At 35.8% G+C, this 478,568-nt stretch overlaps 4 protein-coding genes, 1 non-coding gene and 1 pseudogene across 10 annotated transcripts; 2 read left to right on the forward strand and 4 right to left on the reverse strand.

Moving 5' to 3' along the window:
- Positions 1-28,348: 28,348 nt before the first annotated feature.
- Stag1 (STAG1 cohesin complex component) lies at positions 28,349-388,875 on the forward strand. Of its 6 annotated transcripts, XM_046431592.2 has the most exons (34): positions 28,349-28,562; positions 123,168-123,278; positions 128,220-128,322; positions 148,234-148,398; positions 186,711-186,807; positions 218,050-218,126; positions 229,701-229,905; positions 246,304-246,455; positions 249,778-249,851; positions 273,327-273,450; positions 282,244-282,342; positions 282,854-282,933; positions 291,790-291,897; positions 295,320-295,434; positions 302,617-302,734; positions 309,844-309,947; positions 315,352-315,444; positions 315,539-315,628; positions 315,776-315,979; positions 317,241-317,311; positions 319,272-319,359; positions 346,184-346,264; positions 356,366-356,458; positions 358,313-358,487; positions 360,925-361,064; positions 365,425-365,526; positions 368,838-368,986; positions 369,972-370,100; positions 377,839-378,044; positions 382,036-382,210; positions 383,879-383,989; positions 384,453-384,567; positions 386,686-386,766; positions 386,853-388,875. In XM_046431592.2, the coding sequence occupies exons 2-34, from the start codon at positions 123,250-123,252 to the stop codon at positions 386,874-386,876; spliced, it is 3,777 nt and encodes a 1,258-aa protein (XP_046287548.1). In that variant the 5' UTR covers positions 28,349-28,562; positions 123,168-123,249; the 3' UTR covers positions 386,877-388,875. The 6 variants fall into 6 exon arrangements, with proteins under 6 accessions (XP_046287548.1, XP_046287549.1, XP_058430771.1 ...); XM_058574788.1 differs by lacking the exons at positions 28,349-28,562; positions 123,168-123,278 and adding an exon at positions 146,633-146,881 and having other exon boundaries at positions 128,248-128,322; XM_046431593.2 differs by lacking the exons at positions 28,349-28,562; positions 123,168-123,278; positions 186,711-186,807 and adding an exon at positions 146,633-146,881 and having other exon boundaries at positions 128,247-128,322.
- Positions 94,978-98,908, reverse strand: LOC124084485 (rho GTPase-activating protein 5-like). Its single transcript, XM_046431786.2, is given in 4 exon segments — positions 94,978-95,874; positions 95,876-96,688; positions 96,691-96,748; positions 98,811-98,908. Coding segments are annotated over 4 exon segments (1,815 nt in total). The 3' UTR covers positions 94,978-95,028.
- On the reverse strand, positions 256,931-259,219 carry LOC124084371 (pre-mRNA-splicing factor RBM22-like). The gene is given in 2 exon segments (XM_046431594.2): positions 256,931-258,472; positions 258,475-259,219. Coding segments are annotated over 2 exon segments (1,260 nt in total). The 5' UTR covers positions 259,157-259,219; the 3' UTR covers positions 256,931-257,894.
- Trnag-acc (transfer RNA glycine (anticodon ACC)) lies at positions 274,175-274,249 on the forward strand. Its single transcript has one exon. It is a non-coding gene; the product is annotated as a tRNA-Gly (tRNA).
- Positions 331,827-332,167, reverse strand: LOC124084449 (eukaryotic translation initiation factor 1-like; annotated as a pseudogene).
- A 7,658-nt stretch (positions 388,876-396,533) lies between the features above and the next one.
- Pccb (propionyl-CoA carboxylase subunit beta) lies at positions 396,534-457,941 on the reverse strand. Its single transcript, XM_046431941.2, has 15 exons — positions 457,722-457,941; positions 455,060-455,179; positions 453,128-453,196; positions 450,173-450,229; positions 447,904-448,017; positions 430,931-431,041; positions 418,445-418,553; positions 415,241-415,361; positions 413,020-413,101; positions 405,330-405,453; positions 399,420-399,527; positions 399,114-399,214; positions 398,683-398,781; positions 397,671-397,770; positions 396,534-396,839 (listed from the first exon to the last, which is right to left on the reverse strand). The coding sequence occupies exons 1-15, from the start codon at positions 457,902-457,904 to the stop codon at positions 396,718-396,720; spliced, it is 1,620 nt and encodes a 539-aa protein (XP_046287897.1). The 5' UTR covers positions 457,905-457,941; the 3' UTR covers positions 396,534-396,717.
- Between the last annotated feature and the right edge of the window lie 20,627 nt (positions 457,942-478,568).

Here is a 478,568-nt window from a genome sequence, read left to right on the forward strand (position 1 = left end):
AAAACTCTGAAGGGCTATTTTCACTCCAGAACTTTCTTTAAAGAAAAAGACTGCTTTGGGGCTGTATCACATTTTGATTTCTCTGTCAACTCCTGTCTTCTTCCCCTTTCTTCAATAGAAGTTGATCTGAAGAGTGCTTTCCAGTAAAATATCCTGTATGCTAAACTCCACCTCAGGGTCTGCTTTCTAGAGAAGGTAATCTAAAATATAAACTATCTCAATTTTTAAAAATTTAAAAATAGACTTTATTTATCTGAGCTGCTTTAGGTTCATAGTAAAATTGAGCTGCCAGTACAAAGATTTCTCATATGCACCCTGTCCCCAGTACCCAGAGTCCCCCACTATCATTCTGCACCAGAGTGGTACATTGGTTACAACTGATGACTCTATATTGACATGTCATTATCACCCAAAGTGGGGGTAATGACAAAAGTTAGGTTTCCTCTTGGTATTTGTTGTACATTCTATGCATCTTGACAAACATATGGTGATATTATATACAATATTATAGTATCATGCAAAGAAATTTCACTGCTCTAAAAATCCTCTGTGCTCTGCCTATTCATCTCTCCCTCATCCCCAAACTCTGGCAACCACTGATTCTTTTACTGTCTCCATAGTTTTGGCTTTTCCCGAATGTCATATGGTTGGAATCAAACAGTATGTAGCCTTTTCAGATTGGCTTCTTTCACTTAGTAATGTGAATTTAAGATTACTTCATGTCCTTTCATGGCTAGATACCTTATTTCTCTTTGGTGTCAAATATAGTTGCATTGTTGGGATATTACAGTTTATTTATCCATTTATTGATTGAAGGACATCTGATTTGCCTCCAAGTTTTGGTAATTACGAATAAAGCTGCTATAAAATCTGTGTGTAGGTTTTTGTGTAGACATAAATTTTCAACTTATTTGGGTAGCTACCAAAGAGTGCAATTGCTGGATCATATGGCAAGGGTATGTTTAATTTTATAAGAAACTCCAAACTGTTTTCTATGGTGTTCCTTCCAATAATAAGTGAGGGCTCCTGTTTTTCCACATCCCTTCTAGTACTTCATCGTATCTGTGCTTTGGATTTTGTTCATTCTAATAGGTATGTAGTAGTATCTCATTGTTATTTTAATTAGCAGGTCCCTAATTCCTTAATATGATGTTGAACATCTTTTCATATGATAAACAGGTGGCTTATTTGCCATATTTGGTGAGGTATGTACTAAAGTCTTTGACTCGTTTTCTATTTGATTTTTTATTCTCTTATTATTGAGTTCTTTGTATATTTTGGATAAAGTCTTTTATTAGATATTTCTTTTGCAAATCCTTTTTTTAAATCTTTATTTTCACAACAATGTCCCCCATGAAGTAGAAATTTTTTTATTTTAAAAAAGTCTAGCTTTCATTGATCATAGCTTTGATGTTGTATCTAAGAAAGTCTGTTCTGCTCAAAGTCATCTAGGTTTTCTCCTATGTTGTCATTGAAGGATTTTATAATTTTCTGTTTACTTTTAATGGCCCATTTTTTATTTAATTTTTGAGAATACAAAGGTCTGTGTCTAGATTTATTTATTTATTTTGCATGTGGAGATCCACTTGTTTCAGAACCATTTTTTGAAAAGACTATCTTTGTTTCATTGTATTCCTTTTGCTCCTTTTTAAGGCTCAGCATAGGCTTGTTTCTGAGCTCTCTCTCTTCTGTCCCACTAAACTGTATGTCTATTCCTTCATCAGTACCACACTGTCTTGATTACTGTAGTTTTATAGTATGTTTTGAAGTTGGGTAGCACCTGTTCTCTGATTTCATTCTATTCCTTCAATGTTGTTGACTATTTTGAATCTTTCTCTCCATATAAACTATAAAGTTAGTTTGTCAATATTCACAAAATAACTTGCTTGAATTTTGGCTGAGGTTGTGTTGAATCTATACATCAAATTGAGAAGAAGTGTCATCTTGGTAATATGAGTCTTTCTATCCATGTGTACCAAATGTCTCTCCACAGTTTTCTCACATATACTTTGTTAGGTTTATTCCTAAATATTCCTTTTTTTTTTCAGGGGTGGGGTGCTAATGTAAGTGTGTAATGTAAATTAGTTCCAGAAACATGTTTCATTTGTTTGCTTTTGTTTTTTATTTGTTTTATGCTTCTGTTGGGTTTCTACACAGACCACCATGTCATCTAGGAACAAAACCAGGTTAATTTCTTCCATCTCAATCTGTATACTACTTCTTCTTTTTTCTCTCCTTTCTTCCTTTCTTTTCTTCATCCCATCTGACTACATTACCTAGGATTTCTGGTAGAGTGTTGAAAAGTGGTGGTGAGAGAGACATTCTTACCTTGCTCCTGATCTCAGTGGGAAAGTTTCAAGTGTCTCATTATTAAGTATAATGGTAACTGTGAGTTTTTGTAGATGTTCTTTATCAAACTAGGAAGGTCACCTTCTATTTATAACAAATGGATTTTGGATATTTTCAAATGCTTATTCTGTATCTATGACTGCCTACAAATTAATGAGGGAGACCCAGGAAAGGAAATCCTGCTGACATCTTGTTATCATACTCCTAACCTCTAGAACTGTGAGAAAATAAATTTCTCTTGTTAAAGACACCCAGTCTATCAGTCTATGATGCTTTGTTGTGGCTGCTCTAGAATGTAATCTTAAATTCTTTTCAGCTTGTGAAACCAATTCATTCATTGGTACATTGTCAATGTCTTAGTTGCAGCAATATGTTATCTTTGTTCATGTCAACATCTAACATCAAATCATCAAGAAATTTAAATACAGCTGAGTGCAGTGGTGTATGCATGTAATCCCAGTGACTCAGGAGGCTGAGGCAGGAGGATCCCAAGTTCCAAGGCAGACTCAGCAACTTAGCAAGGCCCTAAGCAACTCAGCGAGATCCTGTCTCTAAATAAAATACAAATTAGGGCTGAGGATGTGGCTCAGTGGTTAAGCATATGGGTCTAATTTCCAGTACCAATAAATAAATAAATAAATTTTAAAAATTAAATACAGACATTCTAATAAATTCTACCTCATAGAAGTCCCACCATAAATACTTTATAAGTGTATTAGACATTTATAAATGCAAATGTTACATCATTAAGAATATTTCCAACATTCATGGATCAGAGCAGAATTACCTGTCTAGGAGCAGTGGTGTGCATCTTTAAAACCACTTTTAAACAATTAATAAAAAACAAACAAACAAACAAACAAAAAACACTTTTAAAAAAGTGGTGTGACTTGGGAGGCTGAAGCAGGAGGATCGAAAGTTCTAGGCCAGGCTTAGCAATTTATCAACAGTCTCAGCATCTTACACCTAGTCTCTAAAGAAGAATAAAAAGGACTGAGGAGGTAGCTCAGAGGTAAAGCACTCCTGGGTTCAATCTCCAATCACTCCTCCCAAATAGAATTCCTGCTTACAACTGATTATGTGTAATGATCAGTAAGATATATTCTGCAGACTAACATTTGGGTATATACATTCCAATCCATATTCCCAGTACCTGTATACTCCCATTGCCAGGTTCTGTCCACAAGTTCATATAGTGATGCATTCTCTAACCCTGAATCTTCATTTCACGACTCCAGTTGAGTAAGCACTGTGAACAATAGGGATTTCCCTGAAAGCCAATGCTAACCAGGACAGCAAGTAATACTTACTGTTTATGGAGCTCACTAAGGGGCACATGAATACACCTCACTAAATACAAACTGAATGTATCCCCAACTCAATTTTCCTTTATTTTTTTTAATATTTACTTTTTAGTTGTAGTTGGACAAAATACCTTTATTTTTAAATTTATTTTTATGTGGTGCTGAGGATCGAACCCAGGGCCTCGCATGTGCTAGGCAAGCGCTCTGCCACTGAGCCACAACTCCAGCCCCTGAACTTTCCTTTAACTGAATCCCCAAAGTTCTTTTGAGTACCCTACACAATTCAAGAAATGTGACAGGAGAATTTCAAATGGAAAGAGACATTAGTCTTTTATTTTTCAAGGCTTACCACAATATATGACTATAAGAATACCACTGGGGTTCTTCCTAAAGTTCTGGAAGTCCTGAAGCTTGTGCTTTAATAGTTTCACAATAAGTCAGCCTTTGCCATTGTAAGAGTCTCATGCCTGATGCTATTCAGGAATTTACAAGATGGTCCTCTGTGTTAGCTTTTTCTCATTATAACAAAACACATGATCACTTAACTTACAAGGATGGAAGTTTTATTTTGGCTCATGGTTTTGGAGGTTCCCATTCACAACTGAGTGGTTGCACTTCTTTGGGCCTCTGTTAAGGCAGCATATCATAGCAGAGAAGAGTGTTCACCTCATCAGCCAGGAAGCAAAAGAGGAAGAAGAGGCCAGGGTCTCACAATCCCCTTCAAGCTCATGCCTTCAATGACTTAAAAGCCTCCCACTAGACCCCAAGTCCACTGTAACTCAAAATAAACAACACCAACCTGGGAACCATACCTTTAACACAGAGATCTTTGGAGGCTTTATACAAACTATAATATACTCTCACCTGTTTTCTCCTACCATCTCATGATGGTCTTTTCTCACGCAGATCAATGTTATATTCCACTATAACAGTATCCAAATCAATGGATATGTCAAGAATTTGTGCCTTTGTCTTTACCCACAGCCTCTTTCTGGTTGAGTTTATCAGTCTTCCCTCTGAACCTTTCTAGTTTGCATCCTGATCATCCCTCACAATTCTCAAAATAGGATGTGACACCTTTGTCCCTCACTTTCACACTTGAACAGACCCTGACAGGAGAAGAATCATGGAGGAGTCAGAGTCGCGGTGACCAAGGATGGGAAACTAGAAACAAAACAGCTCAAGCCAGGAGGAAAGGCTGGCTGGGTTTAAAATATGATCTTCTTTTATTTATTTTATTTTTAAATTAATCTCATGTGTATAAAAAATAATGTAGTCAGGATTTACATGGAAAATAAGAATCTTTCTCACTCCAAAGACCTAATCCTTTACCCCAAAGTTAATCATTAACCACAGTCAGTGATTTCCTGTGTGTGTATTTGAAGGATTAGTTTTAAGGGAGAGATGATCACTCTGGCTTGAGACATTAAGTTGAGAATAATGATGATACAGCTTGGTGGCAATGTTCCAAGAAACAGTTAGATATTTTAAATAGGCAATTGGAAAAGTGAGAACTAACAGGTAGATCTAGACTCTTTTATTTTTTTGCATTGCTAATGGTGTGTGTGAGAGAGAAATGAGAGGTAGGGGGGAAAAGAGGACAATTCTTATCTGTAGGGAACACCAACATTTAGGAGAAAACCAAGGAAGTAAGTCCCTTGAAGAGACAAAAGCAATAGTCAGTGAAGTGAAAGAAATTGAGAAATGCTTCTTTGTTTTAGTAGCATTGGAAACTTTGCTTCCTTGAGAAAATACAATATACAGATAGCTAGCAGCCAGTACTTCTAGCAACAAGAAAATTTAGAGCAAACATACTGTTTTGTGCAATATTTTATGGTAGAACTTCCTGTTCCTTGCCCTGGGTCACTAAGTCCCCTATTAATTTTTATGTGCTAGACTTTGAGCCTTTTTTCTGTCTAGAGATGTGAAGACTATAAGCTCTCCTCAAGCCTCAGCTTTTCTTTCCTTTTTCTTTTTTAAATATATTTTTTTTAGTTGTAAATGGACATAATGCCTTTATTTATTTTATTTTATTTATTTTTATGTGGAGCTGAGAATTGAATCCAGTGCCTCACACGTGCTAGGCAGGCAGTCTACCACACTGAGCCACAACCCCAGCCCACCTCAGCTTTTATTTTCTGTTCTACCACCTTTGCAGAACCTCACTCCTGTTTCATATGGTAGAAAGACTCCTAAGGTGGACACGTATGGTCCCCAACTCGTAGAATTCAGAGCTGTGCATAATTACCTCCTTTGAGTGTGAGCTGAACTTAGTGATTTGATTCTATGGCAAAGATTATGAGATGCCACTTCTATGATTGTAACAAGGGTCATAAATTTGGCTTTCCTAGCTGATTATCACTATTGCATTTTGGGTTGACTTTTAAAAAAATGTTTTTATTAGTTATAGATGGACACAGTACTTTATTTATTTTTTTAATGTGGTGCTGAGGAGTGAACCTAATACCCCACACATGCTAGGCAAGTGCTCTACCACTAAGCCACAACCTCAGCCCGGGGTTGACTGTTTTGATGAAGTAAGCAGCCAGGATGGAGAAGCAAGGAACTGAGGTCAGCTTCTGGCAAAGAGCCAACAAGGAACAGAAGCCCTGAGATTAATAGCCCAACAGGAACTAAATGTCGATAACAACCACTGAATGAAGTTAAACCTTCAGATGAGAGTACAGACCTCAGACCAATAGTCCAGGAGAATAATGCTGAGACCCGAATTGAGACAGTGGCTGAGGGAAGAGAAGAGCAGTATATACAAAACAAGACCAGCTGGACTTGATGATCAACAGGATGGTGGGGAATGACAGAGAGGAGTTGACCAGGGCCCCTAGGTGGAGAGTGGGGATGTTTGCTAAGCAGTAGTGCTTAGGGATGAGGCAGGTTTGGGGAGATGGCTTGGACTGTATGATTATGTCCTTAAGCTAGAAAGAAAAAGTTTATATTTTCCTTGTCTGTTCAAAAGCATATCTGCTGGGAAAATGTGCAGGGGTAAAATAAATCTGAAGCTGGCTCATGGGTACATGAAATACAATCTACATCTACAATTTTTCTCAACATTTATACATGTTTGAACTTTACAATATTAAAATTTGTTAACATAAAAGTTAATAGGTAGATCATTTAAATTGACTCAAAGAGAAGATGGAGGGAGAGAGGGAGAGGGAAAGAAGGAGGATAAGAGGAAGAGAGGAAAAAAATGAATATCGTCTTTAGACAACGGAGCTGAGCTCTGTGGTACACACCAGAAATCTCAACTACTCAGGAGGCTGGGGTGGGAGGATGTCAAGTTCAAGGCCAGCCCTGGACAATGTAGTGTGACCCTGTCTCAAAATAAAATAAAGTTTAAAAAGGGCTGGGAATAAGCTCAGAGGTAGAGTGTTTGGAGTGGTAGCATGCACAAGGCCCTGGGTTCAATCCATAGTACCACAGAAAGAAAAAGAAGAAAGAGAAGAAGGAGGAGGAGGAGGAAGAGGAGGAAGTAGAGGAATAAGAAGAAAATAGATAGAAGTATATGCAAATACAGCATAGTAATTTAAAGCAAATGGAACAGGAAGTTCCATTTGCTTTAAATTAAAGTTCCATTCCAACTTCTTCTCAGTTGAAGAAGGCAGTAGCTAAAATTTTGTTGTTGTTGTTCATTGAACCCAGGGCCTCACACATGCTAGGCAAGCATTCTACCACTGAGTCACATCCCTAGCACTTTAAAATTTTTCTTATACTGAGACAGGGTCTTGCTAACTTGTCTAGGCTGACCTCAAACTTGTGATTCTCCTGCTTCAGCTTTCCAAATAGGTAGGATTTCAGGCATGCTCTACCTCACCAGGTAGTAGCTAGAGATTTTAAGGGAATTCTGTGCCCTTGCCACTAGAGGCCCTGAGCCAGCCTGAACTCCCAGCTACAAGGTTAGACCTATTCTATAGTAAGAGGCTTAGCACATTCCACAGTAGCAGTATCACCCAGAGCAGGGCTATTGTGGAAGAATATGCAAACCAGACAGGTAAGAAAATGCCAGAAAATGGGCCCAATTAGGAGAAGCATCCAAGTAGGTTCCAATAAACTTCTATGGTGCAAGACTGCCTTGGCATCACTGGCTGAGGAAAGAGAAGTGGAAACAGAGCAGATCTTGTAAAATTAAGTGAACAGCACTTACTGCATTCAAAATACACTCGCTTCTGCCACCTCCTCATCCCACCTCTCCTTTCAAGTGTGAATAGCATCTGTGCTCTGCAACTGAGTCCTGACCTTAGCAAAATGTATTAGGAGTGAGTTGCTGGTATACTTAACAACTAGATCCTAAGGACATGGTTGGGGAGAATTACTGATTTGTAGCACTTGCAGTTATCCATCATGTAAATAATCCAGACTTCAGCTTGATGTCATAGAATACAAAGTGGGGAAGAGATGTGCACAATTAGCTTTTATGAACTGGTGAAAGCCAGCTCCAGCATGTCAGGGTAAGGCACTATAAAACATTTTGCTGAACCCAATCATCTCTTGGAATTCACATTGCTTATTCTTCATATATTCTAATGGTTATAGTGAACATCTGTTGCTCTTTGCACAGTATACCTCAACTTCTTTGGTTACTTCTCTTCCCTTACTCCTAGGAACTTCCCCTGCACACCCTTTTTATGGTGTTTCTCAGTGAAAGTAATAGTCAGAGGCCACCCCTTGACCTTTGGGGTAGATTCAAGACTCAGGCTAAGATCAGTAAGTACTGTTCACTTAATTTTACAAGGTCCAAATTCTTAATTTTACAAGGTCAGATTCTCTCTGCTTTGTAGAAGAAGATTTAAGTCAAATCATCATTTAATGCCAGCTTCCCAAAAGAGGATATCTGAGATATGTTGGCTCCTGCTGTTTGTGACAACAGTATGTTCCTAAGTTCCTTCCACTCTGTGAGCTACTATGATTTTTTTTTCTATAAGTAAAATGTTATTGTGAAAATAAATAAAATGGTATTTTAAAATTCTAGCTAGAATTTCCGTCAAAGGTCATGTCTGGTTAAAAAGGAAATCAGCAAGTACCAACTATAAGCTCCCAGCAAACTACAAGTTTCTCTATATAATTAGGATTGAAAGTGCATGTCTTGTGTTTGCACTCCTGAAATTATTCCACATTCCATGCTTGCAAAAACATTGAGCTAGGTAATGCACACTCTCCAAAGAGGTGTTTGGACTGGCATGCCACCAGTTGGTCCAGCCCTCTTTCTTCCCCTGTTGCTGCATATAAGCAGAGAGGGATAGGAGTCCCTTTGGCTGCTGTCTCAAACTTAAAGCCTCACTTTAAGCTATAGTTGAGAAAGACTTTTGGATTTCATGAGCAGTGTCACAGACAATTCATTTTTTTTAAACCTTTATTTTATTTATTTATTTATTGTTACATGGTACTGAGGATCAAACCCAGTGCCTCATACCTAGGCGAGTGCTCTACCGCTGAGCACAATCCCAGCCCCATTTCATTTTCTTTTTCTTTCTTTTTTCTTTTTTTTTAGTTGTAGATGGACATAATACCTTTATTTTATTTGTTTATTTATATGTGATGTTGAGGACTTTTTTCTCCAACCCAGGGCCTCACACATGCGAGGCAAACACTCTACCACTGAGCCACAATTCCAGTCCCGGCAATTCATTTCTTATGGAACGATCATGGATCATGGATTTGATTAAAAGGACAATGTGTTAAGTTAAAGTAACATTGCAAAATTGAATTTGCAACTGTTTCACTGATTATGTTGGCTGTTGGCCATTACAGCCATGTCCTGCGTTTGACAACCCGGTTGTGTGCTTCACACATTGATCTATCCTGGGTGCCTGTTGACAGTTGAGTAACAGCAAACATTCTATTCCCTCTGTCTTCTTAAATCTCACCAATTAAAGGTTTTTAGAAATGTGAATGGAAAACTTTTCAAGTTTCTACCTTTAAATTTATTGTGTAAATATAGATTTAGCCTCTTTTGTCAGATACTCAAATGTTTAATATAAAACAGTAATTAAAGTGTATAAAACAGTGATAGGAGGAGAAATACTGATGACAAAAAAATTACGACAAAGTTCTCCTTGCTTCTACTTCATATCTATTTAGGCATCTAGTTTAGGCTGCAGACCCAATGCAGACAGTGCTGTCTCCTCTGTGTATATCCTTAAAGCCTGGGCCAGGGGAGCAACATCCATCTACTTCTGAGTGGAGGACCACTCTTTCTTTTTTTCTGGCTACACCTGCGCAACTCTCCACACTATGGAAGGGTTTCCACAGACAAGTCCATCAACATGTATGGGTGACTCTAGCAACTCTCTCACCTATGTAGTTCCTGTCAAGGGACAAAGCAGAGGAGCCTGCCTACCCATTTCCACCCCAGCATAGACTTTGCTGATCTTTCGGAGCTGGGTTCTTGATGGCTCATTCATACTGCCATTGCTCAAGACCACAGCTGCAGTCACTTGTGCTGGCTCCTGTAAGTGGACTATTCTGGCTGTGAGCACATGCTCTGGTGCTTCCTTGAGTAAGAGTCTTCTCCCCCTCTGTCAATCACTTGACTCAATAGGAAAAAAGGAAAGATTCCATCTTTTCATTACTTATAATTGTCAAACACACCACTGAATATTACTGAAAGAAGTGACTGTTATGATTCTAGATAGGCAAGACTGTCTACTGCCTTGACAACCACCAAAAAAAAAAAAAAAAGAAAGAAAAAAGTCTGGTTCTCCTTTTGTCTCTTTCTTAGTAAATGATTTTACTCTCCATCAAGTAGCACCAGTTAGAAATTCCAGAGTAATTCATATTCAAATTACCTTGCTTCTGGGAGGTCAGTTTACTGCCAAATCATCTCTTAAAACCACCGACTGTTTGGTATCTCCTCTAATGTAATACTAGTCCATGCTAGCCTGACCTATATCAAAAAACTTTTCAAGAAGCCAGGTGCAGTGGTGGTACATACCTGTAATCTTAGCAACTCAGCAGGCTGAGGCAGGAGGACGGTAAGTTTGAGGCCCACCTCAGGAATTTAGTGAGACCCTCAGCAACTCAGCAGGACCCTGTCTAATAAATAAATAAATAAGCCAGGCAGGGTGGCTCATGCCTGTAATTCTAGCAGCTTAGGAGGCTGAGGCAAGAGGATCACAGGAGGCTCAGGTAGTGGCTTGAGAGGCTGATTCAGAAGTTCAAAGCCAGCCTCGGTGAATTAGCAAGACCTGAAACTTATTGAGATCCTGTCTCAAAAAATAAAAAGGGCTGGGATATAGCTCAGTGATTAAGCTCTCCTGAATTCAATCCCTAATACCTCAAAATAAAAGAAGTCTGAGGATGTAATTCAGTGTTAAAATTGCCCTAGTTCCAATCCCCATTATTCAGGAAAAAAGAAGAGAGGCAAATGGGAAGGGGGGGGGGGACTGACTTCTCACTTTTACCTTGAATTCATTATCCACACAGCAACTAGTGATCTTTGTAAATCTAATCAGATCACTCTCCTGTTTACAACCCTTTGACTTACTCTGTTGTTAGAATAATGATAAAAACAAGACAAATATGGTCAGGTTCATCCCTCACATTCACTAGATGGAACAAAATGGATGCCCACATACCAAATTTCTAAACACTAAAAGGCCATAAAAACAAGCCGATGATCATATTTTAAAAAATAGTATCTTCCTCTTGTGACAAAGAGGAGGATATATCTTCATGACTATATAGAAGAAGTCCAGGTTTCCATTTTGAATTCTCAGACATGAAGTTCCTGACCCAGGCAAAGCTAAGCACCAAGCCCCAACTTTCTCTGCTTTCCTTTCTACCCCAGGTTCTAGACACTCTCACGGGGTCTCACCTGCATATATGCAGTCACCCAAGTCTACATGTTTCATATTTCTGATAGATAGACAGTTGTCCTTTGAACAACTTTATTTTTTTTTAGCTGTAGATGGATACAATACTTTATTTTTGTTTGTTTTCATTTTTTTTTTTTAATATGGCTCCAGGGATTGAACCTAGTGCCTTACACATGCTAGGCAAATACTCTACCACTGAGCCACAATCCCTGCCCCCTTTTGAACAACTTCTGAATCCAGAAGTGTGTATTCTAGTAACTAGGTCAACACTCAAGAGACCAGACAAGGGACAGGCTCTGGAAGCCAGGCACAGGGACATTTGCTCAAGGGATTTCAGAGTACCTTGAATATGTTCTAAAGAGTAGGGTGGTACAGTCTTGAGGTGGGCATGTCCCTCTGACCTTGAAAATTCCTTACCCCTTTGGAAAAGTGAAGCTAGAGAAGGGCCAGTGTGGATCCAGAGCTGTTTTTTGCATTCTTTTATGACCTTCTGCCTTTTATTCATCCTGAGCTTTTAGTTCTTTAAATCTCCATCTTCCCTTCTGTTACAGGGCCTTTGTAGAAGGGGTTACTCCCTCCTTGGCAACTCATTTTTTTCAGGTCTCAGCTAAAACATCTTTTCCTTGAAGTTGCTTTCTGATAGTCCTCATATCACTCAAGTGCCTCCATTCGGTAGGCTCATAGAATCCTGTACTTTTTCATAGCACTAATAACAAAGCTAATAGAATAATTATTACTTGCCTAGTACTCATATAATTATTAAGTTATTATATAAGTAGTTATTACATAATGAGAAGTTTAATGCTTTTATCCTCTGCTAGAATGAAAATCTCCAAGAGGGAAGGGACACTGTGTCTAATTCATCACTGTCTTTCCAATACCTAACATGGTACCTTACATAAAATAGCCACTCAAATATATTTGTTAAATGAAGAAAAGCATGCTTTGTGGGACCGTCTCCAGTCTCAGGTTTTCTCTGCCTTGTTATAAGGGAAATCCCTTTTAAGATTCACAATCTTGGTCTCGGCCTCTGTGAAGCACCTGCAGATCCTCTGAACCTTTCTTTCTAGTGGGGGTCCTCATGGACATTGGCATTATGGCCTGTCCCCTTCTAGTTCTAGATGTCTGCTCATGGCATGTATTTTTAGAGACCATTCATTTAAAAGGATTATTCAAATGCTTTAGCTCTATTTCAAAAGAATCTTTTCAGAAATAAAAGTTAGATGCAATTATTTATTATTATTATTTTGGTATTGGGGATTGAACATGAGGGTGCTTTATTACTGAGCTATATACCCAATCCTTTTTATTTTTTATTTTGAAACAGGATCTAGATAAATTATCCAGGCTGGCCTCTAAATTGCAATTCTCCTTCGTCAACCTCCCTAGTAGCTGGGATTATGGGCATACACCACTGTGCCCAGTTGCAATTATTTTAATAGATCTTTCATCAGTTAAAATATCAATGTTAGTATTTTAATGTCATCTCTTTATATTGTATGTTTTATACGCAATTGTTTTGCAGCTTTGGAAATAAGTTAAAAATGATGTTTGCAATTCTATTCAGTTTCTAGAAATAACTGCATCAAGATATATAATTGTATTGTTTAGTTTTAAAAAATGTTTTCTGTGATTCTAACAGTGTATGTTTACTATAGAAAATTTGGGATGAGCACAAAAAATATAAAGAAAATAAAATTTATCTATAATTCCAATACCTTAAGATATATACTGAGGATCTGACCACCTCTCAGAGGCCCCACCTCTTGAAACTATCACAGTAGGGATTGAGTTTCATCATAGGAATTGGGAGTGGGGCACAAACATTCAGACCTTGGTGTTATATACTGTTCCCATATGTACGTACTCTAACAGAGGGACCATGATTATTCTTTTGATCTCTAAGAATGTCAATTCAGATTCTAGGACCTATGGTCCTTGAAGTGTTTAGGTATTCCCATGTTCCCAGTGGACAGTTATCTGAGTAAATGGCTTTAGGTCTAAAGGTTCTGAAACAATCTTTGGGGAAATACTGAGGAAATTGATACTATGCACATTCATCATGGTATTTCAAGTCCATCTTCATGGGGACCAGTCTTTCTTTGAGTTCATAGTTTTAGATCTAAAAACAGATTCATGTTTGGAAACTTGTCAAGGAATCATTATTTTAATCGAGGAGACTGCTTCACTCTCCTGGTTATAAATCCTAGAATTCATCAAATGGTACAAAATGAGTAGTATCCTCATTAACTGCCCATTTATTTTTCCCTCAGGATCATCATATTAATTATCTTCATATTATTTTCTGTGGTTCTCTTTTTCCTCACTGCACCTGGGACTTTATAATAATTGTCCAACTTGACTTCTGACAGTTAATAACCACTACATGGCCTTGATCACTTTAGGACCCTGTTATCCCTATTGCTATCAGTGAAACTCATTCTTCCATGGCTTCTTTTACCATCAGTTCTGGCCTACAGGGAGTCACTAGTCAACATCTTAGAGATACTGGTGCCCCAACAATAGCACATCTTTTTCTTTTTCTTTTTTTTTTTTTAACCATAGTGCTGGGAACTGAACTCAAGGCCTCATGCATGTTAGGCAAGCGCTCTACCACTAAACTATGTCCCCAATCCAGCATAACAATGCATTTCTAATGGCCTTGAAATATGGTGTATCTAATGGCCTTATGTAAACTAGTCATCTGGTGGGTTTTCCATCTTTATAAAGTAAATGTTCTTCAGCATAATCAAATTCCTGATCCTTTAAATTTATTCTTCTACTCTCTACCATGGCAATGGTGACATTTTAGCCTCACTTGATATGGGTCATCAATTTTTCATGCTTCTGGAACCCATTCACACTAACTGTTGGGGGTCTTGATATGGTTTTAGATCCTTAGTACTGGGAGGGTGTTTCCAAATATACTTCTCCCTTATCCAATCTGATGTTCCTTTCATTATTATTAAGCACTCTCAAAATTTAATTCTATACATTTTTTTCCCAGTTTATGCTGGCTGGGTATTAAAGATCTTTTGGGATATAGGTCCTTTCCTGAATGACAATATCCAGCATATTGAGACTTAACACTAGTTAAGGCCTACTGGAAAGAGAGAAACTGTGAGCAAATCTTGAGGGCAAAGAGGAGACACTTATTATTTTAATGGAGAGACATGTCTGAATCATCTCTGAGTAATGGGGGACCATTTCTGGAAATGTCCTCATCTGATGTGTCAAGCCCCATTCTTTCTCAACTAAGACCCTGCTCTTAGCTTAATATGCCTGTCTTGACTGGAGTTTAGCTCACTCTGACTGAATTCATTCTTTGGCTTATTCTGGACTCCTACTTCAGGAGATTTTTTTCGCTTCTTTTTTGTGAGGTACTAAGGAGTCACTTTGAGCTTTCAGTTGGAGATTAATCACTCTCAGCTTTTCATTAACTTATTTCCAGTACATTCATCCGGCTAAACAATAATCTTAGTCACCATGAGCTATCACAACAAAATGCCATAGACAGGGGCTGGGGCTGGGCTCAGTGGTGCAGCGCTTTCCTCACGCATATGAGGCACTGGGTTCAATCCTCAGCATCACTTAAAAATAAATACATTTTAAAAAAGATATTGTATCCATTTAAAACTAAAAAAAATATTTTTTAAAAATGCCATAGACAGGGCTGGGGTTGTAGCTCAATGGCAGAAGATCCTGGGTTCGATCCTCAGCACCACATAAAAGTAAATAAATAAAATAAAGGTATTGTGTCCAACTACAACTAAAAAATAAATATTAAAAAAAAAACCGCCTTAGACAGATTGCTTAACAAAGAGAAATTTTTCACAGTTTCAGAGGCTGGCTCATTTGGTTCCTGGTTAAGGTTCTTTTCCTGGCTTGAAGACCACCATCTTCTTGCTTTGTTCTCTCACATTCTTTCCTCAGTGTGTTCACAAAGAGACACAGCTCTCTTCCTCTTTCTGTATGGCCATGAATCCCATTATATTAGGGCTCACTGCTACAATCTAATTTAACCTGAATTATCTCCTAAAAGCCCTATATCCCAGTACAATCACATTTTTAGTCCAGAGAAATACCCAATTCCATTGTTCTTATAATTTTCATTTTCCCCATATATACCATTCCACTGGTGTACCAACCCCATTAACCATCCATAAAAATTTTAACACTTAGACTGTAACCTTGTGATAGGAGCCCTCAATGTCAGGTAGGCATCTAATGGTCATATGCAAAACCCCATCTTATTGCTTGCTCCTTCAGACCTTATTCTTGCCCTCAACAGTTATAGGTTGGGTTTCCTGGGAAGGTGACGACAAGACATGAACAGGTAGGGTATTTGGAGAGTGCCCTTTGGATTAAACGCTTGTAGAAGAGTGGGAAAGAAAACAGGATTGGGGAGAGAAATTGTGCAGGTCCCATAGGGAGTTTTGGAGGTTCAAATTGACTATTATAGTTGTCCCAAGTTGGCCAGTCTCTTATATTCCCACTTTGATCCCCAACTGCTATGTGGACCAGGCTGGGAGAGGACCTTAGCAAAGGTGACAGTCTGCAAATGCAACAGTTCTAAAGGCACCAAAGACTGGGTCAACAGCAGGCTCAATAGCTGGGACAAATCCTTACTCAGGGGGATCGTGGTAGCATATCACCATGTTCATGAAACATTTAAATCTCTTATTGTTTTTGTTTTCGTATCAGAGAGAAAACTTCCACTCCCATGAGGAAAAAAAAATGGTAAGAGCTCAGTCTCTTACTTTCTAGGGAAGTAGGAATAACTTCACTAACAGTTGAGATCAGGAGAAGGAACCAAATTTGAAACACTAAGCCCATTCTGGGCTTTTTGTTTCTGTCTCACTTTGTTTCTCTCTGTTTTTTTTTTTTTTCCCTCTTGTCTGTAGGATTTAACAAATTTTCTGTTTTATGTGGCAGAAGAAAAATCTATGAAGTTGTCCAGTTCTGCTTTTGACTGGGTGATATATCTGGTTGTGGGTAACAAGTACATTTGCTAAACCTTACCTCTTTGTTTAATTGGCTTTATGCAATGTAATTTTTTATAAATTTTATTTATTAAAAAAATTTCAAACATGATCAAAAGCAGAAAGAATAAATCAAGGAACTGCTTATATTTAATACCCAATTAAGTAAATATCAGGATTTTTAAATATTTATTTTTTAGTTTTAGGTGGACACAATATCTCTATTTTACATTTATGAGGTTCTGAGCATCGAGCCCAGTGCCTCATACATGCTAGGTGAGCACTCTGCCACTGAGCCACAACCCTAGCCCCCTTTATTTTATTTGTATGTGGTGCCGAGGATTGAACCCAGTGGCTTCCACATGTGAGGCGAGTGCTCTACCACTGAGAGGATTTTTTTTAAATATTTTTTTTATTTGTTGATGGACACAATACCTTTATTTTATTTGTTTATTTTTATGTGGTGCTGGGGATCGAACCCAGTGCCTCACACATGCTAGGCAAGTGCTCTACCACTGAGCAACAACCCCAGCCCAATATCAGGATTTTTATACAAGTCAATATTTTGATTTCTGTCAGATTTTTTTAAATCTTATTTTTCATTTGTTTCCATACTTGGGAATGGAGGAAAATTATATTATCTTAAATACAAACACAAAACAAAACACCCTGAGAAACTTCACATGAAATCTGGATTTGTGACAGCTCTTTGGGTGATTAAAAAAAAAAAAAAAAAAGGTCTGGCAACACTGGCTAGGGTGGCGACTATCAGCTGGCTCTGAGAAGCAGCTGCTGACTTTAGACTGGGTGTGAGCTCTCCTCTTTGAGATCTCAGTGTCCACCCCTCCCAGTGTGGAGGCCTAGTGCCAGTTCACCGTTCATCACAGAGCTTAAATTGTTGCTTTTATTATGTCTGTCCCTCTTCCCACTTTTGTATATTACCTCTCTGGCTTCTGAAGGCCCTAGCTTTGTAGACAGCTATTTTAGTTTACCTCAAGACCAGATCAGGTAATGCATAATCACAATGTCTAAGTGTTTGCAGCAGCTTTACTATAAGACAAAACTGGAATACAAATGTCCATCAGTAGGTACACTGACAAACTGTAGTATGATCATACAAAGGAGTACCACAGCAGTACTGGAAAGGAATGAATGTTTAATACAACATGGATGAAACTCAAAATAATTATATTGAGTAGAGAAACAATACAAAAAAGCAAAACCAAACCAAACCTAGTACATGTTGTACTTACTATTCCATTTTTTTTTTTAATTCTAGAAAATTCAATTAACCTATAATAACAGAAAGCAGGTCAGTGGACAGACAGCGGATGAGTGGTTGCCTGGGATGAATAAAGGAAGAGAAATGGTTTACAAAGGCCAATGAGGCAACTTTTAGAGATGATATATTTGTCATCTTGATTGTGGTAATGGTTTAATGGGTATACATACATGTTACAGCTCATCAAATTATAAACTTTAATTATATGTAATTTATTGTGTTAATCCTATATCCATAAAATTGCACCAAAAACAACAAAATAACAAATGTCTGTCATAAATGGCAATAGCTACTCAATATACGTCTACCTCAGTGTCATTGACAGAAGGTATTTATATTTAATTTTATTTATTGATTGTTTACATTGATTTAGAAGGAAAGGTCTGCAATTCTGATCCTGATAACTTGTAGTTATATTTTCTTTCCTAGGAACACTAAGATTAAAGAGAAAGCCTAAAAGCTTTTGGAAACAGATAACAGTGGTTGCCTCTGGGGAGAATTAAGAACAAGAGTAAAGAGATAGGCAAGTGTTTTAGTCATCTTTTTTTTTTTTTTTTTGCTGCTGTGACTAAAAGACCCAACAAGAACAATTAGAGGAGGAAAAGTTTATTTGGGGACTTACAGTTTCGGAGGTCTCAGTCCATAGACGGTCAGTTCCATTCCTCATGTATGTATACCTGTTAAACCATTACCATAGTCAAGATGAAGGCTCTCATAATCCAATCATTTCACCTCTAAGCCTTCTTGCACTGTCTCACAGGTTTGACCTTTTGGGGGACACCGAACATCTAAACCATAACAGCAAGTCACTTTTTATTGTTTCAATAGGTCATTCATATGCATGTGATATTTATAATAAAAGTTCTTTTTACAAAATAAACCTGGTTATAAAATAGATGCAGTGAAAGATCATAGGAAAATCATTTAGATATGTTTCCATAAAATATTTTACCCAGAGATGATTTATATTGGTGGGAAGGGTAAACATCTGATAATGATGAGGAATTAAGAAACTATTCATCTATTAAATCCAGGAAAACAGGTTGAACATTCCTGCTGTCAAGCTCAGAGAGGGTTGTTGGAATGCTTTTGTTGTAATTGTTCATCCTCTCATTTATCATACGGTACTCAGTAACAGATTTATTTTATTGTTTGTTAACACTTTTTAATCCAGGGCTAGGTAGAGTACTTGTTTATGAGGCCCTGAGTTCCATCCCCAGCACTGCAAGCAAGCAAACAACAAAAAAAATCAATTCATACTCCCATTCAGTTTCACTGAGTACTAGACAATGCCTTGGGGCTTCTGAATGAAAGTAGATTCAAACTTAGTTATACTGACCAACTAAACTTAATATTTCTTTTCTTTCTTTTTTTCTGTGATACTGGGGGTTGAACCCAGGTGCTGGGAGCCATTAGCCAAGTAGGTATGACAATTTCCTTGCCAGCGTACCCCATGTTGCAGTGACATTGAATGTACGTGACCTTGCTCAAGGACCAAGGCAGATTAGGGTGTTCCCGGTTTTAAGATAATCGTGTTTAGGGCGTTCCCAGTTTAGGTTCCAGGTTTAAGGTTTAAGATTATTCCTGCTGGGAATAGGGCGTATCCTGCTGCCTGAGTTCCCCTTGAGTTCTCACGGGATTCAGACAGTATATTTTGGAGATAGAAGCCCAGTGGAGGGGGATTTGGGCAGAGAACGTGGATTTGGGCAGAGAACGTGGATTTCCCCAGAATGTGATTGTAGACGGCTGGTGTGAGTTCGGGAATAAAGAGTTGCTGTTTGAATCTACAAGCTGTGTGGTGGCTCGTGATTGTGTGCCCAGCCAGACTGCGGCATTTGTGCCCAGCCAGACTGCAGCATTTGGCGGCCCGTGCGGGGAACTTCTGAAGCTTAAAGGTAAGTGAAATTTCTCACCCCTGAAGAAGAGCGAAAGAATGGGTGACCAATTCAAAAAACAATGTGTTCTTGTTTTGACTTATTTTGTTTTTATTTCAAGTTGCTTGTTCCTAGAACTTTCTCAGGCAAACTGGGGAAAATGGTTGACTCAAGGTTTGAAGTTGTTCACCTCCGAGCAAGAGAAATTGTTAGAGGAAGGAGGCACCCCAGTGAGACCAAGAACAATTAGGGCATATGTTGATACAATACAAAAATGTAGCCCATGGCTTTTTAAAGACGAGTTATTAAGTATATCAATGGGACCACCATGGTATCCTGTAGAAGGATTTTTCTTCAACAAGAAAGAGATGGCTAGTTCTGTTTGCTACACTTGTCTAAGATCTTGGTTTCTACAAAGTTCTGATTAATTTACAAAGCTAAAATGTTGAAACATCAACCACTCTTTACTTATTAAGTTACATAAGGTAATATATTTAAGCATGTGTGTTTTCATAAATTGGTGAATGGAAAAAAGGTTTAATATTGCTTTGGTCTGTGTCTTTGCTAAAACAAGGTTACTAAGAGTTAAGATTCTATCATGTGTAATTTATATACAAAGAGTATAAGAAGTTTCAGTTGGGTTTCAATTATAGTATTATAGTATCATAAAAAACATGAAAGTCTTTCATCTTATTAAAGTGGAGTAATTTGTCTAAATCAGAAATTTTATAAGAGTTGTTTCAGAATGTAAATTTATAAAAAGGGTTAACAGTTAAAAAAGAGATATAAAAAGATTCAAGATGTGGGAATATATTTTAATATAAAAGGTTAAAGGAAAAAGAAATGTTTCTAGATGAGATAATCTCTGTGTGGTAAAGTAAAAAGTTGTAAATGCCATTTAAAAAGATTTTGAGGAAACTAGACTTACTTTAAAAGCTTGAGAAAGGAAGAAAGAAGAAAAAGATATTTGTACATGGCAGATTGAGACAAAGCTTCTCAATGGAGTTAAAAAAAAAAAAAAAGCCTTTGGTTGAAGGGCAGCCATGTAAACTAACATTAAAGCGATTTAAACAAAATCTAAGCCTCGTTTAAAAGAGTGAAGTTGTAGGTGGTGAAAAAGTACATTTAAAAGTACAGTATAGATGATAATTAAAAGGCTTTAAAAGATTAAATTGAAGGTGGTTAAAATGCCTTCATGATGGAGGAAAGAAGCTTAGTTAATCTTAAAGGCATTGCTTAAAAAAAATGAGAAGATAATAGGATTCAAGTAAGGTATTTCAGGTAGAAAATGCAAAAAGCTAAGACAACTATTAGATACAGACATACTTATTAAAGCAAAAAGAGAGAATTGGAAAGGGGTATATATCCCCCAAAGATAAACTTAAAATAACCCTTTTTACTCTAAACTTTTTAAATTTGGATTCATCAGGACTTAGTGCTGCGGAAAGGCATATGTATCCAAAAATGTACATAAGCCTAAAGTACTTTGGAAAGATATTCTAACAGGACAATGGAAAGGTCCTGACCCAGTGATTGTCTGGAGTCGGGGGTCTGTTTGTGTTTTTCCACAGGGAGAACAGCAGCCCATTTGGATTCCAGAGAGATTAACTAAAACAGTTTCTACAGATCGAAAAGAAGATGATTTGACTCAAATCCATAACAGCTGATATCCAGAACTCCAGCTTGGCCATTCTTACATCTGCGACAGTGATTAACCAGGATGCTTTTTTCAATAGCTATTTTATTATTGCATTTTTCCACATCATAAGGTTCTATTTTTATTTTTTGAGCTCATACAAACCTAGGTTAATGTTTTTCTGATCAGTTTTATTTTTTGACTGTGGAGTTTTTAAACATTGCAATGGAGATTTCACCTAGGTAAAGCTACAAGGCCTTTACTATTTTCTTATGTGTTTTACGTTTGTGTACACTCTTGTGTTTTGTGTTGTATGTCTGTATGTGCGTATGTCCATATTTCTTATATGAGGAGCGCTCATGAAAAAATGGATCCGAATTATTATTATTTTTTTTATTCACGTGATTTAAATGGTTTAATTTAAATTAGGTAAACAGCTGTTAAGGATTGTTTTTAAAGGTGGTTAACAGATCTGTTTGTTTACTTTCACCTTTCCTTTTCATTATATTTAATAATTATTTTCAGGATAATGTCTCTTTAGCATCATTGCCAGAATTCCTATCTCCATCCCAGTGCCGGTGAAGAACTCAACAAGTAATGCTCAATCAAAGAGTCAACTTACTTTGGGGAGGAAACGGATTTTGGGAGGAAATGGACATATTGATAGATTCCTCTGCTTTGAACTGCTTGCAGAACTTGCCTGGACTATGTAACTATCGTTTGGTGCAGCGAATTGTGGTAATGCTAGCATATCTTTGCTGATGGTGTCACCAGTGATGCAATTTTTCCCAAAGAGCCGTCAATTGGCTTGGTGTCGTGGCATTTCTGTATCCTCCTCCCTTCTGCTAGTGATGGTCTAAAATTTGGGGGCCAATGGCTTATGCTGGACCGGTAGTCAGTGACGGGTATGATCCAATTGCAGTGGTATCAACCTAAGACAGGAGGCTGACGCCTAAAGGTCAGTTTTCCGATGACGGGTAAGAACCATATGTTGAATTGGACAACCTACCAGGCACGGTCCATAAGCCACATTAACCTCACTCCCCCACTGGCACCAAGGCCAAATTTGGGGGCCAACAGAGGTGAGGCAAAGAACCTCACCCCCCCACTGGTGCATAGACCTATCCACAAGTATGGCTGTATGCTGGACCGGTAGTCAGTGACGGGTATGATTCAATTGCAGTGGTATCAACCTAAGACAGGAGGCTGACGCCTAAAGGTCAGTTTTCCGATGACGGGTAAGAACCATATGTTGAATTGGACAACCTACCAGGCACGGTCCTTAAGCCACATTGCTTGTTGTTTAATTAATCAGAAGGGGGGAGATGCTGGGAGCCATTAGCCAAGTAGGTATGACAATTTCCTTGCCAGCGTACCCCATGTTGCAGTGACATTGAATGTACGTGACCTTGCTCAAGGACCAAGGCAGATTAGGGTGTTCCCGGTTTTAAGACAATCGTGTTTAGGGCGTTCCCAGTTTAGGTTCCAGGTTTAAGGTTTAAGATTATTCCTGCTGGGAATAGGGCGTATCCTGCTGCCTGAGTTCCCCTTGAGTTCTCACGGGATTCAGACAGTATATTTTGGAGATAGAAGCCCAGTGGAGGGGGATTTGGGCAGAGAACGTGGATTTGGGCAGAGAACGTGGATTTCCCCAGAATGTGATTGTAGACGGCTGGTGTGAGTTCGGGAATAAAGAGTTGCTGTTTGAATCTACAAGCTGTGTGGTGGCTCGTGATTGTGTGCCCAGCCAGACTGCGGCATTTGTGCCCAGCCAGACTGTGGCACCCAGGAGCAATCTACCTCTGAGCTACATCCCCAGCCCTTTTTAATTTTTATTTTGTGACAGGGCTATGCTAAACTGTCTGTTAGATTGGTTTCTCTGTGTGTATGGAAACAATGTCTTAGACATTTATTTGATCAAGGATGATTTCCAAAAGTGGGCCAGGCCTTTTGCAATGAGGTGGAAATTCCAAGGACACCAAGAAACTTGGACTAAAACTTGGACTAAGCAAATTGTTGTTCTACTGATACTTTAATCTCTACCTTAAATAACGTGTGGAAACCGTTAGTTTCTTCCCATGTTAGTTCCAGTCTTCTGCCTGTGGATTTATTTCCTTTTTTTTTTTTTTTTTAATATCTGAGTAGTTGTGGTCCTCTACATTTTTAGGGATAGAACTTTGTCTGCAACCATGTTATTGACTCTAAAAGGAAAGGTAATTTGGATACATCTTATTATAAACTTTGAGGCAGAATTGATTTGTCATTTTTGGAAGGAATTATGTTCTGAGTTAAAAAAAAAAAAAAGGAAAAAAATTCATGATTTAACCCAATTATGGACTGGTAGGGGACACCATGGCATATTACTGCCACCAACTGGCATCACATCTTAATTGCAAGAGTAGAAAAAGGAAAATAATTTCTGATTTTTTTTTTTTAATTTTAATATTTATTATTTTTTAGTTTTCGGCGGACACAACATCTTTGTTTGTATGTGGTGCTGAGGATCTGATTTTTAAAATATAAGCAACATCAAATTTCCTGTAACCAAGTGAAAAAATATTAAGTAAGAATACTTCATTTGGGAAATAAAAAAGAGGAAGTTGTCATGATCCCCAAAACACAGGGTTTGTGAAAGTGATAAAAGTGAAGGGATAAGGAAGTAGGGTCAGATGACAGAACACGTTTCTTTGGTCTAAATATTCAGTAGCTGCATCTGGAACTATATCTGCAAAAAAGTAGTGTAAAGGAAGAATAATTCATAAAAATATTTCTTTAAAATGCCTTTATGTGAAAAGAACATAACCATTATCATCATCAAAGTTGACTGAATCTTGGGCTGGGATTGTGGCTCAGTAGTAGAGCGCTTGCCTGACATGTGTGAGGCACTGGGTTCGATTCTCAGCACCACATATAAATAAATGAATAAAATAAATGTCTATTAAAAACTAAAGAATATTTTTAAAAAGTTGATTGAATCTCTTAATTTTAAGCAGAACTGAATTGTTTTGTGAGCTAACATTATCTAGAGAGGAAAAAGGCAAAAGTTTTCAAGGAATCATACTCTCTATAGAGTCACAAACTAGTTCTTTGTGTTATAAAACAAAGTTCCTCATGTTATTGGTTAATTAGATCGAATACATTGTTAGACACATTATGATTTGGTATATATGCAAGGAAAATATCAAAGGCAATTTAAGACAATAGTATATAAAAAGTCTTTTTAAAATAAACCATAGAAACTCCTCTTCAATGTCTACCAATTTCATAGAATATGGAATGCATTTTTCTGTTTGTAATTTTAAATGTCAACTTTGGATGAGGTGGGCCAAGAGACTGAGTTGAAATAAAGGTCTAATGGCATGTATTTTAAAAGGCATATCCTTCTTTTTGATATTTCAAGCATATCTATGACCTGTTAATGAAAAAAGCCGTGTTTGAAAATTTTTGCCAAGGGATTTGGAATCTTAAGAAATTCTTAAAAGCAGAGGCTTCTGGGAAATATGTAATCCTGCAATGAATTCATCATGTTATGGAATCTCTATTACTTTACCAAATAGCTAAAGGATGAATGAATCTGCCTTTTGCTTACATTTATGATTGATCAGACCAAATCAGCTGGTATGAAGAATTTGTGACAAAACAGAGATAAACTGGAAAAAACATCAAGGCATTCCTTGAATGACATTACGTATTTTAAACATTTTTTTTTTAAGAGAGAGGTAGAGAGAGAGAGAATTTTTAATATTTATTTTTTAGTTATCGGCGGGCACAACATCTTTGTTTGTATGTGGTGCTGAGGATCGAATCCAGGCCACAAGCATGCCAGGTGAGCGTGCAACCGCTTGAGCCACATCCCCAGCCCTTGAGTTCCATTCTTAACTATATTCAGACAAAGTGGTGGTAGATGAGATTAAAAGCATGCTTGAGCCACATCCCCAGACCCCACATTACGTATTTTAGATGATAGTTTATAATCCATAAGAAACTACAGAGACCTTTTGTTTAAGTATACAATATTGCTTTTTTTTTTTTTTTTAAAGGGAGGAAAATGAAGGATCTGAACTGTTCAGGTAACTATTACAACAGTGGTGTAAGGCAATGGGAAGAGATAGGGAGTGAAGGGCTTTGATGAAGATGGCTGCAGAAAAAAAGCAAGGGATCTGAATGAATTAGGATATGATGGGACTCAGGTTAAAAAAAAAGTCAAGTATGACCTTATAATTTAGAACCTGGGGATTACGTAATTATTTACAAACACCAGTTCAATTTGTGTGAGGGCAAAATAAAGAACATGTTAGGTTTCTACATACTTAGAAAGTTGACTATTTATGCTCTTGGATAATTTTTAAATATTTTTTTTTTAAAGTGCTAGGCTGGGAATATAGCTCAGTGGTATAGCACATGCCTCAAGAGGCCCTGCCTGCATGAGATGAGGGGTAAAGGGCTGAGGGGGAGGAGAGAAGCTAAAAAATACTTAGCAAAATATTATCACTGTAATAACACAAATGGATTTTTTTGATGGTGGTGGTAGGTGGGGACTGAACCCAGGGCCTCACACATGCTAGGCAAATACTCTACTGAGCTCTATACCCCTGGCCTGTTCATTTTTAATTTTTGGACAGGGTCTCCCTAAGTCGCCCAAGGTTGGCCTTGAATTTGTGATCCTCCTGCCTCAGCTTCTGGAGAAACTACCATTATAGGTGTGTACCACCATACCTGGCTACAGATGACATTTTAATATATTAAATAGTTTAATACTCAACAATCCTATTGCTATTTCCATCTTACAGATGAAGAAACTGAGACACAGAGATCTGCCCAAAGTCATACAGCTTTCCAGAACAGTCTGGTTCCAGAGTCCATGTTCTTAATCACTGCACTATGCTGAAATCGCAATGTTATTAGGAGATTAGAATGTTCAAATAAGAGAAATAAAATGTTAGTTTGTTTATTTTTCCAGTATTGATGATTGAATCCAGGGGTGTTCTACTGCAGAACTATATCCCCAGCCCTTCTTTCATTCCTCTGCTTTTGAGGCAGGGTCTTACTACATTGTTGAACCTGGCCTAAAACTTGTTATTCTCCTTCTTCACCCTTCCAGTAGCTGGTATTACAGGCAGGTAACACTGAGCCTGTCTTAGAGAATTAATTATTTTAAATGCTTAATTTTGCAATGGAGCTTCCTGGAAAGTACCTGTGAGGAAAAGGTAGGAAGATTAAAAAAATAATTTTGGGGAGACTTTCAAGAGAAAGAATGTATTACGTAACAGAGAGCTAGGGGTTGAACTACAGGATGGAAGACTGAAGTGAAGTTAGAAAAGGAATCAGAGACCAGTAAATCAGGTAAGTATAGATCCAGGGATTGAGAAGTGTTAACTGTGAAGGAAGGTTGATAGTAACTGGAGGGAACAGACAGCACTGTTTTTTGTTTTTTTTCCTTTAAGACAATGGAAACTTGAAAAACAGAAGGAAGAAGCCAGAGAATAAAATACTGAATACTGAGGATGTAACACTATAGGAAAATAGTAATGGAACAAGGAACTTGAAAAGCAGGACACACATCATTACACATCATTTAGGCAGGATAGGCTGTGGAGAGACGGGCAGAGGGAATGCCTTAATTTGCTGAGAAATTTTGAGATCCTGGTCGGGATCATGGTTACAGATGTCTGAAGATGGAGAGAATGTCAACCCATTGTTGGAATTGCACAGCTTTGAGCCCAGGAAACTAGACGAAGTCATCTATTTAGCCTGGTTTGGGACTGGCACTTTTAACAAGGAAAGCTAGAAACAGGCTTTGCAGAGTAACAATAGGAAGTCAACCAGAGACTAGTAAATATGTATCTATAAATAGTGTTATCTAAAAATCTATGCAAGTCCAGTCACAAATTCATACCCGACTTCCTTCAGTGAAAAGCCACCACACACCACCTTCCAACGCCTAACAGAAACCAGGAACAAGGATGATAACTAGAGATTAGCCCTCAAGAATATAATGGAGTTGAGCGAGTATAAGGTAATACTGGAAACAGAGCAGGCTATTCTGATGGAGAATTGAGTCACAAATGGGCTGATGACCTGGGAGAGTAAGGATTCGCTTTTGTTGTAAAAAGTTGGAAGCAGGTGAAAGGTAGAAGCCATGGTCAGGGATAGGCAGGTAGAGAGCAAGGGAAGCTGTGGGGTCCAACAAAACAGCTGGGTCAAGATTTCACGGTAGTGACTTTGTCCCTAGCCCACTGGAGGGCTAAGAGTCTCACGTCCATTTCAGAACCACTGACAATACTACTAGGTTGCAGTAGGAGAAACCGAATTCCAAAGCTGAGTCTCTATTTTCCCAGTCTAGCTGCATTCCCGGCTCACTAACTAGCCAATGCTGCCGCCTTATGCAAAGCCGGCACCACGGAGAGACTGCTACACAGAGGCAGGACGACGCCAATCGGCCTGGAGCGGGCAGTGTTCCGTCCAGAGCCGTGGCGAGGGAGGTCCCAAACAGTTCTGGGAACCTACTCCCCTAGGCTCGAGGAAAGCACCTCCCCAACAATAAATCGCTAATACAAAGCAAAGCTTGGAGTTCTCCTTAAGACCGGGAGGGGCTGGAGCAGGGCTCCGAGCGACCGCTCCCTCCCGTTTCCGCAGCAGGCCTGGCGGGCAGCGGGAAACTGGAGCAGAGGGAGGGAAGAGCTAGCCCCCGACCTGGGGAGGGGCCTGGGTGAAGAAACGGGGGCGGGTTCCTTCCCAGGTCTCCGAGCAGCTCTAAAAATGGCGGGTGGCAGCTCTGCGAGTGGGACGCGCAGGCGCCAGTGTTCGTCCTTCCGCCCGCCGCGGGTGGCCCACGAACAGTCCACAGCAGCCTCATCCAGAGCTCTCCGCCGCTCGCAATTGGCGGAGCTGGGCAAGCGCTCCATGCGGGGGCGGAGCCGCCACGCAGCGGCCACGTTTCCCGCCCCGCTGGTGCGCGTGCGCGCAATCCCCTCAGGAAAGCGTTTGCGCGCGCCCCCGCCGCGGCCCCCAGCTCGCGCCTCAGCTCCCTCCCCTTTCCGGGCAGGCCAGTCCCGTCAGCAAGGCAGTGAGCACCGCGGCCAGCAGAGGGCGGTCCGGACCCAAGTCTGCAGCGGCGCCATTGGCGTGTGGAAAATGCCACCAGATGGCGGGTTAGGATTGCAGCTCCGTTGAAGGCGCGGCCCCCGCTCCCGAACCCCCGGCGACCACCCCATAACAACCCCCCCACATCGGGAATAACACACCGGAGACTTTTGGGGGGAAACTAGGTCGACGGCCGGCAGCGCCCGGATGGGCAGCTGAGGTGAGTGCGGGCGGCGGCGACGGCGGCGGGGGGCGGGAAAGAGGGGGAATGCGGCGGCAGCGGCGCGGGGGCTGGAAGCGCCGATCCAAGATGGAGGCCGGGAGAGAGCTAGAGAGCGCGAGCGGGGAGCGGGCGGGCCGGGCGCGGGCCCCGCGCGGGGGAGGGAGGCCGCGCGGGCCTGTGCGGGGCGCAGCGGTCGCGGGCCGTCCGAGCTCCCGGGGAGGCGGCTGTGGGTGCGGCGGACACCCCAGCGCTCCCGTCTCTGCCCACCCCTCCCGCTGGCCCCGAAAATTGTGCCCCCGCCCGCCCGGGCACTACGGCGACAGGCGCGGAAGCCTTTGTGGCGCGCTCGGGCCCGCCGCCAAGCCCGCCCTCCGCCCCCCCGCCCAGGCTCTCGGGACTCGCCCGCGCCCGGCGGGGCCGGGCCGAGGCGGGCTGGCGCGAATGCCTTCCGCCGCCCTGCGTTTCTGCGGTGTTTTAGCGGCGGCGGCGTCACATGACGACGAGCTCGCCTCCGCGGAGGGGCCTGGGGGTCGCTCGGCGTGGCGGCTGGCCCAGGCCTCTTGTTGGCGGGGTGGGGCAAAGGCTGTTGACTGGGGGTGATTGGGCGTCGAAGCCGGGCTTTCCCGCTATCTACCTTCCCCGCCCCCGACGGGGGCCTCCCGGCGAAACGTGTCCCGGCCCGAGCACTGCCCCGCTAGTTTGCCAATCTCCCGGGAGACGAGGCCAATAAAAGTTGTTTTCCCTCCTTTCTCGTGGTGGGGGCGGGGTGAAGAGCTGGGAAACTGGAGAGCCTGGAGTTGGACCTGAGCCCCACTCGCAGGGTCCGAACTGGGTGCCGCTTGTGTGCAGTAGGGACCAAGAAATTTTCATATTTTTAGGATTGTCACGTCACCCCATCTACCCACATTTGAAATGTTATCGATTCTCTTCACATTGCATACAGTCGTGCCCCAGGCGTATAAGTCATGGGATGGTTTTGGAAGCTTGTAGACGCAAAAACAGTGCTGTTTGTGATACCTAATTATCTGCTGTTAAATTTGGTGTTAAAGAGGGTGGATGTAGTTTATTCTTTCTCGGGGTTGTGACTGGAAATGACTTTGTTTTGCAGCTTTGCAAAAATAGTGTTTGCGAAAGTACCTCAATTGGCATAAAGTTGTGTGATTGCATCTTAGGTGGAATTTGAATGTGACTCCCTACCTTCAGTTTTCCATATTTTAAGAAAATTGCAAACTGATGTTGAAGCGCTCATGGAAATGTACAGAAGAGTGGAAAATAAGAATGACTCCTTTCTTGTATAATATGTTGTTACATGTTTTCTATATTGTGTGAATTCAGACTTAAAATTTTTGACCAAATAGGGAAATACTAAAAGAACCAGAAATGTTATTTCCTTGCTTTTGATTTTTGATAATGTGTCACAAATTAGTACCCAAAGTTCTAGGAAATGTACAGATGTGTTGCTATTTTTTTTTCCTACAAATTTAAAAACGTACTTTGAGCAAACCAAATTTATTGAGATAAGTGGTCTACCAGTGGTCCCTTTTACAAGCAAACTACTTTTCAGTAGAATACTTTCTGTGTCCACTTTAGTTTTAACATTCTGAAAAAGCTAGAGGGAATTAAGTAGATGTGAAATATGGAAAATTGTTACTAGGATTACCTCTGTGAAGAGAGCACTACAATTACTGTCCATTTGAATGGCTCTTCTACACTCCTTAAGGAATTGTAGCATATGGGAGAGGGAATCTGAGCTGAAGTTAACTTGGAACATTCCCATGGTTTATAGTCTTCAGGATTTTATTTTTTGAGTCTTACTTCCCTCGTCTCGAAAATGGGAGTAATCTAGTGGATATTATCAAGATACATGCAAAAGCCTTTTTTATTAAAGTGTTAGAACTTAAAACTTACACAAATTTATATAGTTGTGATATTTTTTCTTTGATTGTAGACCTGTATAATTTCATAATCTCAGCGCTATATAAGGAGATATAATGCACTCTGGGGAAAGAAAATGCCTTTCCCTTTTTCTTTGGCTTATATCCTTACTGAGAAGTGTGTATTAGTTTTGTCCTGATGCATAACATAATACAAACTTAGTAGCTTAACACCCATTTATTTCAGTTTCCATGGGTCAGAATTTCGGTGTGGTATAGCTGGACTCTAATAATATCAGGATGAAATGAAGGTATCATGTGTAGCTGTAATTCTTATTTGTGGCTCAGGTCCTTTTCTAAGGGTACTACCTGTTGGCAGAACCAATTTCCTTGTGACTATATGATTGAAGTCCCCATCTTCCTCCTAGTTGTTAGCCAGGAACTGCTCTCAGTTCTTTGCTATGTGGCCATATAGGCAGCAGTTTACAGAATGGCTGTTTGCTTTTGCTTGGAATCAGGAACCATTCTCTCTGACTCTTCTGCCTCTGACTCCCCTTTAAGAATGTATTTAAAAGTTACCTGATTAGGTCAGGTTTACCCAGATAATCTTTTTGCCAAATTCAACTGATCAATGATCTTAATTGCATAGGCAGGAATCTTGCCATGTAATAGTCATAGGAAATTTATTTCATTATATCTACAGATCTCTCCTACATTTAAGGAAAGGGGATTATATAAGTGTGTGGGTCATTTTAGTGGTCTAAGAATTTTGCTTATCATGAAGAATGAAGTATCTTCAAGTTTGCCTCTTTAGAATCTGGACATACAAGGACAGGGCACAGGCAGAGCAATAGCCCCCACTTGATCTTCCTTAATTTCTTTACTAATAATTATTTTGTCTTTTCCTCACTCTTTCTTAATTTCCTGGTACCTCAGCTTAAGTGCCTCCTTCTAGAAAAAGCTTTTGATTTCATTGAGAGAAAATTGTAAACAAAAACTAAGATTAGGACTGGGCTTGTGGCTCAGTAGTAGAATGCTTGCCTAGCACGTGCTAGGCCCTGAGTTTGATTCTCAGCACCACATAAAAATAAATAAATAAAATAAAGGTATTGTGTCCAACTACAACTAAAGAAAATCATTAAAAAAAAAAACTAAGATTAAAAATTTTAAGAGGGAGGAAGACATTGGGAAAAAGATGTAATTCTTGCTGTTCTTAGATACTTGTTTTATTCATTTGATACATGATACTGAATCAGAAAAGTTAAGGAATTTTAATGTTTTAGATCACATTTCTGTTAAGTGACAGGTAAATTCACATACTCATTGCATCAGGCAGTTGTGTGATTGGTCCAGAAGCTTGTAGAATTCTTAGGAATAGTTATTCGAAAGTATTAAGAGGTAGCAGAAGTTTGTTATGGTATGTGCTTTGTCAGTCCAAGGAAAATCATTTTCAGGGAAGAGGCAGGCTCTTGCCTAGAATGTGCAAGGCTTTGGGTTTGATTCCCAGCAGCAGCAGCAGAGCTGGTGCGCGCGCATACACACACACACACACACACACAGATAAGTAGGATAGTTTTAGCTAAGGATATCAAGCTTTAACAGATATAAGCAGGTGTTTAATAGATATAAACAGAGCCATGGTTGGTGGTGTAGCTTAGAGGCCCTGGTTTTGATCCTCAACACCATAAATTTTTTTTTTTCATTAGGGAGATAATTGCTTAATTTAATATAGATACATATAATGGCTTGGTAAATTTTTTGTTGATCAAAGAAAAATAGAATTCTTGGGAATTCCAATGACTCTTGCTACTTTGGTACTCTAGGGAAAAGAAGTGGGAAGCAGAAACCTAAAAAAGGTGCTCTTGCATAAGCTATAGAATGACATGATTCTTGAGGTAGGAATTAATGGTTGTGTCTTCAGAGAAGGGGGGGGGGCTGGTTTTCTGTCATTTTGCTAGTTAAAAGAATAGGATCACAGCTTCCTACCTTAGTGCTGAGAGAAATCTTTATTGAAAAATACATGATTCTTTTAAAATGACCTTTAAGTAGGTCATAGTTACATCAGTTGGTTTTATGGTATCTTCTCCACATAAGACATTCCTTTTCTCATATTTTTCTCTTTTTCTTAATCTCTTACCAAACACTATTTGAAGAACATCTCAAGTTCTGCCTTGTATAATCCTTTGTGCTGTGAGCTTAAATGATACACCAATGAGTTGCCCAAATGATCTATGGAATTTTACTATAATTAATGTCTTTTTTAACTTGTTAGAAGCTAACATGTTGCATTGTGACTTCCTACAAACACATAAAATGAAAATAAAAGTGTTGTGAAACAATTTTTAACCTTTGTTCAGGGCATTCTAATTCTGATTTTTTTTTTTTTAATTAAGAATGGTTGCAACTTAACTGTTGAGTGGACTCAGCAGCTCATAGTTGGAAAAGTGTTGATTTGTAGTCTCATTAGTAATGAGGCAAGTGCAAAGTAGAACTTTGAAAAGGAATCATTTCACTTTGATCAGATTGACAAACATTAAAAAGTTTGATAATATCAAGTGTTGTCTGAAATTCTGGAATGTGGAGAAATTAACTACCACTTTTGGAAAGAGTGTAAATTGATAATATTTTATGAAAGATGAGAGTTTTTTTTTTTAATAAAGTTGAAGATAACTACCACTTTTGGAAAGAGTGTAAATTTGCCGCAGTCTGTCTGGCTGCAGCAAAATAATCAGGGGGGGGGTGACGAATAACTTGTGTATGTTGATACAGCAGGAGTAGGAGCCATTTATTGCAGGACAGGAGCAGTATTTATACATTCCACACAGCTTATCTAATTAGCATAAACTAGATACATCAGTCAACCAATAAGGAATCTCCACACTTAATGGCTTGCTTTTGTTACTTCTCAAACCACTCCCTCTGGCATTTTGCCAGGTACCATCCAGACTTGTTTACGAACTCTAACATTCCCCTGGCAAAATGCCAGGTGTTATTTTTGACTTGTTTACAGACTCTAACATTTCCCCCTTTTGTTTAATTTAAATAACGACCATAGTGGTTTTTACAGAAACACCATAAGTAACCTGCTACAAACAGAAAGGGAGGATACAAAATGTCACAATACCAAGCCAATTGATGGCTCCATGCAAGAAGCCCTTGGAAAAATTATACCAGCAATGACACCATTAGCAAAGATACTGAGTTACAATTTGTTGTACATTACAGTTTGTTGTCTCAGTCCAGGTAAAGTAGTGTCTCAATAGATTAACTCACAGTCCCGGTAAATCACAGTCCAGGTAAGTTCTGCAGGCAGCTAGCTTAAATCACAGTCCAGGTAAGTTCTTCAGGCAGCTAGCCTAAGCTGTAGCAGCAGAAACAGCAACAGTTCCGAAGTCTCATCCGTTTTTCAGCCGAAGTTTCATCCGGTTTTCAGCAACACTGGAAATTTTTCCATCCTCGTCCTCACCAGCACTGGGACGAAGGCAGGAACTCTTGCAAAGATGCTAAAGAAAATCCTGTAGCATTCCACTAAGAAAACAACCTTCTGAACAATTTAGTACATTATCTCAAGGGTTTTACATTTGAAATAAGCCTTAAAGGTGCTCATTACTCATTAGCTTCCAGGTGTGGGAGAACCATTGTAGCTTAGTTATTGGCATTGAAAATGACCAAACATCAGGGACACCAGTAGTGTCTTCTGCAGGCTGTAGTGCCTGGGCAGCCCCAGATGGCCCTGGGGAGTGTCCCCAACTCAAACTGCTACTGGGCACAGGGAGCAAGAGCCTGCGAGACTGTGCCTCCAGGTCAGGTGTAGATTTGGGCTCCCGGCAGTGGAAGAGCTAGCTCCCCGGCTAGGAGGCGGGGAAGGGCCAGTCGCCACCGCCTCTTGGAAAATCCTTGCTGCGCTGTGACCGGCTTGCACACTCAGCAGCCGCCTCTCCGCTTCACACACCCTCCAGTAACGAAAAGTATTTAGTAATAGCCTTTTGCTGCAACTTTTTTCCTGATAATCCTTCCTCCTCTGATAATCTTTCTTCTTCTGAACTTTCTTTTTCTTTCTGACTAGAGTTCCTGGGCTCTTATCGACACATGCCCTAACTATTCTTGGTTCCACTGGGGTGCCTTCTTCCCTTAGTAATTTACTTCTCACCCCTTCCATATTTTCATCACAAAGACAATACAATACACTGAGACAAAACAAGACACAAACATACTGTATCAATCTTCTCCATTTTCTCGAAATTGTCATTTTTCCTCTCGCCCTATCTGCCTAGGGACGAGCAGATTTGCTCCAGTCCTATCTATGGACGGGCAGCATTTTTCGTCACTTACCCCCGAGTGTCCCGGGGCTCCCCGTAACGGGCCACCAACTGCCGCAGTCTGTCTGGCTGCAGCAAAATAATCAGGGGGGGGGTGACGAATAACTTGTGTATGTTGATACAGCAGGAGTAGGAGCCATTTATTGCAGGACAGGAGCAGTATTTATACATTCCACACAGCTTATCTAATTAGCATAAACTAGATACATCAGTCAACCAATAAGGAATCTCCACACTTAATGGCTTGCTTTTGTTACTTCTCAAACCACTCCCTCTGGCATTTTGCCAGGTACCATCCAGACTTGTTTACGAACTCTAACATTCCCCTGGCAAAATGCCAGGTGTTATTTTTGACTTGTTTACAGACTCTAACATAAATTGATAATATTTTATGAAAGATGAGAGTTTTTTTTTTTAATAAAGTTGAAGATACCTGTACTTTAAACCTAGTACTTTCTTTATATTCCTGATGATGGAAAGTTTTGTTCTGTATACCAGAATATATGAACAAAATGTTCACAGTAGCCTTATTTGTGGTAGCTAAAGTTGAGAAATAAATGCAGTGTTCTTTCATGGTAAAATGGATAAACTTTTGCTTTTCAAAAGTTAAAATAATCTTGGTTCTTGGGATAATCCAACTTAGCATATCCTCCTTTTGTTTTTACTAATATTCTGTTAGAAGACCTTGTACATTTTTTTCATATTGCTTTGTTATTTTGTCTGTCTGGTTCTGGTATTAGGATTATGATGGCCTCATAAAAGAGGTCGGGAAGTGACCATTATTTACTGAAAGAGTTTGTATAATACTGGTCCTAATTCTTCCTTGAATGTTAGAATTTACCAGTGATACCATCTGGACCAGAATTTTCTTTGTGGGAAGGTTTTTGGTAACATCCAAATTCAGTTTTAGGGCTATTCAGATTTTCTGTTTTACCTTGTGTCAATTTTTTGTTATGCATTTTTTTTAATTGTATATTTTATCTAATTTGTTATCAAAAGTTGTTCATAGGTTTCCCTTGTTATCCTTCTAATGCCTGTAGGATCTGTAGGGTAGCTCTTTAATTTCTGATGTCATTTGTGTGTGTGTGTGTGTGTTTTGTACAGGAGATTAAACCCAGGGTTGTTTAACCCCTGAGCCACATCTCTAAGCCCTTTTTATATTTTATTTAGAGACAGGGTCTATCTATGTTGCCGAGGCTGGCTTTAAACTTGCAGTCCTCCTGCCTCAGCCTCCCAGGCCTCTCCATTCGGCTTTTTGAACCATCTAATGGTTTTTAAGTTTGCTATCTATTCAAATCAACTTTGCTAATTTTCTCTATTGTCTTTCTATTTCATTGGTCTGCCCTTTTGGTTTTCTTTCTTCACTTCCTAAGTTAAGCCTTAGGTCATAGATTTTAGATATTTCTTGTTTTCTAATAAAAAAACATTTAAAGCTATAGATTTTCCTCTAAAAGCACTGTTGCATTCTATGAATTTTAACATTTTAATACATTTTTATTATTTAGGCTTAAATAGTTCTAATTTACTTTGCAATTGCTTTTATCTGTGGATTACCTGAAAGTATGTTGTTTTATTGTTATTTGAGGTTGTTTTTATTGGTTCATTTCAATTTTACAGCATGGTGGGTTTCATTGAGGCATATTCACATATACATAACACAATTTGGATTTCAGTCCCCAGTAACACCTGCAAAACCCACCCCCCCCATCCTAATGGTTAGCCTTCTACTTTTATGGCATTCTGTTATTTCCTTGCTTTTTTCTTCTACTTCCACATATGAGGGAAAACATACTTTTCTCTGAGTCTGGCTTATTTTGCTTAAAATTATAGTCTCTAGTTCCATCCATTTCCTTGCAAGTGACATAATTTTGTTCTTTGTGGCTAAATAAAACTTCTTTGTGCATATATATCCCATTTTCTTCGTTCATTCATCTGTTGATGGACATCTAGGCTGATTTCATAACTTGGCTATTGTGAGTTGTGCCACAGTAGACACAGGTATGCATGTATCTCTAAAGCATGCAGACTTTAGTTCTTTTGGATAAATACCAAGCAGTGTATAGCTGGATCATATGGTAGTTCTATTTTTAGCTTTTTGAGGAATCTCCATACTGATTTCCATAGTGGTTGTACTGATTTCTTACCAACAGTGTATGAAAATTCCTTTTTATTTGGGATTGTTTTAGATATCTTATTGATTTCTAACTTAATTTCACTTGAGGATACTCTGCATGGTTTTAATTCTTTTGAATATATTAAATCTTGTTTTATGGGCCAGCATGTGGTCTATCTTAATGTGTGGCAAGAAAATGTATGCTGTACTAAAGTACTGTTGGGTGAGTACTTTGTAAATTATAGATAGATTATGGTGTTTTGGTAATGTTTTTCAAATCATCTATGTGTTTACTGATTATTTTTTAGGGAAGGGGTCTTGTTTTATCAATTGTTGAAAGGAATGTTAAAATAACCAAGTATGACTGGAATTATTTCTCTTTTGTCAACTTTTTTCCTTATGTATTTTGAAACTGTTATAAAACACATATAATTTATGATATTTTTGTCATTTTGATAAGTTAACCTTTTTATCATTATGAAATATTCCTCTTTTGGTAATAATATTTGTCTTGAAATTTACTTCTTTCTGGTATTAATACAGCCATTCCAGGTAAGTCGTTTTGAAGAGTTTCTATAATGAATATATCTTTTTCTATTTCTTACTTAAAACATTTTTTTCACTATATTTAAAGTATATCTTTTGACAGTAGTATATAGTTCAGTATTGCTTTTTTCCTACCCATTCCAGCAGTATGAAAGTGGAATCTTTCAATTATGGTAAACATTAATTATGTGCTAATGCCTGTCAAAAACTATGAAGTTCTGTGATTTTTACCTTACCTGCATGCTACCAGGTTATGCTGCCATAGTTTAATGATTGCTGGCAGAAGCCATGAGACTCTTCAGTCAGAGATGAAGAATAATGTATTATAGCAATAGCCAGAGAATTGGCATTTGCATCGAATCTCTGAGCCCTCTTTGCACATGGCAGTGGGTAGAGGTCCAGGTGAAACCTGCCCAGGCAATAGTTACATTACAAAAGAAGAATCCCAAGCTTAGAGAAACTCAGATATTTTATAATGGGTAGTTAAGTATGTCTTTTGCTCTGAGGGAGACCCTATAGCTCTTCCAAGTCTGTTTTCTAGGGAGTTATTGCCTCCATTTTCAAGATATGTAGGAAACTGAGAAACTCAAGTATTGTCAAAGATATTTTCTCAATTTTCCCTGTTATTTGCTTTTAAATTTTTCTACATAGTACTAGCCTGACTTTCCAGTATTATCTATGCACAATATTATCTATCTATCTATCTATTTATTTATGGTGCTGAAGCTCGAACCCAGCACCTCCCACATACTAGGCTAGTGCTCTACCACTGAGCCACAACCCCAGCCCCATATACATAGTATTTTTGTATGCATTTTCTGCTCTCACCAAATTGGATTTCATACTTGGGTCCTTTCTTTCTATATGTCTTTGATTCTGGTATTGGTAAGAAAAAAACTCATTGAACATTTGCTTTATACCAGTAAGCATTTTACAATAATGTTGTGAGGTAGTTATTGTTATGCTGATATTATTCCTGTTTTAATAAATTCAGATTAAATTTCCCAGATTTGTAATTAGGGAGGGACGACACATTGTGGAGAAACTTGTGGTATCTAATTTTCAATTTTAGTGGTAAGAACACATAGTGTTTGCCTTAAAAACTTTTAAGCTGTAATCTAGACTCTTGTGTTTGTCCTGAACATTTGATATAATTCACAAAGGACAAAACAAGTGAACAGTGAATTGTAGGATCTGTGTAAAATCTTTCCTCATAATTTCAGTGAATATTCATTACCCTCTTTGTCACTTATTGGATTTATTGTTGTCATGAGGGGTTAGTATGTGACAGTGGTCAGAAGGCACAAAATCCCCTGTAATGTTTAAGACTAATTATCCCAAGGCCACACAGCTAATAAGTGATAACAACTAGCATAAGAATGTTGGCTTAGTTGTAGAACCCTTAAAAGGTCATTTTTATTTCAGCCTTTTTTCTGTATGTTGAGTTCCTTTGCATTTTGAAGTTTACTTTATGGAGACTTGGTTTTCTTTTCTATTTACCATCTAATAGTTATGTTATCATGGATAGGATATTTAATTTATGGATAATTGTCTTAAGATTCTTATTTCAAAAATATCTTTAAGATTATGTGTATTTAATGGGGTACATGTGATGTTTTGGGATATATGTATCCAACATTAATTATATATACTACCTCACAGAAGTTGTTGTTTTCTTTTTGTGGTGAGACCCCTTCAAATCTACTTTTAGGGGTTTTCAAGTATACTTGTTACTAACTGTAGTAACCATGTTGTACAATAGATCTTTTGACTTAGTCCTCCTATTTCACTGAAATTTTGTATCCATTGACCATATCTTCCCAGTCCCCACCTCTACCCCCCAGCTTTTGGTAACCACCAATCTTCTCTGATTCTATGAGTTTTAAGTTATTTTAGATTACAATGTGAGATCATACCTTATTTTTGTCTTTCTGTGCCTGGTTTATTTCTTTTAACATAATGTTTCACAGGTTCCTCCATGTGGTCTCAAATGACTGGGATAGTTAAAATTCTGCCAAATAGCTTTTTTTTTGGTACTAGGGATTGAACTAGGAGTGCTTTATCACTGGGCTGCATCCCCACCTCTTTTTATTTTTTATTTTGACAGGGTCCCACAAAGTTGTTTAGGGCCTCACTAATTTGCTGAGGTTGGCCTCAAACTTGGCAAAAAGTCCTCCTGCTTCATTCATCGTCTTAAGTCTGGGATTACAGGCATATGCCACCACACCTACCTCAAATAAGGTTTTTTTTTTTTTTTAAACATTTATATTTGTAGTTGTAGCTGACACAATACTTTTATTTTATTTATTTATTTGTATGTGGTGCTGAGGATGGAACCAAATGCTTCACATGTGCTAGGCAAGTGTTCTACAACTGAGCCACAACTCCAGCCCTCAAATAAATTTGAGAATGTTTACCACTGAGAATTTAGGGAAAAAACAATCCTGTCTTTTCTGTTTTCTCACTCATCAACCAACACAAAGACTTTTATGTTCTCTAGTATGTGGAGATTTCGCCTTGCCAGTGACCAATCTATTAATTCTGTAGCGGACATCATCTGGATATCCTCTTTTTTTTTTTTTTTTTTAATTTTTTAGTTGTAGATAGACACAATATCTTTATTTTATTTTTTATTTTTATGTGGTGTTGAGGATCAAACCCAGTGCTTCATGCGGGCAAGGCAAGCACTCTACCACTGAGCTACAACCCCAGCCCCTGGGTATCCTCTTAATTCAATTCTGAGTAATTGAATTAATAATCAAGAGATAGTTTCAGATCCCATAGATTGTGGGCTTAGTCCCACAACATTGTCCCCCAACTTTCATTGCCAATTACAAGCTCTAGGTTGTTTTCCCTATGCTTCCCATGACTTTCTCAAGTTTATTTATTTGCTCACAGAACTCTTGAGAAGCACTTAGTTTACTGGTGACAGAGGATATAAATGAAGAAATGCGTAGGGCCAGGCATATGGGAAGGGGTATGGAGCTTCTGTGTCCTCTCTGGACTTGCCACCTTCCAAGAAAATATGGAGGACATGTTCGGCTATCTGGAGGCTCACCTGAACTTTCTTTTGGGCTTTTACAGAGGCTTCATTATTCATGATTGATTATATTATTAGCTATTGGTGATCAGTTTAACTTTAGCCTCTCTCTTCTCTTGAGGCTGAGGAGTGAGGTTGAAAAACTCCAGTCCTCTAATAAGGCCATGGTCTTTCCTGTAATTAGCCCCCATTCTGAAGCTATCTGGGGGCTGACAGGCCACCAGTCATTTCATTAGCACACAAAGACATCACTTTGGAGATTCCAAGATTTTAGGAAAGACCAAATACATATTTTGCAATGTTGCATTGCTCAATATCTGGTAGTGGACATACAAAGTTGATAAAATATGTAGATTCTGTTCTTTAAAATGTAAATTTTGTTGAGTGATTAAAAATCAACCAAGGGGCTGGGGTTATGGCTCAGTGGTAGAGTGCTCGCTTCGCACGTGCAAGGCCCTGAGTTCAATCCTCAGCACCACATAAAAATAAATAAAGGTATTGTGTCCAACTATAACTAAAAAATAAATATTAAAAAAAAGAAAAAACCATCCGAACAGGGCTGAGATTGTAAAGCGCTTGCCTAGCATGTGTGAAGCACTGGGTTCCATCCTCAGCGCTATGTACATACACACACACACACACACACATAAATAAATAAATAGATAAATAAATAAATGTGTTGTGTCCATCTATAACTTAAAAATTTAAAACAAAACCTCAAAGTAATAAAACTAGCAGGATAATACATGAAGTGTTGTGGGTGCACTGAGGTAGGTTCAGGATATTTTTGCAAGCGTAAAGTACAAAAGTAAGTATATATCCTTCTTTGTGAGGTCCTCTCTTCACATAACAATAGATTGCATTTGTGTGTTAGAAAGTGACAAACAAGACTCAGAATTTTTCAGCAGTCTTTATTTTCTAATCAAGATAACATTAATAATTAGGTACTACCTGTACTGTTTTCTTTGGCTCTCTGGGAAGATTTCTCTTCATAATTGTTGAATTAGTTTAAAGGTCAGGGTGTAGATTGAGACATCACTGTCTGTCTCGGTCTTAGAAAGGTAGGGAAAAAAGTGTTTTATACAGAATCAAGCATGAATATACTTCTCATTTAAGCTACCTACTGTCCTTTCTTACTGTTAAAGCTCAGTTGTCTCATTGTTATCTGACAGTTTTTCCCATCTAATTTAGTCTACCTGATTAGTCTACCTATAATCAGAGGTTGATTTCTTCTTTAGCTCCATTTCTCTATTTACAAAGAAAGCAAATATACAGAAATTCTTGTGATTTAGCACAAGGTATAAAAGTTAAAGAACATTTTCGGCTTTTTCTTTTGTACCTTAAATTAATTTTTTGGAAGAAAAATTAAATTGCTAGTTACAAATTAAAGAGCTTATATGTTCACAGATGAAGAAAGTACTGTCTGGCCTGGAATTATAGCTCAGTGGTAGAGCGCTTGCCTAGCATGTGTGAGGCACTGGGTTCGATTCTCAACACCGTGTATAAATAAATAAAAATAAAATTCTATCAAAATAAAAATTCCATCATGTGATACATGATTAGGAAACCCATTGTCAGAGTTCTCTGGTGTATAAATAAATAAAAATAAAATTCTATCAAAATAAAAATTCCATCATGTGATACATGATTAGGAAACCCATTGTCAGAGTTCTCTGGTGTTGGTATCACATTGTGTCAAATTCTAACTCTACCTCTTTCTAGTATGTAAACTTGAGCAAACTCATTAACCTTTTTAAACCTCAGTTTTCTCCTCTGCAAAATGGAAATAAAAAGAGTATTTTCTCATGAGCTCTTGTGAGAGTTAAGGAGTTAGCTTTTAATCACTAGACTATTTTGTATTATACATAGATCTAAAGTACATAGATTTTAAACTTGAGAGGTGAATAAAGTTATCATCTAGATGACGGATAAGGTTACTTCCCAAAAGGAAATAATTTGGGCTCACCATGTAGAACTAGGAATAGATAAAAATCTTAATGAGAGTGGTCAGAGGATTAAGTACTCTCCTGGTTAATTGAGTGATAAAGATAATAACTAGTGTTTTCTGCTTATTGTTAAGCATATTTAAAAAAAATAGACTCTTTTTCTTTCTTTAGACATGTTCTGAATCTGGCAAGACAGTGTTATGCTTCCTTGATAACTAAGTTTTTATAGTTTTATCAAGATTATTTATGAATATTAGGCCTTGCATGGATAATCCTGCAAGCAAAAGCAGGATTTTATAAGTATTTTATAACTTCATTCTTAAAGTGAGTTCCTGGGTAAAATAAATGCTTTTTTCCCTTATAAAAGTGGGATATAGACAACAAAATTGTGGTTAACTGTTTTCTTTGTGAGTTGTGGATATTTAAATTTTAGTTTAAATTTTTAAATTTAATTTTATTTAAATATAAGGGTAACATGGTATAGAAAAGAGAAGTCTAATGCAGGGCACGAGATTATAAGATCCAAGTTGGAGTCCTGCCCTTGCCCATGGTGTTTTGCATGTTAGGCAAACATTCTTATCCCTGAACTACATCCCTAGCCTGAACTCTGAGTTTTAATTATAGCTGTGTCACTAATTAACTAGCTTTGTATCTTTGAGCCATTAGTTCTCTAGGCCTCAGTTTCTTTATTTTTAAAATTACTGTCTTGGATGAAATAGCAGATTTCTAAGATTCCTGTAAATGTAACTCCTATTGAAATAATCATGAAATCAGTCTGAATTAAGTAATGCATTTTTTAATTTGGAAGTCTTTCATTTTCAAAGATGTAAGTATGATATTTTGCCTCTCCACCTCCCTGCTGTGTATTAGAATAATTGATGCTTTCCTCTAACTTAATAAGTCTGTAGACCAAAGACAGTGTTGATACTTAATATTTATAGTTTTTGGTGCCAAATGTAGGAGTGTGTTATCTTTATTTACTTGATGAAAAAGAGAAAGTGATCTCATATAATTTGTTGTCATTCATTAAGCATTTATTGATCATTTATAGTGGTTATAAAAAAGTAATAAAGCACAGTTCTTACAGTCCTGAAGTATAGAGGAGGCACATTAAGACTCACAACCTTAAAATTACTTCCCTAAAATTCCTTTTCTGATAGCTTTATTGCTCTCCTTTTCCAGCCAGGGTTTGTTTCTCCTCTTTTGTGCTTTAGTGGTACATTGGGCCAGGGCTGCCATAAATGGTTGTATAATTGCTGCTCTGGTCAAGGGAGCAGGTGGAGGTTGAAGTTCAGAATTTATTTTGCTTGACAAATTCTGTCTTCTTGCCCGCCCCTCCCCCATTTAAAAATTTTCCTATTTAAAGGAGGCTGCTTTTTCTATTTCTATTTTTAATTTTTAATTTTTTTAGATATATATGACAAAGTGAGCTTTTTCTAATCTTCAAAAAAGAACTGTGTGTACTAATGTACCATTAAAAATATTCTGCAGTGCTTTTTTTTTGCGTGGGGGGCAAATTTTATATTAGCTAATAAAGGCCTTGAGGTGGATTGTTGAAGCGAGCAGATGCTTCCTGAAAAGAGGTGAGAATGATGGAGTTGGGAATGACATTACAGGTAAAGGAATAGTAGCCCAGTAGTGGTTCCCAAAGTGTGACACCTGTGCCAGTGCTGTCAGCATTACTTGGAAATTTGTTAGATATGAAAAATCTTGGGACTCTACTGTAGGTCTACTAGCTCAGAAGTTCTAGGGATAGAGACCAGCATTCTGTGTTATAACAGGTATTTTAGGTGATTCTGCTGCAGGCTGAAGTATGAGGACCACTACTATAGCCCACCTCTTCAGGGACTGTTACTTATTCAAGTGCTTTTGTAGTAGGAGGGTCCCTATGGATCAATGATTAAAGTACAGTGATCAAAGTTGCTAGTGTGCTCAGGTAAAGAACTTGAACTTTGTCCTTAGGCCAATAGTTGCACATTAAAATCACCTGGCCAGGGAGTGCTGGGTGTATAGCCCAATGGTAGAGCACATGCTAAGGGCCCTAGGTTCAACCTTCAGCAAAACAGAATAGAAACATCTGGGAGCTTTGAACCTATACCAATGTTTGGGATTCATCCCAGCCAGACCACCTGAACCCAGATCTTCCAGTTTATGTTTTATAATGAGGGTTGTGAACAATATAATTGACAGGATTAGTTACAGATTACTTTTTGAGAATGTGTCAAATACTATACTGAATAGCATGATAATAAAATAGCACAACAATCATAGTATTTCCATTTCATAAGTGAGGTAGAAAAGTTAAGGTACGTTTTACCAATGTTACATAGCTGGGAAGTGGTGGGTTGGAGTACAGCTTTTAGTGCTTCTATAGTCTACCCTCAAATAGTTAAAAACAGAAAATACCAGGGTTTCATGGTATTTATTTTCTCTATTCTCTAACTGAAAATTATAATTTTCTTCAAATTTGAATGAAGGCAAAAAAAATCACAGTTATATTAGTGCCTATTATTTATTTTCATATTATTTTACTGATGTTGCAGATAACCCAAGATATAATTTTTCCTAAACAGTACATTAAAATTAGGTAGCTAGCACAAGCCTATAGTCTTAGCTACTGGGGTGGAGAAAAGATGTGCTGAGGCAGGAGAAAGCGATCTCTTGAGGCCCAAGTTTGAGACCAACCTGGGCAAAACAGACCCCATCTCCAAAAAACTTATCCTGTTAGACAGATCTGGATATAGAATCTGACCATCTGGCTTCCTTTATGCTCCCTTTATAATATTTTATAATATATTTTTTACCACTTATCCCTGAATGTATACACAGAATATAGGTAAATTTAAAGTTAGGTTCTGAAATTGAATAATAATATGCTTATCTTTCTTATTAAAACAAGCAAATGCAATTTCAAAGTCATTTTGTGGTTAGTTGGGTTTGGTTAATGAGGCCCTTGGGCTTTTCAAAATCAACATACAGTTGGTTCTCCCTGTCTTTAGTTTCATCCATGATTTCAGCTAACTTTGAATTGCAAATATTTGAAAGAAAAAAATTTGTACATGTACATTAACCATGTTAAATCTTTATATTGTATTAGGTACTACAGATAATCTTAGAGATTTAAAGTAGGCAGGTATATGTGTATAAATTTAGGTTACAAGTAGATATGTCATCTTGAGTTTCTTATATATAAGGTGAGGTGCTGTTCTGGCTACATGGGGTGACTATATTTGAATAACAACCTTGTGTTTACTTAGTATGGTATGTCCTGGAGATCCAGAAGGGGAAAAGTATCTTTTTGAGTTCCATTCTTTTTTCTTTTTTTTTTTTTAAGAGAGAGAGAGAGAGAATTTTTTAATATTTATTTTATAGTTTTCAGTGGACACAACATCTTTGTTTGTATGTGGTGCTGAGGATCGAACCCGGGCCGCACGCATGCCAGGCGAGCGTGCAACTGCTTTAGCCACATCCCCAGCCTTTGAGTTCCATTCTTAACCATATTCAGACAAAGTGGTGGTAGATGAGATTAAAAGCATGCCACAGCCATGAAGTCATCAGGGACCTCAATCACAGACACTGGTCTCCCAGTTACTGTCACCACTCTCCACAAGGACTATCATTTCTCAAGTATCTTTAAAAAAAATTTTTTTTTTTTTTTTTTTTTTTTTTAGTTGTTGATGGACCTTCATTTTATTTATTTGTATGTGGTGCTGAAAATTGAACCCAGTGCCTCACGCATGCTAGGCAAGTGCTCTACCACTGAGCCACAACTCCAGCCCCTTCTCAGGTATCTTTTATAGATGTTGTGCTTTGTGCTTTAAATACAAACCATCATTTATTGAATATAGGGTGCTTATTATGTCCTTTGTGAGGTTAAAATTCATTACTTATGTTACTTAATTTGTACATTCCCCTTCAGAGAACATTGTTGTCTCCTCTTCCTCCTTTCCCCCAATTTTCCCTTCCCCTTCACTTCAAGGGTAAAGTGATCATAAATACAGGTGAGGAATGAGATGGAGATTGAACTGAGGTTGTCATTGGTGTCAACTCACCTATCACCTATTTCTCCAAGTTGTAAATTTATTTATTTAAATTCAGTTATATGCCGAGAAATATAAGGCAGACAAGTAATTTGTCCTCATGTGTGAGAATAGTAATCACATAAATAAAAATAATCATACACTGTGATATGTGCTATGAAAGGAATAAATGAGGTATTGTGAGGGGTAATAATATGAGGTATATTTATTACCTAGTGAGTCAGGAAAAGCATCTGAGGATGTGATATTTAAGCTGAGACACGCACAAAACTAGACAAGAATGGTCCATGCACAGGAAAGAACAAAGAATCTAAACAAATAGCACTGGCTTTTAGGAATTGAAAAGGCCAGTTACTAGAGGGAGAGTATAATACAGGAAGAGTTTAATGGTATCATGAGGTTACAGTGGTATGCAGAATCAGGATTATGGAGGTATATTTGAGATTCTTAGGACTTCAAGGAGTGCATATTTTATTATAAGTGAAATGTAAAAACTGTGGGAGAATTTTAAGCAGAAGAATGTTTTAAAAACATTATATCTGGCAAACGTATCCTGGCATTATAGAGTGCTTGCTAACCATGCATGAGGCCCTGGTTTGATCCCCAACACTGCGTAAAAACAAACAAGACCAAAAAATTCTATCACTGTGGTTCTCAAACTAATTTTGCTTCCCAGTGGGTATTTGTGCAATGTTTGCAGAGAGTATTGATTGTCACAACTTGGGGTGATGGATAAATTGTCATAACTACTGGCATCAGTGGGTAGAGACCAAGGTGCTAAACATTTTATAATGCAGAGAACAACCCCCCTTACAACAAGGAACTAACTGCCCCAAACTTCAGTAGTGCCAAGGTTGAGAACCCTTGCTTTAGCTGCTCTGTGAATACTGGACTGGGCAAGGAGGGGTAGGAATAGAAAAGGGGAAGGTTAAGTTGTTATAGAATCCTAGTGGCAAATATATAGTGTCTTGGACTATGATTGTACTAGAGGTAACAACAAGAAGTGTTCTAATTCTGAGTTTGGGGATAGGCAAGTGAGAAAAGGCAAGTGAAGGATGATCTCTAGGGCTGTGGTTGTAGCTCAGTGGTAGAGTACTTGCCTAGCCATGTGTGAGGCACTGGGTTCAATCCTTAGCACCACATAAAAATAAATTTTATAAAATAGTTACACACACACACACACACACACATATATATATATATATATATATATATATATATATATTTTTTTTTTTTTTTTTGGGGGGGGGGTGGGCACGGAAAGGATGATCTCTAGGTTTCTGACAATTGAGTAATGATGGTGCCATCCTAAAATGGGCAACACTGAGGGGAAGCCCAGGAATGGAGGATTCTGATTTATAAAATCTCACCTCTTTAAAGGAATGTGAGTTGCTATTAATAGGAGACACACTGCTATTCTAGTACTATAAGGGAAAAAATATATTGTAATAGTCCTGTACAGTCTATAATCTATTCCCATGGATTTGGCAGTTTCTTCAACCTTCATTTACATTGCTTATTATATGACAGGATGTCCTTTGCATGTATTCCAATAATAAAACATAATGCAACTAGATCTCCTTGTAGCTGTTCTCATCTCAAAATCTTAAGTCACTTTATTGGTGCTCTTCAAGAATACATGGAATTGGAATTATTACTAGAATAATGAATGTCTGACTTGCTAATCTCAATTTTTGTTTCTTTCTGTATGTGGCAACTTTTTGATGCCAAAATTATGCAGTCATATTTTTAAAAAGACTTTTTTTTCATTTTTAATTTTTTCAGTTGTTGATGAACCTTTATTTTATTTATTTATATCCAGTGCTGAGAATTGAACCCAGTGCCTCACACATGCTAGGCAAGTGCTCTATCACTGAGCTGCAACCCCAGCCCTAAAAAAGTGGTTTTCAAGGTAAACTCAGTATGCATGGACTCAACAATGCAACAATTCAATGATGATATTTTCTCAAGCTAGACAGAATTTAGAAATAGGAAATAACTATTTTTTACTTCAAATACACATACACACACACACACACATTTCCCAATTCTTGCTTATTAAAGCTTTATATATTAATGTGTGGATGACTTGATTTGATTAAGATTTTTTGGTAAAGATTCATTAAGAAGTTTGGAAGCTTCCTTAGTTGATTCAAAATGTTGGAAAAAAATCATAGGATTTACATAGTAATGTTGAGGAACATCTATATTTGCAATTATAATACTTTAAGCATTTGACTGGTTCCATTTGGAAACATTCTAGTTTCTTGAAAAAAAAAAAAATTGAATTGTAAGCCAAAAACATTCCATTTTCTAAAATAAGACCAAGAAATGATATTTTGCTATAGACCTATTAATGATATTTCAAATATGCTGAACTTTTAAATGTATTTTTTTGAACATAGACATTTGACATAAATGTTTTTTTTTAGTCGTAGATGGACACAATATATTTATTTTTATGTGGTGCTGAAGACTGAACCCAGTGCCTCACATGTGCTAGGCAGGCGCTCTACCACTGAGTTACAGCCCCAGCCCCAACATGAATGTTTTCAATCTTATAGAATATAGCCCTCTAGTTAGGCCCCCCGCCTGCCCCCAGTCTTCTTTTTGTGATGGGGGGTCAAACTCAGGACCTCAGGCATGCTAAGCAAGTACTTCACTGTTGGATTGCACTTTCAGTTCCCCTCTAGTTTTGACATCTCTTTGTCCTAAGTATCATCTCTTCATGCCTTGTTTTCTTTCCTAGTGTAGAACTTTATTGATGGATAAAGAAATGCTTTCTCTTTCTTTGTTGCATATATCTCAACAAAAGCCAGCTACAGATCAGTTTCTAAGTTGTGTGCTTTTGGCCCTGAGCTGCTGAACCTAGTTGGAGAAAGTAATAAATAGTCTTACGTACTGGAGCCATTAAATGTTTGTGCTCTCCATTTTTAATTGTACTCTCTGCATTACCCAGTAATCCTCTTTGATTCCTAGTTTTTTCTTATTCTTCATTGCAGTTATTTAAAAACTTGTAATCCTCTGTAGCTCCCTTACTTTACCACTTCTCTTTTTCACAGAAGATGATTTCATCTATTCACTGATAAACTTGAATTTACTTATTTTATTTCTGGAAGATGCTAAAAAAAAAAAAAAAAAAAAAGATTGAAATGGGACCAGATAGAGAATACCCTGACGTTTACTACACCCATTCCTTGGAGCATATCAGATTTTGTTCTAAATTTTAGAACAGAAATTCAAAGACACATCTTTGTGGTAAAATGATTGAATGTACTGTGAGCTAATTTTAGTTCAAAATCATTCTTTTCAATTATGGTTAAGTTCTTTTAGTAGTTTTGTCTTTTAAAATTTGACATTAAAAGAAGTTCTTTTGTGTGCCTCCCATGCACAAAGCCCTGGGTTCAATCCCCAGCACCACCACCACCAAAAAAAAAAAAGTTCTTTTACATTTTATAAAAGGTACCAAATAAATGCCATCTTTTTTGTAGTGTATCATGTTAATATATGGAGTAAATATACTACTCATAAGCTTGATGGATTGTTACCCATTAACTACCTCCTAGTCCAAGAAAATAAACATTTTCAACATCCCAGGAGGTTCTCCATGTTATTCTCCCCTTCACTCCCCATTTCGACTTCTGTAATCAAAGTTAATTTTGTATTTTAATGTCTGGTAATAGAGGCTGCTGCTGCTTTTTTTTTTTTTTTTTTTTTGGTGTTTATTTTGCTTTGGTACTGGGAATTGAACCCAGGGGTGCACTCTATAGGAGCTACATCCCAGCCTTTTTTGAGACAATGTCTCACTAAGTTGTTGGGGTTGGCCTTGGACTTGCATCCTCCTGCCTTAACCGCCTGAGTTGCTGGGATTATAGATGTGAATCCCCTTGCTCAGTCTTCTGGTCAGCATGTCTATGAGAATTATCCATATTGTGGCAGGTTATCAGTTCTTTTTTATTGTCATGTACTATATTACTGTAGGAATATGCTTTTGTGTACGGATGTTTAGGTTACTTTTTTTTTTTAAAAAAAAGTGTATACTTTTTTAGTTGTAGATGGGCACAATATCTTTTATTTATTTTTTTATGTGGTGCTGAGGATCTAACCCAGTGCCTCACACATGTCAGATGATCTCTCTACCATTGAGCCACAACCCCAACCCTCTTTAGGTTACTTTTAGTTTTTTGACTATTATGGTAACATTGCTGGGAACATTGTTATACAAGTCTTTTGGTGAATATATATTCTCATTCTTTTACATACATGTACCTAGAGTGAAATTGCTGGATGACAGTATAGTTTTTTTAAAGAAAATATTTTATAGTTATAGGTGGACACAATGTTTATTTACTTAATGTGGTGCTGAGGATAGAACCCAGTGCCTCACCCATGCTAGGCAAGTGCTCTACCTCAGAGCCACAACCCCAGCTCGTGTAGTTCTTAATAATACTTTGTAATGGAACTTAATTATTAACTTCACCTATTCCTGCCTATCAGCATTTTTATTCTTAAGATAAAGAATATAAAAAGAATTATTAGGTTTTAAAACAAGATTCTAAGGGAAGGATACCTCTTTGCTTTCATTTACATATAAAAAGAAAATGATTTAGTTCCAAATTGAACTAATTGGCTGGACATGGTGGCGCTTGCCTATAATTGTAGCAACTTGGGAGGCTCAGGCAGGAGGATTGCAGGTTTGGGACCAGCTTCAGCAACTTAGTAAGACCCTGTCTCAGAATAAAAATAAAAAGGGCTGGGGATATAGCTCAGTGGTAGAATTCCCCTAGATTCAACCCTTAGTTCTGCAAAAACAAATAAACAAAAACCTGTTTGGGGCTGGGGTTGTGGCTCAGTGGTAGAGCACTCACCTAGCACATGTTGGGTACTGGGTTTGATCCTCAGCACCACATAAAAATAAACATATAAAATAAAAGTTGGGCTGGAGATGTGGCTCAAGTGATAGTGCGCTTGCCTGGCATGCGTGAGGCCCTGGGTTCAATTCTCAGCACCACATAAAAATAAAAAAATAAAAATTAAAGATATTGTGTCCACCTAAAGCTAATAAAATAAAAATATGAAAAAATAAAAGTTATAAAAGTTATTGTGTCCATCTATAACTAAAAAATATTTTTTAAAAACCTATTTGGCTTTTAGTACTTCCTTCAGTATTGTTTATAAACCTACTTCTATCTGTTTATCCAAAATCTGAGCATTTTTATCAGAGTCTGACCTGATCTCTCATTTATGTTTTATTACTTATTAAAATAAGACGACTTTCTCTACTTTTAAGACTGCAGAAAATAATTATTGGTTTCCCTGGCAGAAACTAATAAGGCTTTCTTGGTTTTATTCAGTATTGTTTGTGTCTAAAGAAGGAACTACTGGGTTATGATATCAGTGACTTGGATTTTAATCCAGATTAGTTTATATATTAGCAATGTGTCCTTTTGTAAATTACTTTTATCTCAGTGTCTCACTTGTGTTGGAAATAAATATGTGTGTCTTTGTCATCTCAGAATGTTGGCTAGCAAATGAGTTATTATAACAGTACTCCTTAAACTATGAAACATTAATATAAGTGCTTTTCTTCTGGGGGACACATTTGCAGATTTCTCAGTATCATTCATCCAGTTTGTAAAACATACAAAATATAAGTTGCTTTTAGAGGTATGCAGTAGTGTTTCTAGGGAAGGCTAATCAGCCTGTCAGTTCTTATATTTGGCAGGTCCTGATGAACTGTGTCCCAGACTGTAGTTCTCATAATTGATATGATCAGAGATTAAATTTATTATTTACATCTAGAAGTGATGAAAGTTTCAGGTGAATTCAAGTCTGAGGAATGAACCCAGGGTAGCAGATTTTTGTACACATTGAGGAATTAACTTTCAAGTGAAATAGGCTGCCTGTGCTGACCAGTCAGTGCCTATTTTCCTTTTGTAATATGCGATATAGATTATAATCTGAATGCTGATAAGCATTCAGAATGAACCCCAAACAAGTTGTTTCATTTTATTTATCAGTATTACTGAGCTCTGATACCTGATAAATCTGTTGGCCATTGTAGCAGATCTGGGTCAGGACACTCTCCAGGGACAGTGTTGGAGACAAACTGCCAAATGTAATTTGTATAAACATTCCTCACTATTCAGTTAATTTGGCTTCAGCTTCATATAGTCATGGACATATCTGTGTCCTGCTCCCATGACTCCTTATTATGATTTTATGTATGTATGCATGCATTCTATGGTTTATCTTGTACTTCATAATTTGATTCTTCATTCTTCAATTTAATCTATTGGTATACGTGTATATGTATGGATTTGATTTATTCTTGCAAAGTTGAGAAAGATAAATATTGTTTCTAGTGTTTCTAAGTGTATTCTTGCTTCTGAATGTAGGGAATGTATGGATTTTGCAGTGTAGTTTAGATTTCAGTATCTGCTTTGCCATGTATTTAGCTGAGACCTATCCATCCTCATTCGTCCATCATTCCAGAGGTACCATAGTCCAGGTCTTAGGTGCATTCTGTCTTTTTTTTTCATAGATATAGGGAGGTATAATTTATATAATGTAAAATTGTCTTGTAAGTTTACAATTCAGTGTTTTTTTAAGCCAACTTGAAAACTATACAACCATCACTACAGTCTAATTTTAGAATAGTTCTTTCTTCCCCCAAAGAAAATCTATGCCCATTTGTAGTCACTTCCAATTTTCACTCCTACCTCCAAGAACTACTAATCTTATTTTCTAACCATACAGATTTGCCTCATTTGGGAATAATTGGAATAAAACAATATATGGTGCATTATATTTGACTTATTTAACATAATGTTTTCAAGGTTATTCATGGTATTGGATGTTTTGGGACTTTATTCTGAAGAGTATTCCATTTTCTTTTTCTTTTTTAATTTTTTTTTTTTTTAGTTGTTGATGGACTTTATTGTCTTTTTTTAATGTGGTGCTGAGAATGGAACCCAGTGCCTCATGCGTGCTAGTCGAGCATACTACCACTGAGCCCCATCCCCAGCCCGAATATTCTGTTTTCTTAATCCACTTTCCAGTTGATGGACATTTGGATTTCCAAATTTTGGCTATTGTGAATAATACTACTATGAACATTTGTATGCAAGTTTTGGTATAGTTGTTTCCATTTTTCTTCTGTAGCTACCTAGGAGTGGAATTTGTGGGTCATATAGAAACTTTATAATAATTTAAGAAACTGCCCACCTATTTTCTAAAATGTTTGTAACATTTTACATTTCTACCATCAATTTGAGGGTTTTATTTATTTTTATTTATTATTTTTTTAATTTTTTATTGTGGGTTGTTCAAAACATTACAAATTTCTTGACATATCATATTCCACACTTTGATTCAAGTGGGTTATGAACTCCCACCTTCACCCCATACACAGATTGCAGAATCACATCAGTTACACATCCATTGATTTACATATTGCCATACAATATGAGGGTTTTAATTAGCCTCTTTTTATTTTAGTATTTAGGATGTTTGCTTGATTTGATTTTAGTATCACATAGGACAATAGCTGCTGTAATGAAACAAGAATCATAGCATTAGAGGATTTTACTACATCTAGAAAACTACATTAAAATACAATTTATGTCACATAAAAATATAATGCTTAATAATTTAAAACAGATTAGAACTAGATGAAGATGGGGCAGTGATTCTGGCTCAGTGGTAGAACACTTGCTTAGCATGTGTGAGGCACTGGATTTGAACCTCTGTACCACATAAAAATAAAAATAAAAAGGTATTTGTGTCCATCTACAACTAAAAAAAATTTAAAAAATTCAATGGATGTGATTGCTTGAAAGGTTTCATTTACTGTTTTAAAGACTCAAGATTTATTATACAAACACCTGATTGTGGAAAATTTTAGATGTACAAAGCACTTTAATGAATCTCTACATACTTACCACTCAGCTGCAGAATTAAGTCATTCTAGTTTTTTGTTTGTTTTGGTTTTTTTGGTCATCGTTTGGGATTGAACTCAGGGGCTTAGGCATGTGAGGCAAGCTGTGTACCAATGAGTTACATTCTCAGTCTCTAATATCTGCTTATGATTGTCCAAAGGATAAATGAGAATAAAAAGGTACACAGATTATTTTGCGGGTGGTGTAGGGGTGTAGGCGTTGGGGCTCGGTAGAAAATCTTAATTAAGCTCCTTCAGAGATCCTCACCATAATTCTTCTAAGACTATCAGCAAGAATTTCTGCGAGAGTTTTCAGGTCGGGAGTAAGGGGGAGGAGGGTATGTTTGCAGAAGTAGAGGGCAGTAAGAAAGACTAACTCAAGGCCTTCACAGAGGCGTTTGCATTTCAAAGGACAGTAGTAAGATCTAGGGAAAGTCCTTTACAATCCAAAAGATAAGAGTAAATGGTGAATTAGGTCCTGGGAAACCAGCTGGTGGGAAAAGGGGAGGGGAGAACTCTCCCTTTCCCAGGCACTGATTTTCACAGAGAGTGTCCTTGGGGTTATTTTTGTAAAACCTGGCCTGAGTTGGTTGCCCAGAACAGTAGGGAAAAAAACCTGCTTTTATGTGGACTTCTGCAGATTGTGAGCCCCTCCCCCTACACATTGGTTATACAGTTCTAAAACTTTCTGAACTTGGGTTCAGAGGGATTGGTTGTAGTGAAAGTCTTCCTCTGGACCTGGCGGCCCAATGAAACCTGCTTTTTGCTAATTCCTCCGTGTGCAGCCTCATCTATCCTTCAACAGGTTAACAGGATTTTGTGGCTTTGTGCTCCATGCATTTACCAAGTAGAGAAAAGGGAAATGGGGGAAACAGATAACAACTATGTTATATAGTGTAGGCCTAATGTATACAGTTTATTGTGATAAGCCATTTGGTGCATGTTTTTCTCATTCTGAATCAAGGCTTAGAAACTTGGAGTAAGTTACAAAAGTTATCCTTGCTTCATATATGAGGAAACTAAGGCTTGAAAGGTGTAGTTATTTGCAGAAAGTTTTACAACTCGTTAGTGCAGCTTTAATTTGAAAGTGTATGCTTCTTTTTACTATGGATAGTTGTGAACTAGGAAATGAATGCATAGATGTTTTCTTTTTTTAAAAAAAACATAAAGTTTACTTTGAAACGTTAGAGGTTTCTTTGGTTAGCTAGTTAGGATATTATTCTGATAGAACCATGTCCCTGGGTTTGGTCAGTAATTTATTTAGGCTTTACAGAAGGGCAGAATTTCTTCTGATTTGAAATCTGTTACCTACAAAATTTGGCTTATAGGATTCATATCCCAGAAGCACGTGGTCAGTGCTATGGGTCAGAAAAGCGGCCATGAGTCCAATCAGTGTTTTCAGAAATTAAGTCATTTCAGACACATATGCCTTTAATTTTTGCCATATGATCTTCAACTTTATCGGTGTTAGAAATTATTCTTTGCATATCACTTTTTGGAAAACAGATTTGGAAGATATAACTCTTAAGACAAAAACAGATTGAACAAAGCAAAAGAAATGTAGGCATTCATACTAAGCCATTTGTGACCAGTCCAAAAGTGACTTTTTAAAAAAGTGATGTGAACCCTTAAAAGAGACTTGTGTCAGTATGTGTGTATATGTGTATATATATATATCTACCTTTTATTTATCTTTTTAGCTATAATAATTGTCCAAAATGTCTAGTTGATTTTTCCCATTTACTTGCCTTATAATTTGTAAAACAAGTTAAAAAATTTGTGAAATAAAACAAAGTGCATCAAGCTTAAATGTACTAAAGATTACACAGTATGAAACGTTCTAGATAAAGAACCAGAACCTTGGGGCTGGGGTTGTGGCTTAGTGGTAGAGTGCTGGCTTAGCATGCATGAGGCACTGGGTTTGATCCCCAGCACCATATAAAAATAAAATTAAATAAAGATATTGTGTCTACTTAAAACTAAAAAAACAAATATTAAAAAAGAAAAAAAAAAAAACAGAACCTTATGAATAACACAGAAGCTCCCCCAGGGTGTACCCCCTTTGCCTTACAATCCCTTTCCTTTGCCCTAAAGAGCCACTATTGTGACTTTTATGGTTATAATTTTCTTTTTAAAAAATTTGTCTACTAAGTCTGTATCCCTAAATGCTGTAGTTTGGCTTTGTCTAATTTTGAGCTTCATATTGATGGAATCATACTCTTTTCTTTTTTTTTCTTATTTCCTGTGCTCAATATTATTTGTACTATTCATTAATGTTGGAAGCTATAGTTCATTTGTATTACTTTAGTATTGCATTATGATTGTGCCATATCCATCACATCTATTTTATTCTTTTTTTTTAAAAGAGAGAGTGAGAGAGTGAGAGAGAGAGAGAATTTTTAAATATTTATTTATTTATTTATTTTAGTTTTCGGCAGGCACAACATCTTTGTTTGTTTGTATGTGGTGCTGAGGATCGAACCCGGGCCGCACGCATGCCAGGCGAGCGTGCTACCGCTTGAGCCACATCCCCAGCCCCATCACATCTATTTTATTCTTGATGAACATTGGAGTATTTTCAATTTGGGGTCATTATAAAATAATACTGCGAGGAACACACACACACACACAGGGCTGGGGCTCAGTGGTGGCGCACTTGCCTAGCATTTGTAAAGCCCTGGGTTCTGTTCTTAGCATCACATACAACTAAAAAAATATATATGTACTTAAAAAAAATAGTCCTAAAAAGAAAACACCCTGACACATGTATTTTTTGGTACTAGGGAGTGAATCCAGGGGTGCTTAACCACTGAACCACATCCACATCCCTTTTTTGTATTTTATTTAGACAGGGTCTCACTGAATTAGTTACTTACAGCCTTGCTAAGCTGTTGAGGCTAGCTTTGAACTCTTGATTTTCCTGCCTTAGTCACCTGAGCCTCTGGGATTACAGGCGTTCACCACCATGCCCAGCATATATTTGTTTTTTTAATATACACGTTTAGCAGTTTCAAATGAACCAATATCTAGGAGTGAAGTCATTCAGTCATAGGTGTATAATCAGTAGAAAATGTCAAGTTGTTTTCCAAATTGGATTTTTTTTTTGTTTTATTGTTCTGGAGATTTTGAACCCAGGGATGCTTTACCACTGAGCCCTTTTTATTTTTTGAAACAGGGTCTTGCTAAGTTCCTTAGGGCCTCACTAAATTGGGAGGCTGGCCTCCAATTTGTGATCCTCCTGCCTCAGCTTCCCAAATTGCTAGGATTATGGGTGTGTACCACCCTTCCCAGCCAAGTAGTTTTTTAAAACTTTTCTTTTATTGGAAGCATATGAGTTTCCTTTCCTTCTTATTTTTCTGTACTTTAATAAGTCTTTTAAAACTTTAGTCAGTTTTGATGGTTTTAATTTGCATTTTCCCTGATTAGTAAAGAGATTGACAGTGCACTTCAGCTTTGGCTATTTTGATAACCCTGTTTTGTAAAATGATCATTCTTGTCATTTATTCATTTTAATTAGATTGTCTATATTTTGATTCATAGGAATGTTATTTATTCTGAATATATGTCTTTTGTCAATTTAAATAGGTTGTTAGTATCTTCTCCCATCCTGTAGCTTGCCTATGGTGTCTTTCAAAATTGTATCTTTTGGTGTAGGAAAGTTCTTATAGAGTTACATTTATCTCTAATATTTATAAGGTTTAAGAGAGTCCAAGATATTGCATAGAGTAATTACTTTTGACCATGTCATTTCATTTCCCTTTTTGTTTTTAAAGAAGTTAATTGTTCAGTGAAAAAAACAGAAAATGACCATTTTACTTATCTCTGTTTTGTTGAGTTAGATTGGTTTTCTGTACTTAACATTTAATTGCATATATGGCTTTAATCTATTCATGAAAACAGTTGCTTAAATAAAATGATTGATTTATTTACTGTTTCTGAGTTTTGTATTTTTTTCTTCTTGGCAAACTTCATTTTGCATTGAGTAGTTTCTTCTGGTCCATGGTTGGAATGGGGGAGGGGCTATTACCTGAATCAGTATTAAAGTGAATTAAAGTGTGTACATTGCAATCTAGTATAAAGATGTTCTAAATTCTGTACTGTGGAAAGGAAACAAAATACGATGTAGGATTAATTCAGGATAGTGGCATGTGAGAGAGGGGAAAATGTGTACTTCTGAATTCTAGGACTGATGCCCTGTAATTGAAGCACTGAAATGGAGAATAAAGGAGAGAACAAAGGGAAATGAAATAACTTAAGGAGGGAATGATAAAACAGTGTTTTAATATCTTATTTTCTGGAATACCATAATATATTCAGACTCTAGTTCTGTGAAAATTGTTCTTTGAAATAAGTATGTTTATAAAAAATTACATTGCAGTTGTTTTGGGAGAACTTTTTTAGTTTTAAAAACAGTGTTCACTGGGCTGGGATTGTGGCTCAGTGGTAGAGTGCTCACCTAGTGCATTCAAGGCCCTGGGTTCGATCCTCAGCACCACATAAAAATAAATAAAATAAAGGTATTGTGTCCAACTACAACTAAAAAAAAAAACATTAAGAAATAATAATAATAATAAAAAAAACAGTGTTCAGAAAGAAAGGAAAAAGAACAGAAAAATCTAGCAAATTTCTAGTGATATATAGGTCAAAAAACATTGCTGCTTCAGTTTTATGTATAAATCCTGTGATACTTTTTCTGGAGTCCCTTGAAGTTATAGAAATAACCATATTCATCTGTACAGATGATATTGTAGCCATAATTTCTAGGGGTATTTATAAAGTAGGTATAGTAAATACACTTACACGTTAAATATCGGTCAGGTTTTACCACACATTTCAAAGTGATTTTTTTTAACTTGTTGATAGACTTTAATTTAATTTATTTATTTATATGTGGTGCTGAGAATCAAACTCAGAGCCTCACACACACATGCTAGGCAAGTGCTCTACCACTGAGCCACAGCCCAAACCCTCAAAAGTGATTCTTAACTATGGAGTACTGCTAAGTACTTTTATGCAAGTATCAATACAGTAGCAGCGAAACTGTCTCACTTTGTTGTTTATTTAATTTTATTTTTATGTGGTTATAGGTAATATTGGTTCTCTAGCATTATCTTTTTCATTTTTTATTTTATTACAATTTGAGATGAAATTCACATAGCATGTAATGAACCATTTAAAATATATGGTTTAGTGGCATTTATTGTAGTTGTGTTCTGGTGAAACCATAATTTCTTGTTTCGGGATGTTTTTATTATATCAGAACATCCTATACCCATTAAGGAGTTGCTCCTCATTACCCCTTAACCCTCAAGCTCCTGACAACCTCTAATTTTTCTGTCTGAAAATTTGCTTGTTCATAGTTGAACCATTTAATATATGTCTGGCTTCTCTGACTTGGTTTAATGTTTTTAGGGTTCATTCACGTTGTAGATGAATCAATATATACCTATTTAAGATGTGATATATGACATTTTCAATATGTATATCTTGTAATGTTTAAATCAGGGTAAATATCTTTTTCTACGAATGTTTATCATTGCTTCAGTGTGAAAACATTCAAAATCCTTGGGGCTGGGATTGTGGCTCAGCGGTAGAGGGCTCTCCTAGCACGAGCGGGACCCGGGTTCGATTCTCAGCACCATAAAAAATAAAGGCATTGTGTTGTATCCATCTACACCTAAAAAATAAATAAATAAATATTAAAAAAAGAAAACATTCAGAATCCTTTCTTACAGCTTTTTGAGATATACTGTACATCTATAGTCATCATCAATATTATTGGGCAATAGCACTCCAGAACTTCTTTTATCTATCTGTAACTCACTACCAATTGATCCCCTCTGCCCCCTCTTCCCCCACGCTTTTCCTACCTCTGGAATCAACTTTTTCTGCTTCCAAATATGAGTGAGATTTTGTGGTACTTGTCTTTTTGGGTCTGACACATACCATAATGATCTTCAGTTCTATTTATGTTGTTGGAAATGACAGGATTTCATCTTTCTTATGATGGAACAGTACTCTATTGTATATATATACCATATTTTCTTTTCCTGTTTGTCCATTGATGGACATATAGATTGTTATCATTTCTTGATTATTGTGAGTAGTTCTGCAGTAAACATGGGAGTGCAGATGTTTCTTTGACATACTGATTTATTTCCTTTGGATATACATATACCCAGAAGTGGGATTGATGGATCATATTATTCTATTTTTGAGGAACCTCCATACTGTTTTCCATGATGACTTGTACTAATTTACATTCCTCCAGTAGTTTTTCTTTTTTTCACAAATTCATCAGCAATGGTTACCTTTTGCTTTTGTTATCTTGATGATAGCCATTCTTACTGGATTGAAGTGTGATCTCATTTTGGTTTTTATTTGCATTTCTCTGGTTTTCAGATACCTGTTGGCCAAATACATGTCTTCCTTTGAGAAATGTTTGTTATCCATTTTTATCAGTTTTTTTTCTACTGAGTTTTTTGTTTATGAATTCTTTTTTTTAAATTTATTTTTTTAGGTGTAGATGGACACAACACAATGCCTTTATTTTTATGTGGTGCTGAGGATTGAACCCGGGTCCCGCCCGTGCTAGGGGCGCTCTACCACAATCCCAGCCCCTGTTTATGTATTCTTGATGTTAACGCCTTATCAGATGTATAGATTGCAAGTATTTTCTCCCATTCTGTAGTTTGTCTCTTGACTCTTGTTTCTTTGTTGTGCAGAGCTTTTTAGTTCATAATAATCCCATTTGTCTATTTTTTCTGTGCTTTTAGAGTCTTGTCCAAAAAATCCTCCCCTGTGGCAGTTTCCTGAAGCATTTCCTCTATGGTTTCTTCTCCTAGTTCCCTAGGTTTTGGTCTATTTTGAATGGTTTTTGTAGCTGGTGATGAGATAGGGGTCTCACTTCATTCTTCTGCATGTGGCTATCAAATTTGTCTTTTCTCAATGTGTATTAGCACCTTTGTTGAAAATAAGTTGGACATAGATACATGTGGGTTTCCCTCCAGGCTCACTCTGTTTCATTGGTCAAGTGTCTGCTTTTATGCCATCTTAGAAAAATACTGAACAATCTTCCAGTCTGTGAACCTGGGATGTCTTTCCATTTATTTAGTTTCTAATTTCTTTCTTTTTAAATATTTTGTAGTTGGATACAATACCTTTATTTATTTATTTATTTTTTGAAATTAGTTTTTTTTTTAGTACCTTTATTTTTTTTTTAATACCTTTATTTTTTTATGTGGTGCTGAGGATTGAATCCAGGGCCTCACATGTGCTAGGCAAGTGCTCTACCCCAGCTCCAAAACCTTTATTTTTGTTTATTTATTTTTGTGTGGTACTGAGGATTAAACTCTGCACCTCACATGTGCTAGGTGAGTGCTCTACTGCTGAGCCACAACTCCAGCCCCTGTTTCTTTCTTCTTCTTTTTTTAAAAAAATATTTTATTTTCAGTTGTAGTTGGATATATAGTACCTTATTTTCATATATTTATTTTCATGTGGTGCTGAGGATCGAACCCAGGGCTTTGCACATGCTGGGCGAGCCCGATACTGCTGAGCTGCAACCCTAGCCCAATTCCTAATTTCTTTTAGTAGTGTTTTGTACCTTTCAGTTTACAAATCTTTCACCCCTGTATTTAAGTTTGTTCATAGGTACTTTTAATTTTTGGATGGTATTGTAAGTGGAATTGTTTTCTTAATTTTCCTTTTCAGTTCTTCATTGTATATTGTATGTAGAATCACAACTGATTTTTGTATGTTGACCTTGTACCCTGCTACTTTGCTCCATTTATTTATTATTATTAGGTTAGTGGTTTTCTCTGTGTGTGTGTGTATGCGCGCGTGTACACGCACTTGGCGCATTCCTTGGGATGACCTGTAGATGGGATCATATCATGTTCTTTTTTTTTTTTTTTAAAGAGAGAGAGAGAATTTTTAATATTTATTTTTTAGTTTTCGGCGGACACATCTTTGTTTGTATGTGGTGCTGATGGTCGAACCCGGGCCGCACGCATGCCAGGTGAGCGCGCTACCGCTTGAGCCACATCCCCAGCCCCATCATATCATGTTCTAATAGAGATAGTCATATCTCTTTCCAATATGTCTTTTGACTTTTTTTTTCCTTGCTCAGTTGTTCTGGCTAGGACTTCTTGTCCAGTATGGTGTTAAACAGCATCCCTGCTTTGTTCCTATCTTGGAAGGATAGCTATTAGTCATTCACCATTGAGTCTGATGTTAACTTTTGGGTATTCATAAATGCCTCTTATGTTATAGTTCTATTCCTTGTTTTCTGAGTGTGTGATTTTGTTTCATTTTGAATCAAAAGGTGTTGAACTTAATTTTTCTTGTAGATGTCAATTGAAATGATCATGTGAAAAATTTTCTTCCATTCTATTAATGTGTAGTCAGTGATATTTTTATGGTGAACCATTCCTGCATTTCTGGGGTTTTCCCATTTGTCATGGTGTATATTCTTTAATGTTTGCTTATGTTTTTTGTTGAGGGTTTTGCTTCCACATTTGAAGGATATCAGAGGTTTTCAAGGGGATTTTTTAAAAATGGTTTTCATATCAGTATTATGTTTCTGGCATAAAATGTGTTAGGAAGTATTATTTCATTTTCTGGTTTCTGAAAGACCTTGAGGAGGATTGGTGTTAACTTTTTTTTTTTTTTTAACATTTAGTACAATGCACCAGTGAAGCTGTTTGGTCTTGGACTCTTTTTGGTGGTGGGGGGCGGGCAAGGCTCTTTTTTGGTGGTGGTGGGCGGGCAGGGCTGTGTGGCGAGCGCAGTGGGTGACAATGGTGGTGAGTTTTATGATAACCGAAACATTTTCTTTTCATAGGTCTGTTGAGATTTTCTTAAGTTAGTTTTGGTAATTTCTTTTTGTACTTTTTGTGGGGTGGGGTGGGCGTACCAGTGATTGAACCCAGGGGCACTCAATCACTGAGGTGTATCCCCACCCCTATTTATTTATTTATTTTTAAATTTTAGTTGTAGACGGACACAATGTTTTTATTTTATTTTTTTCTGTGGTGCTGGTGATTGAACCCAGTGCCTCATACATGTTAGGCAAGAGCTCAACCACTGAGCCACATCCCCAGCCCTATTTTGTATTTTATTTAGAGACAGGGCCTCACTGAGCTGCTTAGTGCCTCACTTTTGCTGAGGCTGGCTTTGAACTCACAATTCTCCTGTTTTAGCTTACTGAGCTACTGGGATTACTGGCGTGCACCACCACACCTTGCTGTAGTTTTATTTGTTTTTAATTTAATTTTATTTTTAATTTTCATCTAAATAATCGAATTTGTTGGTGTACAGTTGTTCATGGTTTTCTCTTACATTTTATTATTCCCACTTTCTGATCTTAGTTATTTGCATCTGCTACATTTTTTTTCTTAAGTTTAGCTAAAGCTTTGTTAATTTTGTTGATCTTTCACAAATCAATTTTTGATTTTATTGACTGTTTTCTCTATTTTTTTTTTAATCTCCAGTCTAGTCTTTATTGTTTCCTTTTATCATTGACTTTGGGTTTAGTTTGCTCTTTATCAAGTTCGATACATTGTACAGTTAGTTAGGTGTTTGAGGTTCTCCTGCTTCTGGTCTTCCCTGTGCTGTGTGTCCCCACCCCCCACCCCCTTTGTCTTCCTCCTCCCTTTTGTGGTGCTAGGGATCTAACTCAGGGCCTTATGCATTGTGTAAGTACTCTATCACTGGGCTACTTCCCTCTGTTTCTCTTTTGTTATGTAGATTTTACAGCTATAACTCTACCTCTCAAATCCTATAGATATGGAATTTTGTGATGTCATTGTCATTAATCTCAAATTGTTCTAACTTCCCTTGCTGTGTATTCTGCAACCTATTGCTAGTTTTAGGTTGGTTTATCTTCTCAGTTTTTCAGTTTTCCTTCTCTTGTTGATTTTTAGGTTGATTGTATTGTGATTGGAGAAGATACATTGTAGAACCTAGCTGTTTAAATTTATCTGAATATTTTGTTGCCTAAAATAGGGTACATCCTGGGTAATGGTCATTTCCCTGCCCCCTTCCCAGGATGTTCTTTTCTGTGGCTGTTGGGTGGAGTGTTCTAGATATAACTGTTAGGTCTAATTGGTTGATAGTGTTGTTCAGGTTCTGCATTTCTTTTTTCTTTCTTTCTTTTTTTTGTTTGTGGTCCTGGGGATTGAACCGCAAGGGCCTTGTACATGGGAGGCAAGTGCTCTACCAACTGAGCTATATACCAGCCTAGGTTCCCTATTTCTTGAAAGTGGGGTTTTGAAGTGTCCAAATGTCGAACTATTTCTTTTTGTAGTTTTATCAGTGTCTGTGAGTCAATTTTGGGGACCTATTATTTAGTGTGTAATTAATTGCTTATAATCATCGTGTGTGTGTGTGTGTGTATTTAATATTTATTTTTTAGTTGTAGTCGGACACAATACCTTTATTTCACTTATTTATTTTTATGTGGTCCTGAGGATGGAACCCAGTGTCTCCCACATGCCAGGCGAGCGCTCTACCGCTGAGCCACACCCCCAGCCCATATTTTTTAAAAACATTTTTTAGAAGTAGTTGGACACAATACCTTTATTTTATTTATTTATCTTTATGTGGTGCTGAGGATTAAACCCAGGGCCTCGCATGTGCTAGACAAGCATTCTACTGCTGAGTCACAACCCCAGTCCTGTATATATATTTTAAATGAATTAACCCTTTTTTGTTTTGTCTTTTCCCCCCTCCCCCACACTAGGGATTAAACTGAGGGCTTTCTTTACTATTAAACTGTGTCCTCGGTCTTTTTAATTTTAAGTTTTCTCATTTTGAGACAGTCTTGTTAAATTGCCCAGGTTGGACTTGAGCTTCCAGTCCTGCCTCAGCCTCTCTCATAGTTGGGATTACTGTTGAACTAGTAAACTCACCCTCCCAATTCCTCCTGGAATTACAGGTGTGCCTGCTTAATCTCATAATTGAGATTTAAAGGCAAGTGACTCACTCCAGATGGAGATTCTAGGGAAGAAAAGAGAGAAAGAGAGGAGAGGAGGAGGGCAGAGAGAGAGAGGAAGAGAGCAGAGAGAAAAAGAAAGAGCAGAGAGAGGAGATAGAGAAGAGGGAGAGGGCAGAGAGCCTGAGCTTGCTTAGAAGGGTTTGCTTAAGAAGGGTAGGCATAGGCGACATGGCGGGTGATGATTGGCAGGGTGACTCAGGAATGGCCCACAGCGATTGGTGGAGAAAACTTTTGAATTTGGCGCCCTTTGGAGAGGGAGGAGTAAGCGATTGCGTGATGTTTGTGTCAGAAACTTTAGCGAGAAGTCTCCCACACAAACAGTAATGGCTACCAAGTGACTAATGGGCAGGTGTAGCACTTACAGCATGGACATGCCGGACAAAAGATGATTCGCATCCTAGGTGAAATGGAGTGAGATTATGCCAGATAATATCACACTACTAAAATGAGGTACAGTATTAAAATCTATGAATTTTTTATTTCTGGAATTTTTTGGTTTACTATTTTTTGGACTGCAGTTGACTATAAGGGTAACTGAAATTGTTAAGAACAAAATCTTGGAGACCTACTCTTGTTGGTACTGGTACCTCTTGGCAGCTTAATAATTATTTCGGTAGAAGGACTTTTGCTTTGAGCTTCTTTGTCATCTTCGGTGATATCACCTCAGCCTTTCTTTCTTTCTTCCTTTTTTTTAAAATAACATTTATATTTTTACGTGGTGCTGAGGGTTGAACCCATGCTAGGCAAGCGCTCTACCACTGAGCCACAACCCCAGCCCCAGCCTTTATTTTCATATGTTGTTATTTTATTTAAATGGTTTCCTAGCCTAAAATCTGTGAATGAACCTGAAAATTAAAGTGAATTTTAAGTTCAATTATAAATGAATTTGTAAGTTATATTTGTGGATTTAATTTAATAATTTAATATTAGTCAATATTTATTGGAAATAATTTTGACAAGTGTTGAGAGCCACAGCCAAGGGACCCCACAAACTTTCAGACTGCCAGCTGATGATTGGCTCACAGTGGCCCCAGCAACATCTAGCTGATTGGCTCCTCTGCTGTGATGCTCATTGGAGATGCTCATTGAGCTGTTTCCCCACCCTTTCAGACTGCCAGCTGATGATTGGCTCACAGCAGCCCCAGCAACATCTAGCTGATTGGCTCCTCTGCAGTGATGCTCATTGGGCTGTTTCCCTGCCCTTTCAGGCCACGGAGCTGCTCATTGGGGGACTTTTTTGGCTCCACCCACACGACCCAGCCAATCATCCTCAAGAGCAGGAGGATTGTGGGAGGTGGAGAGGCTGGTGGTTGTGGGAGAGGCTTGTGGGAAGCAGGTGGTGGCAGTTGGGCTCTGAAGGTTTTCCTGAGGAGCTATTTTGTTTGGCATGTGTGGTTCCAAAAATAAAGTTAGTTTCTTTTGACAAGTGGCTCCTGAATTGTGCCCAGCCAGACTGTGGCAGACAAGTATTGATTTTTATTTAAAAAATATAAAAGCATAAGCTTATGTTGGACCTGGTTGAATTCTACTTGCTCATTATAACTGTGGGGGCAGAAAAGTATTTCCTAATAATTTTATGATTTAAAAGACTTAATTTGAAGAGTGTGATTATAAAGAAGGGGTTTATAAAAACGGGTCCTAGAAGTAGTCACTACATTTTATTGAATGATTGCTGTATTCTAAGAACACTAAAAAATGCATTAGATGGTCTATTTTAATCCTCAGAGCATTCCTATAAGATAAGATAGGTGTTATCTTTATTTTTCAGTTGAGAAAATTGATGCTCAGAGACGGTAAGTATATTTATATTCAGGGGATATACCAGCTATTAAGTAACACAGATTTTGTCTTTCTGGCTCTTTTAACTTTTGATTGTAGGATATAGATACTTTTAGGTTTTATCCAAAAAAGGATAGAATAAGCACTGCTTACTCTGTAGATACTATTTTTCTATGATGATGTAATGGGTAGTGATGTTCTTTATTGAAGTAGAGTTTTTTTTCTTATTGGGATATATATATGCGCAAATTGACTTTTAAGGATAGAATGGTGGTGAGTCAGAGTGTAAATTTTAATCAGGAATGAAGTTCCTAGATAAAAACCAGTTTACGTAAAAGTTTTTTTTAATACAATATCTTCTGGATATATTGGATTTTTTTTGATACTTAAGAAGGTTAAAGTTTTCAAAACATGCACTAAATAATGGATTTTTATGTCTGTTTAAAACATTTTTGATAGTACACTTATGTCCTTTTGAATTGTGTAGCTGTAAGGATCTTTTGATTTAATTTAGTCCTGTATGCTTATTTAACATGAGAAAATAGAATGAGTTTGAAAGGTTTAGAGTACTTCAAATTATTTGGTACACTGAGATAGAAACCTGGTTTACTGATCTTTTTTTTTTTTTTTTTTAAATCTTCTTTGGTATTTTATTGCTCAAGATCAGGAATACAGAATAGCATGAGCATGTAGAAATTACTTTTTAAATAAATACCTCCCTAGGTAAAGCTGTCTATACAGAAAAGAAATAATTTGTGAAATATATCAGAATGAGGAGCTGTAAGGACTCTCATATGGTAGTTGTGTAGAAAAATATAACACAGCAAAAAAAGGGAAGAATAAATTTTTCTCTCTTCAGCAGCCTGGCAGTTTTGAATATTCTAAAATAAACAAGCTTTTGCAGGCAAGAGGAAGAATATAACTTTATAACAGGTATAGAATTTTGAAGGTGGTCATTTAGGTGTGATATGACTGCTTGGGGTGGGGTGAGGGAGGCGTGTGGGGGGGGTGACATTATTTTCCAGGATTCATCAAACCTATTTGCAATTAATTTCTTACTAGTTCCTCTGAAGATATTTTTCTTTTAGAAAAACCAAGGATATAGAGACTTAAAGATGATTATGAATCAAAAGTCATAATGTCATTTTGTTAATTTTAATTTAGAGGTTATCATCGTAGTGATTGGGATTGTGTTATATTTGTATCATCCAGGAAAGTTTTCCCAGAAAGCATATATTTATTTATGTCTCTCTCTGGTAAACCAGAATGTTTTTATGTGTTGTTGGAAGAGACTGTATTTTGGCAAAAACTGCCCAGGTGATTCTTTTGCATTAGCTGTCTTCTTATTCCCCACAAAAAGGAATTAAAGGGGAGGAGGGAATCAAACTAAAATCTGTCAAAGACAAGAAAATAATTCAGTAGGATTTGGGTAACCAAGAGAGCAAATAAGGGTGAGTTGAAATAAGTGGACATAAAACTGAATTTAAGGGGCTAGGGGTAGAGTTCAGTGGTAGAATGCTTGCCTGGCATGCACAAAGCTCTGCAACATACACAAGGTGGGTAGGGAGTGGTATATATTGAGAGGTTAAAAAATTCTTTTGAGGTATTTTGCTGCAAACATGAGCAAAGAAATAGAGTGGTATTCAGAGTAGAAGATGGGCTCAAGGGAACCAGTAAAAGATATTGAAAATGTGTTTCTGTGCTGATATGAGTGTATATGTATGTGTACCTAAAATTGTAAGAAAAAGTTTGAGGAATTGTGGAAATAATGTCTGACAAGGTAACTGGAAAAGAGTTGAAGTATTTCAAAGTGCTGGTGAGTGGTGGATGTGGGGTTTTAAGTTTTAGAACGTTTTTAGATGATTTTTCTCAGAAGTGGGAACTGAGTAAAAATGGGTGTAGATTTGTTGGAGGATTGCAGAGATTAAATGAGAATGAAATGATTGTTCAGAGTAGTGAAAAAGTAGATTCTCCTTTTTTTCAGAGATATATAAAATAGCGTGTGAGAGTTCCCCTTCATTCCCCCCCTCCTAAAAGGTAGTCACTGTTGTTGGATTTTATGTATCTATGTCTATTTTTTCTATCTACTTACAAATGTATGCATGTAGATGATTTAAAAATGAGATATAAGTAACTGGAATTTGTAGTGGGTTAAATAATGACTCCCAAAAGATAAGTCCCAAGTTTTTGTTGCTGGAACCTGTGAATGTGACTTTGGACAGTTTTCTCAGACTTTGAGGTTCTTAATCCAGTAACAAATCTCCTTAGAAGAGAAGTTATGTGTAGAAAAATAGGCTATAGCAAGACACAAAAAGGAAAATGCCATGTGAAGATGCAAGAAGAGATTGAAGGTGTGCAAATCACAAACCAGGTACTTGTCTAGAGCCACTAGAGGCTGGAAAGAGGCAGAGTTTTTTTTTGTTGTTGTTTTTTTGGACAGAGTAGAACCTTGCTGACATTTTGATTTTTGTACCTATGGGTCTGTAGGACTGTGAGAATAATTTTTTTAAATTATTTTAAGACACCAAATTTGTGGCAATTTGTCACAGCAATCCAAGAAAATGAACACAGGCTTATAATAATATGAAATTGCTTAACTCTCAAAAAATTGGTATTTTGTGATCATTAGGAAACCACTTTTAATTTTTTTTTTTAAGAGAGAGGGGGGGGGAGAGAGAGAGAGAATTTTAATATTTATTTTTTTAGTTATCGGCGGACACAATATCTTTGTTTGTATGTGGTGCTGAGGATCGAACCCGGGCCGCACGCATGCCAGGCAAGCGCGCTACCACTTGAGCCACATCCCCAGCCCAGGAAACCACTTTTGACATTAACTAAAACTCTGACCACTTAAAATCATGGTTTCCAAATAAAACTTATCATACTACTCTTGTATGCTTCAATTTCTGATTCTTCTTGTATTTCAAACTCAGCTTTTGGTGTGTGCATGTGTGGATTTAATACCTGAAAGATTACTTTTACCATTTACTCACAACTCTTAGGAAATTGTTTTTTATATTTTCTTCAGGAAAATTTTGTTACTTTTCAATGAAAGAAGAAATTTAGCTGGGTGCATTATCATATATCTGTAATTCCAGCTACTCAGAAGCTAAGGCAGTGCCGCAGTCTAGCTGGGCACAAATAACCCAGCAGCCACGAGGCACTTGTAGGTTCAAACAGGAACTACTTTATTGCCGGAACTCTCACCGGCACTCCACATGTTCTCCCTGGGAACTCTCTCCCCTTCACCAGGCTCTGTGAGAACTCAATGGGAACTCCAAAGTAGCAGCACCCAAGGCAGCAGGAGCCGCCCTATTGCCGGACAGCAAAGGTCTATATACAACTGAATACACAACCTGTTTCAATCCAGTATCATCCAGTCACAGCAATTATACACAGCTTAACTTAATTATCATCATCTTAATGGCTTGCTGGCATCATCTCTCAACCACTCCTTCTGGCAAAATGCCATGCACCATCCCCACTTGGCTGTGGCTCTCAACAAGGCAGGAGGATTGAAAGTTCCAGGCTAGCCTCAGACTGTGTTTCAAAATACTTTTTGCTCCTTTATAGATTTAACAGAAAATCTGGTTTGTGAATTGAATTGCAACTTAATCTTAATTCTGAAGTTAATAAATTACTTCATTGAGAAACTCTAGTAGTATAAACTACTTGTCCTGACTCTGAGGATTTGATTCATATTATTTTCTTTTAAATAATTCTTCTACAGTTAGGATAGACTATTGTCTTCTTATTTTCATAGGTCTGTGAAAGACAGCTCAGATTCTATCTGAAGTTACTTTTCAAATGTAGAGTTCATTTAATTTGAAATTTAACTTGTATGAATATTGTTCAAGTCTTGAAAATGTTTTGAAAATGTCTTTGAAAATGTTTTAAAAATTCCTCTCTTGTTGTGTGTGAACATAGTTATGAAGAAGACTGGAAAATACTGAAGGAAGTGAAGGTCATCAGGTCACTGTAGTCAACAGATTGATGAGAAAATGTAGTTGACCAATTAGATAGGAACGTTTCTTGATTGTGTGGATAAACAGAACAAATAGTACTTAAGTATTTGAATAAAGCAGTAGTCTTAGCAAAGGTATTATCTTCTTTTAAAATCAGTTAGGCTAGTAAGACATTAAAGAAAGAAATAGCAGCAGCAAAAGATGGGTTAAAGTTTGGGACTGTGGTGCTCTCCTGTAATCCCAAGGGTTTGGGAGGCTGAGGCAGGAGGATCAGGAATTCAGAGCCAGATTTAGCAATTTAAAGAGGCCCTAAGCAACTTAATGAGACCCTGTTTCAAAATAAAAAATAAGAAAGGGTTGGGAATGTGACTGGATGGTTAAGCGTCCCCTGTGTTTAATCCCTGTTACCTCCCCTCCCCCCCAAAAAGAACCCCAATTTTATAGGAAACTGCAGTTCTTGAAACAATGGATTCCCACGCTTTATATAGATAAAATAACAGGACAAACAAAAAGATGTGCTTGTCACAAATTTATTTACTATTTAATTATATGAAACAGGATTCCAAGAAGAAATGATTGTGTCTTCAGAAAATAAGGGTTCATCTTAAGAAAAATTATTTGGTAACTATTGTTCCAGGAACAGATCTTGAGATGTGGATAGCCATCACTAGTCTTCAGGATTCACTCTAAAAGATAATATCAGGAGGCAGGAGAGTTAAGAGGTTGAGTTTTGGCTTTGTTACTTGTTATTCAGTCTTGGTGCAGGGCTGGAGGTATAGCTCAGTGGTAGATTGCTTGCCTAGCATGCATGAAATAGGCCCTGGGTTTGATTACCCCAGCACAGCTGAAAAAACAAAAACAAAAACAAATTGGCCTGGACAAATCACACAGACTCCTTTAAGTCACAGTTTCATTCTTTGTTAGTTGATAATGAATGATGCCTGTTAATGGAGAATGTTTTTGAAACAGATTTGTAAGTTGCCAAATGATATATATGTAAGAATTTAAAAATATATGTTATACTTGTAAATATTTCAGATGAAGAGTTGGGGAAAACTGAAAAAAATATTTAAAAGTAGAGTCTTTTAATATTTAATGTCTAATTTTAAAATTTCAAATAAAATTCTACTTTAAAGTTCTAAAAAAATTATTATTGCCAGGATGGGTTTTATATAATTAAAAAAACTTGACAATTTGCTCAACTGTCAACAAATATTTTTCTTCAGCAAAAGTTTATGAACAACAACAAAAATGAATAGGACCTGTGTTATCAGTGCTAAATGTTTGATAATAATGGAATTTTCTTTCTTATAATAGTTCAATTGTATGTTTCATAAGAAAACAGTAAAAATATGACTGTGACTATATGATTTGTGCTAAATATACTTCATATTTATTTAAACATTAGTTGTACAGTATAATTATATATTTAGTGCTTCTAACTCCTTTATTAAAATTAGATACACTATTGGGGAAAGCAGTCAGTCGAGAAAATTTTGGTTTCTTCATTTTCTATTTCTCCCTGTTGAACTCCAGATTTTAAAGTATAAGTAGCTTGTGTCTAATTCCAGGGAATCCCAAGCAAGCATTAATTAAAAAAAAAAAAAAAAGTGCATCGCTTTGGGGCAATAGGTAATATTCAGTATTTGTGAGAGAAAGGATTTTTGTTTTTTAAAGATCCTTAGGTTACTGACATTATAAAGAACTGTAGTGTTGTTAAACTTCTTATGTCTGATACCCACCTAACTTATTGAATCAAAACTAATCTTGGTTCTACATTAGAATTATCTGGGGAGATTAAAGAATACTGATGGCTAAGCCCTGTCCCCTGGAGAATCTGATTTAATTGGATGGGCGTTACGGCTACTGATTCTTAACTGTTTTAGATTCAGACTGAGAGTTTGTGCTTCATTTAGAGTGGAGCCTAACATTCTGCATTTCTAACAAGATATAAGGTGATTCAAATGCTTATAATCCAGACACCACACTTTGAGAACTGTAGCCTGGCTGGGGTTGGCAACCACCTGCTTTGTTTGGGAGATATGTAATATTAAGACTAAGTTCATTAGCAAGATATAAAATATGGTAAGTTTCAAAGTATAATGTGTAGAAATCCAAAAGTGGAAAGGACACACTATATTTACTATAAGTCTAAAATAAACTTTACATCAGAAAAATCCCAAACATAATACCTAGTAATTTACCAAAAGAATATTTTCAGAGATGTTAGAGATGGCAGATGCCCTGTCAACCTCCCACCTCCTACACTTTCTCGTTTATCAGATTTATTGAGGTAATAATTTACATACAGTAAAATTTAAAAAAATTATTAGTTATTGATGGATCTTTATTCATTTATTTGTTTATATGTGGTGCTGAGAATCGAACCCAGTACCTCACACATGCTAGGCAAGCCTGCTACCACTGAGCCACAACCCCAGCCCATACATTCAGCAAAATTTCCTTTTTTTTTTTCCTCCTTAAAGAGTTCCGTTTCAGGGGTCTTTTTTGGTACTGCAAATTGAACCCAGCGTCTTGGTCATTCTAAGCTTGCAGTCCACCATTATGTTGCTCCCCCAGTCTTTAGTTTTAGGAGTATGTGTTTGTTTTAGTAGAGATCAAACCCAGGGGCATTCTATCACTGATATGTGTGTGTGTGTGTGTGTGTGTGTGTCTCCTTAGCCTTTTTTTTTTTTTTTGTACCGGGGATTGAACCCCAGGGGCACTTAACCGCTGAGTCACATCCCCAGCCCTTTTTTATATTTTATTTAGAGATGGTGTTGCTTAGCACCTTGCTTTTGCTGAGGCTAGCTTTGAACTGAGATCATCCTAAGCCTCCCAAGCCACTGGGATCACAGGCATGTGCTCTTTCGCCTGGCTCCTTAGCCCTTTTTATTTAATCTTGAGAGATGGTCTTGTTAAGCTGCAGAGGCTGGCCTCAAACTTGAAATTCTCTTGCCCCATCTTTCTGAGTAGCTGGGATTCAGGATGTGCCCAGCTTAATTTCATGAGTTTTGACAGGCATATCAATAGCCATCAGCAGAAAGAAAATCATGTTCCATGTGGCCAACCTTTCCCCAATCGGATCCTGGCAATCACTGATCTTTTTCTTACCTGGTAGTTCCCTTTTATAGAATGTCTCAAATTGAATTGTCTACTGTATAACTTTTGATTCTGGTTTCTTTAACTAAGCATAATGTACACGTTCACTAAACATGTGTTGTTGTGTTTATTAGTACTTCATTTCTTTTTAAATATTTTATTTTTGTAATTTGTGGTGCTGGGGATCAAACTCAGGGCTTTGAGCATGGTAGGTAAGTGCTCCACGACTGAACTACATCCTCAGCTCCATTTTTTTTTAATTTTTATTTTTGGTTTTAATTTTTTCAAAAATATTTTTTGTAGATGGACACAATACCTTTTTAAAATTTATTTATTTTTATGTGATGCTGAGGATCAAACCCAGTGCCTCAAACGTGCTAGGCAAGTGCTATACCACTGAACGCAGCCCCTATGTTTTTAATTTTTAAAGAGAAATTTTAGGTTCTCAGCGAAATAGGGCAGAAAGTGCCCCTCTTTGTACATGTACAGCCTCTCCAGTGTTGTCCAAGTTGGTGAACCTACAATGACATATCTTTTATTTTTATTTATTATTTTTGTTGTAGTTGGACACAATACCTATTTTTTATTAATTTTTTTTATGTGGTGCTGAGTATAGAACCCAGGGCCTCATATGTGCTAGGCAAGCACGCTACTGCTGAGCCACAACCCCAGCCCCCAATGACACATCTTTATCACCAGCAGTCCATAGTTTATCTGAGGGTTCATTCTTGGTGGTATATGTTCTATGAATTTTGACAAATATATATATATATATATATACCACAAATCCACCATTATAGGATCATGGACAGTAGTTTTGTTGCTTCAAAAATCCTCTGTGGGGGCTGCAATTGTGGCCCAGTGGTAGAGTGTTTGCCTAGCCTGTGTGGGGCACTGGGTTCAATCCTCAGCACCACATTTAAAAAAAATTAAATAAATAAAGGTATCGCGTCCATCTACAACTAAAAAAAAAAAATTTTAAAACCTGTGTGCTGCAAATTCATCCTTCCTGCACCCCCATTCCTTAGTAATTATTGATCTATTTATTGTCTCCATAGTATTGCCTTTTTGAGGATATTATCCGTTGGAATTATATGATATATACAGACTTCACTGGCTTCTTTTATTTAGGTATACATATTTTTAGTTGTAGATAGACACAAAATATCTTTATTTGTATGTGGTGCTGAAGATTGAACCCAGTGCTTCACACATGTGAGGCAAGCGCTTTACCACTGAGCCACGCCCTAGCCCTCATTTAGGTTAAGGTTCCTTTATGTCTTTCATGACATAGCTGATTTATTTTTAGCGCTGGATAATACTCTGTTGTCTGGATATTTCCCAATTTATTTTTCTATTCACTTGATCCTTGAACAAGAAATAAGTTTTGATAATTATGAATAAAGCTGCTATAAATTGTATAGAATTTTGTGGATGAAAGTTTTCAACTCATTTTGGGTAAATTCCAAATAGGGCAACAGCTGGATTTTATAAGAATATGTTTAGTTTTGTAAGAAAAATGCCAAACTGGCGAGGTGTTTGTTCTGCTCTTTTTGACCATTGTTAAAATTTGGGTTCATTTTTCTTGAGTTTAGAAGTTCTTTTTATGTGTTGGATAGCAGCCCTTTATTGTATATGTCATTTGCAGATATTTCTCCTGCTCTGGGGCTTGACTTCTCATTCTTTTGACACTGAGAATAGAACTTAGTGCCTCACGCATGCTAGGCAAGCACTCTGCCACTGAGTCACAACCGAGCCCCAGAAGTTTTTAACTTATTTTTTTTCATAGATTGTGCCTCATATATTGTTGTATTTGAACAGTCATATCCACACCCAAGATCATCTGGAGTTTTCCTCTGTTATTGTCTAGCAGTTTTATATTTTTGATTTTTATATTTAGATTTTTAATACATTTTGAGTTGATTATTTGAACAATAAAAGATTTGTGTCTAGATTCATTTTTTTTTTTTTTTTGGCATGTGGATGTACAGTTTTGCCAGCACAATTTCTTGAAAAAGAGTTTTGTTGTATAGACTTTGCCTTTATGTCAAATATCAGTTGACTATATTTGTTGATCTTATTTCTAGACCTTCTCTTCTGTTTTATTGAACTGTTTGTTCTTTTACCAGTACTGCTTTGTTTTGATCACTGTAAGTTTACATAAGTCTTGAAGTTGGTGGTGTTAATTTTCTGACTTGGTCTACTTTTTCAGTATTGTGTTGACTGTTTGCGGTCTTAGGCCTCTCCATATAAACCAGAATCTGTCCATATTGACAAAATAATTTGCTGAAATTTTGATTGAGATTGTGTATAATTTGTAGCTCAAGTTGGGAAAAATGGATATCTTTGATAATATTGAGTTTTTCTCTCTTTGAATAAGGAACATCTCCAGTTATTTGATTTCTTTCATCAGAATTTTATCATTTTCCTTATGTAGATCTTGTGCATGTTAGATTTATACCTAAGTATTTTGTGTATGGCTTTTATTAAGATTCTCCATAGGAGCAGAACTAACAAATGGGAAAAAGCATATAAGCACATAGTTATAAAAGGAGATTGGCTTATATAGTCAAAGGCTGAATAGTCCCACAGTGGCTGTCTGCAGGCTAGAGAGTGGGGAAAGTCAGTATCTGCTCAATCTAAGAAGCTGGAAACCTCAGAATAATAGGTGCTAAGATAATATAGCCCCGTTCAAGACTGAAGGTCTGGAGTCCTCCTGGAGAGTTGCTTGTGTAACTCTGCGTTCAGAGGATGAAGAATCTGGAGTTTGATTTTCATGGGCCATGGCAGCAGCAAAAAATGAACCTACTAGAGTTGAATGTGCATGAGCATGAGTTCCTTTCTTATGCTTTTTGTTCTATCCAGACCCCCAGCCTATTGGATGGAATCCACCCCCCACCAAGGTGGGTCTGCCTCACTAGGTTTGCTGACCCACATGCCAGTCATCTCTGGAAACACCCTCACAGACACATCCAGAAGTGTGCTTTACTAGTCTTCTAGGCAGATTGACAATCAAGATTAATCATCACAAGGGAAGTAAGTAAATAGTGCTAGGTTTTTAATTTCAAATTTTACTTGTTCATTGGATATATAGGAAAGCAGTTGTTTTTGTATATTTATTTTGCAGCTGTCACTTTTAAGTCCAGGAATTCCTTTTTGGCTAATTCTTTTGGATTTTTGACATACACAATTGTATCATCTGAAAACAGTTTTTTTTTTCCCCCTTTTCCCCTCTGCATACCTTTTATTTCTTTTTCTTATCTTGAGTTGTGAGAGGGAACATCTTTGCTTTGTTCCTGGTTTTAGTGGGAAAACTACTGTTTTCTTCGTATTATGATGTTAGCTCTAGTTTTTAAAACATTTATTATTAAGGTATATATTACATAAATGTGAAGTTCAGTAGTATTTAAATACATTCAGTTTGTGGTGCAGCCAGTCCCTAAAACTGTCTTAAATCTTGCAAAACTGAAACTGTACTCTCATTAAACAGCTCTCCATTTTCTCCTCCACACAGTCCTAGGCAACCACCATTTTACTTTGCCTCCATGAATTTGATTAATCTAGGTGCCCTATGTAAGTGGAATAATATAGTATTTCTCTATTTGTGATTGTCTTACTTAGTATAATGTCTTCAAGGTTCATCTGATGTAGCATGAGTCAGAATTTCTATACTTTTTTTTTTTTTTAAGGCTGAATAATAAATTCATTTTATGTACCACATAGTCCAGGAGTTCAGCACCAGCCTAGGCAACTCAGTGAGACCATCTCAAAACAACAACAACAACAGTTTCTGTGGATGTGGGTGTATAAATAGCTCTTTCAGATCATTCTTTAAGGTCTTTTGAAAGTGTTTGAAAAGGTGGAATTACTTCTTTCAGCAACATTTGTAGTTTTCCGCATGTATCTTTTGCTTTTTTAATCTCAGGAAAAGCATTTAGTATTTCACCATGTGGTATGCTGTTACTTATTTTTTCATAGCCTTCATTATGTTGAAGAAATTTCCCTTTTAAAAATTAGCTTTTTAAAAAAATATGCCAATCTTAATAAATGGCAAGAGGGTGTGTTCATTTTATAAGTGGAGAGTTTTAATAGCCTGGCATTTTAATTCCTTTAAAAAATTTTTTTAAGTTGTAGATGGACAAAATAGCTCTATTTATTTATCTTTATGTAGTGCTGAGGATTGAACCCAGTGCCCCACATGCACAAGGAAAGCGCCCTACCACTGAGCCCCACCCCCAGCCCCTTAATTCTTATTTATAAGTTCATCTTATAAATGATTATGCCCAACTTAAAGGAGTTTTATTGTTCTTCTAAAGCACATGCAGATCTACAGTATAACTGATGGGCATAATTTTAAATGCACATACATATATTTATTTACTAATTAAATTTTGTTGTTGCATTCAGTTATTAATATTATTCTGTGTAAATCATTCAAATTATTCATTCTTGAAAAAAGTTACAAACTGATGTGTCTGCTTAAGATTGAATAGTATTTGTTTTTGTCAGTTCATATGAAAACATAAGTGAGAGTTTATCCTATTCTTTTTGGCTTGGGGCTCAACTTTACTTCCCGCAGTATCAGAACTACCCTTTCCCTCTTGCCCCAGATTTGCATAAATAGTATTTTTCTTATGTACTCTTTGATATTTTTTTGTATTCCTACTTAGATATATAAGGGTTTTGTGGTGATGGTTAAGAGAGATTGTTGCACATAAAACTTTCTGCAACTTGCTTTTTCACAAATAATACCTCAGAGGGAATTCCCTCATGTAAAATATAACTCTAATTCATTCTTTGCATGGCTCTGTAATGAATGCTTCGTGTTGTTATAAAAAACTTATTTAGCCATTTCTGTATTTATGAGTATATATTTCTTTTCTATTTGGTCATTTTAAATAATATTGTATCTTTGAATATGTGTCATTACTTCATGACACTTTTATTTCTGTGAAATAGATTTTCAGAAGTAGAATTTCTGGGCTTAAGTGTTTTTAGAGTTTTTTATTTCTGTAGATGTTGCCAAATTGCTACCTACCAAAGTTGTCCACCAACAACATGTGAGAATTCTTTCTTCTACATCTCTGGTAACAATAGGGCTATAGCTGTTTAGAAAGTTTACTTTCTAAAGATGTAACATTTTATCTCAGTTATTTTTAATTTGAATTATTTTAATTTTTTATTTTATTTTGAATTTCCATCAGTAATACACATTTGTTCCTTTGTGAAGTGTTGTTTGATATCCTTTCCCTGCATTTTATTTGATTGTCTTTGTAAAAGACATTGTAAAAGTTCATTACATGTTAAAAACCTTAACCATAGGCCAGCAGTGGCGGCACAAGCCTATAATCCCAGCTACAAGGAAGGCTGAGGCAGGAGGAAGAGTACAAGTCCAAGGTCAGTCTGGATAATTTAGTGAGATCTGTCTCAAAATAAAATTTGTAAAAGGGCTAGAGATATATAGCTCAGAGATAGAGGGTTCCCCCAAATAAAATTGCTATCTATGTTACATATTTATTTTTCCCCACATGTAGAAAATTTTTTAATTTCAAACATGAATTCCTCTATAGCTTCTAATCTTAAGTTGTGAAAAGTGTTTCCCAGCTTTCTTCCAACAGTATTTTTATTGCATACAGTCACTATTCATCTTGATTTTATTTTTTTGTACAATGGATAACTGTAGGGCATCTTCTTTTTTCTAAAAGATTATCAGCATTAAAAAAAAAAAAATAAGCCATTTGTTTCCCTGACTTGAGTGATCCCATATATAGAGAGATCTTTTGTTTTTTTAATTGAGTACTGTTTTCCTAATCATGTGTTCCTATATCAATACTGTGTTTAGCTATTTTCTGTGATAATCTATTATGTTTTGTTATTTGGAGCAGTTTCCAACTTCTTATCTTTGACTTTCCTTAGTTATTATTCCTACATATTAATTTGATCATTTTTTTCTCCCTTAAATATCAAAACCCCTTTGGATTCTAATTTGAATTACATGAGATTAATGAATTACTATAGGGGATAGTTGACCCTTCTATGGCACTGCTACATATGATAGTGTTTATAACATCTAATAAAAATCTAGTTTTTTAGATAAATGCCAGCTTATTAAACTTATTACAAAGTCTTCTGTTGGTACTGTGCTATAGAGGATATTTTATTTTCATTCTTCTTTTATATATAATATATATTATATGTGTGTGTGTGTGTGTGTGTGTGTGTGTACACGCGCGCATGCGCACTCTGGGGATTGAACCTAGGGCCTTGTGCATGTGAGGCAAGCACTCTATCAACTGAGCTATATCCCCAGCCCATTCTTTCTTATATTTTTTAACAGTCCATTTTGGTCATCTTTTACCTTAGACAAATTTATTTGAGACTGGGAAGTACAAGATCAAGGCACTTGCAGATTTGGAGACTTGTGAGGACTTAGTCTCTACTTCAAAGATGGTGCTTTCTTGGTGTGTCCTTACTTGGTAGAAGGAGCAAGACAGCTCCTTTCACTCTTTTCTTTTTTTCTTTTTTTTTTTAAATAAAGGCAGTAGTTCCCTTTAATAGAGCAGAATCCTTACGACTTAATCACATCTTTAAAAGTCATTGGGTATTAGATTCCAACTTAAGAATTTTGGCGGCTACCACCATTCAGATCATAGTAGTTATTGTTTTTCCTATATAAAAGCTATTGATTTTTATTTATTTCTCTTTTTTTATATTGGATAAACAAAATGTGATATATTTATGTAGTGGAATAATATTTAGCCATAAAAATGAATGATGCATTGATTCACCCACAACATGGGTGAACCTATGTTAAGTGAGCCAGGTGTGGTGGTGTTCCTGTAATCCAGCTACCCCAGAGGTTGAGGCAGAATGATCCCAAGTTAGAGGCCAGGCTGGGTAACTCAGCGAGATCCAGGTTCAAAGGGGGGGGGGGGAAGGAAAGAATAAAGATAGGCTGGGGTTGTAGCTCAGTGTTTGAGTGTTTCTGGATTCAATCCCCAGGAACTTTCCCACCCCCTAAACTAAGAAACTAAACATAAAAGTTTATATGGTGTATGATATAAGAAATGTATAGAATATGCAAATCCAGAGAGATGGGAAGAGGAAAATGGATAGGAAGTTAGTGCTGATGGATAATGGGATATCTTTAGGATTATGAAAATGTTTTGGAATTAATGGTAATAATTATACAACCTTGTAAATATACTAAATATTAGTTAATTATATAGTTTAAAAGGGTAAATTTTATGCCATGTGAATTATAACTTAGTAAAAAAAATGAGTGACAGTTGTTGTATCAGGGTTGATTTTGGCATTAGAAAACAGAAAAACAGACTTCATTAGTTTGATAAAACAGGGCTTTATTTTTCCTGCATAATAAGCAGAGTTACAGTCTTTCTAGTATTGATTCACTGGTATAGTGATGTTTCTACGATTGGTTCTTGACCTGTCCCTCATGTTTGCACGTGGTAATAATAACTCCAGACATTGAAGAAAGAGGTTAGGAAATGAACAATGAGTGTACCAGGAACTACAAAGACTATCCCATGCCAAAGGGTGCTTTTGTGGAAGTTGTTTGGGCATAATTTGGTAGTGGAGAATGATACAATATTAATGTTTCACACTTTAGAATAATATTTGCTGTTGGTTTGTTTTGTTTTTGCTTAAGTAACTTTCCCAGTTTATCACCTCAGTTTTGTTGTTCTTTATTTCTTCAAGTTCTATTCATGTTCAGGGATTATTTATAGCATTTTACTTATTTATGAGAACAGGAAGAGGGAACCAATTATGCAGGACATTAGCTTTTGTTTTTAACAACAGCTTTATCAAATTAGAATTGACATGCAATAAACTGTGCATGTGTTTAAGTATAGAATACAATTCTTAAGTTTCCACAGTATACATACTGAAAACATCAGTCAAGATTCTTTTTTTTTAAAAAATCAACTTCATTTAGGAGTAGTGTATATACAATGCATCCATTTTAAGTGTATGCTTTCAGTTTTGACATATATAAATTTTTAAAAATTCTTTAAGTGTTTATTTTTTAGTTATACACAATACCTTTACTTTATTTATTTTTATGTGGTTCTGAGGATCGAACCCAGGGCCTCATGAGTGCTAGGCGTGCATTCTACCGCTGAGCCACAACCCCAGCCATTGACACGTATAAATTGTTATAAACTATAGTCAAGTGGAAAACATTTCTAGCACTTCAGAAATATTCCTCCTGTTCATTCGTAGTTAGTCACCTACAACACTTTGATATCAAGGAACCACTCATTAAAGTTGACATCAAGAAATTTTCTTCAGAATTTTATATAGGTGGGATCATACACCTATAGTTTCACTTTGGCTTCCTGAAGTGATCAAAATGTCTTTTTTTGAGTCCGGCATATTGTTTTATGTATGAATAGTTCATTTTTTAAAAAATGATGAGTAACATTTATTATATAGTGTATATTCCAGTTTGTTCATTCATTTCTTTTTGAACATTTGGGTTGTAATCAGTTTTGGGCAGTTTTAAATAAATCTCTTTTTGAACATTTGGGTACAATTATTTGTGTGGATATGTTTTAATTTATGTAAATGCACCATTCTACACTGCCTAAAAAATGTCACCACTTATATGACTACAATATCATTATTATCCCTAGGAACAGTTACAATAATCCTTAATTATAGTGTAATGAAGTATCTATTTAGTTTGTGTTTAAAGTTACCCATCGTATTCCATAGTCTTTTTTTAGTGGCTTTCTCACTCGTGTGTGTGTGTGTGTGTGTGTGTGTGTGTGTACACGCGCCCTTTTAATGCTAATGGGAATGGAACCCAGGGCACTCTACACTGTGCTACACCCCTAGCCCTTTTATGTTTAGTTTGAGAGTAGATCTCCCTAAGTGCCCAGGCTGGCTTTGAACCTAGGGATCCTCCTCCTGCATAAGCCTCTCAAATTGCTGGGATTATAAAATATGCTGCTGTTCCCAGTTTGTGCTGGTGTGGGTGTGTGGGTGTGGGTGTGTGGGTGGGTGGGTGCGGGTAGGGGGTGGGGATGGGGGTAGGGGTGGTGGGGATTGAACCCAGGGCCTTGTGTGAGGCAAGCACTGGACCAACTGATCTATATCCCTAGTCCCTGTAGTCTGTTTTACTCTAGAATAACTCTTCTTTTTTATTGACTTCTAAAATATACAAGCTAGCTTCTTTTAAAAATTACTCCAAGTTATGTTTTTTCCCCTCTAATAGCTTCAGAAATGTTCTTTTGACTCAACTGAAAATGAAGTCTAAACTTTTGTAATTTAAAAAAAAAAAAAATATATATATATATATATATATATATATATTTAGTTGTAGGAGGAAACACAATACCTTTATTTTATTTATTTATATGTGGTGCTGAGGATTGAATCCAGGGTCTCACAAATACTAGGCGAGCACTCTACTGCTGAGCCACAACCTCAGCCCTAAACTCTTGTAATTTTTAGTTGAGTATATTTTGCAAGAATGATTTGTAGGTAATGTTATATACTTTATAATGCATTAGTTCAGGACCAACAAAGTTTCCCCCCCATCACTAGTAATACTAAATTTGATCATTATCTTTCACATAGTGGTATTAGAACCAATTAATCACTTTCTCTTTTTATCTTTTTTTAAGTACTCTTATGGATCCATGGATTTTTACATTTTCTATTACCAGTTGCACTTATTCTTTCGGATGTTCAGATTGACCCAAATTTAGCTAGTAGATAATAACCATATGTTTCATGTGCAAAGACAGCAAAGTTGTAGACTGAGAAGCTTTGACATCTAAAGGTCATTCTTTTTTTTATTTTTAGATGTATATGACGATAGAGTGTATTCTGGTATATTATACATACATGGAGTACTTATTGTAATTAGGATCCTGTTCTTGTGTTTGTTCATGATGGGGAGTTACATATTCAAATACAAGGAAAGTTATGTCTCATTAATTCTACTGTCCTTCCTCTTCCTCTTCCCCTCCCTTCCCTTCATTACCCTTTGTCTAATCGCTTTTATCTATTCTTCCCCTCCTTACCCTTACTTGTTGTTGGTTAGCATCCACATATCATTACCCTTTGTCTAATCGCTTTTATCTATTCTTCCCCTCCTTACCCTTACTTGTTGTGGGTTAGCATCCACATAACATTCAGTCTTTGGTTTTGGGGGACTGGTTTATTTCACTTGGCATGATATTCTTAGTTCCATCCATTAACGTGCAAATGCCATAATTTCATTATTCTTTATGGCTGAGTAATATTCCATTGTGTATACATACCACATTTTCTGTATCCATTCATCTGTTGAAGGATACCTAGGTTGGTTCTGTAGCTTGGCTGTTGTTAATTGAGCTGCTATATACTGATGTGGTTGCATCAATATAGTGTGCTGATTTTAAGCCCTTTGGATATAGGCTGAGGAATGGGATAAGTGGTTCAAATGGTGGCTCCATTCCAAGTTTTCCAAGGAATCTCCATATTACTTTTCAGAGTGGATGTACCAATTTTCAGTCCTACCAGCAATATATGAGGGTACCTTTTCCCCAACATCCTCCCCAACATTTATTATTACTTGTGTTCTTTATAATTGTCATTCTGACTGGAGTTAGATGGATCTTAGTTTAGTTTTAATTTGTATTTTTCTAATTGCTAGAGATGTTGAACATTTTATATATTTTGATCATTTTATATTTCTTCTGTGAAGTATTTGATCTCCATTGTGTTGGCTTAGGAACCAACTTCCTCAGTAAGATTCTTAAAGGGCAAGAATAAAATCAAGAATCAATAAATGGGATGATATCAAACTGAAAAGCTTCTTCACAGCAAAGGAAACAATCAAGAATGTGAGCAGAGAGCCTACAGAATGGGAGAAAATCTTTACCACTCGAACTTCAGATAGAGCATTTATCTCCAGGATATATAAAGAACTCAAAAAACTTACACACACACAAACACACACACACACCCACACCCACCCACCCAAATAACCCAATCAGTGATGGGCAGTCTTTAAAATGATACAGTTTTCTTCTTTCCCTTTAGATATTGGTTTTGATAACAGATTGGAGTAATTGTGGCAGTGAGGTCATTGCATTATATACACACAGCATGTGATAGGGCTGTTGGGCCCAATTTGTTAACAGTTTTCCAAACTATATTAAGGATTCATTTCTGATGACTAAATTTATCATTTTAAACCTTCAACTTCCTTTGGATCTTAACCTCTAGTTAAATTTTAGTTTGTTCCCCCTTTTCTCTGTAAATAAGAAATGAAATGTCTTCATCTTGTTCTCAGTATATTTAACTTTATCACAGGGTGAAGAGATTTTTAAGGTACAAAGTAATTCTAACTAGGGTCTATCAGCAAACTCATTCAGTGTTTTATAACTAATATTAAATATCTTTTTATTATATAACCCTTCCATTACCTTACCTATTCTTGAAGTTTTCCCTCTTTGTTCTGACAACCCAGTTATGCATGTTTAAATTGTCTGAATTTAAGTTCACTTTGTCTAGAAAGGTAGAAGCAAACAAATTTAACTTGTGTCTTTCTTTTGGGTGGGGGGAGTTGGTGGAAATGGGGATTGAATCACAGGGGTGCTTAACCAATGAGCCACATCTCCAGCCCTTTTTATTTTTTAGATAGCTCTCACTAAGTTGCTTAGGGCCTTGCTAAATTGATGACACTGGCCTTGAACTTGTGATTCTTTTGCCTCAGCCTCAAGCTGCTGGTATTACAGGTGTGTGCTACTGTGCCTGGCCTCAATTTGTGTTTTAGGTCATTCTCTATCTTCTTTTAGTTTTGAAACAAGTTGTCTTTCTTATCTGCCTTCCTAATCTAGAAAAGGATGATCTTTATCCTGTATTAGGATATGTTCAAAGCCAATGTCACCCTAAGAGCAAGTAATTGCTGGTCTTGATTTTGGGGGAGTTAAGTGTTCTCTCTTATTTCTTCTGGGCTTCTTGAGGTTGAGTAGTCCATGTTAGTGGATAATCTATTGTTTTTTTCCCCTACCTGAATTACTAATTTAGCTAGCCTTTTTTACTGTGGCCTATTGTCTTTTAATATATGAAGTTTAGCTGCTGTAGTAATTCTTGTATCTTGTTTTGAATAGGACACACCACTTTGTCTTTCTCTGTTAAGTATTTTTGGGTTGGGGTGTAGTTAAAAAGTGCTAAATGCTTACATTGTTCCCAGGGTTTTTGTTGTTGATTCATATCTAGATAACAGTGGAAATGTGTGGATGTTAAAAGTACAAAATAGTGGGATTGGTGGCACATGCCTGTAATCCCAACAACTGAGGCTGAGGCAGGATTGCAAGTTCAAGGCCAGCCTCAGCAATTTAGCTGGGCCCTAAGTAACTTAGTGAGATCTTGTCTCAGAATAAAAAATATAAAGGACAGGGGACATAACTCAGTGATAAAGTGCCTCTGGGTTTAATTTCCAGTTAACACTCCCCCACCCACCCCCAAAAAGTTAGCTGGGTCATAGAGCACTTGCTTAGTGCTCAATCCAATTAAAAGGAAAAAAAAGGGAGGGGGTGGACACAAAACCAAAAAATTATGATAGTCTTTTTTCTTTAAATTACATTGTTTAAAAAGTATGTTTAATATATACATAATTGTTTGTTAGGCATGTAATGCATCAGGAAGCATACAGCCAGAATTGGCCACAATTGGCCCTTGGATCAGAGGTTGTAGAAGTTTTACTTTGCATCTTTGTGTCTTTTTTTCTTTAGCTTTTAGCATCCATTTCTCCAATTTGCCGCAGTCTGGCTGGGCACAAAATAACCAAGCCACCACAAAAACTTGTAGATTCAAACAGCAACTCTTTACTCCCGAACTCTCACTGACTCTCTACACACACATTCTGGGAAAATACACTCCCTCCACCGGGCTCTGCGTACCAATTCTCTCAGAACCCCGGGAGAACTCCAAAGGAGTGGGGCGCCTGAGGCAGCAGGATACACCCTAATCCTGGAGCTGCCCTATTCCCAGCAGGATCCACTCTAAACCTGGAGCCGCCCTATTCCCAGCAGGATCCACCCTAAATCTGGAGCCACCCTAATCCCTGAGCAGGGTCACCTTTCAACCCAAAACACCATGTGTCATTTCTACTTGGCTATGGCTCTCAGCATCTCCCCCCTTCTGATTAATTAAACAACAAGCAATGTGGCTTAGGGACCGTGCCTGTTAGGTTGTCCAATTCAACATATGGTTCTTACCCGTCATTGGATAAGCTGACCTCTAGGCGTCAGCCTCCTGTCTTAGGTTGGTACCACTGCAATTGGATCATACCCGTCACTGACTACCGGTCCAGCATACAGCCATACTTGTGGATAGGCCTATGCACCAGTGGGGGGGTGAGGTTCTTTGCCTCACCTCTGTTGGTCCCCAAATTTGGCCTTGGTGCCAGTGTGGGGGGGTGAGGTTCTTTGCCTCACCTCTGTTGGCCCCCAAATTTTAGACCATCACTAGCAGAAGGGAGGAGGATACAGAAATGCCAAGACACCAAGCCAATTGACGGCTCTTTTGGAAAAATTGTATCACCGGTGACACCATCAGCAAAGATATGCCAGCACTACCACAATTTGCTGCACCAACAGATAGTTCACAATGTATACAAGTGATACATAGTCCAGGCAAGTTCTGCAAGCAGTTCAAAGCGGAGGAATCTATCAATATGTCCATTTCCTCCCAAAGTAAATCAACTCCTTGATTGAGCATTACTTGTTGAGTTATTATTCATTGATGCATCAGTTTATACAGTTTACTGTGATAGCTATCACAGAAGCTGTAGTTTGGTTTTATCTTTGTCTTCACCAGCACTGGGATGAAGATAGGAATTCTGGCAATGATGCTAAAAAGAAATTATGTAACATTCCAACAGGTACTAAGAAAACAATTTTCTGAACAATTGACATTATCCTGAACAGAATTATTAAATATAATGAAAAGGAAAGGTGAAAGTAAACTAACAGATCTGTTAACCTCCTTATTTGTACACATATTAAAACAATCCTCAACAGCTGTTTACCCAATTTAAATTAAACCATTAAAATCACGTGAATAAAAAAAAATTCGGATCCATTTATATGTGAGCGCTCCTCATATATGATATATGGACATACGCACATACAACACAAAACACAAGAGTGCACACAAACGTACAACACATAAGACAATAGTAAAGGCCTTGCAGCTTTACACAGGTGAAATCTCCATTGCATTGTTTAAAAACTCCATAGTCAAAAAATAAAACTGATCAGAAAAATATTAGCCTAGGTCTGTATGAGCTCAAAAAATAAAATAGAACTTTATGATGTGGGAAAAGGCAATAATAAAATAGATATTGAAAAAAGCATCCTGGTTAATCACTGTCGCAGATGTAAGAATAGCCAAGCTGGAGCTCTGGTTATCAGCTGTTATGGATTTGAGTCAAATCGTCTTCTTTTTCGTCTGTATAAATTGCTTTGGTTAGTCTCTCTGGAATCCAAATCGGCTGCTGTTCTCCCTGTGGAAACACACAAACAGAACCCCGACTCCAGACAATCACTGGGTCAGGACCTTTCCATTGTCCTGTTAGAATATCCAGAATATCCTTCCAAAGTACCTTAGGCTTATGTACATTTTTTGGATACATATGCCTTTCTGTAGCACTAAGCCCTGATGAATCCAAATTTAAAAAGTTTAGAGTAAAAAGTGTTATTTTAAGTTTATGTTTGGGGGATATATACCCCTTTCCAATTCCCTCTTTTTGCTTTAATAAGTACATTTTAATAGTTTGATGAGCTCTTTCAACTATGCCTTGTCCCTGTGGATTATATGGGATTCCTGTTATATGAGTAATGCCAAATGTTGAGCAAAATTGTTTAAAAGAGGTAGAGGTTTTGCCAGGACCATTATCTGTTTTTAACTGTTTTGGAATGCCTACAGTGGCAAAATTTTGTAAGCAATGAGCTATAAACATGTTTAGTTTTTTCTCCCGCATGAAGGGAGCCCATCAAAAATCCGGAAGAAGTATCAACAGGCAAATATTTTAATTTTCCAAATTCTGGCAAGTGTGTGACGTCCATCTGCCAAATATGGTTAGGTATCAATCCTCTAGGATTGACTCCAAGATTAACTTGTGGTAAAAAGGTCACACAATTTTGACATTGTTTTATTATATGTCTGGCTTGTTCCTTAGTTATTTTAAAATGCTTTTGTAAAGTATTAGCATTGACATGGAACCTTTTATGAAAATTTGTAGCTTCTTCTAGTGTAGAGAAAATATGTATGTCATGTGTAGTTTTATCTGCTAAATCATTGCCAAACTAAGGGCTCCAGGCAATCCTGTATGTGCCCTGATATGTCCTATAAAGAATGGATCTTTTCTGTCCCAGATTAGACTTTGTATAGTGGAAAACAGAGAAAACAGTAGAGGAAGGAGAAATCCTACCAGCATCTTCAAGGGATACTATAGCATTAACTATATACTGACTATCAGAAAATAAATTAAATACAGAATCTTTAAACATCACAAAAGCTTGTAAAACTGCATTAAGCTCTACCTTTTGAGCTGATTGTTTGGGTACTAAAAATGTAACAGTTTGATCAGGGGTAACTACTGCTGCTGTACCATTATTTGACCCATCAGTGAATATATTTGGAGCATTCATGATAGGGGTTTTTCTTGTCATTTTTGGAAAAACTACAGGATGCGAAGACCAAAAAGACAACAAAGGATTAGATGGCAAGTGATTATCAAATGAAACATTAGATTTACACACGATTATTGCCCAAGTATTTAACTCATTAGCTAACTCATCAATTTGATCCATAGTATATGGAGTAATAATTTTATTGGGAGAAATTCCAAACACTCCCTTTGCTGCTTTTATTCCTTTGAGTATTAATTGTCCTACAGCCTCAGGATACCTAGTAAGAATAGTGTTAGGAAAATAAGATAAATGTATCCACAATAATGGACCTTCTTGCCAAAATACTCCTGTAGGAATATTTTTTGTTGGTAATACAATAAATAATAAAGGCAAACGTATATTAATTCTATCCAAATGCATATTTTCCATATATGTTTCAATAATTTTTAATGTCTTTCTTGCTTCAGGAGTTAACATGCGGGGTGAATTTGGATATGATGGACCTTTTAGGATATCAAATAAAGGTCCCAACTCTCCTGTTGGTATACCTAGATAAGGCCTTATCCAATTTATGTCTCCCAATAACTTTTGAAAGTCGTTAAGTGATTTGAGTTGATCTACTCGTATTTGAATTTTTGGTGGATGGACCATGGTTGAGGATAATAGAACTCCTAAATAATTAATTGGAAAATTTAATTGTACTTTATCTATTGCTATCTCTAGATTATAATTTTTTAATAAATTTGTAAGTGTGGCATAACATTCCAGCAATGTGTTTTTATCTTTATGTGCTAATAATACATCATCCATATGGTGAAATATTTGTAGTTCAGGATTTTGATTTCTAAGTGGCTGGATTGCTTTGTTAACATAGATTTGACACATAAGCCTATATACACATTCAGCGTAAGGTTCATTAGTTCCTTGTATTACCTTAGATAATTGTCCTTGTAAATCTCCATGCCCCTGTAAAGTTTTCCATGCTCTATCCGCATCTTCAGCAATTTGTGCTTATACGCCAGGATCATTTTCAATTTGTTGCCGTTGACCCTCATAAGGTCCTTTTCCTAACAACATATCTGGATTTCTTTGAGGGTAACCGGCTGCTGCATTTTGCCTAGCTGTCTCCGTGCAAAATTTCTCATTGGCAACCTTCCATAACAAATATTGTCCTCCATTTAGCACAGATTGACACATATTAGCCCAGTCTGCTGGCATCATGTCCAAGTTGGTAATGGATTCGACCATGCTTACAGTGAAGGGTGCTTACGGACCATATGTTTACAGTCTCCTTTAATTGCTTCACTGTTTTGAAATCTAAAGCATGGTGAATTTGCTGCCCTCCTGTGTGCTCAAGTACAGGGCATGCTAATCTTTGAGGTCCTGCCTCAGGATTCCATCTATCGACTATGGGGGTTAAGGGCCACTCAGCTGTCTCCATAGGTGGAGCTGTTGGTTGAATTACGCCCTCTGGTGATAGAACGGAGTTAGTAGCAGCCTCCTGTTGTAGATTTTTTCCTAATAGCCCCTTTTCCTTTAAATTTTCTTCCTCTGTCTGACTAGCTCGAGAGACCTTCTCTTTTGCTTGATCTAAAATGTCTTTCTCCATGGTCTGCACCTCTAACAATTTACTTAACACTCTTTCGGTTTGTTTTTTACTAATTTCTAATCTACTATAAAGATAACACTACCCAATAAGATAAAACAAAACTGAAACTGAATGAAACAAAAACGGAATAAAAAATCCTTGTATCAATTTTCTCTTCCTCAGGACCGAACAACTTCAAACCTTGAGCCAACCATTTTTCCCAGTTTGCCTGAGAAAGTTCTAGGGATAAGCAGCTTGAAACAAAAACAAAATAAATCAAAACAAGAACACATTGTTTTTTGAAATGGTCACCCATTCTCTTGTCTTCCCTCAGGGGCAAGCAATTTCACTTACCTCCAAGCTTCAGATGTTCCCTGCATGGGTTGACAAATGTCTCAGTCTGGCTGGGCACAAAATAACCAAGCCACCAGAAAAACTTGTAGATTCAAACAGCAACTCTCTATTCCCGAACTCTCACTGACTCTCTACATGCACGTTCTGGGAAAATACACCCCCTCCACTGGGCTCTGCTTACTAATTCTCTCAGAACCCCAGAGAATGGGAACTCCAAAGGAGCAGGAGCGCCTGAGGCAGCAGGATACGCCCTAATCCTGGAGCCACCCTATTCCCAGCAGGATCCACCCTTAACCTGGAGCCACCCTAATCCGTGAGCAGGGTCACCTTTCAACCCAAAATGCCATGAGTCATTCCTACTTGGCTATGGCTCTCAGCACCAATTTAAGTCTTTAGTTGTGTTGACAATGTACTTGTGTGCATACACATATCCATTGAAAATACTGTTTCCATTTTAGTTGATGCATTAGAAGGAAAGAAAAATTTCAGCTTATAGGTTTTCTTTTTGTGGTAACTTCTGAGTTCTCATGATTTAATTTTTTTTTTTTTTAATTGTTAGGCTCTTGTATGGGCTATAGTAAATGCTAGCTCTACAGCTCAAGGGAATCTTTGCTTTGGTAAATAACAACAGCAGCAGACTCCAAAATAGAAAAGTATTTCTGTCTATCTGTTTGAATGACACTCCAGAAATATGCTTTATTGGTATTTGGATTATATGAGTCAGTTTAGGTCTCATTTTCTACCAGCTCATAAGTCACTGAAGAAGAGAGTATTAGTTTATAACTTTATCATTTTTGGTTCTATACTTGTCAATGAGTGATGATGATCTATTCTTCATTTTAGTACATTACTTTCTCATTAAACTTTTTCTTCAGGAACTTTTCTATTTTTAGAGCCTTTCTTTATAGTTTAGCTTAACATTTTCATTAAAACTACCCAATGAATTATCTAGAGAACTAGACAGTAGCTTTTAACCTTGTATTCCTGCCCTTCTGCACTTGTGAAGATACCAGGCTTTATTGAGAACCAGAGTATGAGAGTTTTTGTCTCAGGTATAAAAAGCATGTTGAAGAGAAAAAATATGACATATTATATGTACAACTTTTAAAATTGATCGACTACAGTGCTGGGCCACGTACTCAGGGACTTATAATGCTAGGCAAACATTGTACCATTGAGCTAAACCTCCAGGCCCCATATTTATTTTTTAAAAGATGGGTTGGGGAATATAGCTTACTGGTAGAACATTACCTAGTGGGCTTTAAAATAAATAAGTGAATGAATAAATACAATACTTTGAATGGTAAAAAGTCTTTCTAAAGGTCAAGAACCTCTTTTAAAAAATCTGTATATTGACAGGTTGTAGCTGTACATGTTTATGATGTATAGTAATGTTATGTGTCTCCCCCTTCTGTCCTACACTGCAGTTGGGGATCAATCCTAGGGCCTTGGTCAGAGCTCTATCATGTCCCTTAGATCAATGATTTTTTTTTTTTTTTTAAATAATGTCCTGGAGATTGAACCTGGAGCCTTACACATACTAGGCTCTGCCACTGAGCCATATACCCAGCTAGGTGGAATGTATTTTAGAACTTCAGATGCAAGCCAACCAGCCCATTCATTACCCCAGACATTTGACATCTTCTGTGAGGAGATACGGAAATCCTCAACACAACACTAACTAGCAAACCATATTCAGCAACACATTGATGATTCACCATGATTAAATGGGTTTATCCTTGGAATTGCATGTATGGTCGAAAATTCACAAATGAAGAAATGTACCTACCATATTAACAAAATCAGGGCAAAATAATATGATCACATCATGATTTTTTTCATACATTGCATTAGGTATAGAAAAATATTTGGTAAAATTCAATATTTTTTCATGGTAATACACCCAACAAATAGGTATAGTATTGTACTTCAGCATTCTAAAGGCCACATATAATAATGAAACCATAGTTTGGAGATGAAACTCAGTTACCTGCTTCTGCTGGTAGGTGAGGTTTGTGTAAGGTTGCAGACCTCTGCAGTTGAGAAGTGTTGTAGCTCTTAATGGTGGGCCATGTCCTTTGGTGTTGCACCACACCCCAGCAGTTCACTCTGTTTTTTTTCCTGGGTTTATGTCTTGTGAATTCAAAGGATGAAATACACAGACCAGGATGAGAGAGTGTAAGAGTAGGATTTATTGAAGAATGGAAATAGGAATAGAACTTCTATGGTATAAGAAGGGATTTGATAAGCAGGTTTTCTTTTGGAGTGTGCTAGTGTAGGGGCTTATATAGCACATGGGGGCACTGCTATTGGTCCAAACTTATGCTAATTAGTACAAAAGTACTAATGCTTTTGTTCCAAGTTTATGCTAATTAGGTTTGAAAATCTAATGCCATTGGTCACTTTTTTAAAAAAATTTTATTCTAATTAGTTATATATATGACACTAGAATGTATTATAATTCATATTACACATATGGAACACAATTTTTCATATCTCTGGTTCTATACAAAGTATATTCACACTTGCCGCAGTCTGGCTGGGCACAAATCACAAGCCACTCAAGCAGGAACAAACTTTATTTCCGAACTCCCCCGAACGCCACCCATGCGGTCCTTCCAGCGACCACACACCAACTGGAACTCCCTACACCGGAACTCCACCACCAATGTGAACTCTTCAGGAATCCCCAGGAGAGCTCAACTGGAACTCAATGGGAACTCCCCGAGAACTCAAAAGTCATCATCTTAATGGCTCGCTGGCTTCATCTCTCAACCACTACTTCTGGCCAAATGCCAGGGGCCATTCCGACTCGGCTGTGGCTCTCAACATCTCCCCCCTTCTGTTTAATTAAACAACAAGCATGTGGCTTAGGGACCGTGCCTGTCTTAGATTGTCCAATACTACATATGGTTCTTACCCGTCATCGGATGAGCTGACCTCAAGGCGTCACCCTCCTGTCTTAGGTTGGTACCATTACAATTGGATCTTACCCGTCATTGACTACTGGTCCAGCATACAGCCATACTTGTGGATAGGCCTTTACACCAGTGGGGGGGGGGGGTGAGGTTCTTTGCCTCACCTCTGTTGGCCCCCAAATTTGGTCTTTGCACCAGTGTGGGGGGGTGAGGTTCTTTGTTTTTTGCCATCATAACCGTTTTCTCATGTCTCTGCATTCATAAAGTAACCATGTATACTTCTCATTCTGAAAATATCATCTCAAAATACAGGTCCCAAATTTCAGAATTGTATTTGATTCTTTGTATTTCCCTCATTTCTGTGCAAAGGTCTTCAAGGTCATATGGATCATCCTCCTTTTTATCTTCTTTTACTTTGTGGGTTTTCTTCTTCATCTTCTTTTCATCGACCTCCTGGTCAGAAGTGATTGCAGGATTATCAATACCACCTTTCCAAGTTTCAACAGGAGAAAGAAGTGGATGTTCTTCACTTCCAGGATGTCTTCCTTTTCTTTTTGTTTGTGAAGTAGTGAAAGCCTCATCATCACTTGCATCTGAATGTGTTCTTCTATAATATGACTTGGCTTTACTAAACAAGGTTTTATATTTATATTTATATTTAGAAGGCCTCCGTTCCCCATGACCTTTTGAGGTTCTATCAGAAAATCCATTTTCTTCATCTCCTTGTGTGTTATTTACAAATGAGTTTCGAGTTTTAATAATTTGATTCGGACTATCATCTGGGACAACATAAATCTCATCAGAATAGCCCTTCTGTTTAAAAATTGTGTCAGTGGGTTCTGCATAGTTATCTGAAGAATCCATATCTTCAGGATGTGCTACAGGCACCCGGGAGGTCTGTTTTCTTGGATTTTTACCAATACCAGCTTCAATTGTTTTTAAGAGATTTGGATGCAATTTTTTCACATTTGTCTTAGGTACAACTGGTTTAGGTTTAATAGGTGGAGGCACTTTATGGTTGCGTTCATGATCGTGACAGTTTGGAGTGCTATGAGCAGGGTATTCATTTCCTTCCAAATCTAACCTATATCTGGAATGGTCACTAGGTGTTGGAAGCAACTATACATCATTCCCCAATTGGACTATAAGGAGGTGGTGCTTCTGTATCATCATCTGAATCAGGGTAGTTGTTATAAGGAAAACAATCTCTGGGAGATGGTAGAAAAACATCTTCACTTTGATGTGTTGACTCCCTTGTATTATCAGATAAGTAAGAATTTTCTATCATATTTTTTTTCTCTAGAACATCACTAAAAAACAGAGTAAAGACCTCAGTTTGCCGATGATACTGAGATAAAGAATACAATGCTGTAAATTTAGCAGTGATCTCAGTTGCAATGTGTTCTCCTTCAGTCACTAACTCCTTGATAGCCTCATTTTCAAAAAAATCTGCTTGGCTGTCAGTAACTGCCACCAATTGTACAGGAATGGTATCTTGAACTTCTGATAGAAATGCTCGAAGCATTCCCATTGATGCTTTCCGTTTAGCAGAGTAAACTAATATATACCCATGAACCAGTTCATCCTTCCTTACTCCAATTGAAGAGTTATATGACAATATTGTGATCTGTATTCTCCTCCTTTTTTCATCGATAATTTTATCAAGCATTAAGGAATTATTTTCTCCAGCTTGAGCAGCACTGCAAGAATGAGAATCAAGGAATGGTGAAAGAATAAGATCCACACTAAATGGATCACCACACATGGCACACATGACAGTTCTCAAGTCAGCTTCTGATACATCCTTATTGGTGGGAACTGGGCTCACCTCATCTAAATTGTGTTTAACTGATTCCAGTACTCCTCTTAGAGCTTGCTTTATTTGGGTTTCATTAAATTTACGAGGATATGTACCTGCAGGCACATCTACAAAAGGACACTGCATAACTTGTTTGCCAGTTGTTGCCCTTGGTGCCTGAGAATGGGAAGGTTCTTGTCATGTCTTCATGCATGTACTTAGGGTAATGATGTCCATCTCATTTCCACCGTCTTTTTAACCCCCTTGTTCCCTTCTTTCCCTTTCCTCTATCTAGGGTTCGTCTAATCTTACCATGCTGCCCCTTCCAACCTCACAATGAATCAGCCTTCTTATATCAGAGAAAACATTTAGCATTTGTTTTTTTTTTTTTGGCAATGGTTAACTTCACTTAGCATTATATTCTCTAACTCCATCCATTTTCCTGCAAATACCATGATTTTATTCTCTTTTATTGCTGAGTAATATTCCATTGTGTGTGTGTGTGTGTGTATATATATATATATATATATATATATATATATATATATATACACACATCACATTTTATTTATCCATTCATCTACTAAAGGGATCTAGGTTGGTTCCAGAGTTTAGTTATTGTGAATTGTGCTGCAATAAATATTGATGTGGCTGTGTCCCTGTAGTATGCTATTGTTAAGTCCTTTGGGTATAGACCGAGGAGAGGGATAGCTGAGTCTAAAGGTGGTTCCATTCCAGTTTTCAAAGTAATCTCCATACTGCTTTCCATATTGGCTGCACCATTTTGCAGCCCCACCAGCAATGTATGAGTGTGCCTTTTTCCCCACATCCTTGCCAACACTTACTATTGTTTGTATTCATAATAGCTGCCATTCTGACTGGAGTGCGATGATATCTTAAAGTGGTTTTGATTTGCATTTCTCTAATTGCTAGAGATGTTGAACATTTTTTTCACGTATTTATTGATTGATTGTATATCACCGATTGAGAAGTGTTTGTTCAGTTTCTTGACCCATTTATTGATTAGGTTATTTGTTTTTCAATGCTTGACTTTTTGAGTTCTTTATATACTCTAGAGATTAGGGCTCTGATGTGCAAGTGGTAAAAATTTGCTCCCAAGCTGTAGGCTCTTTATTCACCTCACAGATTGTTTCTTTTGTTGAGAAGAAGCATTTTAGTTTGAATCCATCCCATTTATTAATTCTTGATTTTAATTCTTGCGCTGTAGGTAGGGTCCTAATCCGATATAATGGAGATTGGGGCCTACTTTTTCTTCTATTAGACACGGGGTCTCTGGTTTAATTCCTAGGTCCTTCATCCACTTTGAGTTTTGTGGATAGTGAGAGATGGGGGTTTAATTTCGTTTTGTTGCATATGGATTTCCAGTTTTCCCAGCACCATTTGTTGAAGAGGCTATCTTTTCTCCAATGTATGTTTTTGGCGCCTTGGTCTAATATAAGATAACTATAATTATGTGGTTAGTCTCTGAGTCGTCTATTCTGTACCATTGGTCTACCAGTCTATTTTGATGCCAATACCATGCTGTTTTTTTTGTTACTATTGCTTTGTAGTATATCTTAAGGTCTAAGTTCTTGAAACAGTGGTCAGAGCAGTTAGACGAAAGAAATGAAAGGGATACGGATAGGAAAAGAAGAACTCAAATTAGCACTATTTGCCAACGATAGAAGACCCAAAAAATTCCACCAGAAAACTTCTAGAACTAGTAAAAGAATTCAGCAAGTAACAGGATACACCCTTAAATCAAAGGCTTTTCTGTATATCAGTGACAAATCCTCTGAAAGCTACTCCATTTACAATTAGCCTCAACAAACAAACAAACAAAAACCCCCAAAACCCCACAAACTTGGGAATCAACCTAACAGAAGAGGTCAAAGACCTATACAATGAAAACTACAGAATGCTAAAGAAAGAAATTAAAGAAGACCTTCCTTAGAAGATGGAAAATCTCTCTTGTTCTTGAATAGGTAGAATTATTATTGTCAAAATGACCATAGTATTAAAAGTATTATACAGAGTTAATGCAATTCCAATCAAAATCCCTATGACATTACTCATAGAAATAGAAAAAGCAGTCATGAAATTCATCTGGAAAATAAAGAGACCTGGTATAGGTAAAGCAATCCTATTGGTCAGTTTTTGAGTCCTAACCTCCATTCAGGTCTGCCCCATTTCATATTCTCATAGGTTCTGGAAGTGGGAGGTTGAGATCATCGAATGGAACTGGTTGTGCTGCTGCTTGGCTTGCCTCAATGCTGTCTTTTCGTGCCTTGGTGCCACCAGGCCACGTGGCTGGGCTCCTAGGGACAGTTCTTGCTGCTTGGGGCAGACACTGCCCTGCTCCATTGCTTAGGTGCCACTTCTTGGTAGTCCGGCTGTGCACCTTGTAGCAGGGTACCCATGTCAATAAGATTATATTCAGTGGTGAAATATTGGAACACTTTCCTGTGAGATCCCAACAAGATAAGGATGGATGCTTCCGCTTATGATTATTTTTTTCAACATTCTACTGATATCCCTTGCCAAAACAGAAGGCAAGAGAACACAATAAAAGGCATCCAGATAGAAAAAGAAGAAGTGGAACTGTCACTGTTTCTTGACAGTATGATTTTATATGTAGAAAACCCAAAGAGTCAACCAAAAAACTGTTCAAATTGATAAAGTAATTGAAGTGGCAGGATAACAAAAATCGATGTGCAAAAAGTAGTAGAGTTTTTCTACATTAACACTGAACTTTCCTAGAAAGAAATCAAGAGAACTACAAAATCAAGGGAAACTACAAAACACTAATGAAAGAAATTGAAGAAGACAGACAGACAAATGGAAAGATATCCTGTGTTTGGGTTGGAAGACTTACTGTAAATGTCAAATGAACTTTCATTGTGTGTGTGTGTGTGTGTGTTACTCTTAGAAACAGGAAAGTTAAACGTGCTTTGTTACCTTTTTAATCAAAAGTTCTTTTTTGTGAAACAGAAACTTTTTCAACTTTATTAGAATTGCAGCCCTTTGTCCAAATGGATTTTATGAAAATAGGATAAATAAAACAAAACTGTAAATGAAGTAGTCGATGGAATGGAAGTCCCTGTCAAAATTCCAGTGTCACATGTCTGTATTCCAAGTCTCCTTGTAATTACTTCTGGAATAGTCTGTATATATATAAGACAAAAACAGATAAACAAAGTACTCCCCTATATCTGGAAAATCCAACCAATATTGAAATTGCTGGCATTATCAATTACATTTTTCCCAGCATATACTTATATACATGATTATTATTGAAAGTTCAAGTTAACTGGAAAGAAAATACAAATGCAAAAATAAGTTTTTCAGCTCTTTTTTTCTTTAAAGGTTTATACTTTCATTCTGATAAGTTAAGGATATTATGAGGATTAAGGATACATAGAGTGTTTCCCCAGCATGTGCAAAGCCCTGAATCCCCAGCAGCATCTTGGGGGAGTGGGAGGAAGTCAGGGTCCTGTTAGAATTCAAGAATTTGCAGGAGGCTTACCAGCCTAGTTTAAAATATCACTTAATTATGAATCAGTGTTTTCCCCTGGCATTGCCACCTTTTCAACTTGATGATCTTGGCTTCATATATCAAATGCAGCATTTATTAAACAAGAATACTAAAAGCTTTCTGATGGGAAAACCAAGCGAGTTTGGGCAGTTATGTGTGTTTTACACAGATACTGCTGTTAAATACTGAATGATTCTATAAAATAAAAATGATTAGGAAATAATTTGACTGTGGATTACTGGCATTTGTATATTGAAGTCATTGAAATCTTTCTGAAAAGTGCGTGATATATTTTAATTATTTGTGTGCTACTATTAAGTGCCATAATTTTGTTGAGTGTCTTTTAAGTATTAAAGTTGTTAAATGGGTAATTAAATGCATGTATTATACCTTAATAGGCAGACTACTCTTTGAAGTGAAAGTAGTAATTTGTAAATGTGTTCTTTTGCCCCTAGCTAATTAGAGGCCGAATTATTTTCATAGTAACAGCTCTGAAGAGAACAGTCAGTTTGTCAGTTCAGGCCTTTCTCTATCAACCATAAAACTTTCAGATTATTTATTTTTTATTATTACCAAAGTCTTGTTATGTCAGTTGTAAACAGCATGGAAAATACAAGTAATGGGAAAAAAAAAAAAAGCTCATGACCCAATAGGTAAACACCATTAACATTTTTATTTTATTAAAAAAAAATTTGTTTGGGGTGTGTACTGTGTGTGTGTATGTGTGTGTTGTAGTCTCAGGCTAATACACAAACAGGGAAGTTAAATTTATTTTGCTTCCTTTTCAATCAAAAATTCTTTTTTTGTGACACAGATGATTTTCAATTATTTTATAGCATTATGGTCCTTTGTTTAAACAGATTTTTATGGAAGTAGAATAAATAACAACTGGTACTGTGATCGTTGAGGATGGGATGGAAATACAAAATCTGTGTTTGGCTTTTTTTCACTTGTCTGGATTGTCTTGGAGGTATAATCGAAGAACTCTAGAACTTCCTAGAAGAAGCATTAAGCTGGGCACAGTGGCACATACCTGTAATCCTAGCTACTTCGGAAGCTGAGGAAGGAGCTTCACAAGTTCCAGGCTAACCTGGGTAGCATGGTGAGAAGTGACACTCTGTCTCAGGGGAAAATAACAGCATAGTTGGAAAAATTTTCCTAACATTTTTTAATGGCTGCAGAGTATTCCATTATATGACATCTGTGAGAGCCCTGGAGGGGTTCTGCTTAGATCTCCTTTTAAGAATTTTGCTTTGAGGAATGTTAGTTGACAGCTTCCAGTAATAGAGCCTTTGAGATTTGCTGCATCATTGATCCATAGTCACATTCTCCCTGGGTATTTCTCCCCAAGTAACTGAGCCCAGCAAGGTGCTAGCATCTGCCTTTTCTGCTCAAGGTGAGATTTCTCTAAGAACATTCTTTGTATTTGAGCTCTGTGTTGGGCAGGTAGACCAGAGCTGTAGTGGTTTGGGGGTGTTCTGATCTCTTCTTTATTCTTTCCTTTCACAATTGACAGGCCTGTATCGTATCTTGAAGTCTTTCTCTACTCACTCCTCTTGCTGTTTCTTCATTCATTTTCCCATAGGCATTTATCATGATAAATTTTTCACATTTGTAACTCCATCTTGGTTTTGCTTCCTAGAGAACCTCAACTGAAATGCATTGAGATTTTTCTTTCTTTCTTTACAGACTGAGGAACTGAGCCCTGGGGCACTCAACCATCAAGCTTCTGTATTCCTTCTCCCTGCACCGCCCCCCCCCCCCCTTTTGCAATAGGATCTTGCTAAGTTGCTGAGGCTGGCCTTGAATTTTCCATTATCTTGCCTTATTCTTTGCAGTTGTTAGGATTACATGGGAGCACCAGTACCACCTTTCTGGCAAGTGTTTTTTTTGTTGTTGTTGTTTTGTTTTTAAATATATTACAATTTTCACAGGATAGAAATGCACCCTTCTGCAAAACTTCATAATGTCCCATCTTCATGTGTTTGCATCATATTCTCAGTTATGTCTTTGTATCTTAATTTTACCAACTTTTTTTTTTTTTTAAATAGAGAGAGAGAGAATTTTTTAATATTTATTTTTTTCAGTTATCGGCTGACACAACATCTTTGTTTGTATGTGGTGCTGAGGATCGAACCCGGGCCGCACGCATGCCAGGCGAGCGCGCTACCACTTGAGCCACATCTCCAGCCCAATTTTACCAACTTTTAACTGTATCATCTTACTGTTTTGAAAGATTAAGAGAATTAGTATGTCTGTCATTTCACTTTTTATTAGTTTTTGTTTACCCAGCAGTGTTATTCTTGTGATGCCAAAAGCTTACTTTATACTTAGTTACATAATTAACTGTAGTTTAGACTATATTTGATTAAAAATTATTTTTGGTAATTAATTGGTAATATTATTCTCTGTAATACATAAATCTAATTTAGTCCTGAATCAAAGTTGAAGTTATATAGGAGGAATATAATGGCTCATATCTTAGCTCTGCCAGTGAAAGTGTTCAGATCTTTAGAGTCTCATCTGTCTTTGTTCTTTTTTTTTGCTCATTTTGTCATCAGTGATCAAGAGCACAAGCCATACTTCATGGGTTTGAATCCCAGCATCATCAGTTACTTACTATGTGATCTTGGGCAAGTTTAGTCACTACAAACTTGGTGTAACAGTTCACATGTTGTTGTTTTTAATATGCTCTGACAAACTACCATAAATTTAGTAGCTTAAAACAAAATCCTTGATAATTTCATACTTCTATAGGCAGAAGTTCAGTGGGTTAAGTTGGGTCTCATTGAAGTCTCATAGGGCCTAAATTAAAGTGTCTTCCTGAGGCTGGTTGTATTCAGGAGGCTGTAGGGGGAGAATCAGTTTCTTGATCATTCAGATTGTTGGCAGAGTTAATTTGTGTTTGATCAAAGAACTGATGTCCCTTTTGTTGGCTGTTGGCTCAGAGATTGGGGTCCTACTTAACTTCTTTGTTGACCTTGTTTCTTTGGCTTATGGCTCCTTCATTTGAGAATCAATAGTGGAGGGTGGAGTTCCTCCCAAGCTTCAGATTTCTTCTGCCTCTTCTGCTGCTTCTTTTTAACTGATTGTTTTGTTTTGCTTTCCTCTTTCTTTCTTAAAGGTCAGTGTGATTATACTGGGCCTACAAGAATTTCCTTATTTTGAAGTCTGTTACCCTTTTGCCATGAAATGCAAAATACACAAGTGTAAAAATGGGGCAAAAACTTGGGGGCCTAAAACCCTGTGCAGCACAATCCCTCTTCTGGCCTCTGTGATCCTTATCTATCTCACAACATCTATTCATCCTATCCCAAGATCCCTAAACTTCTTTTATATATACCCTATTGTAGTTCAAAGTCTTATCTAAAAATCTGTGGACCTATGAAACAATTTAATTCTCCCCAAAGTACAATTCTGGGACAGTTACAGACATTCTGGTTCAAAAAGGGAGAAGACAGGAAAAAAAGGAGCTATAAGTTCTAAGCAATTTTAAAAATCAGTTGGAGAAACTCCAGTAGATGTCAAGGCCTGGGAATAACTTTGTGATTTGTAGCTTCACCCTTTGGGCTTACAGCTGAGCTCTCTCTCAGATTACTTTTATGTTTTGTGTTTTTTTTTTCCCCTTCATTTTTTGTTTTTCCTCAGATTTATTGATTCTTGGTTGTCCATCTGTATTCATGAAAGAAAGATTAAGCTGATCAGTTTAGTAACTTGCCTGAAGTTCTCTGCTGCAGGTTTATTTTATCAATAGATCTTTCCTTGACTGTGGCATGTGGTAGGCTTAACTCTCAAGTACTTCTCAAAACCATACATTAAAAAAAAAAAAAAAAGTTCTGGGCCGGATACCCCTCCAAAACCAAACAACTGTTGTTCTTTTTGTAGGTTTACCACTGATAGCTATACAAAGCACAAAGATATATGTAGTATATTGTAGTACTAAAATTTGAAGGAGGGGTTATTTGTGGGGGTGCAAAAAAATCTGAAACAATTCCTTGGGGTTGGTAATGGAAAGGAAGGTTGAGGGATATTGCCCTAAGGTTATGGTTGACTAGGAAACTGGCTGTTAGGCACCCATAATTTTCAAAATAAGCATGCTTCATCTGAGGAGTGGATTGCTTTAATGTTTATGTGCTCTGCTTTGCTTTAAGGCACTTTTATTTAGAAAGTAGCTTTTTGACTTTAAGAATTGTATTCCATTGTATAATATTCATCATAACCATATTCATTCATACATTACATCTTTCTGCTTAAAAAACGTGAAATCTCAACTATTTTATCGTCTTCTACTTTACATACCTTCATATGTAAACCATTTCCTCATTTGTTGTTTGTGTTCAGCTGACTTTATTTTTATTTTAAATCTAATTGTGTTTTGCTTTGTTGGAATTATGATTTGCTGGGAGACTGGCATAGCTAAGACTAAGTCATCAAACTAAGAAGAGAAGAATTGTGAGATGATAAGTGTTAATTTTTGAGGATGAAGTATTGATTTCAAACCATATTTATTTACATAAGCTTTGTGGATAATAGTTAATGGTGTAAAATATGGAGTCAGACTGTCTGAGTTAGAACACTGGTTTCACAACTTGTTGGGGATGTCATTTCTGAGCCACAGTTTTACCATCTGTAAAATGGAGATGATGATACTATCTACCTCATGAGAATATCCATGACTTAATATATGTAAATTGCTTAGAATTGCTTAAGAGATAATAATTGTTAGAATTAATATTATGTTTGGATTTTAAGTTCAGTATTTGATTATGTTCTAAGTTTGTCTAAGTACAAGGCACACAGAATTGAAAAAAAGGGGTGAAATTTTTATATTGAAAGGAGAAGTATACTATGTTTTCCACTATCTAGAGTTGGAATAACATTGGGGACTGAAAGAATAATCTGGGAGGTTAATGAATACTTGATTAATAAACCAATACTTCAATCATTGAGCCACTTTTTAAGGGTGTTATACAGTGTTTGTGGCCATATCAAGGTGTTGCCGTGGTGGCTTGTTGTTAGTTTTCTTACTTAGCAGTCATTAAAGCAATTTATCTTTGTCATTTCCTAAATTTCTTCCTTAGTAGTAAAAGTTGCTCCCAATTTTTAAAAAAAATTCCTCCTTGAAGTTTTTGAAAAATTAAAAGTTAGAAGATTTTGTTTCACTATATTGTATCACAAAGTCTCTGAAGTCTTGTCACAAAAATATTTTTCTAGTATTTGAGTGTTACAGTATGATTATTAGTAATTCCAGTGTGTTTTATCTAAACATCCTTTTTTAAAAGAAGTTTTTATTTTCTGATTAAAAACACCTTGAGTAGTAGTATTTATGTATTGTTTTTTTGAACTAGTTGGTTGACTAGTTTTTGAGCTCGATTGTTCAAAACTATAAAATTTTTAAATTTAATAGTTTTTAAATTTAATTTAAAATATTTAAATTTAAATATTTTTTAATTGTGAATATTCATTAAGTATAATGACTACTTAATGCTGTGGAAAGTATCAGCTTTGAATTCATTTTACAGAAACAAGTTTGTTTTTGAAAGTTTCTTATTCTTGCAGAATTGAACACTGTTCAGATGACTTCGCTGGTAAAGTTGGGGTGATTGTGCATATCTTTATGATGAGGTTTTTGGAAAGAGAGATCTATCTTCAGTGAATTGCCAAGAGAATGATTTTCTTTAAAATAGTCAAATGTCTTTTGTATATATTTTTTTCCTAGTCTTTTATATATCTATGGAATATATACACGTAAACACAAATTATATATGTTGCAAAGCATTTTTATACTACATTTACGCCAATTATTAGTATGGTTGCATGACAGTTTGCTAGTATATTACAGTACATACCCCCTCCTTTTTTTTTTTTTTTTTTACAGTACATACCCTAATGGTCCATTGCTAAATATAATCCTGATTATTATTCTTTACTGTATCAGTTTTGTGCATTAATAAACAAGGCATTTAACCATTATATGTTATTAAATGTAGGCTTTACTTTGAAATTTATAAACCTTGATAGCATTTCAGAGGTCATGAATATCAAACATCCCTTTTGTTAAGAAGTTCCTCTTTTAAGGTAGTTGAATTTTTTCTTTCATTTGGATAATGGGCTGTGTTGAGCTTTGGTTGTTAATTGATAGATGTGGTATCCTCTCTGAGAGAGCTTTTAAAATGCATGACACGTATTTCAGAAAGCAGCTGTTGCTATGGCAACTCTCAGGTCACTTGCAGCTCAGCTTACATGATTGGCTGCTAATGGAGTCTAATATGCTTGAGAAGAGAATTGAGCAAATGAAAGAGGGTTTTGAAGGAATCCCCTTAAACCTCTTGAAGTTTAACAGAATAGCACACAAAAAATTAACACTTTATGTTAAACAATTTTGCTGGAGGCAGTTTTATGAATAATGAAAGTAAGCCTGTTACAGATTTTCAGAAAAATAATTTTCAGAATCTTAAGAACATTGGCACCTTTTATGTTGTCACTTTTTTGCATTTTACTATTTGTTTAAAGAAACATTTTCACAGCTATCAGTTAACTTTCTGTGCTCTACTCTCTGAAGCATATACCTCAGAGAAGTTAATTGGATTGAGGAATGAAAAAGCTGTTAATTCTGCAGGGTCAGAAGAAGCAGTAAACCAGAAATAGTGTCTAAATTTACTCTGGTTACGTGAATTACATTAGAGTCGCCTCTCATTTGGATTCTTATGGTAGCCTATGAATACCTGCCTCTCTTATAAGGGTATATGGATGATATAAAGGGAGATGGTAGTATATACGTTGGATTTTTAAGGCCTGTAAAGTAAGTAAAATCAAGCATAATTAGAAACTGCCATAATAAAAATTAATAGAGCCATGCAAAATGGCACAGGAATATTTCTTAAATGACAGTTTTCACCAGTATCTCGTTTGCAACTATAGTGCTAAAATGAAGGTTGTTCTACTAATTTTGGCAAGTAAATAATAGCAAATATAATTCAGATACAATTATGAATTTATATTTCAGATGAAGTTTATTCAATAATAAGCTAAAATCACCCTTAGTTTTACAAAGTCAAATTATTCCTATCTTCAGCTGTTTCATTCAGTAAGTGTAGGAATTAGGCTTAAGACATGTAGCTTATGTATATGCTACTTTTAATTTATTTTAGAGCTTTAAGAAAATTACTGCTTAAAGAGGTAGTGTTGAAATTGATACACTAAGCAAGTTGTAGGTTGGCATGAATAGCTAACAAAATTTGCTAACAGAAGTGACTTGTCAAAATTACCCAAATGCAAATTTTTATTAAAATTGCCTTGCATTTCTTATTTTCTATTAAACACTCAAAAGTGTTCAATAAAAACTTTTCAAAATAAATTTCCAAAGAAATCTATTAGTGGGGTGCCCCATTACTTTTTTCAGAAAACATCTTTGAAGTTTAGTGAGTATAAACACTAACCACCAAAATCTGTGAACCTATAATCAGTTTGAACTTTTGGGAATATATGTTTAATTATTTTGTTTTTAAATGATGTGTCTAGTGACCTGGTAAACATAAGTCCTTACTAGGAACCTAATATCCTATTCTGCCTGTGGCAGTACTAGTAGTACTAGATTATGCTATTTTCTCATATAATTTTTTACAATAGTCCCATTTTATATTTAACACTAGGAAATATAAAGTCCAGGAAGTTAACGTGCAGATCCACAATTTCAGCTAACTACTAACGTTTTCAAACATTTCCTTCTTTAGTCCTTTTTGTGTGTAGTAGTATATATAAAATGTAAAGAAGAGATCATTCTTTATATACAAATCTTTTATATATAAGTCTATATGTTGGCCACTTCTAAGCATTTCATGTTTTATTCTTTTTGAACTTTTTTTAGTGGTATAAAATATTTTACTGGTGATTGCTTTCCAATTGTAGGACATAGGTTGATTATTATAAATAGGTCAGGGTGGGTGAATAATTTAAAATGTTAATATGTTTGCTTATTTATATATACTAACCCCCCCCCCCCAATTGAACTCAGGAACACTCAACCACTGAGCCACATCCCCAGCACTATTGTATTTTATTTCGAGACAGAGTCTCATTGAATTGCTTAGTGCCTCCTTTTTGCTGAGGCTGGCTTTGAACTCAAGATCCTCCCGCCTCAGTCTCCTGAGCTGCTGGGATTACAGGCATGTGCCACTGCACCTGGCTTTATTACTGATTCTTGAAGAATTTCTAAATAAAAGATAATTTATTTCAAGGTTTTATATGTGTGTGTGTGTGTATTGTTTTCTAGAAGAGCTTTGGATTTTTTTTTTCACTGTTAAATTATTTTAAATTTACTTGTGAGGTCTCAAGTGCAGAGTTGAATTAATCCTGCCTTCACTTTATGACATACAGTAATTATTGACTCATTTAGATCCTGCTTTCAGATTACCTTCTTTTATCTGTATTATTGTTCTCCTCTCTTACCATAGGCATGGACATTTTGATAAGCTTGAGACACACACATATGCTTATTTGTATTCATTTTTGTAAAACATATATTGTCATTTTGTGTGGATATATTTCTGGTCACACAGAAATTGTGACAAATTGACATTCTTTTGTTTTCTTCAGTTTTTCCCCTCATTCACCATTGTTTTACCCCGGATTTTTTTGTGATAAAATTCACTTAATAAGATGTCATCTTAAACACCTTTAAATGTATAATTCAGAAGTGTAGGCATATTCAGCTATCACCATTATCCATCTAGGACTTTTCATCTTGCAAAATAGGAATAACACACCCATTAAGTAATAGCTCTCTAATACCCCACCTCTGCCCCAGTCCCTGGCATCCACCATTCTACTTTCTTTCTCTGAATTTGATTACTCAAATTATCGTAGATAAAGGGAATCATATAGTATTTAGCTTTTTTTGTGACTGGCCTATTCACTTAACAAAATGTCTTCAAGGTTCATCCATGTTATAGTTTATATTAGAATTGCCTTACTTTTTAAAAGTGAATAATATTCCTTTGTATATACTGCATTGTGCTTATCTGTTGATCTGTCAGTGGAGAGTATGATGTTTGCTGTGGTTTTTCACATATTGCCTTTATTATATTGAGGAAATTCCCTTCTATTCCTAGGTTACTGGGTGTGGTTATCATTCATAGGTGTTGAATTGTGTCAAAAAAATTCTTTTTTGTTATTGAGATGATTATGCTATCCTCACTTATTTTGTTAGTATAGTATATTGCTATTGCTGTTTATTGATTTTCATATTTTGTATTCTAGAAATTATACTTTTCTAAGTGTATAATCCTTTTAATAATCTGCTGGATTTGATTTGACCACTTTTGTAGTGTTTTGGTAGACAATATAGTGAAGTGGTAAAAATTGTGCTTAGGTATGTTAGCTTGAATCCTAGCTCTCTCTCTCTTTTTTAAGTTATTTTTTTTTAGTTGTTGATATACCTTTATGTATTTATATGTGGTGCTGAGAATCAAACCCAGTGCCTCACACATGCCAGGCAAGTGTGCTTCTGCTGAGTTCTAGCCCTAGCCTTTTAGTAACTGTAGTATTCTGGGTTTCATCATCTAGTGCCTCATTTTTATGATTTTGTAAAATGGGATTATGAGTAGTTCCTCCTCTTGAGAGGATTAGGCAAATGCTTATTTTTAAGCCCCCCCCCCCCCCATTGAATTTGGACCTACTAGGCAGGTGTTCTACCACTGATGTACATTCTTAGCCTATTGTGAGGATTGGATTAATTTTGTGTGTATATTGTTTAGAACAATGCCTGTCACACACTATATGCTATAAAAAATGTGTTAATACCAAATTTTAAAAAATTAAACCAGAATTTTAAATGAATTGATACATTTCTGGAAAAATCACATCTTAAGTTAACTCATCCAAAAGCATGAACTAGCTCTCTGTTGATCAAAACTTTCATGTATTTTTAACAGAATAAGAATTTTCTTCTTCTTCCTAGTATTCATTATTCTTGATCACTAGTTCTTAGCCAGATGTAATCCAGATGTAATTTTGCTGCAGTGTGGGATGTTTGAAAATGACTAGAGATACTTTTGGTTGTCTCTTCTGTTACTTGTTCCTGCCATTATGGTTTAACAAGTCTTGATAGTACTATCATAATAACATTATAATTGCTTTCCTTGTATCAAGACTTTAAAACCTTTATTCTTTCCTACATCTTGCCTAAAATAAATTTTTATAAAATATGACTTCACTGTACAAAATGAAGTCGTAAGTTCCCTGGATAGACATTGAAGACTTTTAGAAACAAATTTGAGTAGGTTCTGGGAGGCGTTAATATGTAGTATATGTATCTGTAAGTTTTTAATAATTGTCTGATAAGATATATTTGGGTCCATACAACTGGGGGAAAAACACAGTTCTTTCATATATATATATATATATATATATATATATATATATGTATGTATATATATATATATACTATTTTATTAATTATAGTAAGTATAGAGAAGCAAGAAATGTGAAAGTTGAAATTAATAATTTTACTGTTCAGACAAAATGATTAGTCTCTTCCTCCTCCTCCTCTTTTTTTTTTTGGGGGGGGGTACTGTATATTAAACCCACAGTGCTTTACCATTTAGCTACATCCCCAGGCCTTTTTTATTTTGAGACAGTCTGGCTAAGTTACCTGGGCTGGCCTTCTATCTCAGCCTTATGAGTTGCTGCAATTACAGGCATGCACCACCATGCCTGGCTGTTAGTCAACATCCTCCCCTAGGTTGGTTTGTTGGGTATTTTATTGGTGCATTATAATTATACATAGTGGTAGAATTTGTTTTTATGTATTTGTACATGTACATAACAATATATTTCTGTTAATCTCATTCCCAGGTATTTCCCCTTTCCTTCCATCTTCACTTCCCCAGGTCCCTTTTCTCTATCTGCTGATCTCCCTTTGAGTTTCATGAGGGGGACCCCCACCTTTTCCTTTTTCCTCTCTAGCATTAACATGCAGGAGAAAACATACAATCCTTGACTTTGAGTTTGGCTTATTTCCCTTAACATGATGTTCTCAAGTTCTAGCCATTTTCTTGCAAATGACATAATTTTATTTTTATTTATGGCTGAGTAAAAACTCCATTGTGTATATAATATCACCTTTTGTTTTTCATCATTTGACAGGCATGATGATTCCATACTTTGGCTTTTGTGAATTGTGCTATAAACACAGGTATGAATGTATTGCTATAGTATGATGGCTTTAATTCTTTAGGATGAATACCAAGGAGTGGTATAGTTTGGTCATATGGTGGTTTCCATGCATAGTCTTTTGAGTAGTCTCCGAACTGATTTCCATAGTGGTTTTACTAAATTAGCAATCCTATCAACAGCCCATCCTTTCCAACATTTATTATGTGTTTGTATTTTTGATGGCTGCCATTCTCACTGGAGTTTGATTTGATTTGCATTTTCCAATTGCTAATTATGTGAACTTTTTCTCATATATTTATTGGCTATTTGTATTCTTCTTTTGGGAAGTGTATGTTTAGTTCATTTTATCCATTTATTAGTTGAGTTTTTTTAGGGGGGGTGTTAAGTTTTTTGAGTTTTTGTTTTGGGGGTGGGATACTAGGGATTGAACTCAGGGGCACTCAACTAATTGGCCACATCCCCAGCCCTATTTTGTATTTTATTTAGAGACAGGATCTTACTGAGGTGCTTAATGCCTCACCTTTGCTGAGGCTGGCTTTGAACTGGTGATCCTCCTGCTTCAGCCTCCAGAGCAACTGGAATTACAGGTGTGTGTCATAGGGCTGGGCTAAATTTTTTGATTTCTTTACATGTTATGAATATTAATCCACTGTCAGAAGGCTAGCTAGCGAAACTTTTCTTCCATTCTATAGGTTCTATTTTTAATTGTTTCCTTTACTGTGTAGAAACTTTGTAATTTGATGCCATCCTATTTATTAACTCCTGGCGCTATCATCTGAGTTTTAGGGGTTCTATTGAGAGAGTTGATGTCTAAGCCAATGTGTTGGAGTGTTGTCCCTGTTATTTTTTAAATATGTTTTTAGTTGTAGATGGACACAATATCTTTATTTATTTTTATGTGATGCTGAGGATTGAACTCAGTGCTTCACTCATATGAGGCAAGTACTCTACCACTGAGCTACAGCCCAGCCCTGTCATTGTCCCTTTGTTTTCTTCTAGGAGTAACATAATTTCTGGTCTGATTTCTAGATTTTATCCATTTTGAGTTGACATTTTGTGTGGGTTTGTCTCTATATCTTCTGTTCTATACCATTGGTATATGTGTCTGAATTCTATCAGTACCATGCAGTTTGAGTTGCCATATCCCTGAAGTATAATTTGATGTCAGGTTTTGTGATCCTTCCAGCATTATTATTATTATTTTTTATCTTATAATTGCCATGGCTATTCTGGGTGTTTTATTCTTCCAAGTGAATTTTAGGTCTAGTTCTGTGAAGAATGTCATTGATAGTTTGATGAGGATCATTGATTGGTTTTCATAGTATAGCCATTTTAACAATATTGATTCTGCCTAAGAACTTGGGGGGTGGAGGTTTCCATCTTTTTGTATATTTTTCAATTTCCTTTCTCAGTATTGTGTAGTTTTAGTTGTAGGGGTCTTTCATTTCCGTGGTTAGATTTATTCCGAAGTATTTTATTTATTTTTTGAGGCTTTTGTGTGTGAATGGGATTGTTTTCCTGATTTCTTTTTTAGCAGATTCATTATTATTCTATTAGAAGAAAGCCATTATTTTTTTGTATATTGATTTTATAACCACCTACTTTGCTAAATTTGTTAAGTAACTCCAGCAGTCTTCTCATGGAGCTTTTGTTATCTTCTAAGTTTAGGATCATATCATCTGCAAACCATGATAATTTGACTTCTTCCTTTCCTATTTTTATCCTTTATATTTTCTTCTCTTGCATAAATGCTTTAGCTAGAATTTTTAGTATTGTATGGAATAGAAGTAGTGAGAGTATATTCTTGTCTGATTCAGATTTTATTCTATTTTATTTCATTTTTATTTTTTTGGTACAGGGGATTTAACACAGGGGTACTTTACCACTGAGGTACATCCCCAGCCCTTTTTATTTTGAGATAGGGTCTTGGTAATTTGGGGGGATGGTGGGGCGGGTACCGTATTAAACTTAGGGGCACTTGACCACTGAGCCACATCCCCGACCCTATTTTATATTTTATTTAGAGACAGGGTCTCACTGAATTGCTTAGTTCCTTGCTTTTGTTGAGGCTGGCTTTGAACTCATCACAATCCTCCTGCCTCAGTCTCCTGAGATGCTGGGATTTCTGGCCTCAATAAATTGCTGAGGCTAGTCTCGAACTTGAGATCCTCCTGGTTGGCCTCCCAACTCACTGGTATTATAGGCATTTGCCACTGTGCCCAGCAGGTTCCAGATTTTAAAGGAAATGCTTTGGTTTTATTTTCCATTCACTATCATGTTGGCTTTGTTTTGTTATATATACCCTGTATAATGTTCAGGTAGGTTCTTTCTATCCCTAATTTCTTTAGTGTTTTTAGCATGAGTAGGTAATGAGTTTTGTCAAAGACCTTTTCAGCATGTATTGAGATGATGTATGTGTTTTATATCATTAACTGTATTTATGTGATGAATTTCATGTATTGATTTGTATATGTTAGAACTTTTCATGCATCCCTGGGGAAAAAGTCAACTTGATCATGTTGTACAGTCTTCTTAATATTTTGTTGAATATGATTTATTGAATATAATTTGCTAATATTTTATTGAGATTTTTGCATCTAAGTTTATCAGGGATATTGGTCTCTAATTTTCTTTCCTTGATGTGGCCTTACCTAATTTTGATGTGAGCGTGATACTGACTTCATAGAATGAATTTTGAAGTGTTCCATTCCTTTCTATTTCATGAAATAATTTTGAAGAGCATTGGCATCAGTTCTTCTTTATAGGTCTGGTAGAATTCAGCTGAGAATCCATCTGTTTCTGGGCTTTTCTTCGTTCAATGATATTTATTATTGCTTCTATCTCCTTGTTAGTTATTGGTCTGTTTGTTTTGTGTGTCCTCTTGTTTCAATTTGGGCAGGTTGTATTAGAAATGTATGCATTTCTCCTAGGTTTTTCAAATTATTAAAATGTAAGTTTTCAGAATAGTCCCTAATGATCCTCTGGATTTCTGGGGTGATTTCTTCTTTCTCATATCTAACATGACATTAATTCTCATGTCTTCTTTCTTTCTTTTTGTTAGTTTGTCTTCTGGCATATCAATGTGGTTTATCTTTTCAAAGAATCACTTGTTTTATTAATCTTTCGTAGGCCCCTCCCCTCAACTTTATTTTGGCTCTAACCTTAATTATTTCTTTCCTTCTATTGGTTTTGGAATTGTTTGGTTCTTGTTTTTGAAGGATCTTGAGGTATATCATTGAGTTCTTTGAGATCTTTTTTTCTTTTTTAAAATGATTTATTTTATTTTTTTAGCTCTCAGATTTTCTTTTGTAGACACTCATGGTTATAAACTTTCTTCTTAGAACTGTCTCCATAGTGTCCCAGAGGTTCTGGTATGTTGTATCACTATTCGCATATGATTCTAAGAATTTTTAAATTTTCTGATTTCTTCTTTACTCATTTAGCCTTAAAGTGTATTGTTCAATCTTCATATGTTTATATAGTTTCTGTAGGTTTTTTTTTAGGGGGTATTTTTTATTGCATTATGTCTTATAAATAATTATATCATTGTGTGTGAGTGTGTGTGTGTGTGTGTGTGTGTTTGGTAGAATTGCTTTGTGGCCTAAGATATTGTCTATTTTGGAGAGGGTTTGATGAGCCACTGAGAAGAAAGCATATTCAGCTGTTTTTGGGTAAATATCTATAGGTATCTGTTACGTTCATTAGATTTATAAAATTTTGAGGTCCAAAGAGTTTTTACTAAGGTTATGACTTGATGACCTATTTATTAGACAGATGTATTGAAATCACCCAGAATTATTGTACTGGAGTTTAAGTCTAATCAAGTAGGGTCTGTTTTAATTAGGTACACTAGCATTTGTTGCATAAACATTTACTATCGTCACATATTTTTGTTGGATTGTTCTCTTTACCTGTATGAAGTTACCTTCTTTGTCTCTTCTGATTAATTTTAGCTTGTTGTCTTCTTTGCTGGATACCACAGTAACTACTCCTGCCTTTTTGGGGGCTTCATTTAGATGGAGTATCAATTTCCAGCCTTTCAGCCTGTGGCTTTCTTTGACTGAAAGGTGAATCTCTTGCAAACCACAAATTGTTGGGGCTTGGTTTGAATTGAGACTATTTACATTTAATGTTATTATAAAGAAATGTTTATTAATCCCTGCCATTTTGATTTTTTTCGAATGTGTAATTTGATCTGGTTTCTCAAATGAGATTTTCTTTTTTGAGTTCTGGGGTTTGTTTTTGATGTATTCTTTTTGATATATTTTATTAAGTATTTTCTGTATGCCAGCTTGGGCAAAAATATTCTAAGGCTGGAGATATAGCTCAGTTGGTAGAGTGCTTGCTTCACATATACAAGGCCATGGGTTCAATCCCCAGTACCACTACCACGTTTAAAATAATATATGTATGTATATAGGTTCTTCTTATTGTGGAAGGCTTTTATTTCTTGTTCAGTTCTGAAGGATAGCTTTGCTGGATATATCAATCTTGGATTGCCATTTTTTTCCCCCAGTATTTTAAATACATCATTCCAAGCCTAACTGGATTTTAGAGTTTGTGATGAGAAATCAGAAGTGATTCTGATTGCCTTGCCCCTAAGTGGGACCTGACATTTTTCTCTTGAGGCTTTTAAAATTCTGTCCTTGTTCTATATGTAAGGCATTTTAATGTGTTGTGGAGAAGTTCTTTTTGGATCTTGTCTTTTTTGGGGTTTTGAATGCATCCTGTATCTGGATGGCCTTCGCATTTTCAATTTGGAAAATTTTGTCATTTTTCTGAAGAGGTAAGCAATTCATAACCCTTCATCTCACAGCACTAAGAGTTCTTGTATGATTTGGTCATGGGTATTTATTTTCTCTTCTTTAATACTGTCTGAATGTTCAAGTCTGGCCACTTTCTCTTTTAGCTCTGAGATTTTATTTTCAGCATGGACTATTAAAGAGATTTCCAACTGAACATTTTATTTGATTCATTGTATCTTTTATTTCCAGAATTTATTTTTTGGTTCTTTTTCAGTATCTCTTTCTTCTTCTTAAATTCATATCCTGTACTGACTTTCTCAATTCATTCAATTTTTCTTTCTTTCTTTCTTTTTTTTTGGTGGTGGTGGTGCTGGGGATTGAACCCCAGGGCCTTGTGCATGCAAGGCAAGTACTCTACCAGCTGAGCTATATCCCCAGCCCCAGGTTGTTTCATTTAATGTTCTCTTGAATTTATTGTTTTTAATAATCACTTTTGAATTTTGATATTTCATGTACTTTTTATCTTTGGTGTCAGTTGCTGGTGAATTATAAACATTAGGAATTATTATGTTACCTCATTTCTTCATATTTCTTATATTCCTGTGTTGCATTTTGTATATCTGTTGGGATGAATTTCTCCTCCATTCTTAATGTGTGGACTTTTTTATGGCACAGGCTTCTCTTGTGAAAGTGTCTTAGATTGGTCTAAATAGATACCTCCTAGGTATGGTATCTACAACCTTTGTTTTAATCATCTCTGATTTTGCTCTAGAAGTGGATGTTCATGAGTAGAACCTGAAGATCTCTCTCACTGGGGGCTGGTCATTAGTTTGTTGTTCTCTGTATTAAAGTATAGCTGATGTTTGATTGTGGTTAATTTATATGTGGAGGAAGTTGCGCTGCATTTTGGCTGGATTTAATTCAGCAGCAGAATCATTACCTTGTGAACATGAAATGTCCCTGTGGATTTACAGCACATCACTGAAAAGGGAGAATTAAACAACAGCAATCACCAAAGCAAACAATATATAACATTAAAATAAACAATTAGTGCCTACTAGGACATCTACAACAGTAATTACCACAAAAACAGGAAATGTGGGATCAGAAATTGCCAATAGCAAAAATAATAAATAAGGGTGAACTAGATCTCATGTTAAAGTAGACAACAGGTGTCGACTATGTTATCCATAGTACTGGTACTGCAATCAAGTGAATGTTGGGGGCAGGAGTTATATAAGCTAAATAGTTCTAAAAGCTTGTAAAAATACAGTTCATTAAGACAAAAGACAATGTGACAGGAAAGTAGAAGAAAGTTTACAGTGGTTCAAAATGTGAATAGAGAATGCAGAAGAGATGGAACAAGTAATGGTTATAAAGAGGAGGAGAGAAAAAACAAAGAATAGGATTTGGCTGTTAGCAGGACTTAAGTTTTTTTAAATTATTTTTTATTTGTTTTAATTAGTTATACATGACAGTACAATGACTTTGATATATATATTTGAATCAGATGGGATATGATTTCTCATTTTTCTGAGTGTACAGTAGAATGAAACAGACATTATTACTGTGTGTATGTGACTGCATGACCAATATGATTCTGCAACCTGTACAAGCAGGACTTAGTTAACAGGAAAAAGAGAAACAAACAAAAACAATAAACCTCAAACCCCAGCCCTCAAAAGATGAGAAAAGAAAAAGTGACCATTTTAAAAACAATACTAAACATGAGAAAAAAAGAGAACCAATCAACACAGCAAAAACATGGATCCCCCTCTCCCCAGGAATAAAGATTCTTGATGAAATAATGGAAGAATTATCTCCACTGAGGAGGCAAAACAGTTAGCAAGGATAGATGATCACTGCCCTTGTCTCATTGTCCTTTAAGTTTCTTCTTGGGCTGTGTACTGATGGAGAGCAAGTCATGGAGGTTGTTAATCCCTACCCCTTTTTGTATTATTTCCTTGAGCTTCCTGCCCATCAGGCCTAAAACTGAAGCTGGTTGAAATGAACTTTAGCTTCCCTCCTCCTCCCCCCCCCCCCTCCTCCTCCCCCCCTCCTCCCCCCTCCCCCTCCTCCTCCTCCCCCTCCCCCCTCCTCCCCCTCCCCCCTCCTCCTCCTCCTGTTTATTTTATTTATTTATTTTTTTAGAGAGAGAGAGAAAGAGAAAATTTTTTTAATATTTATTTTTCAGTTTTCGGCAGACGCAACATCTTTGTATGTGGTGCTGAGGATTGAACCGGGCCGCACGCATGCCAGGCGAGCGCGCTACCGCTTGAGCCACATCCCCAGCCCCCCCCCCCTTTTTTTTTTTTTAATTTGGTTTGTTTCTCCATGATTAGCTCCCCCCTCCCCTGTCTTTACTGAGGTACTTTCCGCTGTTGGTTTTGGTTATTGTTTTTCATTTCTTCCTCATGTAGTGTTTTGCTCAAGATGCTTTGCAGTGCTGGTTTTCTGGCTGCAAATTCTTTTAACTTTTGTTTATCATGAAAGATTTTTATTTCGTTGTCGTACCTGAAGCTTAATTTTGCTGGATACAAAATTCTTGGTTGGCATCCATTGTCTTTCAGTGTTTGAAATACATTGTTACAGGATCGTCTCACTTTCAGCGTCTGTGATGAAAAATTTGCCGTTAACCTTATTGGTTTACCCCTCAATGTAATCTGCCTCCTTTCTCTTGTAGCTTTTAGTATTGTCTCTTTGTTCTGTATATTGTATATCTTCATAACAATGTGTCTTGGCGTTGGTCTACTGTGATTTTGTATGCTCGGTGTCCTGTATGCATCTAAAATTTGTACATCCATTTCCTTTTTTATATCTGGAAAGTTTTCTAAAATTATTTCATTCAACAGACTGCTCATTCCCTTGGTTTGGATCTCTATACCTTCCTCTATCCCAATGACTCTTAAGTTTGGTTTTTAATGTTATCTCATATCTCTTAGATGTTTTTCTCGTGGTTTCTTACCAGCCTTTCTGAGTTGGCTAGACTCTTTTCAAGATGATATATTTTGTCTTCATTGTCTGACGTTCTGGCTTCTACTTGCTCCACTCTGTTAGTGATACTCTCATTTGAGTTTTTAATTTGGTTTATAGTTTCCTTCATTTCTAGGATTATTGTTTGATTTTTTTTTTTATAATCTCTATCTCCTGGTAAAGTTGCTTATTTGCTTCTTTTATCTGTTGATTCAATTCATTTTCAATGTGCTCTTTCATTGTTTGAATTTGCTGTCTCATGTCCTCTTTAAGATTCCATTCCATCTGTCTAAGGTATTCCTTGAGTTCTTTATTTGACCATTTTTCTGATGCCTCTAGGTTCTCCTGTATATTTAGGCTGTCCTGCATTGTTTGTAGTCCTTTTCTTCCTTGCTTTTTCATGCTGCTCATGTTACTTCCGGTTCTGTTTGACTGCTGAGTTACTGTTTACTCCTATAAATTTATTTGGTTTTGTGTATCTCCGGAGTCTCTCTTTTGTGATGGGAGACTATGACTAGAAATGATGAATTTTGTTGCACTTTAATGCAGATTCATTCATTTCCTATACTGTGTACGGATTCTGATGGCATATAGCCATCAGAAATTTAAAAAAATTAAAGAAAAATGTGGCTAGTGTGTTTTGAGTGTTTGTAGCTAAGATATTGTGTAGACAGCATTTTTGGGAAAAGGTATGGCTATCATGGAGTAACAAAACAATTCAGAGCTCTTTGTACCTGTCTTATTTTTTGCTTTCTTTTTCCTTTAATTGAGGAATATTCATCTGTGTTATGTGATTATGTGTATTTAAGGTCACTTGTAGAGGAGACTTCCCAGTCTCACTCCTATTCCATTTCCATGTATTATATTCCTTTTCTTGACCCTTTAAACCCTGTACAAAACCCTTACCTCTGCTTTGAGAGTCACAGGTTTAGTGGATTGGTTACTAGGAATGTATTCCTCAACTGTTTTTGTTTTAAAGAAAAGTCCGATAACTTTTGTTACTTTCCAAGTTATAGGAGTTCTTTTTTTTTTTTAATATTTATTTTTTGGTGTAGATGGACACAACACAATGCTTTTATTTTTATACAGTGCTGAGGATCAAACCTGGGTCCTGCCCGTGCTAGGCGAGCCCTCTACTGCTGAGCCACAATCCCAGCCCCAGGAGTTCTTATCCTTAATTTTGTGTACTCTCCTTATCACCACCCCCACCCATTTATGGGGTATCTCGTAATATTTTGGTACATGTATACAAAGTGTTATGCTCAATTCAGGGTAATTAGCGTATTTATCACTTTAAACATCACTTGTTTGTGGTGAGAACATTCAAGATTCTTTCTTATAGGTATTTTGCAATATACAATATGAAATTGTGGAGTAGAGTCACCCTACTTGTTCATTGTGTATGTATACTGCATTCTCTTTATCAGTTCATGTTTATGGGCAGTTAGGTTAATTAAAAAGAGTGCAGATATCATACTGATTTTATTTTCTTGGGATTGTGTGACAGTTTTGTTTTTAATTTTTTGGGGAAACATCCACATTGTTTCCATAATGGCTATAGTATTTCTATTCTTACCAGCAATGTCTAAGCATTCCCTTTCTCCGCGTCTTCCCCAATACTTATCTTTTATGTTACTTCTTCTTTCTTTTACCTTTTTAAAATAATAACCATTCTGACTGGAGTGGGGCTATATTTCCTTGTAGTTTGATTTGTATTTCTCTGATGACTAACATACACATTTTTAATTAAACATGTTTACTAGGTTTTAGGCATTATAAATACAGCAATAAGTAAAAAGAACAATTCCTGCCCTTAAGGAGCTTTCATTCTTTTATGCTTTTGTCTATCTGCCCCTTCTTCCTGTGCCTAAGAGTTAATACTCATTAAAGAGTTCGAGGTATTCCTACAGTCACTCTCCATGGCTACTATATGAATTATGGCTTCATTTATTATTGCAGATGAGAATGCTGAGGCATAGTGGGTTGCAGATTTAGAAAGTAGCATACATGTTATGAGTACCTAGGCAGTTTGGCTCCAGAATTCAAACTCTTAATAACTCTACTCTGTTTCCTTTTGATTTTTAGGATTGTGTTACCAAGAGATTGTAAGAATAGCATTTTAGGATAAATTGTTAGGTGAGAGAGTAGAATAGTGATTATTGTTACAAATGAACTTTATCGCTGTCCCAGTGAGCACATGATTAAATTGTGGTTAAAAGTATCCTTTTGTATGCTTAATATCTGAGAGTTTCTAGATTAATGTTATCAAAGGATTTACCACTCTCTTTTCTTGGTTTTTTTTTTTTTTTTTTGGTATTGCGGATTGAACTCCAGGACACATGACCCCTGAGCCACATCTCCAGCCCTATTTTGTTCAGAGATAGGGTCTCACTGAATTGCTTAGTGCTTTGCTTTTGCTGAGGCTGGCTTTAAACTTGAGATCCTCCTGCCTCAGCCTCCTGAGCTGCTGAGATTACAGGCGTGATCCACTGCACCTGGTCTTTTCTAGTATCTTTATGTTGCCTGGTGATTTAGGTCATCTTTTAGTGTAAATTGCTATGTAACTTGGAAGATCTAAATCTGTTTTGGCAATCTTCCTGAAAGAGCTACAAAATCAGTCTTCATTCACAGATTAAGTTTCACTGAGAGGAGAGATTGAAATGTTTTCTTGGTTGAATACTACTTCCATGTTTGTATTAAAGATAATTCAATTATATATTTATGTATGTTATATTGGATTTTTTTTTCTCTTAATATCCTTAATTTGATATCATTCACATAGGTGATAATCATAATTCTAGCAAAAATAGTTAACAACTATATTACTTCTGTGTAGTTAGAATACCATTTAATAGAAACTGTTGAAAAGCAGCTTCTTAAATAATCTTGTTGTCATTGTAACCATTGATTTGCTTAGCAAATTTTGTGGTGCCCTACCACCACCATCACCTGCCTGTGTGTTTGTGTGATGTATACACTGCTAAGAGAATCTTCAGGAATAAAAAATGAGGCTCAAATTAATAACATTTTATTATATAGTTAATATAATTACATTGATAGTGAATTCCTGTGATTAAAGAAATAGGACCTAGTGATTTACAAATAAAACTTCATGTAATTGGAAATATTCTGTGCCCTTTAAATCCTTGCGTTTGATTCAGTTAATAATCATGTATGAGACAGAGTATATACTATGAGATGATTAGGTTAGCAGTTGTATTCTGCATCATTACCCTACCTTCATCCTTTGCAGCATGGTATATGACTTCAAAGATATTCCTTGTTTTAATAAATGGGGGCATTGTGTCTGTATTTGCATATCTACATGAACTTTTTTACACTTAAATCTACGTGAGGTCAAACACTGACTAAGGAACAAGAAATATTAAGATATCAATACATAAATTAGCTAGCATCTATTAGATACCTTAATCTGCTGATACATTATTTACTTTTTTTAGAGCAGTTTTAAGATTTATACTAAAATTGAGCAAAAGTCTGACTGATTTCTCTTATACCCACTGACTCTAGCTCAATCTCTCCTACTATCAACATAGTTACCAAAGTGGTACCTTTGTTAGAATACAACCTACATTGACATGGCATTACCATCCAAAGTCTGTAGATTTTGAATTAGAATTCACTCAGTGGTATATCCTACAGGTTTTTGACAGCTATATTACATATCCATCATTACAGTATCATTCATAAAAGTTCCACTGCTCTTAAAACCCCCTGTGCTCTGCCTATTCATTTTCATTCTGGCCTGCACCATCCTGCAACCACTGATCTATTGTCTCCATAGATTTGTTTCTTCAAAAGTACTGTATAATTCAAGTCATGCAGTATGCACCCGTTTCAGATTGACTCCTTTCACTTAGTAATATTTATTTAAGATTTCTCTTCTTTTCATGGCTTGATTGTTTATTTCTTTTAAATACCAAGCAATATTCTGTTGTCTGTACCACAGTGTGTTTTTCTATTCACTACTAGAGGATGTCTTGGTTGTTTCCAAGTTTTGGCAATCATGAATAAAGATATGGTAAACATCCTTGTGCAGGTTTCTGTGTGGATTCACCTTATTTGGATAAATATTAAGTAGTGAGATTGCTGGAGGTACTGATTGATTGTATCTATTTATCTGGCATATCACTTTATTTTTAAATAATTATTATTTTTTTTTTCCAATTAACAGGGTTACCTTTGTGGTTGTTTTAAAATTTTGAATTATACAGAACTTGATTCTTTTGCTGCATTGTGGAACAACCGCTCTAGCAATGATTACTTCAGAGTTACCAGTGTTACAGTAAGTATTAGAATTTTCTTTCCTGTTTTAAAAAGAAAGATGGATACAGATTCTATATTATGGGGTTCTCTTTGATGAGACACAGTAAATATGTTCTTTGATATTGAGACAGTATGTTTGAAAGTTTAAGTATTTGAGTATATAATTACCATATCCATTCATGTCCTTGCTAAGAGAATGTCAGCATGTTCTCTGATATTGAACAAAAAAGATGTTAATGTCCTATATCTGGGCTCAGCAAATTATGACCCAAGAGCCAAATGCTGCCTATTTTTGTAAATTGTTATTGGATCAGACTAACACTGGTTTTGCTTTATATAGTGTTCTTCACATACATGTTATGGCTGCTTTATACTTTAAATTATGATGATGAATATTATCTCAGAAGCCAAAAAATATTCAATCTGGCCATTTACAAGGAAAAGTATATTAACTTTAACCCTATATCATGCTTTTTATACCTTCTCCCTGCTCTCCTTTAAATTTTTTAAAAGGTTCTTTCTATCCCCTGACATTGAAATTGTTGGCTATTCTGATTACCTGAAGTAATGTAAGGTAATACTATTTGATGTTTTTGGTGGCATCTCCTTAGATTTGGAGGACAAATTTAGAACTGGAATTTCTTTTGGAATCTCTGGGAAATATGTTAACAGTAATAGCAGATACTGTTCATTTCATAGCTATAAATCAAGGATCCATATACTTTGGCCCTATATGATAATGATGGTTTAGCTATAATGAAAGTGATGAATTTAAACATTTATCTTATTACTGGTCCTGTTAATCTATATACCTCTTTTCCAAAGGACAGCCTTCTGATTACTCTCCTGGATTTCTTTTTTCCCCTCAGTTCCAAGAAATAAAGCTTTCTAAATTCCTTACCTGGCCTAAAAGATGGTTAATACATTCCTTTGTTCTTTCTCTCTAATATAGAAAATAGAAGTCTTTTCTACCTACTTACTTCATGCGTCTGTACCTTGACTTGAATATAACACTGATTTTTTGCAGTCCCCATGGTTTTTTGTTTGTATGCTTGCTTTTGCTTTTTGTGTTTATGCACTTCTATCCTTACCTGTCTAACTCAGGTAAGAACTCAGGTATCCACCTATGCGTGTCTCTAGCAAAGTGTTATGCCTCTAAGAAAGCTCCTTTGAACCCTCAAGTTTTAGGTAGGTGTCCTTCTGTGCTCCTACATTTCCATATTTTTTTTTCTTTCACCATGCTTAAAATAACATTCCCTCTCTCTTTGTTTCTGATGCATCTCCTAAACTGTGCATTTTTGTGTCTAATTTTTCTGGTATGATTTGCTCCTGGCACACACTAATATTAGACAGGCCCTCATGTTAATAACTCTTTGATAAAATATGAAACAGGTTATATTTAAACTGTGTTAGTATTTAAAGATGATGTATGGATGTTTAGTGTTATTATGCTTTGTAACTGAAATATTTTCAGAAAAATGTAAATCTGTAATGTCTATGTATTTAGAGGGAACTGGGTAAATGAACTCTGGTTTAGATTTGTCAACTAGAGATAAAGTTGAAAACTAATAAACATCATTTTCTGGGATTTTTGTTGATGTGTTATATATTCTATCACAGCCTTCTGTCTTGGTGACAAAATACCAGAGATAATCAACTTATAAGGAAGATAGATTCATTTTGGCTTATAGTTTCAGAGATTCTAGTCCATAATCAGTTGTCCCTGTGAGTTGGTGAGGATCATGGTGGAGAGTATGTGGTTGAGCAAACTGCTCATCTCATGGCAACCAGAAAGCAAAGAGAGAAAGGAAGTGGCTGGAGCCCCAGCATCCCCTTCAAGGGCATGCCTCCACTGCTTCCTAAAGGTTTTATCACTTCCCTGTTGTGCCAAGGGTTGGTGACCAAGTCTTTAACACACGGGCCTTTGGGAGAACATGTTTTCAAACCATAGTACCTGTCTTCATTGTAGAGGAATAAACACTTCAATTTCCACCATTTATAAAGTAAAGATAATATATGGGTATAGTATTGGAAAATAGCTATTTCATTCATTTATATATTGTATATGATTACATTTATGCTGTGGGATCAGAGTAGTAGCTGTAGAAATCTGAAGACCCACAAGTCTAAAATATTAACTGTGAAGTCCTTTTAAGTTTGCTAAGTCCAAGATATTATTTATAGTTTTAAATAGAAGATTTGCAAGCAGGGATTAACATGATATGAGAATGTTTTGGTAGTAATGTGTAGAATGGCTCGGACAGAGGGGATGATAAAAACAGGGAGATTAATTGAGATCATTTTGGGGAGTGGTGATCATGGTAATTAATAATAATGGAAAGAATGAGTGATAGATTATTATACTGAGAAGGATGACTGGGGAGGACTTGTGTTAGCAGGAGGCACAAGAGGAAAAGTGATACCATCATGAATTTGAATAAGAGAATAATAGTGGTGATACAAGTTTGTATAGTAATTTAAAACACACTCATGCACTAAACTTTCAAAAGCAGTTAAATAATGATGTTTCCATTAGCAGAGAGAGCCAGAACTTAATCAGAATTGGCCTTAAGTTTTTTCATTTTTAAAAATTACAATTAACGCTGGGAACACTGATGCACGCCTGTAATTCCAGCAGCTTGGGAGGCTCTGAGATAAGAAGATCGTGAGTTTAAAGCCTGCCTAAGCAACAGCAAGGTGCTAAGCAACTTAGTGAGATCCTGTTTCTAAATAAAATACAAAATAGGGCTGGGGGTGTGGCTCAGTGGTCATGGGTCCCTGAGTTCAAGCCCCAGTACAAAAAAACAAACAAACAAAAAACCACACACACACACACACACACACACACATAAATTACACAAATTAATGGATTTCACTGTGATATTTCCATACATGCATATATTATACATTGATAATTGTCATCCATTCTTTTTCCACCCTTTTCCTCTTCTCATTCTCACCCCCCTTCCCTCCCTCTTCCTATTTCCCACTTTGGACTAATTTTAGATGTATTTGGTGAATGTGAGGTAGCTTTCAAAGAAGCACATATACAAGTTAATAATCTTGAATCAGAGATCTGAAATGTGGTCAGATCTACTGATAAGGTATCCAAGTAATTTTTATAGAAGTTATACATTAAGTGGAAGAGATATATCTACAAAGGAGAAAAGAGCAGACACTGAGAATTAAGCTTTAAGGAAGCAAAACAAGGAGAGACTAAAAAGAACATTAGTGAAGCAGATTGAAAATAGTAGATTTTGAATTCGATTTACTATTGCTATTACTATTGTATATCCTTCCTGCTTTTTGTAATTTTATGTAGTTCCTTAATAGAGTTAGTAATGTAGAATTTAGTGAAGAGATTCTTGTTCATATGATGTATTCTTTTTCAGTGCCATGTTGGAGCCAACCTGTATTGGCTTGTGAAAGCCAAAACTTTCAGGAAGTTTTGAAAGCCTGTTAAATACAACCATAGCCATTATAAAACATTAAGTGACATAAGCTTAAAATTAAATCATACTAAAAATAAAAATATATACTCAATTCATAATTTTCTAATTATTTTGCATATATCACTGTTGAGGTTGTAACTTAACACCTGTTGTATACGTATGGTGGAATATGGTTTAAAGATGTACTGCATTTCATCATTTCTCAACTCTTTATGCCACTTTGATAGTTTGAAATTGGCTATGGCTATGTAAATATTCCCAGTATTTACACCATGAAAATGAGGAAATACCACAAATCATGATTTGATTTACTGTTTAGTTTATTGTGTACGGAGTTTAGAAAATTAGAGGGAAGTTGTTAAGAATGTGCTCTAAACTTAGAGGTGTGTTAGATATAGCCTTACATTATGAATAGAACAATATTCTTTTTTTTTTAAGAGAGAGAGAGAGAGAGAGAGAGAGAAAGAATTTTAATATTTATTTATTTTTGTTTTTGGTGGACACAACATCTTTGTATGTGGTGCTGAGAATCAAACCCAGGCCGCAGGCATGCCAGGAGAGCGTGCTACCGCTTGAGCCACATCCCCAGCCCCACAATATTTTTCTAGTATTGAGAACTCTTCTGATTCAGCAAATAAGTTGCTTGTAGTATTGACTAATGAGTGAAATTCCAACTGAGATCTTTTTCATTTCACTTTGACATTCTGTTCATTAAAGTGAATAACAAAAAATACTACTTTTTCATGTCAGAAACTCTTGTTTATTCATCAGTTACAACCATAATTTTAGATAAGGATGAAAGAGTTATACTTATCAAAATCATTTTGTGAGAACCAAGTGGCTATGTGGAATTTGCAGTAAAGAGTAGTGTATATTTTAATATTATTTGTAGACTGTATACTATGAATCCTTTATTTTAATAATATTTGTAACATTTATAATAACTTACTAAAGTAAGAGTCCCTTGATAAACATTTTTTAAATTAAATTCTTTATTCTAATTTGTCATATACAACGGCAGAATACAATTCATTTCACATTACACATATAGAGCACAATTTTTCAAGTCACTGATTATATACAAGTATTTTCGTAACATTTGTGTCTTCATACATGTACTTAGGGTTATGATGTCTAACTCATTCCACCATTTACTAGGATTTCTCTGACTTTAAGGATTTTATAGAATTCCTCCTAACCCTCCATCTTTTTATACTGAAGAATTAGTGTTTTGCATTTATATTTTATATATAAGCTGCCCTTTCCACAGTCATTTCCTCCTTTTAATTTTCCTCTTTATTTGGGAGTTCATTTCATTCAATGTTAATGTGATATTAAGCAGGAAGGATAAAAATTTTGGTTTAGTGAAGAGTTTTTCTGAAAGTAGAAATATTAACCACCTGTATTTAGTGATACAGCAGGAGATAAGGAAAGTAGTAGAATAGTGCTGCATTTAGCGCTGCATTGTATTTATTAATTAATTTGTTTACTAAAATAATGTTTTCTAGGGATTCAACTAATGAAACTACTGCTCATTCTGATGCTGGCAGCGAACTTGAAGAAACAGAGGTCAAAGGAAAAAGAAAAAGGGGTCGTCCTGGCCGGCCTCCAGTATGTATTTACTTGTCTTCTTTATTTCTTTAATAGTCATGATTTAAATGGTTTTCATAATAGCTATTTGTTAATTGTTGTACTAGTGCTGCTTTAACACTCTTTTATTATTATTTGTAAAAATTCTAGTGAAGGCTCAGAAATTTTTGGAAACTTTTCTTTGTAAACTAGCTTAGCAGTGATAAGAAAAAGGAAATTATTGTATCTTTTTTTGCCTTCCATATTTGGCTCATCATTTGAAGGCATAGAAGTAGTTCTAACATTTGCATGGGGTATAGTTATTTAAGAGTCCTGCTTTTCACTTGAAATTCTTGATTACTTCTTTTTTGACTCTCTGTTTTGTTGTGCTCTTATGAGTTCAGTTTGAGAGTACTAGTTTGAAGATCTGGGATTAGACTGAGAATATAGTCTCATTGATAGATGATTGAGAATTTTAGAAGATCTTTAGATATCCTTCCTCTGAGGATACCTGTACATGTTCTAAGACTTTCAGTTAATTAAACATGCATAAACTTTTCAGAGATAATGGTAACAATATGTCAAGAGGTTAAGGCTTGTAGCATTCTGTACTAATGTATGACAATTTTTGCTACTAGTAGTTTTTTTCCTCCCTCTGTGATGAAAGTTCTTATGAATAATTTTAGCCTACTTTTATAGGAGACATAGTAGTATCATGAATACCCCCACACACATTTACCTAGTCTCCATCTTCAACAAGTAGTATCATGACCCTTCCTACCCGCCTGCTATATACCCATTGTCCATCTTCAGCAGTTCTTTTTTTTAATGTAATTTTAAAATTTATATATGACAGCAGAATGCATTTTCACATCTTCATACATGTATTTTATATAATGATGAGGGTCTCCTTTCGCCATCCATGCTATTCCCCTTCTCCCTTCTTTTCCCTTCCATTCAGCAGTTCTTAATATGGCCAGTCTTGTTTCATCTCTCCACCTCTTTGCTTTCTTTCTTTCTCATATTATTTCATCTGTAAATATTTTAAAATGTATAAATGTGTTGGATAAAACAAACTATGCTTTTCCTCTATTCTCACCACAACAATCAACAAGGAAGACTTCAGTGACCTCAGAAGGTTTAGGGATTTTTTTTTTTTCCTTACCAGTAAGTAAGCAAGCAAGTATTTTGTAGAAGCAGACATCAGCTGGTTATCTTGTAATCCAATTTATTCTGACACCATCTATCTGGCATGGGTTCTACCACTGATTCACAATCCCAGTCCATCATCTACCTGAAGATAGTATCAGATACCATAGGTTGAGGGCTCAGTCCCAAATTCCCACTACCATTAGTTATAAGGCCCAGGTTGTTTTGCCTATGCTTCTAACCCAACTGTCTATAAATTGGGTTTCCTACAGCCCTTTCCTTTGATTAATTTGCTTGAGCAGCTCACAAAACTCAGGGAAATAGTTAGCTTTACCAGTTTATTATAAAGGATATTATGAAAAATGAAGATAAAGAGAAGCATAGGTAGAGATATGAGAGAAGGGGCACTGAGCTTTAATACTTGTTGAGGGTGTGCCACCTTCTGGGAACCTCAACATGTCCAGCTGGCCAGAATCTCTCTGAACTCTGGTCTTTGGGGGTTTTATGGAAACTTTATTGCATATCTAATGCTAGTTCACTGGATTGGGAAACCCAGCAAGGCCTGTCTGCTTCAGTAGCTTTTTGACCTCTCTCCAGGGTATGGGGCAGTAGGCCTCTGGAATGAGGTGAGCGTCTCATGACCTAGTACCGGGCAAGGATAATTTAGATTGGGGGGGTGTGGGCAGCTCCAAGACAAGAAAGCAAGGGAAGCAGAGTTTGTAGGACCTGCTTTAGGGAAGAGAGTTTCTACTTTCTATGGCCTGCCTTGAGGTCAGAGAGATGATCCAGGAATACATGAAAACAAAAAATATTGATTGTAATATTATAGTCACTTAAAAAAAAGTGAGGGCTTACTTTGTTTACACTGCAATATTAGTATCACACCCCAAGATAACAGTGTTTTATTAATATAACAAAAAAAAACACTTATATAGTTTGTTGGTTAGAAACATGATGCAAATTCTACCCACCTGTTGTAGTTTATGGTTATGTTGTTTAACCAGTTATTGTAGATAGATAAATAGATATAAATATAGAAGTCTTTCATAGTGAGTTAATAAGATTTTTTGATATAATTACTTTTCTGTTTGCCCGAATTCTTAGTTACTTATTTTTCCAGGTCAAACTTTTTTTTTTTTTTTTCCCAAAGATGGAAGGCAAACTTCTTCCATTTGAGTACACACTTGTTACACTTGGTTTTAACTTCTACCTACCTTTATTTAGTGAAATTGCAGCTATATAATCTAATAGATAAATAGTACATCTACAGGATGAACTTGGAATTGGAAAAAATATCACAGTAAAATAACCTTTTAGGCTTGTGTTATTTATACTTTAGTCATTATATTCATACTCAATAGTTCACAGGGCTGTCCACTCCATTTCATTATCAGGGAGACAACACAACACAGTAGAATACTACCTCCTGAGGTGTTTTAAAAAAAAAAATTTTTTTTTGTTTTAGTTTAGTTGTATTTGGACACAATACCTTTATTTTATTTTTACGTGATGCTGAGGATCAAACCACACATATGCCAGGTGAGCCTTCTACCTCTGAGACCCCAGTCCCCTCCTGAGCTTTTAAATTGGGTTTTGCATTGAGTGGTGATTTTTAATGTCATTTAATCCTCACACCACTGCTATGATATAGCTCTTCGTGCATTTTACACAGCAGAAAACAGACTTTAAAAGAGGAAATTGCTTAAGATCATACACAGTGAGTAGCAGAATTAGGATTTAAATGAATATCCCAATTCCCGTATTCTTTTTCTTAAGGAATTCGGAATACCGGTCTGTTAATATTGAAATAAATGATTGTCAGAATGATCATATTTGACTTATGTACCAGGTACTTGTTCTGAAGACTGAGTGGGCATTTTATGTCAACTAGTTCCTTTTTGGATAAATGCAAATTTGAATAATATATAACTAATTTTTTGTAGTTGTAAATGGAGAGCATGTCTTTATTTTATTTATTTTTATGTGGTGCTAGGGATCGAAACCAGTGCCTTACACGTGCTAGCTAGGCAAGCGATTATATATAACTTTGTTTAGCTATGTTTTATTACATTCTTTAATTTATTCTTATTTCTGCTTCTTTACTTCCTTTAAAAACTTTTAATTGGCCCATAATTGTATGCACATATGAGGTACATTATACATTGTGATGTACATAATGTATAATGATTAAATCAGGGTAATTATTGTATCTAGTTCAATTTTGTTAAGTTTTATGTGTTTGGGTATTTCTCCTTTTTTTTTTTTGCTTTTTTAAAAAAAAATATATATTTTAAGTTGTATATAATACCTTTATTTTATTTTTATGTGGTGGTGAAGATCAAACCCAGTGCCCCATATGTGCTAGGCAAGCAGTATACTGCTGAGCCACAACCCCAGCTCATATTTATTGCTTTTTCAAAAGGGTTTATCTATGTTTCTTAATGGATTACTTTTTAAGGGGACTTATTCTGTTTTTATTCATTTGGTTAACTATAAACGGTCTTAAGAGCATACTGATAGGAACAGTTTTGCTTTCCTTGTTAACATATGCCTAGGGTTCACCTTATGTTTAGGGGACATTTCAGTATATAAATATTTTTAATATGCTAATTTTTCAAAACATTTTTTTGCCACTAGACCTCCTTTTTGTGGAAGTAGGACAGTTGTCCTACATAGTATTTGTTGTTATTGCATCTCTTTATGCAAATAATTACAGGCTTACCTCAGAGACATTGCAGATTTGGTTCTAGAACACCACAATAAAGTGAGTCATACCAATTTTTTATTTCCCAGGACAAGTAAAAATTATGTTTTCACTGTATTGTTGTGTGTTAAGTGTGCCATAGCATTGTATCTAAAAATGTATACCTTAGTTAAAATATGTTTTGGGAAAAAATGCTAAGTCATTTGAGCCCTGAGGAGTCATTTTGCTTTTTTGGTGGAGGATGTTACCTGCCTATTGAAAGTTGCTGACTGATTAGGGTGGTGGTTGTTGAACCAGTCTTGTGATTGCTGTTGAATGTGGCTCTGTAAATTTCTTAATATAAGATAATAACGAAGTTTGTCACTGCAGTTGACTCTTCTGTTAATGGACAATTTCTCTGTAGCGTTCATAGCTCTTTGTGTTAGTATCTTATTCATTGTTTCAAAATTGCGATCAGTTCTTTCAAGCCCTGCCTTTGCTTTATCAACTAAAGTTATGTAGTACTCAGCCCTTTTTTTGTCATTTAAGCATTGTTCACAGCATTTTCTCAGAAGTCATTTCGATCTCTAGAAAATCTTTCTTCACTCATCTCTCAGTATCAACTTCTCAGCTACTAAAGTTTTATCATGAGATTACACCAATTTATTCACATCCCCAGGCTCATCCCTAATTGTTCTTATTATTTCTAGCACATGTGCAGAGTCTTCCTCTGCAGAAGTCCTCTGCCCTGAAAGTCATCTATGAGGGTTGGAATCAACTTATTTTAAACTCCTGTTAATGCTGGTATTTGGCCTCCTCCCATGAATCACATCTGTTCATAATAGAATGTATGATGGTAAATCCTTTCCAGAAGATTTTTCCATTGATTTTCCCCAGACTCATCAGAGGAATCATTCTGTGTGGCAATGGTAGTATTTTTATTTAGTATTTTTTAAATATAAGATTTGGAAGTCACAAATACTCTTTGATCCACTGGCTGCAAAATGGATGTTATTAGCAGGAAAGAAAACAACATTAATCTCATTGTACATTTCCATCAGATTTCCATCAGATGACCAGGTGCATTGTCAATGGAAAGTACTAATTAGCGAAGAACACTCCCACCCCATGCTCAAAAAGCAGTAGGCCTGAACAGGGGATGTTGTAAATAGATGTCTCATCATTCAGGTTTTATTGTTACATTTATAAAACATTGCACATTTAGTATAATTCTTAAGGACCGTAGGATTTTCAGAATAGTAATTGAACGTTGATTTTAGCTTAAAGTCACCATTTGGTTTAGTCCACAGCAAGTCAACCTGTTCTTTGAAGCCTTGAATGCAGGCATTTACACATCCTTCTCTAGCACCTTCTTCCATTGTAAGGCTATTTCATCTACATCGGAAGCCTCTTGTTTGGTATAGCCAATTATCACTTATCTTGTCTAGATGTTCTGGGTAACAGGGAATAGGGAGACTTGAGGAGAGGAAGACATGCTGCAGGACCACCAGTTATTGGAGCAGCTAGAACACAACACCATTTATTGATTAAACTCACCATATTGTATTTGCTTTATAAGAGTAAAGCAAAGATCCCTAATCATGGATCACCACAATAAGTGAAAAATCATATTTTTTCACAATATGAAAATAATTTGATATTTTTTCATATGAAATATAAGTATTACCAAAATTTTCAGAGACAGGAAATGAGCACATACCGTTGGAAAAATGGCACCAATAGACTTTAGTTGATGCAGAATTGCCACAGACCTTCACAGTTAATGTGAAATTCTAGAATATGAGGAGTGCTTTGAAAGATATCTTAACACTATGCAGTATCATGCTTATACCATTGTGATTGTACTGATAAGACATCTTATATGTCTACACACAACACTTCTTTGGTGATCACATCCAATCTCATGACTAACCTGACATCTCAGATTTATGTCCTTATTTCACAGATTATGACTTGTATTCAGATACCTTTTGAGCTCTTCATTTAGATATTTAATGGGCCTAAAGTGTTTAAAAACCTATAAATAAACTCTGAGTTTCCTATCTTCTGCCCACCTCCTCAGTAATGATAGGCTTTTCCCTGTAGTTGCTCAGATCAACTTTGGAGTCATCCTTGATTCTTTCTTAACCTGTATTCAGTCTGTTAGAAAATCCTCTTTAGTCTAATTGCAAATATTATCTACCATTTTTAAAATTCAAACTATTAAAATAGTTTAAGCTAACATGTGCTTTTGCTCAAACCTATCAGACTTGTTCCTTGTCTTAAGGTCCTGTTTCAAAGTGTAAATTTTTGTGTGCCCCTCTCCCCACTTTCCCCAATATAGCTTTCTCTCTTTCCTTCTTTCAGTTCTTGCTCAGAGGTCGTTTTTTTCATTAAGCCCTCTCCTAATGATAGTATTTACCATTACAAATTCTCATCCCAACCTGGCTACCTTTTCTGATTTTGCATGTATATATTTGTGCACACCTGTTTTATTTCGTATTTCCATGGGACTTAATTGTCATCCAACACAGTACAGTCATCCCTGAGTATCTGTGGAAGATTGTTCCAGGACAGATACCAAACTCCAAGATGTTCAAGTCTTTTATGTAAAACTGTGTAGTAAATATGTGTAGTTTACTTCAGAAACCCAAACTGGGTAGTATTACATATAAACGACATATAGATTTCCTTATGCTTGATATCATCTATAGATTAATTTATAATACCTAATTCAATAAATGCTATTTAAAGGGTTATTACACTCTTTTGTTCAGAGAATAATGTTCAAGGGGAAAAGTCTGTACATGTTCAGTAAATATGTAACCATTGAAGACCTAACTACATCCTATATATCAGCCACAACATATTTTCAGTTATTGATTGGTTGAATCCAGTATTGGATAGGGAGGATCAACTGTGTACATGTTACTTAATTTCCTTATTGTCTGTCTCCTTCAACTAGAAGGCACGCCTGACAATGGCACTGATTTTTTTTTTCTGTGTGATTTATTTACTAGTTTCTGACCTTTATTAAGTGCTTAGTAAATATTTATTGAGTAAATGAGTAAATCAGCACTTTTTTCTTCCCCTGGTGTTTTAAAGGGCTTTTATTTTAAAATAATTTTACACACATATTCTAAGAATTTCCAGACACTCTGTACAGATTGTCCAAAAGTTAGCATTTTTTTTTTTTTACATTTGCTTTATCAAATTATTGGTTTTTTTGTGCCTGTACTTGTGTACAACTCTTTCTCTCTGTGTACACACATCTGGGTAAATACATCTATATAGTGTATTAAAATGTTATGTCCTTATTATTTTTGAACTGTTTTAAAGACATAGTGCTATTTTACTTTAATACTTTAGTGTGAATTTCGTAGAAATCAAAAACATTCTTCTACGTAATCATGATAGTACAGTTATGAAAATGAGGACAACGGTATTGACATAACACTGATCCTATACTGATCTCATTCAGATTTTGCTACTTGCCCTAATGATGCCTAAAAGAAAAGAAAAACATTAAATTTTTTCTAACTTTGGATTCAGTGGTTTCGTGTTGCTTTTAGTTTTCATGTATGTCAGTACTTCTATATAACTAACTCATCTTAAATGTCCCTGCTCTTGTGTTTTATTAAGGATTTTGTTCCCTTTGTCCTAATTACATGAGGACCAGTACTTTTGTATCTTCAACATTATTCAACTTTCAGATTGGCATAGTCTTGAGTAGGAGAGGTAAATAAAAAGATGCAGTTTAAAAAAAAAATTCTCCTTCTATATGTGTAAATAGACAAATATAAACAATGAGTATGATATAGGTTAACAGATGATTTTATTTATAATAATTGTATCATAAAATAAGGCTTTCATTTAGAATATTGTAAATTTCATATTTAAATTAGTTTTAATGGCTAGAGAGAAGTACCATAATTAATTAAGTCCTTATTGTTCACTATTCTAAACCATGCTAACAAAAACTATTTTACAAATCAATTTAGCTGTAAAGCCGTTGGTTTTGTTTAAAATTCCTAAAGGTGGAGTTGGGTAGTCAAAAAGGTATCCCCTATTTTCCTAACCTTTTTTCTTTTACTCTTTTTGTGGTGCTGAGGCTTGAACTCATGGCCTGCATGCTAGGCAAATGCTTTACCAAGGATCTACATTCCTAGCCCTTTCTAAAGATTTTGATGTGTATTATTTACCATCATAGAGCAATACATATGGCATTCCCCATTTTACCTTTACAGAGATTGTGAATCTTTGCTAATTTTTAAGTGGTAAAGCTTTCAATACTTTTTAAAATATTTGTTATTTATGTTTCGTGAAATTTAACATTTCCTGCACTATACTTTGCATTTTTATTTTTCAAAGAAACAAAAATTCTACAGAATAATTTTATAGCTTTAAGTCTGTGTGCATTTGAATTTATATTTGTCAGTTGAATTTATGTCTCTTTTCCTTCTGTCAAACTAGTTTTATTGACTTTTTCTTAATTTTTCACTTTTCCTTCTGACTAGTTAATTAGTGCTAGACTTCCTTCCACCCACTTATTTATTTGTTTGTTTGTTTGTTAAGGACCACCACACTTCTCCCGGGAACACAGAATTAAAACCTGAGTCACTATTCAATTTTCTGACCCTCCCTGAGTTACTTTCTTAAATCTAATGAAATGTCATATCTCATTTACTTACCTATCTCCCATATTTATATTTCCCAAGTTCCTGTATTTAGGTCTCATTTTATTAGAATTTGCATTGTTACCTGTCTACTATTATTCTTCTAATTCAGTCTATTTTGTTTTTTAATGCTGTCTTGTTGGTCTGTTTTTACCTGTTCAAATGGCAAGCAGTGCTTTTTAATTTTAACTACCTTACAATGTAATGTTTTGCTGTATTTCTTGATTCATAACCAATAGGATTCATCTCTTGTCCTTTTATTTATGGCTTTTGCTTTCCTACTTCCAACACTTGTTCATGATATTTTTTTTTCTTTCTTGAGTTTATTTTTTCTAAGTTCTGTCTGTGCTTATCTTATAGTACTAGTATTACTATTTTATGAAACAAGTAAGTCTCAACTTGTAGGTCTTTTTGTGTGTGTGTATGTGTGTGTGGAACTTTCCCTGGTTACCAATACCAAAAATAATCTTTGCCTTCTTAAATCCTTTCAGCACTTATCTTAAAGCAAAGTTCCATGAAAGGTATTTTCTTACAGATTTTTAAAAATTTTTTAGTTTTATTTTTTAGTTGTTGTAGACCTTTATATGTGGTGCTGAGAATCAAACCCAGTGCCTCAACATGCCAGGCAAGTGCGCTACCGCTGAGCCCAGCCTCAGCCCCAGCCCCAGCCCCAGATTATTTTTTTTCTGTACCTGTTTATCTGCATATCTTAATCTTTTAATTATATGTATATAACCATTTTCTAGTAAACTGTTCCAAATATATTAATTTACCTTATTTGGATAAAAGGGTTTTAAAAATACACATTCATAGTTTATGAATAAAGTCAGATAAGGTTATTTGTTTTACTGTTGTTAAGTGTTTTGAGTTCTTACCCTTTTGAATAAGCAGCTGGCAGAGATCCTCTCTCATTCTGTGAAGCTCTTTCTTCACAGTCATAATTGTTTTCTTTGCTGTGCTCAAGCTTTTAAGTTTCCTGCTGTCCCACTTATTGGTTCTTGGTTTTTTTGAGCTGTAGGGTTCTTGTTAAGGAAGTCAGTGTCTGCTCTGATGTGGTGTAGTGTTGAGCCTGTTCCCTCCAGTTTCATGTTTCTGGCTTAATTCCTAGGCCTTTGATCTACTTGGAGTTGACTTTTGTGCAGGGTGAGAAACAGTAATCTAGTTTTGTTCTTCTATATATGGATAGCCAGTTTTCCCAGCATTGTTTGTTTAAAAGACTATCTTTACCATATATTTTTGGCACCTTGTCGAGTATCTGATGACTCTGTGGATTTGTCTTCGTGTCTGTCTTCTATCCTGTTGGTCTTCATGTCTTTTTTGATGCCAGCACCATTGCTGTTTTTGTTACTATGACTGTAGTATAATTTGAGAAGCAAATATTTTGATGCACCAACATCAATCTTGTTTGGGATTGCTTTGGCTCTTCTGGGTCTTTTTTTTTTTTTTTTTTGTACTAAGGATAAAACCCAGGGACATTCAAATACTGAGCCCCATCTCTAACCGTTTTTATATTTTGAGAAAGGGTCTTAAGTTGCTTAGGGCCTCACTAAGTTGTGGAGGCTGGCTTTGAATTCACAGTGTCCTGCCTAAGTCTCCTGAACTGCTGGGATTACATGCATGCATCACTGCGCCCAGCTTATTCTTTTCTTTTCAAAGGAATTCGAGGACTGTTGTTTTCTAGTTCTGTGAAGAATGTCATTGATACTTTCATGGTGGAATTGCATTCAGTCTGTGTGGGTTTTGGTGTTATGGCCATTTTAGCAATATCAATTCTGCCCACCTATAAGCATGGGAGATATTTCCATTTTCTAGAGTTGTCTTTTATTTCTTCCTTCACAGTTCTGTACTGCCTAAAGATGCATGGAAGATTGTTTAGACTTGTGACTTTCTAAGCATACATAATATTTTCTGTGAAATTTGTTACTTAATATGTTGCAGGGAAGGATTTGTTTCAGATATTTCAATTTTATTTTCATTAAGAGTGTCATTACCATTTTTTTCCCCCTCATTGTATCCTTTGAAATTAGCTGCAGCAGTGAAGTCTAATTTCTGTATTAGTAGCCCTGTGGGCTGAAGACATTTTACTTACTCTATTGTTTATAGTATACAATAAGCACAACTGTTTCTTTTTCACCACTAATTTACAAAATTGTATTAGGATGCTGAACCATACATCTTAATTACTACAAGTTCTTTGAAAGCCTTGTGGTGCCAGGTAGAAAGATTAACTTTTTTATGTGTCTGATACATAGTAACTATGTGATGAATAAAGAAATAAAAGTGTTCAATGAATGATAAAATATTTTCTAGTAAATTATATTTTGTGGAATGAGTGAGTAAGGTAACATTGGGGATTGGAATACTCACAGAAGTGTTTCTAGACAGTAAATTTCTTAGAACTGGCTTTAAAATTTGAAATATCAAGAAAAGTGCTGTCTTGTTTTATGGACTCTTGTCTTTTAAAATCCTTTTATGGAATCCTTTAAATGATTAAAGATAACATCAAGTGGACATTTTTAATTTATCTGCTTTTCTGTTTGTACTTATCTTTTAAGAAAAAAATTTTTTAAGAAAAAAATTATTGATGAAAGATTGTTGTTTTCTTTTATCTTCCATTTTAAAACTGTTTATTAAAGGTTTCTGGCCTGGTTGACTACATAGTGAGAGATATCCCTTGAGGATCAGAAAATTGATCATATATGAAATTATTGAGCCCATAAGTATGTTGAGATTAATGGATTAATGGAAGCTATTCCATTAATGGAAGTATTTAGTGTTGGAAAAGGGGATTCAAATCTGGAAAAAGCTAGAACGAACTTGGTATTGGATTAATATTGGCATCAACAGTGGACTTAAGGTTTTCTATATATGTAGATGGATACAGTGGCAATACATTTGCATGCGTGCTTGTGCAAGTGTGTGTTGGTGTGTGTATATGAGACAGACACTACTAAAAGTAATAGAAATAAAGAATGTGCTCAACAAATGATGAGGCTTACTCAAAGTAACATAGAAGCCAGTTTGAAGAAGACTCTTCTGGGGAAAATTGAGAATAAAAATAGACTGTAATCCATTGAATAAAGTAAGAACTCCTGGTCCATATTGAAATACGTAAGGGGAATGCCAAGTAATAAAAGTAGAAAGATGGATGGAATTAGAAATTCTATCTCCATTTGTTAGCCATCATAATAATAGGTTATTCAGGAAACACCAGATGGATCCAAAAACAAGTAGATGAATGATCTGATGGTATGTATTTACAAGTTTTATTCTTATCATCTCACAAAATACTTGTAAAATTACAAAGTGAGAAAGAGTAACTTCATGTCAGAGGAATCAGGCCTATGCTTCTTTAACCAAGATGTTAAAATTAACGTGGATGATGGTGCATGCCTATAATCCCAGCAGCTCCAGTGGCTGAGGGAAAAAGAATCATAAGTTCAAACCATCCTTAGCAACTTAGTAAGAACCTGTCTTGAAATAAAAAGTAAAAAGGACTGGGTCTGTGGCTCAGGGGGTTAAGTGCCTCTGGGTTCAACCTCCAGTATCCCCCCAAAAAGATGGTGATTAGGCTGATTGCATCATGTCTTTTCTGATAAAGGATGCACATAGAAGAATGGACTGCTATTTCTCTGATATTCTTGCTGAAAATACATAAGTGAAATCTAATCTTGGAGAAACTCAGACTAAATTGAGGAACAGTCCACAAGATAATTGGCCACCATTCAAAAAATATCAAGGTCATGAGTTAAAGAAGATAGATATATTATTCCATATTGAGAAAAAATAAAGAAAGGTGACATCTAAGTATATGTGATCTTAGTGTGGATCATTTTTTTGTAAAAGACATTGTGATAAATTTCTTTGGCATCTGTGGATTAAATGGATGATTTGAAACAAAGGCATTTTCTGATTTAGCTGGTTGTACTAAGATTGTGTTGCAGAGTGTCTTTAGGGTGTTTATCATTATCTACATCTTTCAGTGGTTCAGGAAAAAAAATTGTTTAAGAGGTAGGGCAACAAGATATGATAACTGTGGAATCTCAGTGAAGGATATACAACAGTTCTTCTAGTATTCTTGGAGCTTTTATATATATTTGCTTTTATTTAGAAATTAAAAACAAGATTATGGTTTGATTTGTTTAATAGTCTGTATAACACATTGCTTTGTGGTCTGAAAGCAACAGTGAAATCATGACAACTTTGAAAGTAAATTATCCCTCATGGTGATGATTGAACCCAGGGACCCTTTACCAGTGAGTTACATCTACCCCTATGTATTTATGTAATTTAATTTAGTTTTTGAGACTGGTTCCATTAAGTTGCTAAGGCTGGCCTAAAACTGGTAATTATCCTGCCTCACCCTCCTGAGTAGCTGGGATTGCAGGCATGAACTACTGCACCTGGTATCTTTGAAAGCTTTAAGGTGATAAACTATCATCATCAGATATTTTATGTGAAAACTGCTCCATCAACCTTTCCAAAATTAGGTATCCTGCCCTTTTTTACTGAGATGTAAAGTTCATGAGGATCAATATATTTAGTTTTAAAGTATTCCCAAATTCTTAAAACACTGTTTAACTATTCTGTAAAAATCCCAATAACCAACATGTTCTGAGCATGTATTGTATGTCAGTCACTATTTATATAATTTTTACAAGTCTCCTATCAGTATATAGATACTACTTTTCCCATAAAACAGATGAATAAAATGGGTACAGGAGAATTAAATCATTTGCCTAGACTCACTAGGAAGTTGCTGAATCACATTTATTATCACAAAATTTTTCTTTTTAAATTTTATTTTGAGGCAGGTTCTCACTATGGTTGCCCTTGAATTTGTGATCCTCCTGCCTCATCCTCTCAATTATCTCAGATTATAGGCATGTGCCACCATGCCTAGCTTTGCTGAGTGTTTAATCCTTTCTTTCTCCTTCTAAATACATATGTGCTGAATAAATAAAATGAACAAATGAAACATGAAGTACAAACAATTCAGTGTATTGGGTGAAATATTTAAACTTAGTAATTGAACTGTTTCTTAAGTAAGGTCTGCTGCATTTTTTGCTGAAGGTATACACATAGGTCCTCCTCTCTCTCCCCTTTCCCTTTCCCCTCCCCTCCCTCTTCCTCCCCCCACCCCAGATGAAGATGTGATACCCACCCTAAAGACACTCTGCAACACAATCTTAGTACAACCAACTAAATCAGAAAATGCCTTTGTTTCAAATCATCCTTTTAATCCACAGATATGCCAAGGCTTTTATTGGGGGGTGGGGTTTGCAGGGTATTCAACCAAGGACACTTTACCACCAAGCTACATCCCCAGCTCATTTATTCTTTTAAATTATTATTATTATTATTTTGAAATTTTGAGACAGGGTCTCAATTGCTGAGGCTGGTCTTGAAGTTGGAGTTCTCCTGGCTCAACCTCCTAAGTTGGTGGAGTTACAGGTGTGTACCCCTGCAGCATATTCTTTGTGATGATGATTGGAGGTGTTAGATGACTTGGATCTGTAGGAGTTTTTTGAGTTTGTATTTTTACATAAAGTATATAAAATTTAAATGTGCATTAAGTGCTAGTACTTTTTACTCTACACAATTCCACATAATTGCAATCAATATATTCAGTTGTTGGCACTCTGTATCTGAGGACTCTGTCTAAAGATTGAAAGTATTTGGAAAAAATATAGTATAGAAACTACTTACATTGTATTTGGCATTATAATTAATATTGAGATCATTTAAAGTATATATACAAATACTACCCCATATAAAGGAATTGAATATAAACTGATACTAAAATCCCTCACCGATACCAAGGTTCAATTGTGGACCACTTCTGGTGCTCTAGAAAAAGCATCCATATGCCCTTTTCAGTCTATTTTTTCTAGGTGTACCTGCTATTCTGCCTTTTCCAAGACTAGTTCTCCATGCTTTTGAACTTTATGCAAATGTATTTATGATATTTTATTTAGATAACTTTGATTCATTAGTTTGTACAGGAAACTTTGTGTTCTTAGTTATATGATCTTTTTAAATGCTTCCCAGTGTTCCATTGTACAAAATACTCCTTTTTATTTAGTTTTTCTACTGTTATGGACATTATTTTTTCAGTTTTTGGTTATTATGCAAAAAAGATACTATAAACATTTTTGTACAATTCTTTTTTTAAAAAAATATTTATTTTTTAGGTCTAGATGGACACAACACAGTGCCTTTATTTTTATGTGGTGCTGAGGATCTAACCAAGGTCCCGCCCATGCTAGGCAAGCGCTCTACTGCTGAGCCACAATCCCAGCCCCTTTTGTACAATTCTTTACATGTATATTAGTAGGCATTTTGTTCATATATATCCTGAGGAATAGAATTAATGATTCAAAGGATATATGTATGTGTAAATTAATTGAGCACTTCTAAACATTTCCCCAAAATGATTATATTTGTATCCTGCCAGCAATATAGAGGAAGTCCATTTGTTCCTTTTTTTTAACCAACAGTTGATTTCATCAGTCATTTCTATTTTAGCCTTTGTTTATTATTATTATTAGGTTTCAAGTACCTTATAATTATACACAATAGTGAGGTTTATTGAGACATATTCATATGTACATATGACATATTTTGTTCCAGTTCATCTCCTGGTACTTCCCTCTACTCTCCCTCTACCCTTTCCATCCCTCTTCCTCTTTTGTTCTGGTCTTCCGTCTACTTATTTATATATTTTCCATTGCTACATTATAATTGTACATAAAGTAAGACTCAGTGTGATATGTTCATATATAAGCATATAGCATAATTTGTTAGGCTTTATTCCCCAGTTCTTCACCTTTCCCTCCTTCCTTCCTTTTCCTCTATCTACTACTTTTACTCTACCATTTTCATAAAATTTCCTGCTTTCATTCTTTTTTTTTTTCCCCCTTTAGCTTTTTTCTCTTCAAAAAAGAGAAAATGTGTTACCTTTGACTGTGAGTCTGGCTTATTTTGCTTAGCATGTTCTCTAGTTTACCATCAAATGACATAATTTCATTCTTCTTTATGATTGAGTAGAACTATATTGTGTATGTATGTTACATTTTCTTTATCCTCTGTTGAATACCTGGTTTCATAACCTGACTATTGGGAATTGTGCTGTCATAAACATTGGAATCCATGTAGCACTATTTTAACCTTTCTGATGGGCATAGTGTGGTGTCTCATTTTTGTTTGCATTGGTATTTTTCTGATGTTAAATGTTATCAAGTACCTTTTGGTAAGTTTTATAGCTGTTTTTACATTGTCAGTTTTTTTCTCAAACTGCTCTGAGAAAGTTTCTGTATATATTTGTAATCCAAATCGGTTTCACCATTATTATTATTATTTTTTTTTTTTTGAAAATTGATCATTCTGAAATGTCCACAGAAATGCAGTGTCTCTAAACAGAGGTAAAGCAATAAGGAAGAAGTGCAAATCTGGAAGACTTTCACTACTAGATTTTAAATCTTACTGTAAAGCTACAGTAATGAAGGTAAATTGGTATTGGCACAATGACAGATCTGTGTGAGAGAGTACAGAGACACATATGTCAGCTGATTTATGATAAAGAGTCTTAATTCAGTGGGGGAAAGATGATTCTTTAAAAACAATGATTCTGAAGCAATTGCTTTTCTGTGTTTAAAGTCTTTAATTTTGATTAAGACTGAAGTTGTTGATTATTTTTATTTATAGATTGTGCTTTTGTATTTAAGAAATTGTTGCTAAGTTCAGTTTCCCTTGTTTTTTCTGCTATTACATGTAGGTCTAGATCTCTTTTGAGTTTATTTTGTATGTAGTGTGCGGTAAGGATCAAAGGTTTCTGATCTATTTGAAATAAGTTGCAGATATCATGATCCATAATCCCTATAGTTCATGGTGTATTTTCTAAGAACAAGGAAAGGAAATTCTCTTATGTAAGTATTATATAATTATCAAAACCAGGAAATTTAATATTTACAGAATATTATTATCTAATTAATAGCTATACACATAGCTTTGTAGTTGTTTCAGAATGTCTTTACATCTATTTTTCTAGTCCAGGACCTAACCAAATACATTAAAGATTTATTATGTTTAATGTCTGCTATCTTCAGTAGTTTCTTGTTCGATCTCTGATTTTTATCATCTTGATATTTTTGAAAAATATAAGCAAAGGCATTTTATAATGCTCCTCAATTCTTTTGTTTCTTCCTGATTAAATTCAGGCTATGCATATTTGGGAGTAATATATAATTAGCACTTTCTCTTAAACATGAATTTCATAAGGTAGAATAAGTGAAATGTATGAGACAATACATAGAAATTAGACATCCCCACAAAGTTGAGGCAGATATCTTCTTGTTAATGGAATAATTTCCTAAGTTATAATATTTGGGGGGAGAGGGAGTTACATTGTTCATGTTCCATGAGGGAAACTATGTCTTGTAGGATTAGTTAATTTTTAGGGGTCTGTATTGCACTACACCTATGCTAGAGCTAGCATGTAGTTGGTATGACAGCCTGTTTTGGGGTTCCCACCTAATGGTCTAGATTCAAGGATAGTGCTGATAATGGTAGAATAGAACTCTAGAAACTGGTTACTGTCTAGGTTACTAAGATTATTAAGATAGATTCATTAATTCATGGTTTTTTAATTTTTTTAAAGAGTTGGGGATCAAAATCAGGACCTTTTACATGCTAAGCATTCTTCACCTGAGCCAAAGTTTTGTTTTTGTTTTTGTAGTGGCAAGGGGATGGGTTGAATGGGTAAAGTTTAAGTTTTATTTGAGGCAGGGTCTTGCCTAGGCAGGCCTCAAATTTGTGATTACAGGGGAATTATAGGATTACACCCTGCCTAGCTAGCATATGGGGTTTTTAAGGTGGTAGAACTCTCAATTGTGATACCATAATTATGAATACAGAACACTATGCATTTGTCAGAGCCTGTATAGCTTTATAATACAGTGAATGTATTTTGTTATCTGTAATATGCTGGACATGTATTTCCTTGTTCTGTCCATCTCAGGGCCTAGAAGCAAAGACACCTCAGTAGCAAAAGGCCAAACCTGGTGTTGCAGATTTTCATCTCTAATATCATTCTCTAGTAAAAGGAACCATGTCTTTTTGTAGTATTGGTTAATTTTAGGATTGGGCTAGGAAATATACAAGGTGAGAGTCCAGCAACTTTTAGGTGCCTTAAGTATTCAAAGATTAAAAAACAAAATAACCCCCCCCCCACACACACACACACAGTGATAGGGAAATATCAAATGGACACTCAACTGAAATGACCAAGCTTGAAAAAATTTTAAAAACAAAGTAAAATGGGGCTGGGGATGTGGCTCAAGTGGTAGCACGCTCGCCTAGCATGCTTGAGGCACTGGGTTAGATTATCAGCACTACATAAAAATAAAATAAAAGATATTGTGTCCACCTAAAAATAAAAAATAAAAAAAGTAAAATGATATGAGACTATATCCCAAAGTAGAAAGTAAATGTTGATGAGTCCGTATTGATTTAAATGATCAAATAAATGGGTGAAAACAGATGTGGAAGAACGTAAAATAATTTTATGTAAACTGACTTTCAAGGAAGTACAGCTTAATTTCTTACCCCTTAACTGTAAACTATGTGTAGTAATTTTATTCCAAAGGGTACAGTAAGATAAAGGGAGGAAAAGTTACTTTATAGTGGAGAAACCTATCTAAGGCTACAACAGACAACTGATTAATTTCAGCATCAACAATGATATGTCATGTTAATAATGTATGTTATTTAATGTTAAGTTAATGCATCCTTAATATGAGATGATAAAAATGACGCCTTACTTTTTCTGTCTTCTTCCCCCAAGGTCATAATCCTAGTCTAGTAATAATTAAAAATGCTTGTCAAGTCCAAGTGAAGGATCTTTTGGAAAATACCTGATTGGTATTCCTTAGAACTGCTGAAGTCATCAAAAAAACAAGAAAAGCTAAGAAACTTTCCCAGAAAAGAGAAGCTCGAGTAAAGACATGATGACTGAATATAATATGGTGTCTTGGATGGACTTCTAGGGCATAAAATGGTCATTAGACAAAAAATAAGAAAACCTGAATAAAGGGTATACATTTTTATTAGCATATCAATATTGATTTATTATTTGTACCAGACATACTATACAAATACAAGTTGTTAATAATAGGGGTAACTAGATGTCAGATATATGGTAATTTCCTGTGCTATTTTCATAATTTTTTTTGTAAATCTAAAACTGACCTTGGAATAAAATTAATTTAAACAATAATCAAATGACCTAATATGTATTCACCCACCCACAATATTGGTTTTAGGGCCATAAACTGTTAAGAGAAATGAAGAGAGTACTACTGAGGAACACAGTAATAATCAAATACAGGGAGCAGGTACTGTAACCAGGAATAGAAGCCCTCCATCTTATCTTTTGTAGTGTTCCTCCAGTGCCCTCTATTTTTAAAGCCTGATACTGCAGTAGATGGTATAAAAGTAATGTTTCCAGGGTCCAAATCCAGAATTACAAAACAAGACAAATAAGGGTGGATTTGGAGACAAGGGACATTAGATAATTGGAACACGGCTATAGTAAGAATGAATTAAGTTACTCAAAAGAAAATATTATGATTGAGAAGAAAAGATGCTTGGGAAAGACCTCTGGGTAACACTAACAGGTAAAAAATATGGTACATGGAACGAAAAGGTATCTGAAAGATAAGGAAGAAAATCATGTCGAATGTTAAAGATCGTTTTAAGAATCTCTATTGCATTTAGCAATGTTGATGTCGTTGATGGTGAAGCACCAACCATGCAATTAATATAGATAGAAATGAATAGAATTTATAGAACTGGATGAAATGACCACAAACTGTTTTCCCAAATTACCCTTGACTCTAAAGATGAGACATAGATAGGGTGTAACTAGTATTAACTTAAGAAATAATTGGGGACAGGGGATGGTATGTTAATTAAAAAATGTAAACTTCATCAAGGCAAGAACATTTCTTTTTTTTTTTTATTATTGTATTCCCAGTACCTAAAATAGTTGCAAATATGTTCATTCTGTATTTATTGTATGACTAAGAAATATTTGAGTACTTCACAATAGGGAAGAGTTGAATAAATGGTATTTCTCAGAAGTATTTTATTGAACAAGATTTCTGAGGCAGAGGATGGCATAATGAAGGACATGTCAAGAGTATGCATGGTTAAAATATTATTGTTTTATATCATATCTAATTAGTTTTTAAACTTTGTTTTCATACCTCGTATGTATAAACTTAGGTTTGATTGTTTACACTATATTTTTGTTGAAAGCAATATGTAAAGCTTTTTTTTTGCACTTTTTAAACCACCAGTGATTGACAGTATGTTTAATTTTTCTTTTATAAAGTGAAAAGTAAGCCTGCATTTAATGTCATTTTTAAAAATCTTTTAATTTAGTCTACAAATAAGAAACCTCGAAAATCTCCAGGAGAGAAGAGCAGAATTGAAGCTGGAGTGAGAGGAACAGGCCGTGGAAGAGCTAATGGGCATCCTCAACAGAATGGTGAAGGGGAGCCTGTCACATTATTTGAAGTGGTGAAACTGGGGAAAAGTGCAATGCAGGTAAATTTAAAGTGTTTTTTGTTTGCTTTTTGTTTCATGCATAAAAAGAGATAGTAAATAACCTATGTGGAATGTCTTGGTGTACATATTGACACTTTATATACTTTAATTTTTTTTTTCCCCTGGGGATTCTACAGATTGAACCCAGGGTCATATACTTGCTCAGGACACTCTTCCACTGAACTATATCTTCAGCCCCTATACCTTGATTGTCATGAAACCATATATTTTATTCTGTAAGGTTTTTGATTTGGTTTGGTTTGTAAAGAGCATCGGGAAAGACATTTTGTTGAATAGTAACATATTCCTTAGATTGTGTTCAATATGTTGACCAGTATTAATAGGAGATACAACAGAGGATTTTTATTGCCTTGTTACAGTTTTTAGATGTGATTTTATTGCAGAGTAATTGACAAAAGAAAGGGTGATCTTTTATAACCTTTTTTACTCTTTTATCTCTTCTCATTTACTCAAGAGATATCTTAAGTATTTTGTAAGAGCATTATTTTATTAGCTTCTTAGTAATTCATTATAATCATAAACCAAAATTGTTTTGACGATTCCTTGAGTATATCATTATATATTCCTTGAGTATATATTATATTCTTCACTGTTATCAAAATTATTAGTCATTATTCATGTATTCATACATATTATTATTCATACATATTCTATGTATCTTTTCATTTTAAATAATGGAAGTGAAATTATTTGATTAAAGTGTAGTGGGTTTATTTTGTTTTGTCTTGTAGAAGAAATAGGGCTTGAACACAGAGCTTTGCACATGCTAGGCAAGTGCTTTACCACTGAGCTATGTCTCTGTCCCTTTTCATTTTAATGTTGAGACAGGGTCTTACCACGTTGTTGAGGCTGGCCTAGAAGGTGGGATCCTCTAGCCTCAGTCTCCTGATAAGCATGCACCACCATGCTCAGCTAACGGTTTTCTTTCTTTCTTTCTTTTTTTTTTTTTTAAACAGTATAATACAAAAATACCCTATTCCTCTCCAAGGATTTAATCTAGTTTACCTTTCACTAGAAGTGTAACAGAATGCCCACATTTATACTAGTGCTAGCAATTGCATATTTTGTATTTTAAAATTACCTAATAATATGAAAGTTGGTATTTCACTATTTTAATTTGCACTTTTTGGTCACCAAAGATTGATGTTATGTTAAATCTATCTGATAATTGACTGTTTTATTTCATTTTCCCAGTAAGTGTGACAGTCATTTAGGTAATTTATGAAACAATAATTACTTGTGGCACTAACACAGGTTTTCATTAGTTAAAAAAAAATTTAATCTGTATTTCATTTTCAGTCCGTAAAGGAGCTTAGTGTTTATTATTATTATTAGTATGTTGTCAAATTGATGTGTACAAGAGTCTTGGAATTTATATGCTGAGAGATTTATGTATATGATTTTTATATATGATCTCATGAAGTAGTGGCATGATTCTAAATGGTAAATACTGAATTCCCAGTTATTTAAAACAAAGGGTGACAATCTTGTGAATTACATATGTATAATTTAAAAAGAGATGAAGTGATCTTTAGGCATTAAGCTTGAAAATTTTATCATTATATTTTAATAGAAACATTGGTAAGCTACAGAAATATTATTTTTTGAGATTAACTTTATTGCTTCTCACCTTTATGTAGAAACACAAGTAACAGAAAGATAAAGGGTTTTTATCTACAATTTTAATAATTCCATTTTAATATTTTATTTTCACTTTTATGTGAAGCTTTATTGTACCAGATAGTTACATATTGTAATGATAATTTTAATGCATATTCTATTTAAATTGAATGCTAACATTTTTGTAAGTATATAAAGCAGGGTTTATTTAAAAAGGGGTAACATCAACTTCTAATATGAATAAAATTTTATCATCTGTATATGAAACAAAATACTGACCAATATAAATTATTTTTTTTATCCACATGTTCTATTCTTCATCCTGATTACTTTTCCCTAAGAAAACTGTTTGATACTGTAATTCTTTTACTTAAAATCTTTGAGCCATATTTTCTGACAGATAAGAATTAATAATTAGGACTCTAGAGGCTTCCATAATTTGGTTTTAACCTACTTTTTTTTTTTTAACTATTCATCTTTTGAAGTCTACTCTAAACCTTTTTTTTAAAAAAAATTTTGTGTTTTATTATTAATGTTATATTTTTCCTTACTAGGTATAGTCACATTAATCTAAAAACTTATATAATATCGTTTTTCACTTAATAATTTTCTAATAAAGTTGTTGCTGAGCACAAAGGGAATTCACATTTAAAAAACATACAAGTGTGTTCCATTGACAGTGGCACAGCAATTTCACTGTTTATTACATCCTGACAAGATAAAATGATATTTTAGTTAAATATTAAAAAGAGAAGACAAACAGATATCAATATATTCAGAAATAAAGCAAGTATTTCTGTGGTTTATATAGAAGAAAACTACAAAATGATGTTCAGGATTTTACTTAGAATAGAGAAGCACATTCTTACAGCCAAGAATTTGGTACTTGTTTGTTAAAATTGCATTATGAAGAATAGTGGAATAGACTCAGACTTATTTCATGAAGCCATAGCCTAATATTAGTTTCCATCCCTGAAAAGGAAGCTAAAGAAAGCCACTGATAACTAATGCGAAGGCTTATATTTATGGTGACTATAAATTTCAAGTTGTCCTTGATATTCTTTTTATATTTATTGTGCATGCAGTTATTTTTTATTTAAAAAAAATTTTTTTGTAGTTGTAGATGGACAGAATGCCTTCATTTCACTTATTAATTTTTTTCATGTGGTGCTGAGGATCAAACCTAGTGCCTCACACATGCTAGGTAAGCGCTTTACCACTGAGCTACAGCCCCAGCCCCCATTTAGTTACTTATTAATATAGAATCCTTAAGTATTCAAAAGGGTCTTAGTTTGGATTATAATTCATATTAAATTCCCATTTTTAAGAAATCAAAGGATGATGGAAGAGAGAAGACAGACATAGTCCTCATAAGAAACCCTTGATTGAAATGTCTGGTAATGTGGTGTCAGGGTAAAAATTTCCATTGTTATTTTAAGAAAGGAAGATCTAAGCCCATATTGTTTAATCTGAATCTGCAATGGCAAGCCTAGTAGGAACAGGTAATAAAAACATTAGATGTGGGCTGGGGTTGTGGCTCAGTGGTACACTTGGCCTCGAATGCGTGAGGCCCTGGGTTTGATCCTTAGCACCATATATAAAAAAATAACATAAAGGTATTGTGTCCACCTACAACAACAACAGCAAACTAGATGAAGGGTGATGAATAATAAAATAAAATACTAGCAGAATGAAAGAAGCAATTCTAATTAAAAAATAGGGCATAAATGAAACAAGAAGGGACAGATTTGAAAATTGATCAGTCTTGAAAGTTGAAAATAAATTTTTGAATCATAAAATTCAAGAGGTTAATTTTATTAAAGAAAAATACTACATTAGATGCCTTCAAAAGGAGAACTCAGGAATTAACTTTCATTAAGCATTCATTTAGAAAGTACCCAGAGTAAGAAAAATGTTAGAAAATACCTAAGAGCTGTTTAGAGACTTTGGTATGATTAGATGGTTTCAAAATAGGGCGGAGGAAGAGATCAGAGGGAATTAAAGAGACAACCACTTTTGAAGAAGTAGTTTTAGAAAAATGTCTAGATAGGGCTGGAGCTGTGGCTCAGTGTACTAGCACACATGAGGCACTAATAAAACAAAGGTATTGTGTCCATCTACAACTTAAACAAAACAAAACAAAAAGGCAAAATTTCTAGACAAATTTCCCTATATCTAATGTTTGTTCTAAGGAGTCTTGAGCTAAAAAAGTGAAAATAGGGGCTGGGGTGCTGGCTCAGTGGTAGAGAGCTTGTCTAACATGTGTGAGGCACTGGGTTCAATTCTTAGCACCACATATAAATAAATAAAATAAATGTCCATTGACAACTAAAAAATATTAAAATAAAAAAGTAAATAATTACACAGCTGTAAGAGTATATTATGAACAGAGAATATTGAGGAAATCTTGAAAGATTTTGTTAAGGATTTGTCTCATGTTCTCTTGACTACAATGCAATTAATGTTGAAATATACAATAGAATAAATTCCAATTATACTTGGAAGTATAAAAAGGTACTTTTAAAATAACTTGAGAAGGAAATATATAGTTGTGAAATGTCAGTGTTAGTGAAAGTAATGTTAATGTAAATGATGGGACCAGCTAAAGTACTATTTGAGTAGATATGTCCTCTTAAGTGTATTAATGTTAAGTGACAGCAGTAGAAGGAAACTAACAAAAGAAAAATGAAAAACCTAAAGTAATTTGGAAGAAAACAATAATGAAAATACAAGTAGAAGTTAAAGAGAAAATGGTAGAGAAGGTCAACTGAATCCAAATATATGAATCTAATAAAATTTTAAGATGTTGAGGTTTTATTTTATTTTAAGAATTCAAAGGTGAGCCAGGTGTAGTGATGCATGCCTGTAATCCCAACACTCAGGAGTTCAAGACGGGAGGATCACAAGTTTGAGGCCAGCCTGAGTGTGACCCTTTCTCAAAAAAATAAGGGATGCAGGTGTAGTTCAGTGGTAAAGCACTCTTGGATTGAGTATACAGTGCTAGGGGAGGGGTGCTGCAAGAATGTTTTAATATTAGAAAATCTTTTGTACTATAATGTACCAAATAGTCATATTACAGGAGTAAAAAGCCTATACTTATCTGAATTGTTGTAGAGTGTTTAGAAAAATAATTTGATAAAGTAGATCTGACATTCATGATAAACAAACCCTTTGATGAGTTGGGAATACGATAGTACTTCATATCCTAGTGTAAATTATTTCTCCAAAACGTACAGTGCACATCATGTCATTTTTAACAGTGAAATATAGATGTATTTCCAGGACCTAGCATTATCAGTACTCTACTGTACTGGAACCCCAAGCCAATAAATTAAAACAATAATAATTAAGTGGGCTGGGTCTGTATGTCAGTGGCAGAGCGCTTGCCTAGCCCATGTGAGGCACTAGGTTTGAGCCTTAGCACCACATAAAAATAAACAAATAAAATAAAGGCATGCTGTCTATAACTACAAAAAGTTAAAATAATAATTATAACAATTAAAAATGATAGATATGATAATAAAAAAGAGTGTTAACAATTGAAACAAAGATGTAAACATATCCTTATTTGTAATGGAAACAATTATTGTCTATATTGAAATTTCAAGAGAAACTCATATAATGAGTTTTGCTCATATAATGAGCAAAGTTTCTGGATAGAAAATTAACATTAAAAAATGGGTGTACTTCTGTGTAGTAATAATAACCAATTAGAGCAAGTAATCAAGTAATCAGAAACAGCATCTTATTCAGTTCAAGTTAGAAATAAAATTTTAAAAGCACCTACAATTTTTTTTTTTTTTTAATTCTGGGTAGAATGGTATAAAATAGTGTCTCATACTCATCGATCATATTGAGTTATATAAAAAAGGTCTGACAACACCTATAGGCAGTAAGATGTGGAATAGCACCTAGTAGAAGTCCAAATCTATTTAAGTACTTTGGAGAAAATTTTATTGATATCAAGGTAAGTTAAATAATCTATTATTCAGTTTTCATTCATTCAGTAAATATTTAATGAGTTTCTACACTGTAGTAGGTTTACCTCCCCATCTCTTTCTGTTCCCTTTTCCCATTTCTTCCCCCATTTCGTCCTCTCCTTTCTGCCCTTTAAAGAAAATCAGTTTAAAAAAAGACTACTTTAAAAAACAAACAAACAGTTTTTGTGGTGCTGGAGATAAAACCCAGGGCCTCATGTATGCTAAGCAAGTGCTTTACCACTAAGCCATATCCACAGCCTTTGTAGAGAAATTTTTTTTTACATGTTTATAAAAGAGGTCTATATGAGGAATGTTTATTGCTTCTTTGTAGTGGCCAAAAATTAAAAGTATAAATGTCTGTTATCAAGAAAAATAGTAAATAAAACATGCCATATTCAGATATTTTAATTTTCTATAGCAGTTGGAAGTGAAATGGTGCTGTAATTGGGAAATAATGAAGGTTCAATTTTAACCTTATGGTAAATTTCAGAAATGCATTTTAGGGAAACAATGCAAGCTGTAGAATGATGTGTAATGTATGATGGCACTTAAATATAAGCACATGCATAAGATATTTTATCAACATGTTTTTGATAAGTGTTACTAACAGAGAAGATAGGATAAAATTGGACCTTAAAGGTATGTATAGTATGTATGTTTTGCTTCTAATTTAAAAATAAACAAAAACAAAACAAAAAATAAAATATTTTCATCTTTATCTAGTTTAGTTTATTATTTGAAATAAAAATAGATGTTTCTGAGATGCTGCCCCAAAGGATGGCTTTATGTATTTAGTATATTTGGAAAATGTCCATATTTCATCTCCCTTGGAAGAGACATGGAATGTGAAGGCTTTGATAAGTTTTGTATTAAAGGACCTAGTGGCATTCCACAAACTCTTGATTCCTACAACTATTTATGATCACTCTGTTTTTTAGTCCTTTCTCCCTATCAGAATTAATCATAATGAATCAGACTTACTACTTAAGATAATTATTATGCATGCCCTATATTCAAAGATTGTGCCAGATAGTTCTTATGTATGCAGAAATTTAAAAAGAAAGTTCTGCCCTCATGGAACATACCTTATGGAAAACATATTAAAAGGTACTATTAATACTTTAATAAGAAAGATAAAAACTACTTGAGTTGAAAATACTAAAAATTCACATAGGTCTGCCTAGAGGACAGGATTGTGGAAGTTTTGTCAGAATATGTATGTACGTATGTATGTATGAATGAATATCTGTATGTATATTTGGTATAATAAAAAGTTAAGGGAGTAACAAAACCACCTCCCAATAGAAAACGATGGTTTTCAGGGAGAGTAAGCTTGCTATCAAAGACACTCAATTATAAAAGCTTTTTTAATAGTTCCAATTGGTAAGTAATGAAGGTTTAATTTTACAATGTCAGTGATGATGGAGAGGAAATGACAGATTTTATAAATATTAAAGCAATGAAAAGATTCTGAAAGGTAAGAAAGAGGAAGGCATCTGAGGTGATCCCTAGTTGTTTTTGGTATATTCGCTGAAAGAAAGTTTGCATGAGTGTAGGCATTTGAAGCTTGGCATGAGATTGTTTGGCCTGAAAATTTTGGCTTTGAAACTTAAGACACTAAATATATGTTCAATTTTGGAACATTCAAGCTATTTATTTAATTGGAATTTTTTGATTATTAGTTATGAATTGGAAAGCACTTGATTGTTAATTCTGTAAGTTAGTATTTGCAATTTGTACCCCAGATATCAATTTTTAAAAGTTCATTTGTTCAACACATATCTATTGAGAGCTGCTTCTTCCAGGGAGTGAATTAGGCACAACAGATAGAATATGAAATAAACTTGCCTGACCCTTCATGGACTTCCCAGTTTTTGTAGGAAGAATAAAAAAATCCATAGTGATCAAATGCTCTATTAATTTATAATTACAAATTATTGGTTAAATCATTGATTAAAGCTAAGCTAACCCCCTTTGATCTTACCGTACTTATGCTATCAGCTTGTGTGAATAAGGAATTGGTGTTAACTGAAAAATGAAGTTTACATAATGAATGAGACTGTTTGGTCTTCTGTTTGCACTTGACAACCAACTTTGAAGGTAAAGCTGATTTTGTCCATTTAAGTATGATTGGGAAAAAAAAAACAGATGTCTTAAGAGGGTGGTCTGTGAGTAAGCCATTCATTCTCTCTCCCAGAAGGAGGTAGTTTTGTTCTAGTGTCAAAGAAAAATATGGACTTTTATAGTGACACTAATTTCTAGTCCCCAACTTAGAAATGTGTTAGATAACAAATCTCTACATAGCAAATAGAAAGGAATTTGCCCCATTATTTAATGGGGCTTGAATTTACTATGTGACTACACTAAGGAAAATCAAAAGCAGCGGTGGGTGTATTTAAATCTCACCTGTTCTGTTTGAGCTGACAATTATATAGTAACTTACTGGAGATGTTTGTACTTCTAAGCCATTATTAGAGTAGATAAAAGTGTTTATAATACCTTTTTAATGTTAATTAATGGAAAGGCCTAAAAATTTCAAGAAGTATTTCAGTGGCTGAAGAACTATAATTATAAAAGAAGCTACTGAGAATTTTGAGAGAACAAATATACTCTTGACTGAAATGAAACTTTATAGCAAAGATGAGCAAAAGACTTTGAAGAATGGAAATACTGCATTGAAGATGAGGAGTAAAACTTATAGAACTAAGAAAATATAAGTACTTGAATAGAATTAATAAATGTAAGAGAGTATAATAAAAGAATGTTTATAGCTGTTAGTGTTAAAATATTAGGTATGAGATTTAAAAATCATAAAATATAAACATTTAGATTCAATTTGAGCATAAATGTGGAAAATTGAAAACAGCAGTTGTTTAAATAAGAAGCTTATTTCTCACATATGTAAAAGGTCACAAGTGGGGCTTGGGTTGTGGCTCAGTGGTAGAGTGCTTGCCTTGCATGTGTGAGGCCCCGAGTTCGATCCTCAGCACCACATAAAAGTAAATAAATAAAAATAAATGTATTGTGTTCAACTACAACTAATAAATAAATATATATATATATATATATATTTTTTTACCAAAAGGTCACAGGTGATCTTTTCCATGTGGACAGGTAGATTGTCAAATTATTGAAATTGTTAATACCTTTATAATCATTGACATACATAATCATAATTTTAGCAGCTAAATGTTTTGAAAAATATTTTGATGTTTTTTAAAAATGGACTTTATGTTTACAGAAGGAAGAAACTAAGGCAAGACATTTAAAAGCAGTAAATTCTGGGTCCTTATTTAAAGCCCTCCGAATATCCTCCTGCCTTCTCTAATTCTCTTTGCTTTGGCCTGAATAAGGGCCCAGTGTTCCTACTATTGGTGAAAAACAGCCATATTACACCTTGACTGTATCATGAACAAGTGTTTATGCTACAACTGTGGTGAAGTGTTGGGGGGAAGTGCTGGTGGTTCTAGGCCCTCACTGGACTTTTGAGGTGAACTACTCCATTCTGGATCCCTTATTTCCTGCTAGAAACAAATGTATGAGTGGGAAGAGTATGATGAACCCTAGAGAACATACCTTTGTGGATATGGATTGCCTGTATAACTCCAAGTACAGCAGAAAGGGTATTTGAAAACCCACTAGCACAAACCGGTATCATTTCATTGGTGGGTGAACCTAATGGCATTCACAATGGAAAAGAAAGACCTGACCCTGTGACAAAGCCTTTGCCACAAAACATTACTGCCCTGATGTTGTGTCTTTAAACATTTCAGGGATGTTGAATTGTCAGTGGCTGTTTTGTGATGGATACTGGCTATATTCCAAGTACATAGTAGTATACTGTGAGCGCCCCAGTATCTATATCGAATGGTAGCAGAATTTCTCTCAAAAGGCCCTTGGTGAGGTGGGCATTGCTAACTCTGCTGATATTGAGAGGAGAGCTAGGGTGGAATCACTCTTCCAGACTGATAGAAGTCTCAATATGCAGTTGTATGGAAGCCCCCTGCTGGTAATCTCAAAAGTGAATCAGAAATCCATGACTATTCTCCATTCCAAAACATTATGAAATATTTGTTAACTTCATTGTTGTCATTCTGGTGGTCCTTATGGTCTTTGTTGCTGGCATTGTGCTCACCATAAAGAAGAAATTGGGAGGGTACCAAAAGGCAGAGATCAAGGATTAAGGGAGTTGATAATATAATAACCAGGAATCGGCCTATAGTAGGGAGGGTAAACAAGTGTTCAGGATCAGTTCAGGGTGATACTTGATTATTGATTCAAGGCAAGTGTTACTTTAACTTTCAACCCAAATTTCTATTCTTCCAATTCAGTAGTTTGGATCCAGGGTTATTTCTATTTGTAGTCATTTCCCAATCTTTCTGGAAGAGCGGTTTCTAATAGTTCTTCTTTTTGGTCCATAACCAAGAAACCTGACTCAGGAATTAAGTGAAGACAGGTTCAAGAGGTCTCCATTTAATGATGTCTTTGATTATGTAAGATAAATAAATATATGTTGACATTGCATATTGATGGTCATTTCAGAGTGATGCATGAGAAACAGTGTTTCTCTTTCCTAGGTTTAAGTTATCTTTATTAGCTTTGTCTAGTTACAAGTGAAAGTCTCTTCATCTTGTATTATCTACTCTATTGTGGTCATCTTAAGAAATTTGGCTTTATTTGGACTTTCGTAACGACTCCCATTTTTATTGTGTATGAAACCACCAATGGCTTCTCACTTAAAGGGAAATATTATTTGTTCTGCCTACACACATTTTGTTTTCTTTTGTTTTTTTTATTTTTACGTGGTGCTGAGGATCAAACCCAGTGCCTCACACTTGCAAGGCAAGTGCTCCACCACTGAGTCCTAGCCCCAGGCCTTGTTGGTTGTTTGAGAAGAGACTCCAGTTCACCCTCAATGCTATTGATGACTAGCGATATTTATTGTGTAAAAATGCTTGTACATATTTTGTCTTTGTTAAATTTTGTGACTCAATGTAATAAGTCTATTGAAATTTAAACATGAGAAAATTATAAAGAGAAGGATGAAATTTGAATTTGGGTCAGATTATGCAAAACGAAACAAAAGCTAAAAAAACTTTGGGGAATCTTGATAAGAGGTTGCATCAAATGGAATAATTGGAACTTCCCAAATACTAATTGGATAAATGACATCTGTAGTTTGTATGATGAAATCGAAGCATATTTTTTGGAGTTAATGCCATTTTCAGACATGTTCTGATATTATTAGCCCCTGGCTTCCCCCAAGTGATCTTATTTTTGTTTAACAATTGTTATTTCTCCTTAGAAGTTCAGCTTGGTTACCTTTAAATTTTTTTCATTTAGATCCCATAGTCATCTCTTGCATGTCTTAAACTGATATTTGGAATTGGTTCAGGATATTTTACAATAAGTTTGTACCGTGTCACTATCACTTAAAGCCAACTCCTAGATTATTTGAGAATAAAAGAAAGTAAGTTCTAAATATAAACTGCATTTCTCCCAGTTATTTGGTTTTTAGTTATACAGCTTATTTTTTTCTGTTTCCCAAAGATATATGGATAATTTTGTATATCTCTTGATTGTATTAACCCTGGTAGACAAATGAGTAGGCAAAGGAAATTATTTTTTGCTATTTGTTGAACAGTGTGTTAAAAATAGTTTATGAGAAAAGATGTTAACAGAAAACTATTTGACACATTTATTTTCCCTTGGATTTGACTAATCTTTTTCTCTTGCTTTGACCAAATAACATGTGACTAAATGTAGACCCCCCCCCCCAATGGGTTTTTTTTTAGCACTTTAGTTTTGACTTCCCCTTACTTTCATAGAGTGAAATGTATAGTATATACAGAATGTTTTCCGGCAGAAGTTCCAAGCTATTTATTTCATTTCATGGCTATTTGAAAATCATCAAGTGGTAGATTGATATTAAGTGTGAATTTTTATGCTTTTTACATAATTAGGAATTATCTTTGAAATTAACTTTGAATATTTTAACTTGTCTCAAATAATTCTAGTAGCTACATGTATAGTAAAAGTATGTGCTATTAAAAATAATTAAATCAAATAGATGATTTCTCATTCATGTGAACATCCAATACCAGAGTTAGTGGAAGGCATCTTTTCTTCTTATGACGATTTAAGTATCTAAGCTCCTCCAGTTATTGTTGCTCTTACCTATAGAGCTCACATGTTGTTAACATTCATTTGGTGGAAGGTGAAAGACAGTGAAGAAATGGTACCTACTTCTTAGAAGACTATGGTTCCTCTGTTTCAATTCCATTTGATGGAAACTTAAGTTTACTGGTACATGCTATGAAAGGGAGAACACACAATTGCCAAACCACAGTTAACTTTTAGGTAATTAGAGAAAAAACATGAAGTAAAATGTTGCTTTTGTTTAATTTCCACAAAACACAGTATATTATAAAGGCTTCTTATTAGTTATAGAGCTGGAGCATTTACCTAGAGCTAGTTTTAAAGGAAGTTAGAAACTCTAATTAGGAATTTTCTTAGCCTATATTTAATTACATTTAAAGTTATTGACCATTTTTCTTCAGTTTAACTTTTAAAAACACATTTTTGTGACTTGCTGATGTCAGTCTTTTGGCTTTAAATTAACTTAGGCTTTTAGATACTTTTAATTATTTTGATGATTTCCCTAAGCTGTCTTCGAAAGTCATAACCCCTATGTGTATCACATTGTATGCAGATGATCAAGGGCAGACCAAATAAGTAAAGAGATGATTGTTGTTTTTGTGATTGCTAAATGTGTATATATGTACATAAAAGATTGTGTATATAATGGTTTTGTTTCATTGAGTAATTTTTAGAAAAAAATGATATTTATATACATACTTAAGTATTTATATTATTTATGGACTTTAAATATATGAAATGATGATTTCTACTACTTTGAATTAAGAAGAGGGGTCCTAACATATTTTAATGCTTCCAGCCTAAGAATCCTGTTTTTACTGTCAGTTAAAATTACTTTGTGTGATGTGATAGGAAATCACTCACCTGCAATATTTATAGCTTAACATTTACTTGCTGATATTAAGTTTATGACTTCAGATTAACTTGGGTATATTGGATATTATTAATTCCCTTTATTATTTTCATTAAATAATATTTCCTTAAATCATATTGTATACTTTAGATATTTTGGTCTTAGAAAACATTAAAGAGAACTATTCTATGCTTTTAAAGAGTTTTTACCCCTTTATGACAGCATCTTATCCATTAATAGCAAGATAGGTATATTTTTACTACACTTATCTGTCATTGTTTATGTTATCATGCCTACCCATATATCTTAGGTTTGTCTGCTGCAGTATCACTTTCTGGTCATGCAGAGCCAGCTGTTTCACACTGTTTTTCAATACTATATACAATAGCAAATTATTATTCACTTTTTAGATACTGATAGGATTTTTTTAAAGTTGCTATTTTAAAATTCTTTTAGAATATAAAGATTTCTGGTATTTAAACTCTTTATAATTCCAGAAAGAATTGTTCAATATTGTATTAATATGAAGGAGAAAAAAATAACTAGGATAAGTTAAATTTATCCAGCTTTTATGCAACTTGAGAAGAAATTGTAGATAGCCTTCCATTTGTCTTTGAAGCCAACTGTAATGCAAGGCAGTTGAGAGTACTGGCAGGAGTTTTAAATGATGTACTATGGGATTTAGTACATACTTTACCTGACTTAATTATTGATAGCACCCTTTTTTTATCCTATACAAGTGTCCTAGTTTGTATAATAAATTGTAATGACACCCACTAAGTAGGTAAGGAGATAAAACAAGATACAGAAAGACTTTACAGAACCAAAGTTCTTGAGGCTGTAGATATAAAGTGTTACAGGATAAATGGACAGAGACATGAGATTATACCAGGTAGTGTGGAAATTTATGATTTCAAAGATGTAATAGTTCCTAGATGTGTACCATGTAGATGTAAAAATTTTGATGATTTTTGGATCTACAAAAGTAAAAATGGTGGATCTATAGATACAGGATGTATCTTTAATAATACCTGAATGCCTCAGGTTGAAGGCTCTAATTAGGATAGAGAATTCTGAGTACCAATAAACAAAGTTCACAGAACTGGGAGTGAAAGAAGAGTGATGTAAGAGGCTGGTGTATCATACAAAGAAAGAGACATGAGAGGAATGTAAGCTGCCTTTCCAGGGTCTTAAAGATGGATCAGAGTTTTGAACACTAATAGAAACAGAATTACTTGGATATGATAGACAGTAGCTAGGAAACAACTGTTTTACCACAAAGTATTTTTTTAAAAAGTAGTATTTTAAGGCCAATGGGAGAATAGCCATGTTTCAGTTAGGGCCAAGGAGATTTTGAACTGGTTGAATATGTAGAGGCATTTTATATTGAACTGTTTGGTCACTGTTTTCAGTTCAGATGTTTTTAGTGTAAATAATTGAGAAGGAATATCAGTGAAAGAATGAATTAAGAAAAAAAAAAAAAAACCCAAGAGTTGGGTGGTATTTTGGAGTACAGCAATGAAATAGGGTGACTGTTTCTAATGGTTGTAAATGATACAGATTGTAAAGTCATGTTACAAGGGATTTATTGACTTGGGGATTTATAAAATTTGATTTATCAACAGTCACGAAGGCATTTTTAGCTTCAGTTGACTTATATGTGATCCTCAATATTGTATAATGGGAAAAATTTTGGACTATTAGAAAACAAAAATAAAAAACTCATTTTTAGCTGAGCTGGTCTTGGGCAAGTTCTAAACATCTTACACCCTTAGTTTCCTTATCAGTAATTGATGATGTTGTCTATCAGGATTGTGAGAATCAAACGAGGCTGATTTATCTTGGCATAATGTTGTACAAATTTATTTTAATTATATTTGATAAAATTCAGACAATTTGATAAATTCAGCTCAATTTCAGTGGGTTTAATGTACTTCTCATCTTGCAGATGTTATTTTTTTAAGTTTGTAGACATTGTATTGAGTTTTAGAATACATCATGTTAAAATTAGGTTAAAACTGGAAAAAAGGGGAGAAATATTTAGAGTAGTCATGTCCTCAGTTTTGTCGAATATATGTTAATGTCACTTATTCTTAATTATGTTCTTTTAAAATGTGTTTTAGAAAATATACCTAAGAAATTACTGCTTACAATAAGATGCTCAGGTTAATCAAAATAACTTATTTGGATATTCTTTCTCTTTTCTTTTAAAAATATCATTATTAGACTCATTTGGATGTAGTTTTCTTTTGATTTTGTGTGTGTGTGTGTGTGTGTGTGTAAGGTTTTTTTTAATGGAGATCGCACATGGGCACTTTTTCACTGAGCTACATATTCCCCACTTTAAAAAAAAAAAAATGATGTTTGTTTTTGAGACAGATTCTCACTACATTGCTTAGGGCCTTGCTAATTTTATGTGGGTGGCCTTGACCTTGTGATGCTCCTGCCTCAGCCTTTCAAGTCACTGGAATTACAGGCTTGTGCCACCGTGCCCAATGATCAGTGAGGCCATATGAAGAAGCACAGCTATTGAGAATTGTTCAGCAAATTCTCAAGTACATGTAAAAATAAAATTCAGTAATAAAATTTCTTTTACTTTTTGTTTATATTTACTATTATTGGCAACTGTTTACTCATCTTTCAAATTACTTTTTGAGATTGCTGGTTTGTGAAATATAAACATATTGGAATCACTAATTTATATAATCCAAACTTGAAGTCTGAAATTATATCATTAGCAACTACCAGATGACCTTTTGTATTCCTTTTTCCATTATCATCTCCCACTGGTAGGTCTCTGAAATACAGGTGGTTAAAGTTAATTCTTATTTAAAAGCATCTATTCATTGTGAGGCAAACTCCCTCTACTCTGCTTAAAATATGGTGATCCTGTCCCAGTCAAGTTAAGTACATGAACATCCCATTCTAGTATGATATATACACTTATTGTAGTTTATATCCTTATTTTTCTCTCCCCTCTTAAAATTAAAAAAATTTTTTTTTCAGGAACTGTGTCAAGTACTTTTTATATATCTACCACCTTTGACAGTGAAATACGTATTATCAGAACTAAATGGATTTGCTAAGAACACATAACAAATAATTTCCTTGTGTGGATGTATAATTTAAAGAACAGTATTTATTGATTTTCAGTTTAGCCTCTATATACTTTTCTCAACCCAGATAGAATTTTTATTCTTTTAAAAATATTTTTATTAATGCATTATAGTTATGCTAATATTGGGATTTGTTTGGATATGAGCATACATGTATGGAATATTATTATCTCCATTTCAGTCCCCAGTACTTTCTCTTTATCACCCTCCCTCCCTCCCTTTCCTCACTCCCTTTCTGTACTCTACTGGTTTCCTTCTGTTCATTTACTGGTTTCTTAATTGGTGCTTTATTTATTCAAACAAAGATGAACTCACTGTGTTATATTCACTTGTGTGCATAACATAATTTGGTCATTTTCATTCTGCATTTCCTCCCCTATTCTCCTTCTTTAACCACTTCCCTTACTCCCCTGATCTCCCTTCTGTTTTCGTGGGAACTCCCTCACCTCCTTTAAAGTTATCTTGGTCTAACTTTTGCATATGAGAGAAAATATTCAGTCTTGATTTTCTGAGTCTAGCTTATGTCACTTATCATGATGTTCTCTAGTTCTTTCCATTTATCAAATGACATAATTTTATTTCTTTATGGTTGGGTAGAACTATATTGTTTTATATATACAAATATACCACATTTTCTCCATCCGTTCATCTTTTGACAAGCACTTGAGCTTGTTCAATAACTTGGTTATTGTGGATACACTGCTATAAACATCGATGAGCCTGTGTCACTATAGTATGATGATTTAGTTCTTTAGGATAAATACCAAGGAGTGGGATAACTGGGTCATATGGTGGTTCTATTCCTAGTCTTTTGAGTAACCTCCATACTGCTTTTCAGAGAGATTGTACTAATTTACAGTCCCCACATCCCCACCAGCATTTATTTGTATTCTTGATAATTGCTTTTCTAACTGGTATGATCATCAGTATAGATTCGATTTGAATTTCTCTGATTGTTAGGGATATTGAAACTTTTTTGTGTATTTGTTGGCCATTTGTATTTCTTCTTTTGAGAAATGTCTTCTGCCCCTTTATTGAACCAGTTATTTCTTTTATTGATGTTAAGGTTTTGAGTTCTTTATATATTCTGGATGTTAATACCCTGTTGGAGGAGCAGCTGGCAGAGATCCTCTCCCGTTCTGTAAGCTCTTTCTTCACAGTCATAATTGTTTTCTTTGCTATGCCTAAGCTTTTAAGTTTCCTGCTGTCCCACTTATTGGTTCTTGTTTTTTTGAGCCATAGGGTTCTTGTTAAGTAAGTTGGTGCCTGCACCAGTGTGTTATAGTGTTGAGCCTGTTCCCTCCAGTTTTATGTTTCTGGCTTAATTCCTGGGCTTTTGATCCACTTGAAGTTGACTTTTGTACAGGGTGAGAAACAGTAATCTAGTTTCATTCTTCTGTATATGGATATCCAGTTTTCCCATTACCATTTGTTTAAAAGACTATCTTTTCTTTTTTATCTTTCTTAAGATATCATCAGTTTAATTCTTACAAGTTAGATTTTTATATGGGAGAAATCTAAACACTTCTGAAATTTAGAATCACCAAACAGTAGTCCTCAGAGGCTTCAACTGGCTAAATGACATTTCACAAGGAAAGTGGTAGAAATGCTCGGAGGCCACATCCCCTGGCCTACCTGCCAGTGACCTTCCCTCCTGGCTGCACAGCCTTGAGTGAGGAAGCAAGTCCCACCCACACAGCCAAAAACACCTACAGTGACAGATCATCTCCCCAGTAACACCAGTTCTGGGCAAGTGGGGAAAGACTTCTGGCTTTACTGCTCTCCCCTTCCTTAGACACTAGGCACAGCTTCTAAGACACCTGGTTCTAAAACGTGAAGGGCAGTCAATCAATCACAGATGTGTTATCTACTGGACACAATTGAAAGCCTGGAACCAACCACTCAAAAGACCTCCTGGTATGTACAGGGACTGAAGATAGTGCCTCAGGTGTTTCTTATAACTGGCAGGGAATGCTATTGGGATGGTCCTCATCTGAATGTAGGCAGTCATTTTCTGACTGGTTCCATGTGGGCCTCCTTAAATGAGTCACAGTCTGTGTACTCCCTGAAGTGAAATGGCAGAAAACTCCCGACACCCTTAGCACTAGGCAAGGTATGGAAAATAGGAGAACAAGCCTGCACTGTGATCACCACACCCCGATAACATAGCCCGTGTAGCCAGGAAACTGTCCTTGAATGGGGACAAATCACAAAAACAATACGAGTGGTAGGAAGTCAGGGTGTATGTTGAATGCACAGACCAGCCCCAGGAGCAGGAAAAACAAACTATCAAGTTCCTGAACTGTGTTTCCGTTTCCTACTTGATTTTTTTTTTTAACCAAAACTCCATTTTCATTTAGATATTAGGTTTTAATAGTTAAATTGCAAAGTAGAAAAATAAATGCACACACTGTCCTGGAAAGTGCTAGAAATCTTCCCTACTGGGGACATAGTGGGTCTCCAGTCTCACCCACACCTGTGCATACTTCATGGCCCATTCACTAATATGCAACTGGAAAATCCCAAACAGAAGAACAAAATTAAGTTTTGTGTGAGCCTGTCGGTTGACAGTGACCGAAGGACTGTTCATTGGGATCAGCACCAGGGGAAATACAATTCATGAGAGAGAACAGGCCGTCTCTTCACCTACAGTTGGCAGCACAGGATAGTTAATAAGATGTAAGAATCAATGGTGGCTTTCACTTAGATCACCTGCATCAGAATTATACTCATAAAGTAGGAACTTTTTAATGGGATCTGGCAGAGGCAGCGAGGGAATCACATGAAGTCAGTGTTTGCCAAAAACTCTTCTTTCAGCCACATACAAACTCCACCATGGGTGTTTGGGCTGCACCTTTGACCCCAACCCCAGTGATGGCCAGTTTGCCCTCCTGGAAACCCCAGCTAGAGAGTGCTCGGCTCCTATCTTTTCTTTAATGTATAATTTTGGCATCTTGTCAAGTATCCAGTGATTCTCTGTGGATTTGTCTTTGTTTCTTCTATTCCATTAGTCTTCATGTCTCCCTTGATGCCAGTATCATGTTGTGTATGTTACTATGGCTCTATAGTTTAATAGTATAATTTGAGAAGCAAATATTATGATGCCTCCAACCTCATTCTTAGGATTGCTTTGGCTATTCTGGGTCTTTTACTCTTTCAAATGAATTTTAGTACTGTTTTCTTACATTTAAACAGTGTTATTGGCATTTTAATGTTATTGAATCTGTAGATTGCTTTTGAAAATATGGCCATTTTAATAATATTAATCATTCCTAGGAGAATTAATACATAATCAGTGATATTTATTTTACTTCTGATGTAGTAATTGCAACATAGTTGTTTCCATCTTGTAAAGCCTTCTTCATTTTCATTCTTTGGTGTTTTATAATTTTTATTGTTAGAGTTCTTTCATCTCCTGAGTTATATTTATTCTTGTTTATTTTTCAATTGAATGAAATGATTTTTTGATTTCTTTTTTGGCAGATTTATTATGGGAATATAGGAAAGCTACTGATTTTTGTGTGTTCATCTTGTATGCTACTTCTTTTGAGTGTTTTTTTATTTTTTTATCAGATCTAGAAGTCTTCTGCTGGAGATTTTTGCGTCATCTTTGTATAGTATCAGGTCATCAGTCAGCAGAGATAATTTGACTACTACTTTTCCTATTTTTCTTTAGTTTTCTTCTGTTGCCTCGTTGCTCTGGCTGGTATTTCAACAACTGTAATGAATAGGAGTGATCAGAGTAAATATCCTTTCATTGTGTCTGATTTTAGAGGAAATGCTTTCAGTTTTTCTCTATTCAGTATGAGGTTGACTTTGGGTTTGTTGCATATAGCCTTCATCATGGTGAGGTATGTTTTTTCTATCCCTGATTTCTCCTGTGTTTCTAACATGAATGAGTGCTGAATATTTTCAGATCCTTTATTATTTTTTTTTGCATCTATTGAGAGAATGTATCCTTAATTCTATTTATGGTATGAATTATATTTTTTACTTGTGGATATTAAACCAACCTTGCATCCCTGAGATTAATCCAGCTACTCATATTGTATACTCTTGTTAATGTGTTTTTGAATGTCGTTTGCCAACATTTTATTAAGGATTTTTGCGTATATGTTCATTTAGTATGTACTTTTCTTTCCTTAATGTGTTTTTGTTGTTGTTGTTTTTTGGTCTTTGTATTAGAGTTACACTGGTTTCATAAATGAGTTACAGATTGATTCCTACCTTTCTATTTCTCAGAATAATTTGAGAAGATTGGTGTTAATGCTTCTTTTTTTTGTGTGTGTGGGGGGGAGTATGTGCACTTCTTTGTAGTAAATTTTGAAGGAGGTGTATGTGTGTGTGTGTGTTTTTTTTTTTAAGTTGTTAGTGGCCCTTTTTATTTTTTTATTGATACATGGTGCTGAGAATCAAACCCAGTGCCTCATACATGCTAGGCAAGTGCTCTGCCACTGAGCCATAATCCCAGCCCTGGTGTTAATGCTTCTTAAAGGCCTGGTAAAACTGCCAAGAATCCATCTGGTCTTGGGGTTGTCTTTCTTGGAAGGCCCCCCTTTTTTCTTTTTATTTGGTATTATGGATTAACTCAGGGGTACTCAACCACTAAGCCACATCTCCAGCCCTTTTTTGTATATTTTTTTTAGAGACAGAATCTCACTGAGTTGCTTAGCACCTTGCCATTGCTAAAGCTGACTTTGAACTCACAATTCTCCTGTCTCAGCCTCCCAGGTCGCTGGGATTATAGGTGTGTGCCACTGCGTCTGGCTTCTTAGAAGGCTTTTAATTAATGCTTCAGTCTCATTGCTTGCCATTGATCCAAATTTTCTATTTCCTCATGGTTTAATTTTGGCAGATGATATATCTAGAAATTCATCGATATCTTCTTGGTTTTCCTGTTTATTAGAATATGAATTTTCAAAATAGTCTAATGATCATCTGGATATCAAAAGTGTCTCTGTTGATATCTCCTTTGCCATCTCTAATTTTGTTGATTTGGGTCTTCTCTCTTTTTGATAGTTTGACTAGAGGTTTCTCAGTCTTGCTTATCTTTTGAAAGAATCTGCTCTTGGTTTCATTGATTTGTTGAATTTTTTTTTATTCTTAATTTCATTAATATTAGCTCTGATCTAAATTATTTTCTTCTACTGGCTTTAAAAATAGTGAGTTCCTGCTTTTCTTGGGCCTGGAGATATATGTATCATTAGAATGTGTTTTTGAAAAGAAAATTTTTTTTAATGTTGGCAATGAATACTTATAAGCTTCCTTCTTAATCCTGCCTTTATGGTATCCCAGAGATTTGGGTGTGTTGTATTGCTGTTCTAATTTGATTCTAGTATTTTTCCTTGTCTCATTTTTTCAATGATTCATTCTTTATTTAAGAGAGTATTGTTCAATCTCCATGTATTTATGTGGTATCTATATGTTTTCTGACTTCCATTTATTATGATATTATAAGTCATGAGATAAAATTGATTTTTTTTGGTGGGGGTATGTGTAAGACTTGCTTTGTGCCCTTAAAATAAGATCTGTTTTGGGAAAGATTCCATAAGGTGCTAAGAAGAAATTGTAGTCAGCTGATGTTGGTTGAAATATTCTACAGATGATTATTAGTTCCATTTGGCTTATCATATTATTTATGTCAGAAATGTATTTATTGATTTTATGTATGGAAAAATCTGTTTTTGGAGGGGTGGGTTGGAATCAGCAAGTATTATCATACTCTGTAAATTCATGAAGTATTTATTTCATGTAGTAAGGTGTATTTACATTTAAGGTAGAAATATTTGTAATTGTTATATTTTCTTGTTGGATTTTTCCCTTTAACAGTATGTGCTTGATTTTCTTGTGATTAAGTTTTGCCTAAAAAATTTTTTTGTCAGATATAGCTTCTCCTATTTTTTTTTTATTTTTTATTTTTGAGGGAGAGGGAGAGAATTTTTAATATTTATTTATTTTTTAGTTTTCCGTGGATACAGCATCTTTGTATGTGGTGCTGAGGATCGAACCCAGGCCGCATGCATGCAAGGCGAGCATGCTACCACTTGAGCCACATCCCCAGCCCCTTGTTTTGTTTTTTTAAAGCTCCATTTGTAGAGAATATTTTTTTCTGTCCTTTATCTTGCAGTTGGTGGATATCTTTGCCTATAATAAGATGAGTGCCTTGGAAATTGCATATGTTTGATGTGATTTTTTTTGTTTGTTTGTTTTCATTTTTGTTGTTTTCTCCTTGTAGTACTGGGGATGGAATCCAGGGCCTTGTGCATGCAAGGCAAGCACTCTACCACTGAGCCATGTCCCCAGCACTGAGTCTGATGTTTTTTGTTTTTTTTTAATTATTATTATTCAATGAGTCAGTGCTTTTAAATTATGGAGTTTAGACTGTTTACATCAGAGTTACTATGGTAAGATATTTATTATTTCCAATCTTTTTATTTTGTTTCATAGTTTTAATTCATTATTGAGTTTAATTTGTTTAATTGCTCTTCTGGAGAACTATATATTTGAAAGTTCTGGGGCTTGTTTTTGATTTCTCTTTGTGTAGTATTTCTTTAAATAATTTCTGTAGTGTATGTTTAATGGTCATGAATTTTTAAATTTTATCCTTATCATGAAAAGTTTTTATTTTCTCTTTGATTTTAAATGATAGCTTTGTTAGATAATCTAATAACCTTTGTTGGCAGTTGTTTTCTCAGTATCTCATTCCATACTATCTTGTTTTTTGGAATCTCAGTTGAGAATCTGAAGCAACTCTTACTGTTCTACTTGTGTCATCTGATGTTTTTCTTTTTTTGTGTTTTAATGGTCTTCTATTATTATCTGTATTAGGCATTTTGATTATGACATGGCTTTGAAAGATTAATTTTTTATCTTGGCTATTTAATGTTCTGTATGCCACAATATGTGAATGTGCATCTCATTTCTAAGGTTTGGAAAGTTTTGGGGTATTATTTCATTGCAAAGGTTCTTAATGCCATTAAACCTGTTTATCTCTGCTCTTTCTATCCCAATGACTTCATTATGACTGTGAAGTTTTGTTTCTTAAATCTTGCTCCCAAGTTGTTATATATTTTCATCACGTTACTTTCCTTACCTTAGACATGTATCCAGCTTAAACACAAGTCTCAAGGTTCTGTTTTCTCCATAGTCCAGTTTGTTGGTGATAATTTTCAAGTGATTTCTTTTTTATTCAGTTTCATTTTGTCTTTCATTTTCAGAAGTTCTGATTGGTGTGTCTTCAAACTCTATATATTTCTTTATTTAAGTGGTCATTCAATTCTTGTAATTGCTCTCTTAATTTCATTTCTTAATTAGTTTCTCACATCTTCTTTTACTCATTTATCACTTTAATAATCAATTTTTAAAAGGTTTTCTTTGGAATTTTATCCCCTTCACTGGTTGTGTATCCTTTGTTGAACAGTGTAAGTTTTGGGGGAAGACTTTTTTCCTGTTTCCTCATGTTTGCAGAGGTCTTATATTTGCACATCTATTGAGATGAATTCTTCCTCTCCTGTGGATATCCTATGGAGTGTAGTTGTAGGTTTTCTTGGTATCTCTAAGCTTCAACACATAAGCTCAGTGTAATTCAGTTGTTTGTTTCATCTGCCATTATCTTCCAGTTTGGTGCTGTAGAACTGCTAAATTAATTCATTCTTTTAGAGCTGCTATAATACTATGGGCTTTTTACATCCTTCTTTTTGGAGTCTTTCTCTTATATGTTGTAGGGGTAGGGATCTGATGCTCTCTTTATTTGTTGGTACCTGGGATTTAGTCTTTGATTTGACATATTTGTCTACCCTATTCTATGTGTTAAAATATTGTTGAAGTTTAATTTGGATTGGTTTATGTATGGAGGAACATGTGCTGTCATGTTCCTGAATTGTGGGTGTATTTCAGTCTCAGAGTCTCTACTCTGTGAACCTGTAGTGTACCAGGCGCTTCCTAGCCCTTCTCAAAGGTAGGAGAAACAAGCAAAAGCAACAATCATAGTGATCAATATTCAGCATAAAGATAAGTGTACATTGTCTACTGTGGCATGTACACTTTTAATTATTGCAAAAAGAGGAAGGGCAGGGTTAGCATTTAATAACAGCAATAATAACCAATAACTATGAACCAGATCTAGCATTAAACAGTGGGTGTCAGCTATGCTCTCCCCGTATGAATAACTTGAGAACAATATGAATGATGAGGTAATAATTATATAAATTATTGTTAAAGACAGTATAATTATAATTCATTAAGAAGAAAGAAAATAGGGACAATGTAAACAAAAGTTTAAAATACTCAAAAGTCAAATAGGGGTACAATAGGAGAGAAGAGATATCAACTGATGGCTGTAAAGGAGGAGGAATAAAAGGGAACTGAAAGAAATAAATAACAAGAAAAAAGAGAGAATAAGCAAACTTGACTGTTAAAGAGGGAAGAAAGGAGAGAAGGAATAATAAGGACCAGAACTAAAAGTCAAACCAAAACACACAAACAAAAAACTTTACTCCTCTACCATCATAATAAGGTGGAATAACCTATTTTGAGGGAAAAAAAGTAGAAAAATTATAAAGGAAGAAGTGGAAAAGTGATAAAAATGAAGAGAAAAAAATAGGAAAGTGTATATCTGTGTGTCCATGAGTCATTCAACACAACTAGAACATACACTCCCAGAGGAACATGTACTTTGACCCTCATGCTCAATTCAAAAAGGAGAAAAAAAGGAAGAAAAAGAATTCTGTTTCTTCACTTATTTAGTCTTTCTTCTTGTGTTGCCCTTCCCCTCCACAGTAGGCCAATGCCATGCCTTTTTGGCTGCATTCCACATGTGTTCTTTCCTATCCTTTGTTTAGAACTTCTGAATTTCTGTTTCTTTGATTCTAATATTAAGATTAGGTGAATTCCTTATGTCACCCTCCTGGCTGGGAAGCAATGTTTGTGCTGCTTGAATCCCCAGTCACAGAATATCTGGATATTGCACCCTTCCTCTACTCATCTTTCACCTCTAATTGGTGATAGTGATTTTAAATGTCAATTTCATGTTAATATTACCTCCTCAGCCTTTTGGTAAGTTACCAAGTATTTATCGATTCACATTTTTTTTTAAGGTATAGTTGGACACAATTCCTTTATTTTATTTACTTATTTTTATGTGGTGCTGAGGGTCGAACCCAGGGCCTTGCACGTGTTAGGCAAGTGTGCTCTATCTCTGAGCTATAACCCCAGCCCCGTGATTCACATGATTTTTATAAACAGAATTTTATCTTATCTAAATAATGCGTGTATATGATTTTTAAAAATAAAACAATATTTTGATCAACATCACTCCACTATCCTGCCCTCTTCACCTGCAGTCCTCCTGCTTAGAGGAATTCTTTTATTTCTTTAAACCATCCCCCAGTATTACATGATTGTTTACTGCATTTTGGTGGGGGGCGGGTAGTGCTTGGAGCCCAGGACCTTATGTATGCTGGTAAATACATACCCTCACTTACTCCTCCTTTTGACAACATTGTGATAATATTTTTGGTGAACAGAAAGTATATCTAATTCTTTTGTAAAACATATGCAATATAGAGGGTAAGATTCCCCCTACTTCAAAGTCAGTTGTTTGTGGCCATCGTTAGTAAAATTACTGGATATTCAATGATTTGGAACATGTCCTGAAAATATGTGAAATTTTGTGGAATATGAAGACAATAAATATATATCTATGGAGTATTGTGGAGGACAGACTCAAGTGTGCCTCCTTCTGAGCATCATCTACTGATAATCTTTTTGTGTTGTCCTCTTGAGTAGGTTAAAGCCTGTTACTTGCTTTTAAACAACCAACATAATATAGCAAAGATGATAGGGCAATTCTGATTAATAATGTTGTGAAAAATTTTTCTGCTAACCTACTTTCTCTAGGGATTCTCCTTGCTGGCTTGATAATGTGAAAATATTGGAGAAGTGTATATGACACAGAACCATGGATAATTTCTTGGCCCTTAGGGGCCCTTCTTTAGCCATGAGTGGGCAGAGTATCAGTGGCTTCTATTCTATAACAACTGAGAAATGAATTCTGCCTTTGACTTTAGTGAACTTATAAATTGATTCTTTCCCAGTTGAGCATCCAAATGAGAATGCAGAGAATGCAATGCAGCAAACAATTTTTTGTGTCCCCACCCATGTCTCTGTCTCTGCATCTTTCTCTCCCCCTCCATACTGTGAGTTTTTTTTTTTTTTAACTCATTCTAGATTTAAAAAAAAAAAAAAAACCTGTATTAAGTGATTTCTCCTAATTGGAGTAAAAGGCCTGTGATGAGATTTTGAAGTTTCCCCAAGGAATTTATTTTCTTGGTAGGGAAAGGAATTTTCATTACATGTCCTTTAGCTATTCTTTCCATAATGACCCTTTTCCCATGGATCAGTAAAGCTGATGTGGGGATTCTGACAGTTTCAAGTATGTCTTTTGCAATTATATATTCAGAACTGAGGAAATAACCACAGAATGTGTCTATGGTTTGGGGTTCACGTTCATTGGATTTGAATTACAATTCCATCAATCATCCAGCTACTGTAAGCCCGTAATTTAACTAGTTGATCACAATGGCATTTTCAATCTCCAGAAACTGTCAGTTCAGACAGTGTCTGTTAATACATGAAAGGTCCTAATGTTTGCTTTTTAACAATGCATAGTACCTCTAATTAATGGCTATAAATTCTTTGAGGGAAGGATTAGAGAAAGATATATGGCATGTAATTGCAGCTGTTGTGCTCGGTTCCTTCTTTAAGGTACCTGGTCTCAGTCATAGTAGAATCTGTGAATTGACCTAGATCTGAAAACTATGAGAGGTTGTAACTCTTCACTGATGTCTCCTAAGTCATGATTCTAGCTACTAGACCTAGAATTTCTCTTGTTATATAGTATATACAGTACTCTAGACTGCTCGCCTGTTTTGTTACTAGGGGCATTGTTTATTATCTATTGTTGAAGATCTTTGTATAATGACATAATATTTATCTCTGTGTGTGTGTGCGTGTGTGTGCGTGTGTGTGTGTGTGTGTATTGCCCTTTAGAGATTATATGTCCACTTTGTTTTTGATGGTTAAGTATGGCCACTTGGAATGTTTTCCATTGGAATTCCATTATCTCCATTGAAATCTAGAAACTCTTCTTAATGACCACATCTCATGTAGTCATACCTGGCTTAAAAAAAAAAAAAAGAATAACCACAGAGCTTTATAAAGATGTATGTGTATTTCCTTCCTTCACTAATAACAGTTTTCATTGTTTTGGTCTCTCTCATAGAGCATAGAGGGGAGTAGGAGCGTACATATGCAGTTTGTACATGATACATCAAATCCAGCATTCCTAATTCTCTAAATCATTGATCTGTGTCAGTGCAGGGAAGCTCTGGCACCTCAACTGTTACATCCACTTCCAGTGCACCAACTAGATAATATAGCCTTTACCAGCTACACGAACTACTGCGTTAAATCTGGAATTTTTAGTAAGCACATTAATATTAATGAATTTAGCATGATGTATTGTTATATTCTACCCTTCTTGATCAGATACGCTTAGAATCTACTCCCACATGTGTTCCTCAGTTATCTTCTGGGTTTGTAAAGTATTTCTTCCTGGATTACCAATATATACTTTTCCTCTTAGAACACGCTGATTTGAACTCAGTTATGGATCAAGTGTCAACAAGAGCTGGATTACATCTGCTCATATAAACAGAATTTTCAAGCCAAAAAAGGCCCATCTTCTCAGACACTGGAAAGGAACTTTACTCCATTGGTGTGGGAGGCTCAAAATTACTTGGGAATGAGGGAGAGTTGTTTACAAAGGTTAGTTTCATCTGAGATTAAACAAAATTCTCTGTTCCATGTTTCAGGATCCCATTCTTTGCCAATTCAGGTCATAATTTTCTAGATGGGAGAAGTTTGGTGAGACTGAATCAATTACTCATAAAAATTTTAGGGGTTGGGGATTTAGCTCAGTGGCAGAGCCCTGAGTTTAGTCCTCGGCCCTAGGTAGAAAAAGAAAATTTTTTTCCCACCTTGATTTTCAGCAGTTTTAAACCCCATAACTATAAAGGAGGAAAAGATTCTTCTAAGACAATCATGGAAGTTATTTGATTCTCAAGATTGTGATTTAGGCTGAGATTTAAGGGACTTGAGCTTGTCATTTGCTCTCTGTAAATCCTGTAATGTACTTAGTGGGATCTATGTTGTACTATTGCCCTAATATTTGTTATTACTGCCATAATATTCAGCTACAGTAGCCACTAAGCTCCCAAGGTATGTGCTTGAGTGGGCACTGCATTACAACCAACCACAGATGACAACTTGGTTAACACTTTTTTTTGGTATGAGGGATTGAATTCAGGAGCACTGAACTACTGAGCCACATTCTCAGCCCCTATTTTGTAATTTAGAGATAAGGTCTTACTGAATTGTTTAGCGCCTCGCTTCTGCTGAGGAGATCCTCCTGTCTCATCCTCTGGAGCTACTGGGATTACAGGCATGCGCCATGGCACCTGGCTTTGGTTAACTTTTGAAGTTACTATTTCTATACTAGCATTCTGTTTTCCCTAGCAAGAAGCATAGTCTTGTCTTTAACCCCAAGGGTATGACTCAGCTCCTCAAATCTTATTTCTACTGTTTTATATCCTGGAAATAATTATCAGTTTGAATTTAGTAAGGAGCCAGTCATTTGAGTTAGTAAAACTTATTATAACTAATCACTAAGTTATAGAGGAATAACTTTATATATAAAAATAAAGATAATTCTAAAAGGCTTGAAGCACCTTTCTCAAGGAAAGTCAAACTTGAAAGGAGGATCCTCTGTTCCTTCATGGTGAATTTCCAGTTCTGTTGGGAAAAGATGAATTGCAGTTCCTTGGATGGTTGATTGCACTGGGTTGCCTTGGCAAAACTGGGTTGCATTTGCTGGGCAACAGGAAACAACACTTGTGGTAGTACACTTGTTAAAAATAGTAGATAGTTGTAGAGAGATGTGATACTTGCTGCCCTCATGAGACCTGGAACATACCAGTGACCATGTTCATAGGGATATCAAACAGATAATCATCAGGGCTGAAGTTGTAGCTCAGTGGTAAAGCACTTGCATGCATGAGGCCCTGAGTTAAATCCTCAACACTATATAAAATAAATAAATAAAAATAAAGACATAGTGTCCATCTACTAATCAGTCTATCTATCTATCTATCTTCACACACACATTTTTTTTTTTTTTAGAGAGAGAGGGAGAGAGAGAGAATTTTAATATTTGTTTTTCAGTTTTTGGCGGACACAACATCGTTGTTTGTATGTGGTGCTGAGGATTGAACCCAGGCCGCACGCATACCAGGCGAGCACGCTACCGCTTGAGCCACATCCCCAGCCCAACACACACATTTTTTTAAAAGGATAATCATCAGTCTCAGGCTAGGCAGAAGGTCAGTGAAGGACTGTATACTATGGCACAAGACTGAGGTAGACCACTTGCTGCAGCCCGGCTGGCTGGGCAAAATAACCCGGGGGGTGACAAATAACTTGTGTACGTTGATACAGCAGGAGTAGGAGCCGTTTATTGCAGGACAGGAGCAGTATTTATACATTCCACAGAGCTTATCTAATTAGCATAAACTAGATACATCAGTCAACCAATAAGGAATCTCCACACTTAATGGCTTGTTTTTGTTACTTCTCAAACCACTCCCTCTGGCATTTTGCCAGGCACCATCCAGACTTGTTTATGAACTCTAACATTCCCCTGGCAAAATGCCAGGTGTTATTTTGACTTGTTTACAGACTCTAATAACCACTGTAGTATTTCCTTATATACACTCCTCCTGGATAGACCAAGCAGCAAGAGCAAAAAAGAAAAACTCAGCATATCAGAACCAGGAAGAGAAGTTTCTTTCCTTTTCTACTATCCTCCCGAAATTATACTGATAAAATTGATATACTTCTTAATGTGAAGGGAAAATGTCCATTATAACAGAACTGATACTGAAGGATAAATTTGGAACTGAAAAGCAGTAGATTGATAATAAATTCAGAGGCTTTCATTATATGTCTAGCATTTCTTGGCTATTTGTTTAAAGGTATTGATTGCTGATTGGGTGATCCCTAAGAATAGTTTATAAACATTTTATCTGATTTATTTTTGGTCCTCAATGTTGTAAGGTTTTTACTTTTTCCTTGGAATTAATGAATTTTACCTGGGTATGTTTAGAGTGTATGATTTTCCAATTAATTCTGGCTATAACTAGATGAATCTTGTATATGTTCAGATTTATATCTTTCATTGATCAAGGTATTCCTTTTAAAATGATTAATTTATTTTTCTTCCTTTGTTCTTTTTTTTCTACTTCTCAAATAGTTAGATCTGCTAAATGCATCTGCCAATTCTTTCGCTCCTTTATTTATGAATTCTTTGTATTTTTGTTTTATGTGTTGGCAATCCTCCACCCACTCACACAATTTTCATGCCATTACATTTGTTCTTGGTGATTATTCTTTCATTTCAGGGCATTTTTAAATTGGAAATTCTTTTTTTCTTTTTTTAAAACTTCCAGTCATTGTTTCTATGCTTTAATTTCCTCATCGGTTTCATATACAATTGATTTGCTTTTTCACTTCTTGATTACTGAGTCTTTTAGGCACATTATTTTGTTTTGATTCCTTAAGGAGTCATATTGTCAAATTACCAGGGCCTTTTAACTGACCCAAAAACATATGTAGTGAATGTTGCTGTAGTCTCTATTCCTGTATCATTCTAATCAATTCTGTTAATTGGTGCTTTCCCACCTAGTCTTAGGAGTGGGAAGCAACTAATTCATCCTGTGACCCTGTGGTTTCTTTTGGGTTAAGAATTTGCAGTAGGCTTTAGTTCCACACATCTCAGGAATTCTGCTATTCTAAAGAAGATTTAGCAATCTCTGAATATGCCACTTTTTAAAGAAATGTCAACAAGAAATTCTTGTCTTTCCCTGAGCATTCTTGGTGAGAAGAAATCTTCATTTTGTGCTATTTCTCTTCTCTAGAGATCCTTGTAGAACCCATATCTTTGCTTGCATCCTCCTTGTTCATTACAGTTACTTTGTTCTGAATGGGAATGTGATGAGAAAAGCATCAAAAATGGAAATTCAGGTTGTCATTTTGCCAAAATGCCTCTGATGAGACCTGTGAGGTAAATATTGTAAATGTAAAGGCAGCTTACAAACTGAAGAGAAACTATAAAACCTGACATCAATATTAAAATACCTTTCTCTGCCATTTTTATGTAAATGGCTATCACTTAGCTTTAATGTTACCATGTTAGGTTAAAAAACAATTTGTTGATAATAGCTTGGTATTTCATAAAAATAATAGAAATGGGAAAAACTAAAATTAGTATCAAATGAAAGTGTGAAATATAGTGGTCATGGGGCCTTATTTATTTTTCTGGAAATTGGTATGAAATGATATTATAAACTGATTCTAAGGTAAAATGAAAATACATCCTATCGTATGAAGGACCACACTATTCATCTAAGCTTAAAAACTAAGTAGTAATATAAAAGGATAACAGTAAGATCACTTCGGTCAGAAACTTCAGTAGTACAAATGAAAAGAAATAGCATTGTGTATAACAGCAAATATCAGAAGAGCTACATTAAAATATAAAAAATATATTTAAAATAAGTGTAAAATAGTAAAAACAGACAAACTCAGACTTGCTTGTGTTCCCCTGTCCCACGCTTTGTGGTGCTGGGGATCAAATCTAGGGCCTCTAGCATGCTAGGCAAGATTGCTACCACTGAGCTGCATCCCAAACCCAAAACTCAGGCTTTGAAGAGCTATAAAAATAAAGAATGTTTTAGGGATATAGCTCAGTTGGTAGAGTGCTTGCCTCACATGCACAGAGCCATGGGTTCAATCCTCAGCACCACAAAAAAAATAAATAAATAAAATGAGAGTGATATGTATGTTAAAAAAAAGTTTTAACTTATACATCGATATAAGCCTCAGGTAGTAATAAGATAAGTCTCATGAAGTAATAAGAAAATTCTCACTATGTAGAACTTACGCATTCACACACACAAAAAAAAAATGCATGTGATTTGCAGGGGGGAAATTTCATACATTTATTATACATTGATTCTCAGTTTAGAAGAGAATGGGAATGTTTTCTCTGATACAAGGCTGATTCATAGTGGGGTAGGGAGGGGGAGCATGGGAGGAATGAACTCTAGATAGGGCAAAGTGGTGGGAGGGGAAGGGAGGGGGCATAGGGTTAGAAATGATGGTGGAATGAGATTGACATCATTATCCAAAGTATACGTATGAAGATGCGAATGGTTTGAATATACTTTGTATACAATTAGAGATGTGAAAAATTGTGCTATATGTGTGTAATATGCATTTTAATGCATTCCACTCTCATATAACAAATTAGAATGTTTTTAAAAAAGGATTACTGTGGTTAGGTCTGCTTCCCCGCTTCCCGCGCACCTGCCTGGAAGCATGGTCTATTTGTACCCCAGAGTGACTTCTGTCTCCTAGGCTCAGGCAGTCCTCGAGCCTCAGCCTCCAAGTAGGTTGGACCATAGGTGTATGCCATCATTCCTGGCCCAGATTAGAGTTTACATGTGACTGTATTTTTCTTTGCCATCTGCTTGTCTTTCTACAAAGCAAATGAATCTATAATATAGGATACTAGTTCTCTGTGCCTTTTTGTGTTTAACCAACATTCTGTCAAATGGCTACTGAAAAATATATTTACCTAACAGTTTAAGAATATCAACTTAGTACACTGTAGATAACCAAATTGAATTGATCTCTAAGCCTTATGGAGAGATTAAAGGCAAGATTTAAAATTCATTTTTAACATTGACTATTCTGTACCATATATGTAATTTTTCTTCCTTGCTTTAATTTTTGTTGTTGTTGTTTTCTCTTTATTTTCTTTCTTAATTTAAAAATGTTATTTTTTGAACTGCCTCATATTCCTTATGGAGAAAAACAATATTAATTTCTGCACTGTCCTCTAGTATATAAGAATCATGATTATAACAAATGTCATGATATTTGTCATTTATAATCTGTAATTTTGAGTCTTCTAATGGTCTTCTTGTTGAATATCTGTGGCTGAGCTCTCAGAGATTTTCTTTGTAGTAAAGTCTTATAATAAAACTCTTTGTGTTGAATTGAGGATATGAAAACTATCAGTATCACAGCTTGAATTTTTCATATGTTTTTCTATTCTGGAGGTATGTATGTGAATTTGCTTTAAAATTAGTATCACACATTTCTCTTTTCACTTAATGTCACAAATAACCTTCATTATCATTAATGCTAACTGTAGATTCATCTCATTTGTGTTACTATTTACATTTAATCCTAATGTATGAATATATTAGTTTTCTGAAACATTCTTTTATAAATATTTAAATTGATTAGCTTTTTTACTAAACAAAAATATCCATGCAGGAAGGAATTGTCTCTATGTGGTAGGAAGGCTGCCACAATTATTGGAAGTTGGACTGATTTTGGCAGAGATAACAAAAATATACCAAAATTTAATTTTTCTTCTTGGTAGTAGAGAATTTCTTCACTTCTCTAATATCCAAATATCTAATATGGCTACTTATGTTTTGTCAATGAAGTACACTTCAAATCTGAGTCACAAAAACTTACTATGAGATGCTTTTTTAAAAATTATTTTTATGTTCTGTTAACTGGATATTGATACTGAAAGCTACTTACTTAGGATTATAGAACCTTTGTCATATTAAGGTCCCAGAGTAATTGTGTGTTTGTGATTTGTGATTTAGATAGTCTAAAGTCATAGGATTCTCTTTGAAGATCTAGGACTATCATATCCAAAATGTTTTTTGAAATTATCCTGTGTACCTTTCCTACTCCACAAATAAGGGCAACCCATATTGGAATGTTATGTTTCTTAAGGTAGAACCCTAGACCATTGATTTAGATCTTTTTAAATAAATGTGGAATCTGTAAAATATAAGTGTGTATATGTAAGTATATATGTAGTACTGGAATTGATTGAGCCTTGTATATGATAGACAAGCACTGTACCACTGAGACACATTTCCAGTCAAATTATAAGTAACTATTTAAGGGTCTTACGTTTTGTCTCCATAAGCACCACTTTAGCTGTATTTTGGAAACTTAGATGTTTTCATTATCTTTAGTTTAAAATATTTTCTAATTATCAAACATTTGGGCATATTTTGTTATCTGCTTCTGACTTGAATCTGTTATGGCCAGAGAACATGTTCTTTGTTATTTCAGGCCCTTAAGTACTTAAAAGATTTGATCTATAACCTGTTTTGGTGAATTCTATGTGTGTTAGAATGTATATTCTGTAATCATTGACATTATTTTTTATTCATGTCAATTTGGTCACATTTGTCTTATTCAAAACTATATACTTACTTTTTTTGGTCTGTTTGCTTCTTTCTTCAGCTACTAAGAGATGTGTATTAAAAATCTCAGTATGATTATGAATTTGTCTATTCTTCTAGTTCAGTTTTTGTTGTATATGTTTTGAGACTTGTTATTTGGTGTATCCAAATTTAGCATTGTTATATCTTCCTAAAGAATTTATTATTATGGAATATTCCTCTTCATGTTTGATAATATTCCTTGTCTTTATTTCTGTTTAGTGTAGCCATATTCTTACAATTACTGTTTGCATGGTATATATTATTACCCTAATATTGCAAGCTACTTGTGCTCTTGTATTTAAGGAGTATCTCTTGTAAATATCACGTGGTTGGATCTTTTTTCTCTTTTAAATAGCAGTGTTCTTTATAATGACAATATTAATAAACTACTTAAATGAATATGTTATATTGGGCTCAAATTCAGGGCCTGAGAAGAGATATAATTGGACTCTAATAGTTCTCAGACTCTTAAAAAAGAGGAAATTTTTTAAGGGAGTGGTGCTGCTGTAAACACAGCCTAAAGAAGCAGAAAGTTGATAAAAATCTTAATATAGGTGACTTCCAAGGAGTAATTACTGGATGTATAAGGCTAATATCATTTTTCCTTCTCTATAATTTACTTGTCTGCGTAATGGTTGGGTCTTGTTGACCAGTCTAAGTCTTTTCTCAAGAAAAGTGTTTAGTCCATTTTCTTGGTTTTATTTATATTTTTCTTTTAGTGTTTTGTTTTAAAAGTTATTTTGCCTTTATTTGGAAGATTTATTTTGGGTAGAGTCTGTATTAAAAAAATTCTGTATGGACATATTTTTTTCTTTCTTTCAGTATTTTAACTAGATCATTCCATTATTCATGAGCTTGCATTATTTTTTGGTGTGAAATATACCATCCTTCTTGTCAGTCGTTCCCACATATATATCTTCTGGCTCCTTTAAGATTTTTATTCTTTTTCCTGAAGATTTCCAGCAGTTTGATTATGAGGCATGTTTATGGTTTTCTATTCTTTTTCTCTCTTTTTTTTTTTTTTTTTTTTTTTTTTTTATATTTACATTCTTTTTTTTTTTTTTTTTTTTAATTTTTTATTGTGGGTTGTTCAAAACATTACAAATTTCTTGACATATCATATTCCACACTTTGATTCTAGTGGGTTATGAACTCCCACCTTCACCCCATACACAGATTGCAGATTCACATCAGTTACACATCCATTGATTTACAAATTGCCATACTAGTGTCTGTTGTGCTCCGCTGCCTTTCCACACAAGGTCCTCTGTAACAGGCTGCATTATCTACCCACCTATGCCCATAGTAATACTTCTCATATATATATGTCTGTAGTTTCTGTCTACCAAGGCTTCTTTATTTCTTTACATTCTCTTGTTCTTTTGTCCTCACACTTTTCTGGTAGCTTTTATATTTAATTTAATTAATTTATTTATTTGCAGTGCTGGGAATTGAATTCAGGGGCACCCCCCTTCCTTATTATTTTATTCTGAGACAGGGTCTTGCTGAGTTGCCCAGCATGGCCTTAGACTTGCGATCCTTCTGCCTCAGCCTTCTGAATAGGTTGATTACAGAAGTGCGCCACTGTGCCTGGCTTCTGAGAGCTTTTAAATAGTATGATTTTTTTAAAACTCCTAGATGAATAATCAATTATGTTAATATAATTTATTAATAAATTGATGTTTTCCTTCTAAAATTGAAATACTTTCTGTGTAATGTGTTCTGTATATCTGAAACTACTTCTGTACTTTGTTCTTTTATGTTACTTGTCTGTTATTTTCTGATTTGTATTCAGTACCTTTGTAGTAAATTTTAGTACTTCTAATGCAATTTCCAGCACACAGGTTTTCTCAGAATGTTTTGAGCTCTTCATGCATAACTGGTGGGAGTATAAATCAATACCGGGGAATGAAAAATTCTGTCACCATGTTCAGAATGCTTTCACAATGGTGGAACCACATAGAAATGCAGAAACAGATTTTTCCTCAGCCTTGTGCCACATTTTTTTAACAAGGTCTCACAAAGCTTTTTTGCTTGGGTGTTAAATCTTAAAAGTTTCTGCATTTACTCCCTAGTTATCATCATTATCCTGAACTAGTGATGAGACCTAACACTCAGCAGAGCTGAACTTTCAACAGATAACCGTATAGTTCTTTTTGATTTTTGCCCTCTCCTACCACCATAATATTTTTCTTAGTTTCTGTTTATTTTTAAAATAAAACCTCCCAAACCCTGTGTGAAAAGATAGGAAGATAGGATTATGTACAAAAAAAAGTCTTCTCTTTTTACTTAGAAGAAATGAAAGTGATTCTTTTCAATCAAAGGTAATAAAAAAAGGTTAACCCAGCCAGAATGGACTAAATTAAAAGGACTAAAAATACCTAGTATTGATTGGAACATGGAGCATCTGGAAATCTCCTATATTGTTCCTATTCTGTTGGTGGAAGTATAATTTACTATACTTGTTTCTGGGAAATTGCTTGTCATAGTCTGCTAACCCTTGACATGTATATTCTGTATACTAACAAGTCTACTGCTGATTATATAGAAAGTAGAAAAGAATGTGTATGTTCATCAAAAGATGTGTACATTTAAAACATTTTGCTTGTAATTATCCTAATCTGGAAACAGCTTCATGTCCATTAACAGTAAAATGGATAATAAATTATTATCAATTTATAAAGTAAAACACTACTCAGCAGTACAAAAAAGGAGTTACTAATATGAAAAATAACATAATTGCATCTTAATAATATAACTTTGCTGGAAGGAAACACAAAAGATGAAACATATCAAACTAATTTTTGGTAATAACTGTCAGAATAATAATTACCCTTTGGATTGGAAATGATTACTTACAGGAAAGTATCAGGAAGGAACATGTTTCAATTCTGGAAATATTTTCTTTTTCTTGTTTATTACATAGCTGTATTGGTCAGTTTATTAAGGTGTAACTTAAGATTTATGCATTTTGCTGTATACACACATACTTCAGTGCACAAATAAAATTTTAAAAAATGTATTATGTTTTATATATTTATTCTGATTCCCATCCTCAACTCCTACCAAAGAATATCCCAAACAGTCCTGCTAACTAGAATGCCAACTAAAATCTCATTAGTTTGCCTCAGAAGCTGAGAAGACAATACAGTGTTGAGATAAAACTGAACTTTTTGGTGTTATTGTTTTTTAATTCAGAACATATTTATGTCATTTTTTATATCCCGTAAATTTTTCAAACATTTTCCTTATTAATACTTGTACTCTCTTGAATTTATTTTTGGCATTTTTAGTTGTGAACAAACCTCTCTTCCTTTTATGTTGTCTAGTTATTGTAATGCTCAAGCCTTTTTTTTTTATCAATGGTCTTATCAATTTTTTCTATTTTATTAGTATGTTGAATCACTGTAGCAGAGTCTTAAGTTTCTTATTTGTAACAAGAGAGACTTGTTTTTATTAGTGTTTTACTAATATTTGCGTTAACAAAAGGTTCAAACCTGTGTTGAATGGCTACAAGGGGTATCCTTGCTTTGTTGCTTGTTTAGTTGAAATGTCTTAAATATTTCAGTAACAAATGTATTTTAGTCTTTATTTTCTCTGAGTAGATTCCATCTTACTCTGGTTTTTGTGGAAGTATTTTTTTTTATTGAGATTGACTTAATTTTATCAGACAGTTTTGAAATCTAAGAAGTGCAACCATTTAATTTTTTCATAAATTTGATTTCCAAATATTGAACCCTCCTTTTATTTCTGAGAAAATTCATTTTGTTACATATGTTCTGCACTCTTTAGTAGGAAAACCTACTAATCTATAAGGAGTGAAGTTAGCTTAATTTTGAGGTTGTTTTTATAATATAATTTCTGAATAATTATATTTGCTTGACTTCAAGGGATTGGTAAAGTCGATTTTGTTTGGTGTATTGTGAATGAGAACTAGTAATGTACATTTTATTGACCTTTTTAAAAAAGAGTGATCTTTGCTTTTATTTGGCTACAGAGAAGTAGTGTCAGGTAAGTAGTTTTCTTATTCAAATAGACCCACAAACACAAACTTTTTGAAAATTTATTTGCTATGATATCAAAATTTTTTGAAGTTTTCATTTTTATTTTTTTTTTTCCACAGTCTGTGGTGGACGACTGGATTGAATCATATAAACAAGACAGGGACATCGCACTTCTGGATTTAATCAACTTTTTTATCCAGTGTTCAGGATGTCGAGGTACAGAATATTAAAATAAACGATGTACATTGAGCCTGTCAGCCCAGCAGTGTGACTTTTTACTTCACCTGCACTAGTCAAATATAATTCATTCTAGAATTATGTACTAATTTTTTTCTGATAGAGAAAATAATTGGTAAATTATTTAAGGGTATCCATTTTTGTTCTAGTTCCATTTTGCTCCTATAAAATAATGCATTTCTGATTTTTTTTGAAACTTTAGGGAGGAAATATGAATTTTATGCAATAGCTTTTTTAATTGAATTTTTAGATCATAACATTTTGCTGTTTTTACTCATTTTTGTACATAAGCTTCATGTTAGAAAGTGTGGTAGTTGCTAACATTCACAATTTTGTGCATTTGCAAATATTTTGATCCTCATATATAAATAGTTGAAACTCAAGTTTTGCTGAAAACATAACTATTGTAATTTGTATTAAATTTACAGTTTGTTGGAAATTCATAAGATATTTTAATTAAAGTGATATTTTTATCATTTTAACAGGTAGTTACTAGATATTTTTCTCATGTAGAATAGTTATAGCTTAGATTAAAAGAGTCTAATATTTAAAGGTGTCTTTATTGTAAGGAATAATAAAGGAAATATGTGACTAGTTCAGTGAAGTGTTACGATGATAAAAAACCAGATATTATTTAATGACTGTTTAGATACGTCAAACTTTGTGCTTTTCTAAACTACATTAGTTGATTTAATCTGTGTTAACAGTCTTATCAGGTAGTTGTGATCCTTATTTTATAGATCAGAATCTGAGATTAAAGGTTTTTAGGTAAGTTTATCTGGATTCATACAGTTAGGGCCAAAATGAAGACTCAAGAGTCAGGCAGTTTCATTTATTATCTATATCCCTAACCCAAAAGATCATGAGAATAATAGGGAGGAGCTTCTGATCCAGCTGGGCTGTACCTGTATATATTAATGTGGGGAGATGGTAAAACAACAAAACAACACATCCTAGAGGAAGCAGACCCTGAAATGAATATAAGGACGTTTGAAGAGAACAGCAAAAAGTAGCAGTGTACAAAAAGACAAGAAACCACAGTTGACTCCAGGACAGAATTCAATGGCTGAACCTTAGAGTTTAGAGACTGGCAAGGAGTAGGTAGAGATTAGGCTATTTAAAACTAAGAAAGTTTTTTCATTTTACTCTGGTAAAATTGGTGGAGCAACCACTGATAATATGTTTTTCATATGTTATCTCTTGCATTCCAAGAGTTCTGGGTTTTAACTTTAAAAGTAGTAGGTAGTCTTTAAAATTTTACTCCTGCAATGTATTCCCATGGCTCTAAAAATAATTTTTAAGTTACATAATAAAAAGTCTTTACACTTTTTGTCTTCTCATTTATCTCTGCGTAGTAGATGGCTCCTGTCTAAATTATTATATGTCCTCCAACCTATTTTTCTCTCAAGCGTTCTAATTTCCACACTTATAGGTTGAAATGTATACAATTTCTTCTCCATACCTATAACACAAAACGTATTAGTGTATAGAGCTTTCATGCCCCCCCCCTTTTAGGGAAAAATATATATTTATTTTTTGTTATTTTAAACAGTACTATATTTCTCAAAATTTTCAGCTTAATGATTTAAAAATGGTATCAGTGTGATTTTTTAAAAAATGATGTGAAATTTATATGACAGCCATTTTTAAAAATTGATTTTTTTTAAAAGTAAATGACAGTGTAATGCATTACAATTCTTATTACACATATACAGCACAATTTTTCATATCTCTGGTTGTATATAAAGTTTGTTGACACCAATTTGTATCTTCATACATGTACTTTGGATAATGAGTCCATCACATTCCACCATCCTTGCTAACCTGCCCTCTCCTTTTCCCTCCCACCCCTTTGCCCTATCTAGAGTTTGTCTATTTCTCTCATGCTCCCCCTCCCTACCCCACTATGAATCAGCCTCCTTATATAAGAGAAAACATTCGGCATTTGTTCTTTTGGGATTGGCTATATAATAGCTATTTTAAAGTATACAGTTTATATCGTGCAGCTGTCTTAGTGTGGGTGGCTCTAACATCATGAAAGATTGGTTGTCTTATAAAAAACAAAAATTTATTTTTGGAAGTTCAGAGTAAGAGTGCCAGTATGGTCTGGTCCTTGTTTGGTTTCCCTTCCAGGCTGTAAATTACTGATTTCATGTTGTATCCATGATAAAAAGAGGGTGAAAGAACTATGAAGGGTACCTTATAATGTCACTAACTGTCATAACCTAATTATTTCCTTCGTCCCTGTCTCCTAATACCAGTGCACTGGGACTTAAGATTTCAGCCTAAGAATTTTGGGAAGACACATAAAGATGTTTTGTACTTACCCTATATTTTTGAGGATTAGATAAGTTGTAGCATGTATCAGTAGTTCATTTTTCTTTCATGATTGAATAATACTCCATTTTATATATGTATTTCACAAATTGTTTACCAATTCATCTGTCTTAAGATATTCAGGTTCTTTCTGCTATCTCTGCTATTGTGATTACTGAAAGAGAAAGCATTCATGAACAGGTCTTTGTGGTATAACTACACAGTGGGCTTTTGTGGCACTTTAAACAAATAAAATGGGGAATATCTGTGCTAACATGCATTAATACATTTTTAAGGGCAAAGTACAAAAGAAAATCTGAAGTATACAGCCTTTTTTTTTTTTTCCTAAGAAGGGAGAAATTTAGATATACACATGTATATGCTTATATGACTGAAAAGAAATATAAAAAGAATAAACCAGAGATCAATGAGATTGGTTACTTATAGGGAGGGAGAGTGAGAATGAGAATGAGCTGGAAAAATATAGAGGGAATTGGGGTGGGGATGGATACTTAATTTGAAAATACCTGTTTTTTTTTTTTTGGTACTAAAGATTGAACCCAGGAGTGATTTGTCACTGAGCCACATCCCAAGCCCTTTTTATTATTTTATTTTGAGACAGGGTCTTGCTAAGTTGCTTAGGGTCTCAGCCTCCTGAACCACGGGATTATAGGCATGCACCACCATGCCTGGTTGAAATGCTTTTTGAATAGTCCTTAACTTTGAATGCTATCTCAAAATTTCACACACTGAACAAAAATAAAATGGAAATCAAGGAAGATGAAGGTGTAAGTTCTAAAATTGAATGCAAACGAAACAAATTAATCATATCATTCCATACAGTAATTAAACTGTACTAAAAAGAACTGAAAACTTTTATATAATAGGCACAGTATAGTGAAGGTCAAAGGACAAATGAACTATATTTCTAATATGTTGAGGTAAGATTTGTATCATACATATAGACCTTTTTGTTACAAATTAAATTTCTAATTTAATTGGATATGATCAACACATGATATAAATACATGTATGGAAATATCACAGTGAAACCTGTTAGTTTGTACAATTGATATGTTAATAAATAAAATTGGCTTGAAATAGGAAGAGAGTAAGGACATCGAGAGGCTTTTTTTTTTTTTTTTTTTTAAAGCCATTAGTTACAGACTAGAAGGATACCACAACCAATGACAAGGCAAATGGATTATCTTACCATGACTGAATAACATGGGCAGTATTGTTTTCTCATCTTGGATCTTGAACCCTAGGATACAGTATTGGTTTCCAACTTTAGCTATCTTAGATTGCATCAGCACCACTGATTGCCTCCCTAACTGCCCATTTATCTTTAGTCTTTTCACAAAAGTCTCTTCATTTGAACCATTTAGAGAGAATTCTATTTACTGTGAGAGCCCTCTATCAAAATGGGCCAACTAACTCAATAAAAGATATATTCAGTATTAATGAATAGGGAATGATGACAAAGGAAAAGTTTAAAACTGTTAACCTTGTGTTGTATTCTTAAGTTGTATAACTTTATAAATGTTTATAGAAATAAATTTATGAGGAAGCTAAAAGGGCTTATCATAGAACTATAGGGATAGATTAATAGAATTATGCTTGCCTAAATGAATGTGTTAGCCGTGTTCAAAAGTATTAATATATAATTAAATATATAATATTGATGAATACATGCATACATTCTGGTTTACACCAATACATAACATTTCAAAAGTGTTTATGTGGGGTAATGATAAATATTTTTCATTGACAAATGTCTTTTTATATAAAGTATATGCTTGAGAATTGATGATTAGAAATAACCTTTCTTATTTGGTTATAACAACTAATATTTCTGTTTTGTAGTGCTTATATTGACTTCCAAAGGCCCATGGGCTTCCTTAGGAGTGCAGGATTGCCAGAAAATTAAACCTAGGAGCAGTTAATCAGTTTTCTGAACTTTGCTAATTTGTGAGCCCATTAGTGTCACAGTAATTTTTTTGTGGCACCTCTAGGCCAAAAGAAATACAATGGTTCCTTTTATAAAATAGTTATATCCAAACTAGTTATTTATGTCCTCACAACTTAATAGCTGCTGTTAAGAAAAGTGATATGTATATAATTGAGATAAAATAAAAAATATGTTACTCTTATATAACCATAATTAATAATGTATGTGTGTACCTCTTGGACACCCAGTCTTTGGATTCACCCTCAATTTTGGTTCCATATTGATTTTCTGGCAGTACTTATGAAAACTAAGATTCCTAAACATAGGATACTTTCAGAAGGAGCTTAATTAGGTTCTAGTTAATGAGAGTAGTAATGGGCTACATAACACACTTCTCATTCTGATTTTTTTCCCTTATTTTATGTCCCTACTGCAATACTATGATTTATTGTCTCCTCCCAAGTAAATAAATGGCACTGGTATCCTTATCTGTGTGTGTGTATATATGTGCCTGTGGCTTAGAAACTAACAAGTATATATTTAATGGGTTCATTATGTATTAATCAGTATTCTTTTGAAATTAATGAATCCTTATCTCTAAACATGTACAAGTACATTATCATTTTTCTTAAGTTTCTTTAAGTTGTGACATTTTAAACATACAGAAGATATATAGAATATGTAAGTATAGGTTATATAATTTAATATATTATGAATTCCAGTGTTACCACTACTCCAGTCAAAGAAAAGAATATTGCCAGGACTTCACAAGAACCTTCCCTTCTGTGTTGTGTGACCCTCCCCATCATAACTGTTTCCATTTCCCACAGAGATAAGTGCTACCTTGATTTTATGAGAACTATTTCTTGGCTTTTCTTTATAGCTTTATAATTAGTGGTTATGTCCTTAAATAAAATAGTTTTGCCTGCTCTCCTTATTTGGATAGTTAACTATACCTACTCTTTGTGTTACTTTTATGTTTCCTGTACTGTAGTTATTTATGTACAATGATATGATAAAGACAATTCTTTGTTGTGGTGGTTTCTCCTGTGTATCATAGAACATTTAGCAATATCTTTTACCTATAACTCTTAGTTACCAATAACACATTTCTCTCTTTCTTCTCTCCCTGAGTTTTGACAATCAAAAATGTCTGTAGAGGTTGCTAAATGCCCCTGGAGAGGCAAATTGCCCTATTTTGAGAGCTTCTATAAAATATCAGTTTTGTAAGCATACCAGTTTATTTATACTTCTACCCTTGAAAGAAATTAGATTGTTTTTAGCTTCTAGGTAATATAAACAGTATTACTATAAACTATCTTTTATACATGTTAATTAATATCCCTGTACAAAATGGTGTGATTTATATACCATGGAGTCAAAGTACTTGCTGGGCTTGAAAACATACAACTTCTAAATAATGGCCATACTTTGTTGAAATGGTTGTAGTTAATTTTAATGCTCTAACTAGTCACTGTCACTGAAATCAAATGGCTTCATATCTTTGCTCAAACATAGTATTGACAATATTTTTAGATTTGTCTTGTGAGGTAGCTTCCAAAGTCTCATGTTATATTTTTCATTTTTATTTCCTCTCCTGCTTTTGAGATTGTGTACTATTTCATATATCAGTTGATTATTTTACTCTTGCAATGTTGGTCGTTTTTTTTTTAATTGATTGGTAAGATTTTTCTGTTAATACTAGTCTCTTGTTGAAAAAAAATATATATATATATCTACACACATATACTCACATGCATATGCTGTCCTTTCCCACCTTGCAGTAGGTTCTTTTTTTCTCCTCTTTCTCATAATTTGATATATTATTATATGAGGGAAGTGGTTTCTGTTTTGTTCTCTGTTATATCTCTAGCACCTATAAATGTTTGTTGAAAGAATGAATGAGCCTAAGTTCTTAATTTTAAAATGTAATGAAATTTGTTAGTCTTCTCTTTTATGTGCATTTTGTGTTTTATATGGGAAATTCTTGTTGTTTTTTTTTTTTTTTTCCCCTTTTCCCTTCATCTTTTTGTAGTACTAGAGATTGAGTCCAAGGGCATTCTACCACTTTTATGTCCCTAGTCCTTTTTTCAGTGTTTTTTATATGATAATGTCATTAAGTTGTCAATGCTAGTATTGAACTTATGATGTTCCTGCCTCAGCTTCTCAGGTTGTATAGGTATGGGACTCCACATGTAACTTATTTAAGAAATTCTTTACATGATAGTCAAGAAAATATTTTCCTGGTTTTTAAATAAAAACTTCTAGTTTATATAAAGTTTATTTATATTCAGTTTAACCTTGGAAATTTAGGTCTTTATTCCATCTGGAGTTGTAGATTTTTTAAGTGTGAAAAGTCCTCTAAGGTTTTTTACTAGTTGTACAATGGCACCATTAGCTTATGCAAAGTATTTGCTTACAGGAAAGTTTTCTGGATTCTGTATTCTAATAATTAATTTGTTACTTTAAAAAAATCCCTTGACTAGAAAATTCTTGGTGTGCATGTGAGATTGTGTGTTTTGTAATTAGTTCTACCAATAAACTTGGTAAAACTAATTACAAAAGTTGTTAGAATTTAAATAGAATTATATATTGAATGTGTGTATCAGAGTTTCTCCACTTGGATAGACACTATTGACATTTGGGGCTGGATTATTCTTTGTTTTGTGGAGCATTTCTCCATCATAGGCTCTACCCACTGAATGACAGTGGAAAGTCTCCTATACCATCATTGTTCATGTCAAAGTAGTTCACAGGTGGAAGTGCAAAGATTAATGATATTTTTGTACATCCGTGGTTGATATATTTACATTTTTATGAAATCAGATCTTACAATTCACGGTCATTTTATTTCTCCATTTAGGGTTTTTGTTTTTTTTTTTCACTATTTTAGAGGGTTTTTTGGGGGGGGGTGTACATCTGTCATTAAATTTATTTTTGGATTTTAACCATTTAAAAGCTTTCATTATTAATAGAGCCTTTTTTGTCAAAAGACTTTAATTTTTAGAGCAGTTTTAGGCTTACATAAAAAATAAGCAGAAAATATAGATAGTTCTCATTTATCCTCCTTCTACCTCCATTTTCTGTTTTAAGATCTATCAATTACTGTGGTAATTGATGAAATCATATTAATACATTATAAACAGCTGAAGTCCTTGGTTTACATTAGAGTTCACTTGTGATGTAATATTCTGAGTTTTCACAAATTCATGGTAATCTATATACTGTTACAGTATCATATAGGATAGTCTCACTGACCATAAAATCCCCTATCGTTTTACAGCTCTCTTCTCATTCTCCCATCAAATTTTTAAAATTATCACTAAGTTTGACTTGTTAATATATTTTGGGGAATTTAGTATGTGTATCCTTTTTGTTTGTTCATTTGTTTATGGTACTGGGGATTGAAATCAGGGCCTCATGCTTATTTGGCAAGTACTCTACCAGTGAGCTACATTCCAGGCTCTTTTTAAAAACTTTTTAAAATTCTGGATCTAGATAAGGTCTCCTGAGTTGTCCAGGCTGGCCTCAAACTTCTGATCCTCTTGCCTTGGCTTCCCAAGTACCTGAGATTGTGGTTATATACCACAAATCTTGGATATATCTATATTATATCATTGAGATTACCTGTACTTTTCCCTTTTTATTCTTTCCATTTTTAGTATCAAGGCTTTGTTATCGTAACAAAATGAATTGTAAAAATATCATTTTTTTCTGTCTTTAGGAAGTGTATATGGGATTCAACTTATTTCTTTTCAGAATGTTTTGTAGAATTCATGGCATTTGGGCCTGAAATTTCTGTTGTTGCGAGATTTTAAACTACTGTTTTATTTTCTTTAACTGATTTGGCACCATTCAAGTGTTTTATTTATTTGACAAGGCACATTTTTTTTTTCTGGGAAATTCTCCATTTTACCTCTATATTTTATGGCATTGTTTATAATATTCCCTTATATTTTAGATATATTTATAGCTCCTTATCATGTCCCTGTTCACTATTTTAATTTAAAATATTTTCTAATTTCCAGTTACATTTTGTATTCGACTATTTAAAAGCATTTTTAAAAATTTCCAAACATAAAAGTTTTCTGGTTAACCTCTGTTGTGGATTTATGGATTGATTTTCCTCCTCCCTCCCTTCTTTCTTCTTTCCTTCCTTTTTTTAATTTGACCCTAGAGAAAATTGTCTAGGTAGTTTTTTTTTCTTTATGGGTATTGAATCCAGGGACACTTTACCACTAAGCCACATCTCCTGCCCTTTTAATTTTTTTATTTTGAGCCAATTCTCACTATGTTGCCAATGCTGTTGTTAAAATTGGGGCTCTCTGTCTTAGCCTCCCGAGCTGAGTTGCTGGAATTACAGTTATTTTAAGAGATATCATCAACTTTTGCAAATGTTTATGTGCCCATGAAAGCTCTGTGTATTATGCATTTTTTAAGTTGTAGGTCATTCATTGTTAAGTTTATTAGTTTTCTTAAATATTTTTATCCCGATTTATTGTTTACTGCTTCTGACAGGCACTGCACATTATTAAAACTTGACATGATTTTAGATTTATGCATTTCTCCTTGATTATATTTGAATTTTAATGAGGCCTTAATACTTTTCTTGTTTTTCTGGCCCAGCCTTTTTTTTTTTTAATTGCTTTTATTTTTTAAATACATGACAGTGGAATGCATCACAATTCTTATTATACATATATACCACAATTTTTCATATCTCTGTTTGTATATAAAGTATGTTCATACCAACTCATGTCTTCATACATGTACTTTGGATAATGATGTCCATCACATTCCACCATCATTGCTAACCCCCTGCCTCCTCCCTTTCTGGCCCAACCTTTCTGTTCTTGTTCTTTTGTTATTCATGTACCCTTCCCTTCTAGATGCTTCTTATGTACATAAAACTGAATTGTGTTCTTTAAATTCTGATTGAAAAGTCTTAACATGAGATCTATCATCTTACCAGATTTTTAAATATATAATCTAGTATTGTTAATTGTAGTGATATGTTTTATAGTGGATACATATGATAGATGTATCTGAGATCACTTTTGTCCAACGAACAGCATTTAGAAATTCTTTTGAGGTTCTGCTAGTGACTGGCTCTATAGAACTTCTTCTGAAATTTTATTTGTTATGTGTATTTCTTAAAATGTACATGTGTATATATGTACACTTATAATATTGGCAATAGTTTTCATTCAGCATATTGAGGACATTGTGCCTTGTATTGTTTAAGAGAATTCAAAATAAACATTTTTTTGCTTTTTCACTATTTACTTTTCATAAACTTGAGGGTTTTCTCTTTGTTTCTATTCTTTTTACTTTCTCTGTGCTGATTTCTAACTCTTGAATATATTTCTTTGGATCGGTGTGTTTCAGCAGTTCCAAAATGTCTTGATTATTTTCTATTTAAATATTACCTTTTCACATTTTAAGTTCTCTTCAGGAATTTTGTTTAAACTTTGCATGTAATCTTCTATGTACCTTTGCATATTTTCAAATTTCTGTGCTACTTTTTTAATATCCATACCCTGCATCCTCCAGTTTACTTATTTTCTTTTCACCTTTGCCAATCTCTTAAGCTTTCTTATTTCAATTGATATATTGTCTGTTTCTATAAATTATAGCTGTTTGGTTCCTTGGAATTCCATGGAATTTCTCTTTGCAGATATTCAATCTTTTTTTTTTTTTAAAATAAAAAGGAGATATTACCTTGTCCTTTCTTTTTTTTTTAAGAGAGAGAGAATTTTTAATATTTATTTTTTGGTTTTCGGCGGATACAACATTTTTGTTTGTATGTGGTGCTGAGGATCGAACCCGGGCCGCACGCATGCCAGGCGAGCGCGCTACCGCTTGAGCTACATTCCCAGCCCATCCTTGTCCTTTCTTTTTTAAAAAAATATGTATTTAATTGTTGATGGACCTTTTTCTTAATTCATTTATTTACATGTGGTGCTAAGAATCAAACCCAGTGCCTCACACATGCTAGGCAAGTGCTCTACACAGTCCCAGCCGCCAGATACTCAATCTTGTATTTTCCTTTTAAACATTCTTTTACAGTTTGTATCTGATAGTTATAGTATTTTAAGCCTTCTAGAGCCTGTTCCTATAATCTTGCTTTTGCCTGTTGTTTGTTAACAGTTTATTTTCTTGGTATATTTTCATTACTTTTTATTTCAACATTTGTTTTGTTTTGTTTTTCCCTATCATTTATTTGAAACCAAGATATAGGTATATTTCCATAAGAAGGGTATTGCTCCACAGTACTACCAACTAGGGGCATTTGCAGTTAAATTGAGTTTGGGGTTTTCTGAATCAGAATATATGAATTTAGGATATTTGTTGAACCATCAGTTTTTTACTATAAATTCTCAGATAAAATGTTTTTCTCCTTTTATGTGTTACCAAAAAACACTGTTCTCCAAAATGAGATGTTACATTTACTAGTTATTTAGCCTGTTCCTGAGGATGTAATCCTTTAATGTCCCACTGTATGAGTTGTTTCACTTTGATTCTTTCCATCAGAACTCCTATCAAGAATTTAGACAGAACAAGAGTCATCAGAGAAAAAGTGATTTTCATATTTCTTTCATATTTTGAATTTGTGCTGTAATTATTTTTATCCTAATAGTTTCCTAATGCTTCATAAATTTCCTTGTGCCTTTCAAAATGTGTCTTTTTTGGGGGGAGCGTATATGTCTTTCTCTTAGCTTTTTTGGCATAAGATTTATATGAATAATATTGTTTTCATAATCAGAACTTATATATTATCCATTTAAAGTAGTTTCTTCCTTTGGGTGATGATGGGAGAGTATGTAAACTGTAAGTCATAGCATTGAACTCTTTAAAATTTTTTGTTTTTTAAGGAAATGAATGATTTTGAAACTTCCACAGTTTTTGGCGTCATTTGCATGTTTATCTTTTTTGTAATTTCATTCATGGATTTAGATTTTCTTGGGACTACTTGAAAGCATCAGTTGCAATTAACGTAGATATCTATATAAACTTTGAGGAAATGCAACATAACTCCCCACACCTTAAGTATGGCTGTCCATAGTATCTTTTTAAGGAATATAGTAAGGAAGAAAGGGAGAAGCATCACTATATAGTAAAGAAAATTGACAAACACCACCTCACCTGCATGATTAAGATTAATTAAGATTAATAATCAGAACTGTTTAGTCATGGTGATCTTTGATTTGATATGATAAACACCACACTTTTTCCTTTTCGTCATCCACTCTACCAAACTGCAACAGCAACAAAACAAATAAAACATAAACCCTATCTAACAATGAGTCAAACATCAAAGAACACAAATTGGAGGATATTGAGTAAAATGCATAACCTCTTATTTTTAAAACTTTTGTGTCATCAAAAAACAAGTCTGAAGTAAAATCATAAATGAAAGAAGAGACATTAAAACTGATACCCCAGAAACAGAAACAATCATAAAAGACTACTATAAATAATCATACACCCATTTCTCCAAAGAATTGGATATCCTAGAATAATGAATAAATTTCTCAAACTGTGCCATCTAAGAAAACTGAGTTATGAAGACAGAAAATCTGAACAGACCTAAATTAATTCAGTAATAAAGAAAGAAAAATCCAGCACCAAATGGCTGCACTGATGAAGTCCACCAAATATTCAAAGAATAATTAATACCAATTCTTTTTCTCAATCTCCTCCAAAGGTTTGAAGAAGGTGAAACACTTCCAAATTGATTTTTATGAGGGCAATATTAACCTGATATCAAAGCCAGACAAAGATATCCGGGCCGGGGTGGGGGGGGGGACTACAGGCCAGTATCTCTGATGACTTTGCAAAGTAATTCTCAACAAAAGACTAACAGACCAACTTTAGCAGCATATTAATGCAGTCATACCACCACAGTCACGTAGAATTTATCCATGAGATAGAAAGATGATTTAGCGTATAAAAATTATGTGGTACACACTCCAGTAATCAAAAAAAAAAAAAAGATTGAAATTACATCATCTCAGTATTTGAAGGGAAAATGATAAAATTCAACAGCATTCACATTAAAGAAAACAAAACAAACCAGGAATAGAAATAAATTACTTCAAAGTAATTAGCCATATAGGAAAAGCTCACAGCTCATATTATACTCAATAATGAAAAACTAAGTATGTGTTTTTTAAAATCAGGAATAAGATGGGAATGCCCACCATTCCATACTTCTATTCTACATAGTACTGGAAAACCTTTCCAGAGCAGCTAGGCAAGAAAAAAGAAATAAAAGGCATCCATGCCAGAAAAGAGGAAGTAAAATTGTTCCTGATTGAAAATGACATATGAGTTTATGTATAGAAAACTATAATGGGGTGGAAATATAGCTCAGCCCTGATTCCATCCCCAGCACCACCAAAAAATATCATATATATAAAAAAAACTAAAATGACTGCAGAAAACTGTTAAGAGAGTTGATAAATGAGATTGCCAAAGTAGCCAGATACAAAATCAACATGTAGGAATTAGTTGTCTTTCTATATGCCAACAGGAAGTTAGGAAAGCAGTCCCATTTGCAGTAGCATGAAAAAGAATAAAGTATATAGCAGTAAACCCAGAAAGTAAAAGACTTATTCACTGAAATTGTAAAACATTGATGAGAGAAATTCAAGACAACACAAACAAAATGTAAAGGATCCTGTATTTATGTATTGGAGAAAACATAAATATATTCTATATTTATGGATTAGAAGACTTAATATTGTTGAAATATCTATGCTTCCCAAAGTGATCTACAGATTTGATGCAAATCCTATCAAAATCCCAATGTAATTTTTTTTTATTTTACAGAAATAGAGAAAACAAGTAATGGAATCATAAAAGATGTTGATCAGTCAAATTAATCTTGAGAAAGAAGAACAAATCTGTAGGCACCACCCTTCCCAATTTCATAATATTATTACAAGAGCTAACAGTTTAACTTAGTGGTAGATTACATCCTGCCATGAAACTTTGGATTCAGTTTTCACACCTCCTATTCAAACAACAATAAAATACAAAATCACACTAAGTAAGTCAGAATGGTAATGGCATAAAGGACAGAATAGCTCAGAAATAAGTCCACCCATATGTGGTGATGTAATCTTTAACAAGTGTCAAGGGTGCACAGTGGGGAAACGAAATGGTGTTGGGAAAATTATCTATAAGCAAACAAATGAAATTGGAACCTTAATGTTACATCATATATAAAAATTCACTAAAAAAAGATTAAATGCTTACATATAGGACACAAGACTAAAACTATAGGAAAACAGGGAAATCTTCATGACATTATTCTTAGCAGTGAAATATAAACTCGAAAGCTTATATAGAAAAGGCAACAGTCAACAGTGAAAGGGGAGCCTATCTGATGGAAGCTAATATTTGGAAACCATATATCATATTCTGGGCTGATATCCCAAAGTATGTAAGGGACTCCTTTATCGTAGTAACAGAAAAACCAATAACCCAATTACAAAATGGGCAATGGACTTAAATAATAATTTCTTTAAAGACCACACAAATGCTTTTCATGGGAATATGAAAAGATGCTTGTCATCACTAGTGATTAGGGAAATGTAAATCAAAACCACAATAAAATATCATTCTCACATCTGTTGCTGAATCTTACTAGTAAACAAATAAAACTAAAGACAGCCAACCACACACTTGTGATCCCAGCTTCTTGGAAAACTGAGAGTGGAATATTGCAAACTTGAGATCAGTTTTGGCAACTTAGTGAGATCCTGTCTCAAAAAATAAAATAGTCTGGGGGTATAATTTGGTGATACTGGGCTTCTGGGTTCCATCCCCAGTTCCACAAAAAATAAATAAATAAATAAAAGACATGTATTGGCAAGGATGTAGAGATATTAGAACTCTACATATTGATGGGAGTAAAAAATGGAAAATGGAATAGAAATTCCTTTAAAAGTTAAAAATGAAATCAGTACCTTGATGCTATATCTGTATCCCCAGGTTCATTGTAATATTATTCACTATAACTAGGGTATATATAGTAGCAAGTGTCTGTTGAAGGATGAATGTATAAATGTAAACAATGGAATATTACTAAGCCTTAAAAAAGAAGAAAATTCCGCAATATGTAACAGCATGAATGGCAGTGGATGACATTATGCCAAGTGAAATAATATAGAAGGAAGGACAAATATTGCACAATTCCAGTTATATGAGTTATGTAACTCATAGAAGCAGAGAGCAGAATGATGATTATCAAGGACAGAGATAAAGAGAAAATGGGTAATTGGTTGCTTAACAATGCATATAAACGTTCAAGAATGCAAAATGAGTAAGTTTTAAGGATCTGGTGTACAACTTTGAGCCTATGGTTAACCCTATTGTTTTGCACACTTAAAAATTTGTTTGATTTTTAATAAAAATAAATGTTTTCAAGTCTGAGAAAATATCACAGTGTATAGTAGCTTATACAGTATAGGTAGACTTGAAAAGTATCACCTTTTGTGATATTTTGGATGGAATCCTAGAACAGAAAAATTGACATTAGGTAAAAACCAAGGAAATACAAATAAAGTATAAATTTTAGTTGTTATTAGCTTTATCAATATTGGCTCATTATTTGTGACAAATATACCATAATGATGTTAGATAATAGCAGAAAGGGCACCTGGAAGTGATTGATGATTGAGAACTCTGTACTCTGTCACTTTTCTTTCAACTTAAAACTATTATAAAATAGGAAGTATATTTTTAAAAAATATATTATGAAAATTTGGTGGTTGAAAGAAAATTCCCTCAGACTAAAATATTAACAAATGCATCCAGTTAATGTCTTTCTCATTAATCACATACATAAATGTTGGACAAAGTAGAATAAGGTATTCTAGGTAAAAGATGAGTTAAGAAAATTTTATTGTCACATGAAAAAAATTGTGTGAGAAACTTTTAAGACGTATACTTGATGTAATTTGGGACCTCTGTTCATAGAACCTTTTAAATTTTTTTTAAGATATAGATGAACACAATACATTTATGTATGTATGTATGTTTGTTTATTTGTTTATGTGTTGCTGAGGTTCGAACCCAGTGCCTCACTTCTGCTAGGCAAGCACTCTCCCACTGAGCTACAACTCCAGCCCTGTTGACAAGAGCTTTGAAGCACAGGTTGAAGGAACAGTACTTGGTTATCTGTTTGCAAGTGGGGATGAGGGGGGCACTATCAAAATATCTTAATCTCAAATATTTACATCTTAAATTGTGTAACATGTCAAATATACGGTATTATTTAATAAACAGGATACTTCTAAATAGACATTTGTTTTTTAATTAATTTATTCTCTGTAGCATTATAGGCAAGTTTTTTGTCTGTGTCTTTTTTATTCCAGCTTAGAAATGAAACTTGGCTCTCCATTTATCTCATATCATTTTACTCATGATTTCATTTATTAGAAGGAAAAGTTCAGCCTTTTCTTTGTTTTCCTGACTTTATGTTTCCATACCATGTTATGAATGATATCAGCCTTCTCTAGAAGCTGTGGCCATTTTATTTCTCCTGTCAGTTTTGTACAACTAAAATTCTTGGGTTAATACTTTTCCTTTTATGCCTATTTATTATCTTTCTGAATTGTCAAATTCTTTTTAAGAATTTTAAGAAAGGCCCCCAAATTTGGAGCTTTCTCTAAAATAGGTACTTAGGAATCGATGTGCCCTGCTGTCTTTAATCATAATAGTATTAGTAATAGAGCTGAGATAGCAGACATTTTAAAAATATTTTCTTTTCCTCACTATCATTTCTTCTGATTCTTGTCTTATATGATTAGCATTAGTTTTGAAGATGAGGATATTTAATAATACAGGTTGAAGGTTTGGTGAATCTTCGGGTGTCTTTGAAAGGAATAGATCTAGGACAATGCTTAGTTTTGGCCATGAACTGTGTTAGTGTGGGTAAACCACATTCCAAAATTTGATATCCTTATATTTACTTAAGTTATCTGTTCTTGGTGTGGACGGAATGACCCTATCAGTCTTGAAAGACTAGTAAACACATACTATATGCTAATAAGTGATTTATCTTTTTTGAGTGTTTAGTTTTATGTTTTGCTTATCTTTTACAAAGGGAGAATATATTTATTTTTTTTTTTACAGGGATTGATACAAAGTGCAGGCTGCCATCTAGAGACAGGCTTATCACTGTAGATGTAATCACAATGCTCTCTGTTTTTAAGGCATTTTAATGAATTTGCAAGTTTTCAAAAATATTCTTTATATAATAATTTGTGAGATAATCCCCCAATTTTTTCATGTACTACCCAGACAGATTACATGTATCTCAAGATATTTATAATTGAAATGCTCATTGGAAGGTAGTCAAAGTGTATTCCTTTTCTCTAATATTCCCCCAGTACTCATTCTCAGATCTTAAGAAAGATTTATATAGACACTGAATTACTAGGTCACTAAAGTCCTGCATTTTTTGTAAGCATTTGTTTCTTTTAGTGAATTATAAATTTTAGTAGTCTTGGCACTTATCATTTCCTAACCAAGATTTACTCTGGCAATTCATCCATATTTATTTACAATATTTCTGCATCTTATTTTGGTTTATAATCTGTTCTTTACAAGATGAATTAAAGTAAAAATGAAACAAAAAAGGAGGCTGAAAAAAGAGGAGATGTCTTCTCATATTGTTAGGTTATCTTTGGTAACATACCACATTAGATTTCACTTATGAAAATTCTGTATTTAAAGCTTTAAAATAAAAAGTTGATTCATACATGGAATGGTTATTTGAAATGTATCTACTATTCAGAAGACTTTTTGTGCTAGGCAGTGTTAGCATATTTCAACCATAACCAGGTTTTGGTAAATTTGTTATATCATAAAAGCCATAACCCTAAGAGATTGTTATATTTTGATATTTTGAACAAGTAGTTTTGTTGCTGAGTTATGTTCTTCCAGCTTCTACTTCTACCTGTACCTATTTCTACTTCAGACTAACATTGCAGAATAGGGGAAAGGGAGAATAAAATTGAGTAAGGAGGATAGGGTAAGACAGTTTTCTGCGCCATGTAGTTCATTTTTGTTGGGGCATGGGGGTGCATTTTGCTGGTTCCTTCTTGGCTTTTGTGAAAATTACTTCTTCATTCACTTAACTTATCCCTGTGATAGATAATAAGTGTTTGGACAAGGGTAGTTATTGTTGGACCTGGTCTCTATTCTGGAAGCTATAGGTCTGGATGGTAGAAAAACTGTTGGAAATAACTTTGCCTGTTCAGGATTTATAAATAAATAAGTATGAAAAAATATGAAAATAGAGAAAGAACTAGGTCTCATTCTCCAAACAGTATTAACCTGGGAAAGTTCATATATAGAAATTTGGCTTCCAATAGAGCTCTCGTTAGAAACTAGAGCTTTTAGCTTGATTCCAAAATTGACAGAATAATTTATCAAAAAATAAACAGCCTCTTGTTTCTGGATCTTTTGGCTAAAATCAAAGGTAAAAATGAATGACTAAAGGAGGGGAACCTAATACTAACTGAAAACCTTATGTGCTGTAGGCATAATGTAAGATACTTTATATTTATTATCTCATTTAATTGTCTTATCCTTGTTTCTTTAACAAATATTTTTTTTAATTCCTCCTGTATGTTAAGTACTATTCTAGGCATTAGGAATTACAGTAGCATCTCTGCTGTGCAGTGGTACCATCACCACTTAAAATGTCAAGTTGAGGATGTAGCTTAGTGGTAGATTGCCAGCCTTTCATTCAAGAGGCCATGGGATGGATCCCCCACCACCAGCACCACACACAGAACACATGACTGAGTGCAGAGATTCTTGTTTAGAATAAATAGCAAAAAATTAAAAATGAAATAAAAATAAAGATTAGAAATTTGTGAATCCTGGAGATCAATAAACTTTTCCATTGTGATATGTCTTAGTAACTGGTGGAACAAAGAATTAAACCGTACTTTGAGTCATTCCAAAGATTCTAAACCACTCTTGAGGATTCTGCTCTATGTTGTGATTACTATATCCATAATTGCAGTCTCTTTTAATTGTCCATAATCGATAATTATGCAAGCCAATGTTTTCCAGCCCTATTTCCATATTGCTTTCAATTTTATCTTTTGTGTCCTGTGATACCATGTAAGTAAACGCACAATTCTGCATTTCTGGCAAACTTGTTTTAAACATTCTTACCCCTGCCCACTAATGAGGGCATGTTGATAGTGACTACACAAATGCCCCATAGGCAAGGTTTTTGTTTTTCCCCTTTGAAAGTGGAGATTGAATCCAAGTCACCAAGCTATATCCCTAGCCTTTTTATTTTTTGACACAAGATCTCTCTCAGTTGCTTAAGGTGCTCGCTAAGTTGCTGAGACTGACTTCAAATTTTTGATCCTCCTGCTTCAGCCTTCTGAGCTGGCATTATAGGTATGCACCACTGCACCTAGCACCCTTAGGCAAGGTTTAAGAACTGTCTGATATTCATATTTGATATTCATATTTCTTTGAAATGGCTTTATGCATTAATTTGCTTGAGTAATATGTTCACATAGTTCATTTTTTTTTTAAATGCAAAGGATATGCAGTGGGATGTCGTCCTTCATCCCTGAGTTTTGGCAGAAACTTGTGTATCTTTTCAGAGATTTTTTAATGGTGCACAGACATGTATCAATATCTCTCCTTTAATGTGTGTGACTTGTATCCTACAGATCTTTCTAGATTGGTCAAGCTTGATTGTATTTTGACAGCTCCTTGGATTCCATTGCCTTTCACAGTCAATAAAGAATAGTGGTTAGTTATAGCCAGTCTGCCTGCACAGAGACAACAGATGAGCTACTGACAAACAACTCTTGGAAGTTACTAAACTTTTACATGCCTGAGTTTTATGATCTGTAAAACTGAAAAAATAATAGCAATTCTTCATAGGATTGTTGTAAAGGTTAAATGTGTTAACATGAAGTGCTTCTTAGGAGTGAGTAAGCCCCAAGTTGCTGCTACCACCACCAACATTATTTTTTCTATTATTACTTCTTTTATTTAATCCGATATTTATGGACATTTGAGTTTTTATTCCTTTTTTTCTATTACAAATAATACTCAAGGAATAACCTTTTACATTCTTTATTTTGCACATTTATGGATGCTTTGCCATAAATATAATCTCAGGATCAAAGAGTATGTAAATTTTGAAATTTTGATAGACATTTCTAAAATTGCATACCACAGAGGTTTTACCAAGTTATGCTTTTACACAGCAGTTTAACAAAATTTAAATTCTTAAGTATTTGATAGTAGCTTTCTATTATTACTTCTAATTCTGGGATTATTTGTTAGAAATGGCAATTTCACAATTCTCTATCTTATTGGAAATATTATCTTGTCAAGACTGCCTATTCAAACAGCCTTTTATGTTTTTATATAAATTATGTATGTTGGTAATTAATTTTTTCAGCATTCTCATAGATACCTTGTTAGTGTTTAAGAGAATGGAAGATGATGCTCTTTCCCACTCCTTATTTACAAATATTTATTTCTTTGAATGTATATAATTTCACATCTTTGTCTTTATCCATAATCGTATGATCAACTTCTATTAGAAAATGTGTACCTTTGAGACCAAAAATGTTTAGTCAAGTCAAGTGAGATTAGCTCTTTGAGTACTAGTCCTGAATCACAGCACATTTTTTTTTTTTTTTTGGAACCTTCTCAAAGAGAGCTTAATAGTAAGAGGGAAGAGTAAAAGATGTTAGCTGTTTTTCAAATAACTGAAGGAATGAAAAGATTAATAAGTGGTGGTCTCTGCCATACATTTCTTTTACAGATGTTCACAGAATACAGTGGAGGAGTATGATGCTATAAAAATCAATATAATGAACAAATGCTTTAAATAGAAAAGAGTACTACTATGAAAGCAGGACTATTTGGTATATCAACTAAGAGATGACTGGTGTTAGGAAACAGTTTTAGTAGAATCACAGGATCCAGCTGGAAAAGAATGAATAGTTTGAAAGTAAGTAAATAGACTTATCTTTGGAATAGTCATTGTAGCAGCACAAGGATTTTCCTCTTAAACAGAAAATTCAGTATTCAGTTTTTGTTTGTTTTCAAAGTTATGTTTTTATTTTATTAGTAATGTTTATTTGTATATAAGTAATCACCTTCAAAGGTGTTAAGCTTGAGGTTGTCTTTTCATAATGCTTTCAGTACTAGTTGCCATTTTGTTCCTTCTTGTTTTATTACACTAAATTAATGGAGGAAGACAGTCCTCCCTTTATGACAGATATAACTAGTTTATTCAAAATATAGTTAAAACTATATGTGATGACTGCCATAGTAGTCATGAAAATAAGAGTTAAGCATTATTTACAATTGAATTATCTTAACAGTGACATTTATAAGTTATTACTGAAATCATAAATTTAGCACTGTCCTTTTTCTTAGAATTTAAAAAAAAAAAAAAACCAGTTTACCAAGACATTAAAATTTACACATTTTAAATGTGTAGATTAATGACCTTTGGGCATTAATTTCTTTTTATTGCTTAGTAGTAGTACCCCATAACTTAATTCTTCTCTTGGATCTCTATACATATATTTTCTGTGATGGAAGAGACTTAATTTGTATAAATTTGCAGTGCCTTTTCATTTACAACTTTTTTCTTTTCATCAGTGTGTTTGCATTTCTGAAGACTAAATTCCTAGGAGTATAATTCCTGTACCATTCATGAAAATATCCTTGATATTATGGCGTTACTATAACCCCTTTCCTTTTAGTATTTAAAAGAAAATTTATAGTTCTTTTAAAATATAGATTTCTCTGGAAATTAGTATTGAAACTTCTGAGAAGTCTCTAATAGTTGTTCTGTTTAACAGACAACATCACAATACTTTTTAAATAGCATTAATGAGCCAGATGTGGTGGCACACACATGTAATCCCAAGGACTCAAGAGGCTGGGACAAAAGGATTGAAAGGTGAGCCTCTGCAATTTAGTGGGGTCCTAAGTAAATTGGTGAGACTCTGTGTCAAAATTGAAAATAAAAAGGGGTGGGGATGTAACTCATTGACAAAGTACCCTGATTATTCCTCAGTACCAAAAAAAATAAAGTAAAATAAAATGTGGAATAATTTAAAACATAAAACTAATCCTTTATTATCTCTGTTTCTGTGATTTCAGAATTTGTGAGCAGCTTAAGTAGGGGGAATCTGCCTTACCATTTTTCTTAAAAAGTTGTAGACAAGTTGTAGGCCAGGGCTGCTGTTACTTAATGCTTGTCTAGTATAGGAGGACCCCTACACTTATTTACATGTCGTTTGCCTCTGCATACTGCCCTGAATATATTTATATTGTGGCTTCCCCCAGAACTCTAAAAAAACAAAAGGAGTGATACCAGGCTACTTCTATGATCTGGTTTCCAAGTTACACACAGTCACTGCCTCCTTATTCTATTTGTTAGATAAGGTTTACTAAATTCAGCCCATTGTTAATAGGAGTACATTAGGCCCTGAATAACAAAAGGTGGGGGTTATTGGCTAGGAAATCATCTTGGAGGTGGACTACCAAAGGTATTAAATTAAAAATGGTCAGAATGTTTAAAATATATTAATGTGTATTTGAATAATTCTGAAAGGTAAAAACTCTTGAGAAAATGATATATTTTTATATAGGTTTTGGGACTCTGCAATAAATTAGTGCCTTGTTTTTCAAAGTCCAGGGATAAATGAGTGGAAAAACAACAAAATGTTCACTATGTATCTCTTTGGGGACTGGGGTACTAAAGAATGAACCTGGAAACACTTTTCCACTAAGCAACATTCCCAATCCTTTTATTTTCTATTTTGAGGCAGGGTCTGGCTAATTTGCTATGGCTGGCCTCAAATTGAGATCTTCTTGCCTCAACCTCTGAGTTTCTTGGATTTTAGGCATGTGCCACTACACTTTGCACTACACTTAGCACTCTTAATAAAAATTAGCAGCAAATACATTTTATAAACTTTGTTGTTGTTGTTTTTTTTATTTCTAGGGGTACACTACATAAGCCATGCACCTAAATTATACTCAATCTCAGGATAAAAATCTACTGACATTATTACATGTATTTTTAGATTAATGCAGAAATACTAATTGTTATACTGAATTAAAGAATTCCATTTGTTTTATGAAAACTTTTTGCACTATTTTTGAAAAGCAGTCATAGAAAGGCAAATTCAAATAGTTGAAAACTAAAAAGAGTTCATTCTTTTGCTTTTCTACAACTTGTTATATAGCACAAATCTACATTTAAATGAGCAGAGTATCATAAAAGAAATTTATTTCAAATATTTACTTTTGAATGGGACAAGTTTTTCTTTAACTGTAAACTGTTGTCTCACTGTAGTTTGGGTTCAAGATCCTTCAACTTCATTTCCATATGGTTCCAGATTGTTTTTGCCATGACTTTGATTCTAAAAATTTTTGTAAGAGATTTTTGAAGTTACTTACTTTATGTATTCTTTTTTGAAAAATAATAATGTATATTAATTGTGCCAATTAATGGGTTTCAATATGACGTTTTCATACATGTGTATATCATGCTTAGATCATCTCATCCACCAGCCCTGCTACCTTGTCTTGCTCTCCTGTTTCTTTCCCTTCCTCCTTATCTCATTCTCCTTCTCTATAGCTCCTTTCTACTTCAGGGTCTACTTTTTTAAAAATCAGTTTTCTCTTATAAAAGAGTACTTGTACTTTTATTTGGGCCTGCCTTATTTTGCTTAACATGATTGTTCTACACTTTCATACATGTTCCTGCGAATAATATAATTTCATTCTTTTTTGACTGAATGAATCTCCATTGTGTATATAGACCATATTTAAAAAAAAAAAATCATTCATCCGTTGATTAGCACCTAGGCTGACTCAACATCTTGGCTATTAGGAATATTGCAACAATAACCATGGGTATATATGCTATCATCTGTAGGCTGATTTTATTTTCTTCAGGTATGTACAAGGGAGTATTATAGCTGGATCATATGCTAATTCTACTTTTCATTTTTTGAGGAATATCAATACTGTTTTCCATAATGACTGTACATACGTGCCTACCAACAGTGTCTAAGGATTCTCTTTACATTCTCACCAACATTTGTTACTTTATTTATCATGGCCATTCTGACCCAAGGACTGGAGATCGGGGAGATGTAATTGCAGTGCAGTTTTATCTTATATTTGCTTGTTGACTAACAGTACTGAGCATTTTTTCTTATATTTACTGTTCACTTGTATTTGGCAAGTGTCTATAGATCACTTAATGGTTTATTGATTAGATTACTTTTGTTAATTAATTTTTGAATTCTTAATTCTGAATACTAATCCTCTGTTAGATGAGTAGCTGTCAAAGATTTTCTCCCATTCTATGGTTGTCTTTTTACTCTGTTGATTGTTTTCCTTCATCATGCAGGAGCCTTTTAATTTGATGTGATTCCACTTGTCAATTCTTGCTTTTATTTCCCAAACTATTGGAGGTCATTTCCTGGGCCAGTACCATAAAAGTGTTTCCCCTTTCAGACTTCCATGTCTTACATTAAAAGTTTTGATCCATTTTGACTTGATTTTGATGCTAGTCATTTGTTTGTTGACCATTTGTATTTCTTATTTTGAGAAGTGTCTGTTCAGTTCTCTGGCCCATTTATTGATTTGGGTTATTTGTGGTTTTGGTGTTAAAAGTTTGTCACTGGGAGAGATGAGTATCCAATTTTAGTCTTCTACAAGTAGATACCCAGTTTTCCAGACACCATTAATTGAAGAGGCTTTTTCTACCCCTCCAACATGTGTTTTGGCACTATGTCAAGAATTAGATGGCTGGAGAGATGTGGGTTTATTTCCAGGTCCTTTATTTTGTTCCACTTGTTTATAGCAGTTGTTTTATTTTTTTAATCCTCGGGGAGAGTATAATCTTTTTTAAATTTCTTTTACTTTGTTCTAATTAGTTGTACATGATAGTAGAATGGATTTTAACACCTTGTACACAAATGAAGCACAATGTCTCCTTCCTCTGGCTGTACATGGTGCAGAGAGTTGCGCTGGTAATGTACTAATACACGTATGTAGGTTAATCTAGTTCCACCATCCTTCATCTCCACAACCCCTCCCCCAATTTCCTTCTACACAATCTGAAGTTTCTTCATACTTCCCCACACACTCCCCCTATATTGATCAGCATCTACTTATCAGAGAAAACATTTAACCTTTGGTTTTTTGAGTTTGTATGCCATTTTTTTTTTCCTCCAAGATTACGCTGTTTTTGTTACTGTGGCTATATAGTATATTTTGAAATCTAATATTATGATGCATCCAGCATTGCTCATTTTGCTATGGATTGCTTTGGCTATTCAGGATTTTTTGTATTTCCAAATAAAATTTAGGCTTGCTTTTTTCTAGTTCTATGAAGAATGTTCTTGACATTTTGGTGAAAATGGCATTGAATCTTTAGATTGCATTTAGTAATGACTATTTTAACAATATTTAATTCTCCCAGTCCGTATGCACAGGTATTTTCATCATCTAGGGTTAGCCTCATTTTTTTTCTTTTGTGAGGGTATTGTAAATGGGATTGTTTTCCTGATTTTTTTTCCTCAGTGAGTTCATTATTGTTTATAGAACCAGGTACTGATTTTTGTAAGTTGATTTCCTTTTTTTTTTTTTTTAATTATTTTTTTAGTTGTTGATGGACCTTTATTTTATTCATTCATTTATATATGGTGCTGAGAATAGAACCCAGTACCTCACACATGTGAGGCAAGCACTCTACCATTGAGCCATGATCCCAGCCCCTGTAAGTTGATTTTCTATCTTAATACTTTGCTGAATATTTTTATAAATTGAAAGTCTTTGGGTTTAGTTTTTGGGATATTCTTAGAATTATATTATGCAAACATAATTTGGCTTCCTTTTTTCCTATTTGTATTTCTTTTATTTTTGTCTTTTATCTGATTTATTTTACTAAAATCTTAATTACTATATTGAATTAAAGTATGAGAGTGGACACCCTTTTTTTTGGTCCTGATTTTATAGGAAATGCTTTCAGTTTTTCCCCATTTCATATGATGTCGGTTATGGGTTTGTCAATATAGCCTTTTATGTTAAAGTATGATATTTCTGTACCTAATTTTTTCAGGGCCTTTTGTCATGAAGGGATGTTGAATTTTATCAACGGTGTTTGTTGCATCTATTGAGACAATTATGCACTGCTCCCAGCTTCGAATTTGTTAAGACTTGTTCTGTAGCCTAAAGTATGTTCTACTTTGGGGAAACCTTTCATGTTTTGATGAAAACAATGTGTATTCTCTTGGAATTGTGTTGATTATTCTATAGATGTCTGTAAGTTCAGTTTAACTCTGAAGTTTCTTTTTTTTTTTTCTTTATTGATTAGCTGTCTTTTGGTGAGAGTAGGTTATTAAAATCATCCACCATTATTCTTGGGACTTTTATCTCCCATTATGTGCAGTAATGGTTTTTTAATGTAAAATAGGATGCTCTTATGTTCAGTACACATAGATTTGCAACCATTATATCTTCCTAATTAATGGATTATTATCTTTATTAATATGAAATGACCTTCTTTGTCTCTTTACCAAGTTTGGCTGTATGTCTGTTTCATCAGATATGAATATAAGTACTCCTCTTGCTTTTTCATTCCATCTTCTTAGAACATTATTTTCCATCTTTTCACTTTCAGTGAAGTTAGTCTTTCCTAGTAAGGTTACTTTTTTTTTTTTTTTTAACAAGCATCAGATTACTGGGTCTATTTTAAAAATCAGGCATCCAGTCTGCATCTTTTCATTGGAGAGTTAAGATCATTGATATTCAAGGTTATTTTTGAAAGTTCCTGTGATTTTGTTGTTGTTCCTTGGATTACTTTGAAGATTCTACATTTATTTGTTTTTCCCTATTCGTCTTAGTCATTAATGTTTGATTCTATCGTAGTTCTTATTTGCTTATCTTCTAGTGAGGTTAATTCTTCACTGTGTTCTCATGATTGCTTTTATCTTTCTTTTCTGGATTTAGGATTCCTTTAAGTATCTTCTGTAATGCTGCTGTAGTGATCATTAATTTCTTTAGTTTATACTTGGAAAATTTTTATTTTTCCTTTGATTCTGAAGGAAAACTTTGCTGGATATAGTTGTCTAGTCTGCATTTATTTTTTTTTTCAGGATTAAAATACATAATTCCATGCCCTCCTGGCCTGTAGAGTTTCTGCTGTGAAATCTGTTACTCTTTTATATCTGCCATAATTTATATATGACTTAGCATTTTTCTCTTGCAGCTTTTAATACTCTTTCTTTGTTCTGTACTTTTGGCAGATTAACTATTTGTCATACAGAGGTTTTATTTTTTTCTTAAGATGTCTCTTTGGGATTCTAAATCTTCTATAGCTGGATATCTATTTCTTTCCCAGTATTTAGGGAATTGTCTGCTATTATTTTACTGAATAAGTTTTGTGTACCTTTGCATTGTAACTCATCTCCATTGTCTCTTCTGATATGTTTGATCTTTTAATGATGTCCCAAACGTCTTGTTTATTTATTTTTTTTTTTTTATTGCTGTTGGAATGTGATACTTCATCAACCTTGACTTCAAGCTTTGGTGATATTTTTTCCACTTGAACTAAGCTGTTGGTGAGGCAATCTACTGAGATTTTTATTTGACTTACTGAGCTTTTCGTTTCCAAGATTTGTTTGGTTCTTTTTCAGAATCTCTCTCTTATTGAAGGGCTTTTTCATTTCCTGCATTGTTTTTCTTTATTCATTCAGCTATTTAGTTTATCATCTTTGAATTAGTTGATTCTTTTTAAAAGTTGATTCTTTGGCTTTTCATCCCCTTTGTTATCTTTGGAATCACTTTCTAGATAGTCAGGAGCTTTTAGAGGAACCATGTTTTATTGTTTTCTTATTTCTTGCATTCTCTGTTAAAATTTTTGCATTTGTTGGGAAGCATATCTCTTCCATCATGATGTGAGGGTCTTTTAGTAAACAACTTTTATTTGATGATTTGCTGAGGAGTATTTGTATTGGAATGTTGCACTTAGCTCTGAATGGACTTGGTGGTATAATGTCTTTGTGATTTCTCTGTGTTTAGTGGATTTTGACACAGTTGTACCTTGATAGAGACTCGGACTTGATTTCTTTGTAGGTCTCAGGAGAGTAGGATCCATTTAGTAGTTCATGCAGGCGTGATGTTGACAGTGGAGTATTAGAGATGTACACTCTGATTACTCCCCTAGTCTTGTCCACAGTGTGCAGTCTAAAAGGTTCTATGAGAGTGACTTAAGGGAAGGGAGATCCTTTGAATGTCCTCTTTCTCTATACTTATCATCTAGTTCATTAGATATTCAGATTTTTAAAAAATGTCTGAAGAAGTTTGAAGTTCCTATATAAGAGGTGTGGTATCCAAAAGAGTTGTTATTTATGGGTGCTGTTATTATACTGAATGTCCAGGAGAGGGACTTTAGATTCTTGTAACGCTGCCAGATTATTCTGGCTTAGGATATTTTTCTCATACATTCTTTTGCCATGGTTTGAATGAGACTAGGTTTTCCCTAGAGTAGGTTGTGGTTTCTCTCAACAGGCGTGGTGGTGTAGGTTAGTGGCAAAATACCTGCCAGGTACTTGAGTTGCCAAACATGAATTCTCAGAATAACAGAAGAAAACAAATAACAGTAACAACAATATAAAACACAGTAAAAACCAAGTAAAAGAAACAATAGGGAAGTGTAAAAAATAATATAGAATTGATTAAAATGTTAAAAGTTGATAAAGGTAAAATTAATAAAAACAGTAATAGTGAAGAAGGAGAGAAAGGGAGGAAAGAACAAAGAAAATTTTCAAACAAAGGAGAAAAATACATAAATCCAATTAAGGTGTAGAAGAAAACAGCTGTAAACAAAAATGAGAAATAAAATTAATAATAGAAGTTAAAATACATGGCGAGAGGAAGCCAAAAGTTCCTTCAAGCCTGGTACTTGGGTTGAAGATTCTTTCCATAGCTTATGTGTGTCCCATCTAAAACCTGTTGTTTCCTGTCAGCTCACATTAAAAAAATTGAGTGGTATTCAAGCTGTGCTTTGTGTTTCTTACCAGGCAGGGTGAGGGAATGTTGTCTGTGACAGCATTGTATTCTCTCCACAATTTTTTTTTATGTGCAACCATGTGTGTGGTGTATGTTGGAGCCTCCACAAACCCTTCTTGCTTTTAGCAGTTTTGTTATAGATTTATATGACAAAACATATAAATCTATGAACATGAATGATGTTCTACGTAACTTATTGGCTTTTGTAACACTGTGGTCAATACAATTTATGTGTATATAAATATGAATGGTTAATCATTTAAAAATCTAATTTTAATTCTTTTAATTATTTAATTTTTTGAATGTCAGTTTACTTATCCAGGGTGCTATGAAATAATAACTAACAAAATAGGGTTGATAAAATAAATACAATAAATGTAAATACAATAAATGAGAACTATTTCATATTGATAAGATTATTCATAACCCAAAGAAGTTTAACTTTGATGGACTGATGTTAAATTAGGGTTTTTTTTTGTTTTTTGTTTGTTTGTTTTAATTTGGGTGATTTTAGGAATGCCTGCCAGAGACAGATTTTATTTGTGATAATTAGAAATTTAATTCAGATTTCCTCTTTAATCTTTAAAAATCTTTGCAAAATTAAGCTTATATTGTAGTGAGTAAACTGTCTTCAAGATTATTTTTATCATTAAAAAGATAAAGTCATAATATAAAGTTAATACAGTCACAATACAAAACTTTCCCATCTTTTTTTAATATTTATTTTTTAGTGATAGGTGGACATAATATCCTTTATTTTAATATGGTGCTGAGGATCAAACCCATTGCTTCACACATGCCAGGCGAGTGCTCTACCACTGAGCCCCAGCCCCAGCCCTCCCATCTTTTTTAAGAATTGTGTGTTTGGAACAAAATCTTTTAAAATGTTTTTTTCTTCTTCCTCTTGGATATAGGGAATTTATTATTTATACTTGAGAAATTGATATTGATAAATTCAGCATCCTGTAAATGAAGTACCAAGTATGCACCAAGTAACTAAGTAACTAAAATGTGCTTGAATATGATACTATTTAAAAAGATAAGGCAGATTTCAGTTTTACAGTATCAATTTTCCAATTAGTAAATTAAATTTAATATGCCAATATAGTTATTTCATTTGTGTGTTTTTTTGTTTTGTTTGGTTTTGAGGTACTGGGAATTCAACCCTTGGTTAATCTACACCTGAACTACATCTCTAGACCTTTGAAAAATGTATCAATCTCATTTTATTTATTTATTTATTTACTTACTTACTTACTTATTTATTTATGGATGGTACTAGGGGTTGAACCCAGGGGCACTATACCATGTAGCTATATCCCTGCCCCTTTTTATTTTTAGACTTTTAGTTTAAGACAGGCTCTCTCTAAGTTGCCCAGTCTTACCTTGAACTTGCTGTCCTCCTGCCTCAAACTTCCCATTAACTAGGATTGCAGGCATGTGCTACTAAGCCCAGCACCACCCTCCCCCCACCTTTTTTTCTTTTTAATACTTTGAGACAGGGTCTTACTAAGCTGACCAAACTGGCCTTAAACTTGTGATTCTCTTTCCTTAACTTGAGTAGCTGGAACTCTTACTGGCCCATTACTCTAAATGAAGGGCACACTTTTTTGACTTCTAGAAACTATTCTATTGTTATGTGCTCTTTCTTTAAAAAAAAAAATATATAGTATATTTTTGGGGCTGGGGTTGTGGCTAAGCAGTAGAGCTCTTGCCTAGCGTGTGTGAGGCTCTGGGTTCGATCCTCAGCACCACATAAAAATAAATAAATACAACAAAGATATTGTGTCCAGCTACAACTAAAATAAATAAATAAATATTAAAAAATATATAGTATATTTTAAAGACTCTTCCCTCTTTTTATTTTTTCATTTTTTAAAAGTATAAGACAATAGGATTTATTCAAGTGGAGAGAAAAGAGACAGATCACTTGTAAGGTGAGAGGGACCCTATAGGAGTTGCTCCACTCTTTTCTTAAATATGATTTGAATTGGAGTTGATAATTAATGACAAGAAGTCTGTCAAATTATAATTATTTTTGGATTTATTCTTAGAGTCTTAATTTTGCAATTTTTTTAAACTTGAATATTTTACATTTAGACTGAAAAAAGTCGTGTTTAATTATTCTCTGTGTTCCAAATTGATTTTTGAATTACATTTCAGTTTCTTTAAATTATGTTGATTTTTAATGCAAGTTTTCAGCTAAACTACATTTGTTTTTCCTTATCAGTACCAGTGGTAAAATATACATGACCATATTTCAGGTAAAATCAACTAACAAAGAGAGAAGTATTATGAAGGAATAAGATGAAAAAGTAAATTTTTATTTCTTGATAATTATGTAGAACTTAGGAGTTTCTTATGTTCAGAGAAAACAGGTATGGATTATATCAAGGGGCATTTTAATTTACTAAAGAACATTCTGATGATAAAGAATATCAGAAATAGCCACAAAAGAAATATGATCTCTATACTTGGAGATTTTTAAGACAAAGGCAGCTAGCTGTATGTCTAGATATCACTAGTGTATGTTTAATTAGTCTTTAGTGCTTTCTTCTAGTACAAACTTAATGTTTTTTGTCTTTGTCTTCTCCTTCCCCAACACTCTTTCTTGTACTTATCATCTAGTTCATTAGATATTCAGATTTTTAAAAAATGTCTGAAGAAGTTTGAAGTTCCTATGTAAGAGGTTCCTTTAGAATATATGGTATAAGAATTTGAGGAGGAAAGAGAAAAACTATAAATTTTTTTCATTTTTCAAACAATGGTCAGATTAAATTTTATGTTTAGCATGAGATAGATAAAGAATAACTGTAAAATCTGTTGTTTCACAGGTACTGTGAGAATAGAGATGTTTCGAAATATGCAGAATGCAGAAATCATCAGAAAAATGACTGAAGAATTTGATGAGGTATAGCATTCCAATATTTATGCAGATTGCCTACTTATACTTTTAAATTGTTAACATGTTGATTATTTCAAGTTTTGTTTTGATTTGGTGTTTAGTGTAAGAGAAGATATATATTACTTATTTATATTAAATATCAATCCATACTACTAATTACAAAATTAATAGCTTTGGGGATTTGATTACATAGTGTGGAGGTAGCATTAAATAATGTCTGATTGATAAGGATAAGAAAATTAATATTATGAAGTAGAAGTTCATTCTTGACTTTTATTCTTGAAAACTTTCTCAAATTCCCAAATTTATAAATGCATCTCCAACACTTTTCTTCTGTGGAATGCTAGTCCCATTAAATGCTTTAGAGGAAAAAAGGTTCAGAGGTCAAAGAAATCTGAACAGGGTTCCATATTATACCTTTCTTAGTATCAAAGCACATTTTAGTTTTTAAGATTCCTAGTGAAGAAAAATCGGCTTAACTTTATTTAACTCAGAATTTTCCAGTTATTTGAAACAGAATGTTCACTGCCATCCTATGTCTACTTGTGTGTATATGTGAAACTTAAAACTTCTGTTTTGGACATTCTACTTCAAGGTATTCTAATTTTCATTTAGAATACATGTTTTGTTTTTTTCTTCATAATCCCCTTTCCTATTTTCTGTGAAATATTGTCTCAAACAGTTTTTACATGGATTGTAAATGCTGAAACATTTTTAGTTTTACTTTTATATTTATGCTTTGGTGCACTGCTAATTGCAGTTTTAATATTCTTCCTTTTGATTTAAATATGATTTCTATTTTCTGGCAGATGTTCCTTTTTCTTGACTTTCAACAGAAAAGATTGCTTTTTTTACCCCCTCTTGGGTGTAAGCTTAGCCTTTTTTTTTTTTTTGTTATTGTTACTAATTTTCAGTTGAATAAAGTAGTACAAACGTACCATAAAACAAATACACTCAAACATATATAACATCTTGTATGTCTTTCTCATCAGTTGTTCACCTTCTCTAAAGCAAGCTCAGACCAAAAATATTTTACATGTGATTCTTTACAGAAATATTCTGCTAGTGTCTTTTCAACTATATTAGTACCATGTTAGGAACTAACATGTTAGGAACATTATAGTCTTTTCAACTATATTAGTACCATGTTAGGAACTAACATGTTAGGGACATTATGCTCCATTCATATGTATATCCATAATTCCTTTTTCTCGATTTTGTAATCCCAAAAGCCTTTGACATTGTAAAGTTTTTTTTGTTTTTTTTTTTTTCCCACTTAGGTAAGGTTATTTACAGTTTTGATTTCTGTTAGCCAGTGTAAGTTTATGTTCTTGACTTGGTACTAGTCAGATTTCTTTCTTGCAAATTCCTGAGTTAAACCTACGAAAAGGAAAGTTTCGGAAGTTTCAGTCCATGATCTGCTGACCCTGTTATGTTTGGGCCTGTGGTATGGCAGCAGTGCATGGCAAAAGCATTTATCTCATGTTTGGGAGCAAAATAAAGAGGAAGAGGCTAACTTCCCCTTTAGGGGCATGCCTCCATGGACCTAAGAGCTCTGTCTAGGCCCCACCTCTTAAAAGATTCTACATCCTCCCAACAATACCAGTCTGGGAAACAAGCCTTTAAAACACGAACATATAGGAGACATTGCAAATACAAACTGTGTCAAATATTCCTGGAAATATTTAATTAGAAGGGCATGCCACAGATTGTGTTTGGATTGTGTTGGACTGTAAGGCATTTGAACTTACATGAAGTTAACTTTCTAAAACTAACAAACCTGGATTTTAATATATTACTGTTGGGCTTCTTTTCATCAAAAAAAATAAATAAATAAATAAACTGGTTATTTCAAGAGCTTCTATGTACCAAACAGAAGGTAACAAAATCAAATTAAGGTGTAATTGGGAAGTTGCTTCATCATCTGCCAGAATGATTGTACTACACTAGACTTGTATCAAAGTGATTCAGATCTCAAATTAAAATGTATTGTGTATCTTGGACCTTAAGAATATTAACACTTGATGAAAAGATTATTACAAGTTTTTGAGATAATAGTTCCCAACCTTTGTTGCATATCTGGGTATCTTTAAAAAGTACTGGTACCTGTCTCTGCCACATCCCCAGATATTCTGATTAATTTGTACAGTGTGTGATCTGGGCATGGGAATTTTTAAAAGTTCATCAGGATTCTAACAAGACATCAAAGTTTTAAATTACTGGTTTAAGGTAAATAAAAAGAAGAAAGCCAAAAATTAAGTTATTAAAACCCTTCACGTGTGAGAACAGATAGAGGGGGAAACAAATGAATATATTGTAAAAATGAATGTGATAACAAGAAATTGTTACTTTTGTTTATTTATTTTTGGTAGTTGGTATTGAACCTGGGGGCACTCTACCACTGAGCTATATCCCCAGCCCATTTTATTTCTTAATTTTGAGACAGGGAGGGTCTTACTACATTGCCAAGGCTGTCCTCAAACTTCTGATTCTCCGACTTCAGCCTCCCATAAATTTCTGGAATTACAGACCTGCACCACATCCAGCTCAAGAAAAAATCATTACTTTTGTAATAAGTTTAAACAACTAGAAGAAGATGAGAAATTCATGGAAATAAAGGTCATGATATGCCAATATGGTCATATATTCAGAATATAGTAAAAGGTAGTTAACTGTTACCAAAAGTGATAATCAATACGAATACATAGCAAATAAAATTATTTTAAAAGGATTTATTTCATTTCTCTAAATATTTTTTCCAATATTTGAGATAGTGATCTAATCAAAGATTGCTTTTTTTAAAAAAATCATTTAAATCTTTTTCCTTTTTGGTTGTACAACTGTTTGGTTACACCAGGAATGTGTTCATTTAGAGCAGAATTATTTATTAGATTATCTTCTAAGGCCATCGATTTTATCTTCAATAATTTTACGAAAATATTATTCTTTTTTTTACTCTGTATATTCCCAAGAACTTGGGTTTAAATACTTGTATATTACTAGATATACCATATTTCATTTTTTTCCCTTAAAAATACTTTTTTGGTCATTTATTCCCCAGGGGATATGGGAGGTTATTTTTGGTACATCATATTTTATAGTAATGTTTTAAAAGATCTGAACTGTTAAATTCGAACAGTGGTTCTCAAAAGAGTAGTCATTATTAAAATATTATTGAAATAAATATATTATAGCAAAGTCAGGTGAAGGTGATCACCTAATCAAATACAGATAGATTTTACAGGAGGTGGTCTAAAAACCTATGTTATTGCCCGAGAAGTACACTAATGTTCCTATTCTTTATTACAAATAGCTTGTTAATAAACTTTTTTAAGCCCTACAAACTTGTACATAGCCAAAGTGCTAAGTAATTATATCAAACTAATTTAGAAATAAATTAATTCCCAGAGCATTCTATGGCTCTTCAGTTTATACCTAAGTATATTTGGTTCTTCTTGGAATCAGCCGTTGGAAGCTAAGGCAAAATATAATATTTGTTTTCCAGATTATTAGCATTATATTCATATATATAAACTTTTAGGTATGTTTTTCAAGATCAGCTAATATAGTTTTCATATATTTAAGTATGCCTTGTACATAAGGAAACATTTGTAACACATTTAATATATTCACTTAGTCCCTTTAATTCTTTTTATAAATTGTAAGATTATGTGGTGATTTTCTATAATGATTACACGTTACCCTTCAGCTTTTTTCTCTTCTCATTTGTTATCATATGTACTTCCCTAAATTTTTTTTATTTAAAGTAAGTATGGAACTTCCATATTTTTATTTATATGAACAATTATTTAATCAAAGGGTTAAAATGTTAATAAGTATAAAAGTGGTTAAATAGCACACAACCTCAAAAATGTAAAAGAAATGCTGCAGAGTGTAGAAGAAAGGTCACATTATTTGCATTCTCAAATACACTCTCTTAAATTTTTTCATTTATACATTCTATCAAGAAAGCATTTTTCAGCCTTCGAAACATCTAATAGTGAAAATTTGGGATAAAGTTAATTTGACATATAAAGTTTCACTCCCCTCTTTGCCCTGGTGCCTACATTCTTCTCAAAGAGTAGCTAGATTTCTTATGGGAAGTATGCTTAAGTAACTGGTAATTATTTCACATTTTCCCTGTTGTGATCTATGTCTAATTTCAAAGTATCTGGTAAATTGAAATAAATAGATGAAAGGATTTATTTTCTTTCCACTCTTGGTAAATAGAAGACTGAGTGTGTAGTCCTCATGTGTTGTAATAAGGTATAGTTTGCAGCATATATTGTTATTCATAGAATTAAGTGTATCTCTTATTGTATTAACATTATTCACATAAAAGTAATCTTTGAAGGTCAAAGAAGACAAAATGGATATTTTACATAATTTTTAAATTAAATATTTTATTTAAATGCCATAATTACATGTTTCAAAATATTACAGTCGTATCAGTGCAACCACATGCCATATTATTCACTTGTTGATTATAAATATTTAAGGTTTAGTTTCTGTTTTTTTCTCTGTGTTTAGTACTTTTGTATTTTGTGGGGAGATACAGAGTATAGACTATAAAATCATTGAACTTACATACGTAATTTACAGTAAGTGAATATATTAGTAAGGAGTGTCATTTCTACTGTCTACCGTCTTCAGTATTGAACTCATTACTCTTTCCCTTGGGATATCTGAAATATAATTTGTGTCTACCACAAAGATCTGAAACTTAGACCCAATGAGGGAATACTCAGCAATAATACCTTAACATGTTTAATAGTTATGAACGTGCAAAATCCAGTGAGACACGAAAGGATGATTTAATTATGTAGGGTGTGAGGTCTTTACAAACTAGATTTTGCTTGCTTTTTTTCTATTATTATTATTATTATTATTATTATTATTATTATTATTATTTTGTAGAATCAGGAATTGGACCCAGGGCCTCACACATGCCTGACAAGCACTCTACCACTGAGCTACATCCCCAACCCTGAATATAGATATTTAAAGATGAATAAAAATTCACCTGAAAAACATGGAAGGAGTTTAATGAGGAGAGTTTAGAGCGCTTGAGGGGAAACAAAAATGAAGCTGAATCAAATCATTAATAGTCTTGTGTACCACACTCAGGAGATTGGCTTTGATGTTAATAAATTAGCCATACTGTAAACATTGTTGTTCTCCTAAGTATACTAGACAGTGTTGTAGGTAAGTGCTGAAGAGTCAAAGATGGGAAAGCTATGTGATTTGAACATTATAAAAATCTTGTGGCGTTGACTTTTCAGTATTCTTAATTGGTATAACTGTGTTTGTATAGGACAAATTAAATCAAACTTCCCCTTATTTTAGAAGTATATAGTTTTACCACAATTAATCGAATTAATCTTTATGGATACTTTTTATTGGTAAATATATAATAAAACTTCAAAACAAAAGTTCAGACAGTGTATTTTATTAGGCCCTTCAAATTTTGTTGTGTAAAAATATTTTTTCACTAGAGCCTCCCAAGGGTGAATAGAATATTATTTTGTTTCCTTAACACATGGTTCTTTTGCATTCTAACTTTTTGAGGCAGAATTAAAATGAAAACTGGTTTATGTAAATTCAACAGATGTGGTTTTACATCTTAAATTATGACTATTTTATTGTAATAATTCAGGAAACAGCACTCTAGAATTTGGATTTCAGGAACATGGTATCCTCAAAGATGTTAATGTGTATAATTCCAAAACATTTTTAATATGCCTGTTTTTCATATGAGTCACTTGATATATGCAAAGCAATATATAACATTTGTGTATGATATGTGAGTATGTCCTTGACAAATTGAAGAACTCATTTATTGTCAATACTACCAAAATGATCAATGGACTCCCCTAGTTTATCCCAAAGGTATCAGTATCCCAATTTTTATTGTTGTTGGCTCCCCCCCCCAATAAATCTAATGATAGATTGTTTCCTACTCTAAATGAAAGGTTTGTCAAGATTCATGGATGAGAGTAAAAGAAAAACGTTTGGTAGTATCTCATTTAACTAATTGATAACAGTTTTGGGCAAGACATTTAAAAGGAATGATATTGGCATTCATTGTTGCTTTGATTTTATATATTGATATTTCTTTTTAATTTTTTATTTTAATTTGTTATGTATTACAATTCATATTACACATATAGAGCACAATTTTTCATATCTCTGGTTCTATACAAAGTGTATTTACACCATTTGTGTCTTCATGCATGTACTTAGGGTAATGATGTCCATCTTATTCCACCATCTTTTTTACCCCTTTGTTCCCTTCTTTCTCTTTCGTCTATCTAAGGTTCGTCTAATCTTACCATGCTGCCCCTTCCAACCTCACAATGAATCAGCCTCCTTATATCAGAGAAAACATTTAGCATTTTTTTGTGTGTGTGTGGCATTGGCTAACTTCACTTAGCATTATATTCTCCAACTCCATCCATTTACCTGCAAATACCATGATTTTATTCTCTTTTATTGTTGAGTAATATTCCATTGTGTATATATACCACATTTTCATTATCCATTCATCTACTGAAGGGGGGCATCTAGGTTGGTTCCAGAGTTTAGTTATTGTGAATTGTGCTGCAATAATATTGATGTGGTTGTGTCCCAGTAGTATGCTGTTTTGAAGTCCTTTGGGTATAGACCGAGGAATAGGACAGCTGGCTCTAAAGGTGGTACCATTCCCAGTTTTCCAAGGAGTCCCCATACTGCTTTCCATATTGGCTGCACAATTTTGCAGCCCCACCAGCAATGTATGAGTGTGCCTTTTTCCCCACATCCTTGCCAACACTTACAGTTGTTTGTATTCTTACTAGTTGCCATTCTGACTGGAGTAAGATGAAATCTTAAAGTTTAGTTTTGATTTCATTTCTCTAATTGCTAGCGATGTTGAACTTTTTTTAATATATTTGTTGATTGATTGTATATCACCTTCTGAGAAGTGTCTGTTCAGTTCCTCAGCCCGTTTATTGATTGGAGGATTATTGTTATTGTTGTTGTTGTTATTATTATTTGTTGTTGTTGTTTAGCTTTTTGAGTTCTTTATATCTGAAATGTAAGTGGTAAAAATTTGCTCCCAAGCTGTAGGCTCTCTGTCACCTCACTGATTGTTTCTTTTGCGTTTTTGTTTGAATCCATCCCATTTATTAATTCTTGATTTTAATTCTTGCGCTATAGGAGTCTTATTTAAGGAAGTAGGGGCCTAATCCAATATGATGGAGATGGGGGCCTACTTTTTCTTCTTTTGGATGCAGGGTATCTGGTTAAATTACTAGTTCCTTGATCCACTTTGAATTGAGTTTTTTGCATGGTGAGAGAGAGGGGTTTAATTTTATTTTGTTGTGTATGGATTTCCAGTTTTCCTAGCAGCATACCATTTGTTGAAGAGGCTATCTTTTCTCCAGTATATGTTTTTGGCGCCTTTGTCTAATATAAGATAACTGTAATTATGTGGATTAGTCTCTGTGTCCTCTATTCTGTACTATTGGTCTACCAGTCTATTTTGGTGCCAATACCATGCTGTTTTTGTTACTGTTGCTCTGTAATATAGTTTAAGTTTTTGTATAGTGATGCCACTTGCTTCACTCTTTTTTTCTAAGGATTGCTTTAGCTATTCTGGGTCTCTTATTTTTCCAGATGAATTTCATGACTGCTTTTTCTATTTCTATGAGGAGTATCATTGGGATTTTAAATATAATGCTTTTGGTAGTATGGTCATTTTAACAATATTAATTCTGCCTATCCTAGAACAAGGGAGATCTTTCCATCTTCTAAGGTCTTCTTTAATTTCTTTCTTTAGCGTTCTGTGAGAGGATTTATCACTGATATACAGAAATGCCTTTGATTTATGAGTGTTGATTTTTGTATCCTGTTTCTTTGTTGAATTCATTTACTAGTTCCTTCGTCTGCAGCTAAGGAAACAAATCACCAAAGTTGATGATTAAAGAATGAACATGAATAAAATATTTTTAGATATCCCTATCATCATTTTTAGAATCATATTGAAAATAGTATTCTTGTGGTGACTTATTCATTTGATCAATAAATATTTGAATGTCTTTTACATTCCAAGCATTGAGGATAGTAACACTTTAATGCACTAGACACAAACCCCTGCCCTTGCAAAATTTTCATTTTAGTTAAGAGGAGAAAGCCAAAGAATAAACACCTAGGCAAAATACTGTAGTATGATAGATGGCAATAAATACTGTGCAGAAAAATAAAATCAGTAAGAGTTTGACCCAAAAGGAATCATTTAACATAGTACATTCAAGTTTTTTCCATTACATACATGATAAATTAGGTCTAATTTATAAATTAGGTATAGTAAGAGACTGATAATAATAACAAATAATAAAGTAATTATACAAAAATTCCATAATAAAAGTTATGTGAATGTGGTCTCTCTTTCCTCTTCACTGCCATGAGGCAGATCTTGAATACAACATGGATATTCTAGATAAATGGATGTCTTATGTGCTGGGTAGTGGAATGGTATAATATTTCATCACACTACTCACAGCAACAATTTAAAACTTAGGAATTGTTTGTTTCTGTATTTTCCCATTAATATTTTCAGACTGAGGTTTACCAAGGTTGACTAAAACCGTGGAAAGCAAACCCACAGATTTGGGTAAATGTGTTGAAATTAGATAGCTAAAAGCATAAAAATAGGACAGCATTATCCATTAGCTGGTTTTAAAAGCAATTCTCTCGGATTTGCTGCTAGAGAATGTTTTATCTTATTAGATATCTATAGTTTGTGACCAAATATAGTTCTAGATATTTATCTGTAAGGAGACTGTTCTTTGCTATTTTAAATTCTGATAGATCATTGTTGGTTGTTATTAAAAAATCACATACTTAAAGATTGAGCAGTCAGTTCTTTCTACCTCTGCTAGTTACATACGTTCAACCATGCAGTGGACCTCTTAGGAGATTATCCTTTTCTGAAGCTCTAAATCTAATTTTGTTGCTGACTCTTCAAACTTGGCACTGTTTTCTTGTTTATTTGTTTGTTCTTTCTTTCCCTATCAGGGCTCCTTTGAAACTTCTGTTTCATAAGTAGGTTGTCTCTCTAGTTGACAACAGAACTTCATTTGCCCCTCTGTTGAAAGAAAAATCACCAGACAAACCTCTGTCCTCCAGATTTCCTTTAGTAAACCAAGTGAAGCGCAGTGTATGGACTTTACAATACCAGAACCAGAAAACTAAACTCTAGGATCTAGAACAAATTCTTTATTTTTCTACAGGTCTTATTTCTCTTATTATGCCTATTAGTAATCACCAGTGCATGGATATAAATTTCTTAATGTGCAAAGTATGTACCATATAAATGTACAATATATTTTGTGACACAGATTTTCTACCTGTATTTTCTTAACATACTTCAATGAATTGCTTTTTTTCTAGACTTTTTTTGTTAACTCTGTTATTAGTCTTTACATTTATTTATTGAATAATTATTTGTTCAAATATTATAAGGCTTTGCTCAAAGATCTTAAATATTAGTTTTTGGATAAAGCTTTTAGATTACTTGATTATTATCTCTATTTTAATTTCCTTATTAGTTACCTTAGCTTCCCTGAAAAAAAGATGCTACTTATTTTTCAGTGTCCCTTGCCCTTCATTAACTAGACAGTTTTTAAAATGTGGCATGCCTAAGAGCTACTATTAAAGAAATTTTTTACCTGAATGCAGGAGATTTTCTTTTCCCAAAATGTTTTTCCTCTTGATAATATTTGTACTAGGTTTAAAAGCAAAAAGGAACAAAATGCTATACATTTTCACTCTAGACAGTAGTAGAACTGGATTTGTTTTGTTATAACAGGTTTCAGATTTCTCTTATGGTGTAGTGCTCTTGCCTTGTTATATCTTGCCTAAGGATATCAGAAGGTTTTTTTTCTTTGTGTTCCTGCTCCATCCTTGTAGACCTCTGCCATCTCTATACCCAGTGCCACAGAGGAAATCTCTCATCACACTCTTAAGCCTTTACCAGTGGTAGACTGGTATTCCTAGTCCTACCTAAGATTTAACCATACCCTTTGTGCCTGCAGCCACTGAGGGACCTGTCCAGCTTTCTTCTTTCTTTTTGTAGCAGCCAATCTCCTCCTTATATCTGTAGATTGGACTTGATTGGGAGTTTCCTATTCCTTTCCTAGTGCTAGCAGACCTTTGATATTGGCATAGATTTCAGAACCCAAGACTGTTTTGCTTCTGATTTACAAGAAGTGAGTTTAAATTTACTCTTATCCCAACCACAATGGATCTTTGCTAGTGCTATGCAAATAATTCAATTTGCTGTTCTTCCCTTCACTAGATTAAGGCTTTCTGATAAAAAGGAAAGTTCTGAAAAGGGAGCTGGGATTCTTACCTTTTTCTTAGACATTGAAGATTATTCCCTCCTGGCTTTTCTCCCTAGAGAGAGGTTCTCTGTTTTCTTTCTGTGTGCCCAGGTTTGGTTGTGAATACAAGGTTATAGAAAAAGAATTTTAAGTGAGTGCAAACTTCCCTTGTTATTCTACATTGACAAGCTAGCACACACTTGATATTGGACAGTTAATGAAATTTTTAGTTGATTTCTCTTACCTGCTTAAGTAATGGTCATCTTTCTGCCTTGTGAATTTTTCTTTCTGTATGTAAGTGTTTTAGATTATAGAGAGAAACCGCTTAAAAGTTGGGTTCAACTTTCAGTTTTGTACTTTAAGCAGGTGATACAATCTAATGATATCAAGAGCTCATAATAGTTTTTTTCTTAGAAAAGTTAATAAATTCACTCTGCAAAATAGAATTAAGATTAAGTTTATAGTAAAATTGGAATAAATGATGTAGGTATTTCAGATGTGAAAGGTTAGTTTTGGGTTCTTCAATGAAATGCTCATCCTTTTGTAATTCTTAAATATTCTACTTAAAAATATTGGAATATGTTTTGTGATATAAGTATCATTATTACTTTGATCTAAATTCAATGGCAAATAACCTTTGTAAGTCTAAACATTAATGTTTTGGGTTTTCTTGAACAAAGATTCAAATACTACATACTAAAATCTATTATTTTGAATGAAACATTTAGAATAATAAAGTAGATGATGGTTTTAAAGTACTAATTTTGAGCACTTAAATATTTTGTCATGGCAGTATAAAATAATAATAATAATAACAACAACAACAACAAAGCAATCAGTATATTTAGGAAAATAACCTCTTATTTTTGCCCCAAAGTGCTCTGAAAAAGAGGATGCCTACTTATGTTGTAGCGGGGAGAAAAATTTGTAGCTGTGTGTGGTGGTGCATGCACACAGGAACCTGTAATCCCAGGAGCTCAGGAGGGTGAGGCAGGAAGATCATGAGTTCAAAGCCAGCCTTAGCAACTTAGTGAGGCCCTAAGCAACTTAGCTCTGTCTCTAAATAAAATATAAATAATAAAATATAAAATCCAGTGGGGCTTAACCCAGTGGCTTAACCACTGGATTCAATTCCTGGTACCAAAAAAAGGAGGGGTGGGGACCTTTGATCAATATACTATCAAGTCATACTTACTATTCTTTTTATACTTTTTAGGACAGTGGTGATTATCCCCTTACCATGCCTGGACCACAGTGGAAAAAGTTTCGATCAAATTTTTGTGAATTTATTGGAGTCCTGATTCGACAGTGTCAATATAGCATAATTTATGATGAGTATATGATGGATACAGTAATATCCCTTTTGACTGGTTTGTCAGACTCCCAAGTCAGAGCTTTTAGGCATACAAGTACCCTTGCTGGTAAGTAACCAACATGTTCTTTCTTTTCCATTTGGTTTGTTAAGTATATTTTATTTCAGTTAAGCTTTCTTTAGAGCAAATATTAATTTAATGACAGTGTTCTGGAAAATAACACTTTCTGCCAAATTCATCTCAGTGATTTGTGTTATCTCTTAGGGTAAAGTTAAGCCTATTTCCTTAACTGGCATCTGATAACCTTAAAAATAAAAATGTGTCAGTAAATGTCTTTCTGAATGTGTTTTCCTACATCTTTATTTTACAACCAAAACATTTTAAGAGGTAACTATGCCATATTCTTTGGTAAACCCAATTAATGATAGTGGAAATTCCAAATTGGCACTGTTTTTTCCTCCACTTAATTACATTGCTTTATGGCTTATTGTTTTATTGCAAACTTAAGTTTGGAAATATTTATTTGTTTATATATTTTAAATAATTCTATCTAGTATAAAACAGATATTCTTTCTGTAACTAATGCTTTGCTAACTTAAACCTATCTAGACCTAATGTCTCTAATATCAGTTCATTCAGGTACACTACAGATAATCTGAAGAACTGATAAAAGTTTTTACCTTTGCTTTCTTCATTTAGAATTATTATTAACTTGTCAGCCAAGTATATTCATTTTTTTTGTTTTCCCACAAGATAATTTTATTAATTGAGTAATTGTCTGTTTTGCCTCTACTACTTTAACTGTGCTTACCTAAAATGACTATTCCTTTTCATTCATGTATGGAATGTGCATGTGAGTGCACATGTGTGTATATATAAACATATTTCAATATTCCCAACTTACATCTTTTTGTAGCAGTAACTTTGTGTATCTTCCATCTTAATTTTTACCATGACAAACCAGATTTAGGTTAATTAAATACATTTCATCTTGCATTTAAATTTTAGTATTTCATTTATTTAAAACATTGTTTCTCAAACCTCAGCATTCATAAGAATCATCTAAAGACATGTAGAAACAGATTATTGGGCCTCACCCTCAGGATTTAACAAGTTTCTAGATTGTGTTGATCCTGGTGGTTTGGGAACTATACACTACAAATGCCTGATTAAATATTGTGTTGTTTTCTGGCTTGACCTATTACCCAATTCCAGTATGATAATATTATCCAGAGTTATTTGAGATATTCCATTCATTTTTTCCAATTTTCTTTTTATTTATTTTTTTGCTCTATACAGCTATGATTAGTGTTCTACAGTTTTATGCCAAACAAATATGAAACGGTTTATTTTCTTTTACCATTGTCTTTTTTCTCATTGTTAAGAGGAGAGGGAGATGTTTTACCTAGTTTTATCTTTATATAAAAGGTAAAATAGAAATATCATTTATTGTTAAATATTTCTGTATAGAACATAAAGCAAACACAGTTTATTCTGTTTTGAAAATATCCTCTTCTTCATTATTAGGAAGAGAAATGTTTTTTACGTAGTTATATATTTTTTAAAATATAATTAAAATGTTTATTCAGTAAGTTGTGTGATACTACACATTGCTTTCTAATTTCATGGCCTTTAATATCTTCTGCATATGTCTGCTTTTTCTTTTATTTTGTTTTCTATTTCCTTTTTATCTTACTTCTCTCTGTGTACAGTAATGCCCATTTACCTGGTTGTCAGATGCATAAAGACTTCAGTGATTTGAAATATCCACAACTTAAACATAAGGTAGAAATTGCTTCTAAATAGCCAAAGTTGCTGTCATAAAAAATTAATGCACTTGCCTTCAAAAAGAAGTTACTATCTATTTTCTTAAAGCCAGGAGAGAAGGAGAAGCAACAAATTGAAGATTAACCTTAGATACTATTCTGCTGGTAGTGTTTTGAAATGACAATTCACAAAAAAGACAGAAAAGTTAGTTTATAAATCTTATGTTTCAGAGCAATCTGGGGCTCTTCTTTAGCAGTAGACTACCTCTCTTGAATCCAGAAACCTTTGTGCCACGTAACTCTATTTAAGAACAGAAGTTGGGCACCTTAGTGCATGCCTCTAATCCCAGTGACTTGGCCGGCCTGAAGCAAGAGGATGGAAAGTTCAAGGCCAGCCCAGACACTTAATAAGATCCTGTCTCAAAATAAAAAGGATGAGTATGTAGCTCAGTGGTAAAGCACCCTTGGGTTCTAGTCCCTAGTACTGAGGGGTAAAAAAGGGAAAAGAGAAAGAGTACTGTATTATAGAAATATGTAGGATATTTTCACTTTTAAAATATTGACTTGGGACTAGGGATATATATTTCAATGGTAGAGGGCATGGTTAGGCACAATTCCCTGTCTTCAGTTCCAGAACCAAAAATAGCATGTTGTCTTAATTCTTTGAACAACACACTTTAATTCATTTGCATTTGTCCTTCGATGCCATGTAAATGATGTATTTCTGTATTTTAACTGCATTTATTATGATGATTCATTTTAGTTCTTCTTTCTGTTGACTCATTTTCACTATCCCTTTGGTTGCTTATATCTGCTAATTTTGTATATTTTCATTATGACTTTTCTTCTGTTTAAGTTGAGTAGCTTCCTTCTAGTTCTTTGTTGTCTCTTCTCCCATTATTTACTTGTGTTCATGATAGCTCTTAAAACTGCTTTATGAATGCCTTTTTGTTTTCACCCAAACTCTTTTTAATTTCATCATGTAGATTATTTGCATTTGAAATTGTTTTTCAAAATCAAATATTGAAAAGTGGAAGTTATCAACATTGTTTATACTGATTTTTTCAAACTTAGAACCTATTTTTCAATCATTCTCTAAATTTGTTTCAAAATAGTACTATAATTCCCGTATGTCTGTATTAATCATCGTATCTTCTAAAGCTCAGTTGAATAAAATGTGTGAGACATATCAATCACCTTTCTTTCAACAAAGCACAGAGGGATTGCTGAGAACTTAATTCTAGGTTGGACAATAATTATCCATATTGTCAAGGATTTTTTGTTCTCATCTTTGCCCTCTTTTTTTGTGGTATGTATTGAGGCATAGATTAAAAGGTAATCATTTTTATTCACTTTGCAGGACAAGTCTTGGGGACTAGATAAAATGGGCAGGAACATTTAATCCTCTGCTTCAAAGACTATGTGCATGGACAGTTACAAGGCAGTTATGGCCAGATATGATTATCGGCTTTGGAATAAAATGCTCCTTGACATTGCTTATATCTTAGCTGAGAAGAGAGACAATCAGGTTAGTTATTTTGTAGGGTACAGATGTGATGAGTTCCATAGCTTCATAAGTTACTAGAGTGGTCTTACCAGTAGTACTTTTAATCTGTTTTCCAAATATCCCACTTTCTTATTATGAATTAACTAATGTGTCCCTATTATCAGTGTTTATGCATTGCGTTAAACTGTATATTTTACTACATTTTTGTTAAAAGTTTTCAACATTCTGTAGTTCTTCAGGTCTGTTTATCCCAGTTTATAAGTATTCTAACTTTTCATTGGAGGTAAACTCTTTTTGGAGTACTTTTATTATTAAATTGAAACAGGCTGTTAACAGTTACATTTTATTTCCTACTTTCCTTATTTTTCTTTTCTATTAATTGAAAATTTAAATCATAGTGTTTTATTTACTTGACCCGTTTAATAAAGAAGGCTCACATTGCAGTACAGTTTTTATTGACTCTTAATCCTGAGAACTAAGTACCCTTATAATAGCTCTCAGTTGGACATATTAGAACAGTTTGTGGATTTAACTTATCTAAGAAACATTTTGTTACACTTATTCTGGTGGATTTATAGTCTGAGACTGGGAATATTTTTCCCCAATTTGATGAAGTTTTTATAATTTAGGAGAAAGTTTTTTTTTTGTTTTTTTTTTTTTTAACATGGTCATGAATAAATAGGACTCTCTTTGATTTAGCACTTTGTTTGGAATTATGAAAATAATGATTTCTTCCAAGAATCTTTTTCAGAATTACAGTTATCTCATTTTTAAGCAATTGTTTTTAAACTGTATGCCAATACTTCAGAACTTGTTCACTTCAAATTTTTGTTAGATGGCAGTTTTCAGAATGAGCAACATTGATTTAACTTTATTTTTCATTATTTTCTCATCTATGTAATTTTCTAATGATGTTGCAGATAATATTAATCTAATACTGGCTACCTCTCACTTTTAAGGTGAAGATGCTTTTTTGAACAAAGGAGAATAAAGAATTAAGTATTTGTATTAATAATGAGGTGATTGATTCTGTTTTAATTTTTTCCAAATTGAGTTTGGGAAAAATTTTAAAATGTGGTCAAGATCATTATATAAGGGCAGTCTTGATAAATGGTTTCAAGATAAATTTCAAGATAAAACTCTTGAAGGATTAAATATTTCTTTATACTTTATTGTTTAACACTATTATGTTGACTTGTGGTTGATTTTATATTTGCCTATGGTTTATTATTTATTAACATTTCTTAGATAGTTAGCATCTCTAAACTTTTTCTGTGAAGAAAGATATTATGTATGTGAAATTGCTTTATTTATTAATAGTAGGGTGAAAATCATTTTGCTTTAGAATATTGACATTTCTTTTCTTTGGCTTTTAGTTGCTGAAACCATATATTAGTGATTGATAGAATGGGTTTTGGAGCCAGACTTTCTGGATTCCCATTCCTCTGTGTCTTTTACTAGATGGATAATCTTAACCTACCTGGTCTCATTTTCTTCAAATGCAAAGTGGGAAAGATAATGACAGTTACTTCTTTCTAAAAGAGATTAAGAGAGTTTGGAATGATGTCTGGAATTTAGTAAGCTGCTGCTCTTACTCTATAATGACAAGAGGGCTAATAGTATTTGCCTGTGTTCATACAGAATGTTTGAGTACCTACTTATAGTAATAATAGACATGGCTAATGGGGAAATCAGGGACAAAAAACAATTTTGAAAAATTGCTGTTAAGGAATACTAATATGATGCATTTTCATTTTACTTACCTATTGATTCTCAGAACCCATATTCTGTTTATTAAATTCACTAAGTATTTTATAATTCTTAAGCAGACAGATTATTTCTGGTTTTTATGGTTAGGACTTGAAAAGTTTAGTACAATCTGTCACCATCAAAAAAGAGACCATAGAGTATAAATAATTTCTCTTTTAATTTTTGTCTTTATATTTAATTTTTTTACTCATTTTTAAGTGTTTCTTAAAAAGTACAAGTTTTCATTGCCTTGTACTTTTATCCCTTCTGTTATTTTACTTTATCGTTCACCTTTCTCACCCATGCTACAGGTATAAAACTTTAATTCAAGTTTCTAATATTTGTTAATCATTACCTTGTAGTATTTTGGGGTTATTATGCAGTTGGCCAAAACCGCAAATACCTCCATATCATATAATTATATCTGTAAAAGAAAACTATAACTTTAAAATTTTAATATCTTTTTTGAATCTGTATGGTCCAGAGTAATTTAAAATTTTTTCTTAATCTTTTCGTTGTTTTTTAGATTCCTTTTGTTTTTTTAACAGTTCTGAAAATCAGCTTTATTTTAGAAACCAGTTTCTTAAAATAAACCTTGTTTTTAAAAATCACTTTACAAACATTTTGTATCTTATATTTATTAACTTAGTGACGTTGGACAAGCAGCTTAACATCTGTGCTTCATCTGTATGGTATCAATACCAGTGATCCTGTCTCAGTACTGGCATGTAGTTAAAAACAACGTGGAGAATCAGAACTCTTACAAACTTAAAATTATGGTCAAAATTAAGTTAAATAAAATCAAGGAAATAAAATAAGTGTTAAATTTATTTAACAAGAATTTTAATGTGCTTTTAATTTTTTAAAAATCATAACCTTATTTGCTACAATTGTAATGTCCTTCAATTTATATAAATTTTCTGTTTTTCTGTTGTTTGGATCCTTTATCTTTTAGATCCCCTATTATATTTTTTCCCCTTAATTTAGTCTCCTTTTCTGGTATAGGATATTATCTGATACATTTATGAATAAAAGGATAATCAGAGAAGTAAATATTTGATATTTTGCATGTCTACAAAATATGGATTTGGCCTCTTATTAATAGTTGACTGCAATCTAGATTTAAATATTAAAAATTATTTTCTTCAGAATTTGTTTCTACCTTCCAGTGTTGCTGCTGAGAAGTTCTTTGCTATTAAGATTTCAAGGGTTGGGATTGTGGCTAAGTGAGAGAATGCTTGCCTAGCATGTGTGAGGCACTAGGTTCAGTTCTCAGCACCACATATAAATAAATAAGATAAAGGTTCGTCAACAACTTTACAAATAAACAATTAATTAAAATATTTCAAGCCTCTCTCCTTCCCTCCCTCCCTCCCTCCATTCCTTCCTTCCTTCCCTCCCTCCCTCCCTCCCTATTGAACTCAGGGGGCACTTAACCACTAAGCCACATCCTTAACCCTTTTAATTTTTTTATTTTGAGACAGCATCTCACTAAGTTGCTGAGGCTGGCCTCAAACTTGGAATCCTCCTGTCTCAGTCTCCCAGCCACTGGGATAACAGTCTTGGGCTGCTCTGCCAAGCACTGATCCTGTTTCTTGTCTTTGGAAACTTTTACATTTTGCTATTTGTTCCTAGTATTCTGAAATTTTATGGTGCTATACTCTGGTGTATGTTTTTTCCAGATTGGTGGGTATCATTGTAGGGTTTTCTAGTGGTGAACTAATGTATTTATTATAGGCCCTCAGATGTTGGCTTTGGTAATACTTTTTTTCTCCTGTAGAAGATCAGCTTCTTTGCAGAAGCATGTATAATGGCTGTCTTGACATTTTGGAGTTGGGTAGGGTGAGGAAGTGCTTGACATTCTGCACATCACATATAACTGTGAATGTGAATCATATATGTGTGTGTATGTATGTATGCATATGTATTATGTATATATACGATGATTCCAAATCTCTGGTTTATTTTCCTCAAGAAATAAATGTCTGGACTTCCAAAATAAGTATGTGGTAGAAAAATTGCCAGGCTGCCTAGGTTTGGTGAGGACATGGGAATTTAATTGCATATTTTACAGACTATATCACTTTCCATCTTCTGTGGAACAGATGCAGTCTGTTTCTGCATTTTACAGAGCAAAATGGCTTTTTGTTTCACAGATAATAGCTGTCATGATTTTTCTACCCCTTTCTTTGATTTGAATGTTCCCTCCTCGTCTGCTTGCTATTCATATATTTGTGATTTGAGACTGCAGGTATTTTCTGGATTCTTTGAAGATGAAAAATCTTTTCTCCTTCCTATTTTGCTTCAAATTTAAAGGGATAAAGGGATTAGTTAAATCTTTTTTTAAAATAGTTTTTTAGTTGTAGATGGATACGATACTTTTATTTGCTTGCTTGCTTGCTCGCTCGCTCGCTTATTTATTTATTTATTTGTTTGTTTGTTTATTTGTGGGTGCTGGGGATTGAACCCAGTGCCTCATGGATGCTAGGCAAGTGCTCTACCCTGAGCCACAACCCCAGTCCCAATTAGTTAAATATCATTTGAAAATGATGAAGTTTATCATAGCCCCCTTTTAACCTAAGCTTTTTATAGTAAGGCTTATGCAAAATTAAATGTTATCAACCCTCTCTTAATAATCTAATGTGTCCCGTTATCAAACATTTTTAGACACTAGATATAGTAACATGTGCCTATAGTCCCCTCCCCACTTGGGAAGATCACTTGAACCTATGAGTTTTAGACCAGCCAGGGCAGTGTAGTGTTTTTCTTCTGTTTTCCTACTCATCTACTGTTTTTCTTCTATTTGGTCCTGAAATACTTTTACACAGTATTTTTTTTTAATTTTTTATTTGTTTTAATTAGTTATACATGATAGTAGAATGCATTTATGCACTTTGATATCTATAGATGGGATATAATTTCCCATTTTTCTGAGTGTTTATGTTATAGAATCATATTGGTCATGCAGTCACATACATACATAAAGTAATAATGACTGTTTCATTCCATTATCTTTCCTATCCATAAATCCCCTTTCTTCCCCTTTTTTCACTTCCCTCTACCTAGTCTAAGGTAACATTCTTCTTCTCTTATTGTGAATTAGCATCTTCATATTAGAGAAAACATTTGGCCTGTGGTTTTTTTCGGATTGGCTTATTTCGCTTAGCAAATGTCATAATTTCACTCTTCTTTAAAGCTGAGTAATATCCCATTGAGTATATATACCACATTTTTTAATCCATTTATCTATTGAAGGACACTAGGTTGGTTCCATAGTTTAGCTATTGAGAATTGAGCTTCTTTAAACATAGACGTGGCTGCATTACTATAGTATGCTGATTTTAAGTCCTTTGGGTATAAACCGAGGAGTGGGATAGCTGGGTCAAATGGTGGCTCCTTTCCAAGTTTTCTGAGGAATCTCCATACTACTTTCCATAGTGGTTGCACCAATTTGCAGTTCCATCCCAGTATTTTTAATATTCTTCACACAATATATATCTCTTGTTTCCTTTCATCATTTATTATAATCACATCCTTCTTTATACCCTCAATTTCTTGCCTCTGTCTCCCTTCGTCATACTCCCTAGAAAACCCTGTATCACCACATCCACCACACTTGCATCAGAGTACCTGAAAGTGACTGGGGAGGAAACCTAACTATAATGGCTGGATTTTCTGTTAATCTGTCAATGGAACCTTTTTAATGCTGCCTAGTAAACCCTATGATATTTCATTCTAGAGTTATTTGCACTTCCTTACAAGGTTATGCCTTACCTCAAAACTATAAAACCTACTGTCTTATCTTCACACTTAGTTGATTATCTTGTTCTTTAATGGAAACAATCAGAAGAGGATTATTCAAGGATTAAACCTACCTGTCTGGATACAACAGTTGTAATATCTATACTTTCTGTCTTTTCTCTTACTACAATGCCCTCTAAGGCCAGTCCTTTGTACAATGAATCTAATCCCCGTTCACTTTAGAACATTGTTTTTCAGATTGTTCTCTCTCTCTTTTCTGACTTCAATTTGTCCCCTGGGATTAGATAAGTCTTATCATTATGCTAACATGCTGTAATGGCTCCCATCTTTTAGAAATCCTTTGCATTAATCTGGATTCCTTCCAAATAACAAAACCATTTAGAAATATAGTTACCTATTTACATGCACACACACACACACCCCAATACATACATACTTAAGTAAATTGGCTCTATGCAATTATGAACTGGCAAATTGAAATCTGTAGAAAAGCCAGCCAACAAGTTGGAAACTCAGTCAGGAATTATACTGCGTTGAATCAGATCTGTAAGGCATGCCAGAAGCTCAGTATTTTATGCTGCAGATGTCAGAAATTTCTTTTGAGAAGTTTGTTTTTTCTTTTAAACCTGCAACTAATTGTGTGAGGCCCACTCACATTAAATCTCCTTTGTTTAAAATCAGCTGAATTTAGATGTTAATCATATCTACAAAATACCTTCAAGGTAATAAGTCGATTAGTGTTTGATTAAATATCTGACCAAAGTAATCTAGCAAAAATTGACATATAAAACTGATTATCACAAATCCCTTGTTTCCTCATGCCCCTCAGCTACATTCTCATCTCTCCTTTTCTATGCCACAAATCACAAAGAATTATTTATATGTACTATTTTACTCAGTATCCTCGTAACTCTCTTGTACCTACTCCTGTCAGGTTTCTGTCTCTACCACTGCACTGCCTGTGTTGTCGCCTGGTTAGCAGTTACCTTCTCTGATTGGTAGATCCTCCCCCCCTTTATTAAGGTGCATTATAATATACATAACAGTAGGATTTTTTGTTACATATTCATGCACGATTACCAGTATCTCTTTCCCTTTCCTTTTCCCTTCCCTGGTCCTTTTCCTGTGTTTACTGGTCTCCTTTCTAATTTCATACAACCTCCACCACATTTTTTTCTTCTTTTTTTTTCCACAAGCATCTACATAAGGGAGAAAACATCAGACTTCCTGAGTTTGACTTATTTCACTCAACATGATGTCCTCCAGTTCCATGCATTTACCACCAGATTACATTATTTCATTTTAGTCCCTGAAAAAAACTCCATTGTGTATATATACACATTTTCTTTCTCCATTCATCTGCTTGTATTCTGGTTGCATAATTTGGCTATGTGAATTGTGCTGCTATAAACAAGGGTATGCATATGTTGCTGTAGTAGGAATGAATTTAATTCTTTGGCATAAAAATCAAGAAGTGGTATTGCTGGAACATAGGGTGGTTTCATTCCTAGTCTTTTTTTTAATTATTCATTTTAGTTACATATAATATTAGGATATATTTTGGCATTAATCACAAAAAAATGGAATATAACTTGCTTTAATTTAGCCCCTAGCACTATTCCCCTTGACCTTTTCCCCCTCTTTTTGTTCCCCTCCCTATCTCCTACTGATCCATCTGTAATTTATAGTTTTTTTAAAATTAGTGTCTTATAGATATACTTGATGTTGGGATTCACTGTGGTATATTCACGTATGTGTACATACAAAAGTTCAGTCAGATTCATTCCACTGTTCCTCCCTTTTCCTATCCTTCTTTCCTCCTCTTCCTCAACCACCTTTGTCTGCTGTATTGAATGATCTTTCCTTTTTTTGTGATGAAATTAGTCCCCTTTTTTCTTTGTCTTTCCTTATTTGTTAAACACACACACACACACACACACACACAGACAGACACACACACACACCATGCCTGCCTAGTTTGGATTAGCTTCTACTTATTGGAGAAAATATTTGACCTTTGATTTTTGGAGACTGGCTTATTTCACTTAGCATGATAGTCTCCATTTTCATCATTTGCTGGCAAATGCCATAATTTCATTTTCTATGGCTAGTACTCCATTGCATGTATATATACCTCATTTTTCTTGATCCATTCATCTGTTGAAGGGCTCCTAGGTTGGTTCCATAGCTTGACTATTGAAATTTTGCTGCTATAAACATTGATGTGGCTGTATTCCTGATGTATGCTGGTTTTAAATCTTTTAGATATACATCAAAAAGTGAATAGCTGGGTCATACGGTGGTTCTATTCCATAGTCTTTTGAGGAAACTTCATACTGATTTCCATAGTGGTTATACTAATTTACAGTGTTACCAAGAGTGTAAAAGTATTCATTTCCCCACACATCTTTTCCATTTGTTGTTCTTTTTATTCTTGATGGCTGCCATTCTAATTTGAATAAGATGAAATCTCAGTGTATTTTTTATTTGTATTTCCTCATTGCTATATTTGTTGGCCATTTGTACTACTTCTTTTAAGAAGTGTCTGTTTAGTTTATTTTTTCATTTATTGTTTGGGTTTTTTTTTTTTTTTTTTAGTCCTTTATATATTCTAGATATTAAACCTTCTGTCAGAAGAGTAGCTAACAAAGCTTTTCTCTTCACACTCTTGTTTTCTTTGTTGTGCAGAAGCTTTTTAAATTTGATGCTGTTGCATTTATTATATCTTGGTGTTATTTTCTGAACTTTAGGAATCTGTAGAAAAAGTCCTGCCTGTACCTCTAAGAGAATGTTGACCCTACATTTTCTTCCAGCAGTTACAAAGTTTCTGGTCTAATTTCTAGTTTTTCGGTCCCTTTTGAATTGATATTGGTTCAGGCTAAGAGATAGGAATAGAGTTTCATTCTTACACATATGGATATCCAGATTTCCTAGCACCATTAGTTAAAAAGGCTATCTTGTCTCCTGTGTATGTTTTTGCTATCCATGACTATATCTGTTTGGGTTTGTCTGTGTCTTCTATTTTCTTCCAATCGCCTATGGGTCTGGTTTTATGTCAGTACTATGCAGTTTATATTACTATAACTCAGGTATAACTTGAATTCATTTATTGTGATTCCTCTCCAGCATTGTTTTTTTGGCTTTGAATTGCTTTGACTATTCTGTGTCTTTTATTCTTCTAACTGAATTTTAAGACTTTTTGTTTTTCCTAATTCAATAAATGATGTCATTTGTATTTTGGTTGGGATTTCACTAAATCTCTACTTTGCTTTTGATAGTATGACCATTTTAACATATTAATTCTTCCTTTCACTGGAGCTCTTTCTACCTTGTGTCTTCAGTTCTTCAGTGTTCTGTAATTTTCATTGTAGAAGTCTTTCACTTCCTTGGTTCGATTTATTCCTAGTGGTGGGGGGGAGAGTAGGGGGAGTATTATAAATCAAATTATTTTCCTGGGTCTCTGCATATTCATTATTGATATATAGGAAGGATTATGTTGATTTTGTATCTTTAGCATTTATCTTCTCATTGCCTAGGTCATTGAGCAACTCACAGATGTCACCTTTCTTTCTTCTTCGAACACTGTCTTTGCATGTTTTCTGGAAACAAGTATTATCCTATAGGTTTTAACTAAACTGCACATATTGAATTATCTTTAAGACTCAGTCTTCAGGTTTTTTTATTAAGTAATGAATAAAGTGAAAAATAGTTTGTGTTAATTTTTCTTTTCTTTTATTTTTTAGTTGTAGTTAGACACAATGTTTTTTATTTATTTTTATGTAGTGCCTCACCAGTGGGGTACAGCCCCATCCCTTGTGTTAACTTTTTGTTCACTGTGACAAAGTACCTGAGAAAGTCAAATACAAACCATTTTGACTTATGATTTTACAGATGTGAGTTTATGGTCAGACAGTTCAGTTGTTTTGGAGCTTATTGAGGCAGTACATCATGGTGAAAGAGCATGATAGAGCAAAGCTGCTCATCTGCTTGCAGCTAGGAAGCACAGACAGAGCGGGGTGCTTGGAGAAGAGTATTGGGGAAAAAAATATACCCTCCAAAGTTATTCCCCTGGTGACCTACCTCCTTCAACTAGGCACCATCTCCTAAAGTTTCTATCACTCCCAAAGCTACAGACCAAGCTTTCAACACATTACCCTTTGGAGGAACATTTCAGATCCCAACCATAACACAGTTCCATGGTTTAATTACTTTTCTGAAAATATAATCATTCTGAGAGGCATAATATTCAAGAGTTCATGTTCAAAGTAAAAAAATGTTACATGGTGACATATTACTCATCTATCCCAATCTCAAATTCTTTTTCCTGAAGAAAACTAAAATTTCTAGTTCCAAAAATATTTTATGTGTATAATAGCAAATACAGGTTCAGTGAAAGGCAGTGTGGTATAATGATTGGGAGCTTGGAATATGGAACAAATCTGCTTGTAATCAAATTTTCTACCAGTCACTGGCTGTGTAACCACTGTCTGTTAGCTGATCTGAATACATACTTGCAAAGAGCTTAGAAGACTGTTTGGTATATGAAAATAAGTGACATATTTATTCTTTCTGCTAAATGATTTTGTAATATAAATAACATCAGGCATTTGGGCTCTCCCCCCATAAAACACACACACACACACACACACACACACACACACGGCAAGCTTTTTTTTTTTTTTTTTTTAATTCTTTTCTTTCTTTCTTTCTTTTTTTTTTTGATGTTGATTGACCTTTATTTTATTCATTCTATGTGCTGCGCTGAGAATCTAACCCAGTGCCTCACTCATGTTAAGCAACTGCTCTACCACAGAGCCACAACCCCAGCCCCAGGGCAGGATTTTCTTTACAACAAACAAATCATACCTGATATTTTTTTCCTTTGGCCAGTAATTTTTCATTAAATATTTGTGCCATCCAGTTTTATAGCTCTAAATACCAATGTCTTTGATAGCAACTTCCAAACGTTTTACCTACTGGACATTGCCACTTAAATACATAATTAGCCGGGGTGGGGGCACTTTTTAGGTACCGTTGTTGCTTCTATTTCTCTGATTTCCTTCATTATAATTTTTAAAATTTGTTCACCTACACTGTTAAAATATACATTATATGTAACCATTTTTTCTACCTCTTGCTGCCACCTTAATCTAAGCCATCATCACTTTACTTTTAAATTATTATTTAGCATTTTAAGCAAAAGATTTTCGGCTCTCCTTCACTCTTCTCCTATTTGGTTTTTTTTCCTCCACTTTTACTCTCAAGTAGAGTCAGGTGCTTTGTTCACTTTTGTATCTCTAACACATCAACCAATGCTTAGTATATATTGGATTGATATGTGAGTGAGGAAGTAACTAAATAAGTGCTTTGTGAACTATGTGGAGTAAAAGAAGAGTTTTGTTTACCAATCTGTCACAAACTAGTACTTTTGTAAAATACAATCAAATAGAATTTAGGAAAAATGAAATATGTATTTATTAGTGTCATTTTATTAGCTACAACATACTGTCAGATTGCTATCAAAATTTCTAAGCACTTTCAGATTTGTACTTACAGTGACCTTATAATAAACCTTTTTTGGTAAGCAGCTGTTTGCTGACCATACTCTCAGCACAGTACTAGATCATGTTCATCATTCTATAACCCACAGTTAAAAATGTAAAAACTAAATGAAATATTACTCTTCTTGGTAGAGAAGAAGAAGGCACTTCAAATCCTCTGTCATAATATGAAAGCTAAATCCCGGTGGATTACTACTTTATGAAAAAATTTTTTTGGTAATACTAGTAAAATTTAATAAATATTCTATGCATTAATCAGTCGTGTTCTCATAAAAATAGAAGGCTGTTCTCGATCTATTTGTTTATGTGTTGATAAGAAAAGTAAAACTTTTGGTGAAGTCTTAAATTTACAGATTTAGAAATATTTTAACTCAAAGAGTAAATTATATTATATTATATATGGCACTTTCCTGAAAATGTTTGCTCATTTTGCATTTTTTGTTTATTGTCGTAAGTTGATTATTTTCTTGTTTATATATCTGAACTGAGAGGAGAGTCATTTCATAACAGTTGGAGTTTAGTATCAGGATTCCTAAAAAGATACATAGCTGAAAGCAAAAATGACTAAACTCAAGAAAATCTGTTCCTCATTTTCCACTGGTAATTCCAGGCAGAGTTTATGTGTTAGTTTTAACACTTTCCAAATCCTTGATCTTCAGTTCATTTTGCTTTAGAGATCCAGAAGTTTATACTGAACCCCTGTTGGTTATCACTTTGTGTGCTCAGAATGCCTCACTCAGATAGTTTGTCCCATATCCTTCTGTCTTTGAGCTGTTTTCCTTTCTAATACAGATTAATTAAAAAAGGCTTTTTCCCTTTATTGTATAGTCACATATTCTACTATAGACAATGTATAAATAAACCTGCAAAACACTAGCTTGTATTTTGAAACACAAGAATGTTTCTCAGTGTATTATTTGCAATATCATATCTCAGGAAAAGAAGTATTAGATGCATATCTAAATTGTCATTAACTTAAATGTGTTTGTTTTCAGGATTTTTGTTTTATATTTTGGTTTTAGGGCAGCAACAAACAGTGTTGACATGAAACTGGCCAAAATACACAGTTTAAGAAGAACATTGGGAGTATGCAGATAGATCAATAATAGATTAATAGATAAGTAAATAGACATCAATTCAACATTATGTATGTTATATATGTAATTAAAAGGAAATAGAATTTTAAAAGAAATGTATGCTCATTTTTAGTTAAATTGATATGTTAACAGATATGTGAATCAGTTCTAAAGCACTGGACAGCTCATTTTTTATTAGTGAACATTTATATTTGTAGATGAATTACCTAAAAGGAACAAAGAGGGAAATTATTTACCAACACAGACTGTCTTATTTCTTTACCAGTATTGCCCATACTCTGTCTCAACAGTGAAGACAAGTATGAATGAATAGACAAATAAAAATTTGAGATTCAAGTTCATACTTGTTGAACAGATGGTTCACAAACAGAAGTTTGAAAATATTTAATAGGATTTACAAATACCAGGTGAACATTTAAGAGTACATTAACACTGTGACTGAAGAGAGTATCTTAATTGGAAATTCACAGAATGCATTTTTTAAAGAGTTCAATATGATCAGTGTTTTTTTTGAGTTGAAAATTGTGCAGCTCACTGAAGTGAGAAAAAGAGGGAGAAGACCATCTTTGGTGATACAAGGATCATAAATTGTAAACATTTAAGATACCTTGATGTATGTACATAAAGGCATTAAGGAAACATTTGTACACACAGATCTGGTGGTCAGAAGAGAGATATAAGCTTGATTAGTATGCCAACACTAAGGTATTTGTATTTGGAAGTAGAGGGAAGAGATTGTTTAAGATGCTGCTTAAATCTTTCTGGCTGATAGTTAGGATGAAGCTCTTTTTAACTAGGCAATGTTAACAAGCCCAACAGATGTTTTCCTGAGGAAGAGAAAATTATGCTCAACACTAAAAAAGATGAGTTTTTTTCTATAAAATTACCATTTTGAAAAGTTTAAATTTCCCTGGGTTATAAAACAAATCGTACTTTTATCTTTTATTCGTACTTTTATCTTTTATTCATACTTTTATCTTTTATTCATTTGCTTTATAAATTTGCAGTCTTTTGGATGAAAGTGTTTTGTAGGTAAATATTATAATATTTCTTATATTTCATAGCCATGAAGCTCATGACTGCTCTGGTGAATGTTGCCTTAAACCTCAGTATTCATCAGGATAATACACAGAGACAGTATGAAGCTGAGAGAAATAAAATGATTGGGAAAAGAGCCAATGAAAGGTTGGAATTACTACTTCAGAAACGCAAAGAGGTAAGTAAATTTCATTGTAACTGATGGAATATGTAGTAAATATAAGTAATTTTTCTTTATTCTCTGCAGAAAGGTTTATATTTTTAAAATTTATTTTTAATTTGTTTGATCTCAGAGTTCTCAGATAAAACTGGAATGTTCATTGCTGATTGGCTAAGTGCTTTCTGAGGTAGACAAAGATCATAGACAAATCAATTTTCAAAAGAAGGCTGTCTGAACCTTAGGCAGCTCAGAAAGGTTGTCAGGCTATGGACTCAGAAAGCACAGTAAATACTTAAGTCATAACTGTAGGCCAGAAAAGTTGTGTTTCTAGGAGAAAGCCAAAGCCTGCTGATATATAAGGTATTACTGTAAATTAGATTGGTCAAGATTTTGTTTGTTGTTGTTCGTTTGTTGTTTTCTTTTATTTTTTGCTGTGCTCATGATTGAACCCAGGAACTCATGCAAACTAGGCAGGCTTTCTACCAATGAACTATACCTCCTTCCATTGGGCCCAGTTTTAGACTGTTTTTTTTTTTTTTCTTTTGGGTACTGGAGATTAAAACCAGAGATGCTTTACCACTGAGCTACATCCCCAGCCCTTTGTATTTTTTATGTTGAGACAGGGTATTACTAGGTTGCTGAGGCTGGCCTGGAACTTGTGAGCCTCAGCCTTCCAAACCACTGGGATTACAGGTGTAAACTACTGCACCTGGCTTAGAATAACATTACATATATATGTTGAAACATTCTAAAACTGGATTTTTAATACAAACATTTTTATCATCTAATTGGAAGTAAAAATTTTTAGATTTGTAATAATCTACCTTTTAACTTGAGAAAAGAGTATCACATTGCTGAAAAGGAATTGTGTGTGTGTGTGTGTGTATACACACACACATATATATATGAATAATGTGTTATTCATGGGTAAGAAAAAGCAATGTATCTCTAATATCTTTTTTTTTAGAGAGAGAGAGAGAATATCTTTTTAATATTTTTTTTTTTTTTTAGTTTTTGGCAGACACAACATCTTTATTTGTATGTGGTGCTGAGGATCGAACCCAGGCCACACGCATGCCAGGCGAGCGCTCTACTATTTGAGCCACATCCCCAGCCCATGTTGTATAAGTTTTATAGGACTGCTGGAATGAAGTACCACAATCTGAGTGATTTAAACAAGTGAAATTTATTTTCTTATACTTTTGGATGATAGCTGTCCAAGATCAGGGTGTTGACAAGACCGTGTTCTCTCAAGGCGTTAGGGAAAGATATGTTCTAGGCTTCTCTCCTAAGAGCATGACTCCAGTCTTCATGATGTTCTTCCTATGTATGTTTGTCTGTCTTCACATCTGTTCTATTTATAACCAGTACAAGTCATGTTGAATTAGCGGCCTGCTCTACTCTAGTGTGACCCCATTTTTAAGAATTGTTTTCTCACAACCTTGTTTCTAAATAAGGCCATATTTTGAGTTACTGTGCATTACAACTTAAATGTACAAATTTTTGAAGAACATGTTTTAACCCCTAACACATTATGCTTGAAATGTGTGGAGGTAAATATTGGAACAGGGCTTTATTAAGTATTGCTAACTAAAATGTAGGACTCTTCTCTCTTTCTTTTTAATGCTTTTATTAATTGTTGATGGATCTTTATTTATTTATATGCGGTACTGAGAATCAAACCCAGTGCCTCACATGTGCTAACCAAGCGCTCTACCACTGAGCTACAACTTCAGCCCATATGAATCAGTTTTGTATAGTAATTAATAAAGCAAAAGTAATTTTTATAATTTACAATAAGTTACCATAATTTGAATGATTTACTCAAAAAATACAAATGGTGCCCTATATGATGATATTACTTAAAATTATTCTTACCTTACAATAGAGCAAAAGCCATATATATTTAGCATAAAACTCTGCTTCAGATTTTTATTTTTCATTTTTTCAGGCTAGTAGTACATATAATACCATACTCATTCTCTCCTGATGCTGGACAGTAGTGGTTCACATTCAGCTACACAATCATAATACTCTTTGAGGTATACTGTATTGCCAGTAGTTTTTTGGATATTGTATTGTCAGTTTTTTTAATCCCATCATGGCTACAAAATGCCCATCTATGTGTATACATTAGATGTTCAACACTCTATTATAAAATAGGATTTGTGTTAAATGATTGCCCATTAGTAGGCTACTAGTTTAAGTGTTGTGAGCACATTTAAGGTAGGTTAGGTGATGCTGTGATATTTGATAGGTTAAGTGCATTGCTGACTTAACAATATTTTAAACTTAAAATGGATTGATCAGGATATAATACCATCTTAAGTTAAGGAACATCTTCTCTGTTCTCAAACTTAGTAAAATCTGAAATAGCATACAGCAAAGAATAAATCTGAAGGAATTTTATTATCATGTTTATAGCAATACCAAATATGTCACTGGACATTATTACATAGCAAATGATAAGATAAATTGGAATAATAAATACCATATCAAGTGTCATGTTATAGCACTTCTTTTGAGTAGTAAATAAACTTTATCTCTGATCACTGATGTTGCCTGAAACTTATCTTTCCTGTAGTAATTTATTTTGTTCCATTACACCACTGTTTTCTATTATGCCTCCTAATTGAGGAACTTGGCCGGCTTTCAGTTGTGAATTACTCAGATGGAAAGTAATATTTGGATACTTTAGATGGAGTAGGAAGTTCTTGTAGAATGACAGATATGTTGATCACTGATGGTCCCTTATCTAAGGAAAACAACCCCAAGCCAAAGACTTGATTTGGTGAGATGTGTAGAAATTTAGGCCTATTCACAAAGCAGAAGATACTTTTGAGATAGGAGCCTGATCACTTTACCTTGTTAGTCATTGTGTAGTATATATCTATTTTTTCATCTTGTTTCTTTTCTTTTTAATAAATGGGGATTGAACCTAGAGGTACTACTGAGTTCTTTTTCAATCCCCAGTTCTTCTTCTTATTTTTTTTTTTTTAAATTTTTAGACAAGGTCTCACCAAGTTGCAGAGGATCTTGCTAAGTTGCTGCAACTGGCCTCAAACTTGAATTCCTCCTGCTTCAGGGTCCTGAGTCCTTTAAATTACAGATATTCACTACCATTCCTAGCTAATCCATGTCTAGATAGAGACAGCAAGAGATTTAAGGTGATAAAGCTGTAGAAATAATGCAAGTATACTGGTTATTTCAAACATCTATTGCATAATGAGAGAAAGGATAGATAATAACCAGGATTTTAAAACAGTTGGAAATGTTCATTCCAAATAAAATGGCCAGTATTTCAATTTACATTTTTTACTGTCTTTTCTCCCCCCACCAGCTACAAGAAAACCAAGACGAAATCGAAAATATGATGAACTCTATTTTTAAGGGCATATTTGTCCATAGATACCGGTAAGGGATTTTTAAAGTCATTTAGAAAGTCTTTACCTTAGATAATTATTGCTTATTTGTAACCCAGACTAACTGTAAAGCCATAATACTCTACTAATTATTACTTTTGTTTTCTGGAAAACAACTGTAACTATAAATGCTATGTAAATGACATTTGGAGAATATGCACTTATTACTGACACATTCTTCCAAACTCAGACTGTCTACTGTTGGAGGCAGCCTATGGACTTGGCATTTGTACTAATAGAATATTTATGTGATTATTAAATTAATGTAGCCTTAATAAGATATGTTTTTCACATTTGAAAAAAAATTAAATGCTTTACTTCTTGATCTGTGTTACTTACTGTCTTGTTTAATGATCAAATTAATGACTAATCTTTTGTAAACATGTCTGTTAAGAAGAAAGAGGACAAGAATAAGAAAGGAATTGTTAGCGAAATATTTTTTGTCATACTACATTACGAATGAGTTTAGTTTGTCTTTCTGTGAAGTCATAAAACTTTGAAAATACTACATTATAAAAGCATATTTGACATAAAATCAATAGATTGTATGTGTACCTATATTTCTGTTACTTAGATGCAATATATGTATAGGTAGATACACTCCAATAGAAGCACTGTTTTCTGATAGATTTGAAACTGTAGTTGATAAATTAATATAAAGCGGTAGTTTAACATAGGAAATTTTGTGTGTAGGTGTGTGTTTATATATAACTTTGAGATTTTAGCAGAATTTAAACAATTTAACTCAAAAGTATATAAACATCTTTTGAAACAGGACCAAGGCCTTAGTTTTAGTATGGATTCTCTGGTTAGATCTTTATATCCTCTTTTTTGCATGAACCGTGTATATAATCCAATACTGACCCATTTATTTGAAACGAAAAAAAGAGCTTACATGTATGTGGCATGCAGTCATGTAGTCTTTTGTTCTTTGTGAATGTATAATTGAGGTAAAACTGCACATTTAATTGTATAATTGAATGGGTTTTGACATATTATGTACCTGAAAAGCCACAAGATAAATAATAAGTCCATCATCCTTAGAAGATTTTTCTTGGCACTTTGTAGTTCCTCCCTACCTACTTTCTCAGCACTTTACCCTCCCATCATCCTTAAACGATTGTTGTTCTGATATTTGATTCATGTTTCTCTTTTAGACTTTTGCAGCAATAGAATTATACAATATATACTTCTCATTAGTCTGGCTTTTTTGTCTAAAAAAATTAGTCTTTCACCATTAAATGTATTGTTTACTATAAGGTTTTCATAGATGCCATCTATTAGATTGAGGAAGTTTGTTTGTTTCTGTTCTTCAGAAAGTTTTAATTCAGAATGTACATTGGATTTTATGAATTGCTTTTCTGCATCTAGAGATCATTATGTGATTTTCTTTTTGAACATTGTTAATGTGATGAACTGAGTTGTTTGACTTTCATATGTTTACATTTATTCATGGGTCAAAACCCACAGTCATGTTGTAGTTTTTTTCTTTTTATTTTTTAATGCTATATTTTTAAATATTTATTATTGGATGTGATTTGCTAGAATTTGCCCATGAAGTTTTGCATCTTCAAAATATATTAATCTCTTTTTATTTTAATGGATGTGTCTGACTACTTTAGGTATAAAGATAACAACACTGAACTTGTAGATTGATTTACATTCTGAGCTATTTGTCCTTACCCCCATGCTACCTTCTTTGAGTAGCATTTGAGTAAGATTTTTTTTAAATGAAGTAACTTTTTTCCATAGCTTTATTTTATTCATTTATTTTTTATGTGGTGCTAAGGATCGAACCCAGGGCCTCACATGTGCTAGGCAAATACTCTACCACTGAGCCCCAGCCCCAGCCCTTGAGTAAGATTTTTAAATTAGGTAATATAGTATTTCTACTTTGTTCTTCCTTTTCAAAGTTGTTTTGAGTATTATAGGTCCTTTGCAGAATACAAATTTGGGAATGAACTTGTCCTATTTTACACAAAAGCTTCTGAAGTTTTCATATGAATTGTAATGAATCAATTCATTTCTAATTGTTTCATATTTTATCTTGTAACTGCGATTTTATTATTTTGTTTTAGATTGTTCCCTGCTATTACACAAAAATACAGTTTTTAAAATTTGTATAAAGTAATTTTATCCTAGCAGTTTTGGTCAGGGTGTGGTGAGTTTTGTTTTATTCTGGTGTTTTTTTTTTTAGGTTGTTTAGAACTTTTCTACATGTGAGATACGGTCATCTTTGAATAAAGAGAGTTTTACTTTTTGCTTCTGTTATCTCTTCATTCTTTTCTTTAAAAGTATCTTTACTTCTAACTGATGCATCGTAATTATACAAACTTATGGAGTATGTATAATCTGACATTTAATACATGTGCACAAATGTAGATAATGTCAGGGTAATTAGCTTATCTGTCACTTAAGGCATTTATTATTTCTTTGTGGTGGGAATATTTGAAATTTTCTCTACTACCTATTTTGAAATATTTTTAGTTAATTGTTGTGAACTATAGTTAGGCTGTTGTGCTGTAAAACATTAGGAGTTATTTTTCCTATCCAGCTGTACCCTTCTACCTGTTAATAATTCACTCTCTGTCTTCTTTTCCCCATGTCCTACTCAGGCACTGGTAACCACCATTCTCTTCTCCACTTCTTTGAGATCCAACTTTTATTCTATATATGTCGAAGAACATATTCTTTCTGAGCCTGACTTGCTTCACTTAACATAATGTCTTCTACTTCATCTCTCGTCTCACAATGGACAAGCTTTCATCCTTTTGATGACTGAATAATATTTCATTGTATCTACATATCACATTTTCATTATCTATTCTTTTGTCAGTAGGCGCCTAGGTTGATCCTTTATTGGCCATTTCTTTACTGTCTTTGTGAAAAAGTCTGTGTTTTTCATTCTTTTGAAAATTGGATTGATTTGTCTTGAGTTTTTGATTAACTGGTATATTCTAAATATTAGTCCCTTGTCAGATAAATGGCTTGCAGAAATTTTCTCCTATTCTGTCAGTTGTGTCTTCATTATTTTGATGGGTTTCAGTATCATGAAGAAGTTTTAGTTTATGATAATCCAATTTATCACATATTTTGTTTCCTGTGTTTGTGAATTGACAACAGAAAATATCTTTTCCCAGACCAATGTACTGAAACATTTCTCTATATTTTCATCTAGTAGTTTTATAGATACAGGTCTTACAATTAATTTTTTTATCATTTTTTTGTAGTTTTTTTTTTAAATATGGTGAAAGATGGGGATCTAGTTTTCATCTTGTGAATATATATATATCCAGTTTTCCTGGAACAGTTCAAGGAAGAAACTTTCCATTCCTCAATGTACACTACGGGTACCTTATCCAAAACTGTCCACTGTTATTTGTGGATTTATCTCTAGGAACTCAATTCTCTTGTACTCTATCTTTATGTTAGCACCATGTTGTTTTGGTTACTATATCTTTGTAGTATCTTTTGAAGTCAGGTATTATAGTACCTTCAGCTTTTTTTGCTCAGGACTGCTTTGGCTATTTGGCACCTTTTGTGATTGCATAAAACTTTTAGTTATGTTCTGTGAAAACATATTTGCTTTGTTAGGAATAACATTGAATTTGTAGATTGATTTGAGTACTGTGGATATTTTAATAATAAAGATCTTTTTACTCCATAAACAGGAAGTGTCTTTCCATTTACTTTTGTCCTCTTCAGTTTATTTCATCAGCATTTTGTTATGTTTGTTGTAGAGATTAGTCACTTGTTTAAACTTATTCCTAGGTATTTTATTTTATTTCTTTTCACTTAAGTTTGTAGGTATTGCGAATGGGACTATTTTTATTGATTAGTTTTTTAGCAGTTTTGTTTTTGGCATATTTAAATAAAAAAGCTACTGATTTTTGCTAATTTTTATATCCTACAACCTTAATGAAATTTATCCTTTTTAACAGTTCAGAAGAATCTTCAGTTTTTTCTATATATCAAATCATGTCCTCTATAAACAAAAATAATTTTACTTCCTTCTTTCCTATTTGGGTGCCCTTTATTTCTTTCTCTTGCTTTATTCCTGTGCCTAAGATTTCCAATATTGTGTTGAATGAGAACAGTGAAAATAAACATCATTATCTTTTCCTTCATCTTAGAGGTAATGATGTCAGCTTTTACCTATTCAGAGTATTGGTTACAATTTTGTCACATGTGGGCTTCATTATCTCAAAGTACATTTCTTCTTTATCTAATTTTTGAGAGTTTTTATCACAAAGGGACGTTGAATTTTATTGAATACAGTTTCTCTATCCACTGACATAATTAGATGATTTTGTCCTTTCTTCTATTGATGTATTGCTGTGCTAAGTTTATTTTTTTATTTTTTTTTAAATATTTATTTATTTTTAGTTATCGGCGGACATAACATCTTTGTTTGTATGTGGTGCTGAGGATCGAACCCGGGCCGCACACATGCCAGGCGAGCGCGCTACCGCTTGAGCCACATCCCCAGCCCCAAGTTTATTATTTTGAACCTCCCTGTATCCCTGAAAATCTAATTTGATCATGGCACAGGATCTTTTTAATGTACGTTTGTGTTTGATTTGCTAACATAGTTCTGAAAATTGTTGCATATTTGTTCATCAGGGATATTGATCTGTAATGATCTGGTTTTTTTTGTTGTTGTTGGGGGGGGGCAGGGACCAGAGAGAGAACTCAGGGCAGTTGATCACTGAGCCACATCCCCAGCCCTATTTCGTATTTTATTTAGACACAGGGTCTCACTGAGTTGCTTAATGCCTTACTTAATGCCTCAGCCTCCTGGGCCACTCTGATTACAGATATACACCACCGCGCCTGGCTATAGTCTGTTTTTGCTGTTGTTTGTTTTTGCCTGGTTTATTTTTCAGGGTAATGCTATCTTAACAGAGTAAGTTTTCAGGGGTTTCCTCCTTTTCATTTCTTTAAAGTATTTAGAGGAGAATTGGCATTATTCCTTCTTTAAATGTTTGGCCGAATTCAGGCATGAAGCCATCTCATCCTAGGCATTTCTTCTCTGGTAAATTTTTGTATTACTGGTTATTGATCACTTCTGATTTTTGTCATTGTGATTCAACTTTTTTAGGTCATATGTATCCAGAAATTTATACTTTTCTTCTAGATTTTTCAGTTTATTCCTATATAGTTATACATCATAGTCCTTAATGATTCTTTGTATTTCTATTCCCTGATGTTATACTTGAGTCTTCTGTTTCTTTTTTGTTGTTGCTATTGTTGTTTTGTTAGTCTACATAGTAAAGATTAGTCAGTTTTGTTTACCTTTTTTTAAAAAAATCCCCTTTTTATTGATCTTTTGTATTTTTAAGGCTCTATTTTATTTATTTTTGCTCAATCTTTGTTATTTTTTTTCCTTCTACTAACTTGGGGTTTGGTTAATTCTTTTCTAGTTCTTTAATTTACATCCTTAATTTGATTTGTGAAATCTTATTTTTCTAATGTAAGTACTTGCTACTATAAAAACTTACCTATTTGTTCTTCTTTTACCATATTGCCATAAGTTTTAGAACATTATTTTTATATGTTTGCAAAAATTTTTAAATTTCCCAATTGGTTAATGAAGAGAATGTTTTTTAATATGCATGTATTTCTATAGTCAGTGTCTAAAATTCTTACTGTTTTCTAGTTATATTCCATTGTTTTCAAAGGAAGATACATGCTTTGGCTTCATTTTTTTCAAATTTGCTGAGACTTATTTTGTGACCTAACATGTCTGTCCTGTGCTCATCATTCAGAATTGCATTATTCAATCTCCATGCATTTATATAGTTTTTGTAGTTTTTCTTGGCCAATGAATTTATTTTGTTATGATCTGATATGATGCAAAGAATTATTTCAGGTTTTGAAAAATGTTTTCAAAGACTTGTTTTGTGTCCTAAAATAGGGTTTACCTTGGAGAACATTTCATGAGCATCTGAAAAGAAAGCATATTCAGCTGTTGTTGGATGAAATATTCTGTAGATGTCCCTAAGTCCATTTGATCTATTGTAGGTTTTATTTGTGTAGTGTCTTTGTTGATTTTATAGTTGGATGATGTATCTATTGGAGAATTATATTGAAGTTACCATGATTGTTGTATTGGAATTTATCTGAGTCTTACTGTCAAATATTGTTTATTTTGTCTCATTCAGTGCATAGGTATTTGGAGGATAATATTTTCAATCTGTATTTTTTCTTGTTTGACTTTTTTCTTTACCAGTGATCTTTTTAGCCACTTTTTTTTTTTTTTTTGGATTAAAATTTGCTTCTTTCTAATGTGAGAGTTACCACCCCTGCTTCTTTCAGGCTCCATCTGCATTAAATATAATTTTTCATCCTTTCATTTTCAGTCTGTGGATGACTAATCTACTCTTCTAATGAGATTTATTCCTTTCCGAGATCTCCTTATTAAAACTTCTATCATCTTCTGTGTGTAGAATTTTCTAGTTTTCTATAGTATTTGCTTAATGGTCATGGTTTCCGTTTGTTTATGCTTATCACATAAATTTTGTATTTCTTCTTAGGGTCTGTCACATAACTACTGGAAATAGCAATCTAGGTTTATAATTACATTCTTTCAGGGCTTGAAACAATTTGTTCCAAGCCTTCCTGGCCTTTAGAGTTTTTGCTGAGAGATTTGCTGTCATTGTGACTGGTTTTCCTTTATACATGACCTTGGCATTTCTGTCTTGTAGCTTTTAAAAATTCTTTATTTGGTCTGTATTTTTGGTATATCAGTGTCGTGTATCTCTCTTGTTCTATGAGCCTTGTTAGGTCTTTTAATGTCCCATATTTCTTAGATAACTCTGATCATGTATTCACATTAATATTTTCTCTTCAAGGCCTAAAACTTTGTTTTCTACATCACCTAATCTATTAGTAAGACTTTCAAATGACTTTTTTATTTGACTGAGATTTTTATTTCCAGGATTTCTATTTGGTGCTTTTTATGAATCTGTATCTTTTAATTGAAATGCTCTTTCATAGCCTACCTTTCTTCCTTTAGTTTATTTGATAGATGTTCTTTTACTTCAGTGATCATTTTAACCAATTTTTGAATTTTTTTTTTTTTTGAAAATTGACCCGTTTTAATTATTTAAAAACAATACAACACAACATCAAATTTCCCTTATCATCTACAATTCAGTTATATCCAAACATTCTAAGACCAACAGTCCTCTGCCCAGAAGCAGGGGATCACAGGGGACGCTGAAGACACATGAAGGTGAATGCTGAAGATCAGAGTTCCAGTGGTAGCTCACGAGTCTTCTGTTCAAACACACTCCAAAGTTTGCCTTTTAGTTTGTTACAGACGGAATTTTATGGTAAGTTCTTTGAAATAATTTCATTCCAGACACCAGATTTCTTCAATGATAGATCCATAAAATTTGTGTTCTGATAGGAATAAAAAGTAACTTTTACTTTTGCCCCTTTTTTGGTGACACAGAGGAGTAAACTATCATTCCTTTTAAAAATGAAGAAAAGAAAAATTCTGGGCTGTGCTGGGTCCTGGTTTCTTTTTGTCTGAGCATGTGACTTCAGAAGAGTTAAATCACACTTATGCCACTACGATGATTAGTACTATTTTTTTTTTTAGATGATTAAAAAAAGAAAATACCCAATAGACATAAAAATGGTCAAAAGGTTTTTTACCGCAGGTCAATTTTTGCTGCCCCCACCCCAAAAGGTACAAAATGAACATATAATTGGGATGGTAACTCCATTGGCTATTCCAATTTACCCATCTGCTCGCCCCCATACAGGTTTAAGGGGACTAGCAGTAGGTTTTCTTAGTAATATAATCATGGTAACTAGTTGTGTTCGTGGCAGTTTATTTGAGGTCCACTGATCCTTTCAATATATGTAGGGAAGCAAGGCTATGCTTCTCCAACTGCCCACATCTGAACACATTCAGCTACCATGGAAACTACGAAGGAAGGAAAAATATATTTATTCCAAGATCCATTTACTGGGATTTTAAAGCGCCCTTTCTTCCATGGAGTCCCAGAATGCTGGCAATGTGCTAGGGGCTGCTGTGTTTTCCAGCATGTGCTCCCATCCTCTCAGGGTCTTGAGAAGGATAGTGGATTGGTCCTGGAGCTCTCATGAAAGGAGGGGGTGGTCCCATTGGGTGGAACATGTGTGGCCCAAAACCTGGGGGTGGGGGCGGGGCAATCCCAGGGGGTGGTGGCAGGGCAGTGTTTACCACCGCGGGAGGACCACTTGGAGGGAGGTTGAAGTAGTTGGCAGAAGCTTCCTCTTCTGCTGCAGGAGGAGGAGGAAGAGCTCCTGGAAGACCTGGAACTGGCTCCAGTTTGATCCCAGAGTCTGTGGTTCCGTCCTTCTCTTTTTCTTTTCCTCTGGCTGCCTGGGATCTTCCCCATTTCACATTGAGTCTGCGTCCATTGACAATCAACTTATTAAAGGACTTCTCAGCAGCCACTTCTGCAGCCTGCCTTGTGGCAAACTGGATGAAAGCACACTGCTGTCTCTGTACAACCGTGATTGTTCGAATCTCTCCGAACTGGTAGAACTGATTTCTGAGATCTGTCTCAGTAATAGTATCGCCCAGACCACCAACGTATAGTGTGGTGATAGTTTATCCTCCGGTGGGTCCAGACGAGGCATTATTGAAGCCCACTTGAGAAGCTTATCTGCTACAGGGTCATTGATTCCATAATACCGATCTTTAATATTCTGATCAGCAAGAGGGTCATCTGGATCTGTAGGCTTCTCATGTCTGTATGGACACTCTTCTCCTCTTTTACACTCTCCTTTTACCCAGAAGGAGCAAATGTGGGGCCGATTCCTTTTGTAGTAGGGTGTAGTCCAGGCCAATTTGAGCAGCATGTCACTAGTGGATGTGGCTTTCCCAAGCATGCCAACTAGCCGTGTTCCATCAGAATTAGAAATTTCTCTTTCCATGTTTTGTGTGTAGTACTCTTTGTTGACATCTGACTTCGGCATGTCATCTTTAAAAGACAATCCTGCATCACGAACCTGGATGGGCAGGCCATACTCTAGGTCTAAGAGGCAGGTCTGACAGACATTCTTCAATTTACTGCAAGTTTGGCACACTTCAGTCTTCTTGAAGCGCATGCGGACTCCAGGACACCAGCGAAACACTGTGAATGGCCTGGCACAGATTTTGCATTCTTTCCCATACTTTTCTTTGGTCATTCGGATATATGGGTTTTCCCCAAGACAAGTCTGGCATAGAATGGGGAAATCCGCATCCTCCCAGTTCTGCCTGTTGTAGGTGTTGGAACCCAGCGAGGTCGCCATCTTGAGAGCGTCCGGGGGGCAGCGGTAGCTTCCGAGTTGGGAGAGGACCGCCACAATCCCGTCAGGCCCCCAATTTTTGAATTTTTAAAAAGTATTTTTAGTTGTTGATGGACAATACCTTTATTTTATTTGCTTATTTTTATGCAGTGCTCAGGATCAAATCCAGTGCCTGACACTTGCTAGAGAAGCGCTCTACCACTGAGCTACAACCCCTGTCCAAAAACTTTTTGAATTCTTCATCTGACATTTTCTTGACTTCAGTGTCTATGAAATCAGTTATTGGAGAGGTGTGAATTTTGAAAACTATATTATTACCTTATTTCCTCACATTTTTTGTATTTCTGTGTTGATATTTGCACATCTGCTAGGATGATTATCTCTTCTAGTTTTATGTAAGGTACTTTTTAGTGAGCTGTTTCTCTTAATTGTGTGCCCTGAGTTGGGAATATATCTATGTCAAAACTCACACCCAACATTATTTTTATATTCAGTCCCTCACACTGTTTTGAGAGGAGATACAATCAGCTGTGATCATTTCAGAACAAAGTCATATACTAATAAACCTTCAAAAAAATATTCTGAACATGTTCTCCTCAGTCTCTTTAATCTAAAATTGGAAATGTGGAATAATTCTTTAGCGTAAGTTAAGAAGTTAGGTATTAAAGAAAGTACATTGCTATTAAACTGTGGAGTCATGATGAGGAAAGAGGGAAAGGAAATGGCAGTGGAGAGACAGGAGTAGAAAACACAAAAAGAAAAAGAGGGAGAGAATATAAAGTGAACAAGGAGAAAGAGGAATGAGTAAATCCATTTAATTCATTAAAAATATATATATTTATATATATAATTGTGTTAATGAATACAATATTAAATAATTGGGAGAAACCTAGAAAAATCAATATAAAATAATATCTGTGAAATAAAAAACTATTTTTAAATTATTTCTTACTAAACTAATTGAGATGGAGAAATTTCTTATTGGGCCTTCTGGATTTGAATTTCATTGGGTTTTGGCAGGCTTAGTAAATGCCCTCATCTCCTAGTTTGCCTGTAAGTTTCCCTGGATGTGGAGGTAATAACCTCTCTAGCCCACCTCTGATGCAAGTCTATTCTGCTCCCTCTGTTGTTTGGTATGCTGGGCGTGCCTGTGGCTTTCTGGAGAGTGAGAGAAAGAACCCCTAATTGTCTGTAGTTTAGCATCCAGGTCTCTTCCTGGTTGGGATTGCAGTCTTATGTGCCGGCCTATAAAAGTGTTTCCTGCACCCAGAGCTGTCAACTGGACTGAGCTTACCTGTGTAGATTTCAGGATGCACAGGGTGTGGGAACCCTGGGCTGTAGTGCAGGGTCCCATCCATAGTGGCACTGAGTAACCTGCAGGAGGTGCAGAGTAGACGCCTGTGGCTGGGACACAAGCATGATTGAGCCTGAGTCTACTATTGCCAGCTTTGGGTTGCATAAACAAGCTGCTCTTAGGGCATGCACTGTGCTGTGGCAGTACAGGATGCTTCTGTCAGCTACTGAAGAGGGGACAGCTTTGGTAGGAACTGAAATTTATGTATTCCTAGAATAGTGCTAGTGTGTGCTCAGCTGTAGCCAGTTTCTAGGTTCAGCACTGCTGGGCCTCTTCTGTTTTATGGTGCATGCTTTCTATGCCTATATGATTTCTCCTAGAATCACCCAGTTCACCCAGGATTCCCACATATGTGTTCTGATGTTTGCATGGCTAGACCAGTAGCAGAGGCATTGCACCTGTCGCTTCTTGAAGGCTCATGGGGTTGGGATTGAACCAGTGGGTCCAGGTAAATGCAATGGGGGCCAGGTCACCCCAGATGGCTGAAGTACATCCATTCAGCACTGAGGAATTTACTGGTAACTTCATAGGACCCCTTAAGCCTAAGCTGGTCTGCCCACCTGCCTCCCAGGGTTGTGTGTGTCACCAAGGGTACCTGCTTTCCAGTTCATCAACAGGTTGTGCTTCTAAAAATTAGTCGCCTGTTTTAAAGGGACCTCAGTTGGCCATGTCCTCAAGGTAGGCTGCCTAGATGTTTCCCAGGGCCATATGAAACTGGGCAGCTAGTTCAGAAGGCTGAGTTGGCTAGGAGAAACTGCCTGGCTGCTATACGGATTCCTAGGTGGACAGAGTCTTAAAGTGGTACTCTGTAGCAGGAACCTGTGGTAGAGTGGGCACAGTGTGGGCTAGGCTCTTTTTCTGGGGATAGTGCAGTAGTATGGTAACCCAGCAGCTCCCCAAACGATGCTCATGACCTTAGAAGACTGAAGACTTATCTAACAGCAAATGATTCAGGCATCTGAAGTGAATAGGGACTGCTAGGAGCCTCTTACTTCCATGCTGAGTGTCTTGGTTAGAGGCCAATCTCAAATGACAGGGTGAGGCAGTATATGCTGATTGCTTAGTTGTCTTCTTTAAAAGGCCATCATGTATCCTCATAATCCCTATTGTCTCTTCCATGTCCTCATAGAAACACTCCAGTGAAATAGCTATTCTTTTTTCTTCATTTGGCTCTTCCTGTGGATAGAAGTCTGGCATCTCTTGTTTGTCAATCATCTTGGTGACGTCACCTTTATTTTTTCCTTTTGTACTGGCTGTACTCTCCAGTACAGTAATTCACAGGGAAAAAGTACTTATTTCTGATCTTAATATCGATAGCCATCTAGGAAATACAAAGCAAAAGCACAATGAGGTATCATCTCACCCTAGTTAGAATGGCTATTATCAAAAAGATAACGAACTTGTGAGAACTTGGAGAAAAGGGAATTCATATGTTATTGTTATGAATGTAAATTAGTATAGTCACTAAGGAAAAAAATAGGCAGATTCCTCCAAAGTTTAAAAAAAAAAAAAAAAGAAGTACCATATAATCTAGTAATCCAGTATACTAATGGTTATATATCCAACAGAAATGAAATCACTGGGTCGAGAAGACAGCTATGCCCCCATTTATTGCAGCAATATTTACAATATCCAAAATATGGAGCCATCCCCAAGTGTCCATTAACAGAATAATGGATAGAGAAAATGTGGTGTGTGTATATACTAACAGAATACTACTCAGTCTTCAAAAAAAAAAAAAAAAAAAAGAGGATGAAATTGTATCATTTGTGAAAACATGGATAAGCCTCAAGGGCATTTTAAGTGGAATAAACCAGGCACAAAAACATGGTCAGTGTTAAACTTATAAGTTCCCATTCTTTAAGACCTTTACTCTTTATTGCTTCTTTTGCTGTACAGACATTTAGTAGTTTGATATGATACCTTTTTTTTTTTTTTTTTGCTTTTGTTTCCTATACTATTTCTGTTGTTTTTCCCTTTGGGATGTGTGTGTGTGTGTGTGTGTGTGTGTGTGTGTGTGTGGTGTCTTCTTAAAAATATCCTTGGCCATAGCAGTATCCTGAAGGATTTTTCCTGTTTTCTTTTAGTGGTTTCAGATCTTACATAAATCTTTAGTCCATGTACAGTTGATTTTTGAAATGAGGTCTCATTTTATTCTTCTGCATGTGGATACCCAATTTTCCCAGCATCATTTATTTAAAACACCATTCATTCTCCCATGTGTGTTTTTCATATCTTTCTCAAAAGTCAGTTGGCTATATATGCTTGTGTTTACTTCTAATCTGTTTTGTTCCATTGGTCTATATGTCTCTTTTTTGCCAAATTCATTACTTTGTAGTATTTGGGGGAAGAGGGGTACTGGGGATTGATCCCAAGTGCCATAGGTAACCACTGAGCCACATCCCCATCCCCTTTTATTTATTGTTTGTTTGTTTGTGTATTTAAAGTTTGAGATAGGGTCTTGCTATATTGCTGAGGCTGGCCTTGAACTTGCAGTCCTCCTGCCTTCACCTCCCAAGTCACTGGGATTATAGGCGTCTCTCACCATGCCCAGCAGCTTTGTAGTATATTTTGAAGTGAGGTAGTATAATGCCTCCTGTATTTTTATTTTTTCCCAGGATTGCTTTGGCTATTGGGGGTATTTTGTGAACCCATATAAATTTTAGTATTGTTTTTTTTTTTTTTCTGTGAAAAATGTCATTTGTACTTTGGTGTATGAATTGCTGTCTTGATTCTTATTTCAGGTAATTTTGATGCTGTTGATGTATATCAGTGCTGCTGAAGGGTGTGTGTGTGTGTGTGTGCGTGTGTGTGTTTAAGGTTGATTTCGTGTCCTTCAACTTGATGAGTTAATTTACTAATTGTAATTGTTTTCTGGCAGAGAGTCTGGGTGTTTTTTGTTTTTGTTTTTTAAATATATAAGATCAGGTCATTTGCAAACAGTGACAATTTGATGATGACTTTCCACTTTGTATGCCCTTTATTTCTTTTTCTTATCTAATTGCTCTGGCTAGGATTTCTAGTACTATGTTGCAAATGTGATGAAAGAATGGGCATCCTTCTCCTTTGCAGTTGTATATTTTTGATGCATTTCTTTTTTCATGATTTATTGTTGGTTAATTTATTTTCATAATGTTTCATTTAATTCTTCAGATATGCTTTCCTTTAATTCTTTGGTTATATTTGTTAGAGCCACTTTAAATTGTCTTTAGTAAGGCTGGGCATATTAGCTTAGTGATAGAGTGCTTACCTAGCATTCTGCTTTTGGTACTGGGGATTGAACACAGGGTTCACTTTACTACTTAGTTCCATCCCCAGCCCTTTTTATTTATTTTCTTGAGACCTATGTCTCATCAATCCTTATTATGATCAAAAAAGAAGATTCTTGGTATTTGACATGTGGGCCCACAGAGTCCTACAGTGTTTCAGATCCCGAGTATGGGCCATACTTTGCTGTTTTTGTTTTTTGTTTTTCTACTGGGGTGGAGCACAGAGCTTTAGCTTTTCCCCCCACTTATTTTCTTATAGAATGTATTCTTTTAAGTTGCCTTCTTCTGTGCGTATGAGTATTTAGTGCTTGGATTCCAACAAATCAGCTCCCTGAGCATCAAAGCTGATGGTGTTCATAGGCATGCTCAACCTTGGCAATCTACTCTATCTTAGGATTTTTGAAGAAATCAGTTTCATGCCAGAATGCCATAGGCATCCATTCTTCCTATCCTAAGTTCACTAACTTTTTATATGTAAATGTTTTTGCCTTTTTTTTTTTCTTAACTGATTTCCAGAGGACCAAAGTTGGGAGTGGGGGTGGTATTGGGTTTTGTTGTTGTTGTTGTTGTTGTTTTTAATATGTATATATATTTTTTACTTGTAGTTGGACACAATATTTTTATTTATTTTTATGTGGTGCTGAGGATTGAACCCAGTACCTCACACATGCAAGGCAAGCGCTCTTCCACTTTGCCACAACCCCATCATCCCTGACCCCGAGCTCTTTTTGATATTTATTTTGAAAAAGGGTCTTGCTTAGTTGCTAAAGCTGGCTTTGAACTTTTGATCCTCTGGCCTCAGTCTTCAGAATCACTTGGATTACAGGAGTGTGCCACCACACCTGGCAACAACCTCCACCTTGTATACGCCCCCTGCAAGGAGTGAAGAAGAATTTTCATTCTTCTGTTATCCTACCTTCATGTCTGAATATTTTGCCTCTTGGTATGGAAATCTAGGTTAAATTTTGAAGTTCTTTTTTGTGTTTTTAATTCTTTAAAGTAATAGATTCACCGTTTCTGTATTGCCTTAATGCCACCTTTAAAAGGAAGTCTCCTGTCATTCTTGTCTTGCATCCTTTGTAGTTAATTTCTTTTTACTTTGGTTACCTTTTAGGTGTTTCTCCTACTAATTGTTTTTACACTGTTCTGTTTTGGTATTCTTTGTTATGTTTGTGGTCTTCCTTTTCTTTCTTATTGTCTTTCCTTAACATATTACGGTTTTCTGTAGCTTCTTGAACATGTATGTACTTTTTTCCATTTTTCTCTTTCCTTTCAGTACTTGTATTTTTTTATTGAATGCCTGACATGTTGGGTTTTTCTTTCTGTTTTGGATAGTTTTATATTATTACAAATATTACTTGTATTTTTTTTCTTGGACACAGATACGTTTAATCTTTTCATACCTACTTTTAAGGTTTGTTAAGTGGACTGGAAGAGCATTTAGTCTAAAGCTAATTTTCTCTCCAGAATTTAGATAATAAATTTTGTACTCTATTCTGTCCCTGTGAATTATAAGATGTTCCCACCCTGGCCTATCAGAACACAAACTTTCTAGCCATGTGTTTTTGCCCCCATGCTCATTTTTTCTGGTCCTTCTATTCTTTCTCCATCCTAGGGTGGTTTCTTCACATATACACTCTCTACTACTCAGCTAAAGAGACCATAGGGTTCTTTTGCAGATTTTTAGAACCTACTCTTTCTGTTTAGCTGTCCCTTTTGATCCTGCTCCTTATATCATATAATCACCTTGGTCTTGCTGAAGTCCCAGCTCCTTCTCCACTCTATTATGTCCTACCTCTGCTTAGATTTCCCTGCTTAACTATGCTGCCTGGCAGGTATAGAACTGGTCCAATTTTAAGGCTTACCTTGTGTTATCCCTTGTCAGGGATCACTGTCTTTTTATGATTTCCCTGAATCTGTAACACCAAATAAAACAGCATTTACTATTTAATGATTGATTTTTATTGAGTCTTGCCAAAGCTTTCAGCCTATTATTCTCATATAAACAAGAATTCTTTAATTTCATGGTGTTAACTTTAACTGATTTGTATTTTATTTTATCAGACCTTATATCAATTTGTATTAGATCTGTTTTAGCTTACTATTGATATATAAAAAATTCAGCCATTCAAAACAACTTCCAGTATAGTTGACAATATAATCTACCTCCCAGATATGAACAGTATGCTATGGATATCAGCCATTAATTTTCCAGAACTATCATTCAATTTTCTTCATTGATAAAAGCATGATGTTACTGCATTTATATACTTGAAAAGTGGGTGCTATGAGAGGTGGCACTTTAACACCTTGTGTCCCACCCACCGACCCTAATGTCAAAAGATGAATTTCAATTGTATTATGCTAGTCTATTATTAATTTATAAGACATACGAAAAATAATCTGACTGAAATTCCATGGTATCATTTAATCTACAGCGTGAGAATTGTACATACTAGATGACCCATTTGCTTCATCAAGTAAGTGGCTCAGAGTAAGAACAAGTGATTGTGAAAAACTCCATTTAAAATACTATGAAAAAATTATTTACAGATTTATATTTAATGAATAGGATGGCCTTTAGAATGTTGAAGAGATAATTAATTGGAATATAATACTTTGGAATTTAACCAAAATCACATTTATAAAAGGATACAAGATATAGAAAGATGCTTTTAATTTCATCAGTCCTTTTTTATTTTTTTGATTTTTTTGGCCCTGGGATGCTTTACCACCGAAACACACTTCCAGTTCTTTTTATTTTTTATTATGAGACAGGGTCTTGCTAAGTTGTTGAGGCTGACCTTGAACTTGTGATATGGGTGTGTGTGCCATTGTGCCCTTCATCAGTCCCTAAGAAGGGAATTTGAAAAAAGATTATAGAGAAATAGTACTAGTGATATAACCAGTATTTTTAAAAATTACTTTTAAAAATTAGAATCTTCTGATTGAATGATTAATTCGTATTAATCGTCTGACAAATGTTTTTATCACCTACTTTAATGTTTGCTTTGGAAGCAAATAGTTTATTCTGAGCAAAGTGTCACTCTATTACTTTAATCTCACTTACAGTCCATGTTTGACCTAACCTATAGGTCTGTTTGATAGTTAAAATATAGAAGATATCTTTCTTTTAAAGGCAATATGTCTGGGGGGGGGGGGGTAACCAGGAATTGAATTCAGGGCCATCCAACCACTGAGACACATCCACAACCATATCTTGTATTTTATTTAGTGACAAGGTCTCACTGAGTTGCTTAGCACCTCGCTTTTGCTTAGGCTGGCTTTGAACTTGAGATCCTCCTTTCTCAGCCTCCCAAGCTGCTGGAATTACAAGCATGCACCACCACACCTGGTGGTAATGTGTCTTTGACAATGTATTTTTAGTCTTATTTATACCCAAAGTTCTCTTTATTGCAAAATTCTGAGGACTAATGAATGGTAGTAAATAACCACCAAGTTTTCTGTGGGAGAAATGGTGCAATGACATTCTCTTTTTTGTCATTATTTTTACTAATGAATAATGCAACAAAAATAAGAGGAAAACTAGCCTTAATTTATTTGACCTATTACTTTTATTTTTCTTTTGCTGTGCCTGGGATTTGAACCCAGGGCGTTGTGTATGCTAGGCAAGTGCTCTACTATTGAGATACGAACATAGTTGTAAACCTATTATATTTTTAGTATGTTTAAAATAACTCTGGTCAAGGACTATAGCTCAGCAGCAGAGCACTTACCTAGTTCGTAGGAGGCACTGGGTTCAATCCTTAGCACTGCGTTTTAAAAAAAAAATAAGTAAAATAAAGGTATCCCGTCTATCTACAACTACAGAAAAAAAAAATTGTAAATATATATATATATAATCCTGAAAAAATAAATAATTAGATTTAATTAGGAAGCTAGAGTTTTAGCTCTTCAGGTGTTAAGTTTACTTCTCAGAAACCTTCCTCTTCTCTCCTCTATCATTTTACATGCTTCTGTGTTTCCTTTAATGCCTTCTACTAATGTTCAACACTCCTTAAGTTAGTATTTATTTTAATGATCTTACTTTAAGTTATGGTCTCTAGTGTCCACTTATTATTCACAAGTAAAGGGTACTGTTTTCATATTTAGTCATTTATTTCAAGGCCCCAATGATACAATACTGTGAAAATCAGTGTAGGTAACCTAAAATAGAATTTAGGATATTTTAGACATAGGGATGACTACAAACATGTAGGTGCTAGTACACTGGCTATTTGAACTAAAGGAGAACTAATTTGTGGTCCAAACAACAAGACTATAGGTTTCAGTGAGCTTTATAAGGATCCTTAATCATAATAAAAACTAATGTTAGCTACTTTTTACCATACCACCAAGTTTGACAGTATAAAACAACATTTATTCTGTCATAATTTTGTGGGTCCAAAATTTGGGAGTGTTTCAGCTAGGTGGTTCTGGCTCAGATTTCTCAATATTGATTGCAATTAATATCATATAATAGGGTGACTGTTGGTGGTAATATTATATGTACATTTAAAAAAGTTAAAAGAAAGGATTCAAACTTTTTTTGCCATAAAGTGATTACATAGATATGTTTTAACTTGTTTTAAATATTACACAGTATATACATGTATCAGTATCACTTGTTACCCCATTAATATGTAGAGTTTTTATATATTAGTTAAAAATTGATCCAAAAAATAACAATTGCTATTGAGACGTCACTTGAGAATGCAGATAACTGAGACCTTAACTAGGACTGGAGGATCTACTTCGAAGATGATTTATTCACATGGCTCTGACAGAAGTCTCCAATTACTCATCCATGGAAGTTTTCATAGGGCACACCAAATATGATCAAAACATGGCTAATGGCTTCCCCATAGAGAGTAGTTTAAGAGATAACAAAACTCAAGTCACAGTATCTTTTTTACTTAGCCTCCGAAGTAATAAGTCTTCATGTTAACCATATTATATTCATCAGAGGTAAATTATTTAGTGTACTCACACTTGAGTAAAAGGAAATTAATCTTCACCAGAGAATAGTTGCAAAGAATTTGTGGACATACTGTAAAAACCACCATAAAAGAGTTTTAATTTTACTATCTATTCTGTGGTTATAAGTACAGTCACATGTAAAGAATAGCTGTTCTGTAAAAAAAAATATTTGAGCTTTTAAAGTTAAGATGAAAAGGATCAGATTGGCATCTGAACTAAATAAGCCTTGGGATTCCTAGGAGACATGCTGTATCCAAGTATTGGCAGTCATGCAGAGAAGCTATATTCCAGGAACATAAGTTGTTTAGGAGTCTAGCTGGTGAGACAAAAAGGCATTAGAGGCTCAGTGGCATGGTACTTGCCTTGCATATGCAAGGCCCTTAGTTCAGTCCCCAACACTGCACAAGACAAAAACAAACAAAAAACCCAAAGCACTAGATAGAATAGGAGTAAATATAGAGGTAAGTATAAGAAATATTTTAAACAAGACTGTTTGCCTTAAATAAAGCTAAGCCTTTTTATTCTCTAACCTGTGGGAAATAGCCGTCTTAATCCCAGTGTCATTGGTAATTTGAATTAAATCCAAGTGTAAAGGAGAGTTCTGTGTATGGGTACTTGATAAACTTTGTGGTTGCCATAGTTTAATTAGTATGCCTATTGATTTTCTTTCTCTGCCTGCTTCCGTGAGATTGTATAATAGACTTAGCTGTTTGTGTTGTGTTGTTGTTTTTGGTTTTGTTTGGTAAGATTGACTTTTACAAAGGTGGTATAACAGAAGAGTCAAATGGATTCCTGATGGAGTTTACTACTGGGTCTGAGAGAATGAGAAAGCTAAAATGTATGATTTGGGTATTTTGTAGTTATGTTTTATAATTGTGTTTTGGTTTTGGAGAGGGATTGTTTTGTTTTCTTTTAAAAAAAAATTTTTTTTTTAGTTTTGGGTGGACGGAATACCTTTATTTTTTATGTATTCGAATGTGGTGCTGAGGATCCAACCCAGCGCCTCACACGCACTAGGTGTGTGTGCTCTACCGCTGAGCCACAACCCCAGTCCCTGTTTTGATTTCTTTGGGGAGTTTTTTTTTCCTTTGTTATCATTTGTTTTTATTTGAATAGCCCTGTAGAAAATAAAGTATATAACCCTATATCTCACAGAGACAAAATTCTATATTAAAGAGCAAGATTCTATCAAGTGTATGAAGCACTGATTTACAGAGAAATTTTTAAATATCTAATAAAGTTGAAGATGTACATTCCTATTCACCTGTTAATTTAACTAATAATTATAAACTCATTGTCTTACAGATGTTGTTGACCACTTCCTTCAGTGGGTATATAGTTGTTTCAAGAGAGAATATTTATTGCCTTACAGTAATATTATCTTAGTCAGATTCCCATCACTGTGACAAATATCTGAGATAAACAATTTAAAAGGAGGAAAGGTTTATTTTGGCTTACAGTTTCAGAGGTTTCAGTCTATGATCACTTGACCCTGTTGCCTTTGGACCTGTGGTGAGGTAGTACTTAATTATCGGGAGCCACAGGGTAGAAGAAACTGCTCACCTAATGGCAGCCAAGTAGCGAAAAAAGTGTGGAAGGGCCCAGGGTCCCAATACTCCCTTCAAGAGCATGTTCCCTATGACCTTCCACTAGACCCCACGTCTTAAAAATTCCCCACTTCACAATAATGTCTCAGACTGGCAGCCAAGCCTTGAGCATTTTGTCCTACTGGGGGACATTTTAAGATGTAAACCATTACAAACATGTAAAGCATTATGGTACTTTCTTTCCTATATATTTTTATGTATTTGTTATAGCTCATTAAATTTATTTGATAATGTACTAATGGATAATGATATACTGTTTGAAAAGCTCTTCATGAATTTGCACAAGAAGATATGTCCATCGATGCTCATAGAGTCATTGTTAATAAAAGCAAAAACTTGGAAACAACCTAAATGCCTATAAGTGAGAGATGTATAAATAATTTGTAATGTATTCATAGGAACACTGAGTACCAGTTAAAATGAGTTGATATGTATAAATTGTAAGACTTGAAAAAGCTGGTTGGAGAAAAATATCTATAGGATATTTATGTGACATTTCAAAATATGTGAAGCAATGTAGATGAAATTAAAACAAAAATATAGATAGGAATGATATTCACTAAATCAAGAATAGTTATTTACTCTTATGTAGGGAGTTTCATTAGTAAGAAATATTTAGAAAGTTTTACCTGTAATATTTGTTTCTTTGTTGAGCAGTAGATACATAGTTATTATATTGTTTCTGTACCTTTTTATGTCTAAAATTTTTTGGTTTAAGAAAAAAGCAATTTTCTTGAGCCTTTCATGTTTCAGAGTAGAATAGGTGCATCATCTCATATTTGTGGTAAAGTCATTATTGGGGAGCTACTGGGGATTGAACCCAGGTACACTTTTACACTAAGTCACATCTCCAGCCCTTTTTATGTTTTATTTTGAGAAAGTATCACTAAATTGCTTGGAGCCTCACTGAGTTTCTGAGGGTGGACTAAAATTTGTAATCCTCTTGCTTCAGCTTCCCAAGATATTGGATTACACATGTGTTCCACCACTCCTGACTAATGCTACTTTTTGTACTGCATTGTCTTCTGGAGTCTAGATGGATAAGACTTAGATATTTGAGAGATTATAATGGCTTACATTTATAGAAAATTTATTAGGAGTATTTTACTTATGATTTCATTCTTTAATAACACTCTGTTAGGTTTTATTATTATCACTATTTTATAGGTAAGAATACCTAAGAAAGTGGTTTTATAGGTAAGGAAACCTAAGAAAGTAACTTGTCTAAGGTCACACAACTAGTAAATAGCAGAATCAGAATTTGAACTCAGAATGTTTTGCTCCAGAACCTGTGCTGTTTATCCACTGTACTACAGAACCTCTCCATGAGAAATAGATATTATCAAAGATGTAGAGAAACTGGAGCTGGGACTATAACCCAGTGGCAGAGCTCTTGCCTGGCATGTATGTGACACTGGATTGGATCCTTAGTACCACATAAAAATAAATAAAATAGGGCTGGGACTGTGGCTCAGCGGTAGAACGCTCGCCTAGCACGAGTGGGACCCCGGTTCAATCCTCAGCACCACATAATAGAGGCATTGTGTTATATCCATCTACACCTAAAAAAATAAATATTTTAAAAATCCATTTAATAAATAAATAAAATAAAGGCATACTGTCCATCTACAACTACAAAAAAGTTTAGGGACACTAAAATTTCAGGGTGGTAGTATGGTTTGGGAAGAGAAAATTTCCCCCATTTTTATTCTGAGGCAAGAGAATGCTCTAGAAGGAACTGGAATTTATGAGCGAGGAATGAAATATTAGAATTCTACCATTCATTTAATTACAAAAGAGAAACAAGTGTTCTTAATTTTCCATTAAAATGACAGATTATTGCCTTGTATAAATTAGATAATTAAATTATTTTATAATTATTTGCATGTGGTAAATTAGAAACCTTGAAGATTGATTTCCAGAAGAAAAATAGGATTCACCATATTATCCTCAGTTTTTTTTTTAAAAAAAGCTAGAGCTATAACCTGGTGAACAGTGAAGTAAAAGTGTTAGCATTGTATTTGTTCATGATTCATAGATCTTAAAGTAGGAAAGTCATCCCAGAAGTATTAAGTGCTTACAGTGAGGTGAAGAGCCATCTGGGCAGTGAGCCAGAATCCTGACATTTGGAGTTGTTCTTCTACGACTTCATAATATATTCACCAAGATTGGTCTCATTTTAACAAAAGTAGATTATTATTTCCCATTCCTCAGCCTAAAAAACAAATTAACTAAAGATGAAAGACCAGAGCTGAGGATGTAGCTCATTTAGTAGAGTGCTTAACTCACATTTAAGGCCCTGGGTTCAATCCCCAGCACCATCAAAAATAAATAAATAAATAAAAGATGAAAGACCCATGATTTGAAGGAAGAGATAAACTTCATTCTACACATGTGTAGGATAATTATACAATGTGTAGTTTAACTTACAATAAATTACTTCGTGATTTAGATTTTGTAGACTGTTGCATATTTTCAAATAATTTTGGCTTTTACATCATTTTCCCATTGATATATAACTAATTTATTTCTTGGTCATGAAAATTTTCTTTTAGTTCGTTAGACATGTGGTAGGTTATAAAGATTAACAATTCTTTAGAGAAACACTTTTTGACCTATACATTATTCTGTACTTGGATGTTGACACTTTGGTTTTCTTAGGAGATTCAACATGTTTGTTGGCTCTATATTTATAATTGTGAGGTTCTCAGAAAGTTCTAAACATCATTACCCATCCCAATGAAAACAGAACACTTAGACCAAAATAAGGTGTCTTCATATTTCACAGAAACTATATTTTTAAAAAAAAACAAGATATTTTAGTTGAAGGGCTTTGAGAGCTCAGATACAAATACAGTGTTAGAAATTATATTTGCTGCTTGTTGAAAGTGACTAAAAATACATGTCAGCTTTGGATATTAATTAGAGATTTCTTTTTTTTTTTTTTTAATTTTCTGCTCTAGAGATGCTATTGCTGAGATTAGAGCTATTTGTATTGAAGAGATTGGAGTATGGATGAAAATGTATAGTGATGCCTTTCTCAATGACAGTTACCTGAAATATGTTGGCTGGACTCTTCATGACAGGGTAAGTAATATCTTCTAAGTTTTGGAATAGATGCTTGTATCAGTACTAGCATGCTAGGAATCAAAATTGCAATAGTTGATTTTTTTAAAGTTGTAGTAATGGGGCTGGGGTTGTGGCTTAGCGGTAGAGCTCTTGCCTAGCATGAGTGAGGCCCTGGGTTTGATCCTCAACACCACATAAAATAAAGGTGTTGTGTCCAACTACAACTAAAAAATAAAAAAATATTTTTAAAAAAATAGTTGTAGTAATATTAAATTTAAAATGATTCAACATAGTAACTGTTTATTTGAAGACCATGATTTAACTTTGAGTCATTGGCCCTTATATAAAAGAGTTTGTCTTATTTAGATGCAATGCTATCTTAAATCAAAATGACCTGTTATATCTGAATTTACAAGAGAATGCATATCATATCCCAAGAAGATAATTAGCTCTTTTTCTTACTGGAATAAAAAAAATTCTTGTCTCTCTTAATATGTAAAAACTAAATACCTTTATTATTTTTTTCCTTGTACCAGGAATGGAACCCAGGGTGCTTAACCTCTGAGCCACATCTCTATTCCCTTTTTTAATTTTTTTTTTATTTTTAGACAGGGTATCACTAAGTTGCAGAGGCTTGATTTAAATTTTCCATCCTCTGGGGCTTGGGTTGTGGCTCAGCCTAGCACGTGCGAGGCGCTGGGTTCAATCCTCAGCACCACATAAAAATAAATAAATAAGAGCTGGTGGTATAGCTCAGTTGGTAGAGTGCTTGTCTACCATGCATAAGGCCCTGGGTTCAATCCCCAGCACCACACCAAAAATGAATGAATGAATGATTTTTTTTTTTTTTTAAATTGTGATCCTCCTGCCTCAGCCTCACAGGTTGCTGGGAATAAAAGAGTGCATCACTGCCCCTGGCTAAAAACTAAGTAACATTCATGTTTTGAATTCTCCAGGGTTTTATCACAGTAGAGTGTTTTAAAAAGACTTGTTGAAATCTAGAATACTTGGTCTAAAAATGTATTTCTACTTCTAATCTCTTAGAAAGGGTCTGACTTTAACATGAATCCCATATTATCAAGTCCTGAATAAGTAATCCTCAAAATAACCAAGGGTAAGAAGAAAAAACTATTGAAATTTTTATTAAAAAAACAAACAACAACAACAACAACAAAAAAAAAACCCTGACATTCTATAGCTCAAACTGCTAGGTATTCATAAACATGAAGATCCACCCCATCCCTCCACCCCACCCCCCATTACTGGGAATTGTTTACCTAGGGCAATACCCATGGTAGGCAGTTGCTCTGCTACTAACTTATCCTCTTTTTTTTTTTTTTTACTTTGAGATAGGCTCTCTTTAAGACATCCAGTCTGACCTTGAACTTGAGATCCTCCTGCCTTAGCCTCTCAAGTAGCTGGGATTGTGAGCATGCACCACTGTGCCAAGCAGCAGCATAGAAATTTTATAACAATTTAAATCATTGTGTTAGCATAATAGCTATCAGAAGCCTTTTTTTTTTATATACCTTTATTTATTTTTATGTGGTGCTGAGGATCAAACCCATTACCTCACACATGCTAGGCAAGTGCTCTACCAATGAGCTGCAACCCCAGCCCAGAAGCCATTTTATTTTTTAAAATGCAATTATAAGGGGCTGGGGATGTGGCTCAAGCAGTAGGGCGCTTGCCTGGCATGTGTGCGGCCCGGGTTCGATCCTCAGCACCACATACAAAGATGTTGTGTCCACCGAAAACTAAAAAAATAAATATTGAAATTCTCTCTCTCTCTTTAAAAAAAAAAAATGCAATTATAGGGGCTGGGGTTGTTGCCCAGTGGTAAAAAGCTCATCTAGCACATGCGGGGCCCTGGGTTTCATCCCCAGCACCACATAAAAATAAATGAGTGGAATAAAGGTATTGTATTTACAACTAAAAAAATAAATATTTAAAATAAAATTCAATTATATTCTTAGATATTTATTTATTTATTCATTTATACTGGGATTGAACCTAGGGGCACTTCACCATTAAACTATATCCCTAGCCCTTTCTAATTATTTATTTATTTGTTTTAATTATACACACACACACACATATTAGTTGTAGATGGACACATTACCTTTATTTTATGTTTAATTTTATGTGGTGCTAGGGAACGACCCAGTGCTTTATGCATGCTAGGCAAGCTCTCTACCACTGAGCCACAACCCTGGTCCCATCTAATTTTTTATTTTGAGACAATATCTCACTAAGTTGCCTAGGCTGTCCTAGAACTAGTGATCCTCATGCTTTAGCCTCCGCAGTAGCTGGGATTACAATCATGCATCTCCCATGCCTATCTTTTTTTAATTGATGATAAAAGATTCTTACCTCTCCCTGTCCCCAGCTCATCATTTGAAGGGAAATCTAATTAGTATGTAGTGAGTTTTTTTCCCGAATATATATCTTCTGTAACTATTTTAACATCCTTTTCTTTGCAGTAATAAATCCCAAGCTAGATTCTATTTGTTTTGTTTTGTGTTTACTCCTTATGTGGAATTGGAACCTTTGCATCTAAGTCCACCTCAAGTTAATCCAACTAGATTTTACTTCACTATGAGAATGTAGAATTATACAGTGCACACTCATCATACATACACACACTCCTATATTCAACAAGACAGTCTCTTTTGTAGGATTGGATTAAAGTTTTGCACTTTTATTCCCCACCACTACCATCCCAGTTCTTTCCTCGGTTCCCGCAGTAGAGTATTCTTCTGAATTTATGTGACGGTTATCAGTTTTAAAAGAACTTAATGTATGACCACAAAGTCTTGGGAAACCAAATTTTTGGTGTTTCTTACCATCAGTTTTTTTTGGTCTTGTTTTTGTACCAGGGAGTGAACTCAGGGTCACTCAGCCATTGAGCCACATCCTCAGCCCTTTTTTATTTAGAGACAAAATACAATAGCAGTAGTGAGTTTCACCTCACTGTTGCTGAGGCTGGCTTTGAACTCACAATCCTGCTGCATCAGCCTCCCTAGCTGCTGGGATTACAGGTGTGCACCGTCGCACCTGGCCTCTTACCATCAGTTAAAAAATTATTAAACTGCTTTTATAGAAATCCATTGTCTAGGTGAAGGAGGGGAGGTTGATTTCCCTTGTACATTGTTGATAAAAACATGAATATTCAGTCAAATGATTTCTTAAATCTCTATCAGCCTCAATTATTTTATTTTTTAAAGATTGCAAGTATTAATAATCCCCTCTACATTTTTCTTTTATCATTCCCACTCTAATCTCTTTGCGTCTCTTTTTCTGAGAATGACAGTCATTGTCTTCCTGTTTCGTTCATCTGATTGAAACTGCACCCTCTTTAACCTGTAGCCTCTGTCTTCAGATTCATCTTATACCTCTTCCAAATGAGCTAATGAAACCTTTGTCTTGATTTTAGAACTTTGGAGGTTATAACCTCATCTGTTCTCCTGAATAAAACAAACTTTTTAAAATTGTAAGTTTTATGCTGTAAGTTGGTCAATAGAAAGAAAATCTCTAACAACTAAAGTAGTTGTTTCTGTAGGTTCTCTACCTAGCCATTTTATTTCTGCCCTTCTTGGTGATGCAGAATGTGCCTAATTTTGAAATTATATTAATAATTTATGTATTTTAGACTAAATATCTTAAAATCTTTGAGGATTTATGCTCATGATTCTAATTGCCTTGCTCTTATAGTTTATCTGTATTGTTCTGTACTACTTTTGCTTTTACCATGCCTGTTACTCCATTTTCGGTTGCTACATATGAGTCAGGATAATTTAAAAAGAAAGGGGTATTTTGACTCACAGTTTAAGAAGCCTAAGAGCATGACCTTGGCATCTGCATGGCTTCTGGTAAGGGCTTCACAGCAGTTGGTTTGTAAAGAAGAGGAAAAGCAAGTAAAATTCCCACAATAGCTAACCCATTTCTGCCAGAGAAACATTCATCCACTTATAAAGGCAGACCTTCTCACCACCTTTCAAACTCTCACATTAGAGACCAAGCTTCCGCCTGAGTTTTCAGCAGGAAAAAACTGTGCCCAAACCATAGCACCTGTGTGTACATTTATTTTTTTACCTCTTAGTATATGCTAATCCCCATATCAGAATCTTTGTAGTGTTTAACAATCTATATTTCTTTAACCCACCTCATTTCTTCTCTTTCTTTTGACTCATCCTGAATCCTGTTTCTCATAAGTTGCCAAAACTGTCCCTCTCAAGGGAATCTTCTGTCTACCCCTGTACTCCTGCCACATACTAACACATACCTTTTTGGACAGTCCACTTGAATTTAGTTCTTCTTAACTCTTTCACGTATTTCCATTTAAATATTCTCCTGGGAGCATAAATTATTGTCCCTTAAAGATATAACTCATTACGAACTCACGTTTACCGTTATTTATGCAATATTGTTATACCACTTGATGTTTTTTACAGAAGTATTTTGCACAAATGTTAAAAAAGAATCTCTTTGAATGAAGAATCTCTGTTAATACCCAATTCTCTCCTCTAACAAATCATTTTATCCATGATGCTTTTATTTTCTTATATTTATGTAGTTATTAAAAAATATTTATTGAGCAGTTAATATGCATTAGATGCTGTGTTAAACAGCATTTATATTTGAATAAAATTTTCTTGTAATGGGAAAACAATAAAGCATTAAGTGTACTATAATAGAAATAACTGCAGAGCATAGTAGAGCACCAAAGTAGAGCACTTAACAAAAAAGCAATTGGGAATTTTCATTCCAGCAACAGGTTGTTTTCTAGTTTTCTGAAGTGCTTTCATGAATACCACTTTACCTTATTTAATTTTTAAGGTCCTGTGGTATAGGCAGGACACATTATAGGTGAAGAAACGAGACTTGGGAGGAGAGATGGTTGCTTGCGAATTTTGCTGGACAGGTGAAAATGAAACTCAGTTCATGTCCTTACTATATCTATATAGTAAGGTATCAAAAGAATTGTTGAGCAGCTAATATGCACTAGGTGCTGTATTAAACAGCATTCATATTTGCAGATTTTATTTTATTTTTTAATCTGTGGGGTTTTTGGAGAGGATATTGGGGAATGAACACAGGAGTGCTTTATCACTGAACTATATCCCTTACCCTTTTTATTTTTGGAGACAAGGTCTCGTTAAGTTTTTTAGGGCCTTGCTAAATTGCTGAGGCTGGCCTTGAACCTGTGGTCCTCCTGTCTCAGTCTCCCAGGTCACTGGGATTACTGACATGCACCACATGCCCAGCTTATAATTTTTACTGTGTGAACTTGGATGTATTAATTTCATTTTTCTTGGCATTGATGTCAAGTCTATGGTTAGGGAAAAGTCAGTCATGCTATCTTACATCTGAGGTTGTGACTGTACATTGAGACAACTGTCTTCAGCCTTTTACTCATTCATTGTTGATCTTTTTTCATTATATATGTTATATAATACTTTCATCATTGACTTTCCACTTATCTTCCCTCCCGGAAGACCATATCCTTTGAGCCAGTTCTGTAAATCCCCAATTGTTACGCTTGAACCTTGCTACTCTTTTCAATACTGTGTTCTGCCCCAGTTCATTTTTTGTTGCTATAACCATACTCGATTCTGGGTAGTTTATTTTAAAAAGTGGGTTTATTTAGCACATATATGGGGGGCTCAAAGTCCAAGATCAAGCAGCACCATCTAGTCAGCCCCTGGTGAGGACCTTCTTGTTACAACATGGCAAATGATATCGCATAGTAGAAGTGGGTGTGAGAGAGTTTGCAAGGTAAAAGAAAAAGGAGGACAGGGAGGAGCCAGGCTCTCTATTACAACCCAGGCTCTTAGGAACTAATCCACTCCTACCAGACCAGCATTAGTGCCTTCGCAAGGGTGGACCCTATTCACTTAACCTCCCACCAGTCTCCACTTCTTACCTGTTTAACCACCTTTTAATACCATTACTTGGGGAACTGGGGACCAAACTCCTAGCAAATGAAGTTTTGGGAAAGAAACTATATCCAAATCATAGTATGTTCCTCTTGCATTGAATGATTACGTGATACTGCCTTATCTGCTATTTTGTGATCTTATCTATGAAGAGATTTAACCTTAACCTAAGTGGAAATTTCTGTAGATCATGATGAGGGCTGCTAGCATTGTCCTTAAGATACCTGCCAAAATTTAAACTTCCACAGTCTTTCAATAAAGGGATGGATAGGGAGGAGTCATGCCTCCTCTACCAAGGGGTATGAGTCATTTTTAGGCTCACAGATTCAGAAGAAACTAGGAATTAAAGGTCCTCACCTACATCCACCCAGATATTTTTTAGACCCCACTTCTTTCCTATTGTAGTTCTGATTTTGTCATAGGAAAATTGATTAAATTTGAAGAAAAAAAAGCAACACTAGCCTTGAACTGGCAATTTAATGGCCTGATCTTATTATTTTTTCTCTTTAAGATCATAGTACAATATAGCAGCAAATACTTAGTTCCACAGTCCTTATAGTTAACTGTTATTCACCCTGCTTCCTCAAATGTCAGAATGGTGTACAAGTTAATAGTGCACATTCTTTTTTCACCTACAGGTAAAAACCCTAGCAAAATACAATACTGTTCTGTGTCAGGAATTGTCAGTACTTATCACCATTGGATTCTTCCTCATAACAATCCAGTCTTCAAGTAATCCAACCTCAGAATCTCATCAAAAAAGTTAGGTCACATTCCCTAGAAGCCAAACCTGAGGAATTATTGTGCTAACAGTATAGTTGTGTGTCTTAACAATGTGGGTATGTTCTGAAAGATGTGTTACTTGGCCATTTTTTCAGTGAATAAACACAATAACTGCATGTGACTAATCAAAAGATTTTGTAAAGCTGCTGTGAGCTAAACATAGTATATTATTTTATAATAAACTTTTTGCCTATAAGCAGATATATACACTAAAATAATGATAAAACATATAGCAGATGCATAAGCTAGTAAGTCATGTACTATTATTGTCAAATATTATATACTGTGCATAATTGTATATGCATAGTAGGTTTGTTTACACCTGCATCAACACAAACACATGAGTAATAAGTTGTGCCATGATGTTATGATGACTACAGTGTCCCTAGATGCTAGGAATTTCTCAATTCCATTGTATCTTCTGGGATCACCTTTGAATATGTAGTCCCTGATTGAACAAAACATTGTTTTGTAGCACATGATTAGGTTTGTACTCAGGAGTATCCTATTGGAAAATATGATAAAGCAGGAAACAGCCTAACAGGTGGTTTCAGAATAAGTCCAGACTCTGCACAATCTCACAAGGAACTCTAGAGAATAAATTACATCTCAAAGTTTGTCCTGCCAGAGTTAAGACAGTTAGGCTGTTTTACCATTATGTCTTTCTACTCTGGTTATGGGCATTAGTCTGGGAAAGGTGAGAGTGGAGTGGAGTGAATAGGAGAGGAAAGGTGAAACATAACCTCTTAGGAATTTCTGTGCCAGGTGGGTCTTTTCAACCATGGTGGTTTCTTCAGAGAAAGGTATGTATAGGAACCATTAGCAGTTGACATAGGCTGAAGAATTAACAAGTAAAGGGAGTTTGGGTGGAGTGTTAATTGCACCTGGTATAAACACTTCAGATTTCTCCTACATGCTATAACTAACCTTAACAGATAATATCACTTCATTCACTGCTGTGCTATAAGTAGTTGAATTAGCTTGCAATTAGCTTGCACTTCTCCATGAATGGGTTCAATGATAGTTCATTGGTAGTTCAGTATCATCTATGGAAGGTGTATTTATGTTATGCATCTTTGCATGTGTAACAAAGTGGGCCCTGTTCCCCAGAATGAGTTACTAAATCTTTTACCAGCATACCCCTGTACTTAGACTTGTGTGTGTGCGCGCTCGCGCGTGTGCGTGCTTTTGGGATTTTGTTTTGTTTTGTTTTGTTTTATTTTGTTTTTGGAGGGGCAACTGGCATTGAACTCAGAAGCAGTCAACCACTGAGCCACTTCCCCAGCCCTAATTTGTATTTTATTTAGCAACAAGGTCTCATTGAGTTGCTTATTGCCTTGCTTTTGTATATGTAGTCCCTGATTGAGAGATGTGGGATGTGGCTCAGTGGTTGAGCGTTCAATCCCCCGTACCAAAAAAAAAAAAAAAATTAATCTCTTGAATCCTTTGAGAGTGTTGACTAAATTTCTAGATGATGCCATACACATTCTGTTTACACTGTGATTGCCAACAACCTTTACTCTTAATTAATGACTTTATATTAAAGATATTCTTCTAGTAACTCGCACCCCCAGGACTCTACACTGTGTCATTTTCCCAGTGTTTTGAACATTCTGCTGTTTATCTGTTTCCTTACTACTCTCCTTGGAATTTAAAAGGCATCCAGTAAATATTTGTTGCATGAATAAATGATAACTTTAATATGAAATTAAGTTTTGCCACAGGATTATTCTATAATTACATATAGAACAAATGAGCATTCCCTTCTCTAATTATGAGCATAAGTTAAAAATTCTAAGTATCACCGAATAATATGAGAGATACTCATTATATGGTCAGAGTTGATAAATGTTTGACACAGTTATATTCACAAGAAACTAAGGGATTTTCAATGTATTTTTAAATAAATCTAAATTCAGCACAGACTGTGCAGTTGCTCAGTTTTGTCTGTATTGATTTATAATATGATGTAAGTTGAATGATTAAACTGAAATTATTTTTATTCTTCATAAAGACGTCAGTATTTTTATTATAATCTTTGTGGCATGGAATTAATGCTGCTTTTGTGTTTTTATTTGTATCTCTGAAGCAAGGGGAAGTCAGACTGAAGTGTTTGAAAGCTCTACAGAGTCTATATACCAATAGAGAATTATTTCCCAAACTGGAGCTATTCACTAACCGATTCAAGGTAAGCATTAAGAACAGTGAGCTTATTATTTTCATAGTTCCTACATTATTTCTCATTATAACCTTGTACTTATAGCTAGTTTATCAAATGACATTACTGTAATAAGTGTTTAATTCCTGTTCTTTATTACATATTCTTTAAATAAACCTGCCTGAAATAAATGAGTATCTACTTTACCACAAATACACACAAGAGTTCTTGTTTCCTTAAAAATGTCTTTCTTGTTTAAAATTATTTCTTTATATATCTTCTTTAATGAATGTATTAATTATGTAACTAAAGGTTTCCCTGTCACAGTGTTCTGGGAATGCCAGTTGATGAAAAAGATTTTAAATTACAAACATTCTAGCATCTCCTTTGTGAGAGTAGAACTATGAGAATATGATTTCAAGAATAAAGTTTTGCATTTAACCTATCATTAGTGTGGCACATATGCCTCAGAATACATAATCTTAAGTCTTTCTCAGCTTTTTTATATTTATGGTTTATTTTTTTATAACTATTTTTTTAGGATCGCATTGTATCAATGACACTTGACAAAGAATATGATGTTGCTGTGGAAGCTATTCGATTGGTTACTCTAATACTTCAGTGAGTTTATTTTTTAATATTTTGATATTTTAATGGCCTTTTCTCTGCATTATTGATGTCCTTTTCTATATAAAGCCCTTAAATATATTTATCATTTAGGTTCTACTTTTAATACCTTAAGGTTTTGTTCAAAACAAAGTATTCTTATTTTGATTGTGTGTGGATTTGTTTTGCTTTTGTTTTTCATTTTGACTGTTGTCTCTTTCCTCCATATTAAAGTTCTTTCATACAATCTAGAAAAAATACCAATGAAATATTTTCCTCTTTAAACAAAAGCAGAGAAAGAAGTCTTTAAAAGGAAGGTCTCTCAAAAGGGATAGGTTTTTCAAATAGGCTTTTTGGAATGTATATAAAACCAAAAGATAGGAAATAAAGCAGGGGTAATTGTTTTATTTACAAAATAATCAAAAATAGATTTTAAAATAGCAATTTTAAGAAAGCTATTTAAGAAAAATAGCTTTTTTGTTACAAGTTTGACTATAAAAGTAGAATCTGTAAGAGAATGTGATTTCTAGAAAAATTGTTACACATTCTTCTCTACATACTTTATAATGACACACCTATTATGAACTAAATAGCTATACAGGGGTCTACTGATGCTTGAGTTCTTTATACCGTTTTGCCTTTACACCATGCTTTTTATTATTTTGGCTTTATAATATATTTTAAAATCCAGCCTCTTCTCTTATTGGTAGATTCTCTGGTCTATTTAAAATCCTTTTTTCTATGATAAGAATTTTTAAAATATACTTGTCAGTTGCTTCAAAATTTTGGTTAGTATTTTAAATATTAGAACTTCATGGAACTTTAGGAGAAAATGGAAGTTTTTATTATGTCATATCATTTATTCATGAAAAGATGCATTTCTCTGTTGAGATATCATTAGGTCTTATACATAGAGCTCAATTTTCCATGGTGATCTTCTGTGTTATTTAGTGTATGTTAATTCTTAAAAACTTTATAGTTTCATTGCTATATAATTAGTATTTAGTATTTTCTACTTCTTGTTTTGGGGGGTTTCTTATGTTTTGAGGCAGGGTCTCACTAAGTTGCTTAGGGCCTCACTAATTGGTTGAATCTGGCCTCAAACTTGCTATCCTCCTACCTCTGCCTCCTGAGTTGCTTGGATTATAGGCCACCATGCCTAGCTTCTACTTGGTTGTTGCTGAGGTATAGAAACCTTCAATTTTTATGTTAGTTTTATAGGTATACCGGATTAGAACTCTCATTTCTTCTGATGTTTTGTTCATTCTATTTACTTGTACTATGTAAGTTACATTATTTGCAAACAATTTCACTTCCTAACCTTACAAGTTTTCATCTCTTGTCAAATTGCATAACCAGTTCCTTTATTACTATTAACAGTGTCACTGATAGAAGACAGTTTTGTTCTTGTTCTGGGGAGGCAATTAAAGTTTTTAGTTTCTGTGATTTCTGTGGTATCTTTTGGTCTATGATAAAATTTTCCCTTTGTATATGAGTTTCCTGAGATTTTCCTTTTATCCACTAATGAACCTGAATTAAATTAATAAATTTGTCTAGTGGTAAGCACCCCTTGCATTTCTAGAATAAATTCTATTTGAACATGATACAGTTCTGTTTTGTTTAAATACAGTATTATATACACATCTGTGATCATTAATAAATTTGACATTTTAGAATTAAATTTATTTTTTAAGCACATGCATAAAAACAAAAATTGTAAGGGGCTAAAGATATGACTCAATTATAACTCAATTATCTACTCAATGGTAGAATGTTTGCCTAACACATGAAAGGCCTTGGGTTTGATCCCCATCACCACAGAAAAGAGTATAAATAAATGTAAATTAAATTGTACATAGTAATGGGGTAGCATGATATTTTGGTACATGTGTAATGTTGAAATTAGGTTAAATATGTGGATCTCCTCAAACATTTATCATTTCTTTGTGGTAGAAACTTTGAAAATCCTTTCCTCTTTTTGAAGTAAATATATACATTATCCTTATCTATAGTCATCCTGCTGTCCCATATTAAACTTGAACATCTGTGTAACTAACTCAGTAGCCATTTATTGGGGTTTTTTCACCCTTCCCTTTCTCTTAATCTCCCCAGCCTCTCCTAAATACCATTCTGCCCTCAACTTCTACATCAGTTTTTTTTTTTTTTTTTTACATTCCACATATATGCCTGGCTTATTTCACCTAACTCTAGTTCTATCATCCTTTTTCATGGCTGAATTGTTTCCTTTTGGTATATGTATCACCTTTTCTTTCTCCATTTATTAGTTGATAGATACTTTGATTGCTTCCATTTCTTGGCTATTGTGAGTAGTGCTGCAGTGAACCTGAGTATAGACGTCTCTTCCATGTTGGGATTTTATTTCCTTAGAATATACACTCAGTAGGGGGTAGATATATGATCTATATTTGTAGATCATATGGTAGTTCTGTTTTTAATTTTTTTAAGTTGTACTGGACCAAATATCTGTATTTTATTTATTTATTTATTTTTATGTGGTACTGAGGATTGAACCTAGTGCCCTACCAGTGCCAAGCAAGCTCTCTACCACTGAGCTACAACCCCAGCTCTGTTTTTAATTTTTTGAAGGAATATACATACTGTTTTCTATAAGAACTGAACTAATTTACATTCCCACTAACAGTATGAGTTTCCTTAACTCTTACCAACACTTGATATCTTTAGTCTTTTTGATAGTAGCCATCTTACTAGGATGAGTTGACAACCTTTTGTTGTGGTGGTGGTGGTGGTGGTGGTGTTGTTTTGCACTACTGGTGATTGAACCCAGGGATGTTTTACCTCTGAGCCACATCCCTGGGTTTTTTTTATTTTTCATTTTGAGACAGGGTCTTTCTAAATTGCTGAGACTGGCCTCAAGCTTCTGATCTTCCTGTCTCACCCTCCCAAGTTGCTAGGACTATAGCCCAGTTTTAATCAGATTGGATTTTTACTGTTGGAGTTTTTGAAGTTCATTGTAAGTTCTGGATGTTAACCTCTTGTCAGGTATATAGTTTGGAAATACTTCCTCCCATTCTATATGTTGTACATCTCTTTACTGTACCTTTGCTGTACAAACACTTAGTAGTTTGATGTAATACCATTTTAGCTTTTATTTCCTGTACTTTTCTGCTCTTGTTTCCTCTGCTCTTGGGGTCTTCTCCAGAATATTCCTTGGCCTTTCCAATATCCCTCAAGCACTTCCCCTGTTTTGTTTTATTGATTTCATGTCTTACATAAGACTTTAGTCCATGTACAGTCGATTTTTTTTAATTTTATTTATTTTATTCATTTTAGTTATTGATGGACCTTTATTTTTTATTTATATGTGGTGCTGAGAATCAAATCCAGTGCTTCACATATTTGAGGCAAGCACTCTGCCACTGAGCCACAACCCCAGCTCCTACAGTTGATTTTTGAAATGGGTGAGAAATGGGGGTCTCATTTTATTCTGTGTGTGGATATCCAATTTTCCTAGTACCATTTACTGAAAATACCATCTCTTCTCCCATGTGTATTCTTTGGATCTTTGGTGAAAGTTAGTTGACTATAGATGCTTGTGTTTACTTCTAGTCTATTTTGTTCCATTGGTCTATGTCTCTTTTTTACCAGTCCTGTGTTGTTTTGATTACTACAGCTTTATAATTTATTTTGAAGTCAGGTAATATATATCTCCTGCTTTGTTCTTTTTATTGAAGATTGTTTTGGATATTGGTGGTATTTTGTGAACCCATACAAATTTTAGTGCTATTTTTCTAGTTCTGTTGAGAATGTCATTGGTACTTTGATAGGGATTGCACTGAATCTTTTGATCACTTTGGGCGGTATAGACATTTTAAAAACACTAATCCTTTCAACCCATGAACCAGGGGATCTCTTTTCATTTACATGTGCCCTCTTCAGTTTCTTTCACTGGCATTTTATAGATTGCATTGTAGAAATCTTTTACCTTTTTGTTAAACTTATCCTTTTGTATTTTACTATTTTTTGTAAGTATTATAAATGGGATTACTGTGTTGATTCCTATTTCAGATAATTTGCTTTTGGTGTATAGCAGTGCTGCTGAAGGTTTTTTTGTTTTGTTTTGTTTTGTTTTTAAATGATGATTTTGTATCCTGCAACTTTGCTGAGTTAATTTGTTAGTTGTAATTGTTTTCTTCCAGCAGAGTGTTTGGGTTTTGTTGTTGATTTTATGTATAAGAGGAGGTTAGTCATTGGTAAAGCATTTGCCTAAGATCATGTCATCTGCAAACAGTGACAATTTGATGATGACTTTTTCAGTTTGGATGCCCTTTATTTCTTTCTCTTGCCTAATTGCTCTGGCTAGAGTTTTGTTTTGTTTTTTAATTTTATTTTTTAAATTTCTTCTAATTAGTTATGCATGACAGTAGAATAGATTTTGACACATTGTACACAATGTGGCACAACTTCTTCCTTTGGCTGAACATGGTATAGAATCACACTGGTAGTGTAATCATACATGTATAGGGTAGTAATGTCCGTTTCATTCCACCATCCTTCACATAACCACACCCTCTCCTCTCACTCCCCTCTGCACAGTCAAAATTTACTTCATTCTTCCATAACCCCCACCTCCATTATGGATTAGCATCCACTTATCAAAGAAAACATTCAGTCTTTGCTGTTTCGGGTTTGGCTTATTTCACATAACATGATGTTCTCCAACTCCATCCGTTCACCTGCAAATGCCATAATTTCATTTTCCTTTAGGGATGAGTAGTATTCCATTGTGTATATATATATACACCACATTTTCTTTGTCCATTCATCTGATGAAGGGCATCTAGGTTGGTTCCGTAGTTGAGCTATTGTGAATTGAGCTCCTGTAAACTACTTTACCACATCCTCAGCTTTTTTCACTTTTCATTTTGAGACAGGATCTTGCTAAGTTGCTTAAGTCCTTGCTAAATTGCTGAGGCTTATCTCTAACTTGTGATTCTCCTCCCTCAGCATCCTGAATTGATGGGATTACATGCATGAACCACCACACCCTGCTTTAAGCTATTGTGCTAATTGTTTTATCACCATAATGAAATTGTGCAGAGAATGACCTGTACAAAACACAATAAATTGTTCAAAGATTAGTCTGTTCCCTTTGCAAGGACTGAATAATTCAGTATTTGGTATTCAAAATTTAGTCTTCAGTCTTCATTTTTGGATGAATCATTGGGTATGTGTCACAATCTATGCTTTTAACCAGATTTTAATAGAAAAATGGCGTTTTGACCCAGTTGGAAGTTGAAAAAATGTTTGGTTTTATGTATCACATAATACAAAATTGCTCCCCACGAAATAATACCAGGTGGAGTTATACATCTTGTCAAACTCCTTGATATGGGTTGAAGTATTCTTTTCCATATTTCTTCAACGCCTCAATAGTGTACTCCATTAGATCCGGTTGTATCTTTCCTGTATGTCCGTTATTTTTGGTTACTGCCTTGCCATACATAGTTACTTTGGAGCAGGATCTGGCTGACTGAAATAGGAGAGGTAATGGCATGGTTTGGGATCAGAGGGAACTGCCATTATTACTGAAACCATGGCACATCTCTGTTTTCCAGTTTTATTATAGAGAACTCAATAGTATATTTTTGTTTTCCACAACAACAAAAAAAAAGTTTAAAGCTTTCCTTTCTATTTTATTCTGTTATCTCAGAATATGTTCTGAATGTTCTGGTCAATTTTTTGTATTTTATTAATATGCTTAGAAACATTAGAGCTGAGGAGGTTAGTCAGTGGTAAAGCATTTGCCTAATATGCACAATGCCGAGTTTGATCCCTGGCACTACAAAATAAGCAAATAAAAACAATATATATACACATATTGCATATAATTGTATACATATTTATTTTGTTGAATTTATACATTGTTTCATTCATATTATTTCCTGTCTACTTTTTAAGGATAATGTATAAAAGTCTTATAATTGTTGCTTTACCTTTCCTCCTGAGTGTTGATCATACAATATTTTTCATAATCAATTATGAAGAGTTTTATTTCCCCTCTAAAATCTATTTTAAAGTATTTGGCCCTTAGGTTTTCTGGTGAATTTAACCAGCTATTGATACCTTTGCCCTGAATAATACAGTATCCTAACATTCTAACCACTCATATATTTCAGTGGTATTGTCTGGAATTTGAGATGAGATCTGTATCATTAGACTGTATGTATATATATCTGACTGCCTGCCTTTTTTATTTAGTTTCAGTACTTGGTAATTTAGACAGCTCGTTTATTTTTTACTTTGATATTTCTTCTTCCTTTTTTTCCAGAAGAGTAATTATTTCAGTCTCCAAAGATTATCTAAATAAGTTAGATTTCTTCCTTCAAGGGTGTTTTCAAACCTTCTGAGACTTGTTTGCCTGGAAAAATTCTACTTTTCCCACAAATGTACAAGATTGAGTGGTTTAATAAGTGCGTAGATTCTATTCCCAGTAGTGTTGGTGGGGAATGAATGAATAAACTACTGGGTTAGAAATAAGTGAGAATAGAGTTGTAAAGAAAATACAGAATTCGAGCTGGGGTTGTGGCTCAGTGGCAGAGTGCTTGCCTTGCACATGTGAGACACTGGGTTCAATCCTCGGCACCATGTAAAAAAATAAATAAACTAAAGACATTGTGTCCATATATAACTGCATGTTTATTAAGGGTGGAAAGAGCAGATAATGTCTTAATTTAAGTATGAAATTGTTAACACTATAGTTCTGTCAGATATTCTAAATGCATTGGCAACATTGGTGCTTTTGTGAATTCCTCATAGATCTCTACAACTCCTGGCATTTATGTTTTCTGTGTGGAAGTTGCTTGCCCTAAAGGTAGTTCTATTGGGTAGAGTCTTTTAAATCTATTCAGAAATGTTCCTTTTCAATATTCCATACATGGCCTAAAGGAAATCAAGACCATTCATGAATGGTTGAAGTACTATGCACTCCCTGGTATCCATACTCTCTTGTTTCTCCTACCGTGGACTGCTCCACAAACATTTTATCTTTAGAACTCTTTAATCCCTGCACCAGATACTAGTTTCTAAAATTTCTTATAATTTTAAAGGATATTCATAACGTTTTCATTGAAATTTTCTGAAACTTGGTGTTCTAGATTAGCTTAGGGAAAGGTTTCAGAGTACCACAACACTCTGATATCTCTGTCTTTAAAGAAACCATATTAGTAACATATGGTGGAATCCCACCCACTGCTTGTAATCCCACCTATTTGTAATTGTACCTACTCCGGAAGCCTGAGGCAGTAATATCACAAATTCAAGGCCAGCCTAGGCAACTTAGCCAGACAGTGTCCCAAAATAAAATAGAAAGGCCTGAGGAAGTAGTGCAGTGGTAGTGCCCCAGGTTCAATTCCAGTAAATAAAGTTAGAAAATGAAGAAATTTTTTCTACCAATTATGTTTCTCAGTCTCCTAATTTCTAGTTACTTATTATTTTGTTGGGTAATAAGCTAAGCATCCCAACCCAGCTTTCCTGTATCTGATAACACGTGCATGAAAAAATTAATTTGACCTTGTTTTACTTGATTTGTGAGATCTCTGCCATACTAAAACTTCCCAAAACTTCAGGTAAAGTTAAATATAACATCCTGTTATATTCCATCCATCTATTTGATACACATCGTTTTCCTTTCATTTTTGAGCTTGGGTTCTTAAGATGTCATGTTAAATTGTTTTGTTTTGATATTAAACTGTTAATTTTCGAGGGTATTAGCTAGTGGACTAATGATATCTAACTTGGGAAACAACCCTAGCCTTACACCCCTCCTTATAATTTTTGGTATAAATTGGACATAGATAGAGACATTTGTGCTTTAGAGCAAAAAGCCTCTTGTTATAATCTAATGCTCTTCTTTGGTAGTCTTAAAATTGTGTCTTTCAATTATAATTTCATAACCCCAAGAATATGGAATGGATAGATAAAGAAAGTAAGTTCATGTACTAGCCAGTCTACTTATACTTACTGTTATTTCCCAGCAACTATTGACAGTTATCTTGTTTGCTAACACTACTCTGTTTTTCTGGCTTATAATATTGGAACAGAGATTGTTGAGGGAAAAATGTTTCTAGGCTGACTACCATCCTTGATTTTTTTTTTTTTTCCTGACCAGATCATTCTAATTTTGCATGATAGATTCCTCAACATCCTAGTTCCTGAGGCATCTCCAGATGTGAATTTGGGGCATGAGCTCTAAACCCCTACATGTTGTCAAAAATGTGTACATTTTTTGTTTCCCATATAGTTGTTGTTAATCTTTAATTATATCAGACATTTTAAAACAGTCATAATATGGATATTCTTGGTGGGGGGAGTACTTAAAGACACATTATGACCAACTAAAAAATGATGCAGACTTTTTAAGAATGCCTGAATAGAAAGTTGAGAAAGGAATGGTTTTTCCTACAGAATCCATTTATTAAGAAGACCAAATAGTACTGTAAATATGGTGCTAAAATGTAATTTTAAAAATACAGTTCTGGAAAGAAGACTTATAGCATAGTAATTTCTCTGAAACAAGGACAAAAATATTGCCAGAACATATCAACAAAAATCTTATGCACATTTAAAGAGCTTAATAGTCATTGTATAAGAATATGTGTGTGTGTAAGTATTATATATTTTATTTTCTCCCTGTTTTATCTATATATTCTGAACATTTTATAATGATTGTGTCTTTTATATAGTGAAATAGTACTTTCAAAGTAAGATAAGGCGGAAACTAAAATCAGTGTGCCTTCAACTTTTATGATGAACTTTCAAATTTTGAAATAACAGGAGAACTGAAAATATGTGCTTATTTTGGTTCAGCTATTAACTTTCTGAAATTTTCAGTGGAAGTGAAGAAGCCCTTTCCAATGAAGACTGTGAAAATGTTTACCACTTGGTTTATTCAGCACATCGCCCTGTTGCTGTGGCAGCGGGAGAGTTCCTTCACAAAAAGTGAGTTATTTTTCAAAACTTATGTATTTTGTTTTTTTGTTGTTTTAGAGTTAGTAGAAGAGAGTAGTAGTAATTGAACAGAGTATTAAAAAATGTGCATATCACCTTTCTCAGCTATCATAGCTTCATAAACTTTACACATTATAAATTATATTCCTGAGAATGGTATGTCTTTTGATATATCTATTTTTCCCTGATATGTGAAAAGATGATTCCCAGCTAGGTGGTGAAATTGGGAAAGTATATGAAGTTTATAAAAGCTCCCCAGGTAGGGCTGGGGATGTGGCTCAAGTGGTAGCGCGCTCACCTGGCATGCGTGCGGCCTGGGTTCGATCCTCAGCACTACAAAGAAAGATGTTGTGTCCGCCAATAACTAAAAAATAAATATTAAAATTCTCTCTCTCTCTCTCTCTCTCTCTCTCTCTCCCCCACACACACCTTAAAAAAAAAAAAAAGCTCCCCAGGTAATGATATTTCATTTTACTAATTTTTTTTCTTTTAAAATTTTGAGTTCCAATCTTACCTTTTCAACATTTATAATTTAAATGTTCTGTAGTATCACCTTTAAAATGCCTCCCCACTTTTCATGTTTTTTTTCCCCCTGTTCTCTCCATAAAAAACAGTAAACTATAGTGATTATGAAAGTTATATTTACAGTTAAAGTTTAAATTTTTTGAATTTTTTTAAAACTTGTTAAATTTATTTTGGCAAAACATCAAATTAATGAGAATTAATAAGCATAAATACTTATGAAATACATTTTTATTATGGTTTACTACTGTATGTTTTATAACAGTAGGATCATTTATTTTCATAATACAAACATATTGGTTATATGTGTACCTTTTGCTTTTTTTTTTTTTTTTTATTTTTTTTCAGTTGCATTTGGACACAATACCTTTATTTTATTTATTTTTATGTGGTGCTGTAGATCAAACCCAGCATCTTGCACGTTTTAGGCAAGCGCTCTACCACCGAGCCACAACCCCAGCCCCTATTTTTTGCTTTTTTGATTGTGGATTTAACTTAGTGGCTTTGATTATTGGCAGGTGAACCTAAAAGTCCATTATGTACTAATTAGTGATTGTGCTATAGCACGAATGTAAATCATACACTGGGCAGTTGTTGCACCTGGATGATTAACTTTGATAATGAGCAGATCTGTCTCTTCTTCAAGTATCTACATCACAGTGCCTCAAGAACAGATTTTTCTCTAAGTAGTTTTACTACTCAAAGTGGGAAAAGTTGTTTCAATATGATTTTTTTTTCTGAAATAGAAACCAACTATAGTTTATCCTGGTAATAAAAGTGAAGAGGAAGAAAAATCAAAAGTTTTGAGGCATGATTTTTTAAAAATTATATTGAACTGGTCACTCAGACATACATGTATGGCTAAGAAAATAATGCAATTTCCATATTTATCTTGAGATGTCATCTGTCACACATATCAAGGATGTATTGTAGCCTTAAATTCCATTGCTTTCATGATTGTTATAGTTGGTCTCTATTCCATATGTAACTTTTCAAATAGCTTTGTGTTAGTATTTGAAACTTCTGTAGCTTCAAAGAGAAAATAGAGTTTGGCTCTCTCTAGAAAAGAGAATATAATCTCTAGCATTTGAGTTAGAAAGAGCCTTGGATATATTTATTTTATCTGTATCATTTGAATAAGTTTGAGATATTTGCTAACATTTTTTATATTGGGACACTTTACCTAAAAATTTATTATTTGTTTGTGAAAATGAAGCCTATTCTTGTGCAAGTAAATGAAGACTTCCTTAATTAACTGATTTTTAAGCCCCTGCCCTGGAGCAATTCACATTTTAATAATTTTTAATTTTTTAATGATTTCTTTAAACATTCATTTACCATTTAATATAATTACCTTTTAAAATATTTTTTCTTTACTTTAACATTTTTTTAAATTAAAATCTTAACAATATATAGCAGCCCCAGAAATTCTAGGATTATGTCAAAAATACTTGAATCTGTGCTTGTGCACACAATATCTTAAAGTCTACAAGCCATGCACACAGTCTTAACGAGTCATCCAAATGATAGTAAGCTGAAGTGGATATTTTAAAGTCATCCAAAAATCCACATTTTTTTTTTTTAGTTTAGAAGCCTAAGCTAACTTCTCAGTAATATATATATAATAAATGCATTATCCAAACTCATATATTTTAGTTACCAAGGACCCTCAGAATTTTTATTTGCCACCTCTCTGAAAGCTACCCACAACACAAAACCATCTCTTTAACTATTGTGATAGCTGTATTCATATAGCTTCAAGATAAGGCTTGTATGTCCCCCAGCCAAACAAAACACAAATTTTCTGTTGCAGTTTTCTACTTGGGATCTTTTTGTTTTCGTATCACGTGAAATTTTTCTTATTTTCTTCAGTTATTTACCTTTCATGTGAGAGGCAAACTTTGACTTCCATATGTAAACTAGCCCATGCTATTTGTCTGTCTCCATGTTCTTATTTTTTATAAAAGCTGAGATTCTTTTTATAAAAGAATCAGGGTTTTGTCTTTGGTTACTGCTGTATCCTTTTTATCTAGAGCAATGACTGGAAATAAGGGACTTAAGGACCTTTAGCAGTCAAGTTTTATTAGAATAAGTCTACTTAACAAATGAAATTTTTCAGATAATTTCATAGTCATATTTTAGAAAGTTAGTCACTAAAAGATACTTTTCTAACTGTAACATGAATGTCATTTTACTGAAAACATTTGGGTGAGCATTGTTAATTGGTAATAGGTTATAAGTAACAGGTAATGATTAAAAATATGAATTTTCATATTTTCTGGAACATTTGGTTAAATTCTATAATTATGTGATTGTGAAATCAATATCTAAGAAAATAAAACTAAATTACAGGACTAGGGACATAGTTCAGTGACAGAGTGCTTGCCTAACACAGAGACGGCCCTGGGTTCAATCCCTAGCACCACTAAAGACAAAATCAACCTATAAAATTATGTACTCTAGTATTAATCATATAGGATACTATCAGTGCTTATATTTTTCATTAATATTTGAGCATCGATTATTCAGTAAAAAATTTCCTTGTACTTTTCTTTTTTTAACCACAGGTATCATTTTTGTGTGTGTGTGGGTGGTGCTGGGGATTGAATCCAGGGTCTTGTGCTTTCAAGGCAAGCGCTCTACCAACTGAGCTACATCCCAGCCTCCTTGTATGTTTTATATATAGCTATACTTTATGGAAATTTTCAAATCCAACCATTTTTTAACCTTTATATAAAGGTATCAGTAACATATTTTTGTTGAAATAGATTGGTAATCTGATGTCAGATTTTTTTTTAATGATGAAATAATTTGTGTAATGAAAGAAAAGACTAACTGATATCCATGAGAATTTGTAATGCTCTTATTGTCGTCCCCCCTCCCCCCACCAGGCTGTTTAGCAGACATGACCCACAAGCCGAGGAGGCATTAGCAAAGAGGAGAGGAAGGAACAGTCCAAATGGAAACCTCATTAGAATGCTTGTCCTTTTTTTTCTTGAAAGTGAGGTAAAAGCAAAAAAATTAACATTTTATTTTTATATACTACATATTAAATAAAATTGTCATTGAATTTAAAATCAAATGAAAGTAAGACTATTTCTACAAAGTTGTCTTTATAACTTGCTTAATTTTAGAATTAATACTCTACCTTTTGTGGAAGGAACTTCTGAATATATATGTAGAGCTATATCAATATAGAATATATAACAGTAATTGTTAAAACTTTTACACTATTACAGGGTTGCAATACTGCATACTATTTTGTTTTTCTCTTAAATATGTATCTTTTGTTTTAAATTATGTTATTAAACACTTTGGGAGTTGTCAAATTATTAACCATTAGTTTGATCATTTTTGAAAATTGCATTATTTAATAAGGAGTAGGGAAACTATGAATTTAGATGTTTTAAACTGTTCTACAATTCCCATAGCAGTGTTTTCATTGCTGTATCAGTTATCATGTAAAGAGTTTTATAATTAATACTCAATGTACAATTAGTATCTGTTTTTGCAGGGAGACTATAGTTTTTCTCACTAAAATACTATTTGATATTCTGTATTTTCTATTGGGGGAATGGTCATCCAAACCTAAAGAACCCCTGAATAGCCGGGCACAGTGGTACAAGCCTGTAATCGCAGTGGCTCAGGAGGCTGATACAGAAAGATTTTGAGCTCAAAGCCAGCCTCAGCAATTTCTCAATGCCCTAAAAGCAACCTAGCAAGACTCCATCTCTAAATAAAATATAAAAAGAGCTGGGGATGTGGCTCAGTGGTTAAGCGCCCCTGGATTCTATTCCCAGTAGGGGTGGGAGTGGGGAATGAATAAACTACTGGGTTAGAAATGAGTGAGAATAGAGTTGTAAAGAAAACATAGAATTCAGACTGGGGTGGTGGCTCAGAGGCAGAGTGCTTGCCTGGTACATGTGAGACACTGGGTTCGATCCTTAGTAAATAAACTAAAGACATTGTGTCCATGTATAACTAAAAATAAGAAGAAGAAAATATAGAAATATAAGACTCAACTTTATTTGGGCTATGAATGTTTTTGGTTTATGTTGGATTGTCAGGGATGAGAAATTTAAGATTCTGTGAATACTCAAAACTTGAGAGTGCTGGTGGAACAGTATAGGGATGAGTTAGAAAAAGACAAATAGGTAGCTTATATGAAAATTAAAATCAGAGAACTGAATCATTGAAATGAAGGGGTGGGGGTTGTCATGGCAAAGCAGGGTAGAAAGGACAGTTGCCATAGATTTTTTAGTTGTAACTCTATAATAGACAAAGTAAAATCAGAAACAAACCAGCTGGAGAGTTTTCATTTGAGTCAAGAATGTATTTAAGAATATATATAGTTTAAATGATATTTAAACTGTATTTAAGAATATAGTTTAAAATGTACATACAGATAACCTGGGGATCTTGTTAAAATGCTAGTTCTGATACAATGGCTCTGGATTCTTGAGATTCTGCATTTCTAACAAGCTCCTATGTGATATGCTTATGCTCTTGGTCCAGGGACCATATTTTGCATAGTAAGGGTACAATACATTATTTTCTTTACAAAACAAGTTTGGATATGTTATAAGATAAAATGAACGTGAATTTTTAAGAAAAAACACTTAATACCCAATAAATACTACACTTACGATAACCCATTTCAAACTTTACCTTGAGTCCCCTTAGGGTTTAGAGGAATGGGATAAAAAGTATTATGAAATAGTCAAATCCTATCAACAGTAATTTTAAATATTGATAAGGATGGGTATGCAGATATAATTAAAGGAAATGTTTTGGGTTTCTGGAAGCTCAAGAACTTTGACTTAATTTATTAAAAGGCGTAAGTTCTTAGTTTTAGGCAGTTTTGCCTTTTATTTAAAGCAGTAATTTATGGTGTTTATTATTGTTCTATTTTCAGATTGCATTACTGTATTACTTTCTTTATTGCCATTTACTAATGTGTTTCAGCAGTATTAAAATGTAATTATTTTACATGGCATTCTTGTTGGCTGCAGAAGCAACTGCAAATCAGATTTAAGGGTTTCTGGTTGATTCTTGGTTTTTGGCTTTTATGGTCTTCTGTATTTCAGAATGATCATTCTTTGTGAAAATCTTTCTTCTTATCCTGTTGTACTAGTGTGTACTCAGAGCTGCATGTTTATTGAATTCGTATTCTTATAGTATGATAGGATTCCAATTGTGTCCTACTCTGAATTTTTTATTGTAACGCATGTTCATTAGTAAAATTTTAGTAACAGACACCTGAAATATTGAATTAACTAGACACTTTAGAAATCATAAGTAGGATGAGTCTTTTATAGATAAATTACAGATCACTTAACTGAACCAATTATCATTCTTTTCCTGGAATGTGAGATAAAATTATAAAATATTGAAAAGGATTTATAGTGTAGGTGAAATTATCTAGATAAAGAGATCTGCCTAAACTAGTTGTCAATTTTCTTGCAGTACTCAAGGTGACATTTTTAAGCTACCACAACCTTTATGATAGTCATTAATGTCTAGTGACAAAGTACCTTCTATTATAAATGCAAGCCAGACAGTAGGATAAATGGTATTTCAATTTGATAAGTTCAGATTTTCCTATATGTAGTGTTCATATTATGATACTTTTCATAGAAAAGAAAGCTATTAATATTATTTTAGAACATTTTTTAAATAGTTTTTTAGTTGTAGATAGATATAATATCTTTGTTTTTATGTGGTGCTGAGGACCGAACCTATGCCTCATGAGTGTGAGGCAAGCACTCTACCACTGAGCTACAGTCCCAGCCCCAGAACATTTTTGTACAGTCTAGAGGTATGGTCACTCTCCTTATAGGCTTAAGGAATAATGAGACCAGTTGTGACAGTAATTTAACACAGAAAATTGAACAGTGTATTGATATATCCAAGAATTCTCATCTAGAGTATTCATTCTTTGTGCGTAAATAAGCTCTTTTGCTTGGGTTTTGTTTGTGTTCTTCATGATTTACCAGTAACTGACTCTATTTTAACAGAGGTAAAGACCCAATATAAGAGTACTTATAATAATTTTGAGATGATTACTTGAATTCTAAATGATTTGTCATAAAAGGAATTATAGTAATGTACCATTATATAGTGAAATCCTTAAATATATTTATCTGACAGATTAGCAGATAGAAGAAACTTGAGATAAAATATTAAAAGTAGTATAATGTTTGAAAGATGAATCAGAATATACCTAGAAAATTATAATTTTCATCACCAGGAAGATGAGATTCGTTTATCTTAGAGGAAAACCAATAAAATAAATTATACTTTCATCTAACATGGTAAAAATCTACCTAAATAGAAATGTGATTTTAGATAATTTAAATTCCAAGTTTTGTTTTGGTTTAGTTTGGTTTTTAATAGCCACTGAAAATGCCTCAAGGCCTACCTTCTCATAGCTTCATCTCTTACTCCTTAGTATAAAATGTCTGAAAGGTGATTGTAGTGACCTTTTATCCTTTCCAGCCATGTTAGAATTCTTTCTTTCTTTTTTTCCTCAAACATGAATTTACCTGGTATTTTAATAGAAGTTTAAGAATATCAAGTTCTGTGACTGTCACAGATGCCCAAAGACAGGACAAGCCAGCTCCTGACTGATCATATTGTGTTGATTATTGTAACTAGAGTTGGTAAATTTACAACTCTTATCAGAAAATGATCCAATTTATTATCTTGCTTTTCTGATGTAAACGTTGAATTTTAACCTATTGGTTATTGATTTTAACAAAATACATTCTATTGCACCACTACCTTAGAGTCAGGTGAGTAAACTGTCAAAGAAGTTAGCATCTAGATTTACACTAATTTAAGCATTGAATTTTGCCTTTAGCTCCTCCACTGAAAACCTCAGACTAAATTAGTCAAAATGAAAGAGGTATTATCAGTTCATCAGAAGAGTGAAGAGTGTGTGGAATATATAAAGTAAATGAGAAGAGACTGACTGAAAAATCTGTTAGCACTAGGTAACCCATTGCCCAGGGAGACAAAAATAGAAAATCCCTGTTTTAACTGAGGTGTTGCTGGAACAACTCAGAAATACAGTGAAGATGATAGCAGCAGAGGCTAGTGAAGGGGTAATGCATAAATAGTAATTAAGTAGCTAGCTGTCCTTTACCTGAGCATATTTATCACTTTAGAACTGCTGGTCCACACATTTGGGGTATATAAAATGGATCTGAAAAGGAAAGCAGTGAAAGCTTCCAAAATTTTATAACCACCAACAGGGACAGGAAAATTTTGCATATAAAAGAGAAATTGTATATCTGTACAATAAAGGGGATTCCTGCCTGATCACGGATTCCCCTTTCCTGCTCCACCAAGGAAGCCAGAACCTTGCTATCAGTCTCAAGGAAGGATTCTAGTTAAAACTGTTCATGAGTCTAGACTGATCAACATATAAATTAGCAACCAAGAATCTTTAAAACTTGACAAACACAAAATTCAACAGATTAACGAAAAGGTTTAATTCATACTACCAAATAGATGAAGACGCTTATAAAAGAGGAAGAGAATTCACATGAGTTAAAATGGTTTCTAAAATTTAAGGAGGAAAATCAATAAATGGCTTCAGTAGACACAACCAAGGATTGGCTATAGATAGACCCAAGGGATTTTTTTCTAGAAAGCAATACAAAAGATGAAAGAAAGGAAAAAGATGAGAGAGAGGTAGAAAGAATGGAGGAAAGGAACTAATCAAATGACAAAAAGTTAACCACTCATGAACTCTATATGTAAAATATTACTTGAGTATGTTTTCTAGCAAAATAGAGAATGAATACAATAAAAAGAAATCAGGAATATATGAAACTGGGTGAACAAATAAGTGAAAAAATTTAAATAAAGCTGAGCCTAAAAAACGCTACTGTGATGTTTAAGGCAGAAATCTAAATATTATTATGTAAAAATATAATGTTCAGATTAAATGAAAAGTAAAGAAATATGCTAATGATCTTTAATGGAAAAGTATAAGTCAAAATAAAGCTAAGAATGAAAGACAGATAAAATACTAAAGAAAATGGCATAACTTAAAGCACAGAAAATAAAATGCCAGAAATATTTCCAACATCAGTAATCCAGTAAATGTAAACAGGCTAACATTCTGTATTAAAAGACAGATTGTCATTAGGAGTTGAAATAAAGAAATAAAACATAGTTATATGATGTTTACAAACACACTTTAGTTAAAATAATACCAGGATTTACAAATAAAAGTTCAGATATAACAAGAGCCCTCAGAAAGAAAATGGGACAATATCAAAAAATCAGAATTAAAAGACCAGAAACATTAAGAGGGATAAAACGTGGATCTATTTATAAAAGGTATAATCCACTAGATAGATAGATATATATATATATATATATATATATATATATATATATATATAGTAATTCTAAATATATATCTTATTTATGGAAATATGCATCTACACAGTCAAATAAAAGCACATCTATATAGCATGTTCATTTTTATAATAGTAAAATGTACATAACAATTTTTTTCTTTTTAAGCATACAGTTCAGTAGCATTAAGTGCATTTACATTGCTCTATGGTCGTCACTGCCATCCATCTCCATAACTTTTTCAAATCTTCCCAAACTAAAACTATGTCCATTAAACTATAACTCTTCATTTCAGCATAGTCTTTAACAGAAGTGTTGAAACTATTATTCTTTTTTGTGCTTTCATATTCATTTTTAACACCTAGTTTTGTACTGCTTGTGCCTGTCATTGTTGGAATGATGTTACTGATGGTTCCAGAATAGTTTCTCATGCTAAGTGAGTTCGGAAAGTTTAAAATACCTTAATGCAAACCCTTGCCGTGTTCTTTTGAAGCAGAGATGATCATTATTATCTGCTCTGGCTTTAATAAAATTCATTAGGAGACTATGTAGTATGTTTGTGTGTGTGTGGTTTTCCTGGAGCCAGTGTGCAAGATTTAAAATGCAATAGAAATGACGTACGGAACCAGAGTCAATGAAATCAGAGCATTAAACAAGTTATTAAAATTTACATTGAAGTTTAGAATATGGTAAAATTAGTAAGGGAGGTGAGAAAGAAAACTAAAGTACTTTTTGGGCTGTCCCTACTGATGAGAAATACGTTTTGTCAAAGACAAGTACAAGCATATATAACAAATAACAGTTAAAGGCTGGGATATAGCTTAGTAGTAGAGCACTTGCTCGGCATGCATGAAGCCATGGGTTCAATCCTCAGCACTGGGAGGTAAGGCGGGGACAGTAACGTGAAATAATATTTATCCTTTCTATGTGCTATTCACTGTTTTTATCTCTGTTTTGACGCACTTAACTAGTTTAACAGCCCAAGAATGAGTTGCAGTCTATAGTTTGAAAACCACTGATTCTTAGAATTGTTTATCTGGGTATCATGAGCCTCAAAGGCAGACTATCTTTTATATAAGGGTGGAAATTATGAGTAACAGAAACTGGGACAGTGCCAACACCTTCTTCAATTCCATTGCCTGAAGGGCTTCTTTGTCAAAGTATAGTATACTTCTTTGTCAAAGTATAGTTTAATGACTAACAAGTGGTAGAGTTTGTCATGAAGTATTTGATAAGGAACTTCAGTGTGTTTCTTTACTATGGGATCATGGGTCACTTGTGTAAAGAGAGTAATGACCAGAAAATGAAGGTGAGGTGATAGATGCATTGAGTTAAATGGAAATGAAAGTAGATAAAGAAGAGAGAAAATAACTTATGTTTTTTACTTTTTCACCAAGTTGAGGCTAGTACTGAAGTTTCAAATGGAAATCTGGGAGAAAGTAATAAATTTCCTAAAAGAAAATAGTTAAAAAGAGATGACCAATAGTAGTGAAAAGTGACCTAAATCCAGCTTATAATTTCATGGATTCTGCTAAGTAGCAATCTACTATCAATTTCCTCATCTGTAAATGATTTCATTAGTCTTTAAGAGATCCTTAATTTTACTACTGTTCATATTTGAAAAAAATGATTCTACATACTATATCCACATTATTGACGGTGGAATATGAATATATATGTTATTCTCCACATGGTTCTTAGAATCATTGACACCAAGCCATTTTAATTATAAAGAAAATGGTTTATTAACTTGCAGTATTAATAGTGATTTCTTTATTAAATGTTCTTTAGTCACACTTGATTTGTTAATTTTAGTTACACGAACATGCAGCCTACTTGGTGGACAGTTTGTGGGAGAGCTCTCAAGAACTGTTGAAAGACTGGGAATGTATGACAGAGTTGCTATTAGAAGAACCTGTTCAAGGAGAGGAAGGTATAGTATTTGACAAGTTGGTTCACAGATTGTTATGTTTTCATTTATAATCATACTATCCTATATAGATCACGTCTTAAAAATGAATGCTATATATCTTTTTCTCAATAGAACAGTTTTCTGTAACAAGGAAGTCTCTATGGTTTAACATCTTTCCATGTTAGCACTGCTACCATGCTGCACAAGGGCTTTAAAAATTCTTGTGTTACGTAGTATTCAAAAAAGTTTTCTTTATGCTGAGTTGAGATATTACTCAATGTGAAAAAAAATGCATCCAGGATATTTTTGCTGTTTGATATGTAAACTTGGAAAAACTTTGATACTTTTTTTTTCTTCTTTGTCTTTCCAGGGAGAGGGTGCTAGGAATTGACCCCAGGGCCTTGTGCTTGCTTAGCACACAGTATACCACTGAGCTACATCCCCAGCATTGAGGATTTGTGATTTAATTAAAGCACAATCTTCCCTCTTTCATTTTTTTTTCTTATCCTTTGTCTCTTTTTCTCTAAAAGTAAAGATTATTTTCCTTATGTAATTTACATACTTTGGAGGATTAAGTAAGATAATATACTATTGATTATTTGTTCTGCTTCCACTACCCTCCTAATGGTTCGACCCTTTGAAATATTGTAAGATCAGAATGAGCCCTCCCCTGCATTTGACTGTGCAAACAGGTCACTAACAGAGTGACCATCCCCTAAACCTATTTCAGTTTGATTCAGTGGGAGAAACATAGATAGACATCATCTACCCACATACACTCCCGTAAACAAGCTCAGTTTGCCTTTGTTGAGTATAACTCGAATATCTACCTCACATTCTCTTCCTTTATCTTCCCAAACTTTTCACAGACCTTTTTCTTCCATGATAAACCTTAGTTAGAAAATGACCCTGTTAACAAGTTGACAGAACCCCTCTGCTCACTAGGTTGAACTAACTGCACTTTGCATTCCTTTTATTTTCATGATCATAAGAATATGAACATATATTCTGCATTTTCTCCTTGTTATTTTGCTTATACATTTTCTTGCTCAGTTCACTGACTTCATACATTATATTTTTAACTAATCTTATTATTTTTCCTGTTGAAATAATTTTCCTTTCTAATCAGTACTACCCAAACAACACTGGCATAGTTTGAGTGATATATCCCATCCATGTTTTCAAGTCATTTTTTCCTTTACCACCTCATGTTTTATAAGGTTATGTCTAATAAGAAGGGAGGCAAGGAATGCAAATTAAGGGAAGAAGTGCCAAGGTAGTATGCTTTGGTATTGTTAGTTTTTACTTTTGTGTAAGATATGTAAATCAGTAAATTAATAAGTCTTTGAGTCATTAAGATGATCTATATGGATTTCTCTTCTTAAAATAACTATATGCTTTTAGATATTTCATTGTGGTTTAAATTTAGTTGACATTGAATTTCTTTGGCTTTCTGTTAAGAGATTGGTTTGGTTTGGTTTGGTTTGGATATGGTTGGTCTGGTTTTAGCTATAGAAGCAACCTTTAAAATGGGAATCATTCTTTAAAGTGAACCACAGTTTTAGGATGTGATTGAATTTGAGTAGGGCAAGCCTGAGAAATTACATATAACAAATGTAGAATTGTATCTACAAGATAACTAAACTTTTTTCATACTTTTTGTGTGTGAGTGTTATGTCACTCATAGGGTCTGGCATCAAATGACATGCAAATCAATTTTCTGTGCTACTATTTTGCTGTATTTTATAACAAAAAGCTACCTGAAACTTATTTTTGAAACTGATTGGAATTTATTTTTTAGACAGTTGAAGTGTGGCAAAATTTCAGTGAAGAAAATTTTAGTTGAAAGTTGAGATGTAGGTCTGAAATTTGGAGAAAGAGACACATTGTAAAAGACTAACACCAGCTTAAATCATAGTATCCTTAAGACTGTCTTGCAGTGATTTTAAGGGGCTGGTGTGTGTGTGTGTGTGTGTGTGTGTGTGTGTGTATTTGCTTATAGCAGAATAAAAATTGGATAAATGTTTAGTATAATAATGTGAGGATCTGGGTTCTTAATAGCTTTGTTGCCAGGTAACAAGTTATTTGACTTATGATTTTCAGTTTCTTTAACTTTAATATATGAACCTTTGACTAGGTAATCTTCTTTCATTGCTTCTAATGCTAAAATTCTGTATTCAGTTGATTGAAGATACAAATGATGAAATTCTTCAAAGCACGAATTGTGGGCTGGGGATGTAGCTCAGTGGTAGAGCGTTTCCCTAGAATGCACAAAGCCCTGGGCTTGATCCCTTGCACACATTCAATAACAACCATTCAAATCATTAATTTATTTATAATTTTAATAATATTTACTCTATTTTTTTAAATTTTTCAATTTTGTACTTGTAGATGGACAGAATGCCTTTATTTATTATTTTTACATGCTGCTAAGGATCAAACCCAGTGCCTCACACATGCCAGACAATTGCTCTACCACTGAGCTACAGCCTCAGCCCAATATTTACTCTTTTATATATACCAAATATTATGTTAAACACTGAAGGTACAATATTAAACTAGGCCCATATATTCTTATGAGGAAGGCAAACCAAAAATCAAGTTATGTACTCTTAACTATTTGTTAATTTCAGGAGTTAATAAATGTCTGTGAAGGACAGTAAGGAGGGTTTTTCTTTAGATCAAATCCTGATGGAAGACCTTTTTGAAGAATCCCACTTGTGAGCCAAGAAACAAAAGAAAGTATCAAAAAAGATATGTCTAGATAGTGGAAATACCAATTGCAAAGCATCAGAAGCATGAATGATAATTTCATTCTAGGAGCTGTAATAACTAGAACGCAGCCATTGGTAACAAGTGGAGATAGAGACAGAGATCAGATAATTTAGAATATTTTAAATTTATAAGTGAATTTTTTTAGTTTATTAGTTTGATTAGGATTCCATTGAAGGATTTTAAACAAGGAGCACTGTGATCCAATACATATTTTAAGAAAAATGCCTTTATATATGTGATTTGGAATAGGAAGAAGACTAGGTATGTAATTGTTGCAGTGGTCTCTATGAGAAACAATAGTAAAAAATTAGAAGATAGTTTATGAAGAAAGTAAGAGCCTATAACTCACTTAAAGATTGTGGATACCAAACAATAGGAGGAAGGGCAAGAGAGAATAACAACTATGAAAATAATGAGAGAATTATACCCTTTTACAAACCCAGTAAAGACGATAATCAAGAGATATATGGTTAATAATAATATATATTGTAGTGCTGTGGTTAATATCATATGTTGCTTTAAGACTTACACAAAGGTCGTTTGAAAATTTTTGTCCTGGTTGACTTTAAAGCGTTTGTTTTTAGTGATAAGACTAAAACCAATACTGAGAAAATAGAGATGATGTGTGAAAAGGTTTCCCAACAGTTAGAAAGTTGTGTAATTATTTAATAGTTCAAAGTCTAAGTAGTTACCTGTTTATTTCATTCAGTGTGACTATTTGGCTCTTGTCTAAGGCTTAATAAAGCTTGCTTAGTTCTCATTATTATGTAGATTTGCTGTCATATCCCAGAAGGGATTTAATTAAATTTCAATTGCTTTTGATTTTTCCCTATCTCTCCATTCAGGGAAGGTTTCAATTTTGATAATATAAATTTAACAAAATTGATGTTAGTGAATAACTGTGCAAAGTTGAGTTCTACTTCAACACTACTTTGAGTTTTACTATATAGTGTAAGAAAGGTTCCATAAATCCAGGTATTATTCCTGAATTTTAAAAACATGCATTTAGTTCACAGACAACCTGTGCTTCTTTATTCACGGCCAAATTTTAAAAAGTTATGAAATTCTAGAATTGGAGAGTAAAAACGTTACTGAATGGAGTGGTATTTTGTATTGTTAGGCATTGGATCCTAGGCGTACCGGTGGAAAAATTGAATTTGTTTTATGTGTTTTTCCTATAATAGGCTAAAATTCATGTGTTTTTCCTAAGAAAATAAAAATTTAAGAAATGATTGACTTGAGATGTATGTATAGGCTGGGTGCTGTGTCCACACACATGTCATCCCAGCGACCTGAAAGGCTACAAGTTCAAGGCCAGCCTAGGCAACTTAATGAGGCCCTATCTCAAAATAAAATTTTTAAAAAGGGGTAGGTTTGTAGCTTAGTGGGAGAGTATGTGCCTAGCATGCCCAAAGTCCTGTGTACAATCCCCAGTATTGCAAATAAAGAAAGGAAGAAAGTTGTATATGCATATTCCTGTGCAGGATAATTTTGCCATAGACTACAGGACAGGGTGTCATTATGTCTTTGTCTGCCTTTTCATTGCTTTTGCCTCAATTTAAAAATAATCATTGTAGACTTTTAAACTTTCATAGATTCATTGCATTTTCCCTTCTGAAGTTCTTTCTCTGTAATTCCTACCATCTATTGGGAAAGAGAGTTAAAGTATTCACATTATCCTTTTAAAAAGTATGTTTAAAAACACATGGGGTGAATTCAGAAGAATAGTACTTAATTTCTGTGAGGGAAAACTATAATGTTTTCTTAAATGATGTAAAACAAGATCTCAAAAATGAAGAACTAAGTTATGTTTCTAGATGAAAAGATTATAAAAACGGGGTGCAGTGTCACACTTGTAATCCCAGTGGCTCAGGAGGCCAAGGCAGAAGAATCTGTTCAAAGCGAGACTCAGCAACTTATCTAGGCCTTCAACAACTCAGTGTGACCTGTCTCTAAATAAAATACAAAATAGGGATAGGGATGTGGCTCAGTGGTTAAGTGCCCCTGGGTTAAATTCCCAGTACAAAAAAAAGTCATTTTTTCACTAGTGGATTTGATAGGTTTTTGGGCGGTACGGTTGGACCCAGACCTAACCAAAAAATATTTTGAAGTTTATGTAGCATTTTAAATGTATGTTAAAAAGCCAGTATAACATAGTGCTTAAGAACACTATTCTAGAGTCAGACTACCTGCGTTAATGTGTTGATTCTACTACTAGTTGAACGTTTTTAATAGTTATTTAATCCCTTTTTGACTCATGTTGTAACATGAGGATATTGGTTCATATTTCTTAGAGTTGTTTGTGGATAAAACAAGTTATCAACTAATCCAATTTAATATATGTGCCTTATGCATAAAAATGCTTAATAAATTATTTGCTGCCAGCATTATAAAAATTTTACATTTTACAAAAAAAATTTAAAAGGACACAGTAAGGGAAACTTGTTTAATTAGTTGGATTAAGTTGCAAAATAAATTATTTTAATAAATTATAAATGTACTATAACCAAAAGAGGTAGTTATAAAAATATACAAGTAGATTAGCAAAACTAAATAAAGAATATACTTAGAATAAAGGTCGAAGTTTATATGAGAGCCTACAGCATATTTTAAAATGGCATTTAAAATACATAGGTAAATCTGGTTTATTTAGCAGTAGTGAAGGTGTAATTGGCTTTTTTATTTGGTATAGGTAAATAGGCCCATACTTTCTACTCATTTACAAATAAATGCCAAAGAGATTAAAGATATAAAAGTGAAGGAACAAGAAAGAACAAAAGAAGGAAGGTCAAGAGAGCAAGTGAGGGGCTGGAGTTGTGGCTCAGTGGCAGAGCACTTGCCTAGCATGTGTGAGGCACTGAGTTCAATCCTCAGCATCACATAAAAATAAAAAAATAAATAAATAAAGGTACATCAACAACTAAAAAAATAAAATAAAAAAGAAAGCAAGTGACCATGAGAGAAAGAAATTAAAAGAAAATGAAGAAAATATTTCTCTAATCTCTAAGACAGAGCACTCTTTGAATGCAATACAACAAGCTCAGTGAAACTGATTAGATTATGGTTTATGGCTGCACAAATATGCCACAATAAAACAACCATTCTGTATAATTAATATACACCAATAAGCAAAACCAACGGGAGACACATGTGACTTTTTAAAAGGTAACAATTCTATCTAATAAGATACTAAGAAGAGTCATAAGACAAAGGTTACTACATCTTAATAACAAAAAGAATGGAAGACTGGGCAAAGAACAATAAGAAGAAAAATCTCAGGAGTCAAATGCTGTGAAATGTGCCTGTAGTTTATTCCATGTATTCAGAAGGCTTAAATGGGAGGGTTATTTGAGCCTCTGAGTTAAAAACCAGCTTGGGTTACCTAGCAAGATCCCATATCAAAAAAAAAAAAGATAAATCCTGGAGGGTTGGGGGGAAGAATACTTGCTGATCTGTAGATATAAAGGAACAAAATAACAATGAAATAACATTTCACAACCATAGGACTGGCAAAAATTAAAGGGGTTTATAAAACCCAGTGCTGGCAGTGATATAAAAAAACAAACATCATCATTGCAATTGGAAACTACAATAAATAATCTTAGATTTGTTGTTTTCGAGATTTGCCCTTTGATGAGTTATTCCCACTCTTGGAATTTATTCCTCAGAAATAAGTTTATCAGTTACCTAAGTTTATATGCATTAATGATGCTTATTGCAGCACTTTTCATGGTGTCAAAAATCTGAAAATAATTTTGACTGTAGACAGGAGAAGACTGACTAAATTGTTGTATATTTAATAATTATAATAATTATAATATATGTATATATTTGAAGATATTTAAAAGTATTATTAATTTTTTAAATATGTGGCATGATTGTTTTTGTTAAAAAGCTTTAGAAAATTAGACTGGGGTTGTGGCTCAGTGGTAAAGTGCTTGCCTAGCATGTGTGAGGCACTGGGTTTGATTTTCAGCACCACATATAAGTGAATAAAAAATAAAGGTCCATTGACAACTAAAAAATTTTTTTTAAACCTTTAAAAAATTGTATGAGCTTTGAAGTAATATGTAAGGAAATAAAATAAAATTTTAGCATTGCCTACTCAAAAGTATGGTGTTAGAACTGAGACCAAGATTTTACTTTATTTACCTCTTTCTTATTTTGACGTAAGACAACGAGCATATATTACTTCTGTAAGAAAAACAAGAGGAAATCAAACAGCAAAATACATAGCTTAAGTCTTCTTCATAGTAATATATTATGTTTTTAGATTTTTAATAATTGCGTTCACTTTTAGCACATGGTTATTGTAAAACTGTCTGCTCATATTCATGTATTTTGTTTCACCTTAGCAATGTCTGACCGTCAAGAAAGTGCTCTTATAGAGCTAATGGTTTGTACAATTCGTCAAGCTGCTGAGGCACATCCTCCAGTGGGAAGGGGTACCGGCAAGAGAGTAAGTTACCTTAGTGAGAAATCCACAATAAAGCTTTTAATGTAATTGACTGTCTTAAATATTTGGATATTTTACTGGAATTTACATCCCCCCAAATATACTATTTTTGTAAATGATACATTCTATGATACTTCATTTTTATATTGTGTCTACTGGGCTTGGGTTCCAAAAATTGATTTTTTTTTTCCTTCATGATACCATAACATCTGTCCCTACTTCTACTATGGTATATATGTAGTACTTTAAGAATTTTCATATTTATATCAAGAGTGCATAAAAGCTCAGAAGGAAGACAGCTTAACTTTAAGCTCTTCTATTTAGCAGCCATGTAATCTTTGGATAGGTGAATGTGTGTGTGTGTGTGTGTGTGTGTGTGTGTGCGCCTTAGTTTTCTTTTCTATAACATGGGACTAATAATAAAGATATTATTTGGACAAGTTGAAATGATCACAGGTAGAGAGACTTTTCTCTCTTGGTATAAAAGGGTAGGCAAATTCTTTCTGCAAAAACAAGTATAAACGGAATTTTTATCCAAAACATTCAAAATTCACCAAAGATTAAAAAAAATGGAGATGTATTTTTTCTTTAAAAAGTGCTGAAGTTTCAAGTAAAAGTAGAAGAATCTGCAGCCTTCCTATTTTAGGCTTACAGTGCGCGCGCGCACACACGTTCCCACAAGTTTACTTGGTGAGATCTTTTACCAGGTAACACTAGCAGCAAGTACCAGCAGTTTTGTTGTCAGAGAATTGGTACAGTATGGACAAGTGGTAAAAGCTCATTGCTTTGTTGACTGAAAGTGGCCAACTTGTTTCTATAATCTGAGTTGATGGTTCAGATGCACCGGCCAAAATTTTAACTGAAAAATCACAGATCCTCCTCCCTCAGCCTCCCAAGCCACTGGCATTACAGGCATGTACCACCAAGCTCAGCAAGTATGTGTGAAATTAAAGCACATCTAAAAAAAAACATTAAAATTATAAAAATAAGTTAAAAGCCATAGTTACATGTATTATCTTAAAATGTCTACTAAAGGGAAAAAGGAAGACAGTAGAAATGTCTTCTCAGTAGGTACACATGTTGGATTAAAGAAGTAATTACCAAAAACTTTCCAAATTTGATGAAAAACATTGATTCACAAATCCAAGTGGAATAAACACAAAACCCTAGTAGAATAGACACAAACTGTTTCTTTGGAGACACAGCAGTCACCCAGTTGAAAGACAAAACTAGAAAATCTTGAAAGCAGTAAAACAAGTCAAGGAGTAGTCAGCTACAATAGGGTTTAGCAGTTGACTTGTTATCAGAAACAGTGGAGGCCAGAATATTCAACAAAATTACCCTCCGGAAATTTTAAACCCAGTAAAATTATATTTCAAAAATGAAGATATGTTAAGACCATGTCTGGATAAACAAAAGCAAGAATTGAGAGACTGAGTTCTTAGAAGACCTGCCTTATAAGAAATACTAAGTCTTGCCTGGTGTGGTGGTGCACTCCTATAATCCCAGCAGCTCAGGAGGCTGAGGCAGGAGGATTGCAAAGCCAGCCTCAGCAAAAGCAAGGCATTAAGCAACTCAGTGAGACCCTGTCTCTAAATTAAATACAAAATAGGCTGGGGATGTTGCTCAGTGGTTGAGTGCCCCAGAGTTCAATCTCTGATACCAAAAACAAAAAAAAGAAATACTGAGTCTTTGAGGCCATATAAGGAATGTCATCAGATGGTAACTATAATCTGTGAATGGATATAAAAGGCGGATGTATTTTTTCCATCTGTTAGTTTTTTAATGGGACATGATATTGTGTCAATAATTATAGTGCTATTTTGTTGAGTTTATAATACAGGCATAATATATCTGACAGTAAAAACACAAAAAAGTGAAAAGGATATGAAACTATATTGCAGCAAAATTACTACATTTTGTTATAACTAATTTAGTATTAACCTGCAGCCAATTGAAAGTAAAGAATATATTATAATTCCTACAGCAATTATTCATATATAAAAAGAAAATGAAAATTATGGTGGTACACTTTAAGACAGAAAAGAGGAACTAAAGAAATAAATATAGATTACAAAATGGATGACTTTTTGTGAGTTAAAGCTTGCTACTTTTTTTACTCATGCTTTATAAGTATAAGTAACAGTGGGATTTGTTTTTACTCATATGTGCACACAATAGAACAATATAATTTGGTCAATTTCTTCCTCTTTCCCTCTCCTCCTCCCTCCTCCTAGTCTTCTTCCTTTCTGGATTATGTATCTTTAGCCATATCAGAAATTATATTGCATATTGAATGCAGGTGAAAATTTCAATCCCCAGCACTGTGCACCCCCCACCCCCAATAAAAAAAGAAGGTATTGTCATACTGCGTCAGATTTAGACAGATTTGTTGGAAGTAAAAGGATGGCAAGGGGCATTATGCAATGAATAACCATAAGAGAGCTGAAGAGATTATTAATATTATAAAAATAGACTCTAAGTAATGTTACTAGAAACCAAAAGAGACATTAAGATAAAGGGGTCAGTAATACATTGGGAAAATACAATAATTATATACACAACAGAATCCAAAATACATGAAACAAGAAATTGAGACATTAAATAAATGCTTAACTAATATTTATCTTTCAATTGAGAACAACTAGATAGGAGGGAAAAAACGTGTTTTCCTTCTGGTTTCTCTTATTGCTACTTCATAGCACTTCATTTAGTTTTTCTTAACATAATTTTTTTGTAATCTGAAAGTTAATTGTAACGGCTTGATCAGATAAGGTTATAGATTTTGTCAGGAATAATTTTTTGTACTCCATATTACATCATATCAGAAAGGCACACAATATTTAGTTTTCCTGTATTGGTAATACTGAGATTTTTGGGTAACGAAATATTTATTGAGGCAAACTTTTTTGGTAGAAGTGTCACTGGTAATAAGTGGAGGAATAGCAGAATTAAAATATTATTTTGTCACACAAATAAAATAATCTAGATGACAATCATCAATGGCCTGTAGTTACATGAAAGATTAATGAGGAATTCCATGATAGATTGCTTTGCCATCATCTGAATGCATTGATTAAAAGTGAAAACTGCTATTAAAAGTGAAACTGCTGCCACCTTTGAAGTGTTCCTGGGCTGGGTGAAGGGAGGTGGCTGAAAACAATCCATGTAAACAAGCTTCCAGAAACAATTGCTTTCAAGAAAATATTGGGATGAAAGAATGTTTTAAAGGAAACTATAGTTAGCCAATTCAGAATGTAGAAAAGGAGAACATTGAGAGATTACAGAAATGTAAAGGACATAGGGACATAGCAACCAAATATGTTTGAATTCTTATTTGAACAAATTGTAAAAAGACTGTTTAAGTCCTGTTAAAGACATGTAAATATTTAATGGTAAAATTATATACAAAGATTTGCCTTAAAATGCAATAGAAAAAAAAAACTTTAGAATTGAGAAAACAAGAATGATAATTCTAAATAGTTATTGCTCTGCTTTAGAGGGTTTTTGAAATTTTCCATAATAAAAGTCTTTAAAAAGTATATTCTTCCAGCTTTGACTAATGAGAGACCCTTAGGCTAGTTCCTAATTCAGACATTATCATTTTTGAGCACTTTGTTTCAGAATAAAATGCTCCAGGTTCACTTTTTTTTTTTTAAGAGAGAGAATTTTAATATTTATTTTTTAGTCTTCGGCGGACACAACATCTTTGTTTGTATGTGGTGCTGAGAATCGCATCCAGGCTGCACGCATGCCAGGCCAGCGCGCTACCGCTTGAGCCACATCCCCAGCCCAAAGTTCACTTTCATTAAAGTCTTATTTAAAGGACCTCCTTCTACACCTCATTCCTACTAGAACCAGTTTTATTTCTAGTTTATCCTTCCAGTGTTTTGTTTTGTAAATTAGGGAAATGTATCAACACACACACCTAAAAGTATTCTTATTCTCGATTCTTTCTGCCTACCAATTTTTTACAAACAGTAGCATACTTTATACACTGTTCTGTACATTTCTTTTTGTATTTAACAGTGTCTTGAATATCACTCCTAACTTTATTTAGATATCTTCATGTTTTTTTTTTTTTTTAATGGCTGTATAGGTACTGAAAATCACCTATTAACAGACTGTTGGATTGTTGCTAGTTTTTTGATACTTAGAAATACTTTATGGTGAATAATCTTGTGCATGGGTCATTTCTTTCTTATACCTGGTGTATTGGTGGGATAGATTGCTAGAAGTGGGATTGCTAGATCAAAGGAAGGATATGCATAAACTTTTTGTTAGATATTAGCAAATTCTTTCTCAATAAGTATCAGGCCATTTTTATTATTTCATCAGAGGTATTATGAAGACCAGATGAGTTCATTGTATGTAGAGTGCCTGAGAAAATTATCATCTGGTCAAAAATAGCTGTTTCCCTAAAATCATTGTCCTTAGGCCTTTGATCTATTATTAGATGAATTTCAGAACTCCTTGATATCCTGAATACATTTTTAAACACATATTTGACTTTATGTGTAGTCCTTTTAATTATTTTGTGCAGAACTGAACACTGTAGTAGTTTGTAGATCATTCCAAGTGATTGTCGTTCAAAATATAAGCATATGAAATAATCAAATAGGAGGCATCTACTTTCATGTATTCTTAACGTTGGGGTTCACGTTTAAATAGTGACAGTTTATATTGGAAAATTTCTGTTCTGTAAAGCCATTCAATATTAAGATGGTAAATCCCTTCGGAATATTAACAAAATGCAGAATACTTTGGGGAAATGATCTTAAACTGAGCTTGCATTTTAATATTTTATTTTTGAAAGGACCCATGGTTTAATAAGTTGCATATAGTTGCAGTACTAAAGTACTGAGTGTTATCAGCTTAAATTTGTTCCATGATCTCAGGCTGTACTACTTTCTATTTCTCTTGAATGCTGCCAAATAGATTTATGAGCATAGTTACAAGAAGACTTAAATATAAATGAATTCAGAAATGTCATTAGTATATGCCTTAAAAATACATGAAAATTTATTAGTGTCTGATGGTTGTAAAAGAGGACTACTTTAAACAGTATCAGTGTGTGTTTAACATGTGAGAGTGAACCGATAATACATTGAGGTTAAAACTCTAGAAAAATTACTTTTTGTTTTCAATATTTTTATATTCCTAATTATGGTTTTATAGAAATGTTTATATTTTTATGTATGTTAAACTAGTAATTTAGTTATTTAATAAAGAACAGTGAATGTTAACATTTTTGCATAAAACTATATGTATTTTTTCAGTAATTTAAGTTTCTCTTAAAATTCTTGGTTTTATTATATGCCAGTTCTTCATCCTTCTGTATAACATTTTAGACTTATACATTTGCACATGACACTCTTATTCTTTTACTGTTTTAATATATTTCTAGGTGCTAACTGCCAAAGAAAGGAAAACTCAAATTGATGATAGAAACAAATTGACTGAGCATTTTATTATCACACTTCCTATGTTATTATCAAAGGTATAGTTTCATTTATAGTTTTGTGATAATATACCCCGAATTTGCTTTCAACGTAACTATTAGTTACTGCTTTTTTCTTTACTGTTTCTTCTAGTATTCAGCCGATGCAGAAAAAGTAGCAAACTTGCTGCAAATCCCACAGTATTTTGATCTAGAAATCTACAGCACAGGTAGAATGGAAAAGGTAAGAGACTGAAATTGAAATTCTGCCATTAAAGTAGTTTTATTAATGGAATTATTTTATTTGCATGTAATCATATAGTCTTTTTTATTTGATAGATGCTAATTTTTATTATTTAAATGTCATTGTTTTTCTTTTTTTTCTCCTCAGCATCTAGATGCATTATTAAAACAGATTAAATTTGTCGTGGAAAAACATGTAGAATCAGATGTCCTAGAAGCCTGCAGTAAAACCTATAGCATCTTATGCAGTGAAGAGTATACCATCCAGAACCGAGTTGACATAGCTCGGAGCCAGCTGATTGATGAGTTTGTAGATCGATTCAATCATTCTGTGGAAGACCTACTGCAAGAGGTCTGTTCTAAAGTTAATGTGTACTTATAATAATAATTTTACCTAATAACTGAATATTCAAGATAGCTGAGTGTGTGATCATTTCCATTTTTAAATAAAATCTAGAAATTTCTGCCCCTTTAAAAAAACTTAACAGCATATTGCAGTTAATACATCCTAGTTATATTTTTTTTAAATATATATTTTTTACTTATAGTTGGACATAATTCCTTTATTTTACTTATTTATTTTTTTGTGGTGCTGAGGATCAAGCGGGCCTCTAATGTGCTAGGCAAGCGCTGAGCCACAACCTCAGCCCCATATTTCCTTTTTTTCTTTTGTCTTTTTTTAATTATTTATTTTTATTTTTTAGTTTTTAGGTGGACACAATATCTTTATTTTTATGTGGTGCTGAGAATCGAACCCAGTGCCTCATGCATGCTAGGCGAGCGCGCTACCCCTTGAGCCACATCCCCAGCCCCCATATTTCCTTTTAATGCTAGATTTTTTTTCCTTCTATTTCCTTTTCCTGGGACCTAATTTGGCATTTTAATATTACTGTATTATTGTGATGTGTTAGGGAGTAGAAATGTACAAATTAAGTATGCTTTTAAGGAATCCCCATACCTGAATGGTATGCTCAAGATAGCAAGCTTCTTCAACTGGTTATATTTCTAATTTTGGGATCCTTATCTCTTGACCTCTCATCCCAGTCTACATAAGGCAATCTGGAATTCCTGTAGTTGTGTGTGCTCTGATGTCCAGGCTGATTGAATTTTCCTTTTTAACACATATAATTGATTTTTAAAAGAATTTTTTCTATTTGAACTTCTCTTTTTTTCAAACATTATTTATGATTTTCAAGCTACAGAAGTAGCTGACTGTAAGATCTGGAATAGTCATTATCTTTGAGGGCAGGGCTATAGCTCCATGATTGTGTTTGCCTTGTATGCATAATGCCCTTACTTAAATTCCCAGCACCAAAAAAAAAGAAAGTAAAACTTTACCCTTTCACTCAGCAATTTCAAGGAATTTATCGTTTAATATTAATTAGAAAAGTGTATAATCATGTTTATCACATTATTTTAAAATGTAAAGATTAGGGTTTTTTTAATGTTTGGATTATGGTTTTTTTTTTTTAATTTGTATTATTTACCTCTAGAGAATGTGTACTGTTTATATAATGAAGAATTTTTCTTTAGACAGTTAAGTATTAATAGATTTTAGTGTGAATGTGAGTTAGGTTATGATAATGAGGTGATCTTTACTTTTTAATTTGTAGGGTGAAGAAGCTGATGATGATGATATTTACAATGTTTTGTCCACCTTAAAGCGGTTAACATCTTTCCACAAGTATGTTGTTTGTTTAAAGTAGATTCAGTGATTAAAATGTACTAATCAACATAAACTGTAGCAGTTTTATACATTCATGTATTTCTTTCTCTCTCTTTTTTTTTGAGGAGGGGGGTACTGGGAAATGAACCCAAGGGTACTTCACCACTGAGCTACATCTCCAATCTTTTTTATTTTATTTTAGTTTTTTTTTTAATTAGAAATAGAGTCTTGCTGAGTTGCTGCGGCTAACCTCAAACTTGTGATTCTCCTGCTTTGGCCTCCTGAGTCACTAGGACTACAGATGTGTGCCAACATGCATAGCAACATTCATATATTTCGATAGAAAATTTTAGAGAAATTGTGAGATGGTGGTGTTTTTCTTTATTATGCAAATTTTCTCCAGAGAAATTATGGTCTGTTGTTATTTAATTAAGATGTAAGATTTACTATTAGTGTAATGAAAAATTATCATTTAAAATGATGAGTATACACTATAAAAGTTGAAGTACATCAGTATTATTTAACAAATTAGATAAGCTTATTTTTATAAGCTAGACTTTCATGGGTATAATTTTGATGGCTTTTAGAAGCCTTGCTAAATAAGAAATAAGATTGGTGATGAGTTGGAGATGTTACTCAAGGAATACAAAATTTCAATTAGAATAGGAATAAATTCAAGAGATCTGTTGTACAGCATAATGAATATAGTTAACAACAATATATTATACCCTTAAAAATTGCTGAAAGTAGATTTTTAGTATTCTTACCACAAAAATAATTATATGAGGTAATGCATATGTTAATTAGTTCTAGTTAGCCATTCCATAAGATGCATATTTCACAACAACACCTACATGATCATTTGTCAACTTAAGTGAAAAAAAAAATTATGGGGAAAGCCATGAAAGTAAGTTCTACTGGCTTTTTCCTAAATTATTTTTGTTTGGTTCCTTATTACAGTGTTCTGGGAACAGAACAGTTGAGTTTCAACAAGAAAAAAAAGGTTCAGTGAATGAAACGTATGTTTTCAAGCTATAATTTGTATATCTCTTAAAATTATGCTCATCTTCTCCATAAAGAAAGGAAAGTAAAATTTGTCAAAAAAATTTTTTTTTTTTTGGTTGAGTCTCTTAATGAATTCTATAGATTTCTAAAGCATTTTCAAAAATCTAAACTTTTAGCCAGGTTCAGTGTATTCCCAGCAATTTGGGAGGCCAAGGCAGGAGGATTGCAAGTTTGAGACCACCCTTAGCAATTTAGTAAGACCCTGTCTCAAAAATAAAAAGGGCTGGGGATATAGCTCAGTGGGAAAGGGTCTCTGGGTTGAATTCCTTTTACCTCCCTCCCTTGCGCTATATATATATACATATACACACACACACACACACATATATATATATACACATATATATACATATACATATATATATACACACATACACACATGTGTGTACATATATATGCACACACACAAATATAAATCTCTATACATAAACATACATATACATTGGTTAAAAATTTTAAAGTTGTAAATGGATCTTAAAATACTAAAAATAAAAGTTACCTATGTATGAAGTTTGAGTTTATGTTGACCATATGGTAGAAACTTTCAGTTAAATGTTTGAAGTTTTATTGTTGATTTCTTCAGTGAATTCCTGGTATCAGCTCTTTTTCATTCTGTGTGTGTGTGTGTGTGTGTGTGTTTTTGCGCACGCGTGTGAGGGTCTAACACATTTCCTTAGTGGATCCTTTTTAATTCTTAAAGAAAATGTTGGGTTTTTTAAAATTTATTTGATGTGGTGCTGAGGATCAAGTGCAATGCCTCAAACGGGCTAGGCAAGCACTCCATCACTGAACCACAATCTCATCCCCAAGAAAATGTTTTATTTTACTCTTCCTTTTACTGAAACTAAGTTCAAATAAAAGTTTTCTTGAACTCTATCTAGAATGAAGTTAATGCATCTTTCGTTTGTTTTAGTGCTCATGATCTCACAAAATGGGATCTGTTTGGCAATTGCTACAGATTATTGAAGACTGGAATTGAACATGGAGCTATGCCAGAACAGGTAGGAATTATTGATATTTTTTCTCTATTGTCTTAAAATTAAACTTCTCTGACATAACAATTTTAAAGCCTTTTATGGAAAGTAGTTGATCATTCTTTAATCCAGACTTCTCCTTTGAGAATTATTATCATAGTGATTGACTGTTACTGCTAGTATTATCATATATTCAGATGTGTTAGAGCAGGAAAAAATTGAAGAACTTTTTCTATAATACAACTTAAAATTTTTAATGGACTTCTAAGGGAAATATGATTGATTATTACCATAACAATTTCAAAACTTCTGAATATTTCATTATGTAATGAAAATTTCTAATCATGACTATATTCCAAACTCTGTTTTAGGTATTTCAAATACAGGGTTTTAGGCATGGCTTAGCTTTTGTATTAGACCCATAGTTAAATATTTCAGGAAACCTTCAGCAGATTTTACAATATTTTGTACTTACAAGTTAGAGTACAACAAGCAGGAATTGAAAAAACTGAGACCTGAGTAGAATAATTGTTTTATTTCTGCATGAGAAAGAAGTGATTTGGTATACTGCAGATAGTCACAAAGACCAAAATAACAACTTTATAGTAGGATTGTGTATAGAGATTCTCTCTCTCATTCCCATTTGGTGATATGGAATGCTTCAGTGATGCTTCAGTGTTATGAAGCAATAAGAATTTTGACACATATAACAAAATGATAATTTCATAATTTCAAGTCTATCACAGAAGCCAGACATGGTGATGCCTGTAGTTGTAGTGACATGGGAGACTTAGGCAGAAACATCCTTGAACCCACTGCAAGGCCAGCCTGGGCAACATGGTGAAGTCCCATTTCAGAAAAATAGTCAGGTTTGGAGATGTAACTCAGAGGCAGAGTGCTTGCCTTGTATACACAAGGCCCTGTATTTCACCCACAGCACCATTTAAAAAAAATTAATTAATATTAATGTCAATTACATAAACAGTGTTCTACAATTACTATGATTACATCAACTGGGAATGTAGCTGAGTGGTAGAGCACTTCCCTTGTAACACAAAAGGCCTTGGGTTCAATCCTCAGCATCACCCATGCCTAACATTCAACTTTTTTGAACACTGCTTCATGTAAAGCCGCTCTTTTAAAAAAAAAAAAATGCCTTATTTTTATGTCTGAGGATCGAACCCAGTGCCTCACACATGCTAGGCAAGCGCTCTCCCACTGAGCTACAATCCCAGCCCTAAAGTTACTCTTAATAAAACAAATGTCTGGGGCTGGGGATGTGGCTCAAGCGGTAGCGCGCTCGCCTGGCATGCGCGGGGCGCTGGCTTCGATCCTCAGCACCACATAAAAAATAAAAATAAAGATGTTGTGCCCACCAAAAACTAAAATAAATAAATATATATATATAAAATAAAACAAATATCCCTGACTATATTAGGTATTTTTTATTGTAGTTTATGTAAAGAGGTAAAATATTTGACCCTTTGTTTTTTCTCATTTATTATTGGCACTTCAAATTTCCATTTTTGTGATCTCAGTTTTTAGTGCCCTAAATACACTTCACTCGTATTCTCAAGCTGTTCTTTAGATTTGCAAGGAAATGAGAAACATAAGTTATTCCCTTTTTGCTTTTCTCTCTTTCATCTGGAACTATAATGATGTCTTAAAAGTTATTTTTTAATTCTCTATACCATTGTTACTATCTTAATACTAACCTGTGATGGTCTCACAGTTCTGTATTCTGATATTATTTTTTATTACTTATATTCACTACATAGGTGTTATTTTCCTTGTTGTGTATTAATTTGTCAAATAACTCTGTTAACTTCTTAAACACAAATTCTAGTCTTTAGCTATGTGTACAAAATTTGAGTACATAATTGCCAGACTTGTTCATTTTAGCAGTTCCTGGAAACATCTCTTAAAATACCCAGTATTGAAAATGTAAAAACTCTATATTCAACTAATTTCTTTTTGTTTTTTAAATATTTTTATTAGTTATTGATGGACCTTTATTTATTTATTTATTTGCTTATGTGGTGCTGAGAATCAAACCCAGTGCCTCACATGTGCTAGGCAAGTGTTCTACCCCTGAGCCACAGCCCAGCCCCATTTTTTTTTCTTTTTTATTGGTACATTATAATTGTACATAAGAGTAGGATTCATTATGTCATATTTTCACATGTAATGAATGAACATAATTTGCTGAATCTTCTACCCCAATACCTTCCCTTTTTCTTCCCTCTTCTCGAATCCTCATCCACTTGCTCTACTCCATTGATTTCTCTTCTATTATTATTTTAATTAGTGCATTATTACATATATATATATATATATATATATACACACACACACACACAAACATGTAAAAGCAGAATTCACTGTTGCATATTTGTATATGGACATAGCATAATTTGGTAGATTTCATTCTTATTACTTCCCCATACCCTCATGTCCTCCCTCCATCTTAATCTCCTTCCTCCTTCCACTATTCTGTTGGTCTTCATTCTATTTTCCTGAGTCTCCCCCCCCCAACACTTTTTTTTATAATATTCCTTTCTCTCATCCCCTCCCCCACTTCCATATATGAGAAAACATTTGACCCTTGACTTTCTGAATCTAGCTCTGAGCTTGTTTTCTACTTTCATTCATTTACCAGCAAATGACCTAATTTCATTCTTCTTTACGACTAAGTAGAATCCCATTATATCTATCTATCTATATATCTATCTATATATCTATCTCTATATATATATATATATATATATATATATATATATATATATATATATATATCTCACATTTTCCTTCTCCATTCTCTTCTTGGACAGCTACCTAGACTGGTTCCACAACTTGGATATTGTGAATTGTGCCACTATAAATATTGGTGTGCTTGTTTCACTGTAGTATCTTTAGTTCTTCTGAACAAATACAAAGACATGAGATAGCTAGCTGGTGGTTCCATGTCTACTCTTTTGAGGAATCTCCATACTGCTGTGAGAAATAGTTGTATTAATTTGCAGTCCCACCTACAAAGTACAAGTATGCCTTCCCCCTCCATAATTGCCATCGTTTTTATTGTTATTTATATTTTTGATGATTGCCCTTCTAATTGGAGTATGATGAAATCTCAAGTGTAGTTTTGGTTTTTATTTCCCTGATTGCTAAGGATATTGAACATTTTTTCATGTATTTGTTGGCTATTTGTATTACTTCTTTTGAAAACTGTCTATTTAGATCATTTGTCCCTTTATCAGTTGGGTTATTTAGTTTTTTGGTGTTAAGTTTTTTGAGTTCTTTTTATAGTCTGGACATTAATCCCCTTTCAGAAGAATAGCTGACAAAGATTTTCTGCCATTCTGTAGGCTCTCTCTTCATGCTCTAAATTGTTTCCCTTGCTTATGCAACTTTGTAATTTGATATGCCACCCTACTAATGATTCTTGGTTTTATTTCCTGAGTATTATTAAGGAAGTCAGTGTCTGCATCGATATATTGGAGTATTCACCCTACATTTTCTTCTAGCAGTTGCAGTGTTTCTGTCACATTCCTAGATCTTTGATCTCACTTCATGTTTATTCTTGTGCAGAATAAGATAGGAATCTAATTTCATTCTTCTACACATGGATATCTTGTTTTCCCAGTCCAATTTTTAAAAAAAAGACTTATCTTTTCTCCAGTGTATGTTTTTGACCTCTTTGTCAAAGATCAGATGATTGTGTCTTTGTGGATTTGTCTGGGTGTCTTCTGTTCTATTCCATGGGTCTGCATATCTGTTTTTAAGGCAAAAGATATCTCGTTTTGTGGCTTTGTACCTATTTCCTGTTGGTATAGTTTTAAGTTTAAATATGATCTTGAATAGCATCTAAAAAAAATAACTATTAAAATTCTCCTTTAATGTATTATTTCCAGAACTCCAAGTAGATTCTAAAAATTGAAAAACCCAAAAAGCATTTATAGAATTTTTAAAGATATTATTGCTTTAATATATAAATATAGCAAAGAGAATTTTATTTTTAGGTATATGTAGTACCAATCAAAAATGAATTAATACAGGAGAAAAAGGAAGACCACTAGGGTATAGGAAGGAGAATAAGGGGAGAGGGGAAGAGAAGCAAAGGGGGGAGAGGAGAATGGAGATTGAAATCAAATTCCTTGCATGTATGATTTTGTCAAAATGAACCCAACTACTATGTATAACTTTAATGCTCTAATTAACAGAAAAGAAAAAAATATTGCTGTAGAACACAATAGTATGAGTAAACCCGTTTAAAAAATAAAATCATACAGACTAACTTTGGGCTTTTCTGGGTATCAATAATAGAAAATTTTCATTTGTAGTTAGAATGCAGCAGGTACTATTTGAATTGTTATATATAATTCATTTGTTAAACTTTAATGAAAAGCCATATAAGATATATATGGGTATTTTTATCGTATTGATGATGAAACTAAAGCATAGGAATATTACATAATTTGCCTGGCACACCCACTCAAACCCAAGCTTTTAAATTCTTCTCATTCTCTCTTCACATTTTCTCCTATTGATTGGCTACTACCACTGATACTAAGGAACTCAAGCTACACTTTACCCTTTACCCATCCATGCCTTCTTAACCCCATCCCATTCCTTTAGATATTTTTTCCGTGTCAGATTTTTTTTGTATTTATCTTTTTTACAAATACCTTTTGTACTGTTTCATTGGAAACTGTGGAGGAAATTAGATGCTGGTATTTAAACCATCATTATGAACTGGAAATCACCACATTATTCATATAATGTAGGGGGTGACTTTAACTTAAGTCAGGTCATTGATTTTTGATAGATTATGGCTTGATATATGTGTTGATAGAGTATGCTTTCATTGAAGACTATATATTTATATCCTTGCTAAGCTTAGAAGTTATTTCAGTTACCCACTTCCAAGTTCCTTGGGCATACCATATCAAAACCTTTCAGGTTTCCTCTATCCAATATGTATTCACCAAGACTCCTAAATCAAAAAGCCAGGAATCAGATGATACCTCTTTTTTCTCCACCACCACATGCATATGCAGACACACATCTAGCTTGCCACCTACATAATCATTATTTACAAAAATATTTGACAGGAGAGCTTCCAATCACTCCTGCAAGGTAGGCGGGCCTGCGACCCACCGGCAGAAGAGGAGCAGCGGCCTGCTGAGAGGCTGAGCCGCCCCCTCCCCCTGCGCTGGCAAAGTAGAGGGAACTGTGACCACCCACAGAGCAGGCCCAGCGGCCTGCTGAGGGGCAGAGCCGCCCCCCACCCCCCGTGCCTGCCAGGTAGGGGAACTGTGACCACCGACAGAAAAGGCCCAGTGGCCCGTGGCGGGACAGAGCTTACAATCACTCCTGCAAGGTAGGCGGGCCTGCGACCCACCGGCAGAAGAGGAGCAGCGGCCTGCTGAGAGGCTGAGCCGCCCCCTCCCCCTGCGCCGGCAAAGTAGAGGGAACTGTGACCACCCACAGAGCAGGCCCAGCGGCCTGCTGAGGGGCAGAGCCGCCCCCTTCCCCCACGCCTGCAAGGTAGACGGAACTGTGACCACCGTCAGAACAGGCCAGACCTGCAACTGACAGACAGAACAGGCCCAGTGGCCTGAGGAAGGGTAGAGCCGCCCCCCCCGCGCCTGCAAGGTAGGCGGACCTGCGACCCACAGGCAGAACAGCCCCAGAGGCCTGCAGAGGGGCAGTGCCGCTGCCTGCGCCTGCAAAGTAGGCAGAACTGCGATCACCGACAGAACAAGCCTAGCAGCCCGCAGAGGGACAGAGCCGCCGCCCGCGCCTGCAAGGTAGGCGGACCTGCTACCGACCGGCAGAGCAGGCCCAGTGGCCTGCCGGCGTGGTAGGCACATTGCCATAATTGAAGGAGGGGCAGAGCTACCGCCCGTGCCTGTGAGAGAGACTTTGCAACTATACAAGACCAATATAAATATATATGGGGAAAATTCAATAGCACAACAGTTTCACCAAGTAGAAAGGAACGCGAACAGTATGAAGAGACAAGGAAAGAAAGGACCACAAGCAATGCAGGTCAACTCAACGTTAGAAGAGGTAATAGCTGGAGCAGATGGAATGTCAGATAAAGAATTCAGGATATACATGCTTCAGATGATCTGGAGTCTCAAGGAAGACATCAGACAGCAAAATCAGACAATGAAAGATCACTTCAACAATGAATTACATAAACAAATCCAGGAAGCAAAAGATCAACTATACAGGGAGATAGAGGTTATAAAAAACAAACAAACAGAAATCCTAGAAATGCAGGAAGCAATAAACCAACTTAAAAACTCAATTGAGAATACTACCAGCAGAGTAGAACACTTAGAAGACAGAACATCAGACAATGAAGATAAAGTATTTCAACTTGAAAAGAACATAGACAGCTCAGCAAGACTGTTAAGAAACCATGAGCAGAACATCCAAGAAATATGGGATAACATCAAGAGACCAAATTTAAGAGTCATTGGGATACAGGAAGGGACAGAGTTTCAAACCAAAGGAATGAGCAATCTATTCAATGAAATAATACGAGAAAACTTCCCAGACTTGAAGAATGAGACAGAACCCCAAATCCTAGAAGCCTACAGGACGCCGAATGTGCAAAATCATAAGAGACCCACACCTAGACACATTATAATGAAGATGCCCAACATACAGAATAAGGAGAGAATTTTAAAAGCTACAAGAGAAAGGAAGCAGATCACATTTAGGGGTAAGCCAATCAGGATAACAGCTGATCTTTCAACACAGACTCTGAAAGCTAGAAGATCCTGGAATAACATATTTCAAACACTGAAAGAAAATGGGTTCCAACCAAGAATTGTGTTTCCAGTGAAATTAAGCTTCAGGATGGAAGATGAAATTAAAACCTTCCACGATAAACAAAAGTTTAAAGAATTTGCAGCTAGAAAACCATCTCTTCAAAACATCCTTGGCAAAACATTACAGGAAGAGGAAATGGAAAATAACAATGAAAACCAACAGTGGGAGGTAGGACAGTAAAGGGGGGAAAATAATCAAAGAGGAAAACAAACCATGTTTAGTAACATAAATAAACAAATATGGCTGGAAGGACAACCCATATCTCAATAATAACCCTAAATGTTAATGGCTTAAACTCACCAATCAAGAGACACAGGCTAGTAGAATGGATCACAAAACAAGACCCAACAATATGCTGCCTACAGGAGACGCATTTGATAGGAAAAGACATACATAGGCTGAAGGTGAAAGGTTGGGAAAAATCATATCACTCATATGGACTTCGGAAACAAGCAGGAGTATCCATACTCATATCAAATAAAATAGATTTCAAGCCAAAGTTAATCAAAAGGGATAAAGAGGGACACTACATACTGCTCAAGGGAACCATACACCAACAAGACATAACAATCATAAATATATATGCCCCAAACAATGGTGCAGCTATGTTCATCAAACAAACTCTTCTCAAGTTCAAGAGTCTAATAGACCACCATACAATAATCATGGGAGACGTCAACACACCTCTATCACCACTGGACAGATCTTCCAAGCAAAAGTTGAATAAGGAAACTATAGAACTCAATAACACAATTAATAACCTAGACTTAATTGACATATATAGAATATACCACCCAACATCAAGCAGTTACACTTTTTTCTCAGCAGCACATGGATCCTTCTCAAAAATAGATCATATATTATGTCACAGGGAAACTCTTAGACAATATAAAGGAGTAGAGATAATACCATGCATCCTATCTGATCATAATGGAATGGAACTGAAAATCAACGATAAAAGAAGGAAGGAAAAAGAATACATCACTTGGAGAATGAACAATAGGTTACTGAATGATCAATGGGTTATAGAAGACATCAAGGAGGAAATTAAAAAATTCTTAGAGATTAATGAAAACACAGACACAACATATCGGAATCTATGGGACACATTGAAAGCAGTTCTAAGAGGAAAATTCATTGCTTGGAGTTCATTCCTTAAAAAAAGAAAAAACCAACAAATAAATGATCTCATACTTCATCTCAAAATCCTAGAAAAAGAAGAGCAAAACAACAGCAAAAGAAATAGAAGGCAAGAAATAATTAAAATCAGAGCTGAAATTAATGAAATCGAAACAAAAGAAACAATTGAAAAAATTGACGAAACTAAAAGTTGGTTCTTTGAAAAAATAAACAAAATCGACAGACCCTTAGCCATGCTAGCGAAGAGAAGAAGAGAGAGAACTCAAATTACTAGCATACGGGATGAAAAAGGCAATATCACAACAGACACTTCAGAAATACAGAAGATAATCAAAAATTATTTTGAGTCCTTATACTCCAATAAATTAGAAGATAGTGAAGGCATCGATAAATTTCTTAAGTCATATGATCTGCCCAGATTGAGTCAGGAGGATATAGACAACCTAAACAGACCAATATCAATTGAGGAAATAGAAGAAACCATCAAAAGACTACCAACTAAGAAAAGCCCAGGACCGGATGGGTATACAGCAGAGTTTTACAAAACCTTTAAAGAGGAACTAATACCAATACTTTTCAAGCTACTTCGGGAAATAGAAAAAGAGGGAGAACTTCCAAATTCATTCTACGAGGCCAACATCACCCTGATACCGAAACCAGACAAAGACACTTCAAAGAAAGAAAACTACAGACCAATATCTCTAATGAACCTAGATGCAAAAATCCTCAATAAAATTCTGGCGAATCGGATACAAAAACATATCAAAAAAATTGTGCACCATGATCAAGTAGGATTCATCCCTGGGATGCAAGGCTGGTTCAATATACGGAAATCAATAAATGTTATTCACCACATCAATAGACTTAAAAATAAGAACCATATGATCATCTCGATAGATGCGGAAAAAGCATTCGACAAAGTACAGCATCCCTTTATGTTCAAAACTCTAGAAAAACTAGGGATAACAGGAACATACCTCAATATTGTAAAGGCAATCTATGCTAAGCCTCATGCTAGCATCATTCTGAATGGAGAAAAATTGAAGGCATTCCCTCTAAAATTTGGAACAAGACAGGGATGCCCTCTCTCACCACTTCTGTTCAACATAGTTCTCGAAACACTGGCCAGAGCAATTAGACAGACGAAAGAAATTAAAGGCATCAAAATAGGAAAAGAAGAACTTAAATTATCACTATTTGCAGATGACATGATTCTATACCTAGCAGACCCAAAAGGGTCTACAAAGAAACTATTAGAGCTAATAAATGAATTCAGCAAAGTGGCAGGATTTAAAATCAACACGCATAAATCAAAGGCATTCCTGTATATCAGCGACAAATCCTCTGAAATGGAAATGAGGACAACCACTCCATTCACAATATCTTCAAAAAAAATAAAATACTTGGGAATCAACCTAACAAAAGAGGTGAAAGACTTATACAATGAAAACTACAGAACCCTAAAGAGAGAAATAGAAGAAGATCTTAGAAGATGGAAAAATATACCCTGTTCATGGATAGGCAGAACTAACATCATCAAAATGGCGATATTACCAAAAGTTCTCTATAGGTTTAATGCAATGCCAATCAAAATCCCAACGGCATTTCTTGTAGAAATAGAGAAAGCAATCATGAAATTCATATGGAAAAATAAAAGACCCAGAATAGCAAAAACAATGCTAAGCAGGAAGTGTGAATCAGGCGGTATAGCGATACCAGACTTCAAACTATACTACAGAGCAATAGTAACAAAAACAGCATGGTACTGGTACCCAAACAGGCGGGTGGACCAATGGTACAGAACAGAGGACACAGAAACCAATCCACAAAACTACAACTACCTTATATTTGATAAAGGGGCTAAAAGCATGCAATGGAGGAAGGATAGCATCTTCAACAAATGGTGCTGGGAAAACTGGAAATCCATATGCAACAAAATGAAACTGAATCCCTTTCTCTCGCCATGCACAAAAGTGAATTCAAAATGGATCAAGGAGCTTGATATCAAATCAGAGACACGCCATCTGATAGAAGAAAAAGTTGGCTACGATCTACATACTGTGGGGTCGGGCTCCAAATTCCTCAATAGGACACCCATAGCACAAAAGTTAATAACTAGAATCAACAAATGGAACTTACTCAAACTAAAAAGTTTTTTCTCAGCAAAAGATACAATAATAGAGGTAAATAGGGAGCCTACATCCTGGGAACAAATCTTTACTCCTCACACTTCAGATAGAGCCCTAATATCCAGAGTATACAAAGAACTCCAAAAATTAGACAATAAGAGAACAAACAACCCAATCAACAAATGGGCCAAGGACCTGAACAGACACTTCTCAGAGGAGGACATACAATCAATCAACAAGTACATGAAAAAATGCTCACCATCTCTAGCTGTCAGAGAAATGCAAATCAAAACCACCCTAAGATACCATCTCACTCCAGTTAGATTGGCAGCCATTATGAAGTCAAACAACAACAAGTGCTGGCGAGGATGTGGGGAAAAGGGTACACTTGTACATTGCTGGTGGGACTGCAAATTGGTGCAGCCAATTTGGAAAGCAGTATGGAGATTTCTTGGAAAGCTGGGAATGGAGCCACCATTTGACCCAGCTATTCCCCTTCTCGGTCTATTCCCTAAAGACCTAAAAAGAGCATGCTACAGGGACACTGCTACATCGATGTTCATAGCAGCACAATTCACAATAGCTAGACTGTGGAATCAACCTAGATGCCCTTCAATGGATGAATGGTTAAAAAAAAATGTGGCATTTATACACAATGGAGTACTACTCTGCATTAAAAAATGACAAAATCATAGAATTTACAGGGAAATGGATGGCATTAGAGCAGATTATGCTAAGTGAAGCTAGCCAATCCCTAAAAAACAAATGCCAAATGTCTTCTTTGATATAAGGAGAGTAACTAAGAACAGAGTAGGGTCGAAGAGCATGAGAAGAAGATTAACATTAAACAGGGATGAGAGGTGGGAGGGAAAGGGAGAGAGAAGGGAATTTGCATGGAAATGGAAGGAGACCCTCAGAGTTATACAAAAGTACATACAAGAGGAATTGAGGGGAAGGGGAAAAATAATACAAGGGGGACAAACGAATGTCAGTAGAGGGGGCAGAGAGAGAAGAGGGGAGGGGAGGGGAGGAGAGGGGGGATAGTAGAGGATAGGAAAGGCAGCAGAACACAACAGACACGAGTATGGCAATATGTAAATCAATGGATGTGTAACTGATGTGATTCTGCAATCTGTATATGGGGTAAAAATGGAAGCTCATAACCCACTTGAATCAAATTGTGAAATATGATATATCAAGAACTAAGTAATGTTTTGAACAGCCAACAATAAAAAATTTAAAAAAAAAAAAGTATTTGACAGGTCCTAAAGATATGTTTTTTAGTTGATTTTATTAGTTAATATTCATTAAGGTTCATTTTGACATAATTATACAAGCGTAGAACATAATTCATTCTAATTCAGTACTTTTTCCTCTTCTCCTGCCACCCCCATTCTCATCCCTCTACTACTGATCTTCTATTTATTTATATATTTTTAAATTAGTGTCATGTGACTATACAAAAAGGTGAGATTCACTGTGGTACATTCATATATGTACACAGGAAAATTTGGTCAGATTCTTTCTACTGTTCTTTCTTTTTCCCGTCCTTCATCAATCCCCTTCCTCTACTCCAAGGATCTGTCTTCTATTTTCACAGAATTCCTCACATATCTCCTCCCCCCCCCCCCTCTCTCCCTGCTTCCCTCTTATTTTGGTCTAGCTTCCACATGTGGGGAAAAACATTTAACCTTTGACTCTCTGGGTCTGGCTTATTTCATTTAACATGATGGTCTCCAGTTCCATCCAGTTACTAGCAGATGCCATAATTTTATTCTTCTTTATGGTTGACTAGAATTTCAGTGTGTGTGTGTGTGAGTGAATATGTGTGTGTGTGTCTGTCACGTTTTCTTTATCCATTCATCTGTTGACAGGCACCTAGTTTGGTTCTATAATATGGCTATTTTGAATTGTGCTGCTATAAACATTGATGTGGCTGTATCCTTATAGTATGCTGATTTCAGATCTTTTAGAAATACACTGAGGTTTACTGGGTCTATGATAGTTACATTCAGTTTTTTTGAGGAATCTTCCATGCCACTTTCCAGACTGGTCACACTGATTTTGCCAGTCCCACCAAAAATGTATGAATGTTCCTTTTTCCCTACATCCTCTCCAACATTTATTATTATTTGTATTATTGATAATTTCCATTCTGACTGGAGTGAGATAAAATATCAATGATTTTTTTTTGTGTGGGGGGGTGAATTTGTCTCTTTTAGTTTATTGATGGAGTCACACTAATCCAAGTTAAAAGCAGGACCTCAAATAGTTACATTATACAAGCTGTGAAGTTTTTAAACTTGTGACAAAAGACAGAAGGGAAATTCTACCCATTGCAAGGAAATCCTCACTTAAGCTTCAGTAAGCCACAAGCATTTAAAGCCTATGAACCTTCAGCCGATCATCCTTAGCCAGTCCATTCTCTCCCAGGAACTGGAATATATTCTTGTGCTGGTGACCCTGTAGTTGAATTACTTCTCCATATTCTGGATGCTCAATTACAGTACCAGGGCAGGCAAATTTCTTCTTAAACGTCTTCACTAGTTTCTTTTTATCAGAATCATCAACCATCCTTTGGATTGTAGTAAGGGTTCCTGGCCTTTTTTTTATTGAATTCTTATATGGATATAATCCTCAGTGCCAGCAGGAAGCAGGTCATCACCCTTACTTGCATCAGCAAAGGGGTTGGAAGAGTGGGAGTTCTGGTTAGCAAACATACAATGCAATTTCTTTCCTTGGTGGAAATGGCCTGCAGAAGCAACGGTGCCAACACCTAAAGCACCCACAGTTACTAGCAAATGCCAGTTAATAGCAAATGCCATAATTTTATTTTTCTTTATGGTTGACTAGAATTTCTGCGTGTGTGTGTGTGTGTGTGTGTGTGTGTGTATGACGTTTTCTTTATCCATTCATCTGTTGACAGGCACCTAATGTCAACAGATTCTGCTGATGTTCCCCAACGTACTCACCTTCACCTCCCTCCACCAGGAGCTAAACACAGCAGGTTTGAAATCCATACCCTACCATGACTCCCCAGTGGTTAGTATCAGATGCTGAGTCCTTGCGGTGGCTCAGTGACTGGGGATCAATGTGATTTTTATTTGCATTTCCTATTTAGTAGATGTTCAACATTTTTTCATATATATATTAACCAATTGTCTTTCTTCTTTTAAGAAATGTCTGTTTAGTTCTTTTGCCCATTTGAGGTTTTTTGGTGTAAGTTATTTGAACTCTTTATCTATTCTGGATATTAATCCCCTATTTTGTAGGTTGTCTTTTCATGCTCTTGTTTCCTTTGCTGAATGGAAAGTTTTATAACTTGATGCCATCCCTCTTATTGATTCTTGGTTTTATTTCTTCCATTTTAGGAGTTTTGTTAAGGAAATTGATGCTTGAACCACTTTGAGAAATGAGTTAAATTCTCTCCTTAGTCTGTATATTAGACATTTCATCATAAGGTGTTTTGGAGAGGATCTTTTTTGATCTTGCCTATTTGGAGTTCTGTATGCCTCTTATATTTGGATTTCCATCCTATTTCTAGAATTTGGAAATTTTTCTAATTTTATTTCATTGAAAAGATTGTGCATTCCTTTAGTTTTTATTTCACAGCCTTCATCTACCCGAGTGATCCTTAAATTTAGTTTCTTGGTATATATCTCAGGTTTCTTGACTATTTTGGTCTGGTCAATTTATTTTCAGGATTATATATACTTTGTCTACAGGGCCTGAAAATCTATTTTCAAAGTTGTCTAATCTATTGGTGATACTTTCCATCAAATTTTTAATTTAATTTATTGAGGCTTTCATTTCCAGGATTTCCATTTGTTCTTTTTTAGAATTGCTATTTCTTGATTGAAATAGTCTTTCACTTCCTGAATTTTCTCTAATTTTACTCATTACCTCTTACTGTAATTTGTTGAACATTTTAACTGTGATTTTCCAACATTCATTCTGTGCTATTTCTTCCACTACAGTGTCAGCAGAATTAGCTGTTGAAGTGTGGGCAGTTTGGGGTGGTTTCTTCCCTTGCTTTTTAATATTACTTATTTATCTACCCATCTATTGAGATGATGTTCTTTTATGCCAGGGACTATTTTTATGAGCTGCTTTTTCTTACTAGCCCTGGGCTGGGGGAATATCAAGGTATTAATACTTAAACTCAATGTGTGTCCTTTGCTGTTTTCAGTATCAGAAGCCCTGAACTCTGTTTACTACAGTCTCTTCAGAGCAAAACCACGTACTCATCAGAGTCTTATGTAAAACAAACAAACAAAAAAACTTGTTGATACTGTTCTCCACAGTTTCTCTAATCCAGATATAAACTTCTAGTAAAGTTCTCTTGGTCAGCTGTTCCTTCACTGCTTCCTTTCTGTGCCATGGAGAGATCAGGAATCACTGCTTAGCTCTGTTCCACCATCTTACTCCTCCCCTAAAGATATTTTAATGGTGTATTAGAATCAATTCCTAATTTCAGAAGGCTTTTGTTCCTTTTTATAAATTCTACCTCTGAATATGCTTTGTTCTTCCAGGCTCTACTACTACCTTAATATCCCTCATATATTCTCTAGTTGATTACTGCAGAAACTTCCTGTTTTGTCTTAGTAACCTCAGTTTCACCCTCTCTCCAATCTAGGATCTGTGCCAGTAATTCTAAACTGTATGTGTTCATCAGAAACCCTTATGAAACTTTATGTAACTACTTTATTCCTCTCAGATACTATTCTGAAAATAGTTGTTATAACCCCTATAGAAGATTGTTTGCCTATGTTTATCAAAATTGAAAGTGTACGTACACTTCCTCTGAGCTTTCATAGTACTAGGAAATTAGACTACAAATATATACTTGAATGTACACTTCCTCTGAGCTTTCATAGTACTAGGAAATATATACTTGAATGTATGTATAAAGGTGTAGTTACAGATATAACATTTTTATTAAATTTAAAACTTGAAATAATCCAAATGTTCTTGAATTAAACACAGGTTAAATAAGTAGGATAGTTTTGATTCTCTGCAATTCTGTGTAGCTATGAATAAAATAATGAGGTAGATGTTTCTTATGTTATAATATTCTATGTGAGAAGACATTTACTGATATATTGAATGAAAAGTGCAAGGAAGAGATCAGTATTTATAATTTCAAAGGGTGATGAGAAGATCTTTAGTATATCTAATTGACAGATTATTTCTGGGATGAGGTATAAACTGTTAACCAGGACTTTCTCAATGGAAAACTAGAGATCTATAGTGGTCAGGAAACTTGATTTGAATTGTATACCATTCTATATTATATATTTTACCATGTAATCTGATGTTGATGCTTTTTAAATTTAAAAATCCATTGTTTTATAGTGAACAATTGGAAAATGAAATTTTATAAAATGTGTCATTTACAATATCTACAGACACATGAAATACTTAGGTATAAAACTAACAAAATAGGCTCTGGGGCTATGGCTCAGGTAGAGTGCCTATCTGGCACATGTGAGGCACTGTGTTTGATCCTCAGCATCACATAAAAATAAATAAATAAAATAAAGGTATTGTGTCCACCTACAACTAAAAAAATTTTTTAAATAACAAAATATGTGCATAATCTATATGATTAAACCTACAAATCATTAACAAAAGAAATCAGAAAATGAAAATTATGTTTATTAATTGGAAGATTCAGTGTTGTTACTGTCAGTTCTCTCCAAACTGACCTGTAGATTTAACAGTTATAGTTAAAATCCGAGTAGAATTTTTTGTAGAAACTGACAACTTGACTATAATATCGTATGGAAAATATTCATATGGAAAAGCAAAAGAGCTAAAAGAATTTTAAAAGCAGAGAGGAGATACATACTTCTTGATTTCAGGACTGTAAACCCTAATCAAGATGATGTAGTATTAAAGAAAGAATAGATAGCTTGGTGCAGTGGTGCATGCCTATAATCTTAGCTGCTCGGGAGGCTGAGGCATGAGAATCTCAGCAACTTACTGAGGCCATAAGCAGCTTGGCAAGATCCTGTCTCTAAATAAAATATTTTTTTAAAGGCTGGGAATGTAACTCAGTAGTTAAAAAACACTGGGTTCAATCCCCCGATACCAAAAAAAAAAAAGAAAGAAACTATAGATATATATACATTGAAAGAGCAGGATAAAGAGTCCAGAATTAGTGTCCTGTGTACATGGTCAGTTGATTTTGTTTCTTCCCACAAAGATACCAAAGCAGTTCTTTAGAGAAACAATAATCTTTCATCAAAAATGTGTGGAAAAAAATCCATATTCATACTATATACAAAAATTAATTCAGCCAGGCACTGTGGAACATACTTATAATCCCTGCTATTCGGAAGGCTGAGACAGAATGACTGGAGCCCAGGAATTCAGGATCATTCTGGGCAACATAGTGAGACCTGATATTTAAACAGAAAAATCCTAAAACAGATTATAGACCTAAATGTAAAACCTGGTACTATAAAACTTCTAGAAGAAAACATGAGAAAAATCTTTGTGACCTTGTTTTAATCAAGAAATTAGCTAATACCAAAAACAGAGAAAAAAATACATTAATCTTCATTAAAATTAAAAACTAAAAGAGAATCAAAATCAAAGTCAGGCCAGTTGCTGGTGAATATTTGTAAATCCCATATCTGATAAAGAAGTTTTATACAAAAATAGAAAGATTTCTCAAAATTCAATAGTAATAAAAACAACCCAATATTTTAAAAATGAACAAAAGAATTGAACAGATAATACCAAAAATGAATGGCAAATAAGCACATGAAAAGAAACATCATTGGAGAAATGTAGGTTAAAACCACAGTGAGATACCATTACAAATCTATTAAAAAGGCTAAAGAAGAAATTAAAAAATCTGATATTACCAGATACTTGTGAGGATAGAAAACAATTAGAACTCATATGGGATCAGAAAACAGATTTTCAGGTACAGGGAAGAGGCTGACTATAAAAGGATCTGGGAATTTGAGGAGTGATCAATCTGTTTTATATCATGATTGCTTTGCTGATTACATGACTATGGGTTTGTATAAGTGATACATTAAATTGTTTTTGATTGAAAAAAAATAAGACAGTGATTGTTTCTATGAAGATTTTTTTCAAAGTCAGACCAGTGTGTATTTCTAGGCTTAGAAAACCCCAGAAAGTAATACAACCTGAAAAACATCACATAGTAGAAATTTCAGAACCAAGGAAAGTTTGATATAATTTTTATTACAGAGGTACAAAACTCAGTTATGTAATGATTGCAAAAAAAATATTTAAAATAAACTAAGAATGTTAAACTATTTCTTGAACGAATTTTTAGGGATGGAGGATGAACATTTGTAATCAAAAAAAAAATCTCTATGGGTCGTCCTTCAGAGGGATGGCTAAGGTGAAGTACAGTTGATGTCTCAGACTACATATAGCATGACACCATTTATTAAAAGCTCAAAAACTATCAGTTAAACAGTATATCATCTATTGGTATGTGTAAGTGATATATGTGATTAAGAAAAAAAAAAACTTTTTTAAGAGCAAGGGCAATTATATACATGAAATTTAATAGAATGGTTAACCAGGACATGAGAAATGGGAAAATGCTCATAGGTTAGAAGCAGAGTTACTGGTATTAGAGCTGGGGATGATATAATACATTTTTGAAAACTACTACTTTTTGCTGTTATAGTATATTTTTTTCAAAACATCTAATCTTAGCACTCTGTTGTCAAGGATCTCTCTGAGTTTTAATAGCATCCAGATTTCTTTTGTCCTAGAAAGGTGACCATTGTGTGTGTGTGTGTGTATAAGAGAATATATATATATATATATATATATATATATATATATATTTTTTTTTTTTTTTTTTTTTTCCTCTTAAAAGTAAAAGGAGATACTGTTATTTTAGTTGCTCTAAGACATAAGCATAAACTAGAATGTATGTTCACCTTCCTGTAAGGTCCTCTATGACCTGCTGTCTTCTCATTCAGCCTCATTTTTTTTGTTTATACTTAAGCTTTTTTGTGTTCAGTTTATCAAAGCATTCTTTGAAATTTCCTTTTTTTTTTTTTTTTTGCAAGATTAAATCTTTAACCCTTTTCTTTCAGATTTAGTATAGAGGGCTTCAGGGTGTAGCTCAGTGTTACAACAAGCACTAGGTCCTGGTGAAGTTCAGTCCACCCCTACACACGCACACAGAAACACAAACTATTACAGATGTTTGCCTATCTAGGAATATTTTCCTAATGTTACTTTTTTTTTTTTTTTTTTTTTTTTTTTGGCATGGGGATTGAACCCAGGATGCTCTATCACTGAGCTACAACTCCAGCCCTTTAAAAAATTTTTTTTTGTTTTTTTTAATTTTGAGACAGGATCATGTAAAATTGCTGAGGTCCTCACTAAGTTGCTGAGATTGGCCTTGAACTTTCAGTCTTCCTGTCTCAGCCTTCTAAGTCTGGGATTACAGGCGTATACCTCTGTACCTGGCCTGTTTTCACTTTTACTTACTATCCAATGTGTGAGCCTCTCTTCTTTCTCCTCAACACCTGATCCGTATGTGTCTACTTTATCTGACCAGTTATTAAATTATAGTAATTGATATTTGTCCTCTCATTAAATCATGAATTAAATCAGAGCTTAGACTCTGAGTTAACAGCTGTTTGAAAAATAATGTGTGGTTAGATACTGTTTTGTATCTTTTCATTTTAGTATTTTTTGTATGGCTATTATGGTATATCATTTTGAATTTTTTGTTTGCTTTTCTTTTCCCCTACTACTTCTTACGGAACTGGAGATTGAACCCAAGGATATTCTACCACTGAGCTGCATCCCCAGCCCTTTTTCATTTTGAGACAGACTCTTGCTAAGCTGCCTAGACTGACTTTACACTTGTGATACTCCTGCCTCACCTTTCCAAATATCTGGGATTACTTACATGTGCCACTATAGCTGGCCATTTTGTTTTTCAAATGCTAGTTATTTTATGTTTTCATAAACTTATATATCACATCATTATCTGTATGGGTCTATAAAAAATCACTTTTTCTAATACTTTGCCTTCTTTTGTTGTGTTTTTAAACTTAGGGTTTAAATTTTTTAACTGATCCATAAAGTCATAAAAATTGTATATGTTAAAGAGGTAACAATTAATGTTTCTATACATATGTAGATTTTGTAATATTTAACTTAAGTTAGATATATCTGTCTCCTCAAACACCATTTCTTTATAGTGAAAACTCTAAATATACTTTACTCCAGCTTTTTGAAATGTATTGTTCATTGTCATTATCTGTACTCAGCCTGGGGCTTTTAGTTCTGGGTTGGTTTTTTGTTTTTTTTTTTTAAACAAAAGAAAAAAACAGTATGAGATCTCATTAGTTTTAAGGGGATTTTTTTGTCTGTTTGGTTGGGTTTTGGTTGGTTGGCTGGTTGTGTTTTTTTGTTGTTGTTGATGTTGTTGTTGTTTTTCCTGTTACCAGGGATTGAACCCAGGAGTGCTTAACCACTGAGCCACATCCTTAGTCGTTTTCATTTTGTAGTTTGAGACAGGGTCTCACTAAGTTGCTGAGGCTGGCTTTGAACTTGAGATCCTCCTGCCCCAGCCTTCTGAGCTACTGGGATTATAGGCATGTGGCCACATTTTAAGTATATACCACACTATATTGTTAACTGTGAGCACAGTGATGTTGTATATTGGATCTTTAGTTTCACTCTAATTTATAGAATTTTTTTTGTATTATTCTTAACTTTATGTCATTTGTTGCAGTATTTTTTCACTAAGAATATTAATTATATATATCATATTATGTTATCCATGTGTGTTTTGTTTCTGTGAAGTCAGAATTACCAGTTGGTTTCTGTTTGTTTTTGTTTTTGTTCTCATGTTTACTTAGGAAACCTTTCCAAGGTAGAGAGAGGAGAGGAGGAAAAGGGGAAATATGTGGGAATGATACCTGTACATGTATGAATATATAGTAACAAATCACCTTTATTCATGACTATAATGCACCAGTATGTGGAAAAATTAAAACTTTTCCAAATCATTTAAATACTTATTAATAGTCTTATTTTTATACTCTCCCTCACCCTCACCAGTACTGGGAATCAAACCCAGGAGTTGGTACATGCTAGGCAAGCACCCTACCACTAAACTATATCCCCAGCCTTATTTTATTATATCTAAATCTTTCAGATTTATTTGCATGAATCTTTTGAAGTAAATATTGTCTCAAAATTATGGATATGCCCTACTTCCATCCTTTTATGTGATGCTGTTTCCAAAAAATATCATTATTATTTTAACAGCTTAGGTGTAATGTATGTTCTCCACAACTGTTTGCCTGTGTTAATTCTCAGCTTTCACAGATATCAATAGAAATTGTTCATTGAGTCTTACTATCAGATCACTGAGATTGGAAATATCAAGGTCTTTCTTAAATATAGGATACAGCATGTTTGGGGAGAAGAGAATAATGCTGTGAACCCTTTATAAGTAGGCCTGAGGTTGAATAATGTATACTGTTGGTCTAGTATCCTTTCCAAACCTCCTTTTGGACATTAGTAGAGAGAGAGATTAAGAAAGGAATGTATATTTACACTGCACTTATTGTCAGCATATTTTTCTTCATATCCTTCCTTGCTTCAGATGCTTGGAATTTATACATAAACTTGATAGTAATGTCTTAGAGTCCTGAATTATCAAGGATTAAAGTGCATTCACCCATTATGTAGCCATTCTTTGGGAAGGCTTTTAATTCTTAAATGACAGAAGTTAAACTTGTACTCCCTGAATTTTTTATGCTTCTAAACATTTTATTTATTTAATTTTATGGTATAGTATGTCTGCTAGTGCTAGTAATATATTAGTACCTTGGATAGGAGTTAGGAATATTTCTTCTTTACTAAATTATTTGTTACTTTATCTCATACGATTTGTATAAGTGCTGTGCTTTTCTTAACATTTCTTCAAGAAAAATGTAACTGATTTTTGCCCTTTTGGTTATTATTATTTTTAATTACATATAATAGGATTGACTTTTTTCCTTTTTATGTACAGTCTTGTGAATTTTAATATTTGTGTAGATTTGTAAAGTCACCACCCCAGTAAGAATAAAGAACAGTTTCACCAGTTCTGCATACTATCCCTTTATAGTCATATGCTTTCTCCACCTGCAACTCCTGGACACTAGTGGTCTGTTTTTCATTATTATAGTTTTTTTCTTCATGAGATTTCCAGATAAGTGGAATCAGACAGTGTGTAGCCCTTTAGAGCATAATGTCTTCATTGAAGATAATGGTTTTGAGATTAATCAAAGTTGTGAATCAAACTTCTTTTTACTACTAAATAATATTACACTTTTTTATACTCAGTTTCTTCTTATTGCTGATTAATATTACTCTGTTTGGATACATCACAGGTTGTTTTATCCATTCACTCACTGAAAGATATTTGTGTTGTTTCCACCTTTTGGCTTTCACAACTAAGGCTGTCATTAACATTTGTGTACAGATTTTTGTTTGAACATAAGTTTCCATTCCTTTAAAGTAAATGCCCATGTGTATAATAATGAGGTCTTGCTCTAAGTATATGTTTAATTTTATTTGAAACTGCCAGATCAGTTTTCAGAGTGGCTGTGTTATTCTGCATTACTCCCAGCAGTGTATGAGAGATCCACTTGTTCTGCATCCTTGTCGGTGTTTGATAATATCAGTAATTTTTACATTAGCCATCCTGCTAGTTATATAATAGTGTCTCACTGTGTTTTTAACAGATAATTTATTTCCCTAATGGTAATGATGTTAAACACCTTTTTCATGTTCCTATTTTCTAGTTTTATATCCTCTTTGGTGAAGCCATATTGATTATTTTATTTGCATCTAAAGGACCTTTTCAAAGAGGACAATTGTCACTTATGTTACTAGTCTAACAATGATAGTAATATTGCATATCATTAACAGACTAGCGTTTAGTCCTCTCTTCTGTCATGTACATGTCCACTAATTTTCCTTCTCCTTAAGGTCTCTTGCAAGCAGAAAACAAAGAATCCAAATTTATCCACTGTTGTGGATAACACGTATAGATAACGTACATGTACAAATGCATATATGTTACATGTATATAATAATTTTTCCTTACAATTGTCCATAGTCTCAATTCAGACTTAATTTTCTATGTAAGTTCAGTTTTTCTAAACTTAATTACTCCAGAAACTTATTTCTCAGTATTATTTACATTAGTAACAGTTCATCTTCAGGATATATAATATCAGTAAGTGAAAGCTGATTGATTCTCAATGGTTCAATCCGCTAATCACATATAAAAAGCTGTATTTCCTTTAAAGACATAAAGTCAAGGAAATTTATATGAAGTTAAAGAGGATAATTTTATATTAGTTAATATGGTACTAGCTTTAGTAATAGATTAACCTCATAATCTCAGTGGTTAACACAGTAGGAATTTATTTCTCACCCCCGTAACCATTAGGGGAAGTAGGTAGTTGCTGCTTCACTTAGTCATTCAGAAATTGACTTTTTCTGTGGCATTGGTATCATGCTGGGAAAAAAAAGAGGGCAAGGTACAAAAGATACTCCTGCTTCTTAATTTACCAAAAATGTGCAGTAAACATTAGTGTTTCCTCCCATGAACAACATTTCCTCATGGAAATATGAAGACAGAGAAATGGGGTTGAAAGAAATTCTTAGTCATCAGACTAATGGTGCTATTTGAAGATCCTCCTTAGGGTCAGAACAATGTTAATCAAGAAAAAAACAGAAGAGGAAGGTAGTGATCATAGATTAAAACAGTTTCTTTTGGCTTTTTCAGTTTCTCATTACTAGTCCTTCTTGTTTTGTCTGTGCTCCAAAAATGATGAAGTTACTGAATAAAGGCTTCTGGACAAGTTAGGATAACATTACTGGTGTAGAGGATAAATATCAAAATGACTGATAATGAAGCTTGATGGAATAGTTCTGAATTTTCTTTTGACATTTGATATTATGTTATGCTATTACATAATGGTACTGTGAGAAAGCAAAATGCTTTTCAGGCAATGAGAGCAAGCTTTTTAATTTAAAATAATGCAGTGGAGCTTCTTTAAAAGTAAACAACCTGGGCACAATGGCTCACACAACCTAGCAACTTGGGAGGCTGAGACAGGAGTATTGTGTAAAACATTAAAATGTGAATTCTCTATTTGAAACTAGGTATTAGAGTAAACAGGTGCCTTTTTCCATAAGCACCATCAAGAAACTTCTATAAAATTACAAAAATAAAAGGAAAGAAATTTACCCTGGTAGAGATTAGAATAAATGATATAACCAAAATTAAGCAATTCTTCAACATTATTTTGTAGATTTTAATTTCCCATTTATTGTTATTGTCACTCTTCTAGTAATTTAATAATTGATGTTTCAAACTCAGGAGAACTGTTTAGGAGGAGAGTTTCTTTTTGTTTTTGTTTTGTTGTTATTATTTTTTGTTTGTTTTGCAGTGTTGGGAATCCAATCCAGGACATTATGCATACTGGGAAAGCACTCTACCACTAAACTACACACCTGCTAAATTGAGAGTTTTTTTGTTTTGTTTTGTTTTGTTTTGTTTTTTAAATTTTGCCTTTTGCTTCCACAAAAATCCCTTTACCATTGTATTTGGTATTGTAAGTGACAGCTTATCAAAAGGGTCTCAGGAACCATTAGTGTACTGTCTTTGAACATCTTCTAAGTATACCAAGGTGATTTATTTAACACTGTTTTGTTTTGTTTTTTAAATTTTGCCTTTTGCTTCCACAAAAATCCCTTTACCATTGTATTTGGTATTGTAAGTGACAGCTTATCAAAAGGGTCTCAGGAACCATTAGTGTACTGTCTTTGAACATCTTCTAAGTATATTTATTTAACACTAACCTTTACAGTGTGTCCATAGTCTTGTTTCTGCATTTTGATATGAATGAGTTATGTTAATTATGTTTATTGAAACCCTGACATTGTCTCTTCTGGTCACTGCTGCAATCCTGTAATCACAGCCACTTGGGAAGCTGAAGCAAGAGGAATTGTTAGTTCGAGGCCAGCCTGGGTATTTAGCAAGACCCTGTCTCAAAATAAAAAGGTACTGGGATTCAATGCCCAGTACCGGGGGTGGTGGGGGGGGAGGAGATAACTCTAATTCTTAGGAGTTATTTTCAGTGTTCAAGTGGGCACTTTGGAGATATCTTTTGCTTAAATGTTCTGAAACAGGATAATTTTAAAATAAAACTAGCAAAGCTCACAACTACTTTCTGCAGCATTCCATTTATGGATTTCTCTCTCATTCTCTACATATGTTTATTTTTATGGTTTTTAGTTTATCATATGGGGATGATAATAGAAACACTAAAATTAGCAAGTAAAATAACGTAATATCACTTTATGAGATATGTTTTGGTACAATAAAGGAATATCATGGATTTGAACAAAACTTCAGTAAAAATCCTACCCAAAATGGAATTCTTTTTTATGTTATGAATCTTATTTTCCTGAATTTATTATTTGTCTCCCTAGAAAATAAGAAACAAAGGCGTGAACTATACATTTCAGAGCTGAAGGAATTCAGATCCCAATAATAAATTTTTTTTAAAAGGCAGCCATGGGCAGGCTGGGGTCATGGCTCGGTCGTAGAGCACTTGCCTAGCATGCATGAGACACTGAGTTCGATCCCCAACACCACATAAAAAAACTAAATAAACAAAATAAATGTATTGTGTCCATCTACAACTAAAAATATTTTTAAAAAACAAAAAAAGCAGCCACAGGCTGAGGTTGGAGCTCAGTGGTAGAGCGCTTGTGCAGCATGTGTGAGGCACTGGGTTCGATTCTCAGAACCACATATAAATAAATAAAACAAAGGTCCATCAACAACTAAAAAATTATTTTTTAAAAAAGGCAGTCATTGGGCTGGGATTGTGGCTCAGCGGTAGAGCGTTCGCTTAGCACGGGTGGGACCCGGGTTCGATTCTCGGCACCACATAAAAATAAAGGCATTGTGTTGTGTCCATCTACAAAAAAGATATTCTCTCTCTCTCTCTCTCTCTCTCTCTAAAAAAAAAGGCAGTCATCTTCATTGTAATTAAAGAAATGTAAATTAAAACCTCACTAAGATCCTATTCATACAAAATAGAATCACCAAATATCACACACCTGATTATATCAAGTTTTGATGAAAATGTGGAGCCTCAATTAACTAGTAATAACTACTACATATAATCATTTTGGATACAGTTTGGTAACATCTAATAAAGTTAAATCAATCCAATTTCTAGAGCAATGGTTCTCAAATTATGGTTATGGGATCACCCTTAGGGGTCTCCAGGGGAGGTCCATGATGTCAAAACTATTTGCATAGTAAGATAAGATATTACTTCCTTTTATTCATTTTCATTCTCTCAGCTATTTAGGGAAATATTGGTATTATAACAGAATATCCATATTTATCTACAAAAGATACTAAAATATGTGTTCAGCTACTTCATATACTTGAGATTTTCTTCATATACTTCAATCAAAACAATATATTACAAAAGAGAATGCAGAAGCAGATAGGAAAATTCATTTTTCTATTAGAGCAGACTAAAGAGATTTTCAAAATCTGTCACTCTTAATAAAATTTTGTGTTTTATAAATTTTAGCACATTTTTGAGGTTGGGGTTATAGCTCAGTGGAGAGCGCTTGCCTAGCATGTGTGAGGCACTGGGTTCAATCCTCAGCACCACATAAAAATAGATAAGTTAATTAATGTATTATGCCCATCTACAACTAATAATAAAAAATTTAGTGCATTTTTCAGAAAAATTATTAAAATATAGTCAATGTTATTTTTATATTTGAATTCAAAGTATTTTATGATTTTTAAAAATTTTTTCTAATATGGTACTATTCATAGATACATCTCAAATAACAACAACCCTTTTGGGTCCTTAGTAATTAAAGAGTGTAACAAGATCCTGAGAACAAAAACTGACAACCTCTAAAATCATAGAGAAAAATCATAGTCTTATGTACTTAAAATATACTGATTGCTGGATAAGTCAAAATAACTTACTCATAGGAAAAGATAAAGATGATATTGGGATGAGATGCTAACAGTGTTCTATTTCTTGATCTAGAGTTTAGTTACACAAATATTTTTACTTTATATTTAGTAAGCTTAATATTTGTTTTATGCATCTTTGGTATAAATATTACTTTTCACATTAAAAACACTTTTTAAAAGAATAAGTAGAATATTTCAGTTTCAAAATTTGGATAATAGTAATTTCATACATTTTATATTTGTGTTTTAACATGTTATTTGGGTTCATATTATCAAGATATATTCTACTCTGGCACATGCTTGTAGCAACTTGGGAGGCTGAGGCAAGTGGATTGCAAGTTCAAAGCCAGCTTCAGCAACTTAGCAGGGCCCTATCTCAAAATAAAAATAAAGAAGTGGGGCTGAAGATGTAACTCAGTGGTAAAGTGCCCCTGGGTTAAATTACCAGTACTCCCCTTTGCCCCACATAAAAAGATATTCTATGTTTATTCTCTAGGTAAATGTGTTAGTTTATTTATCTTTTGTTTAACTCATATTTTATCCATTCTGTAAAAATTGGAATTGAACTCTATTTTATTATAAATAAAAATCATTGTAAGTATTATTCTCCAAGTACTGTGAAAACATAAATTGTCTAATTTGTTTGAATTTTTTATTGAATAATTTTTTTCATTTTATACAGATAGTTGTACAAGCACTGCAATGTTCCCATTACTCGATTCTTTGGCAGTTGGTGAAAATTACTGATGGTTCTCCTTCCAAAGTAAGTAACAGTTTCTATAGGCAGAAAGGTTATTATTATTATAATAATAATCTTGCTTAATTCATGATTAAATAATTTATCAGTTATATAAATTATTATAATCTTCAATAAAAATACAATAATTTATTGTTACCAGTTCTTGCTTTATGAGTATTTATCTTTACCTTTTTGGAAAATAGCCAGTTTTCAAGCATTAGACACACAATTTACATATATGCAAACATAAGCCCACACAACACACAATTAAAATACTTTTAAAAAAATAACTCTGGTAGACGCAAGAGCTGTATAGGTGACAGGCTATAAGGAAGAACAAATAGTGAAAGGTAAGTGTAGCTTTTGATTCTGGCTGTTTGGCAGCTATGAGTTCAAAGCAAATAGCTCTCTTTTAAATGAAAAACAACTTAAAATGTTAGATACTTTTGTTTCTCTCTTTTGTTTAGTCTCTTCATAATTATGCAAAACTAAAAGGAAAATATGCCACAGATTAAGTGTAAGTGGGAATCAAAGAAAATTTTAAAAGTACTGAAGCCTTTATTTTACACTGAGGATCTTTAATACAGAAAATGCACTACATCCTTCCCAGGTAGTATGTCTAGTAGATGGCCACAAATCTCTGACAAAATCAAGAAATCCTAAAGAACTATGGCCAAGAACAAGGGTAAATAGAAATAAATGTATACCAGCTCCATTCATGAGGTTGGGGGTTAAGGAAAATATCCTGTCTTAATTTTTTTACTGACTAAAGGTGTGGAAAGATACATTTCCCTTGAAAGTTTATAACTATGAACTAGTTTTCACTTAGGTTTTACCCTGGATTCTAACTATTTCAGTGGTTAAAAAAAGGAAAGATAAAAATAAGAACAAGTTGAGGTTTTTATTTTAAGTGGTAGTATCCCCAAATACCTAACAGAATCAAATCTAAATCTCTTGTGAAGGAACCTGCCTAAAAGTATTTCTATAAATAAAATTTTAAGTAAACTCATAGTAAAAACATAACTTAAAAGAAGAGAAGATACCATGAATAGAACTATGAAGTGAATCAAGACAAAAAAAATATTTCACACATTGTAATTACCTGATATAAATATTATAATAATTTTTTCAGTGGTTTCATGGAATGAGAGGTTTGATGTTTGCTATAAAACCACCAGCTTAATCTGGAGCATTGTTTTCTCAGAGAAACAATTTTTTTTCTTTTTCCCTTCCTGATTAACAATTTGAGAATTTATTTGCATTTGCATCTATAAAGTAGATGTTATAATCCCATTTTATAATAAGTCATTTGAATCTCAATCTGATGCTTACTGTTAGTGCTCTTTAAATTATTGTATTAAGCTTTTAATACAACTAGTTCTGGAGGGTTTTGTTATAGATTTTATTTTTAACAAATTTTCTAAGGGCAAATTGGTTGATGCAGCCGATCACAAATTGGTAATATTTGCTAATCATTAAATTATGTTACATAGGTAGATTTCATTTCATCATTCTTTATGCCTACAGACATTTAGATGGGAAGTTATTTTGATTTCAAATGTCAGAGTTGTAATGCCAGTTAAAGTATATGGAGGAATTAGTAATGATGCACCTGAAACTGTATCCTTTTATTCCCCTTTAATTTTTTCCTGAATTTTAAATGTAATATAATAGATATTAGCATATTTATAAATGTTAACATTTGTAATGTCATTTGGAAATAACCTTTTTTTCAACAAAATAACTTCATGTAATAAAAATATTACATGAAGTTATTTTGTTGAAAAAAATGTTAAAATTGAATGAGTCATTTAGCTAGTGAGGAAGCAAGCCAGGTGACCATCATGTGTTTGGTTCCCTAGTCTTTAGTACATTTACAGAAACTCATTTAAAATTCTGTAGAAGTCATCTCTATTATTAACTAATAAATTATGCTGATTGGTTTTGGTATAAATTACAAGGTTTTCATAAATTTTCACTCTTTTGAGCACATGTTTGTTGTAACAAAGAAAGAAAAAAGGGAAAGAGAAACAAAATTACCAAGTTACATCACCTATGGATATCCACTTTTAGTTTTGATGTGCTTTGTTTCCATATTTTTTATTGGCACGTAATAAGATGTGGGGGGTTTTTAGTTCCATTTCTTACATTTATTTCTAATCATACTGAAATCATATTTACAATTTTGCGTCTCTTAAATTAACATTTTCTTTAGGTAAGAAAATTATTATACAAAATATTTTAATGTAATATTGTACATACATCAATAATCTACATTATAGTTTATTTTGCCACTCTCCTCTTGAATGGTTTTAAACATTTTTATTAAATAAAGTTAACGCCATGATGGGCATTCTGGCTAAAATTTTGTTCTACATTTTCTTTATCTTATATTCTTAAAAGTGGAATTGCCATGTCAACAGTTATACGTATGTTGAACATTCTTTATGCATTACTGCCAAATTGCTTTTTAGAGAGTGCTTGTAAAATTTATTTTTCTTCTGTATTGTCAGGAATACGATCAATCAGAAGATTATGAATGGTAGTTATATTTGAAGCTTAATTTCAAGATATAATTTAACTCAACAGTAAAAATTTTATGAAATAAAGTATATGTGTAGACTATTATCAAGAACAGCATTAGACCTTTATTTGAAATGTAATTGAACTGGGTTTTGCCAATGGGTATTTCCTCTCCTAAGTTGAAGCCCTTTGGCAGTCACACAGGTCATGTTCAGTATATTTTGCTCCAGTGCCCCCTAGTGCTAGTCCTATAGAAACGGCCTTCAGTTTCTTTTCTATAGCAGAAAGAATCTTTCTTCTTTCAGTTCCTCTGGACATATACAAAGACATTTAAAAAGGCAAGGTAAACAGAGGGCTAAAGACTCTGTCTCTTTGTTTGCCCTAAATATCTAGAATTTATCCTCAATTTTTTTTTCCTTTTGAGAAAAGCTGTCCTGCTTTCTGTAGTCTTAAAATTATGATATTCTGCCTTACTTTATTCTGCATATTTCTGTTCTGGACTACAGTAGGGAGGGTCTGGGGCAGGCAAACATCCCTGCCTTCTGAATCAGGAACTTATTCCTAAACGAAGTCAACATTTCCTACATAACTGCAGGTGAAATTATTAGAGGTATAGTAACTACAAAATTTGTTCATCACCATCTTGACTAGAGTTGTACACCACAAATTCCAATTTTCATCTCCAAACAAACTAAAGAGAAGGAGTAAGGGTGAAGGTGCAACGGGTGGTGGCCAAGTCCCTTCAATCTTGGTTTTCTTTCCACAGACATTCTTTCCTAGAAATGAGCTCAAATGAATAAAAACCTGTGGGCTGCTTTCTCTCATTCCTTCTCTTCAATGTAGCAGTGAACAATAAAGAAATAGCTCAACTAGGTCCTTGCCCAGAATTTCTATAACAACATAGAGAACATCTCTTCTGTCTGCAGAGTTAACTGACTTGAGGTGAAGGGAATGGAGCCAAGGATGACAAATAAAACTATCCCTATAAGAACAAATTTTCACTAGTATATAACCATTTTATTTGACTTCTTTTATTCCAGAATACTTCCCTGCCACCTTCTGTTTCTTGAGAATTCTATCTTCATTAACTATTCAGTTAGTTTTAAGGCTTTCCTTTTGGTCATTCCATGACTCCAGAGTTGTTCTTTAAAAGAGATGTTTCTGTTAATATATCTCCAATCAAAATTGCTTAATTGATCTAAAAAGGTTAGGGGAGAAAGAACTAGATCTTATTTAGTACCATTTCTTGTTCAGCTCAGAATTTTTTTTTAAATCTAGAATACAGAAATAACTGACTATTCATATTAAGTTCTAAACTTCAAAATTTTATCCAATTCTAACATTTTAAAATTCTCTACCAGAAATAAATGCATTCAACTTAGAAAGGTAAAAACTTAAAAATCATTGTTTCAGCATTTCATTAAGTGTGCCATGCTATATTTGCAATCCCCCTTGATCTCCAGGTTTCAGAACTTGCTTTCTTTCTGGCAGGGAATCCCCCACTTGAAAGAGGAAGCATAAAGCTTCCTCAGCTTCAGAAGCCTATCTACCTGGATCCTGTTCTTACCTTCAAAGAGACAGTGACTTTTAAAGTACAATTTACAAATACCCAAACTCCTTAAGATATAGATGAGACCACAACAGGGGACAGAGGGCAAATGTACTCCTAAGGCCTTTTGTACATAGACATTCCTTAAGTGATTAAAATGTCTATCTAAAAACTGATAATTTAAGGCTTATTATCCTTAAACTTATTTAACCTAACTCATCCCCCTTTTAAAACTAAGGACTCCAAAATAAGAGTAAGATATTTTCGAGATTTATGGGAACATTCAACTGCCATTTTTTATAAAAGTCTTGTTCCAGACCTGTATCTGTGAGTAAAAGTCTTCAGTCATTCCTCTACACCTTCCACGAACAGTAGACCCTTGAAGGCAGATCAACCCTTGATGAGATCACTACCCCTATTCTTCTCAAGGGAACCAGATTGCCCCCTCAAGCAATAAGGATTTCTCTGGAATCACCTGGCAAAACTAGAACTGAGATTATGATCATCCAGAACCTAGCCACCATAACTGTAAAGGCTTGTCCTTTTCCTTATTTGAGGAACAGCTGATCTCTGTTTCAGTGTTCTCCTCTTCTTAAGGTTAAACCTCAAACTTAACCTGTGTGTTTGTACTCTTTGGCCCAGTTTCTTCATATCTATTGTCAGTAGGTCAGAAGTTCCCATCTCTGACATCATACTCTACATAGTAATTATTACAGTATAAGAATGTATTTTAACTGAGCTTATCCAGAAGTGTAAGGCGATATTAAAAATAGATAAAACATAACAGTTCTCACTTTCTAGTACAGCTTTTCTCCCCCCAAATTACTGATGTCTACCTTCATATTAGGCCATTTATTTGAATAGAAATAAAACAGATGTCTTATCCTATTTCATTTTCCCTGAGTGATAGACTAATGATTTTTCTTCCTATAGAAGGTTTTATATTTTGGGGGAAAAAATTTCCTAGTGATTTACAATTGCTAGGTGTCCATCAAATGACAATTTGTTGCTGATCCAATTTATCTGTGTTAAGACACTCTCAGTTCTTACCTTTCCAACATTTGTGTGTGTGTGTGTTAGAGCAGTGGTTGTCTTTGGAGTTAAAAATCAAGTTTGAATTTGGCTATACTTCTTATCACCTCTGGTAGCCCAAGCCAGGTACTTCACCTGAGTTTCGGTTTCCTAGTATATAAAGCGAGAATGATATTTACAACTGGTTAGGTTTGTTGAGAAGATTACATTGAGAAAAATGTTTCAGTTAACAAAAACTGTTATTTCATTGGCATTAAATCTCAGCCTTGTATCTGGTTTGTCCATCTTCCCTGCCAGAACGAAGAGTTATAATTGAGTACTTTATTTTCTGAGGCTAGAGTAAGTACCTGTATATACGCAATAGTGTAGGTTTGGGATATAGCATAGTAGGTTTTGTTCTTCGTCTGAATTTTGGGATAGTTTGGGGATTCAGGTCTCTCTCTCTCTCTGGTCCTAACAATCACTACTTTTCCCCTGTCCCTCTGAATCTTTAGCTTCCTTCACCTTTGTACACTACAGGAAAGAGAAACCAGAAGATGTTTTGGAACTACAATAGGCATCTTAAGGGTTCCTGGAACATAAATGGATTAGCCTTTGAGGCAATGGCAGGAGTCAGCAGGTGGGGATTCATATTGCCAAGAACAGCAGCAACACTGAAAACTAGGTATTATATTTGGGGTTAAATATCCAGTAGTTTTATTGTGTATCCACAGAAGTTTCTATCCTATTGGAACAAGTCCTGTGACTCTCCATGAGCTAGGTCCCCACCCCTTAATTATTTCTTAGTTTAAAATTTTCTACCTTCCTGGAATGAGTCCTTTGACTCTCCCTTTTGTCTTATTCTCTTGTTAACTAACCTGATTTTTTTATTAACATCTATAAAACCCCCTTGGGGAGGCTGAGATAGCAAATCTAATAAGGCTTTCTGAACCGTTTTCAGTTTTGCAACATACTAAATAGTCGGCAACAGAGTTGCCGTTAACAACAGCATTTACCATGACCTGGTTAATGGCCATGTCAGGTGAATATATCCAGGTCATCATAAAATGCCTCTTGCATATGAAGGATATTGGCTACTATGCCTGGAATGTTCTATTTGCATTTATTGGTGGAGTTGAACAGTCCCCCTTGTCAGAGTAAAACAGACCTAATAGTGACTTCTGTCTAGTTCACCAGGCTGACTTCACTTGGGAGTAAGGTTCTATGTCTTGACCAACTATAGTCATCTGTGATTATTGCTGAGTACGTTATTGGTCCTGCATCAATCCAGATATGACTTTGTCTCCATAGCATTTAAAACCAAAGGTACCGGTCCTAAATTAGTTATTCTCAAAATTCTTTTTAGTCGAGTCTCCTCAGGAAGTGGATGGTACTGATATAGAGTGAAACAGTCCCTTTACAGTATAGCCCATGGTCTATGTAATTTCTTAGTTTTGCCCTCCCCTAATGTTGATTACCTTTTTTGTAACCAATGGCCTTTGAGGTATTTTTATTGTCCTTGCATAATTTTTCTCTTGATGGGTAGATTTGAAGCTGATAGTCTGAGCCTTATTTCATACAGACTTAGTTAGCATCTAAGCTTGGTTCATCCTCAAGGCCTGAGCCTGCACTCTTACTTTCATTTTAGCTATTACAGATAACAGTAACTAAAGGATTGCATTTAACATGGCTGCTTCTTATTTTGCATTTCCTTACATGTCTAATGTTCCTACTCCTTGAAATTTAGGTCTACAACATCTCTAAATTTCACTGGTAACTTTACCAAGCATAGAGCACCACAAGTTTTATACCATAGATGACTAGTAGTTCCTGGATCAAAGGTTCCTCATTATCCACCCTTATGTATTTTCTTACATGTAACCATGAGTCAGGGCTGTTCTGGCAAATCTCATCACTGCCACTAAATATAAGAATATTAAGGGAAAAAAAGGAAACTCATTGTCTTCCCATATTCTCACAGCAGAGAATACTTGTATGACCTAAGAAGTGTGAGGATTTCTCCCTACCAGAAACCAATCAATCAGTTCAACAGTGGATACCAGCTGAGTGTTGTTTGATTCAGTTCTGACATTACAAGTATTGGATCCCACAGTTTAAGATTTCAGTCCCACAAGACTGCCTTCTCTATTTCAATGCCAGTTGCAGTCTCAAGTTGTTTTACCTTCTGACTGACCTGCTATAAATAAGGATTCCCACGGTACCCTTCTTGGGTTAAGTTAATTTGCTAGAATGGCTCACAAAACGTAGAGAAATAGTACTTAAATTAGAAAGGATACCCATGAACACCAGATGAAGAAATGAATAGGGCAAGGCATATGGGAAAATGTATAGAGCTTCCATGCTTTCTCTAGGTGCACCATCCTCCAGAAAACTCCACATATTCAGCTATTTGGAAGCTCCCAGAAACCAGTGCTTTGTGGTTTGGGTTTTTTTGTGTGTGTTTGTTTGTTTGTTTGTTTGTTTTTTACTTGTAGTTGGACACAATACCTTTATTTTATTTATTTATTTTTATGTGGTGCTGAGGATCGAACTCAGCATTCACGCGTGCTAGGTGAGTGCTCTAACACTGAGCCACAACCCCAGCCCCACCACTTTGTGGATTTTTGTGTAACTTCATTACATAGCCTTGCTTGATTACATCACTGGTTATTGGTGACCAACTCAACATTACCCCTTCACTCCCTGGATGGGGAAGGAGCAGGGCTAACCCTTTAACTGTGATTTGGTTTTTCTGGTGACCAGCCCCTATACTGAAACTGCCTAGGTGATAGGCATCAGTCAACTCATTAGCACATGAAAGATAGCACTTTAGAAAGTCCCAGGATTTTAGAAGTTGAATGCTAGGAAACAGACAAAAGACCAACTATGTATTTCACAACATCATACAGCCCTCCCATTTAGATATTTGCTCTACCATTTAGAATATGAGTGCCCTGGATTTCAGTTATTTGTCTATAAAATGGAAATGTTTTCATTTATTTCACAGAGTGATTGTGAAATTTATATTTATGAACATGGAACATAGTACTTGATACACAATAAGCTCTCAACAAAAGATTGTATCTTCTCTTAAATGACCTATTAAACATCCATTCTGTTTAGAATGTGATTCCAATGCACAAAATTTTAACACTCCCATTATAAAAATCCTCCTTTGGTAGTTCCTTATTTTTATCAGGATAATATCCAAATGATTTAACATTACATTCAAAATGGCCTTTCATTTAAGTGGAAATGGGTTCTATTTTTCTCTTTTGCTTTCTTGTCACTCCTGTTTATACCTGAGCTACAATTAACTTCCTCAAAAGTATCTCCAAACTTTTGAACGTTTGGGGCCCTATCTGGAATACCTTTTTAAATAATCTCTGTCCCCTGGATCCAGCTTCATGTTAGTTCTTTGTTCTCCTTTTATGACTACTTTTGACTCTGAGTTAGCTTTTCTAGCATAGGGCCCATGCTCTCTCCTACCATAGCACTCTGCACTCCATTGTAGTTGCCTGTTATTTTATCTGTTTTCCTCAATGCATTGTGAATGTTTGAAATTAAAGTTCAAGGAATGTTGAGATGTGGTTACTGAATATTAATCCACAGGTACATTAAAGGTCTTCAAGACATTTTCCTTTTACTACTATGTACAAGATGAGCTTATTTCTTCCTGTAAATATGTGCACTGTAGCTGGGCATGGTGGCACATGCCTGTAATCCCAGTGGCTCAGGAGGCTTAGGTATGAGCATCACGAGTTTAAAGCCATCCTCAGCAAAAGTGAGGCTTTAAGCAACTCGGTGAGACCTTGTGTCTAAATAAAATACAAAATAGGGCTGGGGATGTGGCTCAGTGGTTGAGTGGCCCTGAGTTCAATCCCTGGTACCCACCCCCCGAATAAATAAATATGTGCACTCTATTAGTAATAGGATATATGTATAACTTTCAAAGTATTATTATTTAGGTTGTGAAGGTGCCAAAATAGTGCTGTCATCTCTACAAAATAGAAGAGCCTAAAGAATTTTAATTTAATAGAGTACCTTATTAAAATGATTTTTACGTGGGCGTTTGCTCAGATAATTACTTTTTATTGCTATTTTAAAAACCAATATAATGCTGAAATCTTTGCACATGTCATTCATTTGTCAGGAAAATATGAGCTCTGGTATCAGTCCTGGTTTCAATGCCCTTTGCTAATAATGACTGATTTTTTAGGATCTATTTTGTTGTTGTTATTGTGACAGTCTCTCAATATTGCCCAGACTGCTCTGGAACTTGTGGGCTCAAAGAGATCCTCCCACCATAGCCTACTGAGTGCTGGGGCTGCAGGTGCATATGAATGTGCCAGTAATTAACTTGTGTAATAGTAAACCCTCAAATCAGTGCTTGACATGTTGTAGATGCTTGATAGAGTTTAGATCTCCTTTCAGGAAAATGATTATAGCTCAGTAGCAGAATGTGTGTTTAAGCAGAATGTGTTTAAGCATGCTCAGGTTCAGTCCCAGTATGAAAAAAGAGAAAGTAAATTTCCCTTTAGACTTTTTCAGTGTTGTTTCAGGTGAGATATTATCTGGCCATCTAATTAAATTCCATTTACACATCCACTCTTTGAAGGTGTATCTTTCTTCCACAAACATTTGCAGTACACTGTGAATATAGGAGAAGTTCGGTACTGGTGTTTTGTTACTTTTCTCAGTATGCTGCTGCACCCTATGATCTTACTACTATTTAATATGTGTTGTAGAAGTAACTAATGATTTTAATATCCTAAATAACCATATTTGTAAAGGAAACTTCTGAGAGCAATCACACTGAGCAGTCCATTGCTAAATAGAAATGCATGTTCCAGATTCTTAGCTTCACTGCCCTTTCCATTAGGTCAAAAGCTAGAAAATAACTATACTAATTGATTTTCAGTGATAAATTTGGTCTTATAAATTTCCTTCACAATAAAGCAATTTGGCTATTTTTCTATTATTTCTTTTAGCAATTTTCTAGGATATTAATTCATGCTTGCATCTTTGAATGTGTCTTACAGGAGGATCTGTTGGTATTGAGGAAAACAGTGAAATCCTTTTTGGCTGTTTGCCAGCAGTGCCTATCTAATGTTAATACTCCAGTGAAGGAACAGGTAAGAAATTATCAGTTATGAGCTCTCAGTAAAAATAACCCAAATGTATTAATAAATAGTAAGAAAGTAATTTTTTGTGGCCATTCTTAGCATATTTATCTCTTCCTAACATTCATGGGACCTAGGACCAAGAGTATTGATGTCTGAATGTTTTAAGTTATAAAGCAAGCTAACAAATTTGTCATGTTTTGTTTTGTTGTGGGCTTTTTTGTTTTTCAGCTAACAAACTTGTTATATAAATAAATTCTATGCTTGTACTTTGACAAGTATATTCTCCATCAACTTGAAGACCAAGTTCAAATTTAGAAATCTTGACTCCTAACTCTATCAGAATGTTTGAAGTCTGGGGAGCAGAGCTAGAACTTGCCCTTTTGTCATTTTTTCCTCCTCACCCCAGGAAGTTTCTTGCGTATCCATTTGAATACTTCAAACCATATGTCCAAACTCTGTCTGTACAACCCCTCCAAATAGCTACCCCTTGACCACTCTGAGGCCTAAGAATACATGTACTGGAGGTGTAATAGGCCTAGGGAAGAGGCCTTTGAAGGCTTTCACAATTAAGATCAAGTTTCTTAGAGCAAGAAATTCCCAAGTCTCTGTATGTGGACAGTCAGGGTGCCAGTGGAGATATCTCTGGTTTAACAGACTCCTTACTCCTTGGACAAGGTTACAACCCAAAAGGTTCAGAGTGGAGCCCAGGGAAGTACTGTTTCCATTGACTGGTTTTGTAACATATTTCTTTAACTCACTCTTCTACTAAGGAATACTTTTATATAAAATAGATTGTACCTTTTATATACTTTCTTATTTTGACATTGAGCTAGAATAAAAGTCTTGTCAGGTTAAAAGTTTCAATGTTATTCATCCTTTGCTATTTCTTCATACAAATAGATTATCACAACCTTTATTCTTTATTGAGTTATTAACATTTAACTTAAAATGGAAACAAAGATCCCTAAACCTTACTCTGTAGATGTTCGGAATCCCACCAGTGCTATATAGAAGTACCCAGCTCTGGCCATTTAAACCAAATATTCATTCATTCTATATCAGACCTGTTCGATGATATTCTGAATGACCTGTGTAAAAATCCCCTGGATTCTCTTTAAGCTTCCCTCTTTTCAAATGGCTCTTCTTAAATATCTTAATGTATTTCATTGTTGTGCAATCAGAGCATAAACTAGCATCATTCTTTCTAGAGCCAGACAATTGGACAGGCAGCCATCCCCCAAATAAGTGCCGAAATTGTGGTTTTTCTCTTAGAAATCAACTTTTATGGGATGAGTTTCAGTGAATTGTTCAGAAATGTCACAGCCCTCAATAATCCCACAACAAAGTGTTTTGATTTTTAAACTAATGAGGTTTATTTCGTCCCATACGTTCAAATAATGCACATTTGCTAAGTTAATACTTAGTCTTTAGGTAAAAGTGGTAAGTTCCCTTATGATTCAATTTGTTGAGAGGTTTTTAAATACCAGTTTTATATTAATGGTCTAACCATTAATTTTTTAACATGGTTTCTCTTAAAATTTCACATCTGTCATTTGTGATGCCACTTATATGTTTACAGAGTTGAGTTTAACTTATTTTTTTATAGTTCAGGTGAAAATCTCTTGTTCCACATTTTTGAGTTAACACAGCCAAGTAAAATAAATAGATTGTATTTCAGGAGGACCTTAAATGTGACCAGTGTTTAATGAGAGAGGGTAATGAGGTAAGAAAATTAAAACTAAAGAGAGTTTATTATGTTAAGGTTTTGCTGTTGAACTGTTATTATTTAGTGTGTTTTCATTCACATTGGCATGTAGTCATATTCATGCACTATTTTGCTAGTGAATTTCCTTTTCATTCTAGGCTTTCATGTTACTTTGTGATCTTCTGATGATTTTTAGCCACCAGTTAATGACAGGTGGCAGAGAGGGCCTTCAGCCTTTGGTATTTAATCCAGATACTGGACTCCAGTCAGAACTCCTGAGTTTCGTGATGGATCATGTTTTCATTGACCAGGATGAGGAGAACCAGAGCATGGGTATTTATAGCTATCACCTTGTTGATATTTATTTTATTTTATAAATCCCAAAAGACAGAAGTGAAAAATTCAAATCCAAGAGTTACTAAGTTTTCTCTCCCTAAAAAATGCTAATAGTATTATATTCATATATTTCAGAAACCAGCAAGAACAAAAATATGGATAATGATGGCTTTCTCCTTTAAAAGTACCTTAGAGTTCTTTCCCCATCCTAATATAAGCTTCCTCATTCTTTTTCAAACAGCCATATAGTATTTCTTTTATATATATAATATATGTGTATGTGTGTGTGTGTGTGTTGTAGATGTACACAGTACATTCATTTATTTATGTACTTATTTTTATGTGGTGCTGAAGATCGAACCCAGTGCTTCACACGTTATAGGCAAGCATTCTACCACTGAGCCACAACCCCAGCCCCATATAATATTTCTTTGTGTAGATACAGGATAATTTACATAATCTAGCTCACATTAACTGACATATAGTTTCCAGTCTTCAGCTATAATGAATAATCTTGTACATTTGCCATTTCCCACATGTACAAATGTATATGCAATCTAGAGGTTGTTTCTCATTGACTGCATCCAAGTTTACAGTTTTGTTTTGTTTCTTAATTTTTTTTTAGTTATACATGGACACAATATCTTTATTTTGTTTGTTTATTTTTATGTGGTGCTAAGGATCGAACCCAGTACCTCACATGTGTGAGGTAAGTGCTCTGGCACTGAGCCACAACCCCAGCCCCCCAAGTTTACAGTTTTTGTAAAGGAAAGCATCCAGGTTCTTTTCTCTTCCTGAGAGGCTGTCATATATTATCACTTGAATAAAATATAGCTCAAAGAAATTAAATGGTGAAAGATAATCATCAAACTTCACTAGTCAAAATCGTGCTGAGCCTGCAAAATAATCGCTTAGCAAAATCAGACTAAATTGTTAATGCTTAATTGTAAATAAATATTATTTAGAATAGATTATTTGTGAAATAGATGATTTAAGCTCTCTAAAAAAATTTAAGAGGCATATTTGATCCACACATCTATTTGGTGCTATTAGATATTCTTTATAGGGATAAGGGTATAGTTAAGTGGTATAACACTTGCCTAGCATGCATAAGCCCTAGGTTGGATCCATAGCATGACTCCAAAAAAAAAAGAAAAAATCTTGTTTTTAAGAGAACATTTTAGAAATACTGCAGTGTGGAACAGAGTATGTTTATTTACACTCAATTAATCTCAAGAGATCTTAACTGCTATTTTAAGCAAAAAGATTTCCAGTTTCTCAAAGCACTGGTGCCTCAGAACTTATCAGGACTTACTAGTAAAAAGAAAGAGACTGAGAGTAAATTATTTTATCAATAGATACATATAAACAAAAGAAAGAAGACTTATCCCAAATACAGAGCCTGAAATAAATGTTGTCATCTGGAGCCTTGTAGGAAAACTTTTTCTAGGATTAGAAATACATAACACAATGGATTATATATTTAAAAAAAATTAAATGAGAAACACTACTTATTTAGAAAGTTTTTAATGGAGTATTTTAACATGGTTTGCAAAATAGATTTTATTTTTCAACTCATAATATAACCATGTGGACAAGCACTGAAAATTAACTGCTCCATATATTTCCTTTACCCCTCTATATATTTTTCTAAAATAAAACTTTTCTGGGGCTCTTGTTGTGGCTCAGTGGCAGAGCACTCACCTAGCACATGTGAGGCACTATATTTGATCCTCAGCACCACATATAAATAATAAAACAAAGGTGTTGTCCATATACAACTAAAAAATATATAGAGAGAAAAACAACTTTTTCTGCCTGTCTCATAGTTTTTTTCCCTGTGGGAATGTATTAGCATATAAGAAATATTGAGACTAGAAAAAACATTATAAGATAAAACAAGTTGACAGTGTTGTTGTGACAAAAGTATGAAACAATCTATGTATGATTTGCTGTCTTTGTTTTGTTTGTTTTTATTTTTGTTTTGGTACCTGTGTTTGAACTCTGGGTCGGGGCACTCAACCACTAAGCCATATCCCCAGCCCTATTACCACAGGGTCTCACTGAGTTGTTTAGCACCTCACTGTTGCTGATGCTGGCTTTGAAATTGCTATCCACCTGCCTCAGCCTCTCAAGCTGCTGGGATTACAGGCATGCTTTTACCCCAATCCCCACCTCCCAGCTGATTTGATTATCTTAATTATTACTATGATAATCTCCTAAAAGATAGGAATCTTATTGCCTACCAAGTATTTGATAAGCATGTAATAAATAGCACTCTAAAATAATTAGTATAACTACTTTTGTTCTGTGTAAAACTGAATTGTGCCTGTTTGTGAAGTATTGTAAAGCTAGTTTTCAGATATGCAGATTTTCTACATTGTTTTATTGGATCAAGAGCCAGATTTATAACCAATTTATTTTCTGTGGTTAGAGGGTGATGAAGAAGATGAAGCTAATAAAATTGAGGCCTTACATAAAAGAAGGAATCTACTTGCTGCCTTCAGCAAACTTATCATTTATGATATTGTTGACATGCATGCAGCTGCAGACATCTTTAAACACTACATGAAGGTACAGTTTAATATTCTTATTTTTCTCCTAAACAGCAGAGAAATTTGCAATTATAATGAATTGACACCTTTGAACCGTGTATTGTGGATAATTTTCTAATAATTCTAATAATTAATTCTAATAATTTTCTAATAATTCTAATAATTTTCTAATAATGTTATCATTTTATATAAACTCTTTATGAGTCTTCACCATTGCATCAGTCTTCACTCCCTGGGGTAGGAGTTCCTAGCATTTACACGAAAAACACTCAACTTTCTAGCTGCTTGCTTTTCCATAAGCTTCTTTTTGTTCCTGACCCTCTGAAAAAAACCAGATCTCAGAATTCTTCTAACAGGCATGGATAAAAGGAAATGCTTCTTAGTTTTTATGTGTTTGCCTTCCCAGGTCAAAGAGAATGTTCTGTTTTGCCATGTTCAGAATATTGTGTGCTGTTTGATCCAATTGTACCTTTATCTGTGTTTGGGTATGGTCCAGTTCCAGTTGTGATTTATGGGTTGAACATCTGTGATCCTAACTGAAATCTGAAATTTTTGGAGCACCACCCAAAAAATTTAGATTTTGGAGCATTTCACATTTCAGATTCTCCAGTGTAGGCATACTCCACTGGTAAGGTCTGTACTTCTATTTTTTTACTTTATCATTTATTTCTAATTTCATTCATTATGGTATGATAGAATGCAGGTACTACCTCTGTTTTTTGGTATTTGCTAAGTCTTGGCTTTGTGGCATGAGATATGGTCTGTTTTAGTGAAGGATCTGAGTACTGCTGAGAAAAAAGTTTTATTTGCTTATTGATGGATGAAATAGTCTATATATGTCTGTTAAGTCTAAAATATTGATTACATTATAGAGTTCTATAGTTTCTTTGTTTAGTTTTGTTTGGAAGGTCTGTCCAAAGGTGAAAAGGTATGTTAAAGTCACCCAGTATTATTATGTTGTGGTCTGTTTGATTCTTGAAATTGAGAAGGGTTTGTTTGATATACTGGATGTTCCATTGTTTGGGCATAGATGTTTACAATTGTTATATCTTCTTGATGTATGATTCCCTTAAGCAGTATGAAATGACCTTCTTTATCCCTTCTGGCTAACTTTGGTTTGAAGTCTACTTAATCTTATATGAGGATGGAAACTCCTGCTTGTTCTTGTGTTCCATGTGAGTGGTATTTTTTTCCCATCCTTTCATCTTCAGTCTGTGGATGTCTTTTCCTATGAGATGAGTTTAAGCCATTCGTGTTCAGGGTTATTATTGAAATATGGGTTGTAGTCCCAGTCATTTTGATTTATTTTTAGTTTTTAACTTGACTTGGTTTCTCCTTTGATTAGCTTTTCCTCTCTTTGTTGATTTTCATTGTTGTTTTTCACTTCCTCGTGGAATATTTTGCCGAGAATGTTCTGTAGTATAGGCTTTCTCATTCTAAATTACTTTTAACTTTTGTTTATCATGGAAGATTTTTATTTCATCAAATCTGAAGCTTAATTTTGGTGGATATAATATTCTTGGTTGGCATCCATTTTCTTTCAGAGGGTAGTATATGTTGCTCCATCCTAGTTTTGAGGGTTTGGGTTAAGAAACCTGCTGAGATCCAAATTGGTTTTCCCCTATATGTAATCTGAAACTTTTCTCTTGCAACTTTTAAAATTCTATCTATATTCTGTATGCTACACATTTTCATTATAATGTGCCTTGGTGTCGATCTGTTGTAATTTTGTACATTTGGTGTCCTGTAAGCCTCTTGTATTTGATTTTCCAGTTCATTTGGGAGATTTTCTGATATGATTTCATTGAAGAGATTATACATTCCTTTGAGTTTATATCTCTGTGCCTTCTTATTATTAATTAATTAATAATTTTCCAATTATTCTTAGATTTTTGTCTTATCATGTTATCCCATAATTCTTGGAGGTTTTGTTCATGGTTTCTTACCATTTTTACTCTGTGGGCAGCTTTATTTTAAAGATAATGTATTTTGTCATCATTGCCTGAGTTTCTGTATTCTAAGCGATCTAGTCTGTTGGTGATGCTTTCTATTGAAATTTTTTTTTAATTATACATGGACACAATATCTTTATTTTGTTTGTTTATTTATTTATTTATTTTTTAATGTGGTGCTGAGGATCGAAGCCAGGGTCTCTCATGTGCAAGGCAAGCGCTCTACCACTGAGCCACAACCCCAGCCCTCTATTGAATTTCCTTCATTTCAAGGATTTCTGTGTTTTTTTGTTTGTTTTTGTTTTGTTTTTTCCAGAATCTCTCTTTCTTGAAGTAATCTGTTTCTGAACTCCTGACATTTCACCTACTGTGCTATCAGTGGATTCTATTATTGTAGCATCTTGGTTTGTTTGGGGCACTTTCTTCCCTTGTTTTTTTATTGTCCATGTGTCTTCCCCTCTAGCAAGCGGATCCAGGGTATTACAGTTTTTACCCTATAATATTGTAGTGTCCCTGTAGGTTACCAGTACATTGCCTTTAAGGGGCAGATCAATATTTACAACATTGATACAAACAATATATAGTCTTAAACCAAATAACTCCTATTTGGACAATTACAGTTTTGTCACAATAAACAATGTGTTTATTGATGTGTTCAGTTCATATCCATAGTATAAATAGTAGGTTTGCATACGGGTTTACAGTTTAATAGTGGACAAAGAGAGCAGCAGGTGGAATGGGGTTTGTGAGGTAGGAGATGAAAATGTAGAGGTATTAGATCATAGGAAGAATGAATGAGGAATCGAGAAGTAGACTAGCAGGACTACCTCTGGTATGACAAACCTGCAGGGATCTTGGTCTCTAGATGGAAGTGAGCATGTCCCTAGATTGTAGTAACAGGAGCCTCAAACCTGTAAGTATATTGATATTAGGCTTCTAAGCCCTATCCAGTGTCCTAAAATGGAAGTACCCCCGATTAAAGATAGTGGTAGCAGCAGCATAGGTAACCTATGATGGTGATAGAGGTGTTCCAGGATGAAGGTGATTGCTTTCAGAGATGGGACTGACAAGCAGGCCATGTGGTGGCATTGGGCAGCCTGTTTGGATATGCAGTGCTGTGGTGGGCTGCTGCCTCCAGGCCCTGTCTGTTGTCCTAAGGTAGAGGCTAACACATGGGGTGTGGGCTATGGAGGTGGCTGCAGTGTCCCAACATGGAAGTGGGCCATTAGAGCCACACATTGGTAGAAGGGGCCACAGCGCAGTCACCCTCCTCCTCCTCTTCTGCAGGGCAGGCCAGGGTCACTCTGCATTTCCAGGATTGTAGCAGTTTTCATATGACCTTATTCCTCTGAAAAATCTGTCTTTCAGCACCTTTCCTATTTTTTCTCCATTCCTTAAATAACTCAATGTTTCTATAATCTCTGCAAATTTCCTTAGGACATGATTTGTGCAATCTAGAAAACTAATTTGTTTGTAATGACTTGATGCTTTCATTGGTTCTTCACTAAACCTGGCTTTCAGTATCATTTTGCCAGTTATTCTACCATTTTTAGGTACTTTTTTCCCTTATCAGAAAATTAGAGAATCATTTAATATGTTGAGTTTGGATTTTAGTTTTGCCTTGTCATTTCTTAATAGTACTGCATCAGTTCCAAATAATAATAATAATAACTTTATTCAAAATTTTTATCAGCCCTAGCACTTTTTTCACATCTCTGATCATTGTAGGCTCTGACCTTTTTATGAGTAGTCTGATAGATTTTTGCTATTCTGATATGTGGCTCTGTGGCTTTTCTGTACATGATCTGTTTAAAACTGAACTTAGGAAAAATCTATGTGCTAAATTACTCTGGTGACCTAAAATAATAAATGAAACAATAAATCTGTTACTCTAATCTGTCCTCCCATTTAGGCTGATCTCCAGAAATAAGCAATTTTAACTGTTTTGATTTTAGTTCTTCAATTTATATCCACCTTTTAGATGGTGTTCAGTTCTCTTCTGAAGTCTGAGAGGTTTTTCTCTCCTATATCACCTCCTCTCCTCCTGGAATTCCTGGCCTTTTTAGTTTTTATTATTTTTACCTCATAATTAGGTATCAAATGTACATTGCTTTAATTTAGAAAAATATCATTTAACTTTCATTATGTTTAAGATGAAGAAATGAAATCCTTTTTGTAGTCACTTTTTCTTTCTTTTACCAACACCATCCTTCATCTCATGAAATTTCAAAAATTTGGGGCTTGGGTTGTGGCTCAGCAGGGGAGCGCTCACCTCACACTTGCGGGACCCTGGGTTCGGTCCTCAGTACCACATAAAAATAAATAAGTGAAATGAGGGTATTGTGTCCAACTACAACTAAAAAATAAATATTTTAAATTTTTTTTTGCAAAAATTTTAAAGCTGTGTTTCCTTTTGTTTCCTCATAGTATTACAATGACTATGGTGATATTATTAAGGAAACATTGAGCAAAACCAGGCAGATTGATAAAATTCAATGTGCCAAGACCCTCATTCTCAGTTTGCAGCAGGTGAGTAATTTGGAGGGGAGGGGGAGACAAAGAATAGATGCAACTTCTGTGTGCTTAGTATGTGCTAGGTATTTTACCTGATTTAAACTAACTCATTAATGTATTACTGTGGTTACTTTCTGATACAGACATGGATTGCATGTCCTCTTTTGAAAGATAATCCTCCAGTTCTTATTACAAAACATGAAATCCTGAGGTGATCTACTCTTAGGCCAAATGAAGAGTCAAATTGGAAACTTTTAAAAGCAATAATTTAAAAATAAGAAGTAAAGGTATTTAATGATGAAGGGACACCAGCAATATCCAAAAAAGAAAATATATTGCACAAATAAATTTTTAAATATATAAATGTCTAGTAAACCAAAATAGAGAGTTTGGAGAGTTCAGAAATATATGCATGTAAATTTCTACATATGTGTGATTAATTTGTGATAAAGGTCTCATTTTCAATCAGTGGGGAAAGGATTAGGACTCTTCAGTTCACAGTGATGGGTTAGTTGAGTATGTTTTTGGAAAAATAGCTACTTCTGGGCCCACCTAATGTGTACCAAAATAACCACTAGGTGGATTATATATCAAGGTTAAAAATTAATCAGTTTTAAGGAAATAAAAGAATATTTTTAAAATCTTTTTCTAAGAAAACCAAAAGCAAAAAAAAAAAAAAAGTGATCTATATAAACTTAAATAGGTTTATACATCAGTCAACGCTTAGTTTAAAAAATAAATGACATTTTGGGGAGAAATATTTTCATATATTACAAATCAGTGAAAACGATAAAGTGAGCAAGAGTTTTGGAAAAGGCACTTTGCAGAGAAGAAAACTTAATCAATAAACATGAGATGAGGCATAATTTTGTTAGTAATTAATGAAATATAAATTAAAACAAAGAGATATTTACCATCATTGAACAGATTATCATTAATTGAAATGATTGATAAAGCATATCCCCAGATTTTTAGGATCACCAAACTTTATGAAGGATGTTAAAGTGAAGGTCCCTTTAGACTAAAGAAATTTTCTTAAAAGAAATTTTGTAGTATATTTCAAAATTAAAGATATATATTCCCAGGGCTGGGGTTGTGGCTCAGTGGTAGAGCACTTGCCTAGCATGTTTGAGGCACTGGGTTCAATTCTCAGCACTGCATCTAAAAATAAAATTAAAGGTCCATTGACAACTAAAAATTATTAAAAGAAAAAAATTTAAAAAAAGATATTCCCTTTAAACTAGTAATTTTCCTTCTACATATATAAATAAATAACATGTAAGTGTGCACCAAGATGTATATATGTAAAAGATTTTTTACTATAGCAACGTGTTAGTAGTAAAAACCTGGAAATAGTATAAAATTCATCATTAGAGGAGAAATTAAAATATGATACTCTGAAGTAGTTTATAAAATTTTTTTAAAATGTTACCTAGGTTGACAAGTTTCTGGAATCAAGCGATCCTCTAGCTCAGCTTCCAGAGCAGCTGGGACTTCAGGCATGCACCACTATCCCTGGCTGTTCAAAAATTTTATGGCAAAATATGAAATGAAAAATACAAAGCTATAGGACAAATAAATAGTGTGGAATAGCATTTATTTAAAAATAAAAATTTTATATGTACTTGTAATATGTCTAAGATGATGTAGGAAATGTTGGATTTTTAACACCGTTTACCTTTGGTAAGAATGGTTTTGGGGCCAGGCACCATAACATACACCAGTGGCTCTGGAGGTTAAAACAGGAGGATAGGCAAGTTCAAAAACGAGGTGCTAAGCAACTCAGTGAGACCCTGTCTCTAAATAAAATACAAAATAGGGGGTGGGGATGTATCTCAGTAGCTAAGTGCCCGAGTTCAATCATCTGTATCCCCCCCAAAAAAGGAATGATATTTGGGTGGGCTAGGGTTCTGGCTCAGTGGTAGAGCGCTTCCCTGGCATGTGTGAGGCACTGGGTTCTAAACAACTAAAAGTATATATATTACTTTGCATTAAAAAAAAGAATGGTATTTGGTGGAAAAGAGAAAGGAGAACTTTTACATAGATATTCATTGAATTTCTTTACAAAAAAATGTATTTGAATTCACCTTAAATTTTAAAGTTTAAGACTGTTATATACAGGTGTCAATAAAAGGCTTTTTAAAGCTTAAGGATTTATAAACAGCTATTTGTGCATAATTTGAAAATCTCCAGAAGAACCATTCCTTCTAGTAATGACATAGTAAATAAGTAATTCAGACCAGTTCATTGCTGAAGAACACTTAAACAGGGAACAACATAGTTGAACACAGGAGTTAATAAGTGTGAAGTTAAAGTGAGTATAGTGATGGTTACCAGAGGCTGGAAATGGGGAAAACAAAGTGAAGGAGACAAATAAAAGAAAATGTTCAGTAGTAAAGAAAACAAACGTAAAAAGACTTTTTAGAACCTGTGCCACAAAAATGAATCAGGCAAGCATTGGTAGCTGGCACAGGAAATGGAGTCAAGAAGTTAGTGGTATTTTTAAAGATGCTTGCATCTAATAGAAAAGGAATAGTTAATGATGCAAGAGAAAGCAGTAAGTAAGTAGCAAACCCTTGAGTAGGTGAAGACTTTATTTTTCATCTGTATTCAGTGCATAAGGAGGGAGTAGCTTTAGATAAAAGGCTGGACAGTTCACACCATATTTCAGGAAGGAAGATAGATTTGCACATACAATTAAGTTTCTAGATTTGATAGTAGAATGATGATTGTTTTTATATTATTACTCTGGGGTATTTATTGTTATTTTGTGATATATATGTAACTTATAAAACCTCTCCACTCAGTTTAAGAACTTTTAGGTGTATTTTGTGGCTGAGTGAGAAAAATCATACCCCATATATCCAAATATATGTGGATGTTTACATAATGTTATTTTACATAATGTTCTTACTTATAATAAATGGAAAAAACAGAGTTCCAAACCCTGTATTTCATATATTGACATATCTGTGAAAAGACTATATATAGGTATTTGTAAATATGTACTATTTTTCTGTAAATATATTACCTTTTCCCATTGCAAAATGTATTCTTTAAAAATTTGGCATTAAAAAGACATAAATTCCTCTCTGCATTTAATAATACCAGCAGCATGAAAGTGAACTCAAAAAATTACTAATACAAAATGACCAAGTAAGGGAACATAGTGGCTATAGCTCAGTGCAAGGAGGGAAACATTTGTTTTATCTTACACCTTTTATATATTTTTAAACTATACTCCTATTCTAAAAATAAATAAAATCTAAAATATTTCTTAACTGTAAGTTTTTTCCTTTTTTTTTTTCCCTCTTTCTTTCTACCAGTTGTTTAATGAACTTGTTCAAGAACAAGGTCCCAACCTAGATAGGACTTCTGCCCATGTCAGTGGTATTAAAGAATTGGCACGTCGCTTTGCCCTTACATTTGGACTGGACCAGATCAAGACACGAGAAGCAGTTGCCACACTTCACAAGTGAGTAACATAAGCAAACAATGTTATATAGAATCTAGTTTATTGGAATTTAACGAAAATAACTGTTTTGACCCATTTTTAAAGCTATAAATTACAGATTTTTCAAATTATAAGAATTATAGCTATTAATCTAATTTAGAGATTGTTAAGTAGGAGGGTTTTTGTTTGTTTTTTTGTGGTTGTAGATGGACAGAATGTCTTCATTTTATTTATTTTTATGTGGTACTGAGCTATAGCCCCAACCCAAGTAGGAGGGCATTTTAATTTTATTTTTGTTTTATTTATGTATTTATTTGCAAGTATAAATTCTTTATTGCTAGTTAGGATCAGAAAACCCAGACAGTGTTGGTGAGATGGGCAGGATCTCCAGGGGTCTATCCTGGCTCCTCCTCTGTGGAGGAGCAAAGAACCTGCAGATAACACACCCAGTGGAAGGCAAGGAGCTGAGGGGCGGGCATTCTGAAGAAGGAGGGCATTTTTAATTTGGAAAAAAAAAAAATTATCATGCTGGGATGTAGCTCAGTGGTTGAGCACTTGCCTGATATATGCAAGGTACTAGGTTCAATCTCCACCTCAAAAAAGAAAAAATTTATATGAACTGCACATTTTCTTTATCTTATAAAATGGAAAATTTATTAACTTTCTTATCTGGTCTACCAGTGAGAAAATTTGGGAAACAAGTTTAAAAGAGACTATGCAGTACTGATTTGGTCAATCTCATTTCACAACTATGAAAACTGAATACAGAAAACTGCAAGCCTGAATTCACACAGCTGATTGATACTCTAAAGTTGAATACAAAAGCAAAATACATTATGAAAATTTGCATTGTTTTGCCATTTGAATTTATCAGATATTACTTCTTCAGTGATGATTTCACTCCCTTCCCAAATGTTTTTGTAATTTTAGCACATTAAGAGAACTACATGAACTATCTAGAACAATAAGATACTAAGTGTATTTTTGTGTTTTATTTTAACTTCAGGGATGGCATAGAGTTTGCCTTTAAATACCAAAATCAGAAAGGACAAGAATATCCACCTCCTAATCTGGCTTTTCTTGAAGTACTAAGTGAATTTTCTTCTAAACTTCTTCGACAGGACAAAAAGACTGTGTAAGTTGCACATTCCAAAGGAAGTATTTTTTATAATGACACCATTGAAATTTCAAATGTTTCTTTCTTAAAAAGTGTTTAATGAGATAGACAAAATAACTGCTGATTTAAGGAACTTTGTTTTCTTTCAAGCTTTCATATTGTTATTCTCTTACTACTCACTTTTAGTAACTTAGAATGTATAAGATGAAATTAAACAGGTATTGAATCCTGCAATTCAAAGATATGAACACTGAGCCATTGTATAACCTTTTCTTTAACATTAATTTTATTGTAGTTTCTATTTTTTTATAATTGATAGCAGTGTAAAAAAATATATGTAGCTTTTAAAAGAAATTTTCAATTTTTTTTCTTTAGTTATATATGACAGTAGAATGTATACATGGAGTATAACTTTCCATTTTTGTGGTTGTACATGATGTAGAGTTAGACTGTTTGTGTATTCATATATGAACATAGAAAAGTTATGTCTGATTCATTGTACTGTCTTTCCCATTCCCATCCTCATTCCCTTCCCTACTCCTCCCTGCCTGCCCCCAACCCACTTGTTGTGAGTCAGCATCCACATGTCAGAGAGAACATTCGGCCGTTGGTTTTGAGGGATTTTGGCTTATTTCACCTAGCATGATAGTCTTCACTTCCATCCATTTACTGGCAAATGCCATAATTTCATTCTTCTTTATCTCTAAGAAATACTCCATTGTATAAACATGCCACATTTTCCTTATCCATTCATCTGTTGAAGGGCACCTAGGTTGGTACCATGACTTAACTATTGTGAATTGAGCTTCTATAAACATTGATGTGATGACATCTCTATAGTATGCTGATTTTAAGTCCTTTGGGTGTATGCCAAGGAGTGGGATAGCTGGATCCAATGGTGGTTCCATTCCACATTTTCTGAGGACTCCATACTGTTTTCCAGAAGGGTTGCACCAGTCCTACCAGCAATGTTATGAGTGTACCTTTTTCCCACATCCTCACCAGGATTAAATATAACTGGGAACCTCTGTCCTTCCTATACTTGTGTATTTGTGTTCTTTCCTAGGTTTGGAAGTTTTCTGTTATTATTTCTTGAAGTAAGTTTTGTACCCCCTTTGACATTTCAAGTCATTAAATCCCAGTATCCCAAATATTTGCTCTTCTAATACTATCCCAAAGCTCATGTATGCTTCCTTCATTCCTCATTTTCTCTTCCACTTATTTTTAAGTAACCCATTTTTAAGCTCTTCTTTCTTGTTTGATCTTTTCTACTATTGATGACTTCTATCGTGTTTTTAATTTCACTTAGTGTATTTTTCAGCTCAAGGCTTTCTATTTGATTTTAATTGCTTTCATCTGTTTCTCTCTCAGAATATTGAATTATTCTTCTGTATTCTTAAAGCTCAGTTTCCTTGAAACAGTTGTTTTAAATTATCCATCCAAGAGTTCACCCAAACAGATAACTATATGGTCAGTTCATGTTGCTTTATTTTCACCATAAGATATGGTCACAGTTTCATGAAAGTTCTTGATGCTGATTGGTGTGCAGTGTCATCTTAAAAAGTACAGGCATTTAGTCCAGTCTGTAGTCTTGCTTCCACCACCACCACCCCCAGAAATTCTCAACTTACAGCTTATTTTGTCTGAGTCTATAGTCACTTCTGCTGTTTTAGCCCTAGACAGGAAGCATCCTTTGGTCAGGTTTGATAGGAGTCTGCTCTTGGTGTATTGTTGCTGTTTTAGCGATAATTACCATAGAGAGACCAGCCCCAGGCTTCTGTGACACATGTAAGACCACCAGTGCCACAATGCTGTGTCATACCCTGAATCTCACAGGAAGCTCCACAGTCTTTTGGATTTCTGTTTTCATTCATCTGAAAGTATCTTTTTATTTTACTTATTATTTATTTTTTTAACCTATTGGTTATTCAGTTATTCAGGAGTATTTTAATTATCACACATTTGTGACTTTTTAATTTTTATTGATTGTTTTTTTTGTTTTTGTTTTTTTTTTTTTTTTTTTTTGTACTGGGGAGTGAGCCCAGAGGTAATTTTACCACTGAGCTACATCATCCTTAGCCCCACTCTTTGGTGGTGAGGGTTTTGGGGCGGGGGGGTGCAAGGTGTGACTAAGTTTCTTAGGGCCTCAGAAATTTGTGAATTTCTAAATTTCCCTTCTGTTATTGATTTCTAATTTTATTCTGTTGTCAGAGATCATGTATGTATAATTTTAATCCTTTTGAATTTATTGAGACTTGATTTTATGGAACATATGATCTAACCTGGAAAATGTTCCGTGTATACTTGAGAAGATCATATTTTTCTGGTTTTGGGGTAGAATTTTATTCTGTAGGTGGCTTATAGTTTTGATTGTGGTGTCTTCAATTTCTTGTTAATCTTTTCCTAGTTCTATGTTTTGTTGTTGTTTGTTTGTTTGTACTTGAGATTGAACTCAAAAGTGCTTTACCACTTAGCCACATCCCCACTCACTAAGTTGTTGAAATTCTTTTCAAACTTGGAATCCTCTTGTCTCGGCCTCCTGAATCGCTGGGATTACAGGTGTGTACCATTGCACCCATATGAAAAATGGGATATTGAAGTCTATTATTGAATTGACTCCTCATCTCTTCCGTTCTGTCATGCCGCAGTCTGGCTGGGCACAATCAGGAGCCACTTGTCAAAAGAAACTAACTTTATTTTTAGAACCACACATGCCAAACAAAACAGCCTCTCAGGAAAAACCCTCAGAGCCTCAACTGCCACCACCGGCTTTCCACAAGCCTCTCTCTCCCACACAAGCTTCTCTCCACCTCCCACAATCCTCCTGCTCTTGAGGCCCATTGGCTGGGTCACGTGGGCGGAGCCAAAAAAGTCCCCCAATGAGCAGCTCCGTGGTCTGAAAGGGCAGGGAAACAGCCCAATGAGCATCACCGCAGAGGAGCCAATCAGCTAGATGTTGCTGGGGCCGAGGAGCCAATCAGCTAGATGTTGCTGGGGCCGCTGTGAGCCAATCATCAGCCAGCAGCTGGAAGTTTGCTGGCAGCTGGAAGTTTGCTGGGGCCCCTTCGGCTGTGGCTCTCAACACTGTCAGTTTTTCCTTCATGTATTTTGGGGCTCTGTTAGGTATATATAGATTTTTAATTGTTATATATCTTTCTGATCAATTGATTGATATTTTAAAGTGTCCTATTCCATGTCTAGTAATTTTTATCTTGCCTCTATTTTGTCTGATATTAGTATTACCCCTCCAGCTCTATTTTGGTTTCTATTTGCATAATATGTCTTTTTTTCCAACATTTTACTTTCTGTCTTTTTGTCCTTAAATCTAAAGTGTGTTTCATACAGACAATATAAGATTGGGTTATGCCTTTTTTTTAATCCATCTGTGTTTTTCAGTTTATTAGTGATTTTCTGAGGCCATACAGTATGCATATTATTAAAATTTACTTAAGGCTGGGTGCCGGGTGCCATGGTACACACCTATAATCCTAGCTTCTTGGGGGCCCAGTGGGGAGGGGGGATAATGCAGGAGGATCACAAGTTCTAAGCCAGCCTCAGCAAAAGCGAGGTGCTAAGCAACTCAGTGAAACCTTTTCTCTAAATAAAATACATAATAGGGCTGGTAATGTGGCTCAGTGGTCAAGTGTCCGTGAGTTCAATCCCCGGTCCCTTAAAAAAAATTACTTCAGATTTACTGTATTTTAATTCTGAAGGAATATAGAAACTTACACATAACCCCATTTCCTTCTCTTTTTGTGTGTGTGCTATTGTTATAATTATTAATTGATATAATCTTATGTCTTTTTAAGAAGATGAGAAAAGAAAGTAAAAATATATTTGGAGGTTGTTACATTAACCTGTTTACCATTTTTGATTCTTTTAATTTCTTCCTGTGGATTTTAATGGCCATCTACTGTCATTCCCTACTGTAATGCAACTTTTCTCTCACCTACTTTTTTTGTGCTTATTATCAAATATATTACATTTCTGGTTTTGGCCCCAATAATACAGTAATACTATATATATTTATACAGATCAGTAAAGAAAGGAAGTAAATGTGCATTGTCTTTTATCACTACGTAAGTACCTTTACTCGTTTTCTTTGTTTTTTCATATACATTCAAATTATCCTCTGGTATCATTGCTTTCAGCTTGAAAAACTTCCTTTAATATTTCTTCTTACTAAGGCAAGTTTGCTAGCAAAAAAAAAATCTCTCAGCTTTTGTTCATTTGGGACTTACTTTATTTTAAATTTTGCTTGACATAAGATCCTTGTTGAGGGCTGGGGATGTAACTCAGGGATAGAACACTTGCCTAACATGCATGAGGCCCTGGGTTCCATCCCTGGCACTAAAAAAAAAAAATGTGTTTGATAAGTTTTTTACTTTCAGCAATTTGTTATCCCACTGCCTTCTGGCCTCCATTGTGCCTAATGAGAAGTCATCACTTAGTTTTATTGGATTTTCTTCATAAGTAGTGAGTTACTTTTCTCTTACTGCTTCAAGATTTCCTCTTGATTTTTAACTTTCAGAAAGCATTTTTCCCATGGTGATTCTTGGTTTAGATTTCTTTGCATTAATCCTGTTTCAGTCTATTGTGCTTTGTAGATTTTTAAAGTAATATTTTTCCTTAGACTTGGGAAATGTTTAGCCATTATTTCTCTAATTTTTTTATTTCTTTATTACATTGGGAGTGCATTTCATGGTATCTCACATTTCTCTCAGGCTCTAGTTCATTTTTCTTTATTCTTTTTTCTTTCTCCTTTAGATTGCTTAATCTCTTACTATATCCTCAAGTTGGTTTGGTTTGGTTTGGTTTGGTTTGGTTGGGGGCAGGGTTGTCTGTTCATATCTACTCTTGAGCCCCTGAAATTTATTTTCATTTTTGCACTTTTCAACTTCAGAATTTCCAAAGGGCAGCTGGAGGTGTGGTTCAAAAATAGAGTTCTTGCTTAGCATGCACAAAGCCCTTGGTTCTATCCCCTGTACCAAAAAGGAAAGGAATTTCCATTTGGCTCTGTCATTATCTTTTCTTTTTATACATATTCTCTATTTGATCATCATACTTTTAATTCTTCAGATGTGTTTCTTTTTTTATCTCTTTGAATATATTTGCAATAATTACTTTGAAATCATTGTGGGCCATGGACCTAGTGCTTGCTTCCCCCTACCCTTTCTGTACATCACATTTTCCTGTTGTTAAAGCATATCATGGGCTAAGGATATATAGCTCAGTTGGTAGAGTGCTTGCCTTGCATGCACAAGGTCCTGGATTCCATCCCCAGCACCACAAATTTTATATATATATATATATATATATTTTTTTTTTTCCCCCCTGAAAACTGGACATTTTAGAAAATATATTGCAATTATATTGTGAAGTAATTATTTACTTCTGACACTGATTGCCTACCTTCCTAGTGGCTTATTTTTTGGGTTTTTGTTTGTTTGTTTTTTGCTTGGTCATTTGTTTAGTTACTTGGATGAACAAATTTTGTGATATCTGTTTCCTCTGTAATGTGCAGCCTCTGATGTACCTGTTCAGATCCTTTTCCTTTGTTTTTAACATTTGACCTAGCTACCCAACAGTCACCCCTGGATCAGGTTGTATTTTAGCTCCCTGAGCCAGTTAGAATTTTACCCTTTATGGATAGATGTGTGTGTGGCTTGAAGGCTACTGTCATAATTCAGGTTGGTTACATTTTTACTCCTTGTTTTAAGCCAGGGACTAGCAGCTTTGAAGATCCCTCTCTCTCTGATGGCTCCTGAGAGTGGCAGCCAAAGTATGTACAGTTTTCAGAGGACCAGGAGAGCACATGATTTTATTTTTAAGCTTTGTTTCCTAGAAGTTGCCCCTAGGTCAGAATAGCTCATTGTTCATCTGTTTTTTCAGAAGCTATGTTTAAGCCCCTTTTGCTGCAATAATTGAATATTGATAGATCTGTGTGTGGCTTGGAGAATGCTTTCAAGTCTGTCCCATTCCCTACCCTATTCGCCCTTATGTTGGTACTGCTTAGCATATGTACATAACTTTGCCACCACCAGGATTTTTATTTTTTTTAACCTTTTCCAAATCTGTTTAATGAATAAACTCACAAAATTTGAAGCCTCTAAACAGTACGTTCTTACTTCAAGCACAGCATTTATATAAGCAGAACAATAACAAAAAGTTATCCTTCTTTCATGTAAGAATAAATGTATGTAATGCCTAATTATTCCAGCATCCTGTTAGTAGCCACCAAAAATTGGTAGTGAAGCATTTTCCCATTCTGAGATGGGAGGGAAGGGAAAAAGCATGCCAGAACACTATAAGCACAGTGGAGGACCTGGTAGGCTAAACTCAAATGAATCATTAGAACTCTTAAAATGAAGAATCATTTTGTTTGGTGGATGGGGTGAAGAGTTGAAGCTGCTCCTTTTCTAAAAATAATAAGAATATATATAACATGATGTTTTGATATATGTATATGTTGGGAAATGATTGTTACAGTCAAGCTAATTAACATCCAACTGTCATCCAAGAAATCACTGTCATCCCAGAAGAGCTCTTCTTGGCTCTCTTTTCCTGGTTCTCTTCTGGAGTCTTAGCTGTCATTTGTTGCTAATAATATCAAAGACCTACTGGCACCATCTTGCCTTTCATCAAGATCTCATTGTTTACAACAAGGCCCTTACGAAAGGAATTTTCTAAATAATGTCAGCCCTGGCTAGACAGCTACAGAGATTCTTCCTTATAGTCTGCCCAGCGCCTGGGCAGAAATTTTAACACTTAATCCACTGAAAGGAGGAAGGAAGGATGGGGTAGGGTGGAAATAGCTTCACCCAGAATAGTTACTATCAGAAGCTTTTCTCTTAAAGCAGGGGGAGGCTGGGTAACCACTGGTTCTCAGCTTGCCCCTTCAGTTAGAGTTGAGATATTTAGGGCCCTAGTATTCTCAGCCTGCTTGTACTTGGAGTTCCTACCCCACAAGTTGAGGCCAGGAGCCTCACTCATTCCAGCTGCTACTCAGAATAAAGCTGCAACACAGGACTAGAAGGTGTTGCAAAAGGCAAGTAGTATGTTCCTCCCTTGCAGGGTAGCCCTAGGCTGGAAGCTAGAAATGGGGAGCTCTGCTCTTCTTAGCCATCTGCCTGGAGTAGAGTTTCTACAACTTAGAACTGTAGTAGCAGAGAGGGAACAAGAGAAGAAAACAAATTGTGGTTCAGATGCTTATAAACTCTTGTTCTTACCAAGACTTTATAATAGGTTTTCTTGAATAATTTTTTTCTTTATTTGCTATATTCCTATGGATGATTTGTAAAAACTTTTGTTTTTTTATAATTTTTACCTGTTAAAAGTTGTTTTCCTAGGGAGAGGGCATTCTGATTTCTTCACTCCACCATTCCAAAAATTCTGCCCTGATCTGAACACCTTAAATAGAAAACTCACTATCTTTTTGAGGCAACTTCTAATTTTTTTTTTTTTTTTTGACCATTGGTGTTTAAAAGAAGAAACATAGAAAAGACAAACATGCACATATACATACATGCACCCTTCCTGATGTAAATACACCCTTCTCTGATTCAATAGCATTCTAGAAATATGTGAAGTAAAACCTTAATTCTCAGTCCTCTTCTTCCACAGGTGACCACTGCTAATGTCTGTCCTTAGGGTTCTTTAGAGCCTTCAGAAAAAGAACCTCAGATTAAAAAATTAAATAAGTGATACAGTAACTGCTCACATGGAAATCATTGCTACATTTCATTTGTGTTTCTAGTCATTCATACCTCGAGAAATTCCTTACTGAGCAGATGATGGAAAGGAGAGAAGATGTATGGCTTCCACTCATCTCCTATAGAAATTCATTAGTCACTGGAGGTGAAGATGATAGGATGTCTGTGAACAGTGGAAGTAGCAGCAGTAAAACCTCCTCAGTAAGGAATAAGAAAGGACGACCCCCACTTCACAAAAAACGAGTAGAAGGTAAGTCTGCATTTTCATATGAGACGAATGATTTGCCTGGCTTAGATAAATAGGAAGTAATCTGTTGAAGTAAGGTAGTGTTAGGAACATGATGTCCTTGTATATTTGATACCCACTGAGTGATACAGGTAAAAAGGTTAGAATAGACAAAGGGGGACAGAAAAGGGTCAAGGAACTTGAAAAAGCATCTTGAAAAAGCATGGAGTATGGGCTGGGGTTGTGGCTCAGTGGTAAAGCACATGCCTGGCATATGTGAGGTGCAGGGTTCAATCCTCAGCACCACATAAAAATAAATAAATAAAATAAAGGTATTGTGTCCATCTACAACTTAAAAATTTTTTTTTTAAAACATGGAGTAGAGAGGAAGATACACACAGAAAAAAAGGGGAAACATTTATGAAAGTATAAGACTGATCCCTAAACTATATGCCTTTAATACATTAAAATTTTATATACAAAGGTCAATGGCGGGACTGGGGTTGTAGCTCAGTAGCAGAACATTTGCCTCGCATGTGTAAAGCACTCAGCATCACATAAAAATAAATAAATAAAAAATAAAGGTAATATGTCCATCTACAACTAAAATATTTTTTAAAAATCAGTCCTGTTGTATCAAAATTCATTTTAATAATGGAGGGCTACTGGTAATTTGAGGGTAGACCTCTGCAACAAATTGAATATGCCAGAATAGTGTTCCAGTTCTGTCATTGGTTGGTTAATTTATTTTTGTAGCATAAGACCTTGATGGTTAAATTTTATAACCCTCTTGCACTGTGGGGAACAGGGAGTTGAACTGTCACAAAAATCTGATGAATGGTAGGTATTCCCATATATATCCAAAAAGAATGAAAATTGCTGTATTAAAACAAAACATTTCTCTTAAAACTTCCTGAAAGACGCCTCAAAGTGAACATGCTTATTGTCTCAAATGATCTTCCCCTTCTCGATGCTTCTTTAAAAATAATTAATAAATTGTCTCTAAACCAAGAGAGAAGGATAGTGTTTTGAGTCCTGTTTTCCTTTATGCAGCTTGCTATTTGGCTCCCATTACCTCGCTCCTGCAGCCTAAAAAGTGATTTACCAAAGGTTTTTCTAAAATCCATAACTAAATTTGAATTTAAATCTAATGTGTCTTTTATTCTTAGGGAGAATGTATTGACTATTAATGAAGAACACAAATTCTAAAATTTGTGTTCCAGAATTCAAACATGACTTTCTCATTTAGCAGCGATGTTAACTTTGGGAGGATATTACTTAAGCTCTCTAAACTTCAATAATGAAAGATGGTCAGAATACCTATCCTGTCAGATACTATGAATTTATAATGAGATACTCCAAATCAAGAATGTAGTACACACAGTACTGAGCATAATGCTTGGCCTATAGATAGCATTCAATAAATGTTGGTTGCATTATCAGAATGTTATCATGATCATATAAGTAATGCCTCTTATCAGTGCATTAGGTAGCTTCTTTATTTCAAAGAGAATAAAAGAATTAATGTAAAAATGTAGTAGTCTTAACAAAGTTTAAGATTTCTTTTTAAGTTTTAGCTTTGCTATATTTAGTCTTTTTAAAAAGTCCAAAGAATAAAAATATAAAATTCTATCTTTGGATTGTAGGATACTGGAATTTTCTCTAAAGAATGACCCCAGTCATTTCCCTTTGAAAATACTTCTACAGCAGTCTTATCAGGTTGCCCATATTGATATATGGGGTTTTTTTCCTTATTCACAGATTTTCTTAGATATAATATTCATAGTAGCTAACATTCACCAAATCTTTGCTATATGTTTTATGTGCATTATATCATATAATTGTTTATAACTTTTTAAAATATTTTTATTAGCTATTGATGGACCTTTATTTATTTATTGGTTATATGTGGTGCTGAGAATCGAATCCATTGCCTCACACATGCTAGGCAAGCACTCTACCACTGAGCCACAACTTCAGCCCCATAATTGTTTATAAATGTTTTATAAATCAGCTGAGTTTAACACTTGTCAGATTTTACACAGAAGAAACTAAGGCTAAAAGAATTTAAATAATAAGTAATCTACTAAATGGAATAGTTAGTATTATTACCTTTAAGACTGTGGGAAGAATGTATAGACCAAATAACCTAATTTGCTAATTATTCAATTGAAAAAAAATTTTTGCTGTGTGAATTTGAAACGTACAGAATGACTAAAATAGTTTGCATGCCTAGAGCTTTCAGGCAGCAGTTTCATCTGTTTGAGATCAAGATGAGAATGCATTACAGAGGAATCTTTAAAGGATTACAAGTGAGTTCTTCCTGAAGTTATTGAATAAGTCTTTACCAAGCACCTTCTTAAGAAGTGAGCTAAGTGTTACAGATTAAGAATTAATAAAATAGCTCTTGGTGCAGATGGGGAGACAGAAAAGAGAAACAGGCAGTTTGAGTTCATCATGATCAGTGCTTTGATGAGCTAAATACAGCAGGCTCTGGCAATATGCAGGGAGTGACCAAATTTTTAATGAATCAGGAAGGATTTTCTGGAAAAGATGACATGAAATAGAGAACTGACATTTATAATTTAATAAACTAAATGACGTCAAGTTTTTGACCATTACTTGTACTGTTGCAGAGAATAAAAGTTTTGAGTTATATGTTGAATGAAAAGCAGTATACATAAAACATGATTAAACACATTTTTGTTGATTGATTCAATAGTGAGTTTCAGGTCAGTAAAATGGCCTTAACCAGACAATGAGTGGATATTTTCAAGGGTAGAAAAGCCAATCCAGAATGTTCACATGTCTGAGAAAATACCAAATATCTGAGAAACACTGAGAGAGATGAAATGCTTGGTGGCAGATGAAGAACCTGACACCTACATATCTCTGAGACTTATTAGGGAGAGGAAAAACAAGGTGATTAATATTATACTTTGTGACTTTGTGATTATAATTCTTCCAAATAATTTTTTTTTCTTTTAAGTACTGGGAGTGAATCTAGGACACTTTCACTGAGCTATGCCTCTGGCCCTTTTTTATTTTTATTTCTTTATTTTGAGACAGGATCTGGCCAAGCTAGTTGTCCAGTCCTGAATTTGCCATCCTTCTACCTCAGCTTTCCAAGTAGCTGGGACTACTGACATGTGCCACTGTGCACAGCTTTTTAGAACTCATTTTTAAAAAGTCTTCTCACATTAAAATAATGTAAACTTTTTATAGGTAGAACCATTAGGATTAGTGCCTTATTTTGGTTTATTAATATCTTGGTTTAGTTATGCAAATAATGACTTAGATCTTTATAAACCATCTTCAGAAGCAGGAAAAAATAGTTCCTGGCCCCTTTGAAGAAACTTAAATCTAATTACAGAGAGAGCATGTGCATATGACTGATGACCTGCTAATGTATAATTAAGTCCTAAGTAAGCAAAAATTATTATATTCCCTCTAGAAGTTAAATGAGAATGGTTAAATGGGGGCTGGGTGGTGGGATAATCAGAGAAGGCTTCCTTAGAGGACTCAGAAGCATAAAATAGCCTCTTCCTGTGTCCACATATATAATCTGGCAAAAGGAGTTATTTTGGGTAATATGTCCATTTGTGTACAACTTGCTGTTTTCCCTTTAAAGGACAGCCAGTCTTTAAGTGCTGCTGCCTAGGGCCCCTGTGAGGCTCAGGAAATACATCCTTTGTTGCTTGAGGAGAGAATGGCTGGAGAGGGCCCTGACTGACCCCACTCCTAACTAACCCCTTATAATGCGAATGAATCCCAGAGGTTAACTTGAGAGACATGATAATGTGGTAATAGCTAATATGTGATGATTACATATATTACCTCATTTAATCCTTACAACTCTATGAAGCTAGGTAAACTTTAGAAGTTCAGTAACTTAATGCAAAGACAAGGGAGACTTGGAACTGGGATTCAGACTACGGTCTTCAAGTTTCTTATAACTTCCACCAGATATCACTCCCATCTGTGACATTCTGGGATGCTAATTGAAATTTTACAGATGAAAGTCTGGATAACACTTGGCTCAACAGGACTGACACCATGATTCAGACTCCTGGCCCCCTACCAGCCCCACAGCTCACTTCCACCGTGTTGCGAGAGAATAGCCGGCCCATGGGAGAACAGATTCAAGAACCTGAGACTGAGCATGGTTCTGAACCAGACTTTTTACACAAGTAAGTACTGAGAACTCATTTTCTTGCCATAAAACTTTAAAACTGTTAAAGTAAGAAAAACTTTATCACATCGCTGATCAGATCTTTCAAAAATGAAGTTACAAATAAAGAAGATATATAGGACTGGGGATGGAGCTCAGTGGTACATTGCTTGACCAGCATCCCCTGGGTTCCATCTCCAGTACTGACCCAAAATTCAAGATTTATAAAAAGGCTATAAGCAGTGTTATAGATATCTTTTCCTCAATATTTAAAGACCTTTACTGATAACATGATATAAAGCTTGTTCCATTATTATTTAAGTAGCCTCAGTTTTCTTAACTTTCAAGATATAATGATAGTTTCATCTCCTATCAACATCACAGGAATATGTAAGAATAAACTAGAAGTATTCTGCTGAAGACAACTTGGGAAGGGAAGCTAGAAACCTTAAATACCAGTTAATATTATTACTAAATTACGTTCTTGTTGTGTCTGTACCAGAAAAGTACTATCTCTTTGTGGAGTTCCTGTATATTGCTAATGAAATATCTTTTATTCTTTTTTTTTTCTTAATATTTATTTTTTAGTAGTAGTTGGACACAATACCTTTATTTTATTTATGTGGTGCTGAGGATCGAACCCAGGGTCTCTCCCATGCTAGGCGAGCGCACTACCACTGAGCCACAACCCCAGTCCCTCTTTTATTCTTTAATAAAAACTTTTCTTCTTAAAATAAGTTCACAGGCCTTTAGATGCATAGTATCTCACTAAATGCTAATTTCAGTTGGAATTCACATATTCATTGGCCAGGTCTGATTTTTTTTAGGGACTTCGAAGAAGATAACACAGGTTACTTCCTTGACAAGATAGCCTGTGAAAGCCTCTGCTAGTCTGTCCAATGTCTAAGCAAACAGACTTTTTCATACACTACATTTTTATCATCCATTTAATTAATATTTTTGTCTGGGTTACATTTATATTTTAAACTGTTCATGGATTAAGAATTTTTTAAGATCTTATTTGATAAGTGCTGAGACTAGTTGCCCTCTGAGAACCAGCATCATGACTTTTACCCACAGTGGCAATCAGATTGTTTTCTGGTACACAGGGCTCTAAAAAATTGTAGAGAAGGCAAGGGTAATGCTATGAGTTTTGCTATAAAAATCTACTAGTTGTTTTTATTTTTATTTTTTTCTACCTAGTCTTGAGACTAGATCCTCATTTGTGTTTATCTGAATATAGTGAGTTATGCTATGAATAACTGGATAAGAGACAACTAACAATAGATTGAAATGGAAAAGATTAGAAATGTAGTAGGTTACTAAATTTAGTAGGTTACAAAATCTGAAAGGATAGTATCATTTCTATTCCTTAGAGGCTTGCTGTCCAATAAGGCACACCTGTGAATGGTGCAGTAGCCTGAAACAGGTCTGAGAAGTATTCTTTAGCAGGGATTTGGAGAACAAGGGCGACAGTTTAAAGCATTACCAACTAGCCCCAACCTGCTTCTCTTGGAGACCTCTAAGTGATCTTTTTGGGCAACTTACTGCCCTTTTCACAAAGGCACTGAAATAAATCCAACTGATTCCTCCTATGGGGATTAAGTCAGCCAACCATGGCTTTCTTAGCATGGGGCTGGTTAGCTAAATCTGCCGCCACAAAATGAATAATAGTACCCTTTCTTAGTCCTCAGATGCAGATCTCTTGGTTAGGCCAGCCGAAGTTAGAAGACTTAAATCGGAAGGACAGAACAGGAATGAACTACATGAAAGTGAGAACTGGAGTAAGACATGCTGTGTAAGTGTTACAGTGATTATCTTGAGATCATAACAATTATGTGATGCTAGTCATTCTGGGTGTCTCTAATGTTTAGTCTTAGGAGTTAAAGTTATAATTCTAGATATGCTGTGCAGCACAGAATAGGAATAGAGGGCTCCTAAGCTTCAGGCATTTAAATGCTAGCACTTACCAGCTACATGGACTTGGTCGAGCTCTAAAACACCTGTGCCTCAGATTCCTCATATGTAAAGTTTGGGGGAAATTGACACAGTTTAATAAATGTTCCATTATTTTTGCATTTACTTATCATGATTTGAAAAGAAATCTGAGTGAATCAAAGGAGTGTGATCCTTAATTATCTTGAAGTTCAGAATCATAATTTATGTACTCTGTCAGAAATAATTAGGAGGTGTGCTTTTCATTGGTTAGAAGAGCCAAAACTCAAAAAAACAGCTTTCTGACTCTATTTTTTCTTCATCAGTCGGGGTCTGATGGAGGAAGATGCTGAGCCCATCTTTGAAGATGTGATGATGTCATCCCGGAGCCAGTTAGAAGATATGAATGAAGAATTTGAAGACACCATGGTTATTGATCTAGTAAGGAAATTTCTGTTAAAATATATGAGAGCATTGGGGTAAAATGATGCTCTGTTCTCTGAATGCTGTGAGGTGAGGAGTGGTAACATTGACCAACAGTGAGCAGTTAGATGAACTTATGTGTTTTTTAAGCCTGCTTTGAAAGCCATCATATTTTGAATTCTGGCAATAACAGGGTCTGATTCCTCCCCCAACCCCTTTTCTTGAGAAAGAACTCATCCCAGATCTTTCAGCAGAGTATATCTGGCATCTTGTACTTTAAATTTGAGTCTGACAATATATACTGTACTCCAACATAACAACCAAATGCAGTATTTATATATCAAACAGTTTTGTATATTATTTATACAAGAAAATTTGAGTATGGACTAGATACAGGTGATACTAAGAAATCATTTTTCAGGAATAGTAATGCTTGATGTTAATGTTTTTAAAAAGTTTCCATTAGTTAAAAATAACATTGAATATAGATAAAATGACATGGGAAAGAAAAAACAGGAGACTCAATGAAGCAAGATTGACCAAATGTTTGACAATTGTAGCTAAGTGATCAGTACCTGGAAATTCATCATACTGCTTTCCCAGTATATCAGTTGGATGGGACTGCCATAGCAAATACCACAGACTGACTGGCTTAAACAAGCCAGGAATCCAAGATGAAAGTGTCAGCAGAGTTGATTGCATTTTGTGTTCTTTTTCCTTACGTTATAGATAGCTGCCTTCTCCCTTTGTTTTCATGTGGTCTTTTCTTATAAGGAAACTGGTTACATTTAATTAAGGCTTACTCATATGACCTTATACTTCTTTTTTTTTTTCTTTCCTTCTTGGCCTTATAGGAATTGAACCCAAGGCCTCATACATGCAGGGCAAGCACTTCACACTAAGCTATATCCCTAGCCCTTTTTATTTTTGAGATAAGGTCTTGCTAAGTTATGTACACTGGCCTTGAAATTGTGATCTTCGGTGCTGGGGTAGTGGCTCAGCAGTAGAATGCTCGCCTCGCACGTGCGAGACCCTGGGTTCAGTCCTCAGCACCACATAAAAATAAATAAGTGAAATAAAGTTATTGTGTCCAACTACAATAAAAAATAAATAAATATTTTTAAAAATATTGTGATCTGCCTGCCCCAGATATAATCGCATTCTAAGGTTCTAGGAGTTGTAAATTGCCAGGGGAGGAGGCATAATTCAGTCCATAACATTCTGCTTGTGTGCTTTGAGGATTCCATAATGAAAAGTTTTTATAAGAAATGTCATTCGAATCTGTAACCTTCCTGTCCTCAGTCCCAGTAGCTTTCAAACTATCTACTTTGGAGAACTCACTGAAATTCATCACCTAGTATTTAATCATTTTTATAATGATCCTTAAAAGGGAAGATATGTTTTGTGGGCCCAAAATTAATATCTACATGCTCACTTTTTAAAAATCTGTTGCATAACATAGCCAATTTCTCATTCTCCTTTAAAAATCAACCCTTGGGGGCTGGGGATGTGGCTCAAGCGGTAGCACGCTCGCCTGGCATGCGTGCGGCCCGGGTTCGATCCTCAGCACCACATACAAACAAAGATGTTGTGTCCGCCAAAAACTAAAAAAAAAATATATTTTAAAAAAAAAATCAACCCTTGGCCAGACACAGTGTCATACACCTGTAATCTCAGCGGCTTGGGAGGTGGAGGCAGAAGGATTGAGAGTTCAAAGTCAGCCTCAGCAATTTAACGAGGCGCTAAGCAACTCAATGAGACCCTGTCTCTAATAAAATACAAAATAGGGCTGGGGACGTGGCTCAGTGTCAAGTGCTACTGAGTTTAATCCCCAGTACTCAATAAAAAAAAAACGACCATTGCTGGGCACCGTGGTGCACACCTGTAATCCCAGCAATTTAGACTAAGGCAGACTGAGGCAGGAGGATCTCTAGTTCAAACCCAGTCTAAACAGCTTACCAAGACCCTGCCTCTAATAAAATATAAAAGGGCTAGGATGTGGCTCAGGAATTGAAATAATAATAATAATAATTGACCCTTAATATTTCTGTGTAGTTATACCATCAGAAATGTTACCTGATTTTTACATTAGATTGTCTTAATGATCTCAAGAAAAATATTAATTTCTCTTTTTAGCCCCCGTCAAGAAATCGAAGAGAGAGAGCTGAGCTGAGGCCAGACTTCTTTGACTCTGCAGCTATCATAGAAGATGATTCAGTAAATATTAAATTAGTGCTTTTTATTTATGGTTTCTTAGGTCATGTAGATACATGAAATTAATAATTGTGTTTCTCATTTTCTAGGGATTTGGGATGCCTATGTTCTGAAGTCTGAAGAAAATACAAATCTGGAACTCTATTATTTAGAGCTAGAGGCCTATATACTGTGATAGCTTGTATGGGGAAAAAAACACTTTTGATGTGATCTGATTTGTTTTTTAATCAAATGATTAAGGTCAGTCCCTTTTTGCAGTGACAGAGAAGAAGAGCATGTAAACTACCCAAGGAAATGGTGAATGTCACCTCAGAAAGACTGACCCCAAAAAAATCATTTGTGTCCTAATATTGGACGTAGTACAGATTGTGTGTTTTTCTGGAGGGAGGAAGAAATTTTAAATTTTTAAAACAGCTGTCAAGAAACACTGTTATACACCAGTTTTATGAAAACTCAGCATTGAGTAAAAAAAAAAAATATTTTTAACTTTATTTTCCTGTTGTACAATTTAAAAACCGTTTTAACATTTTGCCTTTTTATGTTTTAAAAGCTAACCATTTTTATTAAATCTATGAGTAAGCAGCTCATCCTAATCGCCGAAGAGTGTTTTTGGAGCTCACTGGATTTGGTTGACCTTGTAGAACACAGAAACATGAAGGAACAGAGCATTGACAAGCTAAGATGGAATTCTGACACCGTGCATCTCTGCCAAAAACCACACACCCTCTGTGGATATGGATATGAATTCCCAGATTTTATATACTCTTGAATAAAAAGGTTTATTTTTATTTATAAGTGGGCATAAAATAAATGTCCATGCAGCCATTTTTCCAACAGATGCTGTACTCAGTTCATTTTATATAGAATAGGGAGATTCGAATACAGTGCATTTTCTATTGGTATTTGTTCTGTGCATTTTTAGCAACTTCTACCAGCAAATAAAGTATTCTCAGTAAAACAAACATGGTTCAAGTTATCAGTTTGCTGTTTTTAACCACTTATTTCATGCCCTGCCAAATTCAAGTTACACAGACTTCCATTTTTTTAATGAAGAATCATGAAGAATCCTTTGCCATTCAAAAGTAATTTTAAGTGTAACATAACTGTGTTTACTTCCCATGCACTTACTATCCTTATGCGCTAATTTTGTGAATTAAGTTTGCCAATTATAGAAGTATGTGCTGCATAGAAGTCTGTGCTTAGAGGGTGAAGTTCCTAAGATTACCTTGAAATACAGCTACATTTCAGTGTTAAATGTGCGTATTGAGAATAATTCTTTTTGGGGAAAAATGTATGACTCTTCAGGACAGTCTTCAATTGTTTAAAATTATAATCTGATTAGACTATTATGACTTGCTGCTGCTGTTTTTTTAAAAAGCCCACTTAGTCTCTTCCTTCTGGTTTTTAATATAAGCCTCAGTATTTCCAAACCAATCCATCCACAGCTGTTTCTGGGCTGGTTTTTAAAGTAGCTGCAAGAGAATCATGAGGCTTTCCCTTTTTACCAAAAATTAACAGCATTTTTAAAAATTCTGTGCACCTCTAATTATATTTTGTGTGGGAAAGCAAAACAGATAATTTTATTCATCCTTGTAAGCAAACAGATTTTTTCTCAACATTTGTACAGTTATTTAAAAAAAAAAACAAAAAAAAAAACTTGGTCACCAAAAAGATGTTTTATCTGCTAATTCAGCAATTCCTGGGTTCCAGTTAAGGGAGCTAGGGCCTTTCTCCTAGAAATGTGGGCTTCACTGGAAGTAAAGGAGCAGGAATGACTGGCCTATCCATCCAGCACTGCCTGTGATTCTGGTCAAGGAGCAAACCAGGAGGGGTCCTGACATATGCACAGACTGATCCTTTGCTTGTAGTCTCTTGTGGAAGACAGATGCTTAAACTTACAGACTACCATGCAACAACAAAAAAGTCTTAATATCTACTCCAATGGGTTTCCAGTTGAGTTTGAAGTCAATCAAATTTTTGTATTTTCAGTGTCTCCTTGATTGGTTTTGCTAGTAATTCTGTAAATTGTACATTTGCAATATGAGGTTTTTTTCCTTTTGTACAATTTGAAACTGATGCTTCACCTTTCCTTTAATAAACTATTCAAAATCAGGTTTGTGGTAGTCATCCTACTGTTCCTACTAGGTAAAGCTTTAAGGAGATTTGTTTCCTCTGTGCTCAAGAGAATTTGCTCTTTCAGGCAATTTGTTTAATGATGATGAGGTTATCCATATTAGGTGTTTTCCCTGGAGAGAGTGAGGAGGCCAAGTCCTCTGTAGTTTGAGGCATGAAAAATGAATATGCACTGTCACCTGGGTTCTTGCCCTGCCTGAGCTCACTTATGTTTGCTCCTAGCAGTGGCCCTTTGAAGACCACCTAAATTCTACATGGCTGCAAAAAAAATGGCTTCTCTCAAGAAATCACAACCTACATATTTCATAGCCTGGGATGTCCTTTGGGCTGAGCTCATTAAACAGCCTAAGATGCCTATGCAGCAAAGACGAGGACTTGGGAAATAAGCAGGTGAGTTCTCCAGGAAGCCGAGGAGGAAAGGTGAGGAGGATGGGTGTGACTTTCCTTTAGGAAATCTGAGCCTTAGCATGATGGTGACTCCCCAGCTCTCAGCTTCACTCACTATCTGTGTGGCCCAAAAGGAACTGGTTTATGTAACTCATGGCAGGGGCAGGGGCAGCAAGATCCTAGCAGTGCCTCTTAACTGTATGACAGCTCATCATATTATCCATTCTCAGTCTAAAGGCAGATACATGACAGTCCTCTACTCGGTAAGCCCAAGTTGTCTAGTTAAAAAATTCTTTTTTCTTTTTGCCTTTAATGTGAGGGCATCTGTTGGGAAAGTCACTCCTATACAACAGCCAATGAGAATACTAACCTATACTACCATGCTTAGGGCATTCTTCGGTCCACTATAATGAGGTTTCCAAGATCCCGGAGCTTCATGTTTCTTTGGCCAGTTGGATTTCTGAATAGGACAGTCCTAGTCCAGCCCAGGGAATTTCCTGGCTGGTTCCTTTACATTTTCCATCAACATGCCCTTCTTGGCATCCAAATTCCACAACCTGGTAAAACACTTCTTGTACGTACCTCAGGAAAAAAAAAAGCTTAGCCAGACTTTGGTGCATACCTGTAATCCCAGCCACCTGGGAGACTGAGGCAAGTGGATCATAATTTCAAGGTCAGTGTGTACTGACCCTGCTCAAAAAAAAAAAGACGTAGCTCAGTGATAAAGTACTCGCCTAGCATGCTTGAAACCTGGGTTCAATTCCCAGTACTGCAAAAATATAATGAAAGTTGAGTGTAATCCCAGCTACTTGAGAGGCTGGGGAAGAAGGACTTCAAAATCATGACCAGCCTGAGCAACTTAGCCCCGTCTCAAAAGGGCTGAGGAACTAGCTGGGTAGTAAGGCACCCCTGGGTTCAATCACTGCTACCAAAAAAAAAAAAAAAGAGCTTATATGTACTACTGTATGGATGGACCATAGCACACAGGACCATAGCCGTCATGACCAAAGCAGGGTCTGAATCCCAAATTGCAGACTCAGGAATTGGATTTGCCAAGCAGTTTTAAGCTGCTGGGCCACAATCATTCAGGTTGGTTAGCCATCCAACTTCAATGATTGCTTCTTACAAGGTCTCTAAAATTCTAGTCTGCCACCATCCTTTCCCCAGTGGCTCACAGTCTTTCAGATGATTGTGTAGTAGGTGCCAAAGAGAATTTTATAAAGAACCTCAAATATGCTCTCTGCCGACCTGCAGCTCACTGCCTAGTTAGAAATAAAGATAATAACAGAAATACACAATCAGGTATTTTTAAATACAATCCTGCTATAAGAGGAATCGGCTTGAGCTCAAGAGTTCAGGTAATACGAACAGAGAAATCAGGCCCTTGAACATTAAGCAGACTAGAGCTCTTCATAGCAAGTACTGTAAGGTGGAAGTGACCGGACTGTGGGCTCAGAAATCAAGGCAAGAAAGGGAGGGGCAGACTAGAACCTTTAAAGTGGGCTGACAACTTTGGAGAGCAGTGGCGGAGCCGGAGCAGAGGAAGGCAACAAAATGTGGACATGCAGTTAGTATGGTAGCTGAGAACAGAGTTCCAGCTTACGGAGATCCATAAAGACCACTGGAGAGGGCTGGGGTTGTAGCTAAGAACGTGCGAGGCACTGGGTTCGATCCTCAGCACCACATAAAAATAAATAAGGGAATTGTGTCCAACTACAACTAAAATAAATTTTAAAAAAGACCACTGGAGAGACTGCTGTGAAAGTAATCCCAGCCCAACTAGGATGGATGGAGGAGTGTGGAAAATGGTCTAACAAATACCCCTTGAGCCGGAGATGTACTCAGTGATGGAGCACTTGCCTAGCACGCACCAGGCTCTATGGGTCCAACACCCAGAACCACAAAAACAGACTTTTAAGGACTACTTGGAATGGGGGCAGAGCTCTTTGTATTAGCTTTCAATTAGTGTGGCAAAATATCTGAGAAAATCAATTTAAAAGGAGGAAAGTTTCATTTTGGCTTAGTTTCAGAGGTTTCATCCCATAACTGCTTGTCCTTGTTGCTCTGGGCCTGTGATGGTACAATAAGTCGTGGAGGGTCTGTGTAGCTTCCTGTTCACCTCATGGCATCCAGGAAGCAAAAAGGAAAGGGCTGGGATCTCAATACTCCCTTCAAGGGCATGTCCCCCATGACCTAACTTCCTCCCCCTAGGCTCTATCACCTCCCCGTAGTGCCACAGGATGGTGAGTAAGCCTTTACACATGGGCCTTTGAGGGACACTTATCCAAACCATACCACTATTAGAAATAAGGTAAGTGGAGGACACATCGCCACATGTTAAGTTGACTGGGAAATAATGAGTCAATATCCGAGTAGGACTTACAGAACAACAGACCAGCTGGAGCCACAGACCTCAAACAAGGGAAAGTCTCCTACAGTGGGAGAACTCTGGGCTGTCACCACAGGAAAGGCTCACCATGGGACATCATAGAGCAGCACTTCTGAATGACCCTTAAACAAAATCTCCAATTTTGGTATAATGACCCATGATGCTTTATAAACTCAGTAAAATAAAGTCAACAAAGAATTAGGAAATAGTTTCTAAATAGTCTACACAGAACTCAAAACTCATATTGATAAACATAACCACTTAGTTACTAATACAAATGACTTAACCATGTGCCTTCAGTTCAAAGACAAAAGAGAATTAGAAAAAGTCTTGAACTTTATTATTGACATAGTTGTAATGATTCTGAAGCTTGCTGGCTATGAAGCACTGAGCAAATGAGCTAAATATATTTAAGACAACAGGAATCCAAGATTAGGATTAAAAGTTTCATTATGAACTCATTGATTTTAAAATATAATAAATATTCACATATACATACACCTCCTCACACATATACACACTTATTTATATAAATATTTCCCCACTCCTGCAGGATGTGGTAGCACACACTTATAATCCCAGCAGCTCAGGAGGATCATGAGTTTAAAGCCAGCCTCTGCAACTTAGCAAAACCCTGTCTCTAAAAAAAAAAAAATGCAGAGGGGTGGGGCTGGGGATATGGCTCAGTGGTTAGGTTCAATCCCTAGTACCTAAAAATAAACATATATATATATATATGGAGCTAGCTAACTCTGCCTTCTTATGACACCGAAGTATCAGTGTGAATACCTAGTGCCAATTTTAGCTTCTAAATGTTATACCTACTAAAAGAAACCAGGTTCTGGAGAAATTTGTGAGGCTGGGCAAGGAAGAGGCAAGATGAGCCTGGAACATTATCCTGTGTCACAAAATAAAGAAATGCTAAAAATAAAAAAAGTTACTAGGACATGAGGGCCTGGGGGACCAGCTTATAAAGGAGTTTTCACTAGCCAAATCAAAAAAATTTGAGCACGGAAATGAGTAACCCCAGCAGGAGCTGGGGTTGTAGTTCAGTTGTAATGCATTTGCCTAGCATGTGTAAGGGACTGGGTTTGATTTTCAGCATTGCATATGAATAAAAAAAATAAAGGTCCATCAACAACTAAAAAGAAAATTTAAAAATTCAGCAATGAATCCACTGAAAGAGAAATTAGGAAAACTACTCTATTCACAATAGCCTCAAAAAAAATTTTAAATCCTGGAATCAATCTAACAAAAGAGGTGAAAGACCTTTACAATGAAAACTACAGAACACTAAAAAAAGAAATTGAAGAAAACCTCAGAAAATGGAAAGATCTCCCATGCTCCTGGATAGGCAGAATTATTATTGTCAAAATGGCCATACTACTAAAAGCGTTATACATATTTAATGCAATTCCTATTAAAATTCTTATTAAAATCCCAATGACATTCTTCATAGAAGTAGAAAAAAGAATCATGAAATTTATTTGGAAAAATAAGAAACCCAGAATAGCTAAAGCAATCTTTAGCAAGAAAAGTGAAGCAGGAGGCATCACAATATCAGACCTTAAACTATACTACAGAGCTATAATAACAAAAACAGCATGGTATTGGCACCAAAATAGAGTTGTAGACCAATGGTATAGAATAGAAGACACAGAGACAAACCCACATAAATATAGTTATCTCATACTAGACAAGGGTGCCAAAAAACATTCACTGGAGAAAACATAGCCTATTCAACAAATGGTGCTGGCAAAACTGGAAATCCATATGGAGCAAAATGAAATTAAACCTGTATCTTTCACCCTGCACAAAAATCAACTCAAAGTAGAACAGAGACCCTGTGCCTAATAGAAAAAAATATGCACCACTTTGGCCTAGGATCTGACTTCCTTAACAAGATTCCTAAAATGCAAGAAGTAAAATCAAGAATCAATAAATGGGATGGATTCCAATTAAAAAGCTTCTTCTCAACAAAGGAAACAATAACGTGAGGAGACAGGAGCCTACAGATTGGGATAAAATCTTTACCACATGCACCTCTGATAAAGCATTAATTTCTAGGATGTATAAAGAACTCAGAAAACTTAACACCAAAAAAACAAATAACCCAATCAATAAATGAGCTAAAGAACTGAACAGACACTTCACAGAAGAAGAAATACAATTGATCAACAAATATATGAAAAAGTGTTCAACATCTCTAGCAATTAGAGAAATACAAATCAAAACTACTCTAAGATTTCATCTCACTCCTGTCAGAATAGCAATGATCAAGAATATAGGCAACAATGAATGTTGGTGAGGATGTGGGGAAAAGGTACACTCATACATTGCTGGTGGGACTGCAAATTGGTGTAATCACTATGGAAAGCAGTATGGAGACTCCTCAGAAAATTGGGAATGGAACCACCATTTGACCCAGCTATCCCACGCCTCGATTTATACCCAAAGGACTTAAAATCAGCATACTACAGTGTTCCAGCCACGTCAATGTTTATAGCAGCTCAATTCACAATAGCTAAACTATGGAACCAACCTAGGTGTCCTTCAATAGATGAATGGATAAAGAAAACGAGGTATATATACTCAATGGAATACTACTCAGCTTTAAAGAAGAGAGAAATTATGGCATTTGCCAGTAAATGGTTGGAGAATATCATGCTAAGCGAAATAAGCCAATCCCAAAAGATGAAAGGCTGAATGTTTTCTCTAATATGCAGATGCTAATTCACAATAAGGTGGAGGGCACTAGAGCAGAATAGCATTACCTTAGATTAGGTAGAGGGCAGTGAAGGGAGGGGATGTGAGGATAGGAAAGATAGAATGAATCAGACATTATTACTGTATGTATATATGTGACTACATGACCAATATGATTCTACAACATGTACATTCAGAAAAATGAGAAATTATATCCCATCTATGTGTAACATATCAAAATGCATAAATGCTTCCTACTATCATGTACAACTAATTAAAACAATTTTTTTTAAAAAAATGAGTAATGTATAACATTTTCAAAGAATCCATGAGTCTAAACTGACAGGGGAAAAAAAAGAGTAGAAAGCTCTTCTTTGCTTAGAGCTCCAACTACTCAACATACACACATGAAGTTAGAAACTCAGCCTGTCACAATGATCACAAACAACAAGCCAAGAACCACCAGTGGATCCAAAAACAACCAGCTAAGTGTTGACAGAACTAATTAATTAACAAATTAATTATTCATTATAAAGGGAAAGTTGTAATAACCCAGTGGGAAAAAACCTCTGCAGTCACGTGATCAGAGTGGATTACCAATAACAGGAAAAACGGACACGCACTTCTTTACCTGACAAAGGGCAGGTTTCTGTAGTGCTCCTCTGAATCTCAACATCAGGACATAATCAGATAAATCCAAATTGAGGGACTTGTACAAGCTAGCACCCACCCCTCAAGTGTGTTGATGTCAAATGAAAATGAAAGAAACTCTGGAGGACAATGGGTTTTGTTCCTAGAAAATAACATACTACAGTTTGAGACCAAAGCATCATGATTCTGAAAGTACTCTCCACTGGATTAATGAAGTATCATGTTTATGAAAGACAGGAAACAAAGGCAGAACATGTGAGCGACTGAGAATCCAGGTGAAGAGTAGATATCAAATTCCTACAACATTTCTACAAGTTTAAAGATTTTTACAATAAAGCATTTTTAAAATGTGAGAACAAGCTGGTGCGGTGGCATTTCTCAGGAGGCCGAGGCAGGAGGATGGTGATTCAAAGCCAGCCTCAGCAACAGTAAGGTGCTAAGCAACTCAGTGAGACCCTGTCTCTAAATAAAATATAAAATAGGGCCGGGGATGTGGTTCAGTGGTTGAGTGCCCCTGAGTTCAATCCCAATACAAAAAAAAAAAAAAAAAATGTGAGAACACATTTATGGAAATAACTGAAATCAATAGGGGATACTACATCTTACTTTCCGTTCTGCTAGACACATAGACCACAATCACAAACAGCTCGCTTTACCTCAACAATGCATGAAGGAATGAAGAGACTGAATTTTTTAATATTTATTTTTAAGTTGTAGTTGGAACAATACCTTTATTTTATTTATTTTTATGTGGTGATAAGGATCAAAACCAGTAAGGAAACCAAAGCCTATGAAGTAAGTTTCCCTAAAAACATTATCTCATCGATACATTAAAAAAAAATAAATTCTTAGGGGAAAAATACATAGAAGTATTACGTAAGTTTTTCATTACTACAACAAAATGCCTAAAGTGGGCTAATTTTACAATAAAAGAGGTCAAGCTGGGCATGGTAGCACATGCCTGTAATTCCAGCCACTTAAGAGACTGAGGTAGGAGGATCCTGAGTGCAGGGCCAGCCTGGAAACCATAGTGAGACCCTATCTCAAAAATCAAAAGGGCTGGGAATACAGCTCAGGGGTAGAGAAGCCTGTGCATTCTACTGTACCTATAGCAACAGAGAGAGAGACAAAAGGGGAAAACCCTGTTGGTTGAGTCACATGAATAGGAGCCCGTAACAGGAGATCATATCACCAAAGAGGAAGTGAGAGAGACACTGAGATCCCACAATCCCTTTGACAACACACCCTCAAATAACATCATCTCAGTGACGCTGGGAGGCTGGACCTCTAGATCCCACCTCTCAAAGGTCCAGCCCCCCAACATCACTACATTGAGAACCCAACTCCAGCACATGAGCCTCTGGGGAACACTCACCACACCCAGACCCTTGTGCCACATGAAGACCGGCTGGCTCTAGGTGGTAATACTCTATCCTGTTTTCTTTCCAGTTTCCTTGGTTTTCCAGACTTCCGCCATGAAAAATGAAATTGATACTCAAAAAAATATCAATCAAGATTTTTAATAAAGCAAATAATTTTACAGTAAGGCACAAATGAGATATTCTTAGAATTTAATAAACTTTACTATTTCAAATTATTACTGGTATTTAGAGTCCTAGATTTTCGTGAATGCATATGGCAGGGCTGGGCTACAAATGGCCAGAGAGTAACTCAGCACTTTGATTTGTTTACAATGGAATATTTGCATGTTTCCTCCAAGGACGCTGTACCTTCTTGCTGGCCAAGACATCCAGGTCACAGCAGATTCGGGCACGAGTAGAGGAGGGCTGGATGATGTCATCCACAAACCCTGGTGAAGGACAGGAAGGAGATCACTGGGTGCCCCATGATGCCATCCCACCCAGGCCTTGGGCGCAGCCTAAGTACCATCCCCAGGGCCAACGATGTGAGCAGGGCCTAATCTGGCATGGAGGCGCTGGGCCCTGTGACCCTCCCCTGCACCCCAGGGCTTGCCTGTTTTTCTGGCAGGTCCCCGATTTCTAGCCTAGGAGCACTTGGCAAGAAAAAGGAAATCCAACTCCCTCCCCAGCCTGCTCCAAGGCCTCCAACCCTGCCAAGATGAATTCAATGGGAAATGAAACTAAGAAAACATATCTATATTTTCAAAGATGGCTACAACAATTCTCCCCTCCCTATAAACAAGTCCTTCTGCAATATAACTGCTGCTTCTCCCACCAAGAGGCAGATTCTACTTCCTTCCTTGGCCTTGTGATTTGAGTGGCCAATAAAACAGGCAAAAGTGACTCTGGCAGGCTGGGGCTGTAGCTCTGTGGCTGAGCGCTTGCCTGGCACATGTGAGGCCCTGGGTTCGATCCTCAGCACCACATAAAATTAAATAAATAGAATAAAGAAGTTTCAAAAAAAAATTCTTTAAAAAAAAAAAAAGTGACTCTGGCAACCTCCAAACCTAGGGTTCAGGGGATCCTGCAGCTCCCCCTCATCCTTTTGCTACCCTTGGGACCCATGCAAAGAAGTTTGGATGAGGCTCATTAAGGGTGACAGGCCATGTGGGCAGAGTGTGGCTAACAGCCAGTGCCCACCACACACTGAGGCCACCTTGCACCACAGAGCCCCAGGTGAGCCACCAGGCGGGCCAGGCTGCCCTCCCTGCCGCCCCCACCTCTCACTGCAGCAGGGAAGGGGTTGGCAAACTTCTCGATGTACTCTCTCTGGGCAGCATCCACGTCCGCGTGCCCTTTGAAGATGATCTCCACGGCACCCTGTCAGGAGAGGGGTGACCAGCTTATTGGCACAGGGTCCCAGACCCAAGCAGACAGTAAATTCATAACTGTGTGGCTGCAAACTTGGCAAATCAGAGAGCACTGGAGGGAAGTGTCAGCTCCAGAGGCCAGAGCACAGGGACGGGCCCTGCCTGGGGTCAACCACCGGGACTCCAAGATTCACAGGACAGGGCCTAACCCCATCCTACCCTCTCCCACCCCCGCTCCACGTCCTTTGAGGCCAAGATATCCAGCCTCTTTTCCACCTGTAAATTCATCATCCGCTGAATCAAGGGGATTAAAAGTGTCATTTTCCTTCTCTGCTACCCTGAGCCCTGAGCACACACTGGCGCAGACAGCACTGGCTAAGCTGCAGATGGCAAGGGCCTGGCTTCCAGGTCAGCACCAGTCGGTCCACCCCTAGGGACCCTAGGGGTTTATCTGGCTCAACCCAATAGCTCTTTCAAAACAAGGAGGGGGCAGGGACTGGGTCAAGCAACAGGAAGTACCTGTACCAGGATCAGAACCTGAGGTCAGCTTCTCATGAGCTGAAAGAAGGGCTCTGGGGTACCCCCTGGGGGCTGGGGTGGGGGTGGGGTGTCCAAGCTCTCCACGGTCAGTTCAGGGGACTCGGTCCTCTTCCCTTTTATCACATCCTTAAAGCCCCTCTGGCCAGTTCCACTCCCCTCCTCTCACCTGCCTCGTCCTCCCTGCTCCAAAGACACCAGCATGTGCCTGATGGAGGCAGACTGGCCTCAGAGGCCCAGGAAAGAGACTGGCCAAGGACTCAGCCCCACTCCCTCCAGTCCTGGCCCATCCAGGGGCCATAGCCTCTTTCCCACATGTCCCAGCTATGCTCGGAGGATACAGTCAGTCCATGGCCCAGGAGAGGGGCGAGCTGGTGGCCCTCACCTTGGCTCCCATGACAGCGATCTCAGCTGTGGGCCAGGCATAGTTGGTGTCACCAAGAAGGTGCTTCGAGCTCATGACATCATAGGCACCGCCGTAGGCCTAAGGACAGACCCAAACGCACAACATTAGAGCCTGAGACAACCAGATCACACCCTGAGAGAGCCAGGAAACCAGGTGACATGGGGATGGAGAACAAGAAGAGCCCTCCTGGGGTCTGGGAGGCCAAGGCCAGGGGCCTTTCCCAATCAGGCAGTTGGTCCTGGCCTCCTCCCACCTCTGCTGTTCCCTCTGGAAGGACCCCTGACACGGCTGCAGGGGGGGAAGGCTCCTCCTTCACAGGGATGCACAAGATGACCGCAGCCAGCCCTGGTGATGCCAGGCCAGGCTGCTGGAGGCTGAGTGGGGTCATGTCTCCAGTGTGAGGGCCTCACCTTCCTGGTGATGACGGTGACTTTGGGAACAGTTGCTTCAGCAAACGCGTAGAGAAGCTTGGCGCCATGCCGGATGATGCCCCCGTACTCCTGCGCTGTACCTGGGTCATGAGGAAGAGTCAGGGTCACACAGGAGAGCCTCACAGGTGTGCACCCCGGAGAGGGACACCCAGCTACCCTCACACAGCCTTATCTCCTGGAAGCCAGAATATGCAGAAGTCATGAATCCTTGAGAGACGGTGCAAATGATCCTCCATCACTGGGCAAAGCCACCTGTCCTGGCCCCAACCTCTGCCAGTGACTCACCAGGAAGAAAGCCAGGGACGTCGACAAAGGTGATGAGGGGAATATTGAATGCATCACAGAATCTGACGAAACGAGCCCCCTTCACAGATGAATTAATGTCCAAGCACCCTAGAGAGACAGAGAGACAGAAAGAGAGAGAGACCATGCTGAGCTTCAGGGCAATTCCAGTTCCAACCCAGACAGTACGTCCTCACCTCCCATCCAGAGCTGGTTTCTGTGAAGCTCCACAGTCTCATTCTCAAGGGTACCAAGGAACCCTCATGCTCCCAGAAAAACAAGGAGGATAGAGAACAAGCCTGGCACTTGCCAAAGAAGGCCCAGGAGTAGCCTCAACTCAGAGGCTCCCTTGCTGGACACAGCCCTGGCATGCCCCGGTGGGAACATCAGTGACAGTGATCAGCCAGTGGCTGGCCAGGAGAGTCCTTGGGGCTTAGCATCAGCCTCTGGCTCCGTGATTTACAGCTATGTATCCTCAGGGGAAGCTTCGCCTGCAAACAGGGATAGCATGTTCCCAAGCAGAGTCAGGAGGACCGAGTGCATGGCATCTACAAATGGCACAGAGTGAGAGCCCAAGCCAGGGAATCTCCCCCGGGGGGAGCTTCTAACCTACTCCCTGAGGCCAGCACGACCCCAATTCTGAAATACTGTAGAGCCCCAAGAGAGAAGGACACAGACCAACATCCCTCCTGGACACAGGAGTAAAGACCCTTACCTTTTAAGTAAAGTATATCACTAAATCGAACTCAGCAATATATAACCAGTAGCACACCAAGACCAAGTAGGGCTTACCAAAGGAGTTCAAGGTTGGTTTTAACACATGAAAACCAATAAAACGATTAAATAATGGAGAAAAATTTTTTCTACAACAATCTCAATAAATACAGAGAAACACCTGACAAAATGCAATATCCCTTCACAGTTAAAAACTAGCAGATAATGGAGGAAAGGAATGGAACCTGATAAAGAGAATGAAACGAAAACACAGAAAAACAGGACTTTATCAATTTTCTGAAAATCTATGCATCAAAAAAAAAAAAAAAAGAAAAAATACCATTAAGAAAATGAATAGACAAGTCACAGACCAGGAAAAAAAAATACATGTGGTACATATACCTAGAAAGAATTCACATCCAGTACAGGTGCAGTGGTGCATGCCTGTAATCCCAACAATTCAGAAGGCTGAGGCAGGAGAATCACAAGATTGAAGCCAGCCTCAGCAACTTAATGAGATCCTGTCTCAGAAAAAATAAATACATAAAAAGTGCTGGGGATGCAGCTCAGTGATAGAGCACCCCTAAGTTCAACCCCTATTACCAAAAAAAGAAAGAACTGGGTGCAGTGGCACATGCCTATAATCCCAGCACCTTAGGAGACTGAGGCAGGAGGATCGTGAGTTCAAAGCCAGCTTCAGCAGAGTGAGGCACTAAGCAACTTAGTGAGACCCCGTCTCTAAATGAAAATTACAAAATAGGGCTAAGGATGTGGCTCAGTGGTCAAGTGCCCCTGAGTTCAATCCCTGGTACCAAAACAACAACAAAAAATAAAGAAAGCAGGAAAGCAAAAGAAATAATACAATTATTTATATTTATAAATAAAACTAAAATTCTGGAGCTAAAAAAGTATAATAACTAAAAATGAAAAAATTCATTCCATTCTCCTGCTCGATAGAAGATCTGGGCAAGCAGAAGAAAGATCAGGGAATATGAAGATCAAACAACTAAAATTACAATATCTTAGCAGCAGCAGTGAGAAAAATGAAATTTGTGAACAGGCCTCAGGGACCTAAAGGGACACCACCAAGTGGACCAACTTACACAGCATAGGACCAGGAGGAGAAGACTGAGAAAATGGGACAGAGATAATTTTAAGAAATAACATCTGAAGAATCCCAGCCTTTGGGGCAGGAGACCCCTGTGTTTCTCCTTGATAGCAAAGCATAAACCTTCTTTTTCCTTTTTCTCAAAACCATGTCCTCACTACTGGATTGGCACTGAGGACAAGGACCAAGCTTTTAGCAATATTTTGTGACCCAGATGGGACCCGGGAGCAGTCCCAGCTTTCTTGGGCAGGCCTGGCTCTCTACGGAAGGAACCCCACTGCCATGCTGAGGAGCTTGCTGAGAGCCACCTGCAGGAGAGTCAGGAGATGGGTAAACCAGAGGAGCTGTTCCTGTGAGTACAGGGAGGGACCAAGGGACCACCCCAGCAGCTGCCGAAGCTCGTTTTGCTTTGCGGAACTCCTGCCTTCTCTCCCTGAACGGCACAGGTCACTCCATCATGGTCCACTTTGAGAAAAAGGAAACCGAACTCAGGAAAGTCACAATAACTTTGGCCACCTGGCAAGTCCTCCTGTGTGCACTCCAAGACCCCTGATTCCACACACCTGATTCCTCTTTGTGGGAACATCTGGTCTCTATTTCTGGGGACATCTGTGTGCCACTGGTGGTGTAGGAATCACGGTTAAGTGGAACTCAAGAACCCAAGGATGTGTACTCCCTTCTGATCTGTTCTAGGTTCTCACCTGTTTGTTGGCCTTGGCCCTGGACTTGGGAATTCCCTCTGGCTGTCTGTCCTGTTCGAATCTGCCCTTTTTAACACATGGCCAGTACTGCACTGATCATATAGGTGGTCTCCTGGGAAAGACCTTGGCTGGTTAATTTAAAGGCTCATATTTGTCAGCCTTGGTTTTGCCGCTCTTCTCCGGTTGTCTCTCTTTCTTTTTTGTACAAATTTGAGTTGGTCTGTCAAAGATAAAGTGAGTTGAAGAAAGGACCATCTGTAAGTCAGTCTAAGATAATGTTTTACTATAGTAATGTAGCTTTTAAGTAGATTTCTACATTATCATACAATCTTGCAGTTGGAGTTGGTCTGTGAAAGGTAAAGTATGTGGAAGAAATTTATACATGTGGTCTGTCTGTTTTAAAGGTTCCCATCTATCAGCCCTGGTTTCAGGGATCCTCTTGGTCTATTTTTTTGTTTGTGTGTTTGTTTGTTTTTTGTTTTTGTTTTTGTTTTTGTCTGTTACTGGCCCTTTAAGACAAGAGCCATGCCACACTGATCTTACCATTAGTCTCTGGAGCAGAGAGATCTTGGCTGCATGGGCCACCTATAGGGATAAACCTGTCTAAGAGAAAGAGGGTTTGCTATAATATAATCTGGGCTTTAAATGGTTTTTCTGGATTATTATACCATTTTGTCTTTGAAGTTGGTCTGTCAGGGGTTCTGTGTGCACAGGCACTGATGCAGGAGCGTGATAAGAGGCTGAACTGTCAAGAAATAAGCTGAAGGTGTCAAAAGGCATGCCTCTGGTGGGCAAGGATATCCCACAGAAGAAAGCATTAAAAAAAGATTTCAGTCTTCTAAACCCAGGGCTGGCAGTCCTAGCACTGTCTCTCGGCCTGGCCCCAGGCAGCCACAGATCATCTCACGTGGGTAAAAGACACAGGCCCCTACACTGGGAAAAAAAAAATCCCAGAAAAGCTGCCTGGGCTATAGAAAAATGGCCAAAGAGAACCTGGCCTCTGCCCTGCCCCTGGGGCTGGAGGCTGCTAGCCACAAGTGCTGTGGCAGGAGGTTTCAGCACTGTCAGCTTATGACCTGGGGATAGGAATAGTCTCCCCTTTTAAGATCTGACAGGACACCCCATTTGGGCAGGGATATTCACACTGGGTCAAAGCAGTTCTTACTGTAATAGTATCCCATCAAACTAATGGTCGAATAAATAACTGCACTCAGAAAAGAAAAAGGCAGAAACGAAGGCCCACCTGTGTTTTATAGGCAGCCTCTCAAAGGGATCTCAAGGAGCTTAAAGAAAAAGATGGAAAGGGCCTCCTCCAGTGGGTACCAATATACCTAGTATAAGGAAGAGGCCCCAAAGGAGCCTCTGGGCACAACTGACAGTGGGGAACTCAAAGTTGGTGACATGTGATAATAATAATGGACACAGGTCAGGCTCAAAAATATCCAGTGCTCTGACTCCTTGAATGGGAGAAAATGATTAAGGTGTGTGTATATATATATATATTTATTTATTTATTTATTTTGTATATGCTGGACTGTCCAACCCTCTCTTGAGATAAAACATCTTGTGTAAATTAAATGCACAGATAACATTCATAAGGTCTGTCTCAGTGTATGAATTTAAGAAAGGGTCCAAAACTAGAAAGGATAAGAGAAAGTTATATGTATGGAAATATATTTTAGAATGGAAAATTAAAAGGTAAAAGAGATGTTCTGGATGAGAAAGTATTTTGTCTGGTGAAGTGATATTCTTGTGTTAACGTCCAAGATGAAAGAGGACAAAACTAAGGATATTAAGAAGTTTTGAATGTTTAAGTAAGTTGCAGAAGGTTTGTGGAAGGTAAATCTCAAAAAGTTTGTTTGTGATTAAACTAGCTATAATCAGCACAAAGTTATTTAAACTTTAATATACTGATATGAAGCAAAATGAGCAAAAGACCTGAACAGATACCTCATCAAAAAAGATAAACAGATGAGTTATATGAAAAGATGCTCAACTTCACATCATTAGGAAATCGCAGATCGAGAAGCACCCATCAGAATGGCCAAAATCCAGAACAATGACAGAAGCAAAGCTGGCAATGGACGTGGAACAAGAGGAACCTGCTGACAGAAACGCAAAACCAATGAGTCACTTTGGTGGTTTCTTATAAAACTAAATATGCCCTTGCCGCACAATCCAACAATCAGCCTCCTTGGCAATTACCCAAATGAGTTCAAAACTGGGCTGGGAATGTAGCCTAGCATAAAAGCTCAGGCTTAACATGCGCAAGGCCCTGGATTCAATCTCCAGAACCACATGTGTACACATACATATGTGCAGAGTGGAAATGTACATCTAAGAAAAACCTGCACGTGAAGGCTTGTGGTAGCTTTACTCAAGTCAAAACTTGGAAGGAAGCAAAATCAACACTGTGCTGTACATGAATGGATAAACTGTGGTACACCCAGATAATGAACTATCATGCAACATTAAAAGGGAGAAGCTATTAAGTCACAAAATGAATCAGAAAAACCTTAAAAACATTAATAAGTGAAAGAAGCCAATTTGAAAGGGCTGTATACTGGAGGATTCCAACCATATGACATTCTAGGAAAACTGCTGTGGCAAAAATAACAGATTAAGCTGGGTAAATAAGGGAGGGCAAGTTCTTCCAACACAAGGATTCAAATCCTAAAATCCCAGTTACTTGGGTGGTTGAGGCAGGAGAATTCCAAGTTCAAGGCCAGCCTCAGCAATTTAGTAAGACCCTGTCTCAAAACAAAAAGGGCTGGGGGAGGGGCTCAGTGGCAGAGCACCTCTGGGTTCAATCCCCAGTACAAAAATAAAAACAAATACTAAGAGGGAAATTGTGAAGAGGAAAGCAGTACCCCAGTCCCCACCCCACCATCCCCACCTAGCACACACCCATGAAGAGTCCCCATTCCCTGGATGTCACTGGGGTCCATCACCTTTAGAAAGCTGTGGAAGAGTCACAGCAAGATGCCACTGTCACGTACTGTGTACCCAGGGGCAGTGTTGAAGGTGGTGGAGACGACAGTGGATAGGACACCAACACCCCTCCCCTCAGAGCTCACGGTTTAGCAGATGATGATGTGGGTATGTAATGGCAGGGCACAAAGCCAGCCTCTAAAAATTAAAGACCCTGAAAGCTAAGAAGAAAGGTCATCTACACACCCTTACACAGGGGGAAGTCCACAAGGAGCCATGTTGAAGATATTTAGTATCAAAAGAGGAACTGAAAAAATAAAAATTTAAAAGAAAAACTGATTTGACAACAACCACTTGAGTTTTTCTTCTGGTCACGAAAGGACATGTCAGAGTAAAGGGCAGACAGGATGCTGTGGGCCGGGTAGCCCTAGCAAGGTTTATGAGACCTTCCCATCCTACCTGAGGCCACCTTGGGCTGGTTGCCAACAATTCCAACGGTCCTTCCATTCATTCTCGCAAAGCCAACAACAATGTTCTTGGCATAATTGGGCATGATCTCGAAAAATTCTCGCTCATCCACAATCTGTAGGAATAAATTTACTCCTGAGCTCAAAATGAAAGAAACAAGTACAAGACGCAGCTGCAAGGCAGAGCAAGACACTCCTGTTCCAGTCATAGAGCTGGACAGCTCCACTCCACCAGGACACAGCCCTTCCCCCGGGGATGGGGGACAGCAGCCTACCCCAGGGGAGGAGGGGAAACTCGCCCCAGCAGTGCGGCCACTCCACAGGTTCTAAAATTGGACAATTTGAATCTGGAATTATTCATGATAATTTGTTTTTACCTTTGGGTTTTGAAATCATTCAAACTTACATAAAATTTTCAGAAACGGTACAGGAGCTGGCAGTAGCTCAGCAGGAGAGCACCCACCCAGCGTGCCAGTGACCCCAGCAGATCTCCAGCACCAAGCAACAAAAACCTGCTGCAAAAAACACTCACGAATCCTTCACCCAGATTCCTCATTTATTAGCATTTTACTAAAGCTCATCTGTTCTCTCCTCACCCTCCTCTTAGACATGATGCCTCTCTACCCTCACTGCCCATCTCCCAAAAATAGGGTCCTTCTCTTTACATAACTTCGGTGATAGCAAAACCAGGAAATTAACATCAATGCTATTTTCTATTACAGGACCTTATTCAAATTTTGCCAGATGTTCCAGTAACCTTCCTTGCCACAGTGAAATCTGACCCAGGGTCACTGGGCACTCTGGGTGGCCCTATCTCTGTCCTCCTCCAATTGTTTTTCCTCCTAGGTCTTTCGTGATCCTGGTACCTTAAAGGTGCCAAGAGGCCAGTTATTTTGCAGAGTGGGCCTTCTATTTGGGTTGGATTGTTGTTTTTTCATGTTTGAATTCAGATACAACAGAGGTGACCTTCTCTCACAGCCAGCAGTAAATGATGTTAATCCGTCAGTTAATGGTGGTGATATCTGCAAGGTTTCTCACATCTGTAATGTTACTATTTTTTTAGTGTAATTAATATTTAGTGGAGAAATACTCTGAAACTGTGTAAAAATCCTGTCCTTTATCAAACTTCCATCAAAACTCCAGGTCTTCGCCCACTAGTTTAATACCAATTACTGACTCTTGCCTGATTCAGTAACTGCCATGACGGTTACCAAACAGTGATCTTTCTCCTTTCCAATTCTCCTTCTCCATTTATCAGTCAGCATGTGCTTTTTTTTTTTCAGCATGTGCTTTAAGAAAGATCTTTGCTTTTCTAATTTATTTATATCAAAATTCTTGTGGATTATCATCTTTTAAAAAATATTTATTCTGATTGTTGATGGACCTTTATTTTATTTATTTATATGTGGTGCTGACTATCCAACCCAGTGCCTCACACATGCCAGGCAAGTGCTCTACCCCTGAGCTACAGCCTCAGCCTGGATTATCATTTTGATCATTATTTTATGCCTCTCTACCCTGGTTCCCGCGTCCTATCAATGTCCCCATTGTTATCTGAGCGCTACCTTACACTTGGGACTCATCTCATCTTTAGGTTCGATGAGTCTGGCTTTTTTCCTGCCCCAGGAACACAATCAGCCATTTCTCCAAAGGACTCAGGTTCTACTTGGAGGGATGTGTGTGTTGTTCCTAATGGTCTCACAGAGCCAGACTAGAAAACACACATGTGCTCTCACATGCACTTCTAAGTGTACACACATATGGAAAGCCATGAGTGCTAATATACAATTCTAGACCAATTCATCCGGAGTCCATCCTAGCTTCCCCCATTTTTGTACCCCGAACTTCATTTTCCAACAGCAGAAACCTGGCTCCCATTAGCTCAGAATGTACTTATTTATTCAATCCCCAAATACAGAGAAAATGTCTCAAAATTGCTAATCCATACGACTATAAAAAACAAACCTAAGACTACAATTCAACATTTATTTACAGCTATTTGTCTTCAAATGAATAGAGTCAAAATATGTGATCAAAAACTATTCATCTGAATGAAACTCACACATTTTCCTACTTCATCTGAAAGTTTGTCATTTGGTCTTGAGTTTTTTTGATACTATGGTTTGAACCCAGAGGTGCTTAACCTCTGAGCCACATCCCCACCTCATTTTTATATCTAACTTAGAGACAGGGTCTCATCTAGTTGCTTAGGGCCTCACTAAGTTGCTGAAGCTGGCTTTGAACTTGCGATCCTCCTGCCTCAGCCTCCCAAGCTGCTGGGATTACAAGCATGCACCACCACGCCCAGCTTGATTTTATTTTTTAAAACATTAATATTTTAACATTGTCATTTCCCATACACCCACCCAATTCCCACTCACCCTCTGATATTACTCTTAATAGTTTCCGATTTGTGTTTTCACATTTGTATTTTTTATTTCCTCTACTTTCATGGAAATAACACAGCACTGATAATCCTTTACACAACTGGGTTTTTTCACTTAATATATCTTAGAATCACTTCTTATCAGCTGACAGATACCCTCCTCATTCTTTTTCATGTCTGTATAGTATGATGTACCAAAATTTATTCAATCTCCTGTGTGTGGTGTACATTATTCTGAAAATTACATTTACTTTTTTAGCATATCTTGCAATTATAAATGGCAATGTAACGGTAGTAGATTCAAACATCCATAATATCCTATGGTGAGAAGTACTTCTACAGGATAAATTCCTAGAAATGGGTAGGCTGGGTCAAGGCTTATTTATTTAGGCCTGGATAATGCTGGATTCCCTTACCAGCCATGTATGAGTCCCTGCTTCCCACAGACTTCACAACAGAAATGTTTTCAAACTGTTTTTTTTTTTTTTTGGTCAATCTCCCTAGGAGAAACAACTCAATGTACTTTTATTTGTATTTCTAGCATTATTAGTGAAGTTCAGCATCTTCCTACACATTTAAGGTCCATTTTATATCTTTTTTGTGAGTTACCTATTCATGTCTTTTGCCCACTTTTCTATCAGTTTTGGTCTTTACTCCCTCAAATGATCTACCAAAGTTCTTTATCTACCAAAGATTAATATTTTATGATATATGTTGCAAATATTTTCTCCCAGTTTATTGATTGTCTTTCAGCTTTGCTTACAATCTTTTGCTCTAAAGAACAGGATTTTTTTTTTTTTTTGGTGGAGGGGGTATCAGCATTGAACACAGGATGACTAACCACTGAGCCACATCCCCAGCCCTTTTTATTTTGAGACAGGGTCTCGCTAAGTAGCTTAAGGCCTCGCTAAGTTGCTGAGGCTGGCTTTGAATTTGAAATCCTCCTGCCTCAGCCTCCCAAGTCTCTGGGATTACAGGCATGCATCACCATAACCAACTTAACTTAATTTCTGCATAGTCAGCTTTACCAATCTTTCACTCAAACCAGATTTGAGCTCCAGTTCAAAAGCATATCTTTATCTTCTCCAAAGGTTATAGAGGAATTCAACTACTCTTTTCTTTAGTGCTTCTATGGATTCACAGTTTTTATGTAGTTCTCCAACCCATTCAAAGTTCCCTCACCCCCAAGTCCTTTTCATTTCTTATTTTGAAATAGGGTCATGCTCAGTTGCTGAGGCTGGCCCAAACTTGCAATCCTCCTGTCTCAGCCTCTGGAGTCACGGGGATTACAGGCGTGCACCACAGCACCTGGCAGTTTATTTCTGTATGTAATGTATGTAAGGATCTAATTTTATATTTTCCTAAATAGTTACCCAGCTGTCCTAGTATCATTTCTTAAAAAAGTCAATCTCTGCCCCTGGGATTTGAGATTTAATACATCATCTACTAAAACTCTCCTGAGTCTATTTCCAGTTCTTCTGCTCTCTTCCACTGCTGTTTATATGCTAGGACCACACTGTCTTAACTATTGAATGCTTAAAACAATATAAAACAGAAATTCCCCACCTGTAACTTTATAGTATATGTTTAATGATTATTATACTTTCATTTTTCCATATAAATTTATGTACAAACTTGTCTAATTCTATTAAAAAAATTCCTAGGATTGTTTTAAATTTATAAACAAACTGAAGAAGAATTGACATTTTATACAATAATCAACCCACAAGGGATCTCTCCCCAATTATTCGAGCCTACTTTTGCATTTTTCAGAAGTGTTTTTAAAAAATTTGCCCCATATATCTTTTGTACATTTCCTGTTGTAACTATTACTAAATATTTCATCTTCTCTGCTGCTATGCAAAAGAAACTACGAGTGGTTACAAGTTTGCATTTCTGAAGACTTCATTTCTGTATGTAAATTTTATAGCCTGCTCCAATTATTGTTTCTTAGTATAATCACAAATTCTCTAGAGTTTTCTAGCATAATATTTAATCTACAAACACAGCTTAACTCCCTTTCTAAGGCTTTGCTTCTCATTCTCCTCATCTTGCTACATTAATATTTCTTTTTTTTTTTGAGAAAGGCATATTTTATTTTATTTTATTTTTAATTTTTTTATTGTTGGTTGTTCAAAACATTACATAGTTCTTGATATATCATATTTCACACTTTGATTCAAGTGGGTTATGAACATTAATATTTCTAGTCCAACATTAAATAACAGACTCCTCAATGGGCACTCTTGTCATGCTCCTGTTCTCAGTAAAAACTAGTCTTTCCTTATTAATATGCTTGCTTTTGGAAAAGTGTATGCCAAATTTTTTCATATTAAGAAAGCATTCAAGGGCTAGGGATGTGGCTCAGTGGTAGAGCACTGGCCTAACACGCATGAGGCCCTGGGTTCAATCTGCCACAAAAAGAAAGAAAATATTCAAGCCCCACTGTAATCCCAGCAACTTGGGAGGCTGAGGCAGGAGTATAGCAAATTCAAGGCCAGCCTGGGCAACTTAGTGAGACTTTGCCTCAAAAATAAAATAAAAGAATTGGGAATGTAGCTCAGTAGTAAAGCACTCCTGGGTTCAATCCAAAAATACCACAAAAATATTCAAGCCAGGCACTGTAGCACACCTGGAATCCCAGCTACTCAAGATGCTGAGGTCAGTCTCAGCAACTTCAAGGCCAGTCTCAGCAACTTAGTGAGACCCTGTCTTAAAAAAAAAAAAAGTTGGAATATAGGTCAGTGGTAGAATGTCCCTGAGTTTGATCCCCAGTACTGCATAAATATAAATAAAAAAGAAAGCAAGCAAGAATTCATCAATTCTTATTTTCTTATTTTTATCTGGAATGGGTATTCACTGGAAGGGTTGGGGTTTATGCCAGGAATTGAACACAGGACCTCAAGCATGTTAGGTAAGTACTCTACTACTGAGCTACACCCCCAGTTCCTTTTAATTTTTTTATTTTGAGACAGGATCTGGCTAAGTTGCTGAGGCAGGTCTCAAACTTGCAATCCTCCTGACTTGGCCTCCCGAGTAAGTGGGACCACAGGCATGAAATACTGTGCCCAACTTGAACTTTTTTTTTTAATTTTTCTTCTTTTTTGTAATCGTAAATGGACAGCATGCGTTTATTTTGTTTATCTATTTTTATGTGGTGCTGAGGATGGAACTGTGCCTCACACATGCTAAGCAAGCGCTCTACCACTGAGCTACAGCCCCAGCCCTGAACTTTCTTAAAGACTTTTTCAGCATCTAGAGAAACTTGATCTTTCTAATACCTATTAATACAATATATTGTTGGACTTTCTAGAATCAATTTTGCATTCCTACAGTAAATCTCGCTTAGCCCTGGGTATAATTTTACATGGTGCTGGAGTTTGTTAGCTAATATTTTATTTGGTATTATATCAATACTAAAAGGGAATATTGTGAAACCTTAAGTGCTCTTTATCAGAATCTAGTATGATGTCATGCTTGTTTCATTAAAAAAACGTGGAAACTGTTTTTGTGATTTGGTGGGAGGGGTGTTTGTTTTCCTTTTGTTCAGCTGGTTACACTGGAGACTGAACCAGGGCCATTTTATCACCAAGCTACATCCCCAACCCCTTCTAATTTTTGAGACTGGGTCTAAGTTGCTAAGTTGCCATCCTCCTGCCTCAGGCTCCCAAGTTGCTGTGATGACAAGATAATGTGGTTCTCTAACTTTCTCTTCTCTCCAAGAATTACGTAACGTTGCCTCAGTAGAGTTCATGAAGGTCTCAGAAAGTGGGTCTTTCACTGGTCTGTTATTCCACACCTGTGATCCTAGCTACTCAGGAGACTAAGGCAGAGGACTGCAAGTCAAGGCCAGCCTGGGTAACTTGGTCAGTCAGATCCTGTCTCAAAATAAAAAGGGGTGGGGATGTACCTCCATGGTAGAAATGGCTGGGTTCAACCCCAGGACTGAAAGAAGGTCTCACAGGAAAGTGGGCCCAGGACTTTTTCGTGAATTCCTTCCTTCCATGGAGTTTAGTCCTCTTACACTTTCTGCCTGTGATGGGCCAATGACTGTTACACTCTACTTTCCAAACAGATGCTCAACTCATCTAGTCTTATGATTTTTAAATTTCTTGGGGGGTTTTTTGTTGAATTTTTTTTTGTTTTTTCCTCCCACTACAGTGGCTTGAACCCAAGGGCACTTAACCACTGAGTCACATCCCCAGCCCATTTTTTATGTTTTGTTTAAAGACAGGGTCTCTAAGTTGTTCAGGACTTTACTAAAAAGGCTGAGGCTGGCTTTGAACTTGCAATCCTCCTGCCTCAGTCTCCCAGGCTGTTGGGATTACAGATATGGCCCAGCCCCTAAATTTCTTCTTTTTCAATTGCTATTCTTCATGTTCCCTTCATGCTCTATTTATATTCATACCTTAAAGTTACTATTCTCTAGTAATTACAGCTACTATTTCCTACATCAGCTTTTCTTTTAGCTGTCACAAATTCCTAGTTGTAAGCAATGTTGTAATATTTTTTCTCTCTGGAATTTAACATTTTCTTTCTGATCAGCTTTTGTGAATGCTTCCTGTGTACTTGAGAATAAGATTTATAAAGTCTGAACTAGATCTGTAAGATCTACCAAGTGATGAACGGTATTTAGGTCTCCTGTGTCCTCTTTTTGTCCATCTGACCTGCGTCTGGCCATAGCTGCTGAGCCCTGCGAGCTCCCCAAAGCAAGGGCCAGGAGGAGGAACATGTAGCCAGCAGAGCCAGGCCCTGGGATGGGCTGAGCCTGCAGAGATACCCATGTGCCTTTGTTAGCAAGGACTGCTAAGGGCCATGCACGTGAGGAAGATGATGGTCATCACAAGTGCCCCCAATGTGCCTGACGCTGTCCCTTTTCCTCAATGACCCAATAATCTATACACCAAGAAAAAGGTACCAATGGTACCATTCACCACAGACTTCCACATGCATGTCCTGATCTTATCACAGGACACCCCATAGACTCCCCTTTCTCTAAAAAGACAAGGCAGCCTAAGCATAAGGTCCCTAACAAAGGTCCATGACAAGGCCATCCCCACCCCACTCCAGCCAGCTGGCCCAGCTGGCTCCTCCACCTCCAGCCCCCAAGTCCATCTGCACCATCAGGACGTCTACTGCCACCAGCTCTTCCCAGAACACACCATCAGTGGCCTCTCAGTGCCCACCCTGTGAGGCTGACACCAAGGCCAGCTCCAACACTTCCCCACTCGGCCAAAGCACACCGACCTCGGATATGGCTGGGCGAGGGCAGGAAGCCAGGAGGCACAGCACTCACCGAGTGGATGATGTCCAGCATGTCGTAGGCTTTGGTCGATTCCAAAGGGACAATGGTGTCGAGCTCAGGAACCAGACGGTCACTAGGAAAGAGGCACGCACAGTCAAGAGAGCCAGTGACCTTCCGAAGGTGGGAGGTGGGGAAGGAAACAGGAGAGGCTCAGCATGGGGACTAGGCTGGTTCTGTCCCTGCTGGGTTTGGTGAGTCCAACACCAACCCTGGAGATTGTCCTGTTTCCTTTTCAGAAAAACAAATGACCTTATTCCCCCTGAAGGTGATTCATTTAAACTTCTGTGCACCTCCTATAGTCTAAACACTGTGAGGCACTAAAGCTCACCAGAGGGACAGACAGGGAGAGCCCAATCAGCCATCCTGAAAGATTAAAAGCAAGAGGCAAAGTCAGAGTTCTGCAGAAACCACCAAGGGTTCCCATTCCCCGTGGAAAGGCTGACCTGCTGGAGTACCTTTAAGAAGCAAAGCCGCTGGGCTGGGCTGTGGCTCAGTGGTAGAGACTTGCCTAGCATGTGTGAGGCACTGGGTTAGATTCTCAGCACCACATATAAATAAATAAAATAAAGGTCCATCAACAACTAAAAAAATACAGGGAAAAAAAAGACAAAAGAAGCAAAGCTACACCATACTGGGCACGGTGGCGCACACCTGCGATTCCAGCTACTCAGGAGACTAAGGCAGAAGGAATGCAAGCTCAAGGCCAGCCTGGGCAACTTGGTCAGACCCTGTCTCAAAATAAAAAGGGGTGAGAATGTATCTCAGGGGTAGAACATGCCTGAGTTCAACCCCAGGACTGAAAGAAAGAAAAAAAAAGCAGCCCCATAGACTGAGACACGACTATGACTCCTGCCTGCATCAGGTGGCCCGGGAGGGAGGCCAAGCCAGAGCCCACTCCCACCACCCAGAGGACTCAGCAGTTTAGATCCCCCAACCTCCTCTCTCCATCACTCTCAGCCCTTCCTGTTCTGTGCGGACAGCCAGAGGCTACAGTGACCCCAAGATGTGGCCTTGGTCAGGCCACCTGCTCCAACAAGCCCAGCTCCCAGAGCTCTTCTCTGTGCTAGGCGTGGCCCCGATGAGAAGTCCTCCTTCACTTTCCCCTACACACACAACCACCATGGACCAATGCAGACCATGAGGCCAGAACACCTTCAAACGACCCCCAAACCCTTCAAGAAGGCCAACCGCACACGCATTCACAAAGAGGGCTGAGCAACCCTCCCCTCTAGGACTACACACACTGGCCTCAGTGGGGCCTTTGTTGACATGATTTCAGGTCACCCCTGGCCTGTTCCTGGCCCCATAGATGGGAGCTTTGGTCCACGCCATAGGGTAATGTCTAAAAATGGCTCCTTGCCAAACAACTCCAAACCCTGACCACTGAAGTCCAGGCCATGTGAGCACAGGCAGTTCTAATCCGGAGAGGAAACGGGAACAGAGGGGAGCAGCAGTCTCTGTGGTGCCCACATCAGGCAGTGACCCAAAAAGCAAGAGGGAAAGGAGGTCTTTGCTAGGTCGCCAGGAGCAGGCCTGCTCCAGGATTCTCCCAGCCTCTGGCAAGAACAGTGTGCACGGGCGAGTGTCCTGAGGGGCAAGCTGTCTGCATCCCTCTGCATTGATTTATTTCATGTCAAGACAAAAAAAAAAAAAAAATCTTTCATTTCCAAGTTTGGACAACTCAAATCTCTCTTAGGAAGCAAAATGTGTGGTCCCCCAGCCCTATAAGGTATCCAGCAGAAACTACCACGATGAAGGATGTGCATAAAATCATCTTTCTTTGCTCTTGCACCCAGACATGCTACCACCATCCCCATATCTAGAAGCCACACTGACCCTACTCCACAACTGTTAGGGTCTGTAAACAAGTCAAGATGGCGCCTGGCATTCTGCCAGAGGGAGTGGTTTGTGAAGTAACGCCAGCGAGCCATTAAGTATGGAGATTCCTTATTGGTTGACTGCTGTATCTAGTTTATGTTAATTGAGATAAGCTGTGTGGAATGTATATATACCCCTCCTGTCCTACAATAAACGGCTCCCACTCCTGCTGTATCAATGTATACAAGTTGCTCGTCACCCCCCGGTTATTTTGCCCAGCCAGCCGGGCTGCGGCACACAACTGCTCCAAAATGCCCAACGATCCTGGAGGTCCAGTCAGGGCAGATGGGGAAGCCATTCTGAAAAATGAGAGGCGGGACAGCCTGTCACCCACCTGGGGTCGTGGCACTCGCGGATGGGAGCCTGGTCCTGGCTGCTGAGGGGCAGGTAGTTGAAGAACTCCCGTAGATTGCACAGGGCATCGATGTCATTCTCAAAAGCTCTGTGAGCCACGCCTGAGAAAACAGGGAGGATTAATGGGCCAGGGCACCGGTTGGCACTAGGACGCTGCTTCCTGCCCATGCGCCCTCTTTGGGGCTCTCGCCGCAGACCACGATGACAGCTCTGTCCTCAAATCCTCTGCTAAGGATGGACACTCCACACCTCCGACCTTTGGACTGAGCTGCAACCCACACAGGCGGTTCTGTGCTCTACCCTCACACTCGGCAGGGTCACACTCGGAAGGGTCACACTCTGCAGGGTCATACCTTCCTTATTCAGGTCTGTGCTCACGTCCCCTCCTCTCCTGTCCTCCCACCCTCCACTTCCACCCCTGTGCGTTGGGGAGCTCTTCACAACTTCCCTGTCACACCTGCTGCCCTGTTCACTGCAGGATGCTCCCTTAGAGGGCGTCCCAGCACTGCCATCCCCTGGCAAGGCCACTGCCTGGCCCATGACGTGCTCAACAATGGTGAGGGGAAAGGAGGGACTACCTGACCCTAGCCAGGGATCAAGCCATTGCTCCTGAAGAGCGTTCTGAAATAAAGACCAGCAAACAAGGCGGTGAATGCAGTGCAGCAAGTGACCGAGGACTCTCAGGTCAGCCTCACCAGACTCCCTGCTTCCACCACTGCCCCTATGGTCTCTTGTCTACACAGCAGCCAGGGGGAGCTTTTAAGTCAAATCATGTCACGTCTCTACTCCTGGCTGTCCATGGAATAGTCACTCTCCTACCCCAGGGCCTTCGATTGACTCTTCCCGCTGCCTGCAATGCTCCTCCCTACCACCCAAAAAGAACTTCCAACTGTTTAATCCTTGCCCTCACAGTGAGGCCTACCCTACCCACCCCATTTGAAACTTCAGTCACCCCAATCCCATTTGCCCTGTTCTACTTTTCCACATTATATATTACCTTCTGACATGCTATCAGTTGTACTTATTGATGATATTTGTGATTATCTATCTTCTTGACTAGAACACAGGCCCCACATGGGCAGAACTTGTTGCTGTTCTGACCACAGATGCGTTCCCAGCCCCTAGGACAATGCTTCCTGCCCAATGAGTAAAAAGCATTTTCGATGTAATAAAATTATTTCAATCAAGAAGTATTTATTAATTAGTACAACCACTTTGGAGGACGGTCTGGCAGTTCCTCCAAAAAGTTAAATATGGTGTTATCATTTCACCCAGAAATCCTATTTATAGATATGTAGCAAAGAGAAATGAAAACATACATTCACATAAAAATATTTATAGTAGTATACTTAAGAGAGCAGAAAAAAGTAGAAATGACCCAAACATCCATTAACTGATCAACAGACAATAAAATACAGTAGGGCTAGAGTAGGCAGGAGAAAAGAAGCAGTGGTAGAACACTTGCCTAGCACATGTGAGACCCCAAGTTCTATTCCCAGCACTGCAAAAATATTCATTAGAATATCATTCAGTCATACAAAGGAATGAAATATTCATTCATGATACAAAATGATAAACCTTAAACAACTGATGCTAAGCAAGACACAAGTCACACAAGAGCACATGTTGTAGGGTTCTGTTTATATAACATATCCCAACAGACAAACACACAGAAATAGTAAGTGGGCTGAGGGTTGCTTTGCCTAGGGCAGGGAATGTGGGGTGCAAGGGGGTAGGAGTGTTATTGGGTACAGCGGGTAATGGGGTGCTGGGGATGATGAAAATGTTCCAAATTGTGGGAATGATTATACAATTCTGAATGTATTTAGAAACACACACACACAAACATACACACAACTGCACGCTGTAAATAACTATTGAAAGTGTATGATCCAATATCAAAAAGGAAGGAAAGAGAGCAAGATGGGAGTCTGATACACAGAGCATCTTTGGGCCTTGCTTAGGGGATACAGGATCAGGCGTGAGATGCAGACCTTCAAAGGGTCTCAGGCCCTGAAAGACCACCGCATACTATCTTGAAAAAACAAAAAACTCGGGGCTGGGGTTGTGGCTCAGTGGTAGAGCACTTGCCTCGAATGTGTGAGGCACTGGGTTTGATTCTCAGCACCACATATAAATAAAAAATAAAGGTCCATCAACAACCAAAATTAATAAAATAAATAAATTTTTAAAAAAATCATGTTACAAAAGAAATCCAATGTCATGGGCAGAGCTTCATTCCTTTAAGCTATCAAGTGAAAAAACAGGCAACAGAAGAACGTGTGTTTGGATGCAAATCGTGTATTCACACTCACCGGCCCAAAAGACGGCAGAGGTATCACAGAAAACTCAGTGGTGATTATCTGTGGTCGATGGAATTTCTATTTTTACTACTGTGTATTTTACCATAAATGCTAAATACCATTGATATTAAGAATAAACAGCATATGTTATCAAATCAAAGACATCACCAAGACTCAACATATTTTATACCCCAGTGAGAAAGAAACCACTGCCAATTATGCCCCGAGATAATGCATCTTCACTAATATCAGAATCATGCCCTGCTCTCCATATAAAGTTTTTGTGTCTTTTATAGGAACAAAAATGTTTTGTTTCAACGCCAAAGCACAAACTTTTACACATTTTAACTGTGGCATGAGTGGTAAGTAACCCCAGAGAGGAACTGACCAATCTCATGAACACACGGTCATGACCGTCATGTTAAGACCCTACCTGGCCAGTGGGAGTCGGTAAAACACTACCTATTCTTAAGACATTCTCCAACTTTGGAGTCACAGACCTTTTTGTTAAAAGTTCAACTGCACATATATACATCATACCTACTTAGGACCACCATTCCAAGGATTCGTTTTAAAATTAAAGAAAAAAAATTAAAGAATATTAAAGTAGGGGCTTGGGTGTGGTTCTGTGGTACAGCACTTGCCCAGCATGTGTGAGGCCCTGGCTTCCATCCCCAGCACCACACCAAAAATAATTATATAAAAGCATTAATAACACCCTAGTATTCATTCCATGTCTGCAGGCAATACACTGTACTACAGTCTCCCCAAGTAAGTCCAGCCAACTAAATGACATTTTTAGAAATCTGTCACCATTCCCTTTGGCGGTGCCCCTTCCTGGCTGCTTGCTTGTATAGTAAGCTCATCCTCAGGCCTCTCACCTGACATGGTGGTGTGGGTCTTGGCGCCACCAAGCTCCTCCTGGGTGACATCTTCATTGGTGACAGACTTCACGACTTCAGGGCCAGTGATAAATAGGTAGGAGGTGTCCTGAAATCAGATTTCCAGAACTATCAATCTCAAATCACCAGAGCAGTTCAGATCCTGAAGCTCACTCCACCAGGAAGATAAATTTAGGGAAAGTAGAGGCTTGACAGCAGAACAAGACTGGGAGCAGACACCCATCTAGACGAAGACCTGAGTTTTCCAGGCCTCCTTGTCTGATTTTTTTTTTTAAATCTTTGTTGCATGGTTCTATCTCCTCAAATTAACTCACAGTGTGATGAATATCTCAGGGTCCTTCATTCATAGAACTCAGTAACAGGCGACCTTTACTCAGAGTTTGCTGAGAACCAAATGCTTTTCTAAGCACTTCACAGGACTATGTCAGTAAAATCTATCTACCATATCACCCCCATGTACATTTGGGAAAACTGAGGCCCCTAAGATGGTATGCAACCAATCACTGTAAGTGAAGACACTTAAAGACACTGATAATCAATACATGGGCACTCAGAGGGTGACAGGCTTTTGATTTTTAGTTTCTAAGTTATAGATGATAAAAGGTACACTATAAAAAATTTAAACACAAGAATAAGGGATACAGTGGAAAGTAAGTCTAAGCCTGGTGCAGTGGTGTAAACCTGCAATCCCAGCTATTCGGGAGGCTGAGGCAGGAGGATCTCAGGTTGGAAGCCAGCCTGGGCAATTTAGCAAGAACTTGTATCAAAATAAAAAGGTCTGGGGGCATAGTTCAGTGGTAGAGCATTTGCCTAGCATGAGCAGGACCACTGAGGAGGAGGGGGGGAAGAAGGAGAAAGTCCATATCCCAGGCCTGTTTCCAAGCTTCCAATCTCCTTCCCCTAAGACACCACTATTTCTGATTTATCCTTACAGAGACACTCATGCACATGAGCGCATTCACACACACACAACACACACACACACACACACACACACACAAACACATGTACAATTATACGCATATATCTGTCCTCTTATTTTCTAATGTAACAGGGACTTAGAGAGGCTGCCTTTGCTGAAAGCAGTGACCCCCCCCCCACTTAGGTCTACACATGTGCAGTGGGTAGCAAAAAGTAGGGTAAAGTTACGGGCACCTCTGCCTTCATTTGGTATCTGCCTCCTTTATTACCCTCAACTTTGAGTCAGGCCCCTGCTCAGCTCAGCACGTAGACATGTTAATCATTTAAGGAGTGTTCATCTAAAAACTAGCGATACAAGGTTTATTTGCCCTAAACCCGAAACCTATCTCAACCCTCTTGAGTCTGAGGCCATATATGCAGCATCCTGTTTCACAGCCCTGGAGTCGGGCCTGGAAGTCTTCAGTCACTGACGGACACCTTCCAGAAACAGCAGGAGCAATGTCTCATGGGAGCTGAGCTGCCTGCCCCCTTCCAGGATCCCAGGCCTGATGGATACACACCCTGAGCAGCAAGAGGAAGCTTCCCCCTCCAGTGACAAAGATATCTCTCAAGCCACCTTGCAGAACCAGAGCCAAGAGAATGATCACCCAGGCCATAGCTGGACAGAGACTGCTCAACAATTCAAGCCTCTCACCACCCCCACCCCGATTCTTCCTCTATTTCAATCTCAAATTCACTTCAGCACCCCAAAGACAGGGCTGAGATACTGGATCTCACTTTGCCTTCCCAAATATGGGATGTTGATTAAAATTCATTTCCTGCTTTTTCACCATTATTTTTTCTGCTTGGTGTTGAGGCAAACGACAGGATCTGGTGGGGTTTGGGGTTTGGTTTTCTGGGAGGTGCAGAGTCAGTCTTCTGGCCTAGGATGTTGGTAACACTAACAAACATTTTCTTTCTTACATAGTATCTTTTTCATTTATAACACAAACAGTATCATATCTATAATATTCCCAAATTTATTTTCTTTTTAAACCATAGTACTATAGCTTGAAGATCACAAGATCAGTATATTAGGACATGTATTATAACTGAACTGTCACTTACAGATGGACACTTGTTTCCAATATTTTGTCAAATAAGCAATTCTACAATAAATATTTTACTATAGTCATCTCTGAACTGACTATTCATTTTCTTTGCCCATTTTTCAAGTGGACAAGATTTTGTTTTGTTGCAATTTGGTTTTGTGTTTGTTGGTACTGGGATTGAAACCAGAGGTACTCTACACTGAACCACATTCCCTTTTTATTTTTTGAGACAGGGTGTCACTAAGGTGCCTAGGCTGGCCTTGAACATAGATCCCCCTGTCTCAGCCTCCAGAGTAACTGGGATTACAGGTGTAAGCCACGGTGCTCAGCCAACTGACTTTTTACAAACTAAGGTTCATCCTTAGTCTATTATTTGTACGGTATCAGTCTTTTGTGGTTCCTTTGTTTGGAATCTTGCTAGAAACATCTAGATAGAAAGATCTCCCAAATTCCACAAAATTTCCAAACAAATGTTCATAGCAGCACTATTCTGAACAATTAAACTGGAAATGGCCAGTCAGCATGTAAGAAGCTGGACTCACAAGTTTTTACTAACCAGTAAAAAGCTGAACAAACTGAAAAATCAAGAGTTCTTAGATCCATCAAAGAGGTGGAATCACAGGGCAGATCACTCCAAAATCTGAGACTGGCAGGTAGGCAAACACAGAGAACTGAGGCTTGTCAGAGCAGAAATCCTGAGTCCAAACCTCCAGGGGAGCCAGAGCTGAGTGGAACCTGAACTTCACTGAGGAGCTACCAGAGGCTCAGCAGGTAATCTAAGATGAATACTCCAAAAGGGCCTAGTGACTGAGGGTCTTGTACTTGAAAACTGTACCAAGAACTTGCCCAGGTTCTCAGTAACTATTAGTAAAAACCCTCCTGCTGCTTCTGGCAAGGGGAGGGGACAAAGGATCATTCTGAGCCAGTGTGTAGAGCATTCTGTTCCTCTTAACAAGATCTGCCCTCAGGAGACACCATTAACTACAGTCTAACCAGCTGGAGTTTTATCAGAGATAACTGACCTGAGGAAAGAAAATACCTAACTCCATCCCAATCCCTGTCGAGGAAGGGGTGAGAGGGAGGGGACTGAGAAACACCTAGGGTTCACACTCCAAGGCCCAGGGTCACTGGAAGACAAGACCTGCTCCGGACTACAGAATGCCCCGCCCCTTACCACCATGTGCCTCAAGGCCATGCATGAGGCCCTGGGTTCCAACCTCAGCACCACACACAAATAAAAAGGTATTGTGTCCACCTACAACTGAAAAATAAGTTTTGTGGTTTTTTTTTTTTTTTTTTTTTTTTAAGTAAAAGATAAAGACTTTCTCAAGGGCTGGGTTGTGGCTCAGTGGTAGATCATTTGCCTAGCATGTGAGGCACTAGGTTGATCCTCAGAGCCACATAAAAAATAAGTTAAATAAATAAATAATAAAGATACTATAACTAAAAAAAAATTAAAAAGACTTTCTCAGATAAGCAAAAACTGATGAAATCTATTGTTAGTAGATATTCTTTGCAAGAAATGTTAAATTATTTAGAATATCTTTCTGAAGGTAAATGATAAAGGTCAGAAACTTGGAGCCATATAAAGAAAGAATATTACATAAGGAATAAATGAAGATAAAACTTTATTTTTTATTCTTAGTTGATCTAACATAATTTGTTCAAAATAATAGCAACAATATATTCAACTACATATGCATATACACACATATACATGCATACAGAGAAAATGAATAACAGCAATAACACAAGAGCTGGGAGGAAAGTGAAATACTGTTATCCTACTGCTACCCAGGAAGTGGTACGTGTAATCTGAAAGACACCTGGGTTAGTTGCAAATGTTTACTGCAAAGCCTAAGACAACCAATAAAGTTCAAAAAAGAAAAAAAAAAGTGTAACAAATGTGCTAATAAAGGAGAGAAAATTGGATCCTATAAAATGCTCAATTAACCACAAAAGGGCCAGGCACAGTAGTGCACAACTGTAATTCCAGCAACCTGGGAAACTAAGAAAGGAGGATTGCAAGTTTGAGGGCCAGGTGGGCAAATTATACCTGCCTTAAAATAAAAAAACAAAAGGGCTCAAAGGTGGAGTGCCCCTGGGTTCAATCCCTAGTACTATTAAAAATATGTGTGTGTGTGTGTGTGTGTGTGTGTATAAACTAACAAGTGATTAAAGCAGGGTTTCAAGACACAAGGTTATTACACAAAAGTCACTTTCTAATACCAGAAATGAATAAGTGGAATTGGAAATTAAAAACACTACCATTTACATTAGCATCACCAAAATTAAATACTTACGTATTCATCTAACAAAATATGTATAAAATCTATGAGAAAAACTACAGAGAAATCAGAGAACTAAATGAAGACACTCCATGTTCAGAGGTAGAAAGGCTTAAGATTGTCAAGATTTTATGTCTTCCAAACTTCATCAACATATCTGATATAATCCCAATTAAAAAAAACTCAAGTTATTTAATAGCTCTAATAATTCTAGAAGTTTATATGGTCAGGCAAAACACCTAGAAAACCAGGAGAAGCAGAGCTGGAAGAATGACACTATTTCACATGTTATCAATGCACAGTTACCAGGACACTATAGTGGTGGCTGAAGAATAAATAGAACAGAACAGAGAATCCAGAAACGAACACACAGAGGCTATTAATGTTTGACAAAGGAGCAAAGGCAATATATTGGAGGAAAGAGGGACTTTTCAAATTATGGTCTGGAGCAACTGGATATCCAAATTAGGGGGAAATCATCTAGAAGATTCAACACCCTTCACAAAAATCGACTCAAACTGGACCACAGGCCTAAATAAAAACAGTAAGGAAAGTACACACATTCTAGAACAGAACATAGGAAAAAATCTAGATGATCTTAGTTCAGGTAGTGACTTTTTAAAAGAACATGGAAGGCATAATCATGAAAGAAATAAGTTACACTAGTTAAAATTAAAATTTTCTATTCTAAGGAAAAGACTATCAAGACAAGGAAAAGACAAGCCACTGACCGCAACAAAGTATTTGCAAAAGAAACATCAACTAAAGAACTATTATCCAGAGTACAGAAAGAACACATAGAACTCAACAAAACACAATCTATTTAAACAAACAGGCCAGAGACCTGAACAGAAAGCTCACCAATAAAAATATACAGATGCCAAGTAAGCATGAGAAGATGCCACACGTTGTCCATCTTCAGGGAATTGTAACCTTAAATAAGATATCAGTGCACACCCACTAGAATGGCTGAAACCCAGAACGCAGATAATGCCAAATGCTGGGGAGGATGTGGAACAACAGGAATTATCAGTCATTCCTCGTGGGAATGTAAAATGGTATGGCCACTCTGGAAGACAGTTTGGCAGCTTCTTATAAAACTAAATATACTTTTAACATATGATTCAGCAATGGCACTCCTTGGTATTTACCCAAATTAGTCAAAAACATACGTCCAAACGAAAACCTACACACGGTATTTACAGCAGCTTTACTATAATGCCAAGACAAGGAAGGAGCCAAGATGTCCTCTGACAGGTGGATGGGTAACGTAACCCCCCAGCATCCAGATAAGGAATGTTATTCATTGCTAAAAATAAGTGAGCTACTCAGCCATTGAAAGGCATGGTGGAAATTTAAATGTGCATTACTAAGTGACAGGAGCCAATCTGGAAAGGCTACCAACTGGATGATTCCAACTATGTGACATTCTGGAAAAGGCATAACTAGATAGGCAGAAAAACAGTAGCTGTCAAAGGATGGGGGGAGGGTAGGAACAGGCAGAGCACAGAGGATTTTCAGGGTAGATTTAGGAGAGTCAAACTATTCATATGAAAAATGCCATTATATGTTTGTTAAAACCCACAGAATGAACAACATCCAGGGTGAACCCTAAAAGGAACAACGGACTTTGAGTAATGATGTGTCAATGCAGGTACACCAACTGTAACAATGTACCACTCCAGCGAGAGCAAGGGTATACACAGGAAATCTTCGCGACTTCTGCTCAATTTTGCTATGAACATTAACCTTCTCTAAAAAATTAAGGTTTATTTAAAAAAAAAACTAAAAACAACCTAAAATGTTCATTAGAAGATTAATCTCTAAGCAATTGTCCTAAATAAACGGGCTGGGGATACAATAGCTCAGCTGTAGAGCGCGTGCCTCACATGCACAAGGCCTTGGGTTCAATCCCCAGCACCACAAAAAAAAAAAAAAAAGAAGCAGCAGCTAACGCTCCTCCCACTAATGAGTACATATTTTCCATATGATTTTTTATACATAAAATATCATTTTGTATGATTCCATTGATACATAATCCTAGAAAATGCAAATTTATTTGTAAAGACAGAAGGTTGCAAATTTATCTATAGTGACAGAAGGTAAGTCAATGGCTACCAGAAGATCAGGTTTTGTTAAACATGGATGTTAAAAATGGATTACAAAGAAACTTTTAGGGGTGCAGGATGTTCCTTGTCTTGAATCATATAGTAACTGCTTTATGGATTTATACAAACATCAGGTTGTACACTTCAAGTACGTATAATTTATCTCATATTTCAATACAGTTGAAAAAAATGTATAAAGCCAGACATAGTTACATGTGCCCACAGCCCACCTTCTCAGTAAGCTGAGGCAGGAGAATCTCCTGAACCCAGGAGTTCGAGACCACCAGCCTAGGCAATCTGACGACACCTTGCGTAAACGCAAAGGGCCAAGAATAGCCCATTTCACCTGAGAACAAGGTGGGCCAACCTGCAACCTGCTCTACCAGCTATCAACATCTCCTGTAGCCACCCTGACTGAGGTCATGTGGCACTGTCACAGAAATAGGCACACAGACCACCAGAGCTGGATTTATGACACATGTGGCATCACAGAGCAGGAATGGATGTTCATTTCCATAAAAGGCTCTAGATTGACAAGGTCAATCACTGAAGAGAAAAAATGGGGGAAGGGACTCCTACTTCAAACCATGCATCAATTCCAGGAAGGTATAGACAGGTAAAATAGGCAAACCAATAAAGCTTTAAGGAAATGGAAACTACCTTCATGACCTTGAGGTAAGAAAAACTCTTTTCAGAATTAAAACTACTACCCATTAAAGGAATGTGCACATGTGAACATGTGAACTTGATTCACATATCAAACAGGATAGGAGCCAGCTTAAGGCTGGCTGGTTAAGGACAATATGAGCATCAAAACAAACAACAGTAATGGATTATAAACCACTGGGCAAAACAGGAATTCTTGAATTCACATTAATAATAGATTAAATAAACATATCTTCAAGAAAGTAGAGCCACAAGGCATGGTGGCACATACCGGTAATCCCAGCAGCTCAGGAGGCTGAGGAGGAGGATCTTGAGTTCAAAGTCAGCCTCAGCAAAAGCAAGGCACTAAGCAACTCAAGTGAGACCCAGTCTCTAAATAAAATACAAAATAGGGTGGGGGATGTGGCTCAGTGGCTGAGTGCCCCTGAGTTCAATCCCTGGAGAGAGAGAGAGAGAGAGAGAGAGAGAGAGAGAGAAAGAAAGAGAGAGAGAGAGAAAGAAAGAGAGAAAGAAAGAGAAAGAGAGAAAGAGAAAGAGAGAAAGAGAGAGATAGAGAGAAAGAGAGAGACAGAAAGAAAGAGAGAGAGAGAGAGAGAGAAAGAAAGAGAGAGAGAGAAAGAGAAAGAGAGAAAGAAAGAGAGAGAGAGAGAGAAAGGGGAAGGAAGGAAGGAAGGAAGGAAGGAGGGAGAAAAGAAATTGGGGTTCTTCCTTAGAGTAAAACGCCAATTGAGGGCTGGGGCTGGGGCTCCACGGTAGAGCACTTGCCTAGCATGAGTGAGGCACTGGGTTCAATCCTCAGCATCACATAAAAATAAATAAATAAAATAAAGGTATCATGTCCATCTACAACTGTAAAAATATATTTTAAAAATAATAAAAATTTTAAAAACTTTTTAAAATGCCACTTAATAGGAAGCAAATCATGGAGCTAGATAACCATTTTATTAAACATTATAAAGTATGGATTAGTTTAGAAAATAAACCAATCAAGGAGAAAAAGTGAGATGCAGAGTAGAATATTCTCAAGTTCTCAAAGCATCTCTCCAAAAAGCACCATTAAGTTACAAAGAGAAAACCAGGAACTCCATGGGGAGAAAGAGACCACACCCTGAGCTGGCTATCAAAGTGGCATCACTCATAGGGGAATATGGGCATCTCTCGACTCTAGATAGAATAATCTAAGATGATACAGCAAGCCTTACGTAACAGACAAACTCAGATACCAAACTCAACTCTAATCCCCAGGAAACATCAGATAAGCCCATTCTGGAGAACAGAATAATTTATCTTGTATCCTTCCAAACTGTCAATATCATGATGAAAAGTCCAAGGAATTGTTTCAGCTTAAAGGAGACCAACAAGAAATGACACCTTGGGATATGTGATCCCAAGGTAGGCCATGTGTTTGGCCACAACACAGGATTTAATCAATTTTGAGAGTGAAATCAATCACAATGGGATGCAACTAAAAACAGAAGGAAAACTAGAAAATTCATAACATGTAAAAAGCAAATAATTTTAAACCATCAATGAGTCAAAGAAGAAATCACAGGGAAATTTTAAAATATCGAGACAAATGAATATTAAAAACATCATACGAAGGACTGGGGCTGGGGCTCAGCAGGAGAGCACTTGCCTAGCATGTGCGAGGCTCTGGGTTCAATCCACTTAAAAATAAATAAATAAAATAAAGGTATTGTGTCCAACTACAACTAAGAAAATATTTTTTTAAAAATCATACAAAAACCCAGAACACAGTGAAAGCAACACCAAAAGAGAAACTTATAGCTCTAAGCACATTAAAAAAGAAGAAAGGTCTCAAAACAACCAACTTTACACCTTGAAGAACTGGGGTTAAAAAAAAAAAGAACTAGGGTGGGGGTTGTGGCTCAGGGGTAGAGCACCTGCCTGGCGCGTGTGAGGCACTGGGTTCTATCTTCAGCACCACATAAAAATAAATAAATAAATAAATATATAAATAAATAAAGACATGTGTCCACCTATAACTAAAAAACAAATACGAAAAAAAAAAAAAAAGAACTAAACCTACAGCTAGCAGAAGATAAATAGAAAAACAGGAAAAGCTAACAAAACCAAGAATTAGTTCTTAGAAAAGGTCAATAAAATTAACAAACCTTCACCTAGATATTAAAATCATTACCCAAAGTCGTCTACAGATCCAAGGCAGTCCCTATCAAAATCCCAATGAAGTTTTTAAGTAGCAAGAGGAAAACTCAGCCTAAAATCAATATGGGACTTCATAGGATTACATACAGTCAAAACAATCTTGAAAACGAAGAATGAAGGTGGAGATCTCATGTCTTCATTTTAAAACTTACTACATGACCACCATCATTAAGAGAGAACACATCAATGGGAGAGAGGGAGCCCAGAAATAAATCCTTGTGTGAATCAAATAACTGCCTCGATACAAAAACTGGTATTATCAGTGCCCCTAAATAGAACAAAAATATATCTTTCATCATATGCTAAATGTACAATATATTTAGACCCATTTCTCACTTCTGTTCCATCCCATGATCTGTCCACTCACTGCATGTTAATGAAGCCATTTTGGTTACTGCAGCTCTATAATGTACTATGGCACTGGCAAGCTAGCCCTCATTATACTTCTTCTGAAGTGTTTATTCTTACAGGATGTTTCTTTACCCCACATGAACTTCATAATTACCTTTCAGATTCTTTTTTAAAAAGATGTTGCATTTTGGGGCTGGGGCTGTAGCTCAGTGGAAGAGCGCTTGCCTAGCACACATGAGGCACTAGGTTCGATCCTCAGCACTACATAAAAATAAACAAATAAAATAAAGGCATTCTGTCCACTTTCAACTCCAAAAGAAAATTTCTTAAAAAATGTTGCATTTTTATTGCACTTTATTAAACAAATGAAATATTTAAGATATCAAATGATTAAGGTCTAACAATTAGTTGCAGGACAAGAATACAGTTAGGCCCTAAGTAATTCAGTGAGACCTTGTCTCTAAACAAAATTTAAAAAGGGCTGGGGATGTGGCTCAGTGGTTAAGTGCCCCTGGATTCACTCCCCAGTACCAAAAAAAAAAAAAAAAGGCAAAGAAGGGAAAGCAGTTTGGAAAGAACCCCAGCAGCTAAAGGGCTGAGCAGGATAATGTAAACTGTCAACAAAACCAAAAAAGTGGCCAGAGGTGACAGAAGATGTCACAGAGGCATCATGGGAGGGCATGAGAAAACAATGCTGCTGAGAGATTGAGGGAGATGAGCAATAACTAGCATTCACAGTGACACAGAAGGCACTAATGACCTTAGAGGACAGTTTAGTGGATTGGGAGGACAAGGCTAAATTGACATGAACAGGAAAAGAGAGTGGGCACAGGGGTGCACATCTGTCATCCCAGCAACTCAGGAGGTTGAGGCAGGAGAACAGGAAGTCCACGGCCAGCCTGGGCAACTCAAAGAGACCCTGTCTCATAATAAAATAAAAAAGGCTGGGGTGCAGCTCAGTGGTAGAGCATTTGCCAAGCATGTGCAAGTCCCTGAGTTCAATCCCTAGCATTGCAAAAAAGAAAAAAAAAAAGGGGGGGTGAGGGGAGGGAGAGAGAATTACCTATAGGGGACAGCTTTTGTTTTTAAAGACAAAAAAGACCTGCACTTGATTAAGTTCTGATAGGATACAGTAGCAAGGGAGAAAATGGAAGTAGTAAAGAGGGCTGCCAAGTGGTAGAGCACTTGCCTAGCATGTGCAAGGCCCCAGGTTCAACCCCCAGTACTGCAAAACACAAAGTTCCCATATCCTTGCCATCCTTTAAAAGAATGTAATAAAGCAGCAGAGAGAAGGGTCAGCATGAGGCCACTGAACAGGCATGGAGAGCTGTGTTCTGTTGAGAGCCACAGCCGAAGGGGCCCCAGCAAACTTCCAGCTGCCAGCAAACTTCCAGCTGCCGGCTGATGATTGGCTCACAGCGGCCCCAGCAACATCTAGCTGATTGGCTCCTCTGCTGTGATGCTCATTGGGCTGTTTCCCTGCCCTTTCAGACCACGGAGCTGCTCATTGGGGGACTTTTTTGGCTCCGCCCACATGACCCAGCCAATGGGCCTCAAGAGCAGGAGGATTGTGGGAGGTGGAGAGAAGCTTGTGTGGGAGAGAGAGGCTTGTGGAAAGCCGGTGGTGGCAGTTGAGGCTCTGAGGGTTTTTCCTGAGAGGCTGTTTTGTTTGGCGTGTGTGGTTCTAAAAATAAAGTTAGTTTCTTTTGACAAGTGGCTCCTGATTGTGCCCAGCCAGACTGCGGCAGTGTTCCCCAACGTGCACAGGAAGGATGGCCTCCACCAGAGGAGCCACTCCTGCACCTCTCCTCTGTGCCTGGGGCAGGAAGGAGAAGTGCAGCAGCAGCAGTAGAGAAGTGACCTGCCTGGATTTAGTCAGCAACGTTCAGGAGATTCTGCTGTGCGCAGGAAGCAAGAGATCTGGTCATCTTAATTGGTTAAACCCACCCCTTTTGTTGAACATCTATGTGGCTTTCAGTCTGACATTAGAAACAGAACAGCTGGGTCAGAGGATAAGCACTTTAGAAACTTGAATTCCTACTGCTTTGAGAAAAGTGACTATTGTTACTTTGCATCCCCCAACCTTCCTGTCTTGGTATTTATTGCTCTTTTTGTTAATATTCTAAGAGAAAAAGGCTGATTTTAAAGTAACATATTAGGCTAGGGTTGTAGCTCAGTAGTTGAGTACTTGCCTCGCATGTGTTAGGCACTGGGTTCAATCCTTAGCACCACATTAAAAAAATAAATAAAATAAAGAATTGTGTCCATCTACAACTAAAAAAAATTAAAAATAAATAAAGTAACAGATTAAGGGCATTTGCCCACATGTTAAGTAGAAGAAAGCATCATTTACAAATAATTTTAAATGTCATTCCATTAAAGTTATGAAATAAAAATATGCACCTCTCAAAATGAAGTCAGAGATCGATTTATTCAAAACCATTTCAAAAAATGAAATAAAATGGCAAATAGTTAAAGAAATAAATGTGGGACGACCAGAAACAATATCCTAAAAATATAGAAATGCCTCCCATGAGAACCTTTTGAATAGGAGTGAAGAGACTGTCTCCTGTCTGGGAAAAGGATAGATCCTTTAATTACCTAAAAACCATTTAAATTCAGACTAACAAATCAAATCACCCACCACTGAAGCACATGAGCACCTCCTGCTAGTGAACCCCATGAGCTACAGATTCCGTGCCAAAACCTCTCCACTAAGACCTTATCATCACTCTGCTGAATGCCAATGAGAATGCAGCTAACAACCTAGATTTGGGTCAGGAATCATTTTTATTACAGATAAGGGGCTACAGGACTCTCAAAGGGCATCAGAAACAGGCTCTTCTTTCTTACCTTCACCATGAATGTGAAGTCTGTTAGGGCCGGGGAGTAGACGGCCCCACCAGCACATGGGCCCATGATCAGAGAAATCTGCGGGATGACTCCAGATGCCGTGACATTCCTCTGTCAAAAGAAAAAGGCAAAAGCATCTGGTTACAGAGGTGTGGAGGCCCTACCTGTGGGAAGATAAAGGAAACAGTAGCATTTGGCTTCACCTGCACAGAGAGGCTATGCAGAAGGTGAACAGGTGAGCAGGCTCAGTAAAGCTCTTCCAGAATTATGTACGCAATTTCCTCCCCTAACTTGTGGGAAAGTTGGTATGTTACTTTCTGGGGTGAAGATCTTCTCTCCTCTCTGCTCCCTGGCAGCTGTTCCCAAAAACCTCAGCAGGATATGAGCTACAGAGAATTGTGCCACACTAGTTCCAGCTCCAAACACACCTCATCCGCAGCACCCATGTCCACACACAGTTGGCTGGAAGAGGAAGGAAAACCTCAGTGATCAGAGCCAGCACTTATCCCAGACTCTGGCCTCTATTCTGAGGTTCTTCACACCCTCCACCCAGTGGGCACCCAGCAGTCACAAGATGAGGCTGAGAGGCAGGTACTACCTTCCACAGTCTGCCCCTCCCAGAGAGGGGATGTCAGGGAGGGGAGGTAGGAGGAGCCAGAAAGGTTCCCTAAGGATAAGGGTATATGATGGGTTAAGCTCAGCCCACCTCCTGGAAAAGACTGGATGTGGGGGCTTGAGGACCCAGGCTGGGCAATAGGGCCCAATCACATCTTGCCCTACTGCCAACCCCTTTCCCTCTCCTGAGCCCCATCAGCTTCAGAAAAGTGGGTCCACTCTTCAGCCTGCTGTGGCTCTGAGCAGAATGTCTGTAAACCACGAGAGTAGCTAATTTTGGCACAAAATGTCTCTATACTCTCTGCAAAACTGACAAGTTAGATAGGTGGTCTTCCAGCTACTGCACAGTTAAGAGTCTGAAAAATTCTCTCCTTAAAAAAAAACTAGAAAACTGGACAAAATTGTCAAAAAAAAAATATTAGCATTCAAGGTTCTGGAAACGAATCAAATATTAAATTGTGAAGTGTTCATTCACAAAAAACTGTTAAAGTTGAGATGAGAATGGTAAGAGTCTGAGGCATTCTTTTTTTTTTTAAGTTGTAGATAGACACAATGCCTTTATTTTATTTATTTATTTTTTATGTGGTGCTGAGGATCAAACCCAGTGCCTCACATGTGACAGGCAAGTGCTCTGCCACTGAGCCACAACCCCAGCCCCTGACACATTCTTAACCAAGAATGCCACCAGTGCCCAGGCCAGCTCAGGGTTCCCTCAAGGTAAAAGTAATACCAGACAGTAATTCAAGTCCACAAGAAGTAATTAAAAGCACTGAAAAGGGGCTGGGGTTGTGGCTCAGTGGTAGAGCACTCGCCCAGCACGTACGAGACACTGGGTTCAATCCTCAGCACCACATAAAAATAAATAAAATAAAGGTATTATGTCCAACTACAACTAAAAAAAAATATTTTTTTAAAAAAAGCACTGAAAATGGCAAATTATGATTAAATACAAGTATTAAATGAATATAATTCTCAATACTTATATATAATGTAATAATTATAACACTATAATTTGTAATTATAACACTTTGTAATGTAATTATAACATAATTTATAATGAAATATATAATAATAATGGCACAAATAATGGGGAGAAAATAGTTATATTAAAGCAGAGTTTCCATCTTTTACCAGAATAAAGTCAGTATTAACTTGAAGTAGACAGATAATTTAAAATTTATATTGTAACCTTTAGAGTTAAAAAAAACTCAAAAAATATAGCTTAAAAAAATAGCTCTACACACAGAACTGTGGGATATTTTTCATTTGAGACAGGGTCTTGCTGTGTCGCCTGGACTAATCAACAAACTGGTGGGTTCAAGAGATCCTCCCCTCACAACCTCCTGAGTAGCTGAGACTACATCCAGCTCAACCTAAGAGTTGAGTGACATCACGGTAGACAGAAGAGGAACTTCTAGGAATCTGGGACTGAAGCAACAACTCAGCTAACAGGGATTGTCTGAAGTAAATACTTTGGAACTTTGGAGTTTAGTTGAACACTTGCAGGATCCAAGGAAGAGTGTGATGAAGAAGCAGGTACATCTCAGTGAATTTCTGCATTTGGTATAACTGCTATCATTCCCAGCCCAAAACCATGAAGTAAAAGCAGGTAACTGTGAGGTTGGAAACCCATGTTCCTGAAGTGGCTAGCTGGGGCCAAGGTGGACAACAAGGACCTTGTCCTTCAAATATTAGGGTTGTATGTTTTTGGGGTTTTTCATTTTTGAGATGCAGGGGGTAGAACCCAAGAGCCTCACAAAAGCTAGGCAAGTACTCTACCACTAAGCCACATGCACAGCACAAGGATTGTGTATTTTGATTGCTGATCACTGCTTTTGATGGCTGAGGGGCAGCCTGGAGGCCAGTCATTATTTCAATTATCATGGATTCAAATGGCCACCCCAATACAAAGGAAAGAGATAGTTTGTACCAACCTGGTGTGCCTTCTGAGACGGACATTCAGGGACATCTTTATCTGATCACTGGTTGGCCACAGAGACAACTAAAAGTTCAGTGACCATATTCAACAAGGAAAAAAAGAATTTAACAGAAACCATCCCTGAGGAAACACAGACACTGGAGTTATTAGTCACAGATGCTAGAGTGACTATCTTAAATATGTTCAATGAGCTAAAGGAAACCAAGGAAAAAGAACTCAGGGAAGCAGGAAAACAATGTCCGAACAAAATAAGTATCAATGAAATGAAAAATTCACTAGAATTTTCAACAGCAGATCCAAGTGGCAGAAAAAAGGATCACAAGACTTCAAGGTTAAACTGTTGAAATAATCTAGTCTGGAGAAAAGGAAAAAAAGAAAAATGAATAGAGACATACCAACATATACATTTTAGGAATCCCAAAAGAGAAAGAACGAGTCCGATAAAATATTTGAAGAATAGCCAAAAACTTACCAAATTTGATGAAAGACATGAATATACGCATCTAAGAAGCTCAATGAACTCCAAGTAGGATGAACTCAAAGACATTTATACTGAGACGTATTATAGTCAAACTGTCAAACCCAAACACATTGAAAAAATTTTGAAATTAGAGAGATAGGAGCAACTGATCACACACAGGGGATCTTCAATAAGACTAACCATGTAGGCCAGAAGGCAGTAACACATACTTGAAGAAAAAACTGTTGGCTAAGAATTCTGTGTCCAGAAAAGCTAAACTTCAAGGATAAAAGACAAAATAAGACATGTCCAGATAAACAAAAGCTGAGGGGGTTCATTTGCAGTTGACATGTCATACAAGAAATACTACAGGGAATTCTTTAGTCAGGAAATAAAAGAACACTACAGTAATGTGAAATCATGAGAGAAAAAACACGACAGTAAAATACAACTTCCTAGGTAAATATAGAAGACAGTAGGGCTATATTTCAGTCTATAACATCTCTATTTTTCCTATATAATTTAAAAAACAATCATGAAACAATTATAAATCCGATAATGAATACATCATGCATAAAGATATAATCTAGATAATGACAACATAAGATGCAGATGTACAGAAGCAGTATGCTCCCAAACTACTGAAGCTGACCTGGTTTCATTCCAACTAGTTTAATTGTAATCACCAAGGTAACCATTAAGAGAAGGAAACATTAAATATAGAAATGAAAGAAGTGGGAGGGGGGATAGTAGAGGATAGGAAAGGTAGCAGAATACAACAGTTACTAATAGGGCATTATGTAAAAATGTGGATGTGTAACCGATGTGATTCTGCAATCTGTATTTGGGGTAAAAATGGGAGTTCATAACCCACTTGAATCTAATGTATGAAATATGATATGTCAAGAGCTTTGTAATGTTTTGAACAACCAATAAAAAAAAAAGAAATGAAAGAAGTGAATTTTAATGACACAACCAAACTAAACTTTTAAAAGCCACAATGGTGGAATTAAGGCATAAAAACTATCACATATACATAAAACAAACAGTTGAATGGCAGATGCAAATCCTTCTGTGTGGGTAATCACTTTAAATGTGAATGGATTAAACTCTCCTGTCAAAAAAACAGATTGGCAGAGATCCAAGATGGCGAAATAGAGGAGGTTGCTTTCCTGGCTGCTCCTTGGTGTGAAACCAAGAAAGCAGACAGGCAGCTTCTCCACAAGGTGAGTGAACAAAAAAAAAAAAAAAAAAAGAAGGGACTTTACTGGAACCTAACACTGGACATTCAAAGCAGATTGGGGACACAGAAAAAAAAATCCCCAGCGGCATAGCCACTGCCACAGCCAGAGAAGTCCCTTTGTGAGCATAGTAGATGGATAAGGGAATTAAAGGAAGGAACCTGCATTCTGGGGAGGTCCGAGGTATATCTGGGTAGAGTGTTTAGAGACCACAGACATTGCCCAACAAAGCTGAACAACTCGCTGCACAATACCCATGTGGGGAGAAAGAAGCCACCATCTCTCCAGGCAGAATGCAGAGGACAAAGGAAAGAACCATTCTGCAGCTTCAGCTCAAGAGCAGGCAACAGGGAAAGCCAATTCCTGGCAAACCTGAGTTCGGTCCAAAACACAGGCCCAATAAACACATGCTGCACAACAGAGTGTGCTTAAGTGACCAGGAGAAAATCAAACATGGAGAAAGGTTTACACAGGGGACAACAGGGAGGAAACCCACCCAGCTCTACCCCTCCCGTTCCAATCCCAAGGCTTGCAGGACACATCTGGCCTGGAACTCAGAAGGGTGGGAACAGGAGAGATTGTTTGGAGACGGGACCAAGAAACAGTGAGGTCTGCAATAAGTAGGGACTAAGAACTGGAGATTACTGGGGTAAAGTCTTCCAGCATGGACCAGTCAATACTACCACTGGAGGTGGACTGATTTAAAATCTCCAGACCAATTAGCATTCAGCAAAGAGCCTGGAGCCTTCCTAAAGCTAAACCCCACCTCGAGGAACTCCACCTACAGATTACCTCTCTCCGGCAATCCACAAATCACACTCCAGAATACCAACCTAATACTGCTGAAAAGAGAAGCTGAACTAGAAATAAACCAAAATGACCAGGAACACAAATCACATCTCAATAATAACCTTGAACATTAATGGCCTAAATTCATCAATGAAAACTCCAACAGAAAGAATTCTTTAACTTCTCATCAAGATTTTGTGGGGGTTTTTTGGTGTTTTTTTTTTTTTTTTTTTAGAGAGAGAGAAAGAATTTTTTTAGTATTTATTTTTCAGTTTCCGGTGGACACAACATCTTTATTTTTATGTGGTGCTGAGGATGAAACCCAGCGCCCCGCGCATGCCAGGCGAGCGCATTACCGCTTGAGCCACATCCCCAGCCCTTTAATTCTTTTTCACTGTTTAATTGTGACCTTATGGCACATGAACATTTACACAGATTCCTATTTTTTTTCTTCTTATCTCTAGCATTTTTAATGTCAATATTTTTTAATATTTATTATTTTTTAGTTGTAGTTGGACACAATATATTTTATTTTTATTAATCTTTTAGTTCTGTCTTCTCTTCTGCTCCCTCATAATCATCACATTCTATATCACTTCTGTTCTCTCCCCATCCATCATCTGAAAAGTTAAACCCTTTTGCAAACTTCCTGTTTTTATTATAGGCAATAACTGATCATATCATTTCTGTTTATTGTGATAATTAACATTATAGACATCATAGTAGGAACTATTTGATTTAATGCTGTAAATTGTTTGCACTAGTCATTATTATTATTGTCTCCCCCTAAACAGTGAGGCACTGGAAACCTTCAGGGACACTGTAAGTCCACAGGGTAAACACTCTACTGCCTCAGATCCTTACCATTAGATGGGTAGACACACAAACAACATGAAAAAGCAAGGGAACAGATCTCCCCAAGCAAACCAAGATTCTCCAATAACAGAATCCATCAACATCACATGGAAAAAATGTCAGAGAAGGAGCTTAGAATAATTAAACTGGTCTGTGAAGTAAAGGATAATGTAAAAGAACAAATACAGGTAGCAAAAGATCACTTCAATAAAAAGAGAGAAAAAAAGAAATCCTTAAAATGAAGGAAACAATAAACCAAATTAAAAATTCAATAGAAAGCATCAACAGACTAGACCACTTGGAAAATAAAACCTCAGGCAATGAAGACAAAATATATAATCTTGAAAACAGAATTGACCATAGAGATAAAATGTTAAGAAATCATGAACATGGGCTGGGGTTGTGACTCAGTGGTAGAGTGCTTGCCTTACACATGTGAGGCCCTGATCTTAATCCTCAGCACCACATAAAAATAAATAAATAAAATAAAGGTATTGTGTCCATCTACAACTAAAAAATATTTTTAAAAAGAAAGAAAGAGGGGCTGTAGCTCAGTGGCAGAGTGCTTGACTAGCACATGTGAGGCACTGTGTTAGATTCTTAGCACCACATAAAAATAAAATAAAGGTATTATGTCCATCTACAACCACAAAAAAAAAAAAAACCCAGCAGCAGCTCATGATTTAAGTAGGGCAGATGAAAGAAAAGAAAAGGAAAGGAAAGGAAGGAAGGAAGGAAGGAAAGAAGGAAGAAAAAAAACATGAACAGAATTTCCAAGAAATATGGGATAACATGAAAAGACCAAATTTAAGATTTATTGGGATAGATGAAGGCATAGAGTTACAAACCAAAGGAATGCACAATCTTTTTGATGAAATCAGAAAACTTCTCAGAATGAAATGTAAAATCAAATACAAGAGGCTAATAGAATAGTAGAGGATAGGAAAGGCAGCAGAATACAACAGACACTAGTATGGCAATATGTAAATCAATGGATGTGTAACTGATGTGATTCTGCAATCTGTATATGGGGTAAAAATGGGAGTTCATAACCCACTTGAATCAAAGTGTGAAATATGATATATCAAGAACTATGTAATGTTTTGAACAACCAACAATAAAAATTTTTTTAAAAAGAGGCTAATAGGACCCCCAAATGTGCAAAATTACAACAGACCCATATCAAGGCACATTATAATGAGAATGTCTAGCACACAGAAAAAGAATCGAATTTTAAAGGCTGTGAGAGAAAAACACCAGATTACATATAGGGGGAAACCAATACGGATCTCAGCTGATTTCTCTACCCAAACCTCAAAGCTAGGAGGTCCTGGAATAACATATACCAAGCTCTGAAAGAAAATGGATACCAACCAAGAATACTATATCCAGCAAAATTAAGTTTTAGATTTGAAGATGAAATAAAAACCTTCCATGATAAAAATTTTAAAAATTTGCAACCAGAAAGCCTGTACTTCAGAATATTCTCAACAAAATACTCCATGAAGATGAAATGGAAAAAGTGAAAACCAGCAAAGAGAGGAACTACAGTAAAGAAATAGTCAATCAAAGAGAAATTAATTCAAATTAAAAACTAGAAATAAACCAAAATGACCAGGAACACAAATCATATCTCAATAATAACCTTGAACATTAATGGCCTAAATTCATCAATCAAAAGACACAGACTGAGGCTGTGGCTGTGGCTGAGGTAGTGTGCTTGCCTAGCATGTGTGAGGCACTGCGTTCAATTATCAGAGAGAAAGAGAGAGAAATAAGGTGGGAGGGGGGAAATCCACTGACAACTAAAAAATATTTTTTAAAAAAAGACAAACTGGCAAATTATATTAAAAAACAAGACCCAACAATATGCTATCTCCAAGAGACTCACCTCATAGGCAAAGACATCCACAGACTGAAGGTGAAAGGTTGGGAAAAAACATCCCTCACATGGACCACATAAACAAGCAGGGGTTTCTATCCTCCTATCAGATAAAGTGGACCTCAAGCCAAATTTATTTATTTATTTATTTATTTATTGGTTTGTTTATTAAATATATATATATATATTATTTTTTTAGTTGTAGTTGGACACAATACCTTTATTTTATTTACTTATTTTTATGTGGTGCTGAGGATCGAACCCAGAGCCTTGCATGTGCTAGGCGAGCGCTCTATCCCTGAGCCACAACCCCAGCCCTGAAGCCAAATTTAATCAGAAGGGACAAAGAAGGCCATTCATACTGCTTTAGGCAATTATACATCAACAACACATAATAATCATAAATATTTATGCCCAAACAACGGGAGCATCTATGTACATAGAACAAACCCTTCTCAACTTCAAGAATCAAACAGACCATAACACAATAATGCTAGGGTTGAACATTTTTATCCATATATATGAATACAAATGTGAATATAATTGTAAAAATATACATGAAAATATTTAAATGGATATGGATTTGTATATAGTTGTTTTTCTCTTTTTTTAACAATGTTTGTTTGCTTGCTTTTAATTTTTTTTAGTTATACATGGACACAATATCTTTATTTTGTTTGTTTATTTTTATGCAGTGCTGAGGATCAAACCCAATGCCTCACATGTGCAAGGCAAGTGCTCTGCTATTGAGCCACAACCCAGCCCCTAGCTGTTTTTCTTTTGAGAAGGATGTTTACAGTTAGAGTAAAGATATGGTACATGCTCATGTAACTAAACATATATGAAAATTTTATGGGTAGGATTTGGGTTGCTATGAGGGTACATTCATATATATGTATAAATGTATATAAACATATATGGAATATATATGTGAACATATATACAGACATTCATAATATTAAATTTTTGTTTAAAAGGCTCACGATTATGGGTAGGGTTAGATTTAGTTCCGAGTTACAGCTTTGGTTTAGAGGACAGGTTAACCTTAGAACATATATATCAATATATATGAATATAAATATGAATGTAGAGGTAGTATTATATATCAAAATATATATATTCATACGTATATATTTATGTATATATACTTTTATCTATGGATTTTTTGAATTAATGTATTTATTCTAATTAGGTATTTGTGATAACAGAATGCATTTTGATTCATTGTACACAATTGCAGCACAATTTTCATTTCTCTGGCTATACACGATGCAGAGTCCCACCATATGTGCAGTCATACATATACCTAGGGTAATGATGTCCATCTCATCCTACCATCTTCCTTACCCCCATACCGCCTCCCCCTCCCTCCCCTTTGCCCAAAGTGCCTCCATTTTTCCCATGCCCCGCCCCATTATGGATCAGAATCCACTTATCAGAGAGTATATTCGGCCTTTGGGTTTTGGGGATTGGCTTACTTCACTTTGCAAGATATTCTCCAACTCCATCCATTTACCTACAAATGCCATAATTTTATTCTCTTTTGATGCTAAGTAATATTCCATGTGTATACATACCGCAGTTTCTTCATCCATTCATCTATTGAAGGGCTCCTAGGTTGGTTCCACAGTTTAGCTACTGTGAATTGAGCTGCTATAAAAATTGATGTGTCTGTGTTACTATAGTATGCTAATTTTATGTGGTTTGGGTATAGACCTTGGAGTGGGATAGCTGGGTCAAATGGTGGTTCCAGTCCAAGTTTTTCAGGGAATCTCCATACTGCTTTCCAGATTGGTTTCACCAATTTGCAGTCCCACCAACAACATATGAGTGTGCCTTTTTCCTCACATCCTCGCCAACACTTATTGTTGTATGTATTCTTGAAAACTGCCATTCTGACTAGCGTGAGATGAAATGTTAGTTTCAATTTGCATTTCTCTAATTACTAGAGATGTTGAACATTTTTTCAGATATTTGTTGATCAAATGTACATCTTCTTCTAAGAAATGTCTGTTCAGCTCCTTAGCCTATTCACTGATTGGGTTGTTTGTTTTTTTAGTTCTTTATAAATCCTGGAAATTAGTGCTGTATCTGACATGTTCATGGCAAAAAATTTGCTCCCAAAATGTAGGCTCTCTCTTCACCTCATTGATTGTTTCTTTTGCTGAGAAGAAGCTTTTTAGTTTAAGTCCATCTCATTTTTTAATTCTTGATTTTATTTCTTGTACTTTAGAGTCTTATTTTTAAGGTAAGCAATATTGTTATATTACATGTAAAATCTGGGTAATACTCTGGAAATGAGTTCATATATAAAATATTCATGGGTTTTGATGTGAATTTATGAACTTATATTCCCAAATATATAAGTACATTCCTATAAAATGTCATGTTTTGTATGTATAGAGGTTTCTCTAAGGTTACTGGTGTAAGCAAAAGTTGACAGGACTAATATAGAAAAACAGAGTTAGTTTAGGGATTAAACATTTTTATCCTTACACAGGAATACAAATATGACTACATACGTAAAAATATACATGAAAATATTTAAATAGATATAAAATAATAATTATTTTCCTTTTGAAATGAATGTTTACAATTTGTTCTAGTTATAGTTTATGATTATGTAACTGACTATATATGAAAATGTATGAGCAGGAATTTGGTTGCTGTTAGGGTATATTCATATTCATATATATATTCGAATGTATACAAACATATATAGAAATATACATGTGAAAGTATATATGGATATTCAAACTAAAAAATAAAATAAAAATCAAAGGGAGGTCAGTAGAGGAAAGAGACCACGGGGTGGGGAGTGGAAAGCAAGGGGGAAGTGCTGGAAATGATATTGGCCAAATTACACTGTCCTGTTGTGTGCATGTACAAATATGTAAAAACAAATCCCATCATCATGTACAACTATAATGCACCAATAAAAATGTGGAAAGAAAATAAATAAATGAACAAATATAACAATATATAAATAAAAACAGATTGGCAAACTGGATTTCAAAAAACAACCTATGTGTTGTTTACAAGAGCTCCCATTCAAGATTTTCAGAAAACTTGGAATGGAACCACCATTTGACCCAGTTGTCCCATTCCTCAGCATATACTCAAAGGACTTAATATGCACACTAAAATGAGCACACTACAGTGATTCGGCCACATCAATGTTTACAGCAGCTCAATATACAATAGCTAAGTTATGGAACCAACCTAGGTGCCCTTCAACAAATGAATGGATAAATAAAGTGTGGTATTACTCAGCGATAAAGAAGAATGAAATTATGCCACTTGCCTGTAAATGGATGGAACTGGAGACTATCATGCTAGGTGAAATAAGTCAGTCCCAAAACACCAGAGGCAGAATGTTCTCTCTGATATGTGGATGCTAACTCACAATAAGCCAGAGGAGACACACACACACAGAAGTTCACTGGATTAGACAAAGGTGAATGAAGGGAAGGGTGTTCGTATATGAATACACAACCAGTGTAACTCCACATCATGTACAACCACAAAAATGGGAAGTTATACTCCATGTATGTTTGATATGTCAAACTACATTCCTATGTCATGTATAAAAACTAAAAAAAAAATAAAAAATAAAAAAATTTATTAAAGTTCAACTTCAAACTCTTCTAACTATAAAGATTTTGGCAAAATTAAGTCTAGCTTTAATAAAGTACATTACTAGGCATTAATGTAAGCTTGAGATAATACAAAAAAAAGAGCTCCAATTCAGATATAAAGACGCAAGGAAAAAATTTATGTCTTATGCAAAGGGTAACAAAAAATAGAGCTATGGTGGCTACATTATTGCCAGACAAAGCAATTCTAAATCAAAAAGCTTACAAAGATATTACATACTGACAAAGGTTCACTATGCCTAGAAAATAACAATTACAAAAAAAATAGGCACCTTTTGTCTTAAATTTAGCACTTAGTTCTTCCCATTACTATGTTCAGATGTCCATTCTGTTATAGTCTTTTGAAAAGAAAAAGTTTTTTGCAGTATTACATAAATAAAGGTTAGCAAAATTTTCAAAATATATATAGCACCCAACAGAGCCCTGAAGTAAAAGCTGACAGAACTGAAAAGACAAATAGACATATAATAATAGTTGAAGACCTAACACTCCAACTCTAGTAATGAACAAAAAGAAGATTAATAAGGAAATAGCTGTAAATATACATATTAGGAAAAAATTGCCAATCAATAACCTAGGCTTCTACCTTAAAAAACTAGACAGAGTAAAACAAACTGAACTCAAAGCAAGCAGGAAGAAGGAAATAATCAGAGCAGAAATAAAATTGAGAATAGAGAAAAAAGGTTGGTTCATTGAAAAGATCACCAAAATTGATAAACCTTTAAATAGACAAAAATAAAGGAAGGAAAAGAAAACCACATGTTACTAAAGTTAGAAATGAGAGGACACATCACTATAGAATTAAAATTACAAGAAAATATATCAACCACTGTATGGCAACACATTAGATCACTGAGCTGAAATGGACTAATTCCTAGAAAGACAAACACTACTAAAACTGAGTGAAAAAGAGGAAAATCTGGTAAACCCATACTCTTATTACATAAGAGTAATAACTCAACAGCTACCTACAAAGAAAAGTCAAGACCCAGATGACTTCAATGGTGAACTGCACTAAACATTTTTTTTTAATCTATTTTTTTTTAAGAGAGACAGAGAACTTTTAATATTTACTTTTTAGTTTTCGGCGGACACAACATCTTTGTTTGTATGTGGTACTGAGGATCGAACCCGAGCCGCACGCATGCCAGGCGAGCGCGCCTACCGCTTGAGCCACATCCCCAGCCCCTGCACTAAACATTTAAAGAATTAGAGGTTGGTGGTATAGCTCAGTGGTAGAGCATGTGCTTAGCATGCATATGGCCCCCAGAACCAAATTTAATAAAGAAAAAAAAATTCACATCAATACTTTACAAGTTCTTCTAAGCAAACAGGAGAGGAGGCAGCAGGGCAGTTTAAGGATAGTCTCAGATCAAGCCAGTTCTCCCCACTTTCTCCCTTGTAATGCTCAGGAATAACTGTTGAAGGTACTGGGAATGCAACATCCTGGGATAAGGAATATACAGAATATCCAGGCTCTGTTCTAGTCCCTAGAAACAGGCTTTTCTAAACACTTTAACCCAGCATATCACATGGCCAGAGTATAAAACCCAGGGGAGTCGGTTTCCTGCAAGTGGAGCACATACGATCAAAGCTCCATCCCACCCACGCAGCTTTCCTGTTCCTTGGGGACTGGGTCTCAGTAAAACCTAGGCTTCTGCTGCCTACCTGTAAGTAATAAATCCACTTCGTGCAACTTGTGTGTATGAGTGTTTTGTCTTTCCAGACTCAGAGTTGGTAACCAGTACACAGTGAACCTAATGCACAGAAGCAGCACTTGTCTTTTGATGAGGTGAGAATTAGTCAAATGCCAAAACCAAAAGAAAATGTCATAACTGTAGACAGGTTTATCTTCTATTAATATCAATTCAAAAGGACTCATCAACATACTAGCAAACAGAATCGAGCGCCTTACAAAATTGATTACACGCCATGACCAAGTAGGATTGATCACAAGAATAAAAGGTTAATTTAACATTCAAAATTCAATTAACATAATAATAAACGGTATTATTTGAAGAAAGGACAAAAGCTACATAATTATCTTGCAGATGCAGAAAAAGCATCTCACAAAATCAAACACCCCTTTATGATAAAAACACCCAACAAATTCAAAGTAGAAAGGAACTTCCTCAACCTAAGGAAGGACATATATATATATATAACAAAAAACAAAACCAATAGTTAATATCATTTATATATTTTTGGGGGGTACCAGGGATTGAACTCAGGGGCATTCAACCACTGAGCCACATCCCCAGCCCTTTTTTGTATTTTATTTAGAGACAGGGTCTGACTTGCTTAGCACTTTGCCATTGCTGAGGCTGGCTTTTGAACTCGTCATCCTCCTGCCTCAGCCACCTGAGCCACTGGGATTACAGGCATGTGCCACTTAAAGGTGGCATCATACTTAAAGGTGAGAAAATGAATGCTTCCCCCATAGATTGGGAACAAGAATGTCTGCTCTCACAACTCAACAGTGTACAGCAGGTTTTAGACAGAACAATGAGCAAGAAATAAAAGAAGGCCAGATTAGAAAAAAATTAAGACTATCTCTATTTGCAGAAGACATAATCATGTATATAGGAAAGCCTAAGGAATATGCACATACAACTCCTACTAGAAACATATTAGAGCTAAGGTGATAGGGGCTTAGCCCACTAGTAGAGTGCATGCTTAGCATGCACAAGGCCCTGGGTTTGATCCTCAGCACCAAAAATGAAAAAGCTAATAAACATGTTTATCCAGGCTGTAGGATATAAGATCAATATATAAAAATCAATTTTAATTCTATATAGTTGCAAAAATTAATCCAAAATGAAATAACTCCAGGCCAGCTGGAGCAACTTGGCAAGACCTTGTCTATAAATAAAATACTGAAAAGAAGGGCTGGGGATATAACTCAATGGTGTGGAGCATGAGTAAGGCCCTGGGTTCAATCCCAGCATTGTAAGGGGAAAAAAAAAAAGAGAGAGAGTAAAACACCTAACAAACAAAAAGAATTGCAAGACATGAATGTTACACATTACAAAATATTGCTGAGAAAAATTAAAGACCAACTTACTAAAATGGAAAAACATTCTGTCTACATGGAGTGGACCAGTCAATATATAAAGATGCAAATTCTCACCAAATTGATCTAGACTCAATGCAATTCTTACCAAATCTCATCAGGAATTTTTGTAGAGTTAAAAACTGATCCAAAAATTCACATGGAAATGGAGGGGACTCTAGAACAGCCAGAACAATTTTTTTAAAATATCTTTTTAGTTGTAGTTGGACACAATACCTTTATTTTATTTATTTATTTTTATATGGTGCTGAGGATCAAACCCAGTGCCTTGCACATGCTAGGCAAGCACTCTATTATTGAGCCACAACCCCAGCCCCAGAACAATTTTTATGAACAACATAGTTAGAAGATTTTACCCAACTTCAAAACTTCTATCAAGCAATAGTTATCAAGACATTGTTTCTCTCAAGTAAAGAGGAGCATTCAGATGAAAGAGTCAAGAATTCAGAAAGAAATCTTTACATTTATGATAAACTGATTTTTTGACCAGTGTCAGACAAAATCAAATGAGGGAAAAATAATTATAAACAGTGGTACCTGAGAGTGAATTTAGAATGTTATGTCACATCATCTATAAAAATGACAAGCCATCATATACCTTATGTAAATGAGCCAAATCTATAAAACTCAATTAAGAAAACATTGGGCAAAATCTTCATGACTTTGTTCTTACAAGTCACAAAAGAAAATATTGATAAGTTGAACTTTAAAATTTAAAACTTTTCACTTTAAAAGTCATCTTTAAGAAACTAAAAAGCACTTGGGAGGCTAAGGAGGAGAATGGAGAGTCTGAGGCCAGCCTGGGCAACTTAGCAAGACACAAATTGTATCTGATAAAGGACTTATATTCATAATACATTAAGAACTCTAACAAATCAAAATTCCAATTACAAGCCAGACACACACCTGTAATCCCAGCAGCTTGGGAGGCTGAAGCAGAAGGATTATGAGTTCAAAGCCAGCCTTGGCAACTTATCAAGGCCCTAAACAACTTAGTGAGACCCCGTATCTAAAGTATAAAAAGAGCTGGGGATGTGGTTCTGTGGTTAAGCACCCCTGGGTTTAAGCCCTGGTACAAAAAAAAAAAAAATTCCAATTACAAAATGGGCAAAAGAAGACTCCCAAATGACTAACAGGTACATTAAAAGATACTCAACATGGGGCTGGGGTTGTGGCTCAGTGGTAGAGCACTTGCTTAGCATGTGTGAGGCACTGGGTTCAATTCTCAGCACCATATAAATAAATAAATATCCATCAATACTAATAAAAACACTTTTTAAAAAGATACTCAACAGGGCTGGGGATTTGGCTCAAGCGGTAGCGCACTTGCCTGGCATGCGTGCGGCCCAGGTTCGGTCCTCAGCACCACATACAAACAAAGATGTTGTGTCCACCGAAAACTAAAAAATAAAATATTAAAAAATTCTCTCTCTGTCCTCTCTCTTTAAAAAAAAAAAAAAAGATACTCAACATGATTAGTCGGCAGGGAAATGCTATTAGAACTACACTGAGACACCACTGCACACCATTTAATTGGCTTAAATCAACACTTGACATTACCAAGTGTTGGCAAGGATATGGAGAATCTGCAACTTTTAATACACTGCTCATGACAACATAAAATAGTATTTTCATTCTGAGAAACAATTTGGCAATTTCTTTAAGAATTCCATATAAACTAATAAAACCCAACAATCCCACTTGTAGGTACGTCCCTCAATGAAATGGTCTGAAAACAATCCAGAGTTATACACAAATGTTCACAGTTCATGAAAGCCAAGGAGTACAAAAACCCATGTCCATCAGCTATGGTATAAACAATGTGGAAAACATACAATAGAAGAATTCAACTCAGCAATAAAAAGCAATGAACTCCTGCACATTACAATATGAATAAACCTCTTAGAACATGATACTAAGTGAAAGGAATCAGATGAGGAGACTGGAGAGACAGAAAGATGAACAATAGTTCTGAAGGCCCAGGTGGAGGACAGATGTAAACAGGCAGGAAGATAATTCTGAAGTGAGGGAAAGATTCTAAAGCCAGATTATGAATGGCTGTACAACCCTAGACCTTTTTTTAAAAAAAACATTGAATTCTATGATTATACTGGGTAGATATTTTGGCTTTTAAATGATAATCTTAATGAAGCCAGTTTTTAAAAATATCTAGGTCACGGAAAACGAATTAAAACTAAAGAAACTGCACCAGATTAAAGACCACACCTAGCTCAAGTGCTTTTTCTTCTACAAATGACATTTAACTAATTGTTTTCCCCTTTGAGTAGCCCTCTATCAAGAAAAAGGAAACGCTCCTATCCCCTCTTGCTTTTCCTTCTTCCCATACCCAGTGACACAGGAAGGAGCCACAGAACAGACACAATGGGGCAGAGAACAATGGGAAGAGATAGGGAAGCTCTGACCAGGACTTGGCTTATACAACTAAATCCTGTATTTTCTCACCAGGAAGATGTCTGCGTATCCAGCCAAGGACTCCACTCCCTCTTGGATCCGTGCTCCCCCAGAATCATTCAGCCCAATCACTGGAGCCCCCACTGTTATGGCCTGGTCCATGATCTAAGACAGCAGAGAGACAGCTTGTGAGACAACTGCTCTTATTATCAAAATCAGCATGCAGTGTTTTCTGAAAATGTTCTAAGTGTACTTTTCCAGACAGGAGGCATTAACTCTGGTTTCATTCCTCATGACAAATGGGTACCTTCAATGAAAGACAAAGGACCAGATATTTAAAAGGCTGATAAAAGTCCACAAATACCCAAGAGCCAAAGCACTCCCAATTATCAAGGGGTAAGATAGCTCATGGCAGCTACTTCTAGAACAAGAGGCTTAAGCTGTAAATTTTCAGCAGTTTTATTCCCAGAAACACCATGAAAGAACTGATGGACAGAATGGCCAAGTGGCATTTTCATGAAAGCAGATGTTGATCCATCTATTAACCTGGGGCCAGATCAAGCCTGCTTTTACTTCTAACGTGACAGATTTTCCTCATGGGTCAGTAGCTCTGATAGCATAACGAACAACATCCCTACATCCCTTGACAGGTTCACAAAGCTCATTCAGTTCCATTATCTTATTTATCCATTATAACACGGGCACTAGAAACAGGAAAATTAGGAAGGTTTAAAATTTAAGTGATTGCCCCAAGTTCTCAGGACTCAGGTAGGACAGGACAATGTCTAGAACTCAAGTGATCCATTAAAGAAGGAAGCTCTGCCCAGTTATAGTTAGTTCAACTTTTAATACCAAAATTCTCCAATTATGGGCCACACTTTTATTCCTCCTTGAAGCATCTAAATTCTAACAGGTTTTTCTTTGCACCCTCCAGTGCTGGAAATCAGATTGAGGCCTCCAGCACCATGTCCTCATTATGCCTTTTTTTTTTTTTTTTTTTTGGTACAAGGGATTGAATTTGGGACAACTGACAGAGAGCTACATCCCAGGCCTTTTTGAGACAGGATCTTGCCAAATTGCTGAGGCTGGCCTCAAACCTGCAATCCTCCTGCAGACTACTGAGTAGCTTCTATTACAGGCAAGAGCCACCAGGCCCAGCTCTTGCCCTGTTCTCCACCTCTTAGCACCTGGACTCCCACCTAGACCTGAGGCGCTTTACTAAGGGCCCTCAGAACGCCAAGGGGTGAACATATCTCAGTGGTCTATGAAATTAGATAGAAAAAAAAAATAATCTTCAGTATTTCCTTCAATTATGAATACAGACAACAAATCACAATAGTTTTAGAAATATGTCACTTTGTCATTAATGGAAGTCAGATATTTTATGTTCAAGTTGTTATAGATAAACTAAAATGTCATTTTCATTCAAGCCTACCATGAAAATATACCAATTATTTGATTGACTGCTAAATCTTCCTATTTGATGCATCACAAATATGGTTTTAATATATTTATATTTTATATAGTTTATATTATATATTTTATATTTTAATACATTTATATTTTAAATACATTTTCTTTGCATATTTATTTTTTAGTTGTAGATGGACATAAGACCTTTTTTCTAAATTTATTTTTATGTGGTGCTGAGGATCAACCCAGGGCTGTGCATGTGCCATGTGAACACTCTACTGCTGAGCCACAACCCCAGCCCCAAATACTTTTTAATACTTTGTAATCTTACATATTTTAAATTTAAAAAAATGAGCATCCAGGCTTTACCAGACCATCAAAGAGATACATGTCACAAAATAATATGAAGAATCCCTTCAGGTTGCACACAGTGTGTGCAGGACTATAATCTCAATGACTCAGGATCACAAGTTCAAGGCAAGCCTCAGTAATTCAGCAAGACTGTGTCTCAAAATTAAAAACTCAAAAGGGCTGGGAATGGGGGCTAGGGTTGTAGCTCAGTGGTAGAGTACTTGCCTAGCCCATGTGAGGTACTGGTTTAGATCCTCAATACCACATAAAAATAAATAAATAAAATAAAGGTATTTTATCTATTTATTTATCTACAACTAAAAAAAATATTTTTTAAAAAAAGGGCTGGGAATATAGCTCAGTGGTAAAATGCTCCTGGGTTCAATTCCCAATACCAAAAAAAAAAAAAGAAAAGAAATCTTTCAGCTCAATGCCACCTCTTGACAATTCTGCCCCAGGCCAAGTACCCAGTTCAATGTCTAATACACTCCAAATACTCAATATGCACTATAAACTGATGTAAGTACTGGATTTATTTTCAATATTAAAAACTTACTTTGCAGATCTTTTGGGCATGTGCTCCTGATAGACTGCCTCCAAAAACTGTAAAATCCTAAAAAGAAAGCACAATTCAATCAATAAGTAAAATATAACTGACCAGAGATGAAGACCCAGAAGGAAGAAACAGAAAACTCACAGAAAGGTGTGTGTGTGTGTGTGTGTGTGTGCTTGAGCTACTGGGGATAGAACCCAGGAGCACTACCACTGAGCTGTATCTCCAGCTCATTTTATGTTTTATTTTGATACAAGCTCTAAGTTGCCCCAGCTGGCCTGGAACTTGTTATCATCCTGCCTCAGCCTCTCCAGACACTGGGATTATAGGCATGCAGCACTGTATCCAGATAGAAAAGTGTTTTTAAAGGAACTTCAGAAATTGGAAAAAAAAAATTAAAAAGAAAAACAGCAATGAGCAAATAAAATACCTTAAAGGGAGTTCATGTATCTTCAAGAGCAAAAGACTTCACCTTCACTTTAGGAAAAATGCAGTTTTGAGAAAATAGCTTATGCAGAATTAACCCTAATATCAGATTCCATGGGTGTCAAATAAGCAATCTATCTCTAAGAAATGTGCTGCTTTGACAAGTCAGGAGGGGAATAGTGAATCAGAGCCCTTGCTGCCTCCTTGGCTTGTGGACCTTCACGTGTAAAGGGCTCCTGGGTACGTGGCCTCCCTCCCCAAACCCCAAGGTCATGGGGAACTAAAAACAGAATCAGCCCAGGAGGACAAGAAAAGACGAGGAGACAACAGCAGAGTCTGAACAACCCCAGGGGAACCGAAAGCACAAAAATACCTGACTTGATAGGAGGAAATGGAAGCCCACCTATCTGCAGAGAGTGACCAAGGAAAATTGGGGTGAGAGAGGATGGGGCTGAAAGAAGAGGTTAACAGCGGGCTGGGATTGTGGCTCAGTGCTAGAATGCTTGTCTAGCGTGTGTGAGGCACTAGGTTCGATTCTCGGCATTGCATATAAATAAACAAAATAAAGGTCCAAAAAACATAAAATTTAAAAAAAAAGAAGAAGAAGAAGAAGAAGAGATTAATAGAAAGTCTGCGTGAGAGGGGCTGGGGCTGAGGCTCAGGGGTAAAGTGCTCGCCTAGCATGCATGAGGCACTGGGTTCAATCCTCAGCACCACATAAAAATAAAATAAAGATACTGTGTGTCCACTTAAAACAAAAATAAATAAATATTAAAAAATAAAGAAAGAAAGTCTGTGTGAGATGGTCCCCTTCACCCTGAAAGGAGGAAGGCTTATTTCTCCAGAGAAATCTGGACTCACAACCATGGGTGAGATTAGGAACCTGTATACTGAATGAGCAAGGGCCAATCCAGGCCTTTCTCCAACAACACACCAAAAGCTAATTATCAGGCAAGAGACTGAGGCTACCTTTCTAGAAAAACAAACGCCCCAGAAAACGCACCTACGTATAGTAACATCTTAGAGATCACAACAAAAAAGGTGTCTCATCCCTCCCTCACTATCCTTCAGGGCCTATTTCAAATGCCCTATTTTCCCTGAAACTTTCCATGACCCTGGATAGGATCTTCTCTCATCTTGAGTCCACAGCATTTGCCTGGAACCTCCCTCACCCTGCTCTGTCCTCTGTCCCATTCTACCCACAAAGTGATTTGCTTCTTCAGGGCCAGGACCCTGTCTCAGGCATCCTCCTCACTCCCACTTACCCATGGGCTCAATAGTATCATTTTGATGAATTTTTGTATCTACTCAAGAAGGTAGGTAGAACACTATGTCCAGAAAACACAAGAACTTCTTTTGTTCTAGCTTATCTTTTCAATGGTTCCTTCCATATGAGTTTTTGTTCAGCTTATACACATTGCAAAAAAAAAAAAAAAGTAATTCAATAAGTAAGTACCATTAAATACAATAAATTTAAAATTATCCAAACATACCTAGTTTAATATCAAGCCCAGAAAACATTTTAGTTTCCTAGATAAGCTACATAACTAAGTCTGTGAAAGAAACTAAACACTTAGAACTATATACACATTTTTATCTGTGGAGGGGAAAAAAATTGAATTCAAAATAGTCCACTAGGTATTCTGGTAGTTTCTTCTACTGCTGTACAAAATTAAGCTCAAAGCAACACAAGTTTATTATCTCACAGGTCTGTAGCTTAGAAGTCCTACATGAGCCTTACTGGGCTAAGATCAAGTCCTTGGGAGGCTCCAGAGGGAAATCTGTTTTCTTACCTTCTCTAGCTTACAGAGACAGTCCCCATTCCTTCACTCATGGACTCCTTCCCCTTTACCTTCAAAGCCAGCGTCAGCAGGACACATCCTCACATCACATCACTCTGACCTCTTCCCTGACCTCACTCTTCCATTTACAAGTACTCTTGGGATTATATTGGGCCCACCTGGATAACCGAGGCCAATTGTAAGGTCAGCTGATTAGCAATCTTATTTCTTGTTTGTCATGTAAGGTAACACATTCACAGGTCCCTGAGATTGGACAACTTGGGCAAGGGCATTATCCCACCTATGACATTCTCCTACAGTCTCAATGTGACCAAACTATATCTGTCCTTATGCAGTCCGACAAAATCCTTTAAGCACTTCAATGACAGCCCAAATCTCAAGAGTCCCCTGGTTGAGAGTCAAGTCCCCTTTGCCCAGGTTGCATCTATACACATTGTCCAGGACACAGATGCCCTCTAAGCACATACCCAATGCTGTCAAGAGGAATTTCTCTTGGGGAATAAACTCCTGGTTCGTGGAACAATTTCATACAAGCCTACTGCCCTATGATCTCCCCTCCTCCAAGCAAATACAGGACTCCTCCTTAGAACACAGACATGTGAAATGAAAAACCCCCAAATAAACCCCCAAACTGTGAGCAAGATCTCATTCTCCAAGATTGCTTTGTTTCATATATTTTGTTTCTGGCTCTGCCCCCAGGAAAGCTCAGCCTGTTAAGATTATAAAATACCTGACTGAAGATATAAACCAATCTTCCATTGATTCGGCCCCGGCCAGTGACCACGCTATCTCCAGGAAACTGCCAGAGAAATGGAAAAACAAAGGTTAAAAAAAAAAAAAATCCAATATTTCTTTTAAATTAATTTGGCAACTATGCCTTCTGAAAGACAAACAAAAAAAACAAAGACAAACAATTTAAACAAAGAACATGAGGAAATCCCACCCCTCTTCCCTGGCTCTGCAACAAGTACTAGGCTACTGCTCCATCAACAGGAGTAATCTTAGGCTTCATCTTCCTTCTTACAAGCAAAATAATTGGGCTGGGGTGTAGAGTGCTTGCCTAGTGCATGCACAAGGCCCTGGTGAATGTCTGAGGTCACTAAAAACTGAGTACCTGCCAGGTGCAGTGGCGCACACCTATAATCTCAGCAGCTCAGGAGGCTGAGGCAGGAGGGTTGAGAGTTTAAAGCTAGTCTCAGCCAAAACGAGGTGCTAACAACTCATTGAGACCCTATGTCTAAATAAAATACAAAACTGAATATCCTTCATGGATATTCATCCCCCACCCACCCCCCCAAAAAAGGCAAAATAATCAAGAGACTCCCTAGGGCCACCATTGCCAGATACTCATGGGAAGAACAAGGGATACATAAAGAAACATGGCAACTTCTCCAAACCAAACCCTCCTACCCCAAACCTTAAAAAAAGCAAGCCTGCCATTTTGCATGGAAACTCAGTAATCAGTGTGGCCCACACGGAGCCAGTTGGTTTGGTGCCAAGTTTATAAATCTTTGGTCACAAATAGCATATATTCAGAAAACTGGATCAAAATTAAGTCCAGGGCTGGGGATGTAGCTCAAGCGGTAACGCGCTTGCCTAGCATGCGCGGGGCACTGGGTTCTATGGAATGTGAATGGGCTACTAGCAACTTGTGCAGTAGACTCAGCACCACATAAAAATAAAATAAAGATGTTGTGTCCACTGAAAACTAAAAATTAAATATTTAAAAATTCTCTCTCGGGCTGGGGATGTGGCTCAAGCGGTAGCGCACTCGCCTGGCATGCGTGCGGCCTGGGTTCGATCCTCAGCACCACATACAAACAAAGATGTTGTATCTGCCAGTAACAAAAAAAAAATAAATATTAAAAAATTCTCTCTCTCTCTCTCTCTCTTTTTTTTTTAAGTTTATTTATTTTTAGTTCTCGGCAGACACAACATCTTTGTTGGTATGTGGTGCTGAGTATCGAACCCGGGCCGCACGCATGCCAGGCGAGCGCGCTACCGCTTGAGCCACATCCCCAGCCCCTCTCTCTCTCTCTCTCTTTCTCTCTCTCTCAAAAAATAAAAATAAAAATTCTCTCTCTTCTCTCTCTCTCTTTAAAAAAAAAATAAGTCCAAATGACTCCATGCATCCATGAAAGATATTCAGTTTTATGTTTTATTTAGAGACATGGTCTCACTGAGTTGCTTAGCACCTCACTTTTGCTGAGGCTGGCTTTGAACTTGAGATCCTCCTGCCTCAACCTCCTGAGCTGCTGAGATTATAGGTGTGTGCGCCACCCAGCAACTACTCAGTTTTTACTGACCTCAAACATTCAGCATGACAAAAGAGGCAAGTGGGCAGTATTTAGGGGTTCCTGATGCTTAGTTCTCAGACCATAACATAGCTAAAAGACATTCTCATGACCCTCCTTACAAATTTGTCATATACTAGCAAGAATTGAATCCTCAACCAAAGCCCTAGGAAATGGGCTTGAGTCCACTTGCACAAGTTTTACAGCAGTCCACTCACATTCCATCTGCAAGGGGAAAGGTGATGAAGACCCTGGAGACCCCAGCAGTACTTCTCCATAGGACTTCCCAGAAAAGCTTTGTAGATTGATTGCTGTAATGGGAAGGGCAGCAGAGCCTATGATATTCATATCTCTACTTGAATAGATACCTTATTTTTATCAGCAGCCATTCCAAAATCTGCACATCTGTGTTCCACAAACATATCGCTCTCAACAAAGCTGCCAGGGTCCAGCAAGAGACTGATCCGCTCCCTGGCAGTGAGCTTTCCCTAAAACACAACAAAGATCACTCAGTGATGTCATTGCGGACTTAGTGTTATCAGCTTTTTTGCTGCTGTGAACAAAAGACCTGAAAAGAACAATTTTAGAGGAGGAAAAATTTATTTAGAGGATCATGGTTTCAGAGGTCTCTGTCCAAGGTGGCCAACTACATTGCTCTGGATTCAAGGTGAGGCAGAACATCATGGCAAAAGAGTGTGGTGGAGGAATACAGCCCAGAAGATAGCACCAGGATGCAAAGAGCGTGAGCGTGTGCTCCCGCACCTAAGCTCTACTTTCCAGGAACAAAATATGTATACCAAAGGCACATCCCCTCTAACCACACCCTACCCCTGCCTAGTTACCACCCAGTTAATCCCAATCAGGGGATTCATGTACTGATTAGGTGAAGGCTCTCATAACCCATAATTTCACCTGTAAACTTTCTTGCATTGTCTCACACATGAGCTTTTGGGGGACACCTCACATCCATACCATAACAGTAAGTAAAGTAAGAGCTGTTGGCCAAGACAAGGTTTGCCCCTTCATGTTGATGTGAAAGCCTCCACTGCAACTGAAGTAGCCAAGATAGACAGGTGTTATTCATAACCTTTATTTCAAACAATGAGGAAAGCAGGGTAGAGATAGAGTACTGTAGGAGCCACCTGACAGCAGAAGGTAAATAAGGAAGGAGGAGGAGGAAAAGGTGAAGAGAAACAGGAGTAGGGAGAACCTGACCCTGGAACAAGATAACTAGTTCCATTAACAGTGGAGATCTAAGGGGCCTTAAGAAGAACAAAGAAAGGGCTAGGGTTGTGGCTCAGTGGTAGAGCGCTCGCCTCGCATGTGCGAGGTCCTGGGTTCCACCCTCAGCACCACATAAAAATAAACAAATAAATGTATTGTGTACACATAAAAAATAAATATAAAAAAAAGAAGAAGAATGAAGAAGCAGAAGACAGGAAACCAAAGCAGGCTTAGTGAAAGTCAGAGTCCATATTCTCAGGTTTAGAGGCTCCTTCTAGGGAAGCCTATAGGAGTTCACCAGGCTCAACCCCTCCCTCCTGTCCTCAGGCTTCCACCCCAAGGGCACACAACTTCCTGGTTCTCCTCCTGCCACCAAGACGGGCTTTTCCTTTTCCTCTTACTACCCTGCATTGGGAACCCTGCTTAGGGACACCACAGTGTGTGTGTGTTGGGGTGGGGGTTGCTGAGTAAAATGGAAATGGGGCAGAGTGCTAAAGAGCTCATGTGAGAAGTTAAATAAAATAAAATGCTTCTCAGAGTTGAGGTTAAAGTCATTACTCTACCAAGGGCCTCCACTCCTTGGTCTCCCAAAATCTCAACAGAAGCCAAATATCCTGATCCACCATACTTCCCCCACCAAAAAAAATCTCAAACTGGCTATTTTTCCCCCTTAGGAAAAAAGAAGCCAAAGCCAGTAAGGGTGTATTAAAACAAACAGCCAATCCTTTACACTGTTGTGTAAAGCAGAAGTCTAGGGGATAACAATTTGGCAATATATACATATACAGAATTTTTTAAATATTCATACCCTTTGACCCACTAATTCCATTTCTAGGAAATCTACCCTATGGAAATAATCCAAAAATAGTTTAACTGCGGGTGGAAGCCTGCCTCATGACTAAATAAATCAGTTTGGCAAGAGGAAAACAGCTCTGGAGGCTGCATCTTAACCAACAGCAGGATCTGCCTGGGAATGGGTAGAGAAATGTTCCAGGAAGAAATTGTGCAATAGGGCCGACAGAAAGAGGGTTCAGGAACACTGACAGGCCTCTCCAGAGGTTGAACTAAACAGCAGCCTTTCTTCGGCTAAATGACCCACACAACTGATCTCTTGAAGGTCGACTGTGATTCTCACCTCAAAACCTGGGCGGAGGATGACAATGCCTAAGCTCTCAGTCCCAGAGTAGCCTACACATCCCCAGAAAAGCTGCCTGCTCCCTATCCATGCTGTGACCCTCAAGATGCTGACCTGGTCTTCTGTGCCACAAGTTCCCCGAGCGCTCAAACACTCCACGCCAGGCTAATGTGACCAAGTTACTTCCCCTCCCACACGCCTCGATTTTCCTGTTTTTACTATAAAGAATGAACCTGCCACCACTCTTTCACGGGGCACGAGAAGAATAAGCAGATCTTTTTAATTGACTGTCGTCGCTTCCCTATGTCTACATTAACAATAAGATGGGGGGGAGGCAGGATTATTACCATCTTCTATTTAAGGTAAATTGATTCCTACAGACTAACTTTTGCCCAAAAACTTTATAGTTAAGTGGTAAGCTGGTTGGAGCCCATCCAAGTCGGTCTAAAATTCCAAGGAGATGGCAGCGTGTGACAAAGCCCACAGAGGATCATTCTGGTTTTACCCGCCGCCTGGCGAAAAAAGCCAAGTTCTCCAGGTGAACGTTCTCGCCGCGCCCCACCCGGCACGACGCGGATTGGCTGGGAGGCCTCGGGCGCTGCGAGCCGAGCGCGCTGTGATAGGTCGCCCGCAAAGGGGCGGAACTCGCTCAGCCAGCTGTCTGGACTCACTCGCTTATGCTGCGCATCGATGCGATGCTGGCCTCCTCCCAGCAGCGCGGCGCGGCGTTTGTTTTCAATACGCTCGTTAACGGAGACAGGCTGGCTGCAGAGGCTGCGGATCGCAGTGCGCAGACCACTAGCTATAACGCTGAGCCTTGCTCCGGCCGCCGCCACCCTCATTGCCGCCGCCATATTTGCTCTGCCTTAGAGCCTCCGAGCGGCGCACTTGAGTACGCATGTGCAAAAGGCAGGGACACAGCGGAGTTTGCGCCTGCGCAGCGTCAGTAGGACGTCGGGAACCTGGAGGGTGGACTCTAGCGCGCCGTTGAGAATAAGGGCTGCCAGTTGGAGCCCCAGGCTCCTACAGGGTTATGCAGACAACAGATATAGGACAGGCCCTCCGATCTTGTGTCCGCTTGGCTACGCAGAGGAGGGAATTAATTCTTGCTTTTCTTAAGCCATGTAGACCCCTAGCTTTGTCGTCCTACTTCCTCCAGAAAATGAATAGATGGTAAGCTTTAACCAACATTTATTGAACCCTGTGCCATGGGTTATCTTTGGCACTTTCCATGCACTGGTTTGTACTAATGCACAAATTCACAGAAGAGGCTAAATGAAGCACAGAGGTAGAGTGATATGACCTAGAGCCAAGATGGAAGTTGTGGCAGAATCAGGATTCAGACTCAGAAACATTGTGCCCAGTATTGAGCCCAGAACCCTTAGCTTATAATGAGTGGGTCTCTAAGAGGACCCTGGTTTTTAGCGGGAGAGATAGATATTGATGATACTCGGTGGCACATGCCTGTTATCACTCGGCTTGGGAGGCTGAGGCAGGAGGATTGCTATTTCAAACCCAGCTTCAGCATCTTCGCGAGGCCCTGTCTCTAAATAAAATATAAAAAAGGGCTGGGAATGTGGCTCAGTGGTTAAGTGACCCCTTGGTTCAATACGTAGTACTAAAAAATACATTTAAATTTTTTAAAAGATAAGGTAAACTTTTATTCAGGAGCATTGTGGTGGATGAAAGGACGACTGCAATGGGGTTTTGCAGTGGCAATAGATTAGGCTCAACTCCAAATATAACAAAGAAAAGGGAGGATTTATAGCTAAGGAGCAGGGTGGAGGGTCAATGGATGGAAAATTACTAAGAGGAACATCAGGGATAGGGGAGAATCTGGCTGAACTTATCATTCTTGCTGAAGGCAAGCTAGGGTTGCTTACACATCCCCTGGGGGATCGTGAAGTATGCACAACCTGATCAGATACTAAGGTCAGAGGATTCTAGTTGAACTGACCTAACAGGATTCTTGTTAAAACTGGACTCTATAGGGAAGGACATGGGAGCCCAAGGTCAGCTTTATTCAAAAGAGCTCAGTAAAGCCTGACCAAAGTTTGGTCAAGGAAAAGAATCTTCTCCACACAACAGCTTCAGCGCCACCTGGGAGCACGTTGGAAATGCAAACTCTCAAATGCTCAGACTTCATTGCAGACATAATGAATCAAATTAGGGTTGGGGCCAGTGATCTGTTTTAGCTGATGACCCTTAGTTAATTTTTATGCTTGCTAGAATTTAAGAACCACTGCTCTAGGGATTTGAAATGAACTGTGGAGAGTTTGTCCATCTCTTTCCCCAGCTAACAGGCAGGTCTTTGAGGCAAAGTACAAGGTGCATATTTCTCATTCTTAACCTCGAAAACTGCTAATGTTGATCATTAACCCTTCCAAGATCCAGCTCACAGCGAGGGCCTTCATAAAGTCAAAATTCTGGCCTGAGACTTTTTAACATTAATGCTGTTCAGTTAAGCATTTTTGAGCACCTATGTGCCAAGAACTGAATATCACTAATTGTGTTTCCAGAAGTAAGAATTGTGCTCTTAGATACACATGGAGCTGAAGGTCAAAGGCCTGAAGTCTTCTGGCTAGACAAAGCCCACCTACATCTGTCTGGCTCCACAGTGGTACTTTTGGTATTTCATTTGTGTCCCTGCTTTAAGGATCACACCAACCTAGAAAGGGAGACAAAAATTGACCATGAGAAAATGGGAGAATTTGAGCAATACTGAGTGTGTCAAGGAAAAGAATCTGAGAAGATAACTGCCTGCCAGGAGCAAGAACAGTGTGAGCAAAAGCCTGGCATGTTCAGATTCATACTCATACAATTGGTTGTGTACCCAGCTTTTAGGGGAATGGAGGTAAATGAGACTGGAAAGGGACAATGAAATTAGATTGTGAAGAGTTTTGCCATCTCCTGAGTTGGGACTTGATTTGGGCAAGGGACAGTGGGACCCCTTGTCCTACAGCCTTGTAGGTTCCAACTCTAAAGCTCATCCTGTGTCAAGACTGGTTAGCTCTTCCCAGCAAGAGGGAAGGGACTGCCCCCAGTTGTGGACCCTATACTTGGAACAAGGTTAAACACATAGGAGGCCTTCACAATACATTTGTGAAGTTAAATTGAGCTAACAAATAAGCAAGTGCACATGGGTCTGAAGGTTTTACCTACTCCTATACCTGCTTTCAGGCTCTAATTAGGTGTTATCCCCTCCAGCCAGTCTGTCCTGATCCCCACTCTGCCTGGGTAGGGTAAGCATTGGTCCCTTAGGGAAGCAAGGGATTTTTTTTAACTTAAACCAGTTCTTAGAAGAAAGCTCAACACAGAAGGGTTCACTGAACCTAACTGCTCTGTCTAACTAGTCCTTTCTCTCTCCCCTTCCTCTTTCTCCTTATATTAGTCTGTTTTTCATTACTATAATGAAATGCCTAGGGTGGGTACTTTATAAAGAAAAGAGGTATATTTTGGCTCACAGTTTTGAAGGCTAGAAGACAAAACAGCTTGTTAAGAGCCCACAAGGTTGCATCACATCATGGCAAGAGCATATTTAATCTCTATGTGGTCTCTCTCCCTCTCCTTAGAAAGCCACTGGAATTCAATCATGGGGCTCCTCACCGCAGGAGCCACTTCCAGAGGCCCAACCTCTAAACCATAATTAAGTTTCTCTCCTCTTAATACTACTGATACATGACTAGGGGATTAAACTCCTGTGTGAGTTTGGAGGGCACAAATCATATTCAAACCACAGACCCTCTTCCCCTTCTTCTTCCTCGCTGCTCTAGTGGCTTACGGTGGGCATTCCATAATTTTATAGACCTGCATGTCCCAACCTGGGATTGGGTGGGAGGGCTAAGGGAAGGGTTGAACTATCCAGGAATTACCCTTTGACTTGATCTGGGTTGTGTTCCTGTCCTTAGTCCTCCTCTGTTTTGAGTTATTTCTCCACTGTAAGACAGAAGTATCACCATGATCTGTATTTAGTTTTCTTTCTTTGTAAGACAATAGAGCTAAAAATGGAGTCAGAATACCTGGCTGCAAACCTTCTTCCTACTCTGAATTCCTAGGTAACAGGGTAATTGGCGTCTGAGCCTCAAGGCCCTGTGTAAACATGAAGAGTTTCCATGAAGGATAGTCTTTGAAACCCCTGTGTTCTGACCTCTCACCCACGACTTAATGATAAGAGACCAGTCATTCAAGCCAGACCATCCTGAGTTCCAGCTCTTTCAGTGACCACTGTGTGCTCTTGAATAATTTGGCCTCAGTTTCCTCTTCTATAAAATGGGAATAATAGTTATATTTCATAGAGTTTTAAGGTTTAAGTGTGAAAATGTCCATAAAACTCCTAACATGATGCCTGGCAAATGTGAAATGCTTGTTAAATGTTACTCACTAGATTAGCAGTGGTTTTTTTGAAGTAGTCTTATCCATCTGAAATTCTTATGAATACTCTTCAGAGTGGAAGGAGGGTGATACAATTCATGGTATTTGTTTACATGGTTTTGTTTACCTCAAGGAGTGAGGGTGGACAGTGCAGTGAGATTTTCTGGTCACTCCAGCCTCATTAGTGACTGCTTTCAGCAAGAATGAGTATGATGGAAAGAAGGAGCAAATGGAACAAGTCTCACATATTTAGTCTAGGGCTTCAGAAGGACAGCTGCCAAGAGGGGAACTAAGCATGCAAGAAATCAATTAGGGGAACCACTTGTGAGAGGAAACGTGGCACAGTGGAGAGCTGGGAGAGCCATCCGGTTGCAATGCAAGCCTGACTTCCAGTGGAGAAGAGGGAAGGAAAGTGGGTGGGACCTTCTTAGACTCCTGTGCAGTTTTAAGTTCAGCAAAGCCTTTGGGGAGTCCTAGGGCCAAAGCATTTCTGCTCCTCTTGGGTTGGGAGCCACCAGAAGAAGGTGTGGCCTCACTGCAAATTCACAGTAAATTCCAGGACAGCAGCTGGGGCTGTTGGTCAGTTCTGCTCCATGCAATCCAGGTGTCTTCTCACCAAGTTTTGAGTGCTTACAAGGAAAGGGAATGAGAAAGAGGAAATTTTGGAGAGCAGTTGCCATCCACATGGAAAGAAAATTTTTAAGATTTTTGTTGTGCATTAGTAATACCCTTCTTGCCTTGATGGTTTTTCTTTTTTTTTTTAATTAAAAAAAAAATGAAGTGTTTTAAATTCACATTCTTCTTGCTGACCTGTGTTTCCTTGACGGCTGAAATTGGGCTACAAGAGCTCTGACTTAAATTCCGGTTAAGGTTGGGGATGTGGCTCAGGTGGTAGCATGCTTGCCTGGCATGTGTGAGGCACTGGGTTCAATCCTCAGCACCACATAAAAATAAAATAAAGATATTGTGTCTACCTTAAAAAAAACATATATATATATATATATGAAATAAATTCCAGTTAACACTTACTAAGATCTGAAACCTGACTATGTACATTTTCCAAGTCATCTTAAGAAATCATCTTTTCTGACTTGGGCTCTGTAGGAAATGTGCAGAGCTTGTCTGTCCCTTTTCCCAGAATCACTTCTAGACCATTCTCGCACTCTTGCTGAGCTGCTTTTCTCTAAGTTTCTGCCATCAATTGTTCCCGCCCATCAGCATTCCCCTGCCAGCCACACAACTCCCTCCTCCTGTGATTGCCACTTTAGGCTCACTTCCCCTTCCATACCTTGCACCTCCAAGCTCAGAGATGCAGTTGGCTTTCATGATGGTATCCTCTGGCTCCCTGGCCTCAGAATTCCTCAGCCTTCTCTAGAAAAAGAGCTTCAACTTTGCTGCACTTCAGCCACACACACACACAAACACACACACACACACACACAAACACACACACGGGGCCTTGTAGTCACAAAGAATTGCCTCTTCCATGAGCTGGAACCTGCTGGTTTCCCTTCACCACCTCTTTTTCTGCTAGCTTTCCATACCTTTCACACTGAATCTGGCCCATCTCCTCAACATAACCTCTTAATTCCCTCAGTGTAATATTTAAACTCCAACCTTCTGGCTTCTGTTTCCTTAATTTTCCATCTAGATCGCCATGCCCAAGCCCAACCCTCTGATTCTGCTCATCATTGGCCCCAATTACTGGCAGATGTCACAAAAATCATAGTAGGTGTTTAAGTTTCCTACTACTGCAACAAATCACTACCAAATTGATGATAAAATGACAGAAATTTTTCTCATAATTCTAGAAACTAGGAGTCCAAAATCAAAGTATCTGCAGAGACATGCTTTTTCCAAAGGCTCTAGGGGAGAGTCTTTTTTTGCCTCTTCTAGCTCCAGGTAGCTCTGTTGTTTCTTGTTTTGAGGTAAATTAACACCAGTATCCACTCCCATCTTTCATGTGGCTTTCTTCCCTGTGTCTTTGCATCTGTGATTTCCCTCTTCTTTTTCTTACTCAGGTGCCAGTCATTGAATTTAGTGTTTATTCTAAATCCAAGATGACCTGACCTCATCTAGATATCTTTAAGTTAATTACATCTGCAAAGACCCTATTTCAAATAAGGTACTTGGACTTAAGACTTGGACATAGTAAACCTGTCACTACAGATTCTTGCTGTTCCCTGCTGCTCTTGCCAACCCCATTTTTTTGTGTCCAGACCCTATGCATCCAGTTCCCAGGTGTAAGCATCTTCTCTTCCTCTAAATTCCCATCTGCTTTTTGTTCCTCTTTTATAGCTTTAATCAAGTTCTACTTCCTAACAGTACTACCCATGTAAGAGAGCTTTACACTTCTGGTTGCCTGGGTTGCACAAGGAGCTACCCAAGTGTCGGGGTGTTAGAGTCTGTAAACAAGTCAAAATAACACCTGGCATTTTGCCAGGGGAATGTTAGAGTTCGTAAACAAGTCTGGATGGTGCCTGGCAAAACGCCAGAGGGAGTGGTTTGAGAAGTAACAAAAGCGAGCCATTAAGTGTGGAGATTCCTGATTGGTTGACTGATGTATCTAGTTTATGCTAATTAGATAAGCTGTGTGGAATGTATAAATACTGCTCCTGTCCTGCAATAAACGGCTCCTACTCCTGCTGTATCAACGTACACAAGTTATTCGTCCCCCCCCCCCAGCTATTTTGCCCAGCCAGCCGGGCTGCGGCATCGGGGTAGCAGCCAAACTTCACTTTGGAATCTTTGATCTGGTTAGAGTCATTTATGTTGCTTAAGCTGCCACTGAACACACCGACTTGGCGCCTACCCACAAAGGTCCAGGACTCTCCTTCCCTAACCAGTTCCTTGTCTTCCTTCCCTTAGCTTCTCCTGTGCCCAGGCCTCTGCTCAGCAAACTACCCCGTTTCCTACTGCTGCCTCCCAACTGCCCAGCTTGGTCAGCTCTGTGGAGCCCAGTTCTGCCCTGTACACATAAGTCCTTTGAGCTACTGGTTGTCTCTTTATTCTCTTCACCAGATTCAGTCCTCCGTGTGAGGCTTTCTCCTGCCTTCCCTCCAGGCACACTAGATATCCTTAAATTTCTCCAAGAACATGCCTTTCACCTTCTGGCTTTTCTTAATGGCTTTATTTTCCTTTTTAATACCTAACATACCTTCCATTCCACAAAATTCTGTATTTTCCTCTTGTGTTCCTATCATTTGTCCCTACCTCTATGACACTACCTACTCAACATGTTACAGTAAAATTACTTCTTTAGGTTTATGCTGATGGCCTCCTCCCTCCCACCCACAGTGGGCTCCAGTTCTGTTTGAATTTATACCTGATCATGGGGTTGGGGTAGATGTGTTCAGAATTATGATATACTAGGTTCACCTAGCTGGAATGGTGGATGATATGAAAAAGGATGTGGAGTCAGAGAGCCCTTGACTTACAAGAACAGTTCCATCCAGGCTTGCCTTCTTTATTTTTTCTTTTTTGGTGATACTGGTGTATCATTGATTGAACTCAGGGTTACACATGTGCTAGGCAAGTTCTTTATCGCTCAGCTATATCCCCAGCCCTTTTTATAAATTTATTTTGAGACAGGAGCTCACTAAATTTCCCAGGCTGGCCTAGAACTTGGGATCCTTCTGCCTCAGTCTCCTGGGTAGCCGGGATTATAGGTGTGTACACAGCACCCTGCCATCTTTGCCTTCTGAATGTACTGATTGTACCACCCTTCAGGATACCCTTTGAAATTTCAACCTAAACAGACTTAAGTGATTCTCTCCATTTTTGGATACAATACTGAGTAGCATTTTAGCTAAAATGCAGCCATGATAGCAAGAAATACTCTTTCTTTTTCCTCCTCCTTCCTATCCCTTTTCTAGTCACCTAGAAATTTCTAAGATAGCAGTCATGATATTTGATGAAGTAATGTTTCTTTTAATTAGTGGTCTCTCTTTCTCTCTTATGATTCCTGATGCATTGATGAATTATGCTGTTCTAAAGCAATTAAGGTTAATATCTAGAAATGGAGAAAAAACAGCTATTCATATATGACTCCCCATGGAATTATAAGTTTATTCAGAGTAAGGATTCATTTTTATTTCTATGTTTCCAGTACCCAGTTATTCCTGATACATGGAAGTTATATTCAGTCACTGAGTGAATGGCCCCTCCCAATTTATCTAGAAAGTTGTAATTATCCGAGTCACGGCTCCATCACTAGTGGCAGATACTTTCTCCTGAAGAATGGGAAACCTTTCTAGTTTCCCGAGATGATATTAACATTTGAGATATATTTCCTGGGAAACATCAAAAGTAATAATTACTTTTCAATGGGTTATAGTTGATCCCTCATCCAACTCCTAAGTGTGACCCTGAGCAAATGGACAAAAGAAGAAAGTTTGAGAAGAATCATCTCTGTCTGTAGTGCAATCCAAGGAAAGTCAACAAGAGAGCCAAGTAAAGTGATGACACTACTGTCCCTTCTGCTACCACACATGGTTTGTTGTGTTAGAAAGAAAGATAGCAGGGGCGGAGGAGGTTGTCTCACCTGTTGATGCCAGTGACTCAGGAGGCTGAGGCAGGAGGACTGCAAGAGAGCAGCCTGGGCAATTCAGTGAGACTCTGTCCCAAAATAAAAAATAAAAAGAGGGCTGGGGATGTAGAGTGAAGTAGAGTGCCCCTTGGGTTCAACCCCCATTACAGACAGAGAGAGAAAGAGAGAAAAGGGGGGGGGGAGGGAGATGGGAAAGAAAAAGTGAAAAGAAAAACACATTCTATTTGAAGGCTTAGAAAACAGCTGTAAAAACAGAACTTCCTTTATAATCCCTTTTACATGTAGGAAAGGATTAAGTAAATATTGATGCATTCCTCATGTCCAGAGTCAAACAGTCAGAGGCTAAAAGGAGCCCTAGAAAGAAGCACTACAAAAACTGAGTTAGTGAAGGGTTTCTAGTACAACGTGCTTGGGTGCCACAAAAAAAAAAAAAAAAACCCACTAAATTCCAAATCCAAATGACACTCATAAGCAGTATGACAGGGAAAAATCAGATAATCTCTTTGAGCTGTGGTTTTCCCATTTGTAAAATGGCAGTAATAATACTGACCCCATAGAATAGTGAAAAGGATTAAATTAAATCAAATAAGATATGTGAAGTTCTGAATGTGCACCAGGTGTTTAATAAATGATAGTCTAATTGACTGTAGCTTCAGAGAGGAGTGTCCAGTGCAGATAGGAAGGACAGTATAGATAGGAACTGATTCTGGGTGCCCAAAGAAGATCAATTATTGGAAGGAAGGAATTGTCAAGAAGGCTGGTGAAAAGTAAAAAATCAACATAATCTAGAAGCAGGAAACACAGCTAAGACCATGCCATGAGAGCAGTATGGTTAGGACATGGACATAGCTGGTGACAGACTCCTGGATTCTCAAGGCCATACCACCACAGTGAAAGATTTTATATTGTTGGTATTTTGCATCATTCCTGTGCTTGTTGTCTGAGTGGGAACATCAGGGTGGTAGAAGCTGAGTCACAGCCTCACACCCTAGCAGGAAAAGGATCTAGACTATTTGGCATCAAGATCCAATAAATAAGAAATTCCTTACAAATAGAAAGGAGTTACAATGAAGAATACCCAAGGAGAGAAAATCTTTACCACACACACACATCAGATAGAGCACTAAACTCCAGGATATATAAAGAACTCAGGTCAGGTGTGATGTCGCACCCCTATAATCCCAGTGGCTTGGAAAGAAAGAAAGAAAGGAAGGAAGGAAGGAAGGAAGGAAGGAAGAACTCAAAAAACTTAACACTAAAAAAATCAAATAACCCAATCAATAAATGGGCTAAGGAACTGAACAGACACTTCTTAGAAGAAATACAATCCGTCAACAAATATGAAAAAATGTTTATCATCTCTAGTAATTAGAGAAATGCAAATCAAAACTACCCTAAGATTTCATCTCACTCCAGTCAGAATGGCAATTATCAAGAACACAAGCAACAATAAGTGTTGACGAGGATGTGAGGGAAAAGGTACACTCATATATTACTGGTGGGACTGCAATTGGTACAACCACTCTGGAAAACAGTATGGAGAGTCTTTATAAAACTTGGGATGGAACCACCATTTGACCCAGGTATCCCATTCCTTGGTTTATACCCAAAGGACTTAAAATCAGCATAGAACAGTGACGCAGCCACATCAATGTTTATAGCAGCTCAATTCACAATAGCTAACCTATGGAACCAACCTAGATGCCCTTCAACAGATGAATGGATAAAGAAACTGTGGTATATATACACAATGGAATAGCCTTAAAGAATAATGAAATTATGGCATTTGCAGGTAAATGGATGGAGTTGGAGAATATCATGCTAAGCAAAATAAATCAATCCCCAAAGACCAAAGGCTGAATGTTTTCTCTAATATGAGGATGCTGATACATAATGGTGGGGGTGGTTAGGGAAGGAACTGGGGTATAACTTTGGAGGAACTTTGGATTGGGCAGAGGGAAGTGAAGGGAGGGGAGGGGGTGTGGGGGTGGGAAAGATGGTGGAATGAGACAGATATTATTACCCTATGTACATGTAACATGTGTGAACCGTGTGATTCTGCATCATGACAGAGAAATGAGAAGCTGTTCTCCATTTGTGTACAATGAGTTGAAATGCATTCTTCTGTCTTGTATAACTAATTAGAACAAACAAACAACCAAAAAAAAAAAGAGTACCCAAGGAAAGGACAAACAACTTCTGTATTATTTTTTAGAAGAATGCTAGCAACTGTACCAAACCCCCAGTTTCAGTGACCTAAGGACAGAAGCTCATTGTTCATTCTCATAGCATTGTAGTGTGGGTAATTCTTCTACATGGTGGGCAGCGTTCCTTCATGTGGTGATTTTAGGGTACTGGCTTCTTTCATCTTGTAGAGTCCTCTACATTCAACTGGAAAATGGGGAAGGAGACAAGCAGAACAGATGTCCTGCTTATTAAAGACCCCATCTTCCAGCAATAACTCCATAAAACAGAAGGGATTTCATAAACTTTTGGTTGGCAGTTTCCTGGGCAAATATATATGGTAAAATACATGGGGAGTGGGACAGGATACTAAGGATTGAAGGACCCTGAGAGGAAGAAGACATGTTCTGAGAAGTAGGTTGAGAGAGTGGGAAAAATAGATAGTATACTAGGCAGTTAAGTAGGTGGAGTCCACTAATCCTGGGGCACAGGATTGTTTGAACAGCTTAATACCCCACAATTTCTTTCCTGTGGTGGTTGAATTGAGTTCCTTCTACATACAAGACCAAGTTGGCAAGAGTGATCTAATGGCAGCTATGTCCAAGAGCTATTGAAACTAACTGGGGAGATGTGTACATAGAAAGATAAGCTTTACTTTCTGGGTAGCAGGTGGGAAATGTCAAGGGTGGGGGCAGGGAGTGCTCTATGAATTCAAAGTTGAATGTTATCAGTGAGGGTGGGGGCTATGGTAGGTGTTTAGTCCAGGTCTGCCAGGAAGGTAATGTTAAGACAGGAAGAAATTATGGAAGAAATTGATTCGGGAAATCCCCATAAGGGAAAATGAGGAGGTTGTCAGGGAGGCTAAGAGAACTTTCATACTGTGAATGTTAAGAAAATCTGACCCTGAGTGAAGAAGAAAGGAAAGGTTCAAGGCAGGCTGGTTGGAAACGTCTTAAATACAGAGAAGGCTAAGGAAAACTGAGCAGTCCATCAGGATGGCCTTCAGCAAAGTCACCCACAAGATGTCCCCTCTCCCATTTCCCAGCCACACTCAGTCATTGGGTGGGAGCAGCCTTCAAGAATCATGGCTCCACAGTGAATCGAGTGATGGATCTCAGAGAGAGAAGGTGGGGCTCTTGGTCAGTTCTACTCCTCAAAGTTGGAGGATGGAAAGGTGCATGATGCTTCTGGTCACTGAAGTCTCCCTTTGCATCACATAGATCCACCTCTTTCCACAGGTTTAGGGAGCTGCTACTCCGCAGATTCTATGGGTCTTTCTCATGAGGGGAAACTAAGAAGAGGGAGTTTAATGAAAGGAACTACAAACCGTCATTGCTATTGATCTCAGAGTGCACAACCTCTCCCTCCTTTATTATCCATCTCAAACTCCTTTGTCTTCCCTTCACGGAGGCAAAGTTCTCGGTGACTTCCCTGGTGATGAGACCCAAACTTTCTTCTGGAAGGATCTGAGTTAGAAAGGTTACCATACCTTTCTCCAGCCAGAGTTAGTTCATATGTCCATTCCAGTTACAGTGGGGCAAAAGAGTACCAGGAAACACCCAAATTGACCGACTGGCTCCCAAGTGTGTTCCTCCTTGTCTTCATTGTGTAAAAGCAGCCATTCTGCTGGTTGGGACTAATTACCCATGACAGGATGGTGAGTCCTTCTTTTGCCTACTGGTCCCTGGACACTAGGAGTTCAAAGTGCTCTTGAAGCAGCTGTAGTTTGTAGTTCAGTGGAATCTGTGCTATATCCTCTGGCAAGAGTGTGTTCTCTGTAGCAAGCAGGACCTCCAGCCATGAAGAGTTAAGAGTTGTGGGGGCAGTAAGAAAAAAACCTTCAGTAGGGCATTAGGTGTGATAGTCAATGGGGTCACTCCTCTTGCTATCCTCTACTTTCCAGACCCATGTATTCTTCCCGTCGAGTACACAGCAACATATAGAGGCTTCTGATTTAACACACACACTGTGTTCTAAAGGATGGAATTCCACACATTCACAATGCTGCCTCTGTAGTGGTACTTTAGCACCATTGGAAGGCCATTCTGGACCTGCCTTGGCTGAACATTCGAATGTCTCTGAAACTCTGATACTCTTGACAATTAGGTCTTCAGTCTGCTACTCAGCTGTGTATGCCCTTTCTCTGCCAGAGATAAGAGTCTCTTTGAAATCTTCCCCAAATGCCCCTGTGGCTCTCTCACTTAACCAAAACCTACTTGCTATCTGCCCTCAGGCTCCCTGTTACCTCTTTGCAGAGCATTAGTACAACTGAGTAGGAACCACTCAACTTTACTGTCTTTGCAGAAATTATCCTTGCTTTTTTCAAGTGCCTGGATCATCACATTTGTCACAGCAATCCCCTTCACTGGGACATTTTTCCAGTGAAGTCTTTAGTAGATGAGCTATCTCATCTTTGCCAGGATCTATGCCATACCTAGTGGCCAGGATGGCATCCTTTTTGCCTAATGGGCAGTGGGGGAGCCAGTGCAAATTCCCAACTTACTATTTTCTTGGACCACTCCTAGTACCACCTGCTAGTCTAGAACCCTGAGATGTGAATGTAAGACAGGATTAATGTGCAGGAAATTTATTATAGAAATGCCTTTGAAATAAAATGGGGAGGCAAATAGGGGAGGATGAGAAAACCATCAGACTATGATGCAGTCCTGAACCACAGTGAAGGAAGGAAGATTGGATGAAAGCATGTTATACCGCGTTGCAGTCTAAGGAAAGTCTGAGAAGGCCATTTGAATTTCTCAAGCCAAAGTCACCTATCAGAGCAATCTGGCATCTCCAAGAAATGGGTGTCTCAGTATCTCTGCCACGCTTAGTCATTAGCTGGGAGCGTAGGAAGCAGAACTTTGGTGCAATTTCAGGGGGCAGTAGCTGGATTGCTCAGTCAATAATGCTTTCTGCAATTAGAGACCTAAAAGGTGCATCCTCGTGGCCACCGCAGCAACCTTCATGGAGGAGGCACAGAGGAAAGGAAATAGGGACAGCACCTAGAAAACTGGTAGGATATAGATAAGTGTTGACGGCCAGAAAATACATATTGATAACATACAGGTAGACTGTGATGTGTGTTCTAAATAAAATAAATAGGGTGACAGACCTAAAGTACACCTTATCTAAGAGGCATATTTTAGAGGTATAAGTGGGGAAAGGAACATAAAGATAGAATTGTTGTAAAACTTGAATGCCAGGGCATGAAATTTAGACTCAGTCCTCCAGGGATGGGGAAGCTGTGGACATATTAAGTCTATAATTTACCTAACCTCTAAGTAGTATTGAATTATTGACTACCCTTTCCTTTTTTACTTTTTCCTTTGTGAAACATTCTTTTGCCTTTTTTTGAGACAACACACTCCTAGTTTTCCTTTTATATCTTTGGCCACACATTCTCATTTCTCCTCCTCCTTTGAGGTGGAGTCTCACTATGTCACCCAGGCTATCTCAGAATTCTATGGTCAATTTAACCTTCTGCCTCATCCTCCAAAGTAGCAGGGACTACAGGCGTATAACACAACACTGCCTATTCTCATGCTTCTTTGTGTAGTTCTTAATGACTTGAAAGTGGGTAACTTGCCCAGGGGAGAACATAAACAGAAGAACAGAATTCTAAGTATAGAATGAATGAATTAATGAATGATTCCATCCAGGCAAATATTTTATGATTTTGCTACTCCTGAGCCCAAACTTTTTAATGACTCCTCAATGTTCACACGATAAAGTAAAAAACTCTGAACGTGACCTAGAAGACACTACCTGACCTAAACCCTAGGCCCCTCTGTAACTCATCTACTATTATCCCCCAAACTCTCTAATCCAGCCATACTGGTCTTCTTTCTGCTTTCAACTCCTCAAATGCACCATATTTTCTCCTTCTGTGAGGTCTTTGCTTTCACTGGATGGTGATTTTATCTCTCAGGTAGGATTTAGATAAGTGATGAAGGCCAGAAAATTGTCAATGTCCACACATTATAATGTCTATTTATCCTTTTTTAATATTTATTTTTTAGTTTTAGGTGGACACAATATCTTTATTTTACATGTATGTGGTTCTGAGGATTGAACCCAGTGCCTCATGCATGCTAGTTGAGCACTCTACCACTGAGCCACAACCCCAGCCCCTATTTATCCTTTACATCTTAGATTGACACTTTCTTTTATATGGACATAATAACTTTATTTTATTTATTTATTACTTTTTATGTGGTGCTGAGGATCAAATACAGTGCCTCATATGTGCTAGGCAAGCTCTCTATCATTGAGCCACAAATCAAGTCCTAGACTGAAATTTTCTCAAAGAATACAGGAATGACTTTTTTTTCTTTTGTTTTTTCTGTTTTTGGTACTGAGGATTAAACTCAGGACCTCACATGTGAACTCTCTACCACTGAGCTACATCCCTAGCCCTATTTAAAATTTTATTTTGAAACAGAATCATGCTAAGTTGCTCAGCTGGTGTGGAACTATTGATGTTCCTGTGTTAGTTTCCTGAGTAACTGAGATTAGAAGCATGCACCATCACGCATAACCTTCCTTATCTTCTTTAACTAAATCAAACCTTGGTATATGTCTCCTAGTGTGATGTGATGCTTATTTTATTTATAGCCATTATTAAAATTGTGTTTTTTATATTTATTTGTGTGAATATTTGTCAGTCTTATAGATCTATTTAATTGGACTGTAAGATACCCAGGGGCAATGATTGTATTTTTATTCTTGTGTTGCCAGTGCTCAGGACATTGACTAAAGCATAGTCCTTGAAATAATGAATGAATGGATAGATGGAAAGTAGTTTCTGAACAGAGGAGGGTGGTACTGCTTGTGCAAATAATTCTTAGATAGCTTGATAAGTCAATACACAGTAAATATTGACTTATCAAGTCCTGAAAGGTCTAGGAAGCTTTATTAAGCAATATGGTTTAGAATCTACTAGTATATTAGGGCAAAAGATAAGTTGCTACATAAAAGGACCTCTAAATACAATGGCCTAGGTAAAATAGAAGTTTATTTCTTCCCATGGATATTTTCAAAGTTGAACTGCAACAGGCCATGTGTGATGGCTCACATCTGTAATGCCAGTTACTTGGGAGGCTGAGGCAGGAGGATCACATGTTCAAAGCTAGCCTCAGCAATGTAGCAAGGCCCTAAGCAACTCGGCAAGACCTCTAAATAAAATATAAAGAAAGGGCTGGGGATGTGGCTCAGTGGTTAAGCACCTATGGGTTCAATTCCCAGTACCGAAAAAACAAACAAAAATAAAAAAAACAACAACAACAATAAAAAAAAAATGGCTCTCAATCTTCTGTGTACATCAGAATTACCCAGAGAACTCATTAAAGCACAGCTTGCTGGGCTCATCTTTGCAGTTTCTGATTTAGTAGGTCTGGGATGGTGTCCAAGAATTTGCATTTACAGTTCCTAGGTGATGCTGATGCCACCAGGGACCATAATATGAGAACCAATGTTGTAGAAGAAAATTTAATGACATGGGAAAGTGCTTATGGCATATTGTTGAGTGAAAAAAAAAAACAGGTCCCAAAATAGAATTATATTCATAATCTAATTTTGGTAGAAAATATATATGTGTTTGTGTAAGCATAAATAGTTCTGTAAAGACTGCAAACTGTTAACAGGTAGACATATAGATAGTCTTTTTTTGTTTGTGCTGTGAATTATTTATAAGGAACATTGGTAATAAAGTGGTTTGTTGTTCTTTTTTAAGAAAAAGAATTGACAAGACAATGCATGGGAGCAGGCAAGAGGTAACTCCAAGGTTACAGGCTTGAGGGAAAGGGAGAATGATGGCATAATAGAATAAGGAAGGGAAAGGGAGCACTGGGAAGAGGTGACAAGTTTGGTTTTGGTTACATAAATTTTAAGGTGGCTGCAGGACATCTAGCTGAAGATGGAAGAAAGAAGCTAGGCAGGCAAAATTAAAGCTCAGAAGAGATGCCCAAGTAAAGATGTTGATAAAATGATTCTTCAAGAAGAAAGGATAATTTAAGTCACTTGAGTGGAGTTGCCAAAGTGAGAATATGAATTAATACAGGTTAAAGACTTTGGCCTGGATCCATACAACAACTGATTTATTCATTCAAAAATAAATGAATTAATATATCAGGCTCTCAAAAAAATTAGTTTAATAAGTGTGTTTAATAAGAATGTAAATAGCTGGCTTTAATTTAGGGATATAAATATCAAATTGAAATGAAAGAAAATAAGTAGCAAATGAAAAAGAGGGAAAATACATAGAAATAGGGAAATTTGGACTGGGCAAAATCAAAGAATAGAGGAAGAACGTTTTAGGAAGAAAGATGTAATAAATGTTAACAAAAATGTTTGGTACAGTCAAGGAGAGCAGGGTTAAGATACTGTCGAATGGTACTTTCCTCTGTTCCAAAGCTGGTCCTTTGGGCCCATGGCTGAGGACAATGAATGTCTAAATACCCTCAAGTGCTGCAGACACTGTCCTGAGGATTAAGAGGCAACAATAGCAATCCTGCCTCTACCAGCTGCCACTCAACTCTTCTCTCTCTCTCTCTCTTTTCCCAGTTCATAGAACCAGGGAAGTTATGAAGAAGAGTCAGATTCCAGCCTTGTAGTTGTGAATTTATGGTAAGAGAATTTGCATTCGCCTCTAGGGAAGCTGTGCTCTTTCACTATTTGCAATACCAGCTAGGACTGGAGGTGGGAGGAGGTTGTTTTCCCAGCTAAATGTATTCTTGGGCAGGAAACTCTATTCCAGCAAGGAAAAGGAACTAGAGATAGATACCAATGGAATTTGGAGGAAGGCTCCACACTCCCCCCATTTTTCATAGCAAGGAAAAGTATTTCCTGTTAAGTGGACTCTGAGAATAATAGCTGAGATTGAGCTATCTTAGTAGTATTCCACCCAGGGAGCTATTAGGGGAAAGGGGTCCTAGCAATGGAAAGATATAGGATAGAGTACACTAAGTATGAACAGAAGATGGAATTGGTCAAGGCAAAGGTATTCCCGTGTGTCCTGGCACTGTATGGTGGAGTGGATACCAACAAGTGGTCCTAGAAAAATGCAACCAATGTACCCCAAGAGAGACCCTGCACTTGGATGCCCTCCGCTCAGAACTTAGGTTGCCAGTTAATGTTAGAGAGGCAGTGACAACCATCAGAGATAAAACTGCATTCTCTCCTGAGATACTTGCCCAGGTTCAACCAGAACATATTCAGAGGCCCAGGAAGGAGAGCAAATGATGGCCCACGTGTCCTATGTCTATATTTCCAAGTGATAATTTGCAGTAATAAAATTTTAAATAAAATGTTTTATCCTCTGACCTTGACATATAAATTTTAAAAGCAACATGGAAGGCCAGACTTGAATTTAGAGTTTTTGAAATCCTTGGAGTCGCACACCAGAATGAGGGAACACAGATAGAATTGGTCCTCGGAGCATGGCTGCTGGCCCACTTCCTGTTTCTTTCTACCTGTGACTCTTTCTCATACTTTGAAGTACATCCCAACCCAAACATCTAATTCTATCACCAACTGCCATCCCTTGGCCACTTTTATTAGTCTCTAGGGAAAATCTCCTTAGCCCTTCTCTGCCTGACAGAGAGGCATGACCAGAATTGCCCCTTCTTGTCTGGGTCTAAGATCTGTACCACACATTTCACTTTTCCTCTCCTATCTCAGCAACACATCATTTGAGCTAGATCTTAAAGTCTGAGGAGGAAAGGAGAAGGTAAGATATTAAAACATTTTAAGATTTTTAGTTTATGTCAGAAACTGATCATGGCCATTATATTTGGCATGTCCACGGACCCTTAAAAGACCACATGCCTTACTCTCTTCAGCTGGGAATGGCCATGTGATTAAGTTATGGCACAGAAATGTAAGAGAAGTATTATGTGGGCTGCTTAAAACTGGAGGGTGTTGGGCTGGGGTTGTGGCTCAGTGGTAGAGTGCTCACCTAGCACATGTGAGGCCCTGGGTTCGATCCTCAGCAACACATAAAAATAAATAAAATAAAGGTATTGTGCCCCAAACTACAACTAAAAAGTAAATATTTAAAACAACAAAAAACTGGAGGATGCATAGAAGCTGCTACTCAGCTGGGAGGTGAGGGGTGGAGCCATTTTACTCTCCTTTCTCCCTTATTTCCTGAAGGCTCACGTTCAGGAGCCATCTTGGACTATTTAATACATTTAATACAGCATTGTTGAAAACACTGATTAGACAACAAAAAAGCCAAACATTAGGGGAGCTCTAGTGGGGTTTTTTTGGCTGTTGTTTTATGTTTTTAATTGTAGATGGACACCATACCTTTATTTATTTATTTTTTAATGTGGTGCTGAGGATTGAACCCAGTGCCTCGTACACACCAGGCAAGCACTCTACCACTGAGCCACAACCCTAACCTCACTCTGGGGGTTTTGTTTTGTTATGTCTCAGTTCTGGAAGCTGGGAAGTCTAAGGTGAGGTAAGGTCCCATCTTCACACTCCAACACTTAAATACCCTCTAGTATAAAGTCCAAGTTGGCTCCTGAACTTGAGCATTTCAGGTAATGAGAGAAAGGGGAACACAGCTTGTTGCTGCACATGAAGGAAGGGGCAAACAAGATTCCATGGCCTGTTATGTAATAGGCTGGGCAAGGGGGCACATGCCCATAGTCCCAGCTACTTGGGAGGCTCAGGCAGGAAAATGACTAATATGGCTTAAGCCTAGGAATTTGAGGCCAACCTGGACAACACAATGAGACCCTGTCTCAAAGACAAAAACCAAACAAACTGAAAATATAAGGATACTAATCCCATTTTTTAAACTGGGGATTGAACAAACCCAGGGGTGCTTTACCATTGAACCACATCCTCATCCCTTTAAAAAACAAAAAAAAAATTTTTTTAGTTGTAGGTGGACACAATATTTTATTTTTATGTGATGCTGAGGCTTGAACCCAGTGCCTCATATAAGCGAGGCAAGCACTGTACCACTAAGCTACAACCCTAGCCCTCCCCATCCTTTCTTTTTTAAATATTTTTAATTGTCAATGGACCTTTATTTATTTTATGTGGTGCTGAGAATTGAACCCAGTGCCTCACACATGCTAGGCAAGCGCTCTACCACTGAGTCACAACCCTAGCCGCTCCCCAGCCCCTCCCCAACCCCTCCCCAGCCCTTTTTATTATTTATTTTGAGACAAGGCCTTGCTAAATTGCTGAAGCTGGCTTTGAACTTGCAATCCACCTGACTAAGCCTCCCAAGCTGCTGGGATTACGGGTGTGGGCTATTGTGCCTGGCCCTAGTTTACTTTATAAAATATTTCTTTTTAAAATATTCATTCCCTGGGGTGGGGCTGTAGCTCAGAGGCAGAGCACTTTCCTAGCATGCATGAAGCACTGAGTTTGATCCTCAGCACCACATAAAAATAAACAAATAAAATAAAGGAATGCTGCCCATCTACAACTACAAATAAATAAATAAATACTTAAAAAAAAGTTTATTCCCAGGCTGGGGATATAGCTCAGTTGGTAGAGTGCTTGCCTCACATGCACAAGGCCCTGGGTTCACTCCCCAGCATTACCAAAAAAAAAAAAAGAAAGAAAGAAAAGAAAATATTCATTCCTTTCACTAGAAATTCCCCTTTTAGAATTTATCCTAAAGTATATATACAAAGTTTTATTTTCAGGAATGTTCACTAAAGACAGAGTTGTTTATAATGTAAAAAAATCCTGTATTGTTTAATGAAGTGTTCAACAATGGAAGACTGATCAAATCAAGTATGGTATACCCATAGTTGCTAAAATTATACTTAAAGTATTTAATGATATTACAATATTATTATAACTAAAGGTACAATATACTAGAACCCAGTATTTTTATTTGTGGTACTAGGGATTGGGCCCAGGGGTGCTCTACCCCTGAGTGTGTCCCCAATCCTTTTTATGTTTTGTTTTGAAACAAGGTCTATGAGTTACCCAGGCTGGCCTTGAACTTGAGATCCTCCTGCCTCAGTCTCCTGAGTTTCTGGGATTACAGACATGTGCCACCATGCCTAGCTTAAGATTCAATTTAGAAACACACACACACACACACACACAAAAAAAAAATCTAGGCATAAAAAAAAAGACTATATTGATTAATTTTGGGTATTGGAAATAATAAGTGGCCTTTTCCCCACTTTTCTTTCTTGTGCAGGAAACTCTGCCCAAGAAACTGTCACTAAATTTTAAACTGTTCTCTTATGAGCATATTTAAACAAGACAGTTTAAAATTTAGTGTATTTTGCCAAGTGTGTTGGCACATGCCTGTAATCCCAGTGGCTCAGGAGGCTGAGGCAGAGGGATCGCAAGTTCAAAGCCAGTTTCAGCAATTTAGCAAGGCCTTAAGTAACTTAGCAAGACCCTGTCTCAAAATTAAAAATGAAAAAGG

The sequence above is a fragment of the Marmota monax genome, unplaced genomic scaffold (genome assembly GCF_021218885.2).
Source record: "Marmota monax isolate L192 unplaced genomic scaffold, Marmota_monax_Labrador192_F-V1.1 WCK01_AAM20220418_F8-fsc00022, whole genome shotgun sequence".
Taxonomy (NCBI): domain Eukaryota; kingdom Metazoa; phylum Chordata; class Mammalia; order Rodentia; family Sciuridae; genus Marmota; species Marmota monax.

What these genes read in the sequence shown, in the direction of transcription:
- Stag1 (XM_046431592.2), top strand. Translation starts at nt 123,250, where the DNA reads ATGATTACTTCAGAGTTACCAGTGTTACA. An exon ending in GAAGGGGTACCGGCAAGAGA is followed by an intron (nt 309,948 to 315,351) that starts GTAAGTTACCTT and finishes ATATATTTCTAG; the next exon opens with GTGCTAACTGCCAAAGAAAG. An exon ending in CGGTTAACATCTTTCCACAA is followed by an intron (nt 317,312 to 319,271) that starts GTATGTTGTTTG and finishes CGTTTGTTTTAG; the next exon opens with TGCTCATGATCTCACAAAAT.
- Pccb (XM_046431941.2), bottom strand. Translation starts at nt 457,904, where the DNA reads ATGGCGGCGGCAATGAGGGTGGCGGCGGCCGGAGCAAGGCTCAGCGTT. An exon ending in TGGCTGCTGATAAAAATAAG is followed by an intron (nt 453,197 to 455,059) that starts GTATCTATTCAA and finishes TTTCTCTGGCAG; the next exon opens with TTTCCTGGAGATAGCGTGGT. An exon ending in TCACCGTCATCACCAGGAAG is followed by an intron (nt 398,782 to 399,113) that starts GTGAGGCCCTCA and finishes GTCTGTCCTTAG; the next exon opens with GCCTACGGCGGTGCCTATGA.